This window comes from Haematobia irritans, chromosome 2 (genome assembly GCF_050003625.1).
Source record: "Haematobia irritans isolate KBUSLIRL chromosome 2, ASM5000362v1, whole genome shotgun sequence".
In the NCBI taxonomy this organism is placed as follows: domain Eukaryota; kingdom Metazoa; phylum Arthropoda; class Insecta; order Diptera; family Muscidae; genus Haematobia; species Haematobia irritans.
The window spans coordinates 111639500-112216215 of record NC_134398.1 but is presented as its reverse complement, the minus strand read 5'-3'; the positions used below and the strand labels follow the sequence as shown (position 1 = coordinate 112216215).

Here is a 576716-nt window from a genome sequence, read left to right as displayed (position 1 = left end):
TTGGAAATTTAAGTTGTCGTTAAAACGTTGTTAGAGGACTCTGATAGCACATGAAAAAATCAGTAAAATGATTAAATTAAAATTTGTCTCTTATTATCAAGTACGCAAAACTCAAACTTAAACAAGAAATGTGTCTTAAAGGTATCCTTACTCGAATTATCCGCTCTACAAGTGGGTACTAAGTTCAAGTTAACCAATAAAATCGAAAATAAATCAGTAAAACAGTATAAAATTATACCTCTTTGATGCAAATTTCATTAAAACTTGATGTAGAATACCTCAAAGCATCTTTTCACACAGTTAATTTTATTTTTATTGAATTATTAGAAAAAAAAAGTAATCATGAAAAATGGCGATTTTAGCGGCTAAACCCGATCTTAAAACCATCCTTAAAGACAAATTTCAAGGCTTTTTGCCAAAATGTTTTCGGAATTATCGATTAATCATCTACATAACTCAAACCAGTTGAACAAGTATTAACGGCTCATTTGCTGAAGTTAAGATTTTTTGTACAATATGAGTACAATTTTTGAAGTTTCAAGAGTACATTAGATATCAAACGTGTATAGGTACCCATAGATAATTGAATCAAGTGCCGATTATATGTTTCTTTCGTTTGACGTTTATTGCTAGCAGTTTTTTGATTCATAGTAACCGTTTTTTACCGGCAAAAAATCACTGCTTGAAAAAAGTAGGAAAATAACATTTTAAAATGCTGCAACAACCTGACGATACTCAGTCTCCAAGTGGGTTCGGCGATTCTTCGGGTAACATTGGAGGCCGACCAAATCATTCCCATTGGTATGGATTTGTTAAGAAAAGTGAAAAAGGTAGAAATATTGCGCAGTGTGTGAAATGCAAACAACTTCTCCGAAATACAGCAATTTCCAGAATGCAGTCTCATAGGTAAATGGTTATAATTTATTTTTTTTCTATGGATATATTCAAAGCTTATTGTATGTACTTTAGAGAAAAATGTTCCATGGAAGAAGATGCTCTGTGCAAAGAAAATGATGAACAACCACAAGAAGATACTGAGGAAAGACAAATTAATGTAAATATTTTGGGTTTTACCATTAGATTTATATGTTAACATATTTCTTGTTTAGTCATCGCCCGGAGGATTTCTTATACAGCCAACTCGTTTACGTTTAACACCTTCTTCCTCATCGAAGTCCCAACCAAAAATTAACCAATTTTTTCGCAATCTTACACCTGCGGAAAGGACTAAATTGGACAAACGTGCAGCTAAGTTCTTTTTTGCGTGCAACGTTCCATTTTTAGCAGCCAGTAATAAATATTTTAAAGAGTTCTGCAAAGAAATGCACCCTTTATATAGTCCACCTAGCAGAAAGAAATTAGCGGGACCTCTATTGGACCTAATTCATAAGGAACAAATAGATGTTAATGCAAAAGTATTGAGATCAAATGCACACTCCGTTCTACTGATCGATGGCTGGAAGAATTGTGCTTCCAATACGAAAAATGTTGCAGCTTTATTACATAATTGCGAACATAGGGTTTTTTTAGAGTCATATGACTTTTCAAATATGAGAGAAACGTCGGAAAACTTAATTGACGCTGTAAAAAAGGCCACGGAGTTAGCAAAGCAAAGGTATGGTGTTGATGTTTTTGCTGTGGTTACAGATAATGCATCGAACATGGTCTGTACGGGTAGAAATATTGATTTAATTCATACAACATGCAATGCCCATACAGGCAATTTGCTTTCCAAAGATATTATTCGAAAGTTTGGAACTATAGAAAGCTCTGGAGGAACTACCACTAATCAGAGGCGCTTCACACGACTTCAGTCACGTCAGCTTGGCAATGAACTCGATGATATACAAGATGTGCGAAGAAATTTCAATTCTCAGCAATGTCCACAAAATTCTTAACGAATTTAAAAAAGTACACCTAGAGAATAAACTTATTTAATTGGGAGGTTCCAAGCCAAAGTTACCATGTGCTACTCGATGGTGCAGTGAACGGGACGGACTTTCATGGCTCATAAATAACCTTACGCGAATGAAGCAAATTTCTGCAGAAACTGATAGCGAAGGAAAACAATTTGTTAAGTCTTGTATAAGTGAAGTGCTGTTTAAAGAGGATTTTATAAAATCGGTTAAAAGACTTTTTTACTTATTAGAGCCTGTAGCTATATTGATTAAAATTTGCCAAAACTCTAGCTACTCCATCGCTGATGCCATGAAAGCTTGGATAGACATTTTGGACCAAGCAAACCCAGAATTGTTTGAAGTTGCTAATGAGAGGTGCAAGACTAGTAATGTTTTCAATAAATACAATATAACTGCGTATTTTTTGCATCCCTTGCACCGCGGAGCCAAACTAAAAAAAGAACAAATAGAGCTTGTGGAAGATTTTATTTTAGAAGAACTAGATGAAACGGGTTTAGCTTCGTTTTCGGATTTTAAAAAAACTACAGGTTTGTTTACAATGTTGTCTAAAAAGACAACAAACCCAAAACTGTTTTGGAGTATGGCAGAAAGTCGCCATAAATCTTTATCCGAATTTGCACAAAAATTATTGATGATTCCGGCCTCAACAGCGCAATTAGAAGCTATTTTCTCTAATTGGTCCCACGTTCATACAGATATAAGGAATAGATTAAGCCCAGCAAGATCTAAAAAGTTATTAGAAGTTTATTTTTCGCTCCAAATAAACCAAAATAGAGATGTTCTTGATGAAGATGAACGATTTCTCGGACGACGAAGTTTAACCCAAGGTAAATATAAGAATATATGGTAATTTATATAGACTGTATAATTTAGAATGTAGTATTATTTTATAATTTAAATTTATTGCCAAACTGAATTAAAAGTGCAAAGTTACTATAAGAATCAAATAAAATCAGAAAATTAAAAACAATTTCATAATTAGTTTTATACAAAATTAGGTTTTCTACAATAGGTTTACGACTTTTGCGATATACGTATTATACCGTCGCAAACGTATGTCGCAAAAGTCACAGTTTGTGACAGGCCAACCCTGCTTGCGAGGCCAAGGTGATGTCCAAAACCTCTTGCCTGTTTTTAGTGACAAAGGTTGGGGCATCTCCCTTGTTGCAGACTACCAGATTAGTACGCAAAATAAACTCTATTAGCGACTCTCCCCTTGCATTAGTATCACTACTTCCCCAAATACTATGATGTGCATTCGCATCGCATCCCATAATGAGTTTCGTCTTTGTTTTCAGTGACTCCTCAACTAAGGTCTTAACGGCACATGGAGGCATCTCCCTGTCATGTCCCATATAGACCGAAGATACCCAATATTTGCATTTGGCTATTTCTAAATTGGCAACGACAGTGTCTGCATTGCACATTGAAGGAAGCAGAAACAAGTTCAGCTCGTTTTTAGCAATTATACAGGCTCGAATTACATTATTACCAGTATACTGGAATAGTTTGAACCCCGGAGTACTTAATTCACATATTTTGTTTCTATAAACATATGGTTCTTGAATAAGAACTATGTCTATGTCCCCTTTCATCGGGAGAACTTTTACGGCAGCACATCGAGATTTTCAACAACCGTCACATCAGCCGCTTCAATCGAGTCATCAAGAATGTCCTCTTCAGAGATATCGGTGACTCTCGCAATAACCATAGGTTAAACTTTGGTGAGTTCTGAGCAGGGATCCGGAGCGGAGCGGAGCAAGCCCTTTTTTAGCCGGAGCGGGAGCGGCATTTCTAAAATCCGGAGCGGAGCGGTTTCCAAATGAAAAACCGCTCCGCTCCGAATAAAATATTACTTGAATGAAATGTGTAACTTTGAAATTACACTGTGTAGGTAATTTCAAATTTATCTAGTACTTAGCGTAGTGTGAGCAAACGTTTAAAATGTACGATATGTATTTTTGTACGTACGTACATTGGGGAAAACACAACGTGTTTTTTTAGTAATTGTTTTCAAAAACGGCAAATGTCAAAATATATCTCTAGTATGTGTTGTAAAAGTAACAACAGTACTTTCGATCAATTTCATCCCGTATTACTACAAAGATGTTTGTACTGAACGTCAAATAAATGCAATTAAACGATCTTATTTATATTTAATTTTTTAGTTTTCTACACTGAAAACAATATTGTCGTGAAGTCAAAGATTCCATGTCCTTAGAATAAGAATGCAAATTTTGCTTAACATGGAAGACGCATTTCTCTAAAATAAAGTTTTTTTTTCTTGTCCAAAAGGCAATAAACTTTTGAATGAAGTTGTAATGTCCTTATAATTAAGTGATTTTACTTAAAAATGTGTATCATAACATGAAAGATAAAATTTTTGAGGTAAGGTCAAAAAGGTCTTTAAAATTAATAAAATTGTCTTTAAATTTGTTTCCTTTTTGCATCTTGCCTACAAAGCAAAAAATCGTTAAAAAATAAGACATGTTTTTCAACACTTTATTTTAAACACGCTTTTTACTTGAAACATAGCATAATTTCTACTGGAAGTCGAGTCTTAATATGGAAAAAAATAACTCGTTAACTCGTTTTTAAAGGATTTTGATAACAATTGACGAAAAAAATCTAAAAAAATGAAAAATTAACATTTGCTTCCTAGAAGCAAGTACAAGCAAATTTAAAAGAGAATTACGTCTTTAAAGTATCCTTACTTGTATTCTCCGCTTCTTTGGCTCGAAATTAATACCCAAACTGTTAAAGTAACGACAAAATCTTTGGAAACGGGCATGCTTTTTTTCAGTGTAAGGACATTCATATTTGCTTTACTATTGTACTATATCCTAGCATTCTCTTATTTATGATATTAGTTCTCGAAAATTTAATTAAAATTATGGATAGTTTCAATTTTGGTTGAAAAATGTGCGCATATACATTTATTATACAATAAAGGGGAAATAAGCGAAATTAGGTACCACTAGATCTGAGTAAGAATATTCGTAGGTATACCACGGACTGATGTCGATGGAGGTTGTTGCAAACATAAACATACACACACACACACATTACAAATATAACAAAACCTCTTCTCTACGTCTGTTGCAAAACAAAAAAAAACTTTCGGAGAGTAGTTACTTCTACTCTGTGTATAGACTTTCAATTCCAATCAGCGTTGCCGTTTTGGTCCGATAGAACCAAAATTGGTCCAAAAGATTTCTAATTTTTAAATATGGCCCGATGGTCAGACCAAACAGAATTTGGTCCATTTTGGTCCATTTTCATAAATTTGGTTTCTATCACATATTAAATAGTAGATGGTGCACCGCAAAGAATATTGTCGGGAGGCCAAATATTTCACCTGCTTAAAATACGAATTTTGCTTAGAATAGAAGACGTATTTCTCTGAAAAAAAGTTTTTACAAGAAATATTGATTTTAGACCCCATAAAATATATACCGATCGACTCAGAATCACCTCCTGAGACGATCTAGCGCTTGGTGTCCGTCCGTCTGTCCATGTATTTGTTGTTCACAGTATTTCGGTCGATTTTGATGAAATTTGGTACAGGGAGTTTTTTTGGGCACAAGGACGAACGTTATTGAATTTGGAAGAAATCGGATCAAATTTAGATATAGCTCCCATATATATGTATTGCCCGATTTCGACAAATGGGGTCACGTTGCACTTTTTTACTAACCGATCGTCGTCAAATTTAGCACAAAATAATCTTCTGTATCACCCTTTAAGTCTGAAAATTTCATCGAAATCGGTTCAGATTTAGATATAGGTCCCATATATAAGTATCGCCCGATTTTGCCAAATTAGGTCATAAAACCCTTATTTATCAACCGATCTTACTCAAAGTTGGCGAAATGTAATCTTCTATAGCACTAACTATATGTGCAAAAAATCATCGAAATCGGTTCAGATTTAGCTATAGCTCCCATATATGTACCGCCCGATTTTTCTAAATAAAATAAAACTCAATTGAACAAATAATACAATGTTTGTACTATAATTTTCTCGAAGAGGAGCGGAGCGGAGCGGTTTTTTTTTTTCTCCGGAGCGGGAGCGGAGCGGAGCAAAAAAAATGGACCGCTCCGGATCCCTGGTTCTGAGGCAGTAGAAGCCTCCTCACGCATACGGTATCCATCCATGTCTTCAACTTTGGTATCTCCCTCGACTTCGCAAGGGGATCCGCTTACTTCTGATTCAGACAGAGGCTTGTCCATTTCTGAATCCTTTAGCTGATCGTTTTTATACACCTTCATTTGGATATAATGAAAGCCATAATATACACGGCCCTGAGACTTTGCTAGATGTGGCAAAGACTGAGTGTTCAATATAAACACTGCATGCCGTCTTGGCCCATCCATTTCATCCAAACGGCCAACCTTCCAATCAGCTGTTGGAAGATCTGGATTGCATTGTTTCATTCTATTTAAAATAGATTCAGGGTCAGGAGGGCTTGCAGGTATCCACGCATGTGCTCTAGGTCTAGCCGGTATGTCTTTCTTCTCGACTAACTCTAGAGCAGCTCCTTCCCAAACTTCACCAATTAGTATCAGAGCAGCTTTAAAACATTCTATAGACCTCTGGTCCTCAAATGCGACTAGCTTAAATCGTCCTTGATACCAACCAGCCTCTTGGTGTCGAGGATCTGGGCCGGGAAACTTTTCCAGCACCTGTGAGTAGACGCCAGACAAAGCATTCTCAATTTCCCCCCATTTTTGCTTTGGAACCATACCGTCCAATGCTCCTTTATTTATGATAGCCATCACAAGGCTGTCTTTAGCAACTGAGGCAAACGATTGTTGATCCCTTTTGGAGGATGGCAGCTCATCCGGTGATCGTTCCCTTTTTCCAGCCTCAAGAATTCCTTGAGCCCATTTTAAGGAATCGCTTTGTTTAGCCGACAACGTGCTTGGGTCGACTGATCCTAATTTCTTTAGGATAAACAACGCATTTCTGCGTTCCTTGAATCTCTTTCGTGTGGGATTACCTCCTTTTGATGCCGTTACCTTGGAAAAGGTTCGACTTGTCAGAGTGTCGCCACCTGTCGACCCGTCTACAGGTCGACTAATTGGGCCTAACTCTTGGTCATTGCCCAAATTTATAACTCCAGTCGATACCCGTCCACTGGGCCTTGAAGTTAGCAACCCAGTGGATGTCTTTGAATTTCTCTGCATGGTGGCCTAATATCCCACCACACGTGAAATTCGTAGTAGTACTTATTACGATGATTTTATCCGCTATTAAAAAGCACGCCCGCTCCGTTCGACGGTTGAATAAAGAATAGTCATTATCAGGTAATATTCAGTGATGCTAACCTTTTGTGAAAAATTTGGTTTAGGATTTTTTGTTTATATTTGTAGGTATAGAAATTGTAAAAGGTGGACAAAATTGCTAGGCAGCAACTTACACAAAGTGAAAGGTACTAGAAGAAGAAAAAAATGTGTTTTAATATTACAAGGCCAGTCGATGCTGTTGATTCTAAATAAATATATTTAATATATTAATAAAAAATGTCTTTTATTGAAGAAAAATTGCCTACACGCAAAGAAAAAAAAACGTTTGGAAAACGTGTACCGGAAACGTTTTTCTTTTGTTCGAGTTTTTTGAATTGCTTCGAAAATTTTAAACTTTTATCACCAAAAAAATTCGTTTGTTAAAAAATTTTTATTATTTCAATAAAAAAAAAAGTTATTTTTTAAACAACAACACAGTCCATTTCGTTTATATCAAACATTGTTCTTTTCTGACTTTAGGTCTTTAATAAGACACATTGAACAGTTCAACATGTAATATACTACAATGCAATGTTGAACGTTTTTTTCGGAATCTTCCGAACATATCTGGAATATATTAAAAAAAAAAAAACAAAACAAAAAAACTTTGGTAGAAGTAGGGATCGAACCCACGACCCTTGGCATGCAAGTCGGACGTAGCAACCACCAAAGATAATAAAAGAGGAAGATGGGAGATTGGCTTGCGTCATACCAAATGTTGCATTTACCAGATTAGTTTAATACATGTTTGTAACCTTTTAGTTGTTTTTAGTTTTCATTTTTTAAATGAAAAATTTAATTTTCTTAATGAAACAATGATAAATTTTAGGCAACAACAAAAAAATTAAATTTTCCCTTTATGGAAATTTATTTCGTGCTCTTAATTTCTTTTTATGTGCATTTTAATTCTATGTCAATACTTGTCGTATACGCGTTTGGTTCGAGTATTAAACTAAAGTGGTAAATGGTTTGATGTGCTCAGTAGCCAATCTCCCATCTTCCTCTTTTATTATCTCTGGCAACCACTGCTCCACGGTGCCAAACTAAATGTTTGTTTCTGTTAAATAAACTTTGTTTATTCGGTTCGTGGGTGCCGCAAGCTATGCTATATAAATATAACTTATATGGATATTTATCTATTGATGACCATAACAGGTACATAGCTCAGTGGTTAGTGTGTTGGCTACAAAGTGCATGGTCCGCGGTTCGATTCTCCGTCCAGGCGAAAGGTAAAACAATTTTAAAAATTTATAAAATCATATAATTTCTTCTACATTGTTGGTATTACAGGAAAAGGTGTTAAGAACTAAAAAACCTCGTGGATGTGAGAAGGATGTGAGGGAAAATGCAATTAGCAAGAAAACAATGTTCTTTTTTTTGAGTTTGTCTTTATGAAATTGTTTTTACATCCTGGAAAAGAATAAACGTTTATCACAAAAAGTATATACTTTTCTTCCAAATACACTTCCTTACAGCGAAAATCTAATGAGAAACGAACTTTGTTTGTCTAAAATTTCGTTTGGGAGGAAAGAATTATTTTTTTGCGTGTATATAAATACATAAAATTGTATTTAAAAACAAAGGTAAGCAGTTCTAATTTTGAAGTAAAAGGTTTACCACAAATATGTAAGATTTTTCCAAATGAATGAAAAAGTTCAATAAAATCATTCCATACACAGAAAAAAATATCACCAAAATATTTCCAATTAAAAAGTTAATTGAAGTTGAAAATTTTTTAATTAATAAATTAATTGATACAATTAACTTTTTAATCATGATAGAAACATTAAGTTAATTAAGTCAATGATTGAAATTTTTTAAATTTTTAATTAAAAAATTAATTGCTACAATTAACTTTTTAATCAAATTCGGAAGACTAATTCCCTTTCACTACCGAAATAAACCTAATGTTAAAAACTTTAATTTTTCTTCTGTTTTTGGTTGAACTAACAGCATGTAGAACAAAAATTGCCATTTTGAAAACCTACTTCAAATACTTCAAGAGCTATATGAGCTTGTTTTGAACATTTGATTCTTGAATTGTGACCAAGTGGCCTTACGAAAATAAGCGCTATTTGGCCTATAATGTCCTTCAAAGTGTGAGCAAAAATACAAAAAAAAAAAACCCGAAAAAGTGTCAGCTATAGTTTTGGTATGAATGTCCATTTACTAGAAACATACAGTAGAAAAATTGTCTCAAATTTACGTATTTTTCGTTTATTTCTAAAGAAGTTTACAAAAATGTATTTTGGACCTCACCAATATGGAAAATATTTATAGGTTATTTAGATTACTTTAAAATAACATCGAGAAATAAATCAAAACTAAGTGGAAAAATAGAATTTGGCGTCTTTTTCGAATGTCTTTCAAAGCGGACATCGGTAGTGAAAGGGTTAAAATAAAGTGCTGATTTTTTTTTAATTTTTAATTAAAAATGTATTTCAAACAATCATTTGTTAATCCAAATAAAAACTCTAAGCCAATTCAGAAAGTAATTACAAATAGTTACCTTTTTTAATTGATAAATCAATTAAATTTTTAATTGAATCAATTAAAAAATTAATCGAAATTTGCTGAAAAAATCAATTAATTTTTTAATCAAGAATTATTTCTATGCCCAATTAAAACTGTGATTGATACTATCATGATTGAAGACGTTTCAATAAAAAAATTAATTGGATCAATTAATTTGGTGATTGAATCAGAAATTTTTTTTTTGTGTGTATATGAATTCAATTCTGTAGTATAGTGGTACATAAAAATAGGAAAATGTTAACAAATATATGGAATGCATTCTACCTAATTTCTACGAAAATCACATCGTTCAAACAAATAAAAATGTCTTTGGCGCTATACGAAGTTCAACTTTCTTCACAATGAGTTCATTTTAACTTAAAGAAAGGGTCACTTTTTTCTGGGTGTAATAATTAAATAGTAGAATATCACAAAAAACTTTTGATTATAGTACATATAATAAGCCATCTTTAATAATATGCCTTCATTGTGAGAGTAATAACTGCCTCCTTACTAATTTCTTTCGCTTATGCCTGTTTCCAGAGTTTAGGGCTTCTACACTGCTAGAAAAATATGTTTTTCATATGTTCCGATATAAACAAAATGTGTTTCGGGCACAATTTTAAAACACATGATAAGGCCAAAATTTGATATGCTTAAGTCTAAATATTATTTAATTTGAATAAAGAGAATAGACATTCGGAACCAAGAGAATAGACATTTGAAAAACAAACAGCATATGTTTTCGCCTTGAGAGCAGCATTTTATGAATGTGTGGACATGTGTTTTGTTTATCATTTTGGCATTGTGGGCACACTTTTTTTTCTTGGTTCGTTAAAAGAAATCAGGCGTCTTCATAAAAATAACGAAAGGGCACTATACTCTTTTTAGAGTTGGGACAGTAAAATGAAATAAGGAGGAAATAGTGAAAAATTACACAGTAAAATGTATAAAAACAAAGTTTAGTTCCTCTTTATTAATAAGTAGTCCACGAGGAATTGACGGACACCTTCAAATATAAAAGCGGGCATTAAGTTCGAGTTTTGCAGCTAAAACAATTTAAAAAGTTTATTTTCTTTAAAATTAATTATTAAAGAAAAATAAAAGGCATTTTAGAGCGATGGTGTTAAATGCTAGTAAAAAACTCTTCAAGCCTAAATAAATTTATGTTTATATTATAAAATTATTTATGTATGTTTATACACGTTTAAAAAATTTTAAAGTTTTGTACCAAAAACAGTTTTTTGTTACAAAATTGTTATTTTTGCAATAAAAAAATAATATTTTATCCAAAAATCAGTCAATTTCGTTTATATCAAGCACTGTTACTGACTATAAATCTTTAATAACCCACATTTCGAAGTTTTATTATAAAAATTTAATATAGTATAAATATAAATGTGTAAATTTAAAAAAAAGTGTTCGGTCGGAGCAGGGATTGAACCCACGGCCCTCTGCATGCAAGGCAGACATGCTAACCACTGCTCCTCGTGGCAAACAAATGTATGTTTCTGTTAAATAATGTTATGTTTGCATGGGCTCGTGGGCGCTGCAAACTATGCTATATAAATGTAACTTTTAACGATATTTATCAACTGGTGACTATAACAGCAACTTAGCCCAGTGGATAGTGTGTTGGCTTACAAACTGTACGGTCCTCGGTTCGATTCTCCGTGCAGGCGAAAGGTAAAATTTAAAAAATTTTAAAAGTGAATAATTTCTTCAACATTATTTGTATTACAGAAAAAGGTGCCAAGAACTAAAATATTTCGTGGAAGTGAAAATTACGAGTATGTTAGGCAATGACCACAATCGTCTTTGGGAAAAATTCTTCCAAGCATATAATATTTTTGGGCTCAAAATGCCTCCAAACATATGTTAAAGAAGCGATTTTTTTTAGGGTGTAGTGGCATCGAGTTGAATATCATAGGTAGCTATACGTTTAACGATCTTTTCCGTATTTGTTGTTGTGTGGCGGTCAGAGAATGAAGCCGCCGAGTCGCGCCGACCATTTTTTGCCAGTCGACGCCGCCGCCGAATATGTCGACTCGTCTCGACTCAAATTAAGCCGCCAATTAATCAAAAATATCGATTTAAATCAGACAAATATAATAATAATTGTAGTAGTTTTGCCAAAATGTTGAACCTTCCATCCACAATCAATCAATTCCCAACTGCTATAACATTTTTGCAAATATTTAGCTCAGAAAATTTTAACTAAATATAAATTTGATTGTAAGATAGGTTGTACAACTAATCTCCTTACCATTAGAATAACTTCAAATTGGTTTTATAATGGATGATTGTGCGCCGCTGAATGGACAAATTTATATCGGCTTAGCCGTCAAGCCGCCGCCGCCAGAGGTAAAACTTTAGTGTCAGCCGCCGCCGACAAAAATGGGTCGGCTTCATTCTCTGGTGGCGGTACATAAAATCGTCCTTCAACACGTCTTCTTGTGTTATGTATGTGACTAATTGGTTTTAAGATTGAATCTCTATGAAATTAATTTAGTATTGTGGTTTTGTATAAGTTCGAGACGCTTAAAATACTGTGTTGCTCTGCAACGATTGTTACATTTTGTCGAGGATTTGTAATTTACTGTGATATATCGTCGTTGTTATTGGTTATTAGATTATGATCATTGATTCTGTTTTTCATCAACACCTTTAAAAGCCTGTTCTGTGTTAATTTTAGTGTTTTGCAATGTGATGATGATCCTAATGATGTTATTCCACGCCGTATTTGTGATTCCACAAGTGCAAAGTAAGCCTGTTTAGTTCAGCGTTGCCAGAATTGTTTCACCAAAAAAGCTAAAAAAAAACCAAAAAAATGTTAAAAAAAATAGTTAGAAAAAAAGCTACATTTTTTTGTATCAAAAGTTACATTTTTGATTGAAATTTAGCAAACTTAAAGGCTTTATTTCACTTAAAATTCATATTATTTTAATTGTATTTTAATTCTACTTCTGTGAGACTATAACAATATTTAAATCATATTAGCTCTGTTTGCGTACTCGATACATTTTGATTACTATCACAAATAGACATTTGAAAAACAAACATCATATGTTTTCGCCTTGAGAGCAGCATTTTATGTATGTGTGGACATGTGTTTTGTTTATCATTTTGGCATTATGAGCACAACCCAGCAAAAACTAGGTAACCACATCTCATTACAATTGACATTACCAGGAGTAAAGCTGTCATTACACGTTGCATTACATTGCAGCGAGTTATAATGACTAACTTGTAATGACAAAAATAAATACTTCTCGGTAATTTTCGAATTGTTATTCTCAAATTTACGGGAGCCACCGTGGTGCAATGGTTAGCATGCCCGCCTTGCATACACAAGGTCGTGGGTTCGATTCCTGCTACGACCGAACACCAAAAAGTTTTTCAGCGGTGGATTATCCCACCTCAGTAATGCTGGTGACATTTCTGAGGGTTACAAAGCTTCTCTAAGTGGTTTCACTGCAATGTGTAACGCCGTTCGGACTCGGCTATAAAAAGGAGGTCCCTTGTCATTGAGCTTAACATGGAATCGGGCAGCACTCAGTGATAAGAGAGAAGTTCACCACTGTGGTATCACAATGGACTGAATAGTCTAAGTGAGCCTGATACATCGGGCTGCCACATAACCTAACCTATTCTCAAATTTTTAGGCAGTTGTAGTTAACGAATTAATAAAATAGAATAAATGATGGTACCATTAGGTATAATTATTCACATAATCGAGCACTTACATAAAAAATCAAAAAGAATATGTAATGTAACGGTAATTCTGAAAATTTTTATCTTAAGAAATTTTTGTCACACATATTTCATAATAATTGTGTTTAATGACATTATCATATTATGTTTTAAATAAATGCTTTTTTATTCCTCATTCACATTACACTTCCAAAATGCGCTTAAACTAAATTTCAAATGAAAAAGAGACTTAAAATCCACTTTTAGTAGATTTCGAACCTTATGTGAATTGCATATTTATAACGTAATTCACGAATCCAACTCCCTTAAACAACCTACATTTATTTCTATTTTAAGTGTGAAATTAATTTGCATCTTATTTAGATTATTTATTAGATTTTTTGTTTATACAATATTCGTTTCTAGTCAAGTAGTTCTTCTATTACAGCATCACTCGCCATATTTTGATCCATTGTAATCGGCGATAGAAATCATTATTTTCGAGATTTGGTTGCCTGAGACAATAAGTGGCTATTTTGCTAGCTTTGGTGTATCTACGAATAAGTCATTACATATTAGGGGATTATATGCTTTAAATGCACTACTTATTTTATGGCCTAAAGTATGCCTGGGGAGAAGAACTTTCCTTCTAGGACATGCCTATGTAAATGTAATCTGAAGCGATGCCAATTAATAAGTGGTTATTAATTTTTAAATAGGCTTACCTACAAGATTACCAGGTAATGAGAGTTTTTGCTGGGAATTTTTTTCTTGGTTCGTTAAAAGAAATCAGGGGTCTTCATAAAAATAACGAAAGGGCACTATACTCTTTTTAGAGTTGGGACAGTAATATGAAATAAGGAGGAAATAGTGAAAAATTACACAGTAAAATGTATAAAAACAAAGTTTAGTTTCTCTTTATTAATAAGTAGTCCACGAGGAGTTGACGGACACCATTAAATATGAAAGCGGGCATTAAGTTCGCGTTTTACAGCTAAAACAGTTTAAAAAGTTTATTTTCTTTAAAAGTAATTATTAAAGAAAAATAAAAGGCATTTTAGAGCGATGGTGTTAAATGCTAGTAAAAAACTGTTCACGCCTAAATAAATGTATGTTTATATTTTAAAATTATTTATGTATGTTTATACTCGACTCCACGTTCTTCTTTTGTTAGAGTTTTTGAATTCCTTCCAAATTTTAAAGTTTTGTACCAAAAACAGTTTGTTGTTACAAAATTGTTATTTTTGCAATAAGAAATAATATTTTATCCAAAAATCAGTCAATTTCGTTTATATCAAGCACTGTTACTGACTATAAATCTTTAATAACCCACATTTCGAAGTTTCATTATAAAAATTTAATATAGTATAAATATACCTGTGTAAATAAAAAAAAGTTTCGGTTGGAGCAGAGATTGAACCCACGACCCTTTGCATATAAGGCAGACATGCTAACCACTGCTCCACGTGGCAAACAATTGTATGTTTCTGTTAAATAATGTTATGTTTGCATGGGCTCGTGGGCGCTGCAAACTATGCTATATAAATGTAACTTATAACGATAATTATCTAATGGTGACTATAACAGCTACGTAGCCCAGTGGATAGTGTGTTGGCTTACAAAACGTATGGTCCTCGGTTCGATTCTCCGTGCAGGCGAAAGGTAAAATTTAAAAAAAATTATAAAAGTGAATAATTTCTTCAACATTATTTGTATTACAGAAAAAGGTGCCAAGAACTAATAAATTTCGTGGAAGTGGAATGAGCACAATCGTGTTTGGGAAAAATTCTTCCAAGCATATAATATTTTTGGCTCAAAATGCTTCCAAACATATAATATGTTCACATAAAACAAACATATTAATGTTTCGGCAGTATCCAATAATATATGTACTTCCTGCAAAATATGTTTGGAACATATGTTAAAGAAGCGATTTTTTTGAGGGTGTAGTCCTTCGTTTACATTTCACAGTAAAAACCTTTTTCCCAGTAAAAACTTGCAATTATCATCAACAAATCCAATTGCACTAGAATTAGAAAATATAAATATCTTTCGTTTTAATTGGTTTAAAACCGCTGAATTAATGATAAATTCGTGAACGTGTACACTTCTACTAATTTTACCCAAGATAATAAAACTGAATAACTTTTATTGGAAAATTACCTAAACAAACCTAATGTTGTCCAATTTTCGTAAAAGTAAATCCATTCCATTAACCCTCTAATGCCCCAATTTTTCTTACATACACTGAAAAAAAGCATTTCCGGTTCCAAAGATTTTGTATACTAATGATTTTGGTATTGAATTGGAATTTATTCGTTTTTTCAGCTTTTTCTTCATGAGCTATCAAAGAGCTTTAAAAACGCGCTAACGACAATTTAAATTTCCAAATTCTCGACTAGTAGAAATTATTCTATGTATACGTTTTTAAAATATAGTGTTGAAAAACATCTTCTATTTTTGAACGATTTTTTGGTTTGTGGTCAAGATACAAAACCCCCACAAATTTAAAGACTTTTTCTTTAATTTTAAGAATTTTTTAGAGTTGACCCTAGCCTTCTTTCATGTAAAGATACCCATTTTTAAGTTGAATCGCTTAACTATAAGGACAAATTGACTTTATCGACTTTTGGACAAGAAAAAAAGTTTATAAAAGAGAAATTCACAAATGCTATTATAACCAAAATTCGCGTTCATATTTTAAGGACATGAACTCTTTGGCCTCACGACAATATCTTTTCAGCATACAAAGTAATTCACATCTACTTTTTAATGCAGTAATATCATAATAAATTTATAATAACATAAAAAGCATAAACGAGTCAAATGCTAATATTCTAAATGTAATGTTTCAATTGAGCTTTGAAATATGTGGAAACCTTATTTGGCAACAAGGCCTACACAAAAAAAAATTTTTTTCTGGTTCAATCACGAAATTAATTGATCCAATTAATTTTTTTATTGAAATGTCTTCAATCACAGAAATGATAGTATCAATTAAAAAATTAATTGAAGGTCAATTAAAAATTAATTGATGCAATTAAAAAATTAATTGATACTATTTATTTTTGTGATTGATTTTTGTTTCAATTAAAAAATTTGTTCATTCAATTAAATTTTTAATTGAATATTTTTTAAAACTCAATTAAAATTTAAATTGGAAGATTTTTCGTGAATTTTTTTTTCTATGTAGATAAAAAACGCCGTTTTATCCATATTTCAATAGAAACATGTCGAAAATAAAAAAAGCCAAAAGTATCTAAAACAGTCATGAAAAAAGCCAGAAAAAAAGCAAAAAGCTAAATTCACTTTTACCCGCTAACCGACTTCAAAAAAGCCAAATCTAGCGGGAAAATAGCTAAATTGGCAACGCTGGTTTAGTTACTACCAGTCGAGTCAATTTTGCTCGACTCCGACTCCGGAGTCGACTCCAGGTGGTGTACCTAAATCTCATTTTCTAAATCTCACTAAAAAGTGGCGTTCATTTTGCTCGCAGTATTATGTGCACAGTGGTTGTTTCAAACTTGGTCCAAATTGAGGCACATCTTGCCAAATTCCAGGAGCCGATAGGTCTGGAAAATGTATAGAAATATAAAAACTTATTTCGACCACGATTTCCATGAAGTTCAAATAACTTTTTTTGCACTTTTACTCTCACTATATTGGATATATCAACGGAAGACATAAAATTATGTACTACCAAGCAACGAAACCAATGGAAACTTCAAAAATGACAAATTGTTCCAAATAACGGTATTTTCTGAAAGGATGTTAGTGTTATTAATTGTTCCAAATACGAAAATCGAAATATCTTTACACTGCTTTTTAAACTGTGCTAAAACCACTAATGTAAGTAGTAATAGGTCCCATTGGACCTCATCACGCAGAATCGCACTAAACTTTTTCAAATACCTATAAAAACCGATTTAATGATTCAATCACACACTGAAAAAACAGTGAACCCTTTTCCATTGCAAAATGAACTAAACTGTAGTAATATTGACCATGATTTAGCCCTTAAGATTTTTTTCAACTTGTCTAGTTTATAATTTTCTTAAATTTTAGTTCATCTATAACATTGTAGTTTAGTTCATTTTTATAACACCATAAGATTTATATACCCCTACCAAGTTAAAAAGTCAGTATTTTTTTTGGTTTACTTGCTTATTTTGTGGGAAACTCGATAATAAAAATTGGTTAACAGTCTCTTTAAAATGTCGACGACTAAACTATAAATAAATCAATCATTCCACAGTGCAGAGAAATTAAATAATTAAAGGAACAACAAACCGTTTTACTATTATGAAAATTTTCATACATTAAAATTAAACTTTCTTTAAGCAAAAGTATTTTATTATAAAAACTTATGATGAAAGTTCTTAATACAATGTTTTTTGTGAATAAAAATTATGACCACGTGGAACAGAGAGTAGTTCATTTGAACCCGCTGTTTGGACATTTTGACTTATCCTTTTTTTATTCATCGTAGGTAGTTTTTTCACATATCTTGCTGGAAAAAATGGAAACAAAAATGAAAATTGTTAAAAATTAACACCATGTAATGAAATATAATTTTGAATTCTTCATTTTAGCTTGTAACTTACCATATTTGGGGCATTTTATCAAATGGTTTAAAGAATTCAACTTTTCTTTGGAAAACGTATCTCATAAAATTTGTACCTGAAACAATTAGAGAAATAATGAAGTATTCTAAATAAACTCATAAAACTGTGTTGTTATCGATGTGAAGGATATAATAAAATAAATATTCTAGTTGAAAGAAAGCCAAAGTTTTAATATAAAACTTACCAATTCTCTATTAAATTTATTTGGGTTACTCTGAAATTAAATATTAAATAAAATTATTAAATAAGTTTTCAAAAAATCTAATGAAAAAAATAATAATATGCATTAAAAACCAAATATTCTTTATAACCCTAGACAGTCATCATTCGTCAAAATGACGACACGTAATTTAATTTTCGATTTAAAATGCATTTTAGTCTATTGGGAAATGGTGAATTTAAGTTATACTAATTCGACCGTTTTATGAATTTTTGTTTTATTTTTGTTAAAACCAAATTGAGTAAGAAAATAAACTCAAGTTTGGTTCACTTTTTCGCTCACGATGAAAATTTTAGCGTCTTGAAATGAGCCGTAGTCAAAATGACGAAGGCTGACGTTAATGTACAAAAAATAAGGATGACTGTCCAGGGCTAAAAGAAAGTTAAAGAATCCTTACCAATTCACTATTAAATTACAGGCAAAGGAGTACTAAAAATTTGTCCAAATGTTTAAGGGGTTATTCTGAAATTAAATATTTGTTTTTACATTAAAAATATTACATTGGTTTCCAAAAAATTTGATTAAAGAAATACTAAAATAAGGCATTAAAAACCTGTAATTTTGATGACAAAAAGGTCACAAAAACGTAAATATTCTAGTTAAAATAAAGTCAATTTTTAAAAGAAAACTTACCAATTCTCTATTTTTTGAATTTGTTCGAATCGATCTGGAGTTGCTCTGAAATTAAATATTGTTTTTACAACAAAGAAAAACATTAAACTGGTTTCCAAAAAAATTAATTAACAAATATTAATATACATAAAAAATATTCTTTTTAAAAGAAAGTCATTTTAAAAAAATACTTACCAATTTATGAATAAACTATACGATGAGATATAACAACAATTTTCCAAATTCATCTGGAATTGAATATTAATTTTTTACATAGAATAATAAAAATTTCAATACACTTTCAATTTTAACATATTTTCCTAAATATTCGTAATAACTTTTTTCTAAACTACCGATAAAATATTAATAACTTTCATTTAAAAGGTTTAATAAACAAACACCAATATATGTCTCAAAAATCCAAAATATTCCATGCCTTTATATTGCCTTGTTGCATACCTACTTAAAAGATGCAACAGCCCAAGCCAACGCCAACTATACAACTGAAGCATGCCAAACAAAACCGAGCAAAGCCAAAACATTCCTACAACAACAAAAACACATGTGCCTTTATTGAAAACAACACCTCATTCAGCCAAATAAACCATCCACGAATAACAAACACACACACAAACCACTAAATGAACAAAAATAAAAACAACCCCACGCTCATGTATACACAACAAAACTCAAGTAACATCATCTTTACATTAATCACATTCCACTATGCCGATAAAGATCTCTGTACTATGCATTAGTTCATCGCATCTGCTGACAATTTACTCTAAGAATAATATTCGTAAAGGCACACCAGTTTATGAACGATGAAAAGTTTAACTTAAAATTTGCAAAATTTTCATGAAATGTTATCTACCATTTTTGACGAAAATGTCTATAAATTTAATTACATGTGAACTAAAAATATTTCATTGGGTAATTTTTTACCAACAATTATTAACTATAGGAATTGTCAGTAAGAAATTGCTATCCACTTTCAAGTTCATTTTTCGTAAAAAATTATTTTCTCATACAAAAAAGTCTTATAGTAAATTGCACTTATTATTTAGAAAATACTTTACATTTCACAAGTAGTTTTATAGCATGACAAACGAATTTTTAACTACCAGTTAAGAAATTTTTTAAGGAAATTTCCATCGTATCTTGTAGGCCATGAACTAAACGATTGCTACTTAGAATTTGTAAAATTTCCTTTCGAGTAGTTAATTTTCGTTGAAGATACGAAAAATGAACTAAAATTCTGGAAAATTCTTGTAATAAATTATTGTAAAAATCTTCTTAAATTTACGAGACACTTTTTTTTCTGTGCATAAAAATTTAAAGTTTTCAACTTAAAACACTTCAGTACAAGAAGTCATAAGCCATCAAGCTGAAATTCATATAAAAGATAAAGTTATGTATGAATAAAAATCAAAAAGGTCCAGCGGGACCTTTTTCAACTTTTCTTTGGAAAACGTATCTCATAAAATTTGTACCTGAAACAATTAGAGAAATAATGAAGTATTCTAAATAAACTCATAAAACTGTGTTGTTATCGATGTGAAGGATATAATATATAATAAAATTAATACTCTAGTTGAAAGAAAGCCAACGTTTTAATATAAAACTTACCAATTCTCTATTAAATTGTACGCTGAGGGGAAATATAAAAAGTTGTCCAAATTTATTTGGGTTACTCTGAAATTAAATATTAAATAGGTTTTCGAAAAATCTAATGAAAAAATAATAATATGCATAAAAAACCAAATATTCTTGATAACCTTAGACAGTCATCACTCGTCAAAATGACGACACGTAATTTCATTTTCCATACCATGGATTTACGCGTCTAACCACAATAATGAACGCCGTCCTAAAAATTAAATATATTTCAACTTGCTGGAAAGTTGCAGATGTTGTCATGATACAAAAACCGGGGAAAACACCGCACGATCCCAATTCATACAGACCAATATCTCTGCATCCAGTAATTGGTAAGTTATTCGAAAAACTCTTGCAGAAGACTGGAATCATTTATTGTCTCGAAAAATATAATACCGGATCATCAATTTGGATTCCGGAAAAAGCACTCGACAATCGAACAAGTACATACCCAATAAACACAAACGTTTGAAAAATGCTAAATTTCAACAATTTTTTTAAAGGATTAGGGTAATATTCAAGTTGAGAAATTGTTGAGAAAATCGCGTTCTCAACCAAAAACAGACATTACACATTAGCAATAACATCTCAAGTGTTAACCTCAAATTGAAATGCATCGCTACTCAATAATTTGTCAAACAATTTACGATGCGAGTCAAATTCAAAATTAACATCTTTTCAAATACTTTTAAACCTAAATTTGTATGAATGATATCCCCACTTCAAATTGAAAGTCAAAGCCAAAATTCTATGAATTTTGTATAATTTATTCATTATCATCAAAATAAAATATATAATAATACACTACACTACATAATACACTACAATACCAATTGATAAATAATAATCTTATTAAACATATCAACAAATAAGAACAAAAAAAAAAACAAACAAACAACAAAACTTTAAATATCTTAAACAGTATTAGTAAACACTTTTGCATTGATAATTCGATTTCCTTCCTTTTGGTGTCATAAAACAGCATTAAAATTTATTAACATTCGGGCAATTTGAAATTAGGGACGTACTGGACCGCGTGTTAGAATTGATTTCCAGCAGAAGAAATTCACAAAATATCCATTTTAAACTGATAATAGCATATGAAATAAACTGGCGATGTGATGCACATTTTTATCCAGAAGTTGTTGATTTCAACAATTTGTTGTTTTTAACAATTTTAATTGGTTGCACTTGTAATGTTTCTGGAAACTTTTTCTTGTCGATAAGCCACTCATTTTTCATTGGTCAGCTTCTTAATGTTTGCAAGAATGTACACTGAAAAAACAGTGAACCCATTTCCATTGCAAAATGAACTAAACCGTAGTAATATTGACCATGATTTAGCCCTTAAGATTTTTTTCAACTTGTCTAGTTTATAATTCTCTTAAATTTTAGTTCATCTATAACATTGTATTTTAGTTCATTTTTACAACACCATAAGATTTATATACCCATACCAAGTTAAAAAGTCAATATTATTTTGGTTTACTTGCTTATTTTGTGGGAAACCCGATAATAAAAATTGGTTTACAGTCTCTTTAAAATGTCGACAACTAAACTATTTTTAAATCAATCTTTCCACAGTACAGAGAAATTAAATAATTAAAGGAACAACAAATCGTTTTATAATTATGAAAATGTTCATACATTAAAATTAAACTTTCTTTAAGCAAAAGTACTTTATTATAAAAACTTATGATGAAAGTTCTTAATACAATGTTTTTTGTGAATAAAAATTATGACCACGTGGAACAGAGAGTAGTTCATTTGAACTCACTGTTTGGACATTTTGACTTATCCTTTTTTATTCATCGTAGGTAATTTTTTCACATATCTTGCTAGAAAAAAATGGAAGCAATAATGAAAATTGTTAAAAATTAACACCATGTAATGAAATATAATTTTTTAATCCTTCATTTTAGCTTGTAACTTACCATATTTAGGGGCATTTTATCAAATGGTGTAAGGAATTCAACTTTTCTTTGGAAAACGTATCTCATAAAAGTTGTACCTGAAACAATTAGAGAAATAATGAAGTATTCTATATAAACTCATAAAACTGTGTTGTTATCGATGTGAAGGATATAATAAAATAAATATTCTAGTTGAAAGAAAGACAAAGTTTTAATATAAAACTTACCAATTCTCGATTAAATTGTACGCTGAGGGGAAATATAAAAAGTTGTCCAAATTTATTTGGGTTACTCTGACATTAAATATATATTTTTTAACATTAATTAAAATTATTAAATAGGTTTCCAAAAAATCTAATGAAAAAAATAATAATATCCATAAAAATATTATGGTTAAAAGAAAGTTAAGGAATCCTTACCAATTCACTATTAAATTACAAGCAAAGGAGTACTAAAAATTTTTCCAAATTTCTAAAGGGTTATTCTGAAATTAAATATTTGTTTTTTACATTAAAAATATAACATTGGTTTCCAAAAAATTTGATTAAAGAAATACTAACATAAGGTATTAAAAACCTGTAATTTTGATGATAAAAAGGTCATAAAAACGTAAATATTCTAGTTGAAAGAAAGCCAATTTTTAGCAAAACTTACCAATTCTCTATTTTTTAAATTTATTTGTATCCATCTGGAGTTGCTCTGAAATTAAATATTGCTTTTACAACAAAGAAAAACATTGAACTGGTTTCCAAAAAAATTAATTAACAAATAATAATATACATAAAAAATATTATTTTTAAAAGAAAGCCATATTAAAAAAATACTTACCAATTTATGACTAAACTGTTCGCTGAGATATAACAAAAATTTTCCAAATTCATCTGGAATTGAATATTACTTTTTTTACATTGAATAATGAACATTTCAATACACATTTAATTTCAACATATTTTACTAAATATTCTTAATAACTTTTTTCTAAACTACCGATAAAATATTAATAACTTTCATTTAAAAGGTTTAATAAACAAACACCAATATATGTCTCAAAAATCCAAAATATTCATGCCTTTATATTCCCTTGTTGCATACCTGCTTAAAAGATGCAACAACCCACGCCAACGCCAACTGTACAACTGAAGCATGCCAAACAAAATCAAGCAGAGCCAAAACATCCCTACAACAACAAAAACACATGTGCCTTTATTGAAAACAACACCTCATCCAGCCAAAAACCATCAACGAATAACAAACACACACACACACAAACCACTAAATGAACAAAAATAAAAACAACCCCACGCTCATGTATACACAACAAAACTCAAGTAACATCATCTTTACATTTATCACGTTCCACTATGCCGATAAAGATCTCTGTACTATGCATTAGTTCATCGCATCTGCTGACAATTTACTCTAAGAATAATATTCGTAAAGGCACACCAGTTTATGAACGATGAAACGTTTAACTTAAAATTTGCAAAATTTTCATGAAATGTTATCTACCATTTTTGACGAAAATGTCTATAAATTTAATTACATGTGAACTAAAAATATTTCATTGGGTAATTTTTTACCAACAATTATTAACTATAGGAATTGTCAGTAAGAAATTGCTATCCACTTTCAAGTTCATTTTTCGTAAAAAAATATTTTCTCATACAAAAAAATCTTATAGTAAATTGCACTTATTATTTAGAAAATACTTTACATTTCACAAGTAGTTTTATAGCATGACAAACGAATTTTTAACTACCAGTTAAGAAATTTTTTAAGGAAATTTCCATCGTATTTTGTAGGCCATGAACTAAACGTTTGCTACTTAGAATTTGTAAAATTTCCTTTCGAGTAGTTAATTTTCGTTGAAAATACGAAAAATTAACTAAAATTCTGGAAAATTCTTGTAATAAATTATTGTAAAAATCTTCTTAAATTTACGAGACACTTTTTTTCTGTGTAGCATCCAAAGAGTTTAGTTTTCTGCAAAGAGATTTAAATTTAGTGACTTCTCTAAAGTGTTGATTTAATTTTTCATATTGACGTACCAATTATTATAAACTATTTGAAGCAGTTCCAGTTAATTGTCCACTATTTTTTCATCGGTCAGCTTTTAATTTTTAGTTTTCTGCAAAGACATATACATTTAGTGACTTCCTTAAAGTTTTATTTCATTTTTTATTTTCACTTACCTATTTTTATAAACTATTTGGTTATTTGTCTAAAATTTTCCATTTCTTTAATTTCTTGCAATTGACCACGAACTTCGTTGCACAAATAAGTATCGAAAACCACACTGAAAAAACAGTGAACCCTTTTCCATTGCAAAATGAGCTAAACTGTAGTAATATTGACCATGATTTAGCCCTTAAGATTTTTTTCAACTTGTCTAGTTTATAATTCTCTTAAATTTTAGTTCATCTATAACATTGTATTTTAGTTCATTTTTACAACACCATCAGATTTACATACCCCTACCAAGTTAAAAAGTCAGTATTATTTTGGTTTACTTGCTTATTTTTTGGGAAACCCGATAATAAAAATTCGTTAACAGTCTCTTTAAAATGTCGACGACTAAACTATTTTTAAATCAATCATTCCACAGTACAGAGAAATTAAATAATTAAAGGAACAACAAACCGTTTTACTATTATGAAAATTTTCATACAATAAAATTAAACTTTCTTTAAGCAAAAGTACTTTATTATAACAACTTATGATGAAAGTTCTTAATACAATGTTTTGTGATTAAAAATTATGACCACGTGGAACAAGAAAGTAGTTTATTTTAACTCGCTTTTTGGACATTTTGACTTTTCCTTAGTTTTTTATTCATCGTAAGTATATTTTTCACATATCTTGCTGAAAAAATGGAAGGAATAATGAAAATTTTTAAAAATTAATATGTAATAAAATATAATTTTTTAGCTCTTTAAATTAGCTTGTAACTTACCATATTTGGGGGCATTTTATTAAATGGTGTAAGGAATTCAACTTTTCTTATTAAGTAATACATTAACTCATAAAATTGTGTTGTTATCGATGTGAAGGACAAAATACAATAAATATTCTTGTTAAAAGAAAGCCAAAGTTTTAATATAAAACTTACCAATTCTCTATTACATTGTACGCTGAGGTTAAAAAGTTATCGAAATTCATTTGGGGTTACTCTGAAATTAAATATTTATTTTTTACATTAAATAAAAAACATTAAATTGGTTTCCAAAAATCTAATTAAAGAAATAATATGCATAAAAAAGTAAATAATCTGGTTAAAAGAATGTTAAAGAAAGCTTGCCAATTCATAAAAATGTTGTTATTCTGAAATTAAATATTTGTTTTTTACATTAAAAATATTAAATTGGTTTCCAATAATATTTGATTAAAGTAATACTAAAATAAGGTATTAAAAACATGTAATTTTGATAATAAAAAGGTAATAAAATCGTAAATATTCTAGTGAAAAGAAAGCCAATTTTTAAAAGAAAACGTACCACTTCTCTATTAAATTATACGTTGAGGAGAAATATAAAAATTTGCCCGAATCCATCTGGGGTTGCTCTTAAATTAAATATTTTTTTACAACAATGAAAAACATGAAACTGGTTAAAAAAAATAATAATAATTAGCAAATAATAATATACATAAAGAATATTATTTGTTAAAAGAAAACCACATTGAAAAAAGAACACTTACCTATTTATGATTGAACTATACGCTGAGGTGTAACAAACAATTTTCCAAATTCATCTGGAGTTACTCTGAAATTGAATATTTATTTTTTACATTGAATAATAAAAATTAAATTAGATAGAACAATTTCAATATATTTCCATTTCAGCATTTTTTCCTAAATATTGAACATTCTTAATAACTTTTTTCTAAGCTACCGATCATCACTTCGCCATTGTATACCTCATCGCTAAAATATTAATAACTTTCATTTAAAAGGTTTAATAAACAAACACCAACATATATGTCTCAAAAAACCAAACTATTCCATACCTTTATATTCCCTTGTTACATACTTGCTAAAAAGATGCAACAGACCACGTCAAAGCCAACTATACAACTGAAGCATGCCAAACAAAACCAAGCAAAACCAAAACATTTCTACAACAACAAAAACACATGTGCCTTCATTGAAAACAACACCTCATTCCGACAAATAAACCATTCGCGAATAATAAACACACACACACAAACCACTGAAAGAACAAAAACAACCCCACGCTCAGATATACACAACATCCCCATCACTCGCTACCATTTCTCATTATTGTATTGCATGCTCTCACTCTCAAAAAATTTTCAAGTAACATCATCTTTACATTAAACATATTCCACTTTGACGAGAAAGATCTCTGTACTATGCATTAGTTCATCGCATCTGTCCTCAATTTACTCTACACAGAAAAAAAAGAGTCTCGTAAATTTAAGAAGATTTTTACAATAATTTATTACAAGAATTTTCCAGAATTTTAGTTCATTTTTCGTATCTTCAACGAAAATTAACTACTCGAAAGGAAATTTTACAAATTCTAAGTAGCAATCGTTTAGTTCATGGCCTACAAAATACGATGGAAATTTCCTTAAAAAATTTCTTAACTGGTAGTTAAAAATTCGTTTGTTTTGCTATAAAACTACTTGTGAAATGTAAAGTATTTTCTAAATAATAAGTGCAATTTACTATAAGATTTTTTTGTATGAGAAAATATGTTTTTACGAAAAATGAACTTGAAAGTGGATAGCAATTTCTTACTGACAATTCCTATAGTTAATAATTGTTGGTAAAAAATTACCCAATGAAATATTTTTAGTTCACATGTAATTAAATTTATAGACATTTTCGTCAAAAATGGTAGATAACATTTCATGAAAATTTTGCAAGTTTTAAGTTAAACGTTTCATCGTTCATAAACTGGTGTGCCTTTACGAATATTATTCTCAGAGTAAATTGTCAGCAGATGCGATGAACTAATGCATAGTACAGAGATCTTTATCGGCATAGTGGAATGTGATTAATGTAAAGATGATGTTACTTGAGTTTTGTTGTGTATACATGAGCGTGGGGTTGTTTTTATTTTGGTTCATTTAGTGGTTTGTGTGTGTGTTTGTTATTCTTGGATGGTTTATTGGCTGGATGAGGTGTTGTTTCCAATAAAGGCACATCTGTTTTTGTTGTTGTAGGAATGTTTTGGCTTTGCTTGGTTTTGTTTGGCATGCTTCAGTTGTATAGTTGGCGTTGGCGTGGGCTGTTGCATCTTTTAATATGCAACAAGGGAATATAAAGGCATGGAATATTTTGGAATTTTGAGACATATATTGGTGTTTGTTTATTAAACCTTTTAAATGAAAGTTATTAATATTTTATCGGTAGTTTCGAGAAAAGTTATTAAGAATATTTAGGAAAATATGTTGATATTGAAAGTGTATTGAAATTTTTATTATTCAATGTAAAAAATTAATATTCAATTCCAGATGAATTTGGAAAATGTTTGTTATATCTCAGTATAGTTTAGCCATAAATTGGTAAGTATTGTTTTTTAAATATGGCTTTCTTTTAAAAATAATATTTTTTATGTATATTATTATTTGTTAATTATTTTTTTTTTTGGAAACCAGTTAATGTTTTTCTTTGTTGTAAAAGCAATATTTAATTTCAGAGCAACTCCAGATGGGTTCGAAAATAGAGAATTGGTAAGTTTTCTTTTAAAATTTGGCTTTCTTTCAACTAGAATATTTACGTTTTTATGACCTTTTTATCGTCAAAATTATAGGTTTTTAATACCTTACCAATGTAATATTTTAATGTAAAAAAACAAATATTTAATTTCAGAATAACCCCTTAAAAATTTGAAAAAAATGTTAGTACTCCTTTGCTTGTAATTTAATAGTGAATTGGTAAGGATTCTTTAACTTTCTCTTAACCAGAATATTTTTTTTTTATGCATAATATTATTTTTTTCATTAGATTTTTTGGAAACCTATTTAATAATTTTATTTAATGTAAAAAATAAATATTTAATTTCCTCCCCCCTCAGCGTAAAATTTAAAAGAGAATTGGTAAGTTTTATATAAAAACTCTGGCTTTCTTTCAACTAGAATATTTATTTTATTATATCCTTCACATCGATAACAACACAGTTTTATGAGTTTATATAGAATATTTCATTATTTCTCTAATTGTTTCAGGTACCAATTTTATGAGATACGTTTTCCAAAGAAAAGTTGAATTCCTTACACCATTCGATAAAATGCCCCCAAATATGGTAAGTTACAAGCTAAAATGAAGAATTAAAATTATATTTCATTACATGGTGTTAATTTTTAACAATTTTCATTATTGTTTCCATTTTTTTCCAGCAAGATATGTGAAAAAATTACCTACGATGAATAAAAAAAAGATAAGTCAAAATGTCCAAACAGCGGGTTCAAATGAACTACTCTCTGTTCCACGTGGTCATAATTTTTATTCACAAAAAACATTGTATTAAGAACTTTCATCATAAGTTTTTATAATAAAGTACTTTTGCTTAAAGAAAGTTTAATTTTAATGTATGAAAATTTTCATAATAGTAAAACGGTTTGTTGTTCCTTTAATTATTTAATTTCTCTGTACTGTGGAATGATTGATTTAAAAATAGTTTAATCGTCGACATTTTAAAGAGACTGTTAACCAATTTTTATTATCGGGTTTCCCAAAAAATAAGCAAGTAAAACAAAATAATACTGACTTTTTAACTTGGTAGGGGTATATAAATCTTATGGTGTTGTAAAAATTAACTAAAATACAATGTTATAGATGAACTAAAATTTAAGAGAATTATAAACTAGACACGTTGAAAAAAATCTTAAGGGCTAAATCATGGTCAATATTACTACAGTTTAGTTCATTTTGCAATGGAAAAGGGTTCACTGTTTTTTCAGTGTAAAAACAATACTCTTAAATGCATATCAGTATAAGAACGATGAAACGTTTAACTTAAAATTAGCAAAAACTTCATGAAATGATATCTACCCATTTTTGACGAAAATGTCTATAAATTTAATTACATGTGAACTAAAAATATTTCATTGAGAAATGTTGTACCAACTATTATTAACTATAGGAATTGCCAGTAAGAAATTGCTATCCGCTTTCAAGTTCAATTTTCGTAAAAAAAAATTTTCTCATACAAAAACTCTTTATAGTAAATTACACTTATTATTTAGAAAGAATTTTACATTTCATAAGTAGTTTTATAGTATGACGAAAGAATTTTTAACTACCAGTTTAGAAAATTTTTAAGGAAATTTCCATCGTATTTTGTAGGGTATGAACTAAACGATTGCTACTTAAAATTTGTAAAATTTCCTTTCGAGTAGTTAATTTTTGTTAAAGATACGAAAAATGAACTAAAAATCTGGAAAATTCTTGTAATAAATTATTGTAAAAATCTTCTTAAATTTACGAGACACTTTTTTTCTGTGCACATGGTTTTTTCGTTGCATTTTAGGGTAGTGTTTTGTCAAAGTTTTCTCATATTATCTTCAACACCTTTTCAAAGATTTCGTCAACATTTTGGCAAATTGGAAGTAATTCGCAAACAATTTGAAGATGTATTGAAGACGAGCTATTTCACTGAAAAAACAGTGAACCCTTTTCCATTGCAAAATGAACTAAACTGTAGTAATATTGACCATGATTTAGCCCTTAAGATTTTTTTCAACTTGTATAGTTTATAATTTTCTTAAATTTTAGTTCATCTATAACATTGTAGTTTAGTTCATTTTTACAACACCATAAGATTTATATACCCCTACCAAGTTAAAAAGTCAGTATTATTTTGGTTTACTTGCTTATTTTGTGGGAAACCCGATAATAAAAATTGGTTAACAGTCTCTTTAAAATGTCGACGACTAAACTATAAATAAATCAATCATTCCACAGTGCAGAGAAATTAAATAATTAAAGGAACAACAAACCGTTTTACTATTATGAAAATTTTCATACATTAAAATTAAACTTTCTTTAAGCAAAAGTATTTTATTATAAAAACTTATGATGAAAGTTCTTAATACAATGTTTTTTGTGAATAAAAATTATGACCACGTGGAACAGAGAGTAGTTCATTTGAACCCGCTGTTTGGACATTTTGACTTATCCTTTTTTTATTCATCGTAGGTAGTTTTTTCACATATCTTGCTGGAAAAAATGGAAACAAAAATGAAAATTGTTAAAAATTAACACCATGTAATGAAATATAATTTTGAATTCTTCATTTTAGCTTGTAACTTACCATATTTGGGGCATTTTATCAAATGGTTTAAAGAATTCAACTTTTCTTTGGAAAACGTATCTCATAAAATTTGTACCTGAAACAATTAGAGAAATAATGAAGTATTCTAAATAAACTCATAAAACTGTGTTGTTATCGATGTGAAGGATATAATAAAATAAATATTCTAGTTGAAAGAAAGCCAAAGTTTTAATATAAAACTTACCAATTCTCTATTAAATTGTACGCTGAGGGGAAATATAAAAAGTTGTCCAAATTTATTTGGGTTACTCTGAAATTAAATATTAAATAAAATTATTAAATAAGTTTTCAAAAAATCTAATGAAAACAAGTATATACGGCCGCAAGTTCGTCCAGGCCGAATCTTATGTACCCACCACCATGGATTGCGTAGAAACTTCTACGAAAGACTGTCATCCACAATCGAATTACTTGGGTTGTGGTATGTTAAAACTTCTTATTCCTGCATGGTTGTTGGATACCATATACTAACATCACGTACCAAATTTGAACCGAATTGGAAGAATTTTGCTCTTCCAAGGGGCTCTGGAGGTCAAATATGGGGATCGGTTTATATGGGGCCTATATATAATTATGGACCGATATCGACCAATTTTTGCATGGGAGTTTGAGGCCATATATTAACACCACGTACCAAATTTCAACTGAATCAGATGAATTTTGGTCTTCCAAGAGGTTCCGGAGGTCAAATCTGGTGATCGGTTTATATGGGGGCTATATATAATTATGAACCGATGTGGACCAATTTTTGCATGGTTGTTAGATACCATATACTAACATCACATACCAAATTTCAGCCGGATCGGATGAAATTTGCTTCTCTTAGAGGCTTCGCAAGCCAAATCGGGGGATCGGTTTATATGGGGGCTATATATAATTATGGACCGATGTGGACCAATTTTTGCATGGTTGTTAGAGACCATATACTGACACCATGTACCAAATTTCAGCCGGATCGGATGAAATTTGCTTCTCTTAGGGGCCTCGCAAGCCAAATCGGGGGATCGGTTTATATGGGGGCTATATATAATTATGGACCGATGTGGACCAATTTTTGCATGGTTGTTAGAGACCATATACTAACACCATGTACCAAATTTCAGCCGGATCGGATGAAATTTGCTTCTCTTAGGGGCCTCGCAAGCCAAATCGGGGGATCGGTTTATATGGGGGCTATATATAATTATGGACCGATGTGGACCAATTTTTGCATGGTTGTTAGAGACCATATACTAACACCATGTACCAAATTTCAGCCGGATCGGATGAAATTTGTTTCTCTTAGAGGCCTCGCAAGCCAAATTTTTGGGTCCGTTTATATGGGGGCTATACGTAAAAGTGGACCGATATGGCCCATTTGCAATACCATCCGACCTACATCAATAACAACTACTTGTGCCAAGTTTCAAGTCGATAGCTTGTTTCGTTCGGAAGTTAGCGTGGTTTCAACAGACGGACGGACGGACGGATGGACATGCTCAGATCGACTCAGAATTTCACCACGACCCAGAATATATATACTTTATGGGGTCTTAGAACAATATTTCGATGTGTTACAAACGGAATGACAAAGTTAATATACCCCCATCCTATGGTGGTGGGTATAAAAATAATAATATGCATTAAAAACCAAATATTCTTTATAACCCTAGACAGTCATCATTCGTCAAAATGACGACACGTAATTTCATTTTCGATTTAAAATGCATTTTAGTCTATTGGGAAATGGTAAATTTAAGTTATACTAATTCGACCGTGTTATGAATTTTTGTTATATACTACTAAAAACCAAATTGAATAAGAAAATAAACTCAAGTTTGGTTCACTTTTTCGACCACGATGAAAATTATAGCGTCTTGAAATGAGCCGTAGTCAAAATGACGAAGGCTGACGTTAATGTACAAAAGGATGACTGTCCAGGGCTAAAAGAAAGTTAATGAATCCTTACCAATTCACTATTAAATTACAGGCAAAGGAGTACTAAAAATTTGTCCAAATTTTTAAGGGGTTATTCTGAAATTAAATATTTGTTTTTACATTAAAAATATTACATTGGTTTCCAAAAAATTTGATTAAAGAAATACTAAAATAAGGCATTAAAAACCTGTAATTTTGATGACAAAAGGTCACAAAAACGTAAATATTCTAGTTGAAATAAAGCCAATTTTTAAAAGAAAACTTACCAATTCTCTATTTTTTATTTGTTTGAATCCATCTGGAGTTGCTCTGAAATTAAATATTATTTTTACAACAAAGAAAAACATTAAACTGGTTTCCAAAAAAAATTAATTAACAAATAATAATATACATAAAAAATATTCTTTTTAAAAGAAAGTCATATAAATAAAATACTTACCAATTTATGAATAAACTATACGATATAACAAAAATTTTCCAAATTCATCTGGAATTGAATATTAATTTTTTACATACAATACTAAAAATTTCAAAACACTTTCAATTTCAACATATTTTCCTAAATATTTTTAATAACTTTTTTCTAAACTACCAATAAAATATTAATAACTTTCATTTAAAAGGTTTAATAAACAAACACCAATATATGTCTCAAAAATCCAAAATATTCCATGCCTTTATACTCCCTTGTTGCATACAGTATGTCAAGAAAGTCTTTTGACATTGCCAAATATTTCAAATTCTAGAAATAATTGAAATATTAAATATTTTATTAAATTTTTAATTCTGTGTACGTATGTATACTTTGCAAAATACATAATAAAATATTTTTTTAAAATTTCATTATATATAATTTTGGAACAAAACATAATTTTTATCCCATTGTCAAAACACTTTCTTGACAAACTGTACCTACTTAAAAGATGCAACAGCCAACGCTAACGCCAACTATACAACTGAAGCATGCCAAACAAAACCAAGCAAAGCCAAAACATTCCTACAACAACAAAAACACATGTGCCTTTATTGAAAACAACACCTCATCCAGCCAAATAAACCATCCGCGAATAACAAACACACACACACACAAACCACTAAATGAACAATAATAAAAACAATCCCACGCTCATGTATACACAACAAAACTCAAGTAACATCATCTTTACATTAATCACATTCCACTATGCCGATAAAGATCTTTGTACTATGCTTTAGTTCATCGCATCTGCTGACAATTTACTCTAAGAATAATATCCGTAAAGGCACACCAGTGTATGAACGATGAAACGTTTAACTTAAAATTAGAAAAATTTTCATGAAATGTTATCTACCATTTTTGACGAAAATTTCTATAAATTTAATTACATGTGAACTTAAAATTAAGAAATTGCTATCCACTTTCAAGTTCATTTTTCGTAAAATGAATTTTCTCATACAAAAAAATCTTATAGTAAATTGCACTTATTATTTAGAAAATACTTTACATTTCATAAGTAGTTTTATAGCATGACAAACGAATTTTTAACTACCAGTTAAGAAATTTTTTAAGGAAATTTCCATCGTATTTTGTAGGCCATGAACTAAACGATTGCTACTTAGAATTTGTAAAATTTCCTTCCGAGTAGTTAATTTTCGTTCAAGATACGAAAAATGAACTAAAATTCTGGAAAATTCTTGTAATAAATTATTGTAAAAATCTTCTTAAATTTACGAGACACTTTTTTTCTGTGTAGTATATGGCCGCAAACAAACATACCAAAATTGGTACATATCGGTCTATAGTTATATATAGCCGATCCCCAATCACACAAAAATTGGTCCATATCGGTTCATAATCATGGTTGCCACTCGAGCAAAAAATAATCTACCAAAATTTTATTTCTATAGAAAAATTTTGTAAAAATTTTATTTCTATAGAAAATTTTGTTAAAATTTCATTTCTATAGAAAATTTTGTCAACATTTTATTTCTATAGAAAATTTTGTCAAACTGAATTATATACGTATTTAATCGGCCTTTTTTAATTTAATATATACCACGTATGGACTTACAATTTAGAAGACGATGTTAGGAGGTTTTAAGAAAACTTGCCATCGGCAAGCGTTACCGCAACCCAAGTAATTCGATTGTGGATGGCAGTGTTTAGAAGAAGTTTCTACGCAATCCATGGTGAAGGGTACATAAGCTTCGTTCTGGCCGAACTTACGGCCGTATATACTTGTTTTTAAATCCTAAACAATATTTTTTTCATAAAGTTATTTGCGAGTGAACTACACCCTCAAAAATAATCGCCTCTGTAACATATGCTCCCCAACATATTCTGCTTCAAGCTTTTATATTTTCAGAATTTATCATGTTTACCACTTAGTAGTATGCTTTATAATAAAAAAAACGTTTATTGTGTCCAATTGTCACTAAATTTACTTCGTTTATACCTTATTTTCTGACAAACAAAACTGTAAACTCAGATAAATTACACAAAAAAAAAATCTGATTCAATCACGAAATTAGTTGATCCAATTAATTGTTTAATTGAAATGTCTTCAATCATAGAAATGATAGATAACAAATTAATTGATACTATTAATTATTAAAAAATTGTGTTGAATCAATTAAATTTTTAATTGAATATTTTTTAAAACGTAATTAAGACTTTAATTGGAAAGCTTTTCGTGCTTTTTTTGCGATCACGAAAATCGCGGATTCAATCGAGTTTTTAATTGATATACCTTCAATCACGAAAATTATAGTATCAATCACCCATTTTGATTGAAAACCAACACGATTTTCAATTAAAAATGTGATTGACTTTTGTCATGAAATCAATTAATAGTGTGATTGAATCAATTAAAAATGATTGGTTTTTGACATAAAATTCAATCAATGTTTTATTGAATCAATTAAAATTTTATTATTTTCGCGACAAAAATCAATCAACTATTTGATTGATTCAATCAAATAATTAATTGATATTGGCAATAAATTTCAATCAAAAAATTAATATATTGCGAACCCAAGATCTTATTTAATTTTGTGTTTTGGTATTGGAAATGGGCCATATCGGTCCACTTTTACATATAGCCCCCATATAAACGGACCCTCATATTTGGCTTGCTGAGCCTCTACGAAAAGCATATTTCATCCGATCCGACATTTGGTACATGGTGTTGGTATATGGTCTCTAACAACCATGCAAAAATTGGTCCACATCGGTCCATAACTATATATAGCCCCCATATAAACCGATCCCTAGATTTGGCTTGCGGAGCCTCAAAGAGAAGCAAATTTCATCCGATCTTGCTGAAATTTGGTGCATGATGTTGGTATATAATCTTTAACAACCATACAAAAATTGGCCCACATCGGTTCATTATTATATAGCCCCCATATAAACCGATCCCCAGATTTGGCTTGCGGAGCCTCAAAGAGAAGCAAATTTCATCCGACCCGTCAGAAATTTGGTACATGGTTTTGGTATATGGTCTCTAACAACCATACAAGAATTGGTCCATATCGGTGTATAATTATATATAGCCCCCATATAAACCGATCCCCAGATTTGGCTTGCGGAGCCTCAAAGAGAAGCAAATTTCATCCGATCTTGCTGAAATTTGGTACATGATGTTGGTATATGGTCTCTAACAACCATGCAAAAATTGGTCCACATCGGTCCATAATTATATATAGCCCCCATATAAACAGATCCCCAGATTTGGCTTGCGGAGCCTCAAGGAGTAACAAATTTCATCAGATCCGGCTGAAATTTGGCACATGATGTTGGTATATGGTCTCTAACAACCATGCAAAATTGGTCCACATCGGTTAATAATTATATATAGCCCCTATATAAACCGATCCCCAGATTTGACCTCCGGAGCCTCTTGAAGGAGCAAAATTCATCCGATCCGGTTGAAATGTGGAACGTGGTGTTAGTATATGGCCGCAAACAAACATACCAAAATTGGTTCATATCGGTCTATAGTTATATATAGCCGATCCCCAATCACACAAAAATTGGTTCATATCGGTTCATAATCATGGTTGCCACTCGAGCCAAAAATAATCTACCAAAATGTTATATATCAAAATTTTATTTCTATAGAAAATTTAGTTAAAATTTCATTTCTATAGAAAATTTTGTCAATATTTTATTTCTATAGAAAATTTTGTCAAACTGAATTATATACGTATTTAATCGGCCTTTTTTAATTTAAGAAGTTTCTACGCAATCCATGGTGGAGGGTACATAAGCTTCGGCCTGGCCGAACTTACGGCCGTATATACTTGTTTTTAAATCCTAAACAATATTTTTTTTCTCATAAAATTATTTGTGAGTGAACTACACCCTCAAAAATAATCGCCTCTGTAACATATGCTCCCCAACATATTCTGCTTCAAGCTTATATATTTTCAGAATTTATCATGTTTACCTCTTAGGAGTATGCTTTATAATAAAAAAAACGTTTATTGTGTTCAATTGTCACTAAATCTACTTCGTTTATACTTTATTTTCTGACAAACAAAACTGTAAACTCAGGTAAATTACACACAAAAACAAATTCTGACTCAATCACGAAATTAATTGATCCAATTAATTTTTTAATTGAAATGTCTTCAATCATAGAAATGATAGATAACAAATTAATTGATACTATTAATTATTAAAGAATTGTGTTGAATCAATTAATTTTTTAATTAAATATTTTTTAAAACGTAATTAAGACTTTAATTGGAAAGCTTTTTGTGCTTCTTTTTCTGTGTATATACACACAAAACAATTATTCTTTATTTCGATCACGAAAATCGCGGATTCAATCGAGTTTTTAATTGATATACCTTCAATCACAAAAATTATAGTATCAATCACCCATTTTGATTGAAAACCAACACGATTTTCAATTAAAACTGTGATTGACTTTTGTCATGAAATCAATTAATAGTGTGATTGAATCAATTAAAAATGATTGGTTTTTGACATAAAATTCAATCAATGTTTTATTGAATCAATTAAAATTTTATTATTTTCGCGACAAAAATCAATCAACTATTTGATTGATTCAATCAAATAATTAATTGATATTGGCAATAAATTTCAATCAAAAAATTACTATATTGCGAACCCAAGACCTTATTTAATTTTGTGTTCCTTATTAAAAAAATATTCAATATTTTATTTTTGTGAATTATGCTATAAACAAATGAATTTGGGTCTTGCACAATATCATTAACGATAACCAATACGTCTAGATGCCAACCCCAACATTCAATGAAAATTTCAAGCAAATCGCATAATTTTGTTCCAAGTTTCAAAAAGTAGGGCAAGGGGGAAGTCCCCCTCCCCGTCTACATATGAAATCATCAGGTACCATATATTAATTCCATAACCTCACCGCATATTCTCTGTAAATCTCAGATAATTTAGAAAATTTCAGTTTTTTCACTGTACTTTAAAAAGTCGAACCTGATATAAATTTCATAACCTCACCCATTTTTTTCGTAAGATTTCAGTCGGGGGAGTTTAATTTTGTTTCCACTGTACTTAAAAAAAGTCTGGCAAAGGGGAGGTCCCCCTCCGCCACCAGGTGTAACAAAATTAGGTACCCCATTTTCACCACATTAACGCCCCTTACGAACTCTAAAATGCAATTTAATGCCAACGCTACTTCGCAACTTCAAGGTGAATCTTCCAACAAACACATACCGCTCTTGGTTTTAAGAGATAGATGCCCAATGTAATAGTATTGGTGAGAGCCGAAATAGCAGTGGAAGAAAAGATTTTGCTATTACACATATATATATATATATATATATATATATATATATATATATATAGATATATATATATATATATATATATATATATATATATATATATATATATATATATATATATATATATATATATATATATATATATATATATATATATATATATATATATATATATATATATATATATATATATATATATATATATATATATATATATATATATATATATATATATATATATATATATATATATATATATATATATATATATATATATATATATATTATATTTTATTATTATATTTTAGGTAACTCCTTCCACTTTTCAGTTAACGATGTAGAAAACATGTCTATTTGCTCTGAGGAAATGTATATTAAATTTACCCCAATGACGTTATTTCGAGCACATTCATAAAATGAAAGCGCATTTTCTATAGTTAAATTGTTTGTTTTTGTCATCTGCCAAACTTTTCGTTTTATGGTTGCTCCTATCCCATCGACAGCAAAGATAATAAAAGAGGAAGATGGGAGCAAAGATTATAGATTTGAGGAAGATGGGAGATTGGCTTGCGTCATACCAAATGTTGCATTTACCAGATTAGTTTAATACATGTTTGTAATCTTTTAGCTGTTTTTCGTTTTTATTTTTTAAATGAAAAATGTAATTTTCTTAATGAAACAATGTTAAATTTTAGGCAACAACAAAAGAAATACATTTTCCCCTTTATGGAAATTTATTTCGTACTCTTAATTTCTTTTTATTTGCATTTTAATGATATGTCAATACTTGTCGTATACGCGTTTGGTTCGAGTATTAGACTAATGTGGTAAATGGTTTGATGTGCTCAGTAGCCAATCTCCCATCTTCCTCTTTTATAATCTTTGATCGACAGCACCTTTGCCGTGAGAAGTTGCAAAGTAATTCCACTCTTGCAACCAAATTCAGAAACAAAAGCGGGCAAACTTCGAGCAATGAACTTATTTTTAAATTGAGAGCTGCATCCATCCGAAAAAACATAAAGATTTTGGAATTGCCCATGTTCATTTTCGATCATCTTCACCAGTTTGGTCAAAAAGCAGTAAACATCGAACTTGTTATGGCTCAGTTTGTCACTGATTATTAAATATGATTTCACTCCGCCGATCAATCAAGCAACGCATGTAAAGATCGTAACTTGGCGATAGCTGAAGTGTGCGCTCTGTATCTCATTTTGAAAAATTATCCTGTAATTCTCTGCGAAATCAATTTGCAGAACTAGGTCTCCGGCCTTAATATATTTTTTTCCCGTTTCAAAATAATTTTGCTGGGAACGTTTAACAAAAAAGTGACGTTTAAAAAAGGGCAACTGGGCATCTAATTCATATAAGAGATCATATAGAGACCCATAAGGACAACAACAATAACTAAAAAATAAAACAAAAAAATAAAAAAAATATTTTGCAAGAAAATTACTTACAATCTGGCGTAACGTGACACACTTTTGAAATTCAATATAAAATTAACTACTTCCTTAAAAGCTGAGTTATTTATTATTATTGGATTACTTTATTAACCTTCGTTAAAATCCGAAATTACACTTGATTTGCGACCGTCAGCGTTGAGATAATGACAAAAATGGTTTTTATATGACGTGACGTTACCTTAGAATGTCCTAAAAGCAAATCAAAATTTAACCGTTAACTGATATTTGTTTGGTCTTTTGCATTTATTTTATGGTTAGTTGTTGTTATAGCAGAAGATTCTCTTAGAAATAAACAAAACTGAGTAAAACGTAAACCTTAAATTTGTAGCCGATATCTCAACATCGTGAGTAAGGAAAGCTTTGAACTCTTCAATTTAAATAATTTTGAATATTTCTCTTTATAATACAATACAACTTTTCATGGTGGACTTTTCCCTGGATATATATAAAGGGTGATACGGTCAAAATTTGGTCAATATAAACTTGACGTATTTCTTTCCATTTTGCATTTAAAAAACCTGAACACCCCTCATTTTGAAGGTAGAATGTTGCTCCTATTTTGATTTTGGAATTCACTCTTCAGTTGTCAAAATGCCGTCCAAGCAAGAAGAGCAGCGTATCAAAATTTTGCTCGCGCATAGCGAAAATCCGAGCTACTCGCACGCAAAGCTGGCAAAATCGCTAAAAGTTGCCAAATCAACCGTTACAAATGTAATTAAAGTGTTTGGGGAACGTTTGCCGACAGCCAGGAAGTCTGGATCGGGGGGAAATCGAAAACCGGAAGCCGCTGAGACGACAAAGAGAGTTGCCGTTAATTTCAAGCGAAACCCTAACCTCTCTCTCCGAGATGCCACAAATAAGCTGGGTGTATCGTCTACAACCGTACATCGAGCCAAAAAACGAGCCGGACTATCGACTTACGATGGCCAAAGCGCGATCCCGGAGGCTGTACACGACATGCTGACGAAGTTTGACTGCGTGGTAATGGACGACGAAACCTACGTCAAAGCCGACTACAAGCAGCTTCCGGGACAGGAGTTTTATACGGCAAAAGGAAGGGGAAAGTTAGCAGATATTTTCAAGCACATAAAACTGTCAAAGTTCGCAAAGAAATATCTGGTTTGGCAAGCCATCTGTACCTGTGGCTTGAAAAGCAGCATTTTCATAGCTTCCGGGACTATCAACCAAGAAATTTGCGTGAAAGAGTGTTTGAATAAACGTCTGCTGCCTTACCTGAAGAAACACGGTTGTTCCGAACTGTTTTGGCCGGATTTGGTATCTTGCCATTACGGTAAAAAGGCCATGAAGTGGTACGCCGTCAACAACGCGCAGGTTGTTCCCAAGGACAAGAACCCTCCCAACACGCCAGAGCTCCGCCCAATTGAGAAATACTGGGCTATTGTCAAGCGGAACCTAAAGAAGACCAAAAAACTGCTAGGTTAGGTTAGATTAGGTTAAAGTGGCAGCCCGATTAAGATTCAGGCTCACTTAGACTATTCAGTCCATTGTGATATCACATTAACTAAAAGTACCTATTACATATGGGCACTTCTAGTTTTAACCGCTGAACCTTCTTGATTATTTTTCTTCGCTGAACCAACCAGATTGTTCCAAAAACATTAGCAGACTGCTTAAGTTAACGTTTTCCAGATCCGCCAGTAATCTGAAGCTATATGCTCCTAAAAGTTGCTTGCGCTTTACACAAAATGCAGGACACTCACACAAGAGGTGTTTAATTGATTCTTTTTCCTCCGCATCATGACAGCTCATACAATAGTCATTATACTTCGCGCCAATACTTTTTGCAAAATCGCCTATCAGGCAGCGACCCGTTATAGCAGATATCAGGAGTGATATCTGACGTCTCGAGAACATTAGCATATCTAGTGTGCGGTTTAAGTTGAAATGGGGCCATATTTGCTTGGTGTCGTTACAACCCTTGCAATTCTCCCATCGAACATTTGCCATCATAACAGCCTTCTCACGCAGTATGAGCTTGCAGGTAGCTAGGGACATACCAACAAATTCTAGTTCCCCTGGAATATGTAGGTTAGGTTAGGTTAAAGTGGCAGCCCGATTAAGATTCAGGCTCACTTAGACTATTCAGTCCATTGTGATACCACATTAACTAAAAGTACCTATTACATATGGGCACTTCTAGTTTTAACCGCTGAACCTTCTTGATTATTTTTCTTTGTTGAACCAACCAGATTGTTCCAAAAACATTAGCAGACTGCTTAAGTTAACGTTTTCCAGATCCGCCAGTAATCTGAAGCTATATGCTCCTAAAAGTTGCTTGCGCTTTACACAAAATGCAGGACACTCACACAAGAGGTGTTTAATTGATTCTTTTTCCTCCGCATCATGACAGCTCATACAATACTTCGCGCCAATAGTTTTTGCAAAATCGCCTATCAGGCAGCGACCCGTTATAGCAGATATCAGGAGTGATATCTGACGACTCGAGAACATTAGCATATCTAGTGTGCGGTTTAAGTTGAAATGGGGCCATATTTGCTTGGTGTCGTTACAACCCTTGCAATTCTCCCATCGAACATTTGCCATCATAACAGCCTTCTCACGTAGCATGAGCTTGCAGGTAGCTAGGGGCATACCAACAAATTCTAGTTCCCCTGGAATATGTAAGGTAGTCCCTAGCCTTGCCAACTCATCCGCTTCGCAGTTCCCCGGTATGTTCCTATGGCCAGGCACCCATATTAGGTGAATATTGTACTGCTCAGCCATCTCATTGAGAGATTTGCGGCAGTCGATGGCCGTTTTCGAGTTGAGGAACACAGAGTCCAAGGATTTTATTGCAGGTTGACTGTCTGAGTATATATTAATGCCCACATTTTTGGAACATTACTTCTCAGCCAATTCGCCACCTCTCTTATTGCTAATATTTCAGCCTGAAAAACACTACAGTGATTAGGTAATCTTTTCGCTATTCGAAGTTCCAGATCATTAGAATATACTCCGAACCCCACTTGTCCATCCAATTTGGAGCCATCAGTGTAGAAATCTATATATTCTTTATTCCCCGGGGTCTGTGTGCACCACGCCTCACTGTTGGGGATTAGAGTCTCAAACTTCTTGTCGAAAAGTGGACTCGCCAAAGTGTAATCCACTACGTTAGGCACATCTGGCATTATTTTGAGGACAGAACTGTGACCGTAACCTTTTTCCGACCACAGCGATAGTTCGCGCAACCGCACAGCCGTTGTTGCAGCTGACTGTTTGGCCAAAATGTCTAAAGGCAATAGATGCAGCATGACATTAAGGGAATTTGTTCCTGTCTTGCTGAATGCGCCTGAAATACACAAACACGCCATACGCTGAACTTTATCTAAACCAGTCGGTTTCTGAAGTGCCGGCCACCAGACTACAACACCATATAGCATTATAGGTCTAACCACTGCCGTGTATAGCCAATGCACAATTTTTGGTTTTAGTCCCCACTTTTTTCCTATTGCCTTTTTGCACGAGTACAAAGCTACAGTTGCCTTCCTCGCCCTTTCTTCAATATTAAGCTTAAAGTTCAGCTTCCTGTCCAAAATAACGCCAAGGTATTTTGCACAATCACCAAAGGGAATTTCAATACCCCCTAAGGAAATAGGCCTAACCGTGGGAGTTTTGCGATCGTTGCAGTACATGACTAATTCTGTCTTTGCGGGATTTACCCCAAGACCATTGTCTTTCGCCCATTTTTCAGTCATCCGGAGGGCCCTCTGAATAATATCTCTGATTGTGGATGGGAATTTTCCCCTGACTGCCAGAGCTACATCATCTGCGTATGCCACCACTTTTATCCTTTCTTTTTCTAGAGTAACCAGAAGGCTATTTATAGCAACATTCCAAAGAAGAGGTGATAGAACTCCTCCTTGGGGAGTGCCTCTGTTCACATACTTTTGTATGTTTGCTTGTCCCAGTGTGGCTGAAATACGTCTCTTCATTAGCAGTTCGTCTAACAGCCTGAGTATACATGGATCAACATTCAGAGTTGTCAGTCCATTTAATATCGAGCTCGGATGGACATTATTGAACGCCCCTTCGATGTCTAGAAACGCCACGATTGTGTATTCTTTGACAGATAGTGAGCTTTCAATAAAGCTGACTAGTTCATGTAGTGCGGTCTCAGTAGACCTGCCCTTCGAGTATGCATGCTGTCGTTTCGAGAACAAACTTGAATCGATGCTAGTTCTAAGATAAATGTCTATCATCCTCTCCAGAGTCTTAAGTAGGAATGAGGATAAGCTGATTGGTCGGAAATCCTTCGCCCTCGAGTGAGAGGCTTTTCCCGCTTTAGGTATGAAGACGACTTTTGTTTCCCTCCACTTTCCTGGGATATATGATAAGTTGATACATCCTTTATATATCACCGACAACCAGGGGATAATTTTGTCAGTTACAGCTTGTAACTCCGCCGGAGTAATTCCATCAGGTCCGGGGGATTTGAATGGTCCAAAGCTATTTAGCGCCCATCTTATTCTAGTTTCCGATACAATTTCCTCGACAGGAAACGACCGCTGAGCAACTGTGGCACCGCCAGTACATGGTTCAACCGTCTGATTTCCAGGAAAATGTGTGTCCAATAGTACCTCCAGCGTCTCCTCACTGGACGTTGTCCAATTTCCCTCCGATGTTTTAATGAAACCTGGAGCGGAGTTGGTGGATGCTAGAACTTTCCGTAGTCTGGAAGCCTCGGACGTATTCTCAATACTGCTGCAATAGTCATTCCAAGAGTTATGCTGAGCCTTTCTCAGTTCTCGCTTGTATCCTCTCAGATTCCTCTTGTAAGCGTCCCAGTCCTCAGGGGCTCTGGTGGACTTTGCCTTGTTAAAGAGTTTCCTGCAGGATTTCCTCATATTACTTAATTCCGTAGACCACCATGGTGGTCGATGTTTCCCCCTTGGCTTTCCTCTAGGGCATGCAGCTTTCAGTGAGATGTTGAAGGCCTTAGTAATCCGCTCCACTGCGTGTTCGATATCTTGCACATTTCTCATATTTGTCTCTGTTATTTCCGGTATCATCATATTGAACGATTCCCTATACCTATTCCAGTCAGCTTTCCTAACATTTGGCGAAAATGTGGTCTTGGTGATATGAACATCAAATTTGAAACTGATGTAGCGATGATCTGAGAAGCTGTGTTCACTTAAAACCTGCCACTCAGATATCATTTCATTCAGTTCTTGCGAGGCCAAGGTGATGTCCAAAACCTCTTGCCTGTTTTTAGTGACAAAGGTTGGGGCATCTCCCTTGTTGCAAACTACCAGATTAGTACGCAAAATAAACTCTATTAGCGACTCTCCCCTTGCATTAGTATCACTACTTCCCCAAATACTATGATGCGCATTCGCATCGCATCCCATAATGAGTTTCGTCTTTGTTTTCAGTGACTCCTCAACTAAGGTCTTAACGGCACATGGAGGCATCTCCCTGTCATGTCCCATATAGACCGAAGATACCCAATATTTGCATTTGGCTATTTCTAAATTGGCAACGACAGTGTCTGCATTGCACATTGAAGGAAGCAGAAACAAGTTAAGCTCGTTTTTAGCAATTATACAGGCTCGAATTACATCATTACCAGTATACTGCAATAGTTTGAACCCCGGAGTACTTAATTCACATATTTTGTTTCTATAAACATATGGTTCTTGAATAAGAACTATGTCTATGTCCCCTTTCATCAGGAGAACTTTTAAGGCAGCACATGCAGCCTTACAATGATGAAGATTTATCTGGAGGATCCGTAGGACCATCGAGATTTTCAACAACCGTCACATCAGCCGCTTCAATCGAGTCATCAAGAATGTCCTCTTCAGAGATATCGGTGACTCTCGCAATAACCATAGGTTCGACTTTGGTGAGTTCTGAGGCAATAGAAGCCTCCTCACGCATACGGTATCTATCCATGTCTTCAACTTTGGTATCTCCCTCGACTTCGCAAGAGGATCCGCTTACTTCTGATTCAGACAGGGGCTTGTCCATTTCTGAATCCTTTAGCTGATCGTTTTTATACACCTTCATTTGGATATAATGAAAGCCATAACATACACGGCCCTGGGACTTTGCCAGATGTGGCAAAGACTGAGTGTTCAATATAAACACTGCATGCCGTCTTGGTCCATCCACTTCATCCAAACGGCCAACCTTCCAATCAGCTGTTGGAAGATCTGGATTGCATCGTTTCAGTCTATTTAAAATAGATTCAGGGTCAGAAGGGTTTGCAGGTATCCAGGCATGTGCTCTAGGTCTAGCCGGTATGTCTTTCTTCTCGACTAACTCTAGAGCAGCTCCTTCCCAAACTTCACCAATTAGTATCAGAGCAGCTTTAAAACATTCTATAGACCTCTGGTCCTCAAATGCGACTAGCTTAAATCGTCCTTGATACCAACCAGCCTCTTGGTGTCGAGGATCTGGGCCGGGAAACTTTTCCAGCACCTGTGAGTAGACGACAGACAGAGCATTCTCAATTTCCCCCCATTTTTGCTTTGGAACCATACCGTCCAATGCTCCTTTATTAATGATAGCCATCACAAGGCTATCTTTAGCAACTGAGGCAAACGATCTTTGATCCCTTTTGGAGGATGGCAGCTCATCCGGCGATCGTTCCCTTTTTCCAGTCTCAAGAATTCCTTGAGCCCATTTTAAGGAATCGCTTTGTTTAGCCGACAGCGTGCTTGGGTCGACTGATCCTAACTTCTTTAGGATAAACAAAGCATTTCTGCGTTCCTTGAATCTCTTTCGTGAGGGATTACCTCCTTTTGATGTCGTTACCTTAGAAAAAGTTCGACTTGTCAGAGTGTCGCCACCTGTCGACCCGTCTACAGGTCGACTAATTGGGCCTAACTCTTGGTCATTGCCCAGATTTATAACCCCAGTCGATACCCGTCCACTGGGCCCTGAAGTTAGCAACCCAGTGGATGACTTGGAATTTCGCTGCATGGTGGCTTAATATCCCACCACACTTGAAATTCGTAGTAGGTACCTATTACGATGAGTTTATCCGCTATTGAAAAACACGTCCGTTCCGTTCGACGGTTGAATAGAGAATATGTAAGGTAGTCCCTAGCCTTGCCAACTCATCCGCTTCGCAGTTCCCCGGTATGTTCCTATGGTCAGGCACCCATATTAGGTGAATATTGTACTGCTCAGCCATCTCATTGAGAGATTTGCGGCAGTCGATGGCAGTTTTCGAGTTGAGGAACACAGAGTCCAAGGATTTTATTGCAGGTTGACTGTCTGAGTATATATTAATGCCCACATTTTTTGGAACATTACTTCTCAGCCAATTCGCCACCTCTCTTATCGCTAATATTTCAGCCTGAAAAACACTACAGTGATTAGGTAATCTTTTCGCTATTCGAAGTTCTAGATCATTAGAATATACTCCGAAACCCACTTGTCCATCCAATTTGGAGCCATCAGTGTAGAAATCTATATATTCTTTATTCCCCGGGGTCTGTGTTCACCACGCCTCACTGTTGGGGATTAGAGTCTCAAACTTTTTGTCGAAAAGTGGACTCGCCAAAGTGTAATCCACTACGTTAGGCACATCTGGCATTATTTTGAGGACAGAACTGTGACCGTAATCTTTTTCCGACCACAGCGATAGTTCGCGCAACCGCACAGCCGTTGTTGCAGCTGACTGTTTGGCCAAAATGTCTACAGGCAATAGATGCAGCATGACATTAAGGGAATATGTTCCTGTCTTGCTGAATGCGCCTGAAATACACAAACACGCCATACGCTGAACTTTATCTAAACCAGTCGGTTTCTGAAGTGCCAGCCACCAGACTACAACACCATATAGCATTATAGGGCTAACCACTGCCGTGTATAGCCAATGCAAAATTTTTGGTTTTAGTCCCCACTTTTTTCCTATTGCCTTTTTGCACGAGTACAAAGCTACAGTTGCCTTCCTCGCCCTTTCTTCAATATTAAGCTTAAAGTTCAGCCAAGGTATTTTGCACAATCACCAAAGGGAATTTCAATACCCCCTAAGGAAATAGGCCTAACCGTGGGAGTTTTGCGATCTTTGCAGTACATGACTAATTCTGTCTTTGCAGGATTTACCCCAAGACCATTGTCTTTCGCCCATTTCTCAGTCATCCGGAGGGCCCTCTGAATAATATCTCTGATTGTGGATGGGAATTTTCCCCTGACTGCCAGAGCTACATCATCTGCGTATGCCACCACTTTTATCCTTTCTTTTTCTAGAGTAACCAGAAGGCTATTTATAGCAACATTCCAAAGAAGAGGTGATAGAACTCCTCCTCAGTGGGGAGTGCCTCTGTTCACATACCTTTGTATGTTTACCCTTTATATAAAGGGTGATTCTTTTGAGGTTAGGATTTTCATGCATTAGTATTTGACAGATCACGTGGGATTTCAGACATGGTGTCAAAGAGAAAGATGCTCAGTATGCTTTGACATTTCATCATGAATAGCCGAACGATCTGCCACAACGTCGAATTTTCAGTGAATGGGCCCTAGAAAAGTTGGCAGAAAATCCGCTTTTTTATCGACAAATTTTGTTCAGCGATGAGGCTCATTTCTGGTTGAATGGCTACGTAAATAAGCAAAATTGCCGCATTTGGAGTGAAGAGCAACCAGAAGCCGTTCAAGAACTGCCCATGCATCCCGAAAAATGCACTGTTTGGTGTGGTTTGTACGCTGGTGGAATCATTGGACCGTATTTTTTCAAAGATGCTGTTGGACGCAACGTTACGGTGAATGGCGATCGCTATCGTTCGATGCTAACAAACTTTTTGTTGCCAAAAATGGAAGAACTGAACTTGGTTGACATGTGGTTTCAACAAGATGGCGCTACATGCCACACAGCTCGCGATTCTATGGCCATTTTGAGGGAAAACTTCGGAGAACAATTCATCTCAAGAAATGGACCGGTAAGTTGGCCACCAAGATCATGCGATTTGACGCCTTTAGACTATTTTTTGTGGGGCTACGTCAAGTCTAAAGTCTACAGAAATAAGCCAGCAACTATTCCAGCTTTGGAAGACAACATTTCCGAAGAAATTCGGGCTATTCCGGCCGAAATGCTCGAAAAAGTTGCCCAAAATTGGACTTTCCGAATGGACCACCTAAGACGCAGCCGCGGTCAACATTTAAATGAAATTATCTTCAAAAAGTAAATGTCATGGACCAATCTAACGTTTCAAATAAAGAACCGATGAGATTTTGCAAATTTTATGCGTTTTTTTTTTTTTTTAAAGTTATCAAGCTCTTAACAAATCACCCTTTATATCCAGGGAAAAGTCCACCATGAAAAGTTGTATTGTATTATAAAGAGAAATATTCAAAATTATTTAAATTGAAGAGTTCAAAGCTTTCCTTACTCACGATGTTGAGATATCGGGCTACAAATTTAAGGTTTACGTTTTACTCAGTTTTGTTTATTTCTAAGAGAATCTTCTGCTATAACAACAACTAACTATAAAATAAATGCGAAAGACCAAACAAATATCAGTTAACGGTTAAATTTTGATTTGCTTTTAAAACATTCTAAGGTAACGTCACGTCATATAAAAAGCATTTTTTGTCATTATCCCAACTCTGACGGTCGCAAATCAAGTGTAATTTCGGATTTTAACGAAGGTTAATAAAGTAATCCAATAATAATAAATAACTCGGCTTTTAAGGAAGTAGTTAATTTTATATTGAATTTCAAAAGTGTGTCACGTTACGCCAGATTGTAAGTAATTTTCTTGCAAAATATTTTTTTTTGTTTTATTTTTTATTAGTTATTGTTGTTGTCCTTATGGGTCTCTATATGATCTCTTATATGAATTAGATGCCCAGTTGCCCTTTTTTAAACGTCACTTTTTTGTTAAACGTTCCCAGCAAAATTATTTTGAAACGGGAAAAAAATATATTAAGGCCGGAGACCTAGTTCTGCAAATTGATTTCGCTGAGAATTACAGGATAATTTTTCAAAATGAGATACAGAGCGCACACTTCAGCTATCGCCAAGTTACGATCTTTACATGCGTTGCTTGATTGATCGGCGGAGTGAAATCATATTTAATAATCAGTGACAAACTGAGCCATAACAAGTTCGATGTTTACTGCTTTTTGACCAAACTGGTGAAGATGATCGAAAATGAACATGGGCAATTCCAAAATCTTTATGTTTTTTTCGGATGGATGCAGCTCTCAATTTAAAAATAAGTTCATTGCTCGAAGTTTGCCTGATTTTGATTTTGAATTTGGTTGCAAGGTGTTAGAGTGGAATTACTTTGCAACTTCTCACGGCAAAGGTGCTGTCGATGGGATAGGAGCAACCATAAAACGAAAAGTTTGGCAGATGACAAAAACAAACAATTTAACTTTAGAAAATGCGCTTTCATTTTATGAATGTGCTCGAAATAACGCCATTGGGGTAAATTTAATATACATTTCCTGAGAGCAAATAGACATGTTTTCTACATCGTTAACTGAAAAGTGGAAGGAGTTACCTAAAATACCTGGTATCCATCAATTTCATTTTTTGTCATGCAGCGAAGACATGCAAATAAAAGCAGCTGAAACTGCATTTTCGCATAAATCTATTATATAAGAACTGTACATTTATAATTTCCTTATGACTATCTTAACTGTTTCTTATAATCATTATCTTAATAAATAATATTAATATAATACTTAAAATGTATGTTGTGTATGTGTTAAATAATTTTTTAAATAGAATCTGAACTAAAAATTTCCCACGGTAATTTTAGTAACGTAACGTCACGTCAGACACAGAGGCTAATAAAGGAAAAACTAGAAAAAGTTTTTAAATTTTACAAGTTGGATAATAAACTAATATTCCTCTAAATATTAGTAAAAAATATTGCATACAAAAGGTCTTGTTTTGGTCAGAGTTTTGCAATTTTGTAATTCAAGAAAAACCCCACGTCCCTTTTTTGTCACATTTCGAAACTGATCATAAAGGCATATATATATATATATATATATATATATATATATATATATATATATATATATATATATATATATATATATATATATATATATATATATATATATATATATATATATATATATATATATATATATATATATATATATATATATATATATATATATATATATATATATATATATATATATATATATATATATATATATATATGTTTTTAATGTTTTTTAATACCCTCCACCATAGGATGGGGGTATATTGACTTTGTCATTCCGTTTGTAACACGTCGAAACATTCCTCTAAGACCCCATAAAGTATATATAAAGGGTGATACGGTCAAAATTTGGTCAATTGACTTGACGTATTTCTTTCAATTTTGCATTTAAAAAAACCTGAACACCCCTCATTTTGAAGGTGTGTGTGTGTAGAATGTTGCTCCTATGTTGATTTTGGAATTTACTCTTCAGTTGTCAAAATGCCGTCCAAGCAAGAAGAGCAGCGTATCAAAATTTTGCTCACGCATCGCGAAAATCCGAGCTACTCGCACACAAAGCTGGCAAAATCGCTAAAAGTTGCCAAATCAACCGTTAGAAATGTAATTAAAGTGTTTGGGGAACGTTTGTCGACAGCCAGGAAGTCTGGATCGGGGGGAAATCGAAAACCGGAAGCCGCTGAGACGACAAAGAGAATTGCCGGTAGATTCAAGCGAAACCCTAACCTCTCTCTCCGAGATGCCGCAAATAAGCTGGGTGTATCGTCTACAACCGTGCATCGAGCCAAAAAACGAGCCGGACTGTCGACTTACAAGAAGGTAGTGACTCCAAATCGCGATGATAAACAAAATACGACGGCCAAAGCGCGATCCCGGAGGCTGTACACGATGATGCTGACGAAGTTTGACTGCGTGGTAATGGACGACGAAACCTACGTCAAAGCCGACTACAAGCAGCTTCCGGGACAGGAGTTTTATACGGCAAAAGGAAGGGGAAAGGTAGCAGATATTTTCAAGCCCATAAAACTGTCAAAGTTCGCAAAGAAATATCTGGTTTGGCAAGTCATCTGTACCTGTGGCGTGAAAAGCAAGAAATTTACGTGAAAGAGTGTTTGAATAAACGTCTGCTGCCCAGGGATCCGGAGCGGTCCATTTTTTTCGCTCCGCTCCGCTCCCGCTCCGGAGAAAAAAAACCGCTCCGCTCCTCGCTCCGCTCCGAGAAAAAAAAAAATCGCTCCGCTCCGCTCCACGCTCCGCTCCGCTCCTCTTCGAGAAAATTATAGTACAAACATTGTATTATTTGTTCAATTGAGTTTTATTTTATTTAGAAAAATCGGGCGGTACGTATATGGGAGCTATAGCTAAATCTGAACCGATTTCGATGATTTTTTGCACATATAGTTAGTGCTATAGAAGATTACATTTCGCCAACTTTGAGTAAGATCGGTTATAAGGGTTTTATGACCTAATTTGACAAAATCGGGCGATACATATATATGGGACCTATATCTAAATCTGAAGCGATTTCGATGAAATTTTCAGACTTAAAGGGTGATACAGAAGATTATTTTGTGCTAAATTTGACGACGATCGGTTAGTAAAAAAAGTGCAACGTGACCCCATTTGTCGAAATCGGGCAATACATATATATGGGAGCTATATCTAAATTTGATCCGATTTCTTCCAAATTCAATAACGTTCGTCCTTGTGCCCAAAAAAACTCCCTGTACCAAATTTCATCAAAATCGGTTAATAATTGCGACCGAAATCCTGTGAACAACAAATACATGGACAGACGGACGGATGGACGGACGGACACCAAGCGCTAGATCGACTCAGGAGGTGATTCTGAGTCGATCGGTATATATTTTATGGGGTCTAAAATCAATATTTCTTGTAGGCACATTTTTTGGCAGATCAAACTTATTATACCCTAACCACTATGTGGTTTAGGGTATAATGACTTTAAAACAATGTGTTGAAATATTTTATTAATTTTGAAGATTTTTTCAGAAATATTAAATCCATTTTGACTTCATTAAAACGAAATTTGCATTCATGTTAGGATACACATTTTTATGTCGAATCACTTAGCTATAAGGACAAACAGACTTCATTGAAAAGTTTAGAGACTTTTAGACAAGGAAAAACTTTTTTTCAGAGAAATACGTCTTCTATTCTAAGCAAAATTCGTATTCGTATTTTAAGCATGTGAAATATTTGGCCTCCCGACAATATTCTTTGCGGTGCACCATCTACTATTTAATATGTGATAGAAACCAAATTTATGAAAATGGACCAAAATGGACCAAATTCTGTTTGGTCTGACCATCGGACCAAATTTAAAAATTAGAAATCTTTTGGACCAATTTTGGTCCGATCGGACCAAAACGGCAACGCTGATTGGAATTGAAAGTCTATACACAGAGTAGAAGTAACTACTCTCCGAAAGTTTTTTTTTGTTTTGCAACAGACGTAGAGAAGAGGTTTTGTTATATTTGTAATGTGTGTGTGTATGTTTATGTTTGCAACAACCTCCATCGACATCAGTCCGTGGTATACCTACGAATATTCTTACTCAGATCTAGTGTTACCTAATTTCGCTTTTTTCCCCTTTATTGTATAATAAATGTATATGCGCACATTTTTCAACCAAAATTGAAATTTTAATTAAATTTTCGAGAACTAATAAGAGAATGCTAGGATATAGTACAATAGTAAAGCAAATGTGAATGAAAAAAAGCATGCCCGGTTCCAAAGATTTTTTCTTTACTTTAACAGTTTGGGTATTAATTCCGAGCCAAAGAAGCGGAGAATACAAGTAAGGATACTTTAAAGACGTAATTCTCTTTTAAATTTGGGGGCTATGTACTTGCTTCTAGGAAGCAAATGTCAATTTTTAATTTTTTTTCGATTTTTTCGTCAGTTGTTATCAAAATCATTTAAAAACGAGTTAACGACAATTTTATTTTCCATATCAAGACTCGACTTCCAGTAGAAATTATGCTATGTTTAAAGTAAAAAGCGTCTTTAAAATAAAGTGTTGAAAAACATGTCTAATTTTTTAACGATATTGTGCTTTGTAGGCAAGATGCAAAAAGGAAACAAATTTAAAGACAATTTTATTAATTTTAAAGAATTTTTCTTAATTATTAAAGTCACGTTGACCTTACCTCAAAAATTTTATCTTTCATGTTATGATACACATTTTTAAGTAAAATCACTTAATTATAAGGACATTACAACTTCATTCAAAAGTTTATTGCCTTTTGGACAAGAAAAAAAAACTTTATTTTAGAGAAATGCGTCTTCCATGTTAAGCAAAATTTGCATTCTTATTCTAAGGACATGGAATCTTTGACTTCACGACAATATTTTTTTCAGTGTAGAAAACTAAAAAATTAAATATAAATAAGATCGTTTAATTGCATTTATTTGACGTTCATTTCAAACATCTTTGTAGTAATACGGAATGAAATTGATCGAAAGTACTGTTGTTACTTTTACAACACATACTATATATATATTTTGACATTTGCCGTTTTTGTGTTTCCCCAATGTACGTACGTACAAAAATACATATCGTACATTTTAAACGTTTACTCACACTACGCTAAGTACTAGCTAAATTTGAAATTACCTACACAGTGTAATTTCAAAGTTACACATTTCATTCAAGTAATATTTTATTCGGATCGGAGCGGTTTTTCATTTGGAGACCGCTCCGCTCCCGCTCCGCTCCGGATTTTAGAAATGCCGCTCCCGCTCCGCTCCCGCTCCGGCAAAAAAAGGGCTTGCTCCGCTCCGCTCCGGATCCCTGCTGCTGCCTTTCCTGAAGAAACACGGTTGTTCCGTACTGTTTTGGCCGGATTTCGCATCTTGCCATTACGGTAAAAAGGCCATGCAGGTGCAGGTGGTTCCCAAGGACAAGAACCCTCCCAACACTCCAGAGCTCCGCCCAATTGAGAAATACTGGGCTATTGTCAAGCGGAACCTAAAGAAGACCAAAAAAGCTGCTAAGGACGAGCAGCAGTTCAAGGCAAACTGGCTTTCTGCGGCGAAGAAGGAGGAAAAGGTGGCTGTACAAAATCTGATGGCAGGTGTCAAGCGTGAGGCCCGGCAATTCGGATTTGGAAAAGCCAAAGCCTAACTGAATATTTTTCCTGAATTTTATACTAATTGAACTTGAAAAAGAAATTTAATTTGATTTTTTTAATAAACGATTTCACCGATTTATACGCGTTTTCCCTTTTCCAAATTTTGACCGTATCACCCTTTATTCTGGGTCGTGGTGAAATTCTGAGTCGATCTGAGCATGTCCGTCCGTCCGTCTGTTGAAATCACGCTAACATCCGAACCAAACAAGCTATCGACTTGAAACTTGGCACAAGTAGTTGCTATTGATGTAGGTCGGATGGTATTGCACATGGGCCATATCGGTCCACTTTTACGTATAGCCCCCATATAAACGGACCCCCAAATTTGGCTTGCAGACCCTCTAAGAGAAGCAAATTTCATCCGATCCGGCTGAAATTTGGTACATCGTGTTAGTATATGGTCTCTAACAACCATGCAAAAATTGGTCCACATCGGTCCATAATTATATATAGCCCCCATATAAACCGATCCTCCGATTTGGCTTTCGGAGCCTCTAAGAGAAGAAAATTTCATCCGATCCGGCTGAAATTTGGTACATGGTGTTAGTATATGGTCTTTAACAAATATGCAAAAATTGGTCCACATCGGTCAATAAATATATATAGCCCCCATATAAACCGATCCCCCGATTTGGCTTGCGGAGCCTCTAAGAGAAGCAAATTTCATCCGATCCTGCTGAAATTTGGTACATGGTGTTAGTATATGGTATCTAATGACTATGCAAAAAAGTGTCCACATCGGTGCATAATTATATATAGCCCCCATATAAACCGATCCCCAGATTTGACCTCCGGAGCCCTTGGAAGAGCAAAATTCGTCCGATTAGGTTGAAATTTGGTACGTGATGTTAGTATATGGTATCCATGCCGGAATTGGTTCATATCAGTCCATAATTATATATAACCCCCATATAAACCGATCCCCAGATTTGAACTCCGGTGCCTTTTGGAGAAGCAACATTCATCCGATCTGATTCAAATATGGTACGTGGTGGTAGTATATGATATTTAACAACCATGCCAAAAGTGCTCCATATCAGTCCCGATCTCGAGATTTAGTTTTGGAGCCTGTTGGAGGAGCAAATTTCATCCGAGTCAGTTGAAATTTGGTACATTGTGCTAGTATATGGCCGTTAACAACTATGCCTAACTAGGTCCATATCGGTCTATAGTTATATATAGCCCTCAGATAAATCGATCCCCAATCACACAAAAATTGGTCCATATCAAGTTCATAATTGTATATAGCCCCCATATAAGCGACCCCCATATTTCAATTCTGGCTCCCTACGCACCGTGCAAAACCCCATATCGATTCGTAATTATTTGTAGACTTACCTACACATACCATTTTTGTCTAATATATGCCACGTATGGACTAACTCACAATTTAGAAAACGATGTAAGATCCCACAACCCAAATAACATAATTCGATTGTGGATGACAGTCTTTCGTAGAAGTTTCTACGCTATCCATGGCGGAGGGTACATAAGATTCGACCTGGCCGAACTTACCGCCATATATACTTGTTTAAATTATATTTCTTATTTTTTTTTAAATGTCTTATAACAAATAACACATTGCATGTCATCAAAAGCATTTTGTAACATAAAATACTTTTCAAATGACATCATTAACATATCGCAATAATTTCAGTTTATGTGTTCACTATCAGCAGCCTCGATCACCATTAAATGTAAATAAGACACAGAACTTCGGCCAGTGTAGCTTGTCTCTCCCACTCATATTTCTGCTTTCCTATTGGTTGATTGACGATTAAACAAAGGAGCGTAAGAATACGTGTGAGTTGAAATTGCTGAAATCCGCCACTACTGGGTATCTATGTTTTAAGAAAACTAGGAGTGAAAAAAATTATAATTTTAAAAGATCAATCAATACCTTTTGATTGCAAACATATTCTTATATATTTGATAAAATGATAGAGTTGATGGGTTTGATTGGTCATTTTCACGAAATAAAATTGGTCACTAAAAGAAATGAATAAAAAATATATTATTTTAGTCCGTTTAATGTAAACAGGCTTCAATGGAAAACGGTATTCACATTTCACAATTGCTTACCTTCAATAAACGTAGATTGTTTTCCATTTTTACAATACCACAAAACACAGGTAATTTCAAATGCGTTCTGTCATATATTTTTTCAAACCTTTACCACGTGGCCATTTGTTGTTGCACACTTTATTTATTTCAACCCTTTGCTATGATTTGTTGTTGAGTTCAAAATATTTATGCACACATTTTGAACGCAGCAGACAGAATGTCGCCAATCATGTTTTTCAATTTACGCGAAAAACAAAAACCCAACCGTTCGTTACGAGCTACTTCCACAGACTGATCTCTCCATCGTACATTAGTATTTGGTTGATTTTGGTCCATTCTCGTCAAATTGGTAATTTTTCAAAATTTTTAAAATTTTGAGAAAATTTTCTGTAGAAATAAAATTTTGACAAAAATGTCCATAGAAATAAAATGTTAACAAAATTTTCTATAGAAATACAATTTTGCCAAAATTTTTTACAGAAATAAACCTTAACAAAAATGTTTGTATATATACAAAATTATGCAAACATTTTGTAAAAATGTTATACACTCAAAAAAATTGAACTCTCTATTTCACTAAAGCCAATTTAACTTTATTTTAGTTCATGGAATTATTATATTTGGTGAGTTTCCTTTATTCTAAATAATTTTTTGCGTACGTTAGTTAAGGTAACTAAAAAACGTGAAAACATTATACACAAATTAAGCATAAAGATTTACTAAATTCGTATTTCTCACAACAGAGTTCATTATTTCTTTAAATTTGTAAATTTTACTAGAAATGCGTTCATCATGAACTTCGTAAGTCACTAAAGATATTCTTGCAATTTTGAACTCCAATTTTTTCCTTCAAACTACAAAATTTTCTTTAACATGTGAAAAAACTTAATTATGTCTAATAAATTTTCTTGAATTTGTCGAAAAATATTTACTTATTTTTGTGATATCGGCGTGATGCCAGCGTTTGTAGTACTGTTTAGTTAATTAAACATATTCAAAATATTCAAAATTTTCTAGAATTAACCACAAGTTTTCTTCCTGGTGAGTTCACTGTTTTTTCGGTGTATAGAAATAAAATTTTGCAATAACTTCCTATAGAAATAATACTTTGGCTAAATTTTCTATAAAATTGGCCAAATCTATATATACATAAAATTCAATCTATGTGTTTAAGCTCAAATGCCGTTTTATTAGCTTTGTTCAATCATATAATCATTTTCAAGTGTAATCCCGCCGTTAGGATTTGTCAATACCTTTTCTGCCTTTTGGTACGAAAATGAGGACATTTTCTAACGTCAAATGTCATCAACCCCCGCCTTTCGGCATCCAAGCTTTTTGACATTCTTACTTTGAGACTCTCGCTTTGGTATTTCTTCTACGAAGGTAAATATTGTTTGACGAACAATAATTTATTAAATAAAGCCCATATATTTTGGTTCAAATTCTAAACCAGTACCTTTTTATGTCTTTTCTACTTTTATGCCACGCATTCATTGGTCCTTCGAACCGGATAATTGTTGGAAAGTATTAATTCGGTGTTTTTTATTTCTTCCTCGAAGGCAAAGGCTACGCCAATCAACAACAACAACAAACGATCGACGATCACCATCCTCTACGAGGCATTTTCAATTTATTGCACATAAATATTGTTACGAATTTGATAATTATAGATATAAGTTTATTTAAATTAGTTTCCGTTAATTTAAAATTTAAAATTGTAACGATAAAATTTCGCTATCACTTGTTGGAATCATCTATTCATTTTCTAGTATTTTCCTGAATTTCTTTTATGTTCTTTTGTTTGCTTACCGAAATGTTAGTTCTTACTCTCTCATAGAATAACAACCCCTTTGCTTTGTTATTTTGCTTTCTCATTTCATCTCATTGTCTATTGTCATTGTTGTTGTAGTAATGCGAGCATATATCTATGTGAGTGTGTATGTGTTTGGCAGCCACCAGACGAATTACTTAATGGTCGTAGATCCTTCTAGCATTGTCTAAGAATGTTCTGGCGTCGCCAGAATATTGTAGTGCTACCAGAATGTTCTCGTATTGCCACACCGTCATATATAAAAGCGCTCGCATGCTGCTAACGAGTGAGTCTTAATTAAAGCGTCAAACGAATAACTTCAGTGTGAACGAATTGTAAAGTGTGAAGTCATAGTAAATAAATTGTAGATTGTCGTTATTTAAAAGAACTGTGTTTTAATTGTCGGGTAATTAAAAACGCCTAAATATAAAAACGTAACAATTGGTGTCAGAAGTGGGATAACGGAAAAAAAATCTACAATGAAGTTTAATGAGCTTCGTGTGGAAGACTTAAAAAAGGAATTGAGCAAACTGGAGCTGCCGACAACAGGCAATAAGACCCAGCTTCAAAAGCGTCTACTGGAAGAGTTTGAACGGCGTAATATGGACATTGCGACGCATGAGTTTGATTATAAGGAAGACATTGATGAATCAATACTCGTCAATACAAGCAGTGTAGAAACTCCATCTGTGGCTTCGAGTGTTGTGGATTACACATCAATGCTCAATGTTTTGAGCAAAATGATGGAAGCAAATTCTAGAAAAATGGAAGAAAATTCTAGATTGCAGAAAGAAAATGCCCTACAAATGGAAGCAAGTTCAAGAAAATTGGAAGAAAAATTCGATGAAAATTCTAGAATTCTCAATGAAAAACTACAACAAATTTCTGAAGGCATGGAAAAACGTGTGGACCATATAGAAAATCAAATTGTGGAATTGGATAAGAAAGTTCTTTCTGTGGATGAGAAAATTATGGTTCATGATGAGAAGTTTCTGCACATCGAGAAAAAATGTCAGAGCTGGAAATTAAAGGTGGTCCAGTGCACGTCATTGAGGGCTCAAAAATCAAAACTCCTGTTTTCGATGGCTCAACGTCATTTGATGTCTTCAAATTCCAATTCGAAATGGTTGCTTCTAGAAATTTGTGGAATGACGATGATAAAGCAATTGAACTTCTATTGGCATTAAAGGGCAATGCTGCTGATGTGATACAAAGCATCCCCGCTGCTTCTAGAAATAACTATAATGAAGTAATAGCGGCACTTCAACGCAAGTATGGTGGAGAGCACAAGCAAGACATCTTTAGAATGGAATTAAGAGGTAGAGTCCAGAAATCAAACGAGACTCTACAAGACTTTGCAACAGAAGTTGAGCGGTTGGTGCTACTGACATACCCAGGAGAGAGTCACCCACTTGTGGACTGCATCAAAATTGAGACCTTTGTGAATGGCATTCGAGACCCAGACATAAAATGTGCAACATATGCGTCACAAAAGGCTACATTCGCAGAAACAGTAACTTTTGCACTTGCGCAAGAAACTGCGAGATTGCTGGCACGGCCTCAAATTCACAAAGTACGCAGAGTAGAGACCGAGTGTGAAGAATCGAAATCTATCATTGACTCGATGAAAGAGCCAATGAAGCAGGTAATGCAAGAATTGAAACAGGATGCAACTAAATCCCGAATCAAATGCTATAACTGTGATAAGACGGGACATCTAGCTCGAGAATGCAAAGCACGACGCAAACGGTCAAGATCCACATCACCATCTCCATTAAACAATAACCATAAGAAGGTGACCCCACAGTCAAGTGAGTCACCTTTAAACTAAATCGAGCTAGTTCAGCGGGGCAAGAGCTGGCTCCCACAGACGATGGCCCCACCATCTCCATAGCAATAGTTCAACAGAAAAATAACAATTTAACTATTGCGGGTGTTATTAATGGCGACAAGCGTACTTTGACGTTGGATACTGGTGCATCAAAGTCTATCATTAGATCTGATTTAGTAAAAGGAAAAGTTACACCACTGATTGGAGTCAAGCTACGCACGGCTACAGGGGAACCCGCAACCGTATATGGAAAGGTCGCCGTAAAATTAACTATTGCTAACAAATCCGTTACTTATGATTTCATTGTGGCCGATATAATAGACGAAGTTATAATTGGAGCGGATTTCATGATTGCTTTTGGTATCAATCTGGATATGAAGCGTCGTGTAATGACATGGTGCGATGCCGAAATAACGGTAAACGTGGGCTATAGTGAGAATACACCCGTCAGACGTTTGACAACGAGCCAGTCAGAGTCTATACCACCGAATGCCGAAGCAATTATATGGGTTCCTATGAATGGAGATTGTGAAGTCGGCCAATTGTGGGTTGTTGAACCAGCAGAAAACAAAAGCAACAACATCTTGATAGCAAATGCCCTGGTAACAACGAACGAAGAGAGACTAATACCAGTTCGTGTCTTGAACTTGTCTGACAATCACGAGCAAATTGTAAAATTTTCTGACATTGGCAAATGTACACCAGCCGAGGCAATAGTCAATTTGGAAGGCAACTCATCAAAGACACATGGAGCAGTGAGAAAACATCTAGAAGCGTATGTCGAGGCTTGGACACGTCATCTATCGCCGTCAGAGAGAAATAAAGCCAAGCAATTGTTGTGGAAAAACGCCTGTGCTTTTGCTTCTGAAAAGGGAAATCAAGGAAGAACATCTGTAGTGAAACATGAAATTAAAACCGCAGAAGAAAAGCCCATAAAACAGGCACCACGAAGTGTTCCCCTGGCAAAAAGAGACGAAGTTCAAAAGCTCATAAAGGAAATGGCGGAGAGTGGAGTGATCGAGCCATCATCAAGTCCTTGGTGTTCCCCAGTTGTGCTGGTCAAAAAGAAAGATGGAAGTACCCGATTCTGCGTGGACTACAGAAAACTGAATGATGTCACCAAAAAGGACAGTTATCCGCTTCCACGCATTGATGACACGTTGGACACACTAGCCGGAACAACATGGTTTTCTACGCTTGATTTGCAGAGTGGATATTGGCAAGTAGAGATCGCCGAGAAAGACAAGGAAAAGACGGCTTTTGGCGTTAATGGCGGTCTCTGGCAATTCAATGTAATGCCGTTCGGGCTCTGCAACGCTCCGGCTACCTTCGAAAGATTGATGGAGCGGGTACTGAAGGGGTTGCACTGGAAGTCGTGCTTGATATACTTGGACGACATCATAGTGATGGGCAAAACATTTGACGAGCACCTTAAGAACTTGAAAGACGTTATCCAGCAATTGTCAGCCGCTGGTCTACGCCTTAACGCAAAGAAATGCTCCCTTTTCCAGCGGGAAGTTAAATACCTGGGTCATCATGTGACTGCAGAGGGCATATCCACCGATGAAGACAAAATCCAAGCTGTCAGAGATTGGCCACGACCCCGAAATCTCCACGAATTAAGAAGTTTCCTTGGGTTATGTACATATTACCGACGATTCGTCCCAAACTTCGCCAGCATCGCCGCTAGTCTCCATAAATTGACGCAAAAAGGTCAGAAGTTCCAGTGGAGCGACGAACAGGAGGATTCATTCCAACATTTAAAAGAACTTTTATGTTCAGCTCCTGTTCTAGCGTATCCTATTCCGGGCGAAAAATTTGTTTTGGATACAGATGCTAGCGCGCATGGTATTGGAGGTGTGCTATCCCAACAGATAGACGGCAAGGAGAAGGTCATCGGATATTTCAGCCGAACGTTGTCCAAGCCCGAAAAGAACTACTGTGTAACGCGACGAGAGCTGCTAGCCGTCATAGAGAGTGTAAAACATTATCATAAATATTTGTATGGACAACACTTCTTGCTCAGGACTGATCACTCAGCTCTACGATGGTTGCTCCAATTCAAGAATCCGGAAGCTCAACTGGCACGTTGGATCGAGAGGCTCCAAAGCTATGATTTCAGTATCGAGCATAGAAAAGGTGGAAAACACGGTAACGCTGACGCCTTGTCACGTCGACCTTGCAGTATAGAATGCAAGCACTGCTCGAAAGCTGAACACAAGGAGGAGATTGTTGATATTCGGCTGTTACACGTCGAATCTGGAGTGGACTGGCCAACAGAACAGCGTAAAGATCCCATTTTGATCAAAATTATTTCGGCAAAGGAAGAGAACAAGAAGCCCAGTAAGAAAGACATCACAGCAGAAAGTCCACTTATGAAATCATACTGGGCTCAATGGGATAGTTTAGTTCTAGTCAATGGATCCCTGCAACGTAAATGGGAAAGCGAAGATGGCAAGAGCAGCCGAAATTTGATCATCGTTCCAGATTCCAAAATAAGAGATGTTTTGGCAGAGTTCCATAATGGTCCCAGTGGAGGTCATCTGGGAATAACCAAAACCGTCGAGAAAGTGAAGCAACGATTCTACTGGGTTGGATGCCAGAAATCAATTGCTGAATGGGTAGCCAATTGCGAGAAGTGCATGAAGGCGAAAGGTCCAACAAGGAAAAGTCGAGGTCCTATGCAAGAGTATAGACCAGGAGCCCCGTTTGAAAGAATAGCAATGGACGTGGCAGGCCCTTTCCCAGTAAGTGATTCTGGAAACCGTTATGTCCTTGTGGTCATGGATTACTTCAGCAAATGGCCGGAGGTGTATGCAATTCCAAACCAAGAAGCAAAAACGATTGTGGATGTTGTCAACAAAAACTGGATATGTCGCTACGGTGTGCCGTCCGAGATTCACTCAGACCAGGGAAGAAATTTTGAATCGGCCATATTCAAAGAGATGTGTGAATCCCTTGGTATCAAGAAAACGAGGACTACACCATTACATCCACAATCCGATGGCATGGTAGAAAGGTTTAATCGCACTCTGGAGGAACATCTTCGAAAAGTAGTGGACAACGGCCAGAGGGACTGGGACGAGCATATACCAAAGTTTTTGCTGTCGTATAGATCTGCCATTCATGATTCCACCTCTCGAACACCGGCCAATGTTCTATTCGGAACTGAGTTGAAGTTGCCTGGTGATCTGATATTCGGTGCTAAACCTAATGAGCTCGCCATGGAAGAAAACAGAAACGACATCCCAAACACTTTCGGTGAAGTTCACGAATCAGTGCGCAACAAAATAAAAATGGTCAGCAACAGAATGAAGGCGAGATACGATCGTGCTGTAAATACTGAAGGCTTCCAAGAAGAAGAATTGGTTCTGCTATTTAACCCGCAACGAAAGAAAGGATTGTGTCCTAAACTGCAAACACAGTGGGAAGGCCCATACAAAGTCATCAAGAAGATCAATGATGTTGTATACCGGATTCAGAAGGACGACAGCCCTAGATCAAAGATGAAAGTTGCACATCTGGAACGATTGGCTCCTTACGGAACAGGTTCTGTGCCTGTTCGGGACGAACAGGCTTAAGCGGGAGGCAGTGTTACGAATTTGATAATTATAGATATAAGTTTATTTAAATTAGTTTCCGTTAATTTAAAATTTAAAATTGTAACGATAAAATTTCGCTATCACTTGTTGGAATCATCTATTCATTTTCTAGTATTTTCCTGAATTTCTTTTATGTTCTTTTGTTTGCTTACCGAAATGTTAGTTCTTACTCTCTCATAGAATAACAACCCCTTTGCTTTGTTATTTTGCTTTCTCATTTCATCTCATTGTCTATTGTCATTGTTGTTGTAGTAATGCGAGCATATATCTATGTGAGTGTGTATGTGTTTGGCAGCCACCAGACGAATTACTTAATGGTCGTAGATCCTTCTAGCATTGCCTAAGAATGTTCTGGCGTTGCCAGAATATTGTAGTGCTACCAGAATGTTCTCGTATTGCCACACCGTCATATATAAAAGCGCTCGCATGCTGCTAACGAGTGAGTCTTAATTAAAGCGTCAAACGAATAACTTCAGTGTGAACGAATTGTAAAGTGTGAAGTCATAGTAAATAAATTGTAGATTGTCGTTATTTAAACGAACTGTGTTTTAATTGTGGGGTAATTAAAAACGCCTAAATATAAAAACGTAACAATATAATTATATTATCAACAACCAAGGTATGTACTTTCAGTGATAATTAAAAAGCAAAAACAATAGAAAAGGAAGATTGGAAAATGGGCGACGTCATACCAAAAGATGCATTTACGGTGTTCGATACATACACGTTCGTTCATTTTTAATTTGCAATATTTTTTGTTAAAAACTTACAAATGATGTTAACTTTTGTGTAAATAATAATGAGAAACTTTTGACCGATTGTTCTACGTCATTCCCTGATATAAATTTCTTTTTATTCTTAGTTTAATTTGTGGAACAAAAAATCATAAACGACACGTTTGCATCGAACGCCGTCAATGGTTTGATACCCTCTGCTGCCATTTTCCCATCTTCATCTTCCATTGTTTTTGGTTGTAAGCATCAAAGATTATAAAAGCATCAAAGATTATCTTTGGTCAAAGATTATAGAAGAAGAAGATGGGAGATTGGATTGCGTCATACCAAATGTTGCATTTACCAGATTAGTTTAATACATGCTTGTAATCTTTTTGTTGTTTTTCGTTTTTATTTTTTAAATGAAAAATGTAATTTTCTTAATGAAACAATGTTAAATTTTAGGCAACAACAAAAAAAATACATTTTCCCCTTTATGGAAATTTATTTCGTGCTCTTAATTTCTTTTTATTTGCATTTTAATGCTATGTCAATACTTGTCATATACAAAGATAATAAAAGAGGAAGATGGGAGATTGGCTTGCGTCATACCAAATGTTGCATTTACCAGATTAGTTTAATACATGTTTGTAACCTTTTAGTTGTTTTTAGTTTTCATTTTTTAAATGAAAAATTTAATTTTCTTAATGAAACAATGATAAATTTTAGGCAACAACAAAAAAATTAAATTTTCCCTTTATAGAAATTTATTTCGTGTTCTTAATTTCTTTTTATGTGCATTTTAATGCTATGTCAATACTTGTCGTATACGCGTTTGGTTCGAGTATTAAACTAATGTGGTAAATGGTTTGATGTGCTCAGTAGCCAATCTCCCATCTTCCTCTTTTATTATCTTTGGTCATATACGCGTTTGGTTCGAGTATTAAACTAATGTGGTAAATGGTTTGATGTGCTCAGTAGCCAATCTCCCATCTTCCTCAAATCTATAATCTTTGTCTTTGGTAAGCATTGGTTTACCAATAGGCATCAATAGTAAAGAGTTATACAGTTGCCGTTCAACTTGCTATACACACGTACTCACACAGGTGTTACATGCAACATACGTTCGAACTGCATACACGTTGGTTTAATAGCGTGGGTCGCTTACGGCGCTAAATTATAAAAATATTTTTTTGCAAGTTTAATTGAGAGAAGTATTTATTGTTGATTCCTACGGATATCGGTCGTTTACTATTATCGTTCGTGTTACGTGGTAGTGTACCCTACGGTTGGTCTATATAAACAATAAAATAACAGTATTTATTATATATTATATTATTTTAATCATGTCTGTTCTGGGTCACACCGCATTGTGCACCACACTATACACTTTCTACACACCACACACAAAGTTAGTTGTTCTGAGTCACACGTGTGAACACTTTTTTCGGACTTTTAATCGAAAAATGTGACAGCTGATTTTTTCTGCAAGCCATATTATTTGCAGACAGAAATTATAAACAAAACATATTTTGCCGGTATAAAACATAAAAAATTAAAAGTAAGTGCGTAACTCAAAGCCATAAAATGCCTGTCGGATTTTTGTTAGCAGTGAATAATGTAAGGACAAGAGCAATTTATCAAGAAAAAGGAGACAATTGCGTGATGCTTCAAATCTGTTTTGATTTGTTTTTTTCTATCCCTCCTCAATGTTACTCATGAACAAACGTTTTTGTCCATGAGTAACATTGGTTTTGGTCAAACAGTTTTTAACATCCATACATTAAAGGAAATTTAATTATAGTGGGCATAATTAACTATTCTGTTAAGGTTTTTCTCATTTGTATTGCTTAAATATTTACAATAATATTGCAAACAAATTTTCTATCGTGGCGGCCTTCATGTGCAGAAAGATATTGGCGGCGTTAGTTTTTTTTTGTGATTTGCTCAGTGATTTGTGCACCAAGAACACTTTGCAGAATTGAAGATGCCATATTTTTCATGCAATAAATTTGGTAAAATTCACTTTTCTTAGCCCATTGATTTTGTAAAAGTTATAATTTAATTGCCTTATATTTTCAAAAAGACCTTTGATTTGTTTAGGAAAGCGGATAGTATTCACAAAAATCAAAGATAATTTTGCTTAAAACTTTTTTGTGTTAACTTTTAAAAATTGTGGCAACATTATGCTTTCGAACACACTGAAAATCAGCTGATTAAAACAAACCCAAAATTTATACACCAACCAGAGGAAATTTCGGTTCAAATTTTAGATGGATTTTTAAAATCGTGGTTTCTGACATATATAAGTGACTTTCCCAATAAAATTTGCAAATATTTATAAAATGAACATATTAAAGTTTCAGATTCTGTTATTTATTTGTTATAAAAACTTCTAACTTTGCATACGATGGCTGTACACTAAGCCTACACAAAAGAAATGTTCGTGTACATTTTTCAGGTCTATGACGGTGTATAGTGTTGGCCAGAACACCTTTTAAGTGTGACACCATACGTAACTTGTACATGTGTGTACCAGAACAGACACGAATATTGACATATTTGAGTTTCCACGAAACTTTTTGATTTTTATATTATTGTTGTTGTTGGACCTTACCGTTTGGTAGCGTGCATGTTACAGTCCGTGCACCCTACAATCGGTCAAGTTGATATTTTACAATTTAAAGTTCACGACTTTTTATTATTTTGTAATTTTTCCATTTGGCAAGTGATATTCACGATACACTTGCACAAATTTTTGGTATCTACGTACACTGGGAGAAATTTTGGATAATATATACACTGAGAGAATCTCTCTCGTAATATATCAAGTTTCAATTTTTTCGATAATTCGCCACGCAAAAATCATTCTTTGTATTCTACGATACACTGAAAATATTTTTTGTATTCACGATACACTTTAATAATCTTTTGGTACACAGGATACACTGGGAAAAATATTGTAATATTTTCCAAATAAAGATTTTGCATATATTTCGCCATGCGAAAAAGGGTTTCTTGTATTTACGATACATTTGAAGAAACTTTACGTGTTTTCATACACTTAGAGAATTTTTTCGCCAATTTTTACAAAAAGTTAAAATACTTATCATTTACCTTACAGAGCTAATTTTAGCTGGTATTTCCAATACACTGTAAGGAAATTGGTGTATCGACGATACACTGTAAAAAATTGGTTGTACTCCGTACACTGTGAGAAATTTTCTGATCTCATTTTTTGTGTTTTTGTGGTAATTACGTTACCTTGTTCACATTTGCGGTACTTTCGGTACACTGCGAAAAATATTGTGTGTTGACGATACACATTTCGCATACACTGGAAAAAAACTGCATTTTCATTTGTTCGACGACAAATCGAAGTAGCGTTTGGATTTATACTCTTTTCGAGAGTTTTGGACATCACGTGTCAATTTTTTCGCCCTTTAAGTTTGACAGTACTTGGTCATAATGACTACTACACCACTGACTGCTTTCACAAGAGCAACTGACGCAGTAGTCCGATTTGAAACGAAGTTTCACAGTTTGCGAGACGATGATTTAACCGCCTATAGACTAGAATGTCATGGTTCCGAGGCTAAGTCGTTGTGGGAAAAAGTTAAGAGCTTATTCGACGAATGTCTTGACTTTGTGTCCACACAGAGCAACGCAACCGAGGCAGTCGCCGCTGCTGACAGCAAATATGATGTGGCTTATAATTGTTATCTGAACGTTATGGAATCAATTCAACGTAAATTGGATGCACTACGTGCACCATCTAAGCATTCTGCTAAATCGCCTCGGTTGGAGGACCAAACATCACTTTTGAATGTTTCTCATAGGTCCGATGACTCACACAGTTCTTCCGTTAGCTCTAGGGGAAACAATAGCTCCTCCCACAGTCTCAATCTGCCGCCTTGTGATATAGATGTTTTTGACGGCGATTTTCTCAATTGGCCAACATTTAGAGATTTCTTCACAGCGGTACACGCTCACAAAAAATCGCTTCTGTAACATATACCCCCAAACATATTTTGCTTCAAGCATATACATTTTTGGGTATTGCCCAAACATTTATATGTTTGATCTCTTCCAATATATAATATGTTTGAAAGCATATTGGTCTAAACAATATATGTTTGGGTAGTCTAAGTTCCAAACATTTTGTGTTTTTGCATCCAAAATGTGAACATATAATATGTTTGGAAGCATTTTGCACCCAAAAATATTATATGCTTAAAAAAATTCTCCCAAACAATATTGTGCTCAAAATTTTATTTATATATTTACAATCATAATGAATTATGAAAATAAACAGGTAATATAGGTGCTAACAACATAGGTTTTCGACCTGAATGCTCAAAATTTTGTTTCTGTATTGTATATTCCCCCACATCTTTCTCACTTCCACGAGATTTTTTAGTTCTTTGCACCTTTTTCTGTAATACAAACATTGTAGAAGAAATTATTCAATTGTATGATTTTTTTTATTTTAATTTTACCTTTTGCCGGACGGGGACTCGAACAGCGGACCACACAGTTTGTAAGGATCAAAGAAGTAGCTGATCAATTGCCCAAGGAAAAATAAAATGTTAATTTTGTAATAACAAGCAACAACCACCAACTTAATTCAATATCGCTCCCTGTTAAATAGCGCTCCAAGCTACTAAACACATATATTTTTATAGGCTATTTCTAAATTAATATATGTTTGCATCCAAGCATATTATATTTACAAACATTTTATGTCCCAAACATAATATGTTCTAACATATTAACATATATGTCCCAAACATGTTATGCTAGTTTATGAACATTATATGCTTGCACTCAAAAATATTGTGTTCCAAACATATAATGTTTATAGCCAAACATATGAAAAACAGTCTTTTTCATCCGTGTATATATTAACAATAGCCGACTTAGCGAAATTGAGAAATTATGTCATTTGCTCAAGAAGACCAGTGGTGAAGCTCGCGAGGTTGTTTCGAAATTTCCGCTCACGCATAGAAGCTTCGCTCTTGCGTGGAAGGCGCTAAAGGGTACTTATGATAATACCCGCCTATTGGTGAACCACCAACTCAAATTATTATTCGATTTACCGGTCTTGGAGTCTGAAACCAGTTCAGGACTGAAGAAACTACAACGTGGTATCTCGACATGCATTTCGACAATGTCCATCTACGATGTGGCCACTGACGACTGGGATCCCATCCTCGTGTTTTTATGCCTTCAGAGCTTGCCGAAATGTACAGTCACACTTTGGGAACAGAGTATTAAGGACAAGTCTGCTTTGTCTTCTTGGTCAGATTTGGACTTCTTTCTCACGGAAAAAATCCAGACATTGACATGTCTTCGCGATATCCGCGGCATTGACGCCAGGCCTCCAGCCAACAAAAGAATTTGCTCGCATTTCACGAATGCGAAAACGACTCGTTCCCCAACAAGTACGCCTCCTTACTCCCAATCTTCTCCTGACAGATTATGCGTTCTCTGTCGACGACAGCATCACCTCAGAACGTGTTCTAGGTTTCATAATCTTTCAGTTCTTGAGAGGATGAATATTGTTAAGCGTCATCAGTGCTGCATGAATTGTCTGTCCCGCAGACATGTTGCAGCTAATTGCCCCAGCGCATATGATTGCGGTAAATGTAGTAGAAGACACCACACTCTTTTGCATAGGGATATATCAGATAGCCCTAGGGCTACTCCTGTCGTTTCTGCATCCGTTACACGGGATCCCGGGGTAGCATTAGTGGATACCGATCAGCCTTCTATATCGACTGGCATTGTATCAGGGACGTCGAGTAGACAGGTATTCCATACTTCACGTACTGGAAATGTATTATTAGGGAGTGCAATGGTGAATATCGTTCACCAGGGTATCACGTATCCTGCTAGGGCCTTAATAGATCCCGCTTCGGAATCATCCTTTATTACGGAAGGATTGCGGAACCGACTTGGGCTGAGTACGTCTTCGACTTCGGCTACAATTTCTGGTGTGAATCAAAGTGTTTCGATCACGTGGAGAGAACTTTGTTCACTTTGCATTGGTACCCCACTGGATGAGTCGCTCCTACTGGAGACTACAGCGTACGTTCTTCCGAACATTTCCGGCAACCTGCCATCTTTTTCTCCAGATCGTGACATTGTGTCTAGTATGCCAAATCTACGTTTGGCCGACTCCAATTTATTTGTTTGTCGTCCTGTTGACCTTCTATTGGGCGCGGATCTTTATCCGAAAATTTTATTGCACGGTACTCTGACGAATATTTTGGGATCGCTACTAGCGCAAAACACAGTCTTCGGCTGGGTTGTCACGGGTCCTATCCCTTCCTCGAATATTTCTGTCTACACGACTACTGTGGACCTCCCCAAGGAAAATAGTCTTGACGAGACACTTCTCCACACTTTGGGAACTAGAAGAGCTTCCCCGACGTCCTCTCTTATCTGATTCAGATAAGTTTTGCGAGGAAAATTATAAAACGACAACCCGAAGGTATTCTGAGTGAAGATACTCTTCCTCTTGAAACTTATTTCTTCGGACATATCTGAGTGAAGATACTCTTCCTCTTGAAACTTATTTCTTCGGACATATCGGAAACCAAGGACAGCCTGGCTGACACAATTTCTTCGAAATTAGGCATCCCTCTTGTGGAAACCATGAATTAAGACGACTCACCACGACTTTGTCCGGGGGTATATACAGTTATACCATATGAGGCCAGTTTAGATTACGCCTACAAATGAAAATTTGTTATCTGCCTTATCGCCGGTCATCCACCGATAGAAAGACAATTTGACTTCGATTGGATTTCACTGCCTTGAATGACATTTTTACACGTCGGTCCGACTCAACAATCAGACTTGTTTCTCCTCGTTTTGAGGTGGAGGTTGTATAGATTCGTATACAATTGCGATATCACACAGATGTATATATGTTTACCCGTCCTAGACATTTCTGCATTGAGTACAGTTAAGCTATTCTCTGCAAAATATTATCCGGAACTTTTAGTTGCAGACAGTGACTTGGACAACTTTTGCATTTGGTTGACGGCACGGAGAATGTTTCCTCTTTATGTACAAGTCCTACGGAAGTGCATGTACGTTGACGACGTATTGACGGGGTACCATATTTTAAATAATGCGTCTGGTTCAAACGGCAATATACACCACAATTCTGAGCTGTCTTCTCACATAGAACGCGACGCTATTTTTACCACTACTGGTTTTAACAATGAGATTATGTGGAATGCTTTACAGGTCACGCCTCGATGATAACCCACGGTTATATTTACAAAACTGTCTGCTTTTCTACGAAAGCGGTAACTTTACATGCTACTTTTGATTTGTCCACGACATTCTCGACGAGAACTATTACTCCCCACTACGTGGAAATTATGTCGTCTTCGCGATATTCGTCCGGGGACTATCGGTCGTCGTTTGTTCAAATGGATTACATCCATGTCTTTTAGGGAGTTAACATAGGTCTATCTGTCGCGTTATGCTCGCGTCCTCTCTAGTTTTTGTTACGTGAAAAATCTTTGGTTTGATGGCCGCGTTCGAATCGCAGTAGATCGGTCTACAAGTTGTAAGGCGACCTACGGTTTCTGGTCACCCCATTATGTTAATTTGGTTTTCCGTTCCGAAATCTTTCTATATTTTCATAGATAGAAAACATAGCAAAGATGGCTGCCACCCTTCCAGAGTCTGAGGACGACGTCCCCATGTTGGCTGAGGAACGGGAGATTAATTCTAGCATCGCACCCCTTGCCGATGAACATACCATCAGTACGACTACTGATTCTGCCATTCTGGCCGACAATGTTGCAACAGCAACCAATAAAAACCGTTGACGACGGCTTCTGGAGTTCCTCCAGGAGAATTATTTGTGGCTTCGCCACCCCTTTCGTCACCAGTCGAAAGAACCAGGGCTCGAGTATATCGACATATACGCATGGCATCATTCACGTGATTTCAAGCCGATGCGCGTTTAACGAAAGCTGCGGACCGTAGCGCTTCACAAAATGAGACCACAAATATACTCTAGCCCCGGTCACCCATGGGCCTAACTCACAAAGTTCGGGTGGGATATATCGGGTCCATGCCACATAATTGGGGTGTAAGGCAGTCCTCAACTGCCTTCTGACTTTACGAGTCCTCGACACCCGGCTCTTCCGAGTCAAATTGAAATTTAACAAGTATATACAGCAGTAAGTTCGGCCGGGCCGAACCTTAAATACCCACCACCATGAACCAAATATTAGGGTTTCCTTTGAAATTTCAGTAGGGCTTGAGGACTTGGGGACACTTCCCGAAGATAAATTTAAAGATTTCACCTATGAGGACTATATCAGATTCTGGATTTATAAGAACCATTTTTGTTTGAGTTTTAGAGGAATCATTAACATCTCTTGTAAGTGCGCAAGAAAATTATAAAATAACGTCTTGATTTGAAATCTTAAATCTGTAGAAGTAAAATCTGGAAATTTTACATTGAGTTTCAAGCAATTTTCATGATCAGTGCGCCTTCTACATCCTCAAGAAGTGAAGTCGGTCTATATGGAGGCATTACGAAATGGACCGATAGAAACTTAATCCGATACACGTTTTTGTGAGTCTAAAATACCAGAATATTTACAATTTCAGGCAAGTCGGATAAAAACTACGGTTTCTACAAACCCAAGGAGTTAGATCGGGAGATCTTTCTTATGGGGGCTATACTAAAATATGGATCGATACTCACCGTTTTCGGCACACTTCTTTATGGCCCGAAAATACCTCTAGATTTCCAATTTCAGGCAAATTGGATAAAAACTTCAGATTCTAGAAGCCCAAGAAGTAAAATCGGGATATCGGTCTATATGGGGGTTATACCAAAACATGGACGGATACTCACCACTTGTGGCACACCTCTTTATAGTCCTAAAATACCTATAAATTTCCAATTTCAGGCAAATTGTATATAAACTACGTATTCTAGAAGCCCAAGAAGTAAAATCGGGAAATCGGTCTATATGGGGGCTATACCAAAATATGGACCGATACTCACCATTTTCGGCACACCTCTTTATGGTCCTAAAATACCTCTAGATTTCTAATTTTGGACAAATTGGATAAAAACTACGATTTCTATAAGCCCAAGACCCCACATCGGGAGGTCGTTTTATATGGGGACCATACCAAAACATGGGCCGATACTCACAATTTTTGGCACACGTATTTGTGGTCCTACAATACCTCTAGATTTCCAATTTCAGGTAAATTGAATAAAGACTGCGGTTTCTATAAGCCCAAGAAGTAAAATCGGGAGATCGGTCTATATGGGGGCTATACCAAAACATGGACCGATACTCACCATTTTTGGCACACCTCTTTATGGTCATAAAATACCTCTAGATTTCCAATTTCAGACAAATTGGATAAAAACTACGGTTTCTATAAGCCCAAGAAGTAAAATCGGGGGATCGGTCTATATGGGGGCTATACCAAAACATGGACCGATACTCACCATTTTTGGCACACCTCTTTATGGTCATAAAATACCTCTAGATTTCAAATTTCAGGCAAATTGGATAAAAACTACGATTTCTATAAGCCCAAGACCCCAAATCGGGAGGTCGGTTTATATGGGGACTATATCAAAACCTGGACCGATGTAGCCCATCTTCGAACTTGACCTGCCTGCAGACAAAAGACGAGTTTGTGCAAAATTTCAGCACGATTGCTTCATGATTGAAGACTGTAGCGTGATTACAACAGACAGACAGACAGACAGACAGACAGACGGACAGACGGACATCGTTATATCGTCTTAGAATTTCTCCCTGATCAAGAATATATATACTTTATATAGTCGGAAATCGATATTTCGATGCGTTACAAACGGAATGACAAACTTATTATACCCCCGTCACCATTCTATGGTGGTGGGTATAAAAATCGATCGGGCTTAACGAGTCCATTTTCGATCGCGTGCTTGACGAGCACATTTGTAAATATGAATTTGTTTTTGAAAAAAATGAAACATGAATTGGAAACCATAACAAGAGAAAAAAAGAATTGAACTAAAATAAAATGCTCATTTTTGTTAACTGAAATGTACATCCTGTATACTTTCATTATTTAAGTGTAACTATTAATTTATGTTTTAAACTTTGCAACATGGCTGGATGTTGCAAGGCGGGCGGCAATGTTTAAGTTCAAACGCCGTTTTATTAGCTTTGTTCAATCATATAATCATTTTCAAGTGTAATCCCGCCGTTAGGATTTGTCAATACCTTTTCTGTCTTTTGGTACGAAAATGAGGACATTTTCTAACGTCAAATGTCATCAACCACCGCCTTTCGGCATCCAAGCTTTTTGACATTCTTACTTTGAGACTCTCGCTTTGGTATTTCTTCTACGAAGGTAAATATTGTTTGACGAACAATAATTTATTAAATAAAGCCCATATATTTTGGTTCAAATTCTAAACCAGTGCCTTTTTATTTCTTTTCTACTTTTATGCCACGCATTCACTATGTTTGTTTATTTGTTTGATTGTTTGTTTATTTGTATGTTCCGAGTTGGCTCCGAAACGGCTGAACCAATTTACTTGAAACTTTCGGAGATCGTAGGGGGCGTTCATGTGGTGAAAATAGGGTACCTCATTTTTTTACAGCTGGTCGTGGAGGGGGACCTCCCCTTTGTCGGACTTTTTGAAAATTGGACCAAAGTTGGCCGATTTGCTTGAAATTTTCATAGAATGTCGGGGGCATCTAGAAAAAAAATCCGCTACATTATTTTTCTATATTTGGTCGGGGAGGGGGACCACCCCTTTGCACGACTTTTTTTTTTTAAGTACAGTAAAAACAAAACTAAACTCCCCCGACTGAAATTTTACGGAAAAAATGGGTGAGGTTATGAAATTTATATCAGGTTCCTGATTTTTTAATAAAAATAAAAGGGCACAGGGAGACATCCGCTTCTCTTAAGTACATACAGAGAAACAATTAAACTTTACCGAGTTACTTGAAATTTACAGAGGACTGGGGAAAGGTTACGATATTAATAGTTATACCTGATTTTGTGATATTTGGACGGAAGAGAGGCCGCCCCTTTGGGCTTATAATTTGTTTGAAATTTTCTGGGACGTTTACAAAAGACACGCTACATCACTTTTCGATATTTAGTCGGGGAGATGGTCCTCATCTAAAACTGCAAAAAAATTCTTAAGTTTTCTTGAAATTTACAAAGGCAGTGGGGGAAGGTTATGAACGTAGAGGCATCCTTCCTTGCCCCACCCTTGAAGGATAGTTCCAAGAATTTTCAGGGAAGGTTAGGGGTGCTATTCACTACGGTGTTTGTCGATATTGTATCGGGGAAAATGACGTCCCTTTAAAACAATAGAGCAAAATTTAAACATCTTCGATCTACTTGAAATTTACAGGGAACGTGGGAGGAGATGATTAAATTTATACATGATTTTTAAATTAGTATATGATTTTTCGATACCTGGTTGGAGAAGAGGAAAATCGATAGAATTTATAGGGACCATTGAGTAGTTGTGAAATTAATATCGGGTACGTGATAGTCCGATATCAGGTCGGAGTGGAGCGAAGGTTGGGAGAGGGTTCCCTTTTTTTCTTAAATTGAAAGTATAGGGTTGTCCGTAAATGGGAACTCGGTACATAATTTTATGATTTTTGCACAGGCTTCTGCCAGACTTATTTTTAGTAAAGAACTTAAATTTACATGAAATTGGCAGCCAACATTTTCCAACATTTTAGCAAAAGTTAATGTGGTACAATTTTTTACTACTTTTGCTTTTTCCGATTTATGGGATGGAAAACAGTTATTCTTTGTACGTTATTATAATATAGTGCTTAATTTTCAGATATGTTGAGGAGAAGGATACCTTTCCTTGACAAACTACACTTAAAATTCACAAGAAATATAGAAGATTGTCCAACTACTTGAATACAGAACATAATTAAAAAAATTTGGAGGAAAGGGTACACCCTCTCCCCGACATTTTTTAAAACGAACCGTTTTACATATGCATATTCGCCGTATTTGTACCTATAAACGAAGAAGCAAGTAGTCCGATTTGTTTGAAAGAATTCAAATCTTTTCGAATTTGTTTTCATCACGAAGGATATGGTTGACTAAGTTAATGCAAAATGTTCCTACAAATACGCTTCGGAAGGCGCAGCGAAGCGGGCCGGGTTACGCTAGGCTGATATATAAACTAATGACCTGAATTATGTAATGGTGAAAAAGTTCTTTCTTTTGGATTTAAAAATATGAAAAATATCCGAAAATTATAAAAATATGTATTTTCCATTCATATTTGTTTTTCTATTTCCAGAATTTGCAAAGTATCATCAATATAATACCAAATATTACATTTTTTGCCATTATTTTTGTCTTTGATTGGTTCAAATTTTATAGACGATTTCAATGTGTGGAAATTTTGGAAAGGAATTGTTACTAAAATTAAATTACCGAGCTCCTTAATACACCTTTTTATGCTAAACGACTACAACCGCAAAAGACGATTATAGATATGCAACCTGGAACTATGCAGATTATGTTTAACAAAATTAGCTTTTAATTGAACAAAATTAAATTCGAATTATTCTGATTTAGCTTACAGACTGCTGATTTATTGGAAATCTAGGCGCATCTAAATATTAGAAGGAACATGCTGACATCGTTAATATGATAAGGAAGATAATGATTTATATAGTTTATTTTTTAACCCTTTAGGGGTTCAAAGCTTCTCTAAGTGGTTTCACTGGAATGTGGAACGCCGTTCGGACTCGGCTATAAAAAAGAGGTCCCTTGCCATTGAGCTTAACATGGAATCGGGCAGCACTCAGTGATGAGAGAAGTTCACCAATGTGGTATCACAATGGACTGAATAGTCTAAGTGAGCCTGAAATATCGGGCTGCCACATAACCTAACGTAACCTAACCCTTTAGTTGTTATTGTTCATAATTGTATGTCTAAGTTATGTTAGAACAAAACACACGTATAACAAAAACCAAATTCTTTAGTCTATAGCATAATTCAGAAAAATAAAATATTGAAGATTTTTTTTATAAGAAACGCACATTATCTTTTATTTCAAATAAAACTAAATAAGATTTTGGGGGCGCAATATATACATTTTATGATTGAAATTTATTGCCCATATCAATTAATAATTTAATTGAATCAATGAAATGATTTTTGTCGCGAAATTAATTAAAATTTTAATTGATTCAATTAAAACTGTGTAATTGATTCAATCACACAATTAATTGATTCCGTGACAAAATTCAATTAAATTTTTAATTGAAAATCGTGTTGGTTTTCAATCAAAATTGGTGATTGATACAATCATTTTCGTGATTGAAGACATTTCAATTAAAAAAATGATTGAATCCGCGACGCAATGTGAATTATGAGTTTCTATGGCAAAGATTGGAGATAGATAATAACGCAACTTCGAAAATCTAACGACGCAAAGTGAAAACTAGTACTAATTCAACAGCGACGCAACTTCGAAACAACGCAAAACAAAACGACGCAAACCGAGGTCTAGGTGTAATTTTTTGAGGCTGTGGTTGTCGTTAAAGAACTATATAATTCGATGGAATTTTAATATTTATATTAAACTTACGACAGGCGGCGCACTTAGGTTAGGTTAGGTGGCAGCCCGATGTATCAGGCTCAATTAGACTATTCAGTCAATAGTGATACCACACTGGTGAATTTCTCTCTTATCACTGAATGCTGCCCGATTCCACCTTAAGCTCAATGACAAGGGACCTCCTTATTATAGCCGAGTGAAACCACTTAGAGAAGCTTTAAAACCCTCAGAAATGTCACCAGCATTACTAAGGTGGGATAATCCACCGCTGAAAAACTTTTTGGTGTTTGGTCGAAGCAGGAATCGAACCCACGACCCACGATGGTTAGCATGCAAGGCGGGCATGCTAACCATTGCACCACGGTGGCTCCCTAATAGTTCTTTTTATTGAACGTTCAACAAAAAATAATGTCAAAAAAGGAAGTGCTGAGATTAGCACAATTAGCACTAGAGTAAGCGGGTACATCCTCCTTCGCTTCTGTAAGCAATAGCTTTTTATGTTTTTTTTTATCACGACTTCTTACGAACGAACGAAATTGTGCGAAGAGACATTAGCAACAATAAATTAGTTATCTTGTGTTTAAAGGATAAAGACGTGTTTTACGGACGATTTTAATTTTCTCTTTTCTTTCTCTTATATTGTTTAATTTAATTCAAGGTAAGAACAAGGGCAAGCAACGCGGACTGGATTGGTTCAACAAAATCGGGCTACCGCTTTAACCTAACCTATCGCGGACTGGGCCCAGCTAGTATAATTATAAAAAAGGAAGACTGTTAAAATGTTTAATTTCATAATTTTTGAAGGCAGTATTTTACCGATAACTGGCAGTACTTTAGCGCTGTTATCGTTCAAATTTGCAAAGATTTCCTTATTTAATTTTATTGAAATTCATACAGAAAAGCGCATTTAAGTGGGACATTTCCTCACTGAAAAATATATTGTCGTGAGGCCAAAGATTTCATACGAATGCAAATTTTGCTTAGCATAGAAGACGCATTTCTCTAATATAAAGTTTTTTTCCTTGTCCAAAAGTCGATAAACTTTTCAATGAAGTCGTATTGTCCTTATAATTAAGTGATTTTACTTAAAAATGGGTATCATAATATGAAAGAACATTTTTTTGGGGTAAGGTCAACTTGACTTTAATAATTCAGAAAAATTCTTTAAAATTAATGAAATTATCTTTAAATTAGTTATCTTTCTGCCTCTTGACAACAAAGCAAAAAATCGTTCAATAATAGGACATGTTTTTCAACACTTTATTTTAAGGATGTTTTTTACTTGAAACATAGCATAATTTCTACTGGAAGTCGAGCCTGAATTTAGAAAATAAAGTTGTCGTTAACCCGTTGTTACAGGACTTTGATAGCATATGAAGAAAAAAAATCTGAAAAAAACGAAAAATCAAAATTTGCTTCCTGCAAGCAAATACACAGAACCCATATTTAAAAGAGAATTGTGTCTTAAAAGTATCTTTATTTGTATTCTCCGCTTCTTTGGCTCGGAATCAATACCAAAATTGTTAATGTAAAGACAAAATCTTTGGAACCGCGCATTCTTTTTTTAGTGCTTGAATTCCTCGCAAAGGTAAGCGCCGATTGACTTTGACTTCCCTTACAAAGCTGCTAAAAATTCAGCTAGGTAGGTTCACATAAAACAAACATCATACTGTTTGGATAGTATATGTTTCCTGCAAAATAGAAACATATTTTTGATTTAAAGGAATTGTCCTTAAATTAACTGAAATATTGAAACTTTAGATTTAAGATAAAAACGCTTCAAATATAGGCTAAGACATATTTTAAGGATTTAGCGTCTTTGGTTTAAAGTTTTTTTTGGAATAAAGAAAACATTTTTTACTTTGAAGTATCCGTAGAGACTGAAAATTTGATAAATGAGATCTGTATCCTAATTTTAATTTGATTGTTCCTAGATTTAAAGCCAGATAGGTCGCTAGAAAATGTCTTTATTTTAAAGAAGCCGCATCTTTGGCTCGGAATCAATACCAAAATCCTTAAGGGAAGGTCAAAATGTTTGGATCCAAGTAAACTTTTTTTGAGTGTATGCTTGGGACATATATTAGTAATTTTTTGAGGGTGTACTATATAAGACTCGTGACCAATGGTGTTTTCTTTTCTTGGAAAAAATTACGAACATCTGCACGTTAAAAATATAGCATTGTTTTAGATTGCTAGCATTATAAAAATGTAGAAAACTACGTGGGACATTCGGCGAAAAACAGTCATTATTTCCAAATAAAACAGCATAATAAATCTACATTATTTTGATAGTTTTTATTGTTATATCAATATTTGTATCGATTACATGCTTAATTTTTAACTTGAAAATTGATCTGAAAGAAGCTAAAAATTAAATGAAAGACGGATATAAATTTTATAAAATTCTTATATGCATCAGTTCATTATTTGGTATCTTAATATATGATCAGTATTTATTATAAATACTCGTGCTATATAAATATTAGTTTTATTTTGCATTATTGCGTTTTTTATACGACATTAGAATTTTATTATTTTCTTTACACATTCCATGATGTTATTGACTTTCATACCTAAACTTAAAACAAATGAAAAGAAACTAATTTTCCTTCTAAATGACTCAATATTGCTCTCTTACAGCATTATCAAAATATTGAATTATTTATGTATATGTGTATCACTTGTATTTTCATAGTATTGAAAATTGCACGCAGAGAAGAAACATGATTGTCACAATCATATTCGAAGAGCAAAATAATATGATAGGAGTTATTTTTGCGGCGACCATGTAACATTTTAACTTGCAACCATGTTGGATCAGTGAACATGGTTCTAAGAAAAATATAATTGTCCTCATCTAAAATGTTATTATATTGATAAAAAGAATTTTGTTTGAATGAAAAGACAATGGTCACGATTTAAAATGTTATGGTATTCATTCAAAATGTTTTTCTTCTAGTTAAAAGCAAGGATTATAAAGGGTGATTTGTTAAGAGCTTGATAACTTTTTTTAAAAAAAAAACGCATAAAATTTGCAAAATCTCATCGGTTCTTTATTTGAAACGTTAGATTGGTCCATGACATTTACTTTTTGAAGATAATTTCATTTAAATGTTGACCGCGGCTGCGTCTTAGGTGGTCCATTCGGAAAGTCCAATTTTGGGCAACTTTTTCGAGCATTTCGGCCGGAATAGCCCGAATTTCTTCGGAAATGTTGTCTTTCAAAGCTGGAATAGTTGCTGGCTTATTTCTGTAGACTTTAGACTTGACGTAGCCCCACAAAAAATAGTCTAAAGGCGTCAAATCGCATGATCTTGGTGGCCAACTTACCGGTCCATTTCTTGAGATGAATTGTTCTCCGAAGTTTTCCCTCAAAATGGCCATAGAATCGCGAGCTGTGTGGCATGTAGCGCCATCTTGTTGAAACCACATGTCAACCAAGTTCAGTTCTTCCATTTTTGGCAACAAAAAGTTTGTTAGCATCGAACGATAGCGATAACGTAACGTAACGTTGCGTCCAACAGCATCTTTGAAAAAATACGGTCCAATGATTCCACCAGCGTACAAACCACACCAAACAGTGCATTTTTCGGGATGCATGGGCAGTTCTTGAACGGCTTCTGGTTGCTCTTCACTCCAAATGCGGCAATTTTGCTTATTTACGTAGCCATTCAACCAGAAATGAGCCTCATCGCTGAACAAAATTTGTCGATAAAAAAGCGGATTTTCTGCCAACTTTTCTAGGGCCCATTCACTGAAAATTCGACGTTGTGGCAGATCGTAAGTCTATTCATGATGAAATGTCAAAGCATACTGAGCATCTTTCTCTTTGACACCATGTCTGAAATCCCACGTGATCTGTCAAATACTAATGCATGAAAATCCTAACCTCAAAAGAATCACCCTTTAGAAGAAGATGATGGGAGATTGGATTGCGTCATACCAAATGTTGCATTTACCAGATTAGTTTAATACATGCTTGTAATCTTTTTGTTGTTTTTCGTTTTTATTTTTTAAATGAAAAATGTAATTTTCTTAATGAAACAATGTTAAATTTTAGGCAACAACAAAAAAATTACATTTTCCCCTTTATGGAAATTTATTTCGTGCTCTTAATTTCTTTTTATTTGCATTTTAATGCTATGTCAATACTTGTCATATACACGTTTGGTTCGAGTATTAAACTAATGTGGTAAATGGTTTGATGTGCTCAGTAGCCAATCTCCCATCTTCCTCAAATCTATAATCTTTGGTTAAAAGAACATGGTCACAACCTAAAATGTTTTGATCTTTATGAAAAAACGTTTTTCATCGTCGAAAAAAGGACGCCACTTGAGAAAAGAAAATACAAAATTAACTTTATTTATTTGTTTTTATTTATTTATAAACTAATTCATTGTTTGTTTGTATTTATAATGTCAAACATCACATATTTTTACACACACTATTTTATTTCAATTTCAACAATAAGTAATCATTCCATATTTACATCGTGTGCCCTTCAAATGTACAAACGCAGACATCATGTAACTGCAAATAAAAATAAATGATCCATATAGCAAAATGCAGAACAAAAAACAGGTATATTTTTCAATTACACTTTCCTTTTTTGTGTTCACATAAAACCACGTGCCACTTATGAATAAATAAATTAACACAAAACACAGTACATCCATATTCTCCGTCCATTCCAAGAAACAATCAACACACGACTGACGCGCAAAATTAAAATTGTGTACCTGCTCAATGTTTTTATAAAATTCTTTTCGCTGCAAAAAAGTTAAAAAATTAAATGGTCACGAAAAAAATGTAAATGGTCTTTATGGCCATGTAATGGTTCTAGACATATCTATACGTAACCTATAAAAATACTTTTTTTCCCTGTAAAAAAGTAAAAAAATTGAATGGTCAGGTACATGATTTTCCCGACCATTTAATAGTCTCAAATTCTATCATTTAAATGATAGAACATGTTTGCGGTATTTGATAACCATTCAAATGCTCATTGCCACCATACATTTTTCTCCGCTCGAAAACTATTTTTACAAAGACAAAATACATGGTTTTCGCGGGAATTACATGTTCTAGATAAGCATTAAATGGATGCGGCAACCATGTCCAAACATGGTTTTTCTGTGCGTGTGGATGAGCCGAATTCCGTTTTTATAAAATAATAAAATCTACGAACAAAACTAATAATTTTTGTTTATTAGAAAACTAATAAATATTCCAGCAAAACAAAATTGGAAGTGGTTCTAATGGCACGACTTTACAAGCACTTTTAAGCAGGTGATCCTATAGATGTTCTTTATTTTAACTACCCGGAAAGTATTTTTATTTCATTTGTTTATATCTTGGGTTTTTCCTATTTTTGATTTTAATTTTAAATTCTTGTTTTCAAATAAATTAATAACACTATAAGAAAAAATAGTTCAAATATTAATATTTTCAAATATATATGTCGAATAGAATTGCGAAATCTCCTCTAGAAAACTTACGAATTTGTGAATGCATTTGAGATCAGACATGCATTACAATGTATTATAAATGATAAATACTATAAAAATTATTTATTTAGTAAAATATACTTTTTTCGGTAGGATATGCAACCGCATGTATATTTTACTCCTTATTAGTGTCAACTTATATTTACGTTTGATTTACTACTGAATCCCTTGAGTGAGTTTTAGCAGATTGATACTTTTTCTCCACACGCACAGAAAAACCATGTTTGGACATGGTTGCCGCATCCATTTAATGCTTATCTAGAGCATGTAATTGCCGCGAAAACCATGTATTTTGTCTTTGTAAAAATAGTTTTCGAGCGGAGAAAAATGTATGGTGGCAATAAGCATTTGAATGATTATCAAATACCGCAAACATATTCTATCATTTAAATGATAGAACTTAAGACTATTAAATGGTCGGGAAAATCATGTACCTGACCATTCAATTTTTTTTTAACTTTTTTACAGGGAAAAAAAGTATTTTTATAGGTTAAGTATAGATATGTCTAGAACCATCACATGGCCATAAAGACCATTTACATTTTTTTCGTGACCATTTAATTTTTTAACTTTTTTGCAGCGAAAAGAATTTTATAAAAACATTGAGCAGGTACACAATTTTCATTTTGCGCGTCAGTCGTGTGTTGATTGTTTCTTGGAATGGACGGAGAATACGGATTTACTGTGTTTTGTGTTAATTTATTTATTCATAAGTGGCACGTGGTTTTATGTGAACACAAAAAAGGAAAGTGTAATTGAAAAATGTACCTGTTTTTGTTCTGCATTTTGCTATATGGATCATTTATTTTTATTTGCAGTTACATGATGTCTGCGTTTGTACATTGATGGGCACACGATGTAAATATGGAATGATTACTTATTGTCGAAATTGAAATAAAATAGTGTGTGTAAAAATATGTGATGTTTGACATTATAAATACAAACAAACAATGAATTAGTTTATAAATAAATAAAAACAAATAAATAAAGTTAATTTTGTGTTTTCTTTACTCAAGTGGCGTCCTTTTTTCGACGATGAAAAAATTTTTTTCATAAAGATCAAAACATTTTAGGTTGTGACCATGTTCTTTTAACTAGAAGAAAAACATTTTGAATGAATACCATAACATTTTAAATCGTGACCATTGTCTTTTCATCCAAACAAAATTCTTTTTATCAATATAATAACATTTTAGATGAGGACAATTATATTTTTCTTAGAACCATGTTCACTGATCCAACATGGTTGCATGTTAAAATGTTACATGGTCGCCGCAAAAATAGCTCCTATCATATTATTTTGCTCTTCGAATATGAATGTGACAATCATGTTTCTTCTCTGCGTGCAATAATAAAATAATTTGGTTAGTTCTTTCAGCAGCAACTATCCTATGGAGAATTGGTGCAAACTGCAAATGCTCTCCCAATTTACTGAAATACAGTTTTTAGAATAATTGTACATTTTGTCCAACATATTGAAAAACAAGTATCCTTTCTAGTGACGCACAGTGGTCCCAATTTGTTTTTTTTTTTTTTTTTGTAATTCTGAAACTTTTGAACGGTTAAAGATATCAACATAACCTCTAAGTTTGCAAATTTGAGGGTCTGTAGTAGGTCCACGGGCTGACCTGTAGGCGCTGAAAGTTGGTCACCTCGGGAGTTATGAAATTTATTTTAGCTGTCAACTCCGCAATTTTGAGCCAATTTCGTGCGTGTGCAATTATCATTTACCGTTCGTCAGGTATGGGCCCACAATTTATTTTTTGCAAAATTTTGACAAAAAATGTGTACCCATGTTCTTTAGATTAAAAGTTTTAAAGTCCACAAATTAGAATAGAAAACAAGTATATAGGGCCATTAGTTCTGCCATGCCGAAGCTTATGTACCCTCCACCATAGATTGCGTAGAAACTTCTTCTAAACACTGCCATCCACAATCGAATTACTTGGGTTGCGGTAACGCTTGCCGATGGCAAGGTATCTTAAAGCCTTCTAACACCGTCTTCTAAATTGTAAGTAAGTCCATAAGTGGTATATATTAAATTAAAAAAGGTCGATTAAATACGTATATAATTCAGTTTGACAAAATTTTCTATAGAAATAAAATTTTAACAAAATTTTTCTATAGAAATAAAATTTTGACAAAATTTCCTTTAGAAATAAAATTTTGATATATAACATTTTGGTAGATTATTTTTGGCTCGAGTGGCAACCATGATTATGAACCGATATGGACCAATTTTTGTGTGATTGGGGATCGGCTATATATAACTATAGACCGATATGAACCAATTTTGGTATGTTTGTTTGCGGCCATATACTAACACCGCGTTCCACATTTCAACCGGATCGGATGAATTTTGCTACTCCAAGAGGCTCCGGAGGTCAAATCTGGGGATCGGTTTATATGGGGCTATATATAATTATGAACCGATGTGGACCAATTTGTGCATGGTTGTTAGACACCATATACCAATATCATGTGCCAAATTTCAGCCGGATCGGATGAAATTTGTTTCCCTTTGAGGCTCCGCAAGCCAAATCTCGGGATCTGTTTATATGGGGGCTATATATAATTATGGACCGATATGGGCCAATTTTAGCATTGTTGTTAGAGACCATATACCATAACTATGTACCAAATTTCTGACGGATCGGATGAAATTTGCCTCTCTTTGAGCCTCCGCAAGCCAAATCTGGGGATTATATGGGGGCTATACTCGTATATAATTATGGACCGATGTGGACCAATTTTTGCATGGTTGTTAGAGACCATATACCAACACCATGTACCAAATTTCAGCAATATCGGATGAAATTGGTTTCTCTTTGAGGCTCCGCAAGCCAAATCTGGGGATCTGTTTATATGGGGGCTATATATAATTATGGACCGATGTGGACCAATTTTTGCATGGTTGTTAGAGACTATATACCAAATTTCAGCCGGATCGGATGAAATATGCTTTTCTTCGAGGCTCAGCAAGCCAAATCTGAGGGTCCGTTTATATGGGGGCTATACGTAAAAGTCGACCGATATGGGCCATTTGCAATACCATCCGACCTACATCAATAACAACTACTTATGCCAAGTTTCAAGTCGATAGCTTGTTTCGTTCGGAAGTTAGCGTGATTTCAACAGACGGACGGATATGCTTAGATCGACTCAGAATTTCACCACGACCCAGAATATATATACTTTAAGGGGTCTTAGATCAATATTTCGATGTGTTACAAACGGAATGACAAAGTTAATATACCCCCATCCTATGGTGGAGGGTATAAAAATATCGAATTTTGACCTTTTTTTGGAAAAAGCACATATATTCTTACTGTCGTAACATTTTTTATAGACTTTTCCCATTCTTTTAAATAATAAATTAGGATACATTTTAAGCTTTTATCGGCCATTTTGGTCAAGTAGTATATGAGTTCTTCTCTTCTCAGAATCGGCAATTAAAAAATGCACAGTTAGCATAATTAACATTCTAGCTACACATGCCGAGTTTGGTTAAAATCCGTTCAGATATAGCCCCCATATATATCTTACGCCCGATATGCACCCATATGGCTCCAGAAGCCAAATTTTTTCTCTAATCCAACACAAATATGTTTATGGTATTTTACTCCAAGTAATAAAGTAGAAGTAACCAATCGGCACCTTAATAATATATATGCTTAACCCTTGTGTATGTGATAACACCGGAAGCGATACCAGCGTGATAAGGTCCCGTGGGACCTAAATTAAAAAACGGATGGTAGAGAGGTTATCCCTACGATATTTTTCGATTATTTACTATAGGCGGAGTCTTCTATGACGCACAAATTGCATATATAGATATTTGTTTGTAAATATAGAGTTTTCTTTAATTTTTAATAGAATACAGATAATGTTTAAATTTTTGATTAGTATTCTAGAGGCCCTGATGTTTGTTACAGGCGAGGTACCTATAAGTATCCTTATACGTACCAAGCAACATATTGTTTTGGTAGTTGAATGTTCTGTACAAACTGGATTTTTGAAGGAAAAACAATACGATTTTTTTAGTGACGCTAGTTTTGTTCGCAGTATTATATGCATAGTGGTTGCTTCAAACTTGGTCTAAATTGACGAACATCTTGCCAAATTCCAGGAGCCGATGGGTCTGGAATGTGCATAGAAATATATAAAACTTAGATCGACCATGATTTCTATGAAGTTCGAATAACTTCTTTTCCACGTGTATTTTCGCTACAGTGGATATATCCTCGAAAGACATAAAATTATGTACTACGAAGCAACGAAATCCATGGAAACTTCAAAAATAACAAATTCTTCTAAATAACGGTATTTTGTTAACGTTATTAATTGTTCCAAATACAAAAATCGCAATATCTTTACGCTGCTTTTAAAACTGCGCTGAAATCACTAATGCAATTAGTGGTAGGTCCCATTGGACCTCATCACGCAGAATCGCACTAAACTTTTTAAAATAACTATAAAAACCAATTTAACGATTCAATCACATAAAAATGTACAGTTTTCAACTTAAAACACTTTAATACAAGAAGTCATAAACCATCACGCTGCAAATCATGCAAAAAATAAAGATATGTAGGAATAAAAATCAAAAAGGTCCAGCGGGACCACATCACGCACAGAAGGGTTAAGGTGAAACGTAATAGGTTTAAGCAATACAAACAATATTTTATTTGGACAAATCCTGAAAATACATATGCTTAAAGCACAATGTGTTTGAGAATAAGTTACAGAATAATTTTTTTGAGGGTGTATTTGTCGTTAAAGAACTATAGAATTCGATGGAGCGCAATCTTATTTGGTAGAAGTTATTTCCAAAAACATATCGAATTTGGACCATTTTTTTGGAAAAAGTCACATACATTTTCTGTTTTCTCCCAATCTTTTAAATAATAAAAAAGGATACGTTTTTAGCTTTTATCGGCCATTTGGTCAAGTAGAATATAAGTTCTTCTCCTCCCAAAATCGGCAATTTTTCAAAAAGAAAACTATTCTTGGACAGTTACCATAATTAACATTCTAGCTACGCATGCCGAGTTTGGACGAAATTTTTTATCTCTTTATTTATACACCCAAAGAAATTTGTTAGTAGGGACAGCAGAAGTCTGCTAAAACAGCAGAAAGTCTGCTGAAAAAGGGACAGCAGTCATTGTTTGCTGACATAGCAAACATTTCCTGCTATTTTTTAAGCTCGACTACACTAAATCATGTTTTATTTTGGCTGAAACAAATAAATATATCAATTTAGGAGCTATCCTAACATAATTAAAACAATATTTTATGAAAATCTATAGTAAATGATTAAAAATCTGAATATTTATCGAATTGAGACATAACAGCAAACAAAATGTTTGCTGATCGTATTTATGAGCTTCTAAGTATATTACAGTACTAAAATATACCAAAAATTACTTTTGGTTCTTAAATATGCTTTGGGGAAAAATGTATAACCTAAAAATTTTATAATTTGTTGTTCATTAGGCTCTGAAGTACAAAAATATAACAGCAGACATCGACTGCTGTTATTTGCAGACTTTTTTCTATGAGTGTATTACAACTGAGTTTACTCATCTAGTACTTTTAGAGTAGTTACAATTACAATACTAGAATATTTACTCTAGTGTAAAAATTTGGTGAGAAATAGTTCAACAACTATACTCTAGCTTATTACTTTTCTGGGGTTAGTTTACCAGATCCAGGGGGACAATCCTATGGAGCCTCTTAGAGGTGGAGTAGTTTCTTTATCTATTATTTAACTCGTTTGAAGTTTAGTCTTATGTTTTCGAGCAATGAGTAAAATTTCTTGAGAAATTGTTCTCACTCCTAAATCTCGATGCAAGTCACTATTAGGGCTGTTTTCTTTTTGCACTGGATACAACAGAACATCGTTGCACTGGTGTTCTATCCAGAACATTTCATCAGTGCAAGTCGCGCCGATCTTGCCAGATTGTGTTTTGATAAAGTGACGCTTCATCGATTCACAATAGCACTTTATTGTGACTAATTTATGGAAAAACATGTAATTGAAAGTGGTATAGTGTCATAAATAATCGCAGCAGTAAATATTTATTACTAATTTGAGCATCTCATACACAAAAAATGCAAGATTTCACTTCTTTTCTGTGATTGTTTTTAAACAGCTGATGACAGTGTTGCATATTTTTGGAGATGTCCTGGATAAACGAGTACTCTGTTTTCTTTTAGTCGTTCACGGCTTAGGGTATCCAGTCCTAAAAGAAAACAGCCCTATTGCCGATGTACCATGGCGCATTGACTACATGCACAGAAAAACCATGTTTGGACATAATTTAATGCTTATCTAGAGCATGTAATTGCCGCGAAAAACATGTACTTTGTCTTTGTAAAAATAGTTTTCGAGCGGAGAAAAATGTATGGTGGCAATAAGCATTTGAATAGTTCTCAAATACCGCAAACATGTTCTATCATTTGAATGATAGAATTTGAGACCATTAAATGGTCGGGAAAATCATGTACCTGACATTAAATTTTTTTACTTTTATGCAGGGAAAAAAGTATTTTTATAGGTTACGTATAGACATGTCTATGGCCATAAAGACCATGTACATTGTTTTCGTGACCATTTACATTTTTATTTTTTTTTTGTAGCGAAAAGAATTTTATAAAAACAGTGACAGGTACACACGATTTTCATTTTGCGCATCAGTCGTGTGTTAATTGTTTCTTGTGTTAATTATTTCTTGGAATTTGCAGTTACATGATGTCTGCGTTTGTACATTTGATGGGCACGATGTAAATATGGAATAATTACTTATTGTTGATATTGAAATAAAATAGAGTTTGTTAAAAATATATGATGTTTGCTTGAACGGCATTATAAATACAAAAAAAAAAAACAATGAATTAGTTTATAAATAAATAAAAACAAATAAATAAAGTTAATTTTGTGTTTTCTTTTCTCAAGTGGCGTCCTTTTTCGACGATGAAAAAAGTTTTTTCATAAAGATCAAAACATTTTAGGTTGTGACCATGTTCTTTTAACTAGAAGAAAAACATTTTGAATGGATATCATAACATTTTAAATCGTGACCATTGTCTTTTCATTCAAACAAAATTCTTTTTATCAATATAATAACATTTTAGACGAGGACAATTATATTTTTCTTACAACCATCTTCACTGAGCCAACATGGTTGCAGGTTAAAATGTTACATGGTCGCCGCAAATATAGCTCTTATCATATTATTTTGCTCTTCGAATATGATTGTGACAATCATGTTTTTTCTCTGCGTGCACGAAAAACCAGTAAAGTTGGCGAAATTTAAGTTTGACCTCTGTGTCTTTTTTTTTCTTGACATGTTCTTTCCATCTTATTTAGCGTCAAGGTTCATTCCCAACTATTTTGCGGAATTTGCAAATGGTATCAATGGCGTATGTGAAATCCGTTTATTCGTAAATGTCATATAAATGGACATGCTTTAATTTACGTTCATCCTCCATTTATCAATGCAGCATTGAATGTTGGATAGAGCATTGCAAAGCTTTGAAGTGGCTTCAGTTTCAGAAGTTTGGTTTAAATCGGTTCAGATTTAGATATAGCCCCCATATATATCTTACGCCCGATATGCACCCATATGGCTCTAGATGTACATTTGAAAGAATCGTCAAGTGTGCCGAGTTTCATTTAAATCGGTTCAGATTTGGTATAGCCCCCATATAACAGGTTGGCTGATAAGTCCCCGGTCTAACAAAGAAAAACACATTTTTTGTCAAAATTCGTTTTTATTATTCAACATAGTTCCCTTTAAGAGCGATACAACGATTATAACGACCTTCCAATTTTTTGATGATGATTTTGGTAGTACTCCTTCGGTTTTGCCTCACAATAGGCCTCAGTTTCGGCGAACACCCCTTCATTGCAGCCAACTTTTTTCCTTGTGAGCATCCTTTTGAGGTCTGAGAGCAAGAAAAAGTCGCGTAGGGTGGAGAAGCAGAATAGGGTGGGTGGGGAAGCAATTCGAAGACCAATTCATGAATTTTTGCCATCGTTCTCAATGACTTGTGGCACGGTGCTTTGTCTTGGTGGAACAACACTTTTTCTTTTTCATATGGGGCCGTTTTGCCGCGATTTCGACCTTCAAACGCTCCAATAACGCCATATAATAGTCACTGTTGATGGTTTTTCCCTTCTCAAGATAATCAATAACAATTATTTCATGCGCATCCCAAAAAACAGAGGTCATTACTTTGCCAACGTACTTTTGAGTCTTTCCACGCTTCGGAGACGGTTCACCGGTCGCTGTCCACTCAGCCGACTGTCGATTGGACTCAGGAGTGTAGTGATGGAGCCATGTTTCATCCATTGTCACTTATCGACGGAAAAACTCGGGTGTATTACGAGTTAACAGCTACAAACACCGCTCAGAATCATCAACACGTTGTTGTTTTTGGTCAAATGTGAGCTCGCGCGGCACCCATTTTGCACAGAGCTTCCGCATATCCAAATATTCATGAATGATATGACCAACACGTTCCTTTGATATCTTTAAGGCCTCTGCTATCGCCATCAACTTCATTTTACGGTCATTAAAAATCATTTTGTGGATTTTTTGATGTTTTCGTCGGTAACCACCTCTTTCGGGCGTCCACAGCGTTCACTGTACTCCGAGCTCATTTCACCACGCTTGAATTTTGCATACCAATCAATTATTGTTGATTTCCCTGGGGCAGAGTCCGGAAACTCATTATCAAGCCAAGTTTTTGCTTCCACCGTATTTTTCCCCTTCAGGAAACAGTATTTGATCAAAACACGAAATTCCTTTTTTTCCATTTTTTTTTTCACAATAACAAAAGTTGCTTCACAAAAGACGCTCTATCTCCCAAACTAATTGACTTACATACGTCAAATTTTGACACGAATCATTTGAAGGTTGGTACTATATAAAAATAATATGCATTTAATACTAGCGACGCCATCTATGTGTCAGACCGGGGACTTATCAGCCAACCAGTTAAACGTACATTTGCAGAAATGAATTATTTTACCCTAGTTAGTGATGTTTAGTGCAAGTTTTTGGAGCATTTGCTTAAGCACGGGATTTTTGCAGGGAAAATTGTTTTAAGAAATATTAGGGCTGTTTTCTTTTAGCACTGGATACCCTAAGCCGTGAAGGACTAAAAGAAAACAGAGTACTCGTTTATCCAGGACATCTCCAAAAATATGCAACACTGTCATCAGCTGTTCAAAAACAATCACAGAAAAGAAGTGAAATCTTGCATTTTTAATGTATGAAATGCTCCAATTAGTAATAAATATTTACTGCTGCGATTATTTGTGACACTATACCACTTTGAATTTCATTTTTTTCGATAAATTAGTCACAATAAAGTGCTATTGTAAATCGATGAAGCGTCACTTTATCAAAACACAATCTGGCAAGATCGGCGCGACTTGCACTGATGAGATGTTCTGGATAGAACACCAGTGCAACGATGTTCTGGATAGCCCATACAAATGTTGTATCCAGTGCAAAAAGAAAACAGCCCTATTGCTGAATATACATTCCCAAAATTGGTATCAAAAATCCCCGAACATATGTTGAAAAACCGTTATTTTTTGTAATTTGCATATTTCTCAGCTGTATACTGGTAGGATGTTGAAACCTTTTACAGGTAGTTAGTGGACACATAGGGCTTTTTGCAAAATTGCCGATTTTGGGAGGAGAAGAACTCAAATACTACTTCACCAAAATGGCCGATAGAAGCTTAAAACGTATCCTTATTTATTATTTAAAAGATTGGGAGAAGTCTATAAAATGTTACGACAGAAAAAATGTATGTGCCTTTTTTCAAAAACATGGTAAAAATTCAATATTTATTTGCAATTCTAATTTGTGGACTTTACAACTTTTAATATAATCACATTTTTTTCTTCTAGAATTCGTAGAATTTTGTAGGGAATGCAGTTAAGAAGAAAAATTACGAATACTTTTATGTAGAGCTTTACAAGTTCTACTCAGCAAAGAAAAAATCTTCGAAATTGGATCAAAATTGCAGAGTTGACAGCTAAAACAAAATTCCATACCACCGATGTGACCAACTTTCAGCGCCTACAAGTCGGCCCGTGGACCCACTAGAGACCCACAAATGAAACTTAGAGCAAAACACCTCAGCTTTTACACACGCAGAAAAAATTATGTTGATATCTTTATCCGTTCAAAAGTTGCAGAATTGTTTCAACAAAAAACGATTTGGAACCATTTTGTGACAGTTCGCACGCTCAAATTGAAACAGGTTCTTAACCCTCTAATGCCCAATCCCCCCTTTTAGGCGGGCTTCATTAAATCAGGAAGCTTTTAGTAAAACGCACCTTAAGACAACAAAAATGGGTAAAATAAAAAGAAAACTTAGTTAAAACTGTTCATGAGGCTTTGCAGCATATACTGAATTTTACCATATACAGTGAAACCTCTGAAAGGTGGCCATTCACGGTCGCCTAAATTTTGTCCACATTTGGGAGGTGTCCACTTATGAGAGGTTAATTTTAATGTTTTAATATAGCAAACGTCCCCGAGCAACTATACACCTTTGGAGGTGTCCGGTTTTCAGAGTGTCCAAATTTTAGAGGTTTCACTGTAAATTTTTCTTGTTTAGTTTTCTTGCTTTTGTATCGTTAACATTGAATATTTAATCAGCTGGCAGAAAAATTTGGGCATTAGAGGGTTAAGAGATTGTCCAAGACTGGTTTATGGGGACCTGTCTAAGATCCAGTTGTAATAAACTGCCCACTGCCGTCAACGACAAACCTTGTTGATGTGCATGGAGACCTGTATAAAAGCTGCTCATGCTAAACGGTTCCAAGTGTGTACTTTGGAAAGGGTCGAAGTCATGTCCTAAAGTAAAAATGTTCCCCGTCAATGACAAACTCTTGTTAAAGTGCAGGGTCTCTTGCACACGTTTTGAACCAGATAAGGTATTCATTTGCAACGATAACAAAATACCATTTGATATTAACTCTTAAATGCGCGCTGTATCTTTTAAGATACAAACAGATAAAAAATTCTTATGTCTTAAAATTTTGACCGAATTCTATGAAATCAAGTTTGTAGTATTAGTACATAGCGCTTTTCTAAAAATATGTTTTTCCGGAAAATTTATTGTATTTCTGAGTAATATGCAGTCAAAAATAAAAATCAAATTTTGACCAAGAATTCAAAAAACTAAAAATTGGAAGTTTAATAATATATACCAGAGATAAAAGTAATATTGATAAAAAAGCTGTGTAGTGTAAACATATCTCTATTCTCTACTAAAATCAAATTGTCTATTTGTAAATAAAAACTTAGTTTAATTCACACCGTATTTTTTAAGATACAACCACTATTTAAGACACACACACACACACACTATTTTAAAATGTGGTATGCTTTACCATGTTCTTTACTTAACATTTTGCATATGAAATATTTTTTTCGAAGGAATCGGTGACCTTGTGCGTTTAAGGGTTAAAATAACAAAATCTATCATTTTGACAAAAATTGAACGACCAATCATGTGGCATAACCAAAATTTTTTCTCGCATTTATTATGTCATTTATTTTTAAAGCTGGTTTAGCCGCCATCAATGCAAGTTTAAATCTGTTTTCAACTATGGCTTTAAAAATCGCGACATTTGCAATATGCCCCACTATCGAATTGTGTACTTCCAAGTCAATTTTCCGTTTGAAATACATCGCATTCTTGCCACTTGAAGTTTGCTATAGATTGGGTCATATTTTCGATATAAAAGAAAATAGGATATATGTATGTAATATTTGTTTTTCATTTAATCACAAAATAATTTTACACATGTAGAAAAATATGTAAAATAATAATTATATGAATAAAAGTGTATAAAAAATAATTACAATAATAGGAAAAGTGAATATGTCTAAAATTTTGTAAATGACTTTCGTATGTATTTAGTTTTTCTTCTTCGTCCGCTTTGTAGTTTGTGATTGACTGGTTCTTTGACTTAATGATTCGATCTAATTGATGGGTGAGCTGATGATTTCAATAAAACTAGGTGCATAATTTATTTATTTATTTTTTTTTTTTTTTGGAATCGAACCATGAATGAATAATGAATGTCTTAATTAAATGAAGTTTATTTAATTATTTTCAAAATATTCACACAATACAACAATTTGGTATTTTTTTCGACACTGGTATTGCGTTTTATTCTACTATGGCTATTTAGTCTATGTGGTTCATTATATTTGGTGTCATTTATTTACAATGTTGTTTTTCAAATTTGTTTCGTTTTCTTTTGTTTCCTTCAATAGATATAAAATAAAAAAAAGCTATTAAATAAGAAAAACTATATATGAAAATAATGTACATTTCAAAGGAATTTAATAAAAAAAAAAACGAAAATTGTACTAAGCTTAAAATGAGTCTCGTCTGTCGTTGGTTCGACAAGTATCAATTGATATTAAGTAATACTTAGCAGCAGCATTCTGACTGCATTCACAACAATTCACAATACGACAAGTGTTTTTTTTTTTTGATTCACAACAAACAAACAAATCTCTTTCGTTATTTTCCATAAGTTAAGGAACCTCTGTTCTATGCATTGCAATACATAGGGCATATGGGTAGGGAGTTGATCACTTATACCATTGGCGACGGACTTAGAGCAGTGCGTGTAGTACGAGTGGGGGACTTGGAATTCTGGTTGTTTCCACTGTGTACACGAAATAATTCACTAACTGTTATGGCCACTTGTACAGCACCTTTTCCTTCAAGGACATCAGCGGCGCAGCAAATGAGATTCTAAAAGAAACGATCAAATAAAATAAAATAAAAATATTTCAATATATTGAAACTTGATTAAATTTTAAATTTAATTATTTTTATTTTATATATAATAATTAAAATTTAAACTTCCACTAAATTCTATACCTTATTATATAATCTTTATAATTTTCAATTCTGTTTAAAACTTCCGATCATAACAAGAATATTTTTAATCAGGGATTAAATATTATATTGCCCTATCTGTCGGCATGTTTAATACTTAATATTAGAGTTATTAAACATACCGAAAGACAGGGCAATGTGAGATTCCTTATATGGTAGGAAAGCGAAATTTCGATGTGTTTTAAACAAAATGGAATAGTGCCATCGTGCTAAACACGAATTCGTTTGTTTGCATGCACGTCGATTAAAAAAAAGATTTGTAAGATGTTATCTATCATGTTGATTCATATTGCGTCTCGTCCTCAAGAATCTAATTGACGTTTTTTACAATAATTTTCAAGTTTAGCCGCTAAAATCAAAAATAAATCTCTAAAAGCAGAATAAAACCATAACTTTTTTTGACAAATTTTATTATAACTTGAAGGGGAATGACACAAAGCAACAACTGAAATAGTTTATTTTCTTTCAAATTAATTATTAAAGAAAAATAACCGTGAAAAATGCTAATAATCTCAAGACAAATTTAGTATGAGTTTCCATATATAATGCATTTTTAAACTGGTAGCTAATCACACAATCTTACGAACCTCTTTTTATATTCCGAATCGGATGTGATGAATATAAAGTTAATATGGCGACAATAAAGGATACAAGTATCTGATTGTCGTAGTCTAATTTTTTACTTGGAGAAATAAATTTTTCTGGTGCCATTTCAACGTCAATACCCTCGATATTATGATTGTCTGCCGTTTTAATCCTTTTGGTCAGTGGAAGCTTCCAACTTTCACAATTACATAGTGGTCCAGAAGCGTTACATTTTATGGCTAATTGATCCCACAAATTCTGGGATATCGCTTTTGCTTGTGCACAATTTTTATATGGTTCTTTATTTGTATACCTCTTATTCGAGTTACATTAGCTTTATATAAGAAAGCATAACATAAACATTCATATTAATCCTTAATTCCCACACATGAAAGAAACAAGCAGCCAGTTTTTCAATTTATTCATATATTTAGTATCAAAATTAATTCATATTTTCTTCGTATTATGGATTACATGAAATATTGATATTTGAAGAATAAATACATTTCCTGTATGTGTATTATGTGATTAATAATTTATCACTATTTTTTAGCATGTATGTCAGGTTAATGCAAAAGTCATATATTAATTAATTAATTTATTTATTTTCATATGTAACTAAGCCTTACAAAGGGGTTATACAGTTACTTAAATCAACATTTTAAATACATTTTTTTTAATCCAAAGATATCCATGTGTGGATGGATAATGGCGATATGTATTTTCGCCATTATTGTGTTCATTTTCGCCATTATTTAAATCTCAACTTATCGAAAACGTTATCCTAAATTTTATAAAAATCCGACTTGAAGTGCTACACACAAAGAAAAAACTTTCCTCCGGAACGAAATTCCCTTCTATTATAAAGTATATTCTAAAATAGCAACTAATCCGATATTATGACAAGAGATGCAACGATTGTTTCTAATATTTTTTATTTGCTTCCGATTTCAGCTTAAAACCATGCGTTGACTAAACTACAAGAATAGCTTAACCAACAGAGGAAAAGTAGATTTGTCAAAGTTATTTGGACAAAGCCATTAGAATGCAAAATGGTTAGATGGACGGACATTCCTCATCAGCATTCTCTGCTTGCAGCGAAACTATCAACCAAGTTTCTCAGAAAATAAAAGCCAGCCTTCCAATTTCTTCAAAATATAAATACAAAAATGATTATTCTACCTTCTCGATTATCGAAACTTCATTGTTGAGGTAGACACTAACAAACTACGTCTGTCTTTAGTGGACTGAAGAATATACAGAAAATACGAATTAGTTTGAAAATAATTTTTATTATAGGTTAGGTTAAGTGGCAGCCCGATGTATCAGGCTCACTTAGACTATTCAGTCCATTGTGATACCACATTGGTGAACTTCTCTCTTATCACTGAGTGCTGCCCAATTCCATGTTAAGCTCAATGACAAGGGACCTCCTTTTTATAGCCGAGTCCGAACGGCGTTCCACATTGCAGTGAAACCACTTAGAGAAGAAATGTCACCAGCATTACTGAGGTGAGATAACCCACCGCTGAAAAACTTTTTGGTGTTCGACCTTGCAAGGCGGGCATGCTAACCATTGCACCACGTTGGCCTTTATATCTACGATTTTATTAGACATTATTTGATATACTTATAAGAGTATTTAAGTCTCTACTTAAACATAAAAATCAAAAAACGAGAAGCGCTGAAAAACTATCACTGTATGTATTTAATTAATAAATACCCAAATGACATAAGTTTCTCACCTATGAGATAATGTTCCATACATTATCTACTAAGAGAAATGTAATAATAGTATAAAAAGTAAAATATCGTCCGAACACACTCTCGAAGTCAGCATTAAAAGAATGAGACCGAATTCTCCCATATATAGAAAATTTAAACATGAAATCCAATTACGATTTTGCCAACTCAAACTTTGAATTTTGATATATTTAACTAAATGTCGATTGTCGACATTTGCCAATTTTTTTCATATTTTCCGTATAACCATCGAAATCTAGATTATGGTGACGAATGAAATTTTGGACAAACCAAGTGTTTTTTACGTTAAAGGCCGGTATGCACCTCTAGCGAAATTTTCGGTAGCAAAAATTTATTTAAGTCTACAACAAAAAAACAGGGCTGTGTACACAAATTTTAAACCAGCTAATCGCTTTTAAAAATTGTTAATATATGTTCCAAATATTCCTCAAATAAATTGTTTATTATTTACAGACCTTTTAAAACTTTTACGCACACAATGATTGTAATAAATTAAATGTTTGCTGCCAAAATATGCTTTCGACAACCCTGTTATTTTCATTAGAGGTGCATACCAGCTTACGAAATTGAACGCTACCGAAAATTTCGTTAGCATAAATAGCAATGCATTTCTTATGGGAATGAAAATTTTCGCTAGAGGTGCATACCGGCCTTAAGAAATAAAAATATTAACGAAAATCGTTGCAGGACTTGCCATAAATTCAGGTATATTTGTTCTTAACGAAAATGTTTTACGAGAAAGATTTTTCTTATTACTCTTAACAAATGCCTTCTTCACGTTTGTTCTTAGGGTACCTTTCTTTAAAGGCAATAAGTCATAGTTTATGGAAACCTTTAGCACATTTATCACCATTTGTCGTTATCTGGACTTTAACCTACCGCAATAAAACTTATGTTAGACACTTTAATTTTTCTTCTGTTTTTATCTTTCGAAAAAAAGAACCCGAAGAATATCAGCTACAATTTTTGTATGAATGTCACTTTACTAGAGATATACAGTAGAAAAATGGTCTCAAATGGTTTCGTTTATTGTTAAAGAAGTTTATAAAAATGCATTTTAGTGCTCACCAATATGGAAAATATGTATAGCTTATTTAGAATTAAGTATCTACTTTAAAATAACATCGAGAAATTATTCGAAACTAAGTGGGGAAATAGAGTTTGGTGTCGTTTTCGAATGTCCTCCTAATTGGCCATCGGTGTCAAAGAGATTATAAGTCAATACTTTGCCTACTTATAAAAAAAAAAAAAAAAAAACAGTATAAAGTTGATAGACAGTGGCATTTATACATTTTTACCAACAAACCTCAATTTCACCATACATCATCAAAAGCTTCAAATTTTACTCAGAAAATACATTGTCCTGATTTTTTAACTCCAATCTAAATATATATGAATATAACTAAATATATCTTGTTTTCAATGATATTGTTAAATAAAGCAATTCGTATAATAAGTTATTTGGTTGTTATTACGTGTAATTATATACATATTAATTTATTGAGAGACTTATGTAGAATCATGTCGTATAATGTTGTTTTTTTTTTTTTTTGCTCTATGTTTTCATATAGATCGTCATAAAATATATATGTATGTAAATGCATAAGATTAAGTTTGGTTATTAGTTGCCACGTGCTATTAAAATGCTTTAGAACAAAATTGGTTCTTGTTTTTTGGGATTTTGTTTAGTTATTAGCTCCCATTTCTTTTGGATTTTCTTAGAGATATATGATTGAAACGTATTTGGATTTATTTCTTTCAAAGACATAATATATAGATGTTTATATAGTTTTTAATTTACATTTGGGTATTTATTTCTATAAAAATATATGTAAATACTAATTTCGCATGTAATGAAATCATATTGAGTTGATGTACATTGGAAATTTTAGGGAGATTTTAAGGAATTTTTGGCAATTGCGTATTCAATAAAGTTTTAAGGTTTCACTTTTCATCACTCTCACAGGGAAGTGCAATACAACAACAAGGTGGTGTATCATCCAACTCTGTATGTGCACATTACAACACACAATATTAAGGCACTATATTCGAATATTTGCTTTTTGTTGCATATAAATGAAAGAAAGATTAGTTATAATTGTTATGGTTAGATTTTGGAAAAAGACAGAAATGAATTTCAATATGATTTCATTGTTGATTTTTAATTATTCTTTGCATTTTGATTAGTTTCTGTGTATTTTTGTTTGTTTTTTATTTTTATTATTTAAACTTTTTGTTCGTATAGTAAACTCTTTCCCTGTTTCTTAGTTAAACCTTCATTCACTTCATTTCTACATAAATTATGTAATCTTAAAGACTATTTAGTTAAAATCATTATAAAATTCTAGAGTTAAAACAATGTATGTATAATGAATAGCGTTCGTTTCAATTCGAAAAATAAAAATATTTTTTTAAAATAAATAAGAAAATTATAAATATTAAAAATAAATCTAAATATATGTAGTTTACATACCTAGGAAACAATGTAATCATAAATATTTAGTAATTAGCAATAAAATAGTATTAAGTTTTAACAAATATAAAAAAAATCTGAAACAATTTTTAATCGAACAGCAATGTGGTTCAAAGATAATTGTAAATTATGATTACTTCGTTCAAGTGTTTAGATATTGTTTGTTAATAAGGAATAAATTATTTGGTTTTATTATTATTAAATGTTAAAAGATTATTCCCATTTTAACTATAAACTTTTCATATTCCATCATACTGGCGCCACTTTTCGACAAATCTGGCAAAGCAGCACAAATAAAATGGTGATGAATAGAAGAAAACATTTCTAAAGGATATTTTTCAAGGATATTTTCATAAAAATTCCCCAATAATATATTATGGAATGACCTGTATAGTATAGATTGCCGCGTAAGGATTGTAAGCAAAATTTAAGAGTCAACTTTTTTATTTATTTATTTTTTTTTTTTTGAAAACTTGGAAAGATCGACTTTTGGAAAAATCTAATAATCGAGTTCTGCTAAAGTTGACTTTTAAATTTTGTAAAGTCGACTTTTCGTTTTTTTTTTTCAGAATATTCAGTCGAAATTTTAGACAAACGAAGTTTTATTTTGAAGCTAAAAAATTTTCTTTAAAGGCAAATAAAAAAGATTAGAGCAAATCGTTGAATCGTTTGTCATAGGCTCAGGTTTAATTGGTCCTACAGAAACTAATTTACATTAAAAGCGAGTTTCGTTTGTATAAAATTCTATATTTTTGTCAAGCTTGAGATCGTTTGTCTAAAACTTCGTTTCGGAGAAAAGTACTTTTTCTTTGGGTGTAGAGATGTTCATAATAAACTACTATGAAATTTTAGCTTAATTCGAAAGTTTAGCTTAATTCGAACTCGTAAGCCAATATTCGCAATTAAACAATAAATCAAATGGTTAAGAATTGTATATTTCCTTCTGATTAAAAACTTGTTATATATTAACTATATCGATTTTAATGTAATGTAAAAAAATCAATGGTTTTCTTCTTAAGCAGCAAAATTATGGACATTATTGACAGAAATTAGAAAAGAAATACATATCAAAATCGGTTTGCGTTATTTCGAAAATACTTCTGACATTCATTTTATTGAAATATTTGTCAGTCTATAATGAACGTGAAATAAATGAAATACATATCACTTGTATTTGTGTAGTTTTGGAATCCGTATATGGCTTTGCGGCTTGGATTCACCAAGAAAATAAATAAATAAATAAAAGTCCTTATGGAATGTAATTACGAATTAAATACAATAAATAAAAATACAAACAATGCCAAACACTTTGAACAAATCTATATTATTACACTTCCATATATAAAGTGTAAATTTGTAATACTGAACGAAATATTAATACGATTTATGTTTTGTTTGTTTTTAGAGTTTCATGTACGAAACTGTTTTAAGGAAAATTTTCACTGGAATACAATTTTCAATTCAAGTCTTTGGGGGCAATATGGAGATTTTTATCGTGAATGCTTTCAATGTTCTTATGAGTGTATATATACGAAGTATCATGAATTCAATTACATTCGTTCGATTTTAATATTTATTAAATATATAGTTTTTGATTTTTTTTTAGATAAAAGTTGAATTTGTTGATTTTTTCGTTTTGTAAAATTCGTTTCAATACTTGGTTAAATTGTGTCTTGTGTTTTTAATTTTCGTTAAGTCTATTATGAATAAATTTATTAAGTACTTTGCTAGAAAGTGGAAGCAGCCTCTACATTTGTTTAACACATATAATAGCCATATAAGAGAGCGTAACTGAACGCAAATTGGAACATTACAGCTCTGCAATATCGCTGGTGAGTACTTCTTATACTTAAGAATAATACATAAAAGCAATGTATCTGGTGTGTATGCAAGTAAAACTACATAAATTATAAATACAAGTTTTGTGTATCGAATATGCAATATGACATAGAAATCATATTCTAATTTGGTTACATAAACTTAGTGGAAAATCTTATAAATGGCAACGCAGGAGCTTAGAAAGAATGTCTACTTGATGTGATCATTAATGCAACCCAGATGTGACCGTTTCGACTTATCCCGGTATTGGGAAAAAGACTAACAGCAAAAATGTTACAATAAATACACATGACAATATAATGGTCAATGTGTGTGAATCATGTCTTAGCATGAATATTGAAGATCCCGATTCTTTCTCCTTCAGCATATTTTTGGCAATTAAATTTTCCTCAGTCTCGTTTCCATCGTTCACACGATAAATACTGTAGATATTCGACTTTGGCTTAATGATACCACCATTGGGTATATTGGCATGTTCGAAAAACTCAATACGTTTTGAGACAGAATTGCCAGATGTTAGGGTGGATTTTCCACAAATCGGTGTATTAGTCTCATTCGAGGGCAATTCCAGCAACTGATATTTACTGGGTTTAGGGGATCCCGACAATTCATTTAAGGAACTAATGACTTTGAGTGATAATTCATTGTTGTATTTCTCATCGACAATCTGATAGAGACCCGAATTAGGACCGGTGCCACTTCCGCCTGATATAACATCATTATCTGTTTCGACAATAGTTTGTAACGTTGTGGTTGTATCCATTTCGGTGGATCCATAAATGTCATCCTCATATCCACCACTATTGCCATGATGAGTTATCAAATTGAGTTTGATTTTTTGGAATGTTTTTAATTTGCAATGACGATAGAAATTACCAATAGATGTTGTTCCCTTTTGATGTTGTTGATCTTTCTGCTGAATGTGATCTTCAATTATAGTGCCTTTACAATTAGAATACATATTATATTCTTGGTACTCGTGAACGCCATCACCACTTTTTCCCCTTTGGTATTGGTTTGCATTATTATTCTCACAACTTTCAAACTTAGGTTTTTCAAATTCCCTCATCATCTGTTTTTTGGTGAAGGTTGCAGAAAATTGTGTTTGCTCTTCCTTTGGTTTGTCTGGTTTTTGCATATCTTCTCCATCTTCTTCTAGCAAAATGCAACGACGTTTTTCATCCCAGACATCTTTGTTGCTACGTTTTTGGTCGTCGTCGTGTTGTTTCATTTGGTATTGACGTAATTTTATTTGAAAATCATGTTGCTGTTGCTTATTTGTTATACTCTGATGATGAGGATTCATATCCAAAGCGATCAGGGCCCCAATAGTTGTTAATACGGCAGTGGCATTTGGCAACTTTTTATACAACATGGATCGCTGTGGTCGTTTAATATTTGGATCTAGCTCAAAGTCACTATGCTTATTATTATTATTATTTCCCCGAAGACCAGATGTAGAACTGTTGTCAGTTACGTCCTCGACAACACCATCACCGTCGCATTCAAAATGGGGTACGACATCCTCACAGGAGCAAAGCAACTCCTGCAACCAACACCAAATAACAGATTGTTTTTTAAAAAACTAATTTTTCATAACTTTGTTTTTTTTTTTCTTCTTTTTTGGGACAGTTTGAGTTTGGGTAGGGTGCAGATTATATATAATTTTGGACTTTTACATTAATAGCTTTAGGTTTCCTTGGAAATTTAGGAGACATTATTATATTTTCGAATTACATATGGTACTATGTAGGCACATATTACGAGAAACAAATTAAGTGAAAACGAATTCCATAATTACATTCGCAATGTAGCAACATTTTTGGGTTAAAAAATTGTAAACTTTTGTTTATCATTGAAAAGTTATCTTATCAATTTTAAGAATTACATTTAGTATTATTATTTGTTTTTTTTTTGTACTCATATTCTTCAAAAGCTGACATTAAATAATAAAACGAAATGTAATGTAATTATTTAAATTGAACTTCAAGGGAGCCACCGTCGTGCAATGGTTAGCATGCCCGCCTTGCATACACAGGGCCATAGGTTCAAACCCAGTTTCGACCAAACACCAATAAGTTTTTCAGCGGTGGATTATCCCACCTCAGTAATGCTGCTGACATTTCTGAGTGTTTCAAAGCTTCTATAAGTGGTTTCACTGCAGTGTGGACTTGGCTATAAAAAGGAGGTCCCTATTTACGATTTTCCATTTTTATAAAAATTAAACAAGTATATACAACCGCACACTTTCATTAATTGGGTTGTGGTAGCAGTTGCCGATGGCAATGTCTGAAGTCTGATAGTTATGAAATAGAGCTGTGGTTGAACTTATGATTTAGTTTAATAACTAAAGCTCCTTTATTATTTTGTTTAGTCTGGTTTAGTCAATTCAATTAAAAAAATAGTAATTGATATTAAAACTATTATTTCATAATTTAACATCTTAATAATGCCGCAAAAAAGCGTCGCCAAAAAAGAATTGAAAATGTTTTTTTTTTTTTTTTGTGGTCCGGAAGTGGTGCAAAATTGGCGGAGAAGCGATAAATTTAATATGAAATGTCATAGGACGAATGTCCACCGTTTCAACAGCCGTTGCAATGAATTTGCATCACTCCTTAAGGTGTGATCCGAATTCAGTGTTTTGAATGTGAATTAAAAAATTTTGCGACATTTTCCCAAATAAATCGATGTCTCCATTCTAAAGTACGATAGTCTAAAAAATGAATTTTACAGGAAACAAGTTCAAAGTTTTTTTTTTTTTGAATTTCTCAAAAACCGCATAAGACATAAATTCACTTTTTTGGGTTTTAAAATCATGTTTATTGTAGATTTTTTTTAGTATGTACGAATTCAAAAATGACTTAGACCACTTTAGACCGAACAAAGCTTTTTGTCCTTTTTCGATTAGAAATTTTAGTCCCAGGCTACGTACAATATTAACCATAACTTTTGATAGAAGTGTCCAATAAATTCGAACTTTTGACAGGATGCAATTCACATCAATCCGAATAAAAAACAACGAACTCCATCAAAAAAATGCTAAGTCGACTTAGCGTACTCTGGAATGAGGACATCGAAATTTTTTTATGTGCATGCATTCAAAAATACGAAATCGATTTTTCTATAATGGATTTAACATTTTTGTGGCAAAATTTGAATAACTTGTACCATCTTATTTATTCAAGTGTGGGGCAAGGAGAAGGTTCACTCCCGTCCAAATACCCAAACATATTGATTTCATAACCTTCCCCCACGTCCTTTATAAATTTCAAAAAATCTTGAGAATTTTAATTTTCCAGTAAATTGGAAAAGTTTGTTTCTCTGTATGTTCAGTCTATAAATTTTTAGCTAGGGGGCTATTATTTCTACACTGATGGCTCCAAATTGGACGGACAAGTGGGTTTCGGAATATATTCTAAAGATCTGGAACTTCGAATGGCGAAAAGATTACCTAATCACTGTAGTGTTTTTCAGGCTGAAATATTAGCAATAAGAGACGTTGCGAATTGGATGAGAAGTAATGTTTCAAAAAATGTTGGCATTAATATATACTCAGACAGTCAACCCGCAATAAAATCCTTGGATTCTGTGTTCCTCGAAAACGCCCATCGACTGTCGCAAATCTCTCAACGAGATTGCTGAGCAGCACAATATTCACCTAATATGGGTGCCTGGCCATTGGAACATACCGGAGAACTGCGTAGCGGATGAGTTAGCAAGGCTAAGAACTACCTTACATATTCCAGGGGAACTAGAATCTGTTGGAATGTCTCTAGATATCTGCAAGCTCTTACTGCATGAGAAGGCTGTTATGATGACAAATATGGCACCATTTAAACTTAAACCGCAAACTAGATATGCTAGTGTTCTCAAGACGTCAGATATCACTCCTGATATCTGCTATAACGGGTCGCTGCCTGGTAGGCGATTTTGCAAAAACTAAAAACTAAAACTAATGTTTTTGGAACAAATGGTTGGTTAAACAGAAGAAAATAATCGAGGTTCAGCGGCTCAAACTAGAAGTGCCCATATCGACTGCTTCATTCCAAAGTATGCTAAGTCTAAAAAGTGAATTTTACAGAAAACAAGTTCAAAGTTTTGTTTTTGAAATTTCTCAAAACCAGTATAAGATAGAAATTCCCTTATTTTCGGTCTTAAAATCATTTTTATTATAGTTTTTTTAGTATTTATGATCTCAAAATAGTGATAATATAGCGTGGCTAAAAATTACTTAGACCACTTTAACCGAACAAAGCCTTTTGACCTTTTTACATTGGATTTTTTTTTTACTTTTGTCTAAGGCTAAGTACAATATTAACCATAACTTTTGATAGAAGTGTCCAAAAAAATTTTTGACAGGATGTAACTCACAAAAGTCCGAATAAAACGCAACGAACTCCATCAAAACACGCTAAGTCGACTTAGCGTACTCTGAAATGAGGGCATCGATATGTAAAAGGTACTTTTAGTTAATGTGGTATTACAATCGACTTTATAGTCTAAGTGAGCCTGAAACTTAATCCGGCTGCCACTTTAATCTAACCTAACCTATGTTCGCGCGTTTCGCAATTCAAATTATACTCAAGGCCAGGGCTGCCAATTTTGCTGATTTATCGCCATTTTTACGATTTTTTACTCACAAAATGTCCAATTCCGATTTTTTCCGATTTTAACTCCGTTCATTAGACACATAGTTTAGGGAGTTAGAGTTTTTACATTTTGAAGAAATTTTTGAAAATATTAAAATAAATTAGAAAAATTTTGGGAAAAATTCTGAAAAAAAGAGTACTTTGGCTTTTCGAGTTTTGTAAAAATTCGTACAAATAATCATGATTCTTTTTTGAGTTTCAAAATATTTAATTTTCAAATAAAAATATTACTCAATTAATAACAATATTTTAGAAAAATGGATTTTTATACAAAAATTACGAAATATTTTTGTTTAACTAGAAAATGATTTTTATGTTAATGTTATTTTCATACAAACTGATTTCTTGGCATTTTATTTTATTGAAATGCATAGTTGTGTACATTAATTTTCTGTTTTCTATGTGAAATAAATACATCTGTTTTGTGTTTACCCAGAGAATATGTTTAATTTTAATATTATTTATATTGCCGATTTTTAAAATGTAAGTGCCGATTATGACGATTTTTATCAAAAAAAGTAACGATTTTTCTTGAAATTTTAGTGACAGCCCTGCTCAAGGCACTAATAGCTCAAGAATGAGTGCTACCACGGAAACCACTCTCTCATGAATGAAAAAACTCGTGGTCGCAATTTTACCTGTTGCTCATACGACATTAGATAATTCTTTAATGATATTAGTTTCAATTAGGGATCAATTATCGACTTTTCGATTATTGAAGTTTAAGCAAAAATCGATTTTACCAATCGAAATTCGTATATTCGATTTTTCATAATCGAATTTCATACATTATACAATGATTATATACAATATTCGATTATTATGAAATCTTTTTGTCTTTTTATGAGTGTTAATAAGAAACGCAAAAAAATTCTTCACATGTGCGGTGATTTATTGATTATCTATTTCGCATTTCCCCAAATAATGAAAAACTTGAAATACAAAGGATTCAGTTCCACCAAATTGATATTTTTTTTAATAAAATTAAAGCTTTTATTCTTATTGTTAATGGAAAAAAATTACAAATATGTAAACTTTTCCCACATCAAAATTAAGAAATAGTTCAAAAACTAAAATCGATTTTTGATAGTCAAAATTAAAAAGAAAGTTGAAAATCGAAAATCTGAAATCAATTTTTAGGATTATAATTGATTTCGATTTTTTTCTTTTTTTGATTTTCATGCCAAAACTCAAATAATCGATTTTTCGATTTTTGATTTATGGATCCCTAGTTTCACCTGTACATACGCAGATTAATGCGCCGTTAACGTTACGTTGTTTTTAAAAAGGAACACATGGGGACCCTCATTTGACTCCTATAGATTTCAATGGCAGACTCAGGGTTGCCAAGTGTTTCTCAAAAAGTTGTAGAAAAAAACTTGTTATATTAACGGCTCATAACGCTGACTTATCAAAGCGATTTTATGTCTCTTACTCGCAATTTATCGATAGATATTAGCAAACATGTCTTGAGCGTATAATATGTTTTTATTTTTTGCGACTTTTCATATATTTACGACATGTATGTGGCGAATACATTATAAGATACAACTTCACGACAACCATAAAACAAACACCAAAAACGCTTAAAGTTACATTATAAGATATAGATTTTTTATAACTATCAATACAGAAAATGTATGTTTTGCTAAAATGAATGTTTGCATAACATAACATAAAATGACTGGAAATCACATACAGTTTTTTTATAAAATATTTTTATTACATCTAAATATTTTTAAAATATTTCAATATTTTGTTTATTACACTATAATTTGTGGCTATTTCATTAGGTAGGTTATAGCGAGAGTCCATTATTTTAGGCACACTGATACTATTCAGTCCAGTGCCCATCCCATAAGTGGTGAACTTCTCTCTTATCGATGAGAGCTACCTAATTCTATATTTGCTGAATGGCAAGGGACCTTTTTTATAGCGGATTCCAAACGGCGTTTTACATATAAACCACTTAGAGAAGCATATCTTTAATTGTTTGCTTGGTCAATATTTTCTGTTCCTTTTATGTTTTATTTAGCTAATTGGACCTAAATTCATTGATGTAAAGAATAAAACATTTTTACATTTTTATCCCAACGTCTCGTCAATACCTGTTGACTTCTTCCAGGGGATTTCGTCTATTTGAAAAATAATAAAATTATCGATTACACTTTTTTAATTGAAACATTTCAACTTACAAAATTATTTTCTCAAAATTTACATTTAAATACTTATATCACAGTTTTTAAACATAAATTTTGAACGGACAATCTGAATATAAAATTAAAACAGAAATGAAAACAAAACACAGCTTAAATTTAGTATCACAGTGAATTAAGATATTGCAACTCTGTAACTAACGCTTAAAGGAGGGTATTAAGTTCCGGTTTAGCCGCTAAAATCGTCATTTTTTCACTAAAGTGAAAACTAAATCAGTAGAAAAAATGCATAAAATTTTACATATTTGTTGCAAATTTTATTGTAACTTGATGGGGAATAGACCAAAGCTAATTTTCACAAAGTTTGTATTCCTTAAAGTGGATTAATTAAAAAAAGTAATCGTAAAAAAATGGCGATTTTAGCGCCTAAACTCGAACTTAATACCCACCTTAAATTGTTAGTGTCCTCGTTAACATTCCTTGTTCTGTCAATATTTTGTTGTATTCGTAAACTTTCTAAGGTTAGTCTCTTTCTCTCTTTATTTTCCCTCTCTAGTATGCGTACGTTTTCAAAATCAGATGTGTGTCCATGGCGCAATAAAGGGTGATACGGTCAAAATTTGGTCAATATAAACTTGACGTATTTCTTTCAATTGAACACCCCTCATTTTGAAGGTGTGTGTGTAGAATGTTGCTCCTATTTTGATTTTGGAATTCACTCTTCAGTTGTCAAAATGCCGTCCAAGCAAGAAGAGCAGCGTATCAAAATTTTGCTCGCGCATCGCGAAAATCCGAGCTACTCGCACGCAAAGCTGGCAAAATCGCTAAAAATTGCCAAAACAACCGTTACAAATGTAATTAAAGTGTTTGGGAAACGTTTGTCGACAGCCAGGAAGTCCGGATCGGGGGGAAATCGAAAACCAGAAGCCGCTGAGACGACAAAGAGAGTTGCCGGTAGTTTCGAGCGAAACCCTAACCTCTCCGAGATGCCGCAAATAGGCTGGGTGTATCGTCTACAACCGTGCATCGAGCCAAAAAACGAGCCGGACTATCGACTTACAAGAAGGTAGTGACTCCAAATCGCCATGATAAACAAAATACGACGGCCAAAGCGCGATCCCGGAGGCTGTATACGACGATGCTGACGAAGTTTGACTGCGTGGTAATGGACGACGAAACCTACGTCAAAGTCGACTACAAGCAGCTTCCGGGACAGGAGTTTTATACGGCAAAAGGAAGGGGAAAGGTAGCAGATATTTTCAAGCACATAAAACTGTCAAAGTCAACCAATCAACACTGTCAACCAAGAAATTAGCGTGAAAGAGTGTTTGAATAAACGTCTGCTGCCTTTCCTGAAGAAACACGGTTGTTCCGTACTGTTTTGGCCGGATTTGGCATCTTGCCATTACGGTAAAAAGGCCATGGAGTGGTACGCCGCCAACAACGTGCAGGTGGTTCCCAAGGACAAGAACCCTCCCAACACGCCAGAGCTCCGCCCAATTGACGAGCAGCAGTTCAAGGCAAACTGGCTTTCTGCGGCGAAGAAGGTGGACAAGGTGGCTGTACAAAATCTGATGGCAGGTGTCAAGCGTGAGGCCCGGCAATTCGGATTTGGAAAAGCGAAAGCCTAACTGAATATTTTTCCTGAATTTTATACTAATTGAACTTGAAAAAGAAATTTACCCCCATTTTCATGAACCTCTGTTAGTGCTACGTTAGCTAACGAACTTTTAAACCGTGCAATAGACATATCTGTCATCTTGCCTATTTATTCCGTATGTCGGTAAAGAACTTAAACGCTGAAAATTTTTCATTTAAAGTTAACCGGAGAGAAGATATTACCACTTTTCTTTCAGTTAACTGGGAGTTAAAGCCTAACGGAGCTATATGAAAATGGCCGTTAATTTGATTTTTTAAATAAACGATTTCACCGATTTACACGCGTTTTCCCTTGACCAAATTTTGACCGTATCACCCTTTACATGTTGTGATAATGCTGTACTCTCCATTTTCTTTTCTATGTCCATTCGATGTTCAGTTACTCTTGTATGTAAATTTCGTTTTGTTGTTCCTATGTATAAGAGATCGCATGGTTCATTATTGTTGCCTCTGCATGGAATTTCGTAAACAGAAGAGAAGCTTTGAAATACTAAAACAGGTCAACAAAATTGCTGAGAAAGGATAATCCACCGCTGAAAACTTTTTGGTTTTGGTCGAAACTGACATTGAACCCATGACCCTTTGCATGCAACATGAAACTTCTAGTTGAGCGAAGTAACCCTCTTTACTACAGAAAAAATCGTTAACACATTTACATTACTTATAAGCAAAGCATATAACCTTACCGGAATTCGATAAAAAGATATTACAAATAAAATAAATATTACACATTAAAAGGGGAAAGAGTATGGCATTTAATGATCCTTGCAAAAAGTATCGCATAAGTTTTATTGGATGAAAACAGTAGCAAGTGTGACACTAAAGAGACAGAAGGGTAATTTTTTCACATACCCAAAGTACAGCAGTTCACTTCCGCCAATTATTATGCCCTGTTTCTGTATATCGGCCGAATGAAAAGCATTCACTCGAATTCGAAACAATTTTGGGTTTTATATTTTTAAAGTTCGTTTCGTTTGTAGGAGATTACATTGACGATCAAAAATGATAATAAATAAAATTCATTCAAATGTTAACAAAGTTTTTACTATTTTCTTGACACGTTCGTTTCGACAACAAAATATAAAGTGACTTTCGAAACAGAGCAACCCAAATCAATTTTCGTTTGTTTAGATACGAAAGATGTACAGACAATTCAACCATTTAAATATTCGACGAGTTGAAATTCGATTTGATGATTCTTACTCTAATCCTAGAAATGACCAATGCTCAATTGAATGTATACAAATAGATTTTCTTAAATTTGGAAATATTATATTTGATAAGATAAATGATTGAATATTGCATTAGACGACGTTTAGAAGCATACATTGAGCAGCTTTAACATAAGATAAACATGAGGTTAGGCATCCCTAGCGTATATACGACATTTTCCTCCTTAAATGGAAAAATCAAAAGTTTCTTATCGCTGTTTTAAAATATGTATATAAAATGGTAATGTTTGATTACCAAAAACTAATACCTATATGAATATTTCGTGTTACAATTACCAAAAAAATTGCTATATTATAAATGGATTAGCAACAATACAACTACAAAAAATTTTACAAACTACAAAAAATGAACCTGGTAAATATTATTAACCAAACAATTTTTGATTTCAAAAAAACTAAAGCCATTCAATGTAAGAGTCCAACTATTATGCATCATGGTATGTTAGATTTTGTTAAGGGGACATGTTATTGACAAAATGAAGTGCGTTTGGTAGAAAAGAGAATGTAATTGAACTTACCTCATCCACGCCTATTTTACGACAGGCTTCCAAAAAGTTATCCACATTGCGACGGCATCGCGCCATGGTTAGTTTGGACTGTAACAACAAACAAACGATAACTATGTAAATAAATCATTCGACACAATTTGAAAGCACAACGATAGTGGAAAACTCACTACTCCTGGAGATGGCACGTGTATGCTGGCAACCGAACGGGGTCGCACATAATTTGCTAAATGACACAATATCACACCATCAGTTAAGGCTGAAGCTATATCCTCAGGCAGTGTCGTTTTCAAACGAGTCTCGATTATCTAAAACAAGATAATCATTGAAAATAAGAGCATCAATGATGACTTCTCAAAAACATACATTTCGTAACTGAGACATTAATTCGATTTCTTCTCGCTGACGATCAAACTCGCGTCGCATGGTAAAACTAAGTTTTTCGGGCGGTATATCATGATTCCAAGTAACAGTACTGAAAGTAACATAATTACTTAATGAGTTCATCGGAAATAGATATGAGTTACAAAACTTACCGATGGGCTTTACTCGTTGCAATCAACTTATTGTTGGTGCTAACGCCTCCTCCTACTCCACCGCTCATAGTCGATGTTGTAAATTTGTTATTATTCGTTAATATTCCAACACTTACCCCGGATACGGCAGCACTGTTGCCAACATTCGAACTTCCATTAACCATCTTCATAGGACTACTTGGCTTCACATAGCCAATACATTCGCCATTTGTATTTGACACTGTCGTCGACAAATCATTTTTCATCGCCGACATTAATTCGGTATTTCTAGAGGGTATAACTTTTTGTATTGGTTTCTTTGGTATTACTACGATATCTTCACCATTTATGGTGGCAGAGGCATTGGTTAATCCATTTACATTGTTGGCACTATTTTTCATTATAGATTTTGGCACGAGAACACTTTGCGTATTACCGTTTAGACGGATTTCCATGTCATCATTTGATGGCGACTGTGAGTTTGGGCCCACACTTGCCGGTTGCTGTTGTAGTTGTTCATTGGAATCGTGATGATGCTTTTGTTCTTTAATTTTGTAAACTTCCTGACTACGTTGTTGTTTCAAAGCTTCCTTATATTCTCTGAAAAGAAAATTGAAACGAGGTTATATTTGATGGACCATTGCATCCTAGTTACCTATAAGTTTGAACATTGCCTAAATTTTTATTGAATTTATCATCAATTTTTAAATTGTGCTGTGTCAATTGTTGTTGTCCATGATAATCTATCATGCCATCTTCAAGGTCTGGGGAAGATCCATTACTGGAACTTGAGAGGTTGTTAGTGCTGTAGTTGACGTGTTGCATACTTGTCAGACTGCTGTCATCTTTGCTCTTAATCGGAGAACTTTCACTTGCCGTATGACTCTCCACAATAATAGGTTTAACCACAGCAGCTGTAATACTTAACGACTCGTCAACGATGGTGCTGGTGCTCGATGTTAAAGATGCATCCATGAGATCTGCCGTTACCAAGGTAGCCTTTCCCATAGGGGGTGTTGTTGGTGTTAAGACTTTTGGAGAATCTTTTTTGGATTTTACTACAAAGAAATGAAAACATCAAAGAAAAATCCATTTAACATTCTTGAAAATTTCCACTTACTCGGCATATCGTGAGACCATCTTTTATCAATGCCATCGCATGTGCTATATCCGGAATCAACATGATGCCTTCCAATTCGATGTGTGTCGGCAATAGTTCCACTTGCATTATTACGCGGAGCCCTTCTTAAAGTGGTATAGCCATCATAATTTCCACCTGCCCTTGAGCCTTTCTCATCTTTGGTTGCTTGAGTTTCCAAATATTTGAAAACATGCACTAAGCCACGAACACAAAGCTACAATTAACGAAAGAATAAATTACTGTATATTTTATCATGTGAGCATTGAATTAAATACATTTTATTGAAATTGACCTATGTAAATTAGAAAGTATGATTCTTTATTTGAGAAATAAATATACGATGACATCTTTAGAAGAATAAAAAAAAAACTTAATGTGAATCACAATAAAGCGGCGAGGAATTAATTTCGGTTCCGTTTACAAGACATAAAAGTAGCCACTAAAGAAATGAGAAGGTAAAAACCCAAGAACGTACGTAGATGTCGCCACAGCGACAATATACTACTAAATCTGGCGATATGATCTATAAAATGGGTACTGGCCCTAGGAATTGTTCATTCACAATATGCTATCGATATGCTGATTAAGTCCTTGCCGCAAAAATATCTTTCATTGACCACTATTTAAGAGTTAATGCTTCCGTGATTAGGGAATAAAATAGAATCAGTTCAGAAACAGATTATTTTCATTTTTCTGCGGAGCAATGGCTGGATTTATCACAATCTACCCTCTTATAAAGATAGACTCGCCCTCATTAAACTACCAACATTGAGCAGTCGAAGAAAAATGTTAAATTTAACCTTTATTATGAACATTTTAAAGGGTACAATTATCTCGGATTTCATTTTCAGTCGTATGTATATCAATGTTCCAACAAGACCAACAAGAAACTTTACTTTATTGGCAATTCAATACTTTCAATCTCATTTACGATTTTAACAAGTACTATAACCTTATAGACCTTTCAGAAAATAGACGCACTATAAAGCGTAAAATTATACTATACTTGAATGTATGAATTATGTAATCCAAAATTCCAGAATTTGTAAATATGTATCCATAGCGTTTATATATTTTAGTCTGTAAGGATATTGTAATCTATAAACAAATAATAAAAATAAATACATTCCCAATTGTGGTGTGTTTAATAGATGGGTTGCATTGAATATTTCAATTTAAATAATCGAATTTTTCCAAATATGGAATAGTCAATTTTTGATCGAATTGACAAAACAAAGACCTAATTTTGTGAATTTTAATCACAATATTCCTTCATTTCAAATTCGACTTTTCGAAATTTAATGACAATAAGTCGACTAATCGAATAGTAGAATTTCGACTTTTGTATCCTGTCTGGGTTTTTCAAAATTCGGGGAAAATGTGGGATTTTTCACATACTTAAAAATCTGTGTTTCTCATAATTCAAAGAGATGTTTAAAGGACACGTACGTCTAAAGACGAATATTCAATAATGCAAAAGACAAAAATTAGTCTTTCCAAAAATCAAAGTCGGGAAGATGACATTTCCCAATTCTGAATATGTCTAAAATCGATGTCTACTTTTCTAAAATTTTAAAGGCGATTTTGTTTTACCTTTTTGATTACATCGGACTCGCCTATAAAAAGAAGGGCTCCTATCAGTGAAGAATAATAATTACCGGTGTCCTTTATTATTAAACTCATTGAGAAAAAAAAGTTCGCCATACAACGGGCTTCATAATCTCAGGATGTCATATAATCTTCTAAGACATTTAATTTTATCTTTTTTTTATTAACCACACATGGCAAAAACATAGAACAAATTATTGTGATTCAACTGTTGCATTAGTTCATTTCGATTAAGAGTAATTATACATTAAGGTTACATTTTAGATGGGAGGAAATGGATTTCTGTCATGAATTAATACAAACTGTTGTACGACAAAACATAGTAAATGCAATACCATTACACTAAACTCGCATAACAAGAGATTACCATATTGGATTTGGGGCACACATATACTTACACTAGCTGGTGGTGAAGTCATAGGATTATTTTCCAAATTTATTTCAACCAGAGTTGACATCTGGCGAATTTCAAGAGGTAGACTAGAAATGCGATTATTGGACACATCTAATGAAACCAATGTAAGACAAGTTAATTCTGAAACAGACAGGCAGTAAACGGGAGCACATAACATACAGACACAATTAGTACCACTTCATATTCCTATCCAGGTTCAATAGAACGGAACACTTACCACGAGGTAAATACATCAATTGATTGCTTCGCAATGAGAATGACCGCAATGAGCGCAACTCTCCTATACGAGCTGGCAATGTTGTCAGCTGATTGTATGATGCATCCAGGTCGGTGAGACGATCCATACGACCTAATTCATCAGGCAGGGCCGTCAAGCGATTATTTGAGACGAGAAGCACTTGTAATGGCAGGAAACACAACTCCCGTGGCAATGAAGACAGCTGATTGCTACGTAAATCTAAGTATGTTAGCGACGTCAGATGTTTCACAGACTCCGGTATACTACGTATGGTGTTGTGGTACAATAATAGCGTTTCCAAAAATGCAAACGATGTTATCTCCTCGGGTAATTCACAAAAACGATTACGCGATAGATCTGCAATGAGTTATACAAAAATAAAACTAAAATATAGATCTTATACACTCTATAATAATAATAATAAGTTATTGTTTATGTTATTTTCAGTGGAATGACGTGAAGAAGTATTTTTGCAGAGAAATTCTTTATTTCTTTACAATATATATTTTAGGATGAAGAAAAATTTAAATTTCCCTTTTTGACAAGAAAAGACTAATTTTAAAATGTTAATACATAAATTTCATAAAGTTAAAGTACCAAGTAATAAACAAAATATAGAATTTATAGGTAACAATACCCCCTCTCAATTCGACAGTTTTAGAAGGCTTCGAATTGCAATAAAGTTTCCATTATCCAGTGATTTGGTAAATATATCTGCTATTTGATCCTTTGATGAAACTGGTTTTAGAACCACTTTGCCACTGTTTATGTGGTCACGTAGGAAGTGGTGTTTTATGTCAATATGTTTAGCTCTCTAAATTTCAGAATTATTCGCCATTGCAATACATCCAGCATTATCCTCGAAAATAGTAAAACTGTCACTCTGTTGGAAAATTGCTAGATCTTCTAAAATTCCTGATATCCACAAACCTTTGGATACAGCCCCACTAAGTACAACATATTCGGCTTCGCTAAACGATAAAGCTACAGTGCTTTGTTTTTTTGCTGCACCATGATACTGGGCATCCAAAAACGAAGAATATGTAACCGCTCGTTGATTTTCTATCACTTTGATCCGACGCACAGTATGCGTCAGCATACCCTAATAATGGTTTGGAATTTGTGTCCCTTTTAAAATTCAACTTCAAAGATTTCGAGCATTGTATGTTAAGTAAGTGTAAAATTCTTTTAAGTGCATTCTAATGATCGTCACTGGGATTTTGTTGAAAACGCCCCAGATACCCGACAGCAAAAGCGATTTCCGGACGTACACAAACCATAAGGTACATTAAGCCGACCAACAATTCTTGATATGGATTATTCGTGACATCTTGTTTTTCTATTGGTAATAAGTCCAAATTTTTTTTTCATGGACGTAAGACAAGCATTGCAATTTTTCATTCCGAAGCGAACTAAAAGTTTTTCGATGTTTGCTTCTTGATCCATTAAAATTCCATTACCTTCTGGATTTTTTTGAACTCTAACTCCATGAAATTTAATGGAGGCCTTCTTTCACGTTCACTTCGTATAGGTTGGATTTGCAAATAATCATTGCCGCTCGTTATATTGTTGTCAGCCACATTTTCATCGCATGGGTCGTTTTCAACCAAATTGTGATTCACATCTTCAGTATCTACTTCCCTTTCAGCTGAACTGAATTGCATTATCTTGGATTTGATTAGTTACTACTTCTGAGGCAATTTCGGATTCTTTCTCAAACGAAGACGTCAAATTGTTTTGTTCAAGGAGTGAATCACTTACAAGCCCTGGTGAGTCCTCCCCCTCTCATTGAATAAATATTTCATTAGGTAGTAATATATTATTTTCTTTGTATGGATATGTGCTTTCATTAAATCTGACGTCTCGCACTAGAACTATTTTATTGTTTTCTCTATCCCAGAGTCTGTATCCGTTAGTACAATAACCAACCATTACATATATTTTGCTTTTTGGATCTAGTTTTGTTCTGTTTTGAATTGGAATCCAACCGTATGCTTTACACCCGAAGACTTTCATCTTTGTGACATCAGGCTTCACTTGGTACCAAAGTTCTACCGGTGTTTTGAATCCTAGGATTCAAAAAAGCTATAACAGCTGTTATAGCTTTTGTCGGGCTCTTATTTAATATGTGGACACTAGTGTACAGTGCCTCGGGCCAAAGATGTTTCGGTAGATTTGAACCTATTATTAGCGCCCTCGTTTTTTTCCAGGACAGTTCGATTGAATCTTTCCGAGACCCCGTTTTGTTGTGGAGTGTATATTATTGTGTGCATTATTTCCTTACAAAATTTCAGCATATAATTACATATATATTCTTTTTTCTGGTCGATGGTTAGTTCTGATATTTTTTAATTACATTTTGCCGTTACCTTTGCCTCATATTCCTTAAACTTCTGTATAACTTCCGATTTTTTCTTTAAAACATATACGACAGCGAAAAGTGTGTAGTCATCAATATTTTGACCCATCATGTGACGCAGGATTTATAGGACCACAAGCGTCGGAGTGAATGTGCTCTATAGGCTTAGAAGCTCGAATGTGGTCTCCAGAAAAGGGTTCACGGGTTTGTTTGCTTTTTATACATACATCACAAAAATCTTTTTTTTTTACTTTTGGCAAACCAATCAGCATATTGAAATTCCTCAAGTCCCTCATTCCTTTATTCCCAATGTGATCTAATCACTTATGCCACAGTTTGGACTCCTCCGATTTTGTCAATTCGGCTCTGCTGCATTTCTTAATTTTTATACCCTCCACCATAGGATGGGGGTATATTAACTTTGTCGTTCCGTTTGTAACACATCGAAATATGGCTCTAAGATCCCATAAAGTACCCAGCAAAAAAAATTGGAAGTTGTTCCACAAACATTTCTTTTAAAGCCCATCCCAGAATCCCCTATCGAGTTTTTTCAACTTCCGATGCAGTCCTTTTGGACAAGTCCACAAACATTTCTTCTAAAGCGCATCGTGGGATCCCCCAATAATTTTTTCCACTTCCGATGCAGTCCTTTTGGACAAGTGCACAAACATTTCTTCTAAAGCGCGTCTTGGGATCCCCCAATGATTTTTTTCTACTTCCGATGCAGTCCTTGTGGACAAGTATTAGAAAGAACGCAATCAGGCTATTTTAAGTGCAAATTTTGTACAATTAAATTTTACAAAAAAATAGAAAACTAATAAAAGAACTAAAAAAAGTAGAAATTAATAAAAAAAGTAAAAAAATAATAAAAAAATAATAAAAAAAAAATAAAAATAAATTTCATCCGCGCTGGGATTTGAACCTGTGCCGATTGACTTTTTCGCTTCCATGAAAGTTCTTTTGAGAAGGTTTTGCAAATTACGAGAATTTTTTTGTTGATTTTTAATGGAAAAAATATATTTATACGAAAACATATGCCGAAAATAAAAAATAAAAACGATGCATGACATAAAACAATATTTTTTTAGAAAAATATTTGATAAAAAAATTGCCGCTGGTGAGATTTGAACCTGCGTTTCTTATTTTTTCGTTCATACTAATAAAGAATGCCTTGAGAAGCAATTAAAATGTTATTCCTTGGTGTCGTATTACGATCATATCATAAACATTTGAATTGACCTTTCGACGCTTTATGTTCAATGGCGTTTGTGGCTGAGTGTGCTAAGGCGTTCTGTTATGGTGCCAGCAAACCCAGGTTCAACCCCTGTCGGAGCGAAAAAGTTTTTCAAATTGTAAAAATTAGATAATAGGAAAATAATTGTGTAATAAAACATATGGATGAAAAAAAAGTGAAATTGGTTGAAAAAAAAATTTTTTTTCGCTTTTTAAATTTCTTCATTCAAATTAACTTCCAGGGCACAACTTCTAAAGCAATGCAAAGGATCCAAAAAGGGAGTACTTCCGTCCTATGACAAGCCCATGTAAAATTCATTGGAGATGATCCAAGTTTGCACTACTTCCGGATCACAGATTGGGGATCCAAACTACTTTTTTGGAAGCTCTTTTTTTGCTGGGTATATATATTCTGGGTCGTGGTGAAATTCTGAGTCGATCTAAGCATATCCGTCCGTCTGTTGAAATCACGCTAACTTCCGAACGAAACAAGCTATCGACTTAAACTTGGCACAAGTAGTTGTTATTGATGTAGGTCGGATGGTGTTGCAAATGGGCCATATCGGTCTACTTTTACGTATAGCCCCCAATAAACGGACCCTCAGATTTGGCTTGCTGAGCCTCTAAGAAAAGCATATTTCATCCGATCTGGCTGAAACTTGGTACATGGTTTTGGTATATGGTCTCTAACAACCATACAACAAAAATTGGTCCATATCGGTCTATAATTATATATAGCCCCCATATAAACCGATCCCCAGATTTGGCTTGCGGAGCCTCAAAGAGAAGCAAATTTCATCCGATCTGGCTGAAATTTGGTACATGGTGTTGATATATGGTCTCTAACAACCATGCTAAAATTGGCCCACATCGGTCCATAATTATATATAGCCCCCATATAAACAGATCCCTAGATTTGGTTTGCGGAGCCTCAAAGAAAAACAAATTTCATCCGATCCGGCTGAAATTTGGCACATGATGTCGGTATATGGTCTCTATAATTATATATGTTATAGCCTCCATATAAACCGATCCCCAAATTTGACCTCCGGAGCCTCTTGGAGGAGCAAAATTCATCCGATCCGGTTGAAATGTGGAACGTGGTGTTAGTATATGGCCGCAAACAAACATACCAAAATTGGGTCATATCGGTCTATAGTTATATATAGCCGATCCCCAATCACACTAAAATTGGTCCATATCGGTTCATAATCATGGTTGCCACTCGAGCCAAAAATAATCTACCAAAATTTTATCTATCAAAATTTTATCTATCAAAATTTTATTTCTATAGAAAATTTTATTTCTATAGAAAATTTTGTCAAAATTTTATTTCGTATAGAAAAATTTTGTTAAAATTTTATTTCTAAATATAGAAAGTTTCATTTCTATAGAAAATTTTGTCAACATTTTATTTCTATAGAAAATTTTGTCAAACTGAATTATATACGTATTTAATCGGCCTTTTTTAATTTAATATATACCACGTATGGACTTACAATTTAGAAGACGGTGTTAGGAGGTTTTAGGATACCTTGCCATCGGCAAGCGTTACCACAACCCAAGTAATTCGATTGCGGATGGCAGTGTTTAGAAGAAGTTTCTACGCAATCCATGGTGGAGGGTACATAAGCTTCGGCCTGGCCGAACTTACGGCCGTATATACTTGTTATTTTTTTACTCAAATAAATTTCCACAACCACTTGCGGTTGCAATTATTGCATCCCCTCTCTGAATGATGGCTCGTGTTCTATTGAAGTTCACAACTAGTCCTGCTTCAACTATTTTCTTAACGGATAGCAAATTTTCACGAAACTCTGGACTATGAGTACATTGGGTAGGTTTAAATTGTATCCGGTATCACTTTTTCCTATAATGTTACCAATTTTTGATACTTCCACCCGTTCATTCGCTTTAGCAACAATAATGTAACGTGGATCATTCAAATTATTTATTGACTCAAGGCTATATCATTTACAAAGTGATCGGTGGCTCCGGAATCTAACGCAAAAGTTATTTCTTGTTCAGCACTCATTTCTTGGTATGATTTAGGAACACTCCTTATCATAAAGCTTACAGCTTCCGATGTATCAGTTATGTTGACCATTTTCACCCTGCAATCTTTTTTCATATGTCCAAACATACCGCGTTTATGACACTTCCCATTGAATCTTTTCTTGAAGTTTGTAGCGAATGCTGTCAGTTGTTCTACTTCTTGTTGTTCGCCAATTATTTCTTTCCCACGACCCTTTTTCTCCAATTCTTCGGCAAGCAATCTTGACTTGATAATATTTAAATTCAGATCTTCTTCCGGCAAATTTTCTAATGCTGTTATAACTGCATCGTAAGATTCAGGTAAAGTTAAAAAAAGTTGAGATACGATATCCGCATTTTCTGGCTTTGTTCCAGCTGTTTTGAGCTGCCGAATGAGGGAGTCAAATTTTAATAAGTGCAAGTTCATATCGCCCCCTTCATTTAGACGAAGATTTTCCAGTTCCTTTAGAATTAATGTTTGATTGGTACACGATTTCTTTGCAAATGTAGCGGCCAATGAATCCCATATACCTTTTGCTGTGGATTGGTGCCGAATATATTCCAAGTAATCATCGTGAACAAAGGATGTAATAACATCCTGCGCTTTCAAATCCTTTCTATTCCAATCAGCAATTCTTGCAGCGTTATCCACTGCTTCAGCAATTGGGGCTGAAGTTTTCACAGCTTCCAAGCAATCAGGTGCAGCCAAATGACGTTCAACGCGAAATCTCCAGTTTTCAAACTGCTGTCCATTGAATCGTTGTATTCCAAAGTTATCTGCTGGGGCCATAACTTGTTATTTTCAGTGGAATAACGTGAAGACGTATTTTTGCAGAGAAAATTCTTTATTTCTTTACAATATATATTTTAGGACGAAGAAAAATTTAAATTTCCCTTTTTGACAAGAAAATACTAATTTTAAAATGTTAATATATAAAATGCATAAAGTTAAAGTACCAATTAATAAACAAAATATAGAATTTACAGGTAAGAACAGTTTACAATCTCTATAATGAAAATTATACTTCAAAGAAGGACAATGTGTTATGGGCTGTATCTGGATATTAAAATCAAATTGTAAACGTTATAAATATTGCACAAGTAAAATTTTCTCGGGCGACGACAGTGACATAATTTATCTCCAGAAATATTCAGGTCACAATTTAACCATTATTAAGAATTTTTATTTAGTAAAATGAATCGAACGCTTGACCATTACTAGGCAACGATTACAGTAATCTTTGCAAGAAAATTATCGTGACCTTTTGTAAAACTTTGCAAGAGTCAACATTTCTACTTTTGAGATTATAGCTAATACAAAAGTCATTCATTCAACATTGGCCAAAATCCAAAACCGACTATTCTATATTGTACATAATTACAAAACGTACGCATTGGGTTTGGTCAATTCTGACATAACATTTGAAAGACTTCAACCTTTATTGGTAACATTTGGATAATCAAACATTCATGTTTATCAATAATGGCTAACAATTCGGGAAAAGGAACTGATGATAATGGGGAAGTCCGAAGCAGCTGTCTTGTTTTTAAACAAAATTTTCTATAACAGCATAAACATCAGTAAATAAATCAAGCATGTACTTTGTATTGCATGCGCATCATATCATAAAATCTTTGAAAAGAATTTTTAAAATATGAAAATGATGTACCTTTAACATAGAAATTCCCCTAAAACCAAAAGCTAAGATCAATTGGATTATTGACTGAAGTAAAGCTAATTTATCGCAATGTACTGAATAGTCCAAGTGAGTCTGAAATAACATTTCGCCAAAAAGAATAGATTTTTTATTCCCGAGTAAAAAGTGAGAGATCGAATTTGATGCGAAGATCTAATAATATCTAATAATTAATTAATGGGATTAGATCTAATCATATATAATTGCTCTGAGATTAGATCTGATCAGGATTCAATATTAGCATAGATCTAATGTCAATGATTGGATTGCCTTGTTCTGATCATAATGAGTTAAATATCAAATTTCCAACTTTGGTAAAACCCCAGTTAACCCTTTCACTACCGAAATAAACCTAATATTAAAAACTTTAATTTTTCTTCTGTTTTTACTTATACTAACAGCATGTAGAACAAAAATTGTTATTTCGATAACCTACCTCAATTACTTCAAGAGCTATGTGAGCTTCTTCCGAAAACTTGATTCTTGACTCTTGAAGAGGCAACCTTCCTTGCCCCACACTTGAAGGAAAGTTTCAAGAATTTTCAGGGAAGGTAAGGGGTGCTATTCACTACGGTGTTTGTCGATATTGTATCGGGGAAAGTGACGTCCCTTTAAAACAATAGAGCAAAATTTAAACATCTCCGATCTACTTGAAATTTACAGGGAATGTGGGAGGAGGGATTAAATGTATATATGATTTCTCGATATCTGGTTGGGGAAGGGGAAAATTGAAATAAACTTTGTCGATTTACTTCGATAGAATTTATAGGGACCATTGAGTAGTGGTGAAATGAATATAGGGTACGTGATAGTCCGATATCATGTCGGAGTGGAGCGAAGGTGGGGAGAGGGTTCCCTTTTTTTCTTAAATTGAAAGTAGAGGGTTGTCCGTAAATGGGAACTCGCTACACAATTTTATGATTTTTGCACAGGCTTCTGCCAGACTTCTTTTTTAGTAAAGAACTTAAATTTACATGAAATTGGTAGCAACGCAAATGTTAATGTGGTAAAATTTTTTACTACTTTTGCTTTTTCCGATTTATTGGATGGGAAACAGTAATTCTTTGTATGTTATTATAATATAATTAATTTTCAGATAAGTTGAGGAGAAGGAACAAAAATTGTTATTTCGAGAACCTACCTCAATTACTTCAAGAGCTATGTGAGCTTCTTCCGAAAACTTGATTCTTGAATTATGACTAAATGGCCTTACGAAAATAAGCGACATTTAGCCTCTAATATCTTTCACAGTGTGAGAAAAAATACGAAAAAGAAACCGTAAAAGTATCAGCTATTGTTTTTGTATAAATGTCCATTTACTAGAAACATACAGTAGAAAAATTGTCTCAAATTTACGTATTTTTCGTTAATAAAAATGTATTTTAGTGCTCACCAATATGGAAAATATGTATAGCTTATTTAGATTGAAGCGTCTACTTTAAAATAACGTCGAGAAATAAATTGAAACTAAGTGGTGTCTTTTTCGAATGTCCTTCTAGGTGGACATCGGTAGTGAAAGGGTTAATAATGGCGACATTCCTGCTTATCATTCTTGTAAAAACTTTGAATGAAACCGCATTTCCTTTACGTTTGTTTCTTTGTGCAGCGAAAAAATCTTTCTATATGAAATTTGCGAGAACGCAATGAGCGATTTAAAAACAAACGCGATAATACATCACTCGTTTATTTAGATACTTCAATGAGTAACGGTACGGTCACACTGGGCAAATATTTCACTGAAATCAAAACACAACTTGTTACCAGTCAGACAAGTAAATATTGTTACCTCAAATGCTCCTGTAAAATAGTTTAACACTCATTTTGGTCAAACATCTGCGTAATGTGACCATACCCTAAGGAAAGACCGGAACCGAATATATTGTACTCTGCACCACTGTCGGTGCCAACAATTACAATTTGTACCGAAACAATTTGGTAAGGGGGAACATATAAATGCGATTGTTAATCTCTTTTAAGACTACGGATGCAAACGTCGAATAGCGTCTTTTTTCCCTATTCATTATTATCATATAGATGATATATTTAGTCACGGGGAAAACAATAGACTTTATCTTAAATAAAAAATAAATAATTTTATTATGGATTTTTATGATAACAAAAGTACAGGGCAGCCGGAAAGGCTTCGTTAAAAAGAATCAGATTTTTTTTCTTTTTATTTGTAATTTCAAAGCCCCATAGCCAATTATAACAAAATTACACAGACTACAATTCAGTCTACTAAAAAATACTGCGTCGATGCTCAAGGTCCACCATGATTCCATACTGCCTTTAAATATGTCGCATACAATTTGTTTCCATTGCAGTAGTGTAGGGTATACTATGAAGTTTTTGTTTTTAATTTATTTTTTGCGATAGAGGAGCGAATACAATAAGGAAGACTAACTAAGGGAATGTCTCATGATTGTATAAACATAAAGCCACAGAAAATTTGTGGTTTTGTGATTATATTACTCATGTCCATATTTGTAAATATTTCTATCGTTTTAGGACGAAATAGACTTTTAGTCATTCATAAAGATAGAATTTATTTTTGTATAAAATCTATACTGGATATTTTTCTATCAAAAATAAAATAATAAATTTCAAGCTCGAGTTTGAAAAATCATTAATTTATTATTATAACATAAAAAGGTCGAAGAAAATCAAAGAAAATAATAATAATTATAATAAATTTCTCTTCCCCTAAACATTAATCTTTTATAACATCTGTATGTTATATAAAATTTTCTATTTTTAGAGTAGTCCCATCGACGACACATTCTGATGGATACAATGTTTTAATCCAAGGGAGGAGGAAACATATTAATAGAACACGTAACATAAATTTGTATTTAAGACACATTGTTATTTAGCATTTACTGTGGGCAATTCAGAAGGAAATATTTCTGTAACGAGGGACGTGTTATAATCTTGTGAAAAGTTGTTTGTGAATTGACAAAATATTTGATAAAATTTAAGAATTAAGGAACGGGGATAGGAAAAGTTCTTAAACCTAATAGTCTTTCCATTGATTAATTGTTTAAAATTAACAAAATTAAATAGCCCACATTGAAAGTATAAATTTCTTTAATGTGAAGATATTATAGTTCAGGCTTATTTATAGACAAATCATTTCATTGTGATAACACATTATATAAAGCACCTACTTCACACAAAAATTATCACCGACAAGTTTTTACTTAAACAGTTAATTGAATTTTGATAACGCTTTGAATTAATGTGTTAATTGATTCAAATATTTATTAAATCAAATAAAAAATAATTACAAAAATGATTGATGTTTGAAACCACTCAATTGTACGCTTTTTTTTTTGAATCACCTGATTGTTTCAAGTTCATTCACAGCTCGCTTAAATTGACATTTTCCTCCTTAAGCTGAGTACTATGTTCAGTTTTCAAGCTGAAAACCAGCTTGTTTTCACGGTTTTTTTATTATTAGTTAACTTAGAATTACAAATTTTAAGCTAACATGAAGAGAGCTATAGCTACAAAGGCCTTAAGCTCATAACTACAATAACAGTGTTAGATCTTAACTTTAATAGCGTTAAATGTACATATATTTATTTTTTTTTTGTTCTTACTCTATTTAAATTGCTAAATCTATCTATATATAAAATTCAATTTATGTTTGTTTATTTGTTTGTTTGTTTGATTGTTTGTTTGTATGTTCCGAGTTGGCTCCGAAACGGTTGAACCGATTTACTTGAAACTTTCAGAGATCGTAGGGGGCGTTCATGTGGTGAAAATAGGGTACCTCATTTTTTGACACCTGGTCGCGGAGGGGGACCTCCCCTTTGTCGGACTTTTTGAAAATTGGACCAAAGTTGACCGATTTGCTTGAAATTTTCATTGAAGGTTGGGGTTGGCAACTAGACAAAGATCCGCTACTTTATATTTCGATATTTGGTGGAGGAGGGGGACCTCCCCTTTGTTCGATTTTTTTTAGAGTACAGTTAAAAAACTAAAATTCTCTAAATTATCTGAGATTTACAGAGAACATGCGGTGCGGTTATGGAATTAATATGGGGTACCTGATGATTTCATATGTGGACGGAGAGGGGGACCTCCCCCTTGCCCTACTTTTTGAAACTTGGAACAAAATTATGCGATTTGCTTGAAATTTTCATTGAATGTTGGGGTTGGCATCTAGACAAAAATCCGCTACATTATTTTTTTGGTCGGGGAGGGGGACCACCCCTTTAACCGACTTTATTTTTAAAGTACAGTCAAAACAAAACTAAACTCCCTCGACTGAAATTTTACGGAAAAAATAGGTGAGGTTATGAAATTTATATCAGGTTCCTGATTTTTTAATAAAAATAAAAGGGCATAGGGAGACATCCGCTTCTCTTAAGTACATACAGAGAAACAATTTAACTTTACCGAGTTACTTGAAATTTACAGAGGACTGAGGAGAGGTTACGATTATTAATAGTTGATACCTGATTTTGTGATATTTGGACGGAAGAGAGGCCGCCCCTTTAGGCTTATAATTTGCTTGACATTTTCTGGGACGTTTACAAAAGATACGCTACATCACTTTTCGATAGTTGGTCGGGGAGGAAGTCCTCCTCTAAAACTGCAAAAAAAATTCTTAAGTTTTCTTGAAATTTACAAAGGAAGTGGGGGATAGTTATAAACGAAGAGGCAACCTTCCTTGCCCCACACTTGAAGGAAAGTTTCAAGAATTTTCAGGGAAGGTAAGGGGTGCTATTCACCACGGTGTTTGTCGATATTGTATCGGGGAAAGTGACGTCCCTTTAAAACAATAGAGCAAAATTTAAACATCTCCGATCTACTTGAAATTTACAGGGAATGTGGGAGGAGGGATTAAATTTATATATGATTTCTCGATATCTGGTTGGGGAAGGGGAAAATTGAAATAAACTTTGTCGATTTACTTCGATAGAATTTATAGGGACCATTGAGTAGTTGTGAAATGAATATAGGGTACGTGATAGTCCGATATCATGTCGGAGTGGAGCGAAGGTGGGGAGAGGGTTCCCTTTTTTTCTTAAATTGAAAGTAGAGGGTTGTCCGTAAATGGGAACTCGGTACACAATTTTATGATTTTTGCACAGGCTTCTGCCAGACTTCTTTTTTAGTAAAGAACTTAAATTTACATGAAATTGGTAGCAACGCAAATGTTAATGTAAAATTTTTTACTACTTTTGCTTTTTCCGATTTATGGGATGGGAAACAGTAATTCTTTGTATGTTATTATAATATAATTAATTTTCAGATAAGTTGAGGAGAAGGATACCTTTCCTTGATAAACCACACTTATTTTCTTCTTCTTATTCAAAAGAAATATAGAAGATTGTCCAACTACTTGAATACAGAACATTATTTAAAAAATTCGGAGGAAAGGGTACACCCTCTCCCCGAACCGTAAAACGAACCGTTTTACATATACATATCCGCCGTATTTGTACCTATAAACGAAAAAGCAAGTAGTCCGATTTGTTTGAAAGAATTCAAATGTTTTCGAAATTGTTTTCAACACGATGGATATGGTTGACTAAGTTAACGCAAAATGTTCCTACAAATACGCTTCGGAAGGCGCAGCGAAGCGGGCCGGGTTACGCTAGTAGATAATACAATTTGATTTAAATATATCTATACAAATTTGTATTTTTAAGGAAATTAATTTTGTTCCGTTTATTATCGTTAGATGGGTTAGAAAGGAACAATATTGGATCTTTTCCATCAAAAAATGTATTCCTGGCGGCTCTAGTGTCATTACATTGATAGAATATGTGTTGAAGGTTCATGATATCGACGTGTGGGCAATTGCATGAAGGTAGATCAGTGATTTTCAATAGATGACCATGTGTGATTAATGTATGACCAAGTCTCAATCTTATTATTTTTATGAGATCTTTTCTATTAAACTCATTGAGATGTGGACTTGCATAATTATTTATTGTTAGTTTGCTGGGATTTACGTTTCTATACCAGTTACTTGATTTCTCCAGTGCATTGTCAGAGTTTTTATGCGATTTTGTGATATATTTCAGTATATCTCTTGTGTTATAGTTCGCAGAGGTTACTAATGGAGATATGAGGGCATTTTTCGCAGTCATGTCTGCAAATTCATTTCCGCTTATATTACAGTGACCTGGGGTCCATATAACGACAATATTTGGGTGTATATGGATCAACACATTTCTGATATAAGAGCTATAATGGTCTCTGTTGGAGATTTTGGCTATCATTTTAATTGTAGAGAGTGAATCGGAACAAATAGCGTATTTACCCCTTTTATTAGATACAAATTTTATAGCCTCAAAGACTGCTGTAAGTTCGCCTGTACAAATGGAACTATAAGGTGGAAGAATAGAAGCTTTTATGATGCTATCTCCTTGTACAATGCCATAGGACACGTTGTCTGAAGATTTGGATGCATCTGTATAAAAAAAAATTATATGTTGCCAATCTATCGCAAATTTCTTTTTGTAAAACTTGGAATTGTATCGGGTTGTGGTGACGTTTATCAAGTAGGCTAAGAGAAGTATCGATGCAATCTTGATTGAAAGCCCATGGAGGATATTTCTTATGATTGGATGCTATAGGAAGAAGTTTTATAGGTATATTAAGGTTGTTGCATTCCTGTAATATCTTTGAAATAATAGAGGGATATCTGGGTATTCTCTTTAATTTGGTAATCTGTCGAGTTAATTTTTGAATTGGGTCATTAGAGTCTCTGAGAAGTGTACGTGATAATTTGGTTAATGCTATTTTAAGTTGAGTCTGTATAGATGGTATATTCGCCTCGATGTAAAGGTTAAACATTGTCTCAAAGCTGAATTCAGAATACTTTGTATCTTGCCGAGTTTGGATTGAGGACAAAAACCGTAAAAAGGTAACGTATATCGTATCCTTGATATTACCAATGCATTAGTAATATATATTAACGATGATGTGTCACAATTGAACTTCTTGCTCGCTAAACATTTCACTATGTTTAATGGTTGATGGAGGGAATTATAAAGTTTTTTGATATGAGAGTCCCATTTATATCTTCCGTCAATATAAAGGCCAAGTATTCTCAGGTTCTTGGATTCATTAAGTTGAAAGTTCGAAGATTGAATTGTACATTTGCATGATTTCTTGTGACATATATGAAGGAATTTACATTTCGTGGCAGAAAGAGTTGCTCCAGATGTGTTACATCAGCGTTCAATTTGTTGGAATGTATCATCTAGGTTTATACAGGGATTTCTCCTCATGTTTGAACTAACGATTAGATTAAAATCGTCTGCGAAGGCAGTGAAATCAATTTCTTTAATCGAGTTTAATATTTTGCATAACTTATCATATGCAATCAAAAATAATACCACAGATAATGGAGATCCTTGGGGAATTCCATTATGAATGGGATAAATCTGTGACCGATAACCTTGCATTTTTATGGAAAATGTCCGATTTGTCATGAAGTTAATTATGTAGTTTATAATACGTGGGCCTAATTTCCATTTTTTCAATTGATCTACAATTGTGTGAATTTCTATTTTATCAAAGGCCTTCTCGAAGTCTAAAGATTTTAAGGTTGTGTGACTTCTCCGGCTCAAACTTTTCGTTATGTTGTGGTCAAGGTAAAGTAAATTGTCGACTATAGATTTCCCAGGTATGAAACCGAATTGACGATAACTTAATAGCTTGTTCGTTGTTAAGAACCACCAAAGCCTGTCAGCAATCATTTTGTCGAGAGTTTTCGCAATGCAAGAGTTTAATGAAATATGCCTGTATTAATTTAATAGTGTTTTGTCTGAACCGGGTTTTAAAATTGGAACTATAAGACTCAATTTGAATTGTTGAGGAATATAAGAGTGAAAGATTGAATTGAACAAATCTAGGAGACGGAGTCTCATCATATTTGGTAGGTTTTTTAACATGGGGTAAGAGATAGGAGTTTTCCCTTCGGATTTCTTCAAAACTGAGTTTAATTCAGATAAATTTAAGTTTTCTTCGAGTAAAGCTCCCTTGATATCTGGGATAACATTCTGATTTGTACGGAGTATGCTATTCTTTCTCTCGCCGAATTCCTTAGAAAAATTTTGATCTGACGATTTTTGTGACCAAAAACGTCCAAATTCATTTGCAATATCAGTACCGTCAGTTAGTCGTAGTTGGGGATTGCCTTCAGTTGTTATGCAATGTATATTTTGCCGTGTTTTGTAACCCGTGAATGTCCTGATATTCTTCCATATCTTATCGATAGGTGTAGAGGGATCAATAGAGGCCATAAAATCTGACATTGATTTCGCTTTAAATATTTTGATTTGTTGTCTAAATTTTACATTTGCTCGTTTAAAATCAATAAGATTAGATGTTGTCATGTCTTTCCGAAACCTGTACCATAATTTATTTTTATTCCTTTTTAATTTCTCCAGTTCATTATTCCACCATGCTGTTTTAGTTCGTGTCTGAGGGATGGATAAATTGGCTGCCCCAATAATTATCTTCTTAATATTGACAGTTTCCTTGTTTATGTTTATGCTAGGTGTATGTTTTGTGTTCAAATGTGAACAAGTGTTACTAAATAGTGGCCAATTTGATAGTTTAGTTATGAATTGGGGTTTGTGTTGGATAATTTCTCCGTGGTGAGAAGGAAAGAGCTTAAGAATAATGGGGAAGTGGTCACTTCCATAAAGCGAGCTTTCAATCTCCCATTGTATATGGGGGAAAAAGGATGGAGAACAAAATGAAAGATCTACATTGAGAATGTGGAGTGTGTATTAAAAAGAGTGGGAGATTTGTCATTTAAAAGAATAAGGTTAGATCTGGTTAGAAATGTTGATATTATGTTCCCTTTTTTATTGTAATTCTATGAGCCCCACATAGTGTGCCAACTATTGAAATCGCCTGTCATTAATACGTGTTGGTTGGAGGTATTGAAAACGTTAATTAGATTATTTAATGAAAAATTATGTGTAGGATGAATATATGATAAGTAAACTTTAAATTTTAATTTAGAAACAATTTCAACACATATTGTATCAAAATCGTCAGCTACTTGTACAAGCTTGTGCTGTAATGATTTTTGAATTAATATGGCAACTCCGCCATACCTGGTTGTTGATAGATTTTGTTGATATATAGTGAAATTAATTGGTATCGGGAAGATCGAATTAGTGTGAATGTGAGTTTCTTGTATACAGATAATTTTAGGATTAAATTTTTTGATAAGTATTAACAATTGATTATAGTTGTTAGTATAACCATTAATATTCCATTGTAGTATTTTTAGATTCATAAAATTTTATAGAATTAGAGATAAGTATAGGATATAAGTTTTTTTATCTACAATTTATTGAAAATTACTTCTAATTTGCCAAAATGTTGACGAAATCTTTAAAAAGGTGTTGATGATAATATGAGAAATCTTTGAAAAAACACTACCCTAAAATGCAACGAAAAAACCATGTGGTTTTCAATACTTACTTGTGCAACGAAGTTCATGGTCAATTGGAAGAAATAAAAAAAATGGAAAATTTTAGACAAATAACTGAATTTACCTCAAATAGTTTAGAATAATAGGTAAATGAAAATAAAAAATGAAATAAAACTTTAAGAAATCACTAAATGTATATCTCTTTGCATAAAACTAAAATTATGGATTCTACGTTCTTGAAAACATTGAAAAGCTGACCGATGAAAAAATGTTGGACAAATAACTGGAACTGCTTCAAATAGTTAATAATAATTGGTAAATCCATATAAAAAATCAAATCTACACTTTGGAAAAGTCACTAAACTTAAATCTCTTTGCAGAAAACCAAAATCTTTGGATGCTACATTCTTGCAAACATTAGGAAGCTGACAGATGAAAAATGAGTGGCTTAAGCTGAGTACTATGTTCAGTTTTCAAGCTGAAAACCAGCTTGTTTTCACGGTTACATTTTTAAATAAATTAATTTAGAAATATAAAATTATTTGCAATCAATTTCTTGGATCTTTTCCATCCATTATTTGGCAAGACTCGATCAAAATATAATCGTCTTCATAAATATATTTGTACTTGTATTTGTGTTTTGGTGAAAAAACCGAACATAGTACTCACCTTTATGGTGAAAACTTATGGCTTTGTCATTATAATTCACCCAACTTTTCTTTATCGCATCGACTTGTTATTTAAAATTTCAGAAGTTTCAGTGACTCTATAGTAGTGCCAACGTGTTCAGAACATTAGCACATCTATTGTACGATTTAACTTTAGATTGGGCCATACCCTTGCAATTCTCCCATCGATTATTCACCATCATAAGAGCCTATTAACAACTTTTTATAGCAGGTTGACTATCCGAGTACGTAATTATCAACATTTGTTATAACATCTGCATCCTAGTATTAGATATATAAAACCTCATTTAAAAATTAATATTTAACATAAAAAAACCTTTAAATTAAAGCCAAACAAAGGAAATTCAATGTGAAAAAAATGTTGTCATGAGGCCAAAGATTTTGTGTGCTTAAAATTAGAGGTGAGCACGTGACACGAAATTTTCGTGAGTCACGCTGAGGGCAACGGCGTGAGCGTGCGAGAGCGGGATTAACCTACCCAATGTCGTGCGTGAGCGTGATTCACGAAAATAATACCTTCGTGAGCGTGCGTGAGTTACGAATTTCTGAAAAACACGTTCACGAAAAAACATCGTGCGTGAGTGTGCGTGAATAAGATTTCTCCGTCGTGAGCCTGCGTGAGCGTCTTCTATGCTATTTTTGTTTAGCATAGAAGACGCATTTCTCTCATATAACGAAGAAAAACCTTGTCCAAATTCGATAATCTTTTCAATAAAGTCGTTTTGTCCGACTTAAAAATATGCATCTTTACATTGCCTTAATAATTCAGAAAAACTCTTCAACATTAATGAAATCATCTTCAAATTTGTTGACTTTTTGTATCTTGACTACAAAGCAAGAAAGCGTTAAAAAATAGGAGATATTTATTTTAAAGACTTATTTGCTTGAAACATAACATAATTTCTACTTGAAGTCGAAATTTAAGTTGTCGTTAACAGGTTTTGATAGCACATGAAGAAAAAGCAGAAAAAACGAATTAATTAAAATTTGTTTCCAAATTAATTAAAAATATTTATTTAAATTTTATTTATAATTACGGTATTTTCACATTGCAATAACAATTAAAAAAATCCTCGCTCAAAAGATATGAATGAAATGTTCATTTGATTGTAATATTGGTGGTACAACTAATCTCATAACCATTCAGATAACTTCAATTTGATTGTATAATGAATGAGCATCCTCCGCCGAATAGACAAATTTTCCCAAAATGAGTGTTTTTAAGGAGCCCTTTCGAAATATTTGGATACCGTTTTCGGAAGATGTTCTTATAATGATATAATATATCCAATATGAGCTAAAAATATTTACTGGTTTGACTGTGGCAACGAATTCATTTTCGATTTCTGTCAAATATTTGCCCAGTGTGACCGTACCCTTAGTCGTCAAACCGCCACTGACGTGCGTCGTACACAAATGTAAGGGAAAATAAATCCGTATATGAAAATTCGCCACCTATATGTGAAAATAAAGGGTGATTCTTTTGAGGTTAGGATTTTCATGCATTAGTATTTGACAGATCACGTGGGATTTCAGACATGGTGTCAAAGAGAAAGATGCTCAGTATGCTTTGACATTTCATCATGAATAGACTTACGATCTGCCACAACGTCGAATTTTCAGTGAATGGGCCCTAGAAAAGTTGGCAGAAAATCCGCTTTTTTATCGACAAATTTTGTTCAGCGATGAGGCTCATTTCTGGTTGAATGGCTACGTAAATAAGCAAAATTGTCGCATTTGGAGTGAAGAGCAACCAGAAGCCGTTCAAGAACTGCCCATGCATCCCGAAAAATGCACTGTTTGGTGTGGTTTGTACGCTGGTGAAATCATTGGACCGTATTTTTTCAAAGATGCTGTTGGACGCAACGTTACGGTGAATGGCGATCGCTATCGTTCGATGCTAACAAACTTTTTGTTGCCAAAAATGGAAGAACTGAACTTGGTTGACATGTGGTTTCAACAAGATGGCGCTACATGCCACACAGCTCGCGATTCTATGGCCATTTTGAGGGAAAACTTCGGAGAACAATTCATCTCAAGAAATGGACCGGTAAGTTGGCCACCAAGATCATGCGATTTGACGCCTTTAGACTATTTTTTGTGGGGCTACGTCAAGTCTAAAGTCTACAGAAATAAGCCAGCAACTATTCCAGCTTTGGAAGACAACATTTCCGAAGAAATTCGGGCTATTCCGGCCGAAATGCTCGAAAAAGTTGCCCAAAATTGGACTTTCCGAATGGACCACCTAAGACGCAGCCGCAGTCAACATTTAAATGAAATTATCTTCAAAAAGTAAATGTCATGGACCAATCTCACGTTTCAAATAAAGAACCGATGAGATTTTGCAAATTGTATGCGTTTTTTTAAAAAAAAAAGTTATCAAGCTCTTAACAAATCACCCTTTATGAGTTAAATACGAATAATTTTTTTTGCGATATAATCCTCCATAGAAATTGGCATAAATTGGTCAACCGGGAAGAGATAGAAAAGCCAAATTTTAAACAAAGATAAACTGAAACGATAGCTTTCGATTGGAATTAAAACCTTTTGCCAGAAATCTTCCGAATCGCAGTAATGTTGCATATACGAAACAGAGAGAAAAGTGACCACTGTGGCCAAATGGAAAAAGATGGGGTTCCAGATTTATATGTGAAAGATAGATCTTTTAGTGCTCTATCCGATGGTAAAAACGGATATTGCGAAATGTGTTTGGGAGTCTCAATATATGGCTTTTTTTAGTGCTCTATCCGATGGTAAAAACGGATACAGCTAAATGTGTTTGGAAGTCTCAATATATGGCTTGGAAAAAATGGACGCACTGCTCCTCAAGAGAAAAGTGACCTCTGTGGCCAAATGGAAAAAGATGGGGTTCCAATTTATATGTGAAAGTGCTCTCTCTATCCGATGGTAAAAACGTCCCTCCGTTAAAGTCGTATGCCTTTGAACTAAGGCAAATTTTCCTTAATGTAAAGAAACGCATTTTTTATTTAAATAAATTGTCCTTAAATTAACTGAAATATTGAAACTTTAGATTTAAGGTAAAAATGCTTCAAATATAGGCTAAGACTTATTTTGAGGATTTAACGTCTTTGGTTTAAAGTTTTTGGATTTACAATTAGGATTTTTTAACTGGCATTTGTTTGTACGCGAGTACTTTTATTAATAAACCGCGAAAAGAAAATTAAAAATTGATAAATGAGATTTCTTTATTTTAAAGAAACCGCATCTTTGGCTCGGAATCAATACCAAAATCCTTAAGGGAAAGTCAAAATCTTTGGATCCAAGTAAACTTTTTTTGAGTGTATGTACGTTTATTTCCGAGAAAATGTTTCAACTGAAAAATTGTGTTTATTGAATTAAAGTGTTAAAAAACATTCACTCATTTTGTTTGCAATATTTTTGAATTTTATTAAACAGTTAATTTTTTAAATGATTGCGTTTTCAATTTAAAATATTTTAGTGATATTTCTGTGAATGGAACTCCATCTTTTCCATTTTTCTCTAAGAGCAGTGCCCCATTTTTTCCAATCCATATATTGAGGCTCTCAAACCAATTTCACAATATCCGTTTTTACCATAGGATAGAACACTAAAAGATCTATCTTTCACATATAAATCTGGAACCCCAAATTGGGAACGAGCTTGCAGCAAAGAAAATGCCCTGACCAACATTTTAAAAATTGGATCACCAAGTGTTGTTTTTGTTTTTCTTTAAACAACGCCGAACACGAATGCGTCCATAAACATTACGACAAGGCGACATCTCATCGCACGCAATTATTTTACTTTACATCATCGGTATGGTGGTTTCATTATAGGATATGTTGACTATTCAACGCCTATGGACAAGTGATAAGATACTTTTTTTGCACTGACTATAGCCCAATCTATTTGCAAATGTGCAGGAAAGATAAACAGTCAACGAAAATTGAATGTTGTCATGTACAGGTGAACATGATGATAGCAAACTTGTCTCTTTGTATTAAAAATTAGGACATAAAAAATTCTATTATTCATTTGCAAGTTTAGTTGATATTATAGAATTGTACCAACTGTTAATAAGAACGGGCTTTAACCCTAGACAGCTTATCAACGTCTGGGAGACGTATGCGTTTTTAGTTTTTCGTTCTCCCTCGTGAAAATGAGTACCGAAAACGTGTTTAAATAATAAGGATTTGTATATAGAATCATTGTATGAACAAAAATCCACACATTTTGTCCACATGATGACAAACTACGATACGTCCCATAGACACAAAATTATATACTTCAAATACAAATGTATTTGGATTGAGTACTAACTATTTAGATATTTTGACAAATTTCCAATTACTTTTATACTAAACACAAATATTCCTCCATTTGAAAATAATTTTATGACAACCTTACAATTTGGGTAATTGGGTTTATGATTTTTGTAAAAATCTGAAAATCAAATACAAAACTAATTTAAATCACAATTTTTGTATTTGATTCAAGTAATTACCCTTTTCTGTGTACTTAAAATTATAAACACAACTAAAAGGTACTAATTACCAATTATTCGATTGGTCTTTTTGGTTGGTTTTAACATCTTTTTCTTGATGATCATAACATTTTACATGAGGACCCTAATAGGACTGAAATTTGAGTTCCAGGTCCAGGTTCCAGATTTTATAAGTATAAGACTTATCTCATTTTAAAATTATGATATCGTTTAATCGAAATTCCTTATAACCTGGCTTGATCGTATTTCTGTCCTTGCATTATGTAAAAAACACGTCTAAAGCATTCATCTGAGAATACAGAAGCCTGATATTCAAGATCGCTACAAAAAATAAATTCTGATGCGATGATAATAACAAAAGTTTGTCCGCAATTCTGTGGTATCACAAACAGATGCTCTTTCATACTATGGGAGGTGGATTCAATTATTTTTATAGAATAGCATGTAATGTGCGTAGATATTTTCGTGGCCAGCGTCCAATATATGTCATTCCACCCCATTTCCCACAAGCTGCAAATGGTTCACTTTATTCATTCATTCAGTTCAATTCTCAATTGATCATTTAATTTATTCTGATAATTTGTTAATAGTTTTTCTGCAAAACGGGATTCTGGTGTATAATGTGGAAGGGATTTGCTCTAATCACTTTTATAAATATATTTTCTTCTGTTGTTTAAGTTGCTCTTGTAGTTTATAGTTTAAATATTATTGTGTAAACTGTGTTTATTGTTTCAATTGATATTAAATCAATTAAGTGAAGATGGATTGTCAAATACAAAATCGGCTTCAAATTATAAGATGTTTCAAGTAAAAACTACTTAATTGTAATATTTTGAAAGACAACTTATATTTTTAAATGCGTTTTAACCCTATAGTCATGTTACAAAAAATCTGCTTCCACTTTGTGCCAGAGAAATGCGTCTTTGGCAATGAGCAATTCTCATTCGCATTTGAAGGACAATTTCTTGTCTTTGTTCATAGGTCAATGTTGTGAAGGTATTTTGCAAAGATGCCTTTGTAATTTTTTAAAAACAACACCACAAACATTTATTTACAAATTCAATTAAGCATCACAAGCATATACCAAATATTCATTTTCTTCTGCATGTATATGCTCTTTAGTGCTCTCTTTCCTCCGAATACACAATTTATTGCGTAAATTCAAAATAGTTAAACTTAAGTATATTAAATTTTTGGGAGGAGTATCGTTAACGTACCAGACACATAGTCAAAATTAATGTGCATATCCACTAACAACACACATCTCTCAAGTAGTTTCAGATCAACAGTCATTTGTTCTCATTTGATTTTCTCACTGTGCTGAATTGATGTTTTCGTCAATTCTTTCCGTTATCATCTTTGGTTCTATCTCTATACTCTTTCTCCTACATAATCTTTCTTATTTCTCTTAACATATATACAGAGGATTGTATGTTTTCACTTTTTCCAAACTTTATTAAATATAAAAGATTGGACCGTTGATGACTGGAAAAAATCAGATGAAATAAAAATTAACCGCTTTCCATACGATGCAAAAGAACATTACTGGTAATGACCTGGTAACGACAAAGCCTCCAAAAACACCACGTCAAGCAAAACATTAAACATAGAGGAAGAGGACTCATGGTATGGGGATGGTGGCAAACTTCGCTGCTGGTTAGTAATAAGGAATCATGAAAAGGAGACTTCCTGGTATTTTGCAATCAAATTTCTCTTGCTTTGTGGAGCTTTGCACCTACCTTGAAGAGCAAGTTGTTTTTCAACATTGAGCATTTATGGTGTCTGGTTAAAAGGCGCTTGAGATTACACCAAAGATAACAAAAAATGGTGATGAGATCTAGGGCCAAGTTAGTCGGATGTCCCAAAAGAAATAATACAAATTTTAGTAGAAGTATGTCAAGACGAGTTGAAACAATAATTAGAAACAAAGGACTATGGGCTAAATACTAAAACATTTGATTTTAATGTATTATGAATAAAGTGCAAAACTGTATGCAGGCTTATTTGCATTTTAGTTTAATTGATGCAGTAGTATAAGTCAATGTACATTTTTGTTTATCAGGAAATGAAGTATAAACGAAATCAATTTTGTAGCAATTGGACTCAATAGACGTTTTTTATTAAGCACACAGAAAAAATGTTCACCAAACTATTTCCAATTAAAATTTTAATTCGTGATTGAATCCAAAAATTATTTTTTTGTAAGCATATTCCTAAGCAGAGAATGAAATCAGAAGTATTGATTTAAATCAGAAAAATGGTAATAATGTATTGTATTTTTTAGCAACGTTTGGAACCTTTCACTCACAATCAAGTTGCTATTATAATTTTGCACAAATTTAGCTTAGAAAATTTGATTGTATGATTGGTTGTACAACTAATCTAATTACCACCGCCGAATAGACAAATTTATATCGGCTTAGCCGCCAAGCCGCCGCCGCCGGTGGCTTTCTCTGCTCCTAAGTGGTAAACATGCACTCGGTTTTGCCCCCTACTGTATGTTTACACGAAATATCACTCTCTCTTTCTTGTCACCAATTTCCAATAGATACTTTATTTATCTGTATCTCACGATGTGTAAGTCCCACCGGGTGCTGATGGTCCCAGGAAAAAAAACGTTGCCAAAAAAGTTGTGAAAATGTTCTTTTTGGTTCCAGAAGTGGTGCAAAATTGTCGCAGAAGCGATGAATTTAACACGGGCTTGTCATAGGACGGATGCCCACCATTTGAACAGCCGTTGCATTGAATTTGAAACACTTTTTAGGGTGTGATCTGAATTCAGTGTTTTGGATGTTAATTATATCTTGGCAAATAAATAATTTTTATAATTTTTTATGATTTTTTTGCATTCTAAGGCTTGTTTGAAACGTTTGAGCCCAAATATTTTCCAAAATTCCCAATTTTTCTAGAATGGATTTTTAATTTTTATCGACAAAATTTAAATAATTTGTCCCATTTTATTAAATCTTACTCTGAAAAAAGCGAGTTATAAAAAAATTAATTAAAAGAACTTCCTGTGTAGTTAAAATAAAGAACATCTTTGGGCGGACATTTTTGGAAGTGCTTTTAAAGTTCTGCTTTTAGAAGAACTTCCAAATTTTTTTTCTGGGGTTTTAAAAAATGTACTACTAAAAAACCTTTGCTGTCAGTTTTGTAATTGGCTGATTCAGTTTTTTGAGAGCCAATCAAAAATATGCTATTTTTATTTAATTCGACCAGATTTCATTAAAAATTCTTTGATGGCCGTGGAAAAGTATTCTCAAAGTAATCAATTAAAAAATGTTTTCTCGCTTTTTGTGCCTCAAAAGTCACTTCTGCCAGGACGTATTTTATATACACAGGAAGTGTTAGTTGCATAACAACATGTGGAGAACTTTCTTTGTTTTTTTGTTTTTATATACGTGCCAAACATCTTGTGAGTCTCTTGACTGCTTGAATATCTCACGAATTTCTCATATGAGAGAGGCCATACTATAACACACTTTTCTCCCAATAACGCTACTTGTGGAGGCAAAGTGGTAAGACAAAACAAAGAAAATAGGCTCACTCTGCAATAGTACGGGTTGTGGTATATGCATGGCATGGCTGCATGCCAATTTTCCAATTGGAGCGTCACGTAGTCTTCATATGTAAGACGTGGGAATGTTCTATTGTCTGGTACTTTTAATTCCATAACATATAATGAAAAAAGTATTCCCACAAATGGTCGATATCGTTTTCGATGTGGTAAATAAAGATGTTGCACTGATGCCAACAATTCATAACAAATTCCAACACAGAAGATGACAATTTTCTAAAGCTATCGAAATGAGTAAAATTCCACGTTGATATCCTTTGAACCGATTCGTAGATAATATCGATTCATTTCTTTAAATATACAGCAATATTTATAAATAGTATGATATCCTTCATGGTAACCCTTTATTGTGAACTAGACGCCAAGAAGATACATTTGAGATGCAAAGTATTTGGCATTGCAGACACACTGACATCGTCGTCCCTCTAATCAATACTCAATGGTAAGAGACCTAATTTGATGCTCACACTATATTTGAACCACCACTGGAATTTCTCTTGCTGTTAGAACGAAACTTGGTTTACTGAACAGAAATTTTCTTTCTGATCCAATCACAAAATTAATTGATGCAATTAATTTTTTAATTGAACTTGCTTCAAACACGAAATGATAGTACCAAGACTAGTTGAACATAACAATTCATTTTATTTTTTCTATACTTTCAATTAATTTTAATTTGATTCAATGAAGAATTTAAGTGATTTTGATCATTTTGATTCATGGAAAAATAGCATTCCTGCATTAAATAGGAGTTATAGTTGTAATTACATAAAATATTTAATAGCAATAAAATGTAAGTTGTTCCACAGTTCTTTTGGACAAGCCTTAGAAAGTACACTATTTGGCTATTTTAAGTGAAAAAATTAATGTCTCAAAAAATAATAGCAATTCACAAAAAAAGTAAAAGTATAAAAAAGTAAATATATTATACCCTGCACCACTTTGTAGATCAACATTTTCGATACCATATCAAATGCGTCAAATGTGTTGGGTGTTATATATAAAGGTTTTTGTCCAAAATACTACATACATTTAAATCTGACTCGATCTGGACAAGATTTGTTAGACTTCTACAAAATCTATAGAATAAATTTAAGTCGACTAATGACCTGAGGTGGAGCACAATGTTAGTAAAAAACTATGGGGAACATTTACATCTGAAGCCATTTTTAGGCAACATTGCAAAAGCGTATGTATGATTTATCGGTCGATAGATATGTATAAGAAGTAAAGGAAAAATTAATGCCCTGTTCCTGTATATCGAATGAAAATCCATTCGAAAGAAAGGAAGTATCTCGAATTCAAATGAATTTGGGTTTTTCTATTTTTGAAAGTTCGTTTCGTTTGTATGAGAACAAATGTTTGTATTTAATAAGTTAGTTTCTTATGGTTCTGCTGATTAAGAACTGAATGTTGTTTTTAAGGTTATTTGGGACGCTGAATCCAAATCTGCACTTGGTTTTTTTTCTATCAGCTCGAGATATACCGTTTTCGAGATATATCGTTATGTTCAAAATTAAGGCACTTCCGCTTTACAGGAATGTATTTGTTTTCATTTATAATTATGATTACTTCAGGAAAAGTAATCGCGAAAATACATTGATTTTCAACTCGAAACCCGAACATAGTTCTCACTTTTAGCAGTGGAGATTTTTCAAGGAAAATCCTGGTATTTTGGCCATTTTTGCCGAAAACAGAAAAACATATATTGGGAGCTTTATCTAAATCTGAACCGATTTCACCCTAATTTGGCATCCATAGCTCAATGTTAACCCTTCGTTGCATGACATTGCATATATGATATGTTAGTTTCTGTCTCAGCTCCTATTCTTCCTATTCATATTTTGGAAGCCGTAAATTATATTTGATATGGATTTTAGTCAGTATCGTAACAATTTCATTTAAATAAAGCGAAATTAAAATACATATTTTGGGTACCTCCACAAATTTAATTTATTTGTTTTAATATTACGAAACATACTTACAAATTTTTAAATATAAATATAAATTAAAAAGTTTGCTCTATTCTAAACGCTACGAATAGAGTTTTGTAATACAAACTATGTTTACATTTGTTCTGGAATTTCATGCGTTTTAGCATTCAATCCATTTTTGTTACAACTAGGACACTTAGCGACGAATAATAATATAAAGACGAATATTTTGATTATGATGGAGATTTAAGCACGGAGTTTGATATAAATCAAGGTGGTAGAAGAAGCACAAGATGACCTCCATCGTTAGAGAATCGTATAACGTACAAGCTGCTGGGTTATAGTTGTTACACGTATATTCATCGTGATAGATAGGTTAGATGGGTTCAAAATTTTCCTGCGGTGGTCTATCCCGCCAATAATGTTGGTGACAATTTTAGGTGTTTCAAAGCACCTCAAAGTGGTTCACATTATGGTGAAAAACCGTTAGAACTCGACTATAGAGCTTAATATGGAATCAAACTGCACTCAGTGATAAACAGAAGTTAACCATTGTGATATCATAATTGACTGAAAAATCTAAGTGAAAATGAAGTAATGGATAGCCACGATACCTAACCTAGCCTAGGTAAAACAAGTATATACGGCCGCAAGTTCGGCCAGGCCGAATCTTATGTACCCACCACCATGGATTGCGTAGAAACTTCTACGAAAGACTGTCATCCACAATCGAATTACTTGGGTTGTGGTATGTTAAAACTTCTTATTCCTGCATGGTTGTTGGATACCATATACTAACATCACGTACCAAATTTCAACCGAATGGGAAGAATTTTGCTCTTCCAAGGGGCTCTGGAGGTCAAATATGGGGATCGGTTTATATGGGGCCTATATATAATTATGGACCGATATCGACCAATTTTTGCATGGGAGTTTGAGGCCATATATTAACACCACGTACCAAATTTCAACTGAATCAGATGAATTTTGGTCTTCCAAGAGGTTCCGGAGGTCAAATCTGGTGATCGGTTTATATGGGGGCTATATATAATTATGAACCGATGTGGACCAATTTTTGCATGGTTGTTAGAGACCATATACTAACATCACATACCAAATTTCAGCCGGATCGGATGAAATTTGCTTCTCTTAGAGGCCTCGCAAGCCAAATCGGGGGATCGGTTTATATGGGGGCTATATATAATTATGGACCGATGTGGACCAATTTTTGCATGGTTGTTAGAGACCATATACTGACACCATGTACCAAATTTCAGCCGGATCGGATGAAATTTGCTTCTCTTAGGGGCCTCGCAAGCCAAATCGGGGGATCGGTTTATATGGGGGCTATATATAATTATGGACCGATGTGGACCAATTTTTGCATGGTTGTTAGAGACCATATACTAACACCATGTACCAAATTTCAGCCGGATCGGATGAAATTTGCTTCTCTTATGGGCCTCGCAAGCCAAATCGGGGGATCGGTTTATATGGGGGCTATATATAATTATGGACCGATGTGGACCAATTTTTGCATGGTTGTTAGAGACCATATACTAACACCATGTACCAAATTTCAGCCGGATCGGATGAAATTTGTTTCTCTTAGAGGCCTCGCAAGCCAAATTTTTGGGTCCGTTTATATGGGGGCTATACGTAAAAGTGGACCGATATGGCCCATTTGCAATACCATCCGACCTACATCAATAACAACTACTTGTGCCAAGTTTCAAGTCGATAGCTTGTTTCGTTCGGAAGTTAGCGTGATTTCAACAGACGGACGGACGGACATGGTCAGATCGACTCAGAATTTCACCACGACCCAGAATATATATACTTTATGGGGTCTTAGAACAATATTTCGATGTGTTACAAACGGAATGACAAAGTTAATATACCCCCCATCCTATGGTGGTGGGTATAAAAAGGGTCCCGATTGTGATTCTTATATTTCATGTTAGCCTGATACCGTGATTCATATAGGCTGACATATACCAAAATCAGTTTTCAGCTTGTGGTACGTTCTATGTAACTTCTTTCTTTCATCAAACCGAGTCATCTCAGATATGGCGGTTTCTATATCTTGTAAATCCCTAGCATTTATGTGTGTGGAGATAAATTCGAATTTGAAATATGCAGCAAAAACTTAGCCGAGACACAAACCACCACCAAAAATATTTTTCAAATTCGAATTTAGGATTTCAAATTCTAATTTGGATTTTTAGTATTTTGCTTATTATTCAAAAACAAACCGCGGTATAGAGACTAGGTTCATTGGAAAGGGCTTGAACTCAGCTTTCATACTCACGAAAGTCTTCTTTAGAAAAGTATTTGTAAAAAGCGCAAATTGGAAAATAAAAGTTTAACCAGATTTTCAAAATGGGCCCACCGTGCCAAAACTAAGCCGCGTGCGGTATAGAGACTAGGTTCATTGGAAAGGGCTTGAGCTCAGCTTTCATAATCACAAAAGTCTCCATTCCCAGCAAAAACTCTCATTACCCGGTAATCTTGTAGGTAAGCCTATTTAAAAATTAATAACCACTTATTAATAGGCATCGCTTCGGATTACATTTACATACGCGTGTCCTAGGAGGAAAGTACTTCTCCCCAGGCATACTTTCGGCCATAAAATAAGTAATGCATTTAAAGCATATAATCACCTAATATGTAATGACTTATTCGTAGATACACCAAAGCTTGCAAAATAGCCACTTATTGTCTCAGGCAACCAAATCTCGAAAATATTGATTTCTATCGCCGATTACAATGGATCAAAATATGGCGAGTGGTGCTGTAATAGGAGAACTACTTGAATAGAAATAGAATATTGTATAAATAAACAAAAAAATTTAATAAATAATCTAAATAAGATTACACTCAAATTAATTTCACACTTAAAATAGAAATAAATGTAGGTTGTTTAAGGGAGTTGGATTCGTGAATTACGTTATAATATATCCAATAACCAATTCACATAAGGTTCGAAATCTACTAAAAGTGGATTTTAAGTCTCTTTTTTATAAGGCAAATGGCATTTGAAATTTAGTTTAAGCGCATTTTGGAAGTGTAATGTCAATGAGGTATAAGAAAGCATTTATTTAAAACATAATGTGATAATGTCATTAAACACAATTATTATGAAATATTTGTGATAAAAAATTCTTAACGGAAAAATTTTCAGAATTGCCTTTACATTACATATTCTTTTTGATTTTTTATGTAAGTGCTCGATTATGTGAATAATTATATTAACTACAACTGCCTAAAAATTTGAGAATAACAATTCGAGAAGTATTTATTTTTGTCATTACAAGTTAGTCATTATAACTCGCCGCAATGTAATGCAACGTGTAATGACAGCTTTACTCCTGGTAATGTCAATTGTAATGAGATGTGGTTACCTAGTTTTTGCTGGGTTAGAAAAGTATTTGTGAAAAGCGCAAACTGGAAAATTAAATTTGCACCAAATTTTTAAAACGGCCCACTGTGCCAAAACTAAGTCGTATACATAAGAAATTTAACGGATCATATAATTTTTAAGGTTTCTTTTATTATTAGGATTTTATCATATGACAAATATGTATTAATGAAAGAGATGTACATAGTTGAATTTAAAATTATTATAAAGATAATAATAAATTAAACATTTTTAGTCTAATCGACAATAAAATGCTGTGTAAGATAAATACAATATATCACAATGATAAAATTAGGAACTATTTCAAACAAAAAATGATTAAGTGCCTTGCACTTTTGAACTTTGAAGTAAGTGAATACTTTAAATATTTAAGTTACATTTTTAATAGATTTTTATAGATTGATAAAAAACATAAAATGTAATTCAGCATTAGTCGCAACATTCACAACTATATAATTTTTTTAAATACATACTATACATTTTATTTTATTAGTATAAATTAATATTTTAAAATAGTTTTATACAGTTTGGTAATAAAAAAATATTGTTTTAAATGCAGTTGATTATGGAAACATATGTACAGTGGAATGGAATAAGATAAAAACAGGTATTTCTGAGTGAATTTTATTTAACTGTAAAATTCAAAAACAAAAAACAATTAACCCTATAATGCCCCAACTTTTTTGCCAGCTGATTAAGTTGTCAATGCTAACGACACAAAAGCAAGAAAACTAAACAAGAAAAATGTATACGGTGAAATTCAATATATGCTGCAAAGCCTTGAACAGTTTCAACTAAGTTTTCTTTTTATGTTATTTTACCCATTTTTGTTGTCTTTAGATGTGTTTTACTAAAAGCTTCCTTATTAAACGAAGCCCGCCTAAAGGCGGGATTGGGCATTAGAGGGTCAAGTTCATCCATTAGATGAACCTAATGTTGAATAAAGGGTGATACGGTCAAAATTTGGTCAAGGGAAAACGCGTGTGTATCGGTGAAATCGTTTATTTAAAAAAAATCAAATTAAATTTCTTTTTCAAGTTCAATTAGTATAAAATTCAGGAAAAATATTCAGTTAGACTTTCGCTTTTCCAAATCCGAATTGCCGGGCCTCACGCTTGACACCTGCCATCAGATTTTGTACAGCCACCTTGTCCACCTTCTTCGCCGCAGAAAGCCAGTTTGCCTTGAACTGTTGCTCGTCCTTAGCAGTTTTTTTGGTCTTCTTTAGGTTCCGCTTGACAATAGCCCAGTATTTCTCAATTAGCGGAGCTCTGGCGTGTTGGGAGGGTTCTTGTCCTTGGGAATCACATGCACGTTGTTGGCGGCGTACCACTCCATGGCCTTTTTACCGTAATGGCAAGATGCCAAATCTGGCCAAAACAGTACGGAACAACCGTGTTTCTTCAGGAAAGGCAGCAGACGTTTATTCAAACACTCTTTCACGTAAATTTCTTGGTTGACAGTCCCGGAAACTATGAAAATGCTGCTTTTCAAGCCACAGGTACAGATGGCTTGCCAAACCAGATATTTCTTTGCGAACTTTGACAGTTTTATGTGGTTTATATATCTGCTACCTTTCCCTTCCCTTTGCCGTATAAAACTCCTGTCCCGGATGCTGCTTGTAGTCGGCTTTGACGTAGGTTTCGTCGTTCATTACCACGCAGTCAAACTTCGTCAGCATCGTCGTGTACAGCCTCCGGGATCGCGCTTTGGCCGTCCTATTTTGTTTATCATCGCGATTTGGAGTCACTACCTTCTTTTAAGTCGATAGTCCGGCTCGTTTTTTGGCTCGATGCACGGTTGTAGACGATACACCCAGCTTATTTGCGGCATCTCGGAGAGAGAGGTTAGGGTTTCGCTTGAAACTACCGGCAACTCTCTTTGTCGTCTCAGCGGCTTCCGGTTTTCGATTTCCCCCCGATCCAGACTTCCTGGCTGTCGACAAACGTTCCCCAAACACTTTAATTACTTTTGTAACGGTTGATTTGGCAACTTTTAACGATTTTGCCAGCTTTGCGTGCGAGTAGCTCGAATTTTAGCGATGCGCGAGCAAAATTTTGATACGCTGTTCTTCTTGCTTGGACGGCATTTTGACAACTGTAGAGTGAATTCCAAAATCAAAATAGGAGCAACATTCTACACACACACCGTCAAAATGAGGATGTGTGTGAAGATAAATTCGAATTTAAAATTGCGGCAGAGGCCTTAGCCGAGACACAAACCAACACCTTCAAAGCAATTTTAAATTCGAATTTACTTTTTTAAATTCGAATTTAATTTTTTAAATTCGAATTTAATTTTTTAAATTCGAATTTAATTTTACAAACTTGTCATTTTTTTGGAAACGCTAAGAATTTTTAAATGGAATTTGATAGAATTCGTTAAAGACGGCCGTAAGTATCCTTAATTCAAACAAATTTCATCACAAAAATAACTTAGAAACCGGCAAAATTAAAATTTTGTTTAACAAAAAAGGGACCATTGTGCGAAAACCGTTCGGGGTTCCAAAACGAAACTACCACCACTGGATAGGGGTTAGTGCACCCTATTCAAATTCGAAATAATTTCATAAGAAAAGTATTTCAGAAAGCGGAAAATTGAAAAATATTTTCTGACTTAATTTACATCAACGGGGCCACTGTGCGAAAACCGTTCGGAATAATTTCATAAGAAAAGTATTTCAGAAAGCGGAAAATTGGAAATTATTTTCCGGGAGAATTTACATAGGTGAGGCCACTGTGCGAAAACCGTTCGGGGTTCCAAAACGAAACTACCACCATTGGATAGGTCTTAGTGCGCCCTATTCAAATACGAAATGATTTCATTAGAAAAGTATTTCAGAAAGCGGGAAATTGGAAATTATTTTCCGGGAGAATTTACACAGGTGAGACCACTGTGCGAAAACGGTACGGGGTTCCAAAACGAAACTACCACCATTGGATAGGGGTTAGTGCGTACTATTCAAATTCGAAATAATTTCATTAGAAAAGTATTTCAGAAAGCGGAAAATTGAAAAATATTTTCTGACTGAATTTACATCAACGGGGCCACTGTGCGAAAACGGTTCGGGGTTCCAAAACGAAACTACCACCATTGGATAGGGGTTAGTGCGTACTATTCAAATTCGAAATAATTTCATTAGAAAAGTATTTCAGAAAGCAGAAAATTGAAAAATATTTTCCGAGTGAATTTACATCAACGGGGCCACTGTGTGAAACCCGTTCGGGGTTCCAAAACGAAACTACCACCATTGGATAGGTGTTAGTGCGTACTATTCAAATTCGAAATAATTTCATTAGAAAATTATTTCAGAAAGCGGAAAATTGAAAAATATTTTCCGAGTGAATTTACATCAACGGGGCCACTGTGCGAAAACCGTTCGGGGTTCCAGCTTTAATACCCACAAAATTCTTCACTATATATAGATATAATTAAATTTTAAAGTTTTAGTTAAATGTTAAAGAAACTTTTCTATATATTGTCAATATTCTTTTTTGTATACACACAAGAATTTTTAATTGATACACTTAATTATTTAATTGAAATGTCTTAAATCATGAAAATGACATTAAAAATATGCTTGATTAAAAAATTAATTTCAATTAATTTTTTAAATGATTCAATTGAAAATTTAATTGATGTTGCTTGCAATTTCAATTAATTTTTCATTAAAAAAGGGCATATTTTCAATAAAATTCTTAACTGACTTAGTGTTTTTAATTTGATTAAAAAATTGTTTTTTTGGAATAAATTTTTAGTTAAAAATTAAAAAAAATACATCACTTTGTCAATTACATAGTCTTCCGAGTTTGATTAAAAAGTATCAATTAGTTTTTTATTTAAAAATTTTAAGATTATTAATTAACTTTATGTTTCCATTTTGAAATTAATTGTATCAATTAATTTATTAATTGGAAAAATTTTCAACTTCTATCAAATGTGTTGGTGATATTTTTTCTGTGTAGTACTCACACTTTGGGAACAGGTGATATTTATCAATAAACTTTTATGTTCACTAGGTTAAAATGCGAAGAAGTAAAGTTTTGCAATAACATACTTTTACAAGAGAAAATATCGCAAAATTAATTGCTACAATCAATTTTTAATTCAAATTGTTTCTAACACGAAAATGATAATATCAATCATCTATAACAAATACAAAATTAGTTGTTCCAATTAAATTTTGTAATAGATTTTTATTTTAATTAAATAAATAATGGAATCAATTAAATTTTGATGAAATAGATTTTAAATTAAATTATTAAAAAAAAAAACTTTAATTTAAAATATATTGGTTGTATTTTTGCTGTGTGACGAAGATTTTGTGCCGAATCGCAAATTCACTTAAATCCATTGGTTCGATTAAAAGTGTAATTGATTAAGATCGTAAAACACAATTTTCTTCACTGAAGCAATTTTTTATTAATTTATTTAATTTTTTTATTGAAACTGCTTACATAAGGAAATAGATAGCATCAATCGCAGAATTAATTAGAAATTAATAAATTAAATTAATTAATTCGGAATTTACAATCAATTGTAGTGTTAATTTAATTAATTTTTAAATTAAGCTAATAAACTACTTATTGTATCATTACTAAAAATTAATTAATTATATATAAAGACTCTTTTATCGGAATGACAATTTTTCATATTCAGCATCCGTCTGTGGATTTGCAAACAATTAGCAATGCTAACACTTTCAAAATAAAATTAAATAATTTCTTAAACTCGCAGTAATTCTTAGTAATTTATAAATTTTGTATATATCATTGTACCTATTTATACATACACTTTTTTTTTGTTAATTTAACATTATTTTTGATTGTTTTGTGACAAAATTACATTCTGTATCACAACTTGAAACTAGTACTGCCACTTATAAAATGTAAATCTTGTTGTGCCGGTTTTCAAATAAAATAAAATAACTAAATAAAAAATAAAATAAATTACTCATTTATAATTATTTAAATTAAAAAAATAATAGTATTTTTCAATTGGATCAATTAATTTCGTGATAAAAAAAATTTTAAAAAAAATTGTGCAAAAAACTAAACATTAATTAATTATATATTGCAACCAAGTATTTCAAAATTTTCGATTATATTTTGCATTGAAAGTATTTCTTATTCAATAAAAATTCACTCGGAAATAATTTTTCATTTTCCGCTTTCTGAAATACTTTTCTTAAGAAGTTATTTCGAATTTGAATAGTACGCACTAACCCCTATCCAATGGTGGTAGTTTCGTTTTGGAACCCCGAAACGTTTTCGCACAGTGGCCCCGTTGATGTAAATTCAGTCAGCAAATATTTTTCAATTTTCCGCTTTCTGAAATACTTTTCTAATGAAATTATTTCGAATTTGAATAGTACGCACTAACCCCTATCCAATGGTGGTAGTTTCGTTTTGGAACCCCGAACCGTTTTCGCACAGTGGTCTCACCTGTGTAAATTCTCCCGGAAAATAATTTCCAATTTCCCGCTTTCTGAAATACTTTTCTAATGAAATTATTTCGAATTTGAGTAGGGCGCACTAAGACCTATCCAATGGTGGTAGTTTCGTTTTGTAACCCCGAACGGGTTTCGCACAGTGGCCTCACCTGTGTAAATTCACTCGGAAATAATTTTTCATTTTCCGCTTTCTGAAATACTTTTCTTAAGAAGTTATTTCGAATTTGAATAGGACGCACTAAGACCTATCCAATGGTGGTAGTTTCGTTTTGGAACCCCGAACGGTTTTCGCACAGTGGCCTCACCTGTGTAAATTCACCCGGAAAATAATTTCCAATTTTCCGCTTTCTGAAATTATTTCGAATTTGAATAGTGCGCACTAAGACCTATCCAATGGTGGTGGTTTCGTTTTGGAACCCCGAACGGTTTTCGCACAGTGGCCTCACCTGTGTAAATTCACTCGGAAAATAATTTCCAATTTTCCGCTTTCTGAAATACTTTTCTAATGAAATTATTTCGAATTTGAATAGTGCGCACTAAGACCTATCCAATGGTGGTGGTTTCGTTTTGGAACCCCGAACGGTTTTCGCACAGTGGCCCCGTTGATGTAAATTCACTCGGAAATAATTTTTCAATTTTCCGCTTTCTGAAATACTTTTCTTATGAAATTATTTCGAATTTGATTAGGGCGCACTAAGACCTATCCAATGGTGGTAGTTTCGTTTTGGAACCCCGAACGGTTTTCGCACAGTGGCCCCGTTGATGTAAATTAAGTCAGAAAATATTTTTCAATTTTCCGCTTTCTGAAATACGTTTCTTATGAAATTATTTCGAATTTGAATAGGGTGCACTAACCCCTATCCAATGGTGGTAGTTTCGTTTTGGAACCCCGAACGGTTTTCGCACAATGGTCCCTTTTTGTTAAACCAAATTTTAATTTTGCCGGTTTCTAAGTTATTTTTGTGATGAAATTTGTTTGAATTAAGGATACTTACGGCCGTCTTTAACGAATTCTATCAAATTCCATTTAAAAATTCTTAGCGTTTCCAAAAAAAAAATGATAAGTTTGTAAAATGATAAGTTTGCTTTGAAGGTGCTGGTTTGTGTCGCGGCTAAGGCCTCTGCCGCAATTTTAAATTCGAATTTATCTTCACACACATAAAATGAGGGTTGTTCAGGTTTTTTAAATGCAAAATTGAAAGAAATACGTCAAGTTTATATTGATCAAATTTTGACCGTATCACCCTTTAAGGAATAAATGATTTGTACTACTTTTATTAAAGGGTGATTGAAAGGTAAGAACATTCAATATTTGTGAGTTAGTTTAGTTTAGCGAAACCATTTCATTAATAGTTTACTTTTGGGAACATAATTCATCATCAAATGGACCACTTTTATTATAATAAAAGTTTGTGCAACCACCACAAATGGGTATATTGCATACGCTACACACGTTGTCAGATTGTACTACCTCAATTCCGCAACGAATGCAAACAGTTTCCATTTGGTCACTACATTTTATGAGAGCATCTTTAATATATAATCGATACCGGGATTGACTTTCGAGTGATGTCAGTGGTTTATTTGTCAAATTCCCTCGGCATATTGACAAATAAAAACCCCACAATTATATGTATCATTTTGAAAATCGTGTGGCATTGATTTTAAATCGAAGTTATTACTTTTAGTGCACTCATTCCATTTTTGTTTCTCTTCAGTGTGAGTTTTCCGCTTTATTGGATCGAAGTAAAAAAATGTTTTTCTTTGGTATTTATAAACACCATTGTGAAATGGTTATTTCGCAATATTGGAAAAAGCAAATTTTCGTTTTTAAAGTTAACGTTATTAGTTTCATAAAAAAATGAATTTGAAAATTCGCATGAAAAAGTTTTACAATGTTTGCCTCCGTGATTTGTAACTAATATTGCAAAAAAATATCTACTATGGAATTATATAGATGTCATTTCCATCTAAGCTTTTAATTTCCGCAACGCTTAAGTATGGTGGAAATGGCATACTGTATTCTAAATTTTCATATAAATCCTTAAATTTTAGGAGGACATACGATCTTGACATTTTTAGTGTCCTAGATAAGGTTTGAAATTTCCTAATAAATTGCATGGAAGAAGCATTCTTACTTGGCATCGGGCAGCACTCAGTGATAAGAGAGAAGTTCACCAATGTGGTATCACAATGGACTGAATAGTCCAAGTGAGCCTGATACATCGGGCTGCCACATAACCTAACCTAACCTTGCACTAGGAGTACAATTAGTAGTGTTGTCAAGTGTGCCAAATTTTATTGAAATCGGTTCAGATTTTGATATAGCTCCCATATATATCGTTCCCCGATTTACACTCATATGACCACAGTGGTCAATCTTTTACTCCTATTTAATTGAAATTTTGCACAGGGAGTAGAATTAGCATTGTTAGGTTAGGTTAGGTTAAAGTGGCAGCCCGATTAAGATTCAGGCTCACTTAGACTATTCAGTCCATTGTGATACCACATTAACTAAAAGTACCTATTACATATGGGCACTTCTAGTTTTAACCGCTGAACCTTCTTGATTATTTTTCTTTGTTGAACCAACCAGATTGTCCCAAAAACATTAGCAGACTGCTTAAGTTAACGTTTTCCAGATCCGCCAGTAATCTGAAGCTATATGCTCCCAAAAGTTGCTTGCGCTTTACACAAAATGCAGGACACTCACATAAGAGGTGTTTAATCGATTCTTTTTCCTCCGCATCATGACAGCTCATACAATAGTCATTATACTTCGCGCCAATAGTTTTTGCAAAATCGCCTATCAGGCAGCGACCCGTTATAGCAGATATCAGGAGTGATATCTGACGTCTCGAGAACATTAGCATATCTAGTGTGCGGTTTAAGTTGAAATGGGGCCATATTTGCTTGGTGTCGTTACAACCCTTGCAATTCTCCCATCGAACATTTGCCATCATAACAGCCTTCTCACGCAGCATGAGCTTGCAGGTAGCTAGGGGCATACCAACAAATTCTAGTTCCCCTGGAATATGTAAGGTAGTCCCTAGCCTTGCCAACTCATCCGCTTCGCAGTTCCCCGGTATGTTCCTATGGCCAGGCACCCATATTAGGTGAATATTGTACTGCTCAGCCATCTCAGAGATTTGCGGCAGTCGATGGCCGTTTTCGAGTTGAGGAACACAGAGTCCAAGGATTTTATTGCAGGTTGACTGTCTGAGTATATATTAATGCCCACATTTTTTGGAACATTACTTCTCAGCCAATTCGCCACCTCTCTTATTGCTAATATTTCAGCCTGAAAAACACTACAGTGATTAGGTAATCTTTTCGCTATTCGAAGTTCCAGATCATTAGAATATACTCCGAACCCCACTTGTCCATCCAATTTGGAGCCATCAGTGTAGAAATCTATATATTATTTATTCCCCGGGGTCTGTGTGCACCACGCCTCACTGTTGGGGATTAGAGTCTCAAACGTTTTGTCGAAAAGTGGACTCGCCAAAGTGTAATCCACTACGTTAGGCACATCTGGCATTATTTTGAGGACAGAACTTAGACCGTAACCTTTTTCCGACCACAACGATAGTTCGCGCAACCGCACAGCCGTTGTTGCAGCTGACTGTTTGGCCAAAATGTCTAAAGGCAATAGATGCAGCATGACATTAAGGGAATTTGTTCCTGTCTTGCTGAATGCGCCTGAAATACACAAACACGCCATACGCTGAACTTTATCTAAACCAGTCGGTTTCTGAAGTGCCGGCCACCAGACTACAACACCATATAGCATTATAGGTCTTACCACTGCCGTGTATAGCCAATGCACAATTTTTGGTTTTAGTCCCCACTTTTTTCCTATTGCCTTTTTGCACGAGTACAAAGCTACAGTTGCCTTTCTCGCCCTTTCTTCAATATTAAGCTTAAAGTTCAGCTTCTTGTCCAAAATAACGCCAAGGTATTTTGCACAATCACCAAAGGGAATTTCAATACCCTCTAAGGAAATAGGCCTAACCGTGGGAGTTTTGCGATCTTCGCAGTACATGACTAATTCTGTCTTTGCAGGATTTACCCCAAGACCATTGTCTTTCGCCCATTTCTCAGTCATCCGGAGAGCCCTCTGAATAATATCTCTGATTGTGGATGGGAATTTTCCCCTGACTGCCAAAGCCACATCATCTGCGTATGCCACTACTTTTATCCTTTCTTTTTCTAGAGTAACCAGAAGGCTATTTATAGCAACATTCCTAAGAAGAGGTGATAGAACTCCTCCTTGGGGAGTGCCTCTGTTCACATACCTTTGTATGTTTGCTTGTCCTAGTGTGGCTGAAATACGTCTCTTCATTAGCAGTTCGTCTAACAGCCTGAGTATAAATGGATCAACATTCAGAGTTGTCAGTCCATTTAATATCGAGCTCGGATGGACATTATTGAACGCCCCTTCGATGTCTAGAAACGCCACGATTGTGTATTCTTTGACAGATAGTGAGCTTTCAATAAAGCTGACTAGTTCATGTAGTGCGGTCTCAGTAGACCTGCCCTTCGAGTATGCATGCTGTCGTTTCGAGAACAAACTTGAATCGATGCTAGTTCTAAGATAAATATCTATCATCCTCTCCAGAGTCTTAAGTAGGAATGAGGATAAGCTGATTGGTCGGAAATCCTTCGCCCTCGAGTGAGAGGCTTTTCCCGTTTTAGGTATGAAAACGACTTTTGTTTCCCTCCACTTTCCTGGGATATATGATAATATATATCACCGACAACCAGGGGATAATTTTGTCAGTTACAGCTTGTAACTCCGCCGGAGTAATTCCATCAGGTCCGGGGGATTTGAATGGTCCAAAGCTATTTAGCGCCCATCTTATTCTAGTTTCCGATACAATTTCCTCGACAGGAAACGACCGCTGAGCAACTGTGGCACCGCCAGTACATGGTTCAACCGTCTGATTTCCAGGAAAATGTGTGTCCAATAGTACCTCCAGCGTCTCCTCACTGGACGTTGTCCAATTGCCCTCCGATGTTTTAATGAAACCTGGAGCGGAGTTGGTGGATGCTAGAACCTTCCGTAGTCTGGAAGCCTCGGACGTATTCTCAATACTGCTGCAGTAATCATTCCAAGAATTATGCTGAGCCTTTCTCAGTTCTCGCTTGTATCCTCCCAGATTCTTCTTGTAAGCGTCCCAGTCCTCAGGGTTCTGGTGGACTTTGCCTTGTTAAAGAGCTTCCTGCAGGATTTCCTCATATTACTTAATTCCGTAGACCACCATGGTGGTCGATGTTCCCCCTTGGCTTTCCTCTAGGGCATGCAGCTTTCAGTGAGATGTTGAAGGCCTTAGTAATCCGCTCCACTGCGTGTTCGATATCTTGCACATTTCTCATATTTGTCTCTGTTATTTCCGGTATCATCATATTGAACGATTCCCTATACCTATTCCAGTCAGCTTTCCTAACATTTGGCGGAAATATGGTCTTGGTTATATGAACATCAAATTTGAAACTGATGTAGCGATGATCTGAGAAGCTGTGTTCACTTAAAACCTGCCACTCAGATATCATTTCATTCAGTTCTTGCGAGGCCAAGATGATGTCCAAACCCTCTTGCCTGTTTTTAGTGACAAAGGTTGGGGCATCTCCCTTGTTGCAAACTACCAGATTAGTACGCAAAATAAACTCTATTAGCGACTCTCCCCTTGCATTAGTATCACTACTTCCCCATATACTATGATGTGCATTCGCATCGCATCCCATAATGAGTTTCGTCTTTGTTTTCAGTGACTCCTCCACTAAGGTCTTAACGGCATATGGAGGCATCTCCCTGTCATGTCCCATGTAGACCGAAGATACCCAATATTTGCATTTGGCTATTTCTAAACTGGCAACGACAGTGTCTGTATTGCACATTGAAGGAAGCAGAAACAAGTTGAGCTCGTTTTTAGCAATTATACAGGCTCGATTTACATCATTACCAGTATACTGCAATAGTTTGAACCCCATTACCAGTATACTGCAATAGCATTGTAGCTATGCGTGCCAAATTTGGAATCGGTTCAGATTTAGATATAGCTCCCATATATAGCTTTCGCCCAATTTACTCTCATATGACCATAGAGGTCAATTTTTTGCTCCGATTTAGTTGAAATTTTGCACAGGGAGTAGAATTAGCATTGTAGCTATGCGTGCTAAATTTGGTTGAAATCGGTTCAGATTTAGATATAGCTCCCATATATATGTTTTTCTGATTTCGACAAAAATGGTCAAAATACCAACACTTTCCTTGTCAAATCGCCACTGCTTAGTCGAAAAGTTGTAAAAATGACTCTAATTTTCCTAAACTTATAATACATATATATCGAGCGATAAATCATAAATAAACTTTTGCGAAGTTTTTTTACTAACATTGTGTTCCACCCTTGTGCATTAGCCGACTTAAATTTTGAGTCTATAGATTTTGTAGAAGTCTATCAAATTCTGTCCAGATCGTGTGATATTTAAATGTATGTATTTGGGACAAACCTTTATATATAGCCCCTAACACATTTGACCGATGTGATATGGTATCGAACCCGTCGACCCCGCCCGATTTTAGACTTTCCTTACTTGTTTTTTATTTTGATTTTTGCATTGATCAAATTTTTCTACGTATGTATCTTCAATTTCTTTTTGCTTGCGAATATGTATAAGCCTTGCGGATGTAATCTGAAGCCCTAAGATGCAGATTGCCGTGCAATATAACATTTTTAACTAAATTGAAACATCACTCTGCAGGCCTATTGACAATACTACTATTGTGTGGGTCAACAAAACTGCCAACTACACTTGTCCATAGAGGAGTGTATGGCACATATTTCGTAAGCAATTTTTTCATGAAACTTTCATGCTTTCCGTGTTTTAAGTCTTTTTTTTACAATGCACACTCAAAAAAAAGTTTACTTGGATCCAAAGATTTTGACCTTCCTTTAAGGATTTTGGTATTGATTCCGAGCCAAAGATGCGACTTCTTTAAAATAAAGACATTCTGTAGGGACCTCCCTGGCTTTAAATCTAGGATCGATAAAATTAAAATTGGATACAGATCCGATTCATCGAATTTTTATTCTCTGTTTGCGATGTATTAATAAAGGTATTCATGTACAAACAAATTCGAGTTTCAAAATCCAAATTATGCCAAGTACTTCAAAGTAAAAACTGTTTTCTTAATGCTAAAAAAACTTTAAACCAAAGATGCAAATCCTTAAACTAAATCTTAGCCTAGGTTAGGTAAGGTTAGGTTAGGTGGCAGCCCGATGTATCAGGCTCACTTAGACTATTCAGTCCATTGTGATACCACATTGGTGAACTTCTCTCTTATCACTGAGTGCTGCCCGATTCCATGTTAAGCTCAATGACAAGGGACCTCATTTTTATAGCCGAGTCCGAACGGCGTTCTACATTGCAGTGAAACCACTTAGAGATGCTTTGAAACCCTCAGAAATGTCACCAGCATTACTGAGGTGGAATAATCTACCGCTGAAAAACTTTTTGGTGTTCGGTCGAAGCAGGAATCGAACCCACGACCTTGTGTATGCAAGGCGGGCATGCTAACAATTGCACCCCGGTGGCTCCCTATATTTGAAGCATTTTTATCTTAAATTTAAAAATTCAATATGTCAGTTGAGTTAAAGACGATTTCTTTAAATTAAAAATGTTTTTCTTTATTTTAAGGAACATTTGCCTTACTTCAAAGATCTACAACTTCAACAGAGGGATGCAAAATTTCAAGATTTGTGTCCTAAATTTAATGAAAAAAAAATTGAAACAAGGATTATAAACTTTCTTTTAATTAAAATGTCATTATTTTAAAAAAAATTGTCCTTAGCATTGCGTAAATTTCGAATCCTAAAATTTAAGTTGCATAATCTTCAATATTAGGTCAATATTTTTTTCAGTGCAGAAAATATGAAGCCCACGTTTATAAAAATGATTTTTTATATAAAGGCAAAGAGCTAATTTCTTTCGTGGGCGTATCATTGTCAGTTGAATCCATTCCATCAAAATTCCATTCCTCGTTACGCTTTTTTTCCTCCAAAGCTTCCTTCGCAAGGTCAACCATTGGTGTAACAGAGGGCAACAAAAGAAGTTCGAACATACATTGTAATCATTTAAAAAAATCGCTTAAACTGCTAAAATGTACAGCTACGAACATTTGCCATTTCAGGAAGCGAAATTCCATTTTTCCAAAGCGACATATTTTTAAATCTTTATATACTATTTTCAAAAAGTGGGCACAGCAGTTTTGGATTAGTGTAAATTTAGGTTTTTTGTTTTTTAGGCAACATATAAAGGGTGATTCTTTTGAGGTTAGGATTTTCATGCATTAGTATTTGACAGATCACGTGGGATTTCAGACATGGTGTCAAAGAGAAAGATGCTCTGTATGCTTTGACATTTCATCATGAATAGACTTACGATCTGCCACAACGTCGAATTTTCAGTGAATGGGCCCTAGAAAAGTTGGCAGAAAATCCGCTTTTTTATCGACAAATTTTGTTCAGCGATGAGGCTCATTTCTGGTTGAATGGCTACGTAAATAAGCAAAATTGCCGCATTTGGAGTGAAGAGCAACCAGAAGCCGTTCAAGAACTGCCCATGCATCCCGAAAAATGCACTGTTTGGTGTGGTTTGTACGCTGGTGGAATCATTGGACCGTATTTTTTCAAAGATGCTGTTGGACGCAACGTTACGGTGAATGGCGATCGCTATCGTTCGATGCTAACAAACTTTTTGTTGCCAAAAATGGAAGAACTGAACTTGGTTGACATGTGGTTTCAACAAGATGGCGCTACATGCCACACAGCTCGCGATTCTATGGCCATTTTGAGGGAAAACTTCGGAGAACAATTCATCTCAAGAAATGGACCGGTAAGTTGGCCACCAAGATCATGCGATTTGACGCCTTTAGACTATTTTTTGTGGGGCTACGTCAAGTCTAAAGTCTACAGAAATAAGCCAGCAACTATTCCAGCTTTGGAAGAACATTTCCGAAATGCTCGAAAAAGTTGCCCAAAATTGGACTTTCCGAATGGACCACCTAAGACGCAGCCGCGGTCAACATTTAAATGAAATTATCTTCAAAAAGTAAATGTCATGGACCAATCTAACGTTTCAAATAAAGAACCGATGAGATTTTGCAAATTTTATGCGTTTTTTTTTTTTTTAAAGTTATCAAGCTCTTAACAAATCACCCTTTAATACCCTGTTCCACAGGATGGCGCAGGATAAAAAATTAAAGCAGAATTAAAATGTTCAACGCCACTGGGATTTGAACATGTATCGTTTGAACTTTTCACTTCCATGGAAGTTTTCTTGAGAAGTTTTTGCAAATTATGAGAATTATCAATTTTTGTTGATTTTAAATGGAAAAATATATTTATTCACATTATTGGTTGATAGTTTCGCTGATTGTAGAGGATGCTGATGAGGAATGCCGTGATTCTGAAACGGTCGTTCAATCATCTTGCAGTCTAAAGGACTTTGCCCAAATACATTTGACAAACATACTTTTCCTCTGTAGGTAAAGCTACTCTTGTAGTTTAGTCAACACTGAAATCAAAAGAATAATATATCAAAAAATGTAAATTTATACAGAAATATATGCCGAAAATAACAAAGTAAACATGAAGCATAACATTAAAAAAACAATACAAAAACTAAATGAAAATAAAATTTGTATTCATAGTATTAAAGATCATCTCGTGCAATAGTTAGAATGTTATGCCTTGATGTCATAATACCATCATATCACAAACATTTGAATTGACGTTTCGATGTATCGTCTTGAAAGGCGTTTGTGGTTGAGTGTGCTAAGGCGCTCTGTTGTTGTGCAGGCCCACGTTCGACACTCGGTGAGACCGGAAAATATTTTCAAGTTATAAAATTTAGATATTAAAAAAAGGTGTAGTAAAAATATTGATGTTATTTAGTTTTTTTTTTTTTTTTAATTTCTTCAATATTCCAAAACATAACTAACTACTTTTTTGGAAGCTCTTTGTTTTATGGAAGTGTAAGTGCTAAAAACCATTTTTGTTGTATTGATAGTAATAAAATATTGGAAAGAAAACTTTCCGTGTAAGTTGTAGAGAAAATATGAAAAACTCTAGGGAATTTCCGGAATACCTTTCCCTAAAAATCATATATTGATTCCCTATAGATTTTCATTTGTACTTTTATGGCAGGATTTGTATGTAGGAATAATATATAGTGATTTGGATTTTATTGCTGGCTTCTTTTCATCTACATCTGTGCCAACAGCAAGAGGTCAATGACCATAGAAGATTAGTTTATTCAACCGGTTTCTTAAAGGTTCTACTATTTCAGTTTGCCCGTCTGGCTGTCCTATTAAAGCAAAGTGTTTTTTTTTTCTTTGAAGTAGACGAGAGTTAAGTGCAACATAATGCTGCAAGGCAATATGGTTTTAAGCAAAGCTGTAAAAAGTCCGTATCGAATGAATGAAACATGGATTTGTATATTTTACTATTGACTAGACTAACTGCTTTACAATACTATATATGGTATGAAACCATAGAATGGCTTTTAGCAATAATCGTTACACAACTCTGCACTGAAAAAAGCATGCTCTGTTCCAAAGATTTTGTATTTACACTAATGATTTTGGTATTGATTCCGACCCAAATAAGCGGAGAATTGAAGTAAGGACAAATTTAAGACACAACTCTGTATTAAATCTAAGTTTTGCGTACGTGATTCGTTATTTCAGCTTTTTTTCTTCGTCAGATTCCTTTAAAATCAGGTTAACAACAATTTAAATTTCCAAATTCAGACTCATCTACAAGTAGAAATTATACTTTGTTTCAAGTAAAAAAGTCTTTAAAGTTTTGAAAAAAAGTATCCTATTTTTAAATGCTTCAAAGACATTTTCATTCATTTCAAAGCCAAGTTGACCTTAGGCAAACAAAATTTTCTTTAATTTTAGGATACCCAATTCTAAATCGAATCACTTCAGTATAAGGACAAAATAACTTTATTGAAAAGTTCATCGACTTTTGGGCAAGGAAAAAACTATACAAATAAGTGCATCTTTTATGCTAAGCAAAATTCACCTTCGTACTTTAAAGGCACGAAATATTTGGCTTCAGGACAATATTTTTTCTCTGTGTTTAGGCCCTCCTAAAACTCAACTCCATCCTTTACAGAAATAACACTGAGCAGAAATAGATTTTTTTGTGCTAGAAACATCTTCATCGAAATGGGGGTCGAGTTCTTTGATATATCGATTTTTTAAAAACCCTGTGAAACTTTCCCATTGTTGAAAATTTAACGAAATTTAATAAACAGTTTCATGAACAATTGTAAGAGTTCGTTTATTTGCTGAAATTAATTATAAGTTACAATATATTTCATATTCAATAAAAATGACTTACAATTTTCGTGTCCAAGGCATCCTGATAAACAAATTAATTAACAATAAATAACAATCTCTCCCCCGTAAAACAATTCCTCGTTAACTAACAATCTCTCCCCCGTGAATTGCATAGGCAATTCACACATCCTGTTTCCGTATTTTGGACCACATCTTCACATCAGCCCTTGATGAGTCAAGGGGTTCCGTCAATCTGCTACCCTTTGAATCTTGTAACTTTGCCAGTGGCAGTAGCGAGGAACTATTCTCACTGTCGTTTGACCGATAGTCACCACGAACAGTGTCCTTCATTTCCTTATAGATCTATTAATATATTAACTCTAGATTTTAATAGCTTATAGTTTTTAAGTTTGGAAGAAACATTGTTTGCATCTAACGTTGAAGTCTTATTGTCATTACGCTTTATAATACAAAATGTTTTACCACCAGAAGAATCACACACTTCATCCTCGTCATATCCATCACAAGTCTCATCCGATTCATTGGCATCATTCTCTTTTGTTAATCTTTTCTTTACATCCTTACTACCGCCTCCTTCTGATTTCGACTTCTATTTCTTTTAGACTTTGTTCAATATATTTTAATTATATGCTGTGACCTTTCATTCTTATTTCGGTCGGACTTTTGAAAACCTTTCATAATTGTTGACACATCTACAACAGTTTGGCCAGTTTTAATTTTGTTATTTTAGGAGATTTAGCCCTTGCTTTGGCTCCATCCTTTCTGCTATTATTACTATCACCAAATAAGGGAGTCAATCTTAAGGAGGCTTTGTAGATAAATTCGTTTGTTTTGTAATATTCGTGATAGGGCTCTCATAACCATTGGATCCTTTATTCGATTTCCATATTCGCTTCCGATTGCTCTATATTTCATAATATGTTCACATTTTACTTTGCGAGTCCCATTATTCTTAATATTTTCTTTTTTAAGATGTCTAACATGACAAAAAACGTGTTGAACAATTCCTGGTGATTCTTAATGGGGATGTAAGAGAGTATGATGGTATCGATCGCACTTTTTTATTCCACATCTCTGCTTTTTATAGCAAGTATTTGTGCGATGTCCGAACTTAAGACACGAGAAGCATGCCTTGAGCATCTTAATCCTTTGCCACCTTAAGTCTGTTGGCAATTTTAAAAACATTATACAGCCCGCTAACGATTGACATTCACTGTTACATAATTTGCAAGCCATGTTGCCATTAGCCATGCCTGCGTATCCACTATTACTTTCGATTTCTTCTGTAATGGGAAGAAAGTCAATATAGCTATATTGATGACTTTTCGTAAGTCGGACAACGATGGTGAAAAATCGTTAACTGTGGGCACCCACTCAAAGACAAGCACTTTTCGGCCCACTGTAAACGCCTGGTTAATGGGTGTTTTAATAGAAGCTCACTTAAAAGTAATGGGTTAACTAAATGATAACTTCGCCCCACCGATTCAAGGAATGTTGTCATATTACTTATCTTATTGGCATAATATGAAAGCGAACTTAAATCATTCTCGCAAACATGTGGCAAAGAACGGACTTTGTAAATTTGCGACTTGATTAATTGTTCCGGACGTCCAAAAGTCTCTGACAGATTTTTTATTATGGCATTTATTGACAGTAGCGATTCGACGGATTCTCTGGCTTCTCCATGTAGACAGTCCCTCAAGCGCATTATATTTTGTAAATCTGAATAACCAAACTCTTGATTTGATATGACAAACGATTCATAAAAAGTTAGCCATTCCTCAGGCGAACCGGAAAAAGTTGGAAGAGGATACAGTTTCTTTTGACAGGACGGAATGACATTTAATTGGGCGGTTTTTAATTGATTCTCATAGTTCTGTGCAAAGCACATGAAGGGTTATTTACTATTCCCGACGCCCTTTCAATTCCTGTTGTAAAACGCGCACTCCGTTCTTGCGATAGATTAGAGTTTTCCGGCGCAATATTTGATTGTGCAATATTACTTGGTATATTCGTAACAGTGGGACCTATTAATATGCAGATCCATTGGAGTTGCATATTAATAGATTGTCTTGAACATTCCGAAATGCTTCCCTTAATGCAGCAATAGAATTCTGGTTAATTGAATTGTTATTTTCTACCATTGATTGTATCAAACTCCTTTGCGCAAATATTTGAGATAGCATCTCTTTCGTTCGTTTGATTAAACTTTCTGAAATATCTGGCATATTTGCATTTGAAACTAGTCTTGCGCTTGGCGGGAGTTCAAATTCTTGTCTTTGAGTGGTCGAATGAGACGGTGGCGGATCAGTGGACGTAAAGGGTGATCTTGGAATTGAAGGCATGATTGGCGATAATCCTTGAATTCGACGGTTTTTTCCATATATTTTGCTGACTACAGGCGATTTTACGTATATACCAGAAAATTCAAATTTATTTCTGGAAAATAGCTACGAAAATGTTCTTTTTGGATCCGGAAGTGGGGCAATGAATTTTACATGGGCTTGTCAAAGAGTGGAAGCCATCTTTTTAGGGCACGATGAGTAGAATCTAAATCAGAAATAATTTCATAAAGTTCGAATTCTGGCAATGAACTTTATGAAATTATTTCGGATTTAGATTCTACTCATCGTGCCCTAAAATTTGGTATACGGGTGTATACTGCCCCCTCTATAGTTTTTGCACAATTATCGTTTTTTTTTTTTTTTATTTTAACTATTTGTTCTTTTTAAAGTTAACTTTATTTTTTCTCTGTTAAGCACTTAGCAGAGCTCTGTTAACATTCTGTTAACGTTAAGACAATGTTATCATAAATTTTAAAGTTAACTTTATTTTCACGGACATCTGTTACGGTGACCTATTGTGCGGCTGAAAGAAATGATTTCGGGCACCAGCTCGCTGTAATCGCCTCTCCAGGGCAGGTCCCGACCCATCATTTCCGCCCTAAGACCGTAGCCAAAAAATAAACAAAAGGAAAAAAAAACTTTACACTACGAGGGCGGTTCGGTAACAATGAAAGAGAATAGTTAGTTCTTCAAAAATATTTTTATTTTTCAATATAATCTCCTGAAACCTCAATACACTTAGTCCAACGCTTTTCTAGCAATTCTATCCCTTGATTAAAATAGTTTTCCTCAAGGTCTTCAAACTAGTGGTTTACAACTGTAATTGCATCTTCATTTGAGGTAAAACGCTTGCCAGCAAGGAATTTTTTTAGATTTGGGAACAAGTAAAAGTCACTAGGAGCTAAATCAGGAGAATAAGGTGGGTGGTCAAGCAACTCGTACACTCTTGTGCGCTGGTGTGTTGTCTTGATGAAAAATTATTTTTTTGTGTTGTAAGCCAGGACGTTTTTCTCGAATTTGTACATTTAATTGATCCAAAAGGTTGCAATAGTACTCTGAATTTATTGTTTTACCCTTTTGCAGATAGTCAATCAATAAAATACCTTTGAAGTAACTAAAAACCGTTGCCATTACCTTACCAGCCGATTGAATTGTTTTTGCCTTCTTTGGGGCACTTCCTCCAGCTTCAGTCCATTGTTTGGATTGTTCTTTTGTCTCTGGAGTATAGTGGTGGATCCATGTCTCATCAACAGTTATGAAACGACGCTTAAAATCCATTTTATTTCGCTTAAAACGATCCAAACAAGCTTGAGAAATGTTCATTCTTATGCGTTTTTGATCGACTGTTAACAAATGCATGGGTGCTTGCAGAAAGCTTTTTCATCTGTATTTCTTCATGCAAATTTAAATGGACTCGATGATTTGAGATGCCCATGATATTAGCAATTTCACGCACTTTTATTCGTCGATCATTTAATACCATATCATGCACTTTGGCTACAATTTCTGTTGTTGTTGCTGTTTTTGAACGTCCACTACGTGGTTCACCTTCAATGCTTGTACGACCACGTTTAAATTCAGCAACCCAATTTTTTACTGTTGCATATGAAGGAGCACTTTCACCTAACACATTCACCATATCATTATGAGTTTCTTGTCCCGATAAACCTTTTTTATGTAAATATTTAATGACAGCACGCATTTCTAATTTTTCCATTGTAAAAAATAGCGGATGCGTATTTTTTGAACACCTGTTTCTAAACAAAATTTAACATGTGTTCATAACAGAGATGAACACCTGTTTCGAAACAAAATTTAACATGTGTTCATAACAGAGATGGAAGTTTTCAAAACACTTAACTTTTTTCTGTTTATACCGCGCTTTTAGGCTAAGAAGATTCCGAACTGCCCTCGCACTTCACCAAATACAGATTCAACGCAAGTGGGAGGTAGATGGAAACCTCCAGCCGCCCAACCCTACCATGGTCAAGTGGATATGCCCTTCATTTAACTTGACCCCTGAAACCCGCTCACATCACAACACTTACCTCACGTAATTTCCCCCAAAAGACCGAACACAACACATCATGGATTCGTTACAAAACATCAAAAATAAACCATATTTATTTACTAAAGACAGTTCCCTTAATCTAGCATAGATTAGATGTAAAAATAACAAGAATAACAATAATTTCCTATAACCCTAATATAAATTATTCTGTCCCCTTTTCTTTTCTTTAAAATTGTTAACTCTATTATTTTTATTTTATAATTATTTATTAGCTTAATTGTTATTAATTTACTTTTTTAAAATATTCTTTCTTAATATTCCTGTTATTGTATCTAGTTTGCTGCATAAATTTGTAATAAGTTGTTTGTAATATGTATGGTTTGGACTTGTATATATTACTTTGGAGAATAATAAATGAAATGAAAAATTCTCGCCAAATATAGATTTACTATTTTTAACAAATTCATCAAAACTATCACCCTAATAAACGCTTGCTTCTTTGCTTTCAAACAAGCAATTAAACGAATGGTCCAGTAGACCCGATATTTAACTCAAAAACAGAAATTATTTAATGAACACAATATCAACACTTCTCTTACCTTAACCTAACCCTAGAACCTGCAAAGATTTAAAATAACAGAAATATCATACTACACTAAAGGGCAACAACTGATGCACCTACGGCCTACCTAAGAGAGCTCACTTAGCCAGGGGATGAGACAGTAAAAATGGGCAAATATCCTACCTTACCGCACTAAGTATTTGCAAATACTTTGACAAACGTTAAACTCAAGGGGACGTTTTCATGAACAAAATAAATATTAAATTTAACCAAAAAAATAATAACTAACTACTATAAATAATAAATTAAAGTATTATAAATAAATGAAAGTATTATAAATATATAAATTTTTCAAATTAAAAATTTCCAATAATTTTCTTAGATTCTAAGCTTTATTATTATACGAAAGACTTAAGCAGCCAATCGTACTCTCTTTTAAACTTTGTACTTTCGTGTGTATTGGTGTAATTTCAAATTCAGATTCTTCTTGCATAAAAAAAACATTTATAATAAAAATCTTTTTGCTGCTTCTAGGCGCATTTCCGGTGGATAAATTAGTTTCCCCAACTCTGGGTTTACGATCGCGAAATATAAATCTTGGATTTCAAAAAAAAAATAGGGCCGTCTTTCACCATACCAATTGCACGACCGGTCTCTTAAAAATTGTTTCTTCAATCTACAATACGTCCTACCATAGGAACACAAAGATTCACCCTCTGGTAATACTTCTAATCCAATCAAGCTGGCTGCTTCCATAAGGGGACAAATCCAATCTTCACTGACGATCTTTTTTTTTCTTCCAGAGTACACTGTTTTCGTCTCTCCGGTGCTCCCACTCGGATAATACCAAAATGCGGCCTCCTGTTCGTCCAGGAGGCTTTTCCTTTAATTTCAGAAAAATTCAAATTACCACACAATCCTTAAAAATGTCTCCTATTTAACAACTTACTTGACACTGGTTTGACTTCGCTTTCACACAGCCAAAATAAATAAAAAAATCACTAACTCCACCAATATAATTATTCCCGGTTCTCTAAAATTATAAAATACATTGTCTATAGCCACCAATTAAAATACTTTCAAATCTCGCTTTCCTCTAACCTTTCAATTATATCGAATCGCACTTAGATCATACCAACACTGATAATTCAACTAAAGGGTGATTTGTTGATAACTTTTTTTAAAAAAAAAACGCATAAAATTTGCAAAATCTCATCGGTTCTTTATTTGAAACGTTAGATTGGTCCATGACATTTACTTTTTGAAGATAATTTCATTTAAATGTTGACCGCGGCTGCGTCTTAGGTGGTCCATTCGGAAAGTCCAATTTTGGGCAACTTTTTCGAGCATTTCGGCCGGAATAGCCCGAATTTCTTCGGAAATGTTGTCTTCCAAAGCTGGAATAGTTGCTGGCTTATTTCTGTAGACTTTAGACTTGACGTAGCCCCACAAAAAATAGTCTAAAGGCGTCAAATCGCATGATCTTGGTGGCCAACTTACCGGTCCATTTCTTGAGATGAATTGTTCTCCTAAGTTTTCCCTCAAAATGGCCATAGAATCGCGAGCTGTGTGGCATGTAGCGCCATCTTGTTGAATCCACATGTCAACCAAGTTCAGTTCTTCCATTTTTGGCAACAAAAAGTTTGTTAGCATCGAACGATAGCGATCGCCATTCACCGTAGGTTAGGTTAGGTTAGGTTAAAGTGGCAGCCCGATTAAGATTCAGGCTCACTTAGACTATTCAGTCCATTGTGATACCACATTAACTAAAAGTACCTATTACATATGGGCACTTCTAGTTTTAACCGCTGAACCTTCTTGATTATTTTTCTTTGTTGAACCAACCAGATTGTTCCAAAAACAGTAGCAGACTGCTTAAGTTAACGTTTTCCAGATCCGCCAGTAATCTGAAGCTATATGCTCCTAAAAGTTGCTTGCGCTTTACACAAAATGCAGGACACTCACACAAGAGGTGTTTAATTGATTCTTTTTCCTCCGCATCATGACAGCTCATACAATAGTCATTATACTTCGCGCCAATAGTTTTTGCAAAATCGCCTATCAGGCAGCGACCCGTTATAGCAGATATCAGGAGTGATATCTGACGTCTCGAGAACATTAGCATATCTAGTGTGCGGTTTAAGTTGAAATGGGGCCATATTTGCTTGGTGTCGTTACAACCCTTGCAATTCTCCCATCGAACATTTGCCATCATAACAGCCTTCTCACGCAGCATGAGCTTGCAGGTAGCTAGGGGCATACCAACAAATTCTAGTTCCCCTGGAATATGTAAGGTAGTCCCTAGCCTTGCCAACTCATCCGCTTCGCAGTTCCCCGGTATGTTCCTATGGCCAGGCACCCATATTAGGTGAATATTGTACTGCTCAGCCATCTCATTGAGAGATTTGCGGCAGTCGATGGCCGTTTTCGAGTTGAGGAACACAGAGTCCAAGGATTTTATTGCAGGTTGACTGTCTGAGTATATATTAATGCCCACATTTTTTGGAACATTACTTCTCAGCCAATTCGCCACCTCTCTTATTGCTAATATTTCAGCCTGAAAAACACTACAGTGATTAGGTAATCTTTTCGCTATTCGAAGTTCCAGATCATTAGAATATACTCCGAACCCCACTTGTCCATCCAATTTGGAGCCATCAGTGTAGAAATCTATATATTCTTTATTTCCCGGGGTCTGTGTGCACCACGCCTCACTGTTGGGGATTAGAGTCTCAAACTTTTTGTCGAAAAGTGGACTCGCCAAAGTGTAATCCACTACGTTAGGCACATCTGGCATTATTTTGAGGACAGAACTGTGACCGTAACCTTTTTCCGACCACAGCGATAATTCGCGCAACCGCACAGCCGTTGTTGCAGCTGACTGTTTGGCCAAAATGTCTAAAGGCAATAGATGCAGCACGACATTAAGGGAATTTGTTCCTGTCTTGCTGAATGCGCCTGAAATACACAAACACGCCATACGCTGAACTTTATCTAAACAAGTCGGTTTCTGAAGTGCCGGCCACCAGACTACAACACCATATAGCATTATAGGTCTAACCACTGCCGTGTATAGCCAATGCACAATTTTTGGTTTCAGTCCCCACTTTTTTCCTATTGCCTTTTTGCACGAGTACAAAGCTACAGTTGCCTTTCTCGCCCTTTCTTCAATATTAAGCTTAAAGTTCAGCTTCCTGTCCAAAATAACGCCAAGGTATTTTGCACATTCACCAAAGGGAATTTCAATACCCCCTAAGGAAATAGGCCTAACCGTGGGAGTTTTGCGATCGTTGCAGTACATGACTAATTCTGTCTTTGCAGGATTTACCCCAAGACCATTGTCTTTCGCCCATTTCTCAGTCATCCGGAGGGCCCTCTGAATAATATCTCTGATTGTGGATGGGAATTTTCCCCTGACTGCCAGAGCCACATCATCTGCGTATGCCACCACTTGTATCCTTTCTTTTTCTAGAGTAACCAGAAGGCTATTTATAGCAACATTCCAAAGAAGAGGTGATAGAACTCCTCCTTGGGGAGTGCCTCTGTTCACATACCTTTGTATGTTTGCTTGTCCTAGTGTGGCTGAAATACGTCTCTTCATTAGCAGTTCGTCTAACAGCCTGAGTATACATGGATCAACATTCAGAGTTGTCAGTCCATTTAATATCGAGCTCGGATGGACATTATTGAACGCCCCTTCGATGTCTAGAAACGCCACGATTGTGTATTCTTTGACAGATAGTGAGCTTTCAATAAAGCTGACTAGTTCATGTAGTGCGGTCTCAGTAGACCTGCCCTTCGAGTATGCATGCTGTCCTTTCGAGAACAACCTTGAATCGATGCTAGTTCTAAGATAAATATCTATCATCCTCTCCAGAGTCTTAAGTAGGAATGAGGATAAGCTGATTGGTCGGAAATCCTTCGCCCTCGAGTGAGAGGCTTTTCCCGCTTTAGGTATGAAAACGACTTTTGTTTCCCTCCACTTTCCTGGGATATATGATAAGTTGATACATCCTTTATATATCACTGACAACCAGGGGATAATTTTGTCAGTTACAGCTTGTAACTCCGCCGGAGTAATTCCATCAGGTCCGGGGGATTTGAATGGTCCAAAGCTATTTAGCGCCCATTTTATTCTAGTTTCCGATACAATTTCCTCGACAGGAAACGACCGCTGAGCAACTGTGGCACCGCCAGTACCGTAACGTTGCGTCCAACATTCACCGTAACGTTGCGTCCAACAGCATCTTTGAAAAAATACGGTCCAATGATTCCACCAGCGTACAAACCACACCAAACAGTGCATTTTTCGGGATGCATGGGCAGTTCTTGAACGGCTTCTGGTTGCTCTTCACTCCAAATGCGGCAATTTTGCTTATTTACGTAGCCATTCAACCAGAAATGAGCCTCATCGCTGAACAAAATTTGTCGATAAAATAGCGGATTTTCTGCCAACTTTTCTAGGGCCCATTCACTGAAAATTCGACGTTGTGGCAGATCGTAAGTCTATTCATGATGAAATGTCAAAGCATACTGAGCATCTTTCTCTTTGACACCATGTCTGAAATCCCACGTGATCTGTCAAATACTAATGCATGAAAATCCTAACCTCAAAAGAATCACCCTTTACTTAGAATTTATGCCAAATGTGTCTAAATCACTTTTAACCTTTTATAGCCTCGACCTCTCTCAATTTTTCCAGGGAAGCCATCTTTGCTTGTTACCCCCCATGGATCCATTATCCATCTCTTTCTGACCATTCTCATTACCTCTATTTTATGCTAATTTTCTTTAACTTAACGCATTTCAGGGATAATTTATGAATTAAAACTGTTTTACAGACCTACAATTATCCAACAACAATTCCACCCTGTGTAGTATTGGTTGCACTATACAACACTAACCCGTCATCTGACATATCCTAAACCTACTAAACACATCTCATAGTATTTCTTCTTTTTCAGCTTGATGGTTTGTCGTTCCTTCAAAATCTTAATTATTCTTATATTAATCTATTTACCTTCTCTCTTTTCTTTTCTTGTCACTGCATGCGCAGTGACTTTTTTTCATGGCTGGCATTCGTAAACCCTTCACCATTGACATGTTTAGACGAAGTACACGCAATTGCAAAATATGCAAATTATTTTACTTACCGGATCGCCATAATGTACCAACGTAATTTTCATTTGATGGGACAGGAAGTTGTGTATGAAACGTCTCCATAGTTCGTGTGCCACTAATTCGGACAATGGCTGGTGACTTCATTCATGACCATAAAAATATGACTGTTGCCCCTACCATTGACATGTGCACGTTTAAATAAACAACACTCTCGTTTCGAAATAGCGGAATAAAACTTTGACATTTCTATGTCAATCATTTTCCATTATATTGAAGTTCAATAGCCATACCAAGTAGTGTGGGATAAATTTATCAGGTGTAATAAATTGGATTCCATTCCTATTCTACTTATCTGGACCTCGAGTTGTATACTTCCGATCGGGACGGCTTTATAATGATTACATGTCGTGCTCAACCAGCGGTTTCGCAGACGTTTCTAGATGCAAACATATATTAATTTACAAATTTCGCATAAACATATATATATTTAGAAACGGCAGAGATAGAATAGAGAAAAAGAGATAAAGTTGGCGACGGATATAGATAACGAAAGACATCACATAACACAGTGAGAGAATCAAATGAAAGCGAATGGTAGTCTACGTGAGAGACATATTTAGTTATGGATATATGTTTACATTCATTCTGGTATGTATCTGGCAAATAAACGAGGCACTTCAGAAATTTTAAATGTTAAGTCTAGCAATTGAAACAATACTTACATGACGAACGTGGTCAACAATGTCCAATATTTTATCACCATTTTCGACAATTGGGCTTACAATGTGTTTCAATAAAGTTCATTAGAAACATAAGAAATGAGTAGATGATGTTTGATTTGAAATACGAAAGGCCAATATGTACACTGAAAAACAATTTGTAGTGAGTCCATTGATTTCATGTCCTGGGTATCTTTACATTAAAGAACATTTTGTTTGACTGGGATCATCTTGGCTTTAATAATATTCTTCAAAAATAATGAAATCGTCTTTAAATTGGTTGACTTTTCATATATTGACTACAGATCACATTTATGGAATTTTCATTCTCTTTTTACGATATATTAATAGGATATTCATGTACAAATAAAACTCCAAATTATAACAGATACTGCAAAGCAAAAAATGTTATCTTAATTCCTAAAACACTTGAAACCAAAGATACAAAATAGGTTTTAGCCTATATTTGAAGCGTTTTTATTTAAGTTCAATTTTTCAGTTTATTACACCCTCTAACATATGTTCCAAACATACTTTGCAGGAAGCACATATATTATTCGATACTATATAGCACTAGCGTAACCCGGCCCGCTTCGCTGCGCCTTCTGAAGCGTATTTGTAGGAACAGTTTGCGTTAACTTAGTCAACCATATCCATCGTGTTGAAAACAATTTCGAAAACATTTGAATTCTTTCAAACAAATCGGACTACTTGCTTTTTCGTTTATAGGTACAAATACGGCGGATATGCATATGTAAAACGGTTCGTTTTAAAAACTGTCGGGGAGAGGGTGTACCCTTCCCTCCGAATTTTTTAAATAATGTTCTGTATTCAAGTAGCTGGACAATCTTCTATATTTCTTTTGAATAAGAAGAAGAAAATAAGTGTGGTTTATCAAGGAAAGGTATCCTTCTCCTCAACATATCTGAAAATTAATTATATTATAATAACATACAAAGAATTACTGTTTCCCATCCAATAAATCGGAAAAAGCAAAAGTAGTAAAAAATTTTACCACATTAACATTTGCGTTGCTACCAATTTCATGTAAATTTAAGTTCTTTACTAAAAAAGAAGTCTGGCAGAAGCCTGTGCAAAAATCATAAAATTGTGTACCGAGTTCCCATTTACGGACAACCCTCTACTTTCAATTTAAGAAAAAAAGGGAACCCTCTCCCCACCTTCGCTCCACTCCGACATGATATCGGACTATCACGTTCCCTATATTCATTTCACAACTACTCAATGGTCCCTATAAATTCTATCGATGTAAATCGACAAAGTTTATTTCAATTTTCCCCTTCCCCAACCAGATATCGAGAAATCATATTCCCCACATTCCCTGTAAATTTCAAGTAGATCGGAGATGTTTAAATTTTGCTCTATTGTTTTAAAGGGACGTCACTTTCCCCGATACAATATCGACAAACACCGTGGTGAATAGCACCCCTTACCTTCCCTGAAAATTCTTGAAACTTTCCTTCAAGTGTGGGGCAAGGAAGGTTGCCTCTTCGTTTATAACTATCCCCCACTTCCTTTGTAAATTTCAAGAAAACTTAAGAATTTTTTTATTGCAGTTTTAGAGGGGGACTTCCTCCCGACCAAATATCGAAAAGTGATGTAGCGTATCTTTTGTAAACGTCCCAGAAAATGTCAAGCAAATTATAAGCCTAAAGGGGCGGCCTCTCCTCCGTCCAAATATCACAAAATCAGGTATCAACTATTAATAATCGTAACCTCTCCTCAGTCCTCTGTAAATTTCAAGTAACTCGGTAAAGTTAAATTGTTTCTCTGTATGTACTTAAGAGAAGCGGATGTCTCCCTATGCCCTTTTATTTTTATTAAAAAATTTTTTCCGTAAAATTTCAGTCGGGGGAGTTTAGTTTTGTTTTGACTGTACTTTAAAAATAAAGTCGGTTAAAGGGGTGGTCCCCCTCCCCGACCAAAAAAATAATGTAGCGGATTTTTGTCTAGATGCCAACCCCCAACATTCAATGAAAATTTCAAACAAATCGCATAATTTTGTTCCAAGTTTCAAAAAGTAGGGCAAGGGGGAGGTCCCCCTCTCCGTCCACATATGAAATCATCAGGTACCCCATATTAATTCCATAACCGCACCGCATGTTCTCTGTAAATCTCAGATAATTTAGAGAATTTTAGTTTTTTCACTGTACTTTAAAAAAAGTCGAACAAAGGTGAGGTCCGCCTCCGCCACCAAATATCGAAATATAAAGTAGCGGATCTCTGTCTAGATGCCAACCCCAACCTTCAATGAAAATTTCAAGCAAATCGGTCAACTTTGGTCCAATTTTCAAAAAGTCCGACAAAGGGGAGGTCCCCCTCCGCGACCAGGTGTCAAAAAATGAGGTACCCTATTTTCACCGCATGAACGCCCCCTACGATCTCTGAAAGTTTCAAGTAAATCGGTTCAACCGTTTCGGAGCCAACTCGGAACATACAAACAAACAATCAAACAATCAAATAAACAACCATAATTGAATTTTATATATATAGATAGATAGATTAATATGTTTGTTTTATGTGAACATATTATATGTTTGGAAGCATTTTGAGCCCAAAAATTGTATATGCTTGGAAGAATTTTCCCCAAAGATGATTGTGCTCATTCCCTCACATAATTTTCACTTCCACGATATTTTTTAGTTCTTGGCACAATTTTATAATTTTTTTAAATTTTACCTTTCGCCTAGACGGAGAATCGAACCGAGGAGCATACAGTTTGTAAGCCAACACACTATCCACTGGGCTACGTAGCTGTTATAGTCACCAGTAGACAATTATCTTTATAAGTTACATTTATATAGCATAGTTTGCAGCGCCCACGAGCCCATGCAAACATAACATTATTTAACATAAACATACATTTATTTGCCACGTGGTGCAGTGGTTAGCATGTCTGCTTTGCTTGCAAAGGGTCGTGGGTTCAATCCCTGCTCCGACCGAACATTTTTTTTAATTTACACATTTATATTTATACTAAATTAACTTTTTATAATGAAACTTGATATAAACGAAATGGACTGAGCTTTTGGATAAGATATTATTTTTTATTGCAAAAATAACAATTTTGTAACAGAAAACTGTTTTTGGTATAAAAGTTTGAAATTTTGGAAGGAAATCAAAAACTCTAACAAAAGAAGAACGTGGAGTCGAGTTTAAACATACATAAATAATTTCGTAATATACACATAAATTTATTTAAGCGTGAACAGTTTTTTACTGGCATTTAACACCATTTTAAATGCACTTAAAACTGATCGTTTTGCACTTAATTTCATTTTTACCTTTAAGGCCGGTATTAAGTTGGCATTATCGCTCTAAAATGACCCTGTTTCGCCTCTTACTTTTCTTTAATAATTCTTTTTAAAGAGAATACACTTTTTCAAATGTGTTAGCTGCAAAAATCGAACTTAATGTCCGCTTTTGTATTTGTAGGTGTCCGTCAACTCCTCTTAGACTACTTATTCATAAAGAGGTACTAAACTTTGTTTTTATACATTTTACTTTAATTTTTTAATTAATTTTTCACTATTTCCTCCTTTTTTCATTTTACTGTCCCAACTCTATAAAGAGTATAGTGCCCTTTCGTTATTTTTTATGAAGATCCCTTTGTAATTTTTGTATATTTTCCACCGTTTTTTAAATTTCCTTTGCCTGAATATTTTGACTTACTCCTCGTACGTACCGATTTCTTTTAACGAACAAAACACATGTCCAAACTTACATAAAATGCTGCTCTCAAGGCGAAAACACATGCTGTTTTTCTCTTTACTCCGAATACTAATTCTAATATTCAAATTAAATAATATTTAGACTTAAGCATATCATAAAACAGTTTTCCGAAACAACATACAAGCGGTTTCACAGAAATTACTCTCTTTTGATTCTCTCGCTGTGTTATGTTGATATCTTTCGTTAACCCTCCCGATTTCCATCTCTATTTCTTCCTCTATACTCTCTCTCTGTCGCTCTCTGAATAAAATATCACAACATATATATGTTTACTCGAAATTTGTAAATTTATATATGTTTACATTCACACATATTATTTTTATGAAACATTCATGCCCCAACATAATATATTCTAACATATTAACATATGTGTCCCAAACATTTAGTGTTAGTTTGGGAACATTATATGTTTGCACTTAAATATATTTTGTTTAAAAATTGTTCCCTGTGGTGACAACCTTGGCTACACAATTCTGAAATATAGAAGTTTTTTTTTAACCTTTGCTTTTTTTTACCTTTTTTTACCTTTGCTTTTTCATCAATATTTTTCTTTCTCTTATTTTTGCTGTTAAAAAAAGCTTCAATTATACATTTTGTTAGCAGTCATTTTTTTAAATAATTTTTTTTAAAGAAACTTTGTGCACGTGATCTTTGCCTGCTACCCACATTCCCGAAACACATTTTGTTTATATCGGAACATATGAAAAACATATTTTTCTAACAGCGTAAGGACGATTTCTTTAAATCACTTTAAAAAAATTAACGCAGTTCAAAGACATACGACTTTAACATAAAGATTATAAACTTTTTTTATTGTTGTTGTGGTAACAGTTTATTGTGATCTCATTCATTTCATGTTATACGCTTGGTACATCAGCTTGTTGGCAGATCAAGGAACTCTGCGACTAAGATGGGGTGTGTCCAGAGTGATCTGGTGGTAAGTCGGGTTGGTTTGGCTGGGCAAGAGAAAAGATGACGCGTGTCGTGTGGCCCTTGATTGCAAATTGGACAAACGTCAGCTACGCTGCTATCAATAACCGATACGTAGGAATTGAGGCGGCTGCACTTGCCTGATCTTAATTGGGCCAAAACTACCCTAGTCTGCCGTGGGAGGTCTCTTTCCTCCGGTGCTATGGGCGGTGGTCGGACTCCAAGAACAGGATTAACCTTGTAGCTTCTCACCGCTTCAGCTACAGTATCCTCATGAATCCTGTTCAAACCTGCCTGGTACGCTGCTTGATCTAGAGGCTCTCTTTTATAGCGCTGGATCTCGCGCTCTAGATTATGTATATCAACCCTTACGTTCCTGGGTGGTGGTTGTGTATCCATAAGATGGTGGTTTGGATGATTACTGCGATAACAACCCAGGAGATACTGTTTTGACAACATGTAGTTGTGTCTTCGCACAGGGATGATCTTTGTCTCCACATAAAGGTGATCCAGGGGTGTGCTGCGGAGACACCCAGTCGCAGTTCTAAGAGCAGCGTTCTGGCAGGTTTGTATGTTATTCCACTGCGTATCACTGGTCTGCGGTGTCCACACTGGCGCTGCATAGTTTACCACTGACCGGCCAATTGCCTTATAAGTAGTTAGCAAGGTTTCTTTGTCCGCACCCCAAATACTGCCGGCTAGTGACTTGAGGACCTTGTTTCTACCACGGAGCTTATTACAAATTGCAGTGGCATGGGCAGATGACCTAAAAAGGCTGTCGAATGTGACCCAAAGAATCTTGGGGTAATTTGTGGTCGGAATTATTACTCCATCGACTCTGATATTCAACTGCCTGCGCACTTCTGCCGTCCATGTAGTAAATAGTGTGGCTGAGGATTTGGTGGGGGATATCCTCAAGTTTCTCGCAGTGAAATAACTGGTAAGATTAGCTATGTAGACGTTCAACCGATCGCAAATGTCATCAACATTGGGCCCAGATGCCAAGATTGTACAGTCATCCGCATATGATACAATCTCGACGCCGTCAGGAGGGGGTGGAATCGAGGACATGTAGAGGTTAAACAGTGCCGGAGATATCACCCCACCTTGGGGAACTCCCTGTTTAACTCTACGCGGTCTTGACTTTCTGTCCCTGAATTCCACGTACGACTGGCGTCCACACATATAATTCAGCACCCAACGCTTCGCTCCTGCCGGTAGGGACGTATTCTCGATGTCCTCAAATAATGTGGCATGGTTGACCGTATCGAATGCTTTCGATAGGTCAAGCGCCACGAGGACCGTCCTGTGACACGGCCTGGGCTGGTTAAATCCCTTATTAATATGTGTCGAAATGGCATGTAAGGCTGTTGTCGTACTATGTACCTTACGGAATCCATGTTGATGGTGGGCAGCTGGAAAATTCTCCACAAGGCTGGGGAGGAGTAATGCCTCAAGTGTCTTGGCTACTGGCGAAAGAAGGGATATCGGTCTGTACGATTCACCTTTGCTCGAATCTTTGCCCGGTTTCAGTAGTGGAATCACCCTTCCCATTTTCCAGACATCGGGTATAATGTGTGATTCCAAAGACAAATTGAGGAGTCTGGTCAGGTACTCAACTCCCAGTATTCCCAGATGCTTTTTTATTAAAATTCCTTTTTAGAAAACTTGTCCTTCTTATTGTGTAAAAAGTTTGGTTGTAGCCAGATTTGCTAACATAAAAGCTCAGTTTTCATTCAAATCCTTCGAAATGTGGCGCCCCACAACCTGAGATCTCAACAATAAATGGGCCTAGAACCGGAGGATGCTGCGAACGGGCAAACAACTTGGGATCCAATGCTAGGCCTATTTTTGTTTCAAAAGGTTCGATAAAGCTTTGTAAACAGTAAACACATTTGATTTTAGCAGTGTAATATAAAATTAAAATGTTTTAATAGAAACCTAATAGATTTTTACGGAATGATGTGGATATTTTAAGTTATTTTGTCATTTGAAGATAAAGAATAGCATTTCCATCAGCAATTGGATCAATTTAATGGTTTATGTAATATCATTTATTCACATCAATTAATAAAACAATATGGTACCACATACATAAGTGAGGAACTCACCAGTCTCAACATATCATTTTGGTAGTTTGTGGTGGCATAAGGGAAGAACATGACCTAACATAAAGAACTAAATGAAATATTCTCTCACAAAAAAACGCTTGGTGTGTTTGTGTACATATAAGAACAGAATTTTGAAAAAAAAAATATTCTACTAAAGAATTTCTAAATCTATGAGTAAGCAAGGAACACAGAGTCAACAAAAAACACAAAATATTGCCATGATTCATTGCGGCAATTATTGGCATGAAATATGCTTTGTAAGTATTTAGTATCAATAAACTCTGATCAAATAAATAGAATTTGATATCAAGGAATTAAAATGAACTATGAAAAACCTAATGCAAATCTGACAAACTTACGTAACCAATTTCTCATCTTTCTCCTTCCATGAAATTTATAATATATTTGATATAATCGAAAGACCATTAGAAACCTCAACTAATGCTTGTGCATATGTCTATCGTGCAAATACATAGCTAATATATTATCGACAACTCTGGATTACATTCCTCGAAAAGTAATTGGTGTATAAATTCGATATACATATTTAAAATTAATATAGTTTTTTTTAAGTTTATGGCTTCCAAGAAAACTTTTTTGAAGCATAGGTTATGAGCATTTACTTGATAGTCACGTACTAAAAATTCTTTGAGAAAGAAATATATTTATGGGCCATAAAAAAGAATATGCGTGAAGATAAGTTTTAAATTTAACTAGCCGAGGCACAAACCAGCCTTTATTACTAGCGCACCTAATGGGTTAAATACAATTTAGGAAGATAAAATATGCGTGAATACGACTAAATGAAATATGTTTCGCGTGAGCTTGTCACTAAAACAGGCAAGAGGTTTTGGACATCACCTTGGCCTCGCAAGAACTGAATGAAATGATATCTGAGTGGCAGGTTTTAAGTGAACACAGCTTCAAATTTGATGTTCATATCACCAAGACCATATTTCCGCCAAATGTTAGGAAAGCTGACTGGAATAGGTATAGGGAATCGTTCAATATGATGATACCGGAAATAACAGAGACAAATATGAGAAATGTGCAAAATATCGAACACGCAGTGGAGCGGATTACTAAGGCCTTCAACATCTCACTGAAAGCTACATGCCCTAGAGGGAAGCCAAGGGGGACAAATCGACCACCATGGTGGTCTACGGAATTAAGTAATATGAGGAAATCCTGCAGGAAGCTCTTTAACAAGGCAAAGTCCACCAGAGCCCCTGAGGACTGGGACGCTTACAAGAAGAATCTGAGAGGATACAAGCGAGAACTGAGAAATTGAGAATACGTCCGAGGCTTCCAGACTACGGAAGGTTCTAGCATCCACCAACTCCGCTCCAGGTTTCATTAAAACATCGGAGGGCAATTGGACAGTGAGTCCAGTGAGGAGACGCTGGAGGTACTATTGTACACACATTTTCCTGGAAATCAGACGATTGAACCATGTACTGGCGGTGCCACAGTTGCTCAGCGGTCGTTTCCTGTCGAGGAAATTGTATCGGAAACTAGAATAAGATGGGCGCTAAATAGCTTGGACCTGATGGAATTACTCCGGCGGAGTTACAAGCAGTAACTGACAAAATTATCCCCTGGTTGTCGGCGATATATAAATGACTAGCGTAACCCGGCCCGCTTCGCTGCGCCTTCCGAAGCGTATTTGTAGGAACATTTTGCGTTAACTTAGTCAACCATATCCATCGTGTTGAAAACAATTTCGAAACCATTTGAATTCTTTCAAACAAATCGGACTACTTGCTTTTTCGTTTATAGGTACAAATACGGCGGATATGCATATGTAAAACGGTTCGTTTTACGGTTCGGGGAGAGGGTGTACCCTTTCCTCCAAATTTTTTAAATAATGTTCTGTATTCAAGTAGTTGGACAATCTTCTATATTTCTTTTGAATAAGAAGAAGAAAATAAGTGTGGTTTATCAAGGAAGGGTATCCTTCTCCTCAACATATCTGAAAATTAATTATAATTATATTGTTACGTTTTTATATTTAGGCGTTTTTTTTATTACCCGACAATTAAAACACAGTTCTTTTAAATAACGACAATCTACAATTTATTTACTATGACTTCACACTTTACAATTCGTTCACACTGAAGTTATTCGTTTGACGCTTTAATTAAGACTGACTCGTTAGCTGCATGCGAGCGCTTTTATATATGACGGTGTGGCAATACGAGAACATTCTGGTAGTACTACAATATTCTGGCAACGCCAGAACATTCGTAGACAATGCTAGAAGGATCTACGATCATTAAGTTATTCGTCTGGTGGCTGCCAAACACATACACACTCACATAGATATATGCTCGCATTACTACAACAACAATGACAATAGACAATGAGATGAAATGAGAATGCAGAATAACAAAGCAAAGGGGTTGCTATTCTATGAGAGAGTAAGAACTAACATTTCGGTAAGCAAACAAAAGAACATAAAAGAAGTTCAGGAAAATACTAGAAAATGAATAGATGATTCCAACAAGTGATAGCGAAATTTTATCGTTACAATTTGAAATTTTAAATTAACGGAAACTAATTTAAATAAACTTATATCTATAATTATCAAATTCGTAACAATATTATAATAACATACAAAGAATTACTGTTTCCCATCCAATAAATCGGAAAAAGCAAAAGTAGTAAAAAATTTTACCACATTAACATTTGCGTTGCTGCCAATTTCATGTAAATTTAAGTTCTTTACTAAAAAAGAAGTCTGGCAGAAGCCTGTGCAAAAATCATAAAATTGTGTACCGAGTTCCCATTTACGGACAACCCTCTACTTTCAATTTAAGAAAAAAAAGGGAACCCTCTCCCCACCTTCGCTCCACTCCGACATGATATCGGACTATCACGTACCCTATATTCATTTCACAACTACTCAATGGTCCCTATAAATTCTATCGAAGTAAATCGACAAAGTTTATTTCAATTTTCCCCTTCCCCAACCAGATATCGAGAAATCATATATAAATTTAATCCCTCCTCCCACATTCCCTGTTAATTTCAAGTAGATCGGAGATGTTTAAATTTTGCTCTATTGTTTTAAAGGGACGTCACTTTCCCCGATACAATATCCACAAACACCGTGGTGAATAGCACCCCTTACCTTCCCTGAAAATTCTTGAAACTTTCCTTCAAGTGTGGGGCAAGGAAGGTTGCCTCTTCGTTTATAACTATCCCCCACTTCCTTTGTAAATTTCAAGAAAACTTAAGAATTTTTTTTGCAGTTTTAGAGACTTCCTCCAAGCAAATTATAAGCCTAAAGGGGCGGCCTCTCTTCCGTCCAAATATCACAAAATCAGGTATCAACTATTAATAATCGTAACCTCTCCTCAGTCCTCTGTAAATTTCAAGTAACTCGGTAAAGTTAAATTGTTTCTCTGTATGTACTTAAGAGAAGCGGATGTCTCCCTATGCCCTTTTATTTTTATTAAAAAATCAGGAACCTGATATAAATTTCATAACCTCACCTACTTTTTCCGTAAAATTTCAGTCGAGGGAGTTTAGTTTTGTTTTGACTGTACTTTAAAAATAAAGTCGGTTAAAGGGGTGGTCCCCCTCCCCGACCAAAAAAATAATGTAGCGGATTTTTGTCTAGATGCCAACCCCAACATTCAATGAAAATTTCAAGCAAATCGCATAATTTTCTTCCAAGTTTCAAAAAGTAGGGCAAGGGGAAGGTCCCCCCCCTCCGTCCACATATGAAATCATCAGGTACCCCATATTAATTCCATAACCGCACCGCATGTTCTCTGTAAATCTCAGATAATTTAGAGAATTTTAGTTTTTTCACTGTACTTTAAAAAAAGTCGAACAAAGGGAGGTCCCCCTCCGCCACCAAATATCGAAATATAAAGTAGCGGATCTTTGTCTAGTTGCCAACCCCAACCTTCAATGAAAATTTCAAGCAAAACGGTCAACATTGGTCCAATTTTCAAAAAGTCCGACAAAGGGGAGGTCCCCCTCCGCGACCAGGTGTCAAAAAATGGGGTACCCTATTTTCACCACATGAACGCCCCCTACGATCTCTGAAAGTTTCAAGTAAATCGGTTCAACCGTTTCGGAGCCAACTCGGAACATACAAACAAACAATCAAATAAACAAACATAAATTGAATTTTATATATATAGAAGATAGAAGATGTATCAACTTATCATATATCCCAGGAAAGTGGAGGGAAACAAAAGTCGTTTTCATACATAAAGCGGGAAAAGGCTCTCACTCGAGGGCGAAGGATTTCCGACCAATCAGCTTATCCTCATTCCTACTTAAGACTCTTGAGAGGATGATAGATATTTATCTTAGAACTGGCATCGATTCAAGTTTGTTCTCGAAACGACAGCATGCATACTCGAAGCACAGAAAAAAATTTCAGGAAAATTTTTCCAATTAAATTCTTAATTGAGTTTTAAAAAATATTCTATTAAAAATTTAATTGAATCAACAAATTTTTTAATTGAAATAAAAATTAATCACACAAATTAATAGTATCAATTAATTTTTTAATTGGATCAATTAATTTATTAATTGACTTCAATTAATTTTTTAATTGATACTATCATTTCTGTGATTGAAGACATTTCAATTAAAAAATTAATTGGATCAATTAATTTCGTGATTGAATCAGAAAAAAAAATTTTTGTGTGAGGGCAGGTCTACTGAGACCGCATTACATGAACTAGTCAGCTTTATTGAAAGCTCACTATCTGTCAAAGAATACACAATCGTGGCGTTTCTAGACATCGAAGGGGCGTTCAATAATGTCCATCCGAGCTCGATATTAAATGGACTGACAACTCTGAATGTTGATCCATGTACACAGAAAAAAATATCACCAAAATATTTCCAATTAAAAAGTTAATTGAAGTTGAACATTTTTTCAATTAATAAATTAATTGATACAATTAACTTTTTAATCATGATAGAAACATTAAGTTAATTAAGTCAATGATTGAACATTTTAAAAATTTTAATTAAAAAATTAATTGATACAATTAACTTTTTAATCAAATTCGGAAGACTAATTCAGTTAAAAAAAAGTTCTGATTTTTTTTTTTTAATTTTTAATTAAAAATGTATTTCAAACAATCGTTTGTTAATCCAAATAAAAACTCAAAGCCAATCTAACTAAGTAATTAAAAATAGTTACCTTTTTTAATTAATAAATTAATTGCGTTTTGCAATCAATATCAATTAAATTTTTAATTGAATCAATTAAAAAATTAATTGAATTTTGCTAAAAAAAACAATTAATTTTTTAATCAAGAATTTTTTCTATGCCCAATTAAAACTGTGATTGATACTATCATTTTCGTGATTGAAGACATTTCAATTAAAAAATTAATTGGATCAATTAATTTGGTGATTGAATCAGAGAAAATTTTTTTTGTGTGTATACTTAGGCTGTTAGACGAACTGCTAATGAAGAGACGTATTTCAGCCACACTAGGACAAGCAAACATACAAAGGTATGTGAACAGAGGCACTCCCCAAGGAGGAGTTCTATCACCTCTTCTTTGGAATGTTGCTATAAATAACCTTCTGGTTACTCTAGAAAAAGAAAGGATAAAAGTGGTGGCATACGCAGATGATGTGGTTCTGGCAGTCAGGGGAAAATTCCAATCCACAATCAGAGATATTATTCAGAGGGCCCTCCGAATGACTGATAAATGGGCGAAAGACAATGGTCTTGGGGTAAATCCTGCAAAGACAGAATTAGTCATTTACTGCAAAGATCGCAAAACTCCCACGGTTAGGCCTATTACCTTAGGGGGTATTGAAATTCCCTTTGGTGAGTGTGCAAAATACCTTGGCGTTATTTTGGACAGGAAGCTGAACTTTAAGCTTAACATTGAAGAAAGGGCGAGGGAAGCAACGGTAGCTTTATACTCGTGCAAAAAGGTAATAGGGAAAAAGTGGGGACTAAAACCAAAAACTGTGCATTGGCTATACACGGCAGTGGTTAGACCTATAATGATATATGGTGTTGAAGTCTGGTGCCTGGCACTTCAGAAACCGACGTGTTTAGATAAACTTTAGCGTATGGCGTGTTTATGTATTTCAGGCGCATTCAGCAAGACAGGAACAAATTCCCTTAATGTCATGCTGCATCTATTGCCTTTAGACATTTTGGCCAAACAGTCAGCTGCAACAACGGCTGTGCGATTGCGCGAGCTATCGCTGTGGTCGGAAAAAAGTTACGGTCACAGTTCGGTTGTTGGTATGCCACTAGGTACCTGCAAGCTCATGCTGCGTGAGAAGGCTGTTATGATGGCAAATGTTCGATGGGAGAATTGCAAGGGTTGTAACGACACCAAGCAAATATGGCCCCATTTCAACTTAAACCGCACACTAGATATGCTAATGTTCTCGAGACGTCAGATATCACTCCTGATATCTGATATAACGGGCCGCTGCCTGATAGGCCATTTTGCAAAAACTATTGGCGCGAAGTATAATGACTATTGTATGAGCTGTCATGATGCGGAGGAAAAAGAATCAATTAAACACCTCTTGTGTGAGTGTCCTGCATTTTGTGTAAAGCGCAAGCAACTTTTAGGAGCATATAGCTTCAGATTACTGGCGGATCTGGAAAACGTTAACTTAATCAGTCTGCTAATGTTTTTGGAACAATCTGGTTGGTTCAGCGAAGAAAAATAATCAAGAAGGTTCAGCGGTTAAAACTAGAAGTGCCCATATGTAATAGGTACTTTTAGTTAATGTGGTATCACAATGGACTGAATAGTCTAAGTGAGCCTGAATCTGCCACATTAACCTAACCTAACCTAACTCTTCGATACAAAAAGAGTTTTCCTATGAAGGTTCTAATTGGATGTTGTTGAGAAGAAAGCATGTCGAGAAAGTTCAATAATTAAGGATAGGTTATAGCTGTGGGAAAGGTAAAAGTCGACGTAGGCTCATATCATACATACAGTCATAATAATATCGCAAAAATATAACAACAAATTCTTTAAAAAAAATGTAAATATACACAATATACAAGAAGAAAGGATTATAAAAGTTAAGTTTTGAGTTTTTGTGTTTCTTGAATATTTATTTATATTATTATTTGGTAAAATTAATGTTTGTGTTTTTTGTTTTTACTAATATAGTATTTTTTAACTAATATGTATTCTATTATATTAACTGCTATTACGGAATCCCGGCCATAAAAGAGAAAATGAACTAAATAACATCACTGGCGCCAAGCCATGACCGTATTCACAGTGCTCTAGTTAATCTTTACTATTTTTTGAGTATTATAAGAAAATTTGGAAATTTGCTTCTGCTTCAGTTTACATTGACCGTATTTGTTCGGTCATCGAACTTTATTCCCACTTCTACTCATGAGACATAAGGAAAATGGCATGGGGCTGTGGAAATTTTCAAAACAGAATAAAATTAAACTATTTCATAATATTTTTTGAAAAAAAAACATACGAGGGCAGTTCGGAAACCTCTTAGCCTATCACAAAAAGCGCGGTATAAACAGAAAAAAAGTTAAGTGTTTTAGAAACTTCCATCTCTGTTATGAACACATGTTAAATTTTGTTTCGATCTGGAAACTCCTTCATATAGAAACAGGTGTTCAAAAAAGACGCATCCGCAATTTTTTTACAATGGAAAATTTAGAAATGCGTGCTGTCATTAAATATTTACATAAAAAAGGTTTATCGGGACAAGAAATTCATAATGATATGGTGAATGTGTTAGGTGAAAGTGCTCCTTCATATGCAACAGTAAAAAATTGGGTTGCTGAATTCAGCATTGAAGATGAACCACGTAGTGGACGTCCAAAAACAGCAACAACAACAGAAATTGTAGCCAAAGTGCATGATATGGTATTAAATGATCGACGAATAAAAGTGCGTGAAATTGCTAATATCATGGGCATCTCAAATCATCGAGTCCATTTAATTTTGCATGAAGAACTACAGATGAAAAAGCTTTCTGCAAGATGGGTGCCGCATTTGTTAACAGTCGATCAAAAACGCATAAGAATAAACATTTCTCAGGCTTGTTTGGATCGTCGCCGTCGCTTTTTGTCGCTTTTCCTCTGTCGCCACTATTTGGTATTCCGTTCGTCGATATATTCTGCTATCGAAGAAAATCGGTATTCATGGTGTGGCATTTTGTCACAAATATCGTCGCTTTTTGTCGCCTTTAAATTTACAAGCGGCGTGCTTAGTGTTTAATTTTTGAAGAAGTTTTTTAGACTTTATTAATCGAACAATTGAAAAATAAATTTAAAAAATAGAAATTGGTAAGAGGTATAGTGACTAATCTTCAACAATTACAAAAAAAAAAATGGGAAAAAATCAGTATATATAGCAGTTATGGTCATCACATTCACATCTTAGAAAAGAACACTGTACAATTAAAGTAAAGGTGTTGATTTTCAATTCCATTTATTTTTAATAGAAACCCTTCAAGGCCAATGTATTTTATTTAGCACCAAACTTAGATAACAAATGTGTTCCTTGATCTGCCAACAAGCTGATGTACCAAGCGTATAACATGAAATGGATGAGATCACGATAAACTGTTACAACAACAACAACAACAACAACAACACCGCCCTCGTTGCAGTCGGGTCTACGGCCCGGGGCGGACACAGGGTTTTCAACCCTGTCCAAGGACTGCAAACCCCCATTTGGAGTATGCTTATTTCCCGAAAAAATCGAAAATACCAACTCCAAAGGGCTACAACAACAACAACAACAACAACAACAACAAATGTGTCCTTCACGAACTTTGAATGATCCTTGGGCACATAATGTCAACGTCGTTCCAATTGTATATGCCGGATGTTGTTATTGTCCTAATGTAGATATCTAAATCATTTCCCCGAGTCAAATTTATCATTTATTTTGATTTTCCAAGTCAAAATTGGATTACAAACAAATAGCATTTTAAACGCAAAAAATTAAAATTCAGTTTTGTATATCAGCTGATTGTTTTCTTTCATGATGATCCTTGTGCCATTGATCTAAGCGTCGTCTCCATTTTTATAGTTTTGGAAGCTTTTACTGCCCTTGAATATATATCCATATTTTTTTCTTGATTTTCCGATATAGAATTGCGTCGGAAATAAAAATATTTTAAGCCGAAAAAATTAAAATTCATTTTTTTGCACATCAGCTGACTGTTTTTTAGCGATATAGGACTTTTATTACCGAGTATTGTAATTGGTACAAAAAGTAATCGTCGTCGTCGCCGTCGCCACTTCACAGGAATATCAATTGAATGACGAGACGACTTAAAAGCGACAGACGACAAAAAGCGACGGCGAGAGCGAGGGCGACTTCAGGAATAAGGGTGATTTTGTCTATGCAAAAGTCAAAACCGCAATCCTTTTCTACCTTATTAAAATTTGGATGATTCATAGACTCGTTGACTCTAATCCGCCTTTTCCAATCCATGCCTGCAGTTTGCTGTTTTGTAAAATTTGCATGACAAGCACGGATTGCTCAGGACAGACATACTCAGCCACTCAACCAATACAATAACATACAATGAATAGCTTCTCTTCCCACCCAAGACTTTGATTCTTTGTAGCCTATCCCATGACTTTTCCTCGATTCTAGTTGCATTTAAGTACATAATGTATGCGTTTGACGGAATTGTTTTTGACTGTGCTCGTAATGTAACTTAAAGGGGGCTTTAAGGCTATAATTTAACATTAAATTAATGGATGTATATTTTTTATTTTCATAAACGTATGGGGAACGGAGATCGACTAAAGAAATGTTTGTGATTCATTGGAATAGGGAGTTCCAAATATGGTTGTTTTGGAATAGGGTGTTCCAAATGTGGTTGTTTTGGAATAGGGAGTTCCAAATGTGGTTGTTAACAGGTTGGCTGATAAGTCCACGGTCTGACACATAGATGGAGTCGCTAGTATTAAATGCATATTATTTTTATACTAGCGTAACCCGGCCCGCTTCGCTGCGCCTTCCGAAGCGTATTTGTAGGAACATTTTGCGTTAACTTAGTCAACCATATCCATCGTGTTGAAAACAATTTCGAAAACATTTGAATTCTTTCAAACAAATCGGACTACTTGCTTTTTCGTTTATAGGTACAAATACGGCGGATATGCATATGTAAAACGGTTCGTTTTACGGTTCGGGGAGAGGGTGTACCCTTTCCTCCGAATTTTTTAAATAATGTTCTGTATTCAAGTAGTTGGACAATCTTCTATATTTCTTTTGAATAAGAAGAAGAAAATAAGTGTGGTTTATCAAGGAAAGGTATCCTTCTCCTCAACATATCTGAAAATTAATTATATTATAATAACATACAAAGAATTACTGTTTCCCATCCAATAAATCAGAAAAAGCAAAAGTAGTAAAAAATTTTACCACATTAACATTTGCGTTGCTACCAATTTCATGTAAATTTAAGTTCTTTACTAAAAAAGAAGTCTGGCAGAAGCCTGTGCAAAAATCATAAAATTGTGTACCGAGTTCCCATTTACGGACAACCCTCTACTTTCAATTTAAGAAAAAAAAGGGAACCCTCTCCCCACCTTCGCTCCACTCCGACATGATATCGGACTATCACGTACCCTATATTCATTTCACAACTACCCAATGGTCCCTATAAATTCTATCGAAGTAAATCGACAAAGTTTATTTCAATTTTCCCCTTCCCCAACCAGATATCGAGAAATCATATATAAATTTAATCCCTCCTCCCACATTCCCTGTAAATTTCAAGTAGATCGGAGATGTTTAAATTTTGCTCTATTGTTTTAAAGGGACGTCACTTTCCCCGATACAATATCGACAAACACCGTGGTGAATAGCACCCCTTACCTTCCCTGAAAATTCTTGAAACTTTCCTTCAAGTGTGGGGCAAGGAAGGTTGCCTCTTCGTTTATAACTATCCCCCACTTCCTTTGTAAATTTCAAGAAAACTTAAGAATTTTTTTTGCAGTTTTAGAGGAGGACTTCCTCCCCGACCAACTATCGAAAAGTGATGTAGCGTATCTTTTGTAAACGTCCCAAAAAATGTCAAGCAAATTATAAGCCTAAAGGGGCGGTCTCTCTTCCGTCCAAATATCACAAAATCAGGTATCAACTATTAATAATCGTAACCTCTCCTCAGTCCTCTGTAAATTTCAAGTAACTCGGTAAAGTTAAATTGTTTCTCTGTATGTACTTAAGAGAAGCGGATGTCTCCCTATGCCCTTTTATTTTTATTAAAAAATCAGGAACCTGATATAAATTTCATAACCTCACCTATTTTTTCCGTAAAATTTCAGTCGAGGGAGTTTAGTTTTGTTTTGACTGTACTTTAAAAATAAAGTCGGTTAAAGGGGTGGTCCCCCTCCCCGACCAAAAAATAATGTAGCGGATTTTTGTCTAGATGCCAACCCCAACATTCAATGAAAATTTCAAGCAAATCGCATAATTTTGTTCCAAGTTTCAAAAAGTAGGGCAAGGGGGAGGTCCCCCTCTCCGTCCACATATGAAATCATCAGGTACCCCATATTAATTCCATAACCGCACCGCATGTTCTCTGTAAATCTCAGATAATTTAGAGAATTTTAGTTTTTTCACTGTACTCTAAAAAAAGTCGAACAAAGGGGAGGTCCCCTCCGCCACCAAATATCGAAATATAAAGTAGCGGATCTTTGTCTAGATGCCAACCCCAACCTTCAATGAAAATTTCAAGCAAATCGGTCAACTTTGGTCCAATTTTCAAAAAGTCCGACAAAGGGGAGGTCCCCCTCCGCGACCAGGTGTCAAAAAATGAGGTACCCTATTTTCACCACATGAACGCCCCCTACGATCTCTGAAAGTTTCAAGTAAATCGGTTCAACCGTTTCGGAGCCAACTCGGAACATACAAACAAAAAATCAAACAAACATACAAACATAAATTGAATTTTATATATATAGATAGATAGTACCAACCTTCAAATGATTCGTGTCAAAATTTGACGTATGTAAGTCAATTAGTTTGTGAGCTAGAGCGTCTTTTGTGAAGCAACTTTTGTTATTGTGAAAAAATGGAAAAAAGGAATTTCGTGTTTTGATCAAATACTGAAGGGGAAAAATACGGTGGAAGCAAAAACTTGGCTTGATAATGAGTTTCCGGACTCCGCCCCAGGGAAATCAACAATAATTGATTGGTATGCAAAATTCAAGCGTGGTGAAATGAGCTCGTAGTACAGTGAACGCAGTGGACGCCCGAAAGAGGTGGTTACCGACGAAAACATCAAAAAATCCACAAAATGATTTTGAATGACCGTAAAATGAAGTTGATCGAGATAGCAGAGGCCTTGAAGATATCAAAGGAACGTGTTGGTCATATCATTCATCAATATTTGGATATGCGGAAGCTCTGTGCAAAATGGGTGCCGCGCGAGCTCACATTTGACCAAAAACAACAACGTGTTGATGATTCTGAGCGGTGTTTGCAGCTGTTAACTCGTAATACACCCGAGTTTTTCCGCCGATATGTGACAATGGATGAAACATGGCTCCATCACTACACTCCTGAGTCCAATCGACAGTCGGCTGAGTGGACAGCGACCGGTGAACCGTCTCCGAAGCGTGGAAAGACTCAAAAGTCCGTTGGCAAAGTAATGGCCTCTGTTTTTAATGACAGTGACTATTATATGGCGTTATTGGAGCGTTTGAAGGTCGAAATCGCGGCAAAACGGCCCCATATGAAAAAGAAAAAGTGTTGTTCCACCAAGACAACGCACCGTGCCACAAATCATTGAGAACGATGGCAAAAATTCATGAATATATATATATATATATATATATATATATATATATATATATATATATATATATATATATATATATATATATATATATATATATATATATATATATATATATATATATATATATATATATATATATATATATATATATATATATATATATATATATATATATATATATATATATATATATATATATATATATATATATATATATAGTACGTTGGCGAATATATATATATATATATATATATATATATATATATATATATATATATATATATATATATATATATATATATATATATATATATATATATATATATATATATATATATATATATATATATATATATATATATATATATATATATATATATATATATATATATATATATATATATATATATATATATATATATATATATATATATATATATATATATATATATATATATATATATATATATATATATATATATATATATATATATATATATATATATATATATATATATATTCGCCAACGTACTATACATTAATTTGATTTTATTATGTGAAATTTATGGAGTTTGCTTATCGTACCGAGAGCCTTGTGAAATAAAACTCTGTGTTTTCATTTAAGATGTTTATTCGACGAAACCAAGTCATATAATTTATTTCTATATGTTATTCGATTTCCGCCCATAGTGCATTAGGTCGACATTGACATCTCTAAAACCAACTTTAAAAACTACAACTGAAATGTACGTGTCCAGCTTAAAAAATTGTCGGCCGTTATGCGTTTCCTCTTTACTTCGTCGAAATTTCTTCAAATGCCTTGGAGTGTAGACAATGCCAAACGTCAAAAGCTATTCCTCATTAACAACTGCCACTTCCTGAGTCTGAACACAGAAGACCATTTCTGCAGCTGTAGTCTTGCATTTTCCTCTACTTCTTGAACTGTGGATGTTTGGCTCACGATGCTGTAGTTAATTATGTTTGAAATTTTTTTGTTTATATTACTCTTGATGATGACACAATAAACAAACACATTGTTCTTTAATGTTGTTCGGTGTTTTAATTAAACTATAGGCTCATTACATGTTGTCATAGTGTTTCATACCGAAATAAACTGTTCAGAAGTGTTCCTGCTTAAACAAGCCACTTGTTTACTCCACCGATAACTCAGGGAATCCAGGAAGAACCATGAAAACAGGGCCAATCAATATACTCTGCGGCATAAAATGGATACATTTCAACATATAATATATTAATGTCAAATATTATTTTAAAACAAGTAAGAAAGTCTAAAGTCGGACGGGGCCGACTATATTATACCCTGCACCACTTTATAGATCTAAATTTTCGATACCATATCACATCCGTCAAATGTGTTGGGGCTACATATATAAAGGTTTATCCCAAATACATACATTTAAATATCACTCGATTTGGACAGAATTTGATAGACTTCTACAAAATCTATAGACTCAAAATTTAAGTCGGCTAATGCACTAGGGTGGAACACAATGTTAGTAAAAAAATATGGGAAACATTTAAATCTGAAGCAATTTTATGGAAACTTCGCAAAAGTTTATTTATGATTTATCGCTCGATATATATGTATTACAAGTTTAGGAAAATTAGAATCATTTTTACAACTTTTCGACTAAGTAGTGGCGATTTTGCAAGGAAAATGTTACCAACATTGACCATTTTTGTCGAAATCATAAAAACATATATATGGAAGCTATATCTAAATCTGAACCGATTTCAACCAAATTTGGCACACATAGCTACAATGCTAATTCTACTCCCTGTGCAAAATTTCAACTAAATCGGAGCAAAAAATTGGCCTCTGTGGTCATTTGAGTGTAAATCGGGCGAAAGCTATATATAGAAGCTATATCTAAATCTGAACCGATTTCAACCAAATTTGACACGCGTAGCTATAATGCTAATTCTACTCCCTGTGCAAAATTTCAACTAAATCGGAGCAAAAAATTGGCCTCTGTGGGCAAATGAGTGTAAATCGGGCGAAAGCTATATATGGGAGCTATATCTAAATCTGAACCGATTTCAACCAAATTTGGCACGCATAGCTACAATGCTAATTCTACTCCCTGTGCAAAATTTCAACCAAATTGGTGTAAAACTCTGGCTTCTGGGACCGCATTAGTCCATATCGGGCGAAAGATATATATGGGAGCTATATCTAAATCTGAACCGATTTCAATAAAATTTGGCACACTTGACTATAGTAGTAATTGTTCTTCTTGTGCAAAATTTTAAGCACATTAGGTTAAAACTCTGGCTTCTGGGGCCATATAAGTCCATATCGGGCGAAATATATATATGGGAGCTATATCTAAATCTGAACCGATTTCTTCCAAAATCAATAGGGATCTATTCTGAGCCAAAACACATACTTGTGCCAAATTTGAAGTCGATTGGACTAAAACTGCGACCTAGACTTTGATTACAAAAATGTGTTCACGGACAGACGGACAGACGGACAGACGGACAGACGGACAGACGGACAGACGGACAGACGGACATCGCTATATCGACTCAAGAGCCCACCCTGAGCATTTTTGCCAAAGACACCATGTGTCTATCTCGTCTCCTTCTGGGTGTTGCAAACATATGCACTAACTTATAATACCCTGTTCCACAGTGTGGAGCAGGGTATAAAAAATGGGTTACTTCGCTTAGTTTATATTGTATTGACATCCTATTGCTGTATACAGGACGATCTCCCTTCTCACACCAGTAGCCACAATCCTGCCGATTAATGTCTCAATGTGGAACGGGCTAAAGCATTTGGCTAGCAAACGAATGTCCGAGAACTGAATACTAGAGGTGTGCGCGTGACTGAAATTTCACTCACACTCACGCACATTCACGAAGCAAAATGTTTATTCACGCACACTCACGCACGATGCGTGTGGTAACCAATCCCACTCACGCACATTCACTAAATGAAAACCAGTACTCATGCACGTTCACGCACGAACTACTTTTAACGACTCACGACAATTCACGTGATTCATAAGACTCATGACATTTTCCAAACGGCAATCAGCAAAGGTAACAAAATTCAAAAATAGAATACAGTACATAGTTAACATACGATTATAAATTAAATCTTAATTTTTTCGTGAGCGTGATTTAGCAGAAATGTTATTCACGAACAGATTTTATTACTTACGCACGACATATTTATTTTAGTCCCATTCACGCACATTCACGAGAGTTGTTATGGATTTTGTTCACGACCTACGTGATTCACGCGTGAATCACGCGCACACCTTTACTGAATTCAAAGTTTTAGCTTTGAATATGCAGTCTGGGTTATGACTGAGTCTTAGATGAAAACTTCTTACTATTTAAAAATGTACATTTGATGGGCATTGTTGCTCGTCGGTGTATATGGAATTTGGCCGATGACTGAAAAAACGTATTTTGTGTTTCTTCTATGCCTTTTTTCCTTAAAGGCAATTTTTGTTCGTACGAAAATATATTATTTTACAAACTTTTTAAATACGTTTTTACTTAAATCGTGTAGGTTCGTTATTAACATACGTGATTGGCAACATCGGGTCAAACAAACATATATATTGAACATGCATAATACTTCGCACTTGCGAGTAGTAATCCAAAATATTCAAGACGAGCCTTTAAAAACATGGACTCATAAGTATTGCGTCTGGCTATGGCCAATATGGGTCAGGTTTTTTTCGGACATGTATACACATAAAAAAATATTTATTGTCTTCAATATCTTCAATTACCCAAATGATAGAAAAAAATCAATTTATATGCCTGATATTTTGCTGGCTATAAAAAGTACTACAGAGGATTACCTTACAAAAGCCGATAAATATGTGCGTACCAGATAGTAGTAGATTAATCTAGAAGGTTGTAGGCCAATTAGCGAGAACATTCGAAATTGTCATATCTCGGTATATAAACGCCTAGTGGAGAGAGCTGTCATGTCAGTCGTAAGCTAAAGTTTATACAGTACACATCGTAGAGCAAATAAGTGAAACCTATCAGTTAAACAAATAAATTGTAGATTCTCGTTATTTGAAAAGAACTGCGTTTTAATTACCTGGTTATTAAAAACGCCTCAATATAAAAACGTAACAGTATTGTACTACATATAAATGGACAGACGGTTGGAGATCAAGCTTTAGGTATATTAGACCCAATATTTCTGTTCATGCATATACCAGTTATTGGTCCACTAAAAATTTACAAACATTAAATTTGGCATTTAATTATTTTCTTATTTCTATTTTCATGTCTATGATATATGTTATATATATCATGCTAAATCAATATTCTTATATGTTATGTGCAAATATATTACCCACAAATGGTTAGGTTAGGTTAGGTTAGGTTAGGTGGCAGCCCGATGTATCAGGCTCACTTAGACTATTCAGTCCATTGTGATACCACATTGGTGAACTTCTCTCTTATCACTGAGTGCTGCCCGATTCCATGTTAAGCTCAATGACAAGGGACCTCCTTTTCATAGCAGAGTCCGAATTTTCGCTTTTCACAAATACTTTTCTAATGAAGACTTTCGTGGGTATGAAAGCTGGCTCAAGCCCTTTCCTCTGAGCCTAATCTCTATACCGCACGCGGCTTACTTTTGGCACAGTGGGCCCATTTTGAAAATTTGGTTAAAATTTTATTTTCCAATTTGCATTTTTCACAAATACGTTTCTAATGAGGACTTTCGTGAGTATGGAAGCTGAGTTCAAGCCCTTTCCAATGAACCTAGTCTCTATACCGCACGCGGCTTAGTTTTGGCACAGTGGGCACGTTTTAAAAATTTGTTGAAAAGTTCATTTTCCAATTTGCGCTTTTCACAAATACTTTTCTAATGAAGACTTTTGTGATTATGAAAGCGGAGCTCAAGCCCTTTCCAATGAACCTAGTCTCTATAGTTTTTGAATAATAAGCAAAATACTAAAAATCAAAATTCGAATTTGAAATCCTAAATTCGAATTTGAAAAATATTTTTGGTGGCGGTTGGTGTCTCGGCTAAGTTCACACACATCATTACTGAGGTGGGATAATCCGCCGCTGAAAAACTTTGTGGTGTTCGGTCGAAGTAGGAATCGAACCCACGACCTTATGTATGCAAAGCGGGCATGCTAGCCATTGCACCACGTTGGCTCCCACATATGCTTCCCATAAGAGACAAGGGATTCTACTGTATTATTGATTGATTGAAATTATTTATTTCAGTATTGTAAATACTATAAATATTAACAAATTATGCAAAAATTATATACGTTTGAATTAATATACATATTTAACAGAGTGAATTAGTATTATTATTTCTTATATAATTAATACAAAGTTTTTTAAATAAATTTTCATTCTCCTCATTTTTTATATAATCGGGTAGTCTGTTGTATAATTGAAGGCAATCTTTCAGTGAGATAATCTGGTGCTTCGCCATTCTTTATTCTCCGAATTAGTTTAATTGTATTAAAAGTTAGTCTTTGTTTTATATTAAGTCATTTTAGAGTGCCTAGCATAGTGTCTATTGCTGTATATTTATTGCATTTTAGTTTTGCTCTCATCGCTTTGTTTTGCAGTTTTTGCATTCTTCCTATCTGTGTTTCCGTGCCAAATGTATATAAAATTGTTGATCCTTATTCGAAATGCCCTTCGATTACCGTATTGTACACATTTATTGAAGTTAACGTCTTTATATTATTGCTTAAAGAAGCCAATTTTTTTAATAATTATTTTACAAACGTAATCAATATGTTCGTTAAGGTTCAATTTATAGTCAATTATGAAGCCAAGGTATTTAATTTGTGTCACTTTTTCTAGTTATTTCCCATTTATCTCAAAATTATCGTCACTACTCTTGTATAATTTCATTATCTTTGTTTTGTTCTCATTTAATTTTAATTTGTTCATCATTAACAATGTATGCATGTCATCGTATACTTTGTTCCGACTTTCTGAATCCGAATTTTCTTCATCGAAGATTAAAGTATCGTTCAACATATTCGGCATATCGTTGATGTAGATTATAAAAAGAACGGCTCCCAGTATGGATCCTTGCGGCACACCAAAATTATTATGTATTTTCTAGGTCTAAAATTGTTAATTTTCGTAAATTGTTCTCTCTTAGAGAGATATGATTTGAATCATTGCAGTTCTTTATCTCTAATACCGTGCATATAAAGTTTATTTATCATAATATCCCAGTCTATTGTTTCGAAAGCCCTTTTGTAATCTAGGAATATCGCATTCAGTTTCGTGTTTTTCGGTTTGTTTTACCATTTATTTATTTATTTATTTATTTTTCTATATTAACTCATCCAGTTGTAATTTGAGAACTTTTTAGGATATTAATTGGCCGAAACTCTTCACTCTTCTTCGTGTTTTTCACTTTCTCAATCGGAGTTATCATTTTCTCTTTCCAGCAATTTGAAAATATGCCATTCTCGAGTGACTTATTTATAATTTGGAGCAGACTTTTTCCACATATTGACCATGTATCAAGAATCGATTTGGTATCAATGTTCTCATAGACATAGCCCATTCATATCAATTTTTCGAAATTAGAATTCCTGATCGAAATAATTTATATTGTTAAAATATGTAATGCACATTTTGTATAGAGTCCCTTATATCGTTTACACTATTTATAAAATACTCATTGAAAAGATTACACTAGCCAACAGTCGTTTTGTTATTTGGTTCTAGCATAATTTTTATACCCTGCGCCACACTGTGGAACAGGGTATTATAAGTTAATGCATATGTTTGCAACACCCAGAAGGAGACGAGATAGACACATGGTGCCTTTGGCAAAAATGTTCAGGGTGGGCTCCTGAGTCGATATAGCCATATCCGTCTGTTCGTGAACACATTTTTGTAATCAAAGTCTAGGTCCCAATTTTAGTCCAATTGACAAATTTGGCACAAGTATGTGTTTTGGCTCAGAATAGAACCCTATTGATTTTGGAAGAAATGGGTTCAGATTTAGATATAGCTCCCGATTTGGCCCGATATGGACTTATATGGCCCCAGAAGCCAGAGGTTTACCCTAATTTGCTTAAACTTTTGCACAAGAAGAACAATTAGTACTATAGTCAAGTGTGCCAAATTTTATGGAAATCGGTTCAGATTTAGATATAGCTCCCATATATATCTTTCGCCCGAAATGGATTAATACGGTCCCAGAAGCCAGAATTTTACCCCCATTTGGTTGAAATTTTGCACAGGGAGTAGAATTAGTATTGTAGCCATGCGTGCCAAATTTTTTTGAAATCGGTTCAGATTTAGATATAGCTGCTATATATATGTTTTTCTGATTTCGACAAAAATGGTCAAAATCCCAACATTTTCCTTGTCAAATCCCCACTGCTTAGAAAAGTTGTAAAAATGACTCTAATTTTCCTAAACTCCTAATACATATATATCGAGCGATAGATCATAAATAAACTTTTGCGAAGTTTCCTTAAAATTGCTTCAGATTTAAATGTTTCCATTATTTTTTTACTAAACACGAAAATGAGTTTTAAAAATTTTTCTGTCGATTGGTTTTCGAGATACAAATTTTTGAATTTTTTTTTTTAATTTTTGGAGGTACACTTACAATTTTGAGCATATCTTTCGTCTTCTTTGACCTATTTGATCCTACTACTACTCAAATTAAAGAAAATTGAGCCGTCTACAACTCATTCTCAGAATTTTCAAATCGGGTAAGTAGGTTTGATGTTGGCGGCTTAAAAAGGTTAAAAAACGGCGTTTTTTTTAGTAAAAATGTGGCAGAAAAAACCATAAAAAATTCATATAAAATATAAAACACGATGCTAACAGCAATTTTGCAATCTGACAACAAATAGCGGACTTATAATTTTTTTTGGTAGACACTTGTTGAAAACAGAAAGAAGAAGTCAGCTGTTTTTCCACATGGCATAAAATATAAATTACCTTTGTTTCTACTCATTTTTTGGGCGTTGATTTGGTCTTTTCGGTCCTTTACCAAAAAATTATAAGTCCGCTATTTGCTATACGTAAAAAAACAAAACAAAATTGCTGTTAGCATCCTGGTTTATATTTTGTTTAATTTTTATATGTTTTTTTCTGACTTTTTAAAATCTCTGTAACTTTTTTGTTTATGAATGTAAGTAAATACTTCAAAAGCAAAAATTTCATATTTTGTTAAGGTCTTTATAATGGTTATCAGAAATGGGCATCATATTGGAATACGGAGCGAAATAAAAAAATTAAAAATCAAATTTGACGTCGGAGTCAAAAATGATCAATGCACGAAATATAGCCCCTGATCAACCACGAACAACGATATGTGTTTCTTTTCGATCGGACTTCAAATGACGACACAGCACAATAAATTATATTTCGGGGGGTCGTAGGGTGCACGAAAAAAATGTTTTGGTGTTGAAATTGTCTTCGAATATGCTACAAAACTGGGGGGTGACCGCATCAACTTTTTTTCGTGACCCTATCTAGTGTACCTCCAAAAATTTAGAAAAAAAGTTCAAAAATTTATATCTCGAAAACCAATCGACAGAAAAAATTTTTTAAAACTCATTTTCGTGTTTAGTAGGTCAAAATCAATGGGAAAAAGTATGCTAGAAATAAATAACAGAGAAAATGTTGTTATTTGTGACCTAGTGTTATTTATTTAATTATTATTCTCATAACCAACATCATTAAATATCACAGGTTTTATAACATTTCGTCGTTTTTCATCACAAGATCTTTTATCCTTTTCCACACTTTCTTCTGGTCCTTGACTCCTGTAATTTGCTGGTTTACATATGCGTTTCTTGCATTACTTATAGCTAGCTTGTACCTATTTCGAAAGACAATAAAATTTTCCCACGCTTATGTCGTATCCAAATAATTAGCTCTTCTATGCGCAGCGTTCTTTTCATATTTTACAGTTTTTAACTCGTCTGTATACCATTTCTGATGTGAGCAATTTTCATTTAAAGGGTGATTCTTTTGAGGTTAGGATTTTCATGCATTAGTATTTGACAGATCACGTGGGATTTCAGACATGGTGTCAAAGAGAAAGATGTTCAGTATGCTTTGACATTTCATCATGAATAGACTTACTAACGAGCAACGCTTGCAAATCATTGAATTTTATTACCAAAATCAGTGTTCGGTTCGAAATGTATTTCGCGCTTTACGTCCGATTTATGGTCTACATAATCGACCAAGTGAGCAAACAATTAATGCGATTGTGACCAAGTTTCGCACTCAGTTTACTTTATTGGACATTAAACCAACCACACGAATGCGTACAGTGCGTACAGAAGTGAATATTGCGTCTGTTTCTGAGAGTGTTGCTGAAGACCGTGAAATGTCGATTCGTCGCCGTTCGCAGCAATTGGGTTTGTGTTATTCGACCACATGGAAGATTTTACGCAAAGATCTTGGTGTAAAACCGTATAAAATACAGCTCGTGCAAGAACTGAAGCCGAACGATCTGCCACAACCTCGAATTTTCAGTGAATGGGCCCTAGAAAAGTTGGCAGAAAATCCGCTTTTTTATCGACAAATTTTGTTCAGCGATGAGGCTCATTTCTGGTTGAATGGCTACGTAAATAAGCAAAATTGCCGCATTTGGAGTGAAGAGCAACCAGAAGCCGTTCAAGAACTGCCCATGCATCCCGAAAAATGCACTGTTTGGTGTGGTTTGTACGCTGGTGGAATCATTGGACCGTATTTTTTCAAAGATGCTGTTGGACGCAACGTTACGGTGAATGGCGATCGCTATCGTTCGATGCTAACAAACTTTTTGTTGCCAAAAATGGAAGAACTGAACTTGGTTGACATGTGGTTTCAACAAGATGGCGCTACATGCCACACAGCTCGCGATTCTATGGCCATTTTGAGGGAAAACTTCGGAGAACAATTCATCTCAAGAAATGGACCGGTAAGTTAGCCACCAAGATCATGCGATTTGACGCCTTTAGACTATTTTTTGTGGGGCTATATATATATATATATATATATATATATATTATATATATATATATATATATATATATATATATATATATATATATATATTATATATATATATATATATATATATATATATATATATATATATACATATATATATATACATATATATATATATATATATATATATATATATATATATATATATATATATATATATATATATATATATAATATATATATATATATATATATATATATATATATAATATATATATATATATATATATATATATATATATATATATATATATATATATATATATATATATATATATATATATATATATATATATATATATATATATATATATATATATATATATATATATATATATATATATATATATATATATATATATATATATATATATATATATAATATATATATATATATATACATATATATATATATATATATATATATATATATATATATATATATATATATATATATATATATATATATATATATATATATATATATATATATATATATATATATATATTATATATATATATATATATATATATATATATATATATATATATATATATATATATATATATATATATATATATATATATATATATATATATATATATATATATATATATATATATATATATATATATATATATATATATATATATATATATAATATATTTTTTTTTTGTTTTTTTTTAACCTATTATTAATTTCACATTTCCTCTTACTGCTAAACAGTACAAAATCCAATAGTTTGCTGTTACAACATTTTCTAGTATTTTTCTTACGGTCCAGTCCACTCTTGCTTATAATATATAATAAATCCCCCGTGCGACTGGAGTTTGAATAACATATGATTTGATTATAACAATCTCAATTGATTTCACTATTGTCCACATCTTGTGTTATATGTGCCTCATATCAGGAACTCAGGATTTTCTGCTGTAGTTAATAGTTCAACTTGCCTAAAGTTATTACTTAATCCCTAATATTTGCCATTGATTTTTGCTAGATGGTATGTTTCTAAAACGTTTAAAACTAAGTAGATAGCTTCCGATTTATTATCGAGTCTAAAAGGATTGCCATATCAATGCAAGACTAAAATTCTCGGTATCCAAAAAGAGTTTATTCTCCACTAAAAATGTTTTGAAAGCCAATATTTGATAGAAAATTTACTGAAGTAGAAAAGTTGACCAGTAATAATTTTGTTTCAATCTTTTTATGCCTTTTATGCACTAGGTTGGCTGGCACCCATATCCATTGTTCCACAGTAGCTCTTCTTCCGGAAATAAATGGATTAATTTCCTGTTGCATACTTACAGAAAATGTCAATGAGAGGGGAGGTGTGAATGAAATTGCTGCCGAAAAAGTGTTGGAAATTAGATATTGTAAATTAACTCTTCATTTAGCTCTTTTAGTGTATACACAAATGCCTACAAGACACACTTAAGTTGAATATGTTTATTAGATAAATGATAACAAACGGGTCGCCGAAAACATAAACAAAACATTACAACAAACCGCTCCACGAAGAAAACTACTATAGATGAATGGAAGATATGTCGTAAAGAATACAAACAAATTTAAAACAAAAAATAGAATGAAATGGACTGAAATTAGATACAGCATTTGAACAATTACAGCGATTAATATTCGCTATGATGACACGCTCTACAGTATGGCTATCTCTTTTCTTGCTGCCTCTTTATATTTCAACGTGTATGTGTCGTATCATTTAATTAGGAATGCAATCGTCAATAAACAAACAAACACAATTAAAATATATAATAAAAACCAAATGTCCGTAGAATAATTGGAGCGATCTCATATAAATTATTATAGGATATTTCTGTATTAAGGTCTAAGATAGGGAACTTCATTTTCATATCGAGTTCATGGGAGGCACTACGGCGGCTGTTGCATTGTTCAAAAATCGGCAGTCGCAGAAAGATGTGTACGAAAACCAAACAAAGATTTTACAAAGAGCTTCTCTCATGGGTTAATTTCACGTTGGTAAGTTGAAGAAGTTGAAAAACTAAATCACTCTTCAATCACGAAGATGACAGTATCAATCGCAGTTTTAATTCGACATTAAAAAATTGATTGATTTCATTAGCAAATTGCAATTAAATTTTTAATTGGTTCAATTGACTAAAAAATTACAAAAGAAATAGTTCATCTAAATGTAAAGTAGTTATAATTAAATATATAATAATACAATAAATTATTATAGCAATTAAACACTTAATTGAGTTTTATGACCAAAAAAATAATTTGTTATTTAAAAAATTAAAAACTTAATTTTTAGTGCCGAGGAAATTAAATTTTACATCAAATATTGTTTTTCTCATTAATGCTGTGATTGATATCATCTTCATGATTGAATCAATCACGAATTTAATTGAACAAGATTTTTTTATATCTTTGAGGAAGTTTGGATTTTGCTAATGGGCGCATACATAAATTTGCGAAAAATATGAATGAAGAAATTAGAGGCACAACTTTTTAAAATTCAATTTCATCTGGCAATAACGGTGTAGAATGGATCATGCCATTAAATAAATATACGGAACTGTTTATGATGTACTCCTAAAACTTATAGCAGCTTGGCTTAACATTTGCCTGTTATGGTCAAGTGATTTAAGACCCTTGGTAAAAATCTGTAACCCTACCACACGTCTGACATAGCCACAATAACAAAGTGAGAGTATGGAATACAAATTCGACTAAAACAAATGAGAAATACTTCATGGGAAAATCAATTGTCCTTGAAAAGGAAAAAAAAAACCAAGCGAGAGCGATAATCATATGCAAAAAATGCATCTATATACGCCTTCGCCCCTCCAACAGGCAAACTTTTCAATCGAATACTCAAAGCAGCTGATATTCTTAGTAACAATGAGCGTTGGGAGAGTGAAATGAAGTTGTGTATCTGGTATATATGCATGCAGAAAAAAGTGGTTGAAGTGGAGTTTTTCTCTCTACAAACACACAGCATTTTCCATATACAAAACTGCTGTGGTATATATTCAAATTATTTATAGGAAAAAATTGTTTTATTACCAGGATCCTCTCAACTATGGAAATGGAATGCCTCAAATACTTTTAATAAATTGATTACTAAATAATTTGCAGCACCTTCCTTCCCTTTTTAGCCATTTGCCTTAACTTTCCGACCGCACCCATAGACAGGACTATTACAGACATTACGGAAAATGAAAACGAATAAAATACAAAGTATGGACGGTGACATATTCGTCTTTAATACTTACCAGCAATGACAGTATCATTTAAATTATATTTGGTGCCAGTTTTTGGAAAATCTTTCAGCTTCCGATTAGTTAGAATCAATTCGCCACTAAGATGTGCTTCCTCCAGTATACGTTCGAGCGAACGTGCCAGTTGATGATGGAGGCCACCAGAAGCTGGGCCAACACCCGGTCCCATGTTACCACCAACCACACCTACACTTGTGTTGTGGAGGCGGTTGTAGACGGCAGCTGTAGCTGCCATCCTCATTTTGAAAGGCGATGTTTTTAGAGGGGTTTTAAAAAGTGTAATTGGGATTTAGAACAAATCCTGTATCAATAGTGCACTTTATCTTGTCTGGGGAGAATCAAAACTTATTTCATATTTCTTGGGGAACTAGTGCACATATTCCAGACTTTATTGCAAAAGGGAATGGAAATCTTTTCATTTATATTTTTTTATTTATTTATAAAGTGTTCACTACAATTCACTCGTTTTTCATGAAATAATTTATTATTTTCTCACTATCGCACACACACACTCTCTCTCACATCCAAGCACATTATTTCATTCTCCCCTTTTTCTAAATAATAAATGACCAACGGCCGGTTAAATTCACGCGTGCTGGAACAACTCAACGGCTAGATGTAAAATGAAATGTAGAAAAGCGAAGCAATTAGTGTTGGGAAAGTAACGAGTATTTGATTACAAGTACTCGTTACTGACTAATTTTTGAGTACTCCCCAATAAACACAGCCCATTAAACACAAACGTTTGAAAAATGCAAAAATTCAATAATTTTTCAAACATTTTTTCAAAGGATTAGGGCAATATTCAAGTTGAGGAATTGTTGAGAAAATCGCGTTCTCAAATAAAAACAGACATTACCCTCAACAGTAAAATTGAACATAATAGCAATAATCTCTCAATTGTAATCCTCAAATTGAAATGTACGCTACTCAATAATTTTGGGAATGTATATTCAGCAATAGGGCTGTTTTCTTTTTGCACTGGATGCAACATTTGTATGGGCTATCCAGAACATCGTTGCACTGGTGTTCTATCCAGAACATCTCATCAGTGCAAGTAGCGCCGATGTTGCCAGATTGTATTTGGATAAAGTGACGCTTCTTCGATTCACAATAGCAATTTATTGTGACTATTCCCAATAAACACAGGATGAGCGTTTTTCAAATGCAACAACTTTTCAGTTTGAGGGTAAATATAATTTTCAACATAAATTCAACTTGACTTGAAATAGCTCATCTTCAATACATCTTCAAATTGTTTGCGAATTACTTCCAATTTGCCAAAATGTTGACGAAATCTTTGAAAAGGTGTTGAAGAAAATATGAGAAAACTTTGACAAAACACTACCCTAAAATGCAACGAAAAAACCATGTGGTTTTCAATACTTATTTGTGCAACGAAGTTCGTGGTCAATTGCAAGAAATAAAAAAATGGAAAATTTTAGACAAATAACCAAATAGTTTATAAAAATTGGTAAGTGAAAATAAAAAGTGAAATAAAACTTTAAGGAAGTCACGAAATGTATATTTCTTTGCAGAAAACTGAAATTATGGATTCTACGTTCTTGAAAACATTAAAAAGCTGGCCGATGAAAAAATTGTGGACAATTAACTGGAACTGCTTCAAATAGTTTATAATAATTGGTACGTCAATTTGAAAAATTAAATCAACACTTTAGAGAAGTCACTAAATTTAAATCTCTTTGCAGAAAACTAAAATCTTTGGATGCTACATTCTTGCAAACATTAAAAAGCTGACCAATGAAAAATGAGTGGCTTATCGACAAGAAAAAGTTTCCAGAAAAATTATAAGTGCAACCAATTAAAATTGTTAAAAACAACAAATTGTTGAAATCAACAACTTCTGGATGAAAATGTGCATCATATCGTCAGTTTAATTCATATGCTATTATCAGTTTAAAATGGATATTTTGTGAATTCCTTCTGCTGGAAATCAATTCTAACACGCGGTCCAGTACGTTCCTAATTTCAAATTACCCGCATGTTAATAAATTTTAATGCTGTTTTATGACACCAAAAGGAAGGAAAACGAATTATCAATGCAAAAGTGTTTACTAATAATGTTTAAGATATTTCCCTGCCAACATTTTTTGAATTTGGGGGCGCTTCTGAGAATCCCCACTACGTCGAAAACAATCATATACGACATCAAAAACTCGTCGGAAAAGCGCCGTCACTATTGAGAAGTTGTACCACGCCAAGTTACTACGAAAAAGTTTCTCATCAGTGCAATTATTAGGTGCCTATTTAGATCAATTGCGAAGGACGCCAATAAGAACCCCTGCAAACTATCAGAAAAAGTGCATTTTAAGGTAATTGTAGAAGAATCATTGTGGTCAAGTAAAACACGATTGTGTAGATGTTTATTGATTTGATTAAACATTTATAATTTCTTATAAATATAACATTTTTCTGTTTATCTCATCACATTTAACATAATTTTTTGCATTAATAAAAGAATGATGTTGAGTTTTAAGTAGCAAGTTACATATTACAGCGTCTACCAGCCAGTTTGTTTATTTTCGATGGAGACAGCATGCCTGGAAAAATATTTGAAAAACGATCACTTTATTCTATTTGGAAAGTCGAAAATTGTTCACCATATACCTTTCACAATTTTAAGCGTAATACCTATGTTTTCAGAACTTTATTTTCGTTTTTATTTAAATAAAATATAACAAGCTGGTTGCGCTTGGCGTTTCACAAAATATAAAATGGCTCTTCTAACTGTAGTGATGGCAAAATACTTTCATGTACATTTTGTACTTTTTGATATGCTTCCCCCATCACAGTTCGCGATGGTTGTGGTGACATTTACGAGTCTGTGGTAGCGATGAGGATGAAATGGAACTTTGAAATGCTGGCAGGGTTAAAGGTTTGTTGTTTTTTTTTTTGTTCTTATTTGTTGATATGTTTAATAAGATTATTATTTATCAATTGGTATTGTAATGTATTATGTAGTGTATTATATATTTTATTTTGATAAAAATGAATAAATCATACAAAATTCATAGAATTTTGGCTTTGACTTTCAATTTGAAGTGGGGATATCATTCAAACAAATTTAGGTTGAAAAGTATATGCAACGATGTTAATTTTGAATTTGACTCGCATCGAAAATTGTTTGACAAATTATTGAGTAGCGATGCATTTCAATTTGAGGATAACACTTGAGATATTATTGCTAATGTGTTGAATTTCACTGTTGAGGGTAATGTCTGTTTTTTGTTGAGAACGCGATTTTCTAAACAATTTCTCAACTTGAATATTACCCTAATCCTTTGAAAAAATGTTTGAAAAATTGTTGAAATTTAGCATTTTTCAAACGTTTGTGTTTACAGGGTTTTATCGAAAAACATGAAATTCAAAGTGATACAGTGTCAGAAATAATCGCAGCAGTAAATTTTTATTACTAATTGAAGCATTTCATACATTAAAAACGCAAGATTTCACTTCTTTTCTGTGATTGTTTCTAAACAGCTGATGACAGTGTTGCATATTTTTGGAGATGTCCTGGATAAACGAGTACTCTGTTTTATTTTAGTCCTTAACGGCTTAGCATATCCAGTGCTAAAAGAAAACAGCCCTATTGTGAGACAAATTAGAAATTAACATTGTTGCCAATATTTAATAATATTAAAATATCGTTAATAATATATATAAATAATAATATAATACCAATCAAAACATAAGTATCTTATTAAAATTAATTTCAGTCTTAAGGTGGGTATTAAGTTCGAGTTTAAGGTGTGTACTATGTTCGGTTTTCTAGTTGAAAATCACTTTATTTTCGCGATTACTTTTCCTGAAATAATCAAAATTATAAATGAAAACAGACACATTCCTGTAAAGTCTTGCCGAAATCTAGAGGAACAAGAAATTCCACATCAATTGAGTTAATTTATCTGCTTTATATTGAACTGTTTTAATAAAGTAACCGCGAAAATTTCAATGCGAAAAGCGAACATAGTACTTACCTTTAGCCGCTAAAATCGTCATTTTTTCACGATTACTTTTCTTTAATAATCCATTTTAAGGAATACAAACTTTGTGAAAATTTGCTTTGGGCTATTCCCCATCAAGATATAATGAAATCTGCAACAAATATTTATAATTTTATGTCTTTTTTTACTGATTTAGTTTTCACTTTAGTGAATTTTAGCGGCTAAACTCGAACTTAATACTCACCTTTATGTAAAAAATATTTCAATTTTTTGTATTTCTTCCAACTGACCACGTACTTCGTTGCACAAAATGTATTGAAACCCACAAAATTCGATTTCCTCAAGAACGTTGGTGTCACAAAATGGTTGTAAAACTCATTAAAATTCGGACAATTTGCAAGGAACCGGAGAGTTAGAATAAATTTCCAGCAATTTCAATTCACAAAATAACAAATTAAACCGATGATGCGATGTAAATTAAACTATCGATGTGATGCGAATTATCATCCAGTAGTTGTTGATGTGGAAAAGCATAAATACCAAATTTAATTCGATGCACTTTGATTTATGGAAACTTTCTCTTTTCGACAAGCCACCATCATTTTTCATCGGTCAACCTCTTAATGTTTCCAAGAATGCAGCATCCAAAAATTTTAGTTTTTGAAATGAGATTTAAATTTAGTAACTTCTCTAGAGTGTTGATTTAATTTTTCATATTGACTTACCAATTATTATAAACTATTTGAAGCAGTTCCAGTTAATTGTCCAACATATTTTCATCGGTCAGCTTTTTAATGTTTTCAAGAATTTCCATAATTTTAGTTTTCGACAAAGAGATATATATTTAGTGTCTTCCTTAAAGTTTAATTTCATTTTTTTATTTTCACTTACCTATTATTAGAAACTATTTGGAGTAAATTCAGTTTTTTGTCTAAAATTTTTCAAGTTTTTTATTTCTTCCAATTGACCACGAAGTTCGTTGCACAAATAAGTATTGAAAACCACATTGTTTTTTCGTTGCATTTTAGGGTAGTGTTTGTCAAAGTTTTCTCATATTATCTTCAACACTTTTTCAAAGATTTCGTCAAAATTTTGCCAAATTGGAAGTAATTCGTTTGAAAAACGCTCATCCTCCCAATAAACACAGGATGAGCGTTTTTCAAACGCAACAACTTTTCAGTTTGAGGGTAAATATAATTTTCAACATAAATTCAACTTGACTTGAAACAGCTCATCTCAATTTGCCAACATTTTGGCGAAATCCGTGAAAAAGTGTTGAAGATAATATGAGAAAACTTTGACAAAACACTACCCTAAAATGCAACGAAAAAACCATGTGGTTTTCAATACTTATTTGTTCAACGAAGTTCGTGGTCAATTGGAAGAAATAAAAAAAATTGGAAAATTTTAGACAACCCAATAAACACAGGATGAGCGTTTTTCAAATGCAACAACTTTTCAGTTTGAGGGTAAATGTAATTTTCAACATAAATTCAACTTGACTTGAAACAGGTCATCTTCAATACATCTTCAAATTGTTTGGAAATTACTTCCAATTTGCCAAAATGTTGACGAAATCTTTAAAAAGCAAGGCATATTAATTAAAGGTAAAGTCACGAGCAAACGTGATAATTATAATGTCAAACTGAAATGGCAGATGACTTAAGTTGACATTTTGTGTATGTGCAAGACATATTAATTAAAGGTAAAGTCATGCAATCAGGTGACTAATATCGACATTCATCTTGTCAAAATCTTTGTTTACGTTTAGTAGGTTTGTTTACATTCTTTGTGTACATAAATATTGCTTTTATTTACATTGTGTTGTTTGTATGGGTTTAGTTTTATGAAATTTTTCGCCTACGTGTTAGAAACTGGGGAGAAATCTAAATTTACAACCAAGTCCATACATTTGGGAATTTGAGCAATACTTACCCCGATGATTAAATTAAGGTCCTGCATAGTGACTTTCGCCCGTTCTACGGCTAGCAGGACCTGCTGCTGGTTTTAGTGGTCCTGGTAGATGCTTCATTGGATGCTGATTCCAATAAATGAGTAATGCCCAAGATATTATCCTTGAAGTCCAGCTGAGTGAATGCTTTTTGTGTATCTGTTCACTTCGTGAAACGCATGAATAATGAGTCCTCAGGTTGGTTTTTTCATCAAAATCCACATTTTTGCGTTTTAAAGTATGAAATTCGATTTTAGCCGCTAAAATTGTAGTTTCTTCACGATTAGTTTTATTTAATAATACATTTTAAGGAATACAAACTTTGTGAACATTTCCTTTGCAACAAATATGTTTTCACTTTAGCGGCTAAACTCGAACTTAGTACTCACCTTTGTCATTTATATTTATCGCGAGATAATCTTTGACCGAGGTAAATGATGGACAGCCTAAGAAGAAAGAAAGGAAATAATCTTTTTTAAATTACTAATTAGCTTTCAATTGGCCATCTGCTAATGTCGTCTTGTCGGGGCAACAATATTTCCGCCAGCCATTACAGCCCTCCAAGATAAAATAAAATTTTCTCCAAACAGGTTTAATTTTATACTGATTTTTACATATTTATTTTTGATTTTAGGGGCTAAAGTCAAACTTAGTACTCACCTTTATCCATCATCAGACCATAACTTTGTTCCATTATCCATATCAATCAAGAAAAAAAAAACATTGGACATTTAATTTTTACATTTTAGATAGGCGTTCAACAATACAACAACACTACACATACACAAAATGTCAACTTAAGTGACCTGTCATTTCAGTTTGACTTTCTAAATATCATGGGGTGTACACACGTTTGCTCGTGACTTTACCTTTAATTAATATGCCTTGTATTGTTACAAGAGCAAGGCATATTAATTAAAGGTAAAGTCACGAGCAAACGTGTGTACACCCCATGATATTTAGAAAGTCAAACTAAAATGGCAGGTCACTTAAGTTGACATTTTGTGTATGTGTAGTGTTGTTGTATTGTAATATTTATGTACACAAAGAATGTAAACAAACATACTAAACGTAAACAAAGCCTTTGACAAGATGAATGTCGATATTAGTCACCTGATTGCATGACTTTACCTCTTTAATATGCCTTGTTACAAGAGCCATTTTATATTTTGTTAAACACCAAACACAACTACACGCTCACAAAAAATCGCTTCTGTAACATATACTCCCAAACATATTTTGCTTCAAGCATATATATTTTTCGGTATTGCCCAAACATTTATATGTTTGATCTCTTCCAATATATAATATGTTTGAAAGTATATTGGTCTAAACAATATATGTTTGGGTAGTCTAAGTTCCAAATATTTTGTATTTTTGCATCCAAATTCAATAATGTTGTCTTCCAAAAAACAATATGTTATTATGTGAACATATAATATGTTTGGAAGCATTTTGCACCCAAAAATATTATATGCTTAAAAAAAATTCTCCCAAACAATATTGTGCTCAAAATTTTATTTATTTATTTATATATTTACAATCATAATGAATTATGAAAATAAACAGGTAATATAGGTGCTAACAACATAGGTTTTCGACCTGAATGCGCAAAATTTTGTTTCTGCCCAATTGTAAAGGGTGATTCTTTTGAGATTAGGATTTTCATGCATTAGTATTTGACAGATCACGTGGGATTTCAGACATGGTGTCAAAGAGAAAGATGCTCAGTATGCTTTGACATTTCATCATGAATAGACTTACGATCTGCCACAACGTCGAATTTTCAGTGAATGGGCCCTAGAAAAGTTGGCAGAAAATCCGCTTTTTTATCGACAAATTTTGTTCAGCGATGAGGCTCATTTCTGGTTGAATGGCTACGTAAATAAGCAAAATTGCCGCATTTGGAGTGAAGAGCAACCAGAAGCCGTTCAAGAACTGCCCATGCATCCCGAAAAATGCACTGTTTGGTGTGGTTTGTACGCTGGTGGAATCATTGGACCGTATTTTTTCAAAGATGCTGTTGGACGCAACGTTACGGTGAATGGCGATCGCTATCGTTCGATGCTAACAAACTTTTTGTTGCCAAAAATGGAAGAACTGAACTTGGTTGACATGTGGTTTCAACAAGATGGCGCTACATGCCACACAGCTCGCGATTCTATGGCCATTTTGAGGGAAAACTTCGGAGAACAATTCATCTCAAGAAATGGACCGGTAAGTTGGCCACCAAGATCATGCGATTTGACGCCTTTAGACTATTTTTTGTGGGGCTACGTCAAGTCTAAAGTCTACAGAAATAAGCCAGCAACTATTCCAGCTTTGGAAGACAACATTTCCGAAGAAATTCGGGCTATTCCGGCCGAAATGCTCGAAAAAGTTGCCCAAAATTGGACTTTCCGAATGGACCACCTAAGACGCAGCCGCGGTCAACATTTAAATGAAATTATCTTCAAAAAGTAAATGTCATGGACCAATCTAACGTTTCAAATAAAGAACCGATGAGATTTTGCAAATTTTATGCGTTTTTTTTTTTTTTAAAGTTATCAAGCTCTTAACAAATCACCCTTTATATTCCCCGACATCTTTCTCAATTCCACGAGATTTTTTAGTTCTTAGCACCTTTTTCTGTAATACAAACATTGTAGAAGAAATTATTCAATTTTATGATTTTTTTATTTTAATTTTACCTTTTGCCGGATGGGGATTCGAACAGCGGACCACACAGTTTGTAAGGATCAAAGAAGTAGCTGATCAATTGCCCAAGGAAAAATAAAATGTTAATTTTGTAATAACAAGCAACAACCACTTAATTCAATATTCAATATCGCTCCCTGTTAAGTAGCGCTCCAAGCTACTAAACACATATATGTTTATATGCTATTTCTAAATTAATATATGTTTGCATTCAAGCATATTATATTTACAAACATTTTATGTCCCAAACATAATATGTTCTAACATAGTAACATATATGTCCCACACATGTTATGCTAGTTTATGAACATTATATGCTTGCACTCAAAAATATTGTGTTTAAAAATTTGTGTTCCAAACATATAATGTTTATAGCCAAACATATGAAAAACAGTCTTTTTCAACCGTGTAGCTTCTTATAATTTATTTAAATAAAAACAATAATGAAGTGTTGAAAACATAGTTATTTCGCTTAAAATTGTGAAAGGTATATTGGTGAACAATTTTTGACTTTCCAAATGGAATAAAGTGATAGTTTTTCAAATATTTTTCCAGACACGCTGCCTCCATTGGGAAAAAAGCACTGGCTGATAGACAACATGTAACTTGCAACTTGTAAAGCGGACCTTAGACGGTCGGATAAACGCTACGACAGAGGTTCGCCTATTTGTTGTATGTTCGCTCAAGTTTTACCCTCACACTGCACGAACAATTATGAAAACAACATGAAGAAATAAGAAGAAGCATAAACACAAACAATAAAGATGGACGAAAAGTTAGGTGTAAAGCCAGTTTTTAGTAAAAATGGAAGAAACAATAAAAAATCCAAGCTGAATTAGCGATCCGTCACTAATTTCATTGCAGAAATGCTTGTTTTAATTATAAAAATAATTTTGTTTTTGCTAATGTTTGGCTAACATCTCCTTACACGTGAAGATTTGTGCCTCCCAACCGGAAAAAATCAAAGTTGTTTTGATTTTATGCCAACACGTCCCTGCAACTCGCGAACATGGCCTTATACTAGCGGATTTGTCGCCGCAACGTGTTGTGTCGCAGGGTTTATCCGACCGTATAAGATGCCCTTAACTCAACATCAATATTTTATTAATGCATAAAAATATGTTAAATGTGATGTGATAGTCGTATAAATGTTGTATTTATTAGAATTTATAAATGTATAATAAAATTAATAAACATTGGGTTTTCTTGACCACAATGATTCTTTTACAACTATCTTAAAATGCACTTTCTCTGATTGTTTGAAGGGGCTCTTATTGGCGTCCTTCTAAATGTATCCAGAAGGGCACAAATTAAATGCACTCATGCGATACTTTTTTGTAGTAACTTGGCGTGGTACAACTTCTCAATAGTGACGGCGCTTTTCCGAGGAGTTTTGGATATCGTATACGACTGTTTTCGACGTAGTGGGGATTCTCAGAAGCGCCCCCAAATTCAAAAAATGTTGGCAGGGATAATTACACCCAGAAAACAAATTCGTTGCCTCAACCGAATTATTTGCCAACCGAAAGCAGGTGGTTCCATCAACTATCAATGATATTTGTCAGCACAACTAACATTTGGCAATTGTAACTACATGGTAGTATGTTGGATCAACTTTGCATTGGTTGTCGCAATTTCATATTAATTGTTTTGTTTGTTGGTGATTTTTTCGATTTTCTTTGCTATTATCCTAACCAAATTCCAATATCAAATGAAAGGGCAGATTATATTGAGATTTTATTAATTTATTACAAGATTTACAATCATAACAAATTACGAAAATAAATACAAAAGGTGCTAACAACAAAGGCTTTTGGTCTACATATATGTGAGATCAATTTACATTACAATTAACAATTTTTTATAGGTAATGTTTGTATACCAATGACAGATGGTTATTAGGTTGCAATTATGTGGTCGAACTACAGAACCTAATTCAATATATACTTGCCAGAAATTTCTTCCTTAATGCGGTTTACAGACTATCAGTTATTCCGGACGACAGTGCTCGTGTCGAACATATCCCATATATTGTGCACATTATAAGTTAAGTCCGAAGGCATAATCGATACTGCTGCATGTTTATGGGATCGATAACACATTCACCGATTATTTAGTCATCGCCGACAAGTCGTATCGATTCGACACACTGTAAGATTTTTTACAAACACCAACATTCCGTCCGGAATAACTGATAGTCTGTAAAGCGCATAACTTAAAAATTTGTTTCCCCGCTACAACATGATTCTTTTACAACTATTTTACAACTCACTTTTTCTGATTGTGTGAAGGGTCTCTTATTGGCGTCGTTCTCAATTTATTAAAAAAAGGCACCTAATAATTGCACTCATGCGATACTTTTTGTAGTTATTCCGGACGACAGAGCTCGTGTCAAACATATCCCATATATTGTGCACATTATAAGTTAAGTCCGAAGGCATAATCGATACTGCTGCATGTTTATGGGATCGATAACACATTTACCGATTATTTAGTCATCGCCGACAAGTCGTATCGATCCGACACACTATAAGATTCTTTACAAACACCGACATTCCGTCCGGAATAACTGATAGTCTGTAAAGCGCATGAACGGTGAAATGTTTTGGAAAAACGAATGAGGAAAACGAGTCATTGGGAACATAGCATTACGAGTCTGTGCCCTGCCAGCATTTTAAAGTTCCATTTCATCCTCATCGCTACCACAGACTCGTAAATGTCACCACAACCATCGCGAACTGTGATGGGGGAAGCATATCAAATAGTACAAAATGTACATGAAAGTATTTTGTCATCACTACTGTTAGAAGAGCCATTTTATTTTTTGTGAAACGCCAAGCGCAACCAGCTTGTTATAATTTATTTAAATAAAAACGAAAATAAAGCTGAAAACATAGATATTACGCTTAAAATTGTGAAAGGTATATGGTGAACAATTTTCGACTTTCCAAATAGAATAAAGTGATCGTTTTTCAAATATTTTTCCAGGCACGCTGTCTCCATCGAAAATAAACAAACTGGCTGATAGACGCTGCAATATGTAACTAGCTACTTAAAACTCAACATCATTCTTTTATTAATGCAAAAAATTATGTTAAATGTGATGAGATAAACCGAAAAATGTTATATTTATAAGAAATTATAAATGTTTAATCAAATCAATAAGCATCTACACAATCGTGTTTTACTTGACCACAATGATTCTTCTACAATTACCTTAAAATGCACTTTTTCTGATAGTTTGCAGGGGTTCTTATTGGCGTCCTTCGAAATTGATCTAAATAGGCACCTAATAATTGCACTGATGAGAAACTTTTTCGTAGTAACTTGGCGTGGTACAACTTCTCAATAGTGACGGCGCTTTTCCGACGAGTTTTTGATGTCGTATATGATTGTTATCGACGTAGTGGGGATTCTCAGAAGCGCCCCCAAATTCAAAAAATGTTGGCAGGGTGGTAGCGATGAGGATGAAATGGAATTTTGAAATGCTGGCAGGGTAAGGGAGACCGTATAGTTCGATTTTTGATGAAATTGTGCTTTTTATAGAATACCTCATGTATAATAATTTCTTACTCAAGGTGTACCATAAATGTTTATTAACTCCATTTGTCGGGTATGAAATCTAAGGGCCGTTTGCACTGAATGAAGACATCAATTTATTTATAAATAAAGATAAAAAGCCACAAATTGAAAAATTGACATTAGTTTAAGGCATCTCGAGAAATCCCGGGATTCAAAATAAAAATTAATCCCGTCCTGGGAGACAGCCCTAGAAATGACACAACCCAATAAACACAGAATGAGCGTTTTTCAAATGCAACACCTTTTCAGTTTGAGGGTAAATATCATTTTCAACATAAATTCAACTTGACTTGAAACAGCTCATCTTCAATACATCTTCAAATTGTTTGCGAATTACAACCAATTTGGCAAAATGTTGACGAAAACTTTGAAAATGTGTTGAAGATAATTGGAGACAACTTTGACAAAACACAACCCTGAAATGCAACGAAAAAACCACATGGTTTTCAATACTACTTTGGACAACAAAGTTCGTGGAAGAAATACAAAAATGTGGAAAGTTTTTAATAATCAATTGAAATTGCTTATAATAATTGGTAAGTAAAACTAAAACACGAAATGAAAACTTTAAGGAAGTCACTAAAATCAAATCTCTTTGCAGACAACTAAAATATTTGAATGCTGATTCTTGGACACATTAAGAGACTGGCCGATGAAAAATGATAGTGGCTTATCGAGAAGAGAAAGTTTCCATAAATCAAAGTGCAACCAAAAAAACTTGGTATTTATTCTTTTCCATATCAACAACTACTGGATGATAATTCGCATCACATCGATAGTTTAATTTACATCGCATCATCGGTTTAATTTGTTATTTTGTGAATTGAAATTGCTGGAAATTTATTCCAATTATCTAGTCATCAAGTTCCTGAAAATTGCCAGTATTTTAATAACAACAATTTTGTAACACCAACGTTCTTGAGGAAAACACGAGGTACGTGGTCAGTTGGAAGAAATACAAACTGGTAAGTCAAAATAAAAAGTGAAATGAAAACATAATGGAAATCACAAAACTCGATTGTTTTGCAGAAAACTAAAATCATTGGATGGTATATTCTTGGAAGATGTTGGCCGATGAAAAACCGATGAAGAGAACAACAAAGAAAAGTTTTCAGAAAACTTACAAGGTGCAACCAATTAAAACAAAGTGCAACAATTCCTATATCAAGAACTTCTGGATGAAAATGTGCATTACATCAATGTACATCCCGTCATCAGTTTGATATTTTGTGATTTCCTCTTGCTGGAATCTATTCTAACACACAAGCCAGCAAGTTCCTCGATAGTAATTATTTCAAATTGCCAGGATATTAATTAATAGTTATTTGACACCAACATTATGGAGGAAATGGAATTATACATGTAAAAATGTTTAAGATATTTAAAGTTGTATTCATAGTTTTATTTATTAATACGTTTAATAAGATAATTACATTTTGATTGGTATTATATTATTATTTTTATATATTATTAATGTTATTTTTAAGATTATTATATTTGTTAACGAAAAAAATAATAAAATTTACAAAATCTCTAGAAATTTAGTATTGACTCTCAGTTAGAACTAGGATTGACTTTCATACAAATTGTGGTTTGAAAGTATTCGCAACAATGCTAATTTTTTATTTTTATCACATTGAAAACTGTTTGAGAAATTATTGAGTAGCGATGCATTTCAATTTGAGGATTACAATTGAGAAATTATTGCTATTGTGTTGAATTTTACTGTTGAGGGTAATGTCTGTTTTTTGTTGAGAACGCGATTTTCTCAACAATTTCTCAACTTGAATATTACCCTAATCCTTTGAAAAAATGTTTTAAAAATTATTGAATTTTAGTATTTTTCAAACGTTTGTGTTTATTGGGAATATTATAATATAAAAAATATTGTGTACCAAATTATGTACATATATGTCTTTTATGTAGACGGCTTCAATATTTGTTTACCCGGCTTTAATATTTGGCAATGATACTATTTGAACGGCGTCATTATTTTGACAATTGAATCCAACTGGCCAGTAAGAGCATTTCTTTCCGTCAAAGAAATATAAGTAGAGCAAATAAACGAAAACTGCACAAAAATAATAGCCATTTACAAAACCTAAACATTGAGTATTAATTCACATCGCTGTACACTGTGATCTTCAAAGTTTGTGTTATATAATTTGAAGTTCTCAATTCAATTCAATTCACATTATAACCAATATTAAAAAATTGAAATGAGATGTGATAGATGTGTATGTGCGAGTGTTTGTGAATTCAAAATAAATGGGCCAATGATGCAGTAGAAAAGCAAAAAAAAGTTTTTCGGTTTCGGGCAATAACAAAACATTCGAAAGTAAATTTTGATACTCGCATAGAATAAGAATCGTTGATACATTTATGTACATACACACATGCGGGCTTGTGTGTAAATCGAGTCGAGGAAGTGTTAAAATATTTTGTAAATTCAAAACTATTATATTTGCATAATAAAGTATATACAGAGTACCAAAAACAAATCAAAAAGACAATCATTGTGTTGTGAATGAGCATGTAAGAAGAAACGTATAAAACCAACTTAAAATGAACAAATGGCTTTGTTTACGCTTTGTCTTCGTTTTGTGATGACAGTGATCCAGAGTTACCAGCTATTTTTCGTGAAAATCGTTAAATTTGCTTCGCATCACTGTGATAGCATCTTAATCGGCGTTGTTTTTTAGTCTGCTACCGCGGACTACTGTGGGGGCTATTCACAATAGCGATCTACGTTTAAATTGAATCTGTGGAAAATTCACAAGGAGAATGTTTTACTCCACTAGCATTAGACTAGTTTTATGTATATTCATAGGATTTATTTTATTTCAATTTATTTATTTCAATCTTGTAGAATTCTAACTAACTCCTATGTTAGGACAGTTGTATGTCAATTTCTTCATTATTGAGTTTGAATGTATTTTATTAACTGAAAAATGTATTTGGGCTTAAATCTACTTTAGTACAAATGGTCCGATTGGTCCAATTTTTGGCCAGCGTGTATACTTTTCGATTCTAAACACAAAATGTCATATACCACTTTTTGGCCTAGAGACCTATTTCGGAGTTACGGGTCCCTAAAGTTTTCATTGCCACGTATATTGGATTTAGTATCCATTGCACATAATCATCCTAAAAGTAATATATTTAGAATAACATGGAGCCGGAGAGGTCCTGGGTTCGCGTTAGCCCACTTTGGACCCTGTCCATAGGAGAAAGCGTCAAATCCCGGCCGAAGGCCGGCCACCTATACCCAATTTTTAAGGGTCGGTTTCTCGAAAACTACGCTCTTCCGACAAAATGTTTATTTAATATTTTCTGCTTAAAATGTACTATTTTTACCAAATACGCAAAAAACGGAATTTTATTTATTTCATGAAAAATTGCTGTCAGAATTAAGAAAAATATAAAGGAAAATACCGATTTTCAGATGTCGAGCCTAGTTTTCGAGATACTAGGCTTTTCCGCCAATTTTTTTACTTTACATATTCGATTTTAAATCCCTTCTCCTACACTCAAAAAAAAAATTGGATTATTTTTTAACAAATCTACTTTGTTCCCAAAAACATAATAATCAATTTTCTTATAAAACAATTTCAACACTTCCCCTTGTTTTATAAGTTAAAACAAATTGATTTCTTTACAAAGAGTTGCCAAACGAACCTTCGGTAAAGCCTTAGTCATTATATCTGCAATTTGCATATCCGTAGATATTTTAGATACTTGAATTTTTCCTTCAGAAATTTTTTCTCTGATGAAAAACGTGTTGATAGAGTTGTGTTTGATTCTTTGGTGATATTCTGGATTTTGAGTTAAGCGTAATGCAGCGTTATTGTCAATATATAATACAAGTGTATCTTCTAAATTTGTTATTTCTTCAAATAATCGTCTAAGCCAAATTAATTCTTTGCACGCTTCATTTGCAGCTATAATTTCCGCTTCTGTAGTAGATGTTGATACTATTATTTGCCTCTGACTAAACCAAGAAATGGCTCCACCAGCATAGACTGATACAACACCCGAAGTAGACCTTCCTGTCTCCGTACACCCTCCAAAGTCTGCATCACTATAACATTTCAATGCATTTTGTCCTTTTCTTTCGTAAGTTCCAGAAATATATCTAAGTACTCTTTTTAACTTAGTAACATCTTCTTGAGTTGGATTTTCCAGATGTCTTCATAAATAGCCAACACTGTAGGCTAGGTCAGGTCTTGTTCCAACCATTAGATACATTAAGGCTCCCATAGCCTGTCTGTATGGAAAATCGGTTACAGGATTTTTTGCTTCAGAACTGTCTTTCGATTTGTCCATAGGCGTAGAAGCAGCCTTACATTCTGAAAAATTGAACTTCTGTAAAATTCGATTTGCATAGGATGCTTGATTTATTTTGATAAAATCTTGTGTTCTTTCAATTTCTAAGCCGAGAAAGTAACTAGCTTCTTTTGTTACTATTTGTCATTTTTGCAACAGGGCTAAATGTTTGATCATAGTCAATACCTTTTTTTTTTGTTTAAACCCCTTAATAACTAGTCTTGCTTTAAACTTATCTATAGTTCCATCGGCATTCAGTTTTAATTTGTAAACTTATTTTCCTGGTAGCGCTTTTGCTCCCTGTGGCAAATCAACTAAATTTCAGGTTTTATTTTCTTTTAGTGATTGTATCTCTTTCTCCATAGCTTTCATCCATTCACTCTTCTTAGAACGTTTTGCAGCTTGTTTATAAATCTGTGGAATATTATTTCTAGTTCCTCTGCCATCATAACGAAGTCTTTGTATTTGGTGTTTTTAATTAGTGTTCTATTTCTTAGTCTCTTCACAATTGCTTCTTCCTCCACAGAATCGGATTCTCGTAATCGTTTTGATGCAGTTCCTTCTGGCCAACCTTCAAAATCCTCTGAAGAAAGTTCATCATCTGATACCGATTGCAAGGTTTCAATCTGATCTTGATTATTTTCAGCCTGTGCTGTGTGTGATGTCTGTTGTCCTTCATTTTCTTCTGGATTGCGATTATCTTCAATTTCCTCGTATTCGTTTTCTTCGCATGCTAGCTAGGAGAAGGGAAACTAAACTTCATAAAGGGTGATTTGTTAAGAGCTTGATAACTTTTTTTTTAAAAAAACGCATAAAATTTGCAAAATCTCATCGGTTCTTTATTTGAAACGTTAGATTGGTCCATGACATTTACTTTTTGAAGATAATTTCATTTAAATGTTGACCGCGGCTGCGTCTTAGGTGGTCCATTCGGAAAGTCCAATTTTGGGCAACTTTTTCGAGCATTTCGGCCGGAATAGCCCGAATTTCTTCGGAAATGTTGTCTTCCAAAGCTGGAATAGTTGCTGGCTTATTTCTGTAGACTTTAGACTTGACGTAGCCCCACAAAAAATAGTCTAAAGGCGTCAAATCGCATGATCTTGGTGGCCAACTTACCGGTCCATTTCTTGAGATGAATTGTTCTCCGAAGTTTTCCCTCAAAATGGCCATAGAATCGCGAGCTGTGTGGCATGTAGCGCCATCTTGTTGAAACCACATGTCAACCAAGTTCAGTTCTTCCATTTTTGGCAACAAAAAGTTTGTTAGCATCGAACGATAGCGATCGCCATTCACCGTAACGTTGCGTCCAACAGCATCTTTGAAAAAATACGGTCCAATGATTCCACCAGCGTACAAACCACACCAAACAGTGCATTTTTCGGGATGCATGGGCAGTTCTTGAACGGCTTCTGGTTGCTCTTCACTCCAAATGCGGCAATTTTGCTTATTTACGTAGCCATTCAACCAGAAATGAGCCTCATCGCTGAACAAAATTTGTCGATAAAAAAGCGGATTTTCTGCCACTGATTTTGGTAATAAAATTCAATGATTTGCAAGCGTTGCTCGTTAGTAAGTCTATTCATGATGAAATGTCAAAGCATACTGAGCATCTTTCTCTTTGACACCATGTCTGAAATCCCACGTGATCTGTCAAATACTAATGCATGAAAATCCTAACCTCAAAAGAATCACCCTTTATAACTGTTGCTGAAATCTTGTGTAACTGTTTGTGGATTCGATACATTTTCCTCTGTTGATATGTCCTTGTTTTTCTCATCATTTTCTTCTTTGTTTAGGTTCTGGCAATTTTGAATCTTTTTAATCAAATTTAACGTCTCTTGAAACATCTACTCTTTTGTTTTCTGGTATGTATATTCTGTATCTCTCATCTCCATCATATCCCACTAAGTATCCTTTTAAAGCTTTCTTGTCCATCTTTAAGCACTTCTCTTTAGGTACATGGACATAACACTTGGAACCAATTATACGTAAATGGTTTATTCTGGGTTTTTGTCCGAACCAAGCTTCATAAGGACTTATACCAGGAATAGAGGATTTCGAAGTCCTGTTCAAAATATATGCCGTTACCTTGTGAGTTATGCCAAAACCTTTTAAAATTCTATTCACATCTTTATTATCAAATACCAACCCATTGTCACTTAGAAAAGTTTTCGCAGTATGTCCTTGTGTTTTTGCGTGAACTAACATTTCTCTAAGTGTATCTATCACGTCGGATTTCTTATATACTTATATACTATATACCCATACCCGAATTGAGAAAAATCATCCTTATATAGAATAAGATATTTGTATCCTTAGAAGGATTCATGGAATGGACCACAAACGTCAGCTGAAATGAGTTCTCCACATGGGTTGCTGTTTTCCTGTTTCCAAACTTACATGTACTTACAATTTTCCGTAAGTACATGGCTCACAAATTTCTTGTTTCATTTTGACTTGTATATGAAAATCCTTTTCCAACTTTTCTTCCACGTGGCGTATATCTTGGTGTCCCCATCTTTCATGATAAAGCTGAAGCATAGAACTGTCTGAAACACCCAAACAAATATTTTTTTTTTTGCCTTTGGTATTATTGGTTGTATGGCCCATTTCTTGAACGACTCCCATTTTGATTATTTACTGGTTTACAGGTTTGATTATTTACTGATAGCCTGCATTCCGTTGCTGTTGAGTTGAAACTACTGTTTGGATTTCTATCTTGTGTTGCAAATACAGAAAACAAATTTCTTATATATCATGTACATACCAAACATCTCTGAGCTCCATTCTCAGCGACGTACCTTTTATTTTTGAAATTATTTGGGTAGTTTCCGTACCATATGCTTTAATATATTCTTTTCCTGCTGCTTGAATAACTTGAGGCTCTTTGAAACTATTAAATTCAGAAAAGAATTCATACGAACTTGTTACATGTTTCGTAGCTCCATTGTCAATCCACCAAACTTCTTTAAACACTGAGGCACGTTCTACATTGCTTTCAGTATTTAATGCCAGCTTGATATTTGTGGTGGCAGTCTTCTTCGATGGTTTTCCATCTTCAATCCATTTTCGGCAATCTTTCAGCCAATGTCGCTTCTTTTTGCAATAATGGCACACGTCCTCCTTCTTTGACACATTGCTACTTACTTTTTGTTTGTAATTTTTCTTAGATTTCACCATTAAAGCTTCTGGATTATTTGAATCTTGAATATTTTTCTTAAAGTTTCTCTCAAAAAGACAGATTTGCATTATTAGCTCGTCTATGGATTTGCCTGTATGCCTCGTGAGCATCATCCAACTAGACCGGAACATTTCATTGGATGGAGGAAGAACGTGGAGTATTTTGCAGATCAATAGCATATCTGGTAATATATTTTGCCCTATCAATCGCAAACCAGCATTCAATTCATCCCATATGCCTCTTAGTTTTGCAATATGTGTTGATGCGTCTAGATATCTTGCTATCCAAATGAAAACATGTCCGAACAAATTTTAAATAATTGATCCTTTGAAGTTGCCTCGAAAATGTTCTTAATGCCATCCATGTTTCATAGGCATTCTCTTTGTCCATAATTTTTTGGTACACCTCATATGTAAGCGTGTTGGTTAATATGCTATTTGCATAACAATTTGCTTTGCGGTAAAATTCTTCCTTTTTCTTGAATTCTATAATTTAATCTTCTGTAGCTCCATTTGCCAAAGGTATTGGTTCGAGTATGAAACTAACACGCTAAATGGTTTGATCTCCTCAGTAGCCAATTTTCTATCTTCCTAGAGTTTATTGTCTTTGCACACATACACTAGCATTTGGTTATGCTCTTATTACTACAAAAATAACAATAGGCAATGAGAATAACATATTTCACGAGCGATTGAGAAGCTAAGAACGCAAAATAAGTTTAGGAAAGTACCAGAAAATAAATATATGATTCTAACTAGTGATGACGTAATTTTATCGTTACAATTTGAAATTTTAAATTATTTGAAACTAATTTAAATAAACTTAAATCTAGAAATATAATTTTTTTTTTATTTTTTTTTTTATTTTATTTATTTATTTATTTTAATATTTTCTTGGTTGTCTAAAGCGACAATTCCTCCAAAATAAAATTGCAGTGTCTCCTTTTGAATTTTACCAGATTTGCAACTTGTCGGTTTATACAGAGATAGAGACGAAAAGAAAGAAAAATAGTGGCAAAAATCCATATTAAGATAGGTCAAAAACTTCGGATAATTCTACACAGTGAGTGATATTTTACAGCGATTGTGACCGGATTCTGCGGTGGAACCACATTCCGACAAAAGTATTACAACAACAACAACTAAGGTAAGTCCATCGTAATCGACTAAGCAGGGAAGTTTTCCGATCACAAATTTGTCTGTTCCGCGAGTGTTAACAAGTGCCAAAGAAAAAGAATAAATATGAGTGATCAGAACGAGAATGTTGGCGATCAAGCCGAAGCTGCTTCTCTCGCGTCTTCTACCTCGCTACAACAAATAGTCCCACCAACACCCAGCTCCAATGCCACTACTCCGACCTCATCAGTAACTGGTATAACTGTCAGCCGCCTTAAAGCTCCAACAAATTTTAGCGGTTCATCGTCTTCTGTTTCAAAAATCGGACGGCCATGCTCACATTCGGCGCCAAAAGCAGGTCCGCCACCAAGAGGTAAGTGTCCTTCTACTATATATTTTAAATACTTACATCATGATGCGTTGTTAAATTGTGTCAATATAGATTATTTTTTGAAGTAGATAAGAGGAACACACAACACTTAATACAAAGATATATAATCAATCAATCCGTATGTTATAGTAAGTTAGTGAATTTGTATATGACGCCCAAAGGAGCCACTTGAGCCCATAAGCGTAGAAAGGCCTCTGGGAGGAGGGCTTATCCCCCTCCAGAAAAAATTTAGCCCCCCCTGAAATTTGATAATCTTTTTAAAAATTTCCACTATGACTAATTAATAAATGGTTTATTTATTTTTCCCAATATGTTGCCATTGACAATGTTTGAGCCTGTAATATTTTTTACAGTCTATTTTCTCGAAAATAAAAAAAGTTTCAATTCTATACAATAACAGGTTGGCTGATAAGTCCCCGGTCTGACACATAGATGGCGTCGCTAGTATTAAATGCATATTATTTTTATATAGTACCAACCTCCAAATGATTCGTGTCAAAATTTGACGCCTGTAAGTCAATTAGTTAGTGAGATAGAGCGTCTTTTGTGAAGCAACTTTTGTTATTGTGAAAAAAATGGAAACAAAGGAATTTCGTGTTTTGATAAAATAGTGTTTTCTGAAGGGAAAAAATACGTTGGAAGCAAAAACTTGGCTTGATAATGAGTTTCCGGACTATGCCCCAGGGAAATCAACAGTAATTGGTATGCAAAATTCAAGCGTGGTGAAATGAGCACGGAGGACGGTGAACGCATTGGACGCCCGAAAGAGGTGGTTACCGACGAAAACATCAAAAAAATCCACAAAATGATTTTGAATGACCGTAAAATGAAGTTGATCGAGATAGCAGAGGCCTTAAAGATATCAAAGGAACGTATCGTATTACACCCGAGTTTTTCCGTCGATATGTGACAATGGGTGAAACATGGCTCCATCACTACACTCCTGAGTCCAATCGACAGTCGGCTGAATGGACAGCGACCGGTGAACCGTCTCCGAAGCGTGGAAAGACTCAAAAGTCCGCTGGCAAAGTAATGGCCTCTGTTTTTTGGGATGCGCATGGAATAATTTTTATCGATTATCTTGAGAAGGGAGAAACCATCAACAGTGACTATTATATGGCGTTATTGGAGCGTTTAAAGGTCGAAATCGCGGCAAAACGTCCCCATATGAAGAAGAAAAAAGTGTTGTTCCACCAAGACAACGCACCGTGCCACAAGTCATTGAGAAAGATGGCAAAAATGCATGAATTCGAATTGTTTCCCCACCCACCGTATTCTCCAGATCTGGCCCACAGCGACTTTTTCTTGTTCTCAGACATCAAAAGGATGCTCGCAGGGAAAAAAATTGGCTGCAATGAAGAGGTGATCGCCGATACTGAGGCCTATTTTGAGGCAAAACCGAAGGAGTACTACCAAAATGGTATCAAAAAATATGGAAGGTCGTTATAATCATTGTATCGCTCTTGAAGGGAACTATGTTTTGAATAATAAAAACGAATTTTGAAAAAAAATGTGTTTTTCTTTGTTAGACCGGGGACTTATCAGCCAACCTGTTAGTTCCGACTTGAACTTGACTTTATTCACTTGCTTCTGCGTAACAAATGAAAAGACCAAAAATGTATTCGTTTCAAGTAACAGAATTTATGTACAAAAATTAAAGGGTTTGTATGTACAAATGTTCAAGCATACAGTTTCTGACATACATACAAAGGGATGCCCCAACCAATGCACCGCAGACGACGGATAGGCAGTTGCGGTATGCGGTATCGGCTTCGGCCAAAAATCGATAATCGGCCACGAATCGGCCTTCGGCGTCAAGAGGCCGTTGAACTTGATTCGGTCAAAACTCCCAGTACAAAAAAATTATAAAAAATCATTTTTTGTCATTATAGTATCATACTACTCGACTGAATTACCTTTTATTGTTGTATTTATGCATTTGTTGAAAAAATATTCTAATATTGAAAACACACCAAATTTCTTTAATTATAAATTGGAGGAAAATAATCGGCTAACTTAGTCGACAGCTCTTAGTTGACAGCTCTTTTGAAAATTCCACAGTTAGTTCGCACATTTAAAACTCGAACGACATTATCTTTTCCATTTATGATTTCTGTTATACGTCTTATTTGCCATTCTAGCGGGGGTAAATTGTGGTCTTTAACAAGAACCATACATCCTGGTGAAATTCCTTCGCCTTTAGTTTGCCACTTTGAGCGTCCTTGTAATAATGAAAGGTATTGTTAAAGAATTGTCTTCGAAAAGAAACAAAAAACCTATTCGCGATTAAAATTGTTCAGCAGCCAAAAACAGAAAGAAAGAATAATTTTCAGTCTGATCTCAATACCCAATTTCAAAATTCATTGGAATATTCAAAAATTTCTCTAATCTCTCATTAGAATTTTTTATGCATGTAAGTTACACCTTGGCCTCGTTAAATTACAACATAATGTTTGAAAATCTTTAAAAGTTTACATATTTAATCTAAGCTTTGAAGTTAAAAACAAAGCCGATGATGTTGTTTGTATGTTCGTTGCTCACCTAATTTGTTTGTCATTTGGAATAAATATTTAAGTAAGTAGGTGTATGTATGTTTACAATGATAGTATGTTTTGTTTTAGAACATTGCAAATCAAGTGAGCGACAACATAAATATCTATTGCTGAGTATATACTGAGAAAAAAATACATAAGTACAAACATTGATATATAAAATAAAAATGTTAGTAAATGATTTTAGTTTTATTTTGACATTAATTATTTTTTTGTTAACATGTAATTGGTTCGCACTAATTTACGCGAATAGGTATGATGTACTCCATTTTCGCCATGGACGTCAATACATCCAAATCATCTGGATCTTCCGAAATTAGGCGCAGTGGACGGGAATTCAAAATTGCCTATATTTGGCATACCAATGCCCTTAGCTCATCGAAGGTTAGAGTGTTAAGTCCAACAGCTCCGTAAAAATAACACCTCCCAGACACCACCGAAATGTGGCGACCTGGGAGGAATGAACTTCTATTCAATTCAGATCGTTTAATGTTTATCTATAAATAAAAATGCCAATTTTGCGACACTCAATGAATGCTACAACTCTCTTGTGATCGATCTCATTTCGCAGGCGGACACAAGAGTCACACATTGTAGTCTATCTGTCCATTGCAATCTCCCTTCTGCTGTCATAAATATACAGAGCTTTATTTGAACGAACCCCTATTGATAAAAGTAACTCAAAGTGTGGACCCCTACGCAAGTTTAAATGGGTAGCAATCGAAATGTTTATTGTCGTTTCAATTGTTCAAAGCATTAACAATTAAATAATGCGGCTCATAATTAATTGATTTAATGGAATGTGGGTTGTTGTTGCGAGATGTTCGATTGGTAAATGTGCTTGTTGTCGACGATGTTTATGCCTAATAACAAAGCTAATTTACAAATTGGGGCAATTATGGTATTGGTGGGTCAACAATAGCTGAATGACATAGTAACTTCTATTAAATATGATGTAGAGCAAGGAAAGCAAATGGATTTGCATATCCAATGCCTATAAACGTTAGTAGTTAAGAATGGGATTTGGTATCCCAAATTTTCGGACATTTTAAAAAAGCCGCACAAAAAGAAGTATGGAGCAAGAAAGGTTGCTATATTTGTAAGGTTATTCTTATTCCTCTAAATAAAACTCAAAATACTGTAGTAGTGCGATATCCAATTTACCAAAATTTTTCAATAGTGGGTACAAAAGTGGATTCACATAATATGTTACACACAGTTCGCATGGGCCATCCAATCAAAAATAACGAAATTATAGGTGATATACACTTTCGATAAAATTTGCTATAATCTTATGAAAATTGGGGGTTAATCAAATTAAAAATGAAATCAGTTAAGAAAATTATTGGCAATATTTACGTTTTTTATTAAAGTACTACTGAATCCAAATAAATTTTTCTTACTTTAACCCTTGTGTATGTGATAACACTGGAAGCGATACCAGCGTGATGAGGTCCCGTGGGACCTACAATAAAAAAAGGATGGTAGAGAGGTTATCCCTACGATATTTTTCGATCATTTACTGTAGGTGGACTCTTCTATAATGCACAAATTGCATATATAAACATTTGGTTGTAAATATAGAGTTTTATTTAATTTTTAATAGGATACAGATAATGTTAAAATTTTTGATTAGTATACTAGTGGCCCTGATGTTTGACGCAGGCGTGGTACCTATAAGTATCCTTATACGTACCAAGCAACAATATATTGTTTTTGTAGTTGAATGTTCTTAACAAACTGGTTTTTGGAAGGAAAAACAATACGATTTTTTTTAGTGGCGTTCGTTTTGCTCATGGGTGTGAAGATAAATTCGAATTTGAAATTTGCAGCAAAAACTTAGCCGAGACACAAACCTGCACCAAAAGTATTTTCAAATTCGAATTTAGGATTTCAAATTCGAATTTGGATTTTTAGTATTTGGCTTATTATTTAAAAACTAAGCCGCGTGCGATATAGAGAGTAGGCTCATTGGAAAGGGCTTGAGCTCAGCTTTCATAAACACAAAAGTCTTCATTAGAAAAGTATTTGTGAAAAGCGAAAATTTGAAAATGCTTTTTCAAGAAATTTTTACAACCGAGCCCACTGTGCCAAAACTAAGCCGCGTGCGGTGTAGAGACTAGGCTCATTGGAAAGGGCTTGAGCTCAGCTTTCATAATCACAGAAGTCTTCATTAGAAAAGTATTTGTGAAAAGCGGAAATTTGAAAATGCTTTTTCAAGAAATTTTTACAACGGAGCCCACTGTGCCAAAACTAAGCCGCGTGCGGTATAGAAACTAGGCTCATTGGAAAGGGCTTGAGCTCAGCTTTCACAATCACAAAAGTCTTCATTAGAAAAGTATTTGTGAAAAGCGGAAATTTGAAAATGCTTTTTCAACAAATTTTTACAACGGAGCCCACTGGGCCAAAACTGAGCCGCGTGCGATATAGAGAGTAGGCTCATTGGAAAGGGCTTGAGCTCAGCTTTCATAATCACAAAAGTCTTCATTAGAAAAGTATTTGTGAAAAGCGAAAATTTGAAAACAAAATTTTCAACAAATTTTTACAACGGAGCCCACTGTGCCAAAACTAAGCCGCGTGCGATATAGAGACTAGGCTCATTGGAAAGGGCTTGAGCTCAGCTTTCATACCCACGAAAGTCTTCATTAGAAAAGTATTTGTGAAAAGCGCAAATTGGAAAATAAAATTTAAAAAGAAATATCAAATTGAAAATAAATAAACCCAATTTATTTATTTAGCATAACATGCATAATTTTAAACAATACTTCGTTAAATTATTAAATTAAAGTTGATATTATTGTGTTTATTTAATTTGGTAATTTGACATTACGAAGCAGGTTCAACATTTTCTTTTACATACAAAATGAGCGCTTTTTTTAAGAAATGTATATTATTTTCATTTTTTAATTCAATTGGCAGTTCATTAATAATTTAAGACTATAATAAATATAATATAACAAATATATATAATATAACAAATTATAATAAATATAACAAATATAAACTCTTAAACAATTGCAAAAAAATATTTCTTCGACTGGTAAAAAAATAAAAATAAATAAATAATAGAAAATTATACAATTGATTGTCTCTAATAAAAAATTGAGTTTTCTACCAAAATCAATCAAATTTTTAATTGAAGCAATTAAAACTTAACTGAAAGTGCCGAAGCAAACAATTGCTTTTTTAACCAAGAATATTTTTTATTTCTAATTACTTCTATGATTAATACTATCGTGATTAAAGCAATTTCAATTAGCAAATTAATTGTATCATTTAATCAGAAAAAAATTCTGTGCAATTAAAATTATAATTGAAAATTTAGTACAAACAATTATTATAGTTTCTGTACAAATGTTATCATATTCACAAATCCCAGAAAAAGTCCAACACCAATTGTAATCGGAAAAGACATATTATGTTCATACACAGAAAAAAATATTTTTTTATTCAATCACAAAAGTAATTGATCCAATTACTTTTTTTAGTAGAAATGTCTTCAATCATAGAAATGATAGTAGCAATCTCCAAAGTCAATTAAATAATTAAGTGATGCAATTAACCTTTGTGATTGATTTTTATTTCAATTAAGAAATTTGTTGAATCAATTGCAAGTATTTTTTTTCTGTGTATGGACTGCTATGAGTTTTTAATTAATTTTTAGGCTTTTGCACAAAAAATTTTGTTTACTTTTTTTCTCACCCTCCCGTTATTCAACGCATAAGCAACGCAGATAACTTCATATATTTTATGTCACATACTATAATTATAAGATTATAAATCTTGTTGTATGTGAGGCAATAAATAAACTAAACTACAAATTTGTGTTTTGCTATCGTAATCAATTGCACTTTTAATTGAATCAATTGGATTTAATTGAATTAATTAAATTTGGGAATCCGAAGCGCGAATCAACAAAATCTTCATCACGTATATATATTTTAAATTAAAATTTTAATTAATAATTTAATTTAAAATCTATTTCATCACAATTTAATTGATTTCATTATTTATTTAGTTAAAATAAAAATCAATTGCAAAATTGAATTGGAACAACTAATTTTTAGTTGTTATAGATGATTGATATTATCATTTTCGTGATAAAAAAAACTTTAATTAAGAATTGATTGGATCAATTAATTTTGCGATATATCAATATTTTGTTTTTTTTTTTTCGCATACAAACGCATTGAACCTAAAAGTTTATTGATAAATATCAGCTGTTCCCAAATTATGAGTCCTACGCAGAAGAAATATCTTCAACACATTTCTTTTGAAAAAGGTGATAGAAGTTGAAAATTTTTCAATAAATTAATTGGTACAAATAACTTTTTTATCAAGATGGAAACATTAAATTAATTAATAATCTTAAAATTTTTAAGTAAAAAACTAGTTGATACAATTAACTTTTTAATGAACAAAATTAATTGAGTTTTGCAATCAACATCAATTAAATTTTTAATTTAGTCATTTAAAAAATTAATTCAAATTTGCTCTTGACTTCAATTAATGTTTTTAATGTCATTTTCGTGATTTAAGAAATTTCAATTAAATAATTAAATGTATCAATTAATATCGTGATTGAATCAGAAAAAAATTTTTGTGTGTATACCAAAAAGAACATTGACAATATAGAGATTTTTTTAACATTTAAATAAAACTTTAAAATTTAATTATATCTATATGGTGAAGACTATTGTGGGTCTGAAAGCTGAGCTCAAGCCCTTTCCAATGAGCCTAGTCTTTATACCGCACGCGGCTTAGTTTTGGCACAGTGGGCTCGGTTGTAAAAATTTCTTGAAAAAGCATTTTCAAATTTACGCTTTTCACAAATACTTTTCTAATGAAGACTTTTGTGGAAGTGAAAGCTGAGCTCAAGCCCTTTCCAATGAGCCTAGTCTCTATACCGCACGCAGCTTAGTTTTGGCACAGTGGGCTCCGTTGTAAAAATTTCTTGAAAAAACATTTTCAAATTTCCGCTTTTCACAAATACTTTTCTAATGAAGACTTTTGCGTTTATGAAAGCTGAGCTCAAGCCCTTTCCAATGAGCCTAGTCTGTATATCGCACGCGGCTTAGTTTTGGCACAGTGGGCTCCGTTGTAAAAATTTGTTGAAAAAGCATTTTCAAATTTCCGCTTTTCATAAATACTTTTCTAATGAAGACTTTTGTGATTATGAAAGCTGAGCTCAATCCCTTTCCAATGAGCCGAGTCTCTACTCATTGTAAAAATTTGTTGAAAAAGCATTTTCAAATTTCCGCTTTTCACAAATACTTTTCTAATGAAGACTTTTGTGATTATGAAAGCTGAGCTCTAGCCCTTTCCAATGAGCCTAGTCTCTATATCGCACGCGGCTTAGTTTTGGCACAGTGGGTCCGTTGTAAAAATTTGTTGAAAATTTTGTTTTCAAATTTTCGTTTTTCACAAATACTTTTCTAATGAAGACTTTAATGAAGACGCGGCTTAGTTTTTGCATAATAAGCCAAATACTAAAAGTCCAAATTCGAATTTGAAATTCTAAATTCGAATTTGAAAAATATTTTTGGTGCTGGTTTGTGTCTCGGCTAAGTTTTTGCTGCAAATTTCAAATTCGAATTTATCTTCACACACATCTAACAACATAGGTTTTCGACCTGAATGCTCAAAATTTTGTTTCTGCCTAATTGTAAAGGGTGATTTGTTAAGAGCTTGATAACTTTTTTTTAAAAAAAAACGCATAAAATTTGCAAAATCTCATCGGTTCTTTATTTGAAACGTTAGATTGGTCCATGACATTTACTTTTTGAAGATAATTTCATTTAAATGTTGACCGCGGCTGCGTCTTAGGTGGTCCATTCGGAAAGTCCAATTTTGGGCAACTTTTTCGAGCATTTCGGCCGGAATAGCCCGAATTTCTTCGGAAATCTTGTCTTCCAAAGCTGGAATAGTTGCTGGCTTATTTCTGTAGACTTTAGACTTGACGTAGCCCCACAAAAAATAGTCTAAAGGCGTCAAATCGCATGATCTTGGTGGCCAACTTACCGGTCCATTTCTTGAGATGAATTGTTCTCCGAAGTTTTCCCTCAAAATGGCCATAGAATCGCGAGCTGTGTGGCATGTAGCGCCATCTTGTTGAAACCACATGTCAACCAAGTTCAGTTCTTCCATTTTTGGCAACAAAAAGTTTGTTAGCATCGAACGATAGCGATCGCCATTCACCGTAACGTTGCGTCCAACAGCATCTTTGAAAAAATACGGTCCAATGATTCCACCAGCGTACAAACCACACCAAACAGTGCATTTTTCGGGATGCATGGACAGTTCTTGAACGGCTTCTGGTTGCTCTTCACTCCAAATGCGGCAATTTTGCTTATTTACGTAGCCATTCAACCAGAAATGAGCCTCATCTCTGAACAAAATTTGTCGATAAAAAAGCGGATTTTCTGCCAACTTTTCTAGGGCCCATTCACTGAAAATTCGACGTTGTGGCTCGTTAGTAAGTCTATTCATGATGAAATGTACTGAGCATCTTTCTCTTTGACACCATGTCTGAAATCCCACGTGATCTGTCAAATACTAATGCATAAAAATCCTAACCTCAAAAGAATCACCCTTTATATTCCCTCACATCTTTCTCACTTCCACGAGGTTTTTTAGTTCTTAGCACCTTTTTCTGTAATACAAACATTGTAGAAGAAATTATTCAATTTTATGATTTTTTTATTTTAATTTTATGTTTTGCCGGACGTGGATTCGAACAGCGGACCACACAGTTTGTAAGGATCAAAGAAGTAGCTGATCAATTGTCCAAGGAAAAATAAAATGTTAATTTTGTAATAACAAGCAACAACCACCAACTTAATTCAATATCGCTCCCTGTTAAATAGCGCTCCAAGCTACTAAACACATATATGTTTATAGGCTATTTCTAAATTAATATATGTTTGCATCCAAGCATATTATATTTACAAACATTTTATGTCCCAAACATAATATGTTCTAACATATTAACATATATGTCCCAAACATGTTAGGCTAGTTTATGAACATTATATGCTTGCGCTCAAAAATATTGTGTTTAAAAATTTGTGTTCCAAACATATAATGTTTATAGCCAAACATATGAAAAACAGTCTTTTTCATCCGTGTATGTTTCATTTTCGTTTTTGTTTGGTGGTAGAAATGTTACAGTACAATTCTCTAACAGCCGATATCTGTACATGAAACTTTTTGATTTGTTAATTTGGTTTTTTTATTTTTTAGTATGTCCCACTGTCATTTTGTCTGGTCAATTCACCACGAACGGTTTCCTAGATATGGGCCAGAGAACTGCACGAGTTACATCATTTTTCAATCGATTTATGTTTATGCTTTTGTTTGGTTCTATGAGCGAGAGTGAACGATGTTGTATTGATCTCGATCAAACACTCAGTTCGAATCACTGGTTCCATTCATTTGGATGATCAAACACGCTGTTTGGAATTGAATGAACGAGAGTGAATTTTTGTTTTCAATCGAGTTTGTTCGGGACATTTGATTGTTCAACGCAAAGATTATAGATAAATTTCCATAGAGGGGAAAATGTAATTTTTTTGTTGTTGCCTAAAATTTAACATTGTTTCATTAAGAAAATTAAATTTTTATTTAAAAAATAAAAAGGAAAAAAATTAAAAATTACAAACATTTATTGAACTAACGCGGTAAATGCAACATTTGGTATGACGCAGGCAATTTCCTATCTTCCTCAAGTTTATTGTCTTTCGCGTGAACTAAAAACAACTAACAAACACCTGTTAGTTTTTGTTTTGCTTAAAATGGACGAATATGCTGAAAGCATAATGTTTTTGAATTCTTTATATAAATATTTTAATACCTAAAATCGTAAAATCCACCTGCATAAAAATGTATTTATTTTTTACACTTGTAAAAACAGAAAAATCTATCACCAAAATATTTCCAATTAAAAAGTTGATTGAAGTTGAAAAATTTTTCAATTAATAAATTAATACGATTAATTTTTAATCAAGATAGAAGCACTACGTCAATGATTGAAAATTTTAAAATGTTTAATTAATGAATTGATACATTTAACTTGTTAATCAAACTCGGAAGTCAATAAAAAGGTTATGGATTTTTTTTCATTTTTAACTAAAAATTTATTTCAAACAATCAACATCAATTAAAGTTTTAATTTAATCAATTAAAAAATTAGTTGAAATTTGTTAATGAAATCAATTAATTTTTTAATCAAGTATTTTTTTAATGTCCAATTAAAATAATGATTGATACTATGATTTTCGTGATTGAATAAAAAAAATGTGTGTGTATTTAATTTCACGAAGTTCCTTATCATAGAATTAAGTCATAAAACCAAATGAAATAAAAGGGCTTTTGTTTTCTAAATCTGTGCTAATTTATTGAAGTTTATGTTGCTTGATTTTATTCAGGCTCGTTCATTTCTATGTTGATCAAATCAAATCAAATCAAACACAACAAAATCATACCAATCATGTTCACTGAAATTGAGCGTCCCGTTCGGTATAATCATTCACAACCTCCTAACCAACACAAGCGTATGATTTGTTTGATTGTAACAAAGTTCTTCAATCAATACATTTTGAAATCACAACATTTTTGTTGTAGTTTGAGCGGGTCGAACGAACTCGTTTTTTCTATGCACATGAGTGATTGTATTCGTTTTTTTAAGAGATGATTGAGTAGACTTTATCATACTCGTTGCAGATCTCTGATATGGGCGATCCAACATCGGTGCTATATATAGCCGATATCTGGCGAAACTATATCTCAAAAACTGTACATGAGACTTTTGATTTTTTTATCCTCGTTAGTATGTCACACTGGCATTTTGTCTGGTCAATTCACCACGAACGGTTTGCAGATGTAGGTGATCGGGGCTATATATCCGAATCGGTGACGTTATATTTCAAATTTTGTACATGAGACATTTTATTTTTTAATTTTGATTTTTTATCCTCGTCAGTACATCCCATTGGCATTTTGTCTGGACAATTCACCACGAACGGTTTCCTACATATGGGCGATCCAATATCGGTGCTTTATATAGCCGGTATCTGGCGAAACTATATCTCAAATACTGTACATGAGACTTTATTTTTTAATTTTGATTTTTTATCCTCGTCGTATGTCCCACTGGTATTTTGTCTGCTCAATTCACCAAGAGCCGTTTTCGAGATCTTAACGATTCAATATCGGGGCTATATATAGCCGATATCGGGAACGCTATGTCTCAAATGCAGTACATAAGACTTCTGAAGTTATTTAAGGATCTAATTTTCGTACCCATTATTTGTGTTCTTACATATTAATTAAAAAACTGGTGTTTGCCAGTTTTTCCACCACTAAATTGCCTCTTTTTAGGAAAAAATTTTGAATGCGTTCCACAAGTTAAGTTCGTCTCACAAAGTAAAATTCGTTCCAAAAATTTTAATTTTCTTAGCCGAGACACAACCACCAAATTTAACGCGAATTTATCTTCACACCCTTTTTAAAAGAGGTTCCTTATAATTAAGCTGAAAATATATTCGCACAGCCATTAATGATCTCTGCTGTATATCAAAGTATAGATCTATATGAATCATATTTAACACATCTCTTTGTGTTTCCAAATTAGAACTAGACTTTAAATGGCAGACAAATCGGGTACAAATTGCGAATTCTGTGTGCTCAGGAGTTATAATAAAGAGATCGAAATATATGGATGCAGCTGGACAGGAATCAACATTCATAATGCGTATGAATATAAGATATAATGGATTTCATTATAAATTCCCCACCTGCATGTCAAATTTGGAACTAAAGTTAAATTTAATGAATTTATTGTGAAAAATTAATTGTAAAAATGGCACAAAAAGCAAAAAATAATTCATTACACATATCAAATCCTATACTATAGCGCGTGCTACATCTAAAAAGGTACACAACTACTTCATAATAATCATTAGTGTCGAGATATGACCACTTTTATTCAATGGGTCACACATTCCCAAAAAAAAAAAAAAAATAGTTACCGTTTGCTGCTATCTTAGGTCAATTTAAATTTCTAGTGTAACGAATATTTTCTTTCTACAACGTGGGATGCAATTATTCCATTGCCCACAATCAATCTGATCCAAAATACATTAGGTATAAGTATAAATGATACCCTTGACGGCGTTCGGAATTATAGAATTAACTGCTTGTTGCACTGTTTTTCGATTACTTGGCTATTTTAATTGTTCATCCAATTAAAATGCATTTTTGCGATCTATGAAATAAAAATAATTCATCTATTTGCTCGTTCGCACCCTCACTCGGTCACATATCGAACCATTCATACACGATCAGCTAGTTGCTCACCAAACAAAATAAGCTCGTCTTGGCTCATTTTCTAGAATTTACTAATTGCTGTGGAAGTTGACTTTTATGATGTCGTTATTAGCTTTTTTATATTTCTTTCCGTTACGTATTTGTGTTTTTACTCAGGCCGTAATTGAATGTTACTCCAAATCAAAAACAATGGAAGATTGGAAAATGGGCGACGTCATACCAAAAGTTGCATTTACGGTGTTCGATACATACACGTTCGTTCATTTTTAATTTGCAATATTTTTTGTTAAAAACTCACAAATGATGTTAAATTTTGTGTAAATAATAATGAGAAACTTTTGACCGATTGTTCTACGTCATTCCCTGATATAAATTTCTTTTTATTCTTATTTTAATTTGTGGAACAAAAAATCATAAACGACACGTTTGCATCGAACGCCGTCAATGGTTTGATACCCTCTGCTGCCATTTTCCCATCTTCATCTTCCATTGTTTTTGCTCCAAATGGTAGTTTTATGTAACAACAAAAGCAACTGGGGGAAACACTTTTAGCACTTTGTTGATGGGATGTTCGCTCACACAAGCTAAAAGTATATACGTTTTTTTTTATTATCAATCATGGAGTTTTTCATTTCAACAGATTACACAAAAGGTTACACTGAAAAAATATTCTTGTTATCACCTATTTGTAATTCCAAAGACACAGTATGGATACTTAAATGGATTACAGTAATACAGTGGAAGAAAATCGTGGCATTCAAATGCAATATTTTGGGTAATATGCACTAATCAAACTTCTATTTCAGGTAAGCAATTGCTTACTATTAGGGTAGGTTAGATTGAAATGAGAATTCGGTTTCCCTGTTTCGCATTGGATGACTTAAGCTACGGTCAGACTAGTCAAATATTTGACACGAATGTGTTTGATCGAATTTGTTCCAAACAGAACCTGTTTGACACAAAGTTTTATTTGCGGTCACACTGCGTTCAAATATTTGACAGTTTTTATTTGATCAAACACGTTCAAATAAAAGTTAGGGAAAACATGTTTGACCTGTGTTCACACTATGGCAAATATTTTCTTGCAACAAAAGTTCGATCAAACCATCAAAATGGAAAAATTTGTTTGACCAAATGTTTTTGAGCACCAAAGACAATAAACTTGAGAAAGATGGGAAATTGGCTACTGAGGAGATCAAACCATTTACCGTGTTAGTTTCATACTCGAACCAAACGCGTATACGACAAGTATTGACATAGCATTAAAATGCAAATAAAAAGAAATTAAGTGCACGAAATAAATTTCAATAGAGGGGAAAATGTAATTTTTTTGTTGTTGCTTAAAATTTAACATTGTTTCATAAAGAAAATTAAGTTTTTCATTTAGAAAATAAAAACGAAAAACAAATAAAAAATTACAAACATGTATGGAACTAACATGGTAAATGCAACATTTGGTATGACGCAAGCCAATTTCCTATCTTTCTCAAGTTTATTGTCTTTGTTGAGCACTGATGTGACATAAATAAAGCTAGTTAATGGGGAATAAGGCGGAACTAATTAAAATATCGATATCTAAGTGTACATTAAGAAAAATTACAATGAAATTAAATAAATACTTTATTCCAATAAAAAATATTTCATTTATGAAAAAGCTTTAGCTAATGCCTTGGGGCGGAGCACAATGTTAGAAAACAAAGCATTTTTAGCCAATTTCGTAAAAGTGCATTTATGATTTATCGGTCGATACATATATATTAGAGATATAGGAAATTTTGAGTCATTCTTGTGGTGATTTTACAAGGAAAATCGTAGTATTTTGGTCTTATTTGAAGAACATATATATTGGGTCTTTATCTAAATCTGAACCGATGTGGATGAAATTCGACACACTTAAATATAATATTAAATATTCTCTCCACGTAAAATATCTCTAAAAATGCACTCAATTTCTTTGAACCTCGGAGGTAAGATGTGGGTATTCTAGCCATATTTCCCCTAATGCAAAATCATATATATGGGAGCAATATTTCAATCTGAACCGATTTTGACCAAATTTAGCACACATGATAATTGTACTCTCTGTGCAAAATTTTTAAAGTTTCGGAGATAAACATTGGCTTCCGTGGCCACATGAATCTAAATATACATATGGGAGCTATATTTAAATCCGAACACATTGTTAGAATGTCAATTTCGTACATCGGAGTAAAACTTTTGCCTCTGTAGTTATAAGAGCGTAAATGGGACAAAAGATATATATGGAAGCTGTATCTAAATATGAACCGATTTTGGCCAAATTTGGCATGCATACCTTGAATGCTAATTCCACTATCTGACCAAAATGACACTTAACTCGGAGTGAAATTTTGACCTCCAGTGGTCATATGAATCTAAATCGGGCGAAAGATATGAGTGCTATATATAAATCTGAATCGATTTCAGTCAAATTTATCCCACTTCTATTAATTGTATTCCTTCCCCAAAATTTGAAGCATATAAGAATAAGAATATCGGGCGAAATATATATGTGGGAGATATATCTAAATCTGAACTGATTTCTTCCAAAACACACTTGTGCAAAATTTCAAATAGATTGGATTTAACCTGTGACCTAGACTTTAATTACAAAAATGTGTTCACAGACAATCGGACATTGTTAGATTGGCTCAGATTCCGACACTGAGCAATATTGTAAAATACTCTATGTGTCTATCTCTTCTCTATCCATATGCACTAATTTATAATACCCTGTTTGGGTATTATAAATTATTTTTTTACAACACAGTGGTAAATATTAAACTGCACAAATTGTAGATGTGTGCAATATTTTACTCATGGTCACGAACATCTAGAACGAAAGATTTTTACTCACGCACGATATTTTTGGTGCGAGTCACTTTCACGAACCCTCACTCAGGCAAATCTTTTAAAGGCTCACGTCCGCACACCCACAAGTGTAAAAATTTTATTCACGCATACTCACGATCTGAAATATCGTTATTCACGAAAACTCTGTAAAGTCTCATACATACTCGTGGCACAAGAAAATTGTCTCCACTTAGAAATTATCGCCTCACTAAAGAAAATAATAGACGTTATTAGTTTTATGGTCAATCCTATTCTTGCCCGAATAATTTAGCTGGTGAATCTGGCTGACAACGTAAGCATTGAAATCGAGATTGTTACTAAGCTTTTAATATCATATGTGTGGCTAAAATTGTAAGCGAATTCAATTGGTAAGCGTGAGTGCATTTCTTTATTACTCACGCACACTCACAAATAGATTATTTGCGTCACTCACGCTCACGCATGACCTGTTGCCATAAGCACAATTTACGAAGGTAACAACAATTTTGTGTCACGTACACACCTTAAATAAAATCTGCTCCTGGACGTACACAATTTCAATCATATCTCCCATATCAATGAACCGTCAAATATTCACATAAATACTCCTATTACCCACATTTTACCCATATGGGATTGAATCCACGAATCGCTGCCTTCCACATATAGAGCATAACCATTAATCTTTTATCAAAAACATGCATCTTTTCCATTATAATAAAACTACTTATATTTTTGTTTGACCGTGTTTGCTCTTGCAAAATTTTTGTAAGATCAAATAAATATTTGACGGAATGTGGCGCAAATATTTGCCATATGGTGGTCACACTATGATCAAACATGGTAAATATTTATTTGATGTCAAACATCTTTCTTTGCCGAAAATCAGCTGTTTTGTTGTTTGCTTCAAACAAAAGTTTGTTGGTCAGACTATGGCAAAGAAATATTTGACAGTTTTGATCAAATATTTGACTAGTCTGACCGTAGCTTTACACCCAAACTAGCAGTACACCCAAACTCATTCATTTGGGAACTCTGTACTCTCTGTACTAAAAACGCCTTTGTAACGTATACTCTCAAACATAATCTATTTCAAGCAAATATATTTGCAGAATTTTTCAAACAAAAAATTGTACTGTGAAAACATATAATGCTTCACCCTAAGCATATGTTGTTTTAAGGCCCAAATAGTTTATTCAGTTTTTTATAATATATCTGATCATAAATATTTTATGCTCTCGGTCAGAAAATGTCGACTTTCTCATATACCAACTCGATTTGTTTTGATATAACAAAAAAAACAATGATGTCGATGTAGATAAAAACATACACTCATTTATTTTGTTAACTTATACAGAATATACAATTGAGTATTCAATAATTCTTACGGTATGGTCACACTGGGCAAATATTTGGTAGAAATAAAAAAGCGTTACGCAGTTAAAATAGTTTCAGCTCATATTGGATACATTAAATCACAATAGGAGTATTTTCCAAAAACGGTATTCAAATATTTCGAAAGTGCTCCAGGAAAAAAAGAAATGCGTGCTGTTAAATATTTACATAAAAAAGGTTTGTCGGGACAAGAAATTCATAATGATAGGGTGAATGTGTTAGGTAAAAGTGCTCCTTCATATGCAACAGTAAAAAATTGGGTTGCTGAATTTAAACATGATCGTACAAGCATTGAAGATGAACCACGTGGTGGACGTCTAAAAACAGCAACAACAACAGAAATTGTAGCCAAAGTGCATTATATGGTATTAAATGAACGACGAATAAAAGTGCGTGAAGTTGCTAATATCGTGGGCATCTCAAATGATCGAGTCCATTTAATTTTGCATGAAGAACTACATATTAGAGGTGTGCACATGACACGAAATTGTCGTGACTCACGAAAATTTTCGTGAGCGTGATTAACAAACCAAAATGTCGTGCGTGAGTCACGAAAATATTATTTTCATGAGTGTGCGTGAGTAAAGATTTACGCTCACGAAAATAATCCCGCTCACCAACATAAAACGCTTAAGAGTTAAATTCATTTACAATTTTAGTGACACCTGGGATGTTGAGAGTGTAATAACGCTCTCGGTTTTAATAATGCTCATGTTTTCAGACACATCGCTAAGGTAAATTACTCAAAAAATTATTCATGAGTCATGACATTTTTCGTGAGTCACGATATTTTTCGTGAGTCACGGTATTTTTCGTGAGTCACGACATTTTCGTGCGTGAGTGTGCGTGAGTACAAATTTTCTTTTCGTGAGTGTGCGTGAGTCGTCCCAAGCAATATCGTGCGTGAGTGCGCGTGAGAAGATTTTCCGTCGTGAGTATGCGTGAGCGTGAGTAAACTGTTACTCACGTGCACACCTCTACTACAGATGAAAAAGCTTTCTGCAAGATGGGTGCCGCATTTGTTAACATTCGATCAAAAACGCATAAGAATGAACATTTCTCAAGCTTGTTTGGATCGTTTTAAGCGAAATAAAATGGATTTTAAGCGTCGTTTTATAACTGTTGATGAGACATGTCCAGAGACAAAAGAGCTATCCAAACAATGGACTGAAGCTGGAGGAAGTGCCCCAAAGAAGGCAAAAACAATTCAATCGGCCGGTAAGGTTATGGTATGGTCACACTACGAGGGCGGTTCGGAAACTTCTTAGCCTATCAATGAAAGAGAATAGTTCGTTTTTCAAAAATACTTGTATTTTTCAATATAATCTCCTGAAACTTCAATACACTTAGTCCAACGCTTTTCTAGCAATTGTATCCCTTGATTAAAATAGTTTTCCTCAAAAATAGTGGTTTACAACTGTAATTGCATCTTCATTTGAGGTAAAACGCTTGCCAGCAAGGATTTTTTAGATTTGGGAACAAGTAAAAATCACTGGGAGCTAAATCAGGAGAATAAGATGGGTGGTCAAGCTACTCGTACTTTAATTCGTTGATTTTAGCCATTGTTAAAACACTCTTGTGCGCTGGTGCGTTGTCTTGATGAAAAATAATTTTTGTGTGTTGTAAGCCAGGACGTTTTTCTCGAATTTGTACATTTAATTGATCCAAAAGGTTGCAATAGTACTCTGAATTTATTATTTTACCCTGTTGTAGATAGTCAATCAATAAAATACCTTTGAAGTCCCAAAAAAAACGTTGCCATAACCTTACCAGCCGATTGAATTGTTTTTGCCTTCTTTGGGGCACTTCCTCCAGCTTCAGTCCATTGTTTGGATTGTTCTTTTGTCTCTGGAGTATAGTTGTGGATCCATGTCTCATCAACAATTATGAAACGACGCTTAAAACCCATTTTATTTCGCTTAAAACGATCCAAACAAGCATGAGAAATGTTTATTCTTATGAGTTTTTGATCGACTGTTAACAAATGCGGCACCCATCTTGCAAAATTAAATTGACTCGATCATTTGAGATGCTCATGATATTAGCAATTTCACGGACTTTTATTCGTCGATCATTTAATACCATATCATGCACTTTGGCTACAATTTCAGTTGTTGTTGCTGTTTTTGGACGTCCACTACGTGGTTCATCTTCAACGCTTGTACGACCACGTTTGAATTCAGCAACCCAATTTTTTACTGCTGCATATGAAGGAGCACATTCACCTAACACATTCACCATATCATTATGAATTTCTTGTCCCGATAAACCTTTTTTATGTAAATATTTAATGACAGCAAGCATTTCTAATTTTTCCATTTTAAAAAAATGCGGATGCGTCATTTTGAACACCTGTTTCTATATGAAGGAGTTGCCAGAATTGACCAATATGTTTCCAATCCCAGTTTTAAACTGATCCATGGTTTGAATCCCAAATCCCCTATGTGGCGCGCCTAGAGAAGGAATATGACCATCTCAAGCATGTTTCAAGAGATTAATGTTACTTTTTCATGGGGAAAATGTAACATGTTTGTCGCAAACATTTTATTTTCTCGGAAATCACGTGTGTATTTTTCTCTAAACATAATGTATATATGTTAGGGAGAAACAATATTTTTGCGACAAAAAATGTTCAATATTCCCAGTCAAAAATAATATTATGCTCTTAAAACAGGTTTAAGTTAGGGATGTGCACTGACACGAAGTTGTTGTCGTGAGTACCGCTGATGGCAATGGAGTAAATGTACGTGAGCATGATTAACGAACCAAATGTCGTGCGTAAGCGTCAGTCACGAAAATCATCTCTTCGTGAGTGTGTGTGATGAACGCTTATAATTTTTGTGGCACCTACAATGCTAAGTTTTTATTAACGGGCACGATTTTAGGCATTTTCAGTCAGGTGTCCCAGGTAAATTACTCATACAGTTCTAGGATCCCCATTTAGGTAATAACGACTACCCCATTGTTGTCGTCGGCCGTTTTTAACTCATGGTTTTATAACAGTAAGGTTCAGCCTGACCTTACTATTATAAAACCATTAGTACCCCAAACAAATGATGTGTGTTAGCGTGTGTCAGTAAACTTTTCAGAAGATTATGATCGCGTTCAAGTTAATCACGCTCACGAGTTTAATCATACTTAGGGTTTCAATCGAACGTGAGTACAAACAATCACATCGTGAGTGTGAGTTCTACCATCAATATGGGTAAACATTTTCCATCGTGAGTGTAAGTGAACGTCCACCACGTGCACATCTCCACTCTGTATGTCACCTGTTAATAATAAGGAGCAAAATGACACTGGAAGTGGCACAATAAAACGGTGATGCAATAATACCAACCATCCACTCCTACTGCCCCGTTATTGATCAATAAGGTATGACAAGTTCTGGATGAACTCATCATCGGTAGCATGTGTTGGGAACAAGCTGACTGGGGCAGAATTTTGTATAATATTATGTATTAGTTTAGTTGTGGTAGTGAACGCATCTGTTACTAGCGGCATGCAGAAATCGATGGGAGCATCGGTTCCCCAAATTAACCCCCTTATCTTTGAGAGTTTCTCAACGTTACTCTTATTTCTCTGTACTCTATTGTTTTTGTGACTCTCTTGCCCCACTATAAAAAAATAAACAAAATGTTTTCCCAGCTATTCATTGAAGACCAGTTTGTGAGAAGCGATGAGAGTGCAGTAGAGAGCGAGAGAGAGAGCGAGATCTTGATTTTTTACATTTATACGATATTCTTGGCTCTATGAAACCAAGCAAAGCAGTTGGACTTCAGTTACTTTAACGATATTCGCCACAGCGGACGTGTTTCCCGCGATCACAACAACTGAAAATAAACTTTGACAGAAAAAGAAGAAAAAATTCAAAACATTAAGCAAACAAAATAATTGCTATAATTTTAAAACGATTTTCAGTCTAACGAGGAATAGTGGATTAACAACGAAACGATATCAAGTAAATTTGTTATAATAAAAAGGTGATTAAAGTGAATTTTAAGCAGATTTCATGTCTCACAAGTACTAGGAATTTCACTTTTTATTCACTTCACATCCCCCAATCCTTGCTAGGAGGTGGGAAATAATACTGATGGCGTTTTTTGTTTCTCTCTAAAAGTTCATTCAGGTTGTGTCAAAATCAAGTTCAATACAGAGAGTGCCCTTGTATTTACAAAAAAAAAAAAAAAACATATCCCCAACAAGTTTAAGTTTATCTGAGCGTAACTATCCTCTGAATTACATTTATGTGAAAAAAATAAAAACGTAAAAATGGATTTTCCTTAACGATATTTGATTGGGATCTAAAAATAGAAACTAAAAACAAAAATTAAATGTTTGAGAAACAATACAGTTCAATAATATTGTGAAATCAATCGGTAGTAGTTTTAGTAACCAACTGACTGACACTTGTAACTGTCTACCATCGTTCATTGTGCATCGGCACCGCAATCTCCTCTCTGTGTTCATCCAAATCGCCCATGGTGCGTGTGGTGTGATCCGACGACGTTTGTGCTGGATTATCATATTTTTTGTTTTTGGTTTTCGGTTTGACTCTGTCACGCCGGTTCTGTTTTCGATTCTCCTCGACTAGAATTTCAAGTAGTTAAATTACTAAACAATGCAATTGCCCGAGTAAATACCGACAACACTATAATGACGCTGACGTACGATCATTAGCACCTCACAATGGGGTGGAAGTATACGATAAGAATCAAAGTGGAGGGGTGTAATTTATGGGTGTTAAACAGACATTGGGGGAGTGTATCAAGAGTTTCTAACATTGCATTTTTCAATAAATACCTAGAGTTCTAATATGATATACACAACTCTACCAATGAAATCAGAAATGAATACAATTATATGACTTATGACTTATGTGCCTTTAAATGAGTTAAAAATGAAAGCGTTCAAAAATTCCTTTCTTAGTGTAAAATATTTGGCTTAATCTAGCATAGATTTTTCGATTTGGAACACCAAATGTAATGTGTAATTTTTTGTCGCAAATGTCTATTAGCGTACCTTGGACTCTGTCCACAGGAAGAAGCTTCAAACCCCGAACAAAGGTCATCCACGTTTCTGGCTTCAGTTTCGCGTTGACCCAGGGGTTGATATCTCAAAAACTGGGTTTCCGATCGAATTCTCGTTTAACATTTTCTTTTTAAAAAGTACTCTAGATTTAAAATTTCAAGCCAATAAATTAAAATGGGACACAAGTGTATATAGAGGTTCAATCCAAATATGGACAGATACCAACAATCTTTTAATAGATTACAAATGGAATGCGAAAATGATCATGTTGGGAATAAAATGGAACAATTCAGACCATATTATAGTCTATCAAACTAAGATCTATTAAAGTCAACCACAGATGGTCTGTGCCAAACTGTTTTAGGTTTGCGACTGTAAGGGTGTGAAGATAAATTCGCGAGTTAAATTCGTGGTTTGTATCTTGGCTAAGCGAAATTCAAATTTGTGGAACGAATTTAACTTTGTGGGACGAATTTAACTTGTGGAACGCATTCCAAAAAAATAGTTTTTCTTAAAAAGAGGTAAATTTGTGGTGGAAAAACTGCCAAACACCGTCAGTTATTTTATGTGTAGTCATATTATGCATTGGTGGTTTTATATCGTCGAAAAATTTATCTATAAGAGATAACCGCTAATAATTCTAAAGTCGTATAAAAATGTCAATATATCCTGAAGTAATGGACATAAGATATTAAAATACCATAATAAAAACATCTAAGGGGTACCAAAATAAGATTCTTAAATAACTTCAAAAATCTCGTGAACAGTATTTGAGATATAGTGTCATCAGATATCGGCTATATATAGCCCCGATATTAAATCGCCTATACCTAAGGAACCATTTGAGAGGAATTGACCAGACAAAATGTCAGTGGTAGATGTTGGCCTGTACCAAAAACCAAAATTAAAACATCAATTTTTCATATTCATGTAGGGTATTTGAGATATTCCGTCACCGATATCGGCTATATAGTCCCGATATTGGATCTCCTATATCTACGAAACCATTTGAGAGGAATTGACCAGATCAAATGCCAGTAATAGATATTGGTTATTACATAAAATCAAAACTAGAAATTTTAAAGTCCCATGTACAGTTTTTGAGCTATATTGTCGCCAGATATCGGCTATATATAGCCCTGATATTGGATCTCCCATATCTACGAAACCATTTGAGAGGAATTGACCAGACCAAATGCAAATAAGAGATATTGGTGACTACAAAAAATCAAAATTAAAAAATAAAAAGTCTCATGTACAGATTTTGAGCTATATTATCGCCAGATATCGGCTATATATAGCCCTGATATTGGATCTCCTATATCTACGAAACCATTTGAGAGGAATTGACCAGACCAAATGCAAATAAGAGATATTGGTGACTACAAAAAATCAAAATTAAAAAATGAAAAGTCTCATGTACAGTTTTTGAGCTATATTATCGCCAGATATCGGCTATATATAGCCCTGATATTGGATCTCCTATATCTAAGAAACCATTTGAGAGGAATTGGCCAGACCAAATGCAAATAAGAGATACTGGTGACTACAAAAAATCAAAATTAAAAATTCAAAAGTCTCATGTACAGTATTTCTGATATCGTGGCACCAGTTATCGGATATATAGATATTTGGAAATATTTTTTAATGTAAACTAATTTTTTTCGATTAATTAATACTTTAACTAAAAACATAAATATTAACAATCATTTTCTTGAATGACTTCATTTTTTAATTTGATTCACCCCAAATTTTCATTAAGATAACAGTAAATTTCATCGAAAGTGTATTTCACCTATAATTTCGTTATTGTTGATTGGATCGCCACACTTTCTTACCACAATACTTTCCACTGTGAGAAATGTATACCTGTATGCAAAGATTTATGCCAGACACAATCCACATACTGAAACATTGTGTTGTGAAAAGAAAAATTGTTTGTTCATTAATATCCTACATCAGTAGGCAGGTAAATGTCTACACACATATAGTGCATTTTGTGGATTGTGTCTGGCATAAATCTTTGCATACAGGTATAAATTTCTCATTGATTGATTTTTTAATTTTGGTTTTTGGTGCATGCCAATATATACCACTGGCATTTTGTCTGGTCAATTCTTCTCAAATGGCTTCTTAGGTATAGGCGATTTAATATCGGGGCTATATATAGCCGATATCTGATGACACTATATCTCAAATACTGTTCACGAGATTTTGAAGTTATTTAAGAATCTTATTTTGGTACCCCTTAGATGTTTTTATTATTGTATTTTAATATCCTATGTCCATTACTTCAGGATATATTGACATTTTTATACGACTTTAGAATTATTAGCGGTTATCTCTTATAGATAAATTTTTCGACGATATAAAACCACCAATGCATAATATGACTACACATAAAATAACTGACGGTGTTCGGCAGTTTTTCCACCACAAATTTGCCTCTTTTTAAGAAAAACAATTTTTTTTGGAATGCGTTCCAAAGTTAAATTCGTCCCACAAAGTTAAATTCGTTCCACAAATTTGAATTTCGCTTAGCCAAGACACAAACCACGAATTTAACTCGCGAATTTATCTTCACACCCTTTGCGACTGTTGCAAAGTTGTAAACGTCACATACGCGTGATAAATGTAGAAAAAGTAGCAAACGTCGCAAATTCAAACCCTTCAGCTAGGAAGCGAATGATATCCAAGTTAATGATATGTGCGAAGAAATTTCAATTCTCAGGAATGTCCAAAAGATTATTAATGAGTTTAAAAAACTTTAGAATCGAGTTATTTCCATTGGAGACTCCAAGCCAAACCCTCTATGAACTACTCGATGTCTGGTAAGCGTGACGGTCGTTTCTCGCTCATAATTAATTTTTCACAAATTTCTGCAGAAACTGGAAGTAAAGAAAACTACTTAAGTATTGCATAAGTGAATTGTTTTTATAAAATCAATTTTTGGCTTATTAGAGCCAATTTTCATATTAATTAAAAGTTTTCAAAATTGTAGCTACACACAAAAATTTTTTTTTGATTTCAATCACGAAAATCGCGGATTCAATCATTTTTTTAATTGAAATGTCTTCAATCACGAAAATGATAGTATCAATCACCCATTTTGATTGAAAACCAACACGATTTTCAATTAAAAATTTAATTGACTTTTGTCACGGAATCAATTAATTGTGTGATTGAATCAATTAAAAACGTGATTGATTTTTAACATAAAATTCAATCACAGTTTTAATTGAATCAATTAAAATTTTAATTAATTTCGCGACAAAAAACAATCAACTATTTGATTCATTCAATTAAATAATTAATTGAAATTGGCTATAAATTTCAATCAAAAAATGTATATATTGCGACCCCAAAATCGTATTTAATTTTATTTGAAATAAAAGAAAATATGTGTTTCTTATAAAACATATTTAATATTTTATTATTTTTTGAATTATGCAATAGACAAATAAATTTGGTTCTTGTCATTTGTGGTTTGTTCTAACATAATTTACAAATACAATTACATAAATTATATAAATCATTATCTTCCTTATAATAATAACCATGTTAGCATGGTCCTTCTAATATGTAGATGCGCCTAGATTTCCAATAAATCAGCAGCCTGTAAGCTAAATTAGTTTTTCTGAAAGTTAACAGAATAATTCGAATTTAATTTTGTTAAATTAAAAGTTAATTTTGTTAAACATTACCTGCATAGCATATCAAGTTCAATTCTTAGTTCCAGGTTGCAGATTTATAATCTTCTTTTGCAGTTGTAGTCTTTTAGCATAAAAAGGTGTATTAAGGAGCTCGGTAATTTAATTTTAGTAACAATTCCTTTCCAAAATTTCGGCACATTGAAATCGTCTATTAAAATTTGAACCAACCATAGACAAAAATAATGGGAAAGTAATGTAATATTTGGTATTATATTGATGATACTTTGCAAATTCTAAAAATAAAAAAAATATATTTGTATTAAATCCAAAAGAAAGATTTTTTTACCATTACATAATTCAGCTCATTAGTTTATATATCAAATATACTGATCTCTACTTGGGTTCAAACTGAAAAAGGCAGGTAAAACAAAAATACAATTTAATGCCAACGCCACTTCGCAACTTCAAGGTGAATCTTCCAACAAACCCATACCGCTTTTGGTTTTAAGAAAACTAGGAGTGAAAAAAATAATAATTTTAAAAGATCAATACGGTACCCACTTTTTTGTTGCAAACATATTCTTACATATTTGATAAAATGATGGAGTCGATGGGATTGATTGGTCAATTTCACGAAATAAAATTGGTTACTAAAAGAAATGAATAAAAAATATATTATTTTAGTCCGTTTAATGTAAACAGGCTTCAATGGAAAACTGTATTCACAATTTCTTACCTTCAATAAACGTAGATTGTTTTCCATTTTTACAATACCACAAAACACAAACACAGGTAATTTCAAATGCGTTCTCTCATATATTTTTTCAAACCTTTATCACGTGGCCATTTGTTGTTGCACATTTTATTTATTTCAACCCTTTGCTATGATTTGTTGTTGCGTTCAAAATATTTATGTACACATTTTCAATGCAGCAGACAGAATGTCGCCAATCATGTTTTTCAATTTACGCGAAAAACAAAAACCCAACCGTTCGTTACAAGTTACTTATACAGACTGATCTCTCCATCATACAATGTTGAATAAATACCCATTCTCTTGTTCTCTTTTCGCTCTTTCCATTGCTCAAAATTATTCAATTTCAATCACAAAAGTGATTGGATCAATCACATGTGTAATTGGAAACGGAAAAAATTTCAATCACGTTTGTAATTGAAAATTATTTCCGAATTGATTAACAAATTGATTGAATCAATTAATATTTTAATTGGAAACGTAACAAATATCAATCATTTTTTTAATTGGGTTTTATTCGGATTTGATTAAATAATTAATTGAATCAATTAACATATTAATTGAATCCATTTCCAAATTCAATTAAGTGTTTAATTGAAAAAATGTTGGTGATAATTTTTTGTGTGTAGTAATTCGGTGATGCAAACAAAGCTTGGATGGACACTATGGACCACAAAATCCAAGAATAGTTTTAAGTAGCGAATGAGAGATGTAATGCATATTTTTGCATTTCAATTAAAAAATATTCACAATTTCTTTAATTCAAAATACGGTTTCCTACAATTGGTTTACGACTTTTGCGGCATACGTATTATAACCTCGTAAACGTATGTCGCAAAAATCACAGTTTTCGACAGGACAACCCTGCATTCAACCCAACATTTTGTTAACACCGTGAACTTTAACCCATATCAATATGGGGAGTAGCAAAATCTTTATTACACGACTTCGTTTTCGTTGTTCGATTTCAAACTTCACTAGAATCTAATTTGTGCAAATATTTGTTTAGTTACAAAAACAAAAAGTATTTTCTAATTTTGGTTTCACCGTGTCCAATGCGTCACTACACGCAAAAAAAATAATTCTTTCCTCCCAAACGAAATTTTAGACAAAAAAAGTTCGTTTCTCATTTGCTTTTCGCTGTAAGGTAGTGTATGTGGAAGAAAAGTATATACTTTTTGTGATAAACGTTTATTCGTTTCCAGGATGTAAAAACAATTTCATAAAGACTAACTCAAAAAAAAACATTGTTTTATTGCTAATTGCATTTTCCCTCACATTTTTCTCACATCCACGAGGTTTTTTAGTTCTTAACACCTTTTCCTGTAATACCAACAATGTAGAAGAAATTATACGATTATTAATTTTTTTTTATCTTTCGCCTGGACGGAGAATCGAACCGCGGACCATGCACTTTGTAAGCCAACACACTAACCACTGATCTATGTACCTGTTATGGTCATCAATAGATAATTATCCATATAAGTTATATTTATATAGCATAGCTTGCGGCGCCCACGAACCGAATAAACAAAGTTTATTTAACAGAAACAAACATTTTTGTGTTTTTTTTACATATATTCCAGATATGTTCGGAAAATTCCGAAAAAATGTTCAACATTACATTGTACTTTGATTTTGAACTGTAAAATGTGTCTTATTAAAGACCTAAAGTCAGAAAAGAACAGTGTTTGATATAAACGAAATGGACTGTGTTGTTGTTTAAAAAATAACTTTTTTATTGGAAAAATAAAAATTTTGTAACAAACGATTTTTTTTTGGTGATAAAAGTTTAAAATTTTCGAAGCAATTCAAAAAACTCTAACTAAAGAAAAACGTTTTCGGTATACGATTTCCAAAAGTTTTTTTTCTTTGCGTGTATTAATTTTATTGATTATATTCTAGACAAATTTCTTCTTTCTTTATTGGATCTCTTTTGTGTGTGAATAGCTTTATTAATTATACCGGAAAAATAGAAAGAAAATTCGATAAATGAGATCTGTATCCTAATTTTAATTTTATAGATCCTAGATTTAGAGCCAGATAGTCGCAAAAAAATATCCATATTTTAAAGAACCCCCATCGTTGGCTCGGAACCAATACCAAAATCTAAATCTTTGGATCCAAGTAAACTTTGGGTGTAGATTTATTTTTGTGGAATTTTGGAATATTTAACCACATCAACGAAATTTAGCAATTTATATTAAACCAAGTCATGGTAATGTTCAAAAATTAAAGTGGGATAAAGTTTATAATAATCATTAGTTTCGAATGCATGTACGTATGTATCTTACATGAGCAAAAAAACTCACACCGAAAGAATTCTCTTCGTGAAAAGAACGAAATTTACCATTGTTTCACGTTCTATTAGCAACATTTCTTTTTTATAATTTTTATGAAAAACTTTCGTACTTTTAATTAATTCTTGCATACTACACTCAAAAAAAGTGAACTCACTATTTCACTAAAGCCAATTTAACTATATTTTAGTTCATAAACTTATTATATTTGGTGAAAGTTTCATTTACTCTAATAATTTTTTGCGTACGTTAGTTAAATGAACTAAAAGACGGAAAAAAATTATACACAAGTTAAGAACAGAGATTTACTAAATTCGTATTTGTCATAAAATAGTTGATTATTTCTTCAAATTTGTAAATTTTACTACAAAAGCGTCCATTATGAACTTCGTATGTCACTACACAGAAAAAAATTTCACGAAAAATTTTCTAATTAAAATTTTAATTGAGTTTTAAAAAATATTCAATTAAAAATTTAATTGAATCAACAAATTTTTTAATAGAAACAAAAATCAATCACAAAAATTAATAGTATCAATTAATTTTTTAATTGGATCAATTAATTTTTAATTGACCTTCAATTAATTTTTTAATTGATACTATCATTTCTGTGATTAAAGACATTTCAATTAAAAAAATAATTGGATCAATTAATTTCGTGATTGAATCAGAATTTTTTTTTTTGTGTGTAAAGACATTCTTGCAATTTTGAACTCCAATTTTTTCCTTCAAACTACAAAATTTTCTTTAAAAAGTGAAAAAAATTATTTATTGTTGTTGTTTTTTATTTCAGCTTAAAACCATACATTGACTAAACTACAAGAGTAGCTTAACCAACAGAGGCATAAGCCGGCTATCAATGTAAAACCTTTTTTCGGAGGGTTCAAGTGTGGTTTTTGTTGGGTTTAATAAACTGCCTGAATTTATTCTGATAATTGGTTGATAGTTTTGCTGCAAGTAGAGGATGCTGATGAGGAATGTGGTAATTCCGAAACGTGCGTCCATCCAACCATCTTGCAGTCTATAGGGCTTTGCCCAAATAAATTTGACAAACATTCTTTTCCTCTGTTGGTTAAGCTACTCTTGTAGTTTAGTCAATGTATGGTTTTAAGCTGAAATAAAAAACAACAACAATGCTTAAAGAACAAAACCAACAATAACAAAACAAAACAAATGGAAAAATTATTTATGTCTAATAAATTTTCGTGAATTTGTCGAAAAATATTTACTTATTTTTGTGATATCGGCGCGATGCCAGCGCTTGTAATACTGTTTAGTTAAAAATTTCTAAAAATATTCAAAATTTTCTAAAATTAATAAAAAGTTTTCTTCCTGGTGGGTTCACTGTTTTTTCAGTGTAGTAAATTATTTCGTGCTTTCTATGGAAAAGTGGCGTCCTATAATAGGAGAATGGTTAGGTTAAATTCAGTTTAAAAACAATGAAAAGTTTTTTAATGTTCCACCCGTATGTAAAGATATAAGATGTTTTTTTTTTTTTTTTTTTAAGTTGCCGAAGAGAGCTTCCGATAGCTGATATATTTATTACTTCTGTTGTTATGATAATTATTAGATGATGGTTTTAATTTAATGGACCAGCCAATTTTGCTACGTGAATGAATTGCGTCTCTGAATTGTCACCGTGCGTTTTCCATTCACTTGTCATCGTTTCGCTGGCAGATTTTTGTGATTTTGTTTCAAGTTCAGTCCATTTAAGTTTTGACACATTCTCAGATTGCAAACAATTGTCATTGTCCCGATGACTTGTTTCGAAGCTTGGCTTTTGTTGTATTATTATTTTTTTGTTTTTGGTTTGAAATTTTTATTTCATATCGCTCTCGATCTCGGTCATTCATGCCGACTTGCTGATTGTTTAAATAATTTCACTCCTATGGTGTTTGCTCATTGCGTTTTTGTTTTCACTTAAACGAGGTTCTTGATAAGATTTCTTGCGGTTGGTATTTGATTGCCTTCATGTTCATCCATAGGTGGTTTGTTATCTTCATATCAGACTTGGGTAAATAATTTCTGCAAGCATCTTTGCGCATCAAATACAGCGCACAGTGTTATGCGTTAGTACTATGATCAATCATGGTCCAAATGTGGCTGCGACCCAAATACCATCTTCACCATCTTCACCATTAAACATGGATGACACTATATACCGCAATTCTCAGCCAACCTAATTAACTAAGAGTTCATGTTCGAGGGCAGTTCGGAAACTTCTTAGCCTAGCACAAATAGCGCGGTATAAACAGAAAAAAAGTTAAGTGTTTTGGAAACTTCCATCTCTGTTATGAACACATGTTAAATTTTGTTTCGATCTGGAAACTCCTTCATATAGAAACAGGTGTTCAAAAAAGACGCATCCGCAATTTTTTTACAATGGAAAAATTAGAAATGCGTGCTGTCATTAAATATTTACATAAAAAAGGTTTATCGGGACAAGAAATTCATAATCTGTTAGGTGAAAGTGCAGCAGTAAAAAATTGGGTTGCTGAATTCAAACGTGGTCGTACAAGCATTGAAGCTGAACCACGTGGTGGACGTCCAAAAACAGCAACAACAACAGAAATTGTAGCCAAAGTGCATGATATGGTATTAAATGATCGACGAATAAAAGTGCGTGAAATTGCTAATATCATGGGCATCTCAAATGATCGAGTCCATTTAATTTTGCATGAAGAACTACAGATGAAAAAGCTTTCTGTAAGATGGGTGCCGCATTTGTTAACATTCGATCAAAATCGCATAAGAATGAACATTTCTCATGCTTGTTTGGATCGTTTTAACCGAAATAAAATGGATTTAAGAGTCGTTTTATAACTGTTGATGAGACATGGATTCACCACTATACTCCAGAGACAAAAGAACAATCCAAACAATGGACTGAAGCTGGAGGAAGTGCCCCAAAGAAGGCAAAAAATTCAATCGGCTGGTAAGGTTATGGCAACGGTTTTTTGGGACTTCAAAAGTATTTTATTGATTGACTATCTGCAAAAGGGTAAAACAATAAATTCAGAGTACTATTGCAACCTTTTGGATCAATTAAATGTACAAATTCGAGAAAAACGTCCTGGCTTAAAACACAAAAAAAAAATCATCAAGACAACGCACCCGCGCACAAGAGTGTTTTAACAATGGCTAAAATCAACGAATTAAAGTACGAGTTGCTTGACCACCCACCTTACTCTCCTGATTTAGCCCCCAGTGACTTTTACTTGTTCCCAAATCTAAAAAAATTCCTTGCTGGCAAGCGTTTTACCTCAAATCAAGATGCAAAGAAGAAAGAACAAACTCAATGAGATATTGCCCTGAAGCACATCATTATTGATGAACGTAAAGAATCTTTAAACGTTTTGGTTTTACAAATCGTGTGACATGACGTAGCTTTGAATTTTTAATTATGGTACGCTTTTATGTACTCCAGTTTCAGAGTAATGATCCAAACATCTTTAATTTAAAATAACAATTTTGAAATCATAACAACAGATTTTGTCATCATTAATCATTATGATACCATGGCTGCAATTTATTGAGTACGAAGTTACACGTACTCAAATGGTGACCATCATGTGCGGTATTCAGGTTTACTAAATCACAATTAGACTCAATAACTATTATGTAACGCTATCTTGAATTTTACCTACCCGTGTAAAAATTGGTGGATGTTATTAGATTTTATTAGACGTCAAAATTGGCTTTCTCAGATCTTAGCAGATACGCCTAGATATAGTGATATAATTAGGCGTATCTGGTGCTAAATACCGGTACATATATCGGGATTTAACACTATATATATAATTACATCTGAAACATTAGATCTAGGCCAATTTTGATATCCGATCCGATCTAATCATATCAAATTAGATCTCATGTTTGTGAAGATAAATTCGAATTTGAAATTCGCAGCAAAAAACTTAGCCGAGACACAAACCAGCACCAACAATATTTTTCAAATTCGAATTTAGGATTTCAAATTCGAATTTGGATTTTTAGTATTTGGCTTATTATTTAAAAACTAAGCCGCGTGCGATATAGAGAGTAGGCTCATTGGAAAGGGCTTGAGCTCAGCTTTCATAATCACAAAAGTCTTCATTAAAAAAGTATTTGTGAAAAGCGAAAATTTGAAAACAAAATTTTCAACAAATGTTTACAACGGGTCCACTGTGCCAAAACTAAGCCGCTTGCAATATAGAGACTAGGCGCATTGGAAAGGGCTTGAGCCCAGCTTTCATACCCATTAAAGTCTTCGTTAGAAAAGTATTTGTGAAAAGCGCAAATTGGAAAATAAAATGTTCAAGAAATTTTTAAAACGGACCCTCTGTGCCAAAACTAAGCCGCGTGCGGTATAGAGACTAGGCTCATTGGAAAGGGCTTGAGCTCACCTTTCAGACCCACAATAGTCTTCACCATATAGATGTAATTAAATTGTAAAGTTTTATTTAAAGGATAAACAATTTCTCAATATTGTCAATATTCTTTTTTGTATACACACAAAAATGTTTTTTTTTCTGATTCAATCACGAAATTAATTGATACATTTAATTATTTAATTGAAATTTCTTAAATCACGAAAATGACAGTAAAAAAATTAATTGATGTCAAAAGCAAATTTGAATTAATTTTTTAAATGACTAAATTAAAAATTTAATTGATGTTGATTGCAAAACTCAATTAATTTTTTCATTAAAAAGTTAATTGTATCAATTAGTTTTTTACTTAAAATTTTAAGATTATTATTTAATGTAATGTTTCCATCTTGATTAAAAAGTTAATTGCATCAATTAATTTATTATTATTATTGGAAAATTTTTCAACTTCTATCAACTTTTTCAAAGGAAATGTGTTGAAGATATTTTTTCTGCGTAGGACTCACACTTTGGGAACATCTGATATTTATCAATAAACTTTTATGTTCACTGCGTTTGAATGCGAAAAACAAAATTTTGATATAGCAAAATTAATTGCTCCAATCAATTTTTAATTAATTTTTTTTCTATCACGAAAATGATAATATCAATCATCTATAACAACTAAAAAATTAGTTGTTCCAATTCAATTTTGCAATTGATTTTTATTTTAACTAAAGAAATAATGAAATCAATTAAATTGTGATTAAATAGATTTTAAATTAAATTATTAATTAAAACTTTAATTTAAAATATATTGGTGGTATTATTGCTGCGTGATGAAGACTTTGTTGATTCGCGGATTCGAATCATTTTGTCCGTAAATTTAATTAATTCAATTAAATCCAATTGATTCCATTTAAAGTGTAATTGATTACGATAGCGGAACACTATTTTTTCACTGAAGCAATTTTATTTTTATTGAAATTGCTTACATAAAGAAGTAGATAGCATCAATCACAAATTACAAAAATACTTAATTAATTCGGAATTTACAATCAATTGTAGTGTTGATTCAATTAATTTTTAAATTATGCCAATAAACTGTTTATTGTATCATTTACTCATTTATAATTAATTAAACTACAAATAAATAATAGTGTCGATTAATTTTTTAATTGGTTCAATTAATTTCGTGATAAAAAAGTAAACAAAATTTTTTGTGTAAAAACCTAAAAATTAATTAAAAACTCATAGTAGACCATACACAGAAAAAAATACTACCAAAGTATTTCCAATTAAACTTTTAACTGATCAATCACGATAGTATTAATCATAGAAGTAATTAGAAATAAAAAAATATTCTTGGTTAAAAAAGCAATTGTTTTCTTCGGCACTTTCACTTAATTTTTAATTGCTTCAACTAAAAATTTGATTGATTTTGGTAGAAAACTAATTTTTTTATTAGAGACAATCAATTGTATAATTTTCTATTATTTATTTATTTACAATTATTTTACCAGTCGAAGAAATATTTTTTTGCAATTGTTTAAGAGTTTATATTTTTTATATTTATTATTATATAATAGGCTTAAATTATTTAATGAACTGCCAATTGAATTAAAAAATGAAAATAACATACATTTCTTAAAAAAGCGCTCATTTTGTATGTAAAAGAAAATGTTGAACCTGCTTCGTAATGTCGAATTACCAAATTAAATAAACAAAATAATATCAAATTTAATTTAATAATTTAACGAAGTATTGTTTAAAATTAGGCATGTTATGCTAAATAAATAAATTGGATTTATTTATTTTCAATATATTTCTTTTTAAATTTGATTTTCATATTTGCGCTCTTCACAAATACTTTTCTAATGAAGAATTTCGTGGGTATTAAAGCTGAACTCAAGCCCTTTCCAATGAACCTAGTCTCTATACAGCACACGGCTTAGTTTTGGCACAGTGGGCTCCGTTGTAAAAATTTGTTGAAAATTTTGTTTTCAAATTTTCGCTTTTCACAAATACTTTTCTAATGAAGACTTTTGTGATTATGAAAGCTGAGCTCAAGCCCTTTCCAATGAGCCTACTCTCTATATCGCACGCGGCTTAGTTTTTAAATAATAAGCCAAATACTAAAAATCCAAATTCGAATTTGAAAACCTAAATTCGAATTTGAAAAATATTTTTTGGTGCTGGTTTGTGTCTCGGCTAAGTTTTTGCTGCAAATTCGAATTTATCTTCACACACATTTAGATCTCTCAACTGTTACTCGGGTAAAAAATAGAGCTGCAAATCTATCGATAGTCGCACCATTCGATAGTTTCAATAAAAACAATCGATAGTATTGATACACTGGTAGAAAAAGTTTCGTTAATACGATGAATTTCTACGTTGTATTAACGAAATTCTTCATTAAAAGTCAGCCAACGTAGCATTTCGTTATAACAACGTAATTTTACGTTATATTTACGAAACCCTTTATGGAGTACATTTCGTAGTATTAACGAATAATTACGTTGCTGTTACGTAGCCTTTTCGTTGTATTAACGAATATTATTCGTTGTATGAATGAAATTTATTCATTGTATGGATGCAGCTCATTGTATGAACCCAGTTTTTTCATTGTATGAACGAAAGGCGAACGTTGTATAAATGAACACAAACGTTATATTAATGAAACCCAACCAATTATTGTATTTGAATGTAGTCATTGGTAGTGTATTATTTTTTGTTAAGATCTTTGAAATAGGATTTATATACTCGTACAGTAGGAAATAATATTAATTTATAAATTAAGTAATTTAATAATCATATAGTGTGACTTTCACTTAAGAAAACAAGCCTCTAATTTCTAAGACCAAAAAATGATAATCGTATCGCCGTGTCCATTTATCCAATTTATTTTTGCAACCAAGGTTCATTACGGTAATTGTTCCGCCTTCTTCATCTGAAAGTTCACTTCCCCGTGGCATTTTCGCTAAAGATTAAAAATTTACACTAAATTTCTTGCGAATATACAAAAAACACCAACTCACCCACCATCTATGTTTATTATACACAACGAAACTGTAATGAGCCTGTGCACTCTTCAGCGAAAAGAACGTAAATGTTGTTAAGGTTTCCCATCAGACAAGTTTTCTGTTGAACTTTTTACCGTTTGTTTTTTCAAACATGTGCTTATTGCCATGCTTAGATGTGTATGTACAAATTACATAGACGCTACAGACGTATTAGAGAGAGTATGGAGAGACGTTTTAGAGACTCAAACTCCCATTCGTATTATTAATGAACATATTTCATTAATATGACGAAATATAACAATTTAAAATTTATTTTTTAACGATCCATATCATTATATTAACGATCGCTTTCGTTTTATAAATGAAATTTCCAATTCCAGTTTCGAAGTATATAAAACGACTGTTTTAAGGGCTAAAAGTTTCCACAAGTTACTCTCTATGTGCAAATGATTGTAATAATTTCATCTTGGAATTTTTTTTTTATTCTAATACTTGAAAAAATTACAAAGTCAATATTCGTAATATTAACGAAACGTGTTTCATTAATATAACGAAAAACCAAAACACAAAATTGTCTTTTAACGATTGATTTCGTTGTATTAACGATGACTTTCGTTCTTATAACGAAAAATTTCGTAATATTAACGAAAAGTAATCAACGAAGCCCGTTCGTTAATAGTACGAACCATTTTTCTACCAGTGTACTATCGGATGTTTTGCAATAACTAATTATTTCCGATTTGAAATCTTTCATTAAACAATAGTATGATCATTTTTCTTGTGCGATTAAAAGATTGCTAACTACTAAGGTTCATTTAGAACATGTTGACATTATTTTTGAAATGGTGGTTCCAATTTTTGCTGAAGATCCGTACAGACTCCGTGGATACTGGAATGTAAAAAAACGTAAGGCCCAAGATTTTTCACCGACATCCCGATGAAAATCGTCGTTAGTATTTTTTAGTGATCTGGGTTTCTTTGATATACTGAAAAAAATAATGTCATGAGGTCAAAGATTTCATGTCTTTAAAATACGATTGCAAATTTTGCTTAGCATAGAAGGCGCATTTCTCTAATATTAAGATTTTTCCTTGTCCAAAAGTCGATAAACTTTTCAATGAAGTCGTATTGGAGTTATAATTAAGAGATTTGACTTTAAAATCGGTATCATAACATGAAAGAAAAAATTTTTGGGCTAAGGTCAACTTGACTTTGATAGTTCAGAAAAATTCTTTAAAATTAATGAAATTGTCTTTAAAGTTGTTGTCTTTTTGCATCTTGACTACAAAGCAAAAAATCTTTCAAATATGGGACATGTTTTTCAACACTTTATTTGAAAGACGTTTTTACTTTAAACATAACAGAATTTCTACTTGAAGTCAAGTCTGAATTTGGAAAATAAAGTGGTCGTTATCTCGTTTTTAAAGGACTTTGATAGCATATGAAGAAAAAAAAAGCTGAAAACCGAAAAATTAAAATTTGCTTCCAGAAGCAAGTACATAAAACCCAAAATTTAAAAGAGAATCGTGTCTTAAAAATACCCTTACTTGTATTCTCCGCTTCTTTGGCTCGGAATCAATACCAAAATTTTTAAAGTAAAGAACAAATCTTTGGAACCGGGCATGCCTTTTTTCAGTGTAGTATCGCTATCGAAAAATAATACCTTAAAAATAAAACTATCGATACTATCGATAGTTTTGCAGCTCTAGTAAAAATGAAAAAGAATTTCGATAACTACACGCAGACAAGGAATATGATCACCTTCTAGAGCAAAATGTTTTTTTGCACTGAAAAAAAAAACATACCCGGTTCCAAAGATTTTGTCTTTGCACTAATTATTTTGGTATTGATTCCGAGCCAATTGCGAATGCGTTTAAGACAGCATTCTCTTTTAAATTTGAGTTTTGATTCTAGGAAAAAAATTAATTTATTAGTTTTGTCATCTTTTTTCTTCATGTCCTTTAAAAACTTGTTAAGACAAATTAAATTTCTAAATTCAAACTCGACAGAAAGTATGGTATGTTTAAAGTAACAAAGGTCTTTTAAATAAAGTGTTGAAAACCATCTCCTATTTTTGAACTATAAGGCCAAAGCGACTTCACTGAAAAGATTATCGACTTTTGGACGAAGAAGAAAAGCAAAACTCACATTTGAATTTTAAGAACACGTTGTCTTTGACCTGACGACAATATTTTTTCGATGTATGTACATTATTCAAAAAATCATAATTTAACAACACGTATTTACAAAAACAAAATATTTTGTAAATTTTTAAAATTGAACAAATTTGTGTAAAAATTCATATTTTATGAGTGTGAATTTTCTTTGGGTATCTAAAACTAATTGTAAATACAAGATAGTTCTCTTAATTAATTAGGCAGTGTAAATTTTAACATTTACATGCCAATTTTGAGTTTTAATTTCATTTGGCCCAAATAAATGCTTCCAGAATAGAGAAACCAGTATGAAAACAACAAATCGTTCTAATTTGGGACAATAAAAAAACTGGTTTGAAATAACGGACGACCACAGATATATAAGAATGTCAGCCTTTGGTCATTGGCATGATAAATTTCTTTGCGTTTTTGTCGCTTGGGATTTCTAAATCTCTCAGGGGACTTTTAAACAAAACAAGAAACAATCGAAAATGTGGTGAATGGAAGCGGATGATGGTATGATATGCAATGCAATCTCTAACTGTTGTAACAATTTCAGTTGCTTATCAATCAACTGTGCATGGAACGTGCCTAGTTTAGGAAATGGTAACCACTTTGGAATCTCCCGTCTACGTAAATTGGCCATTCACATCCAAGCCAGTCCAGCATGACATTGAAGTGAATGGATACACGAGAGTTCAGTACTATTGTGAAGTTTTTACAATATGCATGAATATAAATACACGAAGATAAATTGTGGGATGAAATAATATAACGAATAATTAAAATAATGAATTCTTAAATTAAGTTGCATGTTGTTAGAATCGACAATAAATAAAACTGAAATAATTTTAACTTTTCGCCAGAGTAGAACAGAAGGGGATTTTGGATTGTCAGTATATAAATTAGGGTCTAAGGTCACAGTTGTAAAACAAGTAAAATGTAAATGTGTAAAAACAAAACTGTATTTCAGTTCGCTGATATTAGTACCCCGCAAATTCTCCGAAATTATGATCAATGTACACTAAAAAATAAAGAAAACATCATGAGGTTATAACCTCCCCCATAGGTTGGGGGTATACTAGCTTTATCATTCCGTGTATAATACTACGCAATATTTGTCTCAGACCACATAAAGTATACATATTCTTAGTCCTGGTAAAATTCTGGGTCGATCAAGCGATGTCTGTACGAATTCACGCAAACTTCCGAACAAAACAAGATATCGACGTGAAACTTCGCACAAATAGTAATTATAGATGAAGGGTGTGAACATAAATTCGCGAGTTAAATTCGTGGTTTGAGTCTCGGCTAAACAAAATTCACATTTGTGGAACGAATTTAACTTTGTGGGACGAATTTAACTTGTGGAACGCATACCAAAAAATAGTTTTTCTTAAAAAGAGGCAAATTTGTGGTGGAAAAACTGCCAAACACCGTCAGTTATTTTATGTGTAATCATACTATGCATTGGTGGTTTTATATCGTCGAAAAACTTATCCATAAGAGATAACCGCTAATAATTCTAAAGTCGTATAAAAATGTCAATATATCCTGAAGTAATGGACATAAGATATTAAAATACAATAATAAAAACATCTAAGGGGTACCAAAATAAGATTCTTAAATAACTTCAAAAATCTCGTGCACAGTATTTGAGATATAGTGTCATCAGATATCGGCTATATATAGCCCCGATATTAAATCTCCTATACCTAAGGATCCTTTTGAGAGGAATTGACCAGATAAAATGTCAGTGGTAGATATTGGCCTGCACCAAAAACCAAAATTAAAAAATCAATATTTTCATGTAGGGCATTTGAGATATAGCGTCACCGATATCGGCTATATAGTCCAGATATTGGATCTCCTATATCTACGAAACCATTTGAGAGGAATTGACCAGACCAAATGCCAGTAATAGATATTGGTTATTACCAAAAATCAAAACTAGAAATTTTAAAGTCCCATGTACAATTTTTGAGCTATATTATCGCCAGATATCGGGTATATTGTCCCGATATTGGATCTCTCATATAATTACGAAACCATTTGAGAGGAATTGACCAGACTTGATTTTATGCAATTTTGATTTTATGCAATAACCAATGCCAGACACAATCCACTAAATGCACTATATGTGTGTAGACATTTACCTGCCTACTGATGTAGGATATTAATGAACAAACAATTTTTCTTTTCACAACACCATGTTTCAGTATGTGTGCCTGGCATAAATCTTTGCATACAGGTATAAATTTCTCATAGTGGAAAGTATTGTGGTAACAAAGTGTGGAAGAAAATAGTGGCGATCCAATCAACAATAACGAAATTATAGGTGAAATACATTTTCGAGACACATACTGAAACATGGTGTTGTGAAAAGAAAAATTGTTTGTTCATTAATATCCTACATCAGTAGGCAGGTAAATGGTCAATTCCTCTCAAATGGTTTCTTAGATATAGGAGATCCAATATCGGGGCTATATATAGCCGATATTTGGCGATAATATAGCTCAAAAACTGTACATGAGACTTTTTATTTTTTAATTTTGATTTTTTGTAGTAACAAATATATATTACTTGCATTTGGTCTGGTCAATTCCTCTCAAATGGTTGCTTATATATAGGAGATCCAATATCGGGGCTATATATAACCGATATCTGGCGATAATATAGCTCAAAAACTGTACATGAGACTTTTTATTTATTAATTTTGATTTTTTGTAGTAACCAATATATATTACTTGCATTTGGTTTGGTCAATTCTTCTCAAATGGTTCCTTAGATATAGGAGATCCAATATCAGGGCTATATATAGCCGATATCTGGCGATAATATAGCTCAAAAACTGTACATGAGACTTTTTATTTTTTATTTTTGATTTTTTGTAGTAACCAATATATATTACTTGCATTTGGTCTGATTAATTCCTCTCAAATGGTTTCTTAGATATAGGAGATCCAATATCGGGGCTATATATAACCGATATCTGGCGACAATATAGCTCAAAAACTGTACATGGGACTTTAAAATTTCTAATTTTGATTTTTTGCAATAACCAATATCTATTACTGGCATTTGGTCTGGTCAATTCCTCTCAAATGGTTTCGTAGATATAGGAGATCCAATATGGGGACTATATAGCCGATATCGGTGACGCTATATCTCAAATACCCTGCATGAAAATATTGATTTTTTAATTTTGGTGTTTGGTACAGCTAACATCTACCACTGACATTTTGTCTGGTCAATTCCTCTCAAATGGTTCCTTAGGTATAGCCGATTTAATATCGGGGCTATATATAGCCGATATCTGATGACACTATATCTCAAATACTGTGCACGAGATTTGTGAAGTTATTTAAGAATCTTATTTTGGAACCCTTAAGATGGTTTATTGTTGTATTTTAATATCTTATGTCCATTACTTCAGGATATATTGACAGTTTTATACGACTTTAGAATTATTAGCGGTTATCTCTTATGCATAAATTTTTCGACGATATAAAACCACCAATGCATAGTATGACTACACATAAAATAACTGACGGTGTTTGGCAGTCTTTCCACCACAAATTTGCCTCTTTTTAAGAAAAACTATTTTTAAACTCGTCCCACAAAGTTAAATTCGTTCCACAAATGTGAATTTTGCTTAGCCGAGACACAAACCACCAATTTAACTCGCGAGTTTATCTTCACACCCTTTTATAGATGTAGGTCGGAAATGGGCTATATTTTAGGTATAGCTTCATATATATCCCCATCCCCAGATATAATATTTGCAGCCTCCTGGAGGAGCAAATTTCATCTGAGCCGGTTAACATTTGGTGTGCCATGTCAATTCATAGCACTCTGACAACCATTCAAAAATTGGTATAATCAATTACTTTTATAATTGATTGGTTTATATACATTAAACATAAACAGTGACCCCACAAGGAAGGAAAGTTGTGGCCAATTTTAGAAAAATTAGGTTAATATTAGAAAATTCTAACTTAACAGTATTACAAACGCAGATGTCGATGTCAAGAAAATTTATTAAACATAATATTTTTTCACTTGTAAACGAAAATTTGGTAGTGTGAAGAAAAAAATTGGAGTCCAAAATTGCAAAATGTCTTTAGTTCTATACGAAGTTCAAGATGGGCGCATTATTGGTAAAATTTAACTAACGTACTCAAAAATTATTAAAGCCAAGAAAATTTTCTAAAAACCTAAAAATTCTATGAGCTAAAATAGAGTTAAATTGGATTTATTGAAATAACAGGTTGGCTGATAAGTCCCCGGTCTAACAAAGAAAACATATTTTTTTGTCAAAATTCGTTTTTATTATTCAACATAGTTCCCTTCAAGAGCGATACAACGATTATAACGACCTTCCAATTTTTTGATACCATTTTGGTAGTACTCCTTCGGTTTTGCCTCAAAATAGGCCTCAGTTTCGGCGATCACCTCTTCATTGCAGTCAATTTTTTTCCCTGCGAGCATCCTTTTGATGTCTGAGAACAAGAAAAAGTCGCTGTGGGCCAGATCTGGAGAATACGGTGGGTGGGGAAACAATTCGAATTCATGCATTTTTGCCATCTTTCTCAATGACTTGTGGCACGGTGCGTTGTCTTGGTGGAACAACACTTTTTTCTTCTTCATATGGGGACGTTTTGCCGCGATTTCGACCTTCAAACGCTCCAATAACGCCATATAATAGTCACTGTTGATGGTTTTTCCCTTCTCAAGATAATCGATAAAAATTATTCCATGCGCATCCCAAAAAACAGAGGCCATTACTTTGCCAGCGGACTTTTGAGTCTTTCCACGCTTCGGAGACGGTTCACCGGTCGCTGTCCACTCAGCCGACTGGACTCAGGAGTGTAGTGATGGAGGCATGTTTCATCCATTGTCACATATCAACGGAAAAACTCGGGTGTATTACGAGTTATTTAACAGCTGCAAACACCGCTCAGAATCATCAACACGTTGTTGTTTTTGGTCAAATGTGATCTCGCGCGGCACCCATTTTGCACAGAGCTTCCGCATATCCAAATATTGATGAATGATATGACCAACACGTTCCTTCGATATCTTTAAGGCCTCTGCTATCTCGATCAACTTTATTTTACGGTCATTCAAAATCATTTTGTGGATTTTTTTGATGTTTTCGTCGGTAACCACCTCTTTCGGGCGTCCACTGCGTTCACCGTCCTCCGTGCTCATTTCACCACGCTTGAATTTTACATACCAATCAATTATTGTTGATTTCCCTGGGGCAGAGTCTGGAAACACATTATCAAGCCAAGTTTTTGCTTCCACCGTATTTTTTCCCTTCAGAAAACAGTATTTTATCAAAACACGAAATTTCTTTTTTTTCACAATAACAAAAGTTGCTTCACAAAAGACGCTCTAACTCACAAACTAATTGACTTACATACGTCAAATTTTGACACGAATCATTTGAAGGTTGGTACTATATAAAAATAATATGCATTTAATACTAGCGACGCCATCTATGTGTCAGACCGGGGACTTATCAGCCAACCTGTTATAGGATTCACTTTTTTGGGGTGTAGGAATTTAACCTAAGATTTTTATACCCACCACCATAGAATGGTAATGGCGTTATAATAAGTTTTATTATTTGATAATTTCTAATCTGCAAATTAGCAGACAAAGTTAGGAAATTATAAGATACCTTGCCATCGGTAACTGTCATCAAAAAACGAAGTAATTCGATTGTGGATGACTGCCTTAGTACGCAATTCATTTTTTAATTTTTCATTAATTATATCAATTATAGCAAGATTTGTAGGATCGTACACTGAAAAAATATTGTCTTGAGACCAAAGATTTCGTGTCCTTAGAATTCGAATGTGAATTTTGCTTAGCATAGAAGACGAATTTCTCTGATATAAAGATTTTTCTTTATCCAAAGTCGATAATCAAATTGTCTTTGAATTTCTTGGATTTTTACATCTTGACTACAAAGCAAAAAAGCGTTCAATAATAGGTGATGTTTTTCAACACTTTATTTAAAAGTCGTTTGTTACTTCAAACATAGCATACTTTCTATTTGAGTCTGAATTTAGATTTAACCCATTACCGCCCTCTGTCCCCATATGAAGACACCTGTTTAAAGTCAAACATCTTTGAGCTACCCGTTATTTTTTGTAACTTTAAATTCACGTATGACAGCTTTTTACTGCATTTGATCTATAAACAAAGACACTTGGTCGCGTTTGATAAAGAAGTGTCATATTCTTTTTTTATTCAGATAACTTTCGTGAAATACATACTTCCATTTGTTTTATGTATACCAAATGATGTAAAATCTATAAATATAAATAAAATCTATAATTCGCATATAATATCTGTGTGTAGATACAACTGTTAAGTTTATTGTAATAAAAAGCTTAAAATTGTACTACCAGGTAATGGAGATTTTGTCAAGTGTCCGTTTTTATTTAGTTTAGTTCGTTACTGAGTTAATAAAAAAAACATAAAATCAATTTTTGTCCGGCAGTTTCATTTTAGGTGTTAATGGGTTGATTTGTCTTTAATATGTTTTTAAAGGACTTTTGAGGCAAAAAACGAATAAATTACAATATGTTTCCTAGAATCAAGTACGTAAAACTCAAATTTAAAAGAGAATTGTGTCTTAAATGTATCCTTACTTCAATTATCCGCTTCTTTGGCTCGGAATCAATACAAAAATAATTAGTGCAAAGACAAAATCTTTGGAATCGGGTATGCCTGTTTTTCGGTGAATGTATACTCTTGTTACAATTTCCAAACCATTGATTACATTGTGGATATGTACTTCAATTTGAATTTCTGTGTATTGAAAACAATTGTAGATTTTATTTGTTTTGTGGTTTTCAATTTTCCAATAATGTAGAGAATTGCAAGGTGAGCTGTAATAATGGTCGCAACATGGAATTCTTATCTTAATGAAAATTTCAAAAATTGTTTTCTTGAACAACAAAAACAAGTAGATAGCTATGGAGTGGGCTGGGGAACGTGATATATTTTCTAGATAGTAACTATTGGTGTAGAATGTACCCTCGATGAACCACTGGCTGATAAAGTTAATGCATTATTACTATCAATTCCAAAAAAAAAAGACAAGTATGTATGGGCGTAAATTCGACCAGGCCGCATCGTACTAAAGATTTACAGAACATATATACTTTATGGGGTCCGAACAAATATTTCGATATGTTACAAACGGAATGACGAAAGTTAATATTCCCCCTTCCTATGGTGGAAGGTATAAAAATATGATTTCAAAAAAAATGGTGAATAATTGGTTGTAGTTAAATTTTGTCAAATCTGAGAAAATTTTATTTTTTCAATTATTTTTTTGCTTACTTGGCATAAAATAGTTTATATATGTATTTCTGAACTGAAGAAAATATTGTCGTGAGACCAAAGATTTCATGTCCTTAAAATACAAATGCGAAGACACATTTCTCTGTTATAAAGTTTTTTCCTTGCTCAATAGTTGATGAACTTTTCAATGAAGTCGTCTTGTCCTTATTATTAAGTGATTCGACTTAAAAATTGGTATCTTAACATGAAAGAAAATTTTATTTGACTAACGTCAACTTGACCTAATACTTCATAAATATTCTTCAAAATTAATGAAATTGTCTTTAAATTTGTTGACTTTTTGCATCTTGGGTACAACGCAAAAATTCGTTCAAAATTAGGACATAGTTTTCAAAACTTTATTTTAATGACTTTTTTCCTCGAAACATGGCATTATTTCTACTGGAAGGCAAGTCTGAATTTGAAGTGTTAATCTGTTTTTAACATTTAGCATATAAAGACAAAAGTTAGAAAAACGAATACATTAAAATTTGTTTCCTAGAGACAAGTACGCAAAACTCAAATTTAAAACAGAATTGTGTCATAAAATTATCCTTACTTCCATTCTCCGCTTCTTTAGTTCGGAATCAATACCAAAATCGTTAGTGTAAGGACAAAATCTTTGGAACAGGGCATTTTGGCAAGAAATTTCTAATTAAATTCCTTATCCAATTAATTGATTTTTCGGAAAATATACATTGAGGTGGGGGTGAGGATAGACTAATCCCACATTCTGCTCCCTGAATAACCCGTCAACATTTCGGCTTAAGATGTTCTCGTCTTTATTAGGGACTCAGTTATCCTATCGTCCTAATTTTTAATAACAACTTCCTTAGAGATTATGACTGCTTTAAATATTTCGAAGAATTGTAGAGGGAAATCGTTTAATTCGTCTTACCTTATAGTTCGAAACAACTCTTTGTAGTAACTTAAATTATAAAACATTGATAATAATTTAATAATTTTTAATATAGCGAAATCCACCATGCTAATTTATATATAGATTTAATTTGAGAATTTGCCCAGCCTATTCTCAACAGAATTATTGTTTAAAAACATGTGGTGTATATGACACGTATAACTGCATAAATATATACACGCAAAGAAATAAAACGTTAGGAAAACGTGTACCGAAAACGTTTTTCTTTTGTTAGTTTTTGAATTTCTTCGAAAAGTTTAAACTTTTATCACAAAAAAAAAATCGTTTGTCACAAAATTTTTAGTTAATTTTGAACCAACAACACAGTCCATTTCGTTTATATCAAGCACTGCTCTTTTCTGACTTTAAGTATTTAATAAGAAACATTTTACAGTTCATACACGCAAAGAAAAAAACGTTTGGAAAACGTGTACCTAAAACGTTCTTCTTTTGTTAGAGTTTTTTTAATTGCGTCGAAAATTTTAAACTTTTATCACCAATAACATTCGTTTGTTACAAAATTTTTATTTTTTCAATAAAAAAAGTTATTTTTGAAACAACAACACAGTCCATTTCGTTTATATCAAACACTGTTCTTTTCTGACTTTAGGTCGTTAATAAGACACATTTTACAGTTCAAAATTTAATATACTACAATGTAATGTTGAACATTTTTTCGGAATCTTCCGAACATATCTGGAATATATGTAAAATAAAATAAAAAAAAAAAAACAAAAAAAAAATACTTTGGTCGAAGCAGGGATCGAACCCACGACCCTTGGCATGCAAGTCGGACGTAGCAACCACTGCTCCACGGTGCCAAACTAAATGTTTGTTTCTGTTAAATAAACTTTGTTTATTCGGTTCGTGGGCGCCACAAGCTATGCTAAATAAATATAACTTATATGGATATTTATCTATTAATGGCCATAACAGGTATATAGCTCAGTGCTTAGTGTGTTAGCTTACAAAGAGCATGGTCCGCGGTTCGATTCTCCGTCCAGGCGAAAGGTAAAAAAAAAAAATTTCAAAATTTATAAAGTCGTATAATTTCTTCTACATTGTTGGAAAAGGTGTTAAACCTAAAAAACCTCGTGGATGTGAGAAAGATGTGAGGGAAAATGCACTTAGCAAGAAAACAATGTTTTTTTTGAGTTTGTCTTTATGAAATTGTTTTTACATCCTGGAAAAGAATAAACGTTTATCACAAAAAGTATATACTTTTCTTCCAAATACACTCCCTTACAGCGAAAAGCAAATGAGAAACGAACTTTGTTTGTCTAAAATTTCGTCTGGGAGGAAAGAATTATTTTTTTGCGTGTAGTAAAAATTTAATATAGTAGTATGTAATGTTGAACATCTTTTCGGAATCTTCCGAAAATATCTGGAATATATGTAAGAAAAAACAAAAAACACTTTTTGGAGTTCGGCGAAGCAGGGCTCGAACCCACGACTCTTGGCATGCAAGGCGGACGTAGCAACCACTGCTCCACGGTGACTAACTAAATGTTTGTTTCTGTTAAATAAAGTTTGTTTAATCGGCTCGTGGGCGCCGCAATTGATGACAATAACGGCTACTTAGCTCAGTGGATATTGTGCTGGCTTACAAATTGCATGGTCCGCGGTTCGAATCCCGTCTAGGCGAAAGGTAAAATTTAATAAATTTATAAAATCGAATAATTTCTTCTACATTGTTTGTATTACAGAAAAAGGTGCTAAGAACCAAAAAACCTCGTGGAAGTGAGAAAGAGGGAAAATGCAATTACCAGAAAAGATTGTTTTTTGAGTTAGTATTTATGAAATTGTTTTTACATCCTGGAAAAGAATAAACGTTTATCACAAAAAGTATATACTTTTCAGTTTGCAACAAGGGAGATGCCCCAACCTTTGTCACTAAAAACAGGCAAGAGGTTTTGGACATCACCTTGGCTTCGCAAGAACTGAATGAAATGATATCTGAGTGGCAGGTTTTAAGTGAACACAGCTTCTCAGATCATCGCTACATCAGTTTCAAATTTGATATTCATACCACCAAGACCATATTTCCGTCAAATGTTAGGAAAGCTGACTGGAATAGGTATAGGGAATCGTTCAATATGATGATACCGGAAATACCAGAGACAAATATGAGCACTGTGCAAGTTATCGAACACGCAGTGGAGAGGATTACTAAGGCCTTCAACATTTCACTGAAAGCTGCATGCCCTAAAGGGAAGCCAAGGGGGAAAAATCGACCACCATGGTGGTCTACGGAGTTAGGTAACAGAGCTCCTGTGGATTGGGACGCTTACAAGAAGAATCTGAGAGGATACAAGCGAGAACTGAGAACGGCTCAGCATAACTCTTGGAATGATTACTGCAGCTGCATTGAGAATACGTCCGAGGCTTCCAGACTACGGAAGGTGCTAGCGTCCACGAGCTCCGCTCCAGGTTTCATTAAAACATCGGAGGGCAATTGGACAACGTCCAGTGAGGAGACGATGGAGGTACTATTGGATACACATTTTCCCGGAAATCAGACGGTTGAGACGCATTTCAGCCACACTAGGACAAGGAAACATACAAAGGTATGTGAACAGAGGCACTCCTCAAGGAGGAGTTCTATCACCTCTTCTTTGGAATGTTGCTATAAACGACCTTCTGGTTTCCCTAGAGAAAGAAAGGATACAAGTGGTGGCATACGCAGATGATGTGGCGCTAGCAGTCAGGGGAAAATTCCCATCAACAGTTAGAGATATTATACAGAGAGCCCTCCGGATGACTGAGAAATGGGCGATAGATAATGGTCTTGGGGTAAATCCTGCAAAGACAGAACTAGTCATGTACTGCAGAGATCGCAAAACTCCCACGGTTAGATCCATTTCCTTAGGGGGTATTGAAATTACCTTTAGGGGGTGTGCAAAATACCTTTGTGTTAGTTTCGACAGGAAGCTGAACTTTAAGCTTAATATTGAAGAAAGGGCGAGGAAAGCAACGGTAGCTTTATACTTGTGCAAAAAGGCAATAGGGAAAAGTGGGGACTAAAACCAAAAATTGTACATTGGCTATACACGGCAGTGGTTAGACCTATAATGCTATATGGTGTTGTAGTCTGGTGGCCGGCACTTCACCAGCCGACAAGTTTAGACAAAGTTCAGCGTATGGCGTGCTTGTGTATCTCAGGTGCATTCAGCAAGACAGGAACAAACTCCCTTAATGTCATACTGCATCTATTGCCTTTAGACATTTTGGCCAAACAGTCAGCTGCAACAACGGCTGTGCGGTTGCGTGAGCTATTGCTGTGGTCGGAAAAAAGTTACGGTCACAGTTCGGTCCTCAAAATAATGTCAGATGTGCCTAACGTAGTGGATTACACTTTGGCGAGTCCACTTTTCGACAAAAAGTTTGAGACTCTAATTCCCAACAGTGAGGCGTGGTGTACACGGACCCCGGGGAATAAAAGATATATAGATTTCTACACTGATGGCTCCAAATTGGATGGCCAAGTGGGTCTCGGAGTATATTCTAAAGATCTGGAACTTCGAATAGCGAAAAGATTACCTGATCACTCTGTGTTCCTCAACTCGAAAACGGCCATCGACTGCCGCAAATCTCTCAATGAGATGGCTGAGCAGCACAATATTCACCTAATATGGGTGCCTGGCCATAGGAACATACCGGGGAACTGCGAAGCAGATGTGCTAGCAAGGCTAGGAACTACCTTACATATTCCAGGGGAACTAGAATCTGTTGGTATGCCTCTGGCTACCTGCAAGCTCTTACTGCGTGAGAAGGCTGTCATGATGGCAAATGTTTGATGGGAGAATTGTAAGGGTTGTAACGACACCAAGCAAATATGGCCCCATTTCAACTTAAACCGCACACTAGATATGCTAGTGTTCTCGAGACGCCAGATATCACTCCTGATATCTGCTATAACGGGTTGCTGCCCGATAGCCGATTTTGCAAAAACTATTGGTGCGAAGTATAATGACTGTTGTATGAGCTGCCATGATGCGGAGTAAAAGGAATCAATAAAACACCTCTTGTGTGAGTGTCCTGCATTTTGTGTAAGGCGTAAGCAAGTTTTAGGGGCATATAGCTTCAGATTACTGGCGGACCTGGAAAACGTTAACTTAAGCAGTCTGCTAATGTTTTTGGAACAATCTGATTGGTTCAACAGAAGAAAATAATCGAGAAGGTTCAACGATTAAAACTAGAAGTGTCCATATGTAATAGGTACTTTTAGTTAGTGTGGTATCACAATGGACTGAATAGTCTAAGTGAGCCTGCATCTTAATCGAGCTGCCACTTTAACCTAACCATATACTTTTCAAATGAGAAACGAACTTTGTTTGTCTAAAATTTCGTTTGGGAGGAGAGAATTATTTGCTTGCGTGTATATGGATGTTTTCGCGTATACACCCAGAAAAGGAATATGATCACCTCAAACATGTTTTAAGAGCAAAATGTTATTTTTGGGTGGTGACCATGTAACATGGGTTTAGCAACCATGTTATTTTCTCGGAAATCATGTATCTGATTTCGGCAAGCAGGTTATATTTGACGAGAAAATAACATTTTAGTGACAAACATGTTACATGGTCACCATACAAAAATAACATTTTGCTCTTGAAACATGTTTGAGGTAATCATATTCCTTCTCTGCGTGTAGTTGTCGCTTGGGATATTATTTTTTGATGTAAATCAATTTGAACTTAAATTTCTTTGATGAATTTGCGGTTAACCACTAATTAATTAAATCAAAAACTGAATACCTTTGTTTTGTTAGCTTTTATATTGATATTGCGTTTGACATAAATAAATTCCAAATAAAATATTTCATACTAGGGTAGGGTAGATCCGCGACTATAAAAAAACATAAATTAATTCAAAGCTATTAAGTGCGAAAAGTTGTTGATGTTATAAATTACATACCTATTTCGGTAAAATAGATAAAAAAATATATTACCAAATCAATAAAATAGATAAAAGGATATTACCGCAAATTGATAAACACAGGTAAATTAAACATTGCTTTTTTAGGACATGGCTACTAAACACAATCGACTATCCCATATATACTACATACATATATGGGAAAACGTGTTTGTTTGGTGTTTTTAATCAAACTTCAATCCAATTTTTTTGATACTTATAAAGAACTTTATTGAAACTATAATGTAATATTTGCTAATTTCTCGTCGATAAACTGCGAAAAGCAATTATCACTGACATCTCTGGAAGCCAACTTTACTTCATTAAGGGAGTTCTTCATTGACCGAAACAAATGGTCAGGGCTGTATGATGGATACATTAAAATTTCGCAGCCAAGTCTTCCCAAGTTTTGACGAGTCATGAACGAAGTCAGTGGCCTAGCGTTGTCCGGATGGAAGGCCAAGCCCTTTCTTTTGACCAGTTTCTTTTTATGTGTTTAGCAGAGAATGAAGCCGCCGAGTCGCGCCGCCGATTTCAGTCGCCGCCGACCATTTTTTGCCAGTCGACGCCGCCGCCGAATATGTCGACTCATCTCGACTCCAATTTAGCCGCCAAGTAATCAAAAATATCGATTTAAATCAGAACAAGTAAGGAAAGTCTAAAGTCCACTTTGTAGATCTAAATTTTCGATACCATATCACATCCGTCAACTGTGTTGGGGGCTATATATAAAGGTTTGTCCCAAATACATACATTTAAGTATCACTCGATCTGGACAGAATTTGATAGACTTCTACAAAATTTATAGACTCAAAATTTAAGTCTGCTAATGCACTAGGATGGAACACAATTTTAGTAAAAAAATATGGGAAACATTTAAATCTGAAGCCGTTTTAAGGAAACTTTGCAAAAGTTTATTTATGATTTATCACTCGATATATATGTATTAGAAGTTTTGGAAAATTAGAGTCATTTTTACAACTTTTCGACTAAGCAGTGGCGATTTTACAAGGAAATTGTTGGTATTTTGACCATTTTTGTCGAAATCAGAAAAACATATATGTGGGAGATATATCCAAATCTGAACCGATTTCACCCAAATTTGGCACGCGTAGTTATAATGCTAATTCTACTCCCTGTGCAAAATTTCAACTAAATCGGAGTTAAAAATTTGCCTCTGTGGTCATATGAGTGTAAATCGGGCGGAAGCTATATATGGGAGCTATATCTAAATCTGAACCGATTTCAACCAAATTTGGCACGCATAGCTACAATGCTAATTCTACTCCCTGTGCAAAATTTCAACAAAATCGGAGTTAAAAATTGGCCTCTGTGGTCATATGAGTGTAAATCGGGCGAAAGCTTTATATGGGAGATATATCCAAATCTGAACCGATTTTGCTGATATTTTGCAAGTTTTTCGAGACTCATAAAATATTCGGATGTACGGAATTTGAGGAAGATCGGTTGATATACACGCCAATTATGACCAGATCGGTGAAAAATATATATATGGCAGCTATATCTAAATCTGAACCAAAATCAATAGGGATCGTCTTTGAGCCGAAACAGGACCCTATACCAAATTTTAGGACAATCGGACTAAAACTGCGAGCTGTACTTTGCACACAAAAATACATCAACAGACAGACAGACGGAACAACAGACAGACGGACATCGCTAAATCGACTCAGAATTTAATTCTAAGCCGATCCGTATACTAAAAGGTTGGTCTATGATTACTCCTTCTTGGCGTTACATACAAATGCACAAACTTATTATACCCTGTACCACAGTAGTGGTGAAGGGTATTAAAATGTTTATTAAATTGTCGTATTTTTTCCAAAATTTTGAACACAACCAATCATATTTAATCTGCTATAATAATTTAGCAAAAATTTAGCTCAGAAAATTTGAACGAAAAGTAAATTTGTTTGTAAGATAGGTTGTACAACTAATCTCATTACCATTTGATTAACTTCAAATTGATTTTATAATGGATAATTGTCCGCCGCCGAGTGAACAAATTTATATCGGCTCAGCCGTCAAGCCGCCGCCGCCGGAGGCAAAAATTTAGTGTCCGCCGCCGCCGACAAAAATGGGTCGGCTTCATTCTCTGGTGTTTAGGCTCAGAATAGAACCCTATTGATTTTGGTTCAGATTTAGATATAGCTCCCATATATATATTTCGCCCGATATGGACTTATACGGCCCCAGAAGCCAGAGTTTTACCCTAATTTGCTTAACATTTTGCACAAGAAGAACAATTAGTACTATAGTCAAGTGTGCCAAATTTTATTGAAATCGGTTCAGATTTAGATATAACTCCCATATATATGTTTTTTCTGATTTCGACAAAAATGGTCAAAATACCAACATTTTCCTTGTAAAATCGCCACTGCTTAGTCGAAAAGTTGTAAAAATGACTCTAATTTTCCTAAACTTCTAATACATATATATCGAGCGATAAATCATAAATAAACTTTTGCGAAGTTTCCTTAAAATTACTTCCGATTTAAATGTTTCGCATATTTTTTTACTAACATTGTGTTCCACCCTAGTGCATTAGCCGACTTAAATTTTGAGTCTATAGATTTTGTAGAAGTCTATCAAAATCTGTCCAGATCGAGTGATATTTAAATGTATGTATGTATTTGGGACAAACCTTTATATATAGCCCCCAACACATTTGACGGATGTGATATGGTATCGAAAATTTAGATCTACAAAGTGGTGCAGGGTATAATATAGTCGGCCCCGCCCGACTTTAGACTTTCCTTATTTGTTTTCAATTACTAGTTGCTACATACTTGCATACGTTGTTTCTTTCTACAGTATCACTTAAAGGGTGATACGGTCAAAATATGGTCAATATAAACTTGACGTATTTCTTTCAATTTTGCATTTAAAAAACCTGAACACCCCTCATTTTGAAGGTGTGTGTGTAGAATGTTGCTCCTATTTTGGAATTCACTCTTCAGTTGTCAAAATGCCGTCCAAGCAAGAAGAGCAGCGTATCAAAATTTTGCTCGCGCATCGCGAAAATCCGAGCTACTCGCACGCAAAGCTGGCAAAATCGCTAAAAGTTGCCAAATCAACCGTTACAAATGTAATTAAAGTGTTTGGGGAACGTTTGTCGATAGCCAGGAAGTCTGGATCGGGGGGAAATCGAAAACCGGAAGCCGCTGAGACGACAAAGAGAGTTGCCGGTAGTTTCAAGCGAAACCCTAACCTCTCTCTCCGAGATGCCGCAAATAAGCTGGATGTATCGTCTACACGCGTGCATCGAGCCGAAAAACGAGCCGGACTATCGACTTACAAGAAGGTAGTGACTCCAAATCGCGATGATAAACAAAATACGACGGCCAAAGCGCGATCGCGGAGGCTGTACACGACGATGCTGACGAAGTTTGACTGCGTGGTAATGGACGACGAAACCTACGTCAAAGCCGACTACAAGCAGCTTCCGGTACAGGAGTTTTATACGGCAAAAGGAAGGGGAAACGTAGCAGATATATTCAAGCCCATAAAACTGTCAAAGTTCGCAAAGAAATGTCTTGTTTGGCAAGCCATCTGTACCTGTGGCTTGAAAAGCAGCATTTTCATAGCTTCCGGGACTGTCAGCCAAGAAATGTGCGTGAAAGAGTGTTTGAATAAACGTCTGCTGCCTTTCCTGAAGAAACACGATTGTTCCGTACTGTTTTGGCCGGATTTGGCATCTTGCCATTACGGTAAAAAGGCCATGGAATGGTACGCCGCCAACAACGTGCAGGTGGTTCCCAAGGACAAGAACCCTCCCAACACGCCAGAGCTCCGCCCAATTGAGAAATACTGGGCTATTGTCAAGCGGAACCTAAAGAAGACCAAAAAACTGCTAAGGACGAGCAGCAGTTCAAGGCAAACTGGCTTTCTGCGGCGAAGAAGGTGGACAAGGTGGCTGTACAAAATCTGATGGCAGGTGTCAAGCGCGAGGCCCGGCAATTCGCATTTGGAAAAGCGAAAGCCTAACTGAATATTTTTCCTGAATTTTATACTAATTGAACTTTAAAAAGAAATTTAATTTGATTTTTTAAATAAACGATTTCACCGATTTACACCCGTTTTCCCTTGACCAAATTTTGACCGTATCACCCTTTATTCTAACCAGAGATTTTTTATTTTTTATTTTTTTGCAATTCTTGTATTGATGAATGACTTATTCTGAGAAAAAAAGCAAGAAAAAGTTAAATGTTGTTCAGACCCGACTTTGTTGCAACATACAACGGCAAACTTGGAGTTTGACATTTCACGCTTTCATGAAAATTCCTTATGTTCGACCCGCTTTCAACAATTTGAAAACGGGTTGAAATCAAAAGTTCAAGTTCAAGTGTATTATAAAAAAATTTTAAATTTGTAAAAAAATTAAAATGTCTTTTTGAGAAAAAGTTTCAAAATATTAATATTAAAACATTTACAAAATCGTAAATATTTACGAATATTGACAAAATAATTTAAAATCGAATTTAAGAATCCCGTGAGGGTTTTGACTTTTACAACTTTTCGAAAACCTAGAAAGTGGTCATTCGAAACATTTCTGATACTTACCGAATAGCTTGCCACGACATATTTATTTTAGTCCCATTTACGAGACTTGCTTTGGATTTTGTTCACGACTCACCTGATTCACGCGTGTCACGAGACTTTCGTGTTACGCGCACACCACTAATTACAATATAAAAAAAAGTGTATAACATAATTAAAATCGAATTTAAGAATCCCGTGAGGGTTTTGACTTTTACAACTTTTCGAAAACCTAGAAAGTGGTCATTCGAAACATTTCTGATACTTACCGAATAGCTTGCCACGACATATTTATTTTAGTCCCATTTACGAGACTTGCTTTGGATTTTGTTCACGACTCACCTGATTCACGCGTGTCACGAGACTTTCGTGTTACGCGCACACCACTAATTACAATATAAAAAAAAGTGTATAACATAATCATACAAACGTTGTACTACTTTTTTCAGAATCCAAAATGTGGTCGTTACTGCCTACTTCCATAGTTGAGATCTAAACAAGTAATCTAAAATTATTAACATGATCGTGGATACATTTATATTAGCGTCTTACCATTAACGTATTATTCAACTCAAGCTAATTTTGTTGCAATACTTTGTAAGTCATTTTCGGGGGTTTTTGTGAAAAATGGTATTGAAAGAAGTTTTAGAACAGAGTACAAAGTGAAGAAGCAACATCGGTGTGCTCTTCTTCGACTCTGATATATAAAGTAAAACACTAGTTAATTAGAAAATAATGGCGTAGAAAAATCTCGTATTGCGACATTTACGTATGTTCAGTTTACTTTTACCATTTGTTGAATCGCGTTGGAGTAATATTTGTTGTGATGCATAAAAATAGCACTTAACTAAAAATAGAGCACTTTTGCGTGCTCTTTTGGCCTATCTTGGATTAAGAGCACATTTTTAAAAAAAGAGCACATGTGCACGTCTGGCATCCCTATGATCAGACATAAGGTTACATTGCCGACAATGTTGCTCGGTGTTAAAAACGCTAGGGTTATTGATGTGGAAAAGGTCGGAAACATCGCTTAAATCGATAATTTGGAAGTTATTTGTTTTTAGGAAACGTAAAGCAAAATAAACAAAAATTAAATTCATTTGTTGAACAAGGGCCTTTGAACCAAAAGCAATAAGCCAGTTATGTGTTAACCACATCAAATATGGGAAAATATTATTAATGTTTAGTTTGGCCATGAAAACTGCTCGCATTTTTATATTTGTTATACCTCCATCGTACTTTTGGTCTTAAATAAAATTCGAAATTACAAAAGATGAGAATAATGTTTGATTCCTTTGTTTCGATTATTTGATTTTTTCTCGAAACGGATTTTCCAATTGTAGCATACTGAGCTACAGATACATTGAATATGATTTCTGGGGTTTTTTGTTGAAACAATCCTTATTAGATGAATATTGAAGGCCTAGCCATCTCCCTGTGTATTAAAGGGTGATTCTTTTGAGGTTAGGATTTTCATGCATTAGTATTTGACAGATCACGTGGGATTTCAGACATGGTGTCAAAGAGAAAGATGCTCAGTATGCTTTGACATTTCATCATGAATAGACTTACGATCTGCCACAACGTCGAATTTTCAGTGAATGGGCCCTAGAAAAGTTGGCAGAAAATCCGCTTTTTTATCGACAAATTTTGTTCAGCGATGAGGCTCATTTCTGGTTGAATGGCTACGTAAATAAGCAAAATTGCCGCATTTGGAGTGAAGAGCAACCAGAAGCCGTTCAAGAACTGCCCATGCATCCCGAAAAATGCACTGTTTGGTGTGGTTTGTACGCTGGTGGAATCATTGGACCGTATTTTTTCAAAGATGCTGTTGGACGCAACGTTACGGTGAATGGCGATCGCTATCGTTCGATGCTAACAAACTTTTTGTTGCCAAAAATGGAAGAACTGAACTTGGTTGACATGTGGTTTCAACAAGATGGCGCTACATGCCACACAGCTCGCGATTCTATGGCCATTTTGAGGGAAAATTTCGGAGAACAATTCATCTCAAGAAATGGACCGGTAAGTTGGCCACCAAGATCATGCGATTTGACGCCTTTAGACTATTTTTTGTGGGGCTACGTCAAGTCTAAAGTCTACAGAAATAAGCCAGCAACTATTCCAGCTTTGGAAGACAACATTTCCGAAGAAATTCGGGCTATTCCGGCCGAAATGCTCGAAAAAGTTGCCCAAAATTGGACTTTCCGAATGGACCACCTAAGACGCAGCCGCGGTCAACATTTAAATGAAATTATCTTCAAAAAGTAAATGTCATGGACCAATCTAACGTTTCAAATAAAGAACCGATGAGATTTTGCAAATTTTATGCGTTTTTTTAAAAAAAAAAGTTATCAAGCACTTAACAAATCACCCTTTATAAAGGGCGTATACTTTGGTTGAAACTATTTCAGATTTATTTCGATAATAGTTTTCCAATGTAATAAAGGGTGATTTGTTAAGAGCTTGATAACTTTTTTTTTTTAAAAAACGCATAAAATTTGCGAAATCTCATCGGTTCTTTATTTGAAACGTTAGATTGGTCCATGACATTTACTTTTTGAAGATAATTTCATTTAAATGTTGACCGCGGCTGCGTCTTAGGTGGTCCATTCGGAAAGTCCAATTTTGGGCAACTTTTTCGAGCATTTCGGCCGGAATAGCCCGAATTTCTTCGGAAATGTTGTCTTCCAAAGCTGGAATAGTTGCTGGCTTATTTCTGTAGACTTTAGACTTGACGTAGCCCCACAAAAAATAGTCTAAAGGCGTCAAATCGCATGATCTTGGTGGCCAACTTACCGGTCCATTTCTTGAGATGAATTGTTCTCCGAAGTTTTCCCTCAAAATGGCCATAGAATCGCGAGCTGTGTGGCATGTAGCGCCATCTTGTTGAAACCACATGTCAACCAAGTTCAGTTCTTCCATTTTTGGCAACAAAAAGTTTGTTAGCATCGAACGATAGCGATCGCCATTCACCGTAACGTTGCGTCCAACAGCATCTTTGAAAAAATACGGTCCAATGATTCCACCAGCGTACAAACCACACCAAACAGTGCATTTTTCGGGATGCATGGGCAGTTCTTGAACGGCTTCTGGTTGCTCTTCACTCCAAATGCGGCAATTTTGCTTATTTACGTAGCCATTCAACCAGAAATGAGCCTCATCGCTGAACAAAATTTGTCGATAAAAAAGCGGATTTTCTGCCACTGATTTTGGTAATAAAATTCAATGATTTGCAAGCGTTGCTCGTTAGTAAGTCTATTCATGATGAAATGTCAAAGCATACTGAGCATCTTTCTCTTTGACACCATGTCTGAAATCCCACGTGATCTGTCAAATACTAATGCATGAAAATCCTAACCTCAAAAGAATCACCCTTTACTATCAATGTGTCAACATCAATGTATATTCATACATGCAATTATCGGTTTTAATTACTACCATCCCAAAGCTATTTATTTATTTATATGGTGTTATTGAAAATAAAAACCAAAAACAATAGAAAAGGAAGATTGGAAAATGGGCGACGTCATACCAAAAGTTGCATTTACGGTGTTCGATACATACACGTTCGTTCATTTTTAATTTGCAATATTTTTTGTTAAAAACTCACAAATGATGTTAAATTTTGTGTAAATAATAATGAGAAACTTTTAACCGATTGTTCTACGTCATTCCCTGATATAAATTTCTTTTTATTCTTAGTTTAATTTGTGGAACGCAGTCAATGGTTTGATACCCTCTGCTGCCATTTTCCCATCTTCATCTTCCATTGTTTTTGATAAAAACGTATTCAATGTTTACAAGCCATTAATAGTTATTTGACAAATATTTCATTACCCAAACTCATCTTTTTTTCTGTGTATCATACCAAGCCTGTTTTGAATGTTTTATGGGTGTTTCGATAGCTTCCCAGCAATCTTTCTATGATTAAACAGGTGACACTTATAGTACCGGAGCAGTTAGATGCGATAATATTGACGTTGATTGTTCACCTACCTAATTGTAAAACTAGGGACTAAATCCCCATTTTATTTTATATGTATATGTTGAAGTCATTCTGAAATTAGGCCCATTAACGCTAATCTCGTTGCCTAAAGCGTGTGTATTGCAGATTTTTGCCGTTCTTGATTTTTATAAATGGCTCTAATTTGAATAATAAATTCGGTGTGTATATTGATTTTGTTGGTGTGATTGTAATAAAAAACTTGCAAAAAATCGTAAATCGTGAAATTTTTACATGGGTTTCTTGTTTTTGTCATTAAAGCATTCCCTATAGCATTTGTGAGCTAGATACCTTTTTGGATTCTACATTACCTGTACACTGAAAAAAAGCATGCCCGGTTCCAAAGATATTTTCTTTACTTTTAAAATTTTGGTATTGATTCAGGGCCAAAGAAGCGTAGAATACAAGTAAGGATACTTTTAAGACACAATTCTCTTTTAAATTTGGGTTTTGTGTACTTGCTTCTAAGAAGCAAATTTTAATTTTTCGCTTTTTCAACTTTTTTTCTTCATATGCTAAGTCCTTTAAAAACGACTTTATTTTCTTCCAGTAGAAATTCTGCTATGTTTCAAGTAAAAAACGTATTTAAAACAAAGTGTTGAAAAACATGTCCTATATTTGAACGATTTTTTGCTTTGTAGTCAAGTTGAAAAAAGACAAGAAATTTAAAGACAATTTCATTAAATTTAAAGAATTTTTCTAAATTATTAAAGTCTAGTTGACCATAGCCCAAGCATTTTTTCTTTCATGTTATGATACCCATTTTTAATTGAAATCACTTAATTATAAGGACAATACGACTTTGTTAAAAAGTTTATCGACTTTTGGACAAGGAAAAAACTTTATATTAGAGAAATGCGTCTTCTATGCTAAGCAAAATTTGTATTCGCATTTTAAAGACATGAAATCTTTGACCTCACGAGCCAGCTCAATAAGGTATTTCCAAAAGCTGGAACTAGATGTTGGTGGTATCTGGTTACTCTCGTGACTAGAGGGAAACGAATGCACACATAATAACACCGTTTTCCGCAACAATATCCAAACAATTTGCCAAAACCATAAATTGGTCTCATTTGATTCTCTCATTTGATATCTTTCGTCAGCTTTCTCGGTTTCCATCTCTATTTTTTGTCTATTCCCTCTACATAGCATATGTCAACATATTATGTTTACTCAAAATTTCTAAATTTATATATGTTTATATCCACACATATTATGTTTATGAAAAATTTATGTCCCAAACACTATATGCTATTATAGGAAAATTATAGTTGTGCCCTTAAAAATATAAGATTTTTAAAAACTTCATGTGGAAACGATTTGTTTATTCTTAACATTTCAAATGAATTTCAAAGTACATAAATCGCATCACGCCTGAAGAACTAAATGTAATGGATATTTAAAAAAGACTATTTCCGCCCTATGATCATGTAAAATGCATTCCATCTGATCCGATTTTGCATCACTTCCCGATCCAAAAATAACATTTTCTTTGCATTTTTGGCTAAACTGTTTTTTTTGCCGTGCAATTAAGGCTTTAGTTAAGTAAATCACTTTTGTAAATCCTATTTAGTTTCATTTATCTTCTTTCGTAGACGAACTTTACATTAAATTGAGAAAAAATTCCCTTCTCTAGAATTACAACAATTCAGATTGTCACCATGTTGTTTTCATTGGAAACTATCGGCTCTTTAAGACCGTGACATTTTAGAGTTTCTTTGGTTCTAGCTCTACGACAGCAACCATATGACTTATAGTTGTCGAGGAACGCACACGCAGAGAAGGAATATGATCACCTCAAACATGTTTTAAGAGCAAAATGTTATTTTTGTATGGTGACCATGTAACATGTTTGTCACGAAAATCTTATTTCCTCATCAAATTTTACCTGCTTGCCGAAATCATGATTTCACCACCCAAAAATAACATTTTGCTCTTAAAACATGGTTGAGGTGATCATATTCCTACTCTGGGTGCAATTTTGAATTCATATACATAGTAGGTTAAGATATGAAAGGCATTCTCTTAATTTTGACAAATATTTCTATTCCGTAGTGCACGCAGAGATCATATTCAAAGATCAAAATAATATGATAGAAGCTAGTTTTGCGGCGACCATGTAACATTTTCACCTGCAACCATGTTGGCTCAATGAACACAGTTCTAAGAAAAATATAATTGTCCTCATCTAAAATGTTATTCTATTGATAAAAAGAATTTTGTTTTCATTAAAAAATAATGGTCACGATCTAAAATTTCTTTTTTCTTTCGTTTTGTTTAGTTATTGTTGTTTTTTTTCTTTAATCATTGTTGTTGTTTTTGATTTAAGCTTAAAACCATGCATTGACTAAACTACAAGTGTAGCTTAACCAACAGAGGAAAATGTTCACATAAAACCACTTCTAAATAAATAAATTAAACACAAAACACAGTAATTCCGTATTTTTCTTCCATTCGAAGCAACAATCAACGCTAGACTGACCCAATATGAAAATCGTGCTCAAAGTTTTTATAAAATTCTTTTCGCGACAAAAAAGTAATGGTCTCAAACAAGGCCGTATTCAGGGGGGGGGGGAGATGAAGGGGATCACACCCCCCCCCCGCCCGAAATGAATGAATATTTTTATATAAATAAATATATATTTTTAGCTGCATAGAAAAATCTTATCGAAGATGTTGAAGAAAATCTGGAGGTTTTATTTTGAAAAACGCTTACCTATAAAACTTGCACAAATCATAGAATACTAGTTGAAAAGCCCGTCAAACGACGGTCGAAAAAAACAAATTGTTTTTGTTCTCGCACCACAAATTTCATTTATGGAAAATTTATTTCTGCTTTTTATGTGTGTTTGTTGTTCGTTTTGTGAACATGACTCGCTTTGTTTGGCCATAGAACAACAACGAAACAGCCAAACACACGTGTGTAAATGAAATGGAACAAAACCTGCGAAAAGAACCTGCCTAATTTAGCGATGGAAGCAAAAAAGAGATATTTCCAAACGTGCATATTTTAAAAATTTTGGTCACTTTGCCAGTTACTCAGGGATGGAAAATACAATTTTTAACAAAGTACAAAATAGGGATTTTTGGATCGGAAAGGTACTTGTCACTAAATTTCAACAAAAATTTCACTTGAATATTATTGTCAAGAGACTGAATTTTAAAGAAAAAAATTTTGACAAAATTTTCTATATAAATAAAATTTTGCAAAAATTTTCTATAGAAATAATATTTTCCATTCGTTTTGTTATTGCTGGTTTTGATCTTTAAGCATTGTTGTTTTTTTGTTGCAGCTTAAAACCATACATTGACTAAACTACAAGTGTAGTTTAACCAACAGAGGAAAATAATGTTTGTCAAATTTATTTGGGCAAAGACCTATAGACTGCAAGATGGTTGGATGGTTTCGGAATTACCACATTCCTTATCAGCATCCTCTATTTGCAAAACTATCAACCAATTATCAGAATAAATTCAGGCAGTTCATTAAACCCAACAATGAACCACACTTGAACCCTCCGAAAAAAGGTTTTGTATGATAGCCGGCTTATGGCGAAATATTTTTGCAAAAAAATTCTATAGAAAAAAAAAATTTGCAAAATTTTTTCTATAGAAATAAAATATTGCAAAAATTTCCTATAGAAATAAAATTTTTACAAAATTTTCAATTGAAATAAAATTTTGACAAAATTTTCTATAAAAATAAAATTTTGCAAAAATTCTATATAGAAATAAAATGTTGACAACATTTTCTACCGAAATAAAAAATCGATAATATAGAATCGCATTCTTTTTTCGACTAAAACATTCGTGAAGTTCAATAAAATCCTGTTTTTGACTATGTCTTTTACAAAATCGAGATTTTCTTCCCACATGAACATGTCTGTTTTGCCATATTTGTAAAAGACTATTAGCAAATAAGGTTGATAAAGACTTTCTCAAAATATTAAAATATTTTGTCAAAGCTATTGTACCATAAATCTGATATCGACTCAAAAATGTCTACACAAAAGGTACTAAATCATTCGCGGGGGTACTACGTTACTGACCGGGGTGAAAAAGTTTTGAAAAAAGTACTATAGTACTGCATTTTCCATCCCTGCAGAGAGATTCATGGCTGAACAAGAAGGTTAAATCATGGGGCCATATGATTACAATTTTTTTATTTCGACCAAATTTTAAGATGTCAAAATCATATGTTTATGGTGATTGCAGCTCTCCAAATGACACTGCATAGCAAATGCATCTCAAACAAACTCGCGCATTCATAGCTGGATAATTGTTCAAAGATGACTTGAGTATCTTGATAACATATTCCAGACCCAAAATACCACGCACATCAGTTTTTAAACTGTATCATAAATTGTTTTTGTTAATAGATGGCGAATATCCATTTGACTGACTTCCATTACTAACTTTGGTCTCATATCGGCGTTCCTCGGATGAATTATCCACTTCACAATAACTCATAGGTGACGCAATTAAATGTGAACCTTTATTTTTCTCTGGATTTGAATTATTTTTTCAGGACAATTGAAGGAATAAATAATTGACACTTTTACCAATGCCATACGATTCTTTTATCAGCTGATGGTATTTGAGAACCATTTAAATGATTATTCCCTGCATACATTTTCCTCGGCGAGTAAATTCTTTTCACAAAGACACAAGACATGGTTTTCGCGACAATAGCATGCTCTAGATAAGATTTAAATGGATGCGGCAACCATGTCCAAACATGTTTTCTTGTGCGTGTGGATGTTTTTCGAGTTCTTATGCAATCGTGATAGATTACGCCGTCTTTCTTGATTGTCTCATAACTTGTGGTTTTCAAACAAGAATATTCGATAAACCACAAAAGATGTCTATATTTATAAGCCTCCCAATAAACCGAGTCCCACTGCTCTCCCAAAAAGTCTTCCAGTACCTTCTCTTTTGGTAACAGTGTCGTTATTGTATTTTTTTCACTATCAAAACCAATCACCCACCTTTATTGTCATTTTGTTGTTGTTTTGATTCTTTTTGTGCCAAATCATTTGGATATGAATAAATTAACAACGTGTTTGGTTCAAATTTCTTTTTTTGAGTATGGCTATGAGTGGGTCCGCGAAATTTGTTATCAACATTTCTTTTTCGTTTTATTATTTATACAAATGTTAATAATATTTTTGTTTTATTAATTTATGAAATTGTATATTGCGTTTTGATAACATTCTTTGCCTTTTGTTTTTGGCTACCTAATTCTGGTCTCCTGTCTCCGTTGCCCGTTCTTCATAACGCAAAATATTTTTTAATTTGTTATGATTTTTCTGGGTCTCTGAGGTGCACTGGGTAAATGTTTTCGATTTCTAAAACAGTGGCACAAGGAGTATAAGAGTATAGTGCGGCATTTCAATTCTATATTGTAAATTTTGTTGGTTTTGGTCAAACATTGTTATTAACCCTTTCGCTGCCAAAATTAAACCTACTCTTATTTTTATTTATTATAGAAAAAATTTTAATTTTGATTGAATACAATGAAAAAAAAGCTTGGTCGTTTCCAAAGATTTTTTTTCATTAATGATTCCGGTATTGCTTCTGAGCAGTTAATTTCGTTAAGGATATGTTACATTTAATGCGTCGCACATTGGGGTTTTTGATACCAAAAATGGGAATTAATTGAAAAATGAAATTTAGGAGAACCGAAAAAATTTTTATAGTCGGTAAAAGTACACAAAATTCCACATCACCAGCGCAAAAATTGTGTCTTTGGCAAGTACCGTTGTGTCACTGTATATGTTTGAAGTTGGAGTTTTTTTTTACGTTTTCCTTGCGTGCGATATAAATGTAAATTATTGGTGTCTTAAAAATTAGTTTTGAGTGTTTTCTAAAGCGATAATTAAAAAAATAATAATGGAACCTTCATCCTCAGGTTAATAAGATTATTTTTGTGTTTTTTATTTTTATATTTGACTTGTGTTATTATATGAAATTTAGTTTCGCTCGTAAGTCTATAAATTAGAGGATTTCGAGAAATATGTCGACAAATAGTTGTGAATAAAGCCAAATTAAGTAAAAAAGTTTATTTTTTCTAAAACAATAAACTCTTTTGAAAACATAGATGAAAAAGTTGTCTGCACTTTTTTGCACATTTTGAAATTAAATGGAAATACATTTTTCAACCCCTGGTACTATATGTCCCCAACTGTTCACAAATATTTATTACTTGGAGCAGAAATAATTAACCACGCTTTACTTCCAATTGGACAGTTGTCGGAAGAAGCGCAAGAAGCTAGAAACAAAGATTTTAAAAATTTTAGAGAGCATTTTTTGCGAAAATGTTCTATGGAAAAGTCAAATGAAGAGATATTTAAAAGACTGTTAATTAACATACTTCGGATCCAGTTATATCAGAAATGAGAAATTAAAAGAGAAGAAACCCCACAATTTGCCTATGGAAGCAGTTCAAATGTTGATATTTGAGTCAAATCTTGATGGTGATCAAAATGCCAGTGTTGATGATAATGATACATATAGTAATTTTACTGACGATGATGATAATAATTGTTAAGAATCAGACCAAAAAGCAGATATTCATTCTCTTTTTTTTTGTTGCAAATTAACTAATGGAAAACAAATAAAATGTGGACTAAAAAATATTTAAAATTTGATTGGTTTTATGTCTTTTAGTGAATTTGGCCGAAAAAGTTAAAACTATAAACAGGGAAAGCTACTTCGAATTAATTCCTATTTTTGACATCAAAAACCCCACTGTGCGTCGTACATATTATAAGTTTTTCCGGACGATAGTTAATGTGACATGTTTATCGATATTTTACATATCTCCGACAATTTTTAGCTATTGGCCACACAGTAAGATTCTTTACAAACACAGGTATTTCGTCCGGATAAAGTTATAGTCTGGACGGCGCATAGGACGCAATTCACTTTTAAATTTAATTTAACTTTGTATTATTCGTTTTCCATCTGTTGTTACTCATGTAATATCAAACCCTTCACACGAAATAATATTATAATTTTTGAACTTACAATAAACTGTTGTTGAAGAAAAATTTTCAGTTAAACAAAATTTTTTGTTGATATAACAAAATTAGTTGCTAATGTGACAAAATATTACTAAAATCGTAATTGTATTTACAAATTACGTTGTTAGCTCAAATTTAAACATCATTTTAATTGTATTGACAAGAAAATTAATTGATATTTTTTGACCTCAGTTCTATAATTTTTTTTGGAAAGATATCTATTTTTAAGTGGAATCTCCTAACCTTAAAATGAATTGATTAAAATAACAAAATTGGGTGCTAATGTGACAAAATATTACTAAAATCCTAATTGTATTTACAAATTACGTTGCTAGCTCAAATTTAAACATAATTTTAATTGTATTGACAAGAAAATTAATTGATATTTTTTGTGTGTTTACAACGGTCCAAATGACAATATTTTAGGTTATCGACATTCAAAAAATTTTAAACACATACCTGTATAGAACGTAAAAAAGTAGTAAATGTTATAAACCCTCACGACATTCTTAAATGCGATTTTAAATTAGTTTTTCAATATTCCTACATATTGACGAATTTGTAAAATTTTTAATATTGAATCTTTTCTTCTCATAACAAAATTTTATTTTTTATAAGAGAAACATATACTTGAAATACTCTTGAATTCAACTCGTTTTTAAATTGTTGAAACCGGGTCGAACATAAGTTTTCATAATAGCGTGAAACATCAAACGCCAAGTTTGATGTCCGGTCTGCTCTTTTTTCTCATATTAAGTCATTCATCAATACAAAAATTCTCAATAAAAATTAAAATTTATATATGTCAAAAACTAAGTGTTAACTAAGGTATACGACGTTTTCGACGTATAGTAAAATACGCCGTAAATGTATGTCAAATACGTCGCAATTTTCGACAGACCATCTCTGTTGATGTGTAAGAAAAATATAACTAAGAAATCTGAAACAATAGCTATACTTGAAAACGTCTCGTCGTTTTTGTCATGTCCTATATAGTAAATACCGGTAGTTAAAGGGTTAAGTTTACGTCTCTAATAAAATGTAAGTTATTATCGATTTGTTGAAAAAAGAACTAAACTCGTGGCACCTTATCTACCGTCTTTCTTTACGATACACTAACTCCCCGTTAACTTTAGTTTCATTTAGACTACAGGTAGTGAGATTCTCTCTTATATCTAAATAACGAGTCTTTCACATTACGATGAAACCACTTGGAGAAGATTTGAAACAATCAGAAATGTCACCAGCATTAGATTTATGACATTCATCATTGACATTTTGCGTCCCTCCGTTAAAGTCTTAGGCTTTTGAGTAAGGGAAATATTCCATAATGTAAAGAATGAGATTTTTGATTTAATGAAATAAACTTTAAATAACTGAGATATTGAATCTTCGAATCAAAGACAATAAAAAACAAGTAAGGAAAGTCTAAAGTCGGGCGGGGCCGACTATATTATACCCTGCACCACTTTGTAGATCTAAATTTTCGATTCCATATCACATCCGTCAAATGTGTTGGGGGCTATATATAAAGGTTTGTCCCAAATACATACAATTAAATATCACTCGATTTGGACAGAATTTGATAGACTTCTACAAAATCTATAGACACAAAATTTAAGATGGCTAATGCACTAGGGTGGAACACAATTTCAGTAAAAAAATATGGGAAACATTTAAACTTCGCAAAAGTTTATTTATGATTTATCGCTCGATATATATGTATTAGAAGTTTAGGAAAATTAGAGTCATTTTTACAACTTTTAGACTAAGCAGTGGCGATTTTACAAGGAAAATGTTGGTCGAAATCAGAAAAACATATATATGGAAGCTAAATCTAAATCTGAACCGATGTCAACCAAATTTGGCACGCATAGCTACAATGCTAATTCTACTCCCTGTGCAAAATTTCAACTAAATCGGAGTTAAAAATTGGTCTCTGTGGTCATATGAGTGTAAATCGGGCGAAAGCTATATATGGGAGATGTATCTAAATCTGAACCGATTTCAACCAAATTTGGCACGCATAGCTACAATGCTAATTCTACTCCCTGTGCAAAATTTCAACTAAATCGGAGTTAAAAATTGGTCTCTGTGGTCATATGAGTGTAAATCGGGCGAAAGCTATATATGGGAGATGTATCTAAATCTGAACCGATTTCAACCAAATTTGGCTCGCATAGCTACAATGCTAATTCTACTCCCTGTGCAAAATTTCAACTAAATCGGAGTTAAAAATTGTTCTCTGTGGTCATATGAATGTAAATCGGGCGAAAGCTATATATGGGAGCTATATCTAAATCTGAACCGATTTCAACCAAATTTGCACGCATAGCTACAATGCTAATTTTACTCCCTGTGCAAAATTTCAACTAAATCGGAGCAAAATATTGGCCTCTGTGGGCAAATGAGTGTAAATCGGGCGAAAGCTATATATGGGAGCTATATCTAAATCTGAACCGATTTGGCTGATATTTTGCAAGTTTTTCGAGACTCATCAAATATTCGGATGTACGGAATTTGAGGAAGATCGGTTGATATACACGCCAATTATGACCAGATCGTTGAAAAATATATATGGCAGCTATATCTAAATCTGAACCGATTTTTTCCAAAATCAATAGGGATCGTCTTTGAGCCGAAACAGGACCCTATACCAAATTTTAGGACAATCGGACTAAAACTGCGAGCTGTACTTTGCACACAAAAATACATCAACAGACAGACAGACAGACGGACATCGCTAAATCGCCTCAGAATTTAATTCTAAGACGATCGGTATACTAAACGATGGGTCTCAGACTTTTCCTTCTTGGCGTTACATACAAATGCACAAACTTATTATACCCTGTACCACAGTAGTGGTGAAGGGTATACAAAATAGAATTGTGCATCTTTGATTTAAAGTTACTTTGAAGCTTCAGTCATAATGTGGATTTTTAAACTGAGATTTCTTAGTTAGTGAAGTGAAGTGTTGCCACTATTTTATTAATATATGTGCTTCTTTATATTGCTAATGATATTTTTGTGTATTCTTTTTAATCTTGACGATAATGTTGATGCTACCTCAAATAGTTTCTTTACATTATTTGTGAACCACTGTTCATACACGCAATATGTATCATTTTGTCAATATGTTTTTATGTACTAATAAGTGTTCAGTTTGGCTGATTACAAACCAAAGTAATTCCACCCGAACAACCACAATGACTGCTGATAAAGAATTGTGTGTGAGTTGAAAAGGCAAGAAATAAAAAAAAATACCGGCAGACCCTATCACAAAAAAATGCGAGTAAAGCAAAAAGAAAATATTTACCACAAAACTCTATAATTACCTCTTCAAGCTCAATACTTCCAATATTTCTTTCCAACTGCAAAACTTGTGCCAATGCTTGAACGTGTCTGTTCAATGGGTTTGTTGGTAAACCAAGTGCAATTGGAAAGGTGGATGTGAGCCAAACACAAGGAACGAATAGTGAAGCGGGTTAATATTCGTACAACCAATTGTTCACCACCCACGTATTCAATCTTTCATCGACCTTTCGCGTGTAATATGTTAAAACTCGATATTAAGTATTCGCGATATCAATCGCTGCGGATCAACTATTATTTATTATACACTGAAAGAAACACACACATACAATTCTGTTAAAAACTCTCGCTCAATTGACTTAGAAGTCTAATGTATGGTATTGGATACTTTCTAAAACAAATCGAACAAAATAAAAACATTAACATATTATTAAAATGGGGTCGTAAACTATTCCCAAAAAGAGGCACGCATGTTTTTGAGTAAAACCAACCAAAAGATGGTGGCAAGACATTATCATTGTACGTACACTAAAAAACTTATTTACGTGATATTAAAGATTGTGGAGCCTAAATTTTAGGATGCGCAATTTACAAAATATTAAGGACAAATTTCTTTAAAATAATGACATTTTAATTAAAACAAAGTTTATAATCTTTACTTCAAAAATTTGTTTCATTAAATTTTTGGACACAAATTTTGTAAATTTGCACCCCTCTGTTAAAGTCGTATGTCTTTGAACTAAGGAAAATATCCTTAAAAAACACATTTTTGATTTAAAGAAATCGTTCTTAAATTAACTGAAATATCGAATCTTTAGATTTAAGATAAAAAAGCTTCAAATAAAGGCTAAGACTTATTTTGAGGATTTAGCATTTTTGGTTTAAAGTTTTTTTTTTTAATAAGAAAACATTTTTACTTTGAGTAATTTGGTTTTTTAAACTGATATTTGTTTGTACGTTAATATACCGCGAAAAGAAAATTAAAATTCCATAAATGAGGTCTAATTTTAATTTTATTGATCCTAGATTTAAGGCCAGATAGACCGTTAAAAATTTCTTTATTTTAAAGAAGCCGCATCTTTGGCTCGGAATCAATACCAAAATCGATAAGAGATGGTCAAAATCTTTAGATCCAAGTAATTTTTTTTTTGAGTGTATAGGGTTGTTGAAAACTATCTTTCTTCAAAGGTGCCCTCACATGGTATTCGTCGAATTCTACAGGTCGTCCGCTTCAAGGCGTGTTTCCATTGTCAAAGTTGCCATTTTTGAATTTTGCGAATAATTTTTGTGTAGTAGATACGTACACACCGCATACCTGAGCCTGAAAAATGACGAACAATTAAATTATTAGAAAAAAAGTAATTTTGACAAGGAGAAAGAATTCATTCGCATAAATAGATAAATTTGTATGTATATAGGTGACAAACTTTCAATAAAGTCATTTTGTCTTTATAGTGATGTGATTCGGCTTAAAAATGGGTGTCTTTACTTGAAAGACAAGTTTGTTTGCATAAGGACATATTTTTTCAATAATTTTCAATAAGAAAAATTCTTCAAAATTAATGAAATTGTCTTTGAAATTGAATTTGTTGACATTTTATATCGTGTCTACAAACCTAAAAATTGGTCCAAAATAAGAGTTATACCTCAACACTTTATTTTAAAAACTTTTTACTTGATAGCATAATTTCTACTTGAACTTGTCGTCAACACGCCTTTTAAAAGAGAATTGTGCCTTAAATGTATTCTTATTTGAATTCTCCCCTTATTAGGCTCGGCATCGAGACCATAATCACGTTGGGTCTAGCGAATTATCCGGATTTACCCTGATAATTGGTTAAATGTAACGCTGCAAGTAGAGGATGCTGATGAGGAATGTTACAGTTCCGAAACAACCATTTTTCAGTCTAAAGGGCTTTGTCCAAATAAATTTGACAAACATAATTTTCCTCTGTGGGTTAAGCTACTCTTGTAGTGTATTAGAGGTGTGCATTTGAGTAATATTTTACTCACGCTCACGCACACTCACCACGGAAAAATCTTACTTACGCACGATATTTTGTGGTAGAACTCACGCACACTCACGCCCAAAAATACAGTGACTCACGAAAAATATCGTGACTCACGAAAAATGTCGTAACTCACGAATATTTTATGAGTAATTTACCTTAGCGACGTGCCTGAAAACATGAGCATGATTAAAATCGAGAGCTTTATGAAACTCTTAACATCTAAAGTATCACAAAAATTGTAAACGAATTCAACTTGTGTTTTATGTCCGTGGGCGTCATTATTTTACTGATCCTATTTTTCCGAAATTCGTGCACACTCATGAAGAAATTATTTTCGTGACTCACACTCACGCACGACATTTGGCTTCTTAATAACGCACACTCACGTCGTTGACATAATCGTGAATCACAACTCACGTGAGAGTCACGACAATTTTGTGTCACGTGCACATCTCTATAGTGTAGTCAAACGCATGGTTTTAAGCTGAAATCAAAACAACAATAACAAAATCATTCTTGTAAAGACAACATCTTAGGAACTGGGCAGATTTTTTTCAGTGTACACACTGTGCTAATCACAAGATAAAATAAATAAAGTAAAATAACTAACGCAAAGCTGTACGAACTTATGTCACGACCCAATAGTAAAATTTTAGTCGCAATCATGTTCGCTCAGTGAAAAATAAAACTAAGATGTTATGATCTCCAAGAAAAAAAATTGTTCTAATTAAAACAACATGGTCACCATCTAAAATAGCATTGATCAAAAAGTTTTAGTTTTTTTTTTCAATTAACAGAACATGGTCACCGTTAATATGTTAAGTTTTGATGAAAAAAACTTTTTTCGTCGTCGACCAATTTTCTTTATTGTATTATTAACAATTAGTTCCACCTATTAGACATTAGAATTAATCTCGAAGAATTCATTACTGTTCAAATCGAAATTTCGCAGTAACATCACATTTTTTGTTCGAATTTCATGAGTACAGACAATCCTTGTGTCGGGCGTATATTTCTTCTATCCAACTTTCTTTAGGCTACTATTTCCACGTGTAAGCCTTAAACGAGCGGAGGTGGCTTATGCCATTGGATTAAAGTGAAATTGTGGGCCTTTGGTATTGCTGTTTTGCTAAAGAGAAAAGAAACCCCATCACAAACACCATAAAATTGGCCACAGAAAAGGAAATGGTGACAAACGCGTCGCATAAAATTCAAATATAATCGAAGCAGCAGAAAAACTTTCGTTTTTAACTATTATTTTCTGTTTCTGTCTATTCAAATTAGCTTGAGACACAGACACTATGGGCCATAATTCGCGGTTCGAATATTTGAACAAGTAAAGCAAAGTGGAATGATATTCACTGCGTATGTTTATGAACCAATAAGGGACACTTATTTCAAACATTGCCAAGGCTACCACAAATGCTCCAGTTCTTCGATAATTACTCGTTTTGGGCGTAACACTTTAAATTGCATAGAGCCCAATGACCAAGACCTGATTATATTTAGTCCATTAAGACATTTCTGGCAAGGCGTGTAAACATTAAAATAGTTTGTTAATACAATATCTTAAATACATTTCCGTGAATGTTAATTATATTTTCTTTGTTTGTTTGGTGAAATATTTCAAATGTTGAGAAAATGCACAAATAACAGAAAAGTGATCTTTTGCGCGAATGTAACGTCATTATATTTAGTGCATAACATTTATTATGGGGCTAGGTAGCCTGGTGTAAAATTTTTAAATTATTTTAAAGATTATTCTCTTCGAGTGAGCCTACACCCTCAACAAATTTCTTCTGTAACATATACTCATTTTCTTCTAGCAAGTACATTTTTGTAGTCAAGCTCTAAATATTTTGGAATTTTCCATCTAAATTAAATAATATTGTTTTCCAAAAAATATTATTCTTAAGGATAAATAAATTTTGTTTCCATTTGAATACTATTTTGTTTGAGCTCAACAATAATTCATTTCAGGTATGCATACCAAAAGTTAGGGAAAAGTAAAATTAATATAACAATTTTCGTAATGCCCAGGTCTTAGCTGCAAAGACGACGTTAATTATCGCCCTTATTCCTGAAGTCGCCCTCGTCGTCGCTTTTTGTCTGTCGCCAATAATTGGTATTCCGTTCGTCGATATATTCTGCTATCGGCATTCCTGGTGTTGTTTTTTGTCGCCGTTAAATTTACCAGCGACGAGTTTAGTAATCAATTTTTAAAGAAGTTTTTTAGACTTTAGTAAAAATGGAAATTTGGAAATTAATAAATAAAAATAAATAAATAATCGTCAACAATTCAAAAAATGGTTAAGGACCTGGAAATCAGCCATTAGATGACTTGATTGTAACAAATAGTAAGGAAAACTGTAAATATTATTAAAAAAGCTATATTGTTCAGCTTCCAGTTATTCATTTTAATATTAGATTACAAACAAACAGAATTTTAAACGCAAATAATAAGTCACTTTTGCACAGCACACTGAAAAAAATATTGTCGTGAGGTCAAAGATTTCATGTCTTTAAAATACGAATACAAATTTTGCTTAGCATAGAAGACGCATTTCTCTAAAATAAAGTTATTTTCCTTGTCGAAAAGTCGATAAACTTTTCAATGAAGTCGTATTGTCCTTATAATAAAGTGATTTGACTTAAAAATTGGTATCTTAACATGAAAGAAAATATTTATAGGCTAAGGTCAACTTGACTTTATTAATTCAGAAAAATTCTTTAAATTTAATGAAATTGTCTTTAAATTTGTTGTCTTTTTGCATCTTGACTACAAAGCAAAAAATTGTTCAAATATAGGACATGTTTTTCAAAACTTTATTTTAAAGAAGTTTTTTACTTCAAACATAGCATAATTTCTACTGGAAGTCGAGTCCTAATTTGGAAAATAAAGTTGCCGTTAACTCGTTTTTAAAGGACTTTGATAGCATATGAAGAAAAAAGCTGAGAAAGCGAAAAATTAAAATTTGCTTCCTAGAAGCAAGTACACAAAACCTAAATTTGAAAGAGAATTGTGTCTTAAAAGTATCCTTACTTGTATTCTCCGCTTCTTTGGCTCGGAATCAATACCAAATTTTTTAAAGTAAAGACAAAATCTTTGGAACCGAGTATGCTTTTTTTCAGAGCAGCTGATTGTTTTCCTTCACGATGATCCTTGGGCCATTGATCTCAGCTTCGTCGCCATTTTTAGCTTTGTAAGCTTTTACTGTCCTTGTATATATATCCACATTTTTCAGCGTCAAATTTACTTTAATAATGTTTTACCCATCAGCTGATTGTTTTCTAGTGATATAGGTCATTTGTTACCGAGTATTGTAATTGGTGCAAAAAGTAATAGTCGTCGTCGCCTCTCTACAAGAATACTAAATTAGTGGCGAGGCGACGAAAAAAAGACAGACGTTAAAAAGCGAGGGCGACAATAGGAATGATAGTGAATAAACGTAGGGGAATAATATATAGAGCATAGTACAATCAGCTGTATATATTATTACAGACTACAATCAGTACAATCAATAATATTTTTCTGGGCCACTTAAACAATTAAACAGATGATAATAATCACCCTCTCCTGAATTGGAACTGAATAATCTAAAGCATGAAATTTAAAATGAGCTATTCCGGGTCTACATTTTTTGTGCAAACATGCGAACTACCTACATTAAGGATTTGTAAATGCTAGAACCACAAATTATTGAATTGAATTTTTTAATGTAATTTTAATGAATAATGAACATAAAATGTGGTTTCAAATTAGTAGTTTGCGCGAGACTGAAATTTCACTCACACTCACGCACATTCACGAAGCTAAATGTTTATTCACGCACGCTCACGCACGATACGTGCGGTGACCAGTCCCACTCACGCACATTCACGAAATGAAAACCAGTACTCACGCATGCTCACGCACGAACTACTTTTAAAGACTCACGCACGATTCACGACAATTCACATGATTCACGATAAATTCACGAGACTCATGACATTTTCAAAACGGAAATCTCCAACGGTAACAAAATCCACAAATATAATATAGTTCGAGAGCCAAACTAATTTCAGTTAACATACGAGTCTGAATTAAATCTTGATTTTTTTCGTGAGCGTGATTTTGCAGAAATTGTATTTACGCACATTCACGAACAGTGCTGCCGCTAGTGAAAAATTGAGTGAAGTAGAAGCGGAGTAGATTGAATAAAATTGAAGTAGCATACATTTTTGAAAACAAAACAATAGCGTCGGTGAGCGTATTCCTTTGCTAAAGAATTAAAGAATTTATAATTAATAATATATTTATATTTTTCATGGAAATTATTGCACTACTTACCGATTCATCTTGCACATCACATGTCCACACGTTAATTACTCACAACAATTTGACAGTTCACGCATTGACACTTGTACAAAGCAAAAATAAAGAGTTGCCATTCCTGCGATGAAAAATAGGGTTTGCATATGTTCAATGATTGAAACCACTATGTTCATCGTATTAAAGGAATAGGAAAAACAATTAGGTAATATGGGGAAAAATTTTAAAATTTGAAGCAGAACAAAAAGTGAAGCAGATTTTTGGAAGAAGGAGTGACGAAGTAAATTTTGTGAAAATGAAGCAAAATACTTCGATTGAAGTGGTAGCGGCAGCACTGTTCACGAACCTATTTTTTTTTTCTCACGCACGCTCACGCACGACATTTTTATTTTAGTCCCATTCACGCACATTCACAATAGTTGCTTTGGATTTTGTTCACGACTCACGTGATTCACGCGTGTCACGAGATTTCGTGTCACGCGCACACCTTTATTTCAAATGCCGAAAAAATATGCTGTTTCGCGGCAAGTATGAATTTTATTATAATAATAAAAGCTCTTCCATCGAGCAAACGTCCAAACACGTTATGTTTGCACGTTTGCTCTAAGAATAACATGCTTCTATGCAAAAATTATTATTATTAAAAAATGTATGCACCTAAACATATTACGATATAACATACTAACATATCGATTCCAAACATAGTATACTAGGCTTCGAACACAGTGTTTTTGTACCCACACATATTGAGTTTGTAATTTTTGTTCCAAACATCTTATTTTTATATCCAAACATATAAAAACACACGTTTTCTTCCGTGTACAAATTCAATACAATAAAAATGCATAATGTAACAAGTAAGTAAAGTCTAAAGTCGGGCGGGGCCGACTATATTATACCATTCATCATTATGTAGACAAACAAAACAGAGTGTTGAGAGAAATAGTGGACGCTCCGTGGTATATAAGGAACAACGATCTGCATAGGGATCTGAATATAAAAACCGTGAGAGAAGAAATCTATCATCAAGCAGAAGCGCATGAAATGAGACTGTTAAGTCACAAAAATGAAGAGATACCACATATATTACAACATATAAAATCGGACAAAAAATATATATGGGAGCTATATCTAAATCTGAATCGATTTGGCTGATATTTTGCACATCTTACGAAAGCCCCAAAATATTTGGCTGCCCGAAATTTTGAGAAAATACGTTGATAAATACGTCAATTATGACCAGATCGGTGAGAAATATATATGGCAGCTATATCTAAATCTGAACCGATTCTTTCCAAAATCAATAGCGATTGTCTTTGAGCCAATGTAAAACTCTGTGCCAAATTTGAGGACGATCGGACTTAAACTGCGAGCTGTACTTTGCACACAAACTTACATATACAGACAGACGGACTGACAGACAGACAGACAGACGGACATCGCTAAATCGACTCAGAATTTAATTCTAAGACGATCGGTATACTAAACAATGGGTCTCAGACTTTTCCTTCTTGGCGTTACATACAAATGCACAAACTTATTATACCCTGCACCACAGTAGTGCTGAAGGGTATAATAAAAACATAATGTTAAGATAACGTGAATGGGGAAGTTATTAGAATATTGTACCTACACCGAAAGAATTTTCTTCGTAAAAAGAGCGAAAAATTTCGTTAAAAGTACGAAATTTGTCATTGTTTTACAACCAAAGAAACTTTTCATTAAAAGTACGAAATATTTCGTACTTTTTACGAAGAAAAGTTCTTCCAAAATTCGTAGTTTGTAAGAAAAAAATTCGTACTTTTTATGAAGAATCTTCGTACTTTTTATGAAGAATCTTCGTACTTTTTATGAAAAATCTTCGTACTTTTTATGAAACAATTTCGTTCTTTTTATGAAAATGTTTCGTACTTTTTATGAAAAATTTTCGTAGTTTTTATGAAAAATTTTCGTACTTTTTATGAAAAAATTTCGTACTTTTTTCTGAAAAATGTTCGAACTTTTAGAACAAAAATTTATAGTCGAAAGTGCATTTGGTCGTAGTTGCAAGTGTGAAAAATGACATCACTACTTTACATCTTAAGTTTTTGAATAATTTTTAGTTTTATTGCTTCACTTTTATTCATAGCGCGCTATCACCCAAATGAGAAGTAGCATAGACTTGCATAAAAAAATAGAATAAAGGAATACACTCAAGCACATTATAAAAGACAATTTAATGCCACGAACGGAAATTTTACAACTTCAATGAAACTTCTTCGTTATTTCAAAGAAAATGTTTCGTACTTTTTATGAAGAAATTTTAACGCAGAATGTTTCGTAAAATATTCGTAAAAACTTCTTCACAAAATTCATGAAATGTGAAGAAAGTTTCGTTAAAAGTACGAACTTTTTACGAAGAAAAGTTAATGTAGAATGTTTCGTAGAAGTTTCGTATATTCGTAAAATGTTCTTCGTAAAATTTACGAAAATGAATGAAAATTTCGTTATTTTAATGAAGAATTCAGGAAGAATAGTTAATGAAGAATTCTTCGTAAAATTAACGAAGAGAATTCTTTCGGTGTAGGATGTCACAATGCACACACAAAAAATGATAGTATCAAACAGTTATAATTAGACATTAAAAAATACTTGATTAAAAAATTATTTGATATCAGTAGCAAATTTCAATTAATTTTTTAATTGATTCAATTAAAAACTTAATTGATGTTGATACAAAACTCAATTAAGTTTTTCATTAAAACATAATTATTTTCAATTACTTTCTTAACTGACTTAGTGTTTTTTGCCGGATTAAAAAAAATAATTGTTTGAAATAAATTGTTAGTTAAAAATAAAAAAGATATGTTTGTACGAATTTATTTCGGCATAAGTCGTCTTTTCAAAAAACCACACTTGAACCTTTTTCGGAAGGTTCAAGTGTGGTTCATTGTTGGGTTTAATTAACTGCCTGAATTTATTGATAATTGGTTGATAGTTTTGCTGCAAGTAGAGGATGCTGATGAGGAATGGGGTAATTCTGAAACGTGCGTCCATCCAACCATCTTGAAGTCTATAGGGCTTTGCCCAAATAAATTTGACAAACATTCTTTTCCTCTGTTGGTTAAGCTACACTTGTAGTTTAGTCAATGCATGGTTTTAATCTGAAATCAAAAAACAACAACAATGTTAGTTAAAAATTTAAAAAAATTCCATCACTTTTTAATTGACTCAGTCTTCCAAGTTTGTTTAAAAATTTAATTATATCAATTAATTTTTGAATTGAAAAAATTTTGAACTTTTTTTTTCTGTGTGGGAACGGAGAGAGGAAACATGATTGTTGTGATCACTTACATATCAATTTCATATCGACATATAGTATCACTAGGGTGTCCAAATAACTGGTTTTTTTAAAAGACGGTTTTCAGTTTATCCGAAAATTTAAATTTTTTATAAACCGGGTTTCGGTTTTTTATTTTGCTCAAAACCGGTTAACCGGTTAAAACCGAAATTATAAAAATTAGTGAAAATAAGTTTTAAATACTCATTTTATTAAAAAAATAATAAACAAAATTCATTGTAATAAAATTAACAATTTATAGAACATTGACAGGAAAATTGAATACCGTTAAAGAGCTCCTTTTGCGCTGAAAATACTCGTTGACTTATTGCATATATCCGACTATAAGTTTTCTAAAAGATTTTTTTTTTTTTCTGAGGACCGACATTTTAGACAAGCAAATAAAAAAGATTTGAGATAATGTTACAACGCTTCTAATAAATTCGGGTTTATTTGCGCTCAAAGAAAGGACTTTACAACTAAGTGGAAGGTCGTTTGACTAAAATATCTTCATTTAATTAGTGAAACTGTGTTGTAAGCAGGGCTGTGGAGCCGGAGTCGGAGTCTGAAGATTTTGCTGGATCGGAGTCGTAAAAATTTTGCTCGACTTCGACTCCGGCTAAACCAAATTGAGTCAAAATTTTGTTTCTATAGAATATTTTGCAAAATTTTATTTCTATAGAAAATTTTGCAAAATTTTGTTTGTTACACATACACTATAAAAATTTAAGTCACAATTTTATTTCTATAGAAAATTTTGCCAAAATTTTATAGTAATAGGTTTTTTTTATTAGAAAATTTGGTCAAAATTTTATTTCTATAGAAAATTTTGTCAAAATTTTATTTCTATAGAAAATTTAGTCAAAACTTTGTTTCTGTAGAATATTTTGCAGAATTTTATTTACTACACAAACATTTTTCTAAAATTGTATTTTTATTGATAATTTTTCTAAAATTTTATTTCTGTAAGAAAAAATTGTCAAATTTTATTTCTTTACAAATTTTCTAAATTTTTTTATCTTACTGATGCTCACTGATACTCACTGCTATAAAAAATGTATTCAATATTTTATTACTATAGAAATATTTTTTTATATAAAATTTAGTCAAAATTTTATTTCTATAGAAAATTTAGTCAAAATTTTGATCTATAGAATATTTTGCAAAATTTTATTTCTATGGACAATTTTGCAAAATTTTGTTTGCTACACAATTTTTTTTTAAATTGTATAATAGTTGATAATTTTGTCAAACTTTTATTTCTATATATTTGGTCAAAATTTGATTTCTATAGAAAAGTTTGCCAAAATTTTATTTCTATAGAAAATTTAGTCAAAATTTTGTTTCTGTAAAAAATTTTCCAAAATTTTTTTTCTATATAAAATTTTGCAAAATTTTATTTACTAGACAAAATTTTTTCCAAAATTGTATTCAGTGAGCATACAATTTTGGAAAAATTGCTACTAAGTCGAAAACTTGTAGAAATGACTCAAATTTTCAATTTTTTTCAATGAATGAATCATAAATGCATTTTTGCGAAATTGTCTAAACAATTATAAATATTTCCCAAATATTGCCCGAGTTTTGTAGAAGTCTGATTTGAGATTTTATCAAAATGTAGATCTAAATGCAAAGTTGTGCAGAGTAACATATATCATAATCGGCCCGCCCGACTTTAGTCTTTCCTTGCATTTTTATTTTTCGTTAAAATTGTGTTACGTCCCATAACGTTAGATTTAAATTTTAAGTACATAGATTTTGTAGAAGTATATACAATTTTGTCTAAATCGATTCAGACTCAAATTCATGCATATGGAAATAATTTTGGTCCACAAATACATATACTGTTGGTATCTTCTCATATTATGATGGGTATTTATATCATTATAAGTCGAGCTGATGAAAAATGATGGAGTCGGAGTCGAGCAAAATTGGCTCGACTCCACAGCCCTGCACGCTCACAAAAACTCGCTTCTGTAACATATACTCCCAAACATATTTTGCTTCAAGCATATACATTTTTGGGTATTGCCCAAACATTTATATGTTTGATCTCTTCCAATATATAATATGTTTGAAAGCATATTGGTCTAAACAATATATGTTTGGGTAGTCTAAGTTCCAAACATTTTGTATTTTTGCATCCAAATTCAATAATGTTGTCTTCCAAAAAACAATATGTTATTATGTGAACATATAATATGTTTGGAAGCATTTTGCACCCAAAAATATTATATGCTTAAAAAAATTCTCCCAAACAATATTGTGCTCAAAATTTTATTTATTTATTTATATATTTACAATCATAATGAATTATGAAAATAAACAGGTAATATAGGTGCTAACAACATAGGTTTTCGACCTGAATGCTCAAAATTTTGTTTCTGTATTGTATATTCCCCCACATCTTTCTCACTTCCACGAGATTTTTTAGTTCTTAGCACCTTTTTCTGTAATACAAACATTGTAGAAGAAATTATTCAATTGTATGATTGTTTTATTTTAATTTTACCTTTTGCCGGACGGGGATTCGAACAGCGGACCACACAGTTTGTAAGGATCAAAGAAGTAGCTGATCAATTGCCCAAGGGAAAATAAAATGTTAATTTTGTAATAACAAGCAACAACCACCAACTTAATTCAATATCGCTCCCTGTTAAATAGCGCTCCAAGCTACTAAACACATATATGTTTATAGGCTATTTCTAAATTAATATATGTTTGCAACCAAGCATATTATATTTACAAACATTTTATGTCCCAAACATAATATGTTCTAACATATTAACATATATGTCCCAAACATGTTATGCTAGTTTATGAACATTATATGCTTGCACTCAAAAATATTGTGTTTAAAAATTTGTGTTCCAAACATATAATGTTTATAGCCAAACATATGAAAAACAGTCTTTTTCATCCGTGTGGTTGTAAGTACACTACGAGAAATGGATCAACCCTAGGACCGCTACAGAGTTAGTCCCTGGTGTGTATGGACCAGTCACAGATCTGGTCCAAGCGTATGGAATTGACCGGTCACTTTAACATGGGTTTGTCATTGGCTGGGAAAATTTACACTTTAGGACACGACTTGGACTCATCCCAACAAAGGACACGTCCTGGAACGACTTAGTAGGACTACCCCATAGACAACTGCCCATGAAACAGTCTGGGACAAACTTTTAGGACCCTGTTTCCATACGTATGGCACCAGAAACCAGAAATATGTTGAACAATAAATAAATGTGATAGTTTTATTGTAGTTAAAGTGTGGATTCAAAAAGATTTTATGTTAATATCAAGTGAGTATAAAAATCAATAAATCATATGACAATTAATGTTGATAAACTGGAGCACTAGTACCAGTCCTGCAAAGGGTCAATTAGTGGCAATTTGCACTAATTTCCCGTAGGGTAGTCATTTGTTTCTCACCTTCAGTATGTCTCTGCAAAAAGTTCCACTTTTGGAAGAAATATATGAAAAATAGAAAGAAATTTCGTTGAAATACAGAAAACCGGTTAACCGATGATAAAACCCCGGTTTTCGTCGTTAACCGAAAATGCAAATTTTTTCATTATCCGGTTTTGGTTTGTGTAACTGAATCCGGTTAATCGGTTAACCGGTGTCGGTTTTGGACACCCTAAATATGACCAATTAAAATAAATAAACAATTTCATAGTCCTTACAAAAACAGTTGTTTTTCACTGTTTAAAAGAACAAGGGTATTGTTATGATCTTTTGAGGACAGAATTATTTCCCAAATTAACCAAAATCCTAAATATTATTTTAAAATAACTGTAAATTTGTCAAACTTTTATCTAAACCCATCCAGCAAAAAAAGCGTCCCCAAAAAAGCAGTGAAAATGTTCTTTTTGGATCCGGAAGTGGTGCAAAATTGACGCAGAAGCGATGAATTTAACATGGGCTTGTCATAGGACGGATGTGCACCATTTCAACAGCCGCTGCACTGAATTTGCATCACTTCTTAAAGTGTGAAGTGAATCCAATGTGTTGGATGTAAATTAAGAAATTTTGTGATATTTTGACGAATAAATAATTTTTAAAATTTGTTTATGATTTTTAATGCATTATAACGCTTGTCTGGAACGTTTGACATCAAACAATTTCAAAAAATCGCAATTTTTCTAAAAAGGATTTAGCATTTTTTCGGCAATATTTAAATAATTTGCACTATTTTATTAATTCTTAGTCTGTTTTTAACCTATTTGAAAATAAATAATAAAATTTCCCTTTAAAAATATGAAAATGCGAGTTATAAAAAATTGACTTAAATAAACTTCCTGTGCAGTTAAAATAAAGAACATCATAGGGAGGACATTTTTGGAAGTGCTTATAAAGTTGTGCCTTTAGAAGAACTTCCATTTTTTTGCTGGACATTTAAGATATAACTGTGCTTCTATTTTATGTCTTGTTGTTTATTATATACTATTTTGTCAAGTTCATTTTATGTTATTATGTTGAAAGTGTATTTGAAGCAGGTTAAATGAGATTAGAGGTCATATTGAGAATTACCATAACATTAAATATAGACTTCGAAGTACGAATATATAGTAAGTTTTTGGTTTCTTTTTTCTTTTCAGGTAACTACAAACTCTAGATCGAAAACATTTTTAAATTAATTTGAAGGTAATTTCTAACTCACATCAATTTTAATTTTGTATTACTTAGCTTGTATGTAAAAGCTAAATACGTTTGAACATTTACTGTCATCTTCATCTGAAGAAGGTCTGGTTCAATACCAAAAACAAGAACTTTTAGCTGTATATTTACCAATGGTACACTTCATTGAATGGTTAAATCTTATGTTAGGTTAAAGTGGCAGCACGATTAAATTTCAGACTCAGACTATTCAGTCCATTGTGATACCACATTTAACTAAAAGTACCTATTACATATGGGCACTAGATAGGGTCACGGCCTAAAGGAAAAAAAGTTGATGCGGTCACCCCCCAGTTTTGTAGCATATTCAAAGACAATTCCAGAACACCAAAACTTTTTATTCCGTGCACCCTACGACCCCCCGAAATACAATTTATTGTGTTATGTCGTCAATAGAAGTCCGATCGAAAAGAAACGCATATCGTTGTTCGTGGTTGATCAGGGGCTGTATTTCGTGCATTGGTCATTTTTGACTCCGACGTCAAATTTGATTTTTAATTTTTTTATTTCGCTTCGTATACCCCTATGATGCCCATTTCTGATAATTATAAAGATCTTAACAAAATATGAAACTTTTGCTTTTGAAGTATTTACTAATATTCATAAACAAAAAAGTTACAGAGATTTTAAAAAGTCAATAGGTCACCCTACACACCACCAAATAGTTTTTGCTGTCATGATCGTTATGCTTCAAAATTAGAACTGCTTACTTTCGTTTTTAAATACAGTTTTATTTACTTATATAGGCAATTTTTCCTCAATAAAAGACATGTTTTATTAATATATTAAATATATTTATTAAGAATAAACAGCATCGAGTGTCCTTGAAATATTAGTTTATTATTCCAATATTTCCAATTTCCATGTAATGTTACCAACTGTAAAACGTAATGCTTTTCTTCTTCTTGTTCTTTTCACTTTTAAGAAGATGCTGCGTAACGATTTTGTCCTCCTTTTACAATTTCAATACCTACAAATATAACAAATCATAAACCAATTTTTTCACAGAAGGTTAGCGCCACTGTATGAATGTTACCCGATAGTTGAAAATTCCAAAATGAAGACGAATGAAGGGGTTGTTATTCTGTTGGTATTTTCTTTTTTATACACCATCACGAACATTGATAGACTTATTGTTTGTTATTTATGTTAAATAATTTTGAAAAAATTTCTCACTAATTTAAAATAACAAATATTTTATTTGTTATTTAAAGGGTGGTTAAAATTTGAAGGGCCGATATTGATTTTGAATAAAACACAAACTATTTAGGAAATTATTGTAATTTTATTTTATTATGATATATTGGTATTACTCAATTATGTATGGAACAAAATATCGGCCAAATGGGCGCCGCGACCTCGGTGGCACACCTTCATCCGATGGTCCAAATTTTCGATGACGCTGAGGCATAATGGACGTTCTATGCCGTTAATGTGCCGAATTATCTCATCCTTTAGCTCTTGAATTGTTGCTGGCTTATCGACGTACACCTTTTCTTTCAAATAACCCCAAAGAAAAAAGTCCACCGGTGTCAAATCACATGATCTTGGCGGCTAATTGACATCGCCATTACGTGAGATAACACGGCCATTGAATTTGTTGCGCAAAAGAGCCATTGTTTCGTTAGCTGTGTGGCAAGTGGAACCGTCCTGCTGAAATCACATATCGTCCGCATCCATATCTTCACAAATCGGACCATAAAAAGTTCGTTATCATCTCACGATAGCGAACACCATTCACAGTAACTGCCTGACCGGCCTCATTTTGGAAAAAATACGGCCCGATGATGCCGCCAGCCCATAAACCGCACCAAACAGTCACTCTTTGTGGGCGCATTGGTTTTCCGACAATCACTCTTGGATTCTCATTCGCCCAAATGCGGCAATTCTGTTTATTGACGAATCCACTGAGGTGAAAATGTGCCTCATCACTGAAGATGATTTTCTTCGAAAATTGATCATCCACTGTTGCCATTTCTTGGAACCATTCTGCCCATTCACGACGTCCATGGTTCAAATTGAGTAAGTCTGAAATAGAGAAATGTTAAATAAAATTCTGCCCATTCACGACGTCCATGGTTGAAATTGAGTAAGTCTGAAATAGAGAAATGTTAAATAAAATTCGGAAAAAAACTTGGCGTTTAGGTGTGGTTCACATTTAACATCGGCCCTTACAATTTAACCACCCTTTATTATATTATTTTACTATATTATTTTTTAACAATCTCTCCGTATACCATAACAACGCGATTCCAACTAAAAAAAAAAACAACCCACGCGCAAACATATCGATTACATCGATGACACGTATCGATTACAGGTAGATAAAAGAAATATAGGAAAATTTCCTATATTTTAACAAGTGTGTGTTCCTTAAGTTTTGAAAGGATTGAATACTTCTTAGTTCGAATGAACTAAAATACTTTTCTTGCTAAGTGTTATTCGTATGTATGATAAGCTTTCTATAATAAAGGAATCAAAATTATCGTTTTATAAGAAATTTTACTAAATTTGGAAACTTGGTTGTTGTTCGGTTTTTGTTTATTTTTACGAATGCTTTGTTATCAGTGAATAAAATTTTCTTGTTCAATAGTAAATTCTTATACCCAGCGAAGAAAACAATATTAGTAAAATTCCATGCCTTAACATATTCTAGTTAATGAACTATTCCTAACTGCTTTCAATTTAGGATTTTTTTACTGAAACAAGTAAATTGTATTATTTCCAACAAAAATTTAACTTAATGGAAATAAAATGACTAAACTAAATTGATAAACATTATATCCTTTAGATTCGAAGGCACTTTTTTCTGGGTGCACCAAAGGGAATTTCAATCAATCTGTGCAGGATTTACTCCTAGTACATTCGCCTTCATCCATTCCACAATCATTCGGAGGGCTCTCTGTATAATATCTCTAATTGTAGATGGGATTTTCACCCTGATTGCCAAAGCCACGTCATCAGCGTGGTGACGTACGTATTGACCGTTTTTCTGAAACTAAACTGTTTTATCACCTCCAAAGAAGAGGTGATAAAACACCTCCTTTGGGGAGTGCGTCTTTTCACATACGTTTGAATTTTGCATTGTATGAATGTTATTTTCTAGAGACATACAGTAGAAAAATTGTCTAAAAATTTCGTATGTTTCGTTTATTGTTAAAGAAGTTTATAAAACTGCATTTTAGTGCACGCCAATATAGAAAATATTTATACACCCTCAAAAAAATCGCTTCTGTAACATATACCCCAAAAACATTCTGCTTCAAGCATATACATTTTCAGGATTGGTCCAAACAAAATATTGTTTATATTTCTCAAACATATTATGTTTCACATCAGTCATACCCTGGTAGAAAAATATTTTAATGAAATTTTCTTTGTGTATATATATTTTTAAAGCGCCAATTGGTTACTTCCATTATTTTACTTGCAGCATACTCTGTTTATGTCCCAAACATAATATGTTCTAATATAGTAACATACACATATGGACAGAAAAATAGGTGTAAGTATTTTTTTAACCAGGCCATGGTTTTTATATTTAATGCTTTTTATTGAATATTTCGGATTAATGTATAAAGTAAATATATTTTGTGTATTTGAAAATTAGTTTAGAATTCAGATAGGAATTCAAGAACTTCGTCGAATTTTATATGGACAGTAAAATAGGTGTATATGAAAAAAAAAAAAAAAAAAAATATATATATATATATATATATATATATATATATATATATATATATATATATATATATATATATATATATATATATATATATATATATATATATATATATATATATATATATATATAAATTCGTACATGATAGTTAATGTTTGCAACAAGCATCAAACGAGGTCGTTTGTATCCTGTATATTCATCGGTATTTTTAAGGACAGCTTCAATTCCCTTAGGCATGGATGAAATTAACTTGCGGCAAATCTCTACCTGTATATTATACCATATTATACTATATTATATATTTTCCCACAATTGTTTTTTTATCTGCAGGGAAGCTTAGAGAGTTGTCTCTTGAGCTCGCCCCAAATGTTTTCAATGGGATTGAGGTCTGTGGACTGACTTGGCCACTCAACAACGTTCGAGTTATGATCCCGAAACTATTCCCTCACCAACTTTGATGAGTGTTTCGGGTCGTTATCCTGCTGAAATCTCCAAACATTGCATAGTTTCCTCAGCGTATGGTAGCATAACTGTCTCCAACTTATTTCATATACACCTATTTTACTGTCCACATAAAAATCGAATTTCTTGAATTTACTTTATTTGGCTAGTGCTTTCAAGTGGACGGACGTGTTGTGTTGGTGCTCCTGTTATAAATTATCTTTTCTGAAGAACTAAGCGATAAAACATCATATAATAGTAGAATATAAAAAAATATGTTTACTTTATAAATTAATCCGAAATATTCAATAATTGTTTAATTGGATTAGTTTACCCGATAATGGTGTCGATGGTCATTAAAAAACATAGTCTCAATTAAAAAAATAATTCAATTGATTCCTTGATGAAAGCGGATATTTATTCAGTTGGAAATTCTGAATTTCTATTTATTCCTTATTTCATTAAATGTGTCTCAATAGTTCCATTGAATAGAACTAAAAATACCGGAGTAATTCACTGAAAGGAAAATGTACGTCATGAGAACGAATTTTTACGTCCCGGTGACGAATTTTTCGTCAAAAATGAGCTAACGTAACATTTCATCCCGGTGATGAATTTTTCGTCATGGTGATGAATTGTAATTCATCACTGTGATGAACACTTTGACATCCCATAGATCACTATATTACGTCCAGGTGATGAAAATATTTCATATATGCGATTATGTATTTCGTATCTGCGATTATTCTCTTTCATCCATGCGATGATGAAATTTGTCATAAGTACGATTCTCCTTCGTCGTCGCTACAAATGCGATCGTCACAGCGATGAATGGTTTTCCTAAATGTGACGTAATCCGTTCATCAATATGATGTAATCGATTCATCCATTTGATTTTATCGATTCATTAATATGATGTAAACCGCTCATAAATTTGATGTACCGTATTTATCAATATAAGTCAATTTTGTGGTACGGAGGAGAAATTTATATTAATAAATGGACGAATATAGGTCCATTAGATAATTTCCGTCCTTATCACAAATTTGACTTATATGGTGAATAGGTTACATTAAATTGATAAATGGATTATCAGAAATATTTTCTACGACACTTATGTTAATAAACAACCATATTGTTTTTTTAATTAAATTTAAATTTTATTTATTCGAAATAAGGTAACATACAACTAACGAAATAAATACGTACATAAAATGTTTCATACAAATGCAAATATCTGCTTTTCTTCGAAAGCTGTTTGATTTAAAAAATTGATATTGTGAATTATTGTAAAATTTTTTCGATGCTAGTAGAATTTTGAACAAAATATAATTCACCCTTTTCCTTTTGAAAATTTTGTTCATTCAATTCGTCTTTCTCACAGAACGAAAATGTTGCGGCAATTATCTGTAAATTTAGAAATACTTCCATAAACAAATAACATATAAATGTTTATAAAACAATACATTTAAAATTACACTTGTTATCTTCGCTGGAACACTCCATTGTGTTCTTCGAAATAGTAGCGAATTATTTTTCTATTTTTTCTTGTAACGCAGACGCTTCTTCTTTATTAGATGAATGTTTTGTTCAAACATGCCTCTCAAAAAAAGAAGAAGAATTATACAAGGATAATGTCCCACAACCTGTTCGACTGTCTATGTGTTTAAGCAAATGATAACATTTTAAATGCTTAAAATATTTTTCATTTTTGTTAAACAATTTATTGCATATAACACTTCATGTCTTTTTATTCACTTTTTTGTTTTTGTTTTCACTTTCACAACTTTATTCAATTAGCTCTTTTTGGTGCAGGCCAACATCTACCACTGACATTTTGTCTGGTCAATTCCTCTCAAATGGTTCCTTAGGTATAGGCGATTTAATATCGGGGCTATATATAGCCGATATCTGATGACACTATATCTCAAATACTGTGCTCGAGATTTTTGAAGTTATTTAAGAATCTTATTTTGGTACCCCTTAGATGTTTTTATTATTGTATTTTAATATCTTATGTCCATTACTTCAGGATATATTGACATTTTTATACGACTTTAGAATTATTAGCGGTTATCTCTTATGGATAAATTTTTCGACGATATAAAACCACCAATGTATAGTATGACTACACATAAAATAACTGACGGTGTTTGGCAGTTTTTCCACCACAAATTTGCCTCTTTTTAAGAAAAACTATTTTTTTGGAATGTGTTCCACAAGTTAAATTAGTCCCACAAAGTTAAATTCGTTCCACAAATTTTAATTTTGCTTAGCCGAGACACAAACAACGAATTTAACTCGCGAATTTATCTTCACACCCTTCATGTGGAATTCATATAATGGGACTTCATATAAACGAAATTAATTTAAATCAAAAGTTAATTTTGGTTAACTTTCCCTGAAACGGGAAGAAAATAATTTCGTCTCATTGACGAAACTAGATTGTCAATGTGACGAACTACGAAAAGAACAAAAATTAACTTTGATGATTGTTTTCGTCACGCAGACTACCGAAATACTCACATGGACGAAACTTTTCATCGCATAGACGAAAACGCATTGATGAAACTGAATCGTCAATGTGACGAAAGCTTTTTCTTTCGGTGTTGAATCACTCAACCAATTTCATTTTGTATCAAATTTGCATTCTTAACTAAACGTGTTATTTTAAATTAAATTTACTTGCAATTACTTGTTCTGAACGTAATTGCCCAATTGTGTCTAAAACCCAAAGTACAGTGGTTTTGTGTTTTTTAGACATTGGCGAACACTTTAGACAAATAGCAAATTTTCATTAATTTTAATCTGAAAAAAAAAACAAAAAATAACATCGTTCTATGATGGATTGATAGAGTGCCTACAAATCGTAATTGATTTTTATTATTATTTCAATTTAGTCAAATCGGATTTGAGACTTATCGAATCTTGACATGTATACGATTATATCATCCTCACACTTCGAGCCGGCGTTATACTCTTTTGTTTGTTTTAATATCCCGGCTGTGAAGTGATAAAAGCCAAGTGCCGAACACCGTTTGTGATGAGCTCAGAAAAATAATTATTTTAATTTTTTTTTAACAAAAACATTTTTGAACAAGTAAAATAATGAAAGCAAACGACCCAACACCAGTATTAAGAATTTGCGCAAATATCCAAAATAGAAGAAAAGATGATTTATTCAAACACACGCCCATGCTTTGTTAACAGTTCGCTTGTTTCGGCCTCTTTAAAAAATTTCATCGAAGCGAAAATACAAGATCTTAACTAAATTCAAAAATTTGCATTGGAATTCTAAAGCAATAGAATGGTTACGCAGAAATTAGAAGTTGGAAGCTAAAGCTTCATTATTACAAATGCGATTTTGAGATATATTGTTTATATTATTTATGTGAGGTTATACTTTTGGGTGCGAACACAATAGATCATTAAATTTAAATAAAATTAATTTTTAGCTTCTGAATGGAATTTATAATATTGTAGAAAAGAAGTAAGTAGGCAGAGGTGACTGTACTGTACGAGACGTTTTAAAAAATCGATCTACGAAGACATATAGAACATTTCATTGAAGGAAATCTCTCCGGTATTGCCAAGATAAAATTTTTTATACACTGAAAACAATAGGCAAATAGTTCTTGTGATTTAAGGTGGGTACTATGTTCGTTTTTTTTTTACCAAAACATTAAATTAAAAGTGAAAATATATATACATATATATAAACAGAACGAAAAAATAATTTTATTTGATTAATCAGATCCAAATAAAATATTATAAAATATTCCTGCGATACATTTTTTTCAAGAATTCAATGTCCATAATTGTAGGCGTTTTATTGAAAATATATGCTAATTTGAAATGATAAAAAAACACTATTCAACAAAAATATCGTAGGCATTTTATCACTTACAAAACCGATAAAGAAATCCACTAGTCAACAAATAGGCCGTAGTAGTTTAATATCAATGCACAATTTGATGAAAATATCGTAAGCGATTTATCAACATTAAAAAAATCCTATTCTCGTTAAAAATGTCGAGAATATATCCGCCGTTTGGTAAAATATCGTCGTCAATTTATCAATATTCAACAAAAATAAAAATGTGGTTGAAATAAAGGACACTTTTACCAAACAAGAAAAGTTGTATTATTTCTATTTATTCAAATCGACGGCAGCTGGATGTTTCAACTCAAAATCGATTCCAATCTGTAAATAAGATTAACAGTTGTAAGGTATTAATAATAATGATAGTAACAATACTAGTAGCACAATAAATACTAAATCACAAAACAAACACTTAATACTTACTTCTTCCATTTCAAAATTACATCAATTGATGGGTATAATAGAATATGTATCTAAATTATTCCAAAAACTAACGGTTTCTAAATTCTTTTGCACATTTCTCATACGAAAGTGAGAACATCAATTTTTTCAGTTTTCTCTCTGGATGCTACAAATTAATGTGCAGATGTATATATGTAGGTGCGCAACATCAGAAATAAAACTGATAAAACACATACGATATTTTTATCGTATATTTATGATAAAATCATAACAATGTCTTTATCAAAAGAAGGGCGTTTTTTTATCAGAAATATTTAAAAACTCTATTAATAAAATCCTTGTACGTTTGGTCGTTGATATTCAAATATTATTGATCAAATAATCGTAAATTTTGCTATTGATAGAAATCAATTGTCTTGAGAAAATCGTACATAAGTCTAAGGCTACTCAGTTAATCCTAAATTCAAATAAGGTTCAAACATATGCCACTTGGAATGAAAAATAACACTGGGGAACAGTGGTTATGTTGATTAAGAACTGAATATCGTTTTTAAGGTTTTTTTGCTGAATCCAAATCTACACTTGGTTTTTTTCTATCAGCTCGATTTTTCAAAATATACCGTTATGTTCAAAATTAAGGCACTTCCGCTACATATATTGGAATAACTTGAAAACGGTTCAACATATTAAATTAAAAAAGAAATATATCAAAAAATCCCCAACAATGTTATCTTTAAGCCGTCTTTACATTGTTTTTCAATTTTCCAAGTAGTTTTAGAGATATCGTTCAAGTTTTGAAAAAAAATTTAAATTTTTAATAAAAAACAAATTGTTTGATCTTTAAAAATTCCTAAAAAATAAAAATGAGACAAAAATCACAGCTTTGCTCCTGAAATAGTTAGTTAAATATATTTCGAATAAAATGAGCTTTATTTCATTACAATCGGTGCACATCTTTTGATTTTGTTCACGATTTACTGAATTGATATAAATCGCGATTTCGGTACAAAATTTTTCTAATGGGTAAGTGTTTGTATGTAATAAGTTAGTTTTTTTATGGTTCTGTTGATTAAGAACTGATTACATTTTTATCAAGTCTTTTCTAATTATATTGTTATGTTTTTATATTGAGGCGTATTTAATTACCCAATAATTAAAACACAGTTCTTTTCAAATAACGACAATCTACAATTTATTTGTTTAACTGATTGGTTTCACTTATTTGCTCTACGATGTGTACTGTATAAACTTTAGCTTACGACTGACTTGACAGCTCTCTCCGCTAAAGGTTTATATACCGCGATATGACGATTTCGAATGTTCTCGCTAATTGGCCTACAACCTTCTACATTAATCTACTACTATCTGGTACGCACATATTTATCGGCTTATGTTCATTGTCTTGGCTATCGGGCGTTATTGTACAGGTGATATGGCGCACATACTTTTAGGCTTATGCTCATTGTCTTGGCTAATAATCTAGTGCATTCTACTATCTGGTATTCTACTATCGTGCAGGCATAACATAAGTGATTATGGTCATATTACTACAATTATAAGTAAAACAAAAGGCGTTACTTTTACAATGAACGAACACAAAATATGTTTAGGAAAGTACTAGAAAATAAAGAAATGACTCTAACAAGTTATGACGTAATTTTATAGTTACAATTTGAAATTTAAATTAACGGAAACTAATTTAAATAAACTTAAATCTAGAAATATCACATTCGTAACAATATGCACCACCGTGGTGCAATGGTTAGCATGCCCTCCTTGCATACCAAGGGTGGTGGGTTCAGTGGTGGATTATCCCCTCAGTAATAATGGTGACATTTCTGAGTGTTTCAAAGCTTTTCTAAATGGTTTCATTGCAATGTGAAACGCCGTTCGGATTCGGCTATAAAAAGGAGGTCCATTGTCATTGAGATTAACATGGAATCGGGCAGCACTCAGTGATAAGAGAGAAGTTCACCAATGTGGTATCACAATGGACAGAATAGTTTATGTGAGCCTGAAATATCGCTTTTTCAGTATACCGTGACGAAAAACGACTTTTCTTTTGACTCAAGTTTTGATTTTGACATAAAAACGAAAACAAACAGCGTCCTAAATCGAAACAAGTTCGCAATCAGAAAAAACCATGTCTGACCTGTACCGCGGGTGGGGTAAGACTTCCCTTTTGAGTGTTTCCAAATAATTAATTACTTGGTTTGCAGCACGTCGCCGAACATTATCGTGCTTTTCCAAATATTATGAGCGTTTATAACGTAATGCTGGGCTCAAACGCACTCAAGTGATCTTCAAACTTCTTCGGCTGTTCTTTGTCGTCAAAACCACCACTTTTGAAACGAGTTCATCAACGGTATTATTTTCGTGAGCGTAGTTTTCCGAAATTCGTTACTCACGCACCCTCACGAAGAGATTATTTTCGTGACTCATGCTTACAACATTTGATTGGTTAATCACTCTCATGCAGATTCACGCCGTTGCCTTCGAAGTAACTTAAGACTCACGCTGGAGTTACGATCCCACTTGAAAATATAGTTTCCACGGCAAAAATATAAAATGTTTCCCACAATGTTTAAAAATTTCCATCAACATTTCGATATTTTGATTCAACTATTTCTGTCAACAATAAAGTCAATTAATGTCAAAGTCAAGTTTTTGAATTTGATTTTTTTTTAACAAAAAGGTTAATTCATATACAGAAAACTATTAACACTGACGACCATAATATAGTCGATAGTGCACATTCCGAAGCTATTCTCACTTTTACTTTACTCACAATTAAGCGTGATATATTCGGTATTGCCACATGTGGTAATACATATTTTGAGAGAACTATTTTTTTCGCTCAAAATATGAAACCAGTACACTGTGCGATGTGGTCCCTTGTCCGCTTTGGTTTTTGTGGAGTTATTTTCGTAATTATTTGTTTAATGCTCGTAATCTTGGCAACAATATAAAATAATGATTTTGTGGTAGTTGTTGTTGCCTTTTTTTCGTATTGTTTATAATTCATGTCAACAAGAGAAGTAAACACCACAAAATAATTACTAAGAAAACATGTTTCTGATTAGGCCATCAACAGCTCACTGCGACGACTTTTTTTATTTTTTAACTGAGGCGTAGAAAATTTGTTTTGTTCGCACTTTTTGTAAATTTGACACTTCATATGTTTGTAATAAAGCTTCGTCTTCTTATCGTTTTTTCTACATATAAAGGGTGATTCTTTTGAGGTTAGGATTTTCATGCATTAGTATTTGACAGATCACGTGGGATTTCAGACATGGTGTCAAAGAGAAAGATGCTCAGTATGCTTTGACATTTCATCATGAATAGACTTACTAACGAGCAACGCTTGCAAATCATTGAATTTTATTACCAAAATCAGTGGCAGAAAATCCGCTTTTTTATCGACAAATTTTGTTCAGCGATGAGGCTCATTTCTGGTTGAATGGCTACGTAAATAAGCAAAATTGCCGCATTTGGAGTGAAGAGCAACCAGAAGCCGTTCAAGAACTGCCCATGCATCCCGAAAAATGCACTGTTTGGTGTGGTTTGTACGCTGGTGGAATCATTGGACCGTATTTTTTCAAAGATGCTGTTGGACGCAACGTTACGGTGAATGGCGATCGCTATCGTTCGATGCTAACAAACTTTTTGTTGCCAAAAATGGAAGAACTGAACTTGGTTGACATGTGGTTTCAACAAGATGGCGCTACATGCCACACAGCTCGCGATTCTATGGCCATTTTGAGGGAAAACTTCGGAGAACAATTCATCTCAAGAAATGGACCGGTAAGTTGGCCACCAAGATCATGCGATTTGACGCCTTTAGACTATTTTTTGTGGGGCTACGTCAAGTCTAAAGTCTACAGAAATAAGCCAGCAACTATTCCAGCTTTGGAAGACAACATTTCCGAAGAAATTCGGGCTATTCCGGCCGAAATGCTCGAAAAAGTTGCCCAAAATTGGACTTTCCGAATGGACCACCTAAGACGCAGCCGCGGTCAACATTTAAATGAAATTATCTTCAAAAAGTAAATGTCATGGACCAATCTAACGTTTCAAATAAAGAACCGATGAGATTTTGCAAATTTTATGCGTTTTTTTTTTTTTTAAAGTTATCAAGCTCTTAACAAATCACCCTTTAGTTTGTATTTTATTTTAATAATCTTATGTGGCCGAACTGAAAATTCCATTCTTTAGAATGGCAAAAGTTTTTTGTCCGTTATTTTTTTGCCAGTTACAACAAATTTAGAATGAATGGGATTACAATAATTTTAAATATATATTTTTTTTTATTTTTTAATATTTTTGTTTTGTTCTTCTTCTGTTGGAGCTTAACTAGGTGAAAACCCCCATTACAAGTTAATTTGCCTAAACAGTTATTAACAATTTCTTGTTTGCGCCATGATACGAGTATATCTCACAATTAACGCTGGGCTACTTCTAACAAAAACACAAATACCCATGTCATCTCAACAGTAGAATCGATCAGCCCATTTTTATACATGGTGGGACTTTCCTACTTGCTACAAATTTCTTAGAACGGATTCCGGAGACATCTTGGCTAGCTTTGCTGATAAAATAAGTGAACAATTTTTACATTCAACATCGATTTCCGAGGTATCTTCAACCAAAAAACAATTTAAATAAAGTATTTCAATGAGTTAATAGTTTTAGCAAGTACACTGAAAAAAAGCATGTCTGGTTCCAAAGATTTTGTCTTTACTTTAAAAATTTTGGTATTGATTCCGAGCCAAATAAGCGGAGAATACAACCCAGCAAAAACTCCTATTATCAGGTATGAGTACAAGTATGCCTGCGACAAATAGGTAAAAACTTCTTCGTACATATATCAGCAGTAATATTTTTACATGAGCATGACATTGAAGGAAGCAGTCGAAAAATAAGTACTTCGTCGCAAGCATACTAGCTCTCCAAAAATAATAGGTTTACCATAAATAGAATCAAAAAGAGCTAGTGAGTTGCTGCTCTCATATCTATTTATAGATTTTATTCTCTTTATATAAGTTAGTTTCGTATTCTCGGTATTTTATTACCCCTTTCTCTCCCTCTGTTTATATTTATGGTACAATTTGTACTTTGAAAATCTCTATGACGCCAGAAGGAATCGAACTCAGACCTTTTGTTTTGTAACACACTATACCCTACTCCATGGCATGGATTTATTCAATGATGTAATTTTACAATATAAATGATGTACTATACCACTTAAGAAAACAAGGGTATATTTTATTTGCATTATAAATTAATATGTTGCAATTTTTCTGAATGTAATTTCGCTACTACTAACGGTGCCCACAATCGCTGTAGGTTAAAAAAATGTGAAGAAAAAAGCAAAAAAACAAATATTTAATACGAATAAAGAACAAATAAATAAAAAAAATAAATTTAAAAATAGAGTCTCAGCAGGATTCGAACCCGGATCTCACGATATGATTTTAATTACTGGTATTAATAAAAGGAATTACTTTTGGTCTACACCGGTAAGTTATTATTTTTAAATCCCAGGTAATACTACAAGTAGTAAGTTTTTGATTACCGGTATTACTGGAAGAATCACTAGTGCTTACCCAGTTTTTGCTGGGAAGTAAGGATACTTTTAAGACACAATTCTTTCTTAAATTTGGGTTTTGTGTACTTGCTTCTAGGAAGTAATTTTAATGGTTGCAGCTGTGGTTGTGATGACCAAGTGAACATATTGGTAATAAAAATAATGTGGTTGTCATTTAAGATGATGATCTTGATGAAAATAATTTTGTTCTTGTTGTTAAATGAACAAAAAAGTTTTTCCCCAAACAAAAAGAACGTGGTCTACAATGTCTCTATTCAACCGTCGAACGGAACGGACGTGTTTTTCAATAGCGGATAAACTCATCGTAATAGGTACCTACTAAGAATTTCAAGTGTGGTGGGATATTAAGCCACCATGCAGCGAAATTCCAAGTCATCCACTGGGTTGCTAACTTCAGGGCCCAGTGGACGGGTATCGACTGGAGTTATAAATCTGGGCAATGACCAAGAGTTAGGCCCAATTAGTCGACCTGTAGACGGGTCGACAGGTGGCGACAATTTGACAAGTCGGACCTTTTCCAAGGTAACGGCATCAAAAGGAGGTAATCCCTCACGAAAGAGATTCAAAGAACGCAGAAATGCTTTGTTTATCCTAAAGAAATTAGGACCAGTCGACCCAAGCACGTTGTCGGCTAAACAAAGCGATTCCTTAAAATGGGCTCAAGGAATTCTTGAGGCTGGAAAAAGGGAACGATCACCGGATGAGCTGCCATCCTCCAAAAGGGATCAACGATCGTTTGCCTCAGTTGCTAAAGACAGCCTTGTGATGGCTATCATAAATAAAGGAGCATTGGACGGTATGGTTCCAAAGCAAAAATGGGGGGAAATTGAGAATGCTTTGTCTGGCGTCTACTCACAGGTGCTGGAAAAGTTTCCCGGCCCAGATCCTCGACACCAAGAGGCTGGTTGGTATCAAGGACGATTTAAGCTAGTCGCATTTGAGGACCAGAGGTCTATAGAATGTTTTAAAGCTGCTCTGATACTAATTGGTGAAGTTTGGGAAGGAGCTGCTCTAGAGTTAGTCGAGAAGAAAGACATACCGGCTAGACCAAGAGCACATGCGTGGATACCTGCAAACCCTCCTGACCCTGAATCTATTTTAAATAGACTGAAACAATGCAATCCAGATCTTCCAACAGCTGATTGGAAGGTTGGCCGTTTGGATGAAGTGGATGGGCCAAGACGGCATGCAGTGTTTATATTGAACACTCAGTCTTTACCACATCTAGCAAAGTCCCAGGGCCGTGTATGTTATGGCTTTCATTATATCCAAATGAAGATGTATAAAAACGATCAGCTAAAGGATTCAGAAATGGACAAGCCTCTGTCTGAATCAGAAGTAAGCGGATCCTCTTGCGAAGTCGAGGGAGATACCAAAGTTAAAGACATGGATAGACACCGTATGCGAGAGGAGCTTTCTATGGCCTCAGAACTCACCAAAGTTGAACCTATGGTTATTTGGGAGCCACCGTGGTGCAATGGTTAGCATGCCCGCCTTGCATACACAAGGTCGTGGGTTCGATTCCTGCTTCGACCGAACACCAAAAAGTTTTTCAGCGGTGGATTATCCCACCTCGGTAATGCTGGTGACATTTCTGAGGGTTTCAAAGCTTCTCTAAGTGGTTTCACTGCAATGTGGAACGCCGTTCGGACTCGGCTATAAAAAGGAGGTCCCTTGTCATTGAGCTTAACATGGAATCGGGCAGCACTCAGTGATAAGAGAGAAGTTCACCAATGTGGTATCACAATGGACTGAATAGTCTAAGTGAGCCTGATATATCGGGCTGCCACCTAACCTAACCTAACCTAACCTAACCATGGTTATTGCGAGAGTCACCGAGATCTCTGAAGAGAACATTCTTGATGACCCGATTGAAGCGGCTGATGTGACGGTTGTTGAAAATCTCGATGGTCCTACGGATCCTCCAGATAAATCTTCATCATTGTAAGGCTGCATGTGCTGCCTTAAAAGTTCTCCTGATGAAAGGGGACATAGATATAGTTCTTATTCAAGAACCATATGTTTATAGAAACAAAATATGTGAATTAAGTACTCCGGGGTTCAAACTATTGCAGTATACGGTAATGATGTAAATCGAGCCTGTATAATTGCTAAAAACGAGCTCAACTTGTTTCTGCTTCCTTCAATGTGCAATACAGACACTGTCGTTGCCAGTTTAGAAATAGCCAAATGCAAATATTGGGTATCTTCGGTCTACATGGGACATGACAGGGAGATGCCTCCATATGCCGTTAAGACCTTAGTGGAGGAGTCACTGAAAACAAAGACGAAACTCATTATGGGATGCGATGCGAATGCACATCATAGTATATGGGGAAGTAGTGATACTAATGCAAGGGGAGAGTCGCTAATAGAGTTTATTTTGCGTACTAATCTGGTAGTTTGCAAAAAGGGAGATGCCCCAACCTTTGTCACTAAAAACAGGCAAGAGGTTTTGGACATCACCTTGGCCTCGCAAGAACTGAATGAAATGATATCTGAGTGGCAGGTGTTAAGTGAACACAGCTTCTCAGATCATCGCTACATCAGTTTCAAATTTGATGTTCATACCACCAATACCATATTTCCGCCAAATGTTAGGAAAGCTGACTGGAATAGGTATAGGGAATCGTTCAATATGATGATACCGGAAATAACAGAGACAAATATGAGAAATGTGCAAGATATCGAACACGCAGTGGAGCGGATTACTAAGGCCTTCAACATCTCACTGAAAGCTGCATGCCCTAGAGGAAAGCCAAGGGGGAACATCGACCACCATGGTGGTCTACGGAATTAAGTAATATGAGGAAATCCTGCAGGAAGCTCTTTAACAAGGCAAAGTCCACCAGAACCCTGAGGACTGGGACGCTTACAAGAAGAATCTGGAAGGATACAAGCGAGAACTGAGAAAGGCTCAGCATAATTCTTGGTATGATTACTGCAGCAGTATTGAGAATACGTCCGAGGCTTCCAGACTACGGAAGGTTCTAGCATCCACCAACTCCGCTCCAGGTTTCATTAAAACATCGGAGGGCAATTGGACAACGTCCAGTGAGGAGACGCTGGTGGTACTATTGGACACACATTTTCCTGGAAATCAGACGGTTGAACCATGTACTGGCGGTGCCACAGTTGCTCAGCGGTCGTTTCCTGTCGAGAAAATTGTATCGGAAACTAGAATAAGATGGGCGCTAAATAACTTTGGACCATTCAAATCCCCCAGGCCTGATGGAATTACTCCGGCGGAGTTACAAGCTGTAACTGACAAAATTATCCCCTGGTTGTCGGTGATATATAAAGGATGTATCAACTTATCATATATCCCAGGAAAGTGGAGGGAAACAAAAGTCGTTTTCATAGCTAAAGCGGGAAAAGCCTCGAGGGCGAAGGATTTCCGACCAATCAGCTTATCCTCATTCCTACTTAAGACTCTGGAGAGGATGATAGATATTTATCTTAGAACTAGCATCGATTCAAGTTTGTTCTCGAAACGACAGCATGCATACTCGAAGGGCAGGTCTACTGAGACCGCACTACATGAACTAGTCAGCTTTATTGAAAGCTCACTATCTGTCAAAGAATACACAATCGTGGCGTTTCTAGACATCGAAGGGGCGTTCAATAATGTCCATCCGAGCTCGATATTAAATGGACTGACAACTCTGAATGTTGATCCATGTATACCAGTGCTGCCGCTACTACTTCAATCGAAGTATTTTGCTTCATTTTCACAACATTTTCTTCGTCACTCCTTCTTCCAAAAATCTGCTTCACTTTTTGTTCTGCTTCAATTTTTTAAAATTTTCCCCATATTACCTAATTGTTTTTCCTATTCCTTTAATTACGATGAACATAGCGATTTTAATCATTGAATTATTAACCGATGTGGACCAATTTTTGCATAGTTGTTAGAGACCATATACTTACACTATGTACCAAATTTCAGCCGGATCGGATGAAATTTGGTTCTCTTAGAGGCTCTGCAAGCCAAATCGGGGGATCAGTTTATATGGGGGCTATATATAATTATGGACCGATGTGGACCAATTTTTGCATGGTTGTTAGAGATCATATGCTGAAACCATGTACCAAATTTCAGCTGGATCGAATGAAATTTGCTTCTCTTAGAGTCCGTTTATATGGGGGCTATACGTAAAAGTGGACCGATATGGCCCATTTGCAATACCATTCGATCTACATCAATAACAACTACGTGTGCCAAGTTTCAAGTCGATAGCTTCTTTCGTTCGGAAGTTAGCGTGATTTCAACAGACGGACGGACATGTGCAGATCGACTCAGAATTTCACCACGACCCAGAATATATATACTTTATGGTGTCTTAGAGCAATATTTCGATGTGTTACAAACGGAATGACAAAGTTAATATATGGAAGGTATAATAAAATGAATTCTATTGTTTTGTTTTCAAAAATGTATGCTACTTCAATTTTATTCAATCTACTCCACTTTTTTCCAAAATCTACTTCACTCAATTTTTCACTAGCGGCAGCACTGATGTATACTCAGGCTGTTAGACGAACTGCTAATGAAGAGACGTATTTCAGCCACACTAGGACAAGCAAACATACAAAGGTATGTGAACAGAGGCACTCCCCAAGGAGGAGTTCTACCACCTCTTCTTTGGAATGTTGCTATAAATAGCCTTCTGGTTACTCTAGAAAAAGAAAGGATAAAAGTGGTGGCATACGCAGATGATGTGGCTCTGGCAGTCAGGGGAAAATTCCCATCCACAGTCAGAGATATTATTCAGAGGGCCCTCCGGATGACTGAGAAATGGGCGAAAGACAATGGTCTTGGGGTAAATCAAAGATCGCAAAACTCCCACGGTTAGGCCTATTTCCTTAGGGGGTATTGAAATTCCCTTTGGTGATTGTGCAAAATACCTTGGCGTTATTTTGGACAGGAAGCTGAACTTTAAGCTTAATATTGAAGAAAGGGCGAGGAAGGCAACTGTAGCTTTGTACTCGTGCAAAAAGGCAATAGGAAAAAAGTGGGGACTAAAACCAAAAATTGTGCATTGGCTATACACGGCAGTGGTTAGACCTATAATGCTATATGGTGTTGTAGTCTGGTGGCCGGCACTTCAGAAACCGACTGGTTTAGATAAAGTTCAGCGTATGGCGTGTTTGTGTATTTCAGGCGCATTCAGCAAGACAGGAACAAATTCCCTTAATGTCATGCTGCATCTATTGCCTTTAGACATTTTGGCCAAACAGTCAGCTGCAACAACGGCTGTGCGGTTGCGCGAACTATCGCTGTGGTCGGAAAAAGGTTACGGTCACATTTCTGTCCTCAAAATAATGCCAGATGTGCCTAACGTAGTGGATTACACTTTGGCGAGTCCACTTTTCGACAAAAAGTTTAAGACTCTAATCCCCAACAGTGAGGCGTGGTGCACACAGACCCCGGGGAATAAAGAATATATAGATTTCTACACTGATGGCTCCAAATTGGATGGACAAGTGGGGTTCGGAGTATATTCTAATGATCTGGAACTTCGAATAGCGAAAAGATTACCTAATCACTGTAGTGTTTTTCAGGCTGAAATATTAGCAATAAGAGAGGTGGCGAATTGGCTGAGAAGTAATGTTCCAAAAAATGTGGGCATTAATATATACTCAGACAGTCAACCTGCAATAAAATCCTTGGACTCTGTGTTCCTCAACTCGAAAATGGCCATCGACTACCGCAAATTTCTCAATGAGATGGCTGTGCAGTACAATATTCACCTAATGTGGGTGCCAGTCCATAGGAACATACCGGGGAACTGCGAAGCGGATGAGTTGGCAAGGCTAGGGACTACCTTACATATTCCAGGGGAACTAGAATTTGTTGGTATGCCCCTAGCTACCTGCAAGCTCATGCTGCGTGACAAGGCTGTTATGATGGCAAATGTTCGATGGGAGAATTGCAAGGGTTGTAACGACACCAAGCAAATATGGCCCCATTTCAACTTAAACCGCACACTAGATATGCTAATGCTCTCGGGACGTCAGATATCACTCCTGATATCTGCTATAACGGGTCGCTGCCTGATAGGCGATTTTGCAAAAACTATTGGCGCGAAGTATAATGACTATTGTATGAGCTGTCATGATGCGGAGGAAAAGGAATCAATTAAACACCTCTTGTGTGAGTGTCCTGCATTTTGTGTAAAGCGCAAGCAACTTTTAGGAGCATATAGCTTCAGATTACTGGCGGATCTGGAAAACGTTAACTTAAGCAGTCTGCTAATGTTTTTGGAACAATCTGTTTGGTTCAACAAAGAAAAATAATCAAGAAGGTTCAGTGGTTAAAACTAGAAGTGCCCATATGTAATAGGTACTTTTAGTTAATGTGGTATCACAATGGACTGAATAGTCTAAGTGAGCCTGAATCTGCCACATTAACCTGAGCCTGAATCTTAATCGGGCTGCCACTTTAACCTAACCTAACCTACAATGTATTAGACACCATGAAAAATGACACCATTAAGAAAATAAAAATAATATAAAACGTTCATCTTTTAAATAATTCCCTGTTTATTTGTGTTACGTGCCGTAACCATTCTTATACGTAGTATTTCGGTTCCAAAGATTTTGTCTTTACATTAATGAGATTTGTAGTTTTCTGGCCAGTATTTCATTAATCGAAACGAAGAATGCTTTAAAAAATCGGAAAATAAGGTTTTGAAACCGCCATGTAAAAATTTTTTGGTAAATTAACTATCTAATATTTCACAATGCCCCAGCAAAAAAGCGTAGTCAAAAAAAACAATGACAATGTTCCTTGTGGATTCTGAAATGGCAATGAATTTTACATGCGCATTTCTTAAGGCAGAAGTAATCTTTTCATCATCCACTGCATTGATTTTGGATAAGTTCTTCAGATTTGATTGAATGTCAGTATTTTCGATTCCATTTACAAATTTAGGGAAAAATTTACATTTCACCGCAATTTCTAAGGATGCTGAGAAATGGACCGGTGCACTTTTAAAATATTTCTTCTTTGATTGACCTCATTTAAGATATTTACATCTTTTCATAAATTGAACTAGACTTAATCATTGGCGTCAAATCATTTCTACTGCTTTAGCTTGTATTAAACTTATTTGTGTTGCAAGCGTTTCAGTTGGTTTCCTTTTACATCGGGGTGTTCACTTCATTTCTTCGTTAGTGTAAAAATTATTGTTGGCATTGTTGCTGTCGTTCCATTCATAGATGTTGCTTTTATTATCATTGCTATATTGGCATATTGTTTTCTTGCGGGGAATGACGCTGTTGAAGAAAATAGCAGCAGTCTTATATGGAAATGTTGCTTTCAATTGAATAAACAAGGATATGTTTTTATAAATATTATTTTTATACCCATCACCATAGAATGGTGACGGGGGTATAATAAGTTTGTCATTCCGTTTGTAACACATCGGAATATCGATTTCCGACTATATAAAGTATATATATTCTTGATCAGGGAGAAATTCTAAGACGATATAACGATGTCCGTCTGTCTGTCTGTTGTAATCACGCTACAGTCATCAATAATGAAGCAATCCTGCTGAAATTTTGCACAAACTCGTCTTTTGTCTGCAGGCAGGTCAAGTTCGAAGGTGCAGGTTTTGATATAGTCCCCATATAAACCGACCTCCCGCTTTGGGGTCTTGGGCTTATAGAAATCGTAGTTTTTATCCAATTTGCCTGAAATTGAAAATCTAGAGGTACTTGAGGACCATCAAAAGGTGTGGCGAAAATGGTCCGTATCGTTCCATGTTTTGGTATAGCCCCCATATAGACCGATCTCCCGATTTTACATCTTGGGTTTATAGAATCCGTAGTTTATATACAATTTGCCTGAAATTGGAAATTTATAGGTATTTTAGGACCATAAAGAGGTGTGCCACAAATGGTGAGTATCGGTCCATGTTTTGGTATAGCCCCATATAGACCGATCTCCCGATTTTACTTCATGGGTTTATAGAATCCGTAGTTTATATACAATTTGCTGAAATTGGAAATTTATAGGTATTTTAGGACCATAAAGAGGTGTGCCGAAAATGGTGAGTATCGGTCCATATTTTAGTATAGGCCCCATAAGAACGATCTCCCGATTTAACTCCTTGGGTTTCTGGAAACCGTAGTTTTTATCCGATTTGCCTGAAATTGTAAATATTCTGGTATTTTCGGATTAAGTTTTTGTCGGTCCATTTGGTAATGCCTCCATATAGACCGATTTCACTTATTGAGGGTATAAAAGCGCACTGATCATGAAAATTGCTTGAAACTCAATGTAAAATTTCCAGATTTTACTTCTCGGATGAAAATCTACACATTTAAGATTTCAAATGAAGACGTTATTTTATACTTTTCTTGCACACTTGCAAGAGTTGTTAATGATTCCTCTAAAACTCTAACAAAAATGGTTCTTATAAATCCAGAATCTGGGAAGTGTCCTCAAGCACTCCTGAAATTTCAATGGAAACCCTAGCCCGGCCGAACTTACTGCTGTATATACTTGTTTTTTATAAAATTTGTCTAGTTTCAAAAAAAAAAAAAAAAAACACATATTTTAAAAATTTTTGTCACATTCATAAGAAAAATTCGAATTTTGGAAAATTTCCGGGAAATGAAATTAATTGGATATATCCAACGAATTTTAAAAGGGCTCGTTTTGGATTGTCTACATGTTATGCCTTGGAAGTTGGGTTAGGTTAAGTATAGTGGCAGACCGATATTTCACACAGTGTTGAACTTCTCTCTTATCACTGAGTACTGCCCGAAGAAGGTTTGGTCGAAGTAGGGATTGAACCCACTATGGCAGCTCCTCCTTCTTCATTTGAATGACGAATTGCAAAAAAACTATAAAATTTACGTGAAAGTTTTAATTTGTAATTTAATTTCTTCTTAATTTTAATAAAATTTCAAGTGTTTCCTTTTTACAATTTTCACTTAAAACGGCCAAATAGTCCAAAAGAACTTCTTCGGCAGCGAAAAAATGATAGTGGATTCGGGAATGCTATTAAAAAGAAACAAGAAATGTTTTCAAAACAATTTCCAATTTGATTGTTATTAAAAGTACCTATCACACAATTTTCTTATTCCGATTGCGTCCAAATCCGAATAAAAATAGTGCAGAATAGCAAATATTCTGGGTTCTGGAAAGTACAAAAAGGGTAATATTTGAGGGAAAAAGTACTTTTCGCTAAATTTCGAGTCTTATGCAAAAAAAAAAAAAAAACAAAAAAAATAAAGCTTCTCTAAGTGGTTTCACTGCAATGTGGAACGCCGTTTGGACTCGGCTATAAAAAGGAGGTCCCTTGTCCTTGAGCTTAACATGGAATCGGGCAGCACTCAGTGATAAGAGAGCAGTTCACCAATGTATCACAATGGCCTTAATAGTCTAAGTGGGCCTGATACATCGGGCTGCCAGCTAACCTAACCTACTAGGAACTAGAGGTGTGCACGTGAGTAATAGTTTACTCACGCTCACTCACACTAAAAGAAAATCTGTAATCACGCACGAAAATTTCGTGACTCACGCGTGAATCAGCTGTATTTTTTTTCTGACCAAGGAACAATTTAGTTAAAAGGGGAAGAACGTTGTTAGAATTTCCTAATTTCAAGGGTTTTTCGTACACTTATTTCAAAAATATTGCAGTATCATAACAAAAATTTCATTCGAAGATTATTGTCAAGGGCTTCCTTTTGAATTCTAGCTTCTCAAGACCGTTTTTCAATCCCAGCAAAAAAATTTGGAAGTTCTTCCACAGGAACAACTTTAAAAGCACTTCCAGAAGATGTACTCCCAATGAAGTTCCCTATTTTAACTACACAGGAAGTTCTTTTAATTAAATTTTTTATAACTTGCTTTTTCATATTTTTAATGGGTAATGTTAACTTTTTTCTTTCAAATAGGTTAAAAACAGAGTAAGAATTCATAAAATGGTACAAATTATTTACATTTTTTTCGAAAAAAAATTTTTGAAAATATTTGAGCTCAGCCGTTTCAGACAAGCCTTAGGATCCATTAAAAATTATAAAAAATTATAAAAATTATTTATTTGACAAAATATCACACAATTTTTTAATTTACATCCAAAATATTGAATTCGAATCACACCTAAAGAAGTGATCCAAATTCATTGTACCGGCTGTTAAAATGGAGGAATTCCGTCCTATGACAAGCCCATGTTAAATTCATCGCTTCTTCGTCAATTTTGCACCACTTTCGGATCCAAAAAGAACATTTTCACTACTTTTTTGGCGACGCTTTTTTGCTGGGATGTTAACACTTTTTTACATACAAGTTTTAACATAAAAAAGTAATAGAAAATCAAATTTTGCTTATCAACTTCTCAATTTTAGTTTTTTTTTTTTAATTTTTAAATTCACTTACAAATATTACCGTAATATTGTTATTCTAGTACTTGATCGATGACTTCTTTTCTAGAAAGTGTACGCGAACATGCATTTGCAGTATACTGCAAACAACCCTTTAACCTTGTTAAAGACTTTCCCAAATATTAAAATATTATTGTACCATGAAAACGGTTCAAAACTGAGAACAAAAAAAGGTACTAAATCATTCGTGGTGGTACTACGGTACTGATCAGAGTGAAAAAAGTATTGAAAAAGTACTATAGTACTACATTTTCCATCCCTGATACTTACACAAAAGAACAGTTTCTTGGGCTAAACTCTAGTTTAGCTATACCTCTCAGATTGCTCCCAAAACTTCATAGATGGTAGAACTCTAAGAGTAGATTACAACAACATTTTTTCCCCCTGTCAGCTGTAACCGGGTAACCGGATATTCGGTTCTAAAGTCTAAATAAATAATCGTTAATAAAACCGGTTCTGATGAACCGATTACTTTGAAATATACATCTCTAGCAAGCTAATGATAACCCCTTTCAAATTATGCATAAATCGATCTATTCGATATATCCGGAACCGTTTTTTTTTTTCAAAATTCGCGTGTTTTTGTTTTTGCAAAATGTGACTTTCCAAACAAACGATTCACTACAACCATGTTGCCATAGCCGGTTTAAACCCCCTTCTGTTTTATTCTACCCGAAAAAAACAACTTTTAAATAAAAATTAGTATAATAGTTTACTATGTAAAAGTCCACATTTCACGGATACAATTAAATTCATTGGCGCATAACTCCGGTTCTGGCAGAGATATCTGCCTAAATGTAACTTTAGGGGAAAGGTGGAAGTGATGGCTAACCAACCGGTTACTTAGTACATTTACATCGAATACTTTTTGATTTATAGCAAGTTTTGTAAAAAAAACGGTTCGAAAATTCACATTTATTAACGTAGAACCTAGACCGATAGCCGGAAAAATTTGGGTCATACCTCATTTGAAAGGTGATACCTGTACACTTTTAGTGATGTACATATAAAAGTAATCGGTTCAGTAGAACCGGTTTTATTAACGATTATTTACTTATACTTTAGGCTCGAATAACCGGTTATGACCGCAAACCGGTTACTTGCTATTTCGACATAAAATTTAATTCTCTATCGACCCAAAAAAAATTTTTTTTGTGGTATAGCTAAACTAGAGTTGCTCCGTTTGTTGTTTTGGTGAAATGCACTAGCCAATTTGGTCATCGATAATTTTCCAAAGGAATGGCGTAAGATCTATGATTTCATCACAACGAAGAAATAATATGTCATCCCTGTCCTTTTAAGGCAACGAAAGTTGTCATCTCTTTTGCGTTTCTAGAGAAATTGCTGGTAGTTTACATTCAATGATCCACCACCAACATCAGTTTTACCAAATCGATTTGTTCGTTCGTTCTGAAATGAACCCACGTATTTCTCACCTATAAAATGGCTAATGAAGAGATAAACACCTGTTGTGGTGATGTCATAATTGTAGCGATTGATGTCGCTAAATCGACAATTTTATGGAGTCACTTAGAAGAAACCAAAGATTATAGATTTGAGGAAGATGGGAGATTGGCTTGCGTCATACCAAATGTTGCATTTACCAGATTAGTTTAATACATGTTTGTAATCTTTTTAGTTGTTTTACGTTTTTATTTTTTAAATGAAAAATTTAATTTTCTTAATGAAACAGTGTTAAATTTTCCCCTTTATGGAAATTTATTTCGTGCTCTTAATTTCTTTTCATTTGCATTTTAATGCTATGTCAATACTTGTCGTATACGCGTTTGGTTCGAGTATTAAACTAATGTGGTAAATGGTTTGATGTGCTCAGTAGCCAATCTCCCATCTTCCTCTTCTATAATCTTTGGAAGAAACAACAAACAAAACAAAATAAGCCCTCTATAAGTGGTTTTGGCCAGTGCTACGAAATAGAGTGAGGGGTGAGACATTGGCCATCGATCACTTGAATTTGCATATCAAAACTGTAATTAAGCTGTTTACCTATTGCCCGATAAAAAATATAATCATGTCTCAGACATTGTTGCTTGTGTTTGTTGTGGTTGTTGGATGGAAATATGGTTTCCCTCCAATATGTATTCCATTCGGGTTGAAGACTTTTTGGATGTCGGTAAAATCATAAGACAACATAAGTCCGTTATCGCTTTTTGGTGGTGCACGCTTGCTACTGGTGGTGGTGCTGACGGGTTGGTCATGTTAGTAAATGTCACTATAATGGTATCAAACACAATCAGGCTCACAAAATTGTTATATATTTGATTCCGATTCAAATATACGCACTTGGAGGTTGCATGGCAAAGGTTTTGTAATCTATGCAGAAAATTTAGCCGTAACTTGGACAAATTTGAATTTGTTATTGCTACTGTGCAGCTTTCGAAATGAAGAGAAAAAAGAATGTTTACATGAGTATACATTAGGCTTCTGAGATCTCACTGCTATTTTCCGTATATACAAATATTTTTTCCGATTATTATTAAAAAGATTAATTAGTTGCTTCCGGCACTAAAGATTTAATTGCTTTTGGTCAAAAGCTAATTAATTTTTTAATTGAGGCAATCAATTATTCATTGTATTATTGTTTATTTATTTATAATTATTTTTGTTTTAGATGAAATAATTCTCTTGCAATTTTGCAAGAGAAAATGACAAAATGATAAGCAATTGAGTGAACAAATTCGATGTCAAATCATGCATCCGATGTCAAATATGAGCAACTCACCCGCACAAAACTGCCACTCGGCCACACAAAAATTCATTTTTGTGTGTTTTTTTACTAACATTTTCTTCCACACCAGGTAAGGTTGCTTGATGGTGGTTACCGAAATCCGGGACATTGCGCCGTACATTCCGAGATTTGTCGGGACAGTCACATTTTTCGAAAATAGTTGCCCATATTTTATCACTTGGTAAAGTTACATAAATGCCAGGGTGTAGTCATAATTGTCAACAAACTCTGAAATTCCTAAATATATTGGAGCCTCTGAAACTTTCTCTCAAGATGGCTGCGATGATTTTAAATATTTTTTGGGAAACCTAAACTGGCATATTACTTTCTGGTTTGACAAACAAACTCAAGCTCAGAGGTGAAAATCGCTGCATCTTTTGTAGTGGCTTTCGATACTGGATATTGGATATCGCCATGGACATGGTTTTGGATATATTTGGCATCAGAGTTGCGGATTGTTATAATGTCACAAAAGGGTCTATGGTAGTAATAGGGATAAAATCGAACTTTGAAATGTTGACTTGACTTATACTTTGTTAAAATGCATTTCGCAGAAAAACGTGAATTTGAAATATATTTTTTTACATTTACTGCTCAAGTGACAGCTGATGATTCGAAAGGCAGTGATTTGATTTGTTTCTCATAGTGTTGAGATTGAATGAAATGGAACAAAATCCGACAGACAAGTGTACATTTAAAAAGTATGGAAAACCAAAACCAAAAATTGTTTTGAAAGCGATTTAATTTAAATAGTTTTCATTTATAAGAAATGTAAAAATTAAAACATATGCCTTGAGTAATTGAAATTCCGGGATATTTGACAAATTTTGTGAAAGATTCGGGACACTTCCTGGAGACGAAATTCCGGGACAATCCACGCGAATCACGGCCAACTGGCAAGCCTAACCCCAGGGCATTAGCCGACTTAAATTTAAAGTCTATACATTTTGTAGGACTCTAACAAATTTTATCCAGGTCGGGTCAGATTTAAATATATGTATATGGGAACATAAACCTTTATATACAGTGGGCAACAGCTTATTTGATGCACCTGTAGTTTAAATGTTCGAGTCGCTATAGTTTAAAAACTAAACATCCCAGCAAAAAAAAATTGGAAGTTCTTCCAAAGGCACAACTTTAAAATCACTTCCAGAAGATGCAGTCCCAATGATGTTCTTTATTTTAACTAACCAGGAAGTTCTTTTAATTCAATGTTTTATAATTTGTTTTTTTTTTTCATACTTTTAATGGATAATTTAAACTTTTTTGTTTCAAATAGGTTAAAAACAGAGTAAGAATTCATAAAATGGTACAAATCATTTAAATTTTGTCTACAAAAATGCTAAATCCAATATGAAAAAATTGTGAATATTTGAAAATATTTGAAGTCAAACGTTTTCGACAAGCGTTAGAATCCATTAAAAATTATAAAAAATTATTTATTTGACAAAATATCACATTGAATTCGGATCACACCTAAAGAATTGATGCAAATTCAGTGCAAAGGCTGTTGAAATGGAGTACTTCCGTCCTATGATAAGCCCATGTTAAACTCATCGCTTCTGCGTCAATTTTGCTACTCCAAAAAAAAAATAAAAGCCATTATGTACAGTGATATTCATAAAAAAAAAACAAAAAACTTAATTTATTTTTAATGTATTTTAAATTATATAATATAAGGCAGGAACTATGAATACTGCTAAATTTCATGTTACAGCTTATTTGATGCAGCAATAAATTTGAGAATTTTTTCTTGAAAAATATGAAACTTTTCATAGTTTAATACTTTGTATGATAACCTGTGACCTTTATAACTGCATTTAACCAATTTTTTTTTGTTTTTTTTTTGTTTTTACTAACCGTCGAACTGAACGTACGTGTTTTCTAATAGCGGAGTATTTCATCGTAATAAGTACTTATTACGAATTTCACGTGTGGTGGAAATAATAAACCACCATGCAGCGAAATTCAAAGTCATCCACTGGGTTGCTAACTTCAGGGCCCAGTGGACGGGTAACGACTGAAGTTATAAATTTGGGCAGCGACCAAGAGTCAGGCCCAATTAGTCGTTATATCGAAACAAATCGAGTTGGTATATGAGAAAGTCGACATTTTCTGACCGAGAGCATAAAATATTTATGATCAGATATATTATAAAAAACTGAATAAACTATTTGGGCCTTATTATTCAACCGTCGAACTGAACGGACGTGTTTTCTAATAGCGGAGTATTTCATCGTAATAAGTACTTATTACGAATTTCACGTGTGGTGGAAATAATAAACCACCATGCAGCGAAATTCAAAGTCATCCACTGGGTTGCTAACTTCAGGGCCCAGTGGACGGGTAACGACTGAAGTTATAAATTTGGGCAGCGACCAAGAGTCAGGCCCAATTAGTCGACCTGTAGATGGGTCGACTGGCGGTGACACTTTGGCAAGTCGAACCTTTTCTAAGGTGACGACATCAAAAGGAGGCAATCCCTCTCGAAAGAGATTCAAGGAAAGAAGAAATGCTTTGTTTATCCTAAAGAAATTAGGATCAGTCGACCCAAGCACGTAGTCGGCTAAGCAAAGCGATTCCTTAAAATGGGCTCAAGGAATTCTTGAAGCTGGAAAAAGGGAACGATCACCGGATGAGCTACCATCCTCTAAACATGATCAAAGATCGTTTGCCTCAGTTGCAAAAGACAGCCTTGTGATGGCTATTATTAATAAAGGAGCATTGGACGGTATGATTCCAAGGCAAAAATGGGGGGAAATTGAAAACGCGATGTCTGGTGTCTACTCAGAGGTGCGAAAAAAGTTTCCCGGACCAAGTCCTCGACAGCAAGATGCTGGATGGTATCAAGGACGATATAAGTTAATAGCTTTTGCAGACCAGAGGTCTATGGATTGCTTTAAAGCTGCATTGATGCTAATTGGTGAAGTTTGGGAAGGAGCCGCTTGGGAGTTAGTCGATAAAAAAGACATACCGGCTAAACCTAGAGCACATGCATGGATACCGGCAAACCCTCCTGATCCTGAGTCAATACTAGAGAGACTAAAAAAATGTAACCCAGATCTTCCAACCGCCGATTGGAAGGTTGGTCGTTTGGATGAGGTGGATGGACCAAGACGACATGCGGTGTTTATATTAAACATAGAGTCGCTGCCACATCTAGCCCAGACCCAAGGACGCGTAAATTATGGCTTTCATGATATCCATATGAAGGTATACAAAAGCGATCAGCCAAAGGATACCGAAACGGACAAGCCTCCGGTAGAGTCAGCAGTGAAAAAATCTCCTAGCGAAGCCGAAGGAGACATAAAACCTGCAGACTATGGCGAAAATCATATGCGGGAAGTTTCTACAGGCTCAAGCCTCACCAAAGCTGAACCGCGGATTGTTGCGAGAGTCACCGAGATCTGTGAAGAGGAAGCCCTTGATGACTCAATTGAAGCGGCTGATGTGACGGTGGTTGAAAATTTGGATGGTTCTACGGTTCCTCCAGATAAATCTTCACCATTGTAAGGCCGCTTGTGCTGCCTTAAAAGTTCTCCTGATGAAAGGAGACATAGATATAGTTCTTATTCAAGAACCATACATATATAAGAACAAGATCTGTGAATTAAGCACTCCGGGTTTCAAACTTTTGCATAATACCGGTAACGATATAAATCGAGCATGTATAATTGCTAAAAACGAACTAAACTTGTTTCTGCTTCCTTCATTGAGCAATGCAGACACTGTCGTAGCCAGTCTAGAGATATCCACATGCAAATATTGGGTATCTTCGGTCTACATGGGACATGATAGGGATATGCCACCCTGTGCCGTTAAGACCTTAGTTGAGGAGTCACTAAAAACAAAGACAAAACTCATTATGGGATGCGATGCAAATGCACATCATAGTATTTGGGGAAGTAGTGATACTAATGCAAGGGGAGAGTCGCTAATAGAGTTTATTTTGCGTACTAACCTGGTAGTTTGCAATAAGGGAGATGCACCAACCTTCGTCACCAGGAACAGACAAGAGGTTTTGGACGTAACGTTGACCTCTCCGGAACTGAATGATAAGATATCTGAGTGGCAAGTTTTGAGGGAACATAGCTTCTCAGATCATCGCTACATCAGTTTCAGATTGGCTGTTCGTACTTCAAAGACCATATTTCCGCCAAATGTTAGGAAAGCTGATTGGAATAGGTATAGGGAATCGTTCAATTTGATGATACCGGAAATGCCGGAGACAAATATGAGCACTGTGCAAGATATCGAACACGCAGTGGAGCGGATTACGAAGGCCTTCAACATTTCACTGAAAGCTGCTTGCCCTAGAGGAAAGCCAAGGGGAAAAAATCGGCCGCCATGGTGGACTACGGAGTTAAGTAATATGAGGAAATCCTGCAGGAAGCTCTTTAACAAAGCAAAGTCCACAAGAGCTCCGGAGGATTGGGACACTTACAAGATGAATCTGAGAGAATATAAACGAGAACTGAGACGGTCTCAACAAAACTCTTGGGATGATTACTGTAGCAGTATTGAGAATACGTCAGAGGCTTCCAGACTACGGAAGGTACTAGCATCCACTAACACCGCTCCAGGTTTCATTAAAACATCGGAGGGAAATTGGACAACGTCCAGTGAGGAGACGTTGGAGGTACTTTTGGACACACACTTCCCTGGAAATCAGACGGTTGAACCATGTTCCGGCGGTGTAACAGAGGCTTGGCGATCATTTCCTATCGAGGAAATTGTGTCGGAATCTAGAATAAAATGGGCTTTAAATAGCTTTGGACCATTCAAATCCCCCGGACCTGATGGAATTACTCCGGCGGAGTTACAGGCAGTGGCTGAAAGAATTATCCCCTGGTTGACGGTGATATATAAACAATGTGTAAACTTAGCATATATTCCAGAAAAGTGGAGGGAAACAAAAGTCGTCTTCATACCTAAAGCAGGAAAAGCCTCTCACTCGAGTGCGAAGGATTTCCGACCAATCAGCTTATCCTCATTCCTACTTAAGACCCTGGAGAGGATGATAGATATGTATCTTAGAACTAGCGTGGATTCAAGTTTGCTCTCGAAACGACAGCATGCATACTCGAAGGGCAGGTCTACTGAGACCGCATTGCATGAACTGGTCAGCTTTATTGAAAGCTCACTATCTGTCAAAGAATACACAATCGTGGCGTTTCTAGACATCGAAGGGGCGTTCAATAATGTCCATCCGAGCTCGATATTAAATGGACTGACAACTCTGAATGTTGATCCAGGTATACTTAGGCTGTTAGACGAACTTCTAATAAAGAGACGTATTTCAGCCACACTAGGGCAAGCAAACATACAAAGGTATGTGAACAGAGGCACCCCCCAAGGAGGAGTTCTATCACCTCTTCTTTGGAATGTTGCTATAAACAACCTTATGGTTTCAATAGAAAAAGAAAGGATTAGGTATAGGGAATCGTTCAATTTGATGATACCGGAAATGCCGGAGACAAATATGAGCACTGTGCAAGATATCGAACACGCAGTGGAGCGGATTACGAAGGCCTTCAACATTTCACTGAAAGCTGCTTGCCCTAGAGAAAAGCCAAGGGGAAAAATCGGCCGCCATGGTGGACTACGGAGTTAAGTAATATGAGGAAATCCTGCAGGAAGCTCTTTAACAAAGCAAAGTCCACAAGAGCTCCGGAGGATTGGGACACTTACAAGATGAATCTGAGAGAATATAAACGAGAACTGAGAAGGTCTCAACAAAACTCTTGGGATGATTACTGTAGCAGTATTGAGAATACGTCAGAGGCTTCCAGACTACGGAAGGTACTAGCATCCACTAACACCGCTCCAGGTTTCATTAAAACATCGGAGGGAAATTGGACAACGTCCAGTGAGGAGACGTTGGAGGTACTTTTGGACACACACTTCCCTGGAAATCAGACGGTGAACCATGTTCCGGCGGTGTAACAGAGGCTCGGCGATCATTTCCTATCGAGGAAATTGTGTCGGAATCTAGAATAAAATGGGCTTTAAATAGCTTTGGACCATTCAAAGCCCCCGGACCTGATGGAATTACTCCGGCGGAGTTACAGGCAGTGGCTGAAAGAATTATCCCCTGGTTGACGGTGATATATAAACAATGTGTAAACTTAGCATATATTCCAGAAAAGTGGAGGGAAACAAAAGTCGTCTTCATACCTAAAGCAGGAAAAGCCTCTCACTCGAGTGCGAAGGATTTCCGACCAATCAGCTTATCCTCATTCCTACTTAAGACCCTGGAGAGGATGATAGACATGTATCTTAGAACTAGTGTGGATTCAAGTTTGCTCTCGAAACGACAGCATGCATACTCGAAGGGCAGGTCTACTGAGACCGCATTGCATGAACTGGTCAGCTTTATTGTAAGCTCACTATCTGTCAAAGAATACACAATCGTGGCGTTTCTAGACATCGAAGGGGCGTTCAATAATGTCCATCCGAGCTCGATATTAAATGGACTGACAACTCTGAATGTTGATCCAGGTATACTTAGTCTGTTAGACGAACTTCTAATAAAGAGACGTATTTCAGCCACACTAGGGCAAGCAAATATACAAAGGTATGTGAACAGAGGCACTCCCCAAGGAGGAGTTCTATCACCTCTTCTTTGGAATGTTGCTATAAACAACCTTCTGGTTTCTCTAGAAAAAGAAAGGATAAAAGTGGTGGCATACGCAGATGATGTGGCGCTAGCAGTCAGGGGAAAATTCCCATCCACAATCAGAGCTATTATACAGAGAGCTCTCCGGATGACTGAGAAATGGGCGAAAGATAATGGTCTTGGTGTAAATCCAGCAAAGACAGAAATAGTCATGTACTGCAAAGATCGCAAAACTCCCACGGTTAGGCCCATTTCCTTAGGGGGTACTGAAATTCCCTTTGGTGAATGTGCAAAATACCTTGGCGTTATTTTGGACAGGAAGCTGAATTTTAGGCTTAATATTGAAGAGAGGGCGAGAAAAGCCACGGTAGCTTTGTACTCGTGCAAAAAGGCAATAGGGAAAAAGTGGGGACTAAGACCAAAAATTGTGCATTGGCTATACACGGCAGTGGTTAGACCTATAATGCTATATGGTGTTGTAGTCTGGTGGCCGGCACTTCAGAAACCGACTTGTTTAGATAAAGTTCAGCGTATGGCGAGCTTATGTATCTCAGGCGCATTTAGTAAGACAGGAACAGACTCCCTTAATGTCATGCTACATCTATTGCCTTTAGACATTTTGGCCAAACAGTCAGCTGCAACAACGGCTGTGCGGTTGCGCGAGCTATCGCTGTGGTCGGAAAAAATGTACGGTCATAGTTCGGTCCTCAAAGTAATGCCAGATGTGCCTAACGTAGTGGATTACACCCTGGCAAAACCACTTTTCGACAAAAAGTTTGAAACTCTAATTCCCAACAGTGAGGCGTGGTGTACACAGACCCCGGGGAATAAAAGATGTATAGATTTCTATACTGATGGCTCCAAATTGAATGGACAAGTGGGGTTCGGAGTATATTCTAAAGATCTGGAAATTCGAATAGCGAAAAGATTACCTAATCACTGTAGTGTTTTTCAGGCTGAAATATTGGCAATAAGAGAGGTGGTGAATTAGCTGAGAAGTAATGTTCCAACAAATATTGGCATTAATATATACTCAGACAGTCAACCTGCAATAAAATCCTTGGACTCTGTGTTCCTTAACTCAAAAACGGCCATAGACTGCCGCAAATCTCTCAACGAGATGGCTGAGCAGTACAATATTCACCTAATATGGGTGCCTGGTCATAGGAACATACCGGGGAACTGTGAAGCAGATGTGTTAGCAAGGCTAGGAACTACCTTACATATTCCAGGGGAACTAGAATCTGTTGGTATGCCTCTGGCCACCTGCAAGCTCTTACTGCGTGAGAAGGCTGTTATGATGGCCAATATTCGATGGGAAAATTGCAAGGGTTGTAACGACACCAAGCAAATATGGCCCCATTTAAACTTAAACCGCACACTAGATATGCTAGTGTTCTCAAGGCGTCAGATAGCACTCCTAATATCTGCTATAACGGGTCGCTGCCTGATAGGCGAATTTGCAAAAACTATAGGTACGAAGTATAATGACTTTTGTATAAGCTGTCATGACGTGGAGGAAAAGGAATCAATTAAACACCTCTTGTGTGAGTGTCCTGCTTTTTGTGTAAGGCGTAAGTGAATTTTAGGAGCATATAGCTTTAGATTACTGGCTGACCTGGAAAACGTTAACTTAAGCAGTTTGTTACTGTTTTTGGAGCAATCTGGTTGGTTCCACAAAAGTAAATAATAGAGAAGGTTCAGTGGTTAAGACTAGAAGTGCCCATATGTAATAGGTACTTTTAGTTAAATGTGGTATCACAATGGACTGAATAGTCTAAGTGAGCCTGAAATTTAATCGGGCTGCCACTTTAACCTAACCTAACCTAACCTATCTGGCATAGATTTTACAAGATGGCTTATAGTCTCAGGCGGTATTTTCTGCTATTCTTCCAAAAGCACATGTTTTAATCCCTCTTTGCTGGTAATTGAGTGTTTGCGCACATTTCTGTCCAGCAACGCCCATAGATTCTTAATCACATTTAAATCTGGAGGTGTCATTAAATGAGGACAGTTCCAAATTAACCAGGACTGAACTATTGCAGACTTGTGTGGGATCATTATCTTGGTAGTAACGAAATCTGTCACTAATGCCAAGCGAGCTACACGACCGTTGTAGTCATGCTGATGAAGAACGCGGCGAATTGTTTGGGCACTACATGTCTTTCCGATTTCCGTTTCTACTTCAGCAGTAATTTTTGGAGCGGACAACATTGGATTGGCTTTGATTTTACGCACTATAACAGGTTGGCTGATAAGTCCCCGGTCTAACAAAGAAAAACACATTTTTTGTCAAAATTCGTTTTTATTATTCAACATAGTTCCCTTCAAGAGCGATACAACGATTATAACGACCTTGATACCATTTTGGTAGTACTCCTTCGGTTTTGCCTCAAAACAGGCCTCAGTTTCGGCGATCACCTCTTCATTGCAGCCAAATTTTTCCCCTACGAGCATCCTTTTGAGGTTTGAGAACAAGAAAAAGTCGCTGGGGGCCAGATCTGGAGAATACGGTGGGTAGGGAGGCAATTCGAAGCCCAATTCATGAATTTTTGCCATCGTTCTCAATGACTTGTGGCACGGTGCGTTGTCTTGGTGGAACAACACTTTTTTCTTCTTCATATGGGACCGTTTTGCCGCGATTTCGACCTTCAAACGCTCCAATAACGCCATATAATAGTCACTGTTCCACGCTTCGGAGACGGTTCACCGGTCGCTGTCCACTCAGCCGACTGTCGATTGGACTCAGGAGTGTAATGATGGAGCCATGTTTCATCCATTGTCACATATCGACGGAAAAACTCGGGTGTATTACGAGTTAACAGCTGCAAACACCGCTCAGAATCATCAACACGTTGTTGTTTTTGTTCAAATGTGAGCTCGTGCGGCACCCATTTTGCACAGAGCTTCCGCATATCCAAATATTGATGAATGATATGACCAACACGTTCCTTTGATATCTTTAAGGCCTCTGCTATCTCGATCAACTTTATTTTACGATCATTCAAAATCATTTTGTGGATTTTTTGATGTTTTCAGAGTCCGGAAACTCATTATCAAGCCAAGTTTTTGCTTCCACCGTATTTTTTCCTTCAGAAAACAGTATTTTATCAAAACACGAAATTCCTTTTTTTTTTTCATTTTTTCACAATAACAAAAGTTGCTTCACAAAAGACGCTCTATCTCACAAACTAATTGACTTACAGACGTCAAATTTTGACACGAATCATTTGAAGGTGGTACTATATAAAAATAATATGCATTTAATACTAGCGACGCCATCTAACATATGTGTCAGACCGGGAACTTATCAGCCAACCTGTTATAATGCCGTTCAAGCAAACATCATATATTTTTACACACTATTTTATTTCAATTTCAACATAAAGTAATTATTCCATATTTACATCGTGCCCATCAAATGTACAAACGCAGACATCATGTAAGTGCAAATAAAAATAAATGATACCATATAGCAAAATGTAGAACAAGAATCAGGTACATTGATTTTCAATTATACATTCCTTTTTTGTAAAAAAGTTTTGATTGATTTTTTATGTGTGATAGGAGGAGATCTGGTGGTCTAACATTCCATAATTAATATAAAGTCATCCAATACACCGCCAAGATTTTTGCATTTCTTACAAATCCCACAGGAGGTTCTCGCCACAGAGCAGCTTCGTTGGTGGGAGATATTCGACCAAAAGTGGTCGATATTGGCGACAATTTGTGAATTTTTTCCAGAACCACATTTGTCAAAAGTCGGAAAAAATCAGGAAAAAAGAAGAATTGGCTTGAATTCTGTGCAAGGAAAAATTCGTCAGCTTACGACCTTTAGGATAGAAAAATATTAATAAGAGAATACTCCACCACGACACGTGTTCAAGTTTGCTGGCTTACATCACTCAAAAGGCTAATTTCTCTGTGAGAAGAAGTCCATCGAAAACTACAATCCAATAGTCAAAAAGAAATATGTAATAGGACAAAATTACTCATTCTCTAAGCATCCACAAGACTAGGCAGCAACCACATTTTTTAGTCAATCAACGTAAGGCGAGCGAAAATGTTATAAACCTTTCTGCGGAGTGCTAAGCTACCAGCTATATACATGGGAAATAATAAGGTTCTCTCAATCACAGAGACTGTTATAAGGTTCTATCTAAGCATTGAGTTTGTGAATGAAGTGTAATTCTAGTATTAGTATTTATATGATGTACTCTTTTCTGGTTTTGTAATTGCATCATATTGAGAATTTTATTGATTCCATTTTGATCTCTATAAAGTCACTTATAAATGATAATTAAGGTTTTTGTTTTGCTACGGTGTTTCATTTTTCTATTGTTAGCCCTTCTATTTTGAATTTTTTACTTTTTCATTTGAATACCCTACAAACGAAAGTAGGCATATCTCTCTAGTTAGGACATTTCTATTTAACTTAGTTTCAACATATTTTTTTCTTTTAAACCTAAAAATCGGGTGATTCTAGAATTGTTCAATTAAGGGAAATTTATATTAAGATTTCGGATAATGAATCTATATATTTTGTTTATGCATTTGGATATTATATCTTTCTAAAATACCTTTACTTGGATAAACATTGTTATCTTCTAAAGTATGAATTATTTAAATAAATCAAATTTTTATATTATGAAGTGGTGAATTGTATGTGAAGTTTTCCTACAAAAACGATGAGCGAAAATAAGTTGGTTTCTGAGCTTCCGGTTTTTGGGTTCTAAAAATTGTGTGCCATAAGAACCAATGACAGGGTGGGTTTAGAGGCAGGTACTCCAATCAACACCAGCAGTAGCCATTAGATATATGAAATTTAGTCAATGCCAATTTGTGTAGTTTTTTTTCAGATATCTTGATAACTATATTCTTCGGGGCTTTGTTTTATTTTATCTAGTATCGCTGGGTCCATTTGTAACGTTAAATTAAACAGGGAGTCTAAATATTATTGTGTAATGTTGAACTGGAGTTCTGTAGTGGTGGGAAACGAACCCCCCAACCGACTTATTGGCTAGCTCAATGATGGCTCCCGCTTTTCTCACTAGCTCGGTTTTCTCCTATATTAAAATGGATATTTCTTTGAAATAATTTATAAACACATTCGTTTTCATTCACTTGTTATTTATTTATTTTGACTATATACAATAACACTAAAAGGTATATGCCGATTTTTCATTATCACTTGAGTTGTTCTTGTTGTTTTTTGTTGAACGTTTTTTCTAACATTGATTTTATATATGTCAAATTGTCTGCTAAATTTACTTTTTATTAATATTATTTATAATTTATTGTTATATGCCAAATTTTATTTTTGATTTTATTTTGCATGTTTGTTTTGTTATTTGCTTATCGTTTGCATTTTGCGTTCTTTTCTTTCTTGCCTACTCTTCCAGATACAAGCATGAGTCGTGAAAGCGATGACAATTTGAGTTCAATCAATTCACAATACACAGGTAATTATTGTTATTTTTTAATAATTATTACATTACATTATTTTTTTAATAATTAATATAGAATATATACATATATCATAATATCTTCATTTCTTATAAAATTATACAACGTTATTTTTTTTTAATTTGTATTTACTACTTACTTTAATTTCGTTGGATGACCTTTTCATTGGATACAACTGGCGTGGTTTAAAATGATTTAAAATTTTCATAACCGATAAAAATCAAACGCACATTTCATCCCATTAAATTATATAACCGTTAAAACAGCGTTCATGGGGATTAGATACTACATTTTTTTAATCACATCTTCATTTTATAGAATTTTATGACATTTTAATTATACCAAACGTCGAATAACTTGTTTTAGTGCAATAAAATGTAGGGTAAATACGATAATACAGCTTACTTTTATATTAGGCTAACTCAACATAGTAAGATGATTTCCAATTCAATGATGTATTGGTCAATCCTATCATAACTTATTAAGAAAGCAAATAAGAACCAGTACTTACTATACGTACCTCCATATAATATTCAAAAGAGTTTGGCAAGATCTTCTGAATCTGAGTCATACTATGAAGATGTGGTGTGGTTAATTAAGTAGTTAGTAAATTGATTTTCATTTTAAATTCTATAGGTTATTTTAATAGGCTTTATTATATCGCAATACTTGCGTGCAAACTTAACTATTAACTCTTACCCCCATTTTCATGAAGCTCTGTTAGTGCTACGTTAGCTAACGAACTTTTAAACCGAGATATCTACATATCTGTCATCTTGCGTATATATTCCATATGCCAGTTAGAAACTTAACTGCTGAAAATTTTTCAGTTAATGTTAACCGGAGAAAAGATATTTCCAGTTTTCTTTCTGTTAACTGCCAGTTAAAGCCTAACGGAGCTACATGAAAATGGCCATTAACAGAAAAAATATTACCAAAATATTTCCAATTAAAGAGTGAAGTGGAAAATTTTTTCAATTAATAAATTAATTGATACTATTAACTTTTTAAGCAAGATAGAAACATTAAGTTAATTTATTGAATGATTGAAAATTTTAACTTTTTAATTTAAAAATTGATACAATTAACTATTTAATGAAACTCGGAAGGCTAAGTAAAATAAAAAAGGTGATCGCAATTTTGTTTTAATTTTTAATTAAAATTTACTTCAAACCAGTGTTTGAATTTTGCTCAAAAATGAGCTGAAAAACATAAAAACCCTCTTTTATTTGAGTGCCGGAGCACACATGAAGCTCGACACTTTAAAAGGAGCGTGCCGAAATGACAGCTCCGCTCACAACTGCCAATGAGCAGCTCTTTTCAAAATCTCGTAGAAGTGTTCAATAAAATGAGGCTTGTTTTGAATTTTGTATACATAACTGAGATATCATATTGTTAATTATAAATATTTTTCTAGGGAAACAATTGGAAATAAAAATAAATAATAAACAACTATTGGAAAAGCAGGAAAACATTTGGAAATAAAAAAATATGAGAGTATGTGAAAAAGTTTAACAAAATACATAATAACCCCCATATTCATGAAAGTTAACGTAAACGTTAAATCTACTATTATCATACAAATTCCTTCGATAAAATGTCAGTAAATTATTGTGTATACACTCTTAGAAAAATATGTTTTTCATATATTCCGATATAAACAAAATGGGTTTCGGGCACATTTTAAAACAATATATTTAAGTGCAAACATGTAATGTTCCTAAACTAACACTAAATGTTTAGGACATCTATGCTAATATGTTGGAATATATTATGTTTGGGTCATGAATGTTTCATAAAAATCATATGTGTGAATGCAAACATGTATAAATTTACAAATTTCGACTAAACATACATATGTTGTGATATTTTATTCAAAGCGACAGAGAGAGTATAGAGAAAGAAATAGAGATGCAAACCGGGAGAGTTGACAAAAGATATCAACATAACACAGCAAAAGAATCAAAAGAGAACAATTTCTGTGAAACCGCTTGTATGTTGTTTTATGATAAGGCCAAAAATTTGATATGCTTAAGTCTAAATATTATATAATTTGAATAAAGAGAATGGAAATTCGCAACCAAGAGAATAGACATTTGAAAAACAAACAGCATATATTTTCGCCTTGAGAGCAGCATTTTATGTTATGTATGTGTGGACATGTGTTTTGTTTATCATTTTGGCATTATGGACACAATTTTTTTCTTGGTTCGTTAAAAGAAATCAGGGGTCTTCATAAAAATAACGAAAGGGCACTATACTCTTTTTAGAGTTGGGACAGTAAAATGAAATAAGGAGGAAATAGTGAAGTTTAGTTCCTCTTTATTAATAAGTAGTCCACGAGGAGTTGACGGACACCTTCAAATATAAAAGCGGGCATTAAGTTCGAGTTTTGCAGCTAAAACAATTTAAAAAGTTTATTTTCTTTAAAATGAATTATTAAAGAAAAATAAAAGGCATTTTAGAACGCCTAAATAAATTTATGTTTATATTATAAAATTATTTATGTATGTTTATACTCGACTCCATGTTCTTCTTTTGTTAGAGTTTTTGAATTCCTTCCAAATTTTAAAGTTTTGTATCAAAAACAGTTTTTTGTTACAACATTGTTATTTTTGCAATAAAAAAATAATATTTTATCCAAAAATCAGTCAATTTCGTTTATATCAAGCACTGTTACTGACTATAAATCTTTAATAACCCACATTTCGAAGTTTCATTATAAAAATTTAATATAGTATAAATATAAATGTGTAAATTAAAAAAAAAGTGTTCGGTCGGAGCAGGGATTGAACCCACGACCCTTTGCATGCAAGGCAGACATGCTAACCACTGCTCCACGTGCTCCACGTGCTCCACAAATGTATGTTTCTGTTAAATAATGTTATGTTTGCATGGGCTCGTGGGCGCTGCAAACTGCTGGTGACTATAACAGCTACGTAGCCCAGTGGATAGTGTGTTGGCTTACAAACTGTATGGTCCTCGGTTCGATTCTCCGTGCAGGCGAAAGGTAAAATTTAAATAATTTATAAAAGTGAATAATTTCTTCAACATTATTTGTATTACAGAAAAAGGTGCCAAGAACTAAAATATTTCGTGGAAGTGAATATTACGAGTATGTTAGGGAAGGAGCACAATCGTCTTTGGGAAAAATTCTTCCAAGCATATAATATTTTTGGGCTCAAAATGCTTCCAAACATATAATATGTTCACATAAAACAAACATATTAATGTTTCGGCAGTATCCAATAATATGTGCTTCCTGCAAAATATGTTTGGAACATATGTTAAAGAAGCGATTTTTTTTTTTTTGAGGGTGTATGAGCATAAATGTAGAGCGTCCCGGAAGGCGGTAATCGTCCATCTACGACCCATTAAAAGAAAAAGGTTTAAAAAACAATCAAGAAATTGTGGCATCTCCTTAACAACTGACTCTCGATGTTGTTGAAATATGTGGTATTGACACTTACATATAAAATTTACAAAAGCTTTAATATCGGAAATTAAGAAAAATTTTGTCTGCAAAGAAATTTTTGCACGTACAAAAATGTATATTGATAATTCGCCGTTGTCATATTTTCAAACCAATGAAGAGACTGGTAAATCTGTTTGCAAAAAATGTAATCGACCAATGAAATCATTAAAACTTTCAAATCTAAAGCGGCATCTTTTACAAATTCATCAAATAAAATGCGATGAGAAGCAAATAAAAGTTGCACTAAATGAAGAAAAATTGACAAGAGCTTTCATTGGACCACAGAAAACGGAATACCATTTAATTTTCTAGACTCTCCAGATAGGAAAAATATTTTGGATCCTATATATGAAGGTCTCGGAAATGTCGATAACGAAAGGACAATATTTTTACTAGAAAATGTATAAAATATACATTATTTTCTGTTACTTAGTTTGTTTTTTGTTTTATTTATATAACAGGTTGGCTGATAAGTCCCCGGTCTGACACATAGATGGCGTCGCTAGTATTAAATTCATATTATTTTTATATAGTACCAACCTTCAAATGATTCGTGTCAAAATTTGACGTCTGTAAGTCAATTAGTTTGTGAGATAGAGCGTCTTTTGTGAAGCAACTTTTGTTATTGTGAAAAAAATTGAAAAAAAGGAATTTCGTGTTTTGATAAAATACTATTTTCTGAAGGGAAAAAATACGGTGGAAACAAAAACTTGGCTTGATAATGAGTTTCCGCACTCTGCCCCAGGGAAATCAACAATAATTTATAGGTATGCAAAATTCAAGTGTGGTGAAATGAGCACGGGGGATGGTGATGGAACGCAGTGGACGCCCGAAAGAGGTGGTTACCGACGAAAACATAAAAAAACGGCAAAACGGTCCCATATGAAGAAGAAAAAAGTGTTGTTCCACCATGACAACGCACCGTGCCACAAGTCATTGAGAACGATGGCAAAAATTCATGAATTGGGCTTCGAATTGCTTCCTCACCCACCATATTCTTCAGATCTGGCTCCCAGCGACTTTTTCTTGTTCTCAGACTTCAAAAGGATGCTCGCAGGGAAAAAATTTGGCTGCAATGAAGAGGTGATCGCCGAAACTGAGGCCTATTTTGGAGCAAAATCGAAGGATACTACCAAAATGGTATCAAAAAATTTGAAGGTCGTAATAATCGTTGTATCGCTCTTGAAAGGAACTATGTTGAATAATAAAAACGTATTTTGACAAAAAATGTGTTTTTCTTTGTTAGACCGGGAACTTATCAGCCAACCTGTTATGTGCAATAAAACAAATGAATTAAAAACATACATAGTGGCTTATTATCTTGGTTTAATATTTAGAGGGTTACATACAAACTGTATACGAACACAATTAAAAACTCAAATCAGAACTCACAACGTGTTTGTCCGTTTCCATTCATTTCATTTGTATTTCAACTTAAAAAAACACATATGGCATCACCAATTTCAATTTCTGCAAAGATAATTGAGTATAACAAGATTAAGCATTGTGCTCTTATCAAGAGAAGACAAATGTCAAGGTGTAGAGGGCTATGAGAAAAAATATTGTTTTATTTGTCAATTTTTTCCAAAGCACCTCTGCCCAAGAATAGATTTAAACGGCAATATTCACATAAAATCATAATGAATATTTGCTTTAAAATACACATACGTTTTATTTTAATTTTCTACAATCGTTTTGGTACTGCTTTTGTGGGTTTTTATTCAGAAATTTATGAAAAACACAAATGTTATGATATTTTCCGACGCAAACGGCAGTACATTTGAGAGACACGTCGACGCAAACTTTATGATATTTTGTTGGCAGAGTCCTCTGGTGCTTCAGTTTTGCTATGACAAGACTGCATCTTCTTCTCAATTATCTTTGATTTCTGTCATAGATACTACTACATATTTTTTCTGTCACTTATGAAAGAGTTGTGTGAGCAAGAGTTTTTCATCTAAATTAGCTCGTAAAGAGACTGTTTTTCAGTGCCGCTCTTTCATTTTGGCATTTTATTCATACACCCTCAAAAAAAATCGCTTCTCTAACATATGTTCCAAACATATTTTACAGGAAGCACATATATTATTGGATACTGCCTAAACATTAATATGTTTGTTTTATGTGAACATATTATATGTTTGGAAGCATTTTGAGCCCAAAAATATTATATGCTTGGAAGAATTTTCCCCAAAGAAGATTGTACTCATTCCCTCACATAATTTTCACTTCCACGAAATTTTTTAGTTCTTGTCACCTTTTTCTGTAATACAAATAATGATGTAATCGAAATGGACTGAGCTTTTGGAAAAAATAATATTTATTCATTGCAAAAATAACAATTTTGTAACAAAAAACTGTTTTTGGTATAAGAGTTTGAAATTTTGGAAGAAATTCAAAAAATTTTGGAATTATTTGAACGAGAAACAAAAGAAGAAGTCGAGTATAAACATACATAAATAATTTTATAATATACACATAAATTTATTTAGGCGTGGACAGTTTTTTACTAGCATTTAACACCATTTCATTCAAAACTGATCGTGGTTTGTACTTAATTTCGTTTTTATACCCTGCGCCACACTGTGGAACAGGGTATTATAAGTTAGTGCATATGTTTGCAACACCCAGAAGGAAAAAATGCTCAGGGTGGGCTCCTGAGTCGATATAGCCATGTCCGTCTGTCCGTGAACACATTTTTGTAATCAAAGTCTAGGTCGCAGTTTTAGTCCAATCGACTTCAAATTTGGCACAAGTATGTGTTTCGGCCAGAAGCCAGAGTTTTACCCTAATTTGCTTAAAATTTTGCACAAGAAGAACAATTAGTACTGTAGTCAAGTGTGCCAAATTTTATTGAAATCGGTTCAGATTTAGATATAGCTCCCATATATATCTTTCGCCCCATATGGACTACTACGGTCCCAGAAGCCAGAGTTTTACCCCAATTTGATTGAAATTTTGCACAGGGAGTAGAATTAGCATTGTAGCTATGCGTGCTTAATTTGGTTGAAATCGGTACAGATTTAGATATTGCTCCCATATATAGCTTTCGCCCGATTTACACTCATATGACCACAGAGGCCAATTTTTTGCTCCGATTTAGTTGAAATTTTACACAGGGAGTAGAATTAGCATTGTAGCTAAGCGTGCCAAATTTGGTTGAAATCGGTTCAGATTTAGATATATCTCCCACATATAGCTTTCGCCCGATTTACACTCATATGACCACAGAGGCCAATTTTTAACTCCGATTTAATTGAAATTTTGCACAGGGAGTAGAATTAGCATTGTAGCTATGCGTGCCAAATTTGGTTGAAATCGGTTCAGAGTTAGATATAGCTCCCATATATATGTTTTTCTGATTTCGAAAAAAATGGTCAAAATACCAAAATTTTCCTTGTTAAATCGCCACTGCTTAGTCGAAAAGTTGTAAAAATGACTCTAATTTTCCTTAACTTCTATGACATATATATCGAGTGCACTGAAAAAACAGTGAATCCTTTTCCATTGAAAAATGAACTAAACTGTAGTAATATTGACCATGATTTAGCCCTTAAGATTTTTTTCAACTTGTCTAGTTTATAATTCTCTTAAATTTTAGTTCATCTATAACATTGTATTTTAGTGCATTTTTACAACACCATAAGATTTATATACCCCTACAAAGTTAAAAAGTCAGTATTATTGTGGTTTACTTGCTTATTTTTTGGTTAACAGTCTCTTTGAAATGTCGACGACTAAACTATTTTTAAATCAATCATTCCACAGTACAGAGAAATTAAATAATTAAAGGAACAACAAACAGTTTTACTATTATAAAAATTTTCATACATTAAAATTAAACTTTCTTTAAGCAAAAGTACTTTATTATAAAAACTTATGATGAAAGTTCTTAATACAATGTTTTTTGTGAATAAAAATTATGACCACGTGGAACAGAGAGTAGTTCATTTGAACTCGCTGTTTGGACATTTTGACTTATCCTTTTTTTATTCATCGTAGGTAATGTTTTCACATATCTTGCTGGAAAAAAATGGAAGCAATAATGAAAATTGTTAAAAATTAACACCATGTAATGAAATATAATTTTTTAATTCATCATTTTAGCTTGTAACTTACCATATTTAGGGGCATTTTATCAAATGGTGTATGGAATTCAACTTTTCTTTGGAAAATGTATCTCATAAAATTTGTACCTGAAACAATTAGAGAAATAATGAAGTATTCTATATAAACTCATAAAACTGTGTTGTTATCGATGTGAAGGATATAATAAAATAAATATTCTAGTTGAAAGAAAGCCAAAGTTTTAATATAAAACTTACCAATTCTGTATTAAATTGCACGCTGAGGGGAAATATAAAAAGTTGTCCAAATTTATATGGGTTACTCTGAAATTAAATATTTATTTTTTACATAAAATAAAATTATTAAATAGGTTTCCAAAAAATCTAATGAAAAAAATAATAATATGCATAAAAAAAACCAAATATTCTGGTTAACCCCAGACAGTCATCATTCGTCAAAATGACGACACATAATTTCATTTTCGATTTAAAATGCATTTTAGTCTATTGGGAAATGGTAAATGTAAGTTATACTAATTCGACCGTTTTATGAAGCTTTGTTTTATACTAATTAAAACCAAATTGAATAAGAAAATAAATTCAAGTTTCGCTCACGATGAAAATTATAGCGTCTTGAAATGAGCCGTAGTCAAAATGACGAAGGATGACGTTAATGTACAAAAACTAAGGATGGCTGTCCAGGGTTAAAAGAAAGTTAAAGAATACTTACCAATTCACTATTAAATTACAAGCAAAGGAGTACTAAAAATGTTTCCAAATTTTTAAGGGGTTATTCTGAAATTAAATATTTGGTTTTTACATTAAAAATATTACATTGGTTTCCAAAAAATTTTATTAAAGAAATATTAAAATAAGGTATTAAAAACCTGTAATTTTGATGATAAAAAGGTAAATATTCTAGTTGAAAGAAAGCCAATTTGTAAAAGAAAACTTACCAATTCTCTATTTTTTAAATTTGTTCGAATCCATCTGGAGTTGCTCTGAAATTAAATATTGCTTTTACAACAAAGAAAAATATTAAACTGGTATCCAAAAAAATTAATTAATAATAATATACATAAAAAATATTATTTTTAAAAGAAAGCCATATTAAAAAAAATACTTACCAATTTATGACTAAACTATACGCTGAGATATAACAAAAATTTTCCAAATTCATCTGGAATTGAATATTAATTTTTTACATTAAATAATAAAAATTCCAATACACTTTCAATTTCAACATATTTTCCTAAATATTCTTAATAACTTTTTTCTAAACCACCGATAATATATTAATAACTTTCATTTAAAAGGCTTAATAAACAAACACCAAAAATCTAAAATATTCCATGCCTTTATATTCCCTTGTTGCATACCTGCTTAAAAGATGCAACAACCCACGCCAACGCCAACTATACAACTGAAGCATGCCAAACAAAGCCAAAACATTCCTACAACAACAAAAACACATGTGCCTTTATTGAAAACAACACCTCATCCAGCCAAATAAACCATCCGCGAATAACAAACACACACACACAAACCACTAAATGAACAAAAATAAAAACAACCCCACGCTCATGTATACACAACAAAACTCAAGTAACATCATCTTTACATTAATCACATTCCACTATGCCGATAAAGATCTCTGTACTATGCATTAGTTCATCGCATCTGCTGACAATTTACTCTAAGAATAATATTCGTAAAGGCACACCAGTTTATGAACGATGAAACGCTTAACTTAAAATTTGCAAAATTTTCATGAAATGTTATCTACCATTTTTGACGAAAATGGCTATAAATTTAATTACATGTGAACTAAAAATATTTCATTGTGTAATTTTTTACCAACAATTATTAACAATAGGAATTGTCAGTAAGAAATTCCTATCCACTTTCAAGTTCATTTTACGTAAAAAAATATTTTCTCATACAAAAAAACCTTATAGTAAATTGCACTTATTATTTAGAAAATACTTTACATTTCACAAGTAGTTTTATAGCATGACAAACGAATTTTTAACTACTAGTTAAGAAATTTTTTAAGGAAATTTCCATCGTATTTTGTAGGCCATGAACTAAACGATTGCTACTTAGAATTTGTAAAATTTCCTTTCGAGTAGTTAATTTTCGTTGAAGATACGAAAAATGAACTAAAATTCTGGAAAATTCTTGTAATAAATTATTGTAAAAATCTTCTTAAATTTACGAGACACTTTTTTCTGTGTGATAAATCATAAATAAACTTTTGCGAAGTTTCCTTAAAATGGCTTCAGATTTAAATGTTTCCCATATTTTTTTACTAACATTGTGTTCCACCCTAGTGCATTAGCCGACTTAAATTTTGAGTCTATAGATTTTGTAGAAGTCTATCAAATTCTGTCCAGATCGAGTGATATTTAAATGTATGTATGTGGGACAAACCTTTATATATAGCCCCCAACACATTTGACGGATGTGATATGGTATCGAAAATTTTGATCTACAAAGTGGTGCAGGGTATAATATAGTCGGCCCCGCCCGACTTTAGACTTTCCTTACTTGTTATTCGTAAAGATGGGTACTATGTTAGGTTTTCGAGTTGAAAATCACTTTATTTTCGGGATTACTTTTTCTGAAATAATCAATATTTTAAATGAAAACATACATATTCCTGTAACTTCGTGCCTGAATCTAGAGGAACAAGAAACTCCACATCACTTGAGTTAATCTATCTGCTTTATATTGAACTGTTTTAATAAAGTAACCACGAAAATTTCAACGCGAAAAGCGAACATAGTACTTACCTTAATACAAAAAATTACTATAGAGTAACCACTGACGATAAATGCTATTATTTGTGGACTCATTTTTATGAGTTTCTCTATAAAGGATGGATAAACTGAAGGAAGATAGCTGATACGATTTGCTCAATGAAAAAAGGTTTTGGAATGAATGTGTTTGTTATACTTTTCGGTCCGGAGGAAAATAAGTCCAACAAAACACGTTGGACTCAAAAGAGCAAAGGGGTTACTGCGTTTCCCAACATCGTGTTATTTGATGAACTCGGCGGCAGTCATACACTGAAAAAACAGTGAACCCTTTTCCATTGCAAAATGAACTAAACTGTAGTAATATTGACCATGATTTAGCCCTTAAGATTTTTTTCAACTTGTCTAGTTTATAATTTTCTTAAATTTTAGTTCATCTATAACATTGTAGTTTAGTTCATTTTTACACCACTATAAGATTTATATACCCCTACCAAGTTAAAAAGTCAGTATTATTTTGGTTTACTTGCTTATTTTGTGGGAAATCCGATAATAAAAATTGGTTAAAAGTCTCTTTAAAATGTCGACGACTAAACTATTTTTAAATCAATCATTCCACAGTACAGAGAAATTAAATAATTAAAGGAACAACAAACCGTTTTACTATTATGAAAATTTTCATACATTAAAATTAAACTTTCTTTAAGCAAAAGTACTTTATTATAAAAACTTATGATGAAAGTCCTTAATACAATGTTTTTTCTGAATAAAAATTATGACCACGTGGAACAGAGAGTAGTTCATTTGAACCCGCTGTTTGGACATTTTGACTTATACTTTTTTCATTCATATCTTGCTGGAAAAAATGGAAACAATAATGAAAATTGTTAAAAATTAACACCATGTAATGAAATATAATTTTAATTCTTCATTTTAGCTTGTAACTTACCATATTTGGGACATTTTATCAAATGGTGTTGTTTATGCCAATATCGGTAAACTAACATAAATTGGATTGAATAATAATCGTAAATAATTTATTGTCCCAGATATATTAATTCCCAAAAACACGTTCTAAAATCCCCAATCGATTATTAGTACGTCAATGACATTTAATATTTTTTAACGAAATTATCGACAAACTATCATACCGAGATACAACTTCCGCCATAAAATCCTAAAAAGGAATACCTCGTTGTTCTGCTGTAACTATCGTACTGGTAAGATCGACAATCCTAAGAAAATAAAATCCAAAATTGTTTACAAAATCACAATATTTTGTTTCCATTTATTCCTCTCATTCTATTGTCCAATCTACACTTCGCAATCATAAAACCATCTGGAGTGAAAAGTTCCACTCTAAATATCTTTCGAGATTGTGGTCCTGTTTTTGCTTTGTACCTCCTTTTGAATACTCTCAGCTCTTCTCCAAATATATTGTGCTCCCGTGCTCCATAAACAGGTGTAAGGAATCTAACTCTTCTTTGGAAAACGTATCTCATAAAATTTGTACCTGAAACAATTAGAGAAATAATGAAGTATTCTAAATAAACTCATAAAATTGTGTTGTAATCGATGTGAAAGATATAATAAAATAAATATTCTAGTTGAAAGAAAGCCAAAGTTTTAATATAAAACTTACCAATTCTCTATTAAATTGTACGCTGAGGGGAAATATAAAAAAGTTGTCCAAATTTATTTGGGTTACTCTGAAATTAAATATTTATTTTTTACATTAAATAAAATTATTAAAAAGGTTTTCAAAAAATCTAATGAAAAAAATAATAATATGCATAAAAAACCAAATATTCTTGATATCCCTAGACAGTCATCATTCGTCAAAATGACGACACGTAATTTCATTTTCGATTTAAAATGCATTTTAGTCCATTGGGAAATGGTAAATTTAAGTTATACTAATTGGACCATTTTATGAATTTTTGTTTTATACTACTTAAAACCAAATTGAATAAGAAAATAAATTCAAGTTTGGTTCACTTTTTCGCTCACGATGAAAATTATAGCGTCTTGAAATCAGCCGTAGTCAAAATGACGAAGGATGACGTTAATGTACAAAAAATAAGGATGACTGTCCAGGGTTAAAAGAAAGTTAATGAATCCTTACCAATTCACTATTAAATTACAGGCAAAGGAGTACTAAAAATTTGTCCAAATTTTTAAGGGGTCATTCTGAAATTAAATATTTGTTTTTACATTAAAAATTTTACATTGGTTTCCAAAAAATTTGATTAAAGAAATACTAAAATAAGGTATTAAAAACCTGTAATTTTGATGATAAAAAGGTCATAAAAACGTAAATATTTTAGTTGAAAGAAAGCCAATTTTGAAAAGAAAACTTACCAATTCTCTATTTTTTAAATTTGTTCAAATCCATCTGGAGTTGCTCTGAAATTAAAAAATTAATTAACAAATAATAGTATACATAAAAAATATTCTTTTTAAAAGAAAGTCATATTAAAAAAATACTTAACAATTTATGAATAAACTATACGCTGAGATGTAACAAAAATTTTCCAAATTCATCTGGAATTGAATATTAATTTTTTACATTGAATAATAAAAATTTCAATACACTTTCAATTTCAACATTTTTTCCCAAATATTCTTAGTAACTTTTTTCTAAACTACTGATCATCATTTCGCCATCTTATATCTCATCCATATATTCCATGCCTATATTCCCTTGTTGCATACCTGCTTAAAAGATGCAACAACCCACGCCAACGCCAACTATACAACTGAAGCATGCCAAACAAAACCAAGCAAAGCCAAAACATTCCTACAAAAACACATGTGCCTTTATTGAAAACAACACCTCATCCAGCCAAATAAACCATCCGCGAATAACAAACACACACATACAACCCACTAAATTAACAAAAATAAAAACAACCCCACGTTCATGTATACACAACAAAACTCAAGTAACATCATCTTTACATTAATCACATTCCACTATGCCGATAAATATGTCTGTACTATGCATTAGTTCATCGCATCTGCTGACAATTTACTCAAAGAATAATATTCGTAAAGTCACTCCAGTTTATGAACGATGAAACGTTTAACTTAAAATTTTCATGAAATGTTATCTATCATTTTTGACGAAAATGTCTATAAATTTAATTACATGTGAACTAAAAATATTTCATTGGGTAATTTTTTACCAACAATTATTAACTATAGGAATTGTCAGTAAGAAATTGCTATCCACTTTCAAGTTAATTTTTCGTAAAAAAATATTTTCTCATACAAAAAAATCTTATAGTAAATTGCGCTTATTATTTAGAAAATACTTTACATTTCACAAGTAGTTTTATAGCATAACAAACGAATTTTTAGCTACCAGTTAAGAAATTTTTTAAAGAAATTTCCATCGTATTTTGTAGGCCATGAACTAAACGATTGCTACTTAGAATTTGTAAAATTTCCTTTCGAGTAGTTAATTTTCGTTGAAGATACAAAAAATGAACTAAAATTCTGGAAAATTCTTGTAATAAATTATTGTAAAAATCTTCTTAAATTTACGATACACTTTTTTTCTGTGTAGGTAGAAAATAATTATTGAACTGAATCCAGTTGATTGAGAAATATAAATAGTAAAACTGAATAGTGTTTTAACCCATTTCGCTAAGCTATTCGATTTTTCTAAAAGCTCTGTTAGTGCTTCGAAGTTGTAAACCGTACTATAGACAAAAGTTGCAGTTTCCAAAAAAACGATTTAGAACCACTGTGCGCCGTTCGGACTCGGCTATAAAAAGGAGGTCTCTTGTCGGGCAGCACTCAGTGATAAGATAGAAGTACACACCACTGTGGTATCACAATGGACTGAATAGTCTAAGGCTATGGTCACACTAGGCAAATGTTTGACAAAAATTAGTGTCAAACATTTTTCCAGAACCATTTTCCATATATCAGGATACGGTTTTTGAAAAATAATCAAACCATTATATATTCAATATGAGCTAAAAATGTCTGTTGGTTTGGCTGTGGCGGCAGATTCTTTTTTGATTTATGTCAAATATTTGCCTAGTATAACCAAAGCATAAGTGAGCCTGATATATCGGGCTGCTACCTAACCTAACCTATAGTGAGAAGTTCCCTCCATAAATGTTGCCAATATTTTTCTTGCCCTTGTCCCCAAATTAGGACGCTTCTGTCCCCAAAAATCCCCAATTTCTCCCAAAAATCGCCAATAAAGGTTGGTACTAAGTTCGAGTTTAGTCGCTAAAATCAAAAATAAATCAATACAAAAACATAAAATTATACCTCTTTGATGCAAATTTTATCATAACTTGAGAGGAAATAGAAAGAATATTAAGATATTTAAATTTAAAAAATTTACCCAAATTTAAGAAAAGTCCCCACCAAACCCCAAGCACCCAACTCAAAATGTTCGTTCCTATTCACGAAAAATATCTCCAATTTGGGGAAAATCCCCAAATACTGGCAACACTGGTCATGGAAGTGAGAAAAATGTGAGGGAATATATCTTCTTTGGGAGAAAATTCTTCTAAGCATATAATATTTGTGGGTTCAAAATGTTTCCAAACATATTATATGTTCACATAATAACATATAAATTTTTGGAAGACAACATTATTGAATTTGGATGGAAAAATACATAATGTTTGGAATTTAGACCACCCAAACATATCATATTGTTTAGACCAATATGCTTTCAAACATATTATATATTGGAACACCCAGAAAAAAGTGACCCCTTCTTTAAGTTAAAATGAACTCATTGTGAAGAAAGTTGAACTTCGTATAGCGCCAAAGACATTTTTATTTGTTTGAACGATGTGATTTTCGTAGAAATTAGGAATAATGCATTCCATATATTAGTTAACATTTTCCTATATGTATATACCACTATACTACAGAATGAAAAAATTTAACTAATTTGAATTCATATATGGAATTATTTTATTGAAATTTTTTCATTCATTTCGACAAATCTTACACATTTGTGGTAAAACTTTTACTTCATAATTAGAACTGCTTGCCTTCGTTTTTAAATACAATTTTATTTATTTCTATAAGCAATTTTATCTTCAATAAAAGACATGTTTTATTAATATATTGAATATATTTATTAAGAATCAACAGCATCGAATCTCTTTGAAATATTAGTTTATTATTCCACTATTTCCAATTTCCGTGTGATATTATCAACTGTAAAACGCACTTTTTCTTTTTCTTCTTCTTCTTCTTCTTCTTGTACTTTTCACTTTTAATAAGTTGCTGCCTAACGATTTTGTCCTCCTTTTACAATTTCAATACCTACAAATATAAAAAATCATAAAACATTTTTGTTGCAAAAGGTTAGCGTCACTGAATATTACCTGATAATTGAAGATTCCAAAATGAAGACAAATAAAGGGTTGTTATTCTGCTGGTGTTTTCTTTCTTTATACACTATCACGAACATTGATAGATTTATTTAAAAAAACGAAAAATTTTCTCACTAATTTAAAATAACAAATATTTTATATATTTTATTTGTTATTTATTATATTATTTTACCATATTATTTTTTAACAATCTCTCCGTATACCAAAACAACGCGATTCCAACTAAAAAAACAACCGACGCGCAAATATATCGATTACACCCACGCGCAAACACATCGATTACGATGACAGGTATCGATTACAGGTAGACAATAGAAATTTAGGAAAATTTCCTATATTCTAACAAGTGTGTTTCCTTAAGTTTTGAAAGGATTGCATACTTCTTAGTACTTCTTTCTATTATAAAGGAAGTCGCAATTATCATTTTATAAGAAATTTTACTAATTTTGAGGAAACTTGGTTTTAGTTCGGTTTTTGTTTATTTTTACGAATGCTTTGTTATCGGTGAATAAAATTTTCTTTTTCAGTAGTAAATTCTTATACCCAGCGAAGAAAATAGTATGAGTAAAATTCCATGCCTTATTCTAGTTAATGAACTATTCCTAACTGCTTACAGTTTAGGATTTTTTTTACTGAAATGAGTAAATTTTATTATTTTTCACAAAAATTTACCTTAATGGAGATAAAATGGATAAACTATATTGATGAAAATTTTTTCCTTTAGTTTCGAAGGCACTTTTTTCTGGGTGAAGAAATAAAATATATAAATGTTTGGGCAATACCCAAAAATTTATATGCTTGAAGCAAAATGTGTTTGGGAGTATATGTTACACAAGCGATTTTTTGAGGGTGTATGTGGCTACAACTTAATTGTAAACTTATTAGAAATAGGCCCAAAAGTATTAAAAGTTACCAAAAAGAACCAATGAGTTTGGTTGGTTAGTTATATTTTTACACACGGATGAAAAAGACTGTTTTTCATATGTTTGGCTATAAACATTATATGTTTGGAACACAAATTTTTAAACACAATATTTTTGAGTGCAAGCATATAATGTTCATAAACTAGCATAACATGTTTGGGACATATATGTTAATATGTTAGAACATATTATGTTTGGGACATAAAATGTTTGTAAATATAATATGCTTGGATGCAAACATATATTAATTTAGAAATAGCCTATAAACATATATGTGTTTAGTAGCTTGGAGCGCTATTTAACAGGGAGCGATATTGAATTAAGTTGGTGGTTGTTGCTTGTTATTACAAAATTAACATTTTATTTTCCCTTGGGCAATTGATCAGCTACTTCTTTGATCCTTACAAACTGTGTGGTCCGCTGTTCGAATCCCCGTCCGGCAAAAGGTAAAATTAAAATAAAAAAAAAATCATACAATTGAATAATTTCTTCTACAATGTTTGTATTACAGAAAAAGGTGCTAAGAACTAAAAAATCTCGTGGAAGTGAGAAAGATGTGGGGGAATATACAATTGGGCAGAAGCAAAATTTTGAGCATTCAGGTCGAAAACCTATGTTGTTAGCACCTATATTACCTGTTTATTTTCATAATTCATTATGATTGTAAATATGTATATAAATAAATAAATAAAATTTTGAGCACAATATTGTTTGGGAGATTTTTTTTAAGCATATAATATTTTTGGGTGCAAAATGCTTCCAAACATATTATATGTTCACATCATAACATATTGTTTTTTGGAAGACAATATTATTGAATTTGGATGCAAAAATACAAAACTTAGACTACCCAAACATATATTGTTTAGACCAATATGCTTTCAAACATATTATATATTGGAAGAGATCAAACATATAAATGTTTGGGCAATACCCAAAAATGTATATGCTTGAAGCAAAATATGTTTGGGAGTATATGTTACAGAAGCGATTTTTTGTGAGCGTGCAGGTATTTCAACTTCAAAGTACAGACTATGTGCTCGTTCTGTGCACAAATTAGCGAGCTAAATTCGTGTCTCGATTAGCAAAATTCAAATTTGTGGGACGAATGTAACTTGTGAAACGCATTCCAAACAAAACAAGTTTTGTTTAAAACGAGGTAATTTATGGCCTGTTCCTGTATATCGAACGAAAGCTTTCTTTCGTATTCCAAACGAAAGAAAATTGATTTTTATTCTTTTATTTCGAAAGGCAAGTCACTTCATATTTTGTTGTCGAGTAATAAACGAACATATACAATAAGTGTCACGAAAAAAGTAAAAGCATTGTTAACAGTTCAATGAATTCTCAGGCAAAAAATTTAAAAATACTCATTTTTAATAATCAATGTATTCTCATACAAACGAATCGAACTTTCAAAAATAGAAAAACCCAAATTCATTCGAATTCGAGTGACTGCCTTTCTTTCGAACTGGTTTTCGTTCGATATACAGGAACAGGGCATTAGTGCTGGAAAAAGTACCAAATACCAATCAATTATCAATTATTTTATATGCTTTGGTGGTTTTATATAATCGAAAAATGGAGCCATAAGTGATAAACGGTAGTAACTCTCGTCGGATAAAAAATAATAAAATAAAAACATTTAATAGGTACGAAAATAAGATTCGTTACTAACTTCAAAAGTCACATGTACATTATTTATGATATAGTCACCAGATATCGGGTATATATAGGTCTGATATTGGATCCTCCATATCCAAGAAAGAAATTCTTGTTGAATTGACTAGGCCAGATCTGTGCTATTTATCATCGCTACAATGCATATTATTAAAAAAATCATAACTTATTAAAACGTATTTACCAAAAAAATAGATTTTATGTAAGAATCCATATATTTATGTACACACTTGTGTTTGATCAAAAACGTCATAAATCCTTAATTTAAGCACAAAAAATCTTTGTGCTTATGGCAACAACCCCTCATTTCACTGTCGTCAAAAAATAAAAATGTTTAACTCATTAATATTAAATATACAAAAACCCTCCATGTTGAATAGAAAGTTATAATTAATCCACATAAACGTTAATTATATGTACACACAAAAAAAATTTTTTCTGATTCAATCACGAAATTAATTGATCCAATTAATTTTTTAATTGAAATGTCTTCAATCACGAAAATGATAGTATCAATCACAGTTTTAATTGGGCATAGAAAAAAATCTTGATTAAAAAATTAATTGATTTCATTACCAAATTTCAATTAATTTTTTAATTGATTCAATTAAAAATTTAATTGATGTTGATTGCAAAACTCAATTAATTTATTAATTAAAAAAAAGGTAACTATTTTCAATTACCTTTTGAATTGGCTTAGAATTTTTATTTGGATTAACAATTGATTGTTTGAAAAAAAAAAATTTAATTAAAAATTTAAAAAAATGTTAATCACTTTTTTAACTGACTTAGTCTTCCGAATATGATTAAAAGTTTATTGTATCAATTAACTTTTTAATTAAAAATTTTAAAATTTTCAATCATTGACTTAATTAACTTAATGTTTCTATCTTGATTAAAAAGTTAATTGTTCCAATTAATTTATTAATTGAAAAAAAATTCAACTTCAATTAACTTTTTAATTGGAAATATTTTGGTGATATTTTTTTCTGTGTACACAGTGTCCCAGAAACATCTACAAAGATCACTGGGATTGAAGTAGAATTACTGTGCTAACTCACTATTTGTCATCACGACAACACGAAGAAAACGTTATTGGATCGGCTTAAACTCTTTACATATCTGCTATCAAACGCCTGCCATTGTTATTTTACTGGATTGCTTATCTTACCATTGGGATCAATGACCAATTGATGCGGGAGCACCAGCACCACATTTAACATTTAATGTCACAACAAATCATTATGAAATGTAATCCACAACATCTCCTCCCATAATCCCTTGATTGTCATAATAAAGCTCTAGTGGCTTTTAATAATAAGGGGGTTGTGGGGTGAATATTTGGTTTGGATTCCTTACCAGCTTTCTATGGATCAAGTGACGAATACTTAACCATAAATAGATCACGAGATCGCCATACATTTCCATCTCATTTGAATTTTGATATCTTACGGAAATTCGATTAACCACCATTTAATTATAACAGTCATGCCTAGCTTTTCAATTGAATTGATGTTCTAAAGCAAAGCGAACCTGGCTTTGCGGTGTCCGTGTGTTTGTTCCAGGCGTGGGCGCGCAAACCCTGTAATGTTTATGTAAAACTAAATAGAATCACACACAGATAAGATAGTATTAGCAGGTTTAATGGTTCAAATGGCGTTGTTGACATATTGGCCCACATGCATCCATCACATAGCAGGCCAACGATCGTAAGACGGGGGCCAGATTGTGAATGTGAATGTCCTCAATCTATTTAGAGTGCACCATATGGGCGGAAATTATAGCATTTGGGTATTCCTTTGGAATGCTTTCCACTTGATTGCATTTCCAAAGTGGTTAAGATTTTTCGATTCGAGAAATTGGCAAAGTGGGATGATTGTGAAAAAGCGCACACCGCCCATACGCCGAGAATGCAAATGCGGGCATGCGTTATACGAACTGCATTGGATGTGTCATCCCATCATTTCCACCTCTAGCATTTGCATAGATGCACCGTTTTGTCGTTTGTGTTTAATTTCAAAGATTAATGGAGCGATAATGACAAATGCGATTTGGCAAATTGGACTTTCTCGTTGTTTGACATCACCGCGCTGATCGCGGTTCCATAATTCTTTTTGTTATGTTAATCAAAAGTCTATCACGATCGTATTTCATTGGAAGCAGGTATTTTTCATTTGTGTCGTGACGTTCGTTTGAGTATTAAAATGATTGATATCAATCGATGGTATCGCTATTAGACATCCAACATTAACATCAAGGAGTGGTTGCAATTTTAGCATATATCGAATTACTAACGATAATTGGATGTTGCAGACAAAAGTTGTTGGTTTTAAGGGAGGTAAACATACACCTTTTTTGGTTTTATGCCTTAATGTGAATGGAAAAAAATAATTTTTAGTAAACAGGGTCATTAAAATTACCTTTTTGAGTGAACATATTTTTTACAGATTCAACTGACAAAAATGTGTGGATGTAATCCAAATATCTATAATTTGTTGGCCCATAGTTCTAAGTCCTTACTACTGTTGCTTTTAAAATGGCCTAAATAGAGAATTCCATTCAGATTGGCAGCCGCTAACGAATTGACCAGCCACTGCGCTGACGTATTGGAGTGAGGAAAATGATGTTACGTCCATAAAATTCCGGTATAACGGGAAACGCAAAGGCAAATGAGCTAAGAGATAGGTCACCAAGAGAAGTGGACTTAAAAACCTAAAATCCCATAAAGGCCACTCTAATGGCAAGAACAGTGGAACGGTGGAAAGGGTGACGAAAGCACTGTGACGTGAACCAAACAAGAAAAAGACTGGGTATTATGAGAGGGCACCTACACCCTCAAAAAAAAAAATCGCTTCTTAACATATACTCCCAAACACATTTTGCTTCAAGCATATAAATTTTTGGGTATTGCCCAAACATTTATATGTTTGATTTCTTCCAATATATAATATGTTTGAAAGCATATTGGTCTAAACAATATAATATGTTTGGGTGGTCTAAATTCCAAACATTATGTATTTTTCCATCCAAATTCAATAATGTTGTCTTCCAAAAAACTATATGTTATTATGTGAACATATAATATGTTTGGAAACATTTTGAACCCAAAAATATTATATGCTTAGAAGAATTTTCTCCCAAAGAAAATTGTGCTCAATTTTTTTGTCTGCCTAATATATATTCCCTCACATTTTTCTCACTTCCATGAGTTTTTTAGTTCTTTTTCTGTAATACAAACATTGTAGAAGAAATTATTAAATTTTATAATTTTTTTAAATTTTACCTTTTGCCGGACGGGGATTCGAACAGCGGACCACACAGTTTGTTAGCCAGCACACTAACGACTGGGCTACGTAGCTGTTATGGTCATCAAGAGATAATTATCGTTATAAGTCATATTTATATAGCATAGCTTGCGGTGCCCACGAGCCGATGCAAACATAACATTGTTTAACAACATAACATTGTTAAACATACATTTGTTGGCGACGTGGAGCAGTGGTTGGTACGTCCGCCTTGCATGCCAAGGGTCCTGGGTTCGATCCCTGCTTCGACCGACACCATTTTTTTTATTTTTTTTTTACATTTTTTTTACGTATATTCCAAATACGTTCGGAATATCCCGAAAAGGAGTTCAACATTACATACTACCATATTAACTTTTTACTACGAAACTGTAAAGTGTGTCTTATAAAAGACTTAAATTCAGAAAAGAACAGTGCTTGATATAAACGAAATGGACTGATTTCAAATCATATATTATTTTTTATTGCAAAAATAAAAAATTTTTAACAAAAAGGGTTTTGTACACAAGTTTGAAATTTCGAAATTCGAAAAGGAAGAATGTGAAGTCGAGTAATATATAAATATTTTTCCATCGAATCCTAAAGTTCACGATAACCATTCAAAAGCACATTATATTTAAATTCTAAACAATAATTTTACAACCAACACATAAATTTATTTAGGTGTGAACAATTGTTTGCTTTCTTTAATAATTTATTTTAAAGAAAATAAACTTATTCAATTGTTGCTTTGGATCATTCCCCACCAAGTTATAATACAATTTGCCGAAAAGAGTTATAATGTTATTCTGGTTTTACCGATTCGAGTTTTAGCGGCAAAACTCGAACTCAATGCCCGCTTTTATTTTCGAAAGTATCCGTCAACTCCTCTTGGACTACTTATTAATAAAGAGGAACTAAACTTTGTTTTTATAGATCTTACTGTTTAATTTTTCACTGTTTCCCAGTGTTTTCATTTTACTGTAACAACTCTAAAAAGAGAGAGAGACTGAAAAAAATATTGTCGAGTGGCCAAAGATTTCATGTCCTTAAAATAAGAATACAAATTTTGCTTAGCTTAGACGACGCATTTCTCTAATATAAAGTTTTTTCCATGTTCAAAAGTCGATAAACTTTTCAATGAAGTAGTGTTGTCCTTATAATTAAGTTATTTGACTTGAAAATGGGTATCATAACATGAAAGAAAAAATTTTGAACTAAGGTCAACTTGACTTTAATAATTCAGAAACAATTTTTAACTAATGAAATTGTCTTTAAATTTGTTGCATTTTTGCATCTTGACTACAAAGCAAAAATCGTTAAAAAATAGGACATGTTTTTCAACACTTTATTTAAAAGACGTTTTTATTTGAAACATATCACAATTTCTACTGTCTTGTTTTTAACGGACTTTTTAGAGCATATGAAAAAAGCTGAAAAAGCGAAAAAATAAAATTTGCTTCATAGAGTCAAATACACAAAACCCACATTTAAAAGAGAATTGTGTCTTAAAAGTATCCTTACTTGAATTCTCGGCTTCATTGGCTCGGAATCAATACTAAAATTTTTAAAATAGAGACACAATCTTTGGAACCGGGCATGCTATTTTTCAGTGTATAGTGCCCTTTCCTTAGTTTTTATGAAGATCCCTTTAATTACCTTTGTTTGAATATTTTGACTTACTCGTCCTACACTCAAAAAAAAAAGTGAACTCTCTATTTCACTAAAGCCAATTTAACTTTATTTTAGTTCATAGAAATATTATGTTTGGAGAAAGTTTTCTTTACTCTAATACTTTTTTGTGTACGTTAGTTAAATTAACTAAACCCGAGGAAAAAATATACTCAAATGAAGCATAAAGATTAACTAAATTCGTGTCTTCCACAAAATAGTTCAGAATTTCTTTAAATTTGTAAATTTTACCAAAAATGCGTCCATCGTGAACTTCGAATGTCACTAAAGACATTCTTGCAATTTTGAACTACAAGTTTTTCTTCAAACTACAAAATTTTCTTTAACAAGTGAAAAAACTTAGTTATGTCTAATAAATTTTCTTGTATTTGTCAAAAAATATTTACTTATTTTTATGACATCGGCGTGATGCCAACGTTTGTAATACTGTTTAGTTAAAATTTTCTACAAATATTCAAAATTTTCTAAAATTTACCGAAAGTTTTCTTCCTGGTGGGTTCATTGTTTTGTTCAGTGTACGTTCCGATTTGTTTTGACGAAACAAAAAAAGTGCCCGTAATGCGAATATGATAAACAAAACTCATGCTTTTTTTAAATGTCTTTTCTCTTGGTTCCGAATGAATTTTCTCTCCGAATACTCATTTTAATCTTTTTACTTAATCATATACAATTTTTGACGGTCTTATATCACAACATATATATGTTTACTCCAAATTTGTAAATTTATACTTGTTTATATTCACACAGTATTTTTCCAGTCTTTAATGGAATTTTCTTTCCATTTTACTTTCATTATTTTACTTCCAGCATACACTTTACTTTCTAAACACATATTATGCTAGTTTATGAACATTATATGCTTGCACTTAAAAATATTGTGTTTAAAAATTTGAGTTCCAAACATATAATTTTTACACCCAAACATATGAAAAACAGTCTTTTTCGTCCGTGTGTAACTTCGTGCCGGAATCTAGAGGAACAAGAAACTCCACATCACTTGAGTTAATCTGTCTGCTTTATATTGAACTGTTTTAATAAAGTAACCACGAAAATTTCAACGCGAAAAGCGAACATAGTACTTACCTTAATACAAAAAATTACTATAGAGTAACCACTGACGATGAATGCTATTATTTGTGGACTCATTTTTATGAGTTTCTCTATAAAGGATGGATAAACCGAAGGAAGATAGCTGATACGATTTGCTCAATGAAAAAAGGTTTTGGAATGAATTTGTTTGTTATACTTTTCGGTCCGGAGGAAAATATTTTTTATTTTTGTATAAACAGCCGATTGTATTGTATACAAACCACCAAAAGCACACCAAAAAACGTTGGACTCAAAAGAGCAAAGGGGTTACTGCGTTTCCCAACATCGTGTTATTTGATGAACTCGGCGGCAGTCATAGGTAGAAAAGAATTATTGAACTGAATCCAGTTGATTGAGAAATATAAATAGTAAAACTGAATAGTTTTTTAACCCATTTCGCTAAGCTATTCGATTTTTCTAAAAGCTCTGTTAGTGCTTCGAAGTTGTAAACCGTACTATAGACAAAAGTTGCAGTTTCCAAAAAAACGATTTAGAACCACTGTGCGCCGTTCGGACTCGGCTATAAAAAGGAGGTCCCTTGTCGGGCAGCACTCAGTGATAAGAGAGAAGTACACACCACTGTGGTATCACAATGGACTGAATAGTCTAAGGCTATGGTCACACTAGGCAAATGTTTGACAAAAATTAGTGTCAAACATTTTTCCAGAACCATTTTCCATATATCAGGATACGGTTTTTGAAAAATAATCAAACCATTATATATTCAATATGAGCTAAAAATGTCTGTTGGTTTGGCTGTGGCGGCAGATTCTTTTTTGATTTATGTCAAATATTTGCCTAGTATAACCAAAGCATAAGTGAGCCTGATATATCGGGCTGCTACCTAACCTAACCTATAGTGAGAAGTTCCCTCCATAAGTGTTGTCAATATTTTTCTTGCCCTTGTCCCCAAATTAGGACGCTTTTGTCCCAAAAAACCCCAATTTCTCCCAAAAATCGCCAATAAAGGTTGGTACTAAGTTCGAGTTTAGTCGCTAAAATCAAAAATAAATCAATACAAAAACAAAATTATACCTCTTTGATGCAAATTTTATCATAACTTGAGAGGACACCATTTCGGCCCGAATAGAAAATTCCTTAGCCAAGCTGAGTAAAATTATAAATAAGCGCTTGTTTCCGTTTCTAGTACAGATGCCTCATTCCTTTTGTATATTTTTAAATAACGTAGAAATAGAAAGAATATTAAGATATTTAAATTTAAAAAATTTACCCAAATTTATGAAAAGTCCCCACCAAACCCCAAGCACCCAACTCAAAATGTTCGTTCCCATTCACGAAAAATATCTCCAATTTGGGGAAAATCCCCAATACTGGCAACACTGGTCTGTCCTTAATTTGCCTTTGTGCGAGGCATTATTTTCACAAGAGAATTAGAATCCTTTTCGAATTGCTTCCTTTTTTACAAAAAATCTAAAAATGTCATATTCCGGGTAAAATTCAAAAGTGCTTAGAACTAATATTGATTCAAGATTGCTTTCAAAACGACAATGCCCTGAGAAAAAAAGCAACAAAATTGTTTGTAGCCGATTTAACTTTATTCATGATTTTGATTTTAGTTAAATTTTGCCTAATGTGAGAATTTTATCTTATTTTTTTCGCATACTTTAGTGGCGTGAACTAAAAATGAGAAAAAATGAAGTACAAAATTTTCTTAATTTGAAATTTATCTGATAAAATCCCCATTTTAGTTAATATTTTTCTAAAATGGGAGAAGTTTACTTTGATTGCAATCATTAGTTTCTCAAATAAGTAAATAAGTTGTGCCTGTCTTGTACTTCAGAGAAAAAAAATATATTCTTTAAAATTATCTAAAATAAACCTACATTTTTTTCATGATGGGTTCACTTTTTTTTGTGTGCATGAATACTCGAAGGGCAGATATAGCAAAATCGCATTGCTTGAATTAGTAAGCTTTATTGAAGGATTTGTACAGCAGGAGCAATCAAAAACGTGTCTCCAAGACCAAATAAATAATAAATAAAATCCATATGTTGATCAATGGAAACAGAATACTGATGGACGAATACGTAACAGAAGATGATTTTACAAAATCTATGGTAGGCAACCATTAAAAGGTATATAAAGAGGGACACACCTGATGTTCAGGAACACAGGCAGTTCTACACACAAAAAAATTATCACCAAAATTTTTTCAAATAAACACTTAATTGAATTTGGAAACGAATTCAATTAATTATTTAATCAAATCCGAATAAAAACTAATTAAAAACTTATTGATATTTGTTATCAATAATTTTAATTAAAATATTAATTGATTCAATCAATTTGTTAATCAATTCGGAAAGAATTTTCAATTACAAACGTGATTGAAAATTTTTCCGTTTCCAATTACACATGTGATTGACCCAATCACCTTTGTGATTGAAATTGAATAATTTTGAGCAATGGAAAGAGCGAAAAGAGAACAAGAGAATGGGTATTTATTCAACAATGTATGATGGAGAGATCAGTCTGTGGAAGTAACTCGTAACGAACGGTTGGGTTTTTGTTTTTCGCGTAAATTGAAAAACGTGATTGGCGACATTCTCTCTGCAGCATTCAAAATGTGTGCATAAATATTTTGAACGCAACAACAAATGGCCACGTGGTAAAGGTTTGAAAAAAATATATGAGAGAACGCATTTGAAATTACCTGTGTTTGTGGTATTGTAAAAATGGAAAACAATCTACGTTTATTAAAGGTAAGAATACCGTTTTCCATTGAAGCCTGTTTACATTAAACGGACTAAAATAATATATTTTTTCGATCCTTTTAGCTTAATTCTAAATCGGGCTTTTAAGGTCTCTAAATATGCAAATAAAAAGACTTCCAACTTCTTCTGGGATGAATTTTATTGAAATCTGGCAACGATAGAAATAACAAAAAGGGGGACAAATTACATCTATGTGGAGTACAATAAGTCAATCTCTAAACTTACATTTTTTATTAATTTCTTTTAGTGACCAATTTTAATTCGTGAAATTGACCAATCAATCCCATCAACTCCATCCTTTTATCAAATATATAAGAATATGTTTGCAATCAAAAAGTGGGTACAGTATTGATCTTTTAAAATGATAATTTTTTTTTACTCCTAGTTTTCTTAAAACCAAGAGCGGTATGAGTTTGTTGGAAGATTCACTTTGAAGTTGCGAAGTAGCGTTGGCATTAAATTGCATTTTTGTTTTACCTGCCTTTTTAAGTTTGAACCCAAGTAGAGAGCAGTATATCTGATATATAAACTAATGAGCTGAATTATGTAATGGTAAAAAAGTTCTTCCTTTTGGATTTTAAAATATGAAAAATATCCGAAAATAATAAAAATATGTATTTTCCATTTATATTTTTGCAGAATTTGCAAAGTATCATCAATATAATACCAAATATTACATTGCTTTCCCATTATTTTTGTCTTTGATTGGTTCAAATTTTAATAGAAGATTTCTATGTGTGGAAATTTTGGAAAGGAATTGTTACTAAAATTAAATTACCGAGCTCCTTAATACACCTTTTTAATGTCATGCTACATCTATTGTCTTTAGACATTTTGGGCAAACAGTCAGCTGTAACAACGGCTGTGCGGTTGCGCGAGCTTTCGCTGTGGTCGGAAAAAATGTACGGTCATAGTTCGGTCCTCAAAGTAATGCCAGATGTGCCTAACGTAGTGGATTACACCCTGGCAAAACCACTTTTCGACAAAAAGTTTGAAACTCTAATTCCCAACAGTGAGGCGTGGTATAATAATATAAAAGATATATAGATTTCTATACTGATGGCTGCAAATTGAATGGACAAGTGGGGTTCGGAGTATATTCTAAAGATCTGGAAATTCGAATAGCGAAAAGATTACCTAATCACTGTAGTGTTTTTCAGGCTGAAATATTGGCAATAAGAGAGGTGGTGAATTGGCTGAGAAGTAATGTTCCAACAAATATTGGCATTAATATATACTCAGACAGTCAACCTGCAATAAAATCCTTGGACTCTGTGTTCCTTAACTCGAAAACGGCCATAGACTGCCGCAAATCTCTCAACGAGATGGCTGAGCAGTACAATATTCACCTAATATGGGTGCCTGGTCATAGGAACATACCGGGGAACGGTGAAGCAGATGTGTTAGCAAGGCTAGGAACTACCTTACATATTCCAGGGGAACTAGAATCTGTTGGTATGCCTCTGGCCACCTGCAAGCTCTTACTACGTGAGAAGGCTGTTATGATGGCCAATATTCGATGGGAAAATTGCAAGGGTTGTAACGACACCAAGCAAATATGGCCCCATTTAAACTTAAACCGCACACTAGATATGCTAGTGTTCTCAAGACGTCAGATAGCACTCCTGATATCTGCTATAACGGGTCGCTGCCTGATAGGCGAATTTGCAAAAACTATAGGTGCGAAGTATAATGACTATTGTATAAGCTGTCATGATGTGGAGGAAAAGGAATCAATTAAACACCTCTTGTGTGAGTGTCCTGCTTTTTGTGTAAGGCGTAAGCGAATTTTAGGAGCATGACCTGGAAAACGTTAACTTAAGCAGTTTGTTAATGTTTTTGGAGCAATCTGGTTGGTTCCACAAAAGTAAATAATAGAGAAGGTTCAGTGGTTAAGACTAGAAGTGCCCATATGTAATAGGTACTTTTAGTTAAATGTGGTATCACAATGGACTGAATAGTCTGAGCCTGAAATTTAATCGGGCTGCCACTTTAACCTAACCTTAACCTAACCTAATACACCTTTTTATGTTAACAGACTACAACTGAACTTGATATTCTATGCAGGTAATATTTAACAAAATCAAGTTTTAATTGAACAAAATTAAATTCGAATTATTCTGTTTACTTTCAGAAAAACTAATTTAGCTTACAGGCTGCTGATTTATTGGAAATCTAGGCACATCTACATATTAGAAGGAACATGCTGATATGGTTATTATTATAAGGAAGATAATGATTTATATAGTTTATTTTTTCACCCTATAGTTGTTATTGATAGTAATCGCATGTGTAAGTTATGTTAGAACAGAGCACAAATGACAGGAACCAAATTTATTTGTCTATTGCATAATTCAAAAAATAATAAAATATTAAATATATTTTATTACCTATTCTTTTTTCTCTTTCTTCTTATTTACGACAACTGAATAGTTTAGTTTTCTTTTGTAACAAACAGTATATGCTTAAACACCGACAGGTGCATATGATCTAGTTATTAGGCACCTTTAAACTATATTTTGTAAATTTATTTATAAAATATTTTGCAAATAAAATAAAAATTAATTAAAATTTTAATTGATTCAATTAAACTGTGATTGAGTTTTATGTTAAAAATCAATCACGTTTTTAATTGATTCAATCACACAATTAATTGATTCCGTGACAAAAGTCAATTAAATTTTTAATTGAAAATCGTGTTGGTTTTCAATCAAAATGGGTGATTGATACTATCATTTTCGTGATTGAAGACATTTCAATTAAAAAAATTATTGAATCCGCGATTTTCGTGATTGAAATCAAAAAAAAAAAATTTTTTTTGTGTGTATCACCTTTGCTTTGAAATGTTGGTTTGATCATTCTTTTGCTATCTTTATAAAAAAAATATAAAAGTGGGACATCAACTGATACTAGTAGTCAGGTTGAAATTCCTGGATACATTTAGACAAATCATATAGACAACCCTCTGGATGACCGGGATATGGGCGATGGAGAAAGGTGCAAGGGCAAAATTAGTTATGATCTTACTGCAAAAGACGTAGATTCTCACCTTTAAGGCCATCTGCTTAGACGGCATTGAATTTCCCTTTGCAAAACAACTCGTAGTTAATTGGACAAGAAGCTGAGTTTTAAGCTCGGCTTGAAGGCTTGCAGGGAGAAGTGGAGACTAAAACCAAGTGTACGGACATAAGATCGGCCTGGCCGTATTCTCTGTCATCTACAATCAAACTTGGGTTGTAAAAAAATGGGTAAAATAAAAATAAAACTTTGTCAAAACTGTTAATGAGGCTTTGCAGCATATACTGAATTTTACCATATAAATTTTCCTTGTTTAGTTTTCTTGCTTTTGTATCGTTAATATTAAATCAGCTGGCAAAAAATTTGGGCATTAATATTTAAAATTTTCAGTTAAAGTTAACCGGAGAGAAAATATTTACAAATTACTTTCTGTTAGTTAACAGTTAAAGCCTAATACAGCAAAATGAAAATGGCCTTAAAATACATATATTAATGTATTAGGTAAACTTTTAAACATCCCAAGAAAAATATTTGGAAGTTGTTCTAATAGCACAACTTAAAAATCACTTCCAAAGATGTTCTCTATTTTTATATAAATTGCTTTTTCATCTATTTAAGGAATAATTTAACATGAGTGTGTGTGTTGTTAATACGCTGTAACAGTTAATTAAATGGTAAACATGTTTCAATTATTTTGTCGAAAAAATATTCTGAACTATTGTGGTTTTTTGAAAATGTTTGGGGTCAAACATTTCAGACAGAAATTATACAAAAAAAAAAATTGTAAAATAAAATATTCAAATCCAAAAGACTGAATTCGCATCACACCATAAGAAGTTATTCAAATTGGGTGCAATGGCTGTTGAAATGGCAAACCGTGTTCATAGGTTAAACCGAAGTTGAACCGATGAAGTTATATGACTCCCATTTTCTAGTAAGAGGCCTAAGTAAACAGAGACAATTGATTTGACCCTCAAGAAATTTCTCTAATTTTGAAAATATTAAGTGTCTTTGGAAATTACTTATTGTCCTGGATTACTTGGTAATGGGATATTTTGTTGATTTTGTGTTGAAATAACAATTTAGATAAATGAGATATGTGTCCTACACGCAGAGAAGAAAAATGATTGTCACAATCATATTCGAAGAGCAAAATAATATGATAGAAGTTCTTTTTGCGGCGACCACGTAACATTTTCACCTGCAACCATGTTGGCTCAGTGAACATAGTTCTAAGAAAAATAAAATTGTCCTCATCTAAAATGTTTGTATATGATAAAAAAAATTTTGTTTGAATCGAACGATAATGGTCACGATCTAAAATGTTATGGTATTCGTCAAAAATGGTTTTCTTCCAGTTAAAAGAACATGGTCACAACCTAAAATGTTTTGATCTTTAAGAAAAAACTTTTTTCGTCGTCGAAAAAAGGAAGCCACTTGAGAAAAGAAAACACAAAATTAACTTTATTTTTTATAAACTAATTCTTTGTTTTTTTTTGTATTTAACATATAATGCCGTGCAAGCAAACATCACATATTTTTACACACTCTATTTTGGTTCAATTTCAACAATAAGTAATCATTCCATATTTACTTCGTGCCCAACAAATGTACAAACGCAGACATCATGTAGCTGCAAATAAAAATAAATTATACCATATAGCAAAATGCAGAACAACACAGGTACATTTTTTTTTCAATTACACTTCCTTTTTTGTGTTCACATTAAACCACGTGCCACTTCTTTTCGCTGCAAAAAATTAAATGGTCACGAAAACAATGTACATGGTCTTTATGGCCATGTAATGGTTCTCGACATTTCTCTACGTAACCTATAAAAATACTTTTGTTACCTGGAAAAATGTAAAAAATGTGAATGGTCAGGTACATGATTTTCCCGACCATGGTCTCAAATTCTATCATTTATAATTTGCGGCATTTGAGAACCATGTAAATGCTTATTGCCAGCATACATTTTTCTCTGCTCGAAAATTATTTTTACAAACACAAAATACATGAGTTTCGCGACAATATAAAATCCCGCTTTCTATTGTTTTGCATTTTATAGTTGCACGAAGAATTCAATAAAATAAGGCTACAATCTTTGGTTGGTACACCCAGAAAAAAGTGTATTCGAAACTAAAGGAAAAAATGTTCACCAATTTAGTTTAGCCATTTTATATCCATTAAGTTAAATTTTTGTTTGAAATAATAAAATTTACTTGTGTCAGTAAAAAAAAATCCTAAAATGAAAGCAGTTAGGAATAGTTCATTAACTAGAATAAGGCATGGAATTTTACTAATACTGTTTTCTTTATTGGGTATAAGAATTTACTACTGAACAAGAAAATTTTATTCACTCATAACAAAGCATTCGTCAAAATAAAAAAAAACCAAACTAAAGCCAAGTTTCCTCAAATTTAGTAAAATTTCTTATAAAATGATAATTCTGACTTCCTTTATTATAGAAAGCTTATCATACATACGAATAACAATTGGCATAGAACAATATTTTAGTTCATACTGAGAATTATTCAATCCTTTCAAAACTTAAAGAAACACATTTGTTAGATTATAGGAAATTTTCCTATATTTCTTTTGTCTACCTGTAATCGATACCTGTCATCGATGTAATCGATATGTTTGCTCGTGGGTTGCTTTTTAGTTGGAATCGCGTTGTTATGGTATACTGAGAGATTTTTAAAAAATAATATAGTAAAATAATATACTAAATAACAAATAATATATATAAAATATTTTAAATTAGTGAGAAAAATTTTCGTTTTTTGAAAATTATTAAACGTGATGGTGTACAAAGAAAGAAAACGCCAACAGAATAACAACCCCTTCATTCATCAGGTAACATTCAGGACGCAAACCTTTTGTGAAAAATTTGTTTTATGATTTTTTATATTTGTAGGTATTGAAATTGCAAAAGGAGGGCAAAATCGTTAGGCAGCGACTTATTAAAAGTGAAAGGTACAAGAAGAAGAAAAACATTACGTTTTACAGTTGATAACATTACATGGAAATTGGAAATAGTGGAATAATAAACTAATATTTCGATGATGTTGATTCTTAATAAATATATTTAATATATTAATAAAACATGTCTTTTATTGAAGAAAAAATTGCCTATATAAATAAATAAAATTGTATTTAAAAACGAAGATAAGCAGTTCTAATTTTGAAGTAAAAGGTTTACCACAAATATGTAAGATTTATCCAAATGAATGAAAAAAGTTCAATAAAATCAATCCATATATGATTTCAATTCAGTTAGTATAGTGGTACATAAATATAGGAAAATATTAACTAATATATGTAATGCCTAATTTCTACCAAAATCACATCGTTCAAACAAATGACGCTATACGAAGTTCAACTTTCTTCGCAATGAGTTCATTTTAACTTAAAGAAGGGGTCACTTTTTTCTGGGTGTAGTAAGTTAATTTTGTTCTGTGTATTATGCAGGTTATTATTTCACATATTGCTATATTGTTTTAAATATTAAAGAAACTCTAAAATTTTATGAAGAAATAAAAAACAACCCTCTTGAAAAAATAATCGTGGAAATGAAGCAAAGCGAATGAAATGGTTGAATTGTTGGTTGCCGTCCAAGCGTTCGAGTAGACCAAGTCGTTGGTCATCCTTCATTTAAGAAATGCCCCAAAAAGAGTGAATGGCCGAATACAAGTGTGTTTTAAATTAAATATAATAAGCCGTAATTATTTATTTTATTTCTATGACTTCTGTAATACCGCTAAAATGTCTGCTCATTTTTCCATGTCTTTTGGTCTGCATTATATTTCAACAAACATATGGGTCGGTGACTGCCTTTACAAAAGGGCCGTGTGAGATGGCAACGACTTCTTTTGAATGTAAATAATGATTATCATACCCATCCCGTAAGTGTAACCGCAACTATTTTCCCCATCCGTCTTTTTGGGCCATAAGTAAAAATTGGCACATTTGGTTATTATCTGGTGACCAAAACCAAATGAAATGGAACCAAACAAAACCATTCTCTTTCCATGTATTCTTTCTGTTTGATCTTTTGTCGCTGGTTTATTTCTGATATTTGGTTTCTATTTGCCTTTTGATTTGCTTGAAATGGATTTTTCGAAAACTTTCGCCAAAGATAAGCGAAGTAGAAAAAAGACGGAAATTATGGTTCATATATAAATGATGGCGAAATAAATGTAGTCGAAGAAAGAAGAAAAGGTTTGTGGCTGGTGGACCGGTCAATTGCCACCACACTCAGAAGTTGTCCGACAAAAAATTTTCAGTGGTAATGAGAAATTGGCAAGAGTCTTGACTTCCCCTGCCGAAAAAAGTTACAAAAAAATTAAGCTTAAAAGGGAATTAACAAAATAATTTTGATTTAATTTATAACTTCCCTGGCTCGATTCAATTTTTCTTTACAAGGGGTTTCACAAACGAGAGCTATAGAAATATCAATAGCGTCAAAGTTTTATATAATATTATCATAATATCAGTATGTTCGGCAACTTTGTTTTGGAGAGATTTGCTCAATGTGCCTGCTATCCGTTAAAGCCAAAGTGTCACCGAAGAAGTCACCGAATGGAATTAATACGAAAATGGGTAAAAAAAGTATGAATATTAAAAAAGGAGCGGACGATGAACGCAGAACAATATTGAACTATTGATCACTTGTTACTTCGTTACTTACTTATGTTACGACCCAATATATCATTACATGTACCAAGGTACACGTTCAATGCTCTCTGCAAAACGAAATCGTGAATGATAAAATAATAGATATGTTTAAAAAATTAACTATATGTAATTTAAAAAAAATCTTGAACGTCAATACATTTTTCACCGAAACAGTCGTGTTTTTTTATTAGAAATAAACTGAACGCAAGAAATTATTGTATAGTTAACACATATTTTTTACGCAACCAACCAGCACCAAAACTTGTACTTGTCTATCAAATTTGTTACCATATGCGCAAATATTACATGCGTTACGAATATATTTCTACACAAAATTTAAAAATAGTAGCATAACTAACTACTCACATGTCACTCTAATGAGATAAATAACATTGTAGAACTGAGAAAACGCAATCAAAAAATTCCATAGTACCTTAACGAAAACTCTAACTATTTTCAAGCCAATGTCTTTCAGCCAAAATGCTGCGTCCAAATAAGATTTAAAAAAATGGTTTTCGGTTTATGCGAAATTAAATTCTTTAAAATAGGGATTAGGTTTTTTATTTTGCCTAAAACCGGTTAAAACCAAACAGATAAAAATCAGTGAAAATTAGTTTTAAACACTTACAAACTTTAAACACTTTTTTTTAGCAATTCATAGTCTTTATTATATTGTGTTTATTTGTAATAGTAAGGTAAAATTTTAATTATGTTGAGATTCTCAATATTTTTACGACTTTTTTCAGCTTTTATGGAACTTGACGCTAAAAATTTTAATTGGGAAGAAATTACAATAAAAAAACAATAAAAACTATTACAATATTCTTCTAAATGTTTCCCAAACAAAAATTTTAATGGCCAAAAAGCTTAAAAACCATTAAAATTTTTTGTTAAAACATTTTTTTTTAAATTTTTGACCGTCAGAGTGGAGTGTCAAAATTACGAATTTTAACTTTTTGTAGTTTAACTATATGACGGTGTTACAATATTGTATATAAAAAGATAAAGCTGACAAGTTTTATTCATCTATTGGCCACTTGGCAGACTTGTTGAAGTCCTTACCAATTAAAGAATTCAATACGAGGGCGGTTCGGAAACTTCTTAGCCTATCAATGAAAGAGAATAGTTAGTTTTTCAAAAATATTTTTATTTTTCAATATAATCTCCTGAAACTTCAAAACACTTAGTCCAAAGCTTTTCTAGCAATTCTATCCCTTGATTAAAATAGTTTTCCGCAAGGTCTTCAAAATAGTGGTTTACAACTGTAATTGCATCTTCATTTGAGATTAAACGCTTGCCAGCAAGAAATTTTTTTAGATTTGGGAACAAGTAAAAGTCACTGGGAGCTAAATCAGAAGAATAAGGTGGGTGGTCAAGCAACTCGTACTTTAAGTCGTTGATTTTAGCCATTGGTAAAACACTCTTGTGCGCTGGTGCGTTGCCTTAGGTTAGGTTAGGTTATGTGGCAGCCCGATGTATCAGGCTCACTTAGACTATTCAGTCCATTGTGATACCACAGTGGTGAACTTCTCTCTTATCACTGAGTGCTGCCCGATTCCATGTTAAGCTCAATGACAAGGGACCTCCTTTTTATAGCCGAGTCCGAACGGCGTTCCACATTCCAGTGAAACCACTTAGAGAAGCTTTGAAACCCTCAGAAATGTCACCAGCATTACTGAGGTGGGATAATCCACCGCTGAAAAACTTTTTGGTGTTCGGTCGTAGCAGGAATCGAACCCACGACCTTGTGTATGCAAGGCGGGCATGCTAACCATTGCACCACGGTGGCTCCCTGGTGCGTTGCCTTGATGAACAATTATTTTTTTGTGTTGTAAGCCAGGACGTTTTTCTCGAATTTGTACATTTAATTGATCCAAAAGGTTGCAATAGTACTCTGAATTTATTGTTTTTCCCTTTTGCAGATAGTCAATCAATAAAATACCTTTGAAGTCCCAAAAAAACCGTTGCCATAACCTTACCAGCCGATTGAATTTTTTTTTTTGCCTTTTTTGGGGCACTTCCTCCAGCTTCAGTCCATTGTTTGGATTGTTCTCTTATCTCTGGAGTATGGTGGTGGATCCATGTCTCATCAACAGTTATGAAACGACGCTTAAAATCCATTTTATTTCGCTTAAAACGATCCAAACAAGCTTGAGAAATGTTCATTCTTATGCGTTTTTGATCGACTGTTAACAAATGCGGCACCCATCTTGCAGAAAGCTTTTTCATCTGTAGTTCTTCTTGCAAAATTAAATGGACTCGATCATTTGAGATGTTAACAAATGCGGCACCCATCTTGCAGAAAGCTTTTTCATCTGTAGTTCTTCTTGCAAAATTAAATGGACTCGATCATTTGAGATGCCCATGATATTAGCAATTTCACACACTTTTATTCGTCGATCATTTAATACCATATCATGCACTATGGCTACAATTTCTGTTGTTGCTGTTTTTGGACGTCCACTACGTGGTTCATCTTCAATGCTTGTACGACCACGTTTACATTCAGCAACCCAATTTTTTACTGTTGCATATGAAGGAGCACTTTCACCTAACACATTCACCATATCATTGTGAATTTCTTGTCCCGATAAACCTTTTTATGTAAATATTTAATGACGGCACGCATTTCTAATTTTTCCATTGTAAAAAAATAGCGGATGCGTCTTTTTTGAACACTTGTTTCTATATGAAGGAGTTGCCAGATCGAAACAAAATTTAACATGTGTTCATAACAGGGATGGAAGTTTCCAAAACACCTAACTTTTTTCTGTTTACACCGCGCTTTTTGTGCTAGGCTAAGAAGTTTCCGAACTGCCCTCGTAATGTGAGATTGTTTTTGTATGTTTCTGTAATACAATCCAAATACCTAGAATATCTATATCAAATTTTCTTTGGTGATTTTTTATGGGAAGCATTTTTAGGATGGGGATTGTATGGCGATATACTTCCGAACATTTGGCGATCTCTCCTGAAAATATCTGGCAACCGTGATGCCTTTTGCCCCTGACTCGTACGAAAGCTTTCTTTCGTATTTCCAACTTATGAAAATTTATTTTTATTACTCCATTTCCGCCAATTAATCAAAAATATTGATATAAATCAGAAAGATTTACTATTAATAGTTGTATTTTTACCAATTTGGAATCTTCTACCCACAATCAATCAATATCTAGCTGCTATAATAGTTTTGCGAAAATTAAGCTAAGAAAATTTTAAAGAAATAATGAAATTTGATTGTTCCCACAAAAAAATATTTTTTGATTTCAATCACGAAAATCGCGGATTTAATCATTTTTTTAATTGAAATGTCTTCAATCGCAAAAATCAATTAAAAACGATTTTTAACATAAAATTCAATCACAGTTTTAATTGAATCAATTAAAATTTTAATTAATTTCGCGACAAAAATCAATCAATTAAATAATCAATTGAAATTGGCTATAAATTTCAATCAAAAATTGTATTTAGTTTTATTTGAAATAAAAGAAAATATGTGTTTCTTATAAAACATACCTAATATTTTATTATGTTTTGAATTATGCAATAGACAAATAAATTTGGTTCTTGTCATTTGTGTTTTTTTCTAACATAACTTACACATACAATTACTATCAATAACAACTATAGGGTGAAAAAATTATCATTAAATCATTATTTTCCTTATCATAATAACCATGTCAGCATATTCCTTCTAATATGTAAATGCGCCTAGATTTTCAATAAATCAGCAGCATATAAGCTAAATTAGTTTTTCTGAAAGTAAACAGAATAATTCGAATTTAATTTTGTTCAATTAAAAGTTAATTTTGCTAAACATTACCTGCATAGAATATCAAGTTCAATTCTTAGTTCCAGGTTGCAGATTTATAATCTTCTTTTGCAGTTGTAGTCTTTTAGCATAAAAAGGTGTATTAAGGAGCTCGGTAATTTAATTTTAGTACAATTCGTTTCCAAATTTTCCACACATTGAAATCGTCTATTAAAACTTGAACCAATCAAAGGCAAAAAATGGCAAAATAATGTAATATTTGGTATTATGTTGATGATACTTTGCAAATTCTGGAAATAGAAAAAAATAAATGGAAAATACATATTTTTATTATTTTCGGATATTTTTCATATTTTTAAATTCAAAAGAAAGAACTTTTTTACCATTACATAATTCAGCTCATTAGTTTATATATCAGATATACTGCTCTCTACTTGGGTTCAAACTGAAAAAGGCACACGGATGAAAAAGACTGTTTTTCATATGTTTGGCTATAAACATTATATGTTTGAGTGCAAGCATATAATGTTCATAAACTAGCATAACATGTTTGGGACATATATGTTAATATGTTAGAACATATTATGTTTGGGACATAAAATGTTTGTAAATATAATATGCTTGGATGCAAACATATATTAATTTAGAAATAGCCTATAAACATATATGTGTTTAGTAGCTTGGAGCGCTATTTAACAGGAAGCGATATTGAATTAAGTTGGTGGTTGTTGCTTGTTATTACAAAATTAACATTTTATTTTTCCTTGGGCAATTGATCAGCTACTTCTTTGATCCTTACAAACTGTGTGGTGCGCTGATCGAATCCCCGTCCGGCAAAAGGTAAAATTAAAATAAAAAAAATCATAAAATTGAATAATTTCTTCTACAATGTTTGTATTACAGAAAAAGGTGCTAAGAACTAAAAAATCTCGTGGAAGTGAGAAAGATGTGGGGAATATACAATTAGGCAGAAACAAAATTTTGAGCATTCAGGTCGAAAACCTATGTTGTTAGCACCTATATTACCTGTTTATTTTCATAATTCATTATGATTGTAAATGTATAAATAAATAAATAAATAAAATTTTGAGCACAATATTGTTTGGGAGAATTTTTTTAAGCATATAATATTTTTGGGTGCAAAATGCTTCCAAACATATTATATGTTCACATAATAACATATTGGTTTTTGGAAGACAACATTATTGAATTTGGATGTAAAAATACAAAATGTGTGGAACTTAGACTACCCAAACATATATTGTTTAGACCAATATGCTTTCAAACATATTATATATTGGAAGAGATCAAACATATAAATGTTTGGGCAATACCCAAAAATGTATATGCTTGAAGCAAAATATGTTTGGGAGTATATGTTACAGAAGCGATTTTTTGTGAGGGTGCAGGTAAAACAAAAATTCAATCTCATGTCAAAATTCAAGCTACTTCGCAACTTCAAGACCCATACCAACAAACCCATACCGCTCTTGGTTTTAAGAAAACTAGGAGTGAAAAAAAATTATAATTTTAAAAGATCAATATGGTACCCACCTTTTGATTGCAAACATATTCGTATATATTTGATAAAATGACGGAGTTGATTGATTGACCAATTTCACGAAATAAAATTGGTCACTAAAAGAAATGAATAAAAAATATATTATTTTAGTTTGTTTAATGTAAACAGGCTTCAATGGAAAACGGTATTCACATTTCACAATGTCTTACCTTCAATAAACGTAGATTGTTTTCCATTTTTACAATACCACAAAACACAAACACAGGTAATTTCTAATGCGTTCTGTCATATATTTTTTCAAACGTTTACCACGTGGTCATTTGTTGTTGCACACTTTATTTATTTCAACCCTTTGCTATGATATGTTGTTGCGTTCAAAATATTTATGCAGACATTTTGAATGCAGCAGACAGAATGTCGCCAATCATGTTTTTCAATTTACGCGAAAAACAAAAACCCAACCGTTCGTTACGAGTTACTTCCACAGACTGATCTCTCCATCATACATTTTTTAATAAATACCCATTCTCTTGTTCTCTTTTCGCTCTTTCCATTGCTCAAAATTATTTAATTTCAATCACAAAGTTGATTGGATCAATCACATGTGTAATTGGAAGCGGAAAAAATTTCTATCACGTTTGTAATTGAAATAATTTTCAATTACAAACGTGATTGAGTTGATTAACGAGTTGATTAACAAATTGATTGAATCAATTAATATTTTAATTTGATACGTAACAAATATCAATCATTTTTTTAATTGGTTTTTATTCAGATTTGATTAAATTATTAATTGAATCAATTAACATATTAATTGAATCCGTTTCCAAATTCAGTTAAATGTTTAATTGAAAAAATGTTGGTGATAATTTTTTGTGTGTAAGATTCGTTGTACAACTAATCCCATTACCATTTGGATAACTTCAAATTAATTTTATAATGGATAATTGTCCGACGCCGAATAGATATATGTATTTTGGCTTAGCCGTCCAGCCGCCGCCGGAGACAAAAATTTAGTGCCATCCTCCGCCGACAAAATTAAGTCGGCTTCATTCTCTGAACTGGAGTCAACCGTATACAATATGAGTTCAGAAAAAAGTAAACTCATTTACAAAATTTGAAATGATTATCAGACCAAAAATTTGCAAATACTTCTTTTTGACAATCAACACAAACCCCATAACTGGTGCTGGACTAGTCTCTGATGTGTATGGAACAGTCACAGGCCTGGTCAAAACGTGTGGAGGGAACCGGTCCTTTAGGTTTGTTATTAACACTTTATGACACAATTTGGACTCATTCCAAAAAATCCGTCCTGGTAAAACTTAGTACAGATCCTTATGAACCAATCAGCATCCGAATTGCTTCAGAAAGGAAAAACGTTTAGAATATGTTGAAGATTAAACTGATAACTGTATTTCAGTAAATGTGTACAACAATGTACAATAATATTTTAGTATCAAAACAGCATAGAAATCAATAACTTATATGAAAAATTGCGCCAACCTGGAGCAAACTGTGATAGGGCCGTTTGTAGCAAATTGCACCAATTTCCCGTACACAGAAAACATTCTCACGAACATTTTCCCAATTAAAATTTTAATCGAGTTTTAAAAATAATCAATTAAAAATTTAATTGATTCAACAATTTTTTTAATTGAAACAAAAATCAATCACAAAAATTATTAGTATCAATTAATTTTTTAATTGGCTCAATTAATTCTTTAATTGACCTTCAATTAATTTTTTAATTGATACTATCATTTCTGTGATTTAAGACATTTCAATTAAAAAATTAATTGGATCAATTAATTTCGTGATTGAATCAGAAAAAAAATGTTTTGTGTAGGGAATGTTTTCTAATACAAACAAAAAGAACTTCCTAGAATTCGTTCGAGTTCGAGTGACTGCTTTTCCCTCGAATGGGTTTTCATATGATTTACATGAACATTGGGTATTGTACAAAACACACAATTTATCAGCCTTATTTTAATCGTGAAAACGTGTCATAATGAGTCAGCTCTTTCATGGGTACGTCTTTAAATAAAGTTCGACCTTCAGAGGAAACATATGACAAAGTAGATTAAAATGCCATTGAAAAGCAGATGTTCAAACCCAACCCCAACGACAAGCCTGAACATAAAAAAGTAAACTGTTTTATGGGGTAATGAACTACCTCATGCAAAAATTTAACTAAATTGTATTCTACTTTTTGCGATTTCCATAATGCGTCGTTAAAATAATGAACATTTACTTATATTTTGAATTTTTACAACCAATTTCGAAATTCTTACTTCTTAAATACTAAAATGAACTACTCCGTACCTTATACTTACTATATTAGCAATGGAGTTATTTATAATGACAAAGTTTGACGTATATGATCTATTGCAACCTAAATCATCCTGTGGTGCTAAGTCACTTTTGCAATGGTTACCATGTCCGCCTTGCATACATGGGTAATAATTTCTTCAACATTATTTGTATTACAAATTCTATATATATATAATATTTTTGGGCTCCAAATGCTTCCAAACATATATGTTCACATAAAACAAACATATTAATGAGAAGTTCACCAATGTGGTATCACAATGGACTGAATAGTATAAGTGAGCCTGATTCATCGGGCTGCCACCTAACCTAACCTAACCTACCATATTAATGTTTCGGCAGTATCCAATAATATATGTGCTTTCTGCAAAATATGTTTGCAACATATGTTAGAGAAGCGTTTTTTTTTTTTTTGAGGGTGTAGACATAGGAAAAAAAAAAACAATTCCATTTCGAAACAATCATGTTTGAGTCAAAGCTTAGTTTTTCTGGCGAACCTGTTTCTTAGAATTACGATTCGTATAGACTAAAGCCTTTATTTATAAAGGGTGGTACGGTCAAAATTTGGTCAAGGGAAAACGCGTGTAAATCGGTGAAATCGTTTATTTAAAAAATCAAATTAAATTTCTTTTTCAAGTTCAATTAGTATAAAATTCAGGAAAAATATTCAGTTAGGCTTTCGCTTTTCCAAATCCGAATTGCCGGGCCTCACGCTTGACACCTGCCATCAGATTTTGTACAGCCACCTTGTACACCTTCTTCGCCGCAGAAAGCCAGTTTGCCTTGAACTGCTGCTCGTCCTTAGCAGTTTTTTTGGTCTTCTTTAGGTTCCGCTTGACAATAGCCCAGTATTTATCAATTGGGCGGAGCTCTGGCGTGTTGGGAGGGTTCTGGTCCTTGGGAACCACCTGCTCACGTAAATTTCTTGGTTGACAGTCCCGGAAGCCTGTGTTGCCAACTCCCGAAGGCCAAAAAGCACCAAAAATATATTATAAATTCTAACATACCTTCCACCACAAAATCGAAAATTAAATGCTCTACTAAAAAAAAAAAAAAAAAAAAAAAAAAAAAAAAAAAAAAAAAAAAAAAATCTTCCGAAGATGTATTATAGAACTTTTGTGAATTGAATTTTATGAAGTTAAGGTGGGTATTAAGATCGAGTTTAGCTGCTAAAATAGTCATGTTTTCACAATTAATTTTCGTTACTAATTCATTAAGGAATACAAACTTTGTGAAAATTTGCTTTTGGCTATACCCCATCAAGTTATAATAAAATTTGCAGCAAATATGCATAATTTTATACCTTTTTTACTGATATAGTTTTCACTCAAAAAACTCAAACTTAGTACTCACCATTATGAAACGCTATTCTAGTATACACCTTGATCAGTTTTAATGCTTTCGTCCAATTCATTTTGATCAGTGATGTTTTTCAACTTTCAAAATATTAATATATGGAAGGAGTCTATTGCTTATTTCAGTTGTGAATTTAATACAAACGTTTTTAATGACATCTTTACCAAATTCAAAAATTCGGCACTCATCGTTCGACTTTCCTACAGAATACCCTAAATAACAATATTAATTAAAACTTAATCAATACCAACTTCATAACAATCAAATTCTATATTTGGCAATAAATTTGAGTTTCTTCAGCTCTTGAAAGTCTAATCAAAATTTGTGTATCAATTACTTAATACTGTTCAAAATAAAAAAAGCACCAAAAGCACTAAATGAAAATGCCAGAAAGCACCAAGTTGGTGCTTTTTTTGAAAAGGCACCGAAAAGGAAATTTGGTGCTTTTTAGAAATCAAAAAGCACTAAATTTGGTGCTAAAAGCACCAAATTGGCAACACTGCCGGAAGCTATGAAAATGCTGCTTTTCAAGCCACAGGTACAGATGGCTTGCCAAACCAGATATTTCTTTGCGAACTTTGACAGTTTTATGTGCTTGAAAATATCTGCTACCTTTCCCCTTCCTTTTGCCGTATAAAACTCCCGTCCCGGAAGCTGCTTGTAGTCGGCTTTGACGTAGGTTTCGTCGTCCATTACCACGCAGTCAAACTTCGTCAGCATCGTCGTGTACAGCCTCCGGGATCGCGCTTTGGCCGTCGTATTTTGTTTATCATCGAGATTTGGAGTCACTACCTTCTTGTAAGTCGATAGTCCGGCTCGTTTTTTGGCTCGATGCACGGTTGTAGACGATACACCCAGCTTATTTGCGGCATCTCGGAGAGAGGTTAGGGTTTCGCTTGAAACTACCGGCAGCTCTCTTTGTCGTCTCAGCGGCTTCCGGTTTACGATTTCCCCCGATCCAGACTTCCTGGCTGTCGCGAAACGTTCCCAAACTCTTTAATTACATTTGTAACGGTTGATTTGGCAACTTTTAGCGATTTTGTCAGCTTTGCGTGCGAGTAGCTCGGATTTTCGCGATGCGCGAGCAAAATTTTGATACGCTGCTCTTCTTGCTTGGACGGCATTTTGACAACATTCTACACACACACACACCTTCAAAATGAGAGGTGTTCAGGTTTTTTAAATGCAAAATTGAAAGAAATTCGTCAAGTTTATATTGACCAAATGTTGACCGTATCACCCTTTATTGCTAATCGACTACTATTAATGCGACTGCAAATGAACAACGAAACTAAACCTAATAAACAAACAATTGCCGCAATCATTCAAAAGAAAGCGGCAATGGCGGCAAATAAAACGCCACAGGATTTATATTTTTAGATTATTGTTGGTAATCGTCATCATTTGATTTTTTTCCATTTCACTTTACCATGTAAAGGTGGGCATAACAACAGCAGCTATTGCATGAATGAAGAATCAAATACAAATCTTGAATAGAAGGTGATGATGCTTTTTCTGTTTATCTGTGACTCATAGAACTGTCTAGAGATGTTTTCTATGAGGCGCCAGCACATTGAATTGAAAAAACGCTAAATTATATCCTTAAATGTAGTTGTCTGACCTCATTATTTTTGGAGGGGTTTTAGTTTAGAACTCATTGATGCTACCCAGCAGTATGATTCATTATCTAATCCGCCGGCTGATTAAACAGCCATAATAAGATATTGTATTCGATGAGTTTGGTATGGAATGAAATCAATGTTCATTGCTTTCGGCTAAAAACAACTTAATCACCTCTTTAATGAATTTAGTTTAGAAAAGACAAAAACAGTAGATATATTTAGAAGATTTGTGAAACATCGATATTTTAAAGAGTCGCAGAGAAAGACAGCTTTGGCCAGTCTCTAACAACTTTCTTATAGTTTCCACTGCCAACTACAAACATGCATTGAAAAAAAAAAATAATATTGTAATATTGTATAAAAATATCGCAAAAAAAAATAATATTATTGTATAAAATATCGACACATGTAGTGTCGGTGGCAATAAAATAAACGATAAACTAGGTTATGATCAGTCGTTTTCGTTATTGCAACCAAATCATGCAGTATAGATGCACGAAAAGTAGTACTGTTTCTCTTCATACTAACAAAGCTATAAAATATGCAACTCAAGACTGTTTATCGCTTCCGAGCAATTCTACTACAACGAGCATATTTTTTACATGTACTAAAAAAAATATTGTCGCGAGGTCAAAGATTTCATGTCTTTAAAATACGAATGCAAATTTTTCTTAGCATAGAAGACTCATTTCTCTAATATAAAGTTTTTTTTCCTTGTCCAAATGTCGATAAACTTTTGAATGAAGTCGTATTGTCCTTATAATTAAGCGATTTCACTTACAAACGGTAACGGGTCAACTTGACTCTAATAATTCAGAAAAATTCTTTAAATTTAATGAAATTGTCTTTAAATTTGTTGTCTTTTTGCATCTTGACTACAAAGCAAAAAAATCGTTCAAATATAGGACATGTTTTTCAACACTTTATTTTAAATACGTTTTTTACTTGAAACATAGCATACTTTCTGATAGAAGTCTTAATTTGGAAAATAAAGTTGTCGTTAACTCGTTTTTAAAAGTCTTTGATAGCATATGAAGAAAAAAAACTGAAAAAGCGAAAGATTAAAATTTGCTTCCTAGAAGCAAGTACACAAAACCCAAATTTAAAAGAGAATTGTGTCTTAAAATTATCCTTACTTGTATTCTCCGCTTCTTTGGCTCGGAATCAATACGAAAATTTTTAAAGTAAAGACAAAATCTTTAGAACCGGGCATGCTTTTTTTCAGTGTGTATAGACTACACTAATGTAAGCCAGAAAACGCAAAATCATTTAGTGCAGTATTTCTGGGTGTAAAAATTGCTATAAAATATGTGAATAGGGCAGGGCTCAGCTGGTTTATTTATGTAAAATGAATTTATTTTAATACTACATACATTTTCCTTATTATTGGTTACATCCAACCTGCTGTTTCAGCAGGATGGTAAATGAGAGAAGCAATAACTGCGTTCCATGCATAAATTTGTATTTTATATGATCTCAAATCTCTTCCTGTGCTAATTATTACATAAACTCTCATGTTTGAAATCAGGTAAAAGATGTATACGTGAATAAAGGTCCAAAACAGTTCACAGGGACTTTACTACCCATCGCAGGATTAAATCAGTAATGAAAGAGTGCTCCATTTTTGATGAGAAGTACAAAGAATAAGGAACCAAAAATGTATGTTTTATTAAGATATATTCCTTTTATATAAAAATACCAGCTGAGCTCGGCCCGTTTCGCTTTTTGATGTCAGGAGGAAAGTGCCTTCTTAAGCCGTATATCGTTATCACCATTGTCATACTTCCATCTTTACTGTAAATTTCATGAAAATGGGATAATTAAAGAAAAGCTAAGAAGGAATAGTAGATCAATGGAAACTTGATATGTTTGCACACTGCAAACAATTTGTTGTTTGAACACATTCGGAAAATATATATGCTTGAAGCAGAATATGCTTGGGATTATATGTCACAGATCCGATTTTTCGAGGGGTCGGCAAAGTCCCCGTACCTCAATCCCATCGAAAATTCGTGATCGATTCTGCAAAAACGGCTAAGACAATACCCACCAAAGTTCCAGCAAATTTAAACGAAATAAGGCAACGACATGCACCGAAAAAAAGTGAACTGTTTTATAGGAAGAATGAACTACCTCGCACGAAAATTGAACTAAATTTTACTCCACATTTTGAGATTTCCACAAAGCGTTGTTAAAACCAGGAAATTTAATGCCCTGTTGTACTTTTTAACTGCAGTTCACGAAACTACATCCTCTCATAGAAGAAAAAATGAACTAAAAGTAAAGAAGAAAATCATTGGCGCAAAATCATCACCATACAGTAGTAGTAGTTCATTCTTACTATTTTTGGGAATCGTACGAAAATCTTCGTTTGCTTTAGTTCACATTGAACTTATGTGTACGGTCATTGAACTTTATACCCGCGTTTAGTTCATAAAATTTGTGAGACATACTTAAAAAAAGTAAGATTTCATAAGCTGTAGAAATTTTCGAAAAAAAATAAAATTCAACTACTAGCAAATAATTTTTTCCAATAAAAATAAGTTAAATTTAGCGTTAGTTTAATTACGGAAATTTTTTTCTACACGGACGAAAAAGACTGTTTTTCATATGTTTGGGTGTAAAAATTATTTGTTTGGAACTCAAATTTTTAAACACAATATTTTTAAGTGCAAGCATATAATGTTCATAAACTAGCATAATATGTTTGGGACATATATGTTAATATGTTAGAACATATTATGTTTGGGACATAAAATGTTTGTAAATATAATATGCTTGGATGCAAACATATATTAATTTAGAAATAGACTATAAACATATATGTGTTTAGAAAGAGAGACATAAAGTGTATGCTGGAAGTAAAATAATGAAAGTAAAATGGAAAGAAAATTCCATTAAAGACTGGAAAAATACTATTTGTGAATATAAACAAGTATACATTTACAAATTTGGAGTAAACATATATATGTTGTGATATAAGACCGCCAAAAATTGTATATGCTTAAGTAAAAAGATTAAAATGAGTACTCGGAGAGAAAATTCATTCGGAACCAAGAGAAAAGACATTTAAAAAAAGCATGAGTTTTGTTTATCATATTCGCATTACGGGCACTTTTTTTTTGTTTCGTCAAAACAAATCGGAACGTACACTGAACAAAACAATGAACCCATCAGGAAGAAAATTTTCGGTAAATTTTAGAAAATTTTGAATATTTGTAGAAAATTTTAACTAAACAGTATTACAAACGTTGGCATCACGCCGATGTCATAAAAATAAGTAAATATTTTTCGACAAATACAAGAAAATTTATTAGACATAACTAAGTTTTTTCACTTGTTAAAGAATATTTGGTAGTTTGAAGAAAAACTTGGAGTTCAAAATTGCAAGAATGTCTTTAGTGACATACGAAGTTCACGATGGACGCATTTTTGGTAAAATTTACAAATTTAAAGAAATTCTGAAAGGTAATTAAAGGGATCTTCATAAAAACTAACGAAAGGGCACTATACACTGAAAAATAGCATGCCCGGTTCCAAAGATTGTGTCTCTATTTTAAAAATTTTAGTATTGATTCCGAGCCAATGAAGCCGAGAATTCAAGTAAGGATACTTTTAAGACACAATTCTCTTTTAAATGTGGGTTTTGTGTATTTGACTCTATGAAGCAAATTTTATTTTTTCGCTTTTTCAGCTTTTTTCATATGCTCTAAAAAGTCCGTTAAAAACAAGACAGTAGAAATTGTGATATGTTTCAAATAAAAACGTCTTTTAAATAAAGTGTTGAAAAACATGTCCTATTTTTTTTTTAACGATTTTTGCTTTGTAGTCAAGATGCAAAAATGCAACAAATTTAAAGACAATTTCATTAGTTAAAGATTTTTTTCTGAATTATTAAAGTCAAGTTGACCTTAGTTCAAAATTTTTTCTTTCATGTTATGATACTCATTTTCATGTCAAATCACTTAATTAGCAGGACAACACTACTTCATTGAAAAGTTTATCGACTTTTGAACATGGAAAAAACTTTATATTAGAGAAATGCGTCGTCTAAGCTAAGCAAAATTTGCATTCTTATTTTAAGGACATGAAATCTTTGGCCACTCGACAATATTTTTTTCAGTGTACTCTTACAGTAAAATGAAAACATTGGGAAACAGTGAAAAATTAAACAGTAAGATCTATAAAAACAAAGTTTAGTTCCTCTTTATTAATAAGTAGTCCAAGAAGAGTTGACGGATACTTTCGAAAATAAAAGCGGGCATTGAGTTCGAGTTTTGCCGCTAAAACTCGAATCGGTAAAACCAGAATAACATTATAACTCTTTTCGGCAAATTGTATTATAACTTGGTGGGGAATGATCTAAAGCAACAATTGAATAAGTTTATTTTCTTTAAAATAAATTATTAAAGAAAGCAAACAATTGTTCACACCTAAATAAATTTATGTGTTGGTTGTAAAATTATTGTTTAGAATTTACATATAATGTGCTTTTGAATGGTTATCGTTAACTTTAGGATTCGATGGAAAAATATTTATATATAACTCGACTTCACATTCTTCCTTTGTAAGAGTTTTTTTCAATTTCTTCGAAAATTTCAAACTTGTGTACAAAACCCTTTTTTGTTACAAATTTTTTATTTTTGCAATAAAAAATAATATCTGATTTGAAATCAGTCCATTTCGTTTATATCAAGCACTGTTCTTTTCTGAATTTACGTCTTTTATAAGACACACTTTACAGTTTCGTAGTAAAAAGTTAATATGGTAGTATGTAATGTTGAACTCCTTTTCGGGATATTCCGAACGTATTTGGAATATACGTAAAAAATATGTAAAAATAATAAAAAAATGGTGTCGGTCGAAGCAGGGATCGAACCCATAACCCTTGGCATGCAAGGCGGACGTACCAACCACTGCTCCACGTCGCCAACAAATGTATGTTTAACAATGTTATGTTGTTAAACAATGTTATGTTTGAATCGGCTCGTGGGCGCCGCAAGCTATGCTATATAAATATGACTTATAACGATAATTATCTCTTGATGACCATAACAGCTACGTAGCCCAGTCGTTAGTGTGCTGGCTTACAAACGGTGTGGTCCGCTGTTCGAATCCCCATCCGGCAAAAGGTAAAATTAAAAAAAAAAAAATTATAAAATTTAATAATTTCTTCTACAATGTTTGTATTACAGAAAAAGGTGCTAAGAACTAAAAAACTCATGGAAGTGAGAAAATGTGGGGGAATATACAATTAGGCAGAAAAAAAATTTGAGCACAATCTTCTTTGGTAGAAAATTCTTCTAAGCATATAATATTTTTGGGTTCAAAATGTTTCCAAACATATTATATGTTCACATAATAACATATATTTTTTTGGAAGACAACATTATTGAATTTGGATGGAAAAATACATAATGTTTGGAACTTAGACCACCCAAACATATTATATTGTTTAGACCAATATGCTTTCAAACATATTATATATTGTAAGAAATTAAACATATAAATGTTTGGGCAATACCCAAAAATTTATATGCTTGAAGCAAAATGTGTTTGGGAGTATATGTTACAGAAGCGATTTTTTTTTGAGGGTGCAGGAATATGTCTGTTTTCATTTAAAATTTTGATTATTTCAGGAAAAGTAATCCCGAAAATAAAGTGATTTTCAACTCGAAAACCTAACATAGTACCCATCTTTACGAATAACAAGTAAGGAAAGTCTAAAGTCGGGCGGAGCCGACTATATTATACCCTGCACCACTTTGTAGATCTTAATTTTCGATACCATATCACATCCGTCAAATGTGTTGAGGGCTATATATAAAGGTTTGTCCCAAATACATACATTTAAATATCACTCGATCTGGACAGAATTTGATAGACTTCTACAAAATCTATAGACTCAAAATTTAAGTCGGCTAATGCACTAGGGTGGAACACAATGTTAGTAAAAAAATATGGGAAACATTTAAATCTGAAGCAATTTTAAGGAAACTTCGCAAAAGTTTATTTATGATTTATCGCTCGATATATATGTATTAGAAGTTTAGGAAAATTAGAGTCATCTTTACAACTTTTCGACTAAGCAGTGGCGATTTTACAAGGAAAATGTTGGTATTTGGACCATTTTTGTCGAAATCAGAAAAACATATATATGTGAGCTATATCTAAATCTGAACCGATTTCAACCATATTTGGCACGCAAAGCTACAATGCTAACATAATTCTACTCCCTGTGCAAATTTCAACTAAATCGGAGCAAAAAATTGGCCTCTGTGGTCATATGAGTGTAAATCGTGCGAAAGCTATATATGGGAGATATATCTAAATCTGAACCGATTTTAACCAAATTTGGCACACATAGCTACAATGCTAATTCTACTCCCTGTGTAAAATTTCAATTAAATCAGAGTAAAAGATTGGCCACTGTGGTCATATGAGTGTAAATCGGGCGAACGATATAAATCTGAACCGATTTCAATAAAATTTGGCACACTTGACTACACTACTAATTGTACTCCTAATGCAAAATTTCAACCAAATTGGGGTAAAACTCTGGCTTCTGGGGCCGTATTAGTCCATATCGGGCGAAAGATATATATGGGAGCTATATCTAAATCTGAACCGATTTCAATAAAATTTGGCACACTTGACTATAGTACTAATTGTTCTTCTTGTGCAAAATTTTAAGCAAATTAGGGTAAAACTCTGGCTTCTGGGGCCATTTAAGTCCATATCGGGCGAAATATATATATGGGAGCTATATCTAAATCTGAACCGATTTCCAAAATCAATAGGGTTCTATTCTGAGCCAAAACACATACTTGTGCCAAATATGAAGTCGATTGGACTAAAACTGCGACCTAGACTTTGATTACAAAAATGTGTTCACGGACAGACGGAGCATTTTTGCCAAAGACACCATGTCAGCAATGCCGTTCTATATTATTTGACATTCATATTTTGCCAAGACATGTAAAAAAAAATCTAGTATCTGATAAAATGTCAAATGTAATCCAATTTGAATATCAAATGTATCACTACAACTTTTTAACCTTGACCCAATATGATTTATTTTCGAACAATCTAGTTTCAATTTGAAGACACAGTGTTTATTTTATGTAAGAGAGGAGAAGATATAAATAATAATTTCTCAGTAAATATTGCTGCAGAAACATTTTTGATGATTCAGTTTCATATGTTAAAAGCTATTTATCTTCAACAACACACAGAAAAAGTCAACGAAATTTACAGAAGCCAATTGAACGTGGGTATAGTACACGAAACTCTCATAATTCTATTCCTATTTCTATTTTTTTTTTCAATATGAGATTATTTTATAACCAAATACATGGAAATGCTTACATTTGAGGATACAATTATTAGCATAGTTTTTTACAAATATTAATAATAAACTAAATTTAAAAACATGTATTACTCAATAAAAATATGAATTAGGTTCCAAAATAGGGATTTGGATCCGAAGGACAAAAATTTTTTGCCAAAAAAGAAAGCTTAATGTCAAAAACCATTCATGGTTTAAAAGTTGAAAAACTAGGCAATGTTATATATTTAGCCAGTCAATGCTAAACTGTTATTAATAATAAACTAAATTTAAAAACATGTATTACTCAATAAAAACTTGAATTAGGTTCCAAAATAGGGATTTGGATCCGAAGGCCAAATATTCTTTGTCAAAAAAGAAAATGCTCCTTTCGGAAATGGTACAAATATTATTTGCAGAACTTTTAATTGCAGAAAAGAAAGAACATTGTTTAAAACTATGGCACAAACAAAAACAAATCTGATTCAATTACGAAATTAATTGATCCAATTCCACAGAAATGATAGTATCAGTTAAAAAATTAATCGATAGTCAATTAAAAAATTAATTGATCCAATTAAAAAAGTGATTCATACTATTAATTTTTGTGATTGATTTTTGTTTCAATTAAATAAATTGTTGAATCAATTAAAATTTTAATTGAATATCTTTTAAAGCCCAAATAAGACTTTAATTGGAAAAATTTTCGTGATTTTTTTCTGTGTAACCTTTCAAGATCTTTTCTCCAAAAATTTATAGTATACACCTATAACTTTCACCTTTTTAGTTTGGAAATTTGTCGCGATTATTCTTAGTTCGTTCTGAACCCAATATAATTCGGAAAATTTTCTACCACAGCAAAATAAAAGTCGTATTAAATATAGAATCAAAAGAACTTCTTGTGAAGTCGAAATTTTGTGATTTTGATGTTGTAGTACAATTAATGTACATCTTATGTACATACAAAAAAATATTTTTTGAGTTCAATCACGAAATTAATTGATCCAGTTAATTTTTAGTTGAAATGTCTTCAATCACAGAAATTATAGTATCAATTAAAAACATAATTGATACTATTAATTTTTGTGATTCATTTTTGTTTCAATTAAAAAATTTGGATTTTGATATTTATTCAGTGCCAAAGATACCACTTCTTTAAAAAAAAGAAATTTTTAACGATCTATCTGGCTTTAAATGTAGAATCAATAAAATTAATATTAGGATAAATATCTCATTTATTGAATTGAATTCATTATCATTTCGCGATATATTAATAAAGCTATTCACGTACAAACAAATGGCTGTTTAAAAATCCAAAATTATAATGGTGTAAATTGCCCTAAAATTTAGGTTGTATATGATTTTAGGGCAAGCAATTTGTACAATATTAACCCATTAACGCCCAATATGAAACTGCCGGAAAAAAAATCGATTTTACGGGTTTTTATTTAGTAAAAAGATTTCAGTAAGAAAACTGACACTTCGTAGAAAAAAAGGGTGTACCCATGTGGGGACATTGGGCAGATTTAGTATGAAATTCTCCAAAAATCTCCATTTTACGAAAGTTATGGGAATAATAAAAAGAATATAATGCACTGAATATGGCACCAAGTGTCCTTGCTTATAGATCACACTGAAAAAATATTTACGTAATATTAAAGATCTTCGGTTTAAAGCTTTTTTTGTTTGGGAATTATGAAAACATTTTGTACATTGATGAATCCGTTATAATTTAGATTTTTAAATTGTCTTTTGTTTGTACGCGAATAGATTTAAGATTATACCGCGAAAAGAGAATGAAAATTCGATAAATGGAATCTCTATCTTAATCACCCTTATTCCTGAAGTCGCCGTCGCTTTTCCACAGTCGCCACTAATTGGTATTCCGTTCGTCGATATATTCTGCTATCGAAGAAAATCAGTATTCCTGGTGACGCTTTTTGTCGTCAACATCGTCGCTTTTTGTCGCCTTTAAATTTAACAGCGACGAGTTTAGTGTTTAATTTTTGAAGAAGTTTTTTAGACTTTATTAATCGAACAATTTAAAAATAAATCTAAAAAATGGAAATTGGTAAGAGGTAAAGGGACTAATCTTCAACAATTACAAAAAAAAAATGGGGAAAAACAGTATATATAGCAGTTGTGGCCATCACATTCAAATTATAGAAAAAACACTGTACAATTAAAGTAAACGTGTTGATTTTCAATTCCATGTATTTTTAATAGAAATACTTCAAGGCCAATGTATTTTATTTAGCACAAAACTTAGGTAACAATTGTGTCGAACTTTGAATGATCCTTGGACACATAATGTCAACGTCGTACCAATTGTATATGCCGGATGTTGTTATTGTCCTAACGTAGATATCTAAATCATTTCCCGAGTCAAATTTATCATTTATTTTGATTTTCCAAGTCAACATTGGATTACAAACAAACATCATTTTAAACGCAAATAATTAAAATTCAGTTTTGCACATCAGCTGATTGTTTTCTTGCACGATGATCCTTGTGCCATTGATCTCAGCGTCGTCGCCATTTTTGTAGTTTTGAAAGTTTTAACTGTCCTCGAATATATATCCACATTTTTTCCGCGTCAAATTAAATATTTTTCTTGATATTCCGACTTAGAATTGCATCAGAAATAAAAATATTTTAAACCGATAAAGTTAAAGTTCTTTTTTTGCACATCTGCTGATTGTTTTCTAGTGATATCGGCCTTTTATTACCGAGTATTGTAATTGGTACAAAAAGTAATCGTCGTCGTCGACGTCGACGTCGCCGTCGCCGTCGCCACTTCGCAGGAATACCAAATGAATGACGAGACGACTTAAAAGCGACAGACGACAAAAAGCGATGGCGAGATCGAGGGCTACTTCAGGAATAAGGGTGAATTTTAATTTTATTGCTCCTAGATTTAAAGCACCATATATCGCTAAAAAATGTCTTTATTTTAAAGAAGCCGCATCTTTGGCTCGGAATCAATCCCAAAATCCTTAAGGGAAGGTCAAAATTTTTGGATCCAAGTAAACTTTTTTTTTGAGTGCAGATGCAGTATTAAGCTGTCATACGTGGTTTTACAAAAATAACGGGTAGTTCATAGTTGCATGAATTTACACAGGTGTCTTCATATGGGGACAGAGGGCCGTAATGAGTTAAAGGCAAATTTTATAAAATAAAGAAATTTTAATCAGAAGAATGTTCATAATCTTTGCCTTAAAACTGTTTTTCGTTAAATTTAGGGCACACATCTTTATATCGTATGTGTTTAAAGTAAAGCTAATTTTACTTAAAGTAAAGAACCACGTTTTTTATTTAAAGACATAATCTTTGAATTAACTATTATTGAATCTTTGGATTATCCTATTCCCTGCCATAGTACTCACTTGAGTACAGAAAATTAGCCACATTTAATCTCGCAAAATTTTGTTTACAAATGGAATTAGGCAACGTTTTTTTTTTTTTGTTTTTTATGTGTGTTGTTTTCATGCTTTTTATATTTTTTAACTGAAATTAAGTGTAAATATATAAATGAATTTATTTTTTTTAAATGGCGTGTAATGGGTCAAAGATAAAAAAGTTTCAACTACACTGAACAAAATATTTCCATGATATTAAAAATTACGCAACCTAAATTTTAGAATGCGCAATATATAAAATATTAAGGCCAAATTTCTTTAAAATAATGAAATTTTAATTAGAATGATGAAATGAATTTTTGTTTGTACATGAATAGCTTTCTTAATACACCGCGAAAAAAGAATGAATATTCGATAAATGTAATCTGTATACTAATTTAAATTTTATTGATGCTAGATTTAAAGCCGTTTAAATTTTATTGATGCTAGATTTAAGGTCGTTATTTTAAAGAAGTCGCATCTTTGGCTCGGAATCAATATCAAAATTCTTAAAGCATGGTCGAAATCTTTGGATACGAGTAAACCTTTTTTGGTAATTAAGAACACATTTTTATACCCTCCACCATTGGATGGGGGTATATTAACTTTGTCATTCCGTTTGTAACACATCGAAATATTGCTCTAAGACCCCATAAAGTATATATATATTCTGGGTCGTGGTGAAATTCTGAGTCGATCTAAGCATGTCCGTCCGTCCGTCCGTCTGTCCGGCTGTCCGTCCGTCTGTGGAAATCACGCTAACTTCCGAACGAAACAAGCTCTCGACTTGAAACTTGGCACAAGTAGTTGTTATTGATGTAGGTCGGATGGTATTGAAAATCGGCCATATCGGACCACGTTTACGTATAGCCCCCATATAAACCGATCCCCAAATTTGGCTTGGGGAGCCTCCCGGAGCAGCAAAATTCATCCGATCCGGTTGAAATTTGGTACCTGATGTTAGTATACGGCCTCTAACAACCATGCAAAAATTGGTCCATATCGGTCCATAATTATATATAGCTCCCATATAAACCGATCCCCAGATTTGACCTCCGGAGCCTCTTGGAGGGGCAAAATTCATCCGATCCGGTTGAAATTTAGTGCGTGGTCTTAGTATACGGTCTCTAACACCCATGCAAAAATTGGTCCATGTCGGTCCATAATTATATATAGCCCCCATATAAACCGATCCCCAGATTTGACCTCCGGAGCCTCTTGGAGGGGAAAAATTCATCCGATCCGGTTGAAATGTGGTACCTGATGTTAGTATACGGTCTCTAACAACCATGCAAAAATTGGTCCATATCGGTCCATAATTATATATAGCCCCCATATAAACCGATCCCCAGATTTGACCTCCGGAGCCTCTTGGAGGGGCAAAATTCATCCGATCCTGTTGAAATTTGGTACATGATGTTAGTATATGGCCTCTAACAACCATGCAAAAATTGGTCCATATCGGTTCATAATTATATATAGCTCCCATATAAACCGATCCCCAGATTTGACCTCAGGAGCCTCTTGGAGGAGCGAAATTCATGAAATTTGGTACATGGTGTTAGTATATGGTATCTAACAACCATGCAAAAATTGGTCCATATCGGTCCATAATTATATATAGCAAAAGTCATCCGATGCGGTTGAAATTTGGTACATTTGGTCAATATATGGCCTCTAACAGCCATGTAAAAATTGGTCAATATCGGTCTTTAGTTATATATAGCCGATGACTTATTACACAAAAATTGGTCCATATCGCCAAAAATAATCTACCAAAACTTTATTTCCATAGAAAATTTTGTCAAATTTTATTACTATAGAAAGTTGTGTCAAAATTTCATTTCTATAGAAAGTTTTGTCAAACATTTATTTCTATAGAAATGTTTGTCAAAATTTTATTTCCATAGAAAGTTTTGTCAAAATTTTATTTTTATAGAAAATTTTGTAAAAAATTTATTTCTGTAGAAAATTTTGTCAACATTTTATTTCTATACAAAATTTTGTCAACATTTTACCTCCATAGAAAATTTTGTCAACATTTTATTTCTATAGAAAATTTTGTCAAGTTTTTATTTCTATAGAAAATTTTGTCAAAATTTTATTTCTATAGAAAATTTTGTCAAGTTTTCATTTCTATAGAAAATTTTGTCAAACTATATTATATACGTATTTAATCGGCCTTTTTTTGTTTAATATATACCCCGTATGGGCTAACTTACAATTTAGAAGACAGTGTTAAAAAGTTTTACGATACCTTGCCATCGGCAAGTGTTATCGCAACCCAAGTAATTCGATTGTGGATGACAGCCTTTAGTAGAAGTTCCTACGCAATCCATGGTGGAGGGTACATAGGATTCGGCCTGGCCGAACTTACGGCCGTATATACTTGTTTAATCTGAAGTATCTGTTATAATTTCGATTTTTAAACTGACATCTATTTTTACGTGGATAGCTTTGTTAATACTATCGAAAAAAGAGAATGCAATTTCGATAAATGAGATCTGTATCCTTGTTTTAACTTAATGGAGCCTACACTGTTAGAAAAATATGTTTTTCATATGTTCCTATATAACAAAAATGGGTTTCGGGCACAATTTTTAAATACAATATATTTAAGTGCAAACATGTAATGTTTCTAAACTAACACTAAATGTTTTGGACACATATGTTAATATGTTAGAATATATTATGTTTGGGCATGAATGTTTCATAAAAATAATATGTGTGAATGTAAACCAGCGTTGCCAGAATTGTTTCAACAAAAACCGCTAGATTTGCCCAAAAAATAGCTAAAACAAGTATCTACAGCAGTAAGTTCGGCCGGGCCGAATCTTAAATACCCACCACCATGAACCAAATATTAGGGTTTCCTTTGAAATTTCAGGAGGGCTTGAGGACACTTCCCGATGATAATTTTAAAGATTTCACCTATGAGGACTATATAAGATTCTAGATTTATAAGAACCATGTTTGTTTGAGTTTTAGAGGAATCATTAACATCTCTTGTAAGTGTGCAAGAAAATTATAAAATAACGTCTTGATTTGAAATCTTAAATCTGTAGAAGTAAAATCTGGAAATTTTACATTGAGTTTCAAGCAATTTTCATGATCAGTGCGCCTTCTATACCCTCAAGAAGTGAAGTCAGTCTATATGAAGGCTTTACCAAATGGACTGATAAAAACCGATACACGTTTTTGTGAGCCTAAAATACCAGAATATTTACAATTTCAGGCAAATCTGATAAAAACTACGGTTAAATCGGGAGATCGTTCTTATGGGGGCTATACTAAAATATGGACCGATACTCACCATTTTCGGCACACCTCTTTATGGTCCTAAAATACCTCTAGATTTCCAATTTCAGACAAATTGGATAAAAACAGATACTCACATTTTTTGGCACACGTATTTGTGGTCCTACAATACCTCTAGATTTCTAATTTCAGGCAAATAGATAAAAACTACGACTATATAAGCCCAAGACCCCAAATCGGGAGGTCTGTTTATATGGGGACTATATCAAAACCTGGACCGATATAGCCCATCTTCGAACTTGACCTGCCTGCAGACAAAAGACGAGTTTGTGCAAAATTTCAGCACGATTGCTTCGTTATTGAAGACTGTAGCGTGAGTACAACAGACAGACAGACGGACATCGTTATATCGTCTTAGAATTTCTCCCTGATCAAGAATATATATACTTTATATAGTCGGAAATCGATATTTCGATGTGTTACAAACGGAATGACAAACTTATTATACCCCCGTCACCATTCTATGGTGCTGGGTATAAAAATAGCTAGAAAAAAGCAAAATTTTTTTGTATCAAAAGTCACATTTTTGATTGAAATTTAACAAACAAAGACTTTATTTCACTTACAATGCTTATTATTTTCATTTTAATTCTACTTCTGTGAGACTGTAATAATATCTAAGTCATATTATCTCTGTTTGCGTATTCGATACATTTTGATTACTATCACAAATTTTTACTGGAAGTCCTTCGTTTTGTGGGAACTACCTTCTCAACACATATATTTTATTTACTTGTTATTTTAAAATATTAAATAATGTAAGCATACTTTGGATTTGGCAAACAAAATAATTTGTCTTTTTTTAAATAAAATTTTTGTTTGGTTTTGAAATTGTGAGAAATTCGAAATACACTACTTTTATTTAAATTGTAGAAAATACCTACAGTTTACATTTCCCAGTAAAAACATTTTCCTTTTCTTCATGAGCTATCAAAGTGCTTTAAAAACGTGCTAACGCCAACTAAAATTTCCGTAGCCTTCTTTCATGAAAAGATACCCACTTTTAAGTAGAATCACTTAACTATAAGGACAAAACGACTTTATCGGCTTTTGGACAAGGAAAACAGTTTATATAAGAGAAATTCAAAAATGATATTATAACCAAAATTCGCGTTCGTATTTTAAGGAGATGAAATCTTTGGCCTCACGACAATATTTTTCAGTTCACAAAGCAATTCATATCTACTATTTTAATTTAGTAATATCGTAATAACTTTCGAATATTATAATAAAATAAAAAGGATAATCGAGTCAAATGCTAATATTCCCAAAAATTTACTGACAGTTTATCTAACAAATTTGTATGGTAATAGTAGATTTAAAGTTTACTATAACTTTTATGGATAGGAGGAAAGAACTGTACAACAAGGTGTATTTGCTGCAAAAATGCCCGCATAATGGCTGGAATCATTATTAATGTTTCAACTGAGCTTTGAAATATGTGGAAAACCTCATTCATACAGCAAGGCTTAGATAAAAACGCCGTTTTATCATTATTTCAATAGAAACATGTAGAAAAAAAAACAAAAATAGCTAAAAGGGTCACGAAAAAAGCCAGAAAAAAGCTAAAAGCTAAATACATTTTTTCCCGCTAAAGTCTTCAAAAAAAAACCAAATCTAGCGGGAAAATAGCTAAATTGGCAACGCTGATGTAAACATATATAAATTTCGAGTAAATATATATATGTTGTGATATTTTATTCAGAGAGCGACAGGGAGAGAGTATAGAGAAAGAAGTAGAGATGGAAACCGGGAGGGTTGACGAAAGATATCAACATAACACAGCGAGAGAATCAAAAGAGAGCAATTTCTGTGAAACCGCTAGTATGTTGTTTCGGAAAACTGTTTTATTATAAGGCCAAAAATTGGATATGCTTAATTCTAAATATTATTTAATTTGAATATTAGAATGAGTATTCGGAGTAAAGAGAATAGACATTCGAAACCAAGAGAATAGACATTTGAAAAAAAAAAAAACAGCATGAAACGAAATGACACAATACTCTTTTTAGAGTTGCGACAGTAAAATGAAAAAAGGAGGAAATAGTGAAAAATTAAACAGTAAAATGTATAAAAAAAGTTTAGTTCCTCTTTATTAATAAGTTGTCCAAGAGGAGTTGACGGACACTTTCAAATATAAAAGCGGGCATTAAATTCAAGTTTTTCAGCTAAAACAATTGAAAAAGTTTATTTTCTTTAAACGAATTATTAAAGAAAAGTAAAAGGCAAAACAAGGTCATTTTAGAGCAATAATGCCAACTTAATACCTGCCTTAAAGGTAAAAATGAAATTAAGTACAAAACACGATCAGTCTTGAATGCATTTAAAATGGTGTTAAATGCTAGTAAAAAACTGTGCACGCCTAAATAAATTTATGTGTATATTATAAAATTATTTATGTATGTTTATACTCGACCCCATGTTCTTCTTTTGTTAGTTTTTGAATTCCTTCCAAAATTTCAAACTTTTATACCAAAAACAGTTTTTTGTTACAAAATTGTTATTTTTGCAATACAAAAATAATATTTTATCCAAACGTTTAATCCATTTCGGTTATATCAAGCAACGTTTCTGATAATAACCCAAATTTCGAAGTTAATAATAACCCACATTTCGAAGTTTTATTATAAAAATTTAATATAGTATAAATATAAATGTATATATAAATGTGTAAATTAAAAAAAAAAATGTGTTCGGTCGGAGCAGGGATTGAACCCACGACCCTTTGCATGCAAGGCAGACATTCTGACCACTGCTCCACGTGGCCAACAAATGTATGTTTCTGTTAAATATGTTTATGTTTGCATGTGCTCGTGGGCGCTGCAAACTATGCTATATAAATGTAACTTATAACGATAATTTTCTACTGGTGACTATAACAGCTACGTAGCCCAGTGGATAGTGTGTTAGCTTACAAACTGTATGGTCCTCGGTTCGATTCTCCGTCCAGGCGAAAGGTAAAATTTATAAAATTGAATAGTTTCTTCAACATTATTTGTATTACAGAAAAAGGTGCCAAGAACTAAAAAATTTCGTGGAAGTGAAAATTATGTGAGGGAATGAGCACAATCTTCTTTGGGGAAAATTCTTTCAAGCCTTTTTTCATCAACTTCATGTATAAAACAGATATTTTATCCTAGACTCCCTAAAAACTTAAATATTGATGTGAGCATTAAGTGAACCAAGCAAGCAATAAACTAAAACCCCTAAATGATTACCAAAAATTAAAAGGAATTATCAATCACATTCTGAATAAAGCGAATTCCCTGCTGTTATGGGAACACTCGCCCCTCTCCTTCCAAATCCTAATGGCGACATAAAGTTTGTTATAGGAACCCAAATTGAAAATCCTCTCAACTCATGCCTACAGGAAAAAACTTATGATTCTCTTAGCAATCCATTTCAATTTTATTGAACATAATTCATGAACCTACCGTCCGAAGTTAACAACATACTTAAAGTAGTACAAAGATTTATATACATACGAAACAAATTCACTCAGATTGTAATTTTTTCTAGCATTTTAGAGAATTACAATATATAAATTCATAATTTCTTTTGTTATACGTGCGTAAACAAATAACTATGAAGTACTATGAACTATGAAGGTGGAAAGAGAGACTAGTAAAATTTCATTGATAAAAAGCAGCAAAGAATACGAAGAAGAAGAAGATCATAGAAATATGAATTACTACGAATTATTACTCGTTACTTTCATTATTATTGATTTTGATTTCCATTCAAACTTTATGTGTGATACGATATGCAATGTTATTTTATTTTTCCTTTTACTATGTCTCTCTCTCTCTCTTGGTATTAGGGGGTATGGTATGATCAGTAAAGAATTTCTTTGGTTCAAATTACACATGTATATTCATATTGAAAAGTACTCACCAAATTCCAGCAACAACGACGAAGCCTCAACGTTGTTTAGAATTGTTGGCTTGAGTTTCTTTACTCTTGTAGTTTTGTTTTTTACTGATTCTCTGGACTATTACTATAATTTTAAAATAATGTAAATTTTGTGTTCATTACATGCCATACCGCCACATTTTAAAATTGTGAAAAAACTTCAATATTTCTTAACTAAAATTAATGTCTAATTTACGTTTCACCGCGTTTTTTTTTTTTTTTTGTTCTTTAAATTATGGACATTATAGATTTAATGATTCGCTTCATAATTTAATTGGGTTGACTTGGTTGTTATGTCGAGAGCCTCGATACAATTTAAATCTGGACTTAAATTGTGAATGTGTGTGACTTTATCACATCGAAATAATCTATTTTCGGGAGGTTGTGAACAGACTTTGATTGAGAATTTTTCTTTTTATTTGTGTCCTACCCGACTATTCCTAAGCGAGTGCAAAACAGAACCAATTCGAGTAAGGGACAATTTGTTTTTCTTGGGTGACGCACTGGCAGGTAAAATCACGTGTATGTTCACTGTACTGTCATCCACCTGGGAATTTATTCTACGTAGGTCACCTGATCGCATGTAGCTTCCTGATAACGAATATCTTGCAGTTCTTAGCTATTTGAAGACTTCCAGAGCTTGGGGAATTGGCGAATTCCAGATCTTGGAGATTGACGAATTTCCGAACTTGGTGATTCGAAGAATGTCAGAACTTGATGATTTGAAAAAGATGGATATTGGGAGAATTCCGGGCAAATGCCGGAATAATTCTTCTGTTCGCTGGTTTTCACACAATTCCATGTTTGCTCAAATTCCAAAGGCAAAGCCGGGCGGCTCCTTGAGCCAGATATAAAACCGTTTCCTAAGTACAAAACCCAATTCATGATTCCACTAATACACAAATCAATTCCAAAATTCAAAATTACCTTTAAATGTAATTTTATAATAAGTTGAATTTGACAATAATCAAAGAAAATCCTAAATGGATTCCTCAATTAATTCCGGATTTCTAAGAGCTTCAAGATTTGTACACGCTTCTGTAACTCTAAAAGTCTTAATTACAAAGGAAGTAAGGTTAACTCTCTTGTCAAACGAAAAGCGATAACTCATACGGGGACCGCAACTCGCAGTATATGAATTGCCCCAGGGCACGATTATGTACACACTCAATGATAGTACGACTTCGCGTACCGGTACCATAAAGTCACAATTTTGACTACTTGTCAGCACGAAAATAATCGTGGCAACATGTAGCTAAACATGTTCTCTCGCAATTAAGTGATTTGTTGCAAGCAACAAACGTAGGTATATATTATAAGCTGAATACAAACACATCATAACACTTTTGTACACAAAAAAAAATAAAAACCATCGTCAAACTGATGACAAATTCACGTTACTTTCCCTTATTGCAAAAAAAACCTATTTGGATTATAGTGAAATCTAATTATTCCTGGAAATTACCCTTATCTCCAGTATGCACTGTGGGGCCAATGACAGGTCTTTGAGGCAAAAAGTCAATTTTTTAAGTCAACTATTTAAAAATAATAATAACGGAATTTTACATATAACACATTGAAACACCCAAATATCAAATATTAAAATCTGGTAACACCTCATGATGACATGCCGAGCAGTCAAAGTTGTCATATTTTATTTTGCTACATTTTCTGATATTCAACAATAAACAAACAACAAAGTCATTTTGGCCGTCAAGCACAAAATTTTAAAATTATAAAAATTTTGTAAAATGGAATACACTTTTAAAGGTATGCAAAGCAACATGTTATTAAATTAAGAAAAAAAAAATTGATTTGATGAATAGTTTTTTGTGTCGCATGTGCTGTCTATTTTGTGTAATTTTTGTTGTCGTCCATATGTTCTGTGGAGTAGAACTTTCTTTATCCGAGCGTATCCGTGAAACAATTTATGTGTGGAGGAAGGTAATAATGTGTACTATTAGTTTTTGGAAAAATTAGCTGCTCCAATCTGCACCATTTTATAAAAATCTATTTTCATATAACGTAAAAGTTAAAAATTTGGATATATTTAACTTTTGGTTGGAAAATGATAGAAAACCCATTAATGTTACCAACTGAAAGTCCTTATGCTAAAGAGAAAGCGCGAAATTCAAGAACAATTTTGGCAAAAAATGGGCCTTCATGTCCACAAGCCGAAAAGCAATAGAAGCGGGTCCACGAATGACGGCAATACGGCACGAAAAGCATTTTTTAATCTGGAATTATTTTCTTCTATAACCAACATTAATATCGAACTTTTAAAACATTTACATACAATTCTTATCACAATTAACTCTGAATTTGAAATAAGTGCCGACCACTTGCAAAAATTTTGCTATGAAACTGCAGAGATATATTTTAAACATTACGAGTGGTACCCAATGTCAGCGACTTTGCATAAAATTTTAGCACATTCTTTCCAAATATTGCAAGCGTCAATTGTACCTCTCGGATGTGCTGGTGAAAATGCATCTGAGGCGAGAAATAAATTTTACAAAAAGGACCGCATTGAGCATGCACGAAAGGATTCTAGGGAGCATAATATAATGGATATTTTTAACAGGGCCCTGGATTCTTCAGACCCGTTATTATCAAGTATATATCTGAAAAATCGTCTTTCAAAAAAGAGAAGTTTGCAGCTTCCAAGATATGTTATTTCTCTTTTAAAAATTGCGAATATCCCTGAGTATCAACTGCCAAGTACGTCACGTGCAGCTATAAATAAAGATGTTTCAGATTCTGAAGATTACGAAGAGGATCCATTTCATTTTAATTTTGAATTAGAAGTTGATGAAACATAAAATTTTCAAGTAAGAATTTTGTACAAAAGCCAATTATTTTGTACATACGAGTATTAACAAAATTCTCTCTTTTTAGATTGATTAAATTTTGAATATTGTATCCAAACACCCAGTATGTTTTAAACACTCACAACAAGAAATTGATTCATTTTAAAAGTAATTTTCTGAAATGTATTAATATAAATTAGTTTGTAATTTAAAGTCAGTTGATAAATAAATGTTATCTCCAACAGAATGATGCAATTACACTGTTCTGCAAAAATCATCTTTTGAGACCTTCTTTAGACGAAACTAGCAGATCCTTATGTAAAATGACCTCCTGAATCCGAATTTACTTCCCGTTTTGCCCCATCACATCTAGTTTTCGAGATATCTTCTTTATTTATGAAAAATGTCAGAAAAAAATTGTTTCAGGGATATCTCGAAAACTAGGCATGATGGGGCAAAATGGGCAGTCATTCTGTTTCAGGAGTTCTTTTTACATAAGGATCAGCTGATTTCGTCTAAAACAGGATTTCATTTCAGAGCAGTGCTATCGCTAAATTTCAAGAATTATTTTCCAGGGGTCTCCACCTGGAGAAGCACTTTAATACCCGTACTGGAAATGGGCGTGGTACTGCCCGAATGTCTTAATTTTTTTACTGAAGTCTTAAGAATACATTATAATCATCTGTACGAAATTTTAAAGGTCTAGCTGTTTCCTGTGATTTATTGCCTCAAAAACTGACCATTGGCCCCATAGTGGTATGGTTCAACAATTCCATGAATTCTATGAACTAAGCGTGAATATAATAGTGATTATTTGTAGCTATATATTCCTTGCCTTACTTTTAGTTCACAGTTTCCTTTATGCGAGAGTTTAATTACATTTTCTTCATTAACCCCGCATGGTGGAAACTTCAAAAGTAAACGCAAAATAATTCTCTCCCAAACAGTAATTTAATCAGAAGGATTAGAAGTTCCCTAAAAAGTAGAAACCAAATGCCCAATTGCAATCAAAAAAGTTAACTTGAATCTTAAAATGTCCACTTTCCTTTTTCGGTATTCTACACCCTCAAAAAAATTGCTTCTCTAACATATGTTCCAATCATATTTTGCAGGAAGCACATATATTATTAGATATTGCCGGAACATTATTATTTTTGTTTTATGTGAGCATATTATATGTTTGGAAGCATTTTGAGCCCAAAAATATATGCTTGGAACATTTTCTCCCAAAGAAGATTGTGCTAAAAAAAATATTTCTGCTTAATTGCATATTCCCTCATATCCCACTCACTTCAACGAGATTTTTTAGTTCGTAGGGCCTTCTTCTGTAATACAAACAATGCTGAAGAAATTATTCAATTTTATAAATTTGTTAAATTTTACCTTTCGCCTGGACGGAGAATCGAACCGAGGACCATACAGTCTGTAAGCCAACACACTATCCACTGGGCTACGTACACTCAGAGAAGAGTGAACCCATTAGCGAGTTATTTTTAACTAACCAGTGTTAATATTGAACTTTGTATGTGGCTAAAGAAGCATGTACCCATAGTAAGTTCAACATTTTCCTATACGTTAGTAATTTGTTTTAACTTTTATCAAGTTCAAATTTAACTGTTCAGAAGTAAAAAATTAACTAAATAATACATTTTTTAAAAACGAAAAAAATAATGTTCCGGATTTCCTAGACCACCTGGTGACTTGGAGCAAGGATACATCAAGGGGGAGGATCCCCATTTCTACATGTCATATTATATTTAGTACAAACCACTTACTCTTCTGTAGTACAAATCCTTTAGAATCATTTATTGGATTTTATTTTTATCATTTTATAAAATTTTACCTTTTGTCCGGACGGAGGATCAAACCGCGTACCATCAGTTTTCTAACTAAACACACTATCCACTGGGCCACTTAGCTCTTATACTCATCAACAACCAAATGTGATTCTTATTATTTTCTTGCTTGGTTGCATCTATTCATTAACACACACAGTCAAGGGTGTCTATTTTTAGAAACACCACATGAGCACATGTTTCGGAGACGAACTATTGTCTAGAAATAGATTCACTCAACGGTAGTTAGAATTGACATTCATCGTTAGTTTATTTATACTAAAAACGGAAATTTCGTGTCCAACTAGACTTCGTAATATTGCACAGTAAAAGTTCGGTAACGCTGAGAAACTTCTTCGTTCGTATTATTATATTTGCTTCAGTCCATTTACGAACTCATTGGGAGTTCTTAACCATTTTGCTGGTAATGGCCGTAAGTTCAATTTACTTCCACTGAGTTAATTTAATTTTTACTCACAGTTAGCTAAATTTAACTGTTAAATTTAACTAACTGTGAGTAAAATTTTGAACTACTCAATATTATGGAATTTACTTGTAGTTACGACGTTAAATTTTCTGAGTGTAGCTGTTATAGTCACCAATAGACAATTATCGTTATAAGTTACATTTATATAGCATTGTTTGCAGCGCCCATGAGCCGATGCAACCAAAACTTTATTCCACAGAAACATACATTTGTTGGCCACGTGGAGCAATGGTTAGCATGTCCGCCTTGCGTACAAAGGGTCCTGGGTTCAATCCCTGCTCCGGCCGAACACCATTTTTTTTTAATTTATATATTTATATTTATATATTTTCACAATAAAACTTCGAAATTAAAGATTTACGGTCAGAAAAGAACAGTGCTTGATATAAGCGAAATGGACTGAGCTTTTGGGTAAAGGTTAGGTTGCAGCCCGATGTGTCAGGCTCACTTAGCCTATTCAGTCCATTGTGATACCACATTGGTGAACTTCTCTCTTATCACTGAGTGCTGCCCGATTCCATGTTAAGATCAATGACAAGGGGCCTCCTTTTTATAGCCGAGTCCGAACGGCGTTCCACATTGTAGTGAAACCACTTAGAGAAGCTTATCCGTTTGTAACTTTTATATATTTTCCACTGTTTTTTTTTTTTAATTTCCTTTCTTGCTCTGTGTCCATAATGCCAAAATGATAAACAAAACACATGTCCACATATACTTAAATTGCTGCTCTCAAGGCAAAAACACATGCTGTTTTTTTAAATGTCTATTCTCTCGGTTCCGAATGTCTATTCTCTTTACTCCGAATACGCAATTTAATATTCATTTCAAATAATATTTAGTCTTAAGCATATCAAATTTTTGACGAAGCCTTTTTAATATGCCAAGCGCACAGCCAAAACAAATGAACACATAAAACAGTTTTCCGAAACAACATACAAGCAGTTTCACAGAAATTGCTTCTATCGCTGCGTTTTGTTGATATCTTTTGTCAACCCCCCTCTCTCTCTCTGTCGCTCCCTGAATAAAATATCACAACTACACATGGGGTCAAAATAATAAGTATAAGTTGGCATTTTTTCCTTTTTGTCCTAACTCTAACATATTTTTTAATCTGGTGTTGTAACTACGTCATGTAACTAAAGTTCAATATTGGCAGCACTGATTCAATAAGAAAAAAAAAGAATAAACGGAAAATGGCATTATTTTTGTTTCCTGTGTTATCTTTGTGATAAAGCGCTTTATTTGGTTGGTCAGAAAAATAAGCACATTATGCGTTTTTATATGAAAATGTTTAAATTTTGCAAAAAGTTTGTTATTGTGTTTTTAGTGGTGATGAATTGAATGCAAATAATAAAAACAATTAATAAAAATTAGACTAGATAAACCGAAAAAGTTATTGTAGTAGAAAAGAAGAGACTGGGGTTAGCTAAGATTTGAGGGAATATCTCTTTGAACGACCGTTAAATCTTTTAAGAGATCGTTACTTTGTGTTCAAAAAGCCCTACAGAAAAGAAGTTCTGCGAAAACACGTGGAAAACCAAGCAAGACACTTCGAAAAACAGGTAATCTTTTTGTCACTCTTCCAAAAAAGACCCTTTCAAATCATCCAGATAAGTTTCTGCTGAAATAGGCAATATGATGTCTGCACGATCTATTTGGCAGCGATTAGTGCATGCCGAATTACCCTGCCAAACACACGCTCACAAAAAATCGCTTCTGTAACATATACTCCCAAACATATTTTGCTTCAAGCATATACATTTTTGGCTATTGCCCAAACATTTATATGTTTGATCTCTTCCAATATATAATATGTTTGAAAGCATGTTGGTCTAAACAATATATGTTTGGGTAGTCAATTTCCAAACATTTTGTATTTTTGAATCCAAATTCAATAATGTTGTCTTCCAAAAAACAATATGTTATTATGTGATCATATAATATGTTTGGAAGCATTTTGCACCCAAAAATAAAAAATTTTATTTATTTATTTATATATTTACAATCATAATGAATTATGAAAATAAACAGGTAATATAGGTGCTAACAACATAGGTTTTCGACCTGAATGCTCAAAATTTTGTTTCTGCCCAATTGTATATTCCCCCACATCTTTCTCACTTCCACGAGATTTTTTAGTTCTTAGCACCTTTTTCTGTAATACAAACATTGTAGAAGAAATTATTCAATTATATAATTTTTTTTTTATTTTAATTTTACCTTTTGCCGGACGGGGATTCGAACAGCGGACCACAGAGTTTGTAAGGATTAAAGAAGTAGCTGATCAATTGCCCAAGGAAAAATAAAATGTTAATTTTGTAATAACAAGCAACAACCACCAACTTAATTCAATATCGCTCCCTGTTAAATAGCGCTCCAAGCTACTAAACACATATATGTTTATAGGCTATTTCTAAATTAATATATGTTTGCATCCAAGCATATTATATTTAAAAACATTTTATGTCCCAAACATAATATGTTCTAACATATTAACATATATGTCCCAAACATGTTATGCTAGTTTATGAACATTATATGCTTGCACTCAAAAATATTGTGTTTAAAAATTTGTGTTCCAAACATATAATGTTTATAGCCAAACATATGAAAAACAGTCTTTTTCATCCGTGCAGTCAGAAAAGTTCCTATGCTACGGAAAAAAATTTGTAAGATGAGACTATGCCTCATCAGAAAACATTATAGTTGGTCAGGAACGGTAGGTGAGAGAAAACGGCGCAATATCCTGTGGAGCGATGACACAAAAAAAATATTCCGAAATGGTAGTAGCCGTAATGTTTGTCGACCCCAAGGAAAAGAATTTCATATGCGCTTCACAAAAAAGGCGGTATGGCCTAGGTCGAATTTATCGCATTACTTAGTTTAGGAACATTACATTTGTTCACTTAAATATTGTGTTTAAAAATTGTGCCCGAAACACATTTTTTTTATATCGGAATACATGAAAAACATAAATATGTTTCTAACAGTGTACCTAACTAAACTAAAATAATTCAAATAGAATGTATATGAGGCATCCAAAAATCTAATAAAATATTTCAAAAAATTAATTACAAAAATGTGGCAACAATCTCATTTTAAATGGCTTCATTGATATGCTGAAACAAATGTTGGGATCACGCAATTATCCATGCACAGTAGCAAATCTGTCATTTGTTATTTACTATTCATAATTTTTATTAATATCATGCGTGTCATTGGACTTTTTTGTTAGGGTATTATTATGTTCGATTGCTCGATGTGGCAGCCACCATTTAAACATTGACTGAAAGTGAATGGGTTTTTTCAGTGGTGCCGAAAAAAAAAACAATCACAAGAGCTTTTTAAAAGTCAATTTATTTCAACAGCTAAATTGTTATTAATTTGAAAAACTGTTTCATTCAGTTATACCAAATTATGGGGTATAGGTGCAACCGATGGAATGGTTATTCATACACGGTGCGAGAGCAAACTGAGACTTTCCCTTCCAATGTCAGAGGTCTAATTGATTTATGACAACCAATTTGATAATAATTTGTGGGAATATTTCCACAACCTCTGACGTGAGAGAAACTGTGTATTATTCACTAAATGTGCGTTTTTGTCTTTAAATGTGATTATATGTACGTTAAATTGAAAATATACACTGAAGATAATTTATTTTTGTCGACTGTGACTGGGACTACGTTTTTGCTCTGTTCAGATTTGGCTTAATGGGGTTAGCCCATTAAGCCAACTGAGTCACTGAGTGCTACCTGATTCCATGTTAAGCTCAATGACAATGGACCTCCTTTTATAGCCGAGTCCGAACGTCGTTCCACATTGCAGTGAAACCACTTAGAGAAGCTTTGAAACACTCAGAAATATCACCAGCATTATTGTGGTGGGATAATCCACCGCTGAAAAACTTTTTTAGTGTTTGGTCGGAACTGGGTTTGAACCCACGACCCTGTGAATGCAAGGCGGGTATGCTAACCATTGCACCAATGTAACCAATGTTACTCATATTTCAAATTTTGATGTACTAGCCGATCGTATTTATACTTACTTGTAGCTCTTACATGATAATATTGTCCGATGTGTACAAATTTGGATTTGTTACCCACACTAATGGAGCGATTTCCTCTTTTTTAATAATGGGCTCAATATTAGTGGCATACTGACTATGTAAGTGCAAAACCACTATAGCCCGTGTTGCCAGAAATAGGGGAAATTCCCTACATGTCGTTTTTTGTCTAATATTTAGCGTCTTGTAAAGACTTTTTCACACAACACAATTTTTAATCATTTTTACATTTAGGTGGCTCTAGAGGAGGAAATTAGAAGCCGGCAACCATGGTTACCACTCGTGCCAAAAAAATCTACCAAAATTTTAATTCAAATGAATTTGGGTTCTCTAATTTTGATAGTTCGATTCGTTTGTATGAGAATACATTCATATTCAAAAATGAGTATTTTCAAAATTTTGGTCTGAGATTTCATTAAAATGTTAAGAAAGTTTTTACTTTTTTCTTTACACATAATGTGTTTATTAAGGTAGAATTACATACCATTCGGTCATGCGTACGTACGTTATATGCTATTGTCAAACAAGTTAAAATGTGAGAACTACTATTGTTTGAGTTACACAATAAAAGTAACGTATGTATATGACGCATGAACTTTACGAACTTTTAACTTTTCAATGCGTTGAGTGCGTTGACAACATTAAACAACATGTAAACAAATCAGCTAATTTCATTATATTCTGTATACGATGAAGAGGGCCCACACTATAATCCGAAAATGACCTCCATACCATCATAAGCATAGGAAGGCCTCTGAGGAGGGGGCTTAAACCCCCTCCCCCCAAGAAAAATTGTAACCCCCAGAATTTGACTTTGCATTGTGGTAGCAGTTGCCGATGGCAATATATAATTTTATTTCTTAACATTGTCTTCTAAATTGTAAGTTAGTTTATTATAAGATGAATTACAACATTTTTATGAGATTTAATGCATTATTACCCTTGTCTGAAACATTTCACTTCGAATATTTTCAAAAATTATTAAAATATTAAAATTTTCTAGAATGGATTTAGCTTGTTTGCGGCAAAATTTGAAAAATTTGTACCATTTTATAAACTCTTACTCTATTTTAACCTATTAAAAAAAATTACCCATTAAAAATATGAAAGAAACCTATAACTTCAGTCTATTGTCTAGCTTCTCTAATGCGTACCATGATGATGTCACCACCGTTTTGGACCGTCTTTAAAGTATATTTTGGATTGAATTCTTGATGGATGAGACTTCTTACACGGTGGACACCTCTATCAGAAGAAAATTAGTTTAATTTTGCTTCAACGGACCACAAAATATTACGCCATACGCTTAGGCCAATCGATTTGATTTTTAGCAAACTTTATTCTTTCTTGCACTACGGACTCTAAATTCATCTCCACTGTGTGGTTTTCGAATAATTCCTGCATCAACGTCAATATCTAGATAATTTCTTAGTTACGCATAGATCTTTTTTTACGCATAGATTGATACTTCTCTTTATAGTAGACCTCATAATCTCTCTTAACATATAATACGTAGAAATATAAAAAAAATTTGTTCACAATAAATTTCATGTTACATATAATTATTTTTGTTATTGGAATGTAATCACCATTATTTTATTGCTAATAGATTTAACTAACACTGCAAACTAATAAAAATATTGTTTCTAACTTTGGTACGAAATAAATATTTGTGTTGGTGTATTAACTTCGTTCTTTGTGAGTTTGTTCCTCTTGTGTTAATAAAATTATTTTTAAATTTTTGGCTCCCTAAAACCTAAAAATCAAAATATGCAGACCTGTATCAAGAGACAGTAAGACGTTTCACACGTTCATCATTGTCACCAGAGATGGATCGATTTTCGCCATCGCGCTATTCCTTTAAATCCAATTCTCCATGTAAGATTTTTCTTGCCATTTTATTCCTACACCTTTTAAGAACTTTCCTCAAATCGAATTAACAAAGAGCACCACTCTTAATTTTTTTTTTATTTTTGTTAAAAACAAACATTGTTTAATAGTTTTTATTTTTATTTTTGTTTTTATTTTATTATTTTATTTGATTTCAAAAGACGATTTTTATGTAGAGGCCACGGGCCGACGACGCAGTTCAGGTAAGAGAACTCCACTTCTCAAAAAGTAGAAAGCAGTCTAAAGCCTATAACTCTAACTTACCAAACTACAGAACAATGGAGATAGTAACAATCTAACGTTTCTTACCATTCAAAAGTTGCTGACGAATAACGAATAACAAAAAATCTAAAAATGCCTCTAACATCTGTCAATGCAGAATTTAAGAAAACAAAATTTATTTGTGATTTATTTATGAATAGTCTCGAAGGTAGACGGTCGACAACGTTGGTTAACGAATTCAATCGCTTGCTCACCAGCAAGTCGCTCATGCGCAGGTGGGCAATTTCCTCCTCCTCCTCACCAATGGCTGCAACGAGATCCATTAAATCTGTGCCACTTACCTTAAATGGCAGCACATGCACTTTTCGCCATGGTGGTGGAGTTAAACTGACACTCAACCATTATTTATGGCACATTTGTGTTGCCCCGAATCTTAAGTTCTTTGGTTGCGGATGGTGGCCATCATGGTGCCTTGAGATAGCAACATTGCAAATTTCTTTATTAATCATCTTTTGGAGACCATAAATGCGTTGCTTGCTTTTCTTTAAACTGACTGGACGTGACATTTATTAACATCCGAATCGAAAAATCTTTGGAGATTTGATGAAAACATAAATTTGCAATTGCATTAGCTAATACTTATGGCCATGTCCAAATGAATTGAGTCACGTATCTCATCTTCTGTAGAAGTACTTATTAAAAACAAAATGTGGCCATTGGGTTTAATACCGCAATAGCACTGTCATTGTTATTAAATTTTTTGTTTGAGATAAAAGGTAAATTTCTCAATCTTCAAATGTGATTTATCTCACGATAGACAGTCCTAGAAAATTCGCCACCTATTTCTATTTAAAATAGCAGCAACAAAAACTTCAATTTATTCTCAAACGTCAAATTTGATTAATCACATTATTGTAGACACTAATAATTTACGAAATTCATTTTATAATGCCTGCCGAAAATCAGCATCAATGCGCATATCTTAACCCGTCTAAACTTAATCCTTTAACGACGAAAAATTAAGCGCTCGATAAAAATAGGGTTTTCTTGCTAATTTATATTCTAAATACACCTACTTACTACGTAAAAATGTTAAAAAAATATTTCCTTCTACGAGAAATTTCATCCGTCTTCAAAGGAAGATATATAGTCAGATTTTTTTTTTTTTAAATACTTTATATAATTCAATAAAAAACACATCAAGAGCTTTAATAGCATTTGTAAAATACAACCAACACAAAAAAATACGTGACTTAGCAAATATTCATGACCATGCGTGCATGGTTTTGAACACTTTGTGTAAGCTTGATCTCAATCCAAAATTTATTGTTAAAAAAGTTGTTATTTTTCCTATAAACCAAGAAGAGTTTAGAAGTTTTTTGGGTATCCATACAATCTCCAAATTGTGTTGGTTGATCATTTTTCTTACCCTAGACGGTATCTTTTTTAGAAAAACTATGTACCCGAATTAGTCCATTTAAACCGTTATCAATAGAGGATGAGTTGATACACGTTATACCAAAAATACAGCCACCTCAGACAACCAATACTTGAAATATAAAAAAAAAAATTAGAGAAAAAATTCAAGATTTTTCATGTTTAGAACATTCCCACACACAAAGTACGCACAAATACCCAACTTTAAATTTACGACTTCATAGCTATATGTGTTCTGCGTCGATAGAATATATATATATTTTTTAAATTAGTTGATAAATGAAGATTTTACAACGGAAATGCGAAATGGGACATATATGTCCCATTCGTCGTCAAAGGGTTAAATTGCGCACGAGATATTCTACTGCAGTAAAATTTTAAGCTTTTTTATTACAATAAACTTAACAGTTTTATCTACCATACACACAATGTAGAAGGTTAACCGCATCATTATGGCCATGTAATGGTTCTATACATGTCTATACGTAACCTATAAAAATACTTTTTTCTCTGCAAAAAAGTAAACAAATTGAATGGTCAGGGAAAATCATGTATACATGATTTTCCCGACCATGTAATGGTCTCAAATTCTATCATTTAAATAATAGAAAATTTTTGCGGCATTTGAGAACCATTTAAATAGTTATTGCCAACTTATATTTTTCTCAGCTCGAAAATTATTTTTACAAAGACAAAATACATGGTTTTCGCTACAATTACATACTCTAGATAAGCATTAAATGGATGCGGCAACCATGTCCAAATATGTTTTTTCTGTGCGTGCATCTTTTTAGAAATAGTAACTTTCCCTTTTTGCTGCAAGCTTAAATCATTAAAACATTTAAAATTCGACGTACTTACTATTCAAGGGATATTTTAACCCAAAAAAACATTGCTTTCGAAGAAACCCCTTTTTTTCATACTAACCACAAAAATTTCGAAAAAAGATATTTTAAATTTGGTAGATTTTTGTATTTTTTTTTTTACATTTTTGTAGGTTACTTTTGACACGAGTGGCAACCTAGTTTAAAAATGCAAATTATGACAGATTGTTGAAAGTAAAAACTGTTTTCTTAATTCCAAACACCGTTTAAACCAAAAATGCAAAATCCTCAAAATAAGTCTTAGCCTATAAAGGGTGATACGGTCAAAATTTGGTCAAGGGTAAACGCGTGTAAATCGGTGAAATCGTTTATTTAAAAAATCAAATTAAATTTCTTTTTCAAGTTCAATTAGTATAAAATTCAGGAAAAATATTCAATTAGGCTTTCGCTTTTCCAAATCCGAATTGCAGGGCCTCACGCTTGACACCTGCCATCAGATTTTGTCCACCTTCTTCGCCGCAGAAAGCCAGTTTGCCTTGAACTACTGCTCGTCCTTAGCAGTTTTTTGGTCTTCTTTAGGTTCCGCTTGACAATAGCCCAGTGTTTCTCAATTGGGCGGAGCTCTGGCGTGTTGGGAGGGTTCTTGTCCTTGGGAACCACCTGCATGTTGTTGGCGGCGTACCACTCCATGGCCTTTTTACCGTAATGGCAAGATGCCAAATCCGGCCAAAACAGTACGGAACAACCGTGTTTCTTCAGGAAAGGCAGCAGACGTTTATTCAAACACTCTTTCACGTAAATTTCTTGGTTGACAGTCCCGGAAGCTATGAAAATGCTGCTTTTCAAGCCACAGGTACAGATGGCTACCTTCTTGTAAATCGATAGTCCGGCTCGTTTTTTGGCTCGATGCACGGTTGTAGACGATACACCCAGCTTATTTGCGGCATCTCGGTGAGAGAGGTTAGGGTTTCGCTTGAAACTACCGGCAACTCTCTTTGTCGTCTCAGCGGCTTCCGGTTTTCGATTTCCCCCCGATCCAGACTTCCTGGCTGTCGACAAACGTTCCCCAAACACTTTAATTACATTTGTAACGGTTGATTTGGCAACTTTTAGCGATTTTGCCAGCTTTGCGTGCGAGTAGCTAGGATTTTCGCGATGCGCGAGCAAAATTTTGATACGCTGCTCTTCTTGCTTGGACGGCATTTTGACAACTGAAGAGTGAATTCCAAAATCAAAATAGGAGCAACATTCTACACACACACACACCTTCAAATTGAGGGTGTTCAGGTTTTTTAAATGCAAAATTGAAAGAAATACGTCAAGTTTATATTGACCAAATTTTGACCGTATCACCCTTTATTTGAAGCTTCTTTATCTTAAATCTAAATATTTAATATATCAGTTGATATAAACCGGTTTCATTAAATCAAAAATGTTTTTCTTTACTTCAAGGAAAGTTTTCCTTAGTTCAAAGACATACGACTTTAAAGTTTTCCGTAGTACAAAGACATTTCCAATATTTGTAATATGAATTTAATGAAAATAATTTTTAAAGATTATAAACTTTCTTTTAATTATATTTTCATTATATTAAAGAAATTTGTAAATTGAATAAACTAAAATTTAGGTTGCATAATCTTTCATACTATGTTATCATTTTTCAGAGTAACCAAAAAAATAATGTGCTTTTTATCCGGGAGTGGTGCAAAATTGGCTCTTCAGATGTCATGCTATTTCATCTGCCGAGAAATGGATCGGCACACTTTTCAAATATTTTTTTTGGACATTTTGAGTATTTTATTAGTCCATACTGTGTTTTATATTCACAACAAAATTCAGAAAATTTTCATTTAACTTCGTAAACTACAAGAAAAGAATATCGCTCCAAACACAGAAAAAGGTAGCTTGTAATTTATGACAAGTTTTGAACTTCAATTTGGTCAATCGCACTTCTACCTAAAAAGTTAGAATTTCAATAATTTTATGAAAATCTCTTTTTTGCAGTTCATGTGACTATAGGGTCAGACGTGCTCTTTTTTTATAAAATGTGCTCTTAAAACAAGATAGGCCAAAAGAGCACGCAAAAGTGCTCTATTTTTAGTTAAGTACTCTTTTTGTGCTCTTTGTATGCATCACAACAAATATTACTCCAACGCGATTCAATAAATGGTAAAAGTAACCTGAACATACGTAAGTGTCACACTGCGAGATTTTCCTACGCCGTTATTTTCTAATTAAATAGTGTTTTACTTTATCGGAGTCGAGAAGACCACGCCTCTGTTCTAAATGTAAACAAACGCGCAAAAGTGCTCTATTTTTAGTTAAGTACTCTTTTTGTGCTCTTTGTATGCATCACAACAAATATTACTCCAACGCGATTCAATAAATGGTAAACGTAACCTGAACATACGTAAATGTCACACTGCGAGATTTTCCTACGCCGTTATTTTCTAATTAAATAGTGTTTTACTTTATCAGAGTCGAGAAGACCACGCCTCTGTTCTAAATGTAAACAAACTTCTTTCAATAACATTTTTCACAAAAACACCAAACAAATGACTTACAAAGTATTGTAAGAAAATTAGCTTGAGATGAAAGTGGTTTATTTTATGTATATGTCATGAACCTTTTGTATGTTTAAATGAATTATTATAGGAATAAATGTTTTTATTTTATTTTAAAAAGTGTGCTCTTTTCGTATGTGCTCTTTTCATAAACTGAATGTGGTCTTTTTGCCTCTTCAAAATCTGGCATCCCTATGTGACTACTTATAATTAGATAAAAATTACCATTCAATAAATGAAATGATTTGGTCAGTTTACCGTGTCAGTTACGAAATTTTTACTTACACATATTACAAAATGTTTTCAAACCAGTCAGTTCAATTTTATAAAACTGAGTTTTCTTAAATGGTAGTAAATATGACCATGATTTGGCCCTTAAAACAGTTTTACCATCAGTAAGTAAATTTTTTTTACTATGGTGCACGAAATTTTTCCAATTCACCACTTAATTTTAAGTATTTAAGTAAAAGATTTAAAAATAATAATTATTACGTGATTTTCATAATTTTTTTGGAATTTGATTAATTAAATTCGAGTTCAAAATTTGTCTTAAATTACGAGCTACTTTTTTCTCTGAAAGAACGTCTTGTGAAGTGAAAAATTAAGTCAATTTTCGGAAGAGCATTTGTAGATGTACAATTAAAATAATTACATTGAAAGAACTTCCTAATTTTTTCCTGGGTTTGTATTAATACTTTTTAAATTCAGTATTTCATATAAATCTTCCCACAAATTAGTTTTAATGATTTAAAAATACAGATTAGAAATGTTTTAATTGTTGTTGCCTATTGTTTTAAATAATAAAAAATTTAATTGATACAATTAACTTTTTAATCAAACGTGGAAGACTAAATCAGTTAAAAAGTGATGGAAAAATTTTTCAAAAATTCATTTCAAACAGTACATTTTTCAATCAAACTAAAAACACAAAACAGATAAGAAAGTAATTGTAAATAGTCACTTTTTAATTCGAGAAATTAATTGAGTTTCGCAATCAACATCAATTAAATTTTTAATTGAACCAATTAATTGAAATTTTCAAATCAAATCAATTAATCTTTTAATCAAATATTTTTTGTCCCATTAAAACTGTGATTGATACTATCATTTTCGTTATTGAAGATATTTCAATTAAAAAATTAATTGGACCAATTAATTTCGTAATTGAATCAGAAAAAAAATAATGTATCAAAGTTTATCATCGATTGTATCAAAGTTTAGGTCGCTTACATTCGCATACGCATTTGGTGAAGGTTGGTACATATGGAAATAATTCTAGTAGCGCTATCCACGTCCTTCCGTCTGCATAATATTTCATTTAACCTTATTTATGTTATAGAATTCATACCCTAAGTTTAGCGTCTTTAAACAAGCATAACCTCTTTAGATTTATAAAAATGAGGAAATCATACCTGGGCCTACCTCTTCACCTGTTGATATTTGAATTTTTCATAGACTGCTCACATTTCATATGTTCAGTCGTATCTACCATTTTATTTTAAATGTTTATCTTATCGCCGACATATTTGTGCAAAGCTCATTTGTCAATAATATTCCTCGTTCATATGACTACAGTAAGACTCATAAATTTTCGTGGCAAAGCCCAAATTACCCTAGGCAATTTGATGACAACTTTTAATGGCAGTAGGTTGACTGATGATATTCATGCCTTTGAATTCCAAAAAAAGCAGTTGCAAAAAGTCATCGCCAAATCTTTGTAGGCATGCAAATTATCATGGGTGTGTTCCTAATATATATGTACAACAATACGCGTTTTCCATAGGCACATCTCGAACAAGATATAGACGCATGTAATGTTTCAACCATCGCACATAGGTAGATATTGAGTAATTAGGCGGCCAAAAGTCAAAATTTTAAATTCGTAGTAGGCATAAAATCTTGACGTCTACCTGTAGTAAACACTTCCCCGAATTACCCCCCATCCTTTTTTTAACAACCATACGTTACCCCTTCCGTGCAATTAGACGCAATTTGATCGTTGACTTGATACGTATTTCGATTTGGGTGCCCGGATTATATCAAATTTCGCAATACGCATGTATTCTTATTTTAAGTTGTGTAGTGAAGTGAAAGTGAAAGTGATTCCAATAGCTCAAGTAAGATTCTATTAGATAATTAATAGTTTTAACTTTTATTTTTAACTTTCGTTATATTTTTCGGCAGTTGAACATATCCTCTTTTTCACATAAAAAAAATATTTTTTTTAATTTCAAAAGCAATTTTGTTATGGATCAGGATTCGTCCGGATCATATTTTTTTGTTTATTGAATACGTTACACATTTAGCTTTTCTTTAAAAAAAAAACAAGAGCCGCAGAATCCCGCAGAATCTCGCAGAATCCACCAGACAGCAGTTCAAAGTAGTTTGTTAAAAAAAAAAAAATGAAAAAAAAAATTTGCTATGGAGATGCCTAGTTCATCGGGGGTGAAAATAGTAACTCGTAAATGTCTATTTGAGCAATTGCAAATTCAAAATTTACCAAATATGGATGAAAAATTGGAATTTTTAGAAAACCACTTGCTATTGTCTTGCGGAGACACTGTGGAAAGAAAAAAAGGACCTTAAACATAAATTTTCCTACATCAAACACGAGTTTAAACAGAGATGGCTAAAAGCTCATAAAGTTGAAGAAGTTTTTATGAAAAACAACCAGAATTGGCTGGAAGGCACTTTTGAAATACCAGTGCATTCGCTTAATCAACCAGGTCGTCCGGGCAAATCATTTTCGGAATCGAGTGAACGAAGCAAGAGAAGAAAAACTGAGGAACTTCGATCAAATGTTGATGATGAAATGATTATACATGCCGCACAAGTCATATTGCAAACGAAGGGACAAAGAAATGCCTCAAAAGTGCTCAAAGAAATAGGAAATTCGCCAACAAAGGCTAGTCAATATAGAAAAGCCTATTCCAAGACCAATGAAACCATTGCTCCCTTGACTCAAAATGTTCGTAGAAGCTGATCTAACAAGACGACAATATGAAATAATAAGGGCAACTAACCCAAAGCATTACCCTTGTTACGACCTTTTGTTGAAAGCAAAACAAGAATGCTACCCACCAAAGACGGCATTGCGAGTAACGGCTACCTGCGCAGAAATTAATTTGCAATACCTAATGGATTATACTATTAAACGGTTATCAATCTACCTGGAAGAAGTGTTATTAACCCTTAACGAAATTGAAAGAAAGTCATTAACGATCATTTATAAATGGGGTTGTGACGGGTCACAACAAGCGCGGTACAAACAAAAATTCTCAGAAGACACCGAATCCGATGCTAGTATATTTTTGAGTTCTTTTGTCCCGCTTCAAATTATTTGTGGTAAAGAAAACAATAAAGTGTTATGGCAAAACCCAACACCATCATCACCACGATTTTGCCGCCCCATCAGATTTCGGTATGTGAAAGAAACTACAGATATAACAAAAGAGGAAATATGTTATGTGCAAAATGAAATTAAGAACCTCACTCCTACAAAAGTACATATTGATGGAAAAGAATTTGATTATAATCACATTTTGAAAATGACCATGGTTGATGGCAAAGTTTGCAATGCTGTAACCAACACGACCTCAACTAGCCGATGCTATATATGTGGCGCCACTTCCAAAGATTTCAATAATTTAAGCAAACAGAACGAAATAAGTCCCGATGCTCTTAAGTTTGGAATTTCGGTATTACACGCAAAAATACGTATTTTTGAGAGAATTCTGCATTTGGCATATAAATTGCCCGTGAAGAAATATGGAAAGAAAAGGACTCAGGAAGAGAAAGCATTAGAAGAAGAAAGGAAAAAAGAAATCCAAGAAAGATTCCGCTTAGAAACTGGCCTGTTGGTTGACATGCCTAAAGCCAATTTTGGTAATACCAATGATGGAAATACGAATAGGAGATTTTTTGAAAACACAGAATTAGCGGCGGACATAACAGGCATTAACCACGAATTAATATATAGATTTAAAATCTTATTAGAGGCGATTTCAAGTGGACACAAAATAAATACAACAAAATTCAAAGAATATGCCTTCAACACAGCGCAAATGTATGTGGAATTATACGACTGGCATCCCATGACTCCAACAATGCATAAATTACTATTACATGGGGCGACCATCATAGATAATGCACTGTTGCCCATCGGCCAATTGTCGGAGGAGGCTGCAGAAGCACGAAATAAACATTTTCGGTCATACAGACAGAATTTTTCAAGAAATTTTCAAGGGAAGAATGCAACCGTGATATTTATCAAAGATTGCTCCTTACTTCAGATCCACTCGTAAGTAGTGAAAGATCGTTAAAGAAAACTTCACAAAAGATTTTTTCTAGTGAAGTTATAGAACTATTAGAACCTGCCGAGCCCCACACAATATAGTATTGAGCACGAAGAACTCGAGATAGAAACATCTTTCAATAAGAAAATTTAATTCATTTTTATTTATTTATGATTTATGAGAATAAAATGTGTTTTTTATTATAAAATATATGTTTTTCTTATTTATTTTTTTAAATAAATAGGTGGTTTTTTTAAAATACAGTCTTTCGAAGCCATTAACGTCCAAAAATATTTTTGGCCGCCTAAATATTTCAAATCGACCACTGTGCATCGGATATCTCACAATTGTGTATATGCTGGAAAGAAAAATCTTACTATGATCGTTTACACAAGCACACTCAAAAAAGTTTACTTGGATCCAAAGATTTTGATCTTCCTTTCAGGATTTTGGTATTGATTCCAAGCCAAAGATGCGGGTTCTTTAAAATAAGGAAAAGTTTTTTCGACCTAGCTGGCTTTAAATCTAGGATCCATACAATTAAAATTAGGATTCAGATCTCATTTATCGAATTTTCATTCTATTTTTCCGGTATATTAATAAAGCTATTCACGTACAAACAAATGCTAGTTTAAAAATCCAAATATTAATGGAATAATGGAATATTAACTTTGTCATACCATTTGTAACACATCGAAATATTGCTCTCAGACCCCACAAAGTATATATATTCAGGGTTGTGGTGAAATTCGGAGTCGATCTAAGCATGTTCGTCCGTCTGTTGAAATCACGTTAACTTCCGAACGAAAAAAGCTAGCGACTTGAAACTTGGCACAAGTAGTTGTTATTGATGTAGGTCGGATGGTATTGCAAATGGGCCATATCGGTCCACTTTTACTATAGCTCCCATAGGTTAGGTTAGGTTATGTGGCAGCCCGATGTATCAGGCTCACTTAGACTATTCAGTCCATTGTGATACCACATTGGTGAATTTCTCTCTTATCACTTATTGCTGCCCGATTTCATGTTAAGCTCAATGACAAGGGACCTCCTTTTTATAGCCGAGTCCGAACGGCGTTGCACATTGCAGTGAAACCACTTAGAGAAGCTTTGAAACCCTCAGAAATGTCACCAGCATTACTGAGGTGGGATAATCCACCGCTGAAAAACTTTCTGTGGTCTGTCGAAGCAGGAATCGAACCCACGACCTTGTATATGTTAGGCGGGCATGCTAACCATTGCCCCATACACTGAAAGGAAAATGTACGTCATAAGAACGAATTTTTACGTCCCGGTGACGAATTTTTCGTCAAATATGAGCTAACGTAACATTTCATCCCGGTGATGAATTTTTCGTCATGGCGATGAACTGTAATTCATCTCTGTGATGAACATACTCGTATTGACATCCCATAGATCACTATATTACGTCCAGTTGATGAAAGTATTTCATCTATGCGATTATATTTTTCGTATCTGCGATTATTCTCTTTCATCCATGCGACGATGAAATTCTTCAAAAGTACGATTCTCCTTCGTCGTCGGTACAAACGCGATCGTTACAGTGATAAATACTTTTCCTAAATTTGACGTAATCCGTTCATCAATATGATGTAATCGATTCATCAATATGATGTAAACCGTTCACAAATTTGATGTAACATATTCATCAATATACGTCAATTTTGTGGTAAGAGCGGATATGTTCGCTACATAGACAAATTTATATTAATAAATGGACGGATACTATTATATTCGTCCACTCGATAATATCAATTTGTTTACATTGCGAACATTTCCGTCCTTATCAGAAATTTGACTTATATTGGTGAATAGATTACATCAAATTGATAAATGTATTACCATAAACATTTTCTATGACACTTTTAATAAACAACCATATTGTTTTTTGTTTTAATTAAATTTTATTTATTTGAAATAAAGCACAACTAACGAAATAAATACGTATATAAAATTTATCATGCACATCAAACAAAGCTGTTGATTTTGAATAAATTGACCATCTAGATACACAAACATTCTGTTAGTTAATAGTATTTAGATCACCATTAGCAAGGATGAAAAGTTTTATGGGTTCATTCTGTGGAGAAAACAATTATAAAGAAGAATTTAAAATTTGATACTTTGAATTATTGTAAAATATATTCGATCCTATTACAATTTTGAACAAAATTTAACTCACACTTTTTGTGCCCAAATGTACCTTTTGAATTTTTTGTTCATTCAATTCGTCTTTCTCCTTTAATTTCAGTTTAAAACCATATTCGGTTTTCACAGAACGAAAAATGTTGCGCCAATTATCTGTAAATTAGGAATACTTCCATAAACATATAACATATAAATGTTTCGTAAAACAATAAATTGTCCAAAATAAATTTAAAATTACACTTGTTATCTTCGCATTCATTTTCATTTTCTATTTTTTCTTGTAACACTTTTTCTTCATTGGATGAATGTTTTGTTCGAGCATGCCTCGAAAAAGAAGAAGGGCGTTTCGGAAACTTCTTATCCTATCAATGAAAGAGAATAGCTAGTTTTTCAAAAATATTTTTAGTTTTCAATATAATCTCCTGAAACTTCTAAGTGTATTGACGCTTTTCTAGCAATTCTATCCCTTGATTAAAATAGTTTTCCTCAAGGTCTTCAAAATAGTGGTTTACAACTGTAATTGCATCTTCATTTGAGGTAAAACGCTTGCCAGCAAGGAATTTTTTTAGATTTGGGAACAAGTAAAAGTCACTGGGAGCTAAATCAGAAGAATAATGTGGGTGGTCAAGCAACTCATACTTTAATTCGTTGATTTTAGCCCTTGTTAAAACACTCGTGTGCGCTGGTGTGTTGTCTTGATGAAAATTTTTTTTTTGTGTTGAAAGCCAGAACATTTTGCTCGAATTTGTACATTTAATTGATCCAAGAGGTTGCAATATTACTCTGAATTTATTGTTTTACCCTTTTGCAGATAGTCAATCAATAAAATACATTTGAAGTCCCAAATAACCGTTGCCATAACCTTACCAGCCGATTGAATTGTTTTTGCCTTCTTTGTAGCACTTCCTCCAGCTTCAATCCATTTTTTGGATTGTTCTTTTGTCTCTGGAGTATAGTGGTGGATCCATGTCTCATCTACAGTTATGAAACGACGCTTAAAATCCATTTTATTTCGCTTAAAACGACCCAAACAAGCTTGAGAAATGTTCATTCTTATGCGTTTTTGATCGAATGTTAACAAATGCGGCACCAATCTTGCAGAAAGCTTTTTCATCTGTAGTTCTTCATGCAAAATTAAATGGACTCGATCATTTGAGATGCCCATGATATTAGCAATTTCACACACTTTTATTCGTCGATCATTTAATTTTAAAATTTAGTTAAATTTTCGTGCGTGGTAGTTCATTCTTCCTATAAAACAGTTCACTTTTTTCGGTGCACCTATTTCAAAGCTTAATCTAAACATTAACAATAAGTATATATAAAGTACAATATTAACAATAATTATATATAAAAGTACAATAATTATATATAAAATGGAAAAAAAGGAATTTCGTGTTTGGATAAAATACTGTTTTCTGAAGGGAAAAAATACGGTGGAAGCAAAAACTCTGGCTCTGACTCTGCCCCAGGGAAATCAACAATAATTGATTGGTATGCAAAATTCAAGCGTGGTGAAATGAGCACGGAGGACGGCGAACGCAGTGGATGCCCGAAAGAGGTGGTTACCGACGAAAACATCAAAAAAATCCACAAAATGATTTTGAATGACCGTAAAATAAAGTTGATCGAGATAGCAGAGGCCTTAAAGATATCAAAGGAACGTGTTGGTCATATCATTCATCAATATTTAGATATGCGGAAGCTCTGTGCAAAGTGGGCCAAAAACAACAACGTGTTGATGATTCTGAGCGGTGTTTGCATCTGTTAACTCGTAATACACCCGAGTTTTTCCGTCGCAGCGTTGCCAGAATTGTTTCACAAAAAACCGCTAGATTTGTCCAAAAAACTAGCCAAAAAAGCTAACAAATTTTAAAAAATAGCTAGAAAAAAAGCTAAAATTTTTTGTATCAAAAGTCACATTTCTGATTGAAATTTAACAAACTTAAAGGCTTTATTTCACTTAAAATGCATAATATTTTAATTGTATTCATTTTAATTCAATTTCTGTGAGACTGTAAGAAAATTTAAGTCATATTAGCTCTGTTTGCGTACTCGATACATTTTGATTACTATCACACATTTTTACTGGAAGTCCTTCGTTTATATTTCCTAGTAAAAACATTTTTCCCAGTAAACTTGCAATTGGCAGCTGGTTAATCATCAACAAGTCCAATGTGCGATATATTGCATAATGTCACATAGAACTGCATTAGAAAATATCAATATATTTCGTTTTAACTGAATTAATGATAAATTCGTGAACGTGAACACTTCTCCTAATTTTACCCAAGAGAATAAAACCCATTCTAACTGTCTTGCAAGTTTATATTGAATAACTTTTATTCGAAAATTTCCCATACAAACCTATTATCCAATTTTCGTAAATGTAAATCCATTCCATTAATATATAGCAGATTTGTTTTGATCCTATCACTACGAATTTTTTTCATTGCATTTTTTTATGTTAAAAAAATAATACCACATTCAAAACTTTTTTTCCTTAATTATTTCTATATTCGGGTCCAAAGATTTTGTACACTAATGATTTTGGTATTGATTCCGAGTCAAATTTGAATTTAAATATTCGTTTTTTTTTAGCTTTTTCTTCATGAGCTATCACAGTGCTTTAAAAACGTGCTAACGACAACTTAAATTTCCAAATTCAGACTCGACTTTAAGTAGAAATTATTCTATGTATACGTTTTTAAAATAAAATGTTGAAAAACCTCTTCTATTTTTCATGACCCTTTTAGCCAAAAATAGCTAAAAGGGTCATGAAAAAAGCCAGAAAAAAAGCTAAAAGCTAAATGCATTTTTTCCCGCTAAACGTCTTCAAAAAAAAGCCAAATCTAGCGGGAAAAAAGCTAAATTGGCAACGCTGTTCCGTCGATATGTGACAATGGATGAAACATACCTCCATCACTACACTCCTGAGTCCAATCGACAGTCGGCTGAGTGGACAGCGACCGGTGAACCGTCTCCGAAGCGTGGAAAGACTCAAAAGTCCGCTGGCAAAGTAATGGCCTCTGCTTTTTGGGATGCGCATGGAATAATTTTTATCGATTATCTTGAGAAGGGAAAAACCATCAACAGTGACTATTATATGGCGTTATTATAGCGTTTGAAGGTCGAAATCGCGGCAAAACGGCCCCATATGAAGAAGAAAAAAGTGTTGTTCCACCAAGACAACGCACCGTGCCACAAGCCATTGAGAACGATGGCAAAAATTCATGAATTTGGCTTCGAATTGCTTCCCCACCCACCGTATTCTACAGATCTGGCCCCAGCGACTTTTTCTTGTTCTCAGACCTCAAAATGATGCTCGCAGGGAAAAAATTTGGCTGCAATGAAGAAGTGATCGCCGAAACTGAGGCCTATTTTGAGGCAAAACCGAAGGAGTACTACCAAAATTGTATCAAAAAATTGGAAGGTCGTTATAATCGTTGTATCGCTCTTGAAGGGAACTATGTTGAATAATAAAAAAGAATTTTGACAAAAAAATGTGTTTTTCTTTGTTAGACCGGGGACTTATCAGCCAACCTGTTATTGTTGGATGCGTAAAGATTCCAATGTAAATCTCTTATTTACATTTTTTTCCCTAAAAATGCAATAGAAAATAAACTGACTAAAGATTAAATGTAAGTGTATTTTCTTTTACTAACCAGATGATATAACGATGTAAAATTAAAATTAATAATTGTTATATTATAGAAATTGCCAAATTCAATAAAGATACCATCCCTGAAGATGACATTTTAATTAAAATAAAGTTTATAATCTTTACTTCAAAAATTTTTTTATTAAATTTTGTAAATTTGCGTCCCTCCGTTAAAGTCGCATGTTTTTTAACTAAGAACAATTTTCCTTAAAATAAAGAAACACATTTTTGATTTAAAGAATGCGTCCTTAAATTAACTGAAATATTTAATATATAGATTAAAGATAAAAAAGCTTTAAATATAGGTTAAGACTTATTTTGAGGATTTAGCATCTTTGGTTTAAAGTTTTTTGGAATTAAGAAAACATTTTACTTAGATTCGGGACTCAGACCCACCTGTGTCGGACAAAGAAACTACACCCTCAAAAAAATCGCTTCTGTAACATATACTCCCAAACATATTTTGCTTCAAGAATATAAATTTTTGGGTATTGCCCAAACATTTATATGTTTGATTTCTTCCAATATATAATATGTTTGAAAGCATATTGGTCTAAACAATATAATATGTTTGGGTAGTCTAAGTTCCAAACATTTTGTATTTTTCCATCCCAATTCAATAATGTTGTCTTCCAAAACACTATATGTTCTTATGTGAACATATAATATGTTTGGAAACATTTTGAACCCAAAAATATTATATGCTTAGAAGAATTTTCTCCCAAAGAAGATTGTGCTCAAATTTTTTTTCTGCCTAATTGTATATTCCCTCACATTTTTCTCACTTCCATGAGTTTTTTAGTTTTTAGCACCTTTTTCTGTAATAGAAACATTTTAGAAGAAATTGTTATATTTTATAATTTTCTTTTTAATTTTACCTTTTGCCGGACGGGGATTCGAACAGCGGACCACACAGTTTGTAAGCCAGCACACTAACCACTGGCCTACGTAGCTGTTATGGTCATCAATAGATAATTATCGTTATAAGTTATATTTATATAGCATAGCTTGCGGCGTTCACGAGCCGATGCAAACATAACATTGTTTAACAACATAACATTGTTAAACATACATTTGTTGGCAGCGTGGAGCAGTGGTTGGTCGTCCGCCTTGCGTGACAGGGGACCTGGGTTCGATCCCTGCTTCGACCAACACCATTTTTTTTTTTTTTTAATATATTTTTTAACATATATTCCAGATAGGTTCGGAAGTTCCCGAAAAGGTGTTCAGCATTACATACTATTATATTAAATTTTTACTACGAAATTGTAAAGAGTGTTTTATAAAAGACTTAAAGTCAGAAAAGAAAAGTGCTTGATATAAACGAAATGGACTGAGTTCAAATCAAATATTATTTTTTTATTGCAACAATAAAAATTGTGTAACAAATAAAGGTTTTTGTATACAAGTTTAAAATTTTCGAAGAAATTCAAAAACTCTTACAAAAGAAGAACGTGAAGTCGAGTATATATACAGATTTTCCATCGAATCCTAAGGTTAACGATAACCATTCAAAAGCACATTATATTTAAATTCTAAACAGTAATTTTAAAACAGCACATAAATTTATTTTGGTGTGAACAATTGTTTGCTAGCATGTAACACCATTAATTTAGAAATACAAATAAATATGAATTTTTATTAACGAATAATTTTGTACTTAATTTAATTCTTAAGGCCGGTATAAATTGGCATCATCACGTTAAAATGGCCATGTTTACCCTTTTATTTTTCTTTAATAATTTCTTTTAAAGAAAATAAACTTATTCAATTGTTGCTTTGGATCTTTCCCCAACATGTTATAATAGAACTTACCGGAAAAAGTTGTAATATTATTCTGGTTTTGCCGCTAAAATGAGAAATAATTTTAGCGGCAAAACTCGAACTCAATGCCCGCTTTTATTTTCGAAAAAATCCGTCAACTCCTCTTGGACTACTCATTAATAAAGAGGAATTAATCTTTGTTTTTATAGATCTTACTGTTTAATTTTTCACTGTTTCCCCCTGTTTTCATTTTACTTTCACAACTCTAAAAAGAGTGCACTGAAAAAATATTGTCGTGAGGCCAAAGAGTTCATGTCCTTAAAATAAGAATACAACTTTTGCTTAGCTTAGAAGACGCATTTCTCTAATATAAAGTTTTTTCCATGTTCAAAAATAGGATATGTTTTTCAATACTTTATTTTAAAAACATTTTTTACTTGAAACATAGCATAATTTCTACTGGAAGTCTTGTTTTTAACGGACATTTTATAGCATATGAAAAAAAGCTGAAAAAGCGAAAAATTGAAATGTGCTTCGTAGAGTCAAGTACACAAAACCCCATTTAAAAGAGAATTGTGTCTCAAAAGCATCCTTACTTGTATTCTCCGCTTCTTTGGTTTGGAATCAATATCAAAATTGTTAACGTGGAGACACAATCTTTGGAACCGGACATGCTTTTTGTTCAGTGTATAGTGCCCTTTCGTTAGTTTTTATGAAGATCCCTTTAATGTTTGAATATTTTGACTTACTCGTCCTACGTTCCGATTTGTTTTGACGAAACAAAAAAATTGTGCCCGTAATGCGAAAATGATATACAAAACTTATGCTCTTTTTTTCAAATATATTTTATCTTGGTTCCGAATGAATTTTCTCTCCGAATACTCATTTTAATATTTTACTTAAGCATATACAATTTTTGGCGAAGTCTTATATCACAACATATATATGTTTACTCATAATATGTAAATTTATACTTGTTTATATTCACACATAGTATTTTTCCTATATTTAATGAAATTTTCTTTGTGTATATATATTTGTAATGCGCCAATTGGTTACTTTCATTTTTTTACTTCCAGCATACACTTTGTCTCTCTTTGTAAACACATATATGTTTATGGGCTATTTCTAAATTAATATATGTTTGCATTCAAGCATATTACATTTACAAACATTTTATGTCCCAAAAATAATATGTTCTAATATATTAACATATATGTCCCAAACATATTATGCTAGTTTATGAACATTGTATGTTTGCACTCAAAAATATTGTGTTTAAAAATTTGAGTTCCAAACATATAACGTTTATACCCAAACATATGAAAAACAGTCTTTTTCGTCCGTGTATTTTCAAATAGTAAAATACAATTTCCATCTTCAAATCAGGGTTGGCCTGTCACAAACTGTGACTTTTGCGACCTACCTACCGCATTGAAAAAACAGTGAACCCTTTTCCATTGCAAAATGAACTAAACTGTGGTAATATTGACCATGATTTAGCCCTTAAGATTTTTTTCAACTTGTCTAGTTTATAATTCTCTTAAATTTTTGTTCATCTATAACATTGTATTTTAGTTCATTTAAAAAGTTAAAAAGTCAGGATTATTTTGGTTTACTTGCTTATTTTTTGGGAAACCCGATAATAAAAATTGGTTAACAGTCTTTTTAAAATGACGACGACTAAACTATTTTTAAATTAATCATTCCCCACTACAGAGAAATTAAATAATTAAAGGAACAACAAACCGTTTTACTATTATGAAAATTTTCATACATTAAAATTAAACTTTCTTTAAGCAAATGTACTTTATTATACAAACTTATGACGAAAGTTATTAATACAATGTTTTTTGTGAATAAAAATTATGACCACGTGGAACAGAGAGTAGTTCATTTGAACTCGCTGTTTGGATATTTTGACTTATCCTTTTTATACCCTTCACCACTACTGTGGTACAGGGTATAATAAGTTTGTGCATTTGTATGTAACGCCAAGAAGGAGTAATCATAGACCAACCTTTTAGTATACGGATCGGCTTAGAATTAAATTCTGAGTCGATTTAGCGATGTCCGTCTGTCTGTCTGTCTGTCTGTCTGTTGCTGTATTTTTGTGTGCAAAGTTCAGCTCGCAGTTTTAGTCCGATTGTCCTAAAATTTGATATAGGCTCCTGTTTCGGCTCAAAGACGATCCCTATTGATTTTGGAAAAAATCGGTTCAGATTTAGATATAGCTGCCATATATATTTTTCACTGATCTGGTCATAATTGGCGTGTATATCAACCGATCTTCCTCAAATTCCGTACATCCGAATATTTTATGAGTCTCGAAAAACTTGCAAAATATCAGCCAAATCGGTTCAGATTTAGATATAGCTCCCATATATAGCTTTCGCCCGATATACACTCATTTGCCCACAGAGACCAATTTTTTGCTCCGATTTAGTTGAAATTTTGCATAGGGAGTAGAATTAGCATTGTAATATGCGTGCCAAATTTGGTTGAAATCGGTTCAGATTTAGATATATCTCCCATATATAGCTTTCGCCCGATTTACACTCATATGACCACAGAGGCCAATTTTTAACTCCGATTTAGTTGAAATTTTGCACAGAGAGTAGAATTAGTATTGTTGCTATGCGTGCCAAATTCGGTTGAAATCGGTTCTGATTTAGATATAGCTCCCATATATATGTTTTTCTGATTTCGACAAAAATGGTCAAAATACCAACATTACTTTTCGAAGCAATTCAAAAAACTCTAACAAAAGAAAAACGTTTTCCAAACGTTTTTTTTCTTTGCGTGTAGGTATAATTGTTCTCATAATTGAACATTTACTTTAAAAAATTCAGAAAGAATATGTAACGTAACGGTAATTCTGAAGATTTTTCCGTTAAGGAATGTTCTCCACGAATATTTCATAATAATTGTGTTTTAAATTAATTACATTACCATATTATGTTTTAAATAAATGCTTTTTGTACCTCATTCACATTACACTTTCAAAATCGACTTCACTAGATTTCAACTGTCATTTGCCTTATAAAAAGTGATATATAAAATCCACTTTTAGTAGATTTCGAACATAATGCGAATGGGCTATTAGGTATATGTAATTGACGAATCCAACTCCCTTAAACAACAACATTTATTTCTATTTTATGTGTGAAATTTATTTGCGTGTAATCTTATTTAGATGATTTGTTGCATTTTTGTTTATTTCTACAATATTCGTTTCTATTCAAGTAATGTTCATATTACAGCATTACTCGCAATATTTTGATCCATTGTAATCGGTTAGAGAAGTCAATATTTACGAGATTTGGTTACCTGAGACAATAAGTGGCTATTTTGCAAACTTTGGTATATATACGAATAGGTGTTTATATATTAGGTGATTATACACCCAGAAAAAAGTGACCCCTTCTTTAAGTTAAAATGAACTCATTGTGAAGAAAGTTGAACTTCGTATAGCGCCAAAGACATTTTTATTTGTTTGAACGATGTGATTTTCGTAGAAATTAGGAATAATGCATTCCATATATTAGTTAACATTTTCCTATATTTATATACCACTATACTACAGAATGAAAAAATTTAACTAATTTGAATTCATATATGGAATGATTTTATTGAAATTTTTTCATTCATTTCGACAAATCTTACACATTTGTGGTAAAACTTTTACTTCATAATTAGAACTGCTTACCTTCGTTTTTAAATACAATTTTATTTATTTCTATAAGCAATTTTATCTTCAATAAAAGACATGTTTTATTAATATATTGAATATATTTATTAAGAATCAACAGCATCGAATCTCTTTGAAATACTAGTTTATTATTCCACTATTTCCAATTTCCGTGTGATATTATCAACTGTAAAACGCACTTTTTCTTCTTCTTGTACTTTTCACTTTTAATAAGTTGCTGCCTAATGATTTTGTCCTCCTTTTACAATTTCAATACCTACAAATATAAAAAATCATAAAACATTTTTGTTGCAAAAGGTTAGCGTCACTGAATATTACCTGATAATTGAAGATTCCAAAATGAAGACAAATGAAAGGGTTGTTATTCTGCTGGTGTTTTCTTTCTTTATACACTATCACGAACATTGATAGATTTATTTAAAAAAACGAAAATTTTTCTCACTAATTTAAAATAACAAATATTTTATATATTTTATTTGTTATTTATTATATTATTTTACCATATTATTTTTTAACAATCTCTCCGAAACAACGCGATTCCAACTAAAAAAACAACCGACGCGCAAATATATCGATTACACCCACGCGCAAACACATCGATTACGATGACAGGTATCGATTACAGGTAGACAATAGAAATTTAGGAAAATTTCCTATATTCTAACAAGTGTGTTTCCTTAAGTTTTGAAAGGATTTCATACTTCTTAGTACGAATGAACTAAAATATTTTTCTATGCCAAGTGTTGTTCGTATGTATGAAAAACTTTCTATTATAAAGGAAGTCGCAATTATCATTTTATAAGAAATTTTACTAATTTTGAGGAAACTTGGTTTTAGTTCGGTTTTTGTTTATTTTTACGAATGCTTTCTTATCGGTGAATAAAATTTTCTTTTTCAGTAGTAAATTCTTATACCCAGCGAAGAAAATAGTATGAGTAAAATTCCATGCCTTATTCTAGTTAATGAACTATTCCTAACTGCTTACAGTTTAGGATTTTTTTACAGAAACGAGTAAATTTTATTATTTTTCACAAAAATCTACCTTAATGGAAATAAAATGGATAAACTATATTGATGAAAATTTTTTCCTTTAGTTTCGAAGGCACTTTTTTCTGGGTGTATGCCTTAAAAGCACTACTTATTTCATGACCAAAGGTATGCCTGGGGAGAAGTACTTTCCTCGTAGGACATGTGTATGTAAATGTAATCCGGAGCAATGCCAATTAATAAGTGTTTATTAACTATCAAAGAGACTTACTTACAATATTACCGGGTAATGTAAGTTTTTACTGGGATTGAATACCACTCCTAAATTCTTAGCACTAGTGACTACATCGATTTTCTGACCATCTATCATAATATCAGCATTCGACAAAGAGAACCTTCTATTCTTGTGTATAATCAAACATTTAGACTATGGTGGATTTAGTAGCAGACCATTGGGCCTTGCCCATCGAAACACACGATCAAGGTCGTGGTTAAGTTTCCCCAAACACTCACTAGCATCACCTACCGGACTACTTAAAAAAATTTGTATGTCATCTGCATACATAAGTATCTGACTATGGACTATTTCAAGAGGCAGGTCATTGGCGTACATGCAAAATAATAGAGGTCCAATTATAGAACCCTGTGGTAATGGCAATGAAAAAGAAAAATAAGAGAGGTAGCAGTAGGTGAGAAATTGAAAAATCTTTGAAGTTTCAGACATAACATTGTGTGATCAACAGTATCGAAAGCCTTTGAGTGATCTAAGAGGACAAGAAAACTGACATGGTGCTCATCAATATTTCTCCTAATTGATTCTGAAACTTCGATCAGTGCACTCACACTGATTGAGATATTAGAAAACATCTCGTTCAAGTCATTTGGATCACCTTGATAACTGCCCGATGACCTAGACTTCCCAACACCTATATCATGTATGATCTTCCACTTGTCCCTGGAATCTACAGCAGAATTGAAACGAATAGCGTAATATTTGGTTTTCGCCGCAGTGATATATCTGTTCGCTATTCTCGCCGATCGATACTCCTCTAGAAGTTGTGGTAATCTAAAGCGTTTCCATCGAGAGTATGCAATATCCCGTTCCCTAATAGCAGTCTGAATTGTGTCGTTAAGCCATGGTCTAGTACTTGATTTCACTTTGGTCCTCTTAATAGGCACAGTCGCGTTATAAAGTTCACATATAGCATTCCGCAAAAAATTAAATTGCTGGCCAACAGAGATGAGTTCGTACATGTCAAGCCAATTTATTTGTCCAAACATATCCTGCGGTTCAATATAATTCAAATTACGAAAATCAAGGTACGTGTATTCGATCTGATCCTTTTGAAGTTCAAGTTTATAAGACAGGAATATAAAGTCGTGTTTCGAGAAACAAGGAGCCGAAATCTGGTCGTATAAAAGGACGTCAGGCAAACTTATTGTATTATTGGGTCGATAACAACATCCAACTGAAAAATATTATAGTACAATTTCGAAAGAAATTTAAAACCATTTTAAAGTAATGATCATAAATACTTCAAAAAAAACGGTGTTATTTGTTTTTGCATCCCTCAGCAAAGGTACAGATCTTGACTAGACAAACACAAATGCTGAATATATTATGTCGGGAAATTTAATCTTCATGGTCAAAACCCCAAAAATGTCAAAAAATTACAATTTTTTCATTGATTTTTTCGGTTTTCTGACTACAGTTCATTAACTATTGAAAATTTTACTAAACAATCAAGGTAAGAAATGTAGCAAAAGTTCATACGACTACTCCTTAAAAAAATTGAAATTTTATTTGTTTTTTTTTTTGTTTTTTTTTTTTTTTTTTTTTTTTTTGTAATCCAACGTTTAGTGACTTTCTGAGTAAATTGAATAATTCTTTCCTCCCAAACGAAATTTTAGACAAACAAAGTTCGTTTCTCATTTGCTTTTCGCTATAAAGAAGTGTATTTGGAAGAAAAGTATATACTTTTTGTGATAAACGTTTATTCTTTTCCAGGATGTAAAAACAATTTCATTAAGACAAACTCAAAAAAAAATCGTTGTTTTTTTGCTAATTGCATTTTCCCTCACATCTTTCTCACATCCACGAGGTTTTTTAGTTCTTAACATCTTTTCCTGTAATACCAACAATGTAGAAAAAATTATACGATTTTATAAGTTTTTAAATTTTTTTTACCTTTCGCCTGGACGGAGAATCGAACCGTGGACCATGCACTTTGTAAGCCAACACACTAACCACTGAGCTATGTAAAGGGTGGTTAAAATTTCAAGGGCCGATGTTGATTTTGAATGAAACACAAACTATGTTATTTAGGAAATTATTGTAATTTTATTTTATTATGATATATTGGTATTACTCAATTATGTATGGAACAAAATATCGGCCAAATGGGCGCCGCGACCTCGGTGGCACACCTTCATCCGATGGTCCACATTTTCGATGACGCTGAGGCATAATAGAGGTTCTATGCCGTTAATGTGCAGAATTATCTCATCCTTTAGCTATTGAATTGTTGCTGGCTTATCGACGTACACCTTTTCTTTCAAATAACCCCAAAGAAAAAAGCCCAACGGTGTCAAATCACATGATCTTGGCGGCCAATTGACATCGCCGTTACGTGAGATAACACGGCCATTGAACTTGTTGCGCAAAAGAGCCATTGTTTCGTTAGCTGTGTGGCAAGTGGCACCGTCCTGCTGAGACCACATATCGTCCATATCCATATCTTCCGATTCGGGCCATAAAAAGTTCGTTATCATCTCACGATAGCGAACACCATTCACAGTAACTCGCCCAAATGCGGCAATTCTGTTTATTGACGAATCCACTGAGGTGAAAATGTGCCTCATCACTTAAGATGAAGGTGCACGATATGCATTTTGATTTGAACGCCCATTTTCATAACAAGTCTGGATAACTTTAACACGTTGTTGGATTGTGTATCTCTCCATGGTTCAAATTGAGTATGTCTGAAATAGAGAAATGTCAAATAAAATTCGGAAAAAAAACTTGGCGTTTAGGTGTGGTTCACATTCAACATCGGCCCTTACAATTTAACCACCCTTTACCTGTTATGGTCATCAATAGATAAATATCCATATAAATTATATTTATATAGCATAGCTTGCGGCGCCCACGAACCGAATAAACAAAATTTATTTAACAGAAACAAACATTTAGTTTGGCACCGTGGAGCAGTGGTTGCGAGTCCGACTTGCATGCCAAGGGTCGTGAGTTCGATCCCTGCTTCGACCATTTTTTTTTTATTTTTTTTTTACATATATTCCAGATATGTTCGGAAGATTCCGAAAAAATGTTCAACATTACATTGTAGTATATTAAATTTTGAACTGTAAAATGTGTCTTATTAAAGACCTAAAATCGGAAAAGAACAGTGTTGGATATAAACGAAATGGACTGTGTTGTTGTTTCAAAAATAACTTTTTTTTTATTGAAAAAATACAACTTTTGTAACAAACGATTTTTTTAGTGATAAAAGTTTAAAATTTTCGAAGCAATTCAAAAAACTCTAACAAAAGAAAAACGTTTTCGGTACACGTTTTCCAAACGTTTTTTTGCTTTTTTGTCTACAGTTACTACTGAAACCTTGTTTCTTTGAGATAAATATACTAATATTTTGTATATTGTGGCAGACATCGGGGACCATTCATATTTTGTGAAAAATATTTCACTACTTTTAATGCAATGATGACGAGACTTTTGGGTACCATTTTCAAATTCCGAGGAGAAAGCAATTAAGATTGGCTGTAAATGTTTTAAAAACCAATACTAATACCAGTACAAGATGCTAATAGGTCCTTGCGAGAAAATGCTCTTCTCTCTTTCGTGCGAGGAATGGTTTTCATGAAGACCCAAAACTTTTTTTTTGTTGCTGCCAAGACTACACATGCAAACGACTTATTCATATCTCAAACCGTCAGACTTCAATATATAATTTCTATAATATAATTCGAATCATTTCTTTTATTTGCACACAAAAACTCGAAGATTTAAAAAATTTGAAACCTGAGTGTTTCTGAAAAAATATCATTCATTCATTCGAAGTCAAATGCAGACAGTTTTGTCATGGCATAAACCTGGAGATTTCCACAAATAATCACATGTAAAAATTTTCCATGACATTTTTAGTTTTACTCCACGAAAAAAGATAAAACTCTTCAAAATTTCACAAAAAAGAACACACAAAAACCATCAAAATAACTACGAAATACACACATTTAGCTAGGGAGTAGAATTAGCATTGTAGCTATGCGTGCCAAATTTGGTTGAAATCGGTTCAAATTTAGATTATCTCCCATATATAGCTTTCGCCCGATTTACACTCATATGACCACAGAGGCCAATTTTTAACTCCGATTTAGTTGAAATTTTGCACAGAGAGTAGAATTAGTATTGTTGCTATGCGTGCCAAATTTGGTTGAAATCGGTTCAGATTTAGATATAGCTCCCATATATATGTTTTTCTGATTTCGACAAAAATGGTCAAAATACCAACATTTTCCTTGTAAAATCGCCACTGCTTAGTCGAAAAGTTGTAAAGATGACTCTAATTTTCCTAAACTTCTAATACATATATACATATATATCGAGCGATAAATCATAAATAAACTTTTGCGAAGTTTCCTTAAAATTGCTCCAGATTTAAATGTTTCACATATTTATACCCTTCACCACTACTGTGGTACAGGGTATAATAAGTTTGTGCATTTGTATGTAACGCCAAGAAGGAGTAATCATAGACCAACCTTTTAGTATACGGATCGGCTTAGAATTAAATTCTGAGTCGATTTAGCGATGTCCGTCTGTCTGTCTGTCTGTCTGTCTGTTGCTGTATTTTTGTGTGCAAAGTTCAGCTCGCAGTTTTAGTCCGATTGTCCTAAAATTTGATATAGGCTCCTGTTTCGGCTCAAAGACGATCCCTATTGATTTTGGAAAAAATCGGTTCAGATTTAGATATAGCTGCCATATATATTTTTCACCGATCTGGTCATAATTGGCGTGTATATCAACCGATCTTCCTCAAATTCCGTACATCCGAATATTTTATGAGTCTCGAAAAACTTGCAAAATATCAGCCAAATCGGTTCAGATTTAGATATAGCTCCCATATATAGTTTTCGCCAGATTTACACTCATTTGCCCACAGAGGCCAATTTTTTGCTCCGATTTAGTTGAAATTTTGCATAGGGAGTAGAATTAGCATTGTAACTATGCGTGCCAAATTTGGTTGAAATCGGTTCAGATTTGGATATATCTCCTATATATAGCTTTCGACCGATTTGCACTCATATGACCACAGAGGCCAATTTTTAACTCCGATTTAGTTGAAATTTTGCACAGGGAGTACAATTAGCATTGTAGCTATGCGTGCCAAATTTGGTTGAAATCGGTTCAAATTTAGATATATCTCCCATATATAGCTTTCGCCCGATTTACACTCATATGACCACAGAGGCCAATTTTTAACTCCGATTTAGTTGAAATTTTGCACAGAGAGTAGAATTAGGATTGTTGCTATGCGTGCCAAATTTGGTTGAAATCGGTTCAGATTTAGATATAGCTCCCATATATATGTTTTTCTGATTTCGACAAAAATGGTCAAAATACCAACATTTTCCTTGTAAAATCGCCACTGCTTAGTCGAAAAGTTGTAAAGATGACTCTAATTTTCCTAAACTTCTAATACATATATATCGAGCGATAAATCATAAATAAACTTTTGCGAAGTTTCCTTAAAATTGCTCCAGATTTAAATGTTTCACATATTTTTTACTAATATTGTGTTCCACCCTAGTGCATTAGCCGACTTAAATTTTGAGTCTATAGATTTTGTAGAAGTCTATCAAATTCTGTCCAGATCGAGTGATATTTAAATGTATGTATGTGGGACAAACCTTTATATATAGCCCCCAACACATTTGACGGCTGTGATATGGTATCGAAAATTTAGATCTACAATGTGGTGCAGGGTATAATATAGTCGGCCCCGCCCGACTTTAGACTTTCCTTACTTGTTTTTTATAAAAATATTTATCTAAAAAACAGGTTTTAATTTTACGAAAATTGCGCTGCTTTACTCTTGTTACCTCTCGTTATCATAGTGCAACGCAACAAAACAATTACATTATTTTATAAAATTCTTTCTACTAGATCTAAATTAATCCAATGGTACTAAAAATATTTTTTGTGGTATTAGGTGGTACTAAGATCGAGTTTAACCGCTAAAATAATAAAAATAAATCACTGAAAAAGGTATAACATTATACCTCTCCGATGCAAACTTTATTATAACTTGATAGGTAATAGCCCAAAACAACTTTTCACCAAGTTTATATTCTTTGAAATGGATTATTAAGGAAACGTAATCATGAAAAAATTGCGATTTTTGCGGATAAACTCGAACTTGATACCGACCTATTGATATTTCATATAAACTATTGTGATGAAAAATTTTCTAGAAAGTGGAAACAAACATAAGACAAAATATAGGGAATTCCTGGGATCCTGATGGGGTTCGACTTCAGAGGGATGGTAAACAAATTAATCAATTATTTATTCATCAAACAGATAGGGTCTTCAGAGGAATTGTCAAACAATTGATCACGTGTATGCTGATAATACTAATAATAATAATAATAATAATAATAATAATAATAATAATAATAATAATAATAATAATAATAATAATAATAATAATAATAATAATAATAATAATAATAATAATAATAATAATAATAATAATAATAATAATAATAATAATAATAATAATAATAATAATAATAATAATAATAATAATAATAATAATAATAATAATAATAATAATAATAATAATAATAATAATAATAATAATAATAATAATAATAATAATAATAATAATAATAATAATAATAATAATAATAATAATAATAATAATAATAATAATAATAATAATAATAATAATAATAATAATAATAATAATAATAATAATAATAATAATAATAATAATAATAATAATAATAATAATAATAATAATAATAATAATAATAATAATAATAATAATAATAATAATAATAATAATAATAATAATAATAATAATAATAATAATAATAATAATAATAATAATAATAATAATAATAATAATAATAATAATAATAATAATAATAATAATAATAATAATAATAATAATAATAATAATAATAATAATAATAATAATAATAATAATAATAATAATAATAATAATAATAATAATAATAATAATAATAATAATAATAATAATAATAATAATAATAATAATAATAATAATAATAATAATAATAATAATAATAATAATAATAATAATAATAATAATAATAATAATAATAATAATAATAATAATAATAATAATAATAATAATAATAATAATAATAATAATAATAATAATAATAATAATAATAATAATAATAATAATAATAATAATAATAATAATAATAATAATAATAATAATAATAATAATAATAATAATAATAATAATAATAATAATAATAATAATAATAATAATAATAATAATAATAATAATAATAATAATAATAATAATAATAATAATAATAATAATAATAATAATAATAATAATAATAATAATAATAATAATAATAATAATAATAATAATAATAATAATAATAATAATAATAATAATAATAATAATAATAATAATAATAATAATAATAATAATAATAATAATAATAATAATAATAATAATAATAATAATAATAATAATAATAATAATAATAATAATAATAATAATAATAATAATAATAATAATAATAATAATAATAATAATAATAATAATAATAATAATAATAATAATAATAATAATAATAATAATAATAATAATAATAATAATAATAATAATAATAATAATAATAATAATAATAATAATAATAATAATAATAATAATAATAATAATAATAATAATAATAATAATAATAATAATAATAATAATAATAATAATAATAATAATAATAATAATAATAATAATAATAATAATAATAATAATAATAATAATAATAATAATAATAATAATAATAATAATAATAATAATAATAATAATAATAATAATAATAATAATAATAATAATAATAATAATAATAATAATAATAATAATAATAATAATAATAATAATAATAATAATAATAATAATAATAATAATAATAATAATAATAATAATAATAATAATAATAATAATAATAATAATAATAATAATAATAATAATAATAATAATAATAATAATAATAATAATAATAATAATAATAATAATAATAATAATAATAATAATAATAATAATAATAATAATAATAATAATAATAATAATAATAATAATAATAATAATAATAATAATAATAATAATAATAATAATAATAATAATAATAATAATAATAATAATAATAATAATAATAATAATAATAATAATAATAATAATAATAATAATAATAATAATAATAATAATAATAATAATAATAATAATAATAATAATAATAATAATAATAATAATAATAATAATAATAATAATAATAATAATAATAATAATAATAATAATAATAATAATAATAATAATAATAATAATAATAATAATAATAATAATAATAATAATAATAATAATAATAATAATAATAATAATAATAATAATAATAATAATAATAATAATAATAATAATAATAATAATAATAATAATAATAATAATAATAATAATAATAATAATAATAATAATAATAATAATAATAATAATAATAATAATAATAATAATAATAATAATAATAATAATAATAATAATAATAATAATAATAATAATAATAATAATAATAATAATAATAATAATAATAATAATAATAATAATAATAATAATAATAATAATAATAATAATAATAATAATAATAATAATAATAATAATAATAATAATAATAATAATAATAATAATAATAATAATAATAATAATAATAATAATAATAATAATAATAATAATAATAATAATAATAATAATAATAATAATAATAATAATAATAATAATAATAATAATAATAATAATAATAATAATAATAATAATAATAATAATAATAATAATAATAATAATAATAATAATAATAATAATTTTTTTTTTTTTTTTTTTTTTTTAATCGGATGGGAAATGCATTCGTGCATTCCTTGCGGATATGTCGGGCTCCCTCATAATTGAGTATACCGACTAAAACCCATCCTCGTCTTGGGAGTAATGTCCACCTCGGAACCGCGTTCCGCATTACTTCGAGGTGGCTCCCTCTAGGGACCATTTCGTCATCGCCATCTTGTCAAAACACCTTCTTTTTTTTTTTTCTTCGTTTTTTGATTATGAATCCAAGTCAATTTTCTTTTTCCTCAATACATCTTCACAGTAGCGAGCTATAGTCAGCCAATACTGCTCATCAGAGATCATTTTGTGCACTATAGTTTCGGGTGAGATTTGACCCACTTGTCGATTAACCGCATCGCGTTCTATTCTCCAGCGTTTACAGTGGAAGAACGTATGTTCCACATCATCGACGTATTCTTCTTCTTCATATATGCAATTTGGAGAGTTGCATTTTTTCATCTTGTGCAGATATCTCCTGAAATAACCGTGACCCGAGAGCATCTGTGTCAGATAATAGTTTACATCACCGTGTTTACGTGTGTACCATGTCTGTACATCAGGGATTACTTTTGCAGTCCATCTTCCGCGGTTTTCGGTATCCCACCTATTTTGCCATTTTCGCATCGTCCCCATTTTGATCAAATTTTCTTGAGTTCGATCGGTTTCTGCCCTTTGTTTTTGGGCATATATTTGCATGCGTTCCTCCACTTGGAGATCTATCGGGATCATTCCAGATATAATCTGTATGGCCGGAGCCGACACAGTGCGATACGCAGAAGCTACTCTTAATGCTGCCGTACGCTGAACTGAGAGATGTTTATTGGCTCTTTGTCGTGCCTGGAGTGACATACCCCAAACTTCGCATCCGTAGAGGAGAATGCTATTGCATGCCTCCATTAATAACTTCCTCTTTTTCGGCAGAGGACCTCCAATGTTTGCCATCAATCTGCTTAGATTTGTCGTTACTTTGGCTGCCTTTTCCGTGGAGTGTTTTAGTTGGTATGAAAAGGTGAGTTTTGTATCCAATCTTAGTCCTAGGTAGTTAACTGCTGGTTTTGTGGGAATGACTATATCATCTACTCTCATGTCGACATTTGTTGGTATTCGACGCCCAGTTAAAAGAAGTAGCTCTGTTTTGTGGGTGGCCAACTCCAACCCATGTGACTTTAGCCAGGTTGTTGTCCTAATCATGACCTGGTTCAATCGTCTTTGTGCGTCTTCCATGGTTCTTGTTTGTATTACAGCTGCAATATCGTCAGCGTATCCAACCAGGAAAGTGCTTTCAGGCATGTCCATTTTTAGAATACCATCGTAGCTGATGTTCCAGAGGTCAGGTCCGAGGATTGATCCCTGTGCGGCGCCTGATGTCACTGCTGTCCGTTTAACACCTTGGGCAGTATCGTATATTAGAGTTCTATCTCGAAGGTATGATCTCACCATCCTCATAAGGTAATTCGGCACGTTAAAATTTTCTTCCAGAGCTTGCAAAACCTTCGACCATCTCAGGCTGTTAAAAGCGTTTTTCACGTCTAGGGTGGCTAAGAGAACAATGGGTCTGCTATGGTGGTTTCGTTCTCGTGACGCCATAACTACATCCACAACATCCTTGAGAGCGCCAATCGTGGACTTCCCCGGTCGGAAGCCATGTTGTCTATCAGATAGTCCTCCTTGTACCGCTATAGCTTCTTGGATTCTAGGTTTTAATAACCTCTCTAAAAGTTTCCCAGCTGTATTCAGCATGCACAGAGGTCTGTAAGATGAAGGAGCGGATGGGTCTCCTTTCCCTTTGCTTATTAGGACCAGCTTCTGTTCTTTCCAGGAATCTGGGAAAGTTCCCTCCTGTAGACACGTGTTGTACATATCCAGGAGTACTTTTGGTCGTTTCTCCGCTATTATCTTCAGTACTTCAACTGGTATTCCATCGGGCCCTGGAGCTTTATTCGGCTTTAGCTTTGCTGTTGCGAAATTCAGTTCTTCTTCAGTGAAAAGGGGAATAGACAATATGTCCACGTCGTCGTCAGTATCAGGTGGTCTCAGCGGATGACTTGGGAAGAGAGCATTAACAATATCGTCCATTACTTCCTCGTTCATCTCTCCCACCGGGCTTCTTGATCCAAGCTTCTGCATTACGACTTTATACCCTAGGCCCCAGGGGTCTTTGTTTATGTCGTTTCTTAGATTCTCCCACTTATCCCTCTTACTTTTGTCGATAGCATTCCGAAGATCTTTTTGTGCATCTTTGAACCTTTCTCTTTCCGCTACTGCCTCGCCTCGCCTCTTTGCTCTGGTGTATATTCTTCTCTGCTTAAGACACGTTTTTCTGAGTTGGGCGATGTTCTCATTCCACCAATATGCAGCTTGTCTCCCGTTACCTGCCTTTATCGATGGCATTGCTTTACTACAAGCTCTAGTAATGACTTTCATTATGGCGCCTGCGTCTGCTCTAGCATTTCCTGCTAATTGGGGTTCTTCTCGGTCTATTTCTGAGAGCAATATGTTTGTATCTAATTTATTTGTATTCCATTTACGGGAGCCTTTACTTCTTCGCTTCTCAATTTCTCTATGCGATTTGAGAGTGTATGATATGTACTCGTGGTCGCTTCCCGTGTATATATCGAGTACTGTCCAATTCACAATCTTATGAGCGAGAGTCTCCGAGACCAGTGTAATGTCTGGAATAGTACCTTCGCAGCCTGGTCTGCTAAATGTGGGTGTATTACCGATATTCGCGACGACCAGACCAGTTCTAGCCGCCATGTCCAGAATGCACCTGCCCCTTGTGTTTGTTACATCAGATCCCCATTCGATAGCTCGGGAATTGAAGTCGCCTGCTACTATAAACTTGTTACCAATTCTTCTCACTTCATCTTCTATTGTCTCTATTTTAGTTTTAAACTCATCCATATCGTCACTAGGCGTTAAGTAGCAGCTCATTATGAAACAGCTGTCTACACGTATCCAAACAAAGCCATTTCCTTTTCCGCTGTCTAGTGGTCTTACGGGGCTGCCATTTGGGATCCAAATTGCTGCAGTTTTAGTTAGATCTTCAAACCATTTTCCATCTGCTCTTTTCGAGTATTGCTCACTGATAATTAAAATGGATGATTTCTGCTCTATTGCTATTTGTGACAGCAGGGCATTTGCCACCTTTCCTCTGTGCATATTTAGTTGGAGAATATTCATCGCGTTTGCTGTGAGGGGCATCGTCTTGAGCCTGGTAGATGATCCACTTGGCTCTTACCAGCTTGCACGCAAACACAGCACTTCGGGTTATTGTTGCACTCCTTTAGCTTATGCCCTGCTTCTCCACAGCGTATGCACAATCCCAAACTCTTCCTATCAGGGCCTTTACATTCGTATCGCCTATGTCCGGCACCGAAACATTTATAGCATCGTATGATCTCTTTGCGAAGTCTAACTCTGCAGTTTGTCATTCCAATTTTAATTCTCTCCGTCTGCAATATCTTGTCTGCTCCATCTGAAGGTAACACTACAAAGGCTCTCCTTTGTTCGCGATTGTTTAGTTCAGTTAAACGTACCTCAATGTCTTCTGTTTTTACTTCTGTGGCCTTATGTACAGCAAATTGTACTTCTTCCTTAGTAGATAGGGCGTCGATGTCTTGTATCTCTAAGGTGGCCTTTGGCTTACGATCTTCCACTGTCGCAGCTTCCTTCAGGGTTCCCCTTATTACATCGTAGAACTTGTCCCTTTCTCCGCCTTTCTCCATCACTAAAAGAATGGCTCCTGACTTTGTCTTGCTGATTGAGCGGATGGCTACATCTGTTTCCTCAGGTTTCACATTTTGCCTAAGGTTCTTTAGCACATCCGAGTAGCTAAAGCCCTCCTTGGGTTTAATAATGACTGCTTCTGGCCGTTTCTTTGGCTCTCTCGGTTTCTTCTTTCGCTTTTCCTTTCTTTCCGCTGCTTTAACTTTACTAGATTTTCCAGAACTAGGTCGATCTAATTCTCTTGGAGAACTCTTCTCATTTTCCTTCTCTTTTGGCTTCTTTCCAGGGTTTGTTTCAGCCGGGCTTGATGCACTCCTCTTTTTTTGTGCCGTAGAGGGTGTGGGTACGTCTCTTAAAGCCGCTGCCGTTCTTGTCCTGTTGGCCTCTCTTTCCTTTTCTGCATTCTGCCAGCTCATTCGGTAATTGCAGATTATATCTAAGAGCTCCTCGATCTCAGATACTCCATTTTTCACGTCCATATTTATGTTCTTCTGCTTATTGATAGCTTGTCGCATCTTTCGGAGAGCTTTCTTGCAACTTTCTAATGCTTCTTCCTCGGAGCTCCTCATCTTCAGGATAAATTCCTGTCGCGGTGAGCTGACTAATGAACTTAACTTGGACCCTAAGTCTGGTGCTTTGGTACAAGGTGTTGTCATCTCATCTTCTGCTACCGTGCCTAGCACGTAGGTTCGCGGTGTGTTCACCGGCGAACGGGGAGTCTTTGAGCTGCTTCTGAAAATCATCTCAGTCTCCCTTTCTGCTGCTGTAGTTGTTGGTGTTGCCATTTGTTCGGTTGGGTCCCATCTCAAAGCCGTTATCTGTGTCCGATAATGTAGTCGCCCTTTATTGACCCCGAGGGTCCCTTTGCAGGCAGTGAGGTCCTCGCGAGGGTTGACACAAGACCTTATGAGTGCTTATGTTCAGAGCCAGGTCAGGCATTAATCTGGCTGGATATCAAATCAACAGAACCTACATTGCCAACTTAATGGTTACGAGGCACAGAGCGTTCCTCGAGCCCTGCCAAGGGTTGAACGGGACGGAGGCAACTGTGGCATTAGCCTGAAAGCCATTTCACTGGGATGTCACTCCCAGTTACTGAGGTAACAGAATGCCACAGTCGTCAGCCAATTGCATCTAATCCAAATCCATTATACAAATCGTAGTCCTTTATTCGTGCCAAGGTCTATAAGATTTATCTCCATAGCTCTCAAGATGAGCTCAGCGAGTGTGGTGTGATACCACTCTTCCTATGCTGTGTCAGAAATTCCACGGTTGATTGGGGATCCACGGGGGCATCACTCCCCTTCTTCGCGTCTATCTATAGAGCGCCCCTATGGTGGAATGCATAGTTAGATGGCGGCATTCATTCGCCATGTCACAGAGACGTCGTGGGATATATGTACCTTTTTGTAGCACATCCTCGATCTCTGCGCAACCTGGGGGACCGCGGGGTTGTTAGGCCCGTCATACTCTTCGATGAGTATGCCCCTGCGGGAATAATAATAATAATAATAATAATAATAATAATAATAATAATAATAATAATAATAATAATAATAATAATAATAATAATAATAATAATAATAATAATAATAATAATAATAATAATAATAATAATAATATTAATATTAATATTAATATATATATATATATATATATATATATATATATATATATATATATATATATATATATATATATATATATATATATATATATATATATATATATATATATATATATATATATATATATATATTAATATTAATATATATATTAATATTAATATTAATATTAATATTAATATTAATATTAATATTAATATTAATATTAATATTAATATTAATATTAATATTAATATTAATATTAATATTAATATTAATATTAATATTAATATTAATATTAATATTAATATTAATATTAATATTAATATTAATATTAATATTAATATTAATATTAATATTAATATTAATATTAATATTAATATTAATATTAATATTAATATTAATATTAATATTAATATTAATATTAATATTAATATTAATATTAATATTAATATTAATATTAATATTAATATTAATATTAATATTAATATTAATATTAATATTAATATTAATATTAATATTAATATTAATATTAATATTAATATTAATATTAATATTAATATTAATATTAATATTAATATTAATATTAATATTAATATTAATATTAATATTAATATTAATATTAATATTAATATTAATATTAATATTAATATTAATATTAATATTAATATTAATATTAATATTAATATTAATATTAATAATAATAATGATAATGCTAATAATGATAATACGTTGGTAACTCTACAACCAAGTTGCATTATTTTTAGTTAATAACTACAACCATATACGAACAAGTGAAAAAATGGAATTTTATTTATTGCTCAAACGTTTCCTCTGAAAAACAACAGATTTTAGTTGCTGTTTTAGTATTTCCTTTCATGTTTGCACAAAATTACACTCATCAATGTAATTTTTATTCATTAATTGCTATCTTGAACCCAGTTGCATAGGGTGTCAGTCGGTCGGTCGAATGCTTTGATTGGAGTCTCTACCATCACTATTGTATGAATAATTTGCATGCATTTACTAATAAATTGCAAAACAAAAGCCAGTTTCGCCTTAGTCGATATACAAATAATTGCAGTGTTGTTTTTATCGAAACAGCAAAATCAAATGGCAAGACTCCCCCACATCTAACAGCGTGTTATTTTTACAAAGTCTGATCTTTTTCTGTTGTTTTTGTTTTTTTTTTCTTATTTTCAACAATAGCAGCTAGAAGTTGATGTAAAAAATCGAGTTTTCACACAACTTTTGGCCTTGATATAATTGCATTTTATTAAAAATTCTGCTGTAAACTAAAACGAATGTTAATAATAGAATTAATAGAAATTAATAGAAAGAACAAAACGGAATGTTCACAATTTCGTCCACGGGCCATGAAAAGTCTTAAAATAATCGTTAGATGTTTTTATGGCAACTCCCTCGGTGTTAAGGTGACTGTTAACGCGTATGGTGCAGAAAACACAGGTTCGAGTCACGCTAGCAGATACCTTTTTTTTAATTTTGTTTATAAAGTATTGTATAATTTTGTTTATAAAGTATTGTATAATTTAGTTATAAAGTTGTTGTTTTGACAACGCATGGTGTCATTTTCTCGTTGTCAGATTGACACCGCTTGTTGTCAGTTTGACACCACATGTGTGTTGATCCACTTTCATGAACGAATCGTTTTGAAATGAGAACGCCGTGCATGATTTTTTCTATGAGCGTTTGAGCGTCGATCCTTGTATGCTTTATTTAAAATTTTTGTTGGAGTATGTTACGGGGGCCCTTCTAATATTAATTTACGAACATGTGTTTCGTCAAGTTTTTTTTCTATGGAAAAAGTGAAATCCACATTTTTTGTCATTTCTGATATTGTCCTTGAGCAATTTAGGTGGCCTATTTAGAGTATGCAGTTGTTGATTTTTTTCTGTACACGCAGAGAAGGAATATGATCACCTCAAACATGTTTTAAGAGCAAAATGTTATTTTTGTATGGTGACCATGTAACATGGTTGCGAAAACCATGTTACATGGTCACCACCCAAAAATAACATTTTGCTCTTAAAACATGTTTGAGGTGATCATATTCCTTCTCTGGGTGTATGAGAGGAAGTGTTATTTAACTAAAAGACATAAACAAAACTTTAAAATTGAGTGTACGATATATACAGTGTAAGTCGATTAAGTTATGTCCTCAATAGTGGACATCGGTAGCTAAAGGTTGCAAAGTTTATTCAACCGTTTAAACAGTATTAGACCAAAAATGTTTTATGGAATGCCAAAATTCGAAATGATTATAAAAAATAGATTGCATGGATCTCTATAAATCTCATAGCAGTTGAAAAAATATTTTTACGACTTTGAGATTTCAAGGAACAATTTTGGTGAAAATGATTCAAGCACTAAAAAATCTAAATTTTCTAGCTAACGGGTTCGTAAAACAAACAAATATTCATCCTTTGTATATCTTACATATATACCAAATTCAAACCTTAAGGAGTTTTAATAAAGGATTTAATACCCAATTTGCGTTTCTGAACTCGTAAGCCAGAACTCAGCTAAAACAGTTATCAAAATTAAGCTTTCGATTATTCAGGAAACAAGCAATTCTATCGATGGTTATTAGATCGTGTTATAATACACGCTTAAAGAGATAGGCTCAAGTAAATGCTGAATAACATAGCACAAAGCATAAAATGTTTATTAAACTGAAATTTTGGGAAACATGGATACATTTTAGAAGTCAGGTTATGAAGTCAGCCTATAAGTTCCTATAAGTATTTTGAAAAATACTTCCAAAAATATTGTGTTTGACATTGTTACTTATTCTCCAAACAATATCTACATACCATTATTTTCCAAAATACATATCATACCAAAATGCATGCAAAACAAAAAAAAATTTTTAACAGAATTGCAGGTCGTGTTTTTAAGTACAGTGAAAAAAAGCATGCCCCGTTCCACACCGAAAAAAAAGTTTACTATTTTTTATGAAAAATGAACTAACCCATAGTAAGAATGACCATGATTTGGCGCCAAAGATTTTTTTCATCTGGATAAGTTCATGATTTTCTTATAAATTAGTTCATGTATTACATCGTATATTAGTTCATTATTACTATGCTGTGGGAAGAATATAGTTAAACTCATTCAAAATATTCCTGCTATCCGGAAAAATTAACAATTTTTTGGGAAACCTGTATTAAGAAATTAGTTTGAAATAAACTGTTTGTCGGTATAATTTTCAAAAAAGTAGAGAAATTGAGGAATCAAAGGTACAACAAGCCTGTATACAACTAAGAAATTTTTCGTACAAAACAAGTCAATTTTCTATAACCACCAGTATTTTAGTTCAAAGAATTATTATTATATTACACAAAACTATGGCTTTTGATATACAATAAAGGAAATATTTTTATTAGTACGTTGGACGCATTTACTTGTCGGTAGTTAGTAATTGCTTCTTCAAAAGAGTAATATTCTATGTTATTAGGACTAAACTAATTAATTTAAATTTCCATGTTTTCTATCCATATGAAAGATATATGTGGCATAAGTTGCTATATTCAATTGAATTGTCCAATTTCATCGATTTTGGCTAACTTTTGTTGGGCGGATTTGGCTTATAAGCATCTGAAATTGCAAAGTTATACAAAATATAAGAAAAATATTATTAATTAATTAATTCTATCGTTCATATTGATCTTTAACTTACGGTTTTCAAGAGTATTTCCTAGAGCCAATAAGGATATCAGCTTAATTAGTATTAAACAGTAAGAATATTCAAAAAATTACTATTACGAGACCTGTCTACCTGCAAGTGAAAAAACTAATTTTTAATAAATTGAAATTTTGGTTTTATTAAAAACGGACAAAATACCGTTTATAGAAAAACTTACCACATTGAAAAATCCATCCAGTAGGTACATTATTGGAATCATATCCATGGACAAATGGGACGTTATTGAAATTATTCTCAGAATATATTTGAAATAAAAAATATTATAAAATTAGACATAATTTCCACTTGTCAGTATAGCATTTAGTATTTAAGGTGGATATTAAGTTCGAGTTTAGCGGCTAAAATTGCAATTTCCATGATAAGTTTTCTTTAATAATCCATTATAAAAAATAATCTTTATAAAAAACTTGATTTGGGCTATTCTCCATCAAGTTATATTTAAATTTGTATCGAAGACGTATAATTTTATACTTTGCTTAGTGATTTATTTTTAATTTTAGCGGCTAAACTCGAACTTAGTACTCACCTGTAGGAATTGCTGTAACATAACAAATATATAGATTCAAAAAAAATGGTTGCTTCTCAACCTGTGATCCAGATGTAGAATAAATATAAATCATCCTATTACCACTCATGTTGTATATTTTTTATGCAAATCAATTTAAAATCCGCACTAATTTTAAACTAACATATTAACAGAAATATACAGTTCCTTAATCTGTTATTTGTTTTTTATCAATGAAAAGCGTTTTTGATTCCTCTAACATCACATCATTCACTTCTCAGTTTCTAAAATGTTTCGAAATAAATGTATTTTCATTAATAAACACCAATACCGCACGTACAATTTTGCAAAATTAAATCCACGTGTGCACTTCATAAATGCATCAACATAACTGAATGCAACAATAAAACTCAAAGACACAAATAGTCATAAGGGATACATACGTGCCGTAAAGAAAAACAACTCCACACACACACACGATCCCTTTCTGATCTTGCTATTGCAAAAAAACAACGCTCACCACAAAAGATACCAACAATACACAAGGAACATTCCATTGTCTCTAGAATCAAAACAACCAACAACAGCATAAATGACGCAATAACAAACACAAACAATCATACGAGATATACACAAAATGTCTCTAAAAACTCCCTCGCATGATGCACTCACATTTTCCAGTAGCACGTTTATTGATTAGTTGGAATTCTATCTATAAGTTAAGGTAAAATATATACCAAATCTATGAGGAATCTATAAAAATTATATACACCTGTCAAGGATTATATTAACTAATTTTTATTCTATTTTAACTAAAATGTTCAATGTGAGTAAAAACACTCCAACATATAATAAAAAGGGAAATAATCTGTAGGTAGTCATCGTACGAATCGGTAATGTCGTTAAGTTAATTTTTACTACAAAAATTTTTTTCCATACAAAATTTTTTCTTAGTAAATTGTCCACATTTCGTAGTAAGATTTTTATATTGCCCATGTATTTTTATAATAGAATCAACGATGCATTAACTACTGTGTTGGAAATTTATTTAAGGAAAAATCCTTCCCATTTCGTAGTTAGTGAACTAAAAAACATTTACTGAATTTTTATAAGTTTTCCTTTAGCGAAGTTAATTTTCGTTGTGGTTACGAAAAATGAACTATATTACAGTAAATTTGTTGAACTATGTGGAAGTCAAAATGGTCCTTAAATTTACAAGACACTTTTTTTTCTGTGCAAAGATTTTGCCTTTACTTTAGAAATTTTGGTATAATACAAGTAAGGATACTTTTAAGACACAATTCTCTTTTAAATTTGGGTTTTGTGTACTTGCTTCTAGGAAGCAAATTTTAATTGTTCGTTTTTTCAGTTTTTTTTTTTCTTCATATGTTATCAAAGTCCTTTAAAAACGAGTTAACGAACCTTTATTTTCCAAATTCAGACTCGACTTCCAGTAGAAAATATGCTATGTTTCAAGTAAAAAATGTGTTTAAAATAAAGTGTTGAAAAACATTTCCTATTTAAAAAAAAATGTCAACGTTTCCATCTTCTATTGATTTATGCCTTCTTCTATACTATATAATAATTGCAGAACCACTCTAAATACTTTGAAGAGACAACCGTACGTTTTTAATCGAACCACAAGCATGACATGTACACTCTTAGAAAAATATGTTTTTCATATGTTCCGATATAAACAAAATGTGTTTCGGGCACAAGTTTAAAGCACAATATATTTAAGTGGAAACATGTAATGTTCCTAAACTAACACTAAATGTTTGGGACATCTATGTTAATATGTTAGAATATATTATGTTTCATAAAAATCATATGTGTGAATGCAAACATGTATAAATTTACAAATTTCGACTAAACATACATATGTTGTGATATTTTATTCAAAGCGACAGAGAGAGTATAGAGAAAGAAATAGAGATGGAAACCGGGAGAGTTGACAAAAGATATCAACATAACACAGCGAAAGAATCAAAAGAGAACAATTTCTGTGAAACCGCTTGTATGTTGTTTTATGATAAGGCCAAAAATTTGATATGCTTAAGTCTAAATATTATTTAATTTGAATAAAGAGAATGGACATTCGGAACCAAGAGAATAGACATTTGAAAAACAAACAGCATATGTTTTCGCCTTGAGAGCAGCATTTTATGTTATGTATGTGTGGACATGTGTTTTGTTTATCATTTTGGCATTATGGGCACAATTTTTTTCTTGGTTCGTTAAAAGAAATCAGGGGTCTTCATAAAAATAACGAGAGGGCACTATACTATTTTTAGAGTTGGGAGTGAAAAATTACACAGTAAAATGAATAAAAACAAAGTTTAGTTCCTCTTTATTAATATGTAGTCCACGAGGAGTTGACGGACACCTTCAAATATAAAAGCGGGCATTAAGTTCGAGTTTTGCAGCTGAAACAATTTAAAAAGTTTATTTTCTTTAAAACGAATTATTAAAGAAAAATAAAAGGCATTTTAGAGCGATGGTGTTAAATGCTAGTAAAAAACTGTTCACGCCTAAAAAAATTTATGTTTATATTATAAAATTATTTATGTATGTTTATACACGTTCTTCTTTTGTTAGAGTTTTTGAATTCCTTCCAAATTTTAAAGTTTTGCACCAAAAACAGTTTTTTGTTACAAAATTGTTATTTTTGCAATAAAAAAATAATATTTTATCCAAAAATCACTCAATTTCGTTTATATCAAGCACTGTTGCTGACTATAAATCTTTAATAACCCACATTTCGAAGTTTCATTATAAAAATTTAATATAGTATAAATATAAATGTGTAAATTAAAAAAAAAGTGTTCGGTCGGGGCAGGGATTGAACCCACGACCCTTTGCATGCAAGGCAGACATGCTAACCACTGCTCCACGTGGCAAACAAATGTATGTTTCTGTTAAATAATGTTATGTTTGCATGGGCTCGTGGGTGCTGCAAACTATGCTATATAAATGTAACGTATAACGATAATTATCTGCTGGTGACTATAACAACTACATAGCCCAGTGGATAGTGTGTTGGCTTACAAACTGTATGGTCCTCGGTTCGATTCTCCGTGCAGGCGAAAGGTAAAATTTAAAAAAATTATAAAAGTGAATAATTTCTTCAACATTATTTGTATTACAGAAAAAGGTGCCAAGAACTAAAATATTTCGTGGAAGTGAAAATTACGAGTATGTTAGGGAATGAGCACAATCGTATTTGGGAAAAATTCTTCCAAGCATATAATATTTTTATGCTCAAAATGCTTCCGAATATATAATATGTTCACAGAAAACAAACATATTAATGTTTCGGCAGTATCCAATAATATATGTGCTTCCTGCAAAATATGTTTGGAACATATGTTAAAGAAGCGATTTTTTGTAATTTCCTCGTACGTTCCGATTTCTTTTAACGAACCAAGAAAAAAATTCATAAAATTCATAATGTCCACACATACATAAAATGCTGCTCTCAAGGCGAAAACACTTGCTGTTTTTTCAAATGTCTATTCTCTTTACTCCGAATACTCATTCAATAATCAAATTAACTAATATTTAGACTTAAGCATATCAAATTCTTGGACTTATCATAAAACAGTTTTCCGAAACAACATACAAGCGGTTTCATAGAAATTGCTCTCTTTCGATTCTCTCGCTGTGTTATGTTGATATCTTTCGTCACCCCTCCCGGTTTCCATTTCTATTTCTTTCTCTATACTCTCTCTGTCGCTATCTGAATAAAATATCACAACAAATATATGTTTACTCGAAATTTGTAAATTTATATATGTTTACATTCACACATTATTTTTATGAAACATTCATACCCCAGCTATAATATATTCTAACATATTAACATATGTGTCCCAAACATTTAGTGTTAGTTTAGGAACATTAAATACATATTTGCACTTAAATATATTGCGTTTAAAAATTGTGCCCAAAACACATTTTGTTTATATCGGAACATATGAAAAACATATTTCTCTAACAGAGTATATATGATAAGGAAGTCAGATTTATCATTTTATAAGATTTTTTACTAAATTTGAGGAAACTTGGGTTTAGTTTGGGTTTTCTTAATTTTTATGAATGCGTTGTTATCAGTGATTAAAATTTTCTTGCTCAGTGGTAAATTTTTGTACCACGAGAGGAAATCAGGATTAGTAAAATTCCATACCTAATTCTAGGGAACCACCGTGGTGCAATGGTCAGCATGCCCGCCTTGCATACACAAGGTCGTGGGTTCGATTCCTGCTTCGACCGAACACCAAAAGTTTTTTAGCGGTGGATTATCCTACCTCAGTAATGCTGGTGACATTTCTGAGGGTTACAAACCTTCTCTAAATGGTTTCACTGCAATGTGGAACGCCGTTCGGACTCGGCTATAAAAAGGAGGTCCCTTGTCATTGAGCTTAACATGGAATCGGGCAGCACTCCGTGATAAGATCACCAATGTGGTACCACAATGGACTAGGTAGTCCAAGTGAGCCTGATACATCGGACTGCCACCTAACCTAACCTATACCTAATTCTAGTTAATGAATTATATCTAACTTTTTTATACCCTCCACCATAGGATGGGGGTATATTAACTTTGTCATTCCGTTTGTAACACATCGAAATATTGCTCTAAGACCCCATAAAATATATATATTCTGGGTCGTGGTGAAATTCTGAGTCGATCTAAGCATGTCCGTCCGTCCGTCCGTCTGTCCGGCTGTCCGTCCGTCTGTGGAAATCACGCTAACTTCCGAACGAAACAAGCTATCGACTTGAAACTTGGCACAAGTAGTTGTTATTGATGTAGGTCGGATGGTATTGAAAATCGGCCATATCGGACCACGTTTACGTATAGCCCCCATATAAACCGATCCCCAAATTTGGCTTGGGGAGCCTCCCGGAGCAGCAAAATTCATCCGATCCGGTTGAAATGGGGTACCTGATGTTAGTATACGGTCTCTAACAACCATGCAAAAATTGGTCCATATCGGTCCATAATTATATATAGCCCCCATATAAACCGATCCCCAGATTTGACCTCCGGAGCCTCTTGGAGGGGCAAAATTCATCCGATCCTGTTGAAATTTGGTACCTGATGTTAGTATACGGCCTCTAACAACCATGCAAAAATTGGTCCATATCGGTTCATAATTATATATAGCTCCCATATAAACCGATCCCCAGATTTGAACTCAGGAGCCTCTTGGAGGAGCGAAATTCATCCGATCCAGTTGAAATTTGGTACATGGTGTTAGTATATGGTATCTAACAACCATGCAAAAATTGGTCCATATCGGCCCATAATTATATATAGCAAAAGTCATCCGATGCGGTTGAAATTTGGTACATTTGGTCAATATATGGCCTCTAACAGCCATGTAAAAATTGGTCAATATCGGTCTTTAGTTATATATAGCCGATGACTTATTACACAGAAATTGGTCCATATCGCCAAAAATAATCTACCAAAACTTTATTTCCATAGAAAATTTTGTCAAATTTTATTACTATAGAAAGTTATGTCAAAATTTCATTTCTATAGAAAGTTTTGTCAAACGTTTATTTCTATAGAAATGTTTGTCAAAATTTTATTTCCATAGAAAGTTTTGTCAAAATTTTATTTTTATAGAAAATTTTGTAAAAAATTTATTTCTGTAGAAAATTTTGTCAACATTTTATTTCTATACAAAATTTTGTCAACATTTTATTTCATCTAATTATACAATTATTTTTCGAGCTTTATGGACAGATATAGATTAAGGAACATGGTTAATAGAGCCATTGAAAAGAAAACGCCAGATACCAGGCGTGTATAGATTGGTATCTGGCGTTTTCTTTTCAATGGCTCTATTAACCATGTTCCTTAATCTATATCTGTCCATAAAGCTCGAAAAATAATTGTATAATTAGATATAATGCATTTGGACGTCAATTGCCTGTTTCGGTATCAGGCTGACATGTAATATAACATTTTATTTCTATAGAAAATTGTGTCAAGTTTTTATTTCTATAGAAAATTTTGTCAAAATTTTATTTCTATAGAAAATTTTGTCAAATTTTCATTTCTATAGAAAATTTGGTCAAACTATATTATATACGTATTTAATCGGCCTTTTTATACCCTCCACCATAGGATGGGGGTATATTAACTTTGTCATTCCGTTTGTAACACATCGAAATATTGCTCTAAGACCCCATAAAGTATATATATTCTGGGTCGTGGTGAAATTCTGAGTCGATCTAAGCATGTCCGTCCGTCCGTCCGTCTGTCCGGCTGTCCGTCCGTCTGTGGAAATCACGCTAACTTCCGAACGAAACAAGCTATCGACTTGAAACTTGGCACAAGTAGTTGTTATTGATGTAGGTCGGATGGTATTGAAAATCGGCCATATCGGACCACGTTTACGTATAGCCCCCATATAAACCGATCCCCAAATTTGGCTTGAGGAGCCTCCCGGAGCAGCAAAATTCATCCGATCCGGTTGAAATTTGGTACCTGATGTTAGTATACGGCCTCTAACAACCATGCAAAAATTGGTCCATATCGGTCCATATTTATATATAGCTCCCATATAAACCGATCCCCAGATTTGACCTCCGGAGCCTCTTGGAGGAGCAAAATTCATCCGATCCGGTTGAAATTTAGTACGTGGTCTTAGTATACGGTCTCTAACATTCATGCAAAAATTGGTCCATGTCGGTCCATAATTATATATAGCCCCCATATAAACCGATCCCCAGATTTGACCTCCGGAGCCTCTTGGAGGGGAAAAATTCATCCGATCCGGTTTAAATGTGGTACATGATGTTATTATACGGCCTCTAACAACCATGCAAAAATTGGTCCATATCGGTTCATAATTATATATAGCTCCCATATAAACCGATCCCCAGATTTGAACTCCGGAGCCTCTTGGAGGAGCAAAATTCATCCGATCCAATTGAAATTTAGTACGTGGTGTTAGTATATAGTCTCTAACAACCATGCAAAAATTGGTCCATATCGGTTCATAATTATATATAGCTCCCATATAAACCGATCCCCAGATTTGACCTCAGGAGCCTCTTGGAGGAGCGAAATTCATCCGATCCTGTTGAAATTTGGTACATGGTGTTAGTATATGGTATCTAACAACCATGCAAATGGTCCATATCGGTCCATAATTATATATAGCAAAAGTCATCCGATGCGGTTGAAATTTGGTACATTTTGTCAATATATCGCGACCTTAGAATGACAAGGTTCTAACTGTACACTAAATCCCTATTCACTTAGAACCTTGTCATTCTAAGGTCGCGATATGGCCTCTAACAGCCATGTAAAAATTGGTCAATATCGGTCTTTAGTTATATATAGCCGATGACTTATTACACAAAAATTGGTCCATATCGCCAAAAATAATCTACCAAAACTTTATTTCCACAGAAAATTTTGTCAAATTTTATTACTATAGAAAGTTGTGTCAAAATTTCATTTCTATAGAAAGTTTTGTCAAACGTTTATTTCTATAGAAATGTTTGTCAAAATTTTATTTCCATAGAAAGTTTTGTCAAAATTTTATTTTTATAGAAAATTTTGTAAAAAATTTATTTCTGTAGAAAATTTTGTCAACATTTTATTTCTATACAAAATTTTGTCAACATTTTACTTCCATAGAAAATTTTGTCAACATTTTATTTCTATAGAAAATTTTGTCAAGTTTTTATTTCTATAGAAAATTTTGTCAAAATTTTATTTCTATAGAAAATTTTGTCAAGTTTTCATTTCTATAGAAAATTTTGTCAAGTTTTCATTTCTATAGAAAATTTTGTCAAACTATATTATATACGTATTTAATCGGCCTTTTTTTGTTTAATATATACCCCGTATGGGCTAACTTACAATTTAGAAGACAGTGTTAAAAAGTTTTACGATACCTTGCCATCGGCAAGTGTTATCGCAACCCAAGTAATTCGATTGTGGATGACAGCCTTTAGTAGAAGTTCCTACGCAATCCATGGTGGAGGGTACATAAGATTCGGCCTGGCCGAACTTACGGCCGTATATACTTGTTTCTGTTTAGGATTTGTTTATCGGAACAAATAAATTTTATTATTTTAAACAGAAATTTAACTTAAAAGAAATAAAATGGTTAAACTTAATTGATGAACATTTTTCCTTTAGGTTCGAAGGTACTTTTTTCTTGGTGTGGTTTGTGTCTCGGCAAAGCAAATTTCAAACTTTTGGGACGAATATAAGTAAACTTTTTCTCACTAAAATCCAAGTTGTTATATAGATTGAATAGAGTTTATTGACGATATTGTATTTCAGTTTCTAAGATTTTCATAATGTATTGTTAATACAAGAAAACTGCATGCTATTTAGATGAACTTATTTGTACGGTAATTGACATTTATACACTGTTAGAAAAATATGTTTTTCATATGTTCCGATATAAACAAAATGTGTTTCGGGCACAATTTTTAAACACAATATATTTAAGTGCAAACATGTAATGTTCTTAACTAACACTAAATGTTTGGGACACATATGTTAATATGTTAGAATATATTATGTTTGGGGCATGAATGTTTCATAAAAATAATATGTGTGAATGTAAACATATATAAATTTACAAATTTCGAGTAAATATATATATATGTTGTGATATTTTATTCAGAGAGCGACAGAGAGAGAGAGAGAGAGGGAGTATAGAGAAAGAAATAGAGATGGAAACCGGGAGGGTTGACGAAAGATATCAACATAACACAGCGAGAGAATCAAAAGAGAGCAATTTCTGTGAAACTGCTTGTATGTTGTTTCGGAAAACGGTTTTATAATAAGGCCAAAAATTTGATATGCTTAAGTCTAAATATTATTTAATTTGAATACTCGTGTAAAGAGAATAGACATTCGGAAGCGGGCATTAAGTTCGAGTTTTGCTAAAAAATTAAAAAAGGTTATTTTCTTTAAAATGAATTATTAAAGAAAAGTAAAAGGCAAAACAGGGTCATTTTAGAACGATAATGCCAACTTAATACCTGCCTTAAGGGTAAAAATGAAATTAAGTACCAAACACGATAAGTTTTAAATGCATTTAAAATAGTGTTAAATGCTAGTAAAAAACTGTTCACGGCTAACTAAATTTATGTGTATATTATAAAATTATTTATGTATGTTTATACTCGACTCCACGTTCTTCTTTTGTTAGAGTTTTTGAATTCCTTCCAACATTTCAAGCTTTTATACCAAAAACAGTTTTTTGCTACAAAATTTTTATTTTTGCAATAAAAAAAAATTTATCCAAAAGCTCAGTCCATTTCGTTTATATCAAGCACTGTTCTTTTCTGACTGTAAATCTTTAATAACACACATTTCGAAGTTTCATTGTAAAAATTTCATTTAATAATATAAAAATATAAATACAAAAATTAAACAAAAATTGGTGTTCGGTCGGAGTAGGGATTGAACCCAGGACCTTTTGCATGCAAGGCGGACATGCTAACCACTGCTCCACGTGGCCAACAAATACATGTTTCTGTTGAATAATGTTTTGTTTGCATCGGCTCGTGGGCGCTGCAAACTATGCTATATAAATGTAACTTATAACGATAATTGTCTATTGGTAACTATAACAGCTACGTAGCCCAGTGGTAGTGTGTTGGCTTACAAATTGCATGGTTCCCGGTTCGATTCTCAGTCCAGGAGAAAGGTAAAATTATAAAATTGAATAATTTCAACATTATTTGTATTACAGAAAAAAGTGCCAAGAACTAAAAAAATGTTAGAGAAGCGATTTTTTCTGAGGGTATACCCAATAAGGAAAATTATATTACACTTCATTTGATCTCGAAGATTTTGACCTTTCCTTAAGGATTTTGGTATTGATTTCAAGCTAAAGTTGCGGCTTCTTTAAAATCAACGCGAACGCTCGATTCGACTTGAAAATGGGTATCTTAACATGAAAGAAACTTCCGTTTGACTAAGTTCAACTTGGCTTTAAAAATTCTGAAAAATTCTTAAAAACTAATGGAATCGTCTTTAAATTTGTTGACTTTTTGTATCTTCACTACAAAACACAAAAGCGTTTAAAAATAGGAGATGTTTTTCAACAATTTATTTTAAAGAGTTTTTTACTTGAAACCTACACTGAAAAAAAATGCCCTGTTCCAATGATATTGACTTTGCTTTAAAAATTTTGCTATTGATTCCGAGCCAAAGAAGCGGAGAATGCAAGTAAGGATACTTTTAAGACACAATTCTTTTTTAAATTTGGATTTTGTGTACTTGACTCTAGGAAGCAATTTTTAATTTTTCGCTTTTCCTTTTCTTCCTATGCTATCAAAGTCCTTTAAAAACGAATTAACGACAACTTTATTTTCCAAATTAAGACTTGACTTCCAGTAGAAATTATGATATGTTTCAAGTAATAAACGTCTTTAAAATGAAGTGTTGAAAAATATGTCCTATATTTGAACGAATTTTTGCTTTGTAGTCAAGATGCAAAAAGGCAACAAATTTAAAGACAATTTCATTAAATGTAAAGAAAGTTTCTGAGTTACTAAAGTCAAGTTGACCTTAGCCCAAAAATTTTTTCTTTCATGTTATGATACCCATTTTTAAGTGAAATCACTAAAAAATCACAAAAAAAAAACATAAGGATAATACGACTTCATTGAAAAGTTTATCGACTTTTGGACAAGGAAAAAAACTTTATGGTAGAGATTTGCGTCTTCCGTGCTAAGCAAAATTTACATTCGTATTTTAAAGACATGAAATCTTTGACCTCACGACAATATTTTTTTCAGTGCAGCCGAAAGTACGCGATGAGAGGATAAAAGTAATTTCTGGATTTTGCTAGATTGGTTGCCGTTCGTCTTTTATGAGCCTCTAAAATTTTGTCGCCAAATTAGATTTTGAGCACTTTTTGCAATTTTCATATGGCCATAGCTCGAAAAATGCTGTGAATTCGTATTTGATATATTATGCTGAGGTGTACCTCTTGACTCGGCCAACAAAAATGCTGAATATATTAGCTCGGAAAATGTTCATCTTTATGCTAAAAATCGCAAAAATATGGAAAAAATTACCACTTTTATCACCGATTTTTTGCGTTTTTCGACTACAACGTGCTCAAAGTGCTCAAAATCTAATTTGGCGACAAAACTTTAGAGGCTCATAAAAGACAAACGGCAACCAATCTAGCAAAATCCAGAAATTGCTTTCCTTCTCTCCTCGAGTACTTTCGGCTGGAATAAGTAATTTATTGTTTGAAGTCGAAAAGTTGCATTTTGCGTCACAGTGTATTCAAATTAGACTAATCGACTTTTGATGTTGATGTTGATGTTGATGTTGATAATGCTGGCTAAAATCTTAGATTTACTGAGTATGACCTCCAACACTTCCAAATAATTTAATTTTTTAATGTTGTTAACGTTGGATAGCTAATACAAATATACTTTTCAGAGTTAACTCAACTCCATCCAACTCCACTCTCTGAAAGGGAGTTGACATTTATACATAAAAACGTTAAAGGTTGCCCGAGTTAAAGCCGTATCCTATAAAACGGATACGACTAACATGTAAATTGAGACTAATCTTTAAATCTAACATGACATCATAATACCCATTCTCATTTCACAAAAAAAAAAAAAAAGAATAAAAAACTTACAAACAAACTAAAAAAATTAACAGAAAGTTGAATGGATTGCTGGGGTGTCAAACAGACAAATGGAGCAGATGATCAAATACTTGCCATATATAACACTTCATCTTTTTTTATTATTTATTGAAGAATTAATACTCTCTGGTTGTATCTATATTTGGTATATGGGGCTTGATCGAAATCGAACAACTTCTCGTATTTTTTCATCATTTGTTAATACCTCATTCCATAACACCATTTGCCACTTAACAATAACATCGATAGTCTTTGCTGTTTTTCTCATTTCAGATCAAGGCGCTGTATTGACACATGACACAGAACAGTTCATCATTGGCCAGAGAGTTTGGGTGGGTGGAATTCGACCCGGGCAAATTGCCTACATTGGTGAGACACATTTTGCTCCAGGTGACTGGGCTGGTGTAGTCTTGGATGAGCCCAGTGGTAAGTTCATCAAACCATTGCGATTATAATCGCCTGTCATTCCTTTGTTAAATGTCAACTTGTATTTTAATGATTGTTTCTTTTGCGGCAAAATGTTAAGGTAAAAACGATGGTTGTGTAGCCGGTAAACGTTACTTTCAGTGTGAGCCAAAACGTGGAATATTCTCACGTTTGACACGGCTTACTCTGGCTCCATTGCCTGGAGCACAAACACCAACCTCGCCACTTTCTAAAATGTCACCAGATCGTTCTCGCACAGTATCTCCCACAGCCAGTATACGCAGCTCATTCCAACGTAGTCCAGGAAGTAAGTTAAAAAAAACGACACTAGCAGTGATTTGATTCGATTTGGAAATATTTACATATTTACACGAATGTAGTTTTTTAGATTACACTCTAGATCAATATATAAAAAACGACATAAATATGGTAGATGGCATTCCACATGTCGATGACTACATTCCAGAGTGCGCTAAGTCTAAAAAGTGAATTTTACAGGAGACGGGTTCAAAGTTTATTTGGAATTTGGAAATAAATTTGACAAACATTCTTTTTCTCTGTTGGTTAAGCTACACTTGTAGTTTAGTCAATGCATGGTTTTAAGCTGAAATCAAAAAAAAAAAATAAACAAAAACAAAATGATTGAAGAATAAACCAACAATAAAAAAACGAATGAAGAGGAAGCACGCTCAAAATAAATCCAGCTAACTGCACTCAAATCGATGATTTGACAGTGGCAAAGGAAAAGAGATATGTTCGTACAAATTTATTTCGGCAAAGGCCGGCGATTCACTTTGGGTTTAGTGAACTGCCAGAATTTATTCTGATAATTGGTTGATAGTTTTGCTGCAAGTAGAGGGGAATGTGGTAATTCCAAAACGTCCATCCAACCATAAATAAATTTGACAAACATTATTTTCCTCTGTTGGTTGTAGTTCAGTAAATGACTGGTTTTAAGCTGAAATCAAAAACAACAAAAAGTTTATTGTTTTAAATTTTACCTATCGCCTGGACGAAGAATCGAACCGCGGACTATTCACTGGGCTACAAAGCTGTTATTGTCATTAACCGATAATTATCGCTATGAAATTTCAAAATGTGTCTTATAAAAGACTAAAAGTCAGAAAAGAACCGTTCTTGATATAAACTAAATGGACTGTGTATCAAAACTTATTTTTTATTGCAAAAATATAATTTTTTTTGAAGTAAAAGTTTGAAATTTTCCAAGTAATTAAAAAACCCTAACAAAAGAAAAAGTTTTCGGTAAACGTTTTCCAAACGTTTTTTGCGTTTACTAAATTTTTTTGTAAATTACTTACCAACGATTTGCATAGTAACTTTTCATCTACTAAATTTGTGTTAAATTTTAATTAAATTATATCAAATTTCTATAAATTCACAAAAAACTACACTTCATACGCTGACAACATTCTCCAATATAAACTGTTCTAACTTTGCTTACACGTGCGAAATGTTAGCCCTTTTTGGAATGGACATTTTTTTAAAACTTTAGTCGCAGGCTAAGTACAATTTTTACCATAACTTTTGATAGAATTGTCCGATAAATCCGAAATTTTGGCAGGACTCAAGTCACATCAATCCGAATAAAAACGAACTCCGTCAAAACGTGCTAAGTTGACTTAGCGTAATCTGGAATGAAGGCATCGATGTGATACTAATTACGGCTACTAATTTTGAATTCTTGAGACACTCAAAAGAAAAACATTTGAGTTTTCCCTTAAGGATGCCAAAAATGTGGGCTATCTAGCTTTAAACCAACACTCAAAAATAGTTTATTAAATCCAAAAGATTCTGACCTTCCCTCTATAAAATTAACATTAGGACACAGATTTTATTTATCGAATATTCATTTTATTCAAGTATAAACAAAAGTCAGTTTATTAGTCCAAATTATAACAGATACTCCAAAGTAAAACTTTTGTCTTAATTTCAGAAAAAAACCTAACCCAAAAGATAAAAATCCTCAAGATCTATATTTGAAGTTTATTTATTTAGAGATTAATTCATTGAATCGGAGGTCCAACATTTCAAAGATTGGGGTCCTAAATATATTAAAAAATCACAAATTATGAAGTTTCTTTTAATTAGAGGTTTTTTTACTTTAAAGAAATCCGTTCTTAATATTGTATATAATATGTGTCCCAATAATTTAGGTTGCACAATCTTTCATATTTGGTCTATATATGTATGATAAGAATTCGATTTGGAAATCGCGCAATTAAAAAACAAACATCGATCAAAAGAAGTTAACGTTACTTTACACTCCAAAAAGGCACCAAATCTAATTTAAGTTTACTTCAATTATCGAAATTTTATGTTGAGTTAAAATTTCCCAAATACGAGAAAATTTCATTCGCTTTAATAATTTAATTTTATTTACTTTCGTTATATGAACTAAAAAAGAAAATAAATGATACGCATATGAAACCATTTTATTTTTCACAAAGTGGCTCCGAATTTCTTAAAATTTTTAAATTTTCCAAAAATGTGTCCATCTTGAACTTCATATGGGGTAATGGCATTTTTACAAATTCTAAATCAAATTGTGCTCCTTTAAAATGCCACATTTTCTTGCTTAAGAAAAATTAATTAAGTTTAATATATTTCCTTATTTTACCCTTCATGATGGATCACTTGTTTTGATGGTTGGAATATTTGTATTGGTTCCGAGCTACACTGAAAAAAAAGCATGCCCGGTTCCAAAGATTTTGTCTTTACTTTAAAAATGTTGGTATTGATTCCGAGCCAAAGAAGCGGAGAATACAAGTAAGGATACTTTTAAGACACAATTCTCTTTTAAACTTGGGTTTTGTGTACTTGCTTCTAGGAAGCAAATTTTAATTTTTTGCTTTTTCAGCTTTTGTTCTTCATATGCTATCAAAGTCCTTTAAAAACGAATTAACGACAACTTTATTTTCCAAATTAAGACTTGACTTCCAGTAGAAATTATGATATGTTTCAAGTAATAAACGTCTTTAAAATGAAGTGTTGAAAAATATGTCCTATATTTGAACGATTTTTTGCTTTGTAGTCAAGATGCAAAAAGGCAACAAATTTAAAGACAATTTCATTAAATGTAAAGAATTTTTCTGAGTTATTAAAGTCAAGTTGACCTTAGCCCAAAAATTTTTTCTTTCATGTTATGATACCCATTTTTAAGTGAAATCACTTAATTATAAGGATAATACGACTTCATTGAAAAGTTTGTCGACTTTTGGACAAGGAAAAAAACTTTATGGTAGAGATTTGCGTCTTCCGTGCTAAGCAAAATTTGCATTCGTATTTTAAAGACATGAAATCTTTGACCTCACGACAATATTTTTTTCTGTGTACACACGCGGATCTCAATGTTTAGGAAGCAACCTAGTTTTAAATTACAGGTTTACATATAAAGATATGCTAACAACCAAATATATTGTTCTTTACATTAAAAATACGATCATTTCAAAATTATTTAAAACAAGGATTAGCAAAATATTCCAAAATTAAAAAAAAAAAATTAAAAAGTAGAAAGGTAGACTTTATGATTTTGAGTTAGACAAATTAGAAGAAGAAGCAGTCTTGTTATAGAAAAACTGAAGCACCAGAAGACTCTGCCAACAAAATATCATGAAGTTTGTGTCGACGTATCTCAGCGTTGCCAGAATTGTTTCACCAAAAACCGCTAGATTTGTCCAAAAAACTAGCCAAAAAAAGCTAAAAAATGTTAAAAAATAAAGGGTGATTTGTTAAGAGCTTGATAACTTTTTTTTTAAAAAAAACGCATAAAATTTGCAAAATCTCATCGGTTCTTTATTTGAAACGTTAGATTGGTCCATGACATTTACTTTTTGAAGATAATTTCATTTAAATGTTGACCGCGGCTGCGTCTTAGGTGGTCCATTCGGAAAGTCCAATTTTGGGCAACTTTTTCGAGCATTTCGGCCGGAATAGCCCGAATTTCTTCGGAAATGTTGTCTTCCAAAGCTGAAATAGTTGCTGGCTTATTTCTGTAGACTTTAGACTTGACGTAGCCCCACAAAAAATAGTCTAAAGGCGTCAAATCGCATGATCTTGGTGGCCAACTTACCGGTCCATTTCTTGAGATGAATTGTTCTCCGAAGTTTTCCCTCAAAATGGCCATAGAATCGCGAGCTGTGTGGCATGTAGCGCCATCTTGTTGAAACCACATGTCAACCAAGTTCAGTTCTTCCATTTTTGGCAACAAAAAGTTTGTTAGCATCGAACGATAGCGATCGCCATTCACCGTAACGTTGCGTCCAACAGCATCTTTGAAAAAATACGGTCCAATGATTCCACCAGCGTACAAACCACACCAAACAGTGCATTTTTCGGGATGCATGTGCAGTTCTTGAACGGCTTCTGGTTGCTCTTCACTCCAAATGCGGCAATTTTGCTTATTTACGTAGCCATTCAACCAGAAATGAGCCTCATCGCTGAACAAAATTTGTCGATAAACACATTTCGAACCGAACACTGATTTTGGTAATAAAATTCAATGATTTGCAAGCGTTGCTCGTTAGTAAGTCTATTCATGATGAAATGTCAAAGCATACTGAGCATCTTTCTCTTTGACACCATGTCTGAAATCCCACGTGATCTGTCAAATACTAATGCATGAAAATCCTAACCTCAAAAGAATCACCCTTTAGCTAGAAAAAAAGCTAAATTTTTTTGTATCAAAAGTCACATTTTTGATTGAAATTTAACAAACTTAAAGGCTTTATTTCACTTAAAATGCATATTATTTTAATTGTATTCATTTTATTTCCATTTCTGTGAGACTGTAAGAAAATCTATGTCATATTAGCTCTGTTTGCATACTCGATACATTTTGATTACTATCACAAGTCCTTCATTTATATTTCCTAGTAAAAAACTTTTTTCCCGGTAAACTTACAATTATCAGCTGGTTAATCGTCAACAAGTCCAATGTCGCATAGAACTGCATTAGAAAATATCAATATATTTCGTTTTAACTGAATTAATGATAAATTCGTGAACGTGTACTCTTCACCTAATATTACCCAAGAGAATAAAACCCATTCTAACTGTCTTGCAAGTTTATACTGAATAACTTTTATTCGAAAATTTCCCATACAAACCTATTGTCCAATTTTCGTAAATGTAAATCCATTCCATTAATAAATAGCAGATTTATTTTGATCCTATCACTACGAATTTTTTATTGCATTTTTTTGATGTTAAAAAAATAATACCACATTCAAAACTTTATTTCCTTAATTATTTCTATGTTCTGTTCCAAAGATTTTGTACACTAATGATTTTGGTATTGATTCAGAGTCAAATTTGAATTTATTCGTTTTTTCAGCTTTTTCTTCATGAGCTATCACAGTGCTTTAAAAATGTGCTAACGACAACTTAAATTTCCAAATTCAGACTCGACTTTAAGTAGAAATTATTCTGTGTATAAAATGTTGAAAAACCTCTTCTATTTTTGAACGCTATTTTGGTTTGTGGTCAAGATACAAAAACTCCACAAATTTAAAGACTATTTAATTAATTTGAAGAATTTTTTAGAATTGACCCTAGCCTTCTTTCATGAAAAGATACCCATTTTTAAGTTGAATCACTTAACTATAAGGACAAAACGATTTTATTGGCTTTTGGACAAGGAAAACAGTTTATAACATATAAGAGAAATTCACAAATGCTATTATAACCAAAATTCGCGTTCGTATTTTAAAGACATGAAATCTTTGGCCTCATGACAATATTTTTTCAGTGCACAAAGCAATTCACATCCACTATTTTAATTTAGTAATATCATAATAACTTTAGAATACGTATTAAAATAACATAAAAAGGATAAACGAGTCAAATGCTATTATTCCTAATAATTTACTGACAGTTTATATAAGGAATTTGTATGGTAATAGTAGATTTAAAGTTTACGATAACTTTTATGAATACGAGGAAAAAAACTTTACATCAAGGTGTATTTGCTGCAAAAATGCCCGCATAATGGCTGGAATAATTATTAAGGCTTCAATTGAGCTTTGAAATATGCGGAAACCCTTATTCTGGCAGCAAGACTTAGATAAAAACGAAGTTTTATCCATATTTCAATAGGAACATGTCGAAAATAAAAAAAGCCAAAAATAGATAAAAGGGTCATGAAAAAAAGCCAGAAAAAAAGCTAAAAGCTAAATGCATTTTTTCCCCGCTAAACGTCTTCAAAAAAAGCCAAATCTAGCGGGAAAAAAGCTAAATTGGCAACGCTGACGTATCTCCTAAATGTACTGCCGTTTGCGTCGGACAATATTATAACAATTGTGTTTTTCATAAATTTCTGAATTAAAAATCGCAAAAGCAATACCAAAACGATTATAGAAAATTAAAATTTGGAAAAAATTTACAAATGAAACAATTGTTTCTCATAGCCCTCTACACGCAAAGAAAAAAAAAAACGTTTGGAAAACGTGTACCGAAAACGTCTTTCTTTTGTTAGAATTTTTTGAATTGTTTCGAAAATTTTAAACTTTTATCACCAAAAAAATCGTTTGTTACAAAATTTTTATTTTTTCAATAAAAAAAGTTATTTTTGAAACAACAACACAGTCCACTTCGTTTATATCAAACACTGTTTATATAAAACACTTTTCTGACTTTAGGTCTTTAATAAGACACATTTTACAGTTCAACATTTAATATAGTACAACATTTTTTCGGAATCTTCCGAGCATATCTGGAATATATGTAAAAACAAAAAAAAAAACTTTGGTCGAAGCAGGGATCGAACCCACGACCCTTGGCATGCAAGTCGGACGTAGCAACCACTGCTCCACGATGCCAAACTAAATGTTTGTTTCTGTTAAATAAACTTTGTTTATTCGGTTCGTGGGCGCCGCAAGCTATGCTACATAAATATAACTTATATGGATAATTATCTATTGATGACCATAACAGGTACATAGCTCAGTGGTTAGTGTGTTGGCTTACAAGGTGCATGGTCCGCGGTTCGATTCTCCGTCCAGGCGAAAGGTAAAAAAAATTTAAAAATTTATAAAATCGTATACTTTCTTCTACATTGTTGGTATTACAGGAAAGGGTGTTAAGAACTAACAAACCTCGTGGATGTGAGAAAGATGTGAGGGAAAATGCAATTAGCAAGAAAACAATGTTTTTTTGAGTTAGTCTTTATGAAATTGTTTTTACATCCTGGAAAAGAATAAACGTTTATCACAAAAAGTATATACTTTTCTTCCAAATACACTTCCTTACAGCGAAAAGCAAATGAGAAACTAACTTTGTTTGTCTAAAATTTCGTTTGGGAGGAAAGAATTATTTTTTTTTGCGTGTACACGTTGACGTTTGTTTTCTCTTTATAAGAGCACAAGGCTTAATCTTATTATACTCAATTATCTTTGATTTTGATAACAACTCATAGGCCTCATAATGCTCAATGATATAAAATAATAAAACAATAATAAACAACCCAGTCAGAAAAAAACCATCGGAAAAGCGTTGTGAACGGTTGATACACGGTGGGAAAAAGCGTTGTTACAACCCCAAAATGATAACATCATTCCACGGTGTATCGATTGTATTTAACAACGTTTTCAAAGCGTCATGAAAACAATATTTTATACGCTTTTCCGATGGTTTAACGAACGCTTTGACAACCCCAAAATGAGAACATCGTTATACGGTGTATCGATGGTTTTTACAACCATTGAAAAGCACTGAAAAACAACATTTCATACGTCTTTCCAATTGTTTCTAGAATGCTTTAGGAGGGTTAGAATTATAATTTTACAGTACCTTAAAACCGCTATTGAAACAAAACAAAATTAGTGTTTTACACTTTACAAAGGAACATCAGAAAACTTAACAATTAACAATTACCCCCATTTTCATAAAGCTCCGTTAGTGTTCCGTTAACTAACCAACTTTTGAACCGTATTATGGACGAAATTGTCATCTTGCATATATATTCCATACACGCAAAGAAAAAAAACGTTTGAAAAACGTGTACCGAAAACGTTTTTCTTTTGTTAGAGTTTTTTGAATTGCTTCGAAAATTTTAAACTTTTATCACCAAAAAAATTCGTTTGTTACAAAATTTTTATTTTTTCAATAAAAAAAGTTATTTTTGAAATAACAACACAGTCCATTTCGTTTATATCAAACACTGTTCTTTTCTGACTTTAGGTCTTTAATAAGACACATTTTACAGTTCAAAATTTAATATAGTACAATCTAATGTTGAACATTTTTTCGGAATCTTCCGAATATATCTGGAATATATGTAAAAAAAAAAAAACAAAAGCAAAAAAAAAACTTTGGCCGAAGCAGGGATCGAACCCACGACCCTTGGCATGAGAGTCGGACGTAGCTACCACTGCTCCACGGTGCCAAACTAAGTGTTTGTTTCTGTTAAATAAACTTTGTTTATTCGGTTCGTGGGCGCCGCAAGCTATGCTATATAAATATAACTTATATTGATATTTATCTATTGATGACCATAACAGGTACATAGCTCAGTGGTTAGTGTGTTGGCTTACAATGTGCATGGTCAGCGGTTCGATTCTCCGTCCAGGCGAAAGGTAAAAAAAAATTTAAAAATTTATAAAATCGTATAATTTCTTCTACATTGTTGGTATTACAGGAAAAGGTGTTAAGAACTAAAAATCCTCGTGGATGTGAGAAAGATGTGAGGGACAATGCAATTAGCAAGAAAATGTTTTTTTTTTTTAGCTAGGCTTTATGAAATTGTTTTTACATCCTGGAAAAGAATAAACGTTTATCACAAAAAGTATATACTTTTCTTCCAAATACACTTCCTTACAGCGAAAAGCAAATGAGAAACGAACTTTGTTTGTCTAAAATTTCGTTTGGGAGGAAAGAATTATTTTTTTGCGTGTAGCCAGTTAAGATATTTGCAATTTACTTTCTGTTAATTGGCAGTTAAAGCCTAACGGAGCTACATGAAAATGGCCGTTAATAGGAAAAATACATAACTAAGATTAAGATTGACATTTATAATTGGTAAAAAATTATTTTAATATGGTCAAAAATCGCTAAAGTGAAAACTAAATCAGTAAAAAAGACATAAAAGTATACATATTTGTTGCAGATTTCTTTATATCTTGATGGGGAATAGCCCAAAGCAAATTTTCATAAAGTTTGTATTCCTTAAAATGAATTATTAAAGAAAAGTAATCGTGAAAATTTTGTGATTTTAGGGGCTAGTCATATGTCTTTATTATTTCCTATAGGTAATAGTTCAAAATTCACTCTTGGAAAAGTTTAAATGAACTAAAATGAACTTAACAAAGGGAAAAAGTTATACACAAATGTGCGTATTTCACACAAAACACTTCAGAATTTCTTAAGATTTGTACATTTTACCCCAAATGCGCCAAAAGATTTGTACATTTTACCCCAAATGCACCAAAATAACATTCTTGCAATACTGAACTCCAATTTTTTCCTTCAAACAATGAAATTTTCTTTAAAGGTGGGTATTAAGTTCGAGTTTAGGCGATAAAAACGTCATTTTTTCACGATTACTTTTCTTTAATAATCCATTTTAAGGAATACGAACTTTGTGAAAATTTGCTTTGGGCTTTTCCCCATCAAGTTATAATAAAATTTGCAACAAATATGTATGATTTTGTGCATTTTTCTTACTGATTTAGTTTTCACTTTAGCGATTTAAGCGGCTAAACTCGAAGTTAATGCTCACCTTAACATGTGAAAAAATAGTAATTATGTCTAACAAAATTTCTTCAATTAGTCGATAAATAAGTACTTATATTTGGGTTTTGGCGTGATGTCAGCGTTTAGTTTAAACTTTCTACTCATTTGTAAAATTACCCAAATTGTTGTTCCTAGTGGTTTCACTGTTAATGTACATATTCACTTTATATGATAAAGGCACATTATCCTATTATAAATCAATTCCTATCAACAATTATACCTCCATTACTCATTAAAAACCATTGGACATTGATGGAACATGCATTTTCAACGATAATTTTATGGAAAATTTACTATTTAAAAACCGTCAATTAATTTGTTTAGCAAGCGTTGTTTCAACGTTGGGTTCCAACGCTGTTACAACGCTCAATATTTATAACCATCGTAAATTTCTGACTGGGAAGTAAGGAAAGTCTAAAGTCGGGCGGGGCCGACTATATTATACCCTGCACCACTTTGTAGATCTAAATTTTCTAAATTTTATATAAAGGTTTGTCCCAAATACATACATTTAAATATCACTCGATCTCGACGGAATTTGATAGACTTCTACCAAATCTATAGACTCAAAATTTAAGTCGGCTAATGCACTAGGGTGGAACACAATGTTAGTAAAAAAATATGGGAAACATTTAAATCTGAAGCAATTTTAAGGAAACTTCGCAAAAGTTTATTTATGATTTATCATTCGATATATATGTCTTAGAAGTTAAGGAAAATTAGAGTCATTTTTACAACTTTTCGACTAAGCAGTGGCGATTTAACAAGGAAAATTTTGGTATTTTGACCATTTTTGTCGAAATCAGAAAAACATATATATGGGAGCTATATCTAACTCTGAACCGATTTCAACCAAATTTGGCACGCATAGCTACAATGCTAATTCTACTCCCTGTGCAAAATTTCAATTAAATCGGAGTTAAAAATTGGCCTCTGTGGTCATATGAGTGTAAATCGGGCGAAAGCTATATGTGGGAGATATATCTAAATCTGAACCGATTTCAACCAAATTTGGCACGCATAGGTACAATGCTAATTCTACTCCCTGTGCAAAATTTCAATCATATTGGGGTAAAACACTGGCTTCTGGGACCGTATTAGTCCATATCGGGCGAAAGATATATATAGGAGCTATATCTAAATCTGAACCGATTTCAATAAAATTTGGCACACTTGACTATAGTACTAATTGTTCTTCTTGTGCAAAATTTTAAGCAAATTAGGGTAAAACTCTGGCTTCTGGCGTCATATAAGTCCATATCGGAATATATATATATATATATATATATATATATATATATATATATATATATATATATATATATATATATATATATATATATATATATATATATATCTAAATCTGGCTATATCGACTCAGGAGCCCACCCTGAGCATTTTTGCCAAAGACACCATGTGTCTATCTCGTCTCCTTCTGGGTGTTGCAAACATATGTACTAACTTATATTTAATACCCTGTTCCACAGTGTGGCGCAGGGTATAAAAAGTGCGATGTATCTTTTCGTGAATACACAGAAAAAAATTTCCGTAGTTAAACTAACGCTAAATTTAACTTTTTTTATTGTAAAAAATTACTTGTTAGTAGTTAAGTTTTATTATTTTTTTGCGAAATTTTCCACAGCCCAAAAAAACGAATATTTCGTTTTTTTAAGTATGTCTCAAATATTTTATGAACTAAATATTTTATGAACTATAAAGTTCGATGGTCGTACACATAAGTTCAATATGTACGATTTCCAAAAATAGTAAGAATGAACTACTGTATGGTTAAAATGGTCATTATTTGGCGCCAATGATTTTCTTCTTAACTTTTAGTTAATATTTTCTTCTATTAGAGCGTGAACTGTAGTTAAAACGTACAATAGGGCATTAAATTTTCCTGGTTTTAACAACGCTTTGAGGAAATCTCAAAATGTGTACCAAAATTTAGTTCAATTTTCGTACGAGTTAGTTTATTCTTCCTATAAAACAGTTTATTTTTTTCGGTGTAGCTTTCTTATAGAATATAAAATAGTTAATTCCATAAAAGAGATCTGCATTCTCGATCTATGTTGGGTGGTATGTTTCCTGAAAAGTTACTATAATTATCCAGCAATAAAGTGTCGCCTAAAACGTAGTTAAAATGTTCTTTTTGGATCCGGTAGTGGTGCAGAAGGGATGAATCTAGCGTGGGCTTGTCATAGGACAGACGTTTACATTTCAACAGCTGTTACACTGAACTTGCATCACTACTAAGATATGATCCGAATTCAGTGTTTTGGATGTGAATTAAAAAATGTTGTGATATTTTCCAAAAAAAAAAAAACAAGTATATACGGCCGTAAGTTCGGCCAGGCCGAATCTTATGTACCCTCCACCATGGATTGTGTAGAAACTTCTACGAAAGACTGTCATCCATAATCGAATTACTTGGGTTGTGGTATCTTAAAACTTCTTAACATCGTTTTCTAAATTGTGAGTTAGTCCATACGTGGTAGAGAGCCAGAATTGAAATATGGGGGTCGCTTATATGGGGACTATATACAATTATGAACTTGATATGGACCATTTTTTTGTGATTGGGGATCGATTTATCTGAAGGCTATATATAACTATAGACCGATATGGACCTAGTTAGGCATGGTTGTTAACGGCCATATACTAGCACAATGTACCACATTTCAACTGACTCGGATGAAATTTGCTCCTCCATGAGGCTATTTATGATTATGGACTGTTATGTTAAATATCATATGCTACCACCACGTACCAAATTTCAACCAGATCGGATGAATTTTGCTTCTTCAAAAGGCACCGGAGGTCAAATCTGAGGATCGGTTTATATGGGGCTATATATAATTATGGACCGATATGAACCAATTCCTGCATGGTTGTTGCATAACATATACTAACATCACGTACCAAATTTCAACCGAATCGGATGAATTTTGCTCTTCGAAGGGGTTCCGGAGGTCAAATCTGGGGATCGGTTTATATGGGGTCTATATATAATTATGGACCGATTTCGACCAATTTTTGCATGGGTGTTTGAGGCCATATATTAACACTACGTACCACATTTCAACTGAATCAGATGAATTTTGGTCATCCAAGAGGCTCCGGAGGTCAAATCTAGTGATCGGTTTATATGGGGGCTATATAATGATGGACCGATATGGACCATTTTTTGCATGGTCATTAGAGACCATATACTAACACCATGTACCAAATTTCAGCCGGATCGGATGAAATTTGCTTCTCTTAGATGCCTCGCAAGCCAAATCGGGGGATCGGTTTATATGGGGGCTATATATAATTATTGACCGAAGTGGACCAATTTTTGCATAATTGTTAGAGACCATATACTTACACCATGTACCAAATTTCAGCCGGATCGGATGAAATTTGCTTCTCTTAGAGTCCCCGCAAGCCAAATTTGGGGGTCCGTTTATATGGGGGCTATACGTAAAAGTGGACCGATATGGCCCATTTGCAATACCATCCGACCTACATCAATAACAACTACTTGTGCCAAGTTTCAAGTCGATAGCTTGTTTCGTTCGGAAGCTAGCGTGATTTCAACAGACGGACGGACGGACATGCTCATATCGACTCACGACCTAGAATATATATACTTTATGGGGTCTTAGAGCAATATTTCGATGTGTTACAAACGGAATGACAAAGTTAATATACTCCCATCCTATGCTGGAGGGTATAAAAATATTGTTTACGAATTTTAATGCATCTTGTCTGAATCGTTTAACCTCAAATATTTTCAAAAAATCGCAATTTTTCTAAAATGGATTTAGCATTTTTTTCCAAAAAAAAAATAATTAGTTTGTACCATTTGCAAACAAAGCTAGAATTATCCATTAAAAATATGAAAAAACGAGTTATAAAAACTTTTTCTGTAAGAAGAAATTATTCGATTTTATAAAAAATTCTAACAAACGAAAAACGTTTTCGATACACGTTTTCCAAACGTTTTTTGTTTCTTTGCGTGTATGAGTGCAAGCAACTCAACATATTTAATAGTATATAACAAAAATTATTTAAAACATTTGAGCGAATTAGTTAAAGCTACAACGATGTTGTACAAAATATACATTAACTAACCTCGAACTTTAAAGATCTCGAATAAGTTTGTGGTATCATTTTGCAAATCGAATCAAATCACATTACAATCCCATAAAATTTCAAGATCTATTGTCATGAAATATTATCCAATCTTCATCTACCAAAAGAAAATGGCTTGACTGTTGGCGATCGTGTTATTGTGTCTTCCGGTTTTGGCAGTCGTCCTGGCATTCTTCGCTACTTGGGTGAAACACAATTCGCTTCTGGAAATTGGTGTGGTATTGAACTCGACGACGGTACGGGCAAAAATGATGGTTCTGTTGATGGCATTAGGTAAGTAACATTTGTCAATTTGAACTAAAAATGGCAATATACAATGATTTTAGACCTACAATTTTAGATCTGAACAGCAAAGGTTTCTCAGAAGCGTTTAGTTAGACAGGAGCAGTTTCCTTAACGTCATGTTATGTATGCTGCTTTTAAATTAAATAAGGCATTTGGATTAATAACAATAAATAATAATAATGGATAATAATAAATTATCTCTATCTTTCACATATATATCATAAATTTTAATTTGAAGCTGCACGCGTTCGGTTAGACGTGTGAGTCGCTGTATATATGCTTTATTGACTACGAAAGAAATGGAGAATGTACGAATGACATAATAATATAAAGCTGCACGACAAGGATATATATTATACCCTTTATTATTTAAGGTGTATTCAGTTTCATGAAGTTTCATTTAAGTTGTAAAATTTCCGTTCGCGACATAAAATTGTCTTTGATAATGTGCTTGAGTGTATTCCTTTATTCAATTTTTAAAGCATGTCTTTGCTACTTCTCATTTGGGTGACAGCATGCTATGAATAAAAGTGAAGCAACCAAACTAAAAGTTATTATACCCTCCATCATAGGATGGGGGTATATTAACTTTGTCATTCCGTTTGTAACACATCGAAATATTGCTCTAAGACCCAATAAAGTATATATATTCTGGGTCGTAGTGAAATTCTGAGTCGATCTAAGCATGTCCGTCCGTCCGTCCCTCCGTCTGTTGAAATCACGCTAACTTCCGAACGAAACAAGCTATCGACTTGAAACTTGGCACAAGTAGTTGTTATCGATGTAGGTCAGATGGTATTGCAAATGGGCCACATCGGTCCACTTTTACGTATAGCCCCCATATAAAGGGACCCTCAGATTTGGGTTGTGGAGCCTCTAACAGAAGCATATTTCATCCGATCCGTCTGAAATTTGGTACATGGTGTTGGTATATGGTCTCTAACAACTATGCAAAAATTGGTCCATATCGGTCCATAATTATATATAGCCCCCATATAAACCGATCCCCAGATTTGGCTTGTGAAGCCTCTAAGAGAGGCATATTTAATCCGATCCGGCTGAAATTTGGTACATGGTGTTAGTATATGGTCTCTAACAATCATGCAAAAATTGGTCGACATCGGTCTATAATTATATATAGCCCCCATATAAACCGATCCCCAGATTTGGCTTGCGGAGCCTCAAAGAGAAGCTAATTTCATCCGATCCGGCTGAAATTTGGTACATGATGTTGGTATATGGTCTCTAACAACCATGCAAAAATTGGTCCACATCGGTCCATAATTATATATAGCCCCCATATAAACCGATCCCCAGATTTGGTTTGTGGAGCCTCTAAGAGAAGCATATTTCATCTGATCCGGCTGAAATTTGGTACATGGTGTTGGTGTATGGTCTCTAACAACCATGCAAAAATTGGTCCATATCGGTCCATAATTATATATAGCCCCCATATAAACCGATCCCCAGATTTGGCTTGTGGAGCCTCTAAGAGAAGCATATTTCATCCGATTCGGCTGAAATTTGGTACATGGTATTGGTATATGGTCTCTAGCAACCGTGCAAAAATTGGTCCATATCGGTCCATAATTATATATAGCCCCCATATAAAACGTTCTCCAGATTTGACCTCCGGAGCCTCTTGGAGGAGCAAAATTCATCCGATCCGGTTCAAATTAGGAACGTGGTGGTAGTATATGGTCGCTAACAACAATACCAAAATTGGTCCAATCACACAAAAATTGGTCCATATCGGTTCATAATCATGGTTGCCACTAGAGCCAAAAATAATCTACCAACATTTTATTTCTATAGAAAATTTTGTCAAAATTTTATTTCTAGAGAAAATTTTGTTAAAATTTTATTCGGTTCATAATAAAATTTTCATCATTGTCAAAATTTTATTTTTATAGAAAATTTTGTTCAAATTTTATTCGCTTCATAATAATTTTGCTGATTAAGGCATCATTAAAATCGTACCGAGATCTGTCCCGTGTCCAACGTTGTGAATATGTACGGCGCGGCGCTAATTCTCATTAATTTAATGAATAAATTAATCACATTTTTAACTATTTTCACAATAAAAACACTCAATTTGTGCAAAAACAATTTATAAACTATACTCGCTGATAGAGACAGTAAGACTTAAAAACATAAACAAAATACATCTGTTATCTTCGTTCAAAATAGTGGCAATTGATACATTAAGAGATTGCCATATCGTTAAATAATACACCAAATCGTCGTACAACACTAATCCCCACTTACGTTGCCACATAGTGCTTCGTTAAGTTAGTGGGTTGTTGTGTCTTCGATAAATCAACTACAATGGAAAACCCAGTAAGCACCCCCAGAACTAGCTTGTCAGAGTTCAGAGTTAATCGAGTCAAAGTATTAGAAGCTGAAAACTTAAACCTTAATCAAAAAATTAAAGAATTAGAAGAAATCGTTAATCACATTGCTGATGAAAACGCTCAACTAAAAAATGAAATTGCACTACTAAAACAAAAAAATTCCGAAAAAACTGTACGTTTTGCAGATGAGGCCCAGGTATGTACACAAATTATACCAGAAAATCAAATGGATCAACCCATGGAATATTATACCGATGAAGATGAGCTTGCTCGTGAAACCGGCTGGATAGTACAGAGGCACAGAAAAAGTAAAAAAAATCAAAGTCGCTCTTCCGAGCCCACTACATCAAACATTGGAAACGCAAATACACAACAAGAACAAAATATATCAGCTCCACTAAATCGACCTCCTCCGATAATAGTAACTTTTAATGGAAAATATAATGAATTGCAAAATTTACTTCAAAATTCAGCCAAAAACAAATATACAGTAAAGCTTTTACATAATAACGCTTATAAAATTAATACTTCTGATAGTGAAGACTACCGTGAAATAAGTAAAGTTTTAAATGTCTCGAACTTTACCTGGCATACATATGAAGATAAACAGCATAGACCAATTAGAGTCATGGCCAAAAACCTATCTCACACTTGCGATCCTGAGGATATAAAAAACGATCTGCATAAAAAAGGATTTAACATCCTAAGTGTTTTCAATAAAACTAAATTCAGAACCAAAGATAAGTTGGACATGTTTGTACTATCCTTCGATCATTCTGAAGATATAAATAAAATATATAATATTAAAGATATTCTTAGCACGATAGTAGTTATTGAACCACTTAAACTACCAAAAATAATACCACAGTGCTCTAATTGCCAAAGCTTCAACCATACCAAAAATTATTGTTCAAAACAACCTCGTTGTGTAAAATGCGCCGGTAAACATGAGTCCAAAAACTGCACGAAACCCATGGATGTTAACCCAAAATGCGTTAATTGTGGAGAAGAACATCCAGCAAACTATCGTGGATGCATCGTAGCCAAAGAACTCCAAAAAATACGAGAAAATAAAAATAAAAAACTAGTTGTTCCACCAAAATCTGCAAATTCACGATCTCAATACACGAATAGCCAAATACCAAATATTCGACAGTCAGTAATTAACGAACCGATAATTACTCATTCAAGGAACTTAGTCAACGTCGATGATCAACGAAATCATGCGATTTTATCTGGTAATAGCTCAGCAAGACTAAATATAAATCGTCCTTCTTTCAGAGAAAATACATATTCTGCAATAGCAAATCCAAATAACAATATTCTTTCACAAATACTTCAAAAATTAGAAAAAATTGAATCACAAAATAAAGCATACGAAAATCGCCTTCTTCAAATAGAAGAAAACTTCTATTCTGTATTTGAATGAGAGACCAAATATGTATTATGGAGTGGAATGCCAGTGGCCTTCTAAATCACAAAAATGAATTAGTGTGCACACTTGAAATCAATAATGTCGACATCTGTCTCATAAGTGAAACTCATTTCACAAAGGAATCATATACTGAATTTGAAAAATATTGCATTTATCACACAATACATCCAAGCAACAAGGCTAGAGGAGGAAGTGCAGTCTTAATAAAGAAATCTATCCCACATTGGGAAGAAGAAAAATTCCAAACAGAAGAATTTCAAGCTACGACTATAACGATTATGGTTGAAAAACAGAATATCTCGATCACGGCAGTTTATAGTCCGCCTAGGCATAGTATCAAGTTTGAAGGTTACTTAAAAATTCTAAATTCTCAAAAACACAAACACATTATCGGTGGAGACTTCAATGCAAAACATACTGCTTGGGGGTCCAGACTTACAACAACGAAGGGAAGAGAACTGTTAAAAGCAGTACGACATCTCGGATGTGAGGTAGTATCTACTTGCTCCCCCACATATTGGCCTACTGATACTAATAAAACTCCAGATCTTATTGATTTTTTTATTACTCGAAAAATATCTAACAGAAATATAAGAATTAAAGAAGGTTTTGACCTAAGCTCAGATCACTCACCTATATATTTATATTACAATGGAACGGTTGAAATAAAACCGAATAATCCTAAAATAGTAAATAAATATACAGATTGGGAGTACTTCAAACTCTTGGTATCAAGAAACATTGATTCGTTTTCTATTATCTCAACGGCAGAGGATCTAGAAAATGAAGTTTCGCTCTTCACAAGAATAATTCAAAATGCTGGGTGGGAAAGCACTCCAAAAACTAGTATACAAAATCATGCACACTCGTACCCGTTGTATATTAGAAAAATGGTAAAAGAAAAGCGTAAAATTAGAAAAAGATGGCAACATAGCAGGTCTCCTCAAGACAAAAATCTACTAAATAGAGTAACACAAAATATAAGAAGAGAAACACGCAAAATAAATAATGATAATTTTCATCGATACATAGATGGACTTACTTATGACAGCAAGACAGATTTTTCTCTCTGGAAAGCAGCTAAACAGTTCAACCGACCACTGACAATGAAATGTCCTATTATAGACGGCGTAAGTAATTGGGCGAAGTCTGATGAAGAAAAAGCGAAGGTTTTTGCCAAATATCTTCAGGAAATATTTTCCACTAATTTAAACGAACCTATACAAATTATACAAAACACAGATAAAACTCCAATATCTTCCGTATCTCCAAAAGAAATAGTTCAAGAGATAAAAAATCTAAAAAATAACAAATCACCAGGATTTGATCTAATAAATAATGAAATCTTGAAGCAACTACCGGTCAAAGGTATAGCAAAATTATGTAAAATCTTCAACTCAGCTATTCGACTTAAACATGTCCCAAGTTATTGGAAAGTGGCTGAAGTTCTAATGATCCACAAAGATGGCAAAGATCCCTATGATGTAAGTTCTTATCGGCCTATATCCCTCCTACCTGCCATTGGGAAATTATTCGAAAAAATTATCTGCAACAGACTAGACAAAGAAATCGAAAAGAGAAATTTAATTCCAAATCATCAATTTGGTTTTCGTAAAGGTCATTCGACTATCGAACAAATACATAGAATTACGCAAGTAATAGAGAATGCCTTTGAACAGAAGGAAGTATGCTCAGCAATATTTTTAGATATCTCAAAAGCTTTTGATGGAGTAGTGCATACATCTCTAATAAGGAAAATAAATACCATTCTCCCAGACGATATTTGTAAACTTATTAAATCATATTTAACTGATAGATATTTTCGGATTAAGAACAGTGGAGAATTCTCTGACTTATACCGAATATCTTCAGGAGTACCACAAGGCAGCATACTAGGACCTATTCTATATCTTCTTTACACATATGATCTACCGAATGACGAGCATAGTGTACTCGGAACCTTCGCAGATGATACAGTTATCTTGTCAAAAGGCACAGATACATCAATATCAACAAGGAAACTTCAACATACTGTTACAAAGATTGAAAACTGGACAAGGAAATGGGGGCTAAAATTAAACCACTCTAAATCAATCCATGTAGACTTCACTTACAATAATATAGATTATAAACCTATTTTCATAAATGGTAATCAAGTACCAGTTGCAAACTCGGCAAAATATCTTGGAATGACTTTAGACGCCAAATTGAAATGGAAACCACACGTAAAGTTGAAAAGGAAACACCTTGATATAAAGTATCGGCAATTAAATTGGCTTATGGGTAGAAATTCTAGACTCTCCACTCAGAACAAATTAATGATTTACAAGCAAGTACTAAAGCCAGTGTGGACATATGGAAGTCAACTCTGGGGCTGTGCCAAAGACGAGACTATTAATATTATTCAAACATTCCAAAATAAAGTATTGAGGAATGTAGTCAAAGCGCCATGGTACATACGAAATACGGATTTACACCGAGACCTCAAAATAAATTCAGTGAGAGACGAAATAACTCTTCTGGCAAAATCCCACGAAAAAAGACTTATTTCCCATAAAAATGAGGAGATCCCAAATCTCTTAGATGACAAACAAATACTGCGTCGATTGGGACGATTCAAGCCGAATGATTTGAAGCAGCGTTTCACCCAGCAAATAGATTAAACAAACTAATCTAAGCTGCACTTAACTTATAATTTAACCTAAATAAATTACTAGTTAGTCTTACTTGAAATTAAAGACTAGTTGTAGTGCATATATTTAAGCAATCGTTTTATGTTTAAATGATAAATAAAAAAAAAATAATCATGGTTGCCACTCGAGCCAAAAATAATCTACCATGATTTTATTTCTATAGAAAATTTTGTCAAAAGTTTATTTCTATAGAAAATTTTGTTAAAATTTTATTTCTGTAGACATTTTTGTCAAAATTTTCTTTCTATAGAAAATTTTGTGAAAATTTTTATTTCTATAGAAAATTTTGTGAAAATTTTATTTCTATAGAAAATTTTGTTAAAATTTTATTTCTGTAGAAAATTTTGTCAAAATTTTATGTCTACTTTGTCAAACTGAATTATATACGTATTGGATCGATCTTGTTTGATTTAGTATATACCACGTATGGACTTACATACAATTTTGAAGATGGTGTTAGGAGGGTTTAAGATACCTTGCCATCGGCAAGCGTTACCGCAACTTAAGTAATTCGATTGTGGGTGGCAGTGTTTAGAAGAAGTTTCTACGCAATCCATGATGGAGGGTACATAAGCTTCGGCCTGGCCGAACTTACGGCCGTATATACTTGTTCAAAAACTTAAGATGTAAAGTTGTGATGATATTTTTCAAACTTGTTACTACAACCAAATTCAAAAAGTACGAAAGTTTTTCATAAAAGGTACGAAATTGTTTAGTTAAAAGTACGTAACGTTTTCATAAAACGTATGAAAATTTTTCCTAAAAAGTACGAAACAATTTCATAAAAAGAACGAAATTGTTTCATAAAAAGTAAAAATCTTTTTCATAAAAGGTACGAAGTTTTTTCTTACAAACTACCAGAGAAGGTTTGTTTGTGCTAAATTTGAGCAGGGTCGGTTAATAAATAAGTCTATTATGGTCAGAAATAAAGTTATTAGTGGCAAATTTTGGAAAATCGGGTGATACATATCTACTTTTCTTTGAAAGTTGTTGATTTTGATAAATTGACCATCTAGATTCATAAACATTCTGTTACCTTAATATTATTTAGATCACAAATAGCAAACATGAAAAGTTTTATGAGTTCAGCCTGTGGAGTAAAAAAAATATAAAGAAGAATTTAAAAATTGTTATTTTGAGTTATTGTAAAATGTATTCGATCCTAATAAAATTTTAAACGAAATTTAACTCATCCTTTTTGTGCCCAAATGTTCCTTTTCCTTTTGAATTTTTATACCCTAAACCACCTAGTGGTCAGGCTATAACAACTTTGTTCTGCCAAAAAATGTGCCTACCAGAAATATTGATTTTATCCTGAATCCTGAGTCGATTTAGCCATTGGTGTCCGTCCGTCCATGTATTTGTTGTTCGCAGGATTCCGGTCGCAATTATTAACCGATATATTTGTATCGCCCGATTTTCCCAAATTTGGCTATAAGTCCCTTATTTATCAACCGATCTTACCCAAAGTTGGCCAAATCTAATTTTCTATAGGAATTAAAAAATTATCGAAATCGGTTCAGATATAGCTCCCATACATATGTATCACCAGATTTTCCAAAATTTAACTCTAATAAGTTTATTTCTGACCATAATAGACTTATTTAATAACCGATCCTACTCAAATTTAGTACAAAGAAACCTTCTCTGGTATCAACCGAACATGAAAAATATCGTCCAAATTGGTTCAGATTTAGATATAGCACCCATATAAATGCATCCCAAATTTGGTCATAATACTTTTAATTATTAACCAATTTTACTCAAATTTCAAATTTTGAAGTATTAGCCGATCGTAACTAGACTTACATGTACCTCTTACATAAATATATTTCCCAAGATTCACAAATTTGGATTTATTAGCCACAATAATTGAGCGATTACCTCTTTTTTTTTAATAATGTACACAATATTAGTGGCATACTAACTCTGTAGGTACGGAATCAACTATAGCTCCTAATAGCACACAATTCTGTTCTGATTGTGATAAAACTCCCATAAACATGTATCTCGCAAACCTATACAATTGGTACCCCACAAAAAATGTTTACTATTTCAGTAGTTGTGGTTTAGGATATGATATAGTCGGCCCCGACTTTCTACTTTCCTTACTTGTTTCTCATTAAATTTCGGCATGTGCCTTTACACTTTGAACTAAACTCATCAACTGAGAGGAACCATTTGAGATATTCTTACCGCATAGAAAAATGCAACATTTCTACTACACAACTACGTGGTGATGTGTTATTGCATTAGTTTTGAATACATATCAACGGAGTAGATGACATTTTTCGTCCACTTGATTCCTTTTTTCGTCAATTTGACGACTTTAAATGTTCTCATACATCTTGGAAGCCAATTTAAAAACAAAGATGTGAGCAAATGTTTGCTCAAATTCTCGTTTGGGTTAAGTTAAATGTGGAGAGAGCATGAAATACCCAACAAAAATTAACTTTGCTCTCATAAGTAAAAGCGTACCGTTATTTGAAAACAAGAAACGTAGCAAGCGCATTTGTATGTGTGTCTTTGTTTTATGTAGAGAAGTTGGCTGATAAGTCCCCGGTCTAACAAAGAAAACCACATTTTTTTTTTTCAAAATTCGTTTTTATTATTCAAAACATAGTTCCCTTCAAGAGCGATACAACGATTATAACGACCTTCCAATTTTTTGATACCATTTTGGTAGTACTCCTTCGGTTTTGCCTCAAAATAGGCCTCAGTTTCGGCGATCACCTCTTTATTGCAGCCAAATTTTTTTCCCTGCGAGCATCTTTTTGAGGTCTGAGAACAATAAAAAGTCGCTGGGGGCCAGATCTGGAGAATACGGTGAGTGGGGAAGCAATTCGAAGCCCAATTCATGAATTTTTGCCATCGTTCTCAATGACTTGTGGCACGGTGCGTTGTCTTGGTGGAACAACACTTTTTTCTTCTTCATATGGGGCCGTTTTGCCGCGATGGCGTTATGGGCTCCAATAACGCCATATAATAGTCACTGTTGATGGTTTTTCCCTTCTCAAGATAATCGATAAAAATTATTCCATGCGCATCCCAAAAAACAGAGGCCATTACTTTGCCAACGGACTTTTGAGTCTTTCCACGCTTCGGAGACGGTTCACCGGTCGCTGTCCACTCAGCCGACTGTCGATTGGACAGTCGGCTGAGTGTAGTGATTGAGCCATGTTTCCATTGTCACATATCGACGGAAAAAGTCGGGTGTATTAAGAGGTAACAGATGCAAACACCGCTCAGAATCATCAACACGTTGTTGTTTTTGGTCAAATGTGAGCTCGCGCGGCACCCATTTTGCATAGAGCTTCCGCATATCCAAATATTGATGAATGATATGAACAACACGTTCCTTTGATATCTTTAAGGCCTCTGCTATCTCGACCAACTTCATTTTACGGTCACTCAAAATTATTTTGTGGATTTTGTTGATGTTTCCTCTTTCGGGCGTCCACTGCTTTCACCGTCCACCGTGCTCATTTCACCACGCTTGAATTTTGCATACCAATCAATTATTGCTGATTTCCCTGGGGCCGGAAACTCATTATCAAGCCAAGTTTTTGCTTCCACCGTATTTTTTCCCTTCAGAAAACAGTATTTTATCAAAACACGAAATTCCTTTTTTTCACAATAACAAAAGTTGCTTCACAAAAGACGCTCTATCTCACAAACTAACTTACAGACGTCAAATTTTGACACGAATCATTTGAAGGATGGTACTAAAAAAAAGAAAATGCATTTAATACTAGCGACGCCATCTATGTGTCAGACCGGGGACTTATCAGCCAACCTGTTACATATCTACAGAACGAATGAATTCTATCATCGAGTTGAACACTGTTTTGTCATATTACGATTGATTCACTTTTAGGTATTTCACTTTACTACTAATGAACAAATGTAAATTACAATCATATATATTCTATGTATGCCTCATATCGTTTTATCTTTCATTTAGTATTGACATTTTTTCGACACATATTTCAGAGAAAAGTGTGTTTCAGAATTTGAAGATTCTTTCATCGCATTTACGAAAACCACACTGAAAGGAAAATGTTCCTCATGAGAACGAATTTTTACGTCCCGCTGACGAATTTTTCGTCAAAAATGAGCTAACGTAACATTTCATCCCGGTGATGAATTTTTCGTCATGGCGATGAATTGTAATTCATCGCTGTGATGAACATATTTACATCCCATAGATCACTATATTACGTCCAGGTGATAAAAGTATTTCATCTATGCGATTATATTTTTCGTATCTGCGATTATTCTCTTTCATTCATGCGGTGATGAAATTCTTCAAAAGTATGATTCTCCTTCGTCGTCGCTACAAACGCGATCACAGCGATGAATGCGATGAATGCTTTTCCTAAATTTGACGTAATCCATTCATCAATATGATGTAATCGATTCATCAATTTGATATAATCAATTCATCAATATGATGTAAGCCGTTCATAAATTTGATGTAGTATATTCATCAATATAAGTAAATTTTCACCAATATAAGTAAGTAATTTTCGTCCTCTCGATAGTATCAATTCGTTTACATTGCTAACATTTCCGTCCTTATCACAAATTTGACTTATATTGGTGAATAAATTACATCAAATTGATAAATGGATTATCAGAAATATTTTCTACGACACTTTTAATAAACAACCATATTGTTTTTTGTTTTAATTAAATTTAAATTTTATTTATTTGAAATAAAGTACAACTAACGAAGGTTAGGTTAGGTTAGGTTAAAGTGGCAGCCCGATTAAGATTCAGGCTCACTTAGACTATTCAGTGCATTGTGATACCACATTAACTAAAAGTACCTATTACATATGGGCACTTCTAGTTTTAACCGCTGAACCTTCTTGATTATTTTTCTTTGTTGAACCAACCAGATTGTTCCAAAAACATTAGCAGACTGCTTAAGTTAACGTTTTCCAGATCCGCCAGTAATCTGAAGCTATATGCTCCTAAAAGTTGCTTGCGCTTTACACAAAATGCAGGACACTCACACAAGAGGTGTTTAATTGATTCCTTTTCCTCCGCATCATGACAGCTCATACAATAGTCATTATACTTCGCGCCAATAGTTTTTGCAAAATCGCCTATCAGGCAGCGACCCGTTATAGCAGATATCAGGAGTGATATCTGACGTCTCGAGAACATTAGCATATCTAGTGTGCGGTTTAAGTTTAAATGGGGCCATATTTGCTTGGTGTCGTTACAACCCTTGCAATTTTCCCATCGAATATTGGCCATCATAACAGCCTTCTCACGTAGTAAGAGCTTGCAGGTGGCCAGAGGCATACCAACAGATTCTAGTTCCCCTGGAATATGTAAGGTAGTTCCTAGCCTTGCCAACTCATCCGCTTCGCAGTTCCCCGGTATGTTCCTATGGCCAGGCACCCATATTAGGTGAATATTGTACTGCTCAGCCATCTCATTGAGAGATTTGCGGCAGTCGATGGCCGTTTTCCAGTTGAGGAACACAGAGTCCAAGGATTTTATTGCAGGTTGACTGTCTGAGTATATATTAATGCCAATATTTGTTGGAACATTACTTCTCAGCCAATTCGCCACCTCTCTTATTGCTAATATTTCAGCCTGAAAAACACTACAGTGATTAGGTAATCTTTTCGCTATTCGAATTTCCAGATCTTTAGAATATACTCCGAACCCCACTTGTCCATTCAATTTGGAGCCATCAGTATAGAAATCTATATATCTTTTATTCCCCGGGGTCTGTGTACACCACGCCTCACTGTTGGGAATTAGAGTTTCAAACTTTTTGTCGAAAAGTGGTTTTGCCAGGGTATAATCCACTACGTTAGGCACATCTGGCATTATTTTGAGGACCGAACTATGACCGTACATTTTTTCCGACCACAGCGATAGCTCGCGCAACCGCACAGCCGTTGTTGCAGCTGACTGTTTGGCCAAAATGTCTAAAGGCAATAGATGTAGCATGACATTAAGGGAGTATGTTCCTGTCTTACTAAATGCGCCTGAGATACATAAGCTCGCCATACGCTGAACTTTGTCTAAACAAGTCGGTTTCTGAAGTGCCGGCCACCAGACTACAACACCATATAGCATTATAGGTCTAACTACTGCAGTGTATAGCCAATGCACAATTTTTGGTTTTAGTCCCCACTTTTTCCCTATTGCCTTTTTGCACGAGTACAAAGCTACCGTGGCTTTTCTCGCCCTCTCTTCAATATTAAGCCTAAAATTCAGCTTCCTGTCCAAAATAACGCCAAGGTATTTTGCACACTCACCAAAGGGAATTTCAGTACCCCCTAAGGAAATGGGCCTAACCGTGGGAGTTTTACGATCTTTGCAGTACATGACTAGTTCTGTCTTTGCTGGATTTACACCAAGACCATTATCTTTCGCCCATTTCTCAGTCATCCGGAGAGCTCTCTGTATAATATCTCTGATTGTGGATGGGAATTTTCCCCTGACTGCTAGCGCCACATCATCTGCGTATGCCACCACTTTTATCCTTTCTTTTTCTAGGGAAACCAGAAGGTTGTTTATAGCAACATTCCAAAGAAGAGGTGATAGAACTCCTCCTTGGGGAGTGCCTCTGTTCACATACCTTTGTATGTTTGCTTGCCCTAGTGTGGCTGAAATACGTCTCTTTATTAGAAGTTCGTCTAACAGCCTAAGTATACCTGGATCAACATTCAGAGTTGTCAGTCCATTTAATATCGAGCTCGGATGGACATTATTGAACGCCCCTTCGATGTCTAGAAACGCCACGATTGTGTATTCTTTGACAGATAGTGAGCTTTCAATAAAGTTGGCTAGTTCATGCAATGCGGTCTCAGTAGACCTGCCCTTCGAGTATGCATGCTGTCGTTTCGAGAGCAAACTTGAATCCACGCTAGTTCTAAGATACATGTCTATCATCCTCTCCAGGGTCTTAAGTAGGAATGAGGATAAGCTGATTGGTCGGAAATCCTTCGCACTCGAGTGAGAGGCTTTTCCTGCTTTAGGTATGAAGACGACTTTTGTTTCCCTCCACTTTTCTGGAATATATGCTAAGTTTACACATCGTTTATATATCACCGTCAACCAGGGGATAACTCTTTCAGCCACTGCCTGTAACTCCGCCGGAGTAATTCCATCAGGTCCGGGGGATTTGAATGGTCCAAAGCTATTTAACTAACGAAATAAATACGTATATAAAATGTATCATACACACCTTCCAAAGCTGTTGATTTTGATAAATTGACTATCTTGATACACAAACATTCGGTTACCTACCTTAATAGTGTTTAGATCACCATTAGCAAGTTTCATGGGTTCATCCTGTGGAGTAAAAAATTTATAAGAAGAATTTAAAAATTGATATTTTGAATTATTGTAAAATATATTCGATCCTTTTAGAATTTTGAACAAAATTTAACTCACCCCTTTTGTGCCCAAATGTTCCTTTTCCTTTTGTTCATTCAATTCGTCTTTATCCTTTAATTTCAGTTTAAACCCATATTCGGTTTTCACAGAACGAAAAATGTTGCGGCAACTATCTGTAAATTTAAACATATAACATGTAAATGTTTTGTAAAATAATAAATTGTCCAAAATAAATTTAAAATTACACCTGTTATCTTCGAAACGAATTCATTTTCTATTTTGTCTTGTAATATTTTTTCTTTATTGGATGAGTGTTTTGTTGGAGCAAGAAGCAAACTTGTATAATGCCCCACAACATCGTCGATTGTCTATGTGTTTAACCCTCCGAAGAGTGAGAAGGTCCCTAGGGACCTTTTTGCCTTTTCAAACTGAAATTACTCCTACTCCGGCCACTACAACCCACCCCCAAAGTTACTCTGTATTCCAAGAGTATTTTGTTGCGCATCTTTTGGAAAAAAATCAAGCCGATCGGATCATTACCTTAGGAGTTATTTAGGTTTTAGTGAGAATAGTACGCGGACGTGTGAATAGGTCCGTATGGACCTTGTACTGAATTTCACTAATAAATGCATGTTTTTTGGCATCATTATAATTTTTTTATTGTTTCAACACATAATTTACTTGTTCTGAACAGCGTAGTGTAAAATCGTGTGTATGATAGGAACAAAAATATAAATATGGTAGATGCAAGTAATTTAGACGTTGCTGAAATTGTTGTACGCTGTAGTACACGTTACCAGCAAATGACTGCGGATGAAAGGCGTGCAGCTGATAGTAGATTTGCTGATTTTATGGACGAAGAAATTGATATTGCTGCAATTGATAATTATGAAGTTGAGGATGATGAATATCGCACATATCAACATGCTGAAGAGTCAGATGCCGAAACTGAAGGATACGTCGAGCTAAATGAAGATACTGATGAAGAGGAAGAAAATGATGGACAGGAAACGAATGAATTTACTATATTGGTAAAGATGGCACCCAATGGAGTAAAAAAGCACCACCAACATCACGCACTCGTTATCATAACGTGGTCGACTTCAGAAGAAAGAAACCAGGACCAACAGGAAATATACACGACCCCTATACAATAATGCGTTCAATCATGACAGAGGAAATAATACACTTAGTGCTACGTGAAACAAATAGTAAAGGCAGGGAGGTTACAGCTTCATGGAATTTGGCGAATCCCACGAAGAAAAAGGATTGGAAGCCAGTGACAGTGAAAGAGTTTGACGCCTTTGTAGCTATTATTTTGTATGCTGGACTCACAAGATCAAACCATGAACCAGCTATCGAATTACGGGACGCGACGCGTTGCCCAATATACAAAGCTGCGCTGTCGTACGATCGATTCATCTGTATAAAGCAATTTATTCGATTCGACAATGGAAACACTCGACAACAGCGACTCATCAACAGCAATACTGACAGCATTTGGGAAATGTTGCAACATAACTTGGCAGCAGCTTACACTCCTCACGAAGCACTAACAGTTGATGAGCAGTTGTTCCCTTACAGAGGCCGCACCCGCTTCACACAATATATTCCGTCAAAGCCAGCTAAGTATGGTTTGAAAGTATGGTAGTTATGCGACTCACAGAGTTATTATCCTGTGAAGGGAATGATATATTCGGGAAAACTGCCAAACCAACAACGGGAGATAAACCAAGGGCAGACCGTAGTGCTGGATCTTGTGGAAAAATATTTAGATGCTGGCCGTACTATATACGCGGATAATTTCTTTACCACTCTTGACTTGGCGCGTATTTTGTTGAGGAGGAAGACCGCATATGTTGGTACAGTGCACTACAACAAAACATTCATTCCACAGGAGTTCAAGAAGAACCCGAAGCGCACCATCAATAGTACATTATTTGGGTTCAACGAGGGGGATATATCGTTATGCTCATACGTGCCGAAAAAAATAAAGTGGTGAACGTGCTCTCCACAATGCACTACACCTGCTTCGTTGACGAGCAAACCGAGAAGCGGAAGCCCTATGCCATATTAGATTACAACGCCAACAAATGCGGCGTTGATACCATGGATCAAATGCTAGGCACTTACAGTTGCAAAAGAGCAACACTACATGGCCGTTGGCCATGTTTTATAATATGCTGGACGTCGCTGCATTGGCTGCTTTTACGATTTACAACGAAATGAACCCTATAAAAGGGAGTGACAGACGGCGGTCGTTCTTGTTACTGCTAACGAAACAATTGGCTACCAAATATCGAAGAACGTGCCCTGAACAACCATATAACCTCATATCCAAGGATACGCAATGCGATGGAAGCATGTCAGGGTAAGAAAAACATCTTCAAATTCAAGAATAGAATATATATTTATTTGTTTTTTATTTTTCTTTTCATTTTAGGTATTACCAAAACCGATGGAAGGCAATGTACCGTCGTTTGCGGCTAGGTCAAGTAGACCGTCATGTAGGCTTTGCCGTTCTGAGTACGGGCGGCAGCGGAAAACTCGGGCATACTGCTTCGGCTGCGGCAACGCTGTTTGCGATGTACATAGCACAATTTTACATCGCTGCAACACTTGCGCACAGGGCAGGGGACAAGAAGTACACGCTCAACAACAATAATTTTTAAATTTTTTTATAATAGTCTTAAGAAAATTCAAGCAAAAAAAATTTTAAAAATTGAAAAAATTATTTTTGTATGAAGAATTTAGTTATGAACAATAAAAACTAAAAATCAAAAAAAAAATTATATGAAAAAAAACATGATTTGCAAAAAACGTCCGTAGGGACCTTTTCACACGGCCGTGAAGTTCAGCACTGTCACTCATCGGAGGGTTAATCAAATTATGACATTTTAAATGCTTAAAATATTCGGCATTTTGGTTACCATTTTTTTCATATATAATACTCCATGTCTTTTTGTTTTTACTCACTTTTTTGTTTTTCTTTTCACTTTCACAACTTTAATCAATTAGCTCTTTATTTTCGGCATGCGCGACCACCTTTACACTAAACTAAACTCATCAACTGAGAAGAAACATTTGAAATATTCTTATGGATGTGTTATTGCAGTAGTATTTGAATGCATATCAACGGAGTAGATGAAATTTTTCATCTACTTGATTACATTTTTCGTCAATTTGACTACTTTTGAAAATTTGAAAACAACCATGTGAACAAATGTTTGCTCAAATTCTCGTTTGAGTTAAATTAAATATGAAGAGAGCATGAAATACCCAACAAAAAATAACTTTGCTCTCATTAATAAAAGCTGTGTACAGTTATTTGAAAAAAGAACGTAGCAAGCGCATGTGGCTGTGTGTGTGTTTTTTAGGTAGAGAAATAAATACACATCTACAGAACGTAAGAATTTTATCATCGCAGTGAACACGGTTTCGTCACATTGACGATTGATTCGACTTTTAGGTGTTTCACTTTAGTTCTAATTGAAAATTTAAATCACAATCATCCATATACTATATACCGTATATCGTTTTATGTAATATTGAGATATTTTTCGACAAATATTTCAGAGAAAAGTGTGTTTCATCAATTTGAAGATTCTTTTCGAAAATCAGAATCCTTGATACATCATGGAAATAAAACACTAAAAACTTCTGTCCAACTGAGAAAGGCTCAGCATAACTCTTGGAATGATTACTGCAGCAGCATTGAGAATACGTCCGAGGCTTCCAGACTACGGAAGGTGCTTGCATCCACGAACTCCGCTCCAGGTTTCATTAAAACATCGGAGGGCAATTGGACAACGTCCAGTGAGGTGATGCTGGAGGTATTATTGGACACACATTTTCCCGGAAATCAGACGGTTGAACCATGTACTGGCGGTGCCACAGTGGCTCAGCGGTCGTTTCCTATCGAGGAAATTGTATCGGAATCATACCTAAAGCGGGAAAAGCCTCTCACTCGAGGGCGAAGGATTTCCGACCAATCAGCTTATCATCATTCCTACTTAAGACTCTGGGTAGGATGATAGATATTTATCTTAGAACTAGCGTTGATTCAAGTTTGCTCTCGAAACGACAACATGCATACTCGAAGGGCAGGTATACTGAGACCGCATTACATGAACTAGTCAGCTTTATTGAAAGCTCACTATCTGTCAAAGAATACACAATCGTTGCGTTTCTAGACATCGAAGGCGCGTTCAATAACGTCCATCCGAGCTCGATATTAAATGGACTGACAACTCTTAATGTTGATCCAGGTATACTAAGCCTGTTAGACGAACTTCTAAGGAAGAGACGCATTTCAGCCACACTAGGACAAGCAAACATACAAAGGTATGTGAACAGAGGAGGAGTTCTATCACCTCTTCTTTGGAATGTTGCTATAAACGACCTTCTGGTTTCCCTAGAAAAAGAAAGGATACAAGTGTTGGCATACGCAGGTGATGTGGCGCTAGCAGTCAGGGGAAAATTCCCATCAACAGTTAGAGATATTATAAAGAGAGCCTTCCGAATGACTGAGAAATGGGCGAAAGATAATGGTCTTGGGGTAAATCCTGCAAAGACAGAACTAGTCATGTACTGCAAGGATCGCAAAACTCTCACGGTTAGGCCCAATTCCTTAGGGGGTATTGAAATTCCCTTTAGTGAGTGTGCAAAATACCTTGGCGTTATTTTGGACAGGAAGCTGAACTTTAAGCTTAATATTGAAGAAAGGGCGACGAAAGCAACGGTAGCTTTATACTCGTGCAAAAAGGCAATAGGGAAAAAGTGGAGACTAAAACCAAAGATTGTGCATTGGCTATACACGGCAGTGGTTAGACCTATAATGCTATATGGTGTTGTAGTCTGGTGGCCGGCACTGCAAGTTTAGACAAAGTTCAGGGTATTGCGTGCTTGTGTATCTCAGGTGCATTCAGCAAGACAGGAACAAATTCCCTTAATGTCATACTGCATCTATTTAGACATTTTGGCCAAACAGTCAGCTGCAACAACGGCTGTGCGGTTGCGCGAGCTATCGCTGTGGTCGAAAAAAACTTACTGTCACAGTTCGGTCCTCAAAATAATGCCAGATGTGCCTAACGTAGTGGATTACACTTTGGCGAGACCACTTTTCGACAAAAAGTTTGAGACTCTAATTCCGAACAGTGAGGCGTGGTGTACACGGACCCCGGGGAATAAAAGATATATAGATTTCTACACTGATGGCTCCAAATTGGATGGCCAAGTGGGTCTCGGAGTATATTCTAAAGATCTGGAACTTCGAATAGCGAAAAGATTACCTGATCACTGTAGTGTTTTTCAGGCTGAAATATTAGCAATAAGAGAAGTGGTGAATTGGCTGAGAAGTAATGCTCCAAGCAATATTGGCATTAATATAAAATCCTTGGACTCTGTGTTCCTCAACTCGAAAACGGCCATCGACTGTCGCAAATCCCTCAATGAGATGGCTGAGATGGCTATTCACCTAATATAGGTGCCTGGCCATAGGAACATACCGGGGAACTGCGAAGCAGATGAGCTAGCAAGGCTAGGAACTACCTTACATATTCCAGGGGAACTAGAATCTGTTGGTATGTCTCTGGCTACCTGCAAGCTCTTACTGTGTCAGAAGGCTGTCATGATGGCAATGTTCGATGGGAGAATTGCAAGGGTTGTAACGACACCAAGCAAATATGGCCCCATTTAAACTTAAACCGCACACTAATATGCTAGTGGTCTCGAGACGCCAGATATCACTCCTGATATCTGCTATAACGGGTCGCTGCCTGACAGGCGATTTTGAAAAAGCTATTGGTGCGAAGTATAATGACTATTGTATGAGCTGTCATGATGCAGAGCAAAAGGAATCAATAAAACACCTCTTGTGTGAGTGTCCTGCATTTTGTGTAAGGCGTAAGCAAATTTTAGGGGCATATAGCTTCAGATTACTGGCGAACCTGGAAAACGTTAACTTAAGGAGTCTGCTAATGTTTTTGGAACAATCTAGTTGGTTTAACAGAAGAAAATAATAGAGAAGGTTCAGCGGTTAAAACTAGAAGTGCCCATATGTAATAGGTACTTTTAGTTAATGTGGTATCACAATGGACTGAATAGTCTAAGTGAGCCTGAATCTTAATCCAACTTATATTAAAACGTGGAATTCATATAATGGGACATCACATAAACCAAATATATTTAAATCAAATGTTAATTTTGGTTAACTTTCGCTGAATCGGGAAGAAAATAATTTCGTCTCGTAGACGAAACTAGATCGTCAATGTTACGAACTACCCAGCAAAAAACGCGTCGCCAAAAAAGTAATGAAAATGTTCTTTTTGGATCCGGAAGTGGTGCAAAATTGACGCAGAAGCGATGAATTTAACATGGGCTTGTCATAGGACGGAAGTCCTCCATTTCAACAGCCGTTACACTGAGTTTGCATCACTTCTTTAGGTGTGATCCGAATTCAATGTTTTGGATGTAAATTAAACAATTCTGTGATATTTTGTCAAATAAATAATTTTTTATAATTTTTAATGGATTCTAACGCTTGTCGGAAACGTTTGACCCCAAATATTTTCGAAAATTCACAATTTTTTCAGATTGGATTTAGCACTTTTTTCGACAAAATTTAAATGATTTGTACCATTTTATGAATTCTTACTTTGTTTTTAATCTATTTGAAACAAAGAAAGTTAAAATTACCCATTAAAAGTATGAAAAAACTAAGTTATAAAAAATTAAATTAAAAGGACATTTTGGGTATTTAAAATAAAGAACATCACAGTGAGTGCATCTTCTGGAAGTGCTTTTAAAGTTGTAGCTTTGGAAGAACTTCCAAATTTTTTTGCTGGGTATGAAAAGAACAAAAATTGACTTTGATGATTGATTTCGTCACGTGGACTACCGAAATACTCACATTGACGAAAATTTTCATCGCATAGACGAAAACGCATTGATGAAACTGAATCGTCAATGTGACGAACGCTTTTTCTTTCGGTGTATATGAATAAAAGTGAAGCAACCAAACTAAAAGTTATTCAAAAACTTAAGATGTAAAGTAGTGATGACATTTTTCTTTTTCAATATAAGCTCCTGAAACTTCAATACACTTAGTCCAATGCTTTCCTAGCAATTCTATCCCTTGATTAAAATAGTTTTCCTCAAGGTCTTCAAAATAGTGGTTTACAACTGTAATTGCATCTTCATTTGAGGTAAAACGCTTGTCAGCAAGGAATTTTTGTTAGATTTGGGAACAAGTAAAAGTCACTGGGAGCTAAATCAGGAGAATAAGGTGGGTGGTCAAGCAACTCGTATTTTAATTCGTTGATTTTAGCAATTGCTAAAACACTCTTGTTCGCTGGTGCGTTGTCTTGATGAAAAATTATTTTTTGTGTTGTAAGCCAGGACGTTTTTCTCGAATTTGTACATTTAATTGATCCAAAAGGTTGCAATAGTACTCTGAATTTATTGTTTTACCCTTTTGCAGATAGTCAATCAATAAAATACCTTTGAAGTCCCAAAAAAACGTTGCCATAACCTTACCAGGTTAAAGGTTGCAATAGTACTCTGAATTCCAAAAGGTTGCAATAGTACTCTGGATTTATTGTTTTACCCTTTTGCAGTCAATCAATAAAATACCTTTGAAGTCCCAAAAAAACGTTGCCATAACCTTACCAGCCGATTGAATTGTTTTTGCCTTCTTTGGGGCACTTCCTCCAGCTTCAGTCCATTGTTTGGATTGTTCTTTTGTCTCTGGAGTATAGTGGTGGATCCATGTCTCATCAACAGTTATGAAACGACGCTTAAAACGATCCAAACAAGCTTGAGAAATGTTCATTCTTATGACTGTTAACAAATGCGGCACCCATCTTGCAGAAAGCTTTTTCATCTGTAGTTTTTCATGCAAAATTAAATGGACTCGATCATTTGAGATGCCCATTTGCTGTTTTTGGACGTCCACTGCATGGTTCACCTTCAACGCTTGTACGACCACGTTTAAATTCAGCAACCCAATTTTTTACTGTTGCATATGAAGGAGCACTTTCACCTAACACATTCACCATATCATTATGAATTTCTTGTCCCGCTAAAACTTTTTTATGTAAATATTTAATGACAGCACGCATTTCTAATTTTTCCATTGTAAAAAAAATAGCGGATGCGTATTTTTTGAACACCTGTTTCTATATGAAAGAGTTGCCAGTTCGAAACAAAATTTAACATGTGTTCATAACAAAGATGGAAGTTTCCAAAACACTTAACTTTTTTCTGTTTATACCGGGCTTTCTGTGCTAGGCTAAGAATTTTCCGAACTGCTCTCGTATTATAAGACATGGACTGAATTACCTTTTGTTGTTGTTTTTATGCCTTTGTTGTATAATGTATCCTAATATTCAACTAAAACACACCAAATTTCTCTAATTATAAATTTCTGGAAAATAGTCGGCTTCGGCCGATTATTGCTTTTTTGCCGAACATCGGCTACGTCTTCGGCCAAAAAACACGCTTCGATCGAGCTCTACTGGTGATGCTCTTGCATTGCTAGCGTGATTTAGGGTTTGTCTCATTCAGATTTAAATCTATTTATCAACGTATATCCTCATCCTCCAAAGCTTTAGGCGTTCACAAATAAAATTTTATATTTTATTTGAGAGAAACGTTCAACGTTCCTTTATATTTATGAACTTTGAAATGGTTTGAAAAGGGGACCAAATGTTTACACTCAAATAGTGTCAAAAAAGTAGAAAAGCATCAACTTTATCAAAATTTTGGAAGCATAGTCACAATACTTCTATTACATATAAATAACATCCGACGTAATTATTATATAAAAATATTATATAAAATTAAATTAAATAAAATGGATGCAGATCGTGTGAAATGAAATCTATTAGGATTAGATGATATCACAGTAAGATATAAACTAACTTCCGATTTTATTTGTCTGAAAATTATTTTATATTGCCATTATTTTATATTGCCATTGTTTTTAGATAGAAATCATGTTCCCCTCACTTCTCAACTTTTGGTTTTCTCCCACAGATATTTTGAATGCAAACCCAAATATGGAGTCTTTGTACCAATTGCAAAGGTCTCCTTGTCACCATCGTCGAAAAAATCACGCCTCTCCCGTACTGGATCCCGTGAATCTCTTACATCGATTGGCACCATGAACAGCATTGCCACAACAAATACATCGCGCTTGCGCTTGAATGCTCAGGTATAAGAAAGCAAACTTCTACTGATCCACCTTGTTTTGTTCTACTCTACTCTACTGATGATGGTGCATGAGTCGTTTTCAGTTTACAAATCTCTTTTGAGTTTTTTTTTTTGTTAATTGTTCTTAATTTTATTATTGCTAAAACATCTGTTTTTAAGACATCCAACCAAATCAAGTTTAATCAAGATATGCAACTAATTTTCAATTCAAATACAATTTCTCTTAACGTTCTTACAAGCAATCTATTAAGCAATTCGCAACTAACAAGTGACCTCACCATTAACCAATTTTTACGAATCCCTGTTTCTTCCAAGCAGCGCAAATCGTCGTCAGCTAAACCAGTTGCTGTAACAACGCCAAAAGCACAATTTTCAATGCAGGTACGCTAAATTACTTCGCTAACAAAAATGATCCCTAATCACCCACAAAAGACTTACATTTAGACAAACATACAAAACTAACCTAACATATCCATAATGTTTGAAAAGTTTTTCTTGATGTTATTATATTCTAATGTCTCTTCCTGAATAACCCCAAATAAAAATCAATATATTGGAATCAAACAAAATTTTGCACTTAAAGCATACATTTAACTCTATATGGTATAAAAGTTTTTCCTATAAGGTTGGTACTATGTTCAGTTTCCGCGCCGAAAACAAGATTATTTTCACGGTTACTTTTTTGAATCAACGAATTTAGGAATATAAAATGTTTTGCATTCAATACCCTGGATCTTTTCTATCCATGATATGACAATATTTGATAAAAATATAATTGCCGTCGGGAAAAACATAGTACCTTCCTATGTTTCTTTACTAATTATAAGATGTACAGTATTTCTTAAAATGGGATGGGGTGATTACAATAAATAACTCAAGTATGCGTCTAATGAAATTAAAAGCAATCTGAAATTAATAACTTCAGATTTCTAATAAAAAATAAAAATAATTCTCTTCGACGTTAGTACAAACATGAAATCGGGTTAGGATGGCATCATCTTAAATGAAAGGAATATCCTTTAAACTCAGAATGTACACTGAAAAAAATATTCACCTAATATGGAAGATTATGCAACTTAAATTTTAGACACAAATCTTGAAATTTTGCGTCCCTCTGTTGAAGTTGTAGATCTTTGAAGTAAGGCAAATGTTCCTTAAATTAAATAAAAACATTTTTAATTTAAAGAAATCGTCTTTAACTCAACTGACATATTGAATTTTTAAATTTGGCTCGGAATCAATACCACAATCCTTAAAGGAAGGTCAAAATCTTTGGATCCAAGTAAACTTTTTTTGAGTGTAGGTACTCTTCAAGTAAATGTGCTATTGGCTCAAAAAATAAAACTTTCAAAATATTTCGGTTTAGCATAGAATTTGTATTTGGGAAAGATTGATAAGGACAATTTGGCAGCAAATAAACTTTTCAGCGTAAAAATGCATAATATCATATATTCAAAAAAAGAGTTCATACATTTTAGTTCTGTCTTCTTTGAAAAAAAAAAAATATTTTATTCAATTTAAATTGAATTGCTTCATCAAGGATAAATATCATTACATTAATTAGTTACGATTAGTACATGCATTTCCCGTTCTCTTAGTAGATTGATTCTCGGGGTTTTCAAATGGAATCCAAAATAGTAAATATAAGTAACCATGAACTAGCCATTGATGATGCTAATTTAATAGTATTTTGTTTTTGAAATACTCCACAGCCCAATGCAATTTTCTTTATACCAATGGATTTTTATGAAATGAACGTTCAAGTTCAATGCAAACTATAACGGAAGAAAATCTTCGTACCATACTGAAAAAAACATGCCCGATTCCAAAGATTTTGTCCTTACACTAATGATTTTTGTATTGATTCCGAGTCAAAGAAGCGGAGAATTGAAGTAAGGATACATTTAAGGCACAATTCTCTTTTAAATTTGAGTTTTGCGTACTGGATTCTAGGAATCACATTTTAATTTAATCATTTTTCAGCTGTTTTCTTCATGTATTGTCCTTTAAAAATGTTTTAACAACAACTTAAATTTCAAAATTAAAACTAGAAACATCTTTAAAATAGAGTATTAAAAACATCTCCTATTTGTAAATGCTTTTTTCCCCTTTAGTTAAGATACAAAAATTCAACAAATTTAAATACAATTTTATTAATTGTGAAGAATTTTTTCAAAATTCAAGTCAGGTTGACCGTCGCAAACATTTCTTTGATTTTAAGATACCCATTTTTAAGGACAAAACGATTTTATTGAAAAGTCGATGGTCTTTTGGACGAGGAAAAAAACGATATCAGAGAAATGCGTCTTTTAAACTAAGCAAAAAAATCTTTGGCCTCACGACAAAATTTTTTTCAGTGCACTTCCAAACATAGTATGAATGAACTACGACATGGTTGATATGACCATCATTTAGCGCAAATTATTTTGTTCTTTACTTTTAGTTAATTTTTTCTCTTATGAGAAGGACGAATTTCAAAAATTGGTTAAAAACTTATTGTGGACACAAATTTTCGTAGTTAGTTTTTGTTTTCAATAAAATAGTTTACTTGTTAAGTTAACCGATAAATTGTGCTGTGATGTAGTAGTCAATAAAAATGTCTAAAAAAGCAAAGAAAAACTTTTGGAAAATTCTCTTATGATATACCATAGTTCTACTATTGGTTAATTCATCATGGTAATACTCAGAAATTTTAAAAAATTCTTATTGTTAGTTTTTTCCTTACTCAAAGAAAATAAATTATATGTTTTAAATTAAATTTAAATTTTGTACGAAAGAGTATGAACTCTTAGTACTAGAATTAGAATTTAGTTGAGTGATAATTAAACCGGTGGCCGTTTTAAAAATACAAAATTCCTTAAATTTGAAAGGAAAGGAAAACACCAACTAAAAAATATTGCTAAATCAGGATTTCTTTTTATTGCAGCCTATTATTTATTATATACATAACTACATATAATTATCTTTATTAGACATTAAAAGGGCCAATTTTACATTGAAAATAAAAAAATCAAATCCGTGTTTTCGGATTGTGATTTTTCATGTAATCAACCCAATCGATTTGTAGTAAACTCTAAAGAGAGAAGAGAAACTTAGTTCCACCCGCAATAGACTATCATTATAGAATTCATGTCATTTATTTCTAAAAAAAAGTAAACATACAAAACTGGTATGATGCCTATTATTTATATGGGTATATTTTTAATAATTTATAAATATTCTTCTATGTATACTATGTATGTATGTATATTTCTGATTAAGCTGATGTCAGCCAAACCTGGATTTGTTTACTCAACGATTTACAAATAACATACTTTTAGAATTAGACATTTGTGTGAATTTCATACTAACAATTCAATTAAATAATTAACATCCCCAGCACACAGACCCCCTTTCCAATATAGTATATATGTGTACCTCTGAGTCTCTCCATCTATATATCAAGCACCACTGTCAATACCATTTTAACATTATTTATTATACTAGTTTTTATTTATCTATTTTTTGTTCAATACATTAATTCATATTTTTTGGAATATTATATGTATATATATATATAATTTTTTTATAAAAATGTTTATTTTTGTAAATAAATTTTTGTAAATAAAGGGCAGTTAAACGCAAAATTTTTCAAAAAAAAAAGTTTATGCACGCTTGTTTCTTTTTATTTTTATTCTATACAATTTTTTGGTTGTTTCTTGCTTGTTCTGGTATCTATATGTTCTGAATCAGTGTTCTATGGGTTCTATCTTGGGGGAATCTAAAATTTTGTTTTACATAACATATATATATATATATATATATATATATATATATATATATATATATATATATATATATATATATATATATATATATATATATATATATATATATATATATATATATATATATATATATATATATATATATATATATATATATATATATATATATATATATATATATATATATATATATATATATATATATATATATATATATATATTTATTTATTTATTTATTTATTATTTTCTTTACACACCTCGAGAAAGTTGGAGTAAACGGTGGTCAACAAAGTGAATAATATTTAATTGTTTAAGTATATGTATTTTTTAAAAATCTCACTATTTCTAAGCATATGCTACTTAAGACATTAGAATGAAAACTATTTTCAGTAACAAATTGAATCATTTCTACAATCCACACAGAAACTGTCCAATACTCAATTTAACCGTAGCTGAAACGAAAATTAATTGTAGTTGAGTAAAACTATTATCTTATACTTTTGAAGTTTCTTGATTAATTCACGAGCGCAAGCCATGAACGGACGAATAGTCATGCATAAGCATAAAATGTATGAAATTGCAATTATACGAGTATGTTGCATTTTTTTTTGTTTTTTTTTTTTTCAAAAAAATCTACATTATGGTGTACCACATTACCTCCACATTTTATGAATTCGTGCTTAATGAGTTTTTTAATAAATTCGCAAATATATCTGAAATTATGGGTTTCTTATTTTTCGCTCATAGTTGCGTGGATGGCTAACACTAGTAAAATGAATGTGTTAAAATCTTAGCCTCGTCGGACAAAAACAAAAAATTAGGCTATCGAAAAAATTAGGCTATCGTTACGGCGGAAAGTTTTTTCTTTGGGTGTAGCTTTCTCGGTCCATTTCATTAGGTATGTGGTAATGACTGAGTAAGCAAAGTATTGGTGATAAAGAAAAGCATCTTCCTACACCCAAAGAAAAAATATTTTTCTCCGGAACGAAATTTCCCTTCATAAAAAAGTATTTTCATTAGGAGTAAATACAACAGAATTTATAACACCTGTTACAACGATTGTATCCTGCGTTGCCGTTACTGGCTCTAAAGACCCAAATTGGCAATGCTTCGAGTTATGGCTCTTTGGCTTGTTTTCATTTTTCGGGCTCTTTTCAGGAAGGAAATGTAAAGCAAAAGAATACGCTAAAAACAAATATGTACGAACGAAAGTTCAAGACCAATTTTATATTCCTTCCACCTTGGGTTGCGACGAAAGTTATATGAATGACTCATCCACATTCTTTGGGTTCTAGTTGTAATACGTGCCGATGGCACGGTGTCTTAAAAGTTAATATAGAAGGTTAGGTTAGGTTAGGTTAAAGTGGCAGCCCGATTAAGATTCAGGCTCACTTAGACTATTCAGTCCATTGTGATACCACATTAACTAAAAGTACCTATTACATATGGGCACTTCTAGTTTTAACCGCTGAACCTTCTTGATTATTTTTCTTTGTTGAACCAACCAGATTGTTCCAAAAATATTAGCAGACTGCTTAAGTTAACGTTTTCCAGATCCGCCAGTAATCTGAAGCTATATGCTCCTAAAAGTTGCTTGCGCTTTACACAAAATGCAGGACACTCACACAAGAGGTGTTTAATTGATTTTTTTCCTCCGCATCATGACAGCTCATACAATAGTCATTATACTTCGCGCCAATAGTTTTTGCAAAATCTCCTATCAGGCAGCGACCCGTTATAGCAGATATCAGGAGTGATACCTGACGTCTCGAGAACATTAGCATATCTAGTGTGCGGTTTAAGTTGAAATGGGGCCATATTTGCTTGGTGTCGTTACAACCCTTGCAATTCTCCCATCGAACATTTGCCATCATAACAGCCTTCTCACGCAGCATGAGCTTGCAGGTAGCTAGGGGCATACCAACAAATTCTAGTTCCCCTGGAATATGTAAGGTAGTCCCTAGCCTTGCCAACTCATCCGCTTCGCAGTTCCCCGGAATGTTCCTATGGCCAGGCACCCATATTAGGTGAATATTGTACTGCTCAGCCATCTCATTGAGAGATTTGCGGCAATCGATGGCCGTTTTCGAGTTGAGGAACACAGAGTCCAAGGATTTTATTGCAGGTTGACTGTCTGAGTATATATTAATGCCCACATTTTTTGGAACATTACTTCTCAGCCAATTCGCCACCTCTCTTATTGCTAATATTTCAGCCTGAAAAACACTACAGTGATTAGGTAATCTTTTCGCTATTTGAAGTTCCAGATCATTAGAATATACTCCGAAACCCACTTGTCCATCCAATTTGGAGCCATCAGTGTAGAAATCTATATATTCTTTATTCCCCGGGGTATGTGTGCACCACGCCTCACTGTTGGGGATTAGAGTCTCAAACTTTTTGTCGAAAAGTGGACTCGCCAAAGTGTAATCCACTACGTTAGGCACATCTGACATTATTTTGAGGACAGAACTGTGACCGTAACCATTTTCCGACCACAGCGATAGTTCGCGCAACCGCACAGCCGTTGTTGCAGCTGACTGTTTGGCCAAAATGTCTAAAGGCAATAGATGCATCATGACATTAAGGGAATTTGTTCCTGTCTTGCTGAATGCGCCTGAAATACACAAACACGCCATACGCTGAACTTTATCTAAACCAGTCGGTTTCTGAAGTGCCGGCCACCAGACTACAACACCATATAGCATTATAGGTCTAACCACTGCCGTGTATAGCCAATGCACAATTTTTGGTTTTAGTCCCCACTTTTTTCCTATTACCTTTTTGCACGAGTACAAAGCTACAGTTGCCTTCCTCGCCCTTTCTTCAATATTAAGCTTAAAGTTCAGCTTCCTGTCCAAAATAACGCCAAGGTATTTTGCACAATCACCAAAGGGAATTTCAATACCCCCTAAGGAAATAGGCCTAACCGTGGGAGTTTTGCGATCTTTGCAGTACATGACTAATTCTGTCTTTGCAGGATTTACCCCAAGACCATTGTCTTTCGCCCATTGTTCAGTCATCCGGAGGGCCCTCTGAATAATATCTCTGATTGTGGATGGGAATTTTCCCCTGACTGCCAGAGCTACATCATCTGCGTATGCCACCACTTTTATCCTTTCTTTTTCTAGAGTAACCAGAAGGCTATTTATAGCAACATTCCAAAGAAGAGGTGATAGAACTCCTCCTTGGGGAGTGCCTCTGTTCACATACTTTTGTATGTTTGCTTGTCCTAGTGTGGCTGAAATACGTCTCTTCATTAGCAGTTCGTCTAACAGCCTGAGTATACATGGATCAACATTCAGAGTTTTCAGTCCATTTAATATCGAGCTCGGATGGACATTATTGAACGCCCCTTCGATGTCTAGAAACGCCACGATTGTGTATTCTTTGACAGATAGTGAGCTTTCAATAAAGCTGACTAGTTCATGTAGTGCGGTCTCAGTAGACCTGCCCTTCGAGTATGCATGCTGTCGTTTCGAGAACAAACTTGAATCGATGCTAGTTCTAAGATAAATATCTATCATCCTCTCCAGAGTCTTAAGTAGGAATGAGGATAAACTGATTGGTCGGAAATCCTTCGCCCTCGAGTGAGAGGCTTTTCCCGCTTTAGGTATGAAGACGACTTTTGTTTCCCTCCACTTTCCTGTGATATATGATAAGTTGATACATCCTTTATATATACCGACAACCAGGGGATAATTTTGTCAGTTACAGCTTGTAACTCCGCCGGAGTAATTCCATCAGGTCCAGGGGATTTGAATGGTCCAAAGCTATTTAGCGCCCATCTTATTCTAGTTTCCGATACAATTTCCTCGACAGGAAACGACCGCTGAGCAACTGTGGCACCGCCAGTACATGGTTCAACCGTCTGATTTCCAGGAAAATGTGTGTCCAATAGTACCTCCAGCGTCTCCTCACTGGACGTTGTCCAATTGCCCTCCGATGTTTTAATGAAACCTGGAGCGGAGTTGGTGGATGCTAGAACCTTCCGTAGTCTGGAAGCCTCGGACGTATTCTCAATACTGCTGCAGTAAGCATTCCAAGAGTTATGCTGAGCCTTTCTCAGTTCTCGCTTGTATCCTCTCAGATTCTTCTTGTAAGCGTCCCAGTCCTCAGGGGCTCTGGTGGACTTTGCCTTGTTAAAGAGCTTCCTGCAGGATTTCCTCATATTACTTATTTCCGTAGACCACCATGGTGGTCGATGTTTCCCCCTTGGCTTTCCTCTAGGGCATGCAGCTTTCAGTGAGATGTTGAAGGCCTTAGTAATCCGCTCCACTGCGTGTTCGATATCTTGCACATTTCTCATATTTGTCTCTGTTATTTCCGGTATCATCATATTGAACGATTCCCTATACCTATTCCAGTCAGCTTTCCTAACATTTGGCGGAAATATGATCTTGGTGATATGAACATCAAATTTGAAACTGATGTAGCGATGATCTGAGAAGCTGTGTTCACTTAAAACCTGCCACTCAGATATCATTTCATTCAGTTCTTGCGAGGCCAAGGTGATGTCCAAAACCTCTTGCCTGTTTTTAGTGACAAAGGTTGGGACATCTCCCTTGTTGCAAACTACCAGATTAGTACGCAAAATAAACTCTATTAGCGACTCTCCCCTTGCATTAGTATCACTACTTCCCCATATACTATGATGTGCATTCGCATCGCATCCCATAATGAGTTTCGTCTTTGTTTTCAGTGACTCCTCCACTAAGGTCTTAACGGCATATGGAGGCATCTCCCTGTCATGTCCCATGTAGACCGAAGATACCCAATATTTGCATTTGGCTATTTCTAAACTTGCAACGACAGTGTCTGTATTGCACATTGAAGGAAGCAGAAACAAGTTGAGCTCGTTTTTAGCAATTATACAGGCTCGATTTACATCATTACCAGTATACTGCAATAGTTTGAACCCCGGAGTACTTAATTCACATATTTTGTTTCTATAAACATATGGTTCTTGAATAAGAACTATGTCTATGTCCCCTTTCATCAGCAGAACTTTTAAGGCAGCACATGCAGCCTTACAATGATGAAGATTTATCTGGATGATCCGTAGGACCATCGAGATTTTCAACAACCGTCACATCAGCCGTTTCAATCGAGTCATCAAGAATGTCCTCTTCAGAGATATCGGTGACTCTCGCAATAACCATAGGTTCAGGCAGATAGCTTTATATAGATCGAATGAGATCACTCCGTCGATGAGGACAAGAAGTCAAGACCGGTTTATGTTGACCGATATGAACCAGTTTTTGCATGGTTGTTAGAAGGCATATATTGACATCACATACCAAATTTAAAACGGATCGGATGAAATTTGTCCTCCGGAAGTCAAATCTGAGGATCGGTTTATATCGCCAATACGCCCGATAGATTCGATATCAATCACGAATGCTCTATTGAAAGTATTGAAAGTTTTAGCATATATATCTACCTTACCACAGAACAATGCCTGCACTTAGAGTGTCTTTAAATAATCTAACTAATAGAGTAAAAGTTCTAAACGACTATCAACACTTAATTTGTTTGACACCGACCTAGAAGGAAGAATTCCAAATTCAGAATTAACCGATAAATATCGAAAAACATTTTTCTGGACAATAAAAGCTTAAAAATCCAGCACAAATTCGTTTTGTGTGTAACTTAGTTTTATTTCAGCTTTTGTTTACAGAATGTACTCTTGTGCTTTATGAATTTTTAATTCATTTGCATCCCATAGCTCTTTATTACTTCTTTGGCTCTTTCGATTAGCTGTTTTTTATGAATTTGGCTCTTTGTCAAAAAAAGTTAGCGCCAACGCTGATTGTATATAATGGCAACAATTTTAGCGTCAAAGTTTCGTAAAATCGACAGAGAACAGAACTGAGCTGCATGATTTAGAGACATTTATTTTACCTTTTCTCATGACTGCTACATACTTATGAAGTTTGGTTCTCTTGGATTTTCGTACTCTCTGATATTACACTATACACAAACCACAATTTCTAACGTAGGGTGTTCACAAATATATATGATGACGATTACATTTTTATCAAATTTTAAACATTAGTATTTAATAACATATAAGTATATTATATATGTTATCTTTCTTTTTATTATTTTTATCTTCTATCAAATATAACCAATGTAATTATCATATCACTCATATACTTTCGTTAGGGCTGTGACCCGAGATAAATCCCGGGATTTCGGGACGGGAATAATCCCGAACCCAGGGATTTTTCGGGATCCAGAAAAAATAATTCTAATTTGTTAAATGTGTGGCGTTTTAGTATTATGTATTAATAAATTGGTGTCTTCATTCAGTGCAAACGGCCCTTAGATTAATAAACATTTATGGTACACCTTGAGTAAGAATTTATTATACATGAGGTATATTATAAAAAGCACAATTTCATCAAAAATCTATGTAAACGATAAGGTTCTCCTTTGAACAATGAGTTAATGTAAAATGGAATTCGTGCCACATAAAATAAAAAGCAATGATAAATGGTCCGTCGACAATATGACAAGATCGCGTTTATCTAGTAAAATTTGGATGCTTTGATATTTTTAAGAAGATACTTAAAACGAAGAAAAACAAAAGGATTAACGCAAGTGTACGAAACTATAACTAATCTAATCATAATCCTAAAAATCTTTTGCTGAGTAAGATAGCGATATGAAATTGAATTTTAATTTATGTTTTCATAATTTTTTCTTTTCTTCCTTTTGTTGAGTTTGCCTAATTGTTCGTTAATTATGATAGCAATTTGAAATTGCTTTTTAATTTACCCTTATGTTCGTTTGCTGTAGATAGGTTTAATCAATTTTTGTCCCTGTAGATTCTTATTACTTAAAATATTTAAAGAATCCCGAAAATTTCGGGATCTCGAAAAAATCCCTGAAAATCTAGATTCTAGATTTTGAAATCCTGAATCCCGGGATTTATAAAAATCCATCCCGAATGACAGCCCTAGTAGCTTCTCTCACCGTTGGGGAGATCATGCGATCCGTTTTAAATTTGGTATGTGATGTCAATATATGCTTTATACTGATCTCGCAAAAATCGATTCATATCGGTCCATTCTTATATATAACCCCCATATAAAGCGATCCCCAGATTTGATTTCCCTAGCTTCCTCTAATAACCATGCAAAAATTGGTCCATATCGGTCCACAATTACATATAGCCCCCATATAGACTGGTACTCAGATTTTATTTCTTGAACCTCCTGAAAAAGCAAATTTCATCCGACCCAGTTCTAATTTCCTATTGTTCGATATCGGTTCATAATTAGCCTCCACATAAATGGGCTTCTGGAACCTCATGGGGGAAAAATGTTCATCCGATCCGGTTCTTTTATTACCGTGCAAAAATTGTCATATCAGTTCATAAACCGATCAAGACCTGAATTGGCTTATGTGGATATTTAATCCGTCCTTTGTGTTACCTCTACCCAGGTAATTCGATTGGATGGCTGTCTTCGGTAGAACTTTCTATGCAATCCATGGTGGCGAGTACATAAGATTAGGCCTGGCCGAACTTACGAATATCTTTTGTGATTCTAAGATTTGACTTTGAGATTAATGTAAATGAAATTAATATACATAAATTCTGTGTTCTGAAATATATTTTGGATTATCTTTGTTTTTAAGTAAATATTTTTTCAGTGTGAACATAGCATTTTGTTGACCATCCATCCAGCAAACGATCATCATCTGAAATCGTATGTACAAATGTGTAAATAATTGAACTTTCTTTGTGTCTTCTTGGTTTCTGCTTTTGATTTTAATTTTGGGGTTATGTATTTGGAAAGAATGGCAACTGTGATATGGCCCTACCTAGACATTTTTACATATTTTTCTCCATTTCATTTTTTTTTCTTCTCTTTTCCGATTTCCAAAAATTCTTAGGATATATTGCGTGAGAAGCAACAACATATTGAACAGCTGATGATAGAACGTGATTTGGATCGTGAGGATTCACAGAATCAAGCTTTGCAGTACCAGAAGAATATCAATGAGGTAAATATATTCAGTGATATAACATATCCACCTCCAGTGTCGTCCCTCCTGAAGACACCAAGACGTCCATTCGGTGTTCTGACATCAAGACAACAAAAGCTGCCGCCCTTGACGCCGCCGCCCATAACGAAACAAACAACGCTGATAGAACGTTTGCCTACTTCATCACGTTCGCTAACTCAATCACCGGTGGCAACGAAAAAGAAAGTTTGGTTTTGCGACAAGGAACGAATGTACTTCCCTAGAAGTTTCTCCAGCAAACCAATATATTAAGGCTCTATGTATTTGTCACGTCATATTTGTGTTTTTGATTTTGTATTGCGTTTCACTGCAATGGGACATTAATTTGGAGTGGTATGGTTTTCAAGACCATAGAATTTGCAAACAGAGGAAGTTAAAACCAGACCACCCTACAAGTTCAATCGCACTCACTCAAACACTTCATTTCACATGCACACACACATGTATACATATGCAAAATCCCATAACTGGAGGATTGTATCTACTTTATTATGAGACGAATGAAATGTTGCAAGAGAACCGATAGATTGATATCATCTATCATTCTCCAGGCGTCTCTTCTAATTTATCTATGACACGTTAACACTTAATGTTCCATTTTATTTTATTTATATCATGTTAATTGCAAATAGTGTTCTTTTAGATGTTTATCATTTTAAAATCTGGTTGGTCGTTGCTAATTGCATTTATAAACAATAACAAAATTGAGTATAACTCGTACTTCTCAATAACATAGCAAATAGATAGATTTTTTGTTGATAAATATGCCCATCCCATTCAACCCTAGTACAGTTTGGGAAACATTTAACTCAGAAAGATAAATATGACAGCTAAATATCTATCCACTTATCATATTAAATTCTCAAATGGCCAATAGAACCAATAACATAGATAGAAAGGTATCTCAATGGATCACGAAACAAATTGAAAGTAGAATTATATTGAAATATGAATATTCATATTTTTTGTTGATAAATTAAAAAATTAGTTCTTTGCTCCGAATCGAGATTTTATACACAGCTTTTCTTATTAATGTAATTTTTTAAAAGACTATATAACAGTACACTAAAAAAAGTGAACTCTCTATTTCACTAAAGCGAATTTAACTTTATTTTAGTTCATGGAATTATTATGTTTGGAGAAAGTTTCCTTTACTCTAATAATTTTTTGTGTACGTTAGTTAAATTAACTAAAACCGAGGAAAAAATATACTCAAATGAAGCATAAAGATAAACTAAATTCGTGTCGTCCACAAACTAGTTCAGAATTTCTTTAAATTTGTAAATTTTACCAAAACTGCGTCCATCATGAAATTGGTATATCACAAAAGACATTCTTGCAATTTTGAACTTCAAGTTTTTCCTTCAAACTACAAAATTTTCTTTAACAAGTGAATAAACTTTGTTATGTCTAATAAATTTTCTTGAACTTGTCGAAAAATATTTACGTCTTTTTATGACATCGCACTACGGGCAGAAATTGAAAATTTGCGGCAAAAATTATTTACAATTGAATATTGATATTTCTTATCAAAATCAAATGTTACCAACAAAAAGGGAGTCAATCCCCTTATTCCAGGAGCGTTACTATAGAGGGGTCGAAATTGTAATTCCACTTGGAATACTATAGAATATACTCATATATGGAATTTAATTTATATTTGCTTATTTTCCTTATTAAGAAATTACATTTTCCCCAGAACTTGATATAAATAGTATAAACCAGTCATTTTATTAAATTTATGTTGTTAATTAAGACTAAACAAATATTAACCACCAAAATCACTTACTTCGGTATATATATATATATATATATATATATATATATATATATATATATATATATATATATATATATATATATATATATATATATATATATATATATATATATATATATATATATATATATATATATATATATATATATATATACCTGCAAAAAATCATCGAAATTGGTTCAGATTTTGATATAACTCCCATATATATGTATCGCCCAATTTTGCCCATAGGACCCTTATTGTGGTTATCTTGTGGCTTTCACACTTCCTTTTAATATAATTATTTGTGTTTTAATTCATTTGCTTAATTCTTCGTCTATTTTATGTGGTATTTAACCTTTCCAGGAAGTAAATATAGCATTTTTATGTATTTTTTTTAACAGCCAAAATGAGAATAATTCGCTATTTTTATCTTCACTATTTCTAGAAAAATTACATTTATTTTATTATGGGCAGACAAACTTTACAGCACGTAAAAGTATACTTCCTCACGAACAATAATAAGCAAAGATTTTGATTAACAATCGTTAACAAATCTAGTTCTATTCCTCGCAAATATACGTACCCAGCAAAAACTCTCATTACCCGGTAATCTTGTAGGTAAGCCTATTTAAAAATTAATAACCACTTATTAATTGGCATCGCTTCGGATTACATTTACATACGCATGTCCTAGGTGGAAAGTACTTCACCTCTGGCATACCTTCGGTCATGAAATAAATAGTGTATAAAGAGCATATGATCACCTAATATGTAATCAGTTGTTCGTAGTTTGTAAAAGAACTACTTATTTCTTCAGGTAACCAAATCTCGAAAATAAATACTTCTGTCACCGATTCTAATGGATCAATGATGTAAGATGGACACTACTTGAATAGGAACTTAAAAAGTAAATTAAATTAAACGAACATTGTATACACATACGTACATACAAGGATAGTTTTTGAATAGTATAGAACGTAGTTCTCTACGCTGAAAAAAGCTTTTCCGGTTCCAAGGATTTTGTATTTACACTAATTAATTTGGTATTGATTACGAGCCAAAGAAACGGAGAATTGAAGAGATACTAGGAGACGAATTTGGATCTTTCGGATTTTTTTTTCAGCACAATTATTTTTCATGTAATTATACCCATTTCTAAGTCGAATGAACTGTAAGTTTATCCACTCTTGGACCAGGCAAATAACGTTATGCGTATTCTATGCTAAGCAAAACTCGAAAAAAACTTTGGTCTCACAATATTTTCCTTCAGTATATGTTAAACCTTATGAAAATAATAAAAAGAATACAATGCATAATGCCGTTTATAACGAATCCATTAGGAGAGATATAAATTTGGATGTACATATAACTCAGAATGAATTGCTAATTAATTCCATTATTAAACTAGAAAACTTACTGAAACAACTAGTGAGTTAAATTCGTGATTACTACCTACATTCATTTAAATCACCATTATTATGAAATGCATGGAAAATCTTCAGAATCAACGTTAGATTAATTTTTTTTTTTTAATTTTTTAAGTAAATGCTCAATTCTGTTGATGTTTATAGTTAATTATGCCATGATTTATTCCATTTTATTAAGCCATTATCGGTCAACTGCATTACATTTGGAGAATAATCATCACAAATTACTGAGAAGTATTTATTATTGTCATTATAAGTTAGTCATTATAATTCATCGCAATGTAATGCAACGTGTAATGAGAGTTTTACTGCTGGTAATGCAAATTGTAATGAGTTGTAGTTACCTAGTTTTTGCTGGGTATGTACAAAACATTTCACAAATAAACAGCACTATTGAAACCACAAAATCAAGTTCAAAAACAAAAATATTTTTAAAGTGTTTACAACATTTCGACCTACTTATCCTCCTCTTAGAATCCACATTTAAAAGTTTTCTTTATTCGCTTTTATTGCAAAAAAAAATTAAGCACGAAATTGTTTAATTTTTGCTTTCCTTGAGTACGCGCAACTTGAATAAATTTTGGTAAACATTGGAATGCAGGGAGTATGTAAGGGTATTTGTTTTGTGTATTAAATGTCTCGAAAATGACGCCGAATGTACCTTTCTGTGCTTTGGAGTGGATGGGATTTCTTCTTACAAATGTTTATTGTACACGATGTTTAATTTTATTAAAAATATTGTTTGTTTTTTGTTACTTAAATATTTTTATTGCGCTAACACACAAATCAACAAATCCTAATTGCATGTAACCTTTTTTTGAATTGAAAACTTTTCATCATGTTTAGTCATTAGCTCTTTTTTCGTTTCATTTGGAGTTTACAAGGGCCTATCTATAAGCTATTTCTGTTTATAGTTTAGTACACTGAAGTTATATCTGTAGAAATAACTATGAGTTTAGAATATTTGATGAAGAATTTTGAGAAAGGAAACGTCTAAATCGCTGCATAAGACCTATCGATGTCTACATTCCAAAGTGCGCTAAGTCTAAAAAGTGAATTTTACAGGAAACAAGAAAAAAGTTTTGTTTTTTTTTCAAATTTCTCAAAACCCGTACTACTGTGGTACAGGGTATAAGCTTGTGGTACAGGATATAATAAGTTTGTGCATTTGTATTATGTAACGCCAAGAAGGAAAAGTCTGAGACCCATCGTTTAGTATACCGATCGTCTTAGAATTAAAAAAAAATAAAAAAAACTGAGTCGATATAGCGATGTCTGTCCCTCCGTCTGTCTGTATATGTAATTTTGTGTGCAAAGTACAGCTCACAGTTTAAGTCTGATCGTCCCCAAATTTGGCACAGAGGTTTACATTGGCTCAAAGACAATCGCTATTGATTTTGACAAAATTTAGATATAGCTGCCATATATATTTATCACCGATCTGGTCATAATTGACGTATTTATAAACGTATTTTCTCAAAATTTCTGGCAGCCAAATATTTTGGGGCTTTCGTACGATATGCAAAATATCAGCCAAATCGGTTCAGATTTAGATATAGCTCCCATATATATATTTCGCCCGATTTACACCCATATTATCACGGAGGCAAAAATTATTCTCCCATTTACGTTTTTTGTTGAGATAGCAGGATTATTATTCTAACTATGCATGTCAAATTTGGTCAATATCGGTTCATATTGAAATGAAGCTCCCATATATATGTACGCCAGAGTAGGGGAAATATGGTAGAATGTTTCATATTTTAGACCCATTTTCAATGGGAGTTTCCTCCAATTGACTCGATAGTTTCCACAGAGAATACATTTAATATGCCATTTAAGTATGTCATCTTAATCTAATATGGCCAAAATACCCATATTTTACACAAAATTCTGTGATGATTTCCCCATATCGTAGTCATATTCTACACACTGTAATGCCAAACTTTCCACAGAATGTTGGAATTTTAAATAAAGCTCCGACTTGTGGAAATATCGCCCGAATTGTCCAAATAATATATCACAACCCACAATTGACCACATATCTTGGCGTGATTGAACCAATATCCTTGTAAAATCGCCACTGCCAAGGCCGTATTCAGGGGGGGGAGGGGGGTGGATGAGGGGGATCAAACCCACCCCCCGAAATGAATGAATATTTTTATATAAATAAATATATATTTTTAGCTGCATAGAAAAATCTTATCGAAGATGTTGAAGAAAAGCTGGAGGTTTTATTTTGAAAAACGCTTACCTATAAAAGCGTTTTTCAAAAGAATACTAGTTGAAAAGCCCGTCAAACGACAGTCGAAAAAAAACAAATTGTTTTTCTTCTCGCACCACAAATTTCATTTTTGGAAAATGTATTTCTGCTTTTTATGTGTGTTTGTTGTTCTTTTTGTGAACATGACTCGCTTTGTTTGGCCATAGCAACAACAACGAAACAGCCAAACACCCATGTGTAAATGAAATGGCGCAAAACCTGCGAAAAGAACCTGCCTTGGAGAGTGCAATAAAGAGATATTTCCAAACGTGCATATTCTTTTAACAATTTTGGTCACTTTGCCAGTTACTCAGGGATGGAAAATACAATTTTTAAGAAAGTACAAAAAAGGTATTTTTTTGAGCGGAAAGGTACTTTTTGCTAAATTTCAACAAAAATTTCACTGGAAGATTATTGTCAAGAGACTAAATTTTAAAGAAAATAAAATTTTGACAAAATTTTCTATATAAATAAAATTTTGAAAAAATTGTCTATAGAAATAAAATTTTGCAAAAAAAATTCTGTAGAAAAAAAATGTTGCAAAATTTTTTCTATAGAAATAAAATTTTGCAAAAATTTCCTATAGAAATTAAATTTTTACAAAATTTTCAATTGAAATAAAATTTTGACAAAATTTTCTATAAAAATAAAATTTTGCAAAAATTCTATATAGAAATACAATTTTGACAACATTTTCTACCGAAATAAAAAATCGACAGTATAGAATCGCATACTTTTTTCGACTAAAACATTCTTGAGGTTCAATAAAATCCTGTTTTTGACTATGTCTTTTACAAAACCAAGATTTTCTTCCCACATGAACATGTCTGGTTTGCCATATTTGTAAAAGACTATTAGCAAATAAGGTTGATAAAGACTTTCTCAAAATATTAAAATATTTTGTCAAAGCTATTGTACCATAAATCTGATATCGACTCAAAAATGTCTACACAAAAGGTACTGAATCATTGGCGGGGGTACTACGGTACTGACCGGGGTGAAAAAGTATTGATAAAAGTACTATAGTACTGCATTTTCGATCCCTGCAGTTACTACGTGCTCATCCGAACGTTCATTTTCAACAATGAAGAGATTAAAGACGTATCTTAGAAATTCGACTAGCGAGAGTAGACTCAATGGATTGGCATTAATGTCGCCGAATAAATGTGCCGACTGAAGAAGTCATTGTTTTATTTGCTGCCCAAAAAGCCCGTCGGCTCAATTTAATATTATAAAACAAGTATATACAGCACTAAGTTCGGCCGGGCCGAATCTTAAATACCCACCACCATGAACCAAATATTAGGGTTTCCTTTGAAATTTCAGGAGGGCTTGAGGACACTTCCCGAAGATAAATTTAAAGATTTAACCTATGAGGACTATATCAGATTCTGGATTTATAAAAACCATTTTTGTTTGAGTTTTAGAGGAATCTCTTGTAAGTGTGCAAGAAAATTATAAAATAACGTCTTGATTTGAAATCTTAAATCTGTAGAAGTAAAATCTGGAAATTTTACATTGAGTTTCAAGCAATTTTCATGATCAGTGTGCCTTCTACACCCTCAAGAAGTGAAGTCAGTCTATATGGAGGCATTACCAAATGGACCAATAAAAACTTAATCCGATACACGTTTTTGTGAGCCTAAAATACCAGAATATTTACAATTTCAGGCAAATCAGATAAAAACTACGGTTTCTAGAAACCCAAAGAGTTAAATCGGGAGATCGTTCTTATACTAAAATATGGACCGATACTCACCGTTTTCAGCACACCTCTTTATGACCCGAAAATACCTCTAGATTTCCAATTTCAGACAAATTGGATAAAAACTACGGTTTCTATAAGCCCAAGACCCCAAATCGGGAGGTCGTTTTATATGGGGACCATACCAAAACATGGACCGATACTCACAATTTTTGGCACACGTATTTGTGGTCCTACAATACCTCTAGATTTCCAATTTCAGGTAAATTGAATAAAAACTGCGGTTTCTATAAGCCCAAGAAGTAAAATCGGGAGATCGGTCTATATGGGGGCTATACCAAAATATGGACCGATACTCACCATTTTCGGCACGCCTCTTTATGGTCCTAAAATACCTCTAGATTTCCAATTTCAGACAAATTGGATAAAAACTAAGGTTTCTATAAGCCCAAGACCCCAAATCGGGAAGTCGTTTTATATGGGGACCATACCAAAACATGGACAGATACTCACAATTTTTGGCACACGTATTTGTGGTTCTACAATACCTCTAGATTTCCACTTTCAGGTAAATTGAATAAAAACTGCGGTTTCTACAAGCTCAAGAAGTAAAATCGGGAGATCGGTCTATATGGGGGCTATACCAAAACATGGACCGATACTCACCATTTTCGGCACGCCTCTTTATGGTCCTAAAATACCTCTAGATTTCCAATTTCAGACAAATTGGATAAAAACTGCGGTTTCTATAAGCCCAAGACCCCAAATCGGGAGATCGGTCTATATGGGGGCTATACCAAAATATGGACCGATACTCACAATTTTTGGCACACGTATTTGTGGTCCTACAATACCTCTAGGTTTCCAATTTCAGGTAAATTGAATAAAAACTGCGGTTTCTACAAGCTCAAGAAGTAAAATCGGGAGATAGGTCTATATGGGGGCTATACCAAAACATGGACCGATACTCACCATTTTTGGCACACCTCTTTATGGTCATAAAATACCTCTAGATTTCAAATTTCAGGCAAATTGGGTAAAAACTACGGTTTCTATAAGCCCAAGACCCCAAATCGGGAGGTCGGTTTATATGGGGACTATATCAAAACCTGGACCGATATAGCCCATCTTCGAACTTGACCTGCCTGCAGACAAAAATGTGCAAAAATTCAGCACGATTGCTTCATTATTGAAGACTGTAGCGTGATTACAACAGACAGACAGACGGACAGACGGACATCGTTATATCGTCTTAGAATTTCTCCCTGATCAAGAATATATATACTTTATATAGTCGGAAATCGATATTTCGATGTGTTACAAACGGAATGACAAACTTATTATACCCCCGTCACCATTCTAGGGTGGTGGGTATAACAAGTAAGGAAAGTCTAAAGTCGGGCGGGGCCGACTATATTATACCCTGCACCACTTTGTAGATCTAAATTTTCGATACCATATCACATCCGTCAAATGTGTTGGGGGCTATATATAAAGGTTTGTCCCAAATACATACATTTAAATATCACTCGATCTGGACAGAATTTGATAGACTTCAACAAAATCTATAGACTCAAAATTTAAGTCGGCTGATGCACTAGGGTGGAACACAATGTTAGTAAAAAAATATGGGAAACGTTTAAATCTGAAGCAATTTTAAGGAAACTTCGAAAAAGTTTATTTATGATTTATCGCTCGATATATATGTATTAGAAGTTTAGGAAAATTAGAGTCATTTTTACAATTTTTCGACTAAGCTGTGGCGATTTTACAAGGAAAATGTCCATTTTTGTCGAAATCAGAAAAACATATATATGGGAGTTATATCTAAATCTGAACCGATTTCTACCAAATTTGGCACGCATAGCTACAATGCTAATTGTACTCCCTGTGCAAAATTTCAACTAAATCGGAGCAAAAAATTGGCCTCTGTGGTCATATGAGTGTAAATCGGGCGAACGATATATATGGGAGATATATCTAAATCTGAACCGATTTCAATAAAATTTGGCACACTAGACTACACTGCTAATTGAACTCGTAGTACAAAATTTCAACCAAATTGGGGTAAAACTCTGGCTTCTGGGACCGTACTAGTCCATATCGGGCGAAAGATATATATGGGAGCTATATCTAAATCTAAACCGATTTCTTCCAAAATCAATAGGTATCTATTCTGAGCCAAAACACATACTTGTTCCAAATTTGAAGTCGATTGGACTAAAACTGCGACCTAGACTTTGATTACAAAAATGTGTTCACGGACAGACGGACATGGTTATATCGACTCAGGAGCCCACCCTGAGCATTTTTGCCAAAGACACCATGTGTCTATCTCGTCTCCTTCTGGGTGTTGCAAACATATGCACTAACTTATAATACCCTGTTCCACAGTGTGGCGCAGGGTATAAATATTGTATACATACCTATGCATAAATAAAATTGTCTACACATGAGATTATATGAATATTTTTTTTTTTAGTTGAACCAAACTAAACTAAAACTAAAACTAACTAAAAATTACTTAGACCACTTTAGACCGAACAAACCTTTTTGCCATTTTTGGGTTGGACATTTTTTAAAACTTTAGTTAAAGGCTAAGTACAATATTAACCATAACTTTTGATAGAAATGTCCAATAAATTCGAACTTTTGACAGGATGCAATTCACATCAATCCGAATAAAAAGCAGCGAACTCCATCAAAACATGCTAGTCGACTTAGGGCACTCTGGAATGAGAGCATCGATATTAAAAAGTTTGTTTTTGATATTTACCAATATCGGAACAATAAATATCATATATTTTGAATGATACAGTCTTACTTTGTGACAGATGTTTTCTTGTCATAGTAACACATTCAAGTTATTATACATTCCACTCCCACGAAAAGTTCATGGGAAATATGAAACTTCGAAATGTGAAATAACAATCTCTTCGAATTAAATAAAAGAAAAAACTCCTTAAACAGTATGTTCACCATGACAGGATTAGTTGAGAAATAGTTTATTAAAAATATGGCATTAATAAAAATGTCTTAAGCCCCAAACAATAGTCAAAATGGGCTCATATTATTAACATTAGTAAAAGCTTTGTTGAATTTGTTTTCTTTTTTATTCATACGGTCTATAATATAGAAATTTAGCTAATTAAATAAATTAATTCGTTAACTAAAATTTTATTTTAGTTTTGTTTATAATTGTGCTAAACCATTTCACATAGGGCCTGTTCCAAACCGAAACTTTTTACTATAGTGAAATACCAATTTACTATGATGAGAAAAAAATGCTAGTTTGATGTACCCATTCCTTTAGCAAATAAAACTGATTTTTATTTATTTTGAGATAATCAAAATATGCCAAGCCGTGTGATGTAGTAAATGTCAAAAAATTTCAACAAATGTCAAATTTCTTACTAGCCTCCTGGCCTTTTGAAATTATACTCACCTCGATTTACATCAAATTTTTACCAATGATAGTAAAAAGTTTCGGTTTCGAACAGGCCCATAGCTTTAAATATTTAACGAATGTATTTAGCAGTCGTTTAACGGTTGCTCGATAAACGGAAAAAATTATATCCAAAGAGTACCATGTAAACGTTTCGACCTCTTTGTTTTTTGGTGGGGATTTCTCTATTTTTATTTGTTTTTTCCAATAACAAAATCTTCTCACCTGGTTGGTATCTGTCAATTCATTTAACAAAGTGTTCGTATATTTTTTCCATTGACAAATAAATAAATAAAAACACAAGTATAAAACAAATTATCCAATGTCATCTCAAAACTAAAAACAATTAAAACAAAAGTAAAAACACTAACACTAATTATAATTATAATGGTAACTAAAACTACTGTTTGTTTGTTTGTTTGTTTTGTGCTATGTTCATCTGAATAAATGAAACGGACAGTACGAGGGCAGTTCGGAAACTTCTTAGCCTAGCACATAAAGCGCGGTATAAACAGAAAAAAGTTAAGTGTTTTGGAAACTTCCATCTCTGTTATGAACACATTTAAATTTTGTTTCGATCTGGCAACTCCTTCATATAGAAACAGCAAAGATAATTGAGTATAACAAGATTGAGCATTGTGCTCTTATCAAGAGAATACAAATGTCAAGGTGTAGAGGGCTATGAGAAAAAATTGTTTTATTTGTCAATTATTTCCAAAGCAGCCCAAGAATAAATTTAAACGGCAATATTCACATAAAACCATAATGAATATTTGCTTTAAAATACACATACGTTTTATTTTAATTTTCTACAATCGTTTTGGTACTGCTTTTGTGGGTTTTTATTCAGAAATTTATGAAAAACACCAATGTTATGATATTTTCCGACGCAAACGGCAGTACATTTGAGAGACACGTCGACGCAAACTTTATGATATTTTGTTGGCAGAGTCCTCTGATGCTTCACTTTTGCTATGACAAGACTGCATCTTCTTCTCAATTATCTTTGGAAACAGGTTTTCAAAAAAGACTTATCCGCAATTTTTTACATTGGAAAAATTAGAAATGCGTACTGTCATTAAATATTTACATAAAAAAGGTTTATGGGGACAAGAAATTCACAATGATATGGTGAATGTGTTAGGTGAAAGTGATCCTTCATATGCAACAGTAAGGAATTGGGTTGCTGAATTTAAACGTTGTCGTACAAGCATTGAAGATGAACCACGTAGTGGACGTCCAAAAACAGCAACAACAACAGAAATTGTAGTCAAAGTGCATGATATGGTATTAAATGATCGACGAATAAAAGTGCGTGAAATTGCTAATATCATGGGCATCTCAAATGATCGAGTCCATTTAATTTTGCATGAAGAACTACAGATGAAAAAGCTTTCTGCAAGATGGGTGCCGCATTTGTTAACAGTCGATCAAAAACGCATACGAATGAACATTTCTCAAGCTTGTTTGGATCGTTTTAAGCGAAATAAAATGGATTTTAAGCGTCGTTTCATAACTGTTGATGAGACATGGATCCACCACTATACTCCAGAGACAACAGAACAATCCAAACAGTGGACTGAAGCTGGAGGAAGTGCCTCAAAGAAGGCAAAAACAATTCAATCGGCTGGTAAGATTAGGGCAACGGTTTTTTGGGACTTCAAAGGTATTTTATTGATTGACTATCTGCAAAAGCGTAAAGCAATAAATTCAGAGTACTGTTGCAACCTTTTGGATCAATTAATTGTACAAATTCGAGAAAAACGTCCTGGCTTACAACACAAAAAAATAATTTTTCATCAAGACAACGCACCAGCGCACAAGAGTGTTTTAGCAATTGCTAAAATCAACGAATTAAAGTACGAGTTGCTTGACCACCCACCTTATTCTTCTGATTTAGCTCCCAGTGACTTTTACTTGTTCCCAAATCTAAAAAAATTCCTTGCTGGCAAGCGTTTTACCTCAAATGAAGATGCAATTACAGTTGTAAACTACTATTTTGAAGACCTTGAGTAAAACTATTTTAATCAAGGGATAGAATTGCTAGAAAAGCGTTGGACTAAGTGTATTGAAGTTTCAGGAGATTATATTGAAAAATAAAAATATTTTTGAAAAACTAACTATTCTCTTTCATTGATAGGCTAAGAAGTTTCCGAACCGCCCTCGTACATAGAAATAACTATTTTAGTTATTTTGAAGTCCCATCTCTGCGTGTATTGTATTGCTAGAATGTTAACGAAATGATTTGACATAACTATAAATATTTATTTAATATGTTTCTGTTTATTATATTTTAATATATTTCTTGTCATTTCATCAAATTAGAAATATCTAAAGTATAATCCATACAGACAGAGGAAAAATACAGAATGATAAGTTCACGGCAAGCTTTGCTGTAGAACATTATCCACAAATAAACATGACTTCAAACAAATATTCTTACCTTTTAAAAGTACAAATCAAAGCCACAAAAAATTGAAAAAAAAACGAAAATATTATGGTCATTATCGAAAAAGCCTTCGAGAATTTATGATCCCTCAATTAAGTTATCTGTTTACTTTCTAAATGTACATAGAAAATAGTTTTGTTAAAATGAGCATGGTAAAATTTTAATAAGATTTCCCTCGAGCTCGAAGGAATGAGTTATGGTCTTACTATTGAATATAAAAGTTTAAAATTTGCATTTTCACACACCCAAAGAAAAAGTACTTTCCTCAGGAACGAAATTTTAGACAGAAGAAATTCCCCCTTCTTATAAAGCATTTTCTTTTAGACCAAACATACCAATATTTATGGTGTGCAATTCACCGATTGTCTCTAATTCTTTTTATTTGCCTTTAAAGATTCTTTCGTTCCTCAGAAAAGAAAACTCTTCTTTCTGTGAATTTTCCAAAATTATTAAATGCCGATGAAAAATAATATGAATTCAAATCCAAGCAGTTTCTGACACTTACAACTTATTTACTTGCCGAAATTGCTTTATTTATTTGCTAACGAAATAACAAGCAGATTCCAAAACGGAAAAATACTGCGATAAAAATATATGAAATTTCAAATGACAGGAAGATGTATTTCTCATAATGGATAACACTTGAATTTTACATTTTAATATATCTCTATGTAATGTTATACACATATTTTTGGTTATGTAATTTTAAATTATATATATGTTGTTTATATTCACTTCTTCATTTTTGCATTTTTACATATTGAAAATGTATGTGTATTATTTTTATCTAGAAAGTTTAAATATTAATAACAAATAAAATTTTCTTTTCTCGTTTTGAATTTACATTGAAACAACTAGGGTATTTAATTATTACAAAAAAAATAATAATAATATATACTGCAATTAGCTTTATTGGATTTGTGTGTTATCTCTGCGTAAACTGAGTTCGCATCTGTAGAGATATCAATGTAAGGATTTCACACTTTCCTCAAACTCATCACATTCTGTTGCTTTACTCGATTTTTATTTTTTCTCTCTTCAATAGAGGTAAATGCGAAAATACATAAAATTTTTTGAGTGAGAACATCTATATGAAAAAAGCTTAAACATAACAGGCGTTTAAATCAGAATTTGTTAAATGTAATATAAATAGTTATTTAATAAAAACATTGCGGTGTAGTGGGAACACATTCTACTGTTTATCGAAATCTTCTTTGGTATACCCACTGCAATACCGTTTGCTTAAGAATAATCGCTCGGGTTTAGTTTATTTCTCGTAAAATAAATCTGTTGCCATACTTACAATTGCGCTCTCGGTATTGTTGTTGAAAAGTACTTTTGAATACTGAAACGGGCTTCAAGATGGCCAAATATTTTTGGCGTGTCATTTACATTTATTTTGTAAGCCGCAATGACATATGGTATACCATTGACCCCTATCTTACAATTAGACAGCAGTTATTGATAAGAGAGAAGTTGTATATGTGGGTTTAACAACCATCTTGTTTAACCTATCTTACTGTCATCATAATAAATATACCCCTACCATAGAACCAAAGCAGATTTAGTAAAGTAGTTTTACTGTCTGTTCGTGGAATTTTCGTTCTCCTCGAGACGAACGATTCGTCAAAAATCCCATATTGATATCTCGAAAACCAGAGTCTGTGAAATCCTAATTGTTTCGGTGTTCGATAGTAAATCATAAATAATGAGTTCATGGCAAATTTCAGGATTTTCTAGCAAATGTATCTAAAGTTATTTTAGTTTCAATCTAGACGAACGATTCGTCTCGAGTCGTGTTTCCTGAACAGGCAGTTAGTATTACAAAAACAAAAATGTCAGTCGCCGTTTTGAAACTTTGATTAACTGACAATTGATTTAAATGTGATTTAAATGCTTCGAAATATGAGGAAATGTATTACGGTTCGCAAGAACAACACAAGGGAACAAAGTTGAACTTTTTTTGTGTTGATTGGAAATTTATAGCAAATTTTTACTAATTTGAGGTCGATCAGCTTCGAGATATACCAATATTCTCTTTAATCCGTGCTTACATTGTTTTTCAATTTTCCAAGTACTTTTAGAGATATCGTCGAAGTTTAGAAAAAATATTAAATTTTTAACATTACTTTAAAAAATAAATATGGGACAAAAATTTTTTGGAATAGAAACAGTTATCTAAATATATTTCGAATCAAATTAGCTTTATTTCATTACAATCGGTTCACAAGCCTAAGCTAATGGTCAATGACAATGCTGCCACAAATCTAGTATTGCCACGGTTCACTATTCTTTGCATTTAATGCCGACGGTTTTTAAAAAGGTCCATTAATTAGTAGAACTAAGGCTATTCTTGAAAATATAATTAAGACGCAAATTGATTTTACATCATGATGTAACCTGTGTTTTTACTAAAATTGTTTTTAAGTTAGATTGAGAATCTTTCAAAAAATACTCTATACAAATGCTTATATCCCACTGTACCTACTCAGCTTATATTTACCCAAGATTATACATTGTGTGTGCTATAGGTGTAATTGTCATTGTAATTACCATTGGTCGTTGTAATTGTCATTGGAACATAATCTAATTATGATGAATTGCGAAACTACATTTCTTATTCTCTTTTTTCTTGCCACCTTTCATTTTCATTTCATTTTCTTTTATCACATTTCTTTAGAAATTACTTAGCGATGCCGATCGTTGGGCTAGACTCATAGCCCGTGGCAGTTTCCGTTTATCTGATCTACGTAGAGAGTTTCGCGGTTGGAGTGGAAAACATGAGAAACATTGCATCCTTCATAGTGTTCTCTCACCCCTGCGCATTAAATAGGCATGTGGGCGGCCACCGACAGCATTTCTAGTGATGAAGATAACCAACAATGATGATCCATCATTCTCAACATCCATGGGCATATCCATGTGCAAACATATGTCAAAGAGAAAAACAGTCAATTCACCAAAACTGAGAAAGAAATGACCTGAATCAGACCACCGGACAATCAATCAATCGTGTGATTGACACAACGCCCTGTACCATTTACTTATTTCTCCGTAGTGCTCAAAAACTAAGAACTATAATGGATAATCTTCAATTGTAGATTTCTTCCATTCTCCTATGTTTCCAAACCAAATACCACTGAACTTCTGAATATTATGCTTGTTCAAAAACAAAACAAAAATTATATCGCCATTCCTCGGTCCCAACGAATTAAAAAAAAAAAAAAAACAATCCTCACATACGTGAATTTTAAAACCTTTTTCGTTTATAAAAAATTCTCTTTTACAGAAAGAATTAAAAGTAAGACCTATTGTTATTGTATGTCCATCTGTCTGGAAGTTACTCCAAAGGCGGATGGTTAAACAAACAACTACAAGAAGAAGCAAGACATTTTATCACGATCTATGCGAATTTTATTGCTATTTTATATTTTATATATATATATATATATATATATATATATATATATATATATATATATATATATATATATATATATATATATATATATATATATATATATATATATATACTATTTTTGTAAATGTTATACTATTACTTTATTATTATTATAGAACTATGAATATGTATACTCTTCAAAAGAAACGAAACACTACAAATAAAAAAATGTTAATAAAAAAATTACCAATGTGTTTTGCTGTTTTATTTCAATGGTATTTTCTAATCATGTTTTTCCTTACATTTTTTTTCTATCGCATGTGATCTCTGTTATGGACTTAGTTGAAGACGCGAATAGCTCTTTTGGAGCGCCAATTAAGTGAAGAACGTAAAAAAGCCGAAGATTTGCAGTTTTCTGTTGATGAGGCCACGTTTTGTGGTGATGAATTAAATGTAAGAGTCAGTGTTATTTTGCCCAGTAATTAGTAGTGGAAAGCTTTCCTATGGTACACTGATATTTTTGCATTAAATTGGTACAACCCTTGAACTAGAGTTCAAGATTTCATTATTCCTATTTCATATGTTTTTATATTATTTACAATTTTCACATCACAGTTTTATTTCAGCTTAAAACCATATATTAGCTAAGCTATAAGAAAAGCATAATTTGCAAGGGAAAAATATGTTTTTTATTTGTATTTTATTAATAGATTTTAAAGATATACAACAGAGTTTAAATGCAATTTACAAATGTTTATGCAAAAAAATCCATATCTGGCAAAGCATATATGCGGTTTGCCTTGTGCATGAAAAATAATACATTTTCCTTCTTAAAAGTTTGTCTTAATTATATTCAATATAAAGTTTCTGTACTTCAAACATATACAGCGATAAACATCATTATTGACACACCAAACAATTTTGGTAATGTTACACATGTTAACCCTACTCGTAGCCTAGGCACCACTGATTTTCTACATTATCTGCCACTATTTACATATGTAAATATTTTGTTTCCTTTTTATACCCACCACCATAGAATGGTGATGGGGGTATAATAAGTTTGTCATTCCGTTTGTAACACATCGAAATATCGATTTCCGACTATATAAAGTATATATATTCTTGATCAGGGAGAAATTCTAAGACGATATAACGATGTCCGTCTGTCCGTCTGTCTGTCTGTCTGTCTGTCTGTCTGTCTGTCTGTTGTAATCACGCTACAGTCTTCAATAATGAAGCAATCGTGCTGAAATTTTGCACAAACTCGTCTTTTGTCTGCAGGCAGGTCAAGTTCGAAGATGGGCTATATCGGTCCAGGTTTTTATATAGTCCCCATATAAACCGACCTCCCGATTTGGGGTCTTGGGCTTATAGAAATCGTAGTTTTTATCCAATTTGCCTGAAATTTGAAATCTAGAGGTATTTTATGACCGTAAAAAGGTGTGGCAAAAATGGTGAGTATCGGTCCATGTTTTGGTATAGCCCCCATATAGACCGATCTCCCGATTTTACTTCTTGGGCTTATAGAAACCGCAGTTTTTATTCAATTTACTTGAAATTGGAAATCTAGAGGTATTGTAGGACCACAAATACGTGTGCCAAAAATTGTGAGTATCGGTCCATGTTTTGGTATGGTCCCCATATAAAACGACCTCCCGATTTGGGGTCTTGGGCTTATAGAAATCGTAGTTTTTATCCAATTTGCCTGAAATTTGAAATCTAGAGGTATTTTATGACCATAAAGAGGTGTGCCAAAAATGGTGAGTATCGGTCCATGTTTTGGTATAGCCCCCATATAGACCGATCTCCCGATTTTACTTCTTGGGCTTATAGAAACCGCAGTTTTTATTCAATTTACTTGAAATTGGAAATCTAGAGGTATTGTAGGACCACAAAGACGTGTGCCAAAAATTGTGAGTATCGGTCCATGTTTTGGTATAGCCCCCATATAAAACGACCTCCCGATTTTGTGTCTTGGGCTTATAGAAACCGTAGTTTCTATCCAATTTGTCTGAAATTGGATATCTAGAGGTATTAAGAGGTGTGCCGAAAATGGTGAGTATCGGTCCATATTTTGGTATAGCCCCCATATAGACCGATTTCCCGATTTTACTTCTTGGGCTTCTAGAATCCGAAGTTTTTAACCTATTTGCCTGAAATTGGAAATCTAGAGGTATTTTCGGGTCATAAAGAGGTGTGCCGAAAACGGTGAGTATCGGTCCATATTTTAGTATAGCCCCCATAAGAACGATCTCCCGATTTAACTCCTTGGGTTTCTAGAAACCGTAGTTTTTATCTGATTTGCCTGAATTTGTAAATATTCTGATATTTTAGGCTCACAAAAACGTGTATCGGATTAAGTTTTTATCGGTCCATTTGATAATGCCTCTATATAGACCAACTTCACTTCTTGACGGTGTAGAAGGCGCACTGATCATGAAAATTGCTTGAAATTCAATGTAAAATTTCCAGATTTTACTTCCACAGATTTAAGATTTCAAATTAAGACGTTATTTTATAATTTTCTTGCACACTTACAAGAGATGTTAATGATTCCTCTAAAACTCAAACAAAAATGGTTCTTATAAATCCAGAATCTGATATAGTCCACATAGGTGAAATCTTTAAATTTATCTTCGGGAAGTGTCCCCAAGCCCTCCTGAAATTTCAAAGGAAACCCTAATATTTGGTTCATGGTGGTGGGTATTTAAGATTCGGCCCGGCCGAACTTACTGCTGTATATACTTGTTTTATTTTTAACTTCGTAACCGAAGTTATCTATGCGACATTATTGAAATCGGTTCAGAGTTAGATATAACTCCCATATATCTTTCACCCGATATACACCCATATTACCACAGATGCCAAAGTTTAACTACGATCTACGTGAAATTTTGCATAGGGAGTAGAATTAACATTTTTACAAATTTGGTTGAAGTCGGTTCAGATTTAGATATCACTTCCATATATAACTTTCGCCCGATTTATACAGATACGGGTACCGAGGCCTAAGTTTTACTCTGATTTACGTGAAATTTTGCACAGGGTGTAGACTTAACATTCTTACTATACATGCCAAATTTGGTTTAAATCGGTTCAGATTTAGATATAGCTCCCATTTATATATTTAGTCCGATTTATACACAATACCACAGAGGTCAAATTTTACTCTGATTTACATGAGAATGAATTGGGAGAATATCATATGGAAAACGACGGTGAACTATCTGAATTAGACAGGTAGCAATGGTTGGTAAAGATGGACTTAAATTGGATAAGAATCCTCAATGGATGCGAAAACATGAAATTTTTCGTGAATCTTGTTTTAACGGCTCTAAACCAATTACAAAAAATAAATTGAGCATTTCAAACACATTATCGGTGAACCTGTACAATCCTTGGCTATTTATTTTATACCTGATAAAGATGACAGAAGATATTCAAAAGCAAACCCGCTTGATATATGGACTACCATGATGAGAAAAAAAGGAAGCGTCCTACAAGAAAATATGTGGGCAATGTTAAAAAACCAGTTTGTGTGGAGCACAGCTGGGTGCAAACCAAATGCTACAGTTGCCCAAAATATATATATTTTGAATTTTTATTTCCTCTTATTTTATTTGCATTATTTTCATATGAAATAATTCAAATCAACTAAAAGTTTCTTAAACCAAAAATATTTACATTTGCAAATAGTGGCAGATTTTGAAGAAAAATACAAAAATGTATTGAAAGACTGCTATATTGTAAATATTGTTAAATATGCACGTATTAAGAAATAGCACGAAAAATTAAACTCTGAGTCCAAATTGCATAAAAATCGGATAAATATTGTTGAAATGGCAAGAAAAATGAAATATTTACACACCCAAAAAAAAGTGAACCCACCGTGGAAGAAAATGTAGGTTTATTTTAGAACGTTTTAACTAAAATAGTTTTCTAATTGCAACATGTTACAAATAAGTTAATAATTTTTGTAAAATTGAAGAAAATTTATTAAAAATAATTAATTTTTTCTCTTGTTTAAGAAAATTTCATATGTTGAAAGAAAAAATTGGATTTAAAAATTGTTAAAATGTCTTTAGCGCTTTACGAAGTTCATGACAGGTACAATTTTAGTAAAATTTACTCATTTGAGAGACTTATGAACTCAATTTAAGCAAACTTCTGCCATTTTAGGAAAATATGAACTATTTTATTTTTTAGTAAAATTGTGCACTATATTTGTATACAACTTTTTTTCTTATTTTGAGTTCACGTCATTTACTCATATTGTGCAAAATTTAACTAAAATCAACTAATCTTCATGAACTAAAATGAAGTTCAGTTGGCATTAGAGCCCCATTTTTCTGGGTGCATTTGTATATAGCGCCAAAGCTAGTGTTAAAAGTGATATGAAGCTATTTTAAATTAAAAAATATTTTAATTCGGATTGTAACTACATTAAGTTTTTATTTTAGCATTTTTTTGTTCTTTAAATTTTTAGATTATAACAAATTAAAAAAGTAAATTTTTTTTTTGGTAGGCATTCCTTTTTATTTGACAACAGCATCCAGCCGTCTAGACTTTGAATGGACTAACTTGTTTATGTTATCTGTACCTACGTATGGCGAAATATGGATTCTTATCACGGTTGGAAATAAAATTTGATAGAATTTTCTATAGAAGAAAACTGTTGACAAAATTTTCTAAAGCATTAAAATTTCGACAAAATTTATAGAATATAGAAATTTATTAAAATAAAATTTTGACAAAATTTTCTATAGAAATAAAATGTTGACAACATTTTCTATAGAAATAAAGGTTTGGAAAAATTTCCTTTAGAAATTTGTTGTGCCGGTATAAATAAGTTTATTATAATTTGGCTGATAAGTCCCCGGTCTGACACATAGATGGCGTCGCTAGTATTAAATGCATATAGATAGAGCGTCTTTTGTGAAGCAACTTTTGTTATTGTGAAAAAATGGAAAAAAGAAATTTCGTGTTTTGATGTAATACTGTTTTCTGAAGGGAAAAATACGGAGGAAGCAAAATCTTGGCTTGATAATGACTTTCCGGACTCTGCCCCAGGGAAATCAACAATAATTGATTGTTATGCAAAATTCAAGCGTGGTGAATGAGCACGGAGGACGGTGAAATCTACAAAATGATTTTGAATGGCCGTAAAATGAAGTTGATCGAGATAGCAGAGGCCTTAAAGATATCAAAGGAACGTGTTGGTCATATCATTCATCAATATTTGGATATGCGGAAGATCTGTGCAAAATGGGTGCCGCGCGAGCTCACATTTGACCAAAAACAACATGATGATTCTGAGTGGTGTTTGCAACTGTTAACTCGTAATACACCCGAGTTTTTCCGTCGATATGTGACAATGGATGAAACATGGCTCCATCACTACACTCCTGAGTCCAATCGACAGTCGGCTGAGTGGACAGCGACCGGTGAACCGTCTCCGAAGCGTGGAAAAAGTACGCTTGCAAAGTAATGGCCTCTGTTATTTGGGATGCGCATGAAATAATTTTTATCGATTATCCTGAGAAGGGAAAAACCATCGACAGTGACTATTATATGGCGTTATTGGAGCGTTTGAAGGTCAAAATCGCGGTAAAACGGCCCCATATGAAGAAGAAAAAAGTGTTGTTCCACCAAGACAACGCACCGTGCCACAAGTCATTGAGAACGATGGCAAAAATTATATATACCTATATATTCTCCTCAACATTAAATTAATATTTCTGATAGGCACTAAAATTAGGTTATTTCAGTTCATATTTTATCAATAATAAACAAAAAATCATATAATGGTTGAATTAATTTAACTTAAATTTATTATTTTCCAATCGACGAAACGTCGAAAATAAAATTAAGCGTCGTCATTTCAACGAAGGATGGTTGAGTAAGAGTTAATCATATCTGTTCTGGGTTCACCGCAGTGTACACCACACTATACACTTTCTTCCAGTGATACCAATTTGGTGCTTTTAGCACCAAATTTAGTGCTTTTTTATTTCCAAAAAGCACCAAATTGCCTTTATAGTGCCTTTTCAAAATGTACCAACCTGTTGCTTTCTGGCGTTTTCATTTAGTGCTTTTTTCAATTTGAACAATATTAAGTTTAATTGACGATATCTTTTCAAACAAAAATTCGGATTAGACTTTCGAAAGCGTAAACACAACTACATTGCCAAATGTAGAATAGAATGTTATTAAGGTGGTACAAATTCTTTTTTAATCAATATTGGTATTTAGGGTATTGTTTAGAACCAATTTGGCGCAGACATACTTATACTCATATCTGGTAATAGGCATTTTTGGTGGGAAATGTCTAGCGACGAGTTCCGACTTTTAGAAGATGTAATTAAAAACGTTTGTATTAAATTATCAAAAGCGCTCATAACTGAAATAAATATTTTTATTTTGTTAAAAATGTTTTTTGTATCTGAACATCTACGTATTGATCAAATTTACAGTTTTGTTTCGGATTTCACACCATTTTGCTTGGAAACTATTTGGAATAATATTGAAAAATAATGTTTGGTAGTGACGGCCCACATGAACAGAAAGATATAGGCGGCGTTAGCTTTTATTCATTAGCTCTGCCAAGGACACTTTGCAGAAGTAAAGATGCCATATTTTTCATGCAATAGATTTGATGAAATTCACTTTTATTAGACCTTGATTTTGTAGAAGTGCTACTGGAAGTGGCGTCTATTTTCATTAAGAAGCTAGGATTAGCTTAGTAAAGCAGACGGTATTCACAAAAATCAATCACAATTTATGTCCGTGAAGTTAAAGTTTACTTTATCTTAGCGGAGACACAAACCGAGCTATATTCAGTTGGTACAACAGCTCAGCTAATTAATGAGCATAGCTCAATTACGTACGCAGGAAAAATGAATATTAAATAAAATTATGATTTTTTAATACAAAAACTATTGTCAGCAGACGAAGGTAAAACAATAAAGGGTGATACGGTCAAAATTTGGTCAAGGAAAACGCGTGTAAATCGGTGAAATCGTTTATTTAAAAAATCAAATTAAATTTCTTTTTCAAGTTCAATTAGTATAAAATTCAGGAAAAATATTCAGTTAGGCTTTCGCTTTTCCAAATCCGAATTGCCGGGCCTCACGCTTGACACCTGCCATCAGATTTTGTACAGCCACCTTGTCCACCTTCTTCGAAATAGCTGCTACCTTTCCCCTTCCTTTTGCCGTATAAAACTCCTGTCCCGGAAGCTGCTTGTAGTCGGCTTTGACGTAGGTTTCGTCGTCCATTACCACGCAGTCAAACTTCGTCAGCATCGTCGTGTACAGCCTCCGGGATCGCGCTTTGGCCGTAGCATTTTGTTTATCATCCCGATTTGGAGTCACTACCTTCTTGTAAGTCGATAGTCCGGCTCGTTTTTTGGCTCGATGCACGGTTGTAGACGATACACCCAGCTTATTTGCGGCATCTCGGAGAGAGAGGTTAGGGTTTCGCTTGAAACTACCGGCAACTCTCTTTGTCGTCTCAGCGGCTTCCGGTTTTCGATTTCCCCCCTATCCAGACTTCCTGGCTGTCGACAAACGTTCCCCAAACACTTTAATTACATTTGTAACGATTGATTTGGCAACTTTTAGCGATTTCGCCAGCTTTGCGTGCGAGTAGCTCGGATTTTCGCGATGCGCGAGCAAAATTTTGATACGCTGCTCTTCTTGCTTGGACGGCGTTTTGACAACTGAAGAGTGAATTCCAAAATCAAAATAGGAGCAACATTCTACACACACACCTTCAAAATGAGGGGTGTTCAGGTTTTTTAAATGCAAAATTGAAAGAAATACGTCAAGTTTATATTGACCAAATTTTGACCGTATCACCCTTTATAATAGAAATATGATTTACTGAATATCTCAAAGATTTGGACAAAAATTGCATTATAAAACTGAAATTTTTGTAAGGATATGAATCACTCTGTACCAAATATAAGTAACGGATTTCATTCTGAATTTATCGAAAATCTATTGAAGGATGGTGTTTTTCAAGTCAACAACATTCTAAATAATAAGAATAAATTATTGGATGTGATTCTAATGAATGAACTAGAAGATGTATCCCTTTCATGCATCAACGCTATTATAAATCCAGAAGACCCTTATCATCCCACTATCTGGACCGCCCTGGAACAACAATAAATTAAGTAACTTAAAAACATGAAGAATAAACTTTACAAAAAGTATAAAAAATCTGGCACAGTTCTCAAACATCTCAGCAATTTGGTATTCTCTTATTTCGTACTCTCTCACTTCTCTTGAGTTAATGCCAACTGCTAGTAATTGTTGTTGTTGAGTGCAATCACACTTAAGTGCCAACCTCGTTTTTTGTTTACTGAGCGTTGTTACGATGTCGATTGGTTTAAGATTGCAAGACACTGCATACGTTGTTATATACTATTGGTGTTTTTATTCTCACATTTGTATCAATGTTGTTACTCACTGTCACCGACATTTTGTGGGTAAGATTGCAATACGAAAAAAGCCACCGGTTGCAGTTCTCTGCTCTCCACTCCTTTTATATCTCCTAATATTGTGTTGAGTTACATGGAAAAGATAAAATGTTCTTTTCGTCCGGGACCTGATGGTATCCCCAGTAACATACTAAAATATTGTGCTCATTCTCTATCGACTGCTCTTTCTATTCTATTTAACGAATCTTTGCGAACTGATATCTTTCCCACTCTGTGGAAGGGCTCATTTATCATTTCACTATTTAAAAGTGGAAACAAGTCTGGTATTACTAACTACAGAGGCATTGCTAAACTGAGTGCTATTCTAAAACTAATGGAGAATATTATATCTGGTTTTTTGGTTCATCTCCTCTTTTCTATCACCCAAACAACATGGCTTCCATAAATGTTGTTCAACCTTAACAAATGTCTTGGAACTGACCACAATGAAGGCTTTACAGTCTCATGTCGCCTATACTGATTTTAGTGAAGCGTTTGACAAAGTAAATCACTCACTTCTACTGTACAAATTACATCGCATGGGTTTCAGTGACTTATTGGTATCCTGGCTTGAAGGTTATCTGACAAATCGAACTCAATGTGTAGTATTTGATAACAGTATTTCGGAATCGATACATGTGCCTTCCGGTGTTCCTCACGGCAGTCATCTTGGACCTTTATTGTCCTGTTTATTTATAAATGACTTCCATCAGCAATTCGATTTGGTAATACACTTATGTATGCTGACGATGTTAAAATTATGAAAATTATCCGGAATAGTGATGACCAAGCATTACTTCAATCTGATCTAAATACCATGTACAACTGGTGTTCTCTAAATATGATGGAACTGAACATAAAAAATGCAAGCACATCTCTTTTAATAGATTGAACCACATTGATACAAATTACTATATTAATAACGACATGCTTGAAACTGTTGAATCCTTTAAGGATCTCAGAATACTGTTGGATCGGAGACTAGATTTTAGATCTCACATATCTATGACCGTCAATAAATCATATGGATCACTTGGATTTGCCAAACGCTGGAGTAAGGCGTTTTCTGACCCATTTGTAACAAGGAATTTGTACACTTCACTCGTGCGTCCACTCCTTGAATATGGATCTGTAATATGGGACCCACAGTATCAAATACACTGCAACCGTGTTGAATATGTACAAAAGCAATTTCTACTGTTTTGTTTACGTCGGAACAACTGGACTCCTCAAACCATGCCATCTTACAAGGAAAGACTTACACTTGTCAAATTGCCTACACTGAAAAGTAGACGTACTATGCTGAATATCGTTGATGTTATTAATGGTAGATTTAAATCTGAGTTCCTTCTTAACAGTATCTCATTCAATATACCGTCAAGACCTACTCGTAATTTTGAACTGCTTCGCATTCAGTACTTTCGCACAAACTTTGAACATAACGATCCTGTTTGATCTTTCAGAAGATAAATATACTATCAAAAGAATTATAACACTATTATTAAATACTTAGGCATAATATACCATTTGTAAATATTGTAGTATAGCATTGTTAGTCTGTAAGGATTACTCCATAGATGAATAATAATAAAAAAAAAGTCACATTTTAGTATTTGAGCCACTGTGCCAAAAAACGGCATGGGGGGAATATACCAAGCAATATTGGAGACGGCTCTCCACGAGTAGAATACGAATCTGAAATCAGTTTATAAAAAAGAAAATTGGGTCTTAAACTCAAAGTTAGATTTTAGTCCTATTTTAGTATTTGAGCCACTGTGCCAAAAATCGGCATGGGGGGAATATACCAAGCACTGGTGGTACTAAAATCTGAGTTAAATCTGACTTTCAGCCTTAGACCCAATTTTCTCAAAAACTGTTAACCAATCGGATAAACTGATTTTAGATTCGTATTCTACTCGTGGAGAGCTGTGCTCCATCAGTGCTTGGTATATGCCCCCCATGCCGAGTTTTGGTACAGTAGCTCAAATACTAAAATCTGACTTTCAGTTTTATAACGCAATTTTTGCCCAAATCTGTGAGATATTCAGTAAATCTTTCATTTTTTTCAGTGCCTCATACATACTTCTATTATATTGTTTTACCTTCCTCTGCAGACAATAGTTTTTGTATTAAAAAATCATCATTTTATTTAATATTCATGTTTCCTACGTACGTGACTGAGCTATGTTCACTATTTAGCTGAGCTGTTGTACCAACTGAACATAGCTCGGTGTGTGTCTCTGCTAAGATAAAGTTAACTTTAACTTCACGGACATTCACAATTTCGCCTAAACTCTTTGTGTTAAGTTTTAAAAATAGTGGCAACATTACAGTTTCGGACACACTGAAAGCCAGCTGACTAAAAACAACCCCCAATTTATACACCATTGAGAAGAAATTTGTTTCAAATTATAGATGGATTTTTAAAATCGTGTTTTGTGCCATATAAAGGGTGATTCTTTTGAGGTTAGGATTTTCATGCATTAGTATTTGACAGATCACGTGGGATTTCAGACATGGTGTCAAAGAGAAAGATGCTCAGTATGCTTTGACATTTCATCATGAATAGACTTACGATCTGCCACAACGTCGAATTTTCAGTGAATGGGCCCTAGAAAAGTTGGCAGAAAATCCGCTTTTTTATCGACAAATTTTGTTCAGCGATGAGGCTCATTTCTGGTTGAATGGCTACGTAAATAAGCAAAATTGCCGCATTTGGAGTGAAGAGCAACCAGAAGCCGTTCAAGAACTGCCCATGCATCCCGAAAAATGCACTGTTTGGTGTGGTTTGTACGCTGGTGGAATCATTGGACCGTATTTTTTCAAAGATGCTGTTGGACGCAACGTTACGGTGAATGGCGATCGCTATCGTTCGATGCTAACAAACTTTTTGTTGCCAAAAATGGAAGAACTGAACTTGGTTGACATGTGGTTTCAACAAGATGGCGCTACATGCCACACAGCTCGCGATTCTATGGCCATTTTGAGGGAAAACTTCGGAGAACAATTCATCTCAAGAAATGGACCGGTAAGTTGGCCACCAAGATCATGCGATTTGACGCCTTTAGACTATTTTTTGTGGGGCTACGTCAAGTCTAAAGTCTACAGAAATAAGCCAGCAACTATTCCAGCTTTGGAAGACAACATTTCCGAAGAAATTCGGGCTATTCCGGCCGAAATGCTCGAAAAAGTTGCCCAAAATTGGACTTTCCGAATGGACCACCTAAGACGCAGCCGCGGTCAACATTTAAATGAAATTATCTTCAAAAAGTAAATGTCATGGACCAATCTAACGTTTCAAATAAAGAACCGATGAGATTTTGCAAATTTTATGCGTTTTTTTAAAAAAAGTTATCAAGCTCTTAACAAATCACCCTTTATAAGTGATGTTGCTCAATAAAATTTGGAAAATATTTGCAAAACACATTGACATTTCAGAATCTGTTATTTATTTTCTATAAAAACCTTCTAAATTTCCATACGATCATCGTACACTAAGGCTACACTGAAAAACTATTTACGTGATATTAAAGATTACGCAAACTACATTTTAGGATGCACAATTTACAAAATATTAAGGTCAAAGTTCTTTAACATAAAATAATTAAATTTTAATTAAAATAAAGAATATAATCTTTGCTTAAAAAATTTTTTCATTAAATTTAGGACACAAACTTTTTAAATTTACGTCCCTTTGTTAAGGTCGGATGTCTTTGACCTAAGGCATTTTTTTAAAGTAAAGAAACACATTTTTGATTCAATCGTCCTTAAAAACGCTTCAAATATAGGCTAAGACTTATTTTGAGGATTTCAAACCTTCGCTTTAAAGTTTTATTTTGGAATTAAGAAAACATTTTTTACTTTGAAGTATCCGTTATAATTTGGATTTTTAAACTGGCATTCGTTTGTACGTGAATAGCTTTTATATTCGATAAATGAGATCTGTATCCTAATTTTAATTTTATTGATCCTAGAATTAAAGCCAGGCAGGTCGCTAATAAATGTCTTTATTTTAAAGAAGCCGTATCTTTGGCTCGGAATCAATTGAGTGTACGCAGAACAAATATTCGTATACATTTTTCAGGTCTGTGACGGTGTAAATTGTTGTCCAGATAGGGATGCCAGACGTGCTCTTTTAAATGTGCTATTTTTTAATAAATGTACTCTTAAAATAAGATAGGCCAAAAGAGCACGTGAAAGTGCTCTATTTTTATTTATGTGCTCTTTTTATGCATCACAACATATATTATTCCAACGCGATTCAACTAAATTGAACATACGTAAATGTCGCACTACGAGATTTTCCTACGCCGTTATTTTCTAATTAACTAGTGTTTTACTTTATATATCAGAGTCGAAGAAGAGCACGCCGATATTGCTTCTTCACTTTGTAATCTGTTCTAAATGTAAACAAACTTCTTTCAATAACATATTTCACAAAAACACCAAAAAATAATTTACAAAGTATTGCAAGAAAATTAATTATGTTATGAACTTTTTTGTTATGTTTTGTAATGTGCAACTTGTTATTTATGTACTTTATTTATTAAGTCTGTAGACTAAGTAGGCTAAGAAATGGAATTGATTTGGATAAAGGAAAAAAAAAAAGAATTTATCGACAGCAATATTAAAATTCAGGTGTGGGGTCGAAAAAAAAGTATATATAATGGAATTGCGCCAATCTCGACAGAAGATTATAGAAGCTTTGAAGGTAGCGAATGTCCCATTTCCGGACACTGCTTCAGTGGCTCAGCTAAGAGTTCTCTACGATTCATTACGTGCCAATCCTGAAGATGGAAGTTCAAATCAAACATTATCTGGTGAGGACAACATGGATAGAACTCAAAACCAATCGTTATCTAGTATAGCGGTTGGGGCTTCCGCAATTTCTGAGATGCCGCCCATACATTCTGATGGAACACAAAACTCGACAATATGTGATGCTATGGCAGACCTTTTAAACTGTAAGAATCTTCAGCAACCAAACACTTCCGTTCCTTCTTCCATAACCGCTACTTCCGTTCCTTCTTCCGTAACCACTACTTCCGTTCCTTCTTCCGTAACCGCTACTTCCGTTCTAGTAAACTTAGGATCACAAGAATTTCCTGAAACTTCCGTAACTATGCCAAATACAAGATTGGATGCCGTTTCCGTCAATCCTAATGTGTTTTCGAGAGAAGCTTTGGAGCTCGAAAATGAGATAAGAATTTTAAGAATGAAGCAAGAAATGTTGACTCTTCGCAACCAAATAGATATTCTAGAAAGAGATGCTGGAAACTCCCCACGACGTATTAATTACGAAGAACTTTCAAAGATGGTCCCCAAATATTCTGGTAGTGATGACCGTGATATTAGTAAATGGATTAATATATTCGAAACATATACTGAAAACATGAGGGAGCATGACAAATATTTGTGCATGAGATTTTTGTTGGTTGGTACAGCCCGAGAATTTATGGAAAACTCTAAACTCGTGGACTATCCAGAATTAAAAAAATCTCTCTTGGGTATATTTAAGAGAACAATTACGCGAGAAGAAATTTATCGCAGGTTACGATTGCGTAAATTAAAACCAACCGAATCTTGTGTCGCTTATATTGTCGCAATGCAAACTATAGCTGCGGATGCCGAAATCGACGAGCAAGAACTTATTGATATAATTATTGACGGAATGGAAGACAAATCTAATAATATAGCAATTCTCTATGGCTCAAACTCATTACAAGAATTATTGTGCAGAATCGAAAGATACGAGAAGCGTCGCTCAAATAAATCCTGTGATCCTGTATTTGCTAGCAACGCAAAAATCATACGTTGCTTCAATTGTTCTCAATTCGGTCACACGAAGAATGCCTGTCAGAAGCCCATACGACCTCCCGGATCCTGCTTTTATTGTTATCAAATGGGTCATTTTTTTAAAGATTGCCCCAAAAGAAGACACATTACTGCCCCAATATTCTCAAATAATGATATTGTAGATACAACACAAATGGTAAGTGTGGCTTTTAGACAACCTTGTGGAACCAAGTATACTAACGACATAAATATTTCATGTTTAATTGACTCTGGTAGTCCAATTAGCTTGATTAAGGAGTCTGTAGTGCCGGCTGGCGTGATTCAGTCGAGGGACTTAATACCGACCACATATGCTGGAGTCGGTAATTACAATTTGAAAATATTCGGAACTATTACTAGTTTAATAAAATTTAAGAACTTGTCCGAACACTTAGAATTACTGGTTGTTCCCAATAATTGTATTAATGTTCCACTCATTCTTGGTCGTAATTTCATGAATAAATTTAACGTAAAATTGTTACTATTACAAAATAAAGAAGATGATGTTCGTATAATTGACTCCACAAGAAATCAAAATTATAATAATAATTCTACGTCTTCGGTGTCATTGGCTCAGGCGGTAAATAAGGGCATTGAGAACACTACATTGTCAGAAAATAAAAACATTACCGATCTTGATCTAAATCCATTACTTAGTCCAAATCAGAAACGTGCTTTAAGCAATGTCATTCGGAATTGTTACTTTAGTCCAACCGGAGTTACTAGGAAAATATCCGACTACAAAATGCAAATTAAGTTATCTGACGACACCCCAATACATTGTTCTCCTCGCAGATTGTCGTTTCGAGATAGTGAAGAAGCACGAAAAATTGTTGGGGATCTGTTGAAAAGGAATATAATTCGCCCCAGTAATTCCCCATATACGTCTGCAATTGTATTGACAAAGAAAAAGTCGGGGGAGACACGAATGTGTGTTGATTATCGGGCTTTAAATAAAAAGACATATAGAGATAACTTTCCTTTGCCACTTATCGAGGACTGTATTGAAAATATTTCCGGCAAAAAATGGTTTACCCTGTTAGATTTAAAGGATGGATTTTTTCATTTAAATATGGACAAGGATTCAATCGCTTACACTTCGTTCGTAACACCGTTTGGTCAATATGAATATTTGAAAATGCCATTTGGGTTGAAAAATGCGCCGGCAAATTTTCAACGATTTATTAATGGTATATTTCGCGATTTGATAGAGCAACGTAAGCTAATTATTTATATGGATGACATATTGATTGCATCAACCGACTTCGAAACTCATTTGAACATATTATCTATTGTACTTTTACGCGCTTTCGAATATGGGCTAAGTCTAAAATTAAGTAAGTGCAGATTTGGATATCAGAGTCTAGAATATTTAGGGTATGTAATTAGCCCGGAAGGCATACGACCGTCAGATGACCATTTGCTGGCTGTAAAGAGAATACCGATGCCCACGAATTATAAAGAGTTACAAACATGTCTTGGTTTGTTCTCCTATTTTAGGAAGTTCGTACAATCATTCTCACACGTTGCCAGACCGTTGTTAAATTTGCTTCGGAAAGAGAAGAAGTTTATTTTTTCCAAGGAATGTGTAATTGCGTTCAATGAACTAAAAGATCGCTTACTTCAAGCCCCAGTGTTAGCCATATATAGTCCTAAAAGAGAGACTGAGTTGCATTGTGATGCAAGCTCTCATGGATTCGGTGCGATATTGATGCAACGTCAAGATGATGGCAAATTTCATCCCGTAGCGTTTTTCTCAAAGGCGACAACCGCCGCGGAATCGAGATATCACAGTTTTGAGTTAGAGACACTTGCGATTATTTATGCATTACGACGCTTCCGTGTATATTTGGAAGGATTACATTTTTCTATTGTGACAGATTGTAATTCTCTAACTATGACTCTCAATAAAAGACAGGTTAACCCACGGATATCACGTTGGGCATTGGAACTAGAGAATTACGATTACTCAATTGAACACCGAAAGGGTTCTTCGATGGGACATGTAGATATGCTTAGCAGATGTATTAAGGATGAAAAAACCCCTGAAACATACGGTAGTATGATTTGTTCAATAGATTCTAATCAACTGGATGTCCAGATTCAACTGACCCAAGCCAGAGATCCTATTATAAAAAATATAGGTGAACGCCTGCAAAGAGAGGATGTTAGTGGATTTGACTTGGTAGATGGCCTTGTATTTAAGAAGGTAGGTACCAGTCTTTGTTTGTACGTTCCGAAGGAAATGGAAGAGAATGTCGTGCGGATGATACATGAGAAGATTGGACATCTTGGAACAGAGAAATGTTACCATAAGATTCGGGAGAACTATTGGTTCCCTGATATGCGTAAAAAGATTGACGGTTACATAAAGAATTGCATAAAATGTATTATTTATGCAGCACCTGCTAGAATAAATCAACAAAATATCTTCAGCATTCCAAAAGTGGCGGAACCATTTGATACAATACATATTGATCATTTCGGGCCATTGCCATCATTGAAATCAAAACGTAAACATATTTTAGTAGTAGTTGACTCCTTTACCAAATTTGTACGTTTATATCCGGTGAATTCAACAAGCACTAAGGAAGTTTGTTGTTCTCTGGAAAAATACTTTAATTATTATAGTAGACCAAGAAGACTTATCTCGGACAGAGGATCATGTTTTACATCATTGGAATTTTCAGAGTTTGTTTTAAGGAATAATATTAAGCATGTCAAGGTTGCAGTTGCCTCCCCTCAAGCAAACGGACAAGTTGAACGCATAAACCGTATACTAAAGTCCATGTTGAGTAAGTTGAGTGATCCAATAGATCACTCTGATTGGTCGTCCAAACTATCCCAGGTGGAATATGCTTTAAACAACTGTATTCACTCGTCTACAAAAGAGACACCGTCGAAGCTACTATTTGGAATAAACCAGCGTGGAGAATTGGTGGATACGTTGTCTGAATATTTAGATGAGAAGATAGGTCACGTTGAAAAGGTGGATTTAGTAGATATGAGATTGAAGGCATTGAATTCCATACAAAAGTCGCAGAGCTACAACGAGATGTATTTTTCAAGACATCATGCACCGGCAAAGTGTTACAAAGAGGGAGATTATGTAGTCATTATGAACGTTGATAATACGGTTGGAAAGAATAAGAAATTTTGTGAAAGGTACCGAGGTCCGTACATTATTGAAAAGGTTTTAGATCATGATCGTTACGTTGTGCGGGATATCGATAATTGTCAATTAACGCAAATACCTTACAAAGGAATTATTGAAGCAAAAAGACTTCGAAGATGGGTGACACCTTAGTCGTCGATTATTTTCGGTAATCCAAAAAGCCACACTAGTAGATCGAATTTAGATTTAAATGATTGTGGGCAATCATGATGTCAGGTTGGCCGAACTGTAATGTGCAACTTGTTATTTATGTACTTTATTTATTAAGTCTGTAGACTAAGTAGGCTAAGAAATGGAATTGATTTGGATAAAGGAAAAAAAAAAAAGAATTTATCGACAGCAATATTAAAGTTTCAATAAATTTTATTTCAATAAATTAGAATTCATTGTTTCATATATTTGAAAAAGTGTGCTCTTTTTTATAAGAGGAATGTGCTCTTTTTGCCTCTTCAAAATCTGGCATCCTAAGTCCAGAACACCTCGTATCCTCAGACCTGAGCTGCATAAAACATTTGGGTCGAGAACAAGCGAGAACAATCTTGTCCCTAGCTGAAATTCAAGGAGGGTTCATAAATTTAGACCAAGTTGAACTCTTCGCGGCTGACAGTTTATTATGTTAATGTATTTTAAATGACAGGTTGCACGAGAGGTGAACTCTGAGATAAGTATAGTTGTTTACGACCTGTATATTCTCATTTCTGTAGAGACAATACAAATCAGCAGATATAAGTCTCTTCGATGAAGTTATTCGTATAAATTGTCATAGACCAAGGAAGGTATAGACATCTTAAGGGAATTCACAGTGCTTTAGTTTGTGTGCACACCGTAGATGCCACTTTTTCGTCTGCGAATGAGTGATTTTTTAATTTGGCTTTATTTTTGTTTTCTTTCCTTTGTTATTTTGATGAAACACCAAATATTGTAAAAGCATAAAAAATTATGTTTTATGTATGTTTTTTTCTTCGTTCGACACAACCAATCGTAACGTAGGACGAGTAAGTCAAAATATTCAAGCAAAGGAAATTAAAAAAAGGTGAAAAATATGAAAATTACAAAGGGATCTTCAGAAAAAAGGGTACTATACTCTTTTTAGAGTTGGGACAATAAAATGGAAAAAAGGGGAAACAGTGAACAATTAAACAAAATTAAACAATAAAAACAAAGTTTAGTAGTATCCGTAGTCCAAGAGGACTACGGATACTTTCAAAAATAAAAGCGGGATTAAGTTCAACTTTTGTCGCTAAAATTATTTTTAAATTTAGCGGCAAAGCTAAAAAACCACACTTTTTCCTCCGTGTGGGAACACAACAAATTTCTTTAATGGCGAATACAATTTACTTACCAAACATAATCTCCGTAATAAAAGAAACTTATGAAAATATATACACTTTACCAAAACACCACAAAACAATAATATCGAATTTCATATTCCCGTCTTGTTTGTGTTAAATTCGTTTAAAAAGATCTGCTTCGAAAGCGTTGACATTTGACGTAATGATATCAAGGTTTTTGTTAAGGAAGATGGGTCGTTCAGACCAGGCATGCAAAATAATATTTTTTAATTGTACTAAGGATAACAAAAAACTGTACTTGTGGCTTTCAAATTGTACCAACTTTAGTAATACTCACAAAAAAATTTTAGTATTAAAAAATTAAGTTTATATTGTTACACCTCACTTGGATCTTACACCAGGAAATAATTCGGCCAGAAGTTTTTGAAAGGTATTTGACATACATTTACGACGTATTTTACCATACGTCAAAAACATCGTAAACCTTCGTAAAATACTTAGGGCGTTTTCGTTTCGCAAAAAATATGTTGCCTTGGTGTTACACTACTTTTTCCCTCATTGTATTTTCGCCCAAATGGTAGTGTCATTCCAAAGTTATTATTAATTCATAACATTTTGAGGGACACAGGAACCAAAATTATTGACAGTGTCCTTCATATGTGGCAATCAATTTCGAGAATGTTTCACCTTTTTTCCCAATCGAAATCGCCATTAGTTTTTGACAATATACGAATTTGTACAGTATACTTTTTTAGAACCTTTTATTTCGTACTTTTTACAATGCCTTTTCATTATAAACAAAATCCCGTTCATTAAAAGAAAATACTAACCTTCGTAATATAAGTTTTTTTGTACAGTATACGTTTTTAAGAACCACTTTTGTCTTACTTGATTTGAGAGTGTCTTTTCCTTATAAAAAATTATATATGTGTAGTATTTATTTTAAAAATAAAGATAGGTGTAATACAACCACTTACATTTCACATATATGTATATAATGGGAGTTATTAATAAATTTAAATCTGCGTGGTTGGTATTTTGCATGTCCACACGCTGTACCTAAATCCGATTTTTGCCACAACAATTTTCAGTGTTTATGCAATTTGAAAACGAGTTGCATTCAAACGTTTATGCCAGCAAATCGTGCAAAATGCGTTTGAGTAAAAATTTCGGAATATTATTGTAAAAATTCTAAAATACTTCATGACTTAGGATATTAAAAACAGTTTTTGAAATCAAATCTAAGGATCCTGTATTGTAATATTTCCCTACGACTCAAAGTTTAACTTGCATGTAATTTAGTACGAAGGCTGAAAGGAAATTATTATCCAAGAAATACAAAAAGTTCCGTCAATTATGGTCTGGGGGTGTTTTTCTGGTCAAGTTATTGGCCCGATTTAGTCGAGTCCGATTTATACTGTCGGAAGTCTACAAACACATTTTGTCCGTCTTCATGGATTATTCAGCGCGATCATGACCTCCAGCACAAGTGTAAGGTATTAAAATTATGGATTTCCGATGAAAAATTGCGGGTGCTTGACTGGCCTGCTCAGTTGCCCAATGTAAAAGTCATAAAATAACCTTTAGAAAGTTGTAAAACGAAAAATTGGTATTAAGTTTTTGCAAAAGGCTTATGTTTACCTATTTGAACCTGAACCATAGGATATGATTGACCATTTAATCCTAACCGATGGCAAGAATTTGCGCAGACGTAATCAAACGGTATGGCTATAATATTACCTATTAACACAGAGAGAATGAAAATACAAGAAAGCGAAAAGTTCTCTTCTGCGAAGAAAACAAATGCGAACCGTATGCCTGCAGCTTTGGTAGTACCGACGTTGGGGTCGAAGCGCTGTTTTGATAAATTTTTTATAAAGGCATCGACAGTTATAATTTCAAGTTGTCTGCCAAAAATTTAATGGAATGAAAACATTTATAAAAAAGAACATTTGTTAATACAAAGTAGATTCTAAATCCTATTTTCCTTACGTTTCGTAAAGCCGGCAGAGAACTGAACTTGATGACGACGACGCAAACTGTATGATATTTAAGAGAAGCGCCGACAAAAACTTCATAATATTAGAGAAATTTTCCTCATGACTGCCACCTACTGACGCAGTTTCGCTTCACAATTTCGTTCCCTTGTGTTTTCATTCTCTCTGATAAAAATTTATCGTTAAAAGTTGCAAAAACTTTAATTATTTATAAATATATGTGACACTTTATATTAGTTGCAAATGTTTTGAACAGGTGAAAACTCTTATTTTTAAATAATTTTATAAATTATCAAAAAGTCATTGTCGATAGATCACTTATTTTCATAAATCTTTAAAATTGAAATAATATTTAAGCAACAACATTGCATTGAAAGTTAAAGTCCTAATATTTTTATTTTCATTATAATTACGGTTTATTTTCAACAAGGAATGTAGATGGGAGCTATATCTATATCTATCTGAGATTACACCAAAGAGCTCCAAAAAATGATATCTAGAGCCAAGTTCATTTCCAAAAGAAATAATAAAAAAAACTTGGTAGAAGTATGTCAAGACGAGTTAAAACCATAAATAGAAATAAAGGACTGTGGGCTAAATACTAAGACATTGGGTTTTAATTTATTATGCATAACGTGCAAAACTATATTCTGACTTACTTTTATTTTATTTTAATAAATGCATTAGTATAGGTATATAATTTATATAAATGTACAGTTTTGTTTATCAGGAAATAAAGTATAAATGAAATAAATTTTGTAGCAATTGGACTCAACAGATGGTTTTTATTAAGCAAATAAAGCATACTCCTAAGTGGTCAACATGCACTCGGTTTTGCTCCCCACTGTGCATATATATGGGAGCAATATCTAAATCGAAACCGATTTCTATCTAATTTTGCATACTTAAAAGGTGGCGAATTATATTACTTTATGCCAAATTTGAGGACCATCGGTTAAATTAGTTAGCGAAATGTCACTTGATTTGAATTCATTCCACATAGCGTTCGTCCTTGTGCATTAGCGTAGCTAGACAATTTTCCTAGGGGGGGCCTATAGGGGCCTAAAAGTAGTTCCACACTTTTCCCAGCAAAAAAATTGGGATTTGTTTTAAAGGCACAACTTTAAAAGCACTTCCAAAAATGTCCTCACAAAGAAGTTATTTATATTAACTACACAGGAAGTTTTTTACTTCAGTTTTTTCATATTTTAATGCGTAATTTTTGTTTTCTTTTTTCAAATAGTTTAAAAAAAGATTAAGAATAAATAAAATGGTAAAAATTATTCAAATTTTGCCACAAAAATGCTAATCCATTATAGAAAAATCGATAGTTTTTGAAAATATTCAAACAAACGTTAGAATGCATTAAAAATCATAACAAAATATAAAAATTATTATAAATTAATGTTTCTTGAAGCTCGAGGTCTTTATAAATATTTATATAATTCTAACAAAAGTTCGACCAAAAATCAAATAAAAAACGAATAAATAAAAATTATATATTTGGGAAAATATCACACAACGATATGGATCACGCCGTAAGAAGTGATGCAAATTTATTGCAACGGCTGTTGAAACGGTGGACATTCGTTCTATGACGAGTTCCTATTACATTCATCGCTTCTCCGCCAATATCGCACCACTTCCGGACCCAAAAAGAACATTTTCACTTCTTTTTTGGCGTCGCTTTTTTGCAGCAGTATTAATTTATGAAAGAATAGTTTTAATACCAATTACTATTTTTTAATTAAGATGACTAAACCAAACTAAACAATATAATAAAGGAGCTTTACAGCCTGTTTATGTATGTCGAATGAGCTCTGTGGATCGACTAAAATGGAAACAAACAGCTGAATTTATAACCAAAAAACAGCTGTTTCTATGCATTTCAGTCGATCGATTGAACTCGTTCGACATACAGAAACAGGCTGTTAGTTATTCAACTAAACCATAAGTTCAATCACAGCTCTATTTCATAAATATCAGACTTCAAACAATGCCATCGGCAACTGCTACCACAACCCAAGTAATTCGATTGTGCATGAAAGTCTTTAGCGGAACTTTGTGCGGTTTTATACACTTGTTTAATTTTTATAAAAATGTAAAATCGTAAATAGGTTTTCAAATTCTGGGGGGGTCTAAGCCCCCTCCCCAGAGGCCTTCCTACGCTTATGTCCTTGTGTCCTGTGCCAAATTTCATCAAAATCGGCTAATAATTGCGACCGAAATCCTGCGAACAAATTCCTTCATTTTAATGTCCAAGAAAGCAATTTAAATAATGTGTAGAATCTTTCATTTGATTTCATTTTTAGGCTTGTCTGTATTGATATCAGGGTAGTATAAAAAGAGAATTAATATGGGTATATCATACATTTAAGAATTGGAAACATTAAGATCTGTACACATTTGCGTGAGTTTGAACCAATTTGCGATGCACTATTGCCACTCGGTACCAAGTCAAGAGTATACGACGGATATCTCATCAAATCGATGTTTTGAGTGTTATACACATCTTTCGAAGCACCCCTATCGTATTTTTGCTCTGTCAAATGTTCAGCAATATTTCATATATGCTGGTCGCATTAATGCCTAAGGTTGTCTGAATCTCGCGATAGGTCACATGACGATCTTGCAATATCTGTTGGCGCACAGCATCCATAGTTTCCGGAACAACGATTGATTTTGAACGACGTTCACGAAATTCGTCGTGGAGTGAAGTTCATCGATGCACTCTTGTTGAGTTAATTCACGTTGAAAGTTGTAAAAAATAATCGCACGGGAGTGTTCACGATTTAACATCACAACTAATCTTACAATTAAATTTGCATGTCTTTCAAAATTTCTGAGCTATATTCTTGCAAAATTATTATAGAAATTTGATGCTGCTTTATTGTGGATGGAAGGTTCAACATTTTGGCAAAATATGTAACAATTATTAATAAATTTTTCTGATTTAAATCGATTTATTGGCGTCTGAATTTGAGTCGAGATGAGTCAACATATTCGGCGACGGCGTCGATTGGCAACAAATGGTCGGCGGCTAATAACGGCGCGATTCATTTGGCAGATTGCCACACTAGGGTTGCCCCATCCTGAAATTTAAAAGCAAACCTCGTATGCCCTCAACACCTAAAATCGAAATATTCCCATGTTAGACCTAAATACCTCTAGAATTCTGATTTCAGGGAAATGGGAGTCTATATGAAAATTTAGAACGACGCAAACTATATTTGACACATTTATTTGCGCACTCCGAACAATACCCCATTTCAAATGGGAGCGACACAAAACATGGAGCTAATAAATCAAAATTTAACGTTTCTTTTTAAGGAAACCCCACGTAGAGATGCTCAAGAGCCACCCTCCCGATATGGCCCATCCTCGAGCTTTACTCTGGACCTAATTTTAACACCATGGATTAATTATTGAAGGCTGTAACGTAATTACAGCAAACAGACGGACTAACAGTCCATTATTAGATCGTCTATGAATTACACCCAGATTTCAATTATATAAAACTTCTTTTCTCACATTTAGTACACGTCATTAAAGTAAGCAAAAATTAATTATAATAAGGAAAAAAGGCCGCACTTTTAAACAACCGGAATATTTTCCGAAACCGGTGAACGGTGTTTTTTTTTTGGAAAAAAATAACCGGTACAACCGGTAATTTTGGAAAGAAAATCTAATTTTATTGTTATGAAAAATAAAAAAAAATAATTAAAAGATGTACACAATTTTTTTATTCACATGTACGTTGAAAGACTCTTTGGTAGTCTTTTTATTGCAGGTTATTAAAATGCCCAAAAGTAGGGAACATTTGACATTAAATAGGTAATTTTACATTAAAAATACAAAACCGAAAATCGGTTATTATGAATTTGAAAACACCGGTCCACCGGATATGGGGTTTTCATTAAAACCTACAATCACTGTAAGAAGATAAAACAATACCAAAATATGGAGCACTATTTCAGCAGGATTGTAAGGGTGAGAGGCAGTACCAACTGCTTACAAAACAACCGAATGAGTGCTGATTTTTGTGGGCGATGTACCGATTTCGAGCAACTTCTACATAGCGATATAAATGCTTATTTTAATAGAAATATTGCTCAGAAGTGATATATAATCTTGAGTATAGCATTGTTGGCGTGAAGGAAAACAGCACTACCCTTCATACATATATATTGCATGAATTGGTTGCAATAACGTAAACGAATGATTACTCGTTTACGTTATTGCTACCAGTTCATGCAATGTGGATGCACTGCCTACTTTATTGAATACCAAAAAGCGCAACTAAACTCTTACTGCTGAAGTAGTTTTTGCTGGGAACGAATAATTTTGTTAAAAGTACCAAATTTGTTCTTTTAGCGAAATTCGTCGTAGTTGTATGATAAAATTTCGTACCTTTTATGAAAAAGTAACATTCTTTTATATAGTTTATTGTTTGGAAAATGTCATCACCACTTTAAATTTTTTGAATAATTTTCAGTTTGGTTTACCTTTACACTCAAGCACATTATTAGAGGCAATTTTACATCTTCAATTTCGAAAATGTTTCGTACTTTTTATGAAGAAATTTTAACGCAGAATGTTTCGTAAAATATTCATAAATTCGTAAAAACGTCTTCACAAACTCATGAGACGTGAAGCAAGTTTCGTTACGTTTTAACGAAGAAAAGTTAATGTAGAATATTTCGTATATATTTGTAAAAATTTCTTCGAAAAATTTACGAAATTCAATGAAAACTCCCTTGTTTTAATGAGGAATTTACGAAGAGATTTCTTTCATTGTATACCTACACGCGAAGAAAAAACGTGTACCGAAAACGTTTTTCTTCTATTAGAGTTTTATAAATTTCTTCGAAAATTTCACAGTTTTATCATCAACAATTTTTTTTGTTACAAAATTTTTAATTTTGCAATAAAAAAATTATTTATGTTCCAAAAACGCAGTCCATGTATTTTATATCAATCACTGCTCTTTTCGTACTTTAAGTTTTTACTAAGACACATTTTGAAGTTTCATAGTAAAAATGTAATATTATAGGATGTAATATCAAATATATTTTCGGAAGACACATTTTGAAGTTTCATAGTAAAAGTGTAATATTATAGGATGTAATATCAAATATATTTTCGGAATTTTCCAAACTTTTTTGGAAAACATACACGCAAAGAAAAAAAAAACGTTTGGAAAACGTGTACCGATAACGTTTTTCTTTTGTTAGAGTTTTTTGAATTGCTTTGAAAAGTATACATTTTTATCACCAAAAAAATTCGTTTGTTACAAAATTTTTATTTTTTCAATAAAAAAAGTTATTTTTGAACCAACAACACAGTCCATTTCGTTTATATCAAACACTGTTCTTTTCTAAATGTAGGTCTTTAATAAGACACATTTTACAGTTCATAGTAAAAATTTTATATAGTAGAACGTAATGTTGAACATTTTTTCGGAATCTTCCGACCGTAGTTGGAATATATGTAAAAAAAAAAAACTTTGGTCGAAGCAGGGATCGAACCCACGACCCTTGGCATGCAAGTCGGACGTAGCAACCACTGCTCTAAGGTGCCCAACTAAATGTATTTTTCTGTTAAATAAACTTTGTTTAATCGGCTCGTGGGCGCCGCAAGCTATGCTATATAAATATAACTTATATGGGTAATTGTCTATTGATGACAACAACGGCTACATGGCTCAGTGGATAGTGTGTTGGCTTACAAATTGGATGGCCCGCGGTTCGATTCTCCGTCCAGGCGAAAGGTAAAAAAAAAAATTAAAAATTTATAAAATCGTATAATTTCTTCTACATTGCTTGTGTTACAGAAAAATGTGCTAAGAACTAAAAAACTTCGTGGAAGTGAGAAAAATGTGAGGGAAAATACAATTAGCCAGAAAAAAATTTTTTTGAGTTAGTCTTTATGGAATTGTTTTTACATCCTGGAAAAGAATAAACGTTTATCCCAAAAAGGATATACTTTTCTTCCAAATACACTTCCTTTCAACGAAAAGCAAATGCGAAACGAACTTTGTTTGTCTAAAATTTCGTTTGGGAGGAAAGAATTATTTTTTTGCGTGTATAGGTCGAAGCGGCCCAGCAAAACATAATTGTTAATTGGGAAGCAGTAAAATTATATTGTCCATACTGTAGGCACTACTTTACTTTATTTATTTGCAGTGTAGAATACAGCGCTTCCTTCTACACATATAAGGCGAACAACGTACTTCAAATATGTAAATAATGGTGGGGTTGAAATTAGCGCAACTGAGTTGCAATAGGGTAAGCGAGTGCTTCGTCTCTCACTTACATGGTTGCACTGCTGTAAATAAGAGTTGTTTGTGTATTTTATCTCGACTTCTTACGAACTATGTGGCAAGAAGCGCATTTAAGTGGGAAATTTCTTTATATATTCATCGATGAATTCCTTGCAAGGGTAAGTACTGCTTGACTTTTCTTCCTTTACAAAGCTGCTGAAAATTCAGCAAGTGTTTTGCTGGGAGGGATTGGACCCACTATCCTTTGTATGCAAGGCGGACATGCTAACCATTGCTTCACGGTGGCCAACTAAATGTACTTATATGTTAAATACAGCAAGTAAAAGTGTAGATTGTTGTGCAAACAATCATGATTGCTTATCGACTTTCATATTTGGAATATAAATGAATGTTGGGGTGTAATATTCATATAAATTATAAAGATATGTTTTTATTAGCATTTCAACACAATTATATTTGGTGCCTTAAAGAGGATATACCTCGGATGAAACATAACATTAGCCAAAAATAGACATTTTATAATCATCAAAAGATAAATCTGCGATGCCCGTGTATTTATGAAATCCCCTGTAATAAAAGCTACACAGATAAAAATAAGTTTGAAAACCAATAACTTTTGTTGGAAAACCAATAACAAAATTTGTTAATTTTCCTGCAACAAACTAATTTGTACTTTTAATAACCATTATTACAAAAAAGTTGTTAGCAATCGTTACCATCAGAAGGCAACAAATAATTTGTATTCTCAGTAACATAATTTGTAAGTAATTTGTTGAGCATCCAACAGTACAAAATATTTGTTGTTGAACCTTACGTTTAATCCTCAACAAATATTTTTGAATTTGAATGAAAAATTTTGTATGTGGTTTGTTGAAGTCTATCAATGACCTGTAACAAATTTATTGGTGTATTGACAAAAAATTAAATTGAAATTGACAGAATTATTGAACCAAAATGGCCGGAACAACTGTGGAGATATGGAGATATATAATATGGTTTTATTAATTATCTCATGCAACAAACACATTTAAGAAACTATCAACAAATTTGTCTATTGAATATCAGGCATTTGTTGTTGAAATGTGTTTGTAGATGCTTGACAGAGGAAATAATAGAAATATTCTGAATTTTCAACAAATTATTTTGTTGCGAAAATAGTTGACTGCTATCGATATGAAAACAAAAATACAAGACTGGTTACGCGCACATCGAGAACATGTACGAAAGCTAAAAGAAGTATGCGAAGAATACCGTTAGAACAAAATGAGTATGAGCACATGCACGTGTATGATAGCAAGCAAAGAGCTCATTCATCAGAGAATACAGAAAAGCATTTTTAAATGTCTGCGAAAAATTTATATTTTTCAATTTGGTAGTTTCTTAAATGTGTTTGTTGCATGAGATAATTAATAAAACCATATTATATATCTCCATATCTCCACAGTTGTTCCGGCAATTTTGGTTCAATAATTCTGTCAATTTCAATTTAATTTTTTGTCAATACACCAATAAATTTGTTACAGGTCATTGATAGACTTCAACAAACCACATACAAAATTTTTCATTCAAATTCAAAAATAAAGGGTGATTTGTTAAGAGCTTGATAACTTTTTTTTAAAAAAAACGCATAAAAGTTGCAAAATCTCATCGGTTCTTTATTTGAAACGTTAGATTGGTCCATGACATTTACTTTTTGAAGATAATTTCATTTAAATGTTGACCGCGGCTGCGTCTTAGGTGGTCCATTCGGAAAGTCCAATTTTGGGCAACTTTTTCGAGCATTTCGGCCGGAATAGCCCGAATTTCTTCGGAAATGTTGTCTTCCAAAGCTGGAATAGTTGCTGGCTTATTTCTGTAGACTTTAGACTTGACGTAGCCCCACAAAAAATAGTCTAAAGGCGTCAAATCGCATGATCTTGGTGGCCAACTTACCGGTCCATTTCTTGAGATGAATTGTTCTCCGAAGTTTTCCCTCAAAATGGCCATAGAATCGCGAGCTGTGTGGCATGTAGCGCCATCTTGTTGAAACCACATGTCAACCAAGTTCAGTTCTTCCATTTTTGGCAACAAAAAGTTTGTTAGCATCGAACGATAGCGATCGCCATTCACCGTAACGTTGCGTCCAACAGCATCTTTGAAAAAATACGGTCCAATGATTCCACCAGCGTACAAACCACACCAAACAGTGCATTTTTCGGGATGCATGGGCAGTTCTTGAACGGCTTCTGGTTGCTCTTCACTCCAAATGCGGCAATTTTGCTTATTTACGTAGCCATACAACCAGAAATGAGCCTCATCGCTGAACAAAATTTGTCGATAAAAAAGCGGATTTTCTGCCAACTTTTCTAGGGCCCATTCACTGAAAATTCGACGTTGTGGCTCGTTAGTAAGTCTATTCATGATGAAATGTCAAAGCATACTGAGCATCTTTCTCTTTGACACCATGTCTGAAATCCCACGTGATCTGTCAAATACTAATGCATGAAAATCCTAACCTCAAAAGAATCACCCTTTATTTTGTTAAGTACACACAGAGAAGGAATATGACCAAAATGCTATTTTTGGACGGGGAACATGTAACATTTTTGTGTCGAAAATCCTATACTCAGTTTTGTAAATATATGACGATTTTAAACTTGAGTAGTCCAAGGTCTAGCAAGCATTTTGACAACTTTTTGCCCAGTGATATATATTCTACTTAGTTAGAATTGTAAAACCTCTAATCCCGATATTAATATGGTTTTATTAATTATCTCATGCAACAAACACATTTAAGAAACTACCAAATTGAAAAATATAAATTTTTCGCAGACATTTAAAAATGCTTTTCT

General features: G+C 33.4%; 4 protein-coding genes and 9 long non-coding RNA genes across 16 annotated transcripts in view; 6 read left to right on the top strand and 7 right to left on the bottom strand.

Annotated features, from left to right (window-relative positions):
• Positions 1-56546: 56546 nt before the first annotated feature.
• LOC142223810 (uncharacterized) lies at positions 56547-57331 on the bottom strand. Its single transcript, XR_012718905.1, has 3 exons — positions 57078-57331; positions 56896-56984; positions 56547-56836 (listed from the first exon to the last, which is right to left on the bottom strand). It is a non-coding gene; the product is annotated as an uncharacterized LOC142223810 (long non-coding RNA).
• An 11152-nt stretch (positions 57332-68483) lies between these two features.
• LOC142224997 (uncharacterized) lies at positions 68484-71466 on the top strand. Its single transcript, XM_075294773.1, has 2 exons — positions 68484-68854; positions 69930-71466. The coding sequence occupies exons 1-2, from the start codon at positions 68484-68486 to the stop codon at positions 71464-71466; spliced, it is 1908 nt and encodes a 635-aa protein (XP_075150888.1).
• Positions 71467-95936: 24470 nt separating this feature from the next.
• Lrch (Leucine-rich-repeats and calponin homology domain protein) lies at positions 95937-209797 on the bottom strand. 3 transcript variants are annotated; one of them, XM_075295904.1, is made up of 10 exons: positions 209169-209797; positions 117855-118232; positions 117621-117757; positions 115594-115828; positions 115129-115531; positions 114495-115073; positions 114325-114433; positions 114129-114266; positions 113971-114048; positions 95937-96948 (listed from the first exon to the last, which is right to left on the bottom strand). In XM_075295904.1, exons 1-10 carry the CDS (start codon positions 209413-209415, stop codon positions 96787-96789), a joined length of 2466 nt encoding a protein of 821 aa, XP_075152019.1. In that variant the 5' UTR covers positions 209416-209797; the 3' UTR covers positions 95937-96786. The 3 variants fall into 3 exon arrangements, with proteins under 3 accessions (XP_075152019.1, XP_075152018.1, XP_075152017.1); XM_075295903.1 differs by lacking the exons at positions 95937-96948; positions 209169-209797 and adding exons at positions 100452-105302; positions 175624-175708; XM_075295902.1 differs by lacking the exon at positions 95937-96948 and adding an exon at positions 101058-105302.
• A 10806-nt stretch (positions 209798-220603) lies between these two features.
• On the top strand, positions 220604-220952 carry LOC142226047 (uncharacterized). The gene is made up of 2 exons (XR_012719587.1): positions 220604-220708; positions 220776-220952. It is a non-coding gene; the product is annotated as an uncharacterized LOC142226047 (long non-coding RNA).
• Positions 220953-221571: 619 nt separating this feature from the next.
• On the top strand, positions 221572-222909 carry LOC142226046 (uncharacterized). The gene is made up of 3 exons (XR_012719586.1): positions 221572-221905; positions 221971-222334; positions 222399-222909. It is a non-coding gene; the product is annotated as an uncharacterized LOC142226046 (long non-coding RNA).
• Positions 222910-230030: 7121 nt separating this feature from the next.
• CLIP-190 (Cytoplasmic linker protein 190) lies at positions 230031-546647 on the top strand. Of its 2 annotated transcripts, XM_075295899.1 has the most exons (11): positions 230032-230364; positions 354383-354442; positions 428762-428863; positions 429037-429078; positions 481146-481322; positions 481423-481629; positions 495317-495482; positions 518384-518561; positions 518879-518941; positions 530233-530343; positions 546096-546647. In XM_075295899.1, the coding sequence occupies exons 1-11, from the start codon at positions 230118-230120 to the stop codon at positions 546246-546248; spliced, it is 1506 nt and encodes a 501-aa protein (XP_075152014.1). In that variant the 5' UTR covers positions 230032-230117; the 3' UTR covers positions 546249-546647. The 2 variants fall into 2 exon arrangements, with proteins under 2 accessions (XP_075152015.1, XP_075152014.1); XM_075295900.1 differs by lacking the exon at positions 518879-518941 and having other exon boundaries at positions 230031-230364.
• Positions 256576-257185, bottom strand: LOC142226048 (uncharacterized). Its single transcript, XR_012719588.1, has 3 exons — positions 256926-257185; positions 256776-256839; positions 256576-256702 (listed from the first exon to the last, which is right to left on the bottom strand). It is a non-coding gene; the product is annotated as an uncharacterized LOC142226048 (long non-coding RNA).
• LOC142226049 (uncharacterized) lies at positions 266388-266684 on the bottom strand. The gene is made up of 2 exons (XR_012719589.1): positions 266635-266684; positions 266388-266572 (listed from the first exon to the last, which is right to left on the bottom strand). It is a non-coding gene; the product is annotated as an uncharacterized LOC142226049 (long non-coding RNA).
• On the bottom strand, positions 361727-363000 carry LOC142223804 (uncharacterized). Its single transcript, XR_012718902.1, has 5 exons — positions 362945-363000; positions 362719-362783; positions 362247-362312; positions 362041-362117; positions 361727-361944 (listed from the first exon to the last, which is right to left on the bottom strand). It is a non-coding gene; the product is annotated as an uncharacterized LOC142223804 (long non-coding RNA).
• LOC142223801 (uncharacterized) lies at positions 420000-420852 on the top strand. The gene is made up of 2 exons (XR_012718901.1): positions 420000-420618; positions 420686-420852. It is a non-coding gene; the product is annotated as an uncharacterized LOC142223801 (long non-coding RNA).
• On the bottom strand, positions 449584-449955 carry LOC142226059 (uncharacterized). Its single transcript, XR_012719591.1, has 2 exons — positions 449842-449955; positions 449584-449779 (listed from the first exon to the last, which is right to left on the bottom strand). It is a non-coding gene; the product is annotated as an uncharacterized LOC142226059 (long non-coding RNA).
• LOC142223800 (uncharacterized) lies at positions 468369-468835 on the bottom strand. Its single transcript, XR_012718900.1, has 2 exons — positions 468696-468835; positions 468369-468613 (listed from the first exon to the last, which is right to left on the bottom strand). It is a non-coding gene; the product is annotated as an uncharacterized LOC142223800 (long non-coding RNA).
• A 27330-nt stretch (positions 546648-573977) lies between the features above and the next one.
• The window catches only part of LOC142224996 (uncharacterized), a 40070-nt gene continuing 37331 nt past the window's right edge, over positions 573978-576716 (top strand). Inside the window, 1 exon segment of the mRNA XM_075294772.1 lies at positions 573978-574043. Within this exon segment, the coding sequence (XP_075150887.1) occupies positions 573978-574043 (66 nt within the window).

Coding starts and splice junctions, on each gene's coding strand:
- CLIP-190 (XM_075295899.1), top strand. CDS start 230,118: ATGAGTGATCAGAACGAGAATGTTGGCGATCAAGCCGAAGCTGCTTCT. Junction 495,483..518,383: donor GGTTCTGTTGATGGCATTAG/GTAAGTAACATT, acceptor TTTCTCCCACAG/ATATTTTGAATGCAAACCCA. Junction 530,344..546,095: donor ACCAGAAGAATATCAATGAG/GTAAATATATTC, acceptor ACATTTCTTTAG/AAATTACTTAGCGATGCCGA.
- LOC142224997 (XM_075294773.1), top strand. CDS start 68,484: ATGACTACTACACCACTGACTGCTTTCACAAGAGCAACTGACGCAGTA. Junction 68,855..69,929: donor CTTTTGAATGTTTCTCATAG/GTCCGATGACTC, acceptor TATTAACAATAG/CCGACTTAGCGAAATTGAGA.
- Lrch (XM_075295902.1), bottom strand. CDS start 209,415: ATGAGGATGGCAGCTACAGCTGCCGTCTACAACCGCCTCCACAACACA. Junction 118,233..209,168: donor AAATGATACTGTCATTGCTG/GTAAGTATTAAA, acceptor AACTCATTGCAG/ATCTATCGCGTAATCGTTTT. Junction 115,829..117,620: donor TGACTTCACCACCAGCTAGT/GTAAGTATATGT, acceptor CGTTAATTGTAG/CTTTGTGTTCGTGGCTTAGT.